This window comes from Podarcis muralis, chromosome 17 (assembly GCF_964188315.1).
Source record: "Podarcis muralis chromosome 17, rPodMur119.hap1.1, whole genome shotgun sequence".
Classification (NCBI taxonomy): Eukaryota; Metazoa; Chordata; class Lepidosauria; order Squamata; family Lacertidae; genus Podarcis; species Podarcis muralis.
The window spans coordinates 4,857,548-5,396,934 of NC_135671.1; the positions used below are offsets into that span (position 1 = coordinate 4,857,548).

Consider the following 539,387-nt stretch of genomic DNA (forward strand, 5'->3'; position numbering starts at 1 on the left):
CTAAGTTCCCATAGTAACCGCCAGGAGGAAACACTCGAAAGGATCCCATCTTCCTTTCCCTCTTGTTCTTGCTTATTACTACAATATATAGGTCAAGGTTTTCTTTCATTCTTTTCTCAATTGCATTTGAGAGTGGTTCCCAGGCTAGGAAATGAGACAAAGCACAAGGCCGCATGGGAACGCTTGCTGAACGGGCTGTGTTCGAAAACAACTTCAGTTGTAATAAGCAGAATTCTTACATGTTCTTCATTCTTTTATAAAGATGAACCAAACCCTCTGATCAATGTTTATTATGAGTTTTGATTGTGCCCTCCTTGAAACAGGCAGCGTATACTATGCTCTGTGCTGGGTACATCAATTTATTGGTAGACAGGGTCTACAAGACTGCGTGCCAATGTACCGTATTTTTTGCTTTATAAGACTCACTTTTTCCCTCCTAAAAAGTAAGGGGAAATGTGTGTGCGTCTTATGGAGTGAATGCAGACTGCGCAGCAATCCCAGAAGCCAGAAAAGCAAGAGGGATTGCTGCTTTCACTGCGCAGCGATCCCTCTTGCTGTTCTGGCTTCTGAGATTCAGAATTCCCCCCCTTGTTTTCCTCCTCCAAAAACTAGGTGCGTCTTGTGGTCTGGTGCGTCTTATAGAGCAAAAAATACGGTAATTCTGGAGTCAATTTGGAGCCATAAGCGTGAACACAGAAAAACAGCAGCTGCTTGGAGTCCACTTCAGATTGCTTCCTGCAGTAGCTGCACACGGAGCACAACAGAGTTGCCTCTTGTCTATGTGCCATTGCAAATCAACCAAATGTGTGAGATTGGGTTTTAGGAAGGTTTTCTTTTTTTTGCTATTATTAAATAATATAAAGTGGTCATTCGAGAAGCACAATGGACTTGTAGTTTTGTTCCTGGTGCTCTTCAGCGATGACCAAAGGGGGAATTGCTTGACTCCTGCAAAAAAAGGAAAAGCCTGGGCATTACAGGAACAGAAAGTGGCCCTTATTGTCCCACCTCCCGCTCATCCATTTCTCAAATGGCCCTCAAGCAGTGGCGTAGCGTGGGGGGTGCAGGGGGGGCCGGCCGCACTGGGCGCAACATCTGGGGGTTAGGGTTAGGGGGCGCAAATCCACGGGTTAGGGGGCGCAAATTACTTGCCTTGCCCCTGGTGCTGACAACCCACGCTATGCCACTGCCCTCAAGTATGGGCTGAAGAGTTTCCTTCCACTTGGCAAACACACTTCAAGATGCTGACAGGACCGAGAGGTTAGGAGCGGGTGAGGCTTTGCCATAGTTAGGAGGGGCAGAAGTATAAACGGTATACATAGCCCTACACCTGAGATGGGGCTGCAGATGTTCAGTATCTCAAAGCCAGCTGAATGTGCGATGTGGTGCAGGATCATAATGTCCCAAGAGAGAACTGCACATGAAAGCTGTGCACACAACTAAAGGCCGCCCAGCATCCTTTTGCTAGTTCCACTTTGGCAGTAGCATTGCTTGGGCTTGATGTTAGGGTGGCCATGTGTCCTATTTACTGAGGGAAGTCCTCTGTTTGAGGAACCACATGAGGAAAGAAGCAGGGAGCTGTGCAGCCCGGGCATATGCTCCAGTGCTGTGGTCATTTCCTTTGTGTAGGAGACTCATATCTACATACATTCACACTCCCTTCTCTATCCTCAATCAGACATTCACGAGGCATTATCAGAGTTCAAAGACACATTCAAGTCAGGAAAAGCACTCATCATTCGATGCAGGATCAGTTGGGTATGTGGTCCGGAGAGAGTCCAGACAGAGAGGTCTGGAGGGCCACACTCAGTCTGTGGGGCAGATGTTCCCCACTCCAGTTTAGAGCATAAAGCTGTGCTGTTACTATTGCACCTCTTCCAGATTCTCCATATTGGACTTCACTTGCTCAGTCACTTTTATGACTGTACTTGTGGGGTGGTGGTAACATGATTTTCCAAAGCTGTCTGTTACAAGAAGGAAGCTGGTAACTGGGAATTAATTGCATGCGTGCTAGGTCGAAAAGCGTTAAGATTAAAGCTGGGAAATGAATTTCCTATGCAAGGGGAACATTTCTTTTGAGACAGGCACCGCCACGCCAGTCCGATCGATGGAAATCAGGGCAGGAATGTTGGCTCGGTAAACCCCAGGAGAGGTGCAGCTGCTGTTCTGAGGTCATAGAACCTGCCTCTCCCTCCCATCCCTCAATCACGATTGCGGCAAGCACAATCTTGATTCAAAGTAAGAGTGGGAAATTATCTTTTATTGTAGAGATGCAAAACCGAAGAGATGAAATATTTATCGGAAGGAAGCTCTTTTCATGATCTGTATGGGGAGGATCTCTCCAGCGCAAGATGAAAGGGAAGTGTGGGGCAAGGGAGGGGGGAGTGTGGTCCAATAGCTGAGAGTAGGGGCAACACACTAGACAGATATAATGAGAAAACCTTCACTTGCTCACAATATTTTGGTTATTTCAGATTTTTCGGTTTGATTGGGATTTTTTTTTTAGCCTTGTCTTTTAAAACGTATTAAATATGCAAGTTATATAATTTTGCCACAATGGGTGAGGCAAATAATATTTTCTGGCAGAAGATGAATTACAGTGGAATGGAAATGTGCAACAAATACAAGGCAGATGGTTTCTTACCTCCCTGCTCAGAGATGTAAGTGCTCCTAAAAATATTTATTTGTGGTCTGAAGCACAGAGGTAATGATGGTGGCTATCTACCTCTGATTTCCCTCTCTTTCTGGAAATGTCTGTGTATCTTCCTTCCTTCCTTCCTTCCTTCCTTCCTTCCTTCCTTCCTTCCTTCCCGTCTGCCTTCTTTGACAAGGGAAGACTTTACTACAGGGGCAGGTGTCACAGTGCTGTCAGGCAAGGAATGTCCAGAGTGAGGAATTTATTGTGAAAAATACACTTACAAGTTAGGGAAAGGCGTGTCCATCAGGCCTACATCTCTCACCTGATGAGTAATTTGCAGTAACAGAGAAGCCCCACCCCAACCTCAGCTTATGTATCTCCTCCAACTGAGTTGCACGTGAGTAGGCAAAGACTACGCCTGGATGTAACCTGCCTCTGCTCCTCCCTCTTCAACCCTCTTCTGATCTTGGGGGACAGTGGAGCAAGAGAGGTGGGGGCAGGAGGAGGAGGTGTGGAAGCCCTTGACTCTATACCTTCCAGACCTCTCCCTCCCTCCCTCTTCCTGCACCTGTTCTCCACTCTCCAATCCTGCAGCTTCTCCTGCCTCTGCCTCTTGCCTCCTGGCTGTGTCAGGCTGCCCCAGGTCAGTGATCCCTTCTTCCAAGTCAGTCATCAACTCCCCTTCTACTGGTACCCACTTCTCAGGGTCCAGCCAGCCCCTGACACCAGCGGACCTGTGTGCCTCCTGATGTTATTTAACTCCAATTCCCACCAGTCCCAGTCAGCTTAGCCAATGGTCAGGGACGATGGGGGTTGTAGTCTAGCAACATCTCGAGGGCTGCAGGTTAGGAACCCCTGCTTTACAGGGATTAACATCGAATACAGAACTCTTACGCTCGTGTTGTGTGGGGGTGCTTGCCATAGACATCTGGTTGGCCACTGGATGCCAGACCCAAGGGGCCTTTGGTTCTTAAATCTGTGGAAAGAATCAAAATGCATTAGATGGACAGAGCAAGCCTTGACTTTCCTCTAGCAAGGACTGTAGGATCTGCAGAGGAGGGAAAATATATGATGATATTGCAATAAAAGGGTTTGATAGAGGAGAAAATAGCCTGAAAGTTGATTCCATTTAAATTGTAAAATAAGTAGTTCTTGTCAACTCCAGGAAAGAGAACTTTAGGCAGCTGTTGAAAAATAAAATATTGCCACAGTCAGTAATGCCGAATCAGTGAAAAACTGTCCTAATTATGGTAATAAACTGGTAGCTAGCTAAAATGATATTTTGTTTCCTACAGAAGGGAGGGCTGATTGGATGCCCAAGGACCAAATCAAGCCCCACCCATGAAATTTTATCCAGGACTGAATCAAAATTGTTTGGTTTTTATTTTAATTTTCACTTAGATTGAAAACCTCCCCCTCTACAGTACCCTTACTGAATACTTTAGCTATGTTTTGATTGATTAGCCCTAGGAAAGATTCCACATTGTTGAATCTACACAGCTAGTAAAAACAACAACATAGGTAACCAAGATGGTGGCGCCCATGGTTTGGACTCTCTAGGAAGCAAGTTGAATGCTCCTACAAGACATCACTGAGCTTGAATTGGAGAATCTGACAGCAGGTTCCAGCTCTGTGGGGGACAGTTTGTGAGCAGAGCAAATGGTTGTCTTGTTCTCTGCTGGTCCTTGTTGGCACCATTCTTGTTGGGCGAGAGATATGACAGCTTGTCAGCTAAGCCAAATCAGGTGACCTGGGAAGCCAATAGGGTCTATGCTAGCATTAAAAGGTAAAGGGACCCCTGACCATTAGGTCCAGTCATGGCCGACTCTGGGGTTGCGGCGCTCATCTCACTTTATTGGCCGAGGGAGCTGGCGTACAGCTTCCGGGTCATGTGGCCAGCATGACTAAGCCGCTTCTGGCGAACCAGAGCAGCGCATGGAAACGCCGTTTACCTTCCCACTGGAGGTATCTGCTTGCACTTTGACGTGCTTTTGAACTACTAGGTGGGCAGAAGCAGGGACTGAGCAACGGGAGCTCACCCCATCGCGGGGATTCGAACCGCCAACCTTCTAATCGGCAAGCCCTAGGCTCTGTGGTTTAACCCACACCGACGATTTCAACCTTGGCTCCTCAGCCTGAGCAACTTGTCACCTGGTATAGCTGCTCTATACAGTAGCTTTGACTTCCACTATACAACATGACCACCTGCTAGTCTTAGATGGCATTAGCTGCCTCTAGCCCAGGGGTCAGCAAACCTTTTCAGCAGGGGGCTGGCCCACTGTCCCTCAGACCTTGTGGGGGGCCAGACTGTATTTTTTTGGGGGGGGGGATGAACAATTTCCTATGTCCCACAAATAACCCAGAGGTGCATTTTAAATAAAAGGACACATTCTACTCATGTAAAAACATGCTGATTCCTAGACTGTCTGTGGGCCGGATTTAGAAGGCGATTGGGCCATATCTGGCCCCCGGGCTTTAGTTTGCCTCCTCTTGCTCTAGCCCTTTGATATTTGGGATGTTGTGCTGTTCAAGGTATGGTTAACACATGTTGCAGCATATAGATTAAGCCTTTTCTGCTAGATGGTACCAATCTTATGGCCACCACTAATGTGGTATATCACTGAATGACAAAATACACATCTGTTGCGGCAGTGGTTTTCAACCAGTGTGCCATGGCACCCTGGGGTGCCTTGAATGATGGTCATGGGTGCTGCGGGCAACACTGGCCTCTGTCCCTCTTTCTTTCCCTCCCTCCTCTGATGCCCTCTCGCCTCTCTGCCTCCCAAAGGCTTGCACAGCTGTTTGTTGCAGCAGTCCTGGCTGCAAGCTCCCCAGGCGAATGGTGCCTCCGGGGCTGCCAGGGAGTGCTTCCTAGGCCCCTGTGGGGCAGTGTGGTGAAACACCTCTCTTTGGGGCAGTGTGGGCAGCTCAGAGACCAGGGGTGGCAGCAGTTGCTGCCCGGAGGACTCCCAAGGAGAGGGGTGAGGGGAGGAGGCTGAGGGAACACTCCACAAGGGTGTTCAAAAAGCGGTGAGAGGCTACCAGCTCTGTAGGCAAGGGGTGACATAACTGGGCTCCTGAGCCCCACAGGGGTACCGCAGAAAGAATATAGTTGGTCAAGGGAGCCGTGGACCCCAAAAGGTTGAAAACCTCTGCATTGAGGGATGGATAGACAGATATGTATTTGCACACCAATAATTTGGTTGGATAGGGACACGGGTGGTGCTATGGGTTAAACCACAGAGCCTAGGACTTGCCGATCAGAAGGTCGGCAGTTCGAATCCCCGCGATGGGGTGAGCTCCCGTTGCTCGGTCCCTGCTCCTACCAACCTAGCAGTTCGAAAGCACAAAGTGCAAGTAGATAAATAGGTACCTCTCCAGCTGGAAGGTAAACGGCGTTTCTGTGCGCTGCTCTGGTTCGCCAGAAGCAGCTTAGTCATGCTGACCACATGACCCGGAAGCTGTACGCCGGCTCCCTCGGCCAATAAAGCGAGATGAGCGCCGCAACCCCAGAGTCGGCCACGACTGGACCTAATGGTCAGGGGTCCCTTTACCTTTACTAATTTGGTTGGAGAAGTGTGAATGTCAAAGGATAGCTGCATGTCAGTTCACATGCTGTTTGGGGAAAGTGCAAATTAGGTACATTCACATTAAAATGCAGACTGAATTCCTCCCCCTTCGTATTCCAGTCATGCAGCGAATTCCTGGGCATATCTGCTCAGAAGTAGCCCTTTTATCTCCCATGGATCTTACTCCAAGGTAAGTGTTATTTGTGTCATTTTCACTTATGCATATTTATGCAGGCCTTCCCCGAATGTAGATTAAAAAAAAACACTCTTGGGGGTTAGAGACCTGCATCAGATCATTTGGAGAAACATAACTTTTGCAAGACTGCTACATTTCAATTCATGCTGTTGGATGTGGGATGCAACTCAGCTTGCACTGTAGACTGACTTGCCTGCATGTGAAGGGTAGATAGAGAGGAACCTTCAGTCTTCCTAGACTGTCCTTCTGGTGCTGACCTATTGATCCTCCTTCATTGCTACACTGATACTGTTAGGGTTGCTGAACTCATTTTCTTCTTCCTTGTCTGTCCTTACCTTGAGAGAGGATACATATTCGCACTTTTTTCCTGCTGAGATGAAAGAGGCAGCCTGGGGTTTTTATGCCACTCCTCAGTTAGAACTAGGATCTTTTCTAAACCACTGAGCCTCTTGGGCTTGCTGATCAGAAGGTCAGTAGTTCGAATCCCTGAAATGGAGTGAGCTCCTGTTGCTCTTTCCCAGCTCCTGCCAACACAGCAGTTCGAAAGCACACCAGTTCAAGTAGATAAATAGGTACTGATGTGGCGGGAAGGTAAACGGCGTTTCTGTGCGCTGCTCTGGTTCTCCAGAAGCGGCTTAGTCATGCTGGCCACATGACCCGGAAAGCTGTCTGTGGACAAATGCTGGCTCCCTTGGTCTGAAAGCGAGATGAGTGCCACAACCCCATAGTCGCCTTTGACTGGACCTAACCATCCAAGTTTACCTTTACTTTTCTATCAAGTATATACATCCTGGGCTTTCTTCAGCTGGAGCTTAGCTCCAGCACCTTTCATGTGGGAACAAGTGCCACTTTAACAGAAAAAGGGAGAAGTTAATGGCGAGCTCTAGAACCTCTTTTCCTAGAAAAAGAGCATCGCTTCCTGCAATAAACATAGCTTTCTTATTTTCCTAAATTTCACAGTATGATTATATTGAGGCTGAAGTATGCTCCTCCAACAGAGATCGGGTATTCAGGTCAGCTCCTTTTGGCACTTTAACTCCAAATGCCAAACACATGGACTGTTTTTGGAAGTGAGGTTCATATTAAATGATGAACTGAATTCTTCCGTTGTCCCTAGTTTTGGATTCTGAACCTCCAGAATGAGAGAAGGGCAACAACCCCGGTGTGCAGAATTTGGCCACCCTTTTCTTCCAAGTGAACACTTCTCATTGGCTCAAGGGAAGCTGGAAACGATTTGATGCAATGCAGCCTGTTAGCTACAGCCTCTCTGTCAGGCAGTCAATGTACTTCTCTAAGCTTCTGAGGCGGAAGCAAAGGTGTTTGGGTAAACAAGGACACCACAATGACAGCCTTGTTTTATAATGAGTATCTCAAGCCTGCTGGTGTTATGGCTGTGGCTTCTCTCTGACTCGGCTGTCTCAGTCTGCCTGCTTCTTCTTTGCTTTTCTATTCTAATTGGGTGCAAGTGATGGCAGGACTTAGCCTATGCAGCAAAGTGTTGCTTTCTACTTGAAGCAGTTATTTCAGTTTCCCCTTTTTAACACAGTTTTTTTTAAATTATTATTGGGGGGCTCGGTTTAACTTCAAGTCCCATGGAACTTCAGGGTACTTATTTCTCTGCAGACATGATTGAAAGAGGGGTGGGGGAATGTGAATCTGCTGCAAGCCAAAATGCAGCTATTTTTCATGAGGATATATCTATTTTTAATGCAAATGGATGCAGGAAATCTGGAGAACTGAATACAGGAAAAATATAAGGAACCGAGAGAAACCATAACATGGCAGATTCCTCAATCCATATGGAGACTGGAACTGGATATTACAATGTATAGCTCACTGGTGTTGTAAATAGCAGCCCTGTGCCTTCGCCTTCTCAGTAATACAATATGTCATTGTGTACTCATGTTGCCCTTCACTTAATTAGCTGCCACTACCAGGGGGAAAGATGGCAGGAGGAATTTCCAGGAAGATTTTCCAGGTCATCTTCCCCCACGAGCAAGAATTCCTAATACTGGAGACCCTCCTTCTGATTTTGATGAGTTCCTCTCCTTCAATGTAACATATAACATCTATACTTTAATGTTACACTGGGGCAACATTCAGAGCGAAAATTTGGAAGATAACGCTGAGTACAAATGCTATGTGACTTTAAAGATGGTCGTTGTTTTGCATAGTTGTTACCAAAGAATCTTTGATTCCTGAGAAGAAGAAGAAGAAGAAGAAGAAGAAGAAGAAGAAGAAGAAGAAGAAGAAGAAGAAGAAGAAGAAGTTGTTATTATTTATACCCCGCCCATCTGGCTGGGTTTCCCTAACCACTCTGGGCAGCTTCCAACAAAGTATTAAAATACAGTGGTCTGTTAAACATTAAAAGCTTCCCTAAACAGGGCTGCCTTTGGCTGTCTTCTAAAAGTCTGGTAGTTGTTCTTCTCTTTGACATCTGGTGGAAGGGCGTTCCACAGGGCGGGGTGCCACTACCGAGAAGGCCCTCTGCCTAGTTCCCTGTAACTTGGCTTCTTGCAGTGAGGGAACTGCCAGAAGGCCCTCAGCGCTGGACTTCAGTGTCCAGGCTGGATGATGGGGGTGGAGACACTCTTTCAGGTAAACTGGACCGAGGCCAGTAGGGCTGCAACCTCAAATTGGCAAATGATTAATTGGTGGCGACTGATTTTGATCAGCGAGGAAAAATGATAATTGGACATTACAGTGGTGCCTCGCAAGACAAAATTAGTTCGTTCTGCGAGTTTTTTCATCTTGCGAATTTTTCGTCTTGCGAAGCACAGTTTCGGAAAAGTTTTGGAAAAGCTTCAAAAATCACCAAAGTCTTCAAAAACCTCAAAAAAGGCTACCACACCACGTGCTATGAGTTGCTCCTCAAAGTCAAGTCGCAACTGTATTAATGGTTTTAAGAAAAAGGAAACAAACTTGCAAGACGTTTTCGTCTTGCAAAGCAAGCCCATAGGGAAAATCATCTTGCGAAGCAGCTCAAAAAACAAAAAACCCTTTCGTCTTGCGAGTTTTTCGTCTTGCAAGACATTCGTCTTGCGAGGTACCACTGTACTTGTTTTCTGAGGGTGTTTTTCATCTGATGGTCTTTTTTACAATGGTCTTTCCTTACTAAGAAAGAGCTGTTGCTCTTGTTTATAATGTTATAAGTTACTCCCCACCATCTTTTAATGTTTCAAAAAGGCACTTGAATTGCTGTTTTGGTGACATTCACATTTGTTTATGCTGCATTGATTAATTGGCAAAAAGGAAGCTGATGAATCACTTAAGCTTCACTTAAAATTCTTTAATCCACCAACAGCTCTAATTCTGAATCATAGAACAATATATGTTACTTTGTCTCTGCCTAGCTGTTGAATGCACGAGAAAGGAAAGAAAGACAGAAAAGAAACCCTGTGCGAAAGAAGGATAAGATTTTGGCTATCGGAAAAGGCTGTTTTGTGTAGAATATGTGCTCTCATAAACTATTTATCTTTCCTTCTTCATGGAAACCTCAATGGCAGTGAAAAGGGACTTGTAAGACACAAGCCTTTCATTCAACTTGATTTGTTTTAATTCATATGATTAGGCTGGCTGCTGTTTCTACTCTCTGGTGATTGCTTTTGCATCTGAAAAGACCAGCAGCAGACAAAACATCAGGCCATCAAGGAAATGGTAGCTAGGAGCATCCATCTTCTTCTTTGCCTCTTTTTAATCCATGGCAAAGTTGTCACTGGCATCAGGAAATACCCCTTTCAACTAAGGACCATTATTTATGTCACAAATGTACAGCTGGAAGGTACCACTTCCTTCCAAAGCCATTATGCAAACTGCATACATTTGCAGGAAAAATTATGGCTTTAATCTGCTCACTACCCCGATAATATTTAGAAATATTACTTCCCCCACAGTTCCTTACGAGAGTATAATGATTAACTGCTTTCCCCTGCATCTGCTTTCTGAAATGTTGTGCTCTTTCCCTAATATTATGGGTTTGTAGGCAACTAAATTTTACTCAGAGTAGATCTGTTGGAATGAATGAACCTAAGTGAGTCATGTCCATGAACTTTGATGGCTCTAGGACAGGGGTCAGCAACCTTTTTCAGCCGTGGGCCGGTCCATCATCCCTCAAACCATGTGGTGGGCTGGACTATATTTTGAAGGGGGAGAAATGAACGAATTCCTATGCCCCACAAATAACCCAGAGATGCATTTTAAATAAAAGGACACATTCTACTCATGTAAAAACATGCTGATTCCCGGACTGTCTACGGGCTGGATTTAGAAGGCGATTGGGCCGGATCCGGCCCCCGGGCCTTATGTTGCCTACCCCTGCTCTAGGCTGAGTTGTTGTTGTTTAGTCGTTTAGTTGTGTCTGACTCTTCATGACCCCATGGACCAGAGCACGCCAGGCCCTCCTGTCTTCCACTGCCTCCTGCAGTTTGGTCAAACTCATGTTTGTAGCTTCGAGAACACTGTCCAACCATCTCATCCTCTGTCGTCCCCGTCTCCTTGTGCCCTCCATCTTTCCCAACATCAGGGTCTTTTCCAGGGAGTCTTCTCTTCTCATGAGGTGGCCAAAGGATTGGAGCCTCAGCTTCACGATCTGTCCTTCCAATGAGCACTCAGGGCTGGTTTCCTTCAGAATGGAGAGGTTTGATCTTCTTGCAGTCCATGGGACGCTCAAGAGTCTCCTCCAGCACCATAATTCAAAAGCATCCATTCTTCGATGATCAGCCTTCTTTATGGTCCAGCTCTTACTTCCATACATCACTACTGTGAAAACCATAGCTTTTACTATACGGACCTGAGTAGGTTTGGCATTTAATATCACACCTCAGTTTTTACCTTCTGTGCAATAGACAGGAAACTTTTGTCAGGAATCTCCATGATGAATTCTTCGTAATATTTCTACCTTTGTGTGGTCTAAGATCTGCAGAAGAGTGGGAACCAGAACAGGGGGGCCAACTAGAATAAAATATTGGAAGGGGGGAGGTAAGAAACCCTGCATAATCAATCACATGATGTACATACCGTATTTTTTGCTCTATAGGACGCACCAGACCACAAGACGCACCTAGTTTTTGGAGGAGGAAAACAAGAAAAAAAATATTCTGAATCTCAGAAGCCAGAACAGCAAGAGGGATTGCTGCGCAGTGAAAGCAGCCATCCCTCTTGCTGTTCTGGCTTCTGAGATAGCTGCGCAGCCTGCATTCGCTCCATAAGACGCACACACATTTCCCCTTACTTTTTAGGAGGGAAAAAGTGAGTCTTATAGAGCAAAAAATATGGTACATCATCAACTTTTGGGGTGTGGCCCCCTTAAATATTTTATTAGGATGGGGTGAAGGAACCTCAGCCCCTAGGAGTTGGCTCCTATGAACCAGAACAGAAATGTGGAGTGCTTCTATTCTGTGATTCAAGCAGCCAGTGAAACTGTCTTCCATTCTGTTCTCCTTATTTTCCATCCCCAACAGACACTCAATATTCTGTGGCCACTGGAAATGCTAAAGTTCTTATTGGGCTGTTTCTCATCCTTCCCCCAGGTTGATGTAAATCTTGGGGTGCCCCCAAACCTTCTGATACCTCCACCTTGTTCATCAGTAGCCTTGTTTGAGCTACATAACCATCGGCACAGTGGTACCTCGGGTTACATACACTTCAGGTTACATACGCTTCAGGTTACAGACTCTGCTAACCCAGAAATAGTGCTGCAGGTTAAGAACTTTGCTTCAGGATGAGAACAGAAATCGTGCTCCGGCGGCGCGGCAGCAGCAGGAGGCCCCATTAGCTAAAGTGGTGCTTCAGGTTAAGAACAATTTCAGGTTAAGTAGGGACCTCCGGAACGAATTTAGTACTTAACCTGAGGTACCACAGTATCTACACCAGGGTTGAGGAACTTTTGAGCCTCCGGATTTTGCTGAACTATAACTCCCATGCGCTCCAGCAACCGTAGCCAATGGCCAGGGAGGTGTAATTCAGCAAGATGTGGAGGTCCACATGTTCCCTGCACCTGTTATACATGATGGCTTTTTCAGACATTCAAGCCTGATGCTGCATATCATACAACAAACCAGCCCTGATTCAACATTTATGCACAAACGGGCCACTTTAGGGCTATAAATAAGGGGATGTGCTCATGTCTAGACAGCTTTATTGTTGAAATGGCAGGCAAAGAAACCTACAGATGTTTTGCTCACCTGCTGTTTGTTTCCACAGTCATGATCGTTAGCCTAATGCTTTTTGGTATTTGTTTTTTCTTAAGGTCTGCACTGAACTGTGCCACGGTTTCTTCTGCAGCGCAGACATATGTTACAGGATGCTAAATTTTCACGTCTCTTATTTGATGGTGCAGTAAGTTAGGCTCCATCAGGCTGGGACACCTCCCTCCCCCCCTCCCCAGCCTTCTGCTGACATAAAAAGGGGGAAAGTGCTCTACTGCAATAACTTTCTTCTTTTCTCATAGCCAACTGTGAGCAACTTGAGTAGAGCAAATGGGGGAAAGATGCTCTCCAGAGACAGAAAGGAATGCTCTCAGTATCCAGTAGAATTATGCGATATTAGCATTTCAAAGTTTCTGAATGCGCAGTTCATGGCGAGACTTGAGCGCTGGAGGAAGCCGCAACCTAGGCGGAATTGTTTGTGCTTCATCTGTAGATGACAGTAGGTGTTTTGCAGAGCATGGGGAGTGTCACTGAAATGCCGGAAGCAAATACGGTAGCCTTTTGTTTTGTTTTTTTGTTTGGAAGGAATGGGAAGTTGACTCCCATAGTAATGAGAATTAATCGCCTTCTGTTTAAGTACTACCTCTTTGTCAGGGACTGGCAGGACGCGGACAAATGTGCACTGGGGGAGGGGAGCTGGAGTCTGACTTGGGAGAGGAGGCCAGTGATTTGTGGGGAACTGTACAAGCCAGGTGGACGCAGGTGGCGCTGTGGGTAAAAGCCTCAGCGCCTAGGGCTTGCCGATCGAAAGGTCGGCGGTTCGAATCCCCGTGGCGGGGTGCGCTCCCGTTGTTCAGTCCCAGCGCCTGCCAACCTAGCAGTTTGAAAGCACCTCCGGGTGCAAGTAGATAAATAGGGACCGCTTACTAGCGGGAAGGTAAACGGCGTTCCGTGTGTGGCTCTGGCTCGCCAGAGCAGCGATGTCACGCTGGCCACGTGACCCGGAAGTGTCTCCGGACAGCGCTGGCCCCCGGCCTCTTGAGTGAGATGGGCGCACAACCCTAGAGTCTGTCGAGACTGGCCCGTACGGGCAGGGGTACCTTTACCTTTAGTACAAGCCAGGAGGCAAGAGTCGGAGGCAAGGGAAGCTTCAGAGCTGGAGGGTGGAGCACAGGATGCATTGGAAGAAGAGAAAGATGAAGCAAGTCAGGAGAGTGAAGGGCCGAGTGCTTCCTCACCCTCTCCTACACCACTGTCTCCCAGGACTGGGAGGGGACTGAAGAGGGAAGAGCAGAGGCAGCTTCCATACAGGCATAGTCTCTGGCTGCACACACACAGCCTATCGGGGCAGGTAGTGGTGGAGGGGGAATGTTGCTGCAACTGCTCCATAGAGCACAGACCGCATGCAGAATAGCTGCCTAGATGTCAGATTGGTGTGGGTCAGGCATAGGCAACCTTTGGCCCTCCAGATGTTTTGGCCTACAATCCCATGATCCCTAGCTAACAGAACCAGTGGTCAGGGATGATGGGAATTGTAGTTCAAAACATCTGGAGGGCTGAAGGTTGCCTATGCCTGGTGTGGGTGGGTAATTGGAGCTGTAGAAATGACTGTAACTGTCCACTTTGACAATAAATAGCACCCGTGACACTCTAGGTTTTTCAGTTGGTCTCCCCCACCTCCCCATGTAATGATCTCAGGCAGGCAAGCAGGGCCTGATAAGAATTAATGACTCTCCGGCAGTTTTATTTATTTATTTATTTATTTACGAAAACACATCCAGAGCATGACTTCCCGCCTGCTCGCATTGACGAGAGTTGGTCAGTCTGAATCTCTGCCCCTTTCACAACAGGAAGGATGTCAAATTCCCACCCTTCCCTTCTTGCCCTTCCGTTGCCTTCTGACCTTATCCAGTCTCTGAGAATGAGGACTGAAAGGCTGGCCTCCCCCTTCCCCATTTCCACTCGACACAGTCTCAGTCCTTTGCTTATCTGCTGATTGCCTAGCAATGCTCTGGCTGCCTCCTAACTCTCCCGCTTCTTGAGAGCTAACAGTGTCTTCTTCAGTAAAGGGAGGTCAAATTCCCCCTTTCCGGCTCTGTCAGCCAGCTTCCATCTGCAAAGTTGGTCACTCTCTCACTTGGACCAATTTCTGAGTCTGACTCTTCCCAGTTGAGCCACGTCCCTGACACCCCATAGTGTCCTAATTCCATGTCTCGAAAGGCTGAAACAGACACAGAGATGCCCCATGTCTCCTTCTTCCCAGAACGTTCAGGCATGCCGAATGTCTGCATAGCATGCCTGCATGCTATGTCTTTCCTTTGCCTCTCCAAGCAGCCACCAATACCACAGAAGAGGGATGGGGAAGCTCACAGCCAGGACTGAATGCCTTTGTATAACACAGTAAGCTGAACTATGGCTTACTGCAGGGGTGGGGGACCTTGTAGGTCCATCACCTGCCATCACAAGGATGCCATGTGTGAAGTGCTTTGAAGTCCTGAAGTTGGGACTTCAAAGCACCTTATACAGCACTGCTAAAAGAATTCCTTCCCCTCCATTTCTCTGAGACAGGCAGGGGTTTACATGGAATCCTGCCAACAGCTCAGGATTCACCCCACACTCATTGACTGATGTGGGGTGTGCTAAAGCTTGCTTAATTTGGCTGCCTGTACTCTCTCACTCACTGCTATTGGTATATCTAGCCAGCTGTGATGGCAACACTACCCCAGGAGTTATTAAGGCCTAATGTTTTTGGCATGCTACTTCAGTGGAGAAAGGTGGATGAGACTGACATCCCTCCTTTCTCCCCTTATCTGGAGCTCTCCTGGTGCTGCCCCAGCTAGGTAACTGTTTTAAAGGCAAACAAGAGAGGCTCTTGTGGGAATTAGGTGAGTGGAATAGAGAAGGCTTCCTCTACCTTTCTCCACCAGGTATTGTTGGACTACAACTCCCATCATCCTGACCATTAGACACGTTGTATGGGGCTGATGGGAGTTGGGGTTGAACAATTTCTGAAGGGCAATGGGTTAAGGAAGGCTGAGATAGAGGGGCTTGTGGGAAGGCTGGCTGAGAGAAGGAAGAGAGGAATTCTCTGGCTCAGATCTAAATCTGAGCCATAGAAGAATTTCTGGGCTCTTCAGGATCACCTCTTACTTGAGTCAAGCATTACGAGACCCCAGGCTTGTATCTGCACCCTGATATGATGAGCCCCATTAGCATCTGTAGCTGAAAGGTCCAGGTTAATTAACATCCAGACATTGTACCCTATTGCTTGCCATTAGCCACTCTGAAGCTGTAGTAGAATATGCCACCAAAAGATTGGAGGAAAAATGATTTCATTTTTTTTGCAAACCATCTTGGCTTTCTCACACAATGGGCTTATATCAGCACACATCTGCCTGCTAAGACATCGCTTTGGTGACTCATCCACTTCTAGAAGCTGACCCCGGACACCCAGGGAGCCATAACTTGCTTATTAACGTGCCCTTGAATGTGATAGAAACATAACTATTCTTTACTTCAAGCATTTGTGCAAGATGTCATCCCTCTCACGAGATGAAATCGCAAGTGCCAAGGCAGTTTATTTACTGTGTGCCATGAAGCAGACTTAGGTGGTCATAATCATCAGTTTTCGAGGAACTGAGACAATTACAGCAGGGATATTAGGAAGGAAATTAGGGAAGAGTGGGTATCCCCATTGACTTCCTCTATTGCTAGGTGGGTCCAGCTTGTGACACATGAAAAATGATTGTGGCATAGAACTAATAGAGGAGTTTTTTTTAATTACTCACTATCACAACTACCACATGGGCAATCAGCCAGGTTTGTTTCCCCTCCCCCTTTACTTTTTCCAGGCTATCATAAAATCATAGAATCATAGAGTTGAAAGGGACCCTGAGGATCATCTAATACACAGCTGTCCCATATGGGGATTGAACCTGCAACCTTGGCGTTATCAGCACCCTGCTCTAAGCAACTGAGCTATCCAGCCTAGCTATGGTGGGCTAAAGCAGCTACAATAGCCAGCCTCTTATTTGGGCACAACTGGCAGTACAGAAGAGTCCTGGGGGATTTTAGCATGCATGTTGAAAGGGGTTTGCCCCAAGCCAATTTATTGAAGTTCACTTGTGCAAGAAAAACAGCTGTCTGGAATACCAGTGGTTTGGTTTATTTTTATTTATCAGAGTTTATACTTCAGCCAAAAACAAGCCTCTAAGCAGTTTACATACAAGAATCTAAGATATTCACTTAGAAAGAACTGATAAAATCAAATGTTTAAAAGAAGTTGGCATAAGATTTGTCAAAACAGAAATAAAACAGTATTAAAACAAATCTACACGGCGAAGTTACACGTTAGAAATAAGCCTTAACGGAGAGCCTTTTTTTTTTGCCACAAACAATGCAGCGACGGACGGCTAGGAAATGAATTCTTTCACATCAGATTATTTCTGGGATGGATTATGTAACATTTGCCCATCTCCATCCATCCAAAATTGCACAGGCAAAGCAGCCCTTTATCCTACCGCCCTCTGCTCCAGCTGGCTCACGGTGGCTGATATCAAGGAAGATTTGCATCACTTTCTGAGAGAAAGGAAGGAAGCTTTTCTTGTTTATTCTTCTTGCTTTGGGACAAACCATCATTCCTGGCACAATTGTTTTGACTGGTGTCCCTTGGAAGAATGCCAGACAGCAGCTTGAATACAACCCTGAGCTTCACTCACATGTCACTTCACCATCTAAAGGAAACTGCTGCAGGCTTCCTTTATACAGAGGGATTATTTTCTTTTTTCTTTTAATACAGGGAGATTTTTTAAAAAATAAAATCTTATTTTATTGCTTTGACAAAGGCTAGCACTGCTTTGACAGCTGCCGTGTCACATAGATGCTAAATGAGGAAATGTGAGACACAACACATGACAGCCTCATGTTTTTCTAGCGGCTGCTGAAGTACCCCATCCTAAAGAGGACTCCTTAAATTTTGGCCCGGGCTTGGTGTCAGGGACTGGATTGAGAAGGAATGGTGGAGACCACCCCCCTCCTCCTGAACCTTCCTGAGAAAAGGAGGACAGTATAGATTTAGAACAGTGGTTTGCAGAAGGGCATAGTTCAGAGGCTGCAGAGGGGAGAAGCTGGGAAATATAGGGAGAGCAGCAGGAAGAAGCACCAGGGCAGAGACAGCTGACAAACTCAGTGTCTTTAGAAAGCATTCCTGACCCCCTCTCCCAGGACCCAGCGTGCATTGAGAGTAGTAGAACAGAAAGCTCAGAGGCAGAAAGCACAGATCAGTCGACACAGGGATGATGTATAATAGCAGAGATGGAGTGGGTGGGACTTTACCTAAGAGAGACGGCCTTTCTACATCTCTGTGAATATTGAATAAAAGACTTGGTAAGAACTCTTCTTGTTTATCTACTTATTGACTGCCACAGTGGAAGTCATCCGAATCCCTGAAGCCTGACACTTGCTAGCCAATCCCTGTAGCCGAAAATGATGACTGAACACCCTTCAGCATTCTCTGAAAACCATTCTCAAAGCTCAGAGCCAGTGGCTTCTGATTTGATCCTGGAATGTCCCAATTTTCCCCACCGGTGCTGTGGTCATCAAACTCGGGGAGCAGGAGGAGCCGGTGCTCACCCTGTGTGGGGGATGCAGCTGTGAGGGAGCATCCCATTGCCTCTCCATGGCTGCCACTGCCAGCCTCCTCCCTCAAGGGGGCAGCACATAGGGGCTGCTGGAGAGCAGGTGAGGAGGAGAAGCTATAGCCACCAAGGCACAGTCCTGTGTGATGCACCGTCTCTGAGGGGCAGGCAGAGGGCAGGGAGCCCTCCCCCTGGAAAGGGGGAGTGGAGCACATGGTGTCATGGATTTTTTTTTAATGCTTTGTGCATCCATGTCTAATCTTGCTCCTTTCTAAAATTTATTTATTGGTTTTTCTTTTTGTAAATCTACCCCAAAATAAAATAAAATAAAATAAAATAAAAATTGCCCTTCTTCTGAAAGGAAATGGTCAGGGGGCGGGGAACGCACCGAAAAATTAGGGGTTGAGGAGGGTCAGTTGGAGGGGGAGTGAGCACTGCCCCTATTTTCATCTTAGGAATGTTGGAGGCTATGTGATGGAAGAGACCTGCATGTCCTGCCTTGAGCTTCGTGAATAGAAGGCAGAATGTTCGTGTCATAAACAGATAAAGCCATTTAGCCTGGCTGCTAACTCAGGCATTGCACTGTCCTGCTCTTTAGTGCTAAATTGGAGCAAATGTGAGTCAGGTTTGCTCTGGACAGATATTTGTTCCGATTTAGCACCAAAGAGTGGGTTTTCCGGGGGGGGGGGGAATGGCAGGGCAAGGACAAAAACGCTCCAACTTGTGCCTCGAAAGTATGAGGGCAAGCGTAAAACTGCTCAGACCCAGGCTTTCTAAGCTCTAAGAGGATATGACAGTGTTTCTTTTTTGTGTCAAAGTCAAGTTTCTCCCTATTTCCTATAAAGCAGGGAGGCAATTTAAAATGCTGTCTGAGGTGAGGGGCTGAATCTGCTCCTTTACCCTCTATTCTGCATTTTTCCTCCCCAGCAGTTTCTCTCCTGGTTGGCTGCAAACCTACACCGAGAGAAAAACAGCCGGCGGTGGGTTGTTCTTGTGGGGGAAGCCTAAGCAGGGGAAGGGCTCAGTGCCCCACCCAAGCCATCAAGCCGTGCTTTTTTGAAATTGCCCCACTTTTTCTCCATTGGAAGTGGACACACAGCCCACTGTGCTGCCACAATGCCTAGTTTGTTGTTCCTCAGCGGAGGAATCTAAAGTGCCATTTTCAATCCAGCTCTTTTCATTTGATTCACAGCCCAAATTAGAACCCCCTGAATGTTAGCTTTTTTATTTATTTATTTAAACCAACCCTTGTCTATTTAACCCAAACACTTACAGGCTCTTTAAGGGTAATGCGTGTTTAGAGTTGGAAACAGTTTGTAAGTGTTTGTAACAATGCCACCTCCGCCTTTTCCTATGACTCACCGCCAGAGCATTGCAAAGGGGCAGGGAGTGATGTCTGGAAAGTTTGTCCCTGAAAAAACTCCACAACAGCCTAATGGAGGTTCAAAACGAATTGTGCCAATTAATTTACAAGAGGAGACACCCTCCCCCAAATACTCAATGATAACCAAGGCTGTGAGAACAACATGAAATCGAAGCAGAATAAGTGTTATTCAGGGTTCCTTAAGCATCCTTATACTTTCTTCACAACAACTTTCCCCCGCGTACTGCAAATTGCATTCTTGTTCAGAGAATTCAGTCTGAGCAGACTTTGGGCACAATCCATCTCCTTGCATGAAGGCAGTCTTATATGTATCATTCTTTTGAAGTGGCTATTTGAAGCGGCAGCGGCAGGGATTGCCTTTCCCTACAAATGCAAACAGAAGCTTCAGAGGGATTTTTCTCAGGGTTGCAGCAGGGGAGAAAATGGTTAACTTTCTCCTTCATGCCTGCTGCAGTCCCAGTAATGATCAGCTCCCCTCAATGGATGCTATCTGCATCCCCCGCCTCCCCCATAAAGTGCATGTTAAATGCAAGGATGGCATTTAAAATCATGTAGGTGGCCGTGTTGGGCTGATGCAGTCGAAATATATATATAAATGGAACAAAATATATCCAGTAGCACCTTAGAGACCAACTAAGTTTGTTCTTGGTTTGTTTCTTGCATGCACACAAAAGTTTATACCAAGAACAAACTTAGTTGGTCTCTAAGGTGCTACTGCACTAATATAAAATTATGTCTAAGTTTGGCCCACAGATGTCCCTGTGCAACACTTACTTATATATCCCTGGATCTGTAATGCATAGATTTGAAGATATCACTACCCTGACCATCTGTGAGACTTGCTTCCAGCAATGAGACTGGGGAGTTTTTCTTACTAGCAGTTGAGAGCAAATGTGTTAGAGTTGTTGCTGATGTTGTTTAGTCATTTAGTCGTGTCCGACTCCTCGTGACCCCATGGACCAGAGCATGCCAGGCACTCCTGTCTTCCACTGCCTCCCGCAGTTTGGTCAAACTCATGCTGGTAGCTTCGAGAACACTGTCCAACCATCTCGTCCTCTGTCGTCCCCTTCTCCTTGTGCCCTCCATCTTTCCCAACATCAGGGTCTTTCCCAGGGAGTCTTCTCTTCTCATGAGGTGGCCAAAGTATTGGAGTCACAGCTTCAGGATCTGTACTTCCAGAGAGCACTCAGGGCTGATTTCCTTAAGAATGGATAGGTTTGATCTTCTTGCAGTCCATGGGACTCTCAAGAGTCTCCTTGTCTTTGTCCATGGGGTTTTCTTGGCAGGGATACTGGAGTGGCTTGCCGGTTCCTCCTCCAGGTGGATCACGTTTGGTCAAAACTCTCCACTATGACCTGTCCATCTTGGGTGCCCTGCACGGCATAGTTCATAGCTTCTCTGAGTTATTCAAGCCCCTTCACCGCGGCAAGGCAGTGATCCATGAAGCTGGGTTCTAATCCTCGCTCAGGCACAAAGTTCACTCCGTGACTTTGAGTCAGTCACTGTCTCTCAGTCTAACCACCTTGAGCTCTTTAGAGATAAGGTGGAATATAAATGTCATAATAAATAAAAATACATTTAATTATACTAATCCAATATAATGCTGCTGCTCATATTTCAAGTCCTGCTGGCTTTTTCAGCTCATTATAGTAGATCTTTAAATACTCTGTAAAAGGTCTCCAGCAGCGCTTCTTTTCTGCGGCTATGCAGGAGTACGCACACCCCTAAACATTTTGTGAATCTTTGTACTTTTGTCCATTTACTGTATTCATTTTTTTCCAATTTGAACTATAAAATGGTGATTTTCTTGAGACAAACTTTTTTAAAAAAATAAATAAAGCAAAAAAGCACTGGTCTCCAGTCCTCAAGGAATTTTGCGTCATTTTGGTCTCTTACCTCTGCTGTTAATCTTGCCAGTTCTGCATACTTCATCATTTTCAAAAGCTATTCTTCCTTCGTTGAAACCTGGCAAAACTTTGGCTCCTATTGAGAGTGACTCTAAGGTGACTAAACTCTGGATAAAGGTGCCTGTCAGTAAACATTAACAGAAATATATTGCACGATTTTAGTGTATTGGGTTTTATTCAAGCACATTCCCTCTGACATTCCTGTCCAGTATATATCCTGGGATATAAATTAGCCTGCAAGTAACTCTGGACATTTTGGGATGTGAGCTCAGACCAGGTATCACAAATGCCGAATGCCACTTCAAAAGAAGGCACAATTAAACATCTACAAATACCTGGTGCTGAAGGAAAGAAGCTGTGCAGTTTCCAACTTGTTCCTCTTAAGTCTTTCTAACTGTACAACAAATGACAGATCAACAATGTTCTTTTGGAAAGATGCCATTTGCGACTCCATCAGTAGAGACTCTGCGTCATGTTGCTGAGTGCAAGCCTGGGCTTCGAAGCTCTTTGATCAGCACCATTTGCTGTGCTGTAATTCATGCCAAGCGCCATCATTGCTAGCCATTAAGAATAAGTAAGGCTGCCAACTTTATATTTTCAGAAAAGAAACGCCAGAGCTCTGGATGGAGGCAGACAGTTGGAGAAAGGGGATCCACGTATCTGGAGCCTAGGAAACAGAGCCTGGGCAGAAGGCACTAAGCAGGTTAGTGCACAGACAAGCTGGAATTTGGTAAGTAAGCAGGTGAGGCAGAGTGGGGCAGCTGATGCTGAGGGGCAAGGGGTCGACAGAGTGCTGTGTACCATGCAGCCTGCCCTCTGTCCCCTAGGCTAGCTTTCTTCAGGTGCAGCGGACGTTGCTGTCCAGTTTTGCCAGCCTAGCAATGAGATTCATCTGCTAGTGTGGTCAACTGTTATTCATGGAATAAGGAGATGCTTCCATTATGTCCTTTGCCTCAGGGAGCAAAATGTCTTGGGCCAGTTCTGCAAGTAAGGAGTGGAGTCTGATCGGCCTCAGATGGAGTCACCGTGGAACGTGTTTGTTCCTGACAGATCCTGGCATTACCTGGCTTTTCAGAACATGGCACTACAATGGTACCTCGGGTTAAGAACTTAATTCGTTCTGGAGGTCCGTTCTTAACCTGAAACTGTTCTTAACCTGAGGTACCACTTTAGATAATGGGGCCTCTCGCTGCTGCTGCTGCTGCGCCGCCACTGCGTGATTTCTGCTCTCATCCTGAAGCAAAGTTCTTATCCCGAGGTATTATTTCAGGGTTAGCAGAGTCTGTAACCTGAAGCATCTGTAACCTGAAGTGTCTGTAACCTGAGGTACCACTGTATTTACAGTGGCAAACTTTGGGCTTTACAATTTCAGCGGCACCCTGGGCAACGCCAAAATCCGGCACCCCACCCCACCTCGCCTCTCACTTTCTGTTGTGAATCATTGTTGCAGCGCCCTCTGTGGTGCCCTCTAGGCTTGGCACCCAATGCGGTTGAACCGGTTGTGCTCCGTAAATTTGCCTCTGCTAGTTACCTGGTGTAAGAGACATTTACTCAGGGCTGGATTTATGTTTGATGAGGCCCAAAGCTACGGAAGGTAATGGGGCCCTTTACATGTCCAACTGTCCTTTGTCAACAACAAATTGTTGCTGTTCAACTGTTCAACGCACATTCAACTGTGGTGCACGGCAGTCTGCAGCTGCATGCTCCATGTTGCCATGCAACCAGTCCATGCAGAATGTAGACACCATGTTTTGGATGACTGAGCTGTGTGAACCCCACAGTCTGCCTTGCACCCCTAAGCTGGCCTTCTGCTCTTAGGCACAGTGGGGAGCACACTGTGCTGTCAGCATTGAAGAAAGATCCAATTGCCAGTCTGGTTGGCTTCTGTGCATGGAGCTTGTATGGAGCGCCATTTTGTCCTTTGCCTCAGGCAAGCCCTGCCTTCACATCCTTCCTGTTAAAACAGAAAGCATTTATTTCCCCCCAGCCAAGGTTCCTTCCCATTGGGAAGGGAGCATTGTAAATACGCGTCGTTTACATACTTAGCATTTGTAATGCTTTTGAAGCTTCAAGGAGCAATTAGGTACCGTATTTTTCACTCTATAACACGCACTCGACCATAACACGCACGTAGTTTTTAGAGGAGGAAAATCCGTAGGCATGCCACCCGTAGGCATTCCCTCCCTAACACGCACAGACATTTCCCCTTACTTTTTAGGAGGAAAAAAGTGAGTGTTATGGTGCAAAAAATACGGTAAATAAACTGCTACTGCTGCTGCTACGGGGAACAATTTGTTGTTGCTCAAAACTACCAGAACTCTTTCCAAGTTGGATGCTTTCCAGACTCCTTTTAATGAAATGTAGGGCACAAGCCCTGTAAAGGGGCCTCCCCATAGCAGTTCACCGTGGTTAAGGATTGGTGCTCCTGTGAGAAAAGAAACCAGAAGCTGGTATGGTAGTTTTCAGATCTATATTATGAAAATCGGGTGCCACCCGCACTCTCTGCCAAGCTGCAGCAGAATTCCAAGGGGTTCCTGGCACTCGCCCACAGTCTGTGGTCCTTTGGAGAATTGAGACATGGCAGAGACTGTTGCATCTTTAAGAAATATGGTTTATTCACCTATTTACACCCTCAGTCTGCATGGAGAGTCATTTTGAGAGGAGCTGTCCCCCACATCAGTGCAGCCAGCCTTCAGCCAGCCTGCCCATCCCAGTCATTCTTCCTTCTTCTTCTTCCCAGCAACCCCCCCCCCCCCGTCTCTGTTCACACTTCAGGGCAAGCGGAGAGGACACTTACCTTCCATTGCCAAGGCCCTGTATTGTTTCTTAATGGCTCTAGCTTGGCCAGGTCGTTTTTTTCCATAGGCTAGCCCAGGAATCCCCCTACAGCTTATATTTCTCCATTCACCCCCAGAATAATCAAAATCCTACCATGTATTAATTTCTGGCACTCGCCCAATTTAGGGGGGTCCACCTCCCAAATCTATAACAATATTTCTATTTGTACTGTACATGCATACACATGGACACATGGATGTTCACACAAAGCACCCCTTCCACAAAGAAAACTAGTATGCCAAGAAGGGTAGGTTACAATCTTGGCATCAGGCTAGTTTCTATTATTATTATACTAGTAAAGGTAAAGGTACCCCTGCCCGTACGGGCCAGTCTTGACAGACTCTAGGGTTGTGCGCCCATCTCACTCAAGAGGCCGGGGGCCAGCGCTGTCCGCAGACACTTCCGGGTCACGTGGCCAGCGTGACAAGCTGCATCTGGCGAGCCAGCGCAGCACACGGAACGCCGTTTACCTTCCCGCTGGTAAGCGGTCCCTATTTATCTACTTGCACCCGGGGGTGCTTTCGAACTGCTAGGTTGGCAGGCGCTGGGACCGAACAACGGGAGCGCACCCCGCCGCGGGGATTCGAACCGCTGATCTTTTGATCGGCAAGCCCTAGGCGCTGAGGCTTTTACCCACAGCGCCACCCACGTCCCTATTATTATACTACCTATACTATACTATACTATACTATACTATACTATACTATACTATACTATACTATACTATTATTATACTACCCTTCATCAAAAGATCTCAGGGAGGTTCACAGAATAAAATACAAGGTAACACACAGTAAATAATTAAACCGAAACAACAAAACAATAACCCCCCCCCCCTTCCCACAGATACGTTTAAAAGGTTGTATGATATTAATCAACCCAAGGCCTGGTTGAAGAGGAACGCTTTTGCCTGGCACCTAAAAATATATAATGAAGGTGCCAGGCGAACCTCCCTGGGGAGAGCATTCCACAAACAGGGAGCCACTACAGATAAGGCCCGTTTTCGTGTTGCCACTTTCCAGACCCTTGAAGAAAGTCCTCAAATGGTGAGCAGAGTCTGGTTTGTTGCAGTCCAGAGCCGTTAAAGGCTTTATAGGTCAAAGCCAGCACTTTGAAAGTGCTTTCTAGCTCACAGAGTTGGTAAACCTGTGCTCCTCCATATAGAACACTTCCATGTAGCAAAATAGCATGTATGAAAGGAATTAGCCTTCTCTGGGACAATGAGTTCTCTGTGTAAAGGAAATGTTTTTCTGTGTAGGAGCATTGAATCAATGGCGCTCTTCCCTGTAGTCTTAAGTGGTGCAGCCCAGACACAGGTAGAATCTCTAGACACATATAAAAACACTGTGGAAATATGTTGAATTTGCCACGAGCTCACCATTGCCATCTAGTGTCACATTTGTAGAATGCACTTAAATTGCACATAAAATATTATATTTGCAGCTGTAAAGCCGAGTCCTCAGCTTTACCTCAGTGACACCTGGGAGGGAAAGGAAACAGGGGGAGACGAATAGGCAGGCCAGGAGTGCACAAAACCAGGAGCTGGAGCTTGCAGGACATTCACAAACTGATTCAAAACAACCTCTCTGATCTTTGGCTCTGGGGTCAAATGCATTTATGCATTTTTAAACATGGCATATTATACTACTGTTTGAGCTAGGCAACACTTTTCCTTTCCCCTCACTAGCTGCAAGATTCCTCCTTTGAAAAACACCCTGAAATGTATGTCAGAACCACTCTATTGTGATGTGTATTTCAAAGCTATGCTTTTCAAAGGCAGTACCGCAATTTTGCCCTCATTTGCAAGGCTGCTATTGATGTGACGCTAGCAGTCACTTCTTGTTTTCACCAAAATACCTCATCAAATTGAGGAATGATTCTATACAATATGAAACACTCTGCTAGCTTCTCCTTTCTGGCAATTTGTGGAAGGAATCTCTCTCTCCCCCCCCCCCCCCCAGGTCACATACCAAGGTAATCTCAGAAAGGTTTTGCAATTTGTTGTCGTTTTATTTCTGGGCATTTGATAAGAATGTTCTAAATTATTGTGTGGACTTGCATTGCACATGGCCAAACTATAGTGCAGATCCTCAAGCATTTAGGTGATCTCTGGCTTATCTGCCCAAGTGCAAATCCAATTGTTCAAATGCATGAGGGTGCAACTGCCTCAGCCAGTGTGGTGTAGTGGTTAAGAGCGATAGACCCGTAATCTGGTGAACCGGGTTCGCTTCCCCGCTCCTCCACATGCAGCTGCTGGGTGACCTTGGGCTAGTCACACTTCTCTGAAGTCTCTCAGCCTCATTCACATCACAGAGTGTTTGTTGTGGGGGAGGAAGGGAAAGGAGATTGTTAGCTGCTTTGAGACTCCTTCAGGTAGTGATAAAGCGGGATACCAAATCCAAACTCCTCCTCTTCTTCTTCTTCTTCTCCTTCTTCTTCTTCTTCTTCTTCTTCTTCTTCTTCTTCTTCTTCTTCTTCTTCTTCTTCTTCTTCTCCACCAAGCTGTAGCTATCTTAGCAATATATTGTTTGTGCTACAACAGCAATAGGCAACATGAGCCCCCCTAGGTGAACTACAACTCCCATCATCTCCTACCACAACGCGAATGGTCAGGGGTGATGGAAGTTGTAATCCACCAACATCTGGAGGGAACCACATTTGCCACCTGTCGGGTGGCAGGGGAACCAACCTCCACCGCAGGTTGCCAGGAGCAGATAAGACAAGGAAACGTCCTTATCATCTGCTTTTTATTCAATATTCACATAGAGAGGCTTGGGAATGCAGCCTCTCAGAATAATGGCGTTGTCCCAGGTGAATCTCCACCCCCTACGTCTCTCCCACTTATTCGTGAGTCATTGCTATGGGTGCTGAAAAGTGCCCTCTGCCTTTGAGCTCTTTGCTCTCCTACTTTCAAGGCTCACCAGGTTCTGGGAGAGAAAGGGTCTGAAATGCTTTCTAAAGACACTGCTTCCATCAGCTGTCACCCCCCAGGTGCTTTTCCTTCCTCCTCTCCCATTATTTCCCAGCTTTCCCCCTCATATGCCTCTGAACTGTGACCTCCCTTAACCCCCTGTTGTAATTCTGAATTGTCTTCTTCTCTGGAAGGGTCAGGCTGGGGAGGTGGTCTCCACCATTCCTCCTCTGCCCAGCCCCTCACACTACCCTGGTGCTTTAATGTACAATGTAGAACAGCGTGCCCTCAAAGTGTCCTGATTTTTCAGGGATAGTGCTAGAATCGCACTGTTTCCACTCTTCCACCCTCTACCTTTTCACTAGGATCGCTCTCAAGCAGACAAAGGCTGTGTCAAAGGGGTGGGCTCCTCCCCTGGGCCTGTCTGACCCATTGCTCAGCAACATGCAAGACTCTCCTCGAGCTGTGTGTCAGGTGGGGAGGAGATCCAGCAGGAATTGCACTGTCCTGCTGCTGTGTAGCAGGGCGAACCTCCAACTCCCCTCTGTCAGACTGTGCTCACAGTGATACGCTCAGCCTCCAGCCCTGTCCTGGAATGGCCTGTTGTCAGACTTCGGGGAATAGGCTTCCTCTCCCATGGCAGTAAATAAGCAGGTCAAATGAAAGGAAAGTCTTACCAGTTAGTTTCTTTAATAAACACAGCGAGAGACAAAAGAAAGCATCTCTCTAGAATGGCAGTGCTCCCAATTAAGGCTTACCCCCTCCATCCCTATTAATCTATGTCACTCCTACGTTGGGTAATCTGTGCTTGTACCCTCTGCGCTTTCTGTTCTAATACTCTCTGAGCTCTCTTCATCCTTGGGGATGGGGGGGGGGGATGCTGTCCAGAGACTGTGAATGTGTTAACCCTCTCCCTTCCACTGTTTCTTCTCCTAGCTGTTCCCCACCCAGTATTTCCCAACTTCTGCCTTCTGAACTATGCACCTCTGCAAACCACTGTTCTAAATCTATACTGCTCCTGGGAAGATTCAGGGTCAGGGGGAGGGGGTGGCACCCACCATTCCTCCTTAGTGCAGTCCTCCTCCACATGGCCCCTGACATATGCTGCTCCTGATCCCCTTGATCACTCAAATCTCTTGCTTCTAGCACCTCCCAGCTCGTTCCATTCCCCAAACTGCTCCCCAGCGTTGAGCACCACAATCCAGGGTCTAAGCCTTCTGTGTCCTCCCTGGGGGGCTCTTGTGTGGGTTGCTCATCCAGCCAGTCCCAGACCAGCTGTCTGTTGCAGCACTGTTACCCATTGCTAAATTCAGACGTCATCCTTCAGGTCCTAGGTAGAAACTAGCCCTTGTATCATAAAGCCAACCTACTAGTTCTTATCTTCAATGTGGGTCCCGGTTTCTCTTGCCACCTGTGAACCAGCCTAGTAGAAATTTTAATTTCTCTTTTTCCAACTTCCATTCTGCAGGGATAGTAAAACCAATGTTCGGCTAATGTGTGGCCCTCCAGATATTCCTGGCTCCCATCATCTTTGACCATTGGCCACACTGCCTGAGGTTGATGAGAGTTGGAGTGAGGGATCAGGGAGAAATATGATTCAGATCACATTTAAAGGCAATCTGACCTAATCCACATTTCCCAAAACAATATGCAAAACAAACTAAACACAGCCATCCTTGGAAATCTGCACTACTTTGAATTTTGCAATGCAGCTTTCCACCCAAGTAATGTGTACAAAATTGCACACACTAAGGGTGCATAAAAATGTATACATGAGTGAAAATTGCATACAGAAATGCATTATATTTTGGGGAAATGATTTTTTAAAATGTTGACATTAGGCAGAATTGCATACAAAATATGTGTATCAGGAGATATTCATGCTAAAATATTGGTACATTTCCACAAGGGCTTCTTTCTTCTTTTTTTTAAAAAATGCAAACTGATGTAGAAATGTGGAGAACAGAATTTAAAAATCTAGAAACTGAGAAACCAGAACAGATTCCCTCATCCTTTGGAGTCCAGTAGCATCCAGAGGGTCACAGGATAGTCACTGCACAGAGATGCGCTGCTGGAGTAAAGTTCCTTTCGTCATAATCACCAGTCTACCATCTGCATCACTTATAGAATGTGCAGCAGCAAATATCACACAATGCATTAGGGACTTGCTGTGCATGGAGCATTTCCTTCCTTTGCGACCTCAAGCTGCAGTGGAGACCTGGCCTTGGCTCAGCCAACCTCTTCTTTTTCATAAAAGCCAAGCGACCGCTTTCCTTCAGCTTGGCTTGGATGATGAGAAGCAAAGGAGCGGAACCCTCAAGCTCCAGCCCTTATTTCCTCCTCTGCCCATTAGCACATCTTCATTTGCTTTAGCTGAATGGCTTGCTGACAAAACACCAGACCATTAAATATGCAGGCCCATCTTCTCTTGCGCCAGAGAGATTAATAAGACTTTTCAGTAATCTGCACACTTCTGATTTGTGTAGACTGCGGCTGCACCGAACAATTTAGCTGTGTTATTCGGAGATGTCACATATAATAATGTCCGCAGATGTGCAATGATGGGAAAAGGTGAAAAAAGAAAGAAGGGGGGGGGAGGAAACAGAACTAGTGGAACATCAGAGATAATTTCAAGCTCAATCGGAGCTTTGACCTAACTCCATTTTCCTACATGAAGGTGTTTTCTGATCTGCATGCTGAAACGTATCTTAAATACCACCACATTGCAGCATAATTTGGGAACATCTGAGCACGTTGGATACTTCTTTTGAGCACTGAATTTTACCACAAAACATGCAGTCGAGTGCGTTGCATTTGGGGAAAATCGCAGGGGGTCAGCAATTCACTGCCTATTGTATTGCTTCTGACCAGTGATGGCGGGTGGTCATATACTTCTGACTGACTGTTGTTGTTTAGTCGTTTAGTCGTGTCCGACTCTTCGTGACCCCATGGACCAGAGCACACCAGGCACTCCTGTCTTCCACTGCCTCCCGCAGTTTGGTCAAACTCATGTTCGTAGCTTCGAAAACACTGTCCAACCATCTCATCCTCTGTCGTCCCCTTCTCCTTGTGTCCTCCATCTTTCCCAACATCAGGGTCTTTTCCAGGGAGTCTTCTCTTCTCATGAGGTGGCCAAAGTATTGGAGCCTCAGCTTCAGGATCTGTCCTTCCAGTGAGCACTCAGGGCTGATTTTCTTCAGAATGGAGAGGTTTGATCTTCTTGCAGTCCACGGGACTCTTAAGAGTCTCCCCCAGCACCATAATTCAAAAGCATCCATTCTCTGGCGATCAGCCTTCTTTATGGTCCAGCTCTCACTTCCATACATCACTACTGGGAAAACCATAGCTTTAACTATACGGACCTTTGTTGGCAAGGTGATGTCTCTGCTTTTTAAGATGCTGTCTAGGTTTGTCATTCTCCCAAGAAGCAGGCGTCTTTTAATTTTGTGGCTGCTGCTGCCCTTATTGATATCAAGAGGCTTCATCTGTACCATAAGCTTACTGATTTTATATAATGAGGTAGTAAGCAGAGGTGGTAGACTTCTGGACCAAACCACTTCACAGTTCTATTACAAGGCTCATATCATGATGGGGTGGGGGTGGGTTTCAATTCTGTTTGCATTTAAAGTCAACTTTATCACATCTCCCAAAACAACATGCCACCCAAAACACAGGTATCCTTTGAAATTTGCATTTATCTGAATTATGTGGTGCATTTCTCCAAGAAAACACTAGTTATAAAAAATGCATATTTTATTAAGAAGTTGATCATTCCTGTAGTCCTCTCTGGAGTCAAGAATGGCCCTCACAACAGAACTCTTTCTCATTTGTGTTGAGCAACCTGCAGGGAACAGAGGTGGTGGAAGCTGGAAGCTGTTGTTGAATGCTGGCTGGCACGGGGATTTCATTTTTCTTAAACACCCCTCTTTTATTAATTTCGGTTATTAATGAAACCCCCACTGGTACCGGGTGCTCTAGAAACAAAAGCATTAACAAATGGGGGGCGGGGAGAGATTACACGAATTATTTGCATTGCTTTCCCTTCCTTACGCTTCCACCAGCCTACATGCTGGCAGCTTTTTCTTCCAAGTGAGTAGTACTTTAAAACCAAAGGAACTGAATCAATGAGGTTTTAAAAAAGCTCTTCAGAATGCAAGTGGTCTCCCCTTTTCTGCTGAACAAATAAACCGCAGTGGGATGTGAAGCTGGATTTGAAGCAGCATCAGGAGCCAGACCAAAGAGACCTGACTTGCTGTCCTGTATTTTGGCAGGAGACTACCTTGGGATACTTAAGGATTTTCTTTCAATTGGGAAGTAATCTCTTTTCACTCACTGGTTTGACAGGATCCATCACTTTGCAGTTGTGCATTGCATTACCGCCTATTTGCTGCTGCGGCACATTGAAGGTGTCTCCAGGTGTATCTGAGTGGGGTGGAAAGGATCTTTTTTAATTTTTCATGCAGCACTGCAGAGAGTTGGCCAGTGTCAAGTGTAAAGGTGCAGGGTTCCACTGTAAGAGACCGCTGGGTGGGATTTTAATTTTATTTGTTTTATTTATTAAACTCATATAGCGCCCTTCATCTGATGGATCACGGGAGGTTCGCAAAAAAAAAAAATGAAGACAACAAATACTTATTAAAACAAAAGCAAAAGAAACCAATAACCCCCCCCTCCCAAAGACACAGTCCTCCAGTCCCATAACATCTAAATGTTCCACTTGGTTATTGCTGGTTGTTGCACTAATCCTGGTCACATTTCTTCTGCTTCTTCCTTGTAGGCACACCTATGGCAGTGGCATAGTGTAGTTTGCCAGCACCCCGGGGCCGTGTGGAGCTGGGTAGGAGGGAGGGATATGGTCAGAATACGCATGCACATCCAACTGCCTAATGGTGTCCGCATCACCCAGGATATCACAGCCACAGAGATAACAAAAGAAGAGTCGTTCCGTTGACTGGAGAGGTCACTTCTGGGTTCGTGTGGAGAAGCTGTTTTCAATGGAGCCCAGTGTCAGGGAGACCGCCTTCCCAGTCTGACCCTTCCAGAGAAGAAGGAGACAGTTCAGAATAACAACAGGGGTTTGAGGGAGATCACAGCTCAGAGGCAGATGAGGGGGAAAGCTGGAAAATAATGGGAGAGGAGGAGGAAGAAGTGCCAGGGGGATAACAGTTGACGGACACAGTGTCTTTAGAAAGCATTCCAGACCCCCCTCTCCCAGAACCCGACGAGCCTTGAAAGTAGGAGAGCAGAGAGCTCAGAGACAGAGGGCACCAGTAGCGTTGTCACATGAAGGGAGAGAGGAAGGGGGTGGAGACTCATTCGGGGCAACACCATTATTCCAAGAGGCTTCATTTCCAAGCCTCTCTCTGTGAATATTGAATAAAAAGCAGTTGGTAAGAACTTTTCCTTGTCTTATCCATTCCTGGTGACCTGCCGTGGGGGTTGGATGCACTGCTGCCTGACATCCAGGAACAGAAGCATGCAGCTGTGCTGAGAAAGCACTGGATATTGAAATTTTGTGCCCCCTAACAACAACCCCCCACGCTATGCCACTGCCTGTGATGGCCTGGGATTCGGACTCGGAGGCTGAACCTTAGGAATCCCAGCCTGCACAGGAGTCCCCGCCTCCAGAACCAGCTGAGCCAGGGCTGGGGCTTGAGGCTGAAAGGTCATCACCTGTGCTGGATCCTCAGGTGCAGGCACCAGCTGTGTCTGCTCTGGCTCCTGAGGTGATGGAGGACCCATTGCCTGCAGGTGGCTCCACTCTTAGCCCCGTCAGAGAAAGCTGAGGTGGCCTCTGGGTCCAGCCTCTCCTGAGCTGCAGAGGCTCAGGGCAGAGAGGCAGAGGGAACTAAGTTCCTGTAGGAGGAGTGCTCGCCTCCAGGCCAGGAAAGACAAGTCACCTGTGGACCGGGGCCGCCCTATGCCTCGGGGCAGATAAAAGCCAGCCAGCCCAGTCCCAGGTTCTGGGAGCAACATTGTTGGTAGCCTGTTCCTGCCTGCACCCTGTCCTGCTCTCCTGCCAGAGTTCCTGACCTCACCCGACTCCCTGCCTTGGACCCAGCTTCAGCTTTGACGGACAGCCTCCATACTGCACCCTCGACCTCAGATTGGACTCGGACCTCGCTGCACGGTTAACCCATGGGACCAGCACACTGCCTTATAGAGAGACACCCTTGTATTCAGTAGTGCTGAATCCACTGAGGCCCTCCTGCTGCTCCCAGATTTCTTGCTCCAACCTTTATCTGCAGCGGTGGGAGTACACACAGTTCCTTGTTGCTCTGTAATAGAACGTTCTGCATTTTCTCTAATTCCGCAGACTAATAAATTCTCCCCAATCAATTAGCCCGCATCTTTGTCTGAGAACTCAATGCACTTGCACTTGGAAAACAGCTTTAAAATATTGACAATTCTTCCTTTAGTTTTGTGAAATTAAATTATACCAGCATTTGCTAAACCAAGAGGATATTTGCAAAAACTACACACATTAATAAATGAATGAGCTCTCAGAAGAAACATGAAAGCGGGGGGGGGGGGGGGGAGGGGATAATGCGATTGTAAATAGACAATGCCATCATTTTCCTGAAAGGAGGGGAAATCATTTCGCATTCCTTTGAGTCCTTTCACTCAAAACCATCTGTCTTTAGCTTTGTTGTGGAAAGATGCTTGGGCACTGCAGGAGGATAAAGAGTTAATATTTGCAGATAATACGTAAAATATCGGAAAGTTAAATTGGGTTAATTGAATGTGGACCACAAAAAAAATATGTAACACAAATGTAGGGGGAAGAGAAAGCAGCCCTTCTTAGTTGGGGAAGAGGTGTTTGCATGTGGTCGCCCAAGGTCAAATTAACTACGCTCTGCCATTCAGAGCATCTGTTCTTTCAACAGAAAAGCAATGTCCCAGTAGACACATATGCTTCTGTTGCTGCCTTGTAGGCTGTGAAGGCCAAGCTAGATGCCGCAAAGGAAACACAGTGTTCCAGACTAAACGTTTCCTTAGAAATGCCATTTTGTGTGTGTTGCAGGGCGTGGTGGTGGTGCAGGAGAACATTTTTGGAAGAGAATTAATGGATGGGAGAGAGTACTTAACCCATTTCCCACCTACCAATGCTCTTGTGCCAATGTCCTCACAGTCTTTTTTTGTTGGAAATACTTTTTATTTGATTTTACAAGTGTAAGGCTATAACAATACCAAGCACATATGCATATACAGTGGTACCTCGTGTTACAGACGCTTCAGGTTACAGACTCCGCTAACCCAGAAATAGTACCTTAGGTGTCAGGGAATTGGAGGCAGAGAAGGGGGAGAGAATGGGTACTTACAGAGATCAGGCTCCGTTAATTAGCAGCTGTTCTTACTCAGACGAGGAAGGTGACGAAGGGCTGTCAGGAGCCAATGAATCTGAGAGGGGGGGAGCCACTTCCAGGGCCCAGCCACTCTCATAGCAGAGGAAGGAAGAGGGTTGGGCTCAGGAAGTGGATATGCTGGGGAAGACGGAAAGCCCCTTCAGTCAAGGCAACTGACTCACCATGATGGAGACGGACTTTTTTGAGCTCTTGTAAATAGCTTGAAGAGGGACACGGGTGGCGCTGTGGGTAAAACCTCAGCGCCTAGGACTTGCCAATCAAAAGGTCGGCGGTTTGAATCCCCGCGGCGGGGTGAGCTCCCGTCTTTCGGTCCCTGCTCCTGCCAACCTAGCAATGCGAAAGCACCCCCGGGTGCAAGTAGATAAATAGGGACCGCTTACCAGCAGGAAGGTAAACGGCGTTCCGTGTGCTGCACTGGCTCGCCAGATGCAGCTTGTCACACTGGCCACGTGACCCGGAAGTGTCTGTGGACAGCGCTGGCTCCCGGTCTATAGAGTGAGATGAGCGCACAACCCTAGAGTCTGGCAAGACTGGCCCGAACGGGCAGGGGTACCTTTACCTTTACCTTTTTAAATAGCTTGAAGAAACCAATAAATCTTGTAAATATGGCTGGACTCCTGGACTCTTATCTCTACTAGCACCCACCAATCATTCCTGACATTAGGTTAAGAGCTTTACCTCAGGATGAGAACAGAAATCGCATGCCGGTAGCGATTTCTAGGCTCTGTGGTTTAACCCACAGCGCCACCCGTGTCCCTTGTATTATGCATCTTAGGTGTGCACTTAGAGGAACTTACATGTTCACCTAAAAACTGTTTGAAGTGGAGATTTTAAAACACACACACACACACACACACACACACACACACACACACAGACATGTGAATCACAATTCTCCTAATATAATCTTGAGTGTGGTGTTCACAACCCGGTGTAATCTTAGCACCAAGTTTAATCTGTCCTCTCCCACAGGAATCTTATACACTGTGTTCCTTCTTATCTCAGGCAGGCAAATCTTTCCTTCTTTAGGAACGGCAGATACACAATCCAGGTACACATTACTTAATTCAACAGGCATCTCATGCAGGCATTGTTATGATTGCTGAGACTGAATTGGCAGTCACGACTCCTGGCTCCATTATGCAAGAATAGGGGAGAAACATTCATAATTCATGGAGGTCATACTTTTCATGGGAGCTCAGGAAAATTATTAGATTTTTTTTTTTTTTACAAAGGGCTAGACGTCCGGCTATGGAAGTCTGAGGTCAAACGTGGCAGTCTGTATCATTTCAGACTACAGGAGAAGGATGTGGAGGGGAGCTGCTTACGTTTCGCCAAAAAGGGGGAAAGCATTAGCAAAAAAGGACGAAATCAAGGATGCAAATTTGCATAGAATCACATTTAGCAACAACAGTTACAATTTCAATAAAATATACAGTGGTGCCCCGCAAGACGAATGCCTCGCAAGACGGAAAACCCGCTAGACGAAAGGGTTTTCCGTTTTGGAGGTGCTTCGCAAAACGAATTTCCTGTGGGCTTGCTTCGCAAGACGAAAATGTCTTGCGAGTTCCTGCAGGGTTTTTTTCCTCCCCCCTTTTTCCCGAGCCGCTAAACCGCTTAACAGCTGATCCGCTAAGCCGCTAAGCCGCTTAACAGCTGATCGCTAAGCCGCTTAACAGCTGACCCGCTAAGCCGCTAAGCCGCTTAACAGCTGATCGCTAAGCCGCTCATCAGCTGATCCGCTAAGCCGCTAATAGCGCTAATCCGCTAATCCGCTAATGGGCTTGCTTTGCAAGACGAAAAAACCGCAAGACGAAGAGAATCGCGGAACGGATTCTTTTTGTCTTGCGAGGCACCACTGTAGTACCTCACCATAGTGGGGAAGACTGCGAGCTGCTGACCTGCATGGCATGGAAGTTTTAACTGCCATTAAGGTTTTGTTTTATGATTGTGAACTTGAGGGCGGATTGTCTCAGTACTGATATTTCGAAGCCACTCTGACTATCAGTCTTTTGGGCAGTGTATAAATTAGGGCTGATTTGGGCAGAAATGCACTTTGGCTGACTTGGCTGGATGACCCCTGCACAATTCAGGGCTGTCAGAGGGTGGGGCGTTGGGAAGGAAAAAGGAGTTTAAGCTGCATGCGCCTGATCCCTACAAACACAGTCAAACTGACAGCATCAGACATTAAAAACATTAAAAACTTCCCTAAACAGGGCCGCCTCCAGTTGTCTTTTAAAAGTAAAGTAGTTGTTTATTGCCTTGACATCTGCTAGGAGGAAGTTCCACAGGGCAGGTGCCACTACCGAGAAGGCCCTCTGCCTGGTTCCCTGTAACCTCACTTCTCGCAGCGAGGGAACCGCCAGAAGGCCCTTGGAGCTGGACCTCAGTGTCCAGGCTGAATGATGGGGGTGGAGATGCTCCTTCAGGTATACAGGGCCAAGGCCTTTGAGGGCTTTAAAGGTCAGCACAAACACTTTGAATTGTGCTCGGAAATGTACTGGAAGCCAATGAAGATATTTCAGGACCGGTGTTATATAGTCTCAGTGGCCACTCCCAGTCACCAGTCTAGCTGCTAAATTCTGGATTAATTGCAGTTTCTGGGTCACCTTCAAAGGTAGCCCCACGTAGAGAGCATTGCAGTAGTCCAAGCAGGAGATAACTAGAGCGTGGAATAGGATGTCCCTATTTTCATCAGATATGTGTTGGAGGGTACTGTGTTTTGAAAATACGTTGTTGCTTTAACTTCCTCTGGCAGAGTTTCCCTTTTTATTCAAGGTTAGGGCAACTGTTGCGACTGACTTTCTGCCATTCTTTGTAGCCTGCTATGAGAGGGAAGGCAGATGCGCTGGGATGACTGACATTTCATATGAAAAGATAATCATAGAGATCTTAATTCAGAAGCCATGTTGTGGAAGGGGGTTGGGGGAGACACTCTGCTCAAATAAGTACATTAATAAGGGAGAGGGGTTGAGGACATATGAAATGTTGTGTGAAGGCTAATTGCTTCCTCCCAAGCCATTGTTATTCTGTTTAACATTTAAAAAAATAAAACTTAGTCACATCAAAGTCTAATAGGAACTGGAATTGATGAACTGGATGCATTGGAACCTGCTAGCAGGCGGTAAGAGTATATTGAAAAAGACTTTCCCTCTTTGTTGAATAAATATCAGGAAGGGACAGCATAGATCAGGATCACAAAATAATCCCATTTGAAGGTCAATCCGATGTTTTATTTAGCTTCTGTACACTGTCCTTTGATCTATTATTTAAATGCACATTCCACATTTCCTCCAAGGAAGTCAAGGCAATGTACATGGATCTGTCATCTGCCCATTTTATCCGCATAACAACCCAAGAGGTAGGTTAGGCTGAGGGACAGTAGGTAGGCAACTGTCACCCAGGAAGCTTCACGGCCGACTGAGAATTTCAACCTGATTGCTACACCACACAGGCTTTGCTATTGTCGAAAAGAAAAGAAAAATCACAGTTATTCAATGTGTTTTAAGTGCTCCTGTCAAATCTATATACCGTATTGGCCTGAATATAAGCCTCACTTTCCCCCCCAAATTCTGACCGTGAAAAGTTAAAGTGCGGCTTCAATTCGCGACCTTACAAAAATTGGCTTTTACTATATTGCTGCTGAAACAGACATACGGTAAAATGGAACAGGTGTGAGTGCCTGCAGAATTTTAAGGGGGCAGCTTATATTCGGGTATTGTCTCTCCGCCCCCCCCCATAAATTTTAAAGGTGCGGCTTATATGCAGGTGTGGCTTATATTCGGGCCAATACGGTAGTAACACTGATATAAAACCTTTGAATGATTGTGCTTATGTAGACAAGGGAGAGACATGTTGTGTTGCAGCTGGGGCAGATGAAGGTGTTTGGTTGTGCTGCTGCAGATGCACCATGACGTTTCTTCTATCTATACTCCTCCCATCAATCATCGCTGTGGATACACAACCTGACTGTCTCCAGGCACTGCAACCGTCTGCAAGGGATTCCCACATAGCAGGGTTAATGTTGCAGGCCTTCATGTCATGTCTGCAGGCAACTTTGTAATCAGAGTTGGTTCGCTAACAAGCCTAGTTTCCCATAGGGCACGTCCTTGGGGATCCTGCCCTCTTCCATTCTGTGTATATGACCAAGCCAGCATAGATGTCGCTGAGACAGAAGTGCATACATGCCACATACCTTCCCGCTGCAGTGGTACTTATTTATCTACTTGCACTGGCATGCTTTCAAACTGCTAGGTTGGCAGGAGCTGGGACAGAGCAATGACCAGGGTTTCATTAACTTTTTACCTTTACATGCCACATACACACAAACAAAAGGGGTACTGGGGTAACCAAAAGGTTTGCAGAAATGTGCAAAATAATTTTACCACCCCCCTGAAACAGCTAAATGAGGGCTGGGCATGCTTAGTGTCTACGGAATGCTGGCTAATTTTTGAGAAAGGAAAAAGTGAAAAGGGGAAAGCTGGCAATGGAGAACAGAGGAAGAGAAACTGACATAAGATGGGTAGAGGGAGTCATATAATTGTCCGAATAGGTAATCTAAGGTTTCAAGGAAGGAAGGAAGGAAGGAAGGAAGGAAGGAAGGAAGGAAGGAAGGAAGGAAGGAGAGTGAAATTCTCAGGACATTGAATTTTTCATTTAGTCACTCATTTATTCTTTCGCCGTCTGTGTTCTTCTGAGATTGGCGTACAAGCAGTCCTGCCACAGCTGTTCATCTGAATGCATTGGCAACGACTGAATAATTGGTGTGATTGCAGTCATGAACAGAGAAGCCTCAAATGCGAATCAAAACGCGTTGTAAGCAGGCAAAAGGCGTCCATTTGAACGACTGAAGGACATTTTGCACATTTTGACGCCTGAGGTGTATATTTCTTAGGACCACCCTGTTTTTGTGATTGCATGTTGCTTTAAACTATTCTCTGCATTCCAATTTAATTGGTGTCTCCACCCCCATCGTTCTGCCCGGACACTGAGGTCCAGCGCCGAGGTCCTTCTGGCAGTTCCCTCACTGCGAGAAGCGAAGTTACAGGGAACCAGGCAGAGGGCCTTCTCAGTAGTGGCGCCCACCCTGTGGAATGCCCTCCCACCAGATATCAAAGGAAAAAACAACTACCAGACTTTTAGGAGACATCTGAAGGAAGCCCTGTTTAGGGAAGCTTTTAATATCTGAAGGACTATTGTATTTTAATATTTTGTTGGAAGCCACCCAGAGTGGCTGGGGAAACCCAGCCAGATGGGTGGGGTATAAATAATAAATTGTTGTTGTTGTTGTTGAAACCCACCCTTGGACCTTGGAGTGAAGGGCTGGCAATAAATAAATAAATAAATGAACAAAGCGATGGCAGAAATGAAAGCTCTCATACAACAGGGCTCACTCCAGGCTTGAAGGGGCCTTGGCAAAGTTCTATGGTGACCCCCATTTTCGTTTTCTCCCTCCCCTCCAGCTGTGGGCTTAAAGGTAAAGGGACCCTGACCATTAGGTCCAGTCGTGGCCGACTCTGGGGTTGCAGCACTCATCTCGCTTTATTGGCCAAGGCAGCCGGTGTACAGCTTCCGGGTCATGTGGTCAGCATGACTAAGTCACTTCTGGCAAACCAGAGCAGCGCACGGAAATGCCGTTTACCTTCCTGCCAGAGTGGTACCTATTTATCTACTTGCACTTTGCCTTGCTTTCAAACTGCTAGGTTGGCAGGAGCAGGGACCAAGCAATGGGAGCTCACCCCATCACGGGGATTCGAACCGCCGACCTTCTAATCGGCACGTCTTAGGCTCTGTGGTTTAACCCACAGTGCCACCCGCGTCCCATAGCTGTGGGCTTACTGAATGGCAAAAGCCAATGATTACAAGACACCAATGAATATTTCCCACAATGCCCTGGTGTGCCTGACACAATGTGACTCTGAGACCCCGTGGGAAATTTAAACATTGGCCTCCAGTGGTAGTGATGCTGGGCCTGACATTCCACAGATGCCAGGGGTAAACATATTGAGCATGGTCTGACTTAAACAGGAAGTGGGCATGAGGAAAGCCCCTGACTCATGTGAGCTTTCCATGCATTTTAAATCGAAATGCTGTATCTGTGGACCCATGAAACTTTAGCACATCAAAGATCCCTCTGGGCAGCTAATTAACTGATTGAATGCTAAGTTAATATGTGTATGGCCCAGTGTTCATTGTAAATATATTTAAGGGTGACTACATACAATTCTTCCTTTACAAATCAAGCCTTGGTGTGCATAATACAAATATAAGCAAACACAACTTTTTCTACACTGGTTGACACTTCAGACATAGCTGTCATTCGTCCCTTATTTGGCGGGACAGTCCCTTATCCTAGCGCCATGTCCCGCTGCTGTCCCTTATTGATGATGTCCCTTAAATAAGCTACTGAAGGTAATGGGGCCCTTTCTATGTCCAGCTGTCCTTTGTCAACAACAAATTGTTGCTATTTTTTGTGTTGAGTATATGCTATATGGTAATTTATTGACCTAATAGGTATCTAAAGCCATTTGCATGCAAAAAAAATATGTATTTCATCAAAGTAATTGTTGATCCATTATTTTGGCTGCTGATCCCTTATTTTCGAGGCTGCTGGTCCTTTATTTTCAAATCTGTAAGTTGACAGCTATGACTTCAGATCATTGGTCTTTGTCTCCCTCACACCTTGTCCCCAAGTTTTAACAAGTGTTTGGGACTTGTCACGTCTAACATCATAATGACAGGAGATGGACAGATGGGCTGTACTATTCACCTATCAAAGTTGGCCCACAGGACTGAACTTCCTGCACATCTGCTGATACACAGGGGTTACTGTGTTGCTTTCTGGAGTGATTTGCAATCACATATGTTTGTTTGTTTGTTATATTCAGCTTTAATAACTTAGGGCAATGGGGATTCATGTTCACAGAGTTCATTCATATTTGAAAACATTCCGAACTTTGCAAGGCATGGGTGATATTTGTCAAAATGAATAAATTAACAGATTTTATTTTATTTTTAATTGAGAAAGGGTTGTGTGTTATTCTTTGGTTGTGGCCATTTAGATACAAACCTGAGTGAACTATATATCTTGACAGTGAGGAACTGAGGTCCAAAAGAAAAAAGAGATTTTCACTTGGGCACTTGCGGTAGTCTCATGGTACAATCAGAATAAATTTAAAAAGAGCTCCACATCACAGTATTGTACCTTGGGAGGAAAGGGTATTTTCCTCCCTAGAAAGTTGCAGTGGTTTGATTCCTTCTCTTTCTCTCTCTGTGAAATGAGTAGAAATGTTGAAATGTCATACAAGAATGAAGATATGTTCTTCAAGCAGCTTGGCTGCCTCTTTAAATTTTCATCGGTGAATTTATGCATGCATGAATCCATCTGTCTAGGACTTTATAACTTGGCCTAGAGTTAGCACGCAATAGGTTCACGTCAGTGGAAAGCTGGGCATGTAGGCTACAACCCCAAATGGTGTGAATCGTCATGGTTTGGTTGCAAACTAACAATTGAGGATCCGATGGAAATCTGTCCTAGTCATGGATGTGAAAATGTGATTATGTGCAGTGTGTTGGTCAGTTTTGATAAGTCTGGCATGAAAGATAAAAAGTCTAAAAGTCACAACCGTCTGATCCATAGCTGATTGCCCAGCCATACTAGGCAGATATAAGCCCCTCATCACAGGCAGCTGATTATTTGTTGTTGTTTAGTCGTTTAGTCGTGTCCGACTCTTCGTGACCCCCTGGACCAGAGCACGCCAGGCACTCCTGTCTTCCACTGCCTCCCACAGTTTAGTAAAACTCATGCTGGTAGCTTCGAGAACACTATCCAACCATCTCGTCCTCTGTCGTCCCCTTCTCCTTGTGCCCTCCATCTTTCCCAACATCAGGATCTTTTCCAGGGAGTCTTCTCTTCTCATGAGGGGCCAAAGTCTTGGAGCCTCAGCTTCACGATCTGTCCTTCCAGTGAGCACTCAGGGCTGATTTCCTGAAGAATGGATAGGTTTGATCTTCTTGTATTCCATGGGACTCTCAAGAGTCTCCTCCAGCACCATAATTCAAAAGCATCAATTCTTTGGCGATCAGCCTTCTTTATGGTCCAGCTCTCACTTCTGTACATCACTACTGGGGAAACCATAGCTTTAACTATACGGACCTTTGTTGGCAAGGTGATGTCTCTGCTTTTTAAGATGCTGTCTAGGTTTGTCATTGCTCTTCTCCCAAGAAGCAGGCGTCTTTTAATTTCGTGACTGCTGTCACCATCTGCAGTGATCATGGAGCCCAAGAAAGTAAAATCTCTCACTGCCTCCATTTCTTCCCCTTCTATTTGCCAGGAGGTGATGGGACCAGTGGCCATGATCTTAAGCTATGGGCTTTTCCAAGATTGGGATGAAGCCACTTTGGAATCCTATTCGGAATAAGGGAATTTCCCTTTAAAAAAGGGAAACGTTGACAGTTATGCATTGGACAGGACGATGTATTGTCATGTGCATGCAAATTCTGTGTTTGAATGACCTAGGACTGCAGCTGGCATATATTTTCAGATCCATAGAGAGAGCAGCAGCATGCTTTTCTCAGGAGTGCCTTCATTTCTAGATCACCCCCTGCTGAGAAAGCTTTGTTTCCTCGTTTAATCTGCCCACCACCCCATTAACTCAAGTTAAATCTAATTATAGTGGCATTTTACTTCCATAATTAACTTTGAAAGCATAGCTGATTGCTGAAATGAGTAACTTGCAGTGCCAAATAGGGGAGTGTTAGAGCCCACCCAATGACACAAATAAATACATGTTTGACTAATGGAACTTTTGCCAATATGGTCCTTGAAGGGGGAAAAAACCTGCTGGAAGGTCTTTTTCATCTATGAGTGACTATCTTTATGAGAGGGAAAGAGCTAGAAAGAAAATCCAAAGAATGAGACGGATGTAAAGGTGGTTCATTTATTTCCATTAAAGCGTTTCTCTACATTTCTTTATCATTTTGCGTGCAATATTGTATTTTTTATATGCATGGCATTTATCAGGTCATCCCCCCCCCCCCAACAAAAAACTAATTATGCCACTGGCACCCAGGATAATATTGCCCTTGACATACTTTCAACAAGGACCCATTTCCTAATAGTATCAATTTCCTAATTTCCTGGGGAAGGGGCATGTTGAATGTCCCTTGATCTATGCAGGAATAGGCTCAAAAGTGAGTTTCTAAGACTTACCCCTTATCTTGTGATCGATTATGCAGGGTGGGGCTTACCTTCCCCATATTTTCCTCAGGTTGGCTCCCTTGATGCCAACAGTCCCTTTAGTAAGCACTTTACTGCCATGCATGGTTGCCAACTTGAACAAAATATTTGGGGGGGGGGAGAGGGCAGATAAGCCCGACCCTTCATAATCGATCACAAGACGCAGCACACATCCACACCATTTGAATGGCAATGCCCATCAATTTTGGGGCCCCCCTCAAATATTTTATTGCCCCCCCAAGGGATCCTGGCTCCTAGGAGTTGACTCCTATGCTGCCATGGCAAAGATTGCACTCTTTATATTATTATTTTTAAAGTTTTTTATTTATACATTTCATTAATTTTACAATCCATTTAACATTTCAAAATTTGACTTCCTTCCCCCTCTTTCTGTGGTTCCTTAAATTTATTTTTTCATACCTTCTGCATACCCAAATTCATTTAACTTGCTCATTTAATTATCTACTGTAAATATATACCCTTATAAAACTGCAGGTTGTTGCAGTAATCCTGCTAATGTTTTCATCTGTTTACAATTTATCTGTAAATATTCAATAAGCCAATTCCATTCTTTTGTACGAAGTTTATCTTGATTTCTTATTCTTCCAGTATTCACCATTTCTGCATATTCCATAAGTTTTTGTATCCATTCTTCCTTTACTTCTGTTTCTTTCCATTTTGAGGAAAGTAACATTCTTGCTGCTGTAGTAGCATACATAAATAAATTTCTATACAATTTAGGTAGTTTTGTCCCCAAAAGAAAAGCTTCTGGGGTTTTTTTTTAATAAAAGTTATTTTGAACATCCTTTTCAATTCATTATATATAATGGGAAATGATATATAATGGCTTGTACTCTTTATAAAAGATTTGAGGAGTGAGGTTATTACCCCTCTATTATTGTCCATACCAGATCGCTCAACTATTGCTACTATGTCCTTTCTTTTGAGCAGATCATGATGATCAGGTGACAGCAAAAACTACAAGGTTTTAGCAGGGGCAGTTAGAATAAGATCTGTTATTTGATTATTGATGTAAACCTCCAAAATGTATTTTGTATAGTTAAGTTTTTACCTCCGTCTTCAGTACATTTTATTTTATTTTATTGCGATGGCTAGTGGCTGATTCTTCTGATCCGATCTATGAAGAAGGAAGAACACAGAAGAGACATACCATATGAGTTTTCCTCCAATAAAAAATATTTATAAGTATATATTACATGACAATACCAGGAAAAATTGGAAGCTGCAACATCTTTCAGTGCAATCCTACTTTCCATTTATCCTAGCTAGACAGGAAACAGCCCTTATATACCAGCAAACAACAAACCGTCAATGTAACTGGACCATGGAATAAGAATAGCCACCCATCCCACTGTGATTTCAACAGGGCATGCAAAACCATTGTGATTTAGTGGACACTATTACGGTACTTACAGTCAAACCTCGGTTCTCAAATGGAATCCGTTCCGGAAGCCCATTTGGCTTCCGAAATGTTCAACAACCGAGGCACTGCTTCTGATTGGTTGCAAGAGCTTTTTGCACTCAAGCAGAAGTCTCATCGGAAGTTCAGATTCTGAAAATTGTTCGAAAACCAGAGCATTTACTTCCGAGGTTTCGGTGTTCGGGAGCTGAAACGTTCAAAGACAGAGCCGTTCGAGAACCAAGGTTTAACTGTCCTTCCTTCCTTCCTTCCTTCCTTCCTTCCTTCCTTCCTTCCTTCCTTCCTTCCTTCCTTCCCTTTCCCCAGACTGGAACTCAAAGCAGCTTACAGATAAAATAGAAACAGCTAAAAATATAGAGAAGATACTTGTGAAAAGTTATTAAACACAAATAAAATTAAAATAATATATTAAAAGATCTAGTAAAAATACAAAAAAACCATCAGGAACAGAATGCTCTGGAATTCTTTGGTTGGTCCTTATTACTGAAAATGAAATAAATAAATTTAAATCCCAGGCCAAATATGGACTCCTTAGTAAAGGTAAAGGTACCCCTGCCCATACGGGCCAGTCGTGACCGACTCTGGGGTTGCGTGCTCATCTCGCTTAAGAGGCCAGCGCTGTTCAAAGACACTTCCAGGTCACGTGGCCAGCGTGCCGAAGCTGCTCTGGCGATCCAGCACCAGCGCAGCGCACGGAAACGCTGTTTACCTTCCCGCTATAAAGCGGTACCTATTTATCTACTTGCACTTAGGGGTGCTTTCGAACTGCTAGGTGGGCAGGAGCTGGGACCGAACGACGGGAGCTCACCCCGCCGCGGGGATTCGAACCGCCGACCATACGATCGGCAAGTCCTAGGCGCTGAGGTTTTACCCACAGCGCCACCCGCGTCCCAATGGACTCCTTAGAATAAGGCAATTCATGGCTTCTCTTACCCATTGGGGAAATGGCTTGCATGAGCTCTGCTGAAATTAAGGAAGGCTGTGCAAGGAGAGTGTATCCTCAGGACTCATGCCAATAACATGCTAAGGAACATTGCTTCCATTAGAAAACATGCGTGTATTTCTTGCTAGAAATTCCTGGGACCAGCTTGTCTGACACATTGGCAACAGGCAGTACCTCCCCATTTTCTAAAGACGCTTCGCATACAGAGTCCTGCTGCTTTGTTACTGGCAATGTTCTTTTTAACAGCTGTTTCTTCTGGTGCAAATTATCTTAGATCCTGCTCCCAGTTTACACAGCAACGCTTAAATAATCATCAGCTGCATTTTTATTTCCGGAGTGTCATCCATCCATCTGCACAGAAGACATAACAACTGCTTTACGACCTTTGGAAGAAGAAAGGTTGTGCTCAGCCTATAAATAAGAAGGGGGATGTGGAGGGGACATGGGCCTGCTCTCCCATTCACAGAAAATGACTTGTTTACACAGTGAGGCTACCCTGAGATGATGCTCCATTAAGTCAGCACAATTACTGCTTTGTCTATGTGTTAAAAGGGTTAATTGCCGTGAGCCCATAATGAGGGCAAAGACTGAAAGAATTAGAGACTGCTGAGTTGCCTCTGTTTCATCTCAAGGTCGAGTTTTTGGAAAAACTTCAGTGTGATTGATATCTCAGGCATGGTGAATGAGGCAGAATTCGTAACTTATTGCCTGCATACAAAGACACACAGCCAAGGTAAGGGATCGTGTCTTGGAGATTATTTTGCGATCTTCTGTTTGAAGAAGAAGAAGAGTTTGGATTTGATATCCCGCTTTATCTCTACCCGAAGGAGTCTCAAAGCAGCTAATAATCTCCTTTCCCTTCTTTCCCCACAACAAACACTCTGTGAGGTGAGTGGGGCTGAGAGACTTCAGAGAAGTGTGACTGGCCCAAGGTCACCCAGCAGCTGCATGTGGAGGAGCGGGGAAGCGAACCCAGTTCACCAGATTACGAGTCCACCGCTCTTAACCACTACACCACACTGGCTCTGGGTACCATTTAGTGCAGACACCATCTGTGTGGTTATTCCTCTGGGAGCTCTATATTTCTGGCTTACTTCCTGGTTCTATTGCCACAATGTCTAAGTCCGCATCTTCCCGGGTGTGTGTGTGTGTGTGTGTGTGGATAAGTGGGTGTTCCTGGGCAGGAGGCTCCCACCACTCCTCCTCATCCAGCCAGTCCCTGACACACAGCTATTATAAAGAATGACATGGCCATCTGCTTGTGTTGATAACACAATGTGTTGCTAGCATGTATGGAGGTCTCTGCTGGACCAGACCAATAATCCATTCCGTCCTGAACCCTGTGGCCAGCGAGGTGTCTCTTGGTCATGCATAAACTGAACATGATGGCAATCGCCCTCCCCCATTATTATATCCAGATTTACTTATGAGGTATGAAAAAGCCACAATGTTAAAATTTACAATTATTATTTTTTGCAATCTCCTTTCCTGTCTCTTCACCACCCCTGCTGAAATATGAAGATGGCACCTGTTTTCTTTCTTACTGGGGACTTCACAGCCTTCCCAAAATGAAACTCTGTCAACTTCTAAAAAGAGAAGCATATGGCTGTCTTTTCCAGAGGCAAAGGAAGCTTTATTTCACTGTCCCTGTAGATTTTGTTATGTGAGGATTTCTTCGATATGCATCTTTCCAGCGCGAAACCAAAAGCTGGATAGCTGCCAATTGCAGAACTGGCAATGCATATAAAAATCTGATTTATGCATCTGCAGGATACGGCCTCTGAGAGAAACATGCCCACTGTGGTTGACTTCTCCCTTCACAGAATAAATCTCCAGAAGCATCAGCCAGTCCCAGATGGATGCAAATTCAGCAACTGGTTGACAAGAAAAAACTCCTTGCCAACATATTAGCACTTTCGCCACCTCTTTTGCAGCTAGCCTGTTCCATAATCTCTTCCAACTGTGGATTGCTGATTTAATGTCGCTCTCTTCATTGGCTATCATCCCTTCTCCAGAGACCCTGATTGGTTTAGCTTTTATCGCAGGGTCAAAGGCACGAGGACTCCCCCAATTAACGCCCCCTTCTGCCTTGAAAAACACGAATCCCATGTAAACACAATCGAGCGATTTGTCTAATTTTGTGCAGATTCCCAGGGCAAAACTAGTAATGAAGTTACTTTGTGTTTAGTTGTACACAGCAGCTGGTACCTTGGCAAGGCTCCCTCTAATCTTTCTTTGGCTTCTTTGCCGCTTCTCAAATGGGTAAAGGAAAATCTTCTGTCAGGAAAGGAGGGTGCGGATAGATCAGGGGGTGTGCATTTGCTGGCAAGTACTTTTGTGTAGCTTCCTTCTCTGAATGCAAAGCTCTTTTAATTAGAGATGCTCTTAAGATTGCAGGGGGGGGGGGAGAGGATGTGATTCATTAGACAAACAAGTCCCTCTAACCATTTGTTAACTTAAAATGGATGGTTGTGGTGTGATATTTCTCTCTCTTCAGCCTTAAAGAAGTTTTATCTGCTTTTCTAGCAGGTGGGAAAATAGAGGCTTTTGTTGAAATAGGTTTGATTGTATTAATAAATGCAGGTATTTGCCAAGTTGTGCCAATTTTAGGTCTATTCCTGCTGTGGTCTAGTAGTGAGGTAGGAGAGGTGGGAGGGAAATCACATCTGGCAACCAATGCTCTCCTTTGGTTCCATAAAGTACATGGGTAAGGTAAAGGTGAAGGGATCCCTGACCACTAGGTCCAGTCATGACTGACTCTGGGGTTGCAGCGCTCTTCTCGCTTTATTGGCCAAGGGGCCGGCGTACAGCTTCCAGGTCATGTGGCCAGCATGACTAAGCCGCTTCTGGCAAACCAGAGCAGCGCACGGAAATGCCGTTTACCTTCCCGCCAGAGCGGTGCCTATTTATCTACTTGCACTTTGATGTGCTTTCGAACTGCAAGGTTGGCAGGAGCAGGGACTGAGCAACGGGAGCTCACCCTGTCACGGGGATTCGAACCGCCGACCTTCTGATCGGCAAGCCCTAGGCTCTGTGGTTTAACCCACAGTGCCACCTGCATCCCACAGTACATGGGTAGATGAGTCTAAAAAGCCCGAGACCAGCCACAGTGTAACACAATCAACTACATATCTGACATGTGGCCCTTATAAGAGAAACTGCATTACAAAATTCGGAAAAATTGACATTTTGAAGGATGGCTCTGTTTCAGTTATCAGCTTGTTTTGGAAACTATGAATTTGGCAGATTTGCCTTTAAATGTGAACTGAATCAAATCCCTCTTCCCATCCTTTTGAAGCAATATAAGATGCTTCTCAGGTCAGTTGGATGCTAAGCATTTGTACAACTGCAGTCACAAGTGTCTGCTTATCTTTGTGAGGGAGAAGGATGGGGAGGAACCAGAACAACTTGGCCACACCTCCACGATCTCATTGGCCACATCCTTGTGACCAATGCGACCATCCTTCTAGCAAACCTGCCAGGCCAAGTGACATCAGCAGCCACTGATACCAAGGTGTTTCAAGCTAGGTGGGCTCTACATCTGAGGAGCAGTTAAGATCACCCTTTAACCTCTCCAGTGTACAATGTCCATTTCCCAAAAGGTGGTGGTGGAAGTGAGTGTGAAGGAGAAGAAACAGGAGGAAATTCATTCTTCTTTCCTTTCCAGATCAGATTGGGTGGCACCGATCTTCTGCTGAAGCCAAAGTTCTCATGATCCCTTCAATTCCTGGAGGAGAACCTGAAGCAGTGACCCTGAATGTCCCCTGAAAGCCACCAAATTATGGTGCTGCTGCTCATCTGACTAGGTTACCCTGGTCACTGGGCGGCTTCCAACAAATTAAAACATTATAAAAAGATCATAGTCCAGTTCTCAGGAGAAAGGTGTTCTGGTTTATCGATGATGGAGCTTAAGCTCCGTTTTAATCCAGTGCGGCAGATCAATAATTGTCTGTGAAAAGCTTTCGCAAGAGAGGAAGGGGCAAAGGTCCGACTGGCAATCAAATTGATTGAATTGAAGCCTCAGCAATTTGATGATCCTGAAAAAGGGGAAGAAAAGAAGAATCCGTAAAAAAAAACTTGGTGCTTTGTTGTGAAGGCCAGCATTAGAGGATAACTGATTAGCAGCCAGAGGGTAAAACTAACCTTTCCTGAAAGACCTGAGTCTTGCACCTGAAAGGTCTTGGAAGACGCTTCTGGGGCTGCATTGACAGAGATAGCAGCTTGCTGTGTGCCAATGGCACTGCAGCATTTCTCCCGTATGAAGCTCCGTCTTGTCAGAGAGCCCATCACAAAAAGCAGGAATGAAATGAAAAAGTTTTAGACAGAGGTCTCTCCCAGACCTGCCTGGAACTGCTGGATATTGAACTGGACCTTTGGCAAGCAAACAGATACTCGACCCCAGACTGAAATTGAGTGATTCAGTTTTACCTGAAACAGTAACATAGCAGAATCTCATATCTATCTATATCTGTCTACAGTGGTACCTCGGGTTACATACGCTTCAGGTTACATACGCTTCAGGTTACAGACTCCGCTAACCCAGAAATAGTGCTTCAGGTTAAGAACTTTGCTTCAGGATGAGAACAGAAATCGTGCTCTGGCGGCGCAGCAGCAGCAGGAGGCCCCATTAGCTAAAGTGGTGTGTCAGGCTAAGAACAGTTTCAGGTTAGGTATGGACCTCCGGAACGAATTAAGTACTTAACCCGAGGTACCACTGTATATCTATTTATCTATCTATATATCTATATATGTGTGTGTGTGTGTTTCTGTTTTGCAATCACTCTCTATACAGTATCTTGGAACAATTTAACACTAACAATTAAAACAATTTCAAACATTAATACAGTGGTACCTCGGGTTAAGTACTTAATTTGTCCCAGAGGTCCGTTCTTAACCTGAAGCTGTTCTTAACCTGAAGCACCACTTTAGCTAATGGGGCCTCCTGCTGCCGCCACACCGCCGGAGCACGATTTCTGTTCTCATCCTGAAGCAAAGTTCTTAACCTGAAGCACTATTTCTGGGTTAGCGGAGTCTGTAACCTGAAGCGTATGTAACCTGAAGCGTATGTAACCTGAGGTACCGCTGTACTAATTTTAAATACAATGTAGATCCAAACTGGGATAATAAAATGACCTGCCTTGTGGGGAGGAGGTGGACTGTCAAAAGACAGTGATATGCAATTTTTTTTGCCTTTTTTAATTTTCCAAATTTTATGCAAATTGGTATCCTCTTTCATTGTATTTTCTTGGCGATGCAAATCCTCTTGTTAGCAATGCAGAACTGCACAGTGTTGGAGTCAGAAATTGACATGGCCAGGTACCTGCTAAGCCCACACTCCAGCAGGATGTAAACTCCTTTTTGAGCATTCCCTTAACTCCAGGGAAGTGACCTCACACAGTGCCCTCTCTAGTAATCAGGAACTCTGTGAGTCTTAACCCTTTCACATCCTTATTTAGCAAACATGCTGGGTTATCTTGACTGCAAATTCCCACAGAAAGGATCTGTAGAGCTAGGGAAGTACACCCATGTCTCGTGGACTCCCAGAACGCAGTAACTGCATCCCCCCCCCCCCACTAATCACCTTGGAGTCTCTTAGGTTGGCTGAGGAGGAAGACTCCTCCACCATTTGGGGCAGGGACAAAGATACATTCTCCTATATTATTCGACTGTCAAGTTTGCCATGTTCTGCATCCATCCACACAAAGAGGGAAAGGAGCTGCAAATGGATACATACCAGGTCAGCATGCAGCTGCCATTTAAGCAGTCTCTCATGTGGCTGGGATGGATATCAGAAAACAGATTTTCCAGTGAAAAGAAGGAAGCCTGCAGTGAGGACCCTTTAATGAGGAGCCTGAGACAATTCAGCAAAAACAAATCGATTAAATCAGAGATACAATGGGTATTTCTTTACAGGAGCCTGCCACACGCAGCTTCCATTGATTTGTGAGGACTCAGCATCACTGGGAGAGAAATACAGCAATAATCTAGTTTGTGGGGGGTTAGCTTTCAGTCTCCCACCAGCTAGAAACACCTGCAAAAAAATTCTGGCAGGTTCAGCTGCAGAAAGGCTGATGCTTGGCGCCATTACACTAAGAACATAAGAAGAACGTAAGATGGATGCTTTAGCTGAGATTCCTGCATTGCAGGGGGTTGGACTAGATGACCCTAGTCTATGATTCTTATCATCCTTGGGATGGGGACCATTCAGGAAGCCGCAAGGGCCTACTGGGAGCCCCCGGACATCACAATATTTATCTGTGCAGCCTACAAGAACAGCTTGTAAGGCATAGCGTCCAACATTTCTCCGATGAAAATAGGGACATCCTATTCCATAATAATGAGGGATGTGGGTGGCGCTGTGGTCTAAACCACAGAGCCTAGGTCTTGCTGATCAGAAGGTTGGTGGTTCGAATCCCCGCGACGGGGTGAGCTCCCGTTGTTCGATCCCTGCTCCTGCCCACCTAGCAGTTCGAAAGCACGTCAAAGTGCAAGTAGATAAATAGGTACCACTCCAGCGGGAAGGTAAATGGTATTTCCATGCACTGCTCTGGTTCGCCAGAAGCAGCTTAGTCATGCTGGCCACATGACCCGGAAGTTGTCTGTGGACAAACGCCGGCTCCCTCATCTCCCTCTATAGGCTGAGTGAGATGAGCACAACAACCCCAGAGTTGTTCATGACTGGACCTAACAGTCAGGGGTACCTTTATTCCATAATAATAACAAAAGCCCTTAAGGAGGAATTCAACATGGCACTACGGCAATCATTCCATCACAGGAAGCTTTTTACCTTGCCAGACAGAACAATCCCTCCTTTCCTCCCTGCACACGCTGCTCTGAGGGTTCTCCTGACCCCACAAAACCAATTTTGGGGGCAGGAGAGGGGTTGGGAAGCCCCACTGTGCTAGCAGAGGTCCTTATGCAGGTTTCTGTTGGCAAAACCCACACCAGCTCTTGCATTAAGACTCACAATCTAGGTTACATTTTATACTGAAACCGCCTTGTGTCAATGGCCTGTCTCTTGTTACAGTGTAAAGCCTCATGTGCCTTCACAGTAAAATACATAAATACATAATATAGCAGCAGCTGTCAAAAGTTCTTGAAGACCCTAAACTTCTGGATAGTTTAAATACCTAAAGCTAGATATTAACAACCTGACAATGAAACTTTGAATACAATCCAGCTGAAGCGGCACTTCTGAGACCTGTTGAAATTAATAGGCAAAGTTAGTCCCATGATTCCTTTCTTTTATTAAGTGACTTTTAAAAATCACATTTCAGGGCACCCTGCTGACTTAATGTGGGTGTACCAATGTATATATGTGAGAGTCCCATGGACTGCAAGAAGATCAAACCCATCCATTCTTAAGGAAATCAGCCCTGAGTGCTCACTGGAAGGACAGATCCTGAAGCTGAGGCTCCAATACTTTGGCCACCTCATGAGAAGAGAAGACTCCCTGGAAAAGACCCTGATGTTGGGAAAGATGGAGGGCGCAAGGAGAACTGGGCGACAGAGGACGAGATGGTTGGACAGTGTTCTCGAAGCTACCAGCATGAGTTTGACCAAACTGCGGGAGGCAGTGGAAGACAGGAGTGCCTGGCGTGCTCTGGTCCAGGGGGTCATGAAGAGTCGGACACGACTAAATGACTAAACAACAACAAATCCTTGTACCAGTAAAGGTTGATGATGCATCCAATATTTAATGGCTTTTCCTATGCCCCCCCCCCGACACATGGCTCTCCTCTTGCACTTTGCCTGCTAAGCTGCTGCCCCTCTATTGTGCCTGAAGGGCATATTAATCTTGCATCCTTGTCCTGACCTGAGATAGCCCTGCAAAAGTGGCACAAAGCACCTTCCTATTATGCATATTCAGATCCAATCATTTTAATGCTCCCTTGTCATAAAGAAAAGCCAATTTCTTTTCTAAAGAGCTATTACACTGCAATTCGGAGAAGAAGCTTTTTCAGGCACTGCAAAAGTGCCCGGCAGGGTGGCTTCACATCCCTGCTGCAGTTTTCCTCTCGCTGCTCCTTCATGCATTTTACGGTCTTGGAGAGGCTGAACGCAGCATAAGAACTGCATCTTTAGAGCGGTTCCTGGGTTGTGTATGCAATGAGGAACTGCACGGAGGTGTTTGGGGGAGAAGTGATTTGATTAGCTTGCTTATTGCTGAGGGACTAATCCTTACCCTACAACATCTATCCGTATTTGTGTTAGCAACATGTATGGTGGGTTTTTTTTTTTTTTTTTTTTTACATTTTTAATAAAAAAGTAATATTTACAGAGTACAACCCCGGGGATGCCTACTGTCTACAGAGGTGTAATTATTTCCGAGATTCCTATTTTGCTAAGCTGAAGCACAACTTGCTTTTTCATTTCTTTGATGCAGCGTGATCTATCCTAGTTTAGACTGGAAGCACATTGGGGTGATGTATTTATTTTGAGATGTGCCATGATCTTTGGGGAAGGGCTGTGATTCAGTGGCAGAACATCAGCTTGCATGCAGAAGGTCCCCAACACCTCCAGCGTAGGGCTGGGAATGTCCTTAGTCTGAATTCCTGGAGAGCTGTGAGCACTGTACTAGGTGGACCAATGGTCTGACTCCAGTTCTTTTTGGACTACAATTCCCACCATCCCTGACCACTGGTCCTGCTAGCCAGGGATGATGGGAGTTGTAGTCCAAATACAGATGGAGACCCAAGTTTGGAAAATTCTGATTTAGGCCATGCCCTTCAATGTAGAAACATTTTCAGGGCTCCCTACAGCAAGGACGCTAATGTAGGGATCTCCGCTGCGACCGAGCTGATAAAGCTCATTTTCCTCCAGCCGAGTCCTTCGGAATCGCCCCCGACGATAATTAACGACCTGAGCCTTTGATGAGGCCTCAGGCACATTCCTGTTCAGCAGAGAATCCAAAACATCATGCGGAAGTGATGAGATTTATGGCTACATCGCTATGCTTTATTTCTTACTACACAGACAGCAAAGAAATATACATCCTCTCTCTATGAAAGCAGAGAGCAACTGAACAACAAAGGAACAACGGAACAGGAAACCAGTAACGTCACATCCGTCTCTCGTCTCCCGTGAGGCTTCCAGCAGTATGGAATGTGCCTGGAATCTAAACAGAGTCCTGTGACTCTAAGCAGCTGCTCAGTGGCAAACAGAAACTAACAGCTAATACCAATGATAATATCAACAATTTAAAAAATAAACAGAATAAAAGCAGCGTTAGAAGGATTCTTATGGGCTGCTCGGGCCAGGGATGCCAACTTGAATAAAACATTGAAGGGCCCAGGTAGGTAAAAGGTAAAGATAAAGGACCCCTGGACGGTTAAGTCCAGTTAAAGGTGACTATGGGGTTGCGGCGCTCATTTCGCTTTCAGGCTGAGGGACCCAGCGTTTGTCCACAGACAGAATTCTGGGTTATGTGGTCAGCAGGACTAAACCGCTTCTGCCACAAAAGGGACACCGTGATAAGTGCCAGAATGCACGGAAATGCCGTTTACCTTCTCGCCACAGTGGTACCTATTTATCTACTTGCACTGGCTTGCTTTCGAACTGCCAGGAGCTGGGACAGAGCAATGGGAATTGACCCTGTTGTGGGGATTCGAACCACTGACCTGCTGATCGGCAAGCCCAAGGGGTTTGACGCAGCCGGGGACTCCCCAGTGCAGAGGGGAGAGCTTGTAATGAGCCCGCAAAAAGGAAATGGCTTTGGTGGGCAGGCGCTCGGGGGCCGCAAGGGATTGCTTTTTCAAAATTGCCTGGGGGGCCATTTGAAACCAGCCCGGGGCTGCAAGTGGCCCCTGGGCTAGACTTTGGACATGCCTGGTCTAGCAGATTCAGAATGAAATGTCTCAACTACAATTGTTTTAAATTACTTTCTTTTGTCCCCAAGTGCTCAGAAAAATCTGTCAAAATCTTTCAACAAATGTAACTTTTACTTAAGCCATTGCTAACAGTTTAATCATGAGTGGGATATAATAGTAATAGCAATAATAATTTATTATTTATACCCCACCCATCTGGCTGGCTTTCCCCAGTGACTCTGGGCAGCTCCCAACAAAACACTAAAAAAAGAATAAAATTCAAACTTTAAAAACTTCCCTAAACAGGGCTGCCTTCAGATGTCTTCTAAAAGTCAGATAGTTGTTTATTTCCTTGACATCTGAAGGGAGGGTGTTCCACAGGGCGGGCATCACCACCGAGAAGGCCCTCTGCCTGGTTCCCTGTAGCTTCACTTCTCGCAGTGAGGGAACCACCAGAAGGCCCTCGGCGCTGGACCTCAGTGTCTGGGCAGAACAATGGGGGTGGAGATGCTCCTTCAGGTATACAGGGCTGAGGCTGTTTAGGGCTTTAAAGATCAGCACCAACACTTTGATTTGTGCTCGGAAATGTACTGGGAGCCAATGTAGGTCTTTCAGGACCAGCGTTCTATGATCTAGGCAGCCACTCCCAGTCACCAGTCTGGCTTCCGTATTCTGGATTAGTTGTAGTTTCTGGGTAACCTTCAAAGGTAGCCCCACATAGAGTGCATTGCAGTAGTCCAATGTATTGTTCTGTGCCATATTCTCTGTTTTAATGAATTAGTATGTAGCCATTTTACTGCTTTTTTAATGGAAAAAAGAAATTAAGTTGCTGTGATGACCAACTTGTCCTCCTGACTGGATCGGGACTTCAAAATGACTAATTCAGGCTTGCTCCCACCCCTTGGTGGGTGCTATGTAAGCGATCATGGTATAAATATGTATATATGTAGAAAGAGATGTTCTTAGTGCTAAATTCTACTTCTAACATCCCTTTCCATTGCGATTGGAATGAATGCCTGTGCTGCTTCACCAAAGAAGATCAAGCGCCTGTATTTCCGGTACTTCAAAGTAGGAAATCGCCTGCTGAGGGTGCGGGATGCATTGAACTGCAGCTTTCTCTGTATCAAAGGATCAATAAGGGGTACATGTGGGAAGATTCACCTTCAGCAATCCGTTTTAAAGAAGCTACAGCCTCCTTCGTGGGGTGAGCCTTTCCTTTTTCTCCCTTTCCTAAAAGGACTAAGAAAGTACGTGGAAGGTCTTCCTGACCCCACCCTTTAATCCTTGAAAAAAGGAAGAACATGGTGTGTTCTATTCTTTTCTTGGGTTCGTCTTATTTTAACCTATTCATCGTCTGCTTCGCTGTAAGTTATATCGCAGGGTGCCATTGATCTGCGCAATACCCTTCATCTAATATTTCCCCACCGTGATATAATCACGTAACAAAAAGTTGGGATCCAACTTTAAATCCTATACACTTGTCTCTGAGCCTGTTTAAAATGATTGTAATACAGTGGTACCTCGGGTTACATACGCTTCAGGTTACATACGCTTCAGGTCACAGACTCTGCCAACCCAGAAATAGTGCTTCAGGTTAAGAACTTTGCTTCAGGATGAGAACAGAAATCGTGCTCCGGCGGCGCGGCAGCAGCAGGAGGCCCCATTAGCTAAAGTGGTGCTTCAGGTTAAGAACAGTTTCAGGTTAAGTACGGACCTCCGGAACGAATTAAGTTCTTAACCTGAGGTACCACTGTATAACAAATGCAAATACAAAAGTATAATTAACATATAGAAGATAAGTGCTAAAGTTCCAACTCAGTAACTAAGGAACATCCAAGAACTATGCTGAGGATAAATAAATAATATTTTATTCTTTTTCCATATTGAAAATTACATGTGTTATTCAACAAAACTAGTGACTTCCCACTCACCCAACATCAGTGTTTACAACCCAAATTGCATACAATTACATTTTAAGGTTCCGTGTTACTTATTTTCATCCTCTGTAATGTGTTTCTTAATATACTCTGCTGTTTTCTTATGCTTCAACCCCTGCTGTGGTCTTCACATATGTGAAACAACTTTTTAAATAGACCAGAAAAGGTTTCCAGTCTTCTTTAAAGGATTCTAAATTTGTGCACTTCAAACGTCGAAAGCCAGCAGTCTTCATTAATGAAGGTGCCAGATGTAACTCTGTGGGAAGGGACTTCCACAGCTTAGGGGCCACCACAGAGAATGCCCTCTTCTGGCTCACCATCCCCTAAGCTTCTGAGGGTGAAGGAACTATGAAGAGAGTCACCAAGTTTTGCTATAGTCTATAGTCTTAGTCTATGACCAAGGAGACGTGGGTTTAAGTACTCCCTCAGCCATGAAGTTCACAGGGTCACCAGTCACTATTGCTTCTTAGCCTCCGCGATCAATCTGTTGATGTGAAGATGGAGTTGTGAAGTCCATTCAAAGGCAACTATGGGGTTGCGTCACTCACTTCGCTTTCTGGCCGAGGGAGCCGGCGTTTGTCCACAGACAGCTTTCCGGGTCATGTGGCCAGCATGACTAAACCACTTCTGGCACAATGGAACACTGTGATGGAAACCAGAGCGCACAGAAACACCATTTATTTTTCCGCCGCAGCCGTACCTATTTATCTACTTACACTGGCGTGCTTTTGAACTGCTAGGTTGGCAGAAGCTGGGACAGAGCAATGGGAGCTCACCCCATCACGGGGATTCGAACTGCCAACCTTCCCATCAGCAAGCCCAAGAGACTCAGTGGTTTAGACCACAGCACCACCCATATCCCATCTGTTGATGTAAAGATGGAGTTGTGACTTGTATGCCGTCCTGAGCTACTCTGGAAGAAATGTGGAGTTAAGCTATCATTATAAAACCATGAGAAAATGAAATTTCGTACTATACCCCCAAGTCACCAGCCTTCTCGGGTTTAATTTGACTTCATCTCCTCACACAAAAGAACTATGAACAGCAGCATTAGCTTATGATTGCCAAAGAGTAGCTTGCTCATCTTATTGCTTGGCCATTTTCTGCTTCGGATTCAGTAAGCCTTAGTAGAATAGCTGCACGTTCCATTAACGCCGTATGCAAATGACAGGCCTGCGTTCCAATTGCTAATAATTTACAGAGCACTTTGGTGTACAAAACACTTTATGGCAGTTATAAACACAAAACACCAGGAAACGACGAGGCCCATTTAATCTCTGTGTTTTACAAACGGGTAGCTAAAACGATATAAAGAAGCACGCTCAAACGGTCTTGTCCAAAGTCACATAATCGGAAGGAGGTTCTGCTGAAATGCCAGTGGTGCTTGCATGGTGTTGTTGTTGTTGTTTAGTCATTTAGTCGTGTCCAACTCTTCGTGACCCCCTGGACCAGAGCACGCCAGGCACCTCTGTCCTCCACTACCTCCCGCAGTTTGGTCAAACTCATGCTGGTAGCTTCGAGAACATTGTCCCACCATCTCGTCCTCTGCCGCCCCCTTCTCCTTGTGCCCTCCATCTTTCCTTTTTTTTAAAAAATAATAATAATATTTTATTAAGTTTTCTTTCAAATAGTCAAGAATTTACAGAATAAAGGGTATAGAGTAAATATAAGAAACAGAAAAAATACATAGAAACCAACTTTCAAAGATACTTTAGCCGTTCCAACCGGACTTCCCCACATCTTCCGAGTCCTGCGTTCTTTGCAATCAAAACAACAGCAATTTGTTACCTTACTGTATCTTTCAAATACTATGTTTCTAAATTCAAAATACTGTATCTCCATTGTTTATACCTTAAAGTGCCCTCCATCTTTCCCAGCATCAGTGTCTTCTCCAGGGAGTCTTCTCTTCTCATGAGGTGGCCAAAGTACTGGAGCCTCAGCTTCAGGGTCTGTCCTTCCAGTGAGCACTCAGGGCTGATTTCCTTCAGAATGGATGCGTTTGATCTTCTTGCATGGTAAGGTCTAATATTTGAAAATGTGGCTGCAGGTGAGGTACTGAAATAATAGAAGCTCAATTCAGTCTTGTATGCTTGTGGCATAATGACACGTATTCTTTCTGACCGGTCTGACAAGCCCCCAGGCTGTTTCTTCTGTGCCACCTGCTTCTGGGGCCATTTGAAAGAAAGGGGTTTTAAATTTCTTGCACGTACAGAACCCCCAGTGCACAGGAAAGGGCTGAAATGGAGGAAGAGCCTTCTTCATGAGCCAATGTATCAGCTGTCAGCCTGCCAAGGTCACAAAAGCCCAGTCAAATAGTTCTGTGGGGGCTTAGTTCTGTTCCTACTGTGGAACTCTTCATATTTCAGATAGCTAGTCTAAATAAATCCCCTGCACACAGAAAGCTAGCCTGTCAGGTAGAAGGCTCGTAAGGTTGCATGCAGATTGGGGCTCAAAAGACTGAAAGCGAGCTCAGTCAGTTAGAGCATGGTGCTGATAACACCAAGGTTGCAGGTTTGATCCCTGTATGGAATAATAATAATAATAATAATAATAATAATAATAATAATAATAATAATTTATTTGTACCCCGCCCATTCTGGGCAGCTTCCACAAAGACCAAAAATACACTAAAATGTCACACATTAAAAACTTCCCTGAACAGGGCTGCCTTAAGATGTCTTCTGAATGTCAGGTAGTTGTTTATTGCCTTGACATCTGATGGGAGGGTGTTCCACAGGGCGGGCGCCACTACCGAGAAGGCCCTCTGCCTGGTTCCCTGTAGCTTTGCTTCTCGCAATGAGGGAACCGCCAGAAGGCCCTTGGAGGTGGACCTCAGCGTCCGGGCAGAGCGATGGGGGTGGAGACGCTCCTTCAGGTATTCTGGGCCCTCAGGGTTCCTCCCAATCTATGATTCTATGATTCTTCCATACAGAAAGAAAAAAGAAAGTTCCCTGCATAAAGAAAAATAGATGCTGTGAAGAAGGGCTCTAGTCTAACATGCATCCACAACATGCTAGTTTCATATATGTAGTGTTCTTGTCCTTCATGAGGTAGCTTTGAATCATGTGAGCGATTACTTGGGATATTTCTAAAATTCTTGTCATAACAATGGTTTGCCACATCCTTCTGTCTCTGCTCCCGGCTGGTGCTTGGCTTGGGAGGAAGGCAGGATATGAAATAAATGTTTGTATTCTATGTTTTGAACATGTTCATGTGTTTTTACCTTGGTGATTTTTTTCTGCGTGTAAATCCTTTCAGGACCTTTCATAGTGGGAAACAACGCATAAATTTAAGTAACCCAAATTTATCAATATGCTTATGCATACTGATACACCCCCACCACCAATGACCCCAAGCAACCTTAATGAGGTTGTAAAGGTAAAGGTAAAGGGACCCCTGTCTGTTAAGTCCAGTCGTGACCGACTCTGGGCTTGCAGCGCTCATCTGGCTTTACTGGCCGAGGGAGCCGGCATACAGCTTCCGGGTCATGTGGTCAGCATGACTAAGCCGCTTCTGGCGAACCAGAGCAGCACACGGAAACACTGTTTACCTTCCCGCCGGAGTGGTACCTATTTATCTACTTGAACTGGTGTGCTTTTGAACTGCTGTGTTGGCAGGAGCTGGGACCGAGCAACGGGATCTCACCCTGTTGCGGGGATTCAAACCGCCGACCTTCTGATCAGCAAGCCCAAGGCTCAGTGGTTTAGACCACAGCGCCACCCGTGTCCCAATGAGGTTGTACATATGGCTATATTCTCATTCTTTTCATGCAATAATTTGCCATTCTGGAGGATCATAAGCACTCCTCAGTACAACGCCACACAAAAATAATCTGGATTTATTTAGGTATATATAGTCATGGCAAGATGTTGCTGCCTCAGCTTCTAAGCAGTTTTATTTATTGGCTGACATCTGTCTGTCTCAGGAGACCATGGAGGAGTGCTCCTTTGGGGGTGAAGTCAATCTGTTGGAAGGTTACAGCGCCTTTTTATTTATACAGGGTGTTGAATTGCAGTGATTATGGTAGTGAAAAACATGATTATTTCATTGCAATTTATTTTTGGACTTATGTATCAACATTGGTTTTGCACACAGAGGAGGCTATAAATAATAAATTGTTTTAATTTGTTGTTTTTAATGATCAAAATCGCTGTTTTGCAATCTTTTATTATCGTGTACTTCATGCATGCTGTTACAACACAAAGGAAGAAAACAATACTAATGAACTGAAGGAATTCAAAGCTCTGTCCAGCTCTGCATGCTGGTTTTTTTACTCTTTAAATTACTGTATTTTTATGGTGTTTTTGAAATTGTGCATTTTGGGGAGAGGGGAAACTGCCCGCTGGGTAGCGGGTCGGCTGGCAAGGCCCCCAAATTTAGAGGCCCTAGGCTTCAGCCTACTTAGCCTATACATAAATCTGGTGTTGGTTGTTGTATCATCTGCAGTGACTGCCCTCTAACTACTGACCCACCTTCAGTGTTTCGTTGCTGACATTTAAATCCCTAAGCAACTTGGGACCAGTATGCCCAGTAGGTTAATACAGACCAAGCCAATTTATAAGACCTTCCAAAGGGAACTTGCAGGTTATTTCATGATTTTTGCTTAGGGGTTATCCACACTCGCCTTCCCACCAAGCTTTCCAGGCAGGGCCCATGCTATAAAGCTCCACTTCTGAGCACCCATCCCCTTGCTTCAGAGTTTCCCCCGTGTAAACCTGTTCTTTACTGCTGAATCGGAACAAAGGGAAATCTGCTGAAAACCTGCATTGCCATTTGTTCTACAGTGGTACCTCAGGTTAAGAACTTAATTCGTTCTGGAGGTCTGTTCTTAATCTGAAACTATTCTTAACCTGAAGCACCACTTTAGCTAATGGGGCCTCCTGCTGCCGCCGCACCGCTGGAGCACGATTTCTGTTCTCATCCTGAAGCAAAGTTCTTAACCCGAGGTAATATTTCTGGGTTAGTGGAGTCTGTAACCTGAAGCATCTGTAACCTGAGGTACCGATGTAATTCGTTCTGAATCTGTGTTCTTAATCTGAATCTGTTCTTAACCTGAGGTATCACTTCTAATGGGGCCTCCCACTGCCGCCACACAATTTCTGTTCTCATCCTGAAGCAAAGTTCTTAACCCGCGGTAATATTTCTCGGTTAGCGGAGTCTGTAACCTGAAGCATCTGTAACCTGAAGCGTCTGTAACCCAAGGTACCACTGTATTTCAGGTTTTTGCGGGGAATGCTCCAGGCTGGTAAATGGATACAGGGGTGTAGTTGGGTGTGTGTGCCAGGCGACCCCCTGGCCCAGTGCTTCTCTTTGCCCGCCAAGGGCTGCATCGACTGGCCGGGTTTCCCCCTGTGTGGGCAGGCAGGCGGCTCAGCGCAGCCCCACTTTGCTCCAGTGGGGGTAGGGTCACTCTGACGGTGTTGGTGGCAAGGACTGGAGCCCCCCCCCCCGGGCAAAGTGTGAGCACGTGCCTCTCCAAAGCGAGGTTGCTTGGTCATGGAGTTTTAAAGTGTGAAACTGTGCCTGGCTCCTGCCAACCTAGCAATTCGAAAGCACGTCATAGTGCAAGTAGATAAATAGGTACTGCTCCGGCGGGAAGGTAAACGATGTTTCCGTGCGCTGCTCTGGTTCACCAGAAGCGGCTTAGTCATGCTGGCCACATGACTCGGAAGCTGTCTGTGGACAAACACCGGCTCCCTCAGCCTATAGAGCGAGATGAGCGCGCAAGCCCAGAGTCGGTCACGACTGGACCTAATTGTCAGGGGTCCCTTTACCTTTACCACCATCTGGAATGCCCTCCTTTGGGCAGTTCATGAGGCTTATACAGTAAGGACCTTTAAACACTTCTTAAAAACATATGTATATACCCAGGCTTTCCTGGACTTTGACTCTTAATTTTTAATTTGCTATTTTTCACACATCCCTGCTTTGTGATATATACAGTGGATGCTCGGGTTGCGAACGTGATCTGCGCGGGTTGCGATTCGGCACTTCTGCACACGCACAAAGCGCAATTTAGTGCTTCTGTGCATGCATGACTGCTGAAACCTGGAAGTAACCCATTCCAGTATTTCCGGGATTCGGCGGTCCGCAACCCGAAAAAAACTCAACCTGAAGTGGCTGTAACCCGAGGTATGACTGTACTGTAGTCTCCATTTTCAGCTCGTATGTAGGGAATTTTATCAAATGCCTAAAAGATCTGGATATCATCAGGCCTGTCGTGAAATTCTGTTTTATGGCAACGAGAACAAGACAGGCTGCGGTGACAGTGATGGCCGACGAATGAGTACTGATTTTAATCTCTGGAATACAGATGTCAGCTGAAGAAGTGCTATTTTTTGATGTAAATGAATTTATAGAGAATTTTTAATTCTGTTTCTTGATACGGATGTGGCATATGTTGTTGTGGCATATGTTGTGGATGTGGCATATGTTGTTTGACCGCAATAAAGATCAATCGATTGATATTGAATGTCATTGTTGTACTTTTATTGCTTTCATGCAAACCACTTGCAGATTTCTATTATGTTAAGTGGTACCAAAATGCTATTCAACGAATAAGCAAAATCGATCAGGTGCATATCCAAATGCACATTGGAGCAGGCTTTGACGTGTGGATGTGGCCTGTTCACATTGCATCAGAAGTGTTGGGGGGAGGCAGGAGGGGTCAGCGCTGTGCTGGTCCATTGATCAGCATGCAAAATTGGACTTCTGTCAAGTACGGGAGTCCCCCTCTCCCTTCTGGTAGCTCACTGATAAGACGTAATGGGCATTTGGTAGATCTAGTCCTTTAATTACAGCATTATGTTGCAAGCACAAACAGGCAACTCTCCGCAAGGAGATCAGTTGCCTACTCTGACTCCTCCTCACTTCCGCAGCAAGAAACGTGCCAACAGGAAGTCCCCCCCCCCCTGCATCTCCTTTGTTCTCTGACACACTCGGACCTTCAAGTTTGGGGAGAGGGAGGGGGTTCCCCCCACTCTCGATTGATGTATTGCCCAGCTGCTCCCTCCCTTCTGGTTGCTTAGCGACTATCTCATAGCTGGGTAGCTCCTCTATCAACTGTGCAACTTCTGTGTCTACCTGTCTCTCTGCTTCTGGAAACACTGGAAGCAGGGGGTGGTGATGGTGAATATTCCCTCTCCTCTTCTGTTAGGAGCTGATCTCCCTGCGATTGCATTCCCCAATCTTCTGATCCAGACCAGCCCCTGACACTGTCCCAATGTGCCCGCACAGCACTGACCTCTCACCACCATGCACCATCTATTCTCCCTCCTGGTAAGCAGCAGTGATGCTGCTGCCAAGAGGCCAGGTGTGCACAGCCACCCCTCTCACTGACTGCTGCTGCATTTCATTGCTTTCAATAGGTTGCACATTTGAATGCACACCTCTGCCCATATTTGGACGCAGCGGGATATGTTGTTAATATGTCCCAGTTTTAACATCTCTACAGCTAGACGGCGATGTTAGGGTACAGGTAAAAATGCAACCACAGAGCCTAGGACTTGCCAATCAGAAGGTCGGCGGTTTGAATCCCCATGACGAGGTGAGCTCCCGTTGCTCAGTCCCTGCTCCTGCCAACCTAGCAGTTCGAAAGCACGTCAAAGTGCAAGTAGATAAATAGGTACTACTCTGGCGGGAAGGTAAATGGCATTTCCGTGCGCTGCTCTGGTTCGCCAGAAGCAGCTTAGTCATGCTGGCCACATGACTTGGAAGCTGTACGCCGGCTCCCTCGGCCTATAGAGTGAGATGAGTGCACAACCCCAGAGCCGGCCACGACTGGACCTAATGGTCAGGGGTCCCTTTACCTTTTACTAAAAATGCAACATATGAATGAAACCAAGAGATATTTGTTCCTGTTCTGTAGGTAGAGCATGACACTCTAAATCTCAGGGTTGCGGATTTGAGCCCCACATTGGATGGGAGATTCCTACATTGCAGAATGTTGCACTAGATGATCCTTGTTTTCTCTTCCAACTCTATAAATCTATGATTCTACAACAGCACCCCTTTCCAGAAATAGCTGAAGACATTTTTTGTTCTGACAAGCTTTGCCAACTGGATAAATAGGTCTCTGACATGGGGCATTTACATTTATTGTTGCGCTATTCATTTGCTGTTATTTTCTTTGCTGTTTAAACTTCTTTTTTTAAATACTTGTTTCTATTATACCACATGCATCACCTGGAGACATATATGTGGAAGGTGATTAACTGATTAATAAAAATAATACCATGGCTGTTTGGATACACAGGCATTGTACAAATATATTCACCAGAGAGCTGGGATCGGCTGCAATTTTCTATAAAGTGTACTCTTGGTTGGAAACCCAAATTTCAAATCATGGGATGTGTTCCTAAAAGGAATTCCACGGGAAAGCATGGGGGGAGGGGGAGAGGGATGAAATCATTTTTATTATTACCATTTGTTTGTTTGTTTGTTGTTGTTGTTTATTGGCTGTGATTCCATTTGAAAAGAACATTGTACCATTGAACCCACATCATGCAGGAAAAGGTAGCAGGCAGATTACAAACAGAATTTACATTCACAAAGTCTCTACTTGAAGTCACCTTCTGGCTGCTTCCGAAGGTGCCGCATGCATTCCGAAGAGGAAAAAAAAGAGCATTTTGTTCGTTTGTTTCGTTTCACTTATTAGAAAATGCCCATCTAGTTAGTGTTCTGCGCTTTTTTATTATTAGTATTATTAGTATTACGCGAGTGTGAAAACAAGCATTGTTTAAAAAGACATTTACTGAAAGATGTTGCTGACTGAGCACATAGAACCGGAATCTTGGTTAACACAGAATAAAACGGATACAGGTAAACGGGTTCAGAGAGATACATAGGACGTTACATTCAGATCACAACAATGGAATTCCTAACAACAATTGGTTCTAAGAGCCTGTTTGATTGATGTACTGAACATCACTGGTATGTTGAAGGACTGGGCAGATGGAAACTAAGCTAACATATTGTACCGGAAACATAGACAGAGAAATGCCGAAGGGATTTAGCACACAATGCAAGTTTGTTCGTTGGTTCGTTTAAAACACAGAATAGCATTCGTAATGAATATTGCAGTCTGATTTCATATGGCTTTCTCTAAAGATATATGCATGAAGCTCAATGCCAAACTCACTCGTAATCCCCTGGCCTCCCCCGGAAGCGAAGGCCTTTTGATTAATGCTGCTTTAATTTATTGATTGTTTAAAAATAAAACAGAAAGGCTTTGGGAGAGGGAGGTGAACAAAATGCAGAAATGGGGAACTGCCCAAGCTTTCCATATCAATACAAACTATTTTTTTCTTAAAGAAAAAAGAAACCCATATACCTGAGATTGAACATATTGTGATTTAATTCTTTTTTTAAAAAATAATAATAATAAAAATGCTGTGGAAGGAGAAAGAGATATTCAGAACCCAAGCAAAGAATCACACTTCTCTTTGGTGTTGGCTTGTGCCCATCAAGTTGCCGAGTGCTAGGTGCTAGTGTTTTATTAGTGGTCCTCAACTCCATAGATACCAGAAGCAAAGAACTGAGGGATTGTGCCGATATTTCATTTCATTTTAGGGAAGGGAAGTGCCCATTGTGACTGTGTTGACAGCAGTTTAGGCACTTTGGAGGCCAGGGACCTTAAAGTTGTAGAGCACTGCTCCAGGCCATTGATTCAGGGCCGATCTGGTCAGCCAAACCAGGTGGCAAGAGTTCTTCTTGGAATGTACCAGTTCATATTTCAACAGGTGATGGGAGAATCTCATTTCTGAATACTCCCCCATCAGAAAAAATAAAAAATAAAATAAAATCCTTGCAGGCTGAAAAGCAGCACATCAAGAAGATTGTCTAGCTAGAACCTTTCTGCCTGGAGTGCTAGGTTTGGATGTGCAAGGGCTTCCCCTAACGTTAGAGAACATTCATAACTTTGAGGAGCTACCTGCTGCCTGAAATGGAACAAGCCAGGAAAAAAATTCTACTATATGATTCCAGTGAAACATCGTTTGAGAGAAATTCACTCGCTCTGCTTTTCTGAGTGATACACTAGCAGAATAGCATGTCTACCTCTATTCCTAGAAAAATAAAATATTTAAATATATGTCTCTGTTAATGGGCCAGAATCAGGGGTACACCGCATATAGAACTATTTCTGTTTCTTTATGTTTATAGCTGCAGTTTGAACCCCACTAAATCTGGAGTAGCAAACCCCATTGCATGGGGTTTACTTTTGAGTAGAAATGGTTAGCATTGCAGTCTTAATCTCCTTTTTTGGGCCTCAGTTAAGCAGGTGCATATGGTCAGCATGCAGAATGGAAGCTGCAAAGCTGGCCATAGGGTAAATCAGTTGCCCAACTGCTCTTCTGCAAGGTGGGACACTGTGGACTGAAAACAGATTGGTTTTTCTTGGATCAGTCAGACAAAAGCATTGCTATGGACAGAACCAGCTGGAAGGCATACCGAGTGAACTCACCATTCAGCAAGGGCAGATTTTGTGTGAACTGGTCCTTAATAGGGGAAACGTTGCCTAAGTCGTTGTAGATAGACAATACACTGGTTCATGGTTGGTGAAAGAATAAAGATTCCTTTGCCCAAACAGCCAAAGGCTCAGTCACTATGAGAGTTTGACTAAGAGCACACCCCACATTTACAGATTCTAATAGGTATAACAGGAATGTGAGCAGGGTTAGTGGAAGCGAAGGAAGCACTATCAGGGAATGTTCATCACCTTTACCAGACTTCATTTCCAAGGGTTCTTTGGAGGAAACCAGATCAGTGACGTTGGTACATGTCAACAGAAAGCTCCTATTCATGCTATAGATGAGGTTTCAGAAACCTGCGGCCTCAACTTGAGACCTGGCATTTGGGAAAGAAAGTGGAAGGACATCTCAGCAGCCTTTTGCTGGCATGGAGGGATGAGTAAGACAACACAGTGAGGGAATGCAGACACCCTAAATCTGTTTACACTACCAGTTCACTGAAAATGAAAAGTTTACCTCAGGATTCATGACAAGCCCACCGTCCTCTCACAAGGTTATCTGGTGGGGCTTTCCTTTTGACCGGAAATGCTGGCCACCAGAAACAGTGTTCTCAGTTTGGAACTCCCGACCCAGAAGCCACATTCAACCTGCTCCCTTATTGCTTTAAGAAGATGGCAGAGAAGCAAACGCTTTCAGAGGGCGTTTGTGGCCCTGTGAAGACCAGGAATGTTAGATGTATTGTATTTGTTTCTGCTGTTGATTCTTCTCTTATTCTCTATACTTGTAGGGTTTTGGTTTTTTTAAAAAAGAATTTAAAATAATTAAAGTATAAGTTTGTTTTGTAAGGGTTTCAGTATGTCATAAACCACCTCTCTTTGAACCTTAGATGGGGCATATGTTTTATGAATGCAAAAATTGTGACCTTACCCCCAAGCTGCTGGGGTTCAAGGGAAAACATACCTAGTATTATCTGTGGAAATATGAAGGTAAGGTTATTGTTGTTTTCAAAAAAATCTAAACTGGATTAAGCAATGTGCTCTAAGTCAGATTTTTAAACATTGATTTAGATGGAGCTTCAGAACGGAGTTGTTCTGCCTGGATATAGCATAACCTTAAAATTGCTTTTCTGGCATTATGGATATATAACAATAGTCAACATTTTGGAAATTAATCTGTTTTTGTACAACAGGTATGGCCAATATGCCAGACTAGAACACAGCAAAGCAATGAACAACACCCCACGCCTGTCACCTCACACCTTAGGATGCTGGATGCTAATAAATCTTATTTTAAAAAACGCACACACATTCAGTATGACTGCTCATTTCATCAGCTGGTCTTGCCACTGTCTGGCGAAACTGACTCACTGCTTGGCTGATTCCCAACTGAGCTTTTATTCTGGGGCCAAGGCAGGTTTGGCCATTCAGATTACAAGAACCCTTCCTTGGGAAACTTTCAATAATAGGACTGAGCTTCACAATTTGCAGGCTCACATGATATATCTGTTGTTAGATCAGAATACAGGTCGGGAATTCAAATATTTAAAGGCGTTTGCTGGATCAGCTGCTGTTGCTCCATCCTCACCCCGCTCTTCCCATGAGTATTGGACTCCCTGTGTGATTCTAAATCATGGGGGGAACCGATATGTGCACAGCTAGACCCCTGCTCCAGACCTTCAGCCTCAATGCATGTAGAAGCAGCCCTTTGGAAATGTGACAGTGAGGGTGGGGCCAGTGAGGGCGACACCCATTATTCTGATGGGCCCTAATGCCAGAAGATTTCTATTCAACCATTCAGGTTGGAATTCAATTCAGTCACAAAATCCCATCTGCAGAAGCGTATCAGCTTGCAAAATCGAATGATCCTCTTCCCACTGTGTGTCATTCTGGGGATTCTCCTTACACCATCCCAGACAATTTAGGGGGCAAGCACACACAGGAAGGAGAGGGGGGAAGCCTCGATGCACAAGTTGAAGACCCCTATCAGTCTCCCACTTCCCTGGCTACCAGTAGTGGTATGTATAGACCAGCGACAAACAGGTTTTTCACATGGTCCTGCTGATCATGTGATTCAGCTCCAATTCCAGGATCAGACCTGGGAATGTTACACACAGAAAACAATGAACACTGAGTTCCACCACACTAGCAAGGTAACCTCAGTTCTGGCCCTGGGACAGAATAAACGTTGGTGTGCAGAAGCTGATCTCCTGAAGTATCTAGAAAGCCAACAGTATCTAGAAAGCCAAAGCACCAAGAGAGAATCTTGCTGCACCTGCTTAACACTTTTGGCTCATCTAGCTCCATATCGCCTTCTTGGCTAAGCAACAGCTATCCCGGATCTCAAACACAAACACGCCCCCCCCATCCCCCTGGGTTTTCTTACCTCCGCAGTATTGCTACGCCAGTGAACTATGGCCCTTCTCTGATCTGGGATAGGCTTCAATGTTTTCAAACTTCAGTTTCACAGGTGAAAAATTGGCCATTGCTCATACCCATTTATTTCTGAAGGGGGTATGAAGAAGGATGCCTCTCACAAGCCAATACAAAGCAGAGAAGCCTCATATCTACATTTTAATAATTGTTTAAGTGACAAGTACCCACCACCTTGGAGCAGGTTTGCTTTGAAATGAACAACAGGGTGGAATATTGTAGTGTGCACTTCTTCTGCTCCCAGTCTCTCTGTTAAGTAAAGCATTAGAGATGCGCTTTCGCTTTTTAAGACCTTGGAAATAAAGTGAAGGGACCCCCTGTATCGCCAAGGAAGCATGGTTCCTTTAGCCCTCCCCGTCTGGCCATGAAAAACAACTTGAGAGCTTCAACATGAGTTGACTGGATAGTGCAGATGATCCAAGGGTCTCCAAACAAGCTGGAGACTTTATAGATTAGAGGAAATGTACTGGCCGACTTTTGTTAAGCTAGAAAGGGAAGACAGCACATTGCAAGCCAAAACTGCAGTTCTATATGCACTTACCTGGGAGAATAAGTTTCGCCATACTAAAAGTGCCTTCATTGGAGATTTTTAAGCAGAGTTGGATGGCCACCTGCTATGGTTGCTTTAGTTGTGATTCCTGCATTGCAGGGGGGTTGGATTAGATGACCCTCGAGGTCACTTCCAACTCCACAATTCTCTGATATTGTGATTTACTTCTGACAGACATACATAGGATTGTGCTGTCAAGAAACTTCCTCGCTAGCTTCCTATTATGGCTGTTTTCAAGGCTACGAGACCCTTGCCTAGAAGACTCTGAGGCACGTAGATGCTTTCTTATAAAGTGCAGTTGAATGCAGCTCTTCCACTGACATCTGGGCTGGAATTATGGGCAGTGAATGGTCCAGTTTCAACATTATCTCTTATCAGTGATGAGGAATAATGGGAATAGCAGAAAACAAACATGTGTTTCCATTTCAGCTGGGCTGGAGACACCCTACAAGGGCAGGGCTTTGCCGAATATCCTCCCATTTCCATTTTGGGGCCAAAAGTAGTGATTTGTGGAGGCTGAAATATTTTTTCCAAAGCAGTGGTTGTGAATATATTCATTGCCCTCATTGTTTTTGACACTGGCCATTGTTCCCTTAGCTGCTCTGCTTATCTGCCACTTCCACCTGCCTCTATCGCCTTCTGGGGTTAGTCAGGCTGGTCACTGGGACAATGCCCTATTGCTATGTAGCCAATCACACTTGGCATTTTGGTGGCATCGCTGAGGACAAATCTAAGAGAGGAATGTTGCTTAGATTAATCATGTAAGTGATCCCAGCCAATCAAGCATCTCACAGGGAACACCGCATTATTACCGTACTACATTATGCAGCAGATCAGTTTTGTCTATGTGGTGATGTCACTGAGGGCAAACCAAGTCAGTTGGAAGAGAGAAGAAGGGTGAACAATGTTATTGGACAGGGGAAGAATTTCACAGGCATTGCCCCGCCCCCATCACCCAAAAGAGGAAGGTGGTTCTTTTTTTATACTATCCAAAAACAGTGAGTACTTTCAACTTAGACCTATAAAGGGCATCCTAATGGGTGCCTTAATTCTCTGTTAGTTACTAATTCAGTAAATGAGGTGTGTGTGTGTGTGTGTGTGTGTGTGTGTGTGTGACACCTATCATTCACTGTGGGTGAACTCTTGCTGGGAGACAAAAACGAGCATGCTGTAGTCCCTTTCCTCTGCTTAATGTACACCTGCCTCTGTTTAACATACGCAGAACTATGGCTTTATAATAATAAAAAGTTGTGTAGACTGCAGCTCATTCATCTTTACATCCACTTGGAGGCATCGACTAGATGTGAATATGTACAAATTAAGGGATGGATGGGAGAGGGAGGAGGGTGTGGGTTGGGGTGGGGCTTGAGTAAATGGCAAGGGGCTGGAGCTGTGGGTGGGGAGAGGTTGCGTGATGTGTGGCAAGTATAAATTCCCCATTTGGTCAATGGGAAATCCATTTCCTTTACTGTCCACGGACAGACTGGCAGTCTGTAGCCATTTACTTCTTGAACATGTCCTGGAGGGGACCAGGCAGGTATTTGATAACGGTGTCTAGAATGCTCTCCTCTTCCTCCTCGTCCTCGTCGCCACAGCCAGGGGGGATGGCCTTCTTTGGACGTGTCAGACTCCCTTCGGCATTGGCTTCCAGAGCAGCCTGGGCTTCTGCTTCTCTTTCTTCCTTCTTCTTTATTCCGTACTGCATCAGGGAATGGGGGTGAGGATTGTAGGGAAGTAGAGAGAGGGAGGGAGGGAAGGAAGGAAGGGGAAAAAACACAATTTTGTCACTCTCACAGCTAACACCAGGAATTAAAGCAGGAGAGGATGCCGTACCGAATGTTAATATTTGCTTCTTGCAAAGATCTCATCTCTGCCATGGCCTGTTGGTGGTCAATATTGCTGAGCCTTTAGATCAAACAGCCTTTTTAAAATGTCAGGCGAGCCTTGAATGACAAAGCTGAAGAAAGAGGCATGACCCCTCAAAATCAAGGAACATTATATAAAGAAACAAATCCCTCTTAATCCCCTGCTCGGTTGCACAAAAGTTGAATACAGAAGACTGGGGGGGGGGGGGTCCCAACCCAACTGGTAATTTACTGAGTGGATTTTCAACCATAGGGAATGCTTCTCTGTGGCTGCTCTGGGGAATAATTATTCATCACACACTCTCCAAGTTGCCTTGGGTAGATGAATGTCTGAAGGGCTGATCATGAAGAAGGTGGAGCAGACTTGCCCTCTGTCACTTCAGAGGGAAGGACTATGGCAAGAAATAAGCTACATTTTAGGAGAGCTGTTCCGACAGGAAGAGCAGTTTGATGTAGAACAGGCAGCCTTGGGGAGGCAGGGAGATTTTTCTTCACTGGAGATACTTAACACCAACTCGTCCCTCACATGTCAGGGATGCTGTAGGTGTATCCTAAAGCATGGGTTCTGCATGGCATAGGGAATTGGGTTAGATATGCCCAAGATACCTTCAAACTCTAAAATTTAAGCTTCACCAACCTGGTCCCCTCCAGATGTGTTGAACTATGACTCCTACAAGCCCTGTGCTGGGTGGAGCTGATGAGAGCTGTATTCCAAAACATCTGGAGGACGCTAGGTTGGCAAAGACTGCTATATTGTAGTTCTGGTGTCTACCAGCTCCACCTAGTATGCAGGCTGAGACCCTACCTACCTGCAGACTGTCTCACGAGAGTAACACATGCTCTAGTTATCTCCTGCTTGGACTACTGCAACGTGCTCTACGTGGGGCTACCTTTGAAGGTGACCCAGAAACTACAACTAATCCAGAATGCTGCAGCTAGACTGGTGGCTGGGAGTGGCCGCCAAGACCATATAACACCATTCCTGAAAGACCGACATTGGCTCCCAGTACGTTTCTGAGCACAATTCAAAGTGTTGATGCTGACCTTTAAAGCCCTAAACGGCCTCAGCCCTGTGTACCTGAAGGAGCATCTCAGCCCCCATCTTTCAGCCTGGACACTGAAGTCCAGCACCGAGGGCCTTCTGGCGGTTCCCTCACTGCAAGAAGTGAGGTTACAGGGAACCAGGAAGAGGACCTTCTCAGTAGTGGCACCCACCCTGTGGAACGCCCTCCCATCAGATGTCAAGGAAATAAACAGCTATGTGACTTTTAGAAGACATCTGAAGGCAGCCCTGTTTAGGGATGTTTTTAATGTTTGATGTTTTATCGTATTTTTAATATTCTGTTGGGAGCCACCCAGAGTGGCTGGGGAACCCAGCCAGATGGGTGAGGAATAAATAAGTTGTTGTTGTTATTGTTGTTGTTGTATGACAGCATTGGGTGGTATAATCAAAGTTTGACAATTATGCTAGATTTTAACTTTGGGTATGAGCAGTTGAGAATTTCCAGTCCCATTTGAGCCCACAGCTAGGGTTGGGAAAGATTCCCTGTTTGAAACCTTGGAGAACTAGTGCAGACAGTTCGAATGTAGATGGACCAATGGTCTGACTTTGCAGCTTCCTGTGTCCTTATGTAACAGCTTCTGTACTTTCATCATTACATAAAAAGGGAAATACTGTAGGGTATGTTTAGCCTGGAAAAGAGACTGAGAGGAGATTTGAAAGCCATCTTCAAATATCTCAAGGACTGTCACAAGGAAGATGGAGCAAGCTTGTTCTTTACTGCTCCAGAGGGTACAACCCAAACCAGTGGGTTCAAGTTACAAGAAAGGAGATTCCGACTAAATATCAGGAAGAACTTTGTGGCAGTAAGAGCTGTTCAACAGTGGAACAGACACCCTTGGAAGGTGATGGACGCTCCTTCCTTGGAGGTTTTTAAGAAGAGGTTAAATGGCCATCTGTCATGGATGCTTTAGTTGAGATTCCTGCAGTGCAAGGGGTTGGAATAGATTACCCCCAGGTTCCCTTCCAACTCTACAATTTATGAGTCTATGTAGCTGTTGCATAATAAAATGTTGGCATATTTTTTAAAAGGACTCCCTAGAAATAAACAGTCTAGCATTTTAAAAATGAAATCAGTTAGCAATCCAGATCCCTTCAGCTCAGACTTACGTGAAAATCTATAGCTTGGGAAATGACCTGCTTTTGGCCACTCCAAGCCATTTCAATTACGCTGAATTAAGAAGGCACTTCACGAGTGAAAGGGCACAGAGGGTGTCAGATTATCTCCTGCAAAAGAACTCATCCATCTGATCCAAAAGTAATTGCTTTGTCCAAATGATCCACACCTTTCCTTTCACTTTTGCATTCTAATTAAGCCACGTGCTGGAATCAAGATGTAATTCAATATACATGATTCGCGGGATAAATGGTATGGACAAACTCTCCGCAAAAGCTAGCAAAACACTCGACGAGAACGAGCAGCTTCAAAAAGCAAAAAAGAAAATTACATGGGATTTACAAAGGGATCAAAGGATTATCCTGGGACAAACTCTTCAGTGTTTCCCCTGGACTGACTGTTGTAAGGCTGCAGGTGCTCTTTTGACAGCTGGTCTGCTGAAACTGCCTCCCGCATTAATGTGACCAGCCAAGTGTCAATAACTCAACTCCACTTTTTCATAAACTCCACCGGGGAACAAGGTACACTCAACATGACTCCAGTTCCTCTGAGACTCTTCTTTGTGTTCCTCCTCCACTAGAGCTCTGGATGGTGACAACATGAGAATGGGCCTTTTCTGCTGTGGCTCCCCATTTGTAGAATGCTCTCCCCAGGGAGTTTCGGCTGGTGCCTTCATAATACCAGTTTAGGTGCCAGGAGAAGACATTCCTCTTCAACCAGGCTTTTGGCTGCTTGACATTCGATGCCCTTTTAAATGTATTGTGGCAGGGGGCTTATTGGTTTGTTTCTGTTTCTGTTTTTATTATGTATTTTGCATTCTTTATATGTAACTTTACATTGTGAACCACCCAGAGTTCTGCAGAAAAAGGGTGGTATACAATATTATTATTATTATTAGCCAAGAGGAGTGCCAGAATAGCTCCACTGGCAACTTTGCATCCCTCTGTGATTCATCACCATCATCATCATTTTATTTGCACCCTGTCCATCTAACTGGGCTGCCAATAAACTCCTTGCTACTTAATAAACGTTTTCCTACAATTTTCTATTTCTGTTCTTTTTAATCCCTCCCTTGTTTCAGGCAGAGCAGTTGAGGTGGGTGGAGATGGGTTCACATTTTGAGCTGCTGAATCGCAGAGGGGTGCAAACTCACCAGTGGAGCTGTTCTGGCACTCCTCTTGGTGCCGTCCTCCCCATAGCCTCTCCTACCCTCTTCTCCTTCCTGGTAAGCAGCAAGTTGTTGGGAAAGCAATGCTGGTAAAGTGCTTATTGAGCTGTGCCGAAAATAACCAAATAAGGCCCAGCATGCCCTGCCTTTCCCCAACTCTCTGACCAGACCCTTGGGATGCAGGTGGCACTGTGAGTTAAACCACAGAGCCTAGGACTTGCCGATTGGAAGGTCGGAGGTTTGAATCCCGGCGATGGGATGAGCTCCCGTTGCTCGGTCCAGCTCCTGCCAACCTAGCAGTTCGAAAGCATGCCAAAGTGCAAGTAGATAAATAGGTACCACTCCGGTGGGAAGGTAAAAGGCATTTCCATGCGCTGCTCTGGTTCACCAGAAGGGGCTTAGTCATGCTGGCCACATGACCCGGAAGCTCTATGCTGGCTCCCTTGGCCAATAAAGCGAGATGAGCGCCGCAACCCCAGAGTCGGTCACGACTGGACCTAATGGTCAGGGGCTCCTTTACCTTTACCTGATCAGGCACCCTGAGCCCTCATTCTCACTTGGAGCCCTAGTGGTCACCATCCTTGACCTTGCATAAGGCTCACAGGATTAACATGGGGCAATGCTACAATGGGTCAACAGCCAAGTGGCTGTGTGGCTCTCAGCACATGACAGTGTTGCCAAGGGGTAAGCCCACCAAAGCCCAAAGCAAGAGGGACCAGTGACCTGACTCGGTTTAAGGCAGTTAATACATTCCTTTGATAAGAAATGATTCTGTTTTGCTCTTTTGGTTAATTTCCCCAGTACTCCTTGCTTCCCTTCCACCATCCAAATGACCCTAACCTGTTCCCTGCTAAGGTTCTTCCTACTGTGATTACAGATTTTGGCAAACCACACGGGTATTGTTGGGACTTGAAATAAGTTGACACTGCCAGCTGGATGTCATTGCTGACCTTTAGCGCCACATGCCCTGGAACACAAATGCTCACTGGCATATGGGGATGTTTAAAGGGGTGGAGAGGGGATCGACTTTGGAGAAAGGAGCTCTTCCAACAAGAAATTCATCTTTCATTGATAATCAGCTGGCATAAACTACTCCAGATAAAGGGAGCAGGGAAGCCACACCTTAGTTGCTCTGTTTTGATTGCAATTTGATACGTATTGTATAACCATCTGGAGCACTTTCATCTGTAGCTACATTTTGTGGACTTCCTCTGACATTATGGCTTTCCTTTGCAGGAGTGTACACATGCAAGGGCTGTACACCGATTCCTCAAATCTGATTTCTGAGCCTGATCTGTAGTTCTGGATTGGACCTGATTCAGACCAGATCAATCTGAACATCATCTGGTCTGCCCCAGATAACAAAATACAAATATTTGGAAATCGGTTTGATTTGCATTGGGAAACCAAAATAACCATACCTTTTCTGTTTTCTACCAAATCTGCAGGCATGCCAGCCCCTACAAAATTGTAACACTGCAAAATTATAGACAGGAAGCTCCAGGGCTGTTGTTGTTGTTTTGAAAAAAGAGAGACTGTACTGCGCTGATGTTTGTAATATTACACAATATTTGTGCTGCTTGTACACTTGACTGCATACATTGTACTCAAAGGACTCCCACCCTCACAACAAAGTTCTAATAAAGAAAGACACCTTAAACAGAACACAACTGTAAGCAAACGTTGTCAAAAACCTAGAGCCAAAACTGGGGAGAGGGATACTAAGACACAGACAGCAAATGTTTAAAAAAGAATCGGAAGATTGGGAAAGGTTGGAAAACATTCAAACAGTTATATACTGTGAAGGAAACAAATCATAAGCTGAACAAATGGCACCAAAGTCTTTCTAAGAGACAAAACTTATGCATTAAGACTTCAGCATCCCCCCCCCCCTTCAAACATTGCAAACAGAGATTGAGCCCTGCAGCTCTCAATAAGCAAAGTCCAGCTCTCCTTCTCTCCTCCCACCCTGGAGTTTGCCATATATGGTGCTGTAATTAATAACTGCAACAGTTTGGAGACTGTCTGGCTTTCTGAGAGACAGTTTTGAGCAACAGATCCACTATGTAGCAATTGGTAGCTGCTTCAGCAAGGTGCAAGTTAGCCTGAATCAGTCCAGGATTCAGCCAAATCCGATGCACAGCCCTAATACATGCAAGCTGAGAACCTGAGCAGCAGTGGTCAGTCACATTACTGCTGCTTACTAGGAGGTAGAAGCAGGGAGGGAATGAGGGAGCGAGGAGGTTGGCACAGTGCAAACACACCCGAGGAGCTAATCTGGCATTCCTGTGGGTGTGTTTGCACCACACCAACACTACTCTCCAGAGGTCAGGTGAACAGCAGCACTGCACCATGCCATGTGTTACTGCCTTACAGTATAGTTGTAATAGCTGCAGCAATATAAGGTTTGGTAAGCACTCAGGAGGGGACGCAGATGGCGCTGTGGGTTAAACCACAGAGCCCTAGGACTTGCCAATCAGAAGGTTGGCGGTTTGAATCTCCACGACGGGGTGATCTCCCATTGCTCGGTCCCAGCTCCTGCCTACCTAGCAGTTCGAAAGCACGTCAAAGTGCAAGTAGATAAATAGGTACCACTCTGGCGGGAAGGTAAATAGCATTTCCGTGTGCTGCTCTGGTTCGCCAGAAGTGGCTTAGTCATGCTGGCCACATGACCCGGAAGCTGTACGCCCGCTCCCTCGGCCAGTAAAGCGAGATGAGCGCCGCAACCCCAGAGTTGTCCGCGACTGGACCTAATGGTCAAGGGTCCCTTTACCCTTTACCTTTAAGCACTCAGGACACTTGAGAGTGCTGGATCTCTTGAATGAATTTACCTGAATTCCTTCCAAACATACGCAGAGAAAACCATCAAATTGCTACCTCCTGCCCTCACATATGGCAGTCTCACACCCCATTTAAAATGGGGTTAATAAGGATCAAGGCTTCCGGGTCAGAAAGCATGCCTTCTATGCAGGTCTTGATCCTGGCAACCTTTCTTAGAAGCGGATCACTGCTCTGCTAGTCCACTCCCTCTCTTCTTGGAACGAATCCCCACAATTCCGTCAGAAGCTCTTGAAAATCAGCCTATTCATTTCCGAACAACAACTTTCAGCAGCCTGGGTACATAATATTGTTGGCTTCTCAAGTATAATTAAGCACATTTTGTTTTCGGCATTCTTCTCGTCTCCATCCTGTGGATCCTTTTCACCTCGCCTGCAGTTTGGAGGACAATTCTGACAGATCCAGCTGTCTCTGTGTACCCCCCCCCCCCAAATCACGGACTGTGCTACAGCTTGCATTTTTCAGCGTGCATCATGAATATTTATTCGTTTCTCAAACACACTTCAAAGTTCTTTATTACGCCTTAGGGAATCTGCAGCATGGCCGGTTCTGGAGGGAGGGGAGCTGGGCATTTGCCAGGGCTCTAAGACCAGCAAAGAGCCCATTGCCTCGGGGGGATAAGCAAATGTGTCAGCTTCGGTTTCTCTCCATTTCCCATCTCCCCAGCCAGAAATTCAAACCCACACATTTCTGCACCGTGTTACCATTTCCTTCAAAATCCCCACAAGTAATTGTCTGCATTTCGGTGCAAGTTTCTCCTGATATCACAGGCTGATTTGGGGGAGCGCAACCGGTTTGGCCTCACTGGGCGCAGAGCCTCGGGGGCACCGCAGGGGGTGCCGCAATGATGTAGAATGAAAGGTGAGGGGGGGGATTTGGCATCGCACAAGGCATTGCTGAAATTTGAGACCCCATGATCTGCCATTGCTAATAGACACATTTTTCATGCAAATACCCCAGCATCAGCCTTTGGCTAATTCAATTATAGCTCACTGTATAGCATGATTAATATTGTTTTGCATCAATGGGTCTAGACCCGTGGTTCGCAATGTGGGGCATGCACCCCACGGGGGGGGGGGGCAATTTGATTTTTAAGGGGGAGAATGAGTCATTAACAGTGAATGGCACTTTAGGCTTCCTCCACGTGAATAGTTCACTTTTTGAATAATAAGAATTATATGTCAAGGGGGGGGGGTCAGGATTTTAGAGATCCTTAGGCATGCATGGCCAAAAAAAAGTGTGGGAACCACTGCTCTAGACTTTCAAAACCATTCTCCATAATTCAAGCCAACCCCCTGGCAGTCAAACCAACAGAGTTCAGTGGGTACTTCCAGGTATGGATGCAAGGGACAGCAACTTCTGGAGTAGACCTACATACTGGCAGGGAGGGGAGATTGAACTATTTTATTTTATTAGTTGTTTTTCTCAGAGGTAGTGCTGGCCACGGGTTTTTGAAGACCCTTGGGCAAGACATCCTCAGTCCTCCTTGCCTTGGGATAGATAGGACTCCTCCCTGCTTTCATAAAAAGGATCTCTGCCATAGTCCTCAGCCTTCCCCTTTCCACTGCTCTTCTCCCTTGACCTCCACTCCATTCCAGCATCTCCTCAGGCCACCAGAACTCACCTTCCCTTTTATTTTGGGTACAAGGAGTCCAACTCATGGACAAATAACATTATTTTGCTCTCATCAACCACACCACCCATAAGGGTTGATCGCTGCTGCTTCCTCATGGCTCAAGGTCATAGCATCATCAGGCAGTTGCTGAGAAAACCACTTCAACAGGGGACTCCACTACTGGTAACAGAGCCCCCTGGACCTGTTGCTGCTTCCCTTGTCATTGCCACCTCCTTGGTCCCCTTTGGCCAAGAGGGAGGGAGAGAGTACCAGAAAGGAATGGGAGTGAACAGAAGGAACAGCAGCTGCCACTTCCACCTTGGTCTTCTGTGTTTCCTCTTTTCCCTGCTTTGCCCTCATGGAATGTTGGAGTGTATGGGATTCACACCATTCCTACTGGTGTGAATCATGCCACATCACATCTGGCCCTAAGTCTGTGGCTCAACCAGGCAGTTCACTGGAGGGCAGGTTTCTTTTCCTTCAGGAAGCAATTTCAACCCGTTTCCATTTGTAGATGCAGGTGGTGCTGTGGTCTAAACCACTGAACCTCTTTGGCTTGCCGATCAGCAGGTTGATGGTTCAAATCCCCACGATGAGGTGAGCTCCCGTTGCTCTGTCCCAGCTCCTGCCACCCTAGCAGTTCGAAAGCACACCAGTGCAAGTAGATAAATAGGTACTGCTGTGGCGGGAAGGAAAATGCCATTTCCTTGCGCTCTGGCTTCTGTCATGGTGTTCCATTGCACCAGAAGCGGTTTAGTCATGCTGGCCACATGACCCGGAAAGCTGTCTGTGGACAAATGCCGGCTCCCTCGGCCTGAAAGTGAGATGAGCACTGCAACCCCATAGTCACCTTTGACTGGACTTTACCATCCTTTTTTACCATTTGTAGAGAAGGGTGTAGAAATGTTATGGCAATGCTTTAAGTCTTAAATTATAAAGACATGGGAAGGGCATTGAAAGAGAGAGAACTCCTTGGAGTGAATTGTGCCTGAGTTTTGCTTCCCTCCCCAGCAACACTGGGCCACGCTAAGGTCATTAGGCGTGATATTACTTCAGTACAATTAAGCACCAAGGATGCTCCATTAATTTACATTAGGCACAGGCATCTGCCTGGCAGTACGCTGTTCACCAGGTGTGAAGAGCTCAATTCCCCTTCTCATAAGCTCATTCATTATCTTCTTCATTATCGCGGGAGCTCACTTTGCTCCAAGAATGCTGCCATAAGGACCCATATGGATTGCCCTGGTGGTAGAATGGGGGTGAGTCAATAGATTTGCCATCCAGCCTGAGCCATGAGGCTGAGGCACTGAAGCAGGAAATGAAACACACTCTCTTGCCCCCTAAGAGTGGGAGGGAGAGGAAAGGACTAATATGCAGCCTTTGAAGGCTAAAAAGAAATTAACTCTTTACTTGTTCTGTGTATTTCATCATGCCAAAAGACTTCACTGATGGAGGGCTGTGCTAAATAACCTCCCAATTTCTGGCATTCGTGTTCCAATTAGAACATTCAATGCTGTCAGACAAATCACTGGGAATGTAAAGGTAAAGGGACCCCTGACCATTAAGTCCAGTCGTGACCGACTCTGGGGTTGTGGCGCTCATTTCGCTTTACTGGCCGAGGGAGCCGGCGTACAGCTTCCGGGTCATGTGGCCAGCATGACTAAGCCACTTCTGGCGAACCAGAGCAGCGCATGGAATTGCCGTTTACCTTCCCGCCGGAGTGGTACCTATTTATCTACGTGCACTTGGACGTGCTTTCAAACTGCTAGGTTGGCAGGAGCAGGGACCGAGGAACGGGAGCTCACCCCATCGCGGGGATTTGAACTGCCGACCTTCTGGTCGGCAAGCTGATTTAACCCACAGCGCCACCCGCGTCCCACAATGTATATCTTGCCAAATTATTTTGATGTTGTTTGGGAATGCCTTTGTCCCCCACCACCCAGTTTTGACTTCTCAGCACCATTTTTCTTTGCTCTCACTGATCACGGCCTCTTCGATTCAACTGACTGCAGCAACCCACATTATTTTGTGTACAAGCCTCCATCACATCATACACAGCATCACAACATCCCTGGCAAAATCATTCTGCCTGCCACTTCCAATGACCACGGACAGTGATGGCAAATGTGTTTTCAGCAGGTGCAGCACACCCCCCCCCCCGACAAAACCCTTTCAACACTCACAGAAATGAACACAAAATTTAGGCACATAGTTTCAACTCCGCTCTCCACTGATCACAGATGATTTCTCTCAGGCAAGGGGTCAAAGTCAGAATAATTTCACAAGCCGAATCACAAATTTTCATTTGCGTGCAGGTCCAGCTGAGTGATTCAAAAACTCTGTGTCTATTTAAAATGTCATGGGACACATTGATATTAATACACCTTTGCATACTCTAAACTTGGTTTCAGATTATCTGAGCATTACTAAGGAAGCGGTGGTGAAGATCCAGTGACATATGAACTTCAACTTCCTAAGGCCTGCCCTCTATGATGAGGGGCTGGTCTGACCAGGAAGGAGACGCAGCTTTTCCAGTCTGGTTTTTATTTCCAGGTGCGTGTCTCCGTTTTGCTTTTTTATATTTTCTCTTCCATTGACATCAGCTGGAGGGGAAACTGCTATCCCCACTCCAGGGCTGGTGCGTTAATTTATCTGCTACTCATTTGTGGCATCCCCTACTGGGCAGCTATTTATTTACCCATGATTCCCTGGAGCCAGCAGCAGTTGAGCCCATAGATGTAAGAGGGAGCCAGGAAGCCCACCCTCCCATCCTATTCTGAACAGAGGATAGTTGCAAATAACTTCTCTGTATGAGGGACAGTTATAGTGACTAATGTAGGTGCCTTTTTCATTGATGGAGTGGCTGTTGGTGGTGGGGGAAACATGTCCACCCCATTTCGTGGTTCTGTGTCTTTTATGCTCTTTTAGGTGGCCTGTGATGGCCTGGGATTCGGACTCGGAGGCTGAACCTGAGGAATCCCAGCCTGCACAGGAGTCCCCGCCTCCAGAACCAGCTGAGCCGGGGCTGGGGCTTGAGCCTGAAGGGTCCTCACCTGTGCTGGATCCTCAGGTGCAGGGACCAGCTGAGTCTGCTCTGGCTCCGGAGGTGATGGAGGACCCATTGGCTGCAGGTGCTCCACTCTCAGCCCCATTAGGGGAAGCTGAGGTTGCCTCTGGGTCCGGTAACCCTCCAGCCTCTCCTGAGCTGCAGAGGCTCAGGGCAGAGAGGCGGAGGGAACTAAGTTCCCTCAGGAGGAGTGCTCGCCTCCAGGCCAGGAGAGGCGAGTCACCTGTGGACCGGGGCCGCCCTATGCCTCGGGGCAGATAAAAGCCAGCCAGCCCCAGTCCCAGGCTGCGGGAGCAACATTGTTGGTAGCCTGTTCCTGCCTGCACCCTGTCCTGCTCTTCTGCCGGAGTTCCTGACCTCACCCAACTCTCTGCCTTGGACCCAGCTTCAGCTTTAACGGACAGCCTCCATACCGCACCCTCGACCTCGGACTGCACTCGGACCTTGCCGCACGGTTAACCCTCGGGACCAGCATACAACCATTTTGTGTTATGCCCTCCAAGGCAGCCATTTTGAGACTGATGCCCATGCCGCTTTTTCAAATGTGCCCACTGACCCAAAAAGTTTGCCAGTCCTTGCTCTGGGTAAAGGGTACATTCTCCTGGTTCCCACTTACTATCTCACAAGGACTTCCAAGAAAACTTCTTAAGCCTGGCTATTTGTGGTCTCTGTTCAGGCTACTGAAGGGAGGGGTGAAGACACCAAGGCCAGTGGCAGACAAAAGGTACCCCTAGAGGAACTGGGCCAGGAAGAATCTGCCCCCTCAGTCTGAAGACGCTGGTCAGGCCTGCTTAAATACGAGATACTTTTTTTGCAATAAAAACCAGCTAAAGCCTAACATTTGGTGAAACAAAAAGAGATTCTCCCAAGTTTCTGAAGCCTTGCAGCAGTAGCTGCAGCTCCAAGCGCTGTTTATGCAAGATTTTATTGCACACAAAGAGAAGAAATCTACTTGGATGCCAAATCAAATGTAAAACGGACGTAACTGTTGATGCAAGGAAGGAGAAATCTCACCATTCACTGCTACGAAGAGAACCTTAGCTGTCATTATTCCAGAGAACTGAGCCCTACAATATCAGACCACAGGTGTGTAAATAACTGAAGCTATATGTCAGCCTTGTCAGCCTGCTGCAGTAAAGGAAATGGAGTTTTTAGTACAGAGCGAGAAACCAATAAAAAAGTATGGTGGGAAATAAAAAGAAGTTCCAAACAAATATCAAAGGGAGTATCTTCAAAGTTAGGCTTCCTGTCTGCTGGGATATGATGGAGTTTTTACCCAGTATGGGTGACAGATTATAAAAGACTTTTCAAAAAATCATGGGGCATATTGTACTGATTGTTAGACTAGTGGTCTTTGCTGTGAGTCTATTTCCACCACAAATAGGAGAACTGGCATTCCTACTCAAGAGTGGGTGCCGCTACTATTTCAAGGAAGACCTTAAAAGCAGCCATCATCTTTTTGGTGATTGTTCCTGTGCCTTGAGCAGCTTTGTAGTAAAGCTAGTAACACTTCACTGAGGTGCCATCTCTCCTGAGATGAAACTCAGAAATCGGAGTCCTTACAGACAGCACCATCAGCTTGAGGTACGTATCAACAGCTGGTGCAGACGTGCATAGAGACTTAGGCATGGTGTGATGGCTGATGAGAAGCTGAGATGTTGCTGATGCATTGCACATCCAGCACCACTCATCCCGTAAGCTCTTCTCCATCAAATTCGGACCCTGAGTTGTCATCTCAGTGGTGAGGACCTGGATCTGACTGCTGAGATGGATCCCGACCACCTCCACCTCCCTATAGGCAACGTTGACAGGTGAGTGGGGCTGCCCACCTGTCAATCATCTGACATCGTTAAAATCTCAGGTGGCTAGTTCAAAGGGGCTTGCTGATTGGCTGTGACGGTGTGCCTTCCAAGGGGATTGCTGTCAGTGCTGATCAGCTGATGGGTGCTGACAGGGAACCCAGCTTTGTCCATTTGGAGACCTGGTTTGGATTCAAACTGCAGCTTCAAATGGACATTTTTTCCTCTGCAAATCTGTATGCAAGAGGGAAAATGTCCACTTGCAGGCTCAGTTTGCATACAAGCCATGATTGCAAATGGACAACATCAAAGGGGCTCACCATTAGCCTCTTTGATCCTCTGATCGGAGTGTCTTCAAAGGAGCTCTCTGTTGAATGCCAGTCAGCAAGACCAGTGGTCAGGGATGTTGGCTGCCTATGGCCTAAAGTGTACCTTAGGTTCTGAAGATGGGACACCTGTTAGAGAAAAATTGCCTTGACTGAAATTCAGAGTAAATTTGCACAAAGAACCATTTGAGAAATTTTGAGGCACACCCAGACAGATTCAGTAAGACTTGCAAATACCTTAAGGAGATGGGTTGGGGGGCAGATGGGCAGCATTTTTCCAGATTGACAGAAGTAGTTGGATCACAGAGTTTATGCAAGCATTTTGTCTGTGTGGTGATTATTGTTTCAGGATAAAAAGAGCAGCCCTCTTCTTTGCTATTCCATATCTTAAGTTGTTGTATCAAAATTACTTACTTATGTACTTCTTACATATATGCCAAAAAAAATTCTAAGTGGTTTACAAGTATAAAATGACTACATATTTAAAAGACACAATAACAAATCCCTCGGGGCCTTAAAACATCCCTTATTTAAAATATACAAAGAAAGCATTTAAAACAATAGAATCGGAAATTCTGTTCAGGGCAATGCTTGCCTATATTATTATTATTATTATTATTATTATTATTATTATTATTATTATTATTTAGTGCATGTACCCCTTATATGTGGCCAATGGCATTGTTTTCATCAATTTAATTCACCTTATGTGAATTTGCAGGTGTATTTTTAGTTCGGATATTCAGAGAGAAGGTCTAACAGGCTAGTTCACATCCAACAAGCTATTATTTGGTTCTCTGGAAGATGCTCCATTTCATAATTGCATGTCAATGCTATCTCACAAGCCATCAGCTGCAGGAGCTCAGAGGATGTGTAGCGGTTTCCAAAAAAGTTGGGCAGAAATTGTATTTTGTTTGCTGTTCCTGTTGGTGTTTGGAAAAATGGGTTTTGATAATGCCTCAGCATTTTTAAAAGCATGTGAATTGCCGTTGAGTACAGACATTGCAGCCACGCAGCTGTTGGCAATTGTGGAAAGTTACTGAGAAAGGCATCACTTTAAATTACCAACTCTAGAACATGAGCATTGGATTTTTGGCTAATTGAGTTAATTGACTGCCCTCTGCACCACACTTCCCAGATTGTCCAGTGGCTTTCTCCTGTGGAAATTGTAACAATGCTCGGCATTCTTGAAATACCCTTCCAAATCCATTTTTTAAAGCTAGAAATCCAGTGTGAGAGCCAGTGTGGTGCAGTGGTTAAGAGCGGTGGACTCGTAATCTGGTGAACCAGGTTCGCTTCCCTGCTCCTCCACCTGCAGCTGCTGGGTGACCTTGGGCCAGTCACACTTCTCTGAAGTCTCTCAGCCTCACTCACTTCACAGAGTGTTTGTTGTGGGGGAGGAAGGGAAAGGAGAATGTTGGCTGCTTTGAAACTCCTTTGGGTAGTGATAAAGCGGAATATCAAATCCAAACTCTTCCTCTAGAAATCCAGAATTTTTGGGGGGAGGAGGGGTAGAATGGGAGTAAATTTAGGACCTCTGGGTCAGTTTGAACTACTTAGATCAGGGGTGGCTCTACCAGAATCCAGACCATGCCTATGTGTTCTCTGTTGGCATCCATCTGTCTCGAGAGACAGTGGAGTGTGCCTCCGGGGGTGAAGTCAAACCGCTGTGTTTGCAGCACCAAAGTGGCCTTTCTGGGATGCAAGCCTGGGCAGTGTCTGTGGAGGTCCTGGCTTGGCTGCAGGAATTGCCAGGAGGAGGCATACAAAGCACCATCCAACTATCTGGTAGGGAAACTGGGAGGTTACGCTAATAATAATAATAATAATAATAATAATAATAATAATAATAATAATAAGGTGGTCTTATGAGGCAGAGCGTTCCACCAGGCTGGAGCCAGAGTTGAAAAGGCCCTGGCTCTGGTTGAAGCCAATCTAACTTCCTTAGGGTCCGGGACCACTAGGGTGTTGCTATTTATGGACCTTGAGGCTCTCCGTGGGGCATACCAGGAGAGGCGGTCCTGTAGGTCCGAGGGTCCGAGGCCGTGAAGGGCTTTAAAGGTCAAAAGCAGCACCTTAAATCTGACCCTGTACTCCACCGGGAGCCAGTGCAGTTTGAAAAGCACTGGGTGAATATGCTCCCATGACAGAGACCCTGTGAGGAGCCTCGCTGCAGCATTCTGCACCCGCTGGAGTTTCTGGGACAGCTTCAAGGGCAGCCCCACGTAGAGTGAATTACAGTAGTCAAGCCTGGAGATGACCGTCGCATGGATCACTGTGGCCAGGTTGGGGCGGGGAAGTCCTGCTGCTGGAGGAAGGACCTGAAAGAAAGTGGGCAAAAGATATTGGCCCTGTCTACCAATGTCAGGCTTCAGGGAATTGGCTTCCTCCCCCGTGGCAGTAAAAAAGAAGATCAAATGAAAGGAACATCTTGCCAGTTAGATTCTTTAATAATCACAAAATGAAGGATTTAAATTAAGACCATTTGATCAAATCAAAGATAAACTAGATGGATGGTTACAAGATTATCAGTTCAATCAGTTGCATAAGCTTGATAAGAAAAATGGTTTTGCAATGGAAAAATCCAAATTGGAAACGGAGTTGTTAGATACTAATGTTAAAAACTTACCTAAAATGTATAATACAAAGGATGAACAAGTTAAATCCATAATGATGGATTGGGCAAGAAATGTTGGACACAATATAATGTTGGAAGATTGGGAAAGGTTGTGGAAGAAAGGGGTTAAGTTCACTGCATGTACTGTATTAAAAGAAAACATTATGAAAATGATGTATAGATGGTACTTAACCCCGGTAAAATTAGCAAAGACCTACCATACTAATGGTAAACGGCGTTCCGTGTGCTGCGCTGGCTCGCCAGATGCAGCTTGTCACGCTGGCCACGTGACCCGGAAGTGTCTGCGGACAGCGCTGGCTCCCGGCCTATAGAGTGAGATGAGCGCACAACCCTAGAGTCTGGCAAGACTGGCCCGTACGGGCAGGGGTAACTTTACCTTTTTTACCATACTAATGATAATTTATGTTGGAAGTGCAAAGAAAAAGAAGGTACCTTTTATCATATGTGGTGGACATGTCCTAATGTGAAAGACTTCTGGGAAAAGATTTATAATGAGTTGAAAAAAATGTTGAAAAATACATTTGTTAAGAAACCAGAATCCTTTCTACTTGGAATAATGGGATTGGAATTGCCAAAAAAAGATGTTAGATTGTTTTTGTATGCCACTACAGTGGCAAGACTGCTATTAGCTAAAAATTGGAAATCTCAAGAAATACCAGCAGTAGAAGAATGGCAGATGAAGATGTTGGACTTTTTGGAGCTAGCTAACCTGACTGGAAGAATCCGCTATCAGAAAGAAGAGGAGTATCAAGAAGATTGGAAGAAATTTAAAGACTATTTAGCCAAATATTGTGATGTAAGATAATTAGAAGTCACATGAAAGTACCAAATAATCTTAGGATTAAAACAAGAATGATTTGTAAAGAAATATGGATTTAAAATATTAAAAAAAGAAAAGAAGATAGTAAATTGAAGGAGTTAATTTTATTAGAAAGATAATTTTGGAGAGCTGTTACAAGGTGATACAGTGAAATTCAGTGAGGGGGGATTTGAGGAAGTCAGTTAACAATGAAAGATAAATTCGGTTTTACAAGTAATATGTGTTTATATTTTTGTTTTTGTTTTTAGTATTGTAATGTGTTTTCTATTGTGTGTTTTTATGTCATACTTGTTTTAAATGTGGAAAATCAATAAAAAAAATTGGGGGAAAAAGATTCTTTAATAATCACAGTGATAGACAAAAGAACACGTGTCCCTAGAAATGGCGGTGCTCCCAATTAAGGCTTCCCCCTCCATCCCTATTAGTCTACGTCACTCCTACGTCTTGTAATCTGAGCTTTCTTTTTCTATTTCTTCTTCTCCTAGCTGTTCTCCATCCAGTATTTCCCAACTTCTGCCTTCTGAACTATGCCCCTCTGCAAACCACTGTTCCAAATCTATACTGTCCTCCTGTTCCTGGGAAGATTCGTGATCAGGAGGAGTGGGTGGCTCTCACCATTCCTCCTCAGTGTAGCCCTCCTCTGCACAGTCCCTGACAACAGAACACAAGTCCAGATCCTGGAGATTGATATACCAGGAACACCAGGTGTTGAGGTGTCATCCTGCTTGCTATGTGTGGGGGTCCAGTTTGTCGCCACCCATCACTACATAGGTTTGGCTGCAACACACATATGTACCTCACATGATGACTGCAACACCTAGTGATAACGGGTGAATTGGTCATCAAAGGTAGAAGGCCTAAGAATTTCGTATCACTTCATCTAACATGTTTTCTGTTGACACATTCAACTGCCACTCATCATCGGCACAGATGTGTAATTGCCTCAGAAAACTAATGTTTCCACATGGGCTTCACATTCGTTTCAAGAGGTGGTGTTCAATTAAGTTTTACTCAGAGCAGAGTAAAATTGAAATTAATGGATGAATTTTTGAAATTAATGGATGAATTTTTAAAATTTATTTATTACCCGCCCTTCACACTAATGTCCCAGGGCAGGTCACAACATCAAAACACAATATTAAAAACAGTTTCAAACAACTACGTCACTATGTTAATTTCAATGGGTCTACTCTCGGCAAAGCTTAGTTAAATACCACCAAGTGTGAAACTATTGTGAAAACTGAAACGAAGCTGAGGAACTAACATGGGGAACTTTTTTTTAAGTCTCACATAAGAGGCCTTGCTTTGCAAATGGCTACATGCCAGGAACCGTGTCCTAACACTTGCTTTCCTTGAAAATTCAGCCATTGCTGTTATGTAGAGAAAGAAGGCAAACTAGGACATTCATGGCACTGGGACAAGGAGGGGGGGGAAAGGAATTTACAAATATCCTGAGTAATAAAGCTTACTTATTTTGCATCTGCAAACTCTCCCCCTCCCTGCTCATCTGAATATTTATGAACATCTGGATTATTAAGCGTTTTCTGGCAGGAATGATCAGAGAAAGGAAGATCATGGTGACTAACTGCTCAGACTCTCACATGCCCATCTTAATCAGGCTCTTTCTCCACTAGGGCTATTGATACAGACACAGATATAGATTTGCACATTCCTAATTTTACAAGAAGGCAAGCTGTCATTTCCTGCCTTATCTCGCAGCATTTCAGACAACTGCGAAATAATGTGCCAGCCGTCCAGAAGAGGCAGCTGTCTCCACCCACATGGTGTGCCAGGGATGCACTGGGCAACAGAAGCGGTTCAGCCAGTGGGGTGGCGCACCAGTGTTAGCTTTCTGGCAATTGTGCCACTGAGGGCTTACCTGGAGGGCAAACGGAGGTGGCAGGGAGGTCAGGAATGTGGAAGTACATTAGTGGAGCAAATCCAACTTGACTGGCTCCACTAATACACTTCCACAGTCCTGACCTCCCTTTAGAACTTGCTCTACCTCTACCTTCCTGGTAAGCTGTGGCAAAACCACTGCTGGGCAGCTAGTGTTGCAGCTCTGTGTTGCAGATGAGCCATTTCTGATGGGTAGGTAAGCTATTTAATCAGACGGAATAAAGAACCCACCGCTTCTTAGCTTGTACAGTGAGTGCTGGATTCATTTTTTGTTGTTTTTGGGAGGGGGGCTCACTGGAGTCAACTCTTCTTCACTGCTGCCTGCTTCCTCTGGGACCAGGCCATACAGCTGCTTCAATCACTGCTAACTTGGCAAAGTTCCGATTAGTCGGAGGGATGTGGATCAGAACAATAGCTGTCAACTTTCCCCCTTTTTAAAGGGAAATTCCCTTATTCCGAATAGGATTCCTTGCAAGAAAAGGGGAAAGTTGGCAGCTATGATCTGAACAGTTTGGATCAAATTGTACTACTACTATTACTATTACTACTACTACTACTACTTCTATTTCTACTACTACTACTACTATAGTGGTACCTGAGGTTAAGAACTTAATTCATTCTGGAGTTCCGTCCTTAACCTGAAACTGTTCTTAACCTGAGGTACCACTTTAGCTAATGGGGCCTCCTGCTGCCACTGCACCACCGGAGCACGATTTCTGTTCTCATCCTGAAGCAAAGTTCTTAACCTGAGGTAATATTTCTGGGTTAGCAGAGTCTGTAACCTGAAGCATCTGTAACCTGAGGTACCACTGTCCTATTATTATTATTATTATCATCATCATCATCATCATCATCATCATCATCATCATCATTATCCCTTGCATTGTTCCTTTATCACAGAGGTGGGGTTGGGGGTTCTGTGACCCACCAGATATTATTGGGACAAAGCTCCCATCATTCCTGATCATTGGCCAGGTTGATGAGAGCGAGTCCAACGGTAACTGGAGGTCATTATCTGACAAAGAAAACAGGTCGTTCCTGTATCAGAGAAAGAGAGTGAAAGATTTACAGTTAGTGTCTTTGTTAAGGAAAACAGGACAAAGAACACATGGAGACTTCTAAAGGTTGCTCCTGTCTTGATGAAGCAGTTGTCCGGACTGGCTTGTAGCTCCCCCTTCACTCCCTAGCTCTCTGTGTCAGCAGGGGCGTCATACCCATAGACATTAGTGGCGCTGGGCGCCAGGGCACCAGATTTTGGAGGGTGCCACAGGCTGAGTGTCCGGGAAGGAGAGTCAGGGCGCGCTCCCTTCCCCGCTCTGGGGCAGCCCACTCCTCTCCTCTCAGCCACCCATCAGAGAGCGCGTCCCCTCCTGCCAGGGCTGCCTGGGTGCCTGATGGGCACGATCAGGGGTGGGCGCGGGGTGCCCCTCTCTGGCTGGACGGGGGCAGGTAACAGGTGCCGGGCGCTTAGAGAGAAGCTTCACGGGAGGCCATCTGGGCTGCGATTCAGGTGCTTCTTACTTACATGCAGCGCTGAGGGTGCGTCGGACCATGCGATGTAAACGAGCTGGACCGAGGTCCCCTCCCCCTTAAAAAAGGTTGACAACTCTGGGAAGGGGGGGGGCACCAGAGAGATATTTGCACCATGGCACGGATATGCTTAAGACGTGTGACAGGCCCCTCTCTTGGTCTACAATGAGCTCCAAGGGAGCATCTCTGTGTCAGCCTGGCTCTCTGCTTGGCAGCATGCAATAACGCCTCGTTCTGGGAGAAGGTGGTGTAGAAGCTGTCAGAGTGGCTCTGTGGTAGAACTGCCAAGTCTGACTGCTGTCCCTGCCCTGTGTTGGGCCACCTGCCTGTGTCCTCCTCTTCACTATCTCTCAAGCTCCCTGCCTCCAGTACTTCCCAGTTCATCCCCTCATTTGGGCTGCGGCCAGTTTCCCAACACTAGGATTTGTTGTTGTTGTTTAGTCGTTTAAAAGGTAAAGGTAAAGGTACCCTTGCCCGTACGAGCCAGTCTTGCCAGACTCTAGGGTTGTGCGCTCATCTCACTCTATAGGCCGGGAGCCAGAGCTGTCCGCAGACACTTCCGGGTCACGTGGCCAGCATGACAAGCTGCATCTGGTGAGCCAGCGCAGCACACGAAACACGGTTTACCTTCCCACTGGTAAGCGGTCCCTATTTATCTACTTGCACCCGAGGGTGCTTTCGAACTGCTAGGTGGGCAGGCGCTGGGACCGAACGACGGGAGCGCACCCCGACGCGGGGATTCAAACCGCCGACCATGCGATCGGCAAGTCCTAGGCGCTGAGGTTTTACCCACAGCGCCACCCGCGTCCCCTGTTTAGTCGTTTAGTCGTGTCCAACCCTTCGTGACCCCCTGGACCAGAGCACGCCAGGCACTCCTGTCTTCCACTGCCTCCCACAGTTTAGTCAAACTCATGCTGGTAGCTTCAAGAACACTGTCCCACCATCTCGTCCTCCGTCGTTCCCTTCTCCTTGTGCCCTCCATCTTTCCCAACTTCAGGGTCTTTTCCAGGGAGTCTTCTCTTCTCATGAGGTGGCCAAAGTATTGGAGTCTCAGCTTCAGGATCTGTCCTTCCAGTGAGCACTCAGGGCTGATTTCCTTAAGAATGGAGAGGTTTGATCTTCTTGCAGTCCATGGGACTCTCAAGAGTCTCCTCCAGCACCATAATTCAAAAGCATCAATTCTTCGGTGATCAGCCTTCTTTATGGTCCAGCTCTCACTTCCACACATCACTACTGGGAAAACCATAGCTTTTACTATACGAACCTTTGTTGGCAAGGTGATGTCTCTGCTTTTTAAGATGCTGTCTAGGATATAGACAGCTAGGATATAGGACCTAAAACCTCTTCCTCTGTGCTTTCCCTGGGAGGGCTGCTAGTCAGGTGGCTTCCACCACTCCTCCTCATCTAGCTAGTCCCTGACATTATCATGGATAATGAGTGTCTGGAGGCGGTTGGAGGATGGATGGCGGCTAACAGATTGAGGTTGAATCCTGACAAGACTGAAGTACTGTTTTTGGGGGACAGGGGGTGGGCGGGGGTGGGGGATTCCCTGGTCCTGAATGGGGTAACTGTGCCCCTGAAGGACCAGGTGCGCAGCCTGGGAGTCATTTTGGACTCACAGCTGTCCATGGAGGCGCAGGTTAATTCTGTGTCCAGGGCAGCTCCATCTGAAACGCAGGATGAGACCCTATCTGCCCGCGGACTGTCTCGCCAGAGTGGTGCATGCTCTAGTTATCTCCCGCTTGGACTACTGCAATGCGCTCTACGTGGGGCTACCTTTGAAGGTGACTCGGAAACTACAGCTAATCCAGAATGCGGCAGCTAGACTGGTGACTGGGAGTGGCTGCCGGGACCACATAACACCGGTTCTGAGAGATCTGCATTGGCTCCCAGTACGTTTCCGAAGCACAATTCAAAGTGTTGGTGCTGACCTTTAAAGCCCTAATCGGCCTCAGTCCTGTATACCTGAAGGAGCGTCTCCACCCCCATCGTTCAGCCCGGACACTGAGATCCAGCGCCGAGGGCCTTCTGGCGGTTCCCCCATTGCGAGAAGTAAGGTTACAGGGAACCAGGCAGAGGGCCTTCTCAGTAGTGCCGCCTGCCCTGTGGAACGCCCTCCCAGCAGATGTCAAAGCAATAAACAACTATTTTACTTTTAAAAGTCATCTGAAGGCAGCCCTCTTTAGGGAAGTTTTTAATGTTTGATGCTGTACTGTTTTTAATATTCGGTTGGAAGCCGCCCAGAGTGGCTGGGAAAACCCACCCAGATGGGCGGGGTATAAATAATAAATTATTATTATTATTATTATTATTATTATTATTATTATTATTATTATTGATGAAGATGCACCTTGAGGAGTATGATTTTGAGGTTCAAAATGACTGGCAGCAAAACCACTAAATAGCACCTCTCTGATGGCACTCTGGCTGACTACTCATACGTTTATTTTCATTCCTAGTTGTTCTCTGCATTGCCTATGCTGTTTGGTGGGGAGAAAATATCTGTGTTCCATTCCATGTATATATAACAGGAGAGGGTGTCATTTGGCTCGGAGGCAGCCACAGCATAAGTAAATGTTGAGATGTATTTGTGTCTCCCTGTAACTAGTAGTGCTCCAGTTGTGCTGGGAAATCTATTCTCTCCCAGGATTGAAACGTGCAAATTGTTCCCAAAATGTTAAGGTGAAATATATATATATATATACACATTTTATATATATATATATATATATATATATATATATATATATATATATATTTTCTGTGTTCATTAAACAGTGATAATTAGGTGACAGTTTATGCTACATCCCTTGAGAGAGCAATGGGTAAGCGCAAGAGGCAAGTGCAATGTGAGGATGTCAAGGCAGAAGTGAAACATGCACGAGTATGTCCTTCTGCAACATATCATTGGCACGATCACAGTGCATTTGTGATGGATTCAAGGGCACCATCTGGGGTGCTGGGGGCCCCCCATTTTTTATGTGCTCTATGGCAGGCATGGGCAAACTCGGCCCTCCAGATGTTTTGGGACTACAACTCCCATCATCCCTGACCACTGGTCCTGTTAGCTAGGGATGATGGGAGTTGTAGTCCCAAAACACCTGGAGGGCCGAGTTTGCCTATGCCTGCTCTACGGGGAGATGGCCTCAGACACCAGGCCTGTTGGTATACGAATTCTGTGTTACAAAGATGCCTGCAAATGTGACATGGGGGCTGACAACTTCAACCAGGCCATGTGGGACTCTCTTGCAGATAACCTCAGTGTCGGGGGGGGGGGGGAGAGGAATAAGTCAGGTCCATAGCAGTGACCAGAGGAGAAATGACAGCTGGGAGGAACACAGAGAGAAGAAAAACCATGGTGTACCTGCAGCAGCATAACTGAACACCTTCATCTGCCCCGCCTGCAACAAAACATGTCTCTCCCACATTGGTCTCTACAGCCAGAACAGGCACTGCAACCTTCCAATAGCTTGACCTCACCCCCAAAGCACACTCCTCCATTGTCACAGGAGACAGGCAGATGCCAACCACACACTAAAGAAGGGCTAATCTGTGCCTAGGAAACAGCTGGGCTTCAGTTTGGGCTACAGGAAGTGCCCTGTTTGCCCAGCTGCTGACGCCATGCCTCTTTGCTAATGATTGGTGCTTTGATTCAGCTTTCAAACTGCAACACACCTTTAGCTGTCCGGCATATGGGGCTTCTGGAATGTACAACTGACATATTCTGCAGCTTGGAGGGGGGGGGGACCATGGGAGAAGACAGCATTATTAAATCATGCCTGTGCTGGGTAGGATAGTGCTCTTGCGCATTAATTACTGTTAGCTTCAGAACGAAAAGGAAAATAGCTGAGTTTTATCGGAGACTTTTTTTTCTGGCCGCATTAATTATTGCCTCACTGAATTTATTATTTATTTTGCCAAGTACCTTGAGGCCCTTCCTGAAACAGCTTGGAATCTAGGTTAATGACATGACGTAACTCGCAGATGAAGAAAACAAATGGTTGGGCTTGATTTCTTCATTAGAGGCAGAATTAATCAATGCTGGAATTTGAAAGACCCCGTTAACAAGGGCTTTGCTTCATGTCAATGACCCTTAGGAAGGTTCGCATGAATCTACGAGCATCCTCTGAGAAGAAAATGTGATGGGAAGGGAGGTGTGGAAAAGAGGGGGAGGTGTGAAAAAGAGTGGACAACGTGGTAGATAAGCAGAACCAAGAAATATTTCAGTAAGAAGAGAAATGTCAAAATACGACAGGGGCCATTTGCTTGTTTGTATTAGGACTCCTTCCCTGCATGCTTTGGGTAAGAGATCAGCCCCTGGCTCACCCCAGCCATCTCCAACCATAGCTGTCAACTTTCAGATTTGAAAATAAGGGATCAGCAGCCTCACCTGTCCTGGAGACAGTCTACGGGATATCTAACAATCCAGGATAGCAGCGGGAAGCAGCGGGAAATGGCACTGAAATAAGGGAATTTCCCGCAAAAAAAGGGAAGGTTGATAGCTATGTCTCCAACAGGTTCAAAAGCTGTGATTTCCCATCCAAATTGGCTTTCCTGACAGTTCTCCCCCTGGAAGCTGATCACATGTAAATTATGATCATTGGCTGTTTACCCATGTATGAATGGAGATCTTCACCCACCCAAAAGAGAATCGTGTTTGGATCTTGGATCTCTGGCAACTTCTAGGGTAAGGGATACATTCTACAAAGCAAGCTGTAATGGAAATGGTTATGAATATGCAGGATGACTTTTTAAAAGTCACAAATAGCTGCAGAAATGTGGCCCATGGAGCGGAAAAGTGGAAACAGAGAGAAGCCAACATTAACAGATCTACCCGTCCCGACAATTCCACCACAACCACCTTCTGCATCAAAGAAGACCAATCTTTCATTCTGCAACCAAACGTCTTGGGACCAGACATCCCCAACGGTGATGCCATTGTACCAAACATTTTCCCACCTCCATTCTACATTTCTTTTCAGAGGCGTGGAAACCTGAACTGCAGCGGTGTCATGTCACTCAGCTTTGCTTACTGGAGGTTACAGGGGAGAGGGAGAGAAAGAGAGGCAGGGCTGTGGTTTCCAGCAGCGCTAAATGTTGTGTGCTACTTGTAGTGGCTGGTTCTGCCTTTGCAAAACAAAGGGAAGCTCACTTTACAGACCACCACCAGAAAATCCAGTGGTATTCTCCCAATCGGTCTAGGGCAGGCATAGGGAACCTCCAGTCCAAGAGCCAAAGGTGGCCCTCCAGGCCTATCTATCTGGCTCTTGGGACTCTTCCCAGACCACACTCCTTCCCCAGTCACACCCTCTTCCCACAGGCCATATCCCTCACCAGCCTACATTATACACCTTCCTTGATGTGTCTCTCCTGCCAGGTATGATGGCCTGGGATTCGGACCTGAAACTGTTCTTAACCTGAAGCAACACTTTAGCTAATGGGGCCTCCTGCTGCCGCCGTGCCACCGGAGCACGATTTCTGTTCTTATCCTGAAGCAAAGATCTTAACTTGAAGCACTATTTCTGGTTTAGAGGAGTCTGTAACCTAAAGCATCTGTAACCTGAGGTACCACCGTACAGTGGTGCCTCACAAGACGAAATCAATTCGTTCCGCGAGTTTTGTCGTCTTGCAATTTTTTTCATCTTGCGAAGCACGGTGTCGGGAAAGTTTTGGAAAAGCTTCAAAAATCACCAAAGTCTTTAAAAACCTCAAAAAAAGGCTACCACACCGCGTTCTATGAGTTGCTCCTCGAAGTCAAGTCGCAACTGTATTAACGGTGTTAAGAAAAAGGAAACAAACTTGCAAGACGTTTCCGTCTTGCGAAGCAAGCCCATAGGGAAAATCGTCTTGCGAAGCAGCTCAAAAAACAAAAAACCCTTTCGTCTCGTGAGTTTTTTGTCTTGCGAGGCATTCGTCTTGCGAGGTACCACTGTATATGAATGGGAATCCATGCAGGTAAGTATGACAACCAATATATTTTAACACCTTAGCATGATTGTTTGTTTCTTTGTTTTCATTGCAGGGAGCAAGAGTTACAATAGCACGAAAAATCCAGAGGGAAAACGGAGAAAGTTTTCAGCAGGTAGTCACGAAAGAAGTTCACTTCCAGCTTGTAAGCAACGATGCTCTCGTACATGGATTTCAACATCGTTTTCCCCAAAGGCCTCTTTCTACTTTGCTCTTTAAATCTGAATGACCCTGTCAGAGTGGTTAATAAGTATAATTAGCACTGAAACACATCCATGAACTAAAAAGCTGCTATGAAGTCTCAGAGTGTCTCTCTCTCGACGAAAGAGTCATATGGAATATTATCCATCAGACATCTATGCCTTAAACTTGTACCACAGGAAGGAGCCCTTAAATCTCTTCTCTGTAGCAATCAATTATGATGTTCTCAGAATTGTCCATTCAAATGGAGGATGTGGGCCAGGATCACATGAGTGTTTATCAGTCACAGCAGTGGGCTCCATCCTGACTCAGTTAAAAGCCGCTGTAATAATGCTAGCAGCATCTTAAAAAGTAGAGACATCACCTTGCCAACAAAGGTCCGTATAGTAAAAGCTATGGTTTTCCCAGTAGTGAGGTATGGAAGTGAGAGCTGGACCATCAAGAAGGCTTTTCGCCGAAGAATTGATGCTTTTGAATTATGGTGCTGGAGGAGACTCTTGAGAGTCCCATGGACTGCAAGAAGATCAAACCATTTCCATTCTGAAGGAAATCAGCCCTGAGTGCTCACTGGAAGGACAGATCCTGAAGCTGAGGCTCCAAGACTTTGGCCACCTCATGAGAAGAGAAGACTCCCTGGAAAAGACCCTGATGTTGGGAAAGATGGAGGGCACAAGGAGAAGGGGACGACAGAGGACGAGATGGTTGGACAGTGTTCTCGAAGCTACAAACATGAGCCTGACCAAACTGCGGGAGGCAGTGGAAGACAGAAGTGCCTGACGTTCTCTGGTCCATGGGGTCACGAAGAGTCGGACACGACTAAACGACTAAACAACAAATAATGCCAGTGATCTTGGCTGAGCAATTGGTCTTTTTGCACCAGGAGTTGGTGAAGAGAGGACAGAATCAGACATACTGTTGTGAATGCAAATGCCATCAATGAGGAGGGTGGGGCCCTGACTGACTCCAGCTACAAAAGCTGAGGCTACTGAACATACTCTTGGGCTGGGATATTGTTTGGTGGAGTTGTGTGTTGGAGGGTTTATGTGGAAATGGTTCAGTTTGGTTGTGTATGTTTTACCGTTTCATTTATTGTTTGATTATTTTTGTTGGGTATTACTTATGTATTTTTTTCATGTCGTAAGCCATCTTGAGCATGGTTTGAACTGTGCATACAAATAAAATTAGGTAGGTATATAGGTAGGTATTTGCTGAAAACTTTCATTTGCTCCCAAGCCTTCCCCTGTTAGCCTGTTTTTATTGCTGCTGTTTTTATACCTTAATGTTGTTTTCATTACTGCTATTATGTTTTATATGGTATTTTGGTATACTACTTTTTATGCTGCACAATCATTTAGCGGTACTGTATTATGTATTTTGAGATTTTCTTATCAAGTGGAGTTTTGTGTTTTGATATTTTCTTATCAAACAGAGTTCGTTTTATGGAGGACTATAAGTTCCTTAGTGGAAGAAGTTCCTGCAAATTTGGGGCTTAATATTTTCAAAGTCAAAATAAATAAATAATTTAAGGATGATATTGTTTTTGGCTGAATTGGAGAGGCCACCTCTAAGACTGTGTTCATATCCTCATTTACTTGCTGCATTTCCAGTGCTGGACTTTTAATCTCTATTTACATGACATTATCCAAAATGCAAATATATCCCGTAGTTACAAGATACTGTGGTTGAGGCAGTTTTTTCCTCAAACCAGCTTCACTCTCATTGAAGTCCTTAAGCTGTTCTTGATTTGTTTCTAGCCAAGGTATAAACGCCTTAGCACAGTGAAAAGACATCTCTGACCATCCTTGGTGCATGAATAGAAATGAATAGTACTATGAACGTACCCAAAGTAAAGCATTAAGCTTCTGATACAGGATGGTATTTTCATTCCATTCAGTATAGGGATAGTGGGGGCAGTTGCTCATTCATATAATATGGACTACATACATTGACAAAACCCCAGCTCTGGTCCTTAGCTTTTTGCCTGCAAAATGAATTAACCTGAGACAAAATGAATTTTTGCACACATCAAAAACTACTGTACAAATATTTTTTACAAATACTACAGAGGTCACTAAGTCCCATGGCCACCACCAAGGACAGCTCTCCTACTACAATCTGTACCCTCACAATATTTGGGGAAATACAAGCCTGCAGTTGCTAAAGTTCAGAAATTTTGTGCTAGGTTAGGGACAAGAAGTAGGATTCCAAAATCCAACAAGAACCCGAAGTGAAGGGACGAAACTGAAATCTGCGAAGTGAAAGAAAAGAGTTGGGGGGAAAGGCTGGGTGGGAATCCAAACAGGACTTGGTTAAGATGTTATTTACAAAACCGTGTGAAGCCAAGACAGCTCCAGCTTGATTTATCCCACATAGAGAACGACAAAAAGCAATTACGAGACAATCATTTTTTTCCTGCTGAACTATAGGGCAGTGGTGACAGCGCATGGAAGGCATGAGAAGAGAAAATGAACCAGGCAATCTCGCCCACTGAAATGAAAAAAGAGAAATGCACACAGCACTTGTGAACATCCCATGGAAGCTTCCCTCCTCCTGGAAAGTACACGTCCCTGGCAGAAATGTATGATTAGATATCTGCACATGCCAGACTCACAAATCAGACACTAAAAGCGAGAACAAATTGGGAGCTGCGGGAGACTGCTCCATAGCCTCATTCATCTGGAAGATTGAGTCCAAGGAACTAGATGTTTCAAGGCAAAGATGGCCCTGGAAACATGAGGAGACTGCTTCTGTGCTACAAAACAGCAGCAGCGGGTGAGAGGGGGGGGAATCATTTGCAGCGGAGAGACAGGGAACCCTGACTCTGACCCTAGCTAAAGTTTTTTCCTACAATCCCTTCCAAGACTTCCCCTCACTTGATGTGAGTGGCAGGGGGAGCACACACTCAACTGGGGACCCTTGGAAAGAAAGAAACGGTCTGGGGTGTGGTATAGGAGAAATGTTGTGGGTGGGAGAGAGCTCAGCACCCCTTGTCCATCAATCTCCGCCCCCAACAAATCCTCTCTGCAGCAGGGAAGGGGCTGCATGTGTTCCTGGGTTTGCGTTTGGCACCAAATCTTAGAATCATAGAGTTATACAGCTGGGAATAATAATAATAATAATAATAATAATAATAATAATAATAATAATAATATACTTATACCCCACTTATCTGGCTGGGTTTCTCCAACCACTCTGGTGGCTTCCAACAAATAAAAATACAATTAAATATCAGACATTAAAAACTTCCCTAAACAGGGCTGCCTTCAGATGTCTTCTAAAAGTCAAGTAGTGGTTTATTTCCTTGACATCTGATGGGAGGACGTTCCACAGGGGAGGTGCCAATACCAAGAAGGCCCTCTGCCTGGTTCCCTGTAACCTCACTTCTGGAGCTGGACCTCAGTGTCTGTGCTGAACAATGGGGGTGGAAATGCTCCTTCAGGTGTACTCTGAGGGTCAGCGAGTCCAGCGCCCTGCAATGCAGGAATCTCAACTAAAGCATCCATGACAGATAGACATCCAACCTCTGCTTAAAAACCTCCAAGGAAGGAAAGTCCACCACCTCTCATGGAAGTCTGTTCCACTGTCAAACAGCTCTTACTGTCACAAAATTCTTCCTGGAGTTGAGTTGGAATCTCCTTTCTTCTAACTTGAATCTGCTGGTTTGGGTCCTACTCTCTAAAATAGGAGAAAACAAGCTTGCTCCGTCTTCCACATGACAGCCCTTTAGATATTTGAAGATGGTTATCATACCTCCTCTCAGTTTCCTCTTTTTCAGACTAAACATACCCAACTCCCTCAACCGTTCTTCATAAGGCTTGATTTTCAGACCCTTTATCATCTTGGTCACCCTCCTCTGTGCATGTTTCAACTTGTCAATATCCTTATTAAATTGCAGTTCCCAGAAATAGACATGGTACTTCAGGTGTGGTCTAACCAAGGCAGAATAGAGCCTTGGTCCCTTGATCGCAATGCTATACTTCTGTTGATTCGGCCTGGAAGAGCATTGACTTTTTTGTTGCTGCTGCATCACACTGTTGACTCATGTTAAGCTTGTGGTCTACTAAGACTCCTAGTTCCTTTTTATGTGTAAGCCAAGTGCAGCTGGTTATTCCTGCCTCAGTGTAGAATCTGACATTTGTCCCTGTTGAAATTACTATTATTAGTTTTGACGCAGTTCTCCTACCCGTTAAGATCATCTTGAATCTCGATTCATAAGCTACCTCTACCAGTTTGGTGTCATCTGCAAATTTGATGAGCATCCCCTCAATGTTTCATCACCTCTGAAACTACATGAATTGGCCTACACCAGATTAGAAGTATGGAACCCTTTCTTACTTAGTCTCTGCTATAGAACTTCATTGCAGGTTCTTCAAACTATCCTACAGTTGGGGAGCCAGTCTAACTATTATGCAGAATGTGGTGAATAGACTTGAGGGGGTAGAATTCTGTACCATACCCCAGGCGGTGCTGATTGGCCGCTGCCCCCAGGGAAAGCCCGCCCAAGACTTGGCTCAGGCCAATCGCCGGCAGGTGGTCAGTCAAGCCCCTGGTCCCCTCACCAGGTCACCACAAGTCCTGTGGTCTGGCTGCAACACTGCCCACCAGATAAGGTGAGCAGACTTTTCAAATACCGTATTTTTCGCTCTATTGGACGCACCGGACCACAGGACGCACCAAGTTTTTAGAGGGGGAAATCAAGGAAAAAATATTATAGCTAAAGAAGAAGACAAGGCAGCAAGCGCAATCCATCCCGCTCACTGCCTTGGCTTCTTCTTTAGCCTTGCGCAGCATCTTTAGTCTTGCGCAACGGGATGGATTGCGCCCGCTGTCCACCGGGGCTGGACTAGATGACTCCTGGGGTTCCCTTCCAACCCTGCAATTCTATGACCTCGGAAGGTGTTTGGGGTCTCCACCACTGGAGGCTTTTAAGCAGCGGTTGGGGGACCATCTGCCTGGCGTTCTTTAGCTGTGATTCCTACATTGTGAGGGGGCTGGGCTAGATGACCCTTGGGTGGCCCTCCCAACTCTATACAGTCCTACAGTTCTGCGGCAGGAGATCCACAGCCACTTCACACAATGCCCACTCCCAATTTTCATCTGAGAGACATGTGGCTTCAGTGTCTAGGTAGCTACCCCCCTGCCACACTTTCCCCACCCCACTTAAGCTGAGGGAATTCCTGCCCAGAGAAGCTCCCAGCAATCAAGGAGGAGGAATCCGCTGCAGCCGTGAGCAGCGGAGGATCCATGGTCCCCTTCCTTCCCTCCTCCGTGGTTGCTTTGAAGGAGGAAAGTGGGAGAGGAGCTGCTTACACGAGTGTAAGCTGCTCCCCTCCCACATTGCTGCTTCAAAGCAATCACGGAGGAGGGAATCCGCTGAAGCCTCGAGCAGCGGAGGATCCATGGTCCCCTTCCTTCCCTCCTCCGTGGTTGCTTTGAAGGAGGAAAGTGGGAGAGGAGCTGCTTACACGAGTGTAAGCTGCTCCCCTCCCACATTGCTGCTTCAAAGCAATCACGGAGGAGGGAATCCGCTGAAGCCTCGAGCAGCGGAGGATCCATGGTCCCCTTCCTTCCCTCCTCCGTGGTTGCTTTGAAGCAGGAAAGTGGGAGAGGAGCTGCTTACACGAGTGTAAACTGCCCCCCTCCCACTTTCCTGCTTCAAAGCAATTACGGAGGAGGAATCCGCTGCAGCCTCGAGCAGCGGAGGATCCATGGTCCCCTTCCTTCCCACCTCCGTAGTTGCTTTGAAGGAGGAAAGTGGGAGAGGAGCTGTTTACAGAGTGTAAGCTGCCCCCCTCCCACTTTCCTGCTTCAAAGCAATCACGGAGGAGGGAATCCGCTGAAGCCTCGAGCAGCGGAGGATCCATGGTCCCCTTCCTTCCCTCCTCCGTGGTTGCTTTGAAGCAGGAAAGTGGGAGAGGAGCTGCTTACACGAGTGTAAACTGCCCCCCTCCCACTTTCCTGCTTCAAAGCAATTACGGAGGAGGAATCCGCTGCAGCCTCGAGCAGCGGAGGATCCATGGTCCCCTTCCTTCCCACCTCCGTAGTTGCTTTGAAGGAGGAAAGTGGGAGAGGAGCTGTTTACACGAGTGTAAGCTGCTCCCCTCCCACATTGCCGCTTCAAAGGGAGCCCGGGAGGAGGGAATCTGCTGCAGCTTCCCCCACCTCCCGCAGAAGCCGCACGCTCTTTAAAGGGGCTGTGCGGCTTCTCCTGGCTTTTCTGGGAGGTGGGGGGATTCCCCCACCTCGTAGAAAAGCCTGCAGGAGCCGCACAGCCTTTAAAGAGGGCGCCGCTCTTGGGGGCTTTTCCCCCAGGAGGGAGAAGGGACTGCTGCGGCCAGTCAGTCCCTTCTCCCTCCTGGAGAAAAGCCCGCAAGAGCGCACGAAGCTTGTGTGCGGCTCTTGAGGGCTTTCCCCGCCTGCCTCCCCCTGCATTCGCTCCATAGGACGCACACACATTTTCCCTTGCTTTTTAGGAGGGAAAAAGTGCGTCCTATGGTGCGAAAAATACGGTATGTCTTGTGAGGAAATGTGTTTTTATTAAACTGCATTTTGAGAGAAAATACATTTTTAAGTTTGTCAATACACATATTTACATGAGAATTTTAATGCAGATTTTAAAAAAAACAATAACAGCAAAGCCAAATTAATGCAGAAATGGTATGGAGCTGACTTATACTCCACATTTGATGCTGAGTATAGTAATCTGGCACATTAGGGAGAGGGCTATGCTAGACTTTTCTCCCTGAAAGTGCTAGTTTAATACATGCCACACAGTCTTTATTTATATCCAGTTACTCACCTCTGACAAGCAGTGAGTATAGACTTGTAGACACCCCCTCACAAACATCCACACTGAATAAAGGACCTAGACCCACTGGTCTGCAGAACATGAATTTTGGCATTTGAGTAAGTCCCCCACAGAACAATCTCTCACGACTTCCCACTTTCCCTCTTTTCCCCTCTTCTTCATCAAGGTCTAATATAGATTCCTATTAGTTGGCTGACTTTGTGTGCCCATATCTCACACATAAATAAAACAAGTGAGGCTACATGAGCAGTTCAGAACCACAGGAAGAACCTTGAAGTTTTGAAATTCCTGGGTGAAATTTGCTCTGCTCTCCACCAAATGTCAGCCTTGAGAAAAGGGGGGAAAGTTAGAATATAAAACACCCACAACAGTTGAAACAGGCCAATGGCAAAAGGAAAATGGGAAACAAACAAACAAAAACTCCAGCTTGCACAGCTATCTTGGCTCCCCAGTTACTGTCTATTACATGCAGGAATTTTAGTACTAAAATGCTACTACCTCTGATTACTTTTGGGTAATGTATAGTTTTGGCTCAGAGTCAGGAGTAGCCAAAGCAATGCCCTCCACATGCTGCTGGACCCAGCTCTAGCCCGCATGGCCAGTAATCAGGGATGATGGGAGTTGTAGTCCCACAGTGCCTGGAGGGCCACAATGTCAGAATGTGCCAAATAGGATGGATGAACTGATAGCAGGTGCCTGCAGAGGGTTACAATGAGAGCCACTTTATTCCATGCCGCTTGTGCTCGCAAATTGCAGGTCTGCAGCCTTAGACTAAAGCCGTAGATGAGAGTAACTCTGGCAGATTGTATCAAGGAAAACAAAAGTGCTTTTGCAAATGAGTTCTACTTTATAGGTTAGTACCTTACCTATGGTCCTCCTCTCTCCTCCAAGTGCCTTTTCGTTTCACCAGAAAGGACCAAAGGGATGAATAAGGAAGGGAGGGTCATTGCATTTAGAAGCTGAGTTTTCTACCATCTAATTAGTTACAAGGCTGTATTTCAATGTGCAACTTGAAATCCTCTCCAACCCAAATAATCTAGCTGTGCTAATTGCTGACTAGAAGATACATAAAACGGAGCCAGCAGACAAGACAGTGGTAATCTGAATATCATCCCAGACAAACTGCAATTACATGTCACAGTCATATTCTCTCTCTCTCTCTCTCTCTCTCTCTCTCTCTCTCTCTCTCTCTCTCTCCAACTCCCAGCTCCCATCTTCCACTCACTACAATGGATAGTCTTTTAGATTCTGGTTTTACCATTGTTGTTGTTTAGTCGTTTAGTCATGTCTGACTCTTCGTGACCCCATGGACCAGAGCACGCCAGGCACTCCTGTCTTCCACTGCCTCCTGCAGTTTGGTCAAACTCATGCTGGTAGCTTCGAGAACACTGTCCAACCATCTTGTCCTCTGTCGTCCCCTTCTCCTTGTGCCCTCCATCTTTCCCAACATCAGGGTCTTTTCCAGGGAGTCTTCTCTTCTCATGAGGTGGCCAAAGTCTTGGAGCCTCAGCTTCAGGATCTGTCCTTCCAGTGAGCACTCAGGGCTGATTTCCTTAAGAATGGATAGGTTTGATCTTCTTGCAGTCCGTGGGACTCTCAAGAGTCTCCTCCATCACCAGAATTCAAAAAGGTTTTACCATTAGATGATAATATTAATTACTTACTTCAAAAATGTGGTAAGCCAGCACAGAGATGCAGACAATCTTGCAACAAAGTTGTACCATTCAAACTGCTAGCATGAAGGAGGAACTTCGTCAAAGAAAAAGAATTAAGTACCCAGCCTCTGCTTGGTCATTTCCCTCATTTTCTGGCATTCTAATTGAAACTCTTCATCACCATTCTCTAAGGTAAACATCACAAATAAGCACGAGCTCCTTATTCACTTGTCAAAGTAGCCTGTCAATCACCCCGCTGCTTTCGCACACAAAGTTGTCCTCACTCTTGTTCTGCAAAAAGTCCCAGGGCTTTTTCCACTGTAGCACTGTTCATTCAACTGTGTGAAGCCCTGGGCTGGCTTGCCACATTTTGGAAGTTTGCAATAAACATTGCCATCTAATGGTATGACCATTAAGTCCAGAATCTAAAATTACCTAACTGCCCACTGGTTTAAAAGCTGATATTAGTTTTATCTATTGCAGTGATTGGGAAGAGAGGGAGAGGGAGAATGCAGAGAACACAACATCTAATTGCAGTTTGTCCTGGATGATGTTCAGATTACTGCTGTCTTGTCTCCTGGCTGCATTTCATGTATCTCCTACTCAGCAATTAACACAGCTAGATTATTTGGGTTGGGAAGGATTTCAAGTTGCTCACTGAAATGCAGTCTCATAGCTGATTAGATGGTAGAAAACTCTGCTTCTAAATGTAATGATCCGTCAATCTATCCCTTTCGCCCTTCCCAATGAAGCTAAAAAGCGCTTGGGAGCAGGAGTAAGGAAGACTGAAGGAAAGGACTCTGCTTTTGAAACAGTTTATTCAAATGGACAGCCTGGACCTGAAAACTCATTTCACTTCCTTCACTTCCATCAAGTCTGGCTCCATGGGATTTTCTCACTGAAGAGCAAAATCATGCCATGAAGTCAGAGGTGAATGTGTCTTATGGCACTACATAGATTTTACTCTTTAGTGAGCAATTCCCATGGAGCCAGACGTGATGGTAGCATTGGTTTCAGCATCCAGACTTTCCATTTCTATAAAATGTAATGGAAGCGCTGAACTCTGCTCCCATTTTAAATAAAAATGCATCTAGCCTTTGCTTTACTATAAAGTAGGGATCAGTATGGGACGCAGGTGGCGCTGTGGGTAAAACCTCAGTGCCTAGGACTTGCCAATCGCATGGTCGGTGGTTTGAATCCCCGCGGCGGGGTGAGCTCCCGTCTTTTGGTCCCAGCTCCTGCCCACCTAGCAGTTTGAAAGCACCCCTAAGTAGATAAATAGGTACTGCTTTCTAGCGGGAAGGTAAACGGCGTTTCTGTGTGCTGCTCTGGTGCCGGTTCGCCAGAGCAGCTTCGTCACGCTGGCCACGTGACCCGGAAGTGTCTCCGGACAGCGCTGGCCCCCGGCCTCTTAAGTGAGATGGGCGCACAACCCTAGAGTCAGACACGACTGGCCCGTACGGGCAGGGGTACCTTTACCTTTACCTTTACTAGGGATCAGTATAAAGTATAAAGTATAGGATTAGTATAAAGTAGAGATCTTAAAAAGCAGAGACATCACCTTGCCGACAAAGGTCTGTATAGTTAAAGTTATGGTTTTCCCAGTGTGATGTATGGAAGTGAGAGCTGGACCATAAAGAAGGCTGATCGCCGAAGAATTGATGCTTTTGCATTATGGTGCTGGAGGAGACTCTTGAGAGTCCCATGGGCTGCAAGAAGATCAAACCTCTCCATTCTTAAGGAAATCAGCCCTGAGTGCTCACGGGAAGGACAGATCCTGAAGCTGAGACTCCAATACTTTGGCCACTTCATGAGAAGAGAAGACTCCCTGGAAAAGACTCTGATGTTGGGAAAGATGGAGGGCACAAGGAGAAGGGGATGACAGAGAATGAGATGGTGGGACTACTAACATGAGTTTGACCAAACTGTGGGAGGCAGTGGAAGACAGGAGTGCCTGGTGTGCTCTGATCCATGGGGTCACGAAGAGTCAGACATGACTGAATGACTAAACAACAACAAGGGATCAGCAACTGACTGTGCTTGAAGGGTACTGCTGGGCCTGCAAGTTGCCTACCTAGAAGGGTGGGGAAAGGCTGTGGAGGAAGCAATTTCTATGGAAACTGAAGTTACTAGCAGGTCACTTTGGGGGAAGAGGAATCGAGACTTTGGCCCATTGACCTCTCATTCCAAACTTGAAACCATCCTCCAAGAAAACTAATTGTTCACTGAGTGTTTAAAAGAATGCCTTTGCAACCATGACATCCCTGAAACTCACTGCCAGGTGAATGGGCTGGGGACCAATCAATACCTAAATATAGCTCAAGATGGCCGTGTGTCCTATTTTGCAGAGGACAACTGTCTGATTTGAAGGGCTGTCAGAAGACAGTGCTCTCTTTGAGAGAGTCCTCTGTTTGAACGACTGTCTGCTACAGTGTAAATATCAAGAACTATAAAAAGAGAGGAAAGAGGGTCCTGAAGTTGCCTATCAGTAATCAGCACTTGGACAGCAGGCAAACACCGGTCTTCTGCACTATGGTGAGATGTACTGTATTTCTACTTAAATCACAGTAATTATTTCTAAATTTGCATCTGTACATATGAATCAGCAGATGCAAATTTTTATATAAATCTGGCAGCTGTGGCAAGGAGTGTGTCTGCCCATTTTAGGCGGGTGAGCCAGCTGCATCTGTTCCTTGAACAGGCAAATCAAGCTGGAGCAACGCATGCTCTGTGCACCACTGGCATGCGGCCCTTCAGAAACGAATGTGGCCCTCTGTTGAATATATTTCCCTACCCCAGTATTCAACCTAATGGGAAGCCTCCAGGAGGATCCTCTGTGTTAGAGGCCTGTGAGGCAGTGGGAGAGGAATTAAAGTGCGCCACTGAGCTGCACGCATGGGAGACAGTGGGTAATTCTGTACGTAAAGACCAGGGGTGGTATTCAGCTGCGCTTTACCTAGAGTAGACCTACTGAAGCTAAGAGGACTAAGTTAGCCGTGTTCATTCATTTCAGCGGGCTTACTGTGAGTAAAACCTACATGAATACTAACCCAGATGTCAAGAATACTTACAGAATGTTGCTGAGATTGCCAGCTCAGGAATTGGTGCCGCTGAGTTCAATGGGACTTCCTTGCTTTCAAGTGGCTCAGCTTTAAAGCTCATCTGTTAGTTCCATCATTCCATGGATCAGGCTATCAGAACTCATTTGAATTGTAGGTTTTGGAGTCAGAGAGGATAGGGATGATGGAAGGGGGAAAGTGGTATTTACTTTATTTTTGCTGCTCCAATATGTCTAGGGAAGTCAAAGAGCTTGACACTAATTAATAATATTTTGAATAGGACTAATATTTCCCTTCATTTCCATTTGAATTTTCCAGTTGAGAAGCTTTATGGTAAGTGACTGCAGCAATAATCAGTGATGTGCAGCAAGCCTTGATTTAAAATCTTTTTTCCCCAAAGACCTATCATATTAAGATTTTTTTTAATTGTCTGTTACTATATACTATGCAAACTCCATCCATGCTGACAGGCAGCAAAGAAGTTTAAAAAGGATCTAGATATGCAGATATCTCAGGTTGTGGTGGTGGCGGCAGCTTTTAAGCAAGCAACTAGTTTGCTGAGGGAGGGGAAACTTCGCTTCTTTTTTGACCTGCCTTGCCAATTGCAGCCTGTATATGTTGTCCCTCAGAACTTAATGAAAACAGTAGAGGAGGTTCTACCTATTGGGAAATACTTTTCTGACAGACTGTGGGTGATGATCTGCCAAACTGCAAGTGGTAGCCTTCCTAGTGAAGAATTTACCAGACTGACTTTTGCCCACCAAGGCTGACGATTGGTTCTTTCTGGAAAAGAAGGGGTATAACATGACTTCCTTTTCCAGCTGAGCCTTGCTTGAGCAACAAGGACTCCCTGAGCTCTGGTGTGGTCCTGCATCCTCACTTGTGCTTCGGTTCTGGGTTCTGGGTTGCTCCTGAGTGCTGGTTCGTCCTTCAGTCCTGACTTGTGGCTTGCTCTTTGACTTGGCCTTCCCATAGGAGGCAGTGAGGGCCACCAACCTGTGTGGCCATGGAGGAGAGGGCTCTTGACGGCTACCAGCTATTGTGGCTATGCACTACCTCCATAACTGGAGGAAGCAATGCTTCTGAATACCAGTTGTTGGAAACTACAGGAGGGGAGAATGATCTTGTGTTTGAATCCTGCTTGCTGGTTTCCCACAGGAATCTGGTTGGCTACTGCGAGAACAGGATGCTGGAATAGATGGGCCATTGGTCTAATCCAACAGGCTTCTCTTATGTTCTCTGCCTCCTCGTTTGATCTATAATCCTGGCTTGTTTCAGCTTGCTCTATTGAAGTGATGGACATGAGGCAGGAGTTGATAATGCAGATGAGCTGTGCACAGGTGAGCTGCAAGCAAGCTGCCGGCTAGCCTGTGGAGCCTCCTTTTATTGAGACAAATATGCAAACCAGGCAGATACATTTTGGGCTGTGACCTTTACACATCGTCCGGTCCCAAGATCATGGGGTGGTACAAAGTTATTTTGGCACCTGTTTCCACCACGTCATTTTCCCTTTGCACAATGTATGACGAAGGAGACAAAAGGTCTCAGAGACAAAGGTTACAGACAGGACACCGCAGACTACTGAGACCGCAAAAGGTTAGACAGAGGCAACAATGTTCAGACAGCCGTGGCTTGTCTGGGGGTGTGTGTGTGTGCCCAGCACCCCAAGGTCACGCGTGCAGGCAGACTGTGGCTGCCTGCTGGTGGGGAGTATGCTCCCTCCGGACCCCACTCCCCACTCCGCGATCATCCCTACATCTATGACTTCAGGGCCCCAGTTCCTGGCTCACCCTCAGACTGTTGCCCAAAGCCCAGCCCAGCCCCAACATGATTCAGTTGACAGGACTTGGTCTTTGAGATGAGGTGGCACTCCATACAAACCACCATGGTTTCAATATTTGCACATCAGACATTTTATACATCAAGCACTGAAAAGATCAAGAATGGAAGAGAGCTAATGTATTGTGAAAAGCTTTTATTGAAATGAGACCAGATGAGGAGATGCTACTCTGAAAAATGTGAGGAGATACTCTCTTGGAAAATGAGAAAAGGATTCTCACAAAGATGAAATTCAACAGAGATGAAAGTGAAGTTCTGCGTTCAGGAACAAAAAGACAAAGGCACAAGTGTAGGATGGGGGGGGGGGACTTGGCTTGGCAGCAGTGATGTAAAAAGGAGTCAACTGGGTGTCTTAGTTGATCACAAGCTGAACATGAGCCAGCAGTGTGATGCAGCTGCTAAAATAAGCTAATGCTGTCTTAGGCTGCATTAACAGAAGCGCACTGTCTAAATCAAAAGAAGGACTATTTCCACTGTATTCTGCCTAGAGCATCCAGAGTACTGTGTCAAGTGTTTGCCAGCACATTTCAAGAACACTAACAAACTGGAGGATGTGTAGAAGAAGGTGACCAGAACGGTGCAAAGCCTAGAAACCATATTCCGTGAGAAATAGTTGAAAGAGCTGGCTATGTTTAGCCTGGGGAAGAGAAGAGTATGTTCTCTGTTGCTCTAGAGGGTAGGGTCAGAGTTAGAAATCTCTCCAAAATGGCTTCTCTTTGGTTTGCACTAGATCCAAAATAACGATATGGGGGGGGGGGGAGGTATCATTTATATTCCACAATTAAACTCAGATGCTCGGTTATGATGCCTATTTAGCAAAAATAGAACCACTAACAAACAATATGGCCATTTGCCAGGCATTCTTTAACTGCAGGTTGGACTAGGTGACCCTTGAGGTCCCTTCCAGCCCTACGATGCTGTGATTTTAAGAGAGAAGTTTCAGTGTGCTCAACAGAATCCCAAGGTTTACAAAAACTAAGGGGGCAACCAGCCCTACAATTCAATGAAGATCACAGAATTCTGAGTGATGGAGAAATGGAAAACCAAGGGAGTGCCTTGCTGACTGGAATACTGCACAGAGTACTTCACACTGCAACAATTACCGTATTTTTCGCTCTATAGGACGCACTTTTTCCCTTCTAAAAAGTATGGGGGAAATGTGTGTGCGTCTTATGGAGCGAATGCAGGCTGCGCAGCTAAGCCCAAAGCCAGAACAGGGAGATGGAGCGTTGCGCAGTGCTCCGTCTCGCTGTTCTAGCTTGGGGTTAGCTGCGCAAAGCCTCCTCAGGGCAGTGGGGTGCCTTCACCCCGCTGCCCTGCAGAGGCTTCACAGGCTGTCCCCGAAGCCAGAACAGCAAGAGGCTATCCCAGAAGCCAGATTCCTCTTGCTGTTCTGGCTTCTGGGGTTCAGCATTTTTTTCTTCTTGTTTCCTCCCCCCCCCAAAAAAAAAACTAGGTGCATCTTATCATCCGGTGTGTCCTATAGAGCGAAAAATACGGTAGTTGTAGCTCCCACCTGTTACCCATATTTTTGTTTTAGGTTTCTTTTTACAACAACTACTACTACTAACCAACATTGTTATGGGAGCCATTATCTCAGTAGACTGTCCCTTCACATGCATAAGCGTGTTCTTGATTGTTTCTGCTCAGATTTTAAATACTTATTCAACAACTTCGCTCATACAGATGATCCCCTTCCTCTATGGCTCATTTTTCACTTATAAACACCAGACCCCCCCCCCAATCCACATCCTTAAGTGTATGGCTCCATATGAGCTTGCTCTGGTCATGATCTTGGAGCAAGTTATCCTCAGCAGCACACACCACTACACCAGGATTTAATGGAAGGCACTAACTCGGTGGGGCCCCCAGTTGCTTTTCTGTAGATGGGTGAGGATGGAAGCAGTTCCACTATCTATTGTCTACGAGTATACATGGAACAGCTCCTTACCAGTGGATCCCATCACAGCCTGAGCTAAAATGAATCTGCCCTCCAAAATTCTCGTCTGAAAATGATGGTGGTAAATATATATATTTGGAATATATATTCCAAATGGAGTGTGTGTGTGTGTGTGTGTGTGTGTGTGTGTGTATTTGCAAATAATCTCTGACATCAGCATTTGGTGTCAGATTTTCCACTAGTGGTCAGGTAGTGGCTCCTGACAGGTAGCAGTAAATATTGGATAGCTGGCATACAACCAGTAGCAGATGCTCACTTAATCTCTAGTTGGTCACTTTGCTGCTGCTTACAGGGGGGTAGCGCAAGCAGAGAAAGGCTGTGAGGAACTTTGTTGTTGTTGTTTAGTCGTTTAGTCGTGTCCGACTCTTCGTGACCTCATGGACCAGAGCACGCCAGGCACTCCTGTCTTCCACTGCCTCCCGCAGTTTGGTCAGACTCAAGGAAGTTGGTGTGGTGCAAATGCACCGGCAGTTATCTGCTGGTGCATTTGCACTGCGCTGACCAAGCCACCGCCTTCCTGCTCTCCTTCTACCTCCCAGTAAGCAGCAGCGGTGAGACCAACTTGAGGTCAGGTCAGGACAACAGCCACACCCAACCCCACCATGTTTTCTGCTCCTACATACAGCAGGCATCAGTGGTTGACTGTTCTCAGGAGATGGCTTGCTAATAGTACATAGCACATTTTCTGTTAACTTCCTTCCATCCATTTCATCCATCAATACACTCAAATTTCAACCAATTAATGTAAAATATTGAGATTAGGTTTTGAGATCAGCATCCAAACTGTGACACTGGCGAGGGTGGGGAGTTGCTAAATTCTTCAAAGTGATTTTATTTCAGCTCCTGTCTAATTGAAGCCATCTGGCCATGACGAAATGTCACTGCACAGTCCTGCACCATCACACAGGAAGCGGAGATGGACTCATATTTTTTTTTTACTGCTGGATCACTAGCTCATCACTTGGTATAAATCTAAAGTAACCTTGCTTTGTCCTTTACCAGCTCTGTGTGTTTCCTGGAGCAATGCAGCTGACTGCAGACTGGGTTCCCCGCCCCCAACCTGCCATGAGTGTTATGTCATTATGTCATTCACACTATGCAAAATAGCCATTTCCCCACATTGTTACTTTCTAACCCCCCCCCCCCCAAAAGACAAGGAATATGACAGATCTAAACAACACAGTGAAGCTTATATAACCTAATGAATGGAATCTGTGGCTGGCAGACTTTCCTTTTAGGCAAACCCATCAAACGAAGCGAAATTGGATTGATCAGCAACAGAGCACACCTTTGGGGCATGGCACCATAGGAAGCCAGAACCAGGAGCATTGATGTACCGACAAGGCGCTACTTAGAATCTGAGGGCCAAATGAGTGTGGTTCAATGCACAGCTTTTATTTTGGAGTCAGGGGTGGGTAGTAGGAAGAGCTCCTCTAAGCCATCTAGTCTACACACCCTCCCTCGTTTGAGACAGAGAAATCCACAGCTAATTGCCTTCAGATATGCACTCCTTGTCCTACTGCCTGAAGTGGGGCAGCCCCAGAAGAAATTTGACCACTGAATTCTGCTTATCAGACTGTCAGGGAACTGACATCGGAGCGAGAGGTGAAGGGGAGGCTCCCAGATGATGCTGGCGAAGGACCCAGCAGCAGGGGGAGAAACGGCTCAGTAGAGGGGGAAGCAAATCAGCGCAACACCAGGGATAAAGGGGGGCAGATGGGGGAAGCGGAGAGAGGGCTCCAGGACTCTTCACTGGACATCAGTGAGGAGAGCACAGGTCCCCCGCTACCCACGCCCTCCCTGCGCAGAAGACTCCCGCGCAGTGAGAGGAGGAGGAGACTGGGAGTCAAACAGCTTTTATGTTGGAAGAGGTTTAAGAAACGCCCACTGACGGATTCTGCTAGCGACTGAGGCAGCCACGTTGAGATGGGCTGTGCAGTCAGAACGGTTTAACAAGGCAATTTAGCCTAGAGAGGCAGCAGTTTACGCACGAGTAACTCATACCCATTACACAGACCAAGTGCTATGATCTCATTTGCTTTCATAGGACACTACTAGGAGTGGGATACACCAAGGCACTGTGGGAGGATAAACCAAATTAGCAACTCTGGCAACAAGAATGCAGCAGAGGTATATTGTTGAGGTGCTGAAGTATTTTATCTAAATACTTATTAGACTGAATTGGATCTGTTCCAGTTTTGAAGCCTAGGTTGCAAAGATAGGTTTCGATGGTGTAGAAATGTGTGTGTCTGTGAGTGTTAAAATACTTTTTGTATGACCCCCCCCCCCTTTAACTTGCTCGGTGCCATTTTTCAGTCTGATGTCTGCTTCTTTCATTCTTTTAAATGATTGCAGGGGGTGGGGGAAGGGACTGACCAAAGTCATGGGGAAAGGGAGGCATTTATGACACTGCTGAAAACATGGGGGGGGGGACGACCCAGAGTGGTTTCTGAATGAGTTCAAAAGTTTGCAGCATCTTATTCAAAATAATAGTGTAAAGGGACCGAGCAACAGGAACTCAGCCCGTCACGGGGATTCAAACTGCCGACCTTCTGATTGTAGGCTCTGTGGTTTAACCCACAGCACCACCCACGTCCCTGTCCTTGAATAGAGCCATGAAATGTGATGTTGTGGGTTAAACCACAGAGCCTAGGACTTGCTGATCAGAAGGTTGGTGGTTCGAATCCCCACGACGGGGTGAGCTCCCGTTACTTGGTCCCTGCTCCTGCCAACCTAGCAGTTTGAAAGCATGTCAAAGTGCAAGTAGATAAATAGGTACCGCTCCGGCAGGAAGGTAAACGGCGTTTCCGTGATCTGCTCTGGTTCGCCAGAAGCGGCTTAATAATGCTGGCCACATGACCGGGAAGCTGTACACCGGCTCCCTCGGCCAATAAAGCGAGATGAGCGCCGCAACCCCAGAGTCGGTCACGACAGGACCTAATGGTCAGGGGTCCCTTTACCTTTACCTTTAAGGTGTCCGCAACTAGACTTAACGGTCAGGGGTCCCTTTACCTTTTTAAGGCGTCTTAATTCATACAATTACTTTTGCAAAACTTTCCTATAAGATAGCAGGTATTTACCCTTGCTTGTTTCAATGAAAGCTAATTAATTCACTTGTACAGGTATCCCATTCATGGCCAGTGCCATCTCTGATATATTCAAAGGTCAACAGTAGCCCCCTATATTTCAAATCTATTGCATATAATGGATTATTAAACAGTCTTTCCCATTTCACGCAGGTTTCTGAGGACAAGCAACTGACACTTATTAGGACGTAAATGAAATGTCCAAATGCCTCAAACAGCGCAATTCATTTTGACTAGTGTAGACTTACAAGAGGAGCCAATTTGTAATGTCTACCCAATCAGGTATTTATTATGTCAGCGGGCAAAAAGCTAAACTAAGCCAGCTGTGGTCCTCCTGAATAATTTCAGATGAAATGACTTTCTCGGGGGGGGGGGGGGAGATCTGTTTGCTTCACAGCTACAGCATTTAATACTAATAATACAGGGTTGCCATATTTCAAAAAGTGAAAATCTGGACACAAAAGTTGCTCAGCTTTTTTTTTTTTTTTTTTTGGCAAAGTTGCTGTTAGTTTTTGTTAGCTGAAATATGCAATGCTGTTAAGAATCATAAGAATGGTTCCAAACCATTCTCAAAATTCTCCTCTACATATATTGACATTACATATTCCCTAGATTTCCTCTGAATAGTCAAATATTTGCTGAACGGTCTTTGAATATTCAGTACTGGTATTCTACATCCAATGAAACTGATTTCCATCTTTGATATTTCAATTCTGCATTTGATAATTGATACATTTACAGTATTTACTGATAGCACTGGGCAACAATTTTTTACTTTTTGAATGTTGTCTAGATTTCTACAAATGATTTAGGGTATTTTTGCACTGCTGAATCAGGAAATGGTATCCGTTTCTCTCCATCAGGTCAGGTTTTTGTGCTATGTTGATTTGAAAAAAAATCAGATCTTGTGACAAAATCGATTACATTTTTGTGGCATTATCAGCTGATTTTTGTCAACACATATCATCCTAAATATGTTTTTAAGAGAAAAAAATGTTTTTCCAACAACATATATTGATTACCTGATAGAAACATCGATTACTGTAAACTGAATGGTGGGCATTGATAAAGGTAAGTACACATAAATTACATGTTGCTTCACCATTTTTCAAACTTCAGGGCTTGAACTTCCGTTTCTTGGAACTCCTGGAATGCTCAGTGGCAGGGAGGTCTCTCTTCAGAGTCCAACAGTAGTCAGCCGTCATGACTGCGTCCCAGTGACCCTGATACCTGGTCTCCATCTCTTTCATGTCCTGATGGAATCTCTCCCCCTGCTCGTCACTCATTGAACCCAGGTTCTCAGGAAACTGGTCCATATGTGAAAATAGGTAGTGCATCTTGACGCTCATGTTGCAGCCCAGGTTTCTGAAAGCAGTCAGCTTGATGTGCAGCGGTGGGAAGAGTATTCTGTCTCTGTCCACCAGAGGGTCATTGATGACGTTCCTTTTTCTGCAAGGCACCAATTCCTCCCGCACAGGCCAGTCCTTCTTTGTGTAATGCTGAGCATGGTCCCTACTATCCCACATGCACAGAAAACATGGGTACTTGGTGAAGCCAGACTGTTGTCCCAACAAAAAGTTCACCATCTTCAGGTCAACACAAATAAACCACTTCTGCTGATCATAACCAATTTTCTCCAGCACATACTTCACCGCTTCATAGTTCTCCTTCAGTGTACTCGAGTGAGCCAGGGGTATAGAGGCAAACTGGTTGCCGTTGTGTAGCAGAACACATTTCAGTGATCGCTTGCTGCTGTCAATGAACAGTCTCCAATCTTTGGGTTCGTACTGTGGCACTCCAAGCTTGAGCAGAAGCTGCACAATATCTGCACAGTACACCAAGTCCTTCTCTTCCGAGAAAAAATGGAGGTACTCTTGATGCCTGTTGCGGAAGAAGCTGATGCGAGCACTGTCAGAGAGGAGGTTTTTTTCCTTCAATCTGGATGCCAACAGTTCGGCAGAGTCCTTTGACAATTCTTCGTGGGGCGGCTGCCCCATTAACTTCGTTTTGATCCCCCAACTTTATGCTTTGCTGCACCAATTTATGGAAGACTTCGAGGTTTTATGACTTCAAACTGAACCCTTTTCGACATAATCACCCAGAACTATCGGACCTGAATACTTCTTGTCATTAAAATAATCATTTCCAATCAAAACAATTATTCGACATGGCATTTTACCCCCACCAACTTCTTCTAAAATGTTCCACACAAGCGTACATGTGAATAAAAATGTAAAAAAACGACATGTGGCCATAACTCAAAAACTTGACCTGATTGAGCAAAACCAATGTGATTTTTGGATTCAGCGCATCAGATTCATCCTAAATCAACTGAAAAAACGCAGACAACAAATTTGTTGTTGACCAGTGTAGTATTTCATAGCAAACATACCATACTATTTAGTATTTGGCAATATTTGCTGAATGTCATGTAATGGTCCTTAGGATTTGATAGAAGTATTTAGGATTTAATAGAAGACATGCAATTACATTTATTTAGTATCTGACAACTGGCAACTTATGAGACTTCATGTTTGACACCTTCCAATGTCAAAATCATCAAGAGATATCAACAAGAGTATAGCACTCAATTTCTGAGGTAAAATTTTAAATCTCAGATATGAAATTTGAATGGCGAGAAGTCACATGTAGACAAATTTCACCCACCTGCAATAAATGGTGGTTTGCTCAAGTTAATAGTCATAGCTACAAGTCTCAAACTACCAAAATGCTGTGGATCATGACAGAAGTAAACTATCCTGTATACCAATGATTCCCAATCTCCACCACCCCACGGGACACTTGAAAATTGTTGAGGGTCTTGGTGGATCAGTTGGGGGGGGGGGGTTCTGCCTGTTGTATCAATTGTGATGCACTGTGCTAGATGCTGTGTGATCTTTAATTCTATTTTATTTCTTTTTTATTTCTTACATTGCATTGCATTCTATAACAGTTTGAATTCCATAGAATTAAAATTGTAATGTTCTTCACAGGCATGCTGTGGAGCACTTGAATAAAGCTTGCGGATCACTGGTGGTCTAGTGGCTCACAGTTTGGAAATCCCTGCTGTGTACACTTAATTGAGTGTATTTTCCATTGAATTAAATGGGGAGTGTCTGTGAGTAGACATGTATAGGACTGCACCGTTCAAGCCTTTGGGGGCTGACTGACCTCAATTTCTTCAGCAAGCTCTAATAGGATGATTAACTGGTGTGGGTCTGCTGACAGGACTGCTGACAATGACAGTGGAGAGGAGCCATAATTCCATAGTAGAGCTTCTGCTTTGCATTCAAGCTCCTAGGTTCAATTCCAAGCATTTGTAGGTTAAGTTCTTAATTAGTTCCGGAGGTCCATTCTTAACCTGAAACTGTTCTTAACCTGAAGCACCACTTTAGCTAATGGGGCCTCCTGCTGCCGCCGCGCCGCCAGAGCATGATTTCCGTTCTCATCCTGAAGCAAAGTTCTTAACCCAAGGTAATATTTCTGGGTTAGCGGAGTCTGTAACCTGAAGCGTATGTAACCTGAAGCGTCTGTAACCCGAGGTACCACTGTATTAAACTATGATGACCTTCATTCTACCTCAGGAACAGTGTAAAGATAAAGGTACCCCTGACCATTAGGTCCAGTCGTGACCGACTCTGGGGTTGCGGCGCTCATTTCGCTCTATAGGCCGAGGGAGCCGGCGTTTGTCGGCAGACAGCTTCTGGGTCATGTGGCCAGCATGACTGAGCCGCTTCTGGCGAACCAGAGCAGCACACGGAAACGCTGTTTACCTTCCCGCCGGAGCGGTACCTATTTATCTACTTGCACTTGACGTGCTTTCGAACTGCTAGGTGGGTAAGAGCTGGGACCGAACAACGAGAACTCACCCCGTTGCAGGGATTCAAACCACCGACCTTCTGATCAGCAAGCCCTAGGCTCTGTGGTTTAGACCACAGCGCCACCTGCATCCCTGGAAAGTTGATGCCAGTCTCTGCAGAAAATATTGAGCTAGATGGATCAGTGTTCTGACTCAGGGTAAGGTAGCTTCCTATGTTCCAAATTGCTCATATATTCCTAAATCTCAGGTGAGATCCTGCCTCACTGGAACATGGAAGTATTAAACTATGATGACCTTCATTCCACCTCAAGAACAGTGTATCTGTGCATTAAGAAAAATAAATTCAACCTGCTTCTGAGTTGTTCTGAGCTGTCTCTGCTTTGAATTGTGTTTCTGGTTCCAGGATGCTCTTATAAAGCAAAGCTCCTTGTTCTCCCCATTCACTATAATGGGGGATCTAAAAATGCCTATCATAAGAACATCCTTGTGGAATTCCCACCAATGCACATAGGCTCTGTGACAGGGCATGTAGGAATTTCTCGACAGAGTCGTCAGTGAAGAAAGGGGTCCCTGGAATGAAATATCTGAATTAGAGAAGAAGGTGTTTTTAAATTTAATGTTAACTCGGCTGTCCCTCCAATAAAATGGGAAGCCTTGAGTGACAGTGGCTATACCAGGGCTATCAATCTTTGCTTAGCTCAAGCAAGGACCTTTTCAGCAACACAGCACAGCCACTCAAATAAAGCCTCAAAAGAAGCTGCAAATAGGGGTGGACAAGTGTGTTATTTTTGGTTTCTCCCAATTCCTCCTTTTCCCAGTCTTCAGTTCTCCACATTTCCACATCAGTTTGTGTTTGGTTTTGGATTTTTAAAGTCCTCATGAAAATTCATCAGCACTTTAGTGCAAATTTCTTATAATATGCTCATTTTCATGCAATTTTGCCCAATATACACCTTTTTGCAAAGCAACTTCCTCTAATAGAATACATTTTGAATGCTGTTTTCTATAATGCTTTCCCTCTATATGTGCACTTCAACCAAGTATATATTTGTACACATTACTTGGTTGGAGATCTGCATTGCAAAATTTGGAGAAATGTGAATTTTCGAAGGATGCTTGTGTTCCGATTCACATATTGTTCTGGAAGGAGCACCTTAGTGAAGCTTGTCTTTAAAAGTGAACGGAATCAAATTTATCCCCCGCTGCTAGCTGCAAGGACACAGAAAGGTTTGACTCATTGGGGTTTTCACTGTTCTGCTCTGCTCCGTTAGTTGTAGCTTAGAAATTTCGTTCTAATCTCTCATGAATTTTTTTCTTTGCTTTTTTGTACTCTTTGCAAATAGGAGCTTTGTTTAGGTAAAATAAGAACCAAACAGAACTAGATGTTCCGGAAGAGCTGGGATTTGCTAAGGAAGCATGAGGGACCAAGCTGCCCAGATCTCATTAGGAGTCAAGAGGAGGCTTTGATACATATATTGATTTGACACCTTGCTGAGTTTTAGCCTTTAAGGGAATTAGGTACCCACAGCTCCCTGGATTTCAAAGGGAAATCTTCATCCCTAGTTTCAAGCAGTTTAGAAAGCTGTTCTGCTTCTATGTGCCTGGTATGGCCTTCAGGCATCCTTCAAATTCCACCTAATTCATGTCAATGTCACTTTCCACTGGGTCAGTGTTGGTGATGACCTTTAAAGCCCTAAACAGCTTCACCCCTGTATACCTAAAGAAGTGTCTCCACCCCCATCATTCAGCCTGGACACTGAGATCAAGCACTGAGGGCCTTCTGGCAGTTCCCTCACTGTGAAAAGTGAAGCTACAGGGAACCAGGCAGAGGGCCTTCTCAGTGGTGGTGCCCTCCCTGTGGAACGCCCTCCCATCAGAAGTCAAGGAAATAAACAACTCTCTGACTTTTAGAAGACATCTGAAGGCAGCCCTGTTTAGGGAAGTTTTTAATGATTGATATTTTATCACTTTATTATTATTAATAATAATATTCTTTTGGGAGCTACCCAGAGTGGCTGGGGAAACCCAACCAGATAGGCAGGGTATAAATAAATTACTACTACTACTACTACTTACTACTACTACTACTACCGTATTTTTCAGTGTATAACACCACCACCACCATGTGTAACATGACCCATATTTTGGGGGACTTAAAATAAAGAAATACCCCATATGCAATATCCATGTATAAGACAACCCCCAATTTTAAATCTGAAAAAAAATAGGGGGGAATATAGTCTTATACATGGAAAAATAGGATTATTGGTTGGCCTTGGCCAAAATCCCAATAAACCCAGTGGGAAAGAACATTGATGTGAACTGTATTAAATTCTTATTATTCCCCCACCACTCCCAGGCTCCGGTCATTGCCCCTCTTCCAAAAAAAAAAGGTCACCAAGGTGACCAAATCCATTTCAGTACCAAGCATAAGCCTCAAATCAGACTGGGTCTAAATTATCCACTTCCTCCAGGTGTGCTGGGCCCAGGGGCTAACCCAAGCTACGCAGTCCAGGTCCGGTCCCGAATCCAGCGCCGAGGGCCTTCTGGCGGTTCCCTCATTGCGAGAAGTGAGGTTACAGGGAACCAGACAGAGGGCCTTCTCGGTAGTGGCGCCCGCCCTGTGGAACACCCTCCCTTCAGATGGGAAGGAAATAAGCAGCTATCCTATCTCTAAAAGACATCTGAAGGCAGCCCTGTTCAGGGAAGTTTTTAATATTTAATGCTGTACTGTTTTAAACATTTGATTGGGAGCCGCCCAGAGTGGCTGGGGAAACTCAGCCAGATCGGCGGGGTATAAATTTTATTTATTTATTTATTTATTTATTTATTTATTTATTTATTTATTTTACAAGGATTCCGTGAGAAGTCAGCCCAACAGGGCCAAGGCAGGAAATCAGGCTAGGTCAGGCACAGGGTCTTAGGCAAGTTCCAAAAAGCAGCAATGTTGCTCCCACAACCTGGGGCGGGGTCCAGTAGCCTTTTATCTTTGTTGGGGTAACGGCTGGCCCTGCTCCCCCGGTGACACAGCTCCCTGTCCGAAGGTGAGCACTCCTCCTGCGAGTACTCAGGTCTCTCCTTCTCTCAGACCTGAGTCTCTGCAGCTCGGGAGATGTCGGTGGGTTACTAGACCCAGGGGCCACCTCAGCCTCTCCTGACCCAACTGGTAGTAGAGCAGCTGTAAGTGATTGCCCGGCTGAAGGCAACGAGGTAATCCCCGCATCTGGAGCCAGGGCAGGCTCCGGCCCCTGACTTGGCCCAGCTGGTGTTTGTTGCAGGGGAACCTGTGCAGACTGGGGATCTTCAGAATCAAGCCCCGGACTCGGTTCAGATGCCGCCTGAGGCAGAGGATCCGGTGCAGACTGAGACTCATCTGGTTCCGAGTCCAAGCCCGAGTCCCAGGCCATCACACCAGGCATGCCTGAAGCTGGAATGTTCTCCCCAGCTGGTGCCCACAGTATGGCTTTTCAGGCAACAGGTGAAGGGTTTTTTGGTCTTCCAGGCCTTTTGATTATAATGTGTACCTCTATTTAAGTGCATTTAGATCTTAACAGAATGGCGTGCCGCCCACTCCCAGCAGTGGCCATCTGAATAAGCTTCTACAGCACAGAAGGACTGAATAGTGAATCCTGATTAAGAGTTTATTCATATCTCCTGTTCATTTGCATGATGATTACACTGTTACCACACATAACAGTCTGGCCATTTTAACTCATTGGAGCAGAAGAAGGCCAGAAGCTGTTAAACAGACGATTGGTTGGTTGGTGTTGTTTTTAATCAATTTTATTAAATGTTTTCAACCTAATATACAATAAGATTCAAACTAAACTAAAAAGAATAATGAAGAACCATATATCAAACAGAAAAAACTAAAGAGAAAAAGAAAGGAAGGTGCATTAATAATAATCCTCATATGATCCTCATAAAACACAAAATTATAAATATATCTATGTAGCTCTCAGTCACAGATTTATCTTAGAAAGTTGAATTCTCCCACCTCCCTGTACATATCTTCATTTATTACCAAATTATGAAAAGATACACATCTAGTTAATACTGCTAACCACCAAAAATCAAAGATCACACAAGAAACCCAATCCAAAAGAAAAATGAAAAAGAGAAGGAAGATAGAAAAAGAAGAACTATTGGTTGGTTGGTTGAAGTTGTTGTTTGTGAAGTACCGCACCATGAACACTATTTTTTTTATCAAAATATATAACATTCGAAGGAGGTGGGCCCCCAGTTTATTACACAGATTACCAACAGTTTCAAATAATAATAAAGCCAACACAACAAAGAGGATGATTCAATATTTCAAGAGAATCATCTAGACGTAATACAGAACAAGTACAGTGGTACCTCGGGTTAAGTACTTAATTCGTTCCCGAGGTCTGCTCTTAACATGAAACTGTTCTCAACCTGAAGCACCACTTTAGCTAATGGGGCCTCCTGCTGCCGCCGCGCCGCAGGTGCACAATTTCTCTTCTCATCCTGAAGCAAAGTTCTTAACCCGAGGTACTATTTCTGGGTTAGCAGAGTCTGTAACCTGAAGCGTATATAACCTGAGGTACCACTGTACAGAACAAAATAAAAAACAACAGGCCAAAATAAAAAAAATAAAAAAAAAATAAGTCACATGACAGGTTCTAATCTTACTGCACCCCAATGGACCATAGCACTGTGGCTTGTATACCATCCAGAGGGGCTGTTTGTAAAAGGGAAACATTGAAGACTGGCAATGATAGTCTTCTCCACTCCCTCTTCTCCACCCCCCCAGCTGTTCCAGGTGCTAATACTGGTGTTACTGCACTCCAAGGGGTTGGGGGTCAAAGCAGCTTGTTTTAGGATTGGTGACCCAAGCCAGGTGCCGAACCGAAGTGTATTAGGCATTCCTATCACTTACTCTGAGATGGTGCTAAAAATATAATAATAATAATGAAAAGGGCATTGTAGAAAGAGAATTGCTAAGCATATGAGCTGTTTGATATTTGTTTTGCTCTGGGGGGTACGGTCCGCAATTATCCTCTGATTCTTTTAAAATGAATTTATGGTAACTAGATTAAAATGCAGGCAATATCCAATATTGCAAATGAAAGGTGTTTATTACAGTACAGAACATTGCCGTTTGTTTATTTATTTATGCAGCTAAATATCCATAATGATCCGAAATAGCAATATAAGCATTTGAAATAAGTTTTTGGGGGGGGCACTTTGTGTGCCTCCCTTCTTCAAAACGAAACAAAAACCCTCTTTATTTTATATTTAAAATTACCAACAGCGTTTAATAGTCGTAAAAGTTAAGACACGTTATTTATGAAACCCATTAATCCTTGGTGCTAGTTGAAATTCACATCGTTGGGGAGTTATCAATAATTAAAAGGGAAGATGTCATTAAAGTCTGCTGGAGAGGACACGGCAGTCACCTGGGATGTAAACTTTATCTTCAGAATTACAGAACATGATTAATGGGGAGGGGAAAGTATTATCTCCGTTTGAGGCCCCTGACCTTCAGAGAAGCCCAGAATATTCTTCTGCCTGCAGACAGCTGTGGCAGTGGGGCAGGAAGTCTCAGATGCGGAATGAATATTCTACATTACCCAGCAGGAAAATAACATCTTCGAACCTGAATTTTCACATAACAAGTTTTTTTCTCTTTTGAGCCAGTTTTTTGGGGGCTTCCAGCGATATCAACCTTCCCCACTCCCCCTTTCAGCAATATGTTTGTAAAATATAGCCAGATAGAATGATGTTCCCTCTCCTACCCTACACGTGTGCTGTTCTGGGAATTCTCCTAACCTCTCAAAGCTGATTTGTGGGGCAGGGGAAGGACAGAGCAAAAGTTGGACTCATCACACAGCCTCCTTCAAGCACAACTTTTAAGTTGAATCCAGCCTGCTGAAGCTAGGGAATTTTGCTAAAATGCCCCCAAACCTGTTTTGTTCTGATTCCTCTCCAGTCTCCGATGTGATTCAGGTAGTGAATTTTGTATTTATACCCCACCCTCCCCAGCCAGAGCCAGGCTAAGAGTGGCTAACACCAGTAAAATTTCAATAAAAACACAATGGGGGGGGGACCAATTTAAAATACAGGTTAAAATACAATTTAAAATGCAGCCTCATTTTAATAGTAGCCCATAGATCAAAACCATAAGGGGAGGGAAACATAAGGGTCAGACTGAGTCCAAACCAAAGGCCAGGTGGAACAGCTCTGTCTTGCAGGCCCTGCAGAAAGATGTCAAGTCCCGCATGGCCCTAGTGTCTTGTGACAGAGCATTCCACCAAGTCGGGGCCAGTACTGAAAAGGCCCTGGCCCTTGTTGAAACCAATCTAACCTCCTTGAGGCTTGGGACCTCCAAAGTGTTGTCATTTGTGGACCTTAAGGTCCTCTGCAGGGCATACCAGGAGAGGCGCTCCCGTGGGTGCATTTATGTAGCACACAATTACAAAATTAGTAAACCTACATCAATCTACAGTTTGCTGTACTGTAACCTCTGGTGATTCTATGTATTGGAACTTAATTTTCTCTCCAGATGCTACATAGCTAGCATGAACGAGACTAAAAGTGAAATTAGAGATATGTGATGATAACTGGAGTCTTGGGAATCCTGGAACGCCTGGTAAAATATTTTTTTAATACCTGCAATATATTTGGATATGCGTATGTGGTACAAAGCTTCCCTCTTCAAAGACCTTCCACACATTAGAAGTACAACTCAGAAAACTGACACTCCCTAGAAAACCATATCAAAAGCAAACAACGATAAATAAATCATCCGCCCATCAAAGAGGCCCTAAGTAGAGCTTTGAATCCAGAAAAGGATGGAGGGAGGAAATGAGAAATATCATTTTGGGCCTTCTCACACAAGGCTTTTGGTGATTTCCACCCCAAAATCAGTTTATATTGAGTATGCAAAACATACATTAGCCAAAATGCTCATATGAATTTAAAATGTGTCTTTCACACATAAACAACCCCACATTCAAATAATTAGCGAGAGAGACACTCCAAGCAACTGAAACCATGTGAATCCCATTTTTGGCCAAAAAATTACAATCCGGCCACTGTAATTGGAATGCCTTGGCGAAATATTTCACTGTTATTAAAACCTTCTGCAACTTCCAATTGGCTGCAGGAGCTCCCTGCAGCCAATCAGAAGCTGCGCTTTGGTTTTCGAATGTTTGCTTATGTCCCAGCTGGACTCTGATCAGTCTGATAGTGGGTCTTACCTTATCCCGAATCCCTTGCCTCACATTTTCCCTTTCAGCCTCCATCTTGGCATATTTAGCTTTCCTCTCTTCTTCCTGCTGCCGAAGGGCTTCCTGTCGTTCTTCTTCCTTCTTGGCAGCATCTGGATCCTTCTCCTCTTCTCCACCCAGCATCTTCCCCATGTCTTTGGTAGCCCCTAAGGAAAGAGAGCAACGAAAAGGCAATGTGAGGAGGAACCGAGACACTAAGAAGAACCTTTGTGGGCAAGTACAGTGTTGCCCTTGTGCATGAGGAGCTGAATCCAGCTACTTTATTTTTAAAAAGGAGTCCCATTACAAAGAAGGAGCTTGGATTCAGAGAAGCCTTTTGAAAACAGAAGGAGACAGAATAAGGTAAATGTTCCTAATTTCCCCCACATGGATCCTCTTGCCAATCAACAGGTAACTTTATTTCCAACGCATGACAGTTTTGCACATGCTCATTTCTAAATCTGTTCTACCTCTCATCCACATCAATTTGTGATTTATTTATTTTAAAAATGCATTGCATATGTTTTGTTCAGCATTTCTGTATACTTTTTATGCATTTTTGGTGCCTTTTACCCTAAAATGCACATTTTATATGCATTTTGCTGTCTTCTACAGCAGGGATGCCCAACAGGTCAATTTTGATCTCCTGGTAGATTCCTGTGAGGTATTGGTAGATCGCGGGTCGATCTCTGGCTACCTTTCCTCAGTGTCGTTGAAAATGACTCCTGCCCCGCCCCCTCGCCCCACCCTCCATTGTTGTCTGATCAGGGAAGACTGAGCTTTCTCTTTGTGGCTGTTTTCATTCAAAACGTTATTTTCCCCTTTGACCCTTGCCTTTAACCCCCCCCAAAAACGGAATTTTCTTCCTAAGAAAGTATTTATATAAAAATGGGGCTTTCCTCCTCCATAAAAAAGCACAAGAACTCTGACCTGAACCCCCCCCCCCCAAAAAACAGGACTTTTCTCCTCCCTAATAAAAACTCGACAACTTTGACCTGAACCCCAAAAAACTGGGGGAGATCGTTGCCAGATTTTAATTCTGAAAGTAGATCACAGTCTCTCGGGAGTTGGCCACCCCTGTTCTAAAGCATTGAAAAATTCAGAGAAGGGTGAAAACTGAATGAGAGCTGCTTTCCAAGCTGAGCATTGGTCAGGGAAGTGCAAGTCAGGTCAGTTTACTTAACAATCTGAACCAAGTAAAATCTTCAAGCATCCTCATTGGCCCCTCCTAAGTTATTCTGGCATGTCTTCCGTGTCCTCCAGAGTGGATATTCAGTCGGTACAGGAAGGAAGGAGAAACCACCCCTTTCCAAAAGTGGACATCTGCTCACACAACTCTAAATCCAATTCATGCTGTTGTTACTGTGGCTTCGGGAGTAAACCTGGAGGAAAAATCTTGTGGGACATCTTCAGGGAAAGAAGACGCTAAGGAGTAAACCCTACACAAATCTCTTATACCCTTTTACAAGTCCACCACATATGAAAGAACGTTCCCTCTACCTCTTTGCATCTCCAGCACTTAACTGATTCAGTCTTATACATCTTAGCAAGTCCACTCAGTTAAGTACCATCAGTAAATCATATTCAAGTAGTTCTCCATCAAAGAATAACATGCTGTGAACTTCAAGTCACTTTTCTAGAGTTTTTCCCAGAGGTTAAAATCTATATTGTGACCTATTTCTATTGCCCAGTGTGTTATTGAGGCTTTAACAAGCTTGTCTTTTGTTTCCCACTCTAATAACAAATTATACATTTTAGACAAAAGTTTCTCTTTGTTTTGTAAAAGTTCTTTTTTGAATTATGAGCTTTGATCCAGAAAACCATTTCCCCCCTATCTAATTTAAACATTTCATGTAAATGATGGTATTGTAACCAGTCCGGAACATGGCTCCTTACATTTTCCATTGATCTCAGTTTGAGTCCCCCCCACTCCACCCTGTAAAGTACAGCAATTCCCTGTAGGTTGCCCACTGTCTATCCATATTAACTCTCTTAATAGAAATAGCCTTCTTCCCTTCCAGAAGATTTTTATATTTCTCCCAAACTCTATACAGATTCTTCCTAAGAATGCAGTTCATAAAACTTTTATAAATTTTCACCTTCCCATACCAAAGACATGCATGCCAGCCAAATTTTAAGTCATGACCTTCTAAGTCCAGGATATCTGCATTATCCAATGTAATCCATTCTTTTAACCAACACAAACAGGCTGCCTCATAATACATTTGCAGGTCTGACAGCGCAAAGCAACCTTTTTCTTTTATGTCTATCATAATTTTATGTTTGATTCTTGGCTCCCCCCCCCCCCTGTGAGATAAATTTAGAAATATCCTTCTTCCATTCTTTGAAGCAGCCTAAATTATTTTCAGCTGGACTTGATTGGAATAAAAACAGCATCCTGAGCAATAGATTCATTATAATAGCTGAGATTCTGTCAAGCAGGGAGACCTTCATTCTCTCCCAAATCTCCAACTCTTTCTTGATCTCATTCCACAGTTTAACATATAAGTTCAGATTTCTTACTGTCAGCAAGATTCTCAAATATCTAACTTTTTTACATATTTGCAAACCAGACATTTTTTCTAACATATTTTTCGACTTATCATTCATGTTTTTCACCAACATTTTTTTTAATCTGAATTTATTTTAAACCCTGACATGCTTCCTCATATGATAGACAACAGTCCATGCAGAATGGCCACTTAAAGTCCATATATATATATACATACACATTTACATATAATATGCATCAGTCCATACATACGGTCAAGGACAAGTAAATCCTGTTTCTTCCCATTCCCAAATAAAGAGAATAAACAGGGGGGTTGTGTACTGCCTGATCAATGTGCATAGACTCCAAATGATGCTGTCAACTGTGCACAATCTGGTGGCATAAATAGAGTATCTCACCCTTCACTAGGTCACTAAGCATATGGTTCCCTTGAAAAATATTCCCTTGAAGAGATACTATGTACATTTACCAGTGTGTGAAATTCTCACATTCTTCAGTATCACTTGGAGATTAAGCACATTGACCATTCAGTATGAAAAATCCTGCTTAAGATGTTCATTTGTGCATGTTCCCCATAACGTACACAATAGCTGGTATTGGGGGAGCATTATTGGGTTGTTGATTTTATTTTAATTATGTATTTTGTGGTTTTATATTTTGATTTTATTCTGTGAACTGCCCTGAGACCACCGGGTATAGGGCGGTATATAAATTCAATACATAATAATAATAATTTGTGCACATTCTCCATTCAGCCCAACATACAGATATTGCAGCTCCTTTTCAGCTTGATGTCTGTACTAGATATTGACCCAGAATTCAAACTAGAACATTTTATTTCCTCTGGACTCAGAAGTTATTATGGATTCTGTCTACATACAGAATTCTCTCTCAGCCTCTCATGATGACTTGCGTGCTGGTTTAACATGCATGCATCACTCGGTCTCTCTGGTAGATTACAGTGCATTTGATGATTGGCAGCTAGAAAAGGAAACTAGGCTCACATTGTGAGAAGTGATGTGAAGTGATATATGAGTTTTATCTGGGGTGTTAGATCTGTGGTCTCTCTTTCACACACACACACACAGAGGCAATTCATCCCCTGATGTTGACGAATCTCCTATCCACTGGCATTACCCTTCATCTCTGCTCAGACAGTCATGAACTGATTGTACCCAACTAATATCAACTGGGTCCATTCTCAGTGGAAGAGAGACAGCTCACAGACCGATAATTGCACTCTGTAGAATTTAATATGACAGAGGCACGATACATTTGGAGTGAACAGAAAGGCTGCAAAGTGGAAAATCCTCAGTAGTTTTGTTCATTTTTCAATCAAAGCATTTTCTCTGGAAATGGTGGTTATGGAAGGTGGCTGACCCTCCAGTCATTGGTGGCGTCCAACTCCCATCAGCCTCAGCTGGCATTGTTGATGGAAAGGACCGCTGGGAGCTGATGTCCAGCAAAATCCAGAGGACTACGCATGAGATACCCTAGCTGTAATAAATGAGAATTCTTAAGAGTTTTCATTCTGCATAAGTTGAAGAACTCTTGAAAGAGGATGTGGACAGAGAAGATGTGGCTTCAAAGCCCTGGTTCACCCATGAAACCTGTAGGGTGACCTAGGGCAAGTCTATGATAAAGAGCATGGAAACAGCATTGGGCCGAGTGTTGTTGTTTAGTCGCTTAGTTGTGTCCGACTCTTTGTGACCCCATGGACCAGAGCACGCCAGGCACTTCTGCCTTCCACTGCCTCCCGCAGTTTAGTCAAACTCATGCTGGTAGCTTCGAGAACACTGTCCAACCATCTCGTCCTCTGTCGTCCCCTTCTCCTTGTGCCCTCCATCTTTCCCAGCATCAGGGTCTTTTCCAGGGAGTCTTCTCTTCTCATGAGGTGGCCAAAGTACTGGAGCCTCAGCTTCATGATCTGTCCTTCCAGTGAGCACTCAGGGCTGATTTCCTTCAGAATGGATAGGTTTGAACTTCTTGTAGTCCATGGGACTCTCAAGAGTCTCCTCCAGCACCATAATTCAAAAATTGGGCTGAGTAGGGAGATCATTTTTGGAGAAGATGCCTCCAGGAGCAGTGTGGGAAAACTTGCCTTTGAGATGGTGGTGGTGATGGTGCTTCTGTTCTTAAGATGCCTGGAGGTTCTGAACTCAGTTGCGCTTTTAATATAAAATGAACAGTTTCTTTCATAGGGAGCTGTGTCTGTTCTGGTGATGCCCAGAGAACGCCTCTAAGTTACTTTTACAACACAGCCTCTCAGGTTTTATGGGAGATTTTAAACTGGGGGTTTCCTACCTTCCCAGTAAGGTCTGCCAGGCACCAGCATTAGCATCCTTGCACTGTCAGGTAAAAAACTTATCTTCTCCCAGGTATTTGACAGAAAAGGATGTCAACAAGCTGGAACAGGTGCAGAGGAGGACAAACAAGTTGATAAAAGCTCTGGAATCCAAGTATTGTGAGGAACGGTTGAAGGAGCTGAATATGTTTAACCTGGAGAAGAGACTGAGAGGTCACATGATAGCCACCTTCAAATATCTGAAGGGCTGTCACATGGAAGATAAAGCAAGCTTATTTTCTGCTGCTCTGGAGAGTATGACCCACACAAATGGATTCAAGTTACAAGAAAGGAGATTCCAGCTAAACATTAGGAAGAACTTTCTGGTGGTAAGTATATAATAATAATAATAATAATAATAATAATAATAATAATAATAATAATAATAATTTATTTGTACCCCACCCATCTGGCTGGGTTTCCCCAGCCACTCTGGGCGGCTTCCAACAAAGATGAAAGATACACTAAAATTTCACATATTAAAAACTTCCCTGAACAGGGCTGCCTTCAGATTTCTTCGGAATGTCAGGTAGTTGTTTTTCTCTTTGACATCTGGTGGGAGGGCGTTTCACAGGGTGGGTGCCACCACCCAGAAGGCCCTCCTCCTGGTTCCCTGTAACTTGGCTTCTCACAGTGATGGAACCGCCAGAAGGCCTTTGGCACTGGACCTCAGCGTCTGGGCAGAACGATGGGGGTGGAGACGCTACTTCAGGTATACTGGGCCAAGGCCATTTAGGGTTTTAAAGGTCAACACCAACACTTTGAAATGTGCTCGGAAACATACTGGGAGCCAATGTAGGTCTTTCAAGACAGATGTTATGTGGTCTTGGCGACCGTCCCCAGTCACCAGTCTAACTGCTGCATTCTGGATTAGTTGTAGTTTCCGGGTCACCTTCAGAGGTAGCCCTGTACTGTTCTACAGTGGAATGGATCGCCTTGGAAAGTGGTAGTCTCTCCTTCATCAGAGGTTTTTAAACAGAGGTTGGGTGGTCATCTGTCACAGATTCTTTACCTGTAATTCCTGCATTGCAGAAAGTTGGACTAGATCTCCCTTGGTGCATCTCCTAACTTTACAATTCTATGATTTTATTGTTTGCTGGTGGCATGTTTACACTGCTGTTTAGTTGGGTATGTTTTATAGGTTTTACCCATGGATTTTATCATTTTTTCTGATTTTATAAAATTATTTATTATTATTATTATTATTATTATTATTATTATTATTATTATTCCCCACCCGCCTGGCTGGGTTTCCCCAGCCACTCTGGGCAGCTTCCAACAGAATATTAAAAACACGCTAAAACATCAAACATTAAAAACTTCCCTAAACAGATGGTGTCAGATGTCTGCTGAAAGTCAGATGTTTATTCCCTTGACATCTGATGGGAGGGCGTTCCACAGGGTGGGCACCACTACCGAGAAGGCCTTCTGCCTGATTTCCTGAAACCTCACATCTCGCAGTGAGGGAACCTACAGAAGGCCCTCGGCGCTGGACCTCAGCGTCCGGGCTGAACGATGGGGGTGGAGACGCTCCTTCAGATATACTGGACCGAGGCCGTTTAGGGCTTTAAAAGTCAGCACCAACACTTTGAATTGTGCTCGGAAACATACTGGGAGCCAATGTAGGTCTTTCAGGACCAGTGTTATATATGGTCTCGGTGGCCACTCCCAGTCAACAGTCTAGCATTATGCTCTGTGCATTATGAAATTTGCTTGAGGACTCCTTATGCAGTAAGCAACAGATAGATTGAAACAATAATACTAGTAGTAACATGTCATACGTAGAACCATTGCACACGGCTAGCACGGTACTAGAACAGCCTATCTGAAAATTGCTGGTGGAGGCATATCCTAAATTTAGCATTTTTATTTCCACTAGATATTTTTGAGTCGGCAAAACTACATCAGCTTTATCTTCGGTTAGTTTATCTCTGCTTAGAGCTGCCCTGACTGTAATGAGGTAAGCTGCTCAGGAAACTGAATTCGGAGATACAGTGACAGAAGAAAAGATACGGTTATTGCTTCTAAGCATTGCTTTATAGGCTATCATTATGTCACAACAACACAGGCTTAGCCTGGCTGCTTCTCTTGGCTAAGGCGAGGCTGCAAATCGTTGTTGCTTCTGGATATTGAGGGTATAATCCTGTACTATGAAAATCAGTGCTATTGTTGGAGCATCAATTTGTGTTGTTTTTTGTTTTTGTTTAAAGGAAAAATAAGTAAATTAAAGGAGGGTTCCTTTGATGCCTCAGATCCAGGTTTGGGGCAAGCACTCTTTTGGTGAGAGAGCCCCAGCAGAGATTTAAAATCATAAAATATGCAGAAAAATAAAGTGTGGAAAAATAGGCTGCTAGACAGTTAAAATATCCCCTTCTAAGTTGCTTCCAAAGTTTCCCTCTTCCCTTAGCACAGAAAGAGACTACACATTTGGTAAGTTTAAAATGGTTTACTTACAAACCCTTCAATTCAATTCATGTGCTTTTCCATACAGCATTAAGAAAAGGTTGCACAGGTAGTAAAACTTGGCTTAGTTACAGTAGTGAAAGTTCCTATATTATTGGTATAGGAATTCAAGAGATGCTTCTTAGATTCATGTTACCTGAGCTTGGAACAGGTAGAATGAGGTACAGCAGTAGGTTTTAGTACCTTCTTCCCAAGGTGAGGGAGAGTGACCTAGCTTATTCTATGACATTAACTCCTCCTTGCTTTACTTAGACTTAAGAATGTTGGTTATATGAAGCTGGTTAGTAAAAGGCAATAAAGCTTAGGTTCCGAAGTGGTAAATGTTTCTAAATTATTTATATAGAAATACAGCGGAACCTCGGTTCCCGAATGCCTCCGTTCTCGTATGTTTCGGCTTTCGAACACCGAAAACCCAGAAGTAAATGCTTCCATTTTTGAACATTTTTCGGAATCCGAATGTGTTCCGCTGAGTGCAAGAAGCTCTTGCAACCAATGGGAAGCTGCATCTCGGTTTTCGACCGTTTTGGAAGCTGAACGGGCTTCTGGAACGGATTTCGTTCGAGAACTGAGTTAACACTGTACAAAGATGGCTCATGAGGACTGTTTTGGAGCATTCAGATTAGATCTCACTAGGTTCACATGGTGGAAAATGGGAAGAATAAAGGGTTCCAGGGGTGCCAACTTAAAAATATATGGGGGGGGGCAAGCCTCACCCCACATAATCAATCACAAGACACACACACATACAAACACAATTTGAATGGCAATGTGGGTGGGCGAGGAAGGCAGAGAGGGGGTTAGCACCGGAGATGAGGGATGGTCCAGGGTGCCCTGAATTTTTCTCACAAAATGTTGGCGGGCATGCCAGCTCCCTCAAATATTTTATGGGAGGGTGAAGGGACCTCAGCCCCTTGGAGTTGGATCCTATGTGCCCATCCGAGCTCAGATTCCAACTGCAAGGGCGGCCAAAACCTGGCTCAGCTGGGACTCATGCGACTGGGTGCCTGAACAGTACAGAGGTGAAGGTAAAGGTAAAGGACCCCTGGACAGTTAAGGCTAGTCAAAGGCGACTAAGGGGTTGTGGCGCTCATCTCGCTTCCAGGCTGAGGGAGCTGCATTTGTCCACAGACAGCTTTCTGGGTCATGTGGCAGCATGACTAAACCACTTCTGGTGCAACAGGACAGCATGACAGAAACCAGAGCGCAAGGAAACACCGTTTACCTTCCTGCCACAGCAATACCTATTTATCTACTTGCACTGGTGTGCTTTCGAACTGCTAGGTTGGCAGGAGCTGGGACAGAGCAACGGGAGCTCACCCCGTTGCGGGGATTCAAACTGCCAACCTTCTGATCAGCAAACCCAAGGGGCTCAGTGGTTTAGATCACACCGCCATATCCCCACACCCTTATCTTTTTTAGATGGGCCTACCACGTTCCCTAGGGACACGGGTGGCGCTGTGGGTTAAACCACAGAGCCTAGGACTTGCTGATCAGAAGGTCGGCGGTTCGAATCCCCGTGATGGGGTGAGCTCCCATTTCTCTGTCCCAGCTCCTGCCAACCTAGCAGTTCGAAAGCACGGCAAAGTGCAAGTAGATAAATAGGTACCACTCCAGCGGGAAGGTAAATGGTGTTTCCGTGTGCTGCTCTGGTTCACCAGAAGCGGCTTAGTCATGCTGGCCACATGACCTGGAAGCTGTATGCCGGCTCCCTCGGCCTATAGAGTGAGATGAGCGCGCAACCCCAGAGTTGGCCACGACTGGACCTAATGATGAGTGGGTCCCTTTACCTTTTACCATGTCCCCTGGAGCACATGAACTTCTCAATGATGTCTCCTCCAGGTCCATACCGGAGTGATTATTGGGGGTATAACTCCCTGTGGGCACAAAGGGCCTGCACACCAGGTCTCCATCTCCTTGCAGATGGAGGCACCTGCCCTTCGTGTGTGTGAACAGAGGAGTGGATGGTGCTCTTCATTTCTAAACCCATATGCATAGATGACTCCTTGGAACAAAAGGACATTTCCCAGAGTTCTTGTAGATGCTCTCCATGTCAGCGAAGACAGAAAAGGCACTTGTTAATCACCGTGACTATTGCTCTGTGATACATTGCTAATTGTCATGTACGTCGTGTACTACAAGAGGTTCTGATGTAGCATTGTTCTTTATTCAGCGTGTTACTTGGGGTGCAAGGGGGGGATTAAAATCTTCCACCCCTCTCCTCCTCCTTACTTTTTTTTGAAAGATGCTATTAAGAGGTACATTTATTTATTTTTTGGCTGTACAGCAACAAAAGCCCCAATGATTAATTTATGTTCAGAAGAAATCCTTGCAATTAGAACAGCTGTCTAAAGAAAGAGAAGCAAATTCTATCTTTTCTCAGGGGCTTTGGGGGAAAGTACCCTCCAAAAAAGGTCATGGTTTCCTCTCCCCACCCCCAACAACAACAAAAGTCAGAGAGAAATTGTCTAATTAACTCTTTCTGTCAATCTATGGCCAAATGACCAAGTCTCTTAGCCACTGAAAACCTGGTCAGGTTCCACATTGTCTCAGCAACAACTGGTCACATGGGATTGTGCATTCAGCTTGCCATATGTAATGATCCCCCTTCTCTTTTACCTGTGCTGTGTTCTGGGGCTTCTCCTCTCACCCCACACCAATTTTAGGGTGCATGAAGGAGGAGAGGAAGAGAATGCCTTATTGTGCAACTCCTTGCCCCTACTTCCGCGGATAGGAAGTATCATCTCCTGCCAAAACAAAGCTGCTCCCCTCCTAACTAAGACCCATCCTTTGAATCCTCCTTCCACAGCCACACTCAAACCCCAACACCAGATTCTGGTTCTCAGGAGGGACTGGTCGAGCCCCACCAGTCAGATGAATGGAGGAGAACCTGGGTCACATCTCAAAAGGGAGGATTATGAAGTTAGGAAAGGGTGGGCTTAGGGATTCTCAATATTTTAGAGGTAAGCAAGGACATGAGTCAGAGATACAATAAAGCAACCTTCCACCTAGTGCTCTCCAGATGTTAATATGTTATGAGCAATGTCCCTAGGCATGAATTATATAATCATAGATGTGCAGAATTGGAAGGGACCATAAGGATCCTCTAATTCATATCCAGTGCAATGCAAGAATTTATTTTGTCCAGTGTGGGGCTTGAACCCAACCACCCCAAGATGAAGAGTCTCATGCTATGACCTACAACTCCCATCAGCTCCAGTCAGGACGTCCAATGGTCAGGGATGATAGGCGTTGTAGTCCACAGATGTTGTCTGTGTCAGAGACCACCTATAAACATAGCTGTCAACTTACAGATTTGAAAACAAGGGACCAGCAGCCTCGAAAATAAGGGATCAGCAGCCAAAATAAGGGATCAACAATTACTTTGATAAAATACATATTTTGTTGTGTGCAAATGGCTTTAGATACCTATTAGGTCCATAAATTACCATATAGCATATATTCAACACACAAAAACAGCAACAATTTGTTGTTGACAAAGGACAACTGGACATAGAAAGGGCCCCATTACCTTCAGTAGCTTATTTAAAGGACATCATCAATAAGGGACAGCAGTGGGACGTGGCGCTAGGATAAGGGACTGTCCCGCCAAATAAGGGACACTTGACAGCTATCTGGGGAAGGGTGCAATAAAGCATAGAAGTTAGGAACAGTGGGGCGGTACGTTTAGGACCCCCATGTACACGTGCACACGCACGTGCACACACCCACACTCACAGCACAACTGTATTAGGTTTCCCTTTAACCTCTCCCCCACCCTGCCACAACTATTTCATTATCTCTCTAAAGCAGCCAGTGTGATTTTTTTTTATTAAAGCAAATACCCTCGACATTTTCATAATCAAGCGACTACATGACAACTCATTTCCCCCCCTAAAGACTATTAAAGTTAGACAACTTTTACATGTCTGGACCTTAATTGAAGGTCAATGGAGCTTATTAAAAGAGCTGAGTCACTGTGGGGTGGGAAGGGCCTCCTTTTAAAATGAGTAATTATTTCCCTTTTCAAAAAAGGAAAAGGAAAAACCCCACAGATTGATTTCAACGGCCGGTCGCTTGGAAGACTATTTTCGTTCTCAAAGCTGCTGAATCTCAGCCCCTTACAGGGTTTGGGAAAGGTCTATTTAGAACTATACAACCTTAAGCAGGAGGGAGAAAGCATAGACTCAGATAGCTTGCGCTAGTCTTCAAAGCAGCAGCACCTGCCCCCCACAAGCCACAATCTGCCCTCCCTGCTCCCCAAGGCCATCCATTTCCAACAACCCAGCTGCTCTCTTTTCCACTGGGCAACTTGCGACTGCAACACTGTTCTGTAACTGGCAGGTAAGGTTCTTACCTGTGTTCTCAGCTCCAGGATTATCAGCCAGCCCTCTGTGACCTATTAAGGAAGCCTATTTGGCTGGGAATCTGTACAAAAGGCAAGGAGGGCCCCCGCTTCACAGAACACACCAGCATCCCCATCGCAATATGTTGCCCAGAAGCAATTACATATGGAGAAGTACTTTACACAAATTTAATAACATTTTTAGGGCCTTGGCTACAACAACGTTGCCCCAAACCAGCCATGGCTGCGATTGGATAATGAGATTCCTTGCCAAGCCAGGCACACACCTGCCTCCCCATCTCATCCCATCCTCCCCATCTCTTGTTAATCTTTTATCCTCGCCCATCTTGGCACTATTTTCCTACTTATCTCACTGAAAACAAAGATTGGGCTTGTTATAGTGCTACAGAGGTCACAGACTGTAGCAGGGAAATAATTGAATTAAGAGATGCCTTGTTTCATCCCAATAGTTTTGTACCACACAATTTAGCTGGGGGTCCTGCCCCCCCCCCAAAACAAAATGTTGTTCTACTTGTTGTTATAATTCATCTCTTCCATTTCTCTTACAGTTTGTGGTTATAATCATCTGAACCAATTAATGATGCCTACTTTTTAATGGGAATGAGTGGGACTGAGGTTGTTCCAGGCTTTGCTTTATGTGAAACTAGGGGTGGAAGGATCTGTCAGTTTCGTTTCTCTCAGTTTCTCATTATTTACGTCTTCAGTTCCGATGTTTTGCAGCTATCTGCAATTTTTTAAAAAAGCAAACAAACATGAATATTCATCAGCACTTTAGTGCAGATTTCTCCTAATAAAAACATTTTACATGAAGTTTTGACTAATGCACACTTTTTACAAGCAGTTTCCACCTGTATAATGCATGTTGTTTGTTACTTTCAGTAACAGCTTAATTTTTACGCACATTTTCCTCTAATATATGGATTTTTGTAAACACCGTTTGACTGATGAACTGCACAGAATAATTTGGATAAGGGCGAATTGTAAGAGATAGCTGTGTTTCAGTTTACATATTGTTTTGAAAAGTGCAAATTATTGATAATTTGGCTTCAAAGAATTCTGTAGTTTGGAGAGGCTGCTGAGAGATGTTGTTGTTGTTGTTGTTGTTGTTGTTGTTGTTGTTGTTGTTTAGTCGTTTAGTCGTGTCCGCCTCTTTGTGACCCCCTGGACCAGAGCACGCCAGGCACTCCTGTCTTCCACTGCCTCCCGCAGTTTGGTCAGACTCATGTTCGTAGCTTCGAGAACACTGTCCAACCATCTCGTCCTCTGTCGCCCCCTTCTCCTTGTAACCTCCATCTTTCCCAGCATCAGGGTCTTTTCCAGGGAGTCGAGTCTTCTCATGAGGTGGCCAAAGTATTGGAGCCTCAGCTTCAGGATCTGTCCTTCCAGTGAGCACTCAGGGCTGATTTCCTTCAGAATGGAAATGGTTTGATCTTCTTGCAGTCCATGGGACTCTCAAGAGTCTCCTCCAGCACTATAATTCAAAAGCATCAATTCTTTGGCGATCAGCCTTCTTTATGGTCCAGCTCTCACTTCCATACATCACTACTGGGAAAACCATGGCTTTAACTATACGGACCTTTTTGGTAAGGAGATGTTAGGAGATCCCTATTCCACTCCCAGAGCTATAATTTTCACAGTGGTTCAACAGTCAATCCCTCATGCCAGGGAACTCTGGGAATTGTAGCTCTGTGAAGGCAGTAGGGGACTATTTAAAGTAGTATGATTTAAAAGTATACTGCAGCTGAGGCCTTTCTCTTCCTCCTTGCCCTCTCTACCTGTCATTTCAATGCCCTTATGATTTCTTAATAGAGAAGAGCAAAGCCTTCTGATGTTTGAATCATTCAACACACCAATATTGCCTAGATCAGGTAGCCAATAAATAATGATCAGTAAAAAAGTAACGACATAGACAACTTGGGAGAAATTAAATAGTCCCTGCAAGGAGCACAATGCAAAATGGAACCATCAGCCAGAGCAGATAGCTCAGTCCATAGAGCATGAGACTCAATTTCAGGGTCGTGGGTTTGAGCCCACGTTGGGCGAAAATATTCCTGCATTGCAGCGGGTTGGACTAGATGACACTTGTGGTCCCTTCTAATTCTCTGATTCTGTGAAAACAGCCCTACCTCTGTGATGAGTGACATATTGCTGTGCATGTAGACCAGCAAAAATTAAGTTAGGTGGCTAGATTTTCCTGCACAACAATAGGACCAGGCTTTTGTTAAAATTCTGTACTCAAGAGGCAAAATAAATTCTGCACCAAGACTAGTAGATGCCTGTGACCTATATAAATTCCACAGTGTAAGCCTATTAGTATAATCCCTCTTCTTTTACACTATTCACCCATCAATTTGTATTCTGCTGGATAAGTTATTCAGAGTCTGTCCGTCCGTCCTCGTCCCCCCGCCATTTCTGGGAAAGGACAAGGAGTGATGGAGATCTCTGACGGCTTTGGCTTCTGACTTCAGCAGGTGCACTGCACAGACACTTGCAACCATATTGGTGGGAGAGATTGATAGTTGCTTTCAAGTCTTCTGCTTAAGGTAAAGGTAAAGGTACCCCTGCCCGTATGGGCCAGTCGTGTCCGACTCTAGGGTTGTGCGCTCATCTCATTTAAGAGGCCAGGAGCCAGCGCTGTCTGCAGACACTTCCGGGTCACGTGGCCAGCGTGACGAAGCTGCTGTGGCGAGCCTGCACCAGCGCAGCACACGGAAACGCCGTTTACCTTCCCGCTATAAAGTGGTACCTATTTATCTACTTGCACTTAGGGGTGCTTTCGAACTGCTAGGTGGGCAGGAGCTGGGACCGATAGACGGGAGCTCACCCCGCCGCGGGGATTCGAACCGCCAACCATACGATCGGCAAGTCCTAGGCACTGAGGTTTTACCCACAGCGCCACCCACGTCCCACAGCGCTTCCGCTTAATGGGTAGGTTTAAAAGACAAAGAGCAAACCTCCAGATGGAAACCTCAGAAATCCCAGCCTCAGAGTGCTGGCATCTGCTTTTATACACCAACAAGGGGTGTATGGGGTGTCAGGGGAAGGTTAGTACCTCTGGTGGGGAAAATGTTGTGCTTCTTTTGGGATAGTTTGTCCACCTTGGGTCCCCAAACTACACTTAGCTCCTAGAAGCTGTCGTCATGTGACAGTAGCCACTGTTAGAATTCCTGCACCACGATGGCAGTCATGGGATTGTTGTCTTTCACATGACGGTATATGTTTTGACTCCACAGAGTGGGAAGTGACAGAGACAGGATGTTTGTGTTACTGTGTTCCGTGAAGTGGGACTATTGTCCTTTGTCCTTTTTCTCTTTGCTGTCTGATGCTAGAGAGAGAGGGAGCCATGTTGCAGTGCTCTGTGTGTGTTTATATGTAAATAAAGTAGATTAGCCAAAATGCTGAGTTGCTGAGGTCTGTCACGAAAAGCTGTAAAGTCTCTGTGGATCCCTAAGTGTGCCAGTGTCGGTTGGCATCGGTCATTGTGATGTTCGGGCTGAAGAAAGCTTATGAAGCTCCCGAACGATCGACCAGGAGAGAGGGAACATGCCAGTCGGGCATGTGTCTCTGCCAGGGTCCTACTCGAGTGTAGGCTGAACTCCTGACAGCCACACCATGGGAACAGCTTTGATTGGCCAGCTAAATGAGGGGAGGGTAGCTGATGGGTCTCAAACCCTCAGTGACCCCCCCCCGTATGAAAAGAGAGACTAGGAAATTGAGCGGACAAGACCCATAGTGGGTCCAATGGTCAAGAAGGCGGTTTCTGCATGAGTTATGGGGAGAAATGAGGGACAGATGGGGCTCATCAACTTGGGAAGATAGCCCATTCGGAAGAAGCAAAATTCTGAACCCAAACCTCTGCAATCCTGAGGCTGAAGAGTGGGCTGTAACATTCAGTATAGAGGAAACAGGGATGGGATGAAAATAATTTTGGCTTCAGTGTGAGTTTACCTAATTTGCACCTCCCAAAGCAATGTGTGAACCTAAGTGCATCTCTCCTTCAAAGCTGGAATTCCTCCAAATTGAGCGATGCAGTGCTCTTACCAGAAAAATGTGCGGAAATGTACATGAAGTGTGCATAACAATGCAAATATTGGTGAAAATAAATGCATATTACCTAAAATTGCTAGTAAAAATGTTTAGAGCAGGCAAAACTGCCTTCAGAAACAAGTATAATAGAAGTGTGCCCCCTTCCCCCCAAAAAAACCTACTGCTACTACAGTGCAGTGACAAACTGAACTTTAAAGCTGGAAAAATGAGAAACTGTGAGAAAGCAAATTTGACAGATTTGTCCGGCCGTAACAGTCATTTCTGAATGTTCCTTCATGTTAAAAACAAACAAAAATTTCTCTCAAGTAAGGGGGTGAAGTGGGGGGAGCCCAATACATTAAGAAGACGAATTCTAGCCCAGCTTGCTCCCTGCTGTCCCAGTTATCTCCTGGCAGAGAACTTTTGATCTAGGAGGGACATGCCCTCTTTGTCACCCTGCCCTGCAGTCTGATGTGATCAGGGTAGTGCCATATCATTGCTGCATCATTCCGCTGCATGTGCAGTTCAGGCCCAAGATTTTCAGCACATGACGCGTCACTTCAGCTGGGAACTAGGGGGGACAAAACCCTTCCAACATTCTGTTGGCTGAGCCTTGTTTTAGATAGCTAAAGCTAATGAAACTGCGTTTCCAAGCCACCGCAGGCCTTGGAAATGATAATTTAAGCACCTGACGTGTCACAGTGTGTTTGGCTGGAGGCGAGGAGAACTGCATGGGTCGTTTCTTCTTCTTTGCTTTCCCCTCACTGAAGCAGCTCAGTTGCGTTGCTTCTTACGCCCTATTTCTGCATTCATTTCCATGTTGGTCCGCACAGGACCTGTCAGGGAGCCGACAAGGAGAGCAGGTCGCTCACAGATCAGAGGAAAAGAGTGAAACACTTGGCTAACTTACAATTAGTTTCTTTATTAAGGAAAGCAGAACAAAGAACACACAGAGACTTCTAAAGGTTGCTCCTGTCTTAGGGAAGCTGTCGTCTGGACTGGCTTGTAGCTCCCACTTCACCCCCTAGCCATCTGTGTAGGTCCCTCCCTCTGTCTACGGCAAGCCCCAAGGGACCATCTCTGTGTCAACCAGGCAGAGGGCCTTCTCGGTAGTGGCGCCTGCCCTGTGGAATGCCCTCCCACCAGATGTCAAGGAAATAAACAGCTATCTGACTTTTAGAAGACATCTGAAGGCAGCCCAGTTTAGGGAAGTTTTTAATATTTGATGTTTTATCGTGTTTTTAATACTCTGTTGGGAGCTGCCCAGAGTGGCTGGGGAAACCCAGCCAGATGGGAGGGGTATAAATAAATTACTACTAATACTATAGCCCTTCCCCATCATGTGAGTAGGTGAGTAGGGTTTTACATGCCATTTCCTTGATGGTGATCAGCTTTCCTCTGCAACAAAAGAAATCTTTCCCCTTTCCATCACCTCAAAAAGGATCAATTGTTGTTGTTGCTCCTGTTATAGGGAAAGTATACTTGGCCTGGATAGCTCTGTTGGTTAGAGTGGGGTGCTGATAACACCAAGGTTGCTGGTTCAGTCCCCATAGGGGATAGCTACATATTCCTGCATTGCAGGGGATTGGATTCGAGTATCTTTGGGGTCCTTTCCAACTCTACAGTTCTATGATTCTATGTTTCAGTCTCTACTTCTGAAAAAGTAGAAGTACTGAGAAGTTCTGAGAAGTAGAGACGTCACCTTGCCAACAAAGGTCCGTATTGTTAAAGCCATGGTTTTCCCAGTAGTGATGTATGGAAGTGAGAGCTGGACCATAAAGAAGGCTGATCGCTGAAGAATTGATGCTTTTGAATTATGGTGCTGGAGAAGACTCTTGAGAGTCCCATGGACTGCAAGAAGATCAAACCTCTCCATTCTTAAGGAAATCAGCCCTGAGTGCTCACTGGAAGGACAGATCCTGAAGCTGAGGCTCCAGTACTTTGGCCACCTCATGAGAAGAGAAGACTCCCTGGAAAAGACACTGATGCTGGGAAAGATGGAGGGCACAAGGAGAAGGGGACAACAGAGGACGAGATGGTGGGACAGTGTTCTCGAAGCTACAAACATGAGCCTGACCAAACTGCGGGAGGCAGTGGAGGACAGAGGTGCCTGGCGTGCTCTAGTCCATGGGGTCACGAAGAGTCGGGCACAACTAAACGACTAAACAACAACAACAAATGTTTCAGTCTTTCATTGTGTTATTGTTGTTGTTACCATATTTTTCGCTCTATAGGATGCACCCGACCATAGGACACACCTAGTTTTAGAGGGGGAGAACAAGAAAAAAAATTCTCTCCCTCTCTGCGCTGCTCCTCTCCTGACTTTAGGCGGCTATCCCTGAAGCCAGGAGAGTCTTGCTCCCCAGGCTTCAGCGAAAGCAACACGAAGCCTCCGGAGCACGGCGGGAGTGCTCCCGCTGGGCTTCAGAGGCTTCGTGTTGCTTTCGCTGAAGCCAAGGAGCCTGCATTCGCTCCATAAGACGCACACACATTTCCCCTTAATTTTTGGAAGGGAAAAAGTGTGTCTTATAGAGCGAAAAATACGGTATGTGTGTGTGCGTGCGCGATCCATTGTTCAGCATGAGGATGTTGAACCTGCTGAGAACAAGCTGGTACCCATAAGTGTGGGCACTGCGTTTTATGGATGTGAAATTTCTCATTTGTCACCCACACTTTGGGTAGCAGACCTCCAGGCCCTGCCTCCTTAGTGGCTTCTCTCTAAAAGATGCACATCTAAATGAAGTGGGATGAAAATTGGGATGCAAATTCTGAGGAACAGGTTTTGTTTGCCCGTGAGGATGTTGCAATTCCTGCCTTGCTTACCTTGCCAAGTTGTCCATATGCTACCCAGATACCTTCAAGCAACTCTTTCTCCCCCCCATAGCCATCTTCATTTTCTCAGTTACAAAGCCAAATCAGGATTCGAGAAGAAAGGGGAAGGTAGGCAAGGGAGGAAATAGTAGCACCTTTTCAAGGCATGGTGAACAGCTAATTTCTTTCCAGCTCTGTTCCAGCTCAGTTTCGTGACGCAAATCCAGGTTTAGGCTGTAGTTCATACATGAATGTACATCCCTTGATCATTCACTTGCAATTGAAGGTGTAAAACAGAGGTGGGGAGCTGTCGCCCTCAAGTTGAGCTCCAGCCCCCATCAGCCCCAGCCAACATGAGCAATGGTCAGGTATGATGGGAGTTGTGGTCCAGACACAGGTTTCCCACTCCTTGTTTAAACTAAGTACATTGAAGAGCTTGAGTTAGATCAGACGTCACACACTTAGTCCCCACAGAAACAAATGAGAAACTAAGAGTGACTAAGGCTGCAGTTAGTACCCACTTACTTGGAGTCAGTCTCATTGTGAATGTAGACTTGGGAGCAAACACAAGAAATTTAGGACTGGTCTCTGAGTTACTTCCATGTTACAGACATATGTACTTTCCTTTACATCTACTTTGTTGGATTGGTCATGTTGTATGGATATCTGATTGCCATCTTCCAAAGTAACTACTCTACTGTGAACTTTAAAATGGTAAGCATAATGCTGGTGGTCAACAAAAGAGGTTCAAAGACTCTCTCAAGGCAAATCTTAAAAAATGTAGTATAAACACCGACAACTGGGAAACACTGGCCTGTGAGCGCTCCAATTGGAGAACAGCCTTTACCAAAGGTGTCATGGATTCTGAAGATGCTCAAACTCAGGACAAAAGGAAGAAACACACTAAGAGGAAGGCATGCTTGGCAAAACCCTCACCATTATCAACTCCCGCCTGGAAACCTATGTCCCCAACTGTGGAAGGACGTGTGGATCCAGAATTGGCCTCCACAGTCACTTATGGACTCTCTTTTAAAACTGTGTTTGTGGAAGACAATCTTACTTGGCTACAAGTGATTGCCAAAGAAGAAGAAGACTTTCCTTTACACTGACAGTCAGAAAAGGGGGTGGCACCAGTTCATGAGCAAAGCTGCAGTCCTGTGCATACTTACGGTACTTGGGAACAAGTCCCACTAAACCTAGTGTCCCACTAAACTCAGAATTCATCCTATATTTCCTTTCCCATACTGTCATTTTATAGCTTTGTTTTTATAACGCTTTCTACCTCATGTGTTTTACCTGACAATTTCTGTGCAGCACAAAAATGGGAGAAGAGAGCTTTGCTGTGCCAAAACTTTTCCACAACTCAATTTGATCAATAGAGCTGATTAAATATGAAGATAATGGATATGACAGTTAGACCACGGCTATAAGATCCTGCATTTCAATTTCAAACTCTGCTGAGACCCAAATGAAACAGTGGAATGGCATCATATATCAAAGTTAACAAAACTACCATAAATTTTAAAAAGTAAAAAACCACCTGTGCTATATTCCATAACTAAGCTGGTGTGGTCACAAGGAGAAGAGAATTGGATGTCATCAGTATACTGGTGACATCATACCCCAAACTCTGAATGACCTCTCCCAGCAGTTTCATGTAAACGTCAAATAACATGGGCAACAGAACAGAACCCTGAGGGACCCCCACAGGCCAATAGCCAAGGCATCAAACAATACTCCCCCAGTATCACCTTCAGGGTTTGCCCCTCTAGGAAGGAACAGAGTCCATTTAAAGCCTCCAAGTCCCGTCCCACAAAGGCAGCCCAGAAGGATACCATGGTTGATAGTACTGAAAGCCTCTGTAAAGCTAGATTTTGGCTAGATTTTCCACTTTTGCTCTATTGTTTGCATGCGATAGGATTCACTGGGTGAGAATGCATAGCTAAGTTGAGAAGGTGACCTTGTTCCTTACCTTCATAGTCCTCATCAACCTTGTTTGGCTACATTGCTTTTTTCCCCTATCGGCTATGATGATGCACATACTTTGTTCAGTAGCTTAACTGACATTCATGGAAGCTTGTAAACAAAATCATGACTGTCACCGCAGCCAGATTTAATGGCAGTGTGGGTCAACTGAAGTCATAAACACTGAGCCAAGGAAGAAGATGGTTCTGGGTACAGAGACAACATCAAAATACCATGGATGTTTGGGGAAGCCTTTCCTGGTAATTTGCTCCATCGGGTCTAATGTACGACTTTGGAACTGAACAGTGAAATGGGGGATTCTTTGGCACAGCCTTATACATAAACTACATTCTGGATCTGTGGGGGATCCAACAACCTCTATGGTGCTAAGAAGCTGTGATATTTTGAAGAAGAAGGGGAGAGACTCTTAAATAATGTCCATGAGAATCTCCTGCAAATTATGTAAATGTAGCCCAAAGAGAAAAATATGTCAGCAAGTTGTACTGCTTTACGTTCTACACAAAAGACCAAAGAATTGTAAAACTTTCCTTCTGCATGAAAATCATTGCAATTCCCATGGATGCAACTCAGCTTCATTAAACTCATAGTGGGATCTGTATCACTGACCTCAATGGATTACAGCCCACCTAATGAAACTTTACTATTTTTATTATTGTGTAAGGAGAAGCTTAATGGCAATGTGTCTTTTCCACCCACATCGATACACCTGACATTTTCCAAAAAGCAAGGTTGCATATGTAAATCACAATCCTTCAATCTAGTTTATTCAGCCGAGGAGACGGCAACCTGCTGAGGGACCCAGAGTGCTGTGCAGTGGCTTAAAAAACCAATTTAAAGATCCTTTGCAAATGCCTCTCTCTCACCAGGTACTTGGGGAGGGGGAGACACTTTTTTCATCTCTTGGTGCTTGCTGTCCTTAAAATCTCAGGAAACCTCTCTCTGCCCTGCTTGGGAAAATAAGACAGAGATAGAAAGCTCCTGGATCCCCACACAGCGACTCTTTGACTTTTTAGAACTACAGTGAAGGACTTTCTTTGGGTAGTTAATCAAGTCAGGCAAATCCACATTTCTTGCCTTTCTGGATCTGAGCAGATAAAGAGATTTTGTGTGTGCATGGTTTGTGTGTCTGGTTTTTGTTTAAAGACCCTGGAAAACCTGAACTGGGTCATTTCTCTCTGTCAAAACAGCAGTCCTATATTGGTAGAAGAGGGTTTTCTCTCCTTAGCCTTTGGATATATGGGCAAAAGCAATCTATTTAATCGATGTAGACTCTGGATATTTATTCTACATATGTATATAGTGTTATGTGTTTGGGGGTACCCCTAAATTCCTGGGTCCAGTAAATAGAATTTAATCAAACATCCTGAACCCCTGGATCCAGCAAGGGTTAAAATATAAGCTAGGCTAGTTTTCTTGGGAGAAAAGCAATGACAAATCTAGACAGCATCTTAAAAAGTAGAGACATCACCTTGCCAACAAAGGTCCGTATAGTTAAAAGCTATGGTTTTCCCAGTAGTGTATGGAAGTGAGAGCTGGACCATAAAGAAGGCTGATCGCCGAAGAATGGATGCTTTTGAATTATGGTGCTGGAGGAGACTCTTGAGAGTCCCATGGACTGCAAGAAGATCAAACCTCTCCATTCTGAAGGAAATCAGGCCTGAGTGCTCACTGGAAGGACAGATCCTGAAGCTGAGGCTCCAGTATTTTGGCTACCTCATGAGAAGAGAAGACTCCCTGGAAAAGACCCTGGTGTTGGGAAAGATGGAGGGCACAAGGAGAAGGGGACAACAGTGGATGAGATGGTTGGATAGTGTCTTTGAAGCTACCAGCATGAGTTTGACCAAACTGCGGGAGACAGTGGAAGACAGAAGTGCCTGGCGTGCTCTGGTCCAGGGGGTCACGAAGAGGCGGACACAACCAAATAACTAAACAACAACATCAAGTTTCCTGAGAGATGAGCCATTAAGAAAACAAAAGGAAGTTGATGAGCTATTAGGAAAACCAAAGAAAGAGGGCTCTGTGCCAGATGGCAAAAGGGAGGGGCCCCTCCTCTAGCTCTGACCTAGGAGACAAAGCCAAAGTTTGAAGCAGAGTTTTAGAGTTGCCTGTGATGTGACCTAGTGGGGAAAGGTTGCAGGTTGTAAAAGGCAGAGCATGGCGTTAGCTTTCTGCTGTGACCCAAGGCTGTGATTAAGGAAGTGATGGGAGAGAGGTCCCCTCTGTCCATTTCTCTGCTCTAAACACACACTCCCAGCTACTTCCAACCATGGAGAAAAGATATGGGTCAGGTGAAGAGGAAAGGGTTAAGCAGCCACCTCTGCCATTGTGCCACTCAAAGCTCCACAGCTTCTGAGACTGTTTCTGCTTAACAAATAATAATCAGGAGAAAGACAGGTGCCATTGTGTGTCTGAGCTAGTTTGATTGTCACACCAAGGCTCACAGTAAACCAACCAAAAGGACTTCTTCTCTTGCCATGCAATTTAGTAAAAAAATATTTTTATATATATATAAAATCTCCAATGCCAAGAATAGCTGCAAAGCAGCTTGAAAGAAACCCTTACTTCTAAAGTAGGTCACCACTTTTCAATGACCTTTACAGGCTGCATAGGAGCAACTCATTCAGTCCTGGGGAGGAAAAAGTAAGGCAGTTCTGGGGGGGGAATTTAGATTTTATTTTATTCTGCACACTCTTGTTGAGATTTGTGTATACTTACTAATGCATTTATTAATTTATTTATGCAGGTATTTCTCTAGCACCAAATCACGAAACATATTATACCGTATTTATTATTTATTATGATGATGAGTTGCATCGACAAAGGAAGAATCTGCGAGTTGCAGTTAAGCATCAAGGCTATCTATAGACCATGTGGACATTCTAAAGCTATTTTTATTTCATCTCCCTTGAATATTTCTATTGATCTGTGTACTATGACAAGATGACCAGACAGCAGAAGATTTATGAGCTCATACTGGTGCTACAAGCCCAGACTTGTCATATAATGGATTTTTTTTCCCCTCGCACAGAAATGTTCTTGGAATATATTTATGGGACTTGTCCATAATAAATCAAGGAACTGTTGCCTGATTAAATAAATTAACAGAGCAATCCTCTTAGGGTGGTGATAGTGAGAATCCATGGTGAAGCTATCACTATGCCCTAGCTCAGGCATAGGCAAACTCAGCCCTCCAGATGTTTGGGGACTACAACTCCCATGATCCCTAGCTAACAGTACCAGTGGTATGATGGGAATTGTAGTCTCGAAACATCTGGAGGGCTGAGTTTGCCTATGCCTGCCCAAGCTATTCATTGCAGCTGGGGCAGGGGGTGTGGGTTGGATTTTTCCTCTCCCTCCACTCCTGCCTTTTTCTGTTCGTTTGTTTTTTTAAATCCCCCCTGCATTGACACCAATTATGGGGTATTAACCATGCCGCCTGCAGGGCTAGCACAGTTGTCAAATCTTTGGAGGAGGGCATGTCAGGTGAACAAAGCAAATTTGAATCTTATGTATCCAAATTTGCCCTAACACAGGTGAAACTCGAAAAATTGTCACAACTGTCAGGTCAGCAGCCTTCCCCATGATTGTGCTTCCTACTGAACCCATTGCAGGTGTTATGGATTGAACAGCTACTGCACCTTTTCACAACATTCTAATTTTCTGAGATTGGTAATTTGGGGTTTTCATCAGCTGTACACCATGATCATCACAATTATAACAAATAAAAGCTTGACATATCTTGCTCTGCACATCATGAGTCTATCTCATATATTAGTTTCACCTTTTAAGTTGAATTACTGAAATAAATGAACTTTTCCACGATATTCTAATTTTCCGAGTTTCACCTGTATAACCTTCCCACCTCCCACCAGTGGTCCATCTATATTTCACTATTTGTCACAGTGCTGTCAGACAAGGAATGTCCTGGGAAAGGAATGAACTCTTCATTGTCAAGAGTACACTTACAAGTTAGGGAAATGCATATCCATCAATCCTAGGTCCCTGCGCAACTCTTAGGTGTGCACCCGATGAGGCAGTTGCAGCAACAGAGAGGACCAGCCCCTGGCCTCAGCTTATGTATCTCCTCTACATGTGCTGTGCGCAAGCAGGAGAAGACTGCTTCTGTGTGCAACCTGCTTTTGCTCCTCCCTTCCCAAGTCTTGCCTGATCCTGGGAGACAGTAGAGCAGGATAGGTGGGGGCCAGAGGAGGAGGTGTGTAAGTCTTTGACTCTACACCTGCCTGACCTATCTCTCCTTCCTCCTGCTGTGCCTGTTCTTCACTCTCCAATCCCACAGCTTCTCCTGCCTCTGACTCTCATCTCCTGGCTGTCACAGGCTCCTCCAGTTCACTGATCCCTTCCTCCAAGGCAGTCTCCAGTCCTCCTCCCAGCGCCAACCAGTGCCTCAAGGTCCAACCAGTCCCTAACAAATCCTAGGGCAGAGGTTGGCAAACTAAGGCCTGTGGGCTGTATCTGGCCTGCAGGAGTGGTTTAAGCAGCCCCCTGAGCTGTCCCCGAACCCTGCCGCCCAGTCGACAAGTCCCTACGCTGTGCTAAACCAATAGGGAGCTGCAGACAACTCATTCGTGCTGGAAACAGCATCTGCGCATGCACGCACGAACTCAGACGCCTCCTCCGTGCCTCCTCTGTGCTGGAAATAGCGTCTGTGCATGCGCATGTGCACGCAGACGCGTCCGCCGCACCAGAAGTAGCGTCTGCAAATGTGTGTGCATGCGCATGCGTGCGATCCAGCCTGCAGAGAGATCTCCGGGGGAGTGGACCGGCCCAGGCTCCGTAGGTTTTGCCGACCCCTGTCCTAGGGGCTCCTCTGGGGTGTAGATGCCATCTATGGGATGTGGGTAGCGCTGTGGTCTAAACCAATGAGCCTCTTGGGCTTGCGGATCAGAAGGTCAGTGGTTTGAATCCCCATGACAGGGTGAGCTCCCGTTGCTCTGTCCCACCTCCTGCCAACCTAGCAGTTCAAAAGCAGGCCAGTGCAAGTAGATAAATAGGTACCGCTGCAGCGGGAAGGTAAGCAATGCTTCCATGCACTCTGGTTTACGTCACAGTGTTCCATTGTGCCAGAAACAGTTTAGTCATGCTGGCCACATGACCTGGAATGCTGTCTGTGGACAAACGCCAGCTCCCTTGGCCTGAAAGCGAGATGAGCGCCTCAACCCCATAGTTGCCTTTGACTGGAGTTAACTGTCCAGTCGTCCTTTACCTTTACCTTTACCTTTTAGATGCCATCTCATTGGTGGAGCTGTTCTCTGCCAGCAGAATGGCACTCATGCCACTTTCTACAGCCTCTCAGGATTGCATCCTAAGTTGATTCATCATGCAGATTTCAAATGATTAATAAGTTGGAGAGGCACATGGATCTAAATATATATTCTCATTCACTCATTCAGAATGGTCCCATGATTCTAGCCATGAGGTGTAGTCCTTTTACCTGTGTGAGTGTGCATTTTGCCAGAGTGGTGGAAGACAATTCATTAAAATCTCGACTGCCAAACGAAATAATTGAGAAAGAGAAAATGCCTATGAAGACCAAACCCAGCTAATAAATCAGTGATGGATCAATGGAAATTAATTATGGGATGCACAGAAGAATCTCCCCCTTGTACAAGCCGTCTTCAAAAGAAGGAACTGTTGTTGTTTCTGATTGTATGCCTGCAGACCTAAAAGATAGTCTCACCCCTTATATGCCCAACAAATCACTGCACTCTGCAAGAGAAGGCTTCCCGCAGATAGCATCTCACCAGGAGGTCCATTCCATATGATGGAGAAATCAGGGGAGGAATTCAGCACTGCACTTCAGCTAGTAAGGCTTGAAGATGTGGACAATGTGCTTGGATCGGTCAGAACAGCCTTGCCCTTCTTGGCTGATAAGAACTGCGAGCTAGGCCAGGGAGGTGATTAATGCCTCCCTGTGAGAGGAAGCGGTTTCTGCTTGCTTGAAGGAGGCAGTGCTAAAACCTTTCCTCAACAAACCCTCCCTGGATTTGAAAACTCTAAGTCAGGGTTTCTCAAACTTGGGTCTCCAGCTGTTTTTGGACTACACTTCACATCATCCCTGACCACTGGCCCTGCTAGCTAGGGATGATGGAAGTTGTAGTCCAAAAACAGCTAGACACCCAAGTAGGACCACCCCTTCCTGGGCGAGGTTCTTAAGTGGGTGGTTATGGATGAGATCCAGGTGCTTTTGGAGGAAACTGATTTTCTAGATTCATTTGTTTGCCCTGTATGGTGAGCTCTGTCAGGAGCGAGACAGGATAAATGTGTCCTTGTTAATTCTCCTCAACCTCTCTGCGGCTTTCGATACCATTGACCATGGTATCCTTCTGGAGTGACTGTCCAAGTTAGGGGTGTGTGGCACCACTTTTGTACTGCTCCACAATCCCATCAGATATGTGTAAAACAGGCATCCCCAAATTTGGCCCTCCAGCTGTTTTGGGACTACAACTCCCCATCAGCCCTAGCTAACAGGACCAGTGGTCAGGGATGATGGGAATTGTAGTCCCAAAACAGCTGGAGGGCTGAGTTTGAAGGTGCCTGGTCTATAAGCACCCACCTGCTGGCATCCCCTCCAACAGTACGGTGAAAGCGTAGAATTTATGTAAGACAACCTCTGTGGTGTTAAGATCTGAAACTGCTTTTATGTATGTTTTTATTGTTAAATCACTTCAGGTTGTTTCATGGAAAGTGATTTAGAAATGAAATGAAATGTAGATGCAGAAGGGTATATTTGAACTTTCATTCCTATGTACAAATTGAACATGGCATTATCAGTTCCCAGTATTTTGCTCCAAAACTTTGCTAGGCCTTTTGCTTGCATATTTCATCCATCTACCGACCTGTGAATCACATCAATAGGCTGTGGATTCACATCACAATACAATATAAGCAGCAAATTAAGTTGGATTACTTGAAATGTCTACTTTAGATACTATCAGGGTTCAGACACATAACTGGTCCATGATTCAATTTGCATAGAGAAGAAGCAGGTAACAGGCAAATAATCTTCCCCTGAACCGCACACCTGATGGACAATGCAAAACTATGCTATCTTCATAGGCGTCCAACACAGTGCTCTGTTGAATGGTTCAGTCTGCCATGTTGATTCAAGATGAAGTCCAATTGTTTCCAAACAGAGATCAAAACCCACTCCTCCATTTCAGGAACTGCCATGCCAAATAGAGTGCCAACATATCCAAATCAGTGCAATGGGGAATAGTTCGATCTGTCATCTTCATTCAAACTGGCGTCCAGCGGTTTCCAAACACAGACCAAAACCTGGAACTGTCATGCCAAATTGGGCAAAATCCATATTGCTGTAGTTTGGGGCATTTTAGTCTACTACCTTGATTCACTACAGCATCTTATTGTATCCCAATGTAGATAAAACTGGCCCCTTCATCTTGAGAACCATCATGCCAAGTTTGGTGGTGATATCTCAAGGGACGTCCAAGTGGATGGAGAACAGATGGACCAACAGACAAACCACTTTCCAAAATATATGTAGTAGATTGAGCCAGTGACCCTTCTAACAACATTCCTTGCTTTGAAGCTGCAGCAGCAAATGCCTCAGCCAACCCAACCCAAGGCATTGTTATCCATTTGTATAGCTCGTGTCTGGGAGCAGACAGCTTCTAGCAGTGGAAGGAGCCTTGCTGTTTAATTCTCAAGGCAGAGACAAACAGCAGGGGGACACTTCTTGCATCGCTTCATCTGTTATTATTTCAGCTTCCTGTCTCTAAGGTTTCTAACATGTGAGTGGGGGCAGGGGCGGGAGGCAAACAGAACCTAAAAGCCATTCTGAAAGCAGACCTGGAAAGAGAGGTGATGTTGCCCACATTGTGATCCCAGGCATAAGGGTAAAGCGAAGCAAAACAGAAAATCAAGTCTGCATGTGCAATTTTGAAAAAAGATAATCACATTCCCTCCAACATTTCTCTGATGAAAACAGGGATGTCCTATTCCATAATGATAATTATAATAGTTTTATTATTTATACCTCACCCACATAGCTGTCAACTTTTCCCTTTTCTTGCGAGGAATCCTTTTCAGAATAAGGGAATTTCCCTTTAAAAAAGGGAAACGTTGACAGCTATGCTCACCCATCTGACTGAGTTGCCCCAGCCAATCTGGTCGGCTTCCAACATACATAAAAACATAACAAAACATTAACATGAAAAAACTTCCCTATACAGAAGTCTTCTAAAGGTTGTATAGTTACTTATCTCCTTGGCCTGGGGGTCACAATAACTCGATACCCTCCAAAATTTCTCCCATGAAAATAGGGATGCCCTAAGGAAAAGTAGGACATTCCAGGATCAAATCAGAAACCGGGACGGCTTCTGTAAATCCAGGAGTGTCCCTGGAAAATAGGGACACTTGGGAGGGTCTGTAATCATTATCATCATAAAAAACAAGCAAAACCAGACAAAGGAACAAACCATTTTCCAAAATACATAGTAGTTATTGGTTAGTCGAGAGGTGGGGAACCTGTGACTCACCAGATGCTGCTGGTGTCCAGTTCCCATCATCTCTGAACGTTGGCCACACTACCTGGGGCTGTTGGAAGTTGGAGACCACCACCACTTGGAAGGCCCCAGGTTCCCTAACCCTGGGCTAGAGCTTGCTTAATTGGGGAACCAGTGGACTACTAATCTGTTTGAAATGATCTTGAGATTGTGTCCAAAGAGAAATATTCAAGTAAACCACATTCAAACCTATGCACTTGTAAAAGGGACTGAATGTACGAACCATACTTATTATAAAGGGATGCTCTGATTTGTTTCAATGTTTATCTCTTCATTTCTGCATTTGCTTAGCTCTCTCACTGAAATCAATGGGATGTCAGTGTATCACTTGAGCTGGATCGTGCCCACAGGTCTTTAAAAACGTCTCTCTCCAATTAAAACGTCAAAAGCAATTCCTTTTTTGTGTGTGGCGTTCTGAAACAAGAGTACCAATCCTGAAGACATTTTGCGCAAATTTGAAATTCATTTCCACTTCAGGTAATATTGAAAAGTAGTGGGGGCACAGCTTTTTCTCCTAAAAATTATAGGCTGCCTATATCAGCTTGAAAGGAGGCTCCACCATCTTGCACCTGCCGTTGGCAATTCATGAGGTTGAGTAGGTGCAGCAGAAATTGAGAAATGGCGCCAAGCTACACTTTGTGCTGGAGATCTCTGCTCAGATTCCCCATTTTAAAGAAGCAAAGCAAGCAAACTTAAAAGCAGTTCCAAGGAGGAACAAATTGGATTGGGGCAGCACCACTGAGGGAGGGGAATGCTTTACTATTTTGACCTCACTATTTTTGCAATGCCAATCCTGCCCTCTGCCCTCCTCTCCCCAGTCCTCACTGCCGATGAGAGAGCAGGGACGGGGCTTGGAGGAGAGTGCTTGCGCTCCGAGTGGGGATGGGGCCTAGACGTTGACCAAGGCCTCTTCATTCCTGACCCGAAAAACTACTGTATTTACTTGAATGCCATGCACCATCGAATCTAATGTGCTCCCTTACTTCGCAACATAATCTGGCCAAAAAAAAAGGTGTGCATTAGATTCGAGTAAATATGGAATTAGGGACGCGGGTGGCGCTGTGGGTTAAACCACAGAGCCTAGAACTTGCTGATCAGAAGGTTGGTGGTTTGAATCCCAGCAATGGGGTGAGCTCCTGTTGCTCGGTCCCTGCTCCTGCCAACCTAGCAGTTCGAAAGCACGCCAGTGCAAGTAGATAAATAGGTACCACTCCGACGGGAAGGTAAATGGTGTTTCTGTGCGCTGCTCTGGTTCACCAGAAGTGGCTTAGTCATGGTAGCCACATGACCCAGAAGCTGTATGCTGGCTCCCTCGGCCAATAAAGCGAGATGAGTGCAGCAACCCCAGAGTCGGCCATGACTGGACCTAATGGTCAGGGGTCCCTTTACCTTTAAATACGGTATTATTTTCACCCTGCTTTTCTGCCTGTGGCCACACAAAGCAGCTTATAGCATTAAAACAATAGAGCATTAAGACATAAATAATCATGCCTTCCTCCTCTCCAGATGGGGCTGACAGCAACTTGGAGGTGGGGTGGAATCAAGCAGTTGGGGGAAATTGTGTGAAGAGGAAATGCTTAACCAATCCTCTGGTTGCCACCACTGGTGCAGTTCAATTTGAGGTGCTTGCAGTTGCTTTTCAAAATATATTGGGAGGTCCAGTTGTGGGTCTACAGAGGGCTGTCCATGCCCCCTCTTTCTGCTACTGAGCCTTGATCTTTTCTCTGTGTTAGCAGCAGGGATTTTTAACATACTCAAACAGGTTGTTTTATGTCTGCTGGTTTATTTTATTTTTAATTTGCCCAGGTCCTCATGGGGCAGGTATTCAATACGAAGCACTAGAGGAAGGGGAAAGAACAAATTGAAAGAGTTGAACTGTACAGAACCCCTTGCTGACTTAATAGATTATCTGCTAGTAAAATAAAGCACACGGCACTTATGAGTCTCCAATCCATTTATACCCACATAGGAAAACTCACAGTTTTAATGAAACAAGAGGCATTGCTCCATTGGCTTCAGCTAAAACAATACATTTTTGGGTGTGTGCCAGTTTATTCAGTGCATTTTGTCATTTTGTGAACCATGCGCATTGGACCATGGATCAAAAGAACATTTTTGCATTTAGATAGAAGAAATCTCCAATGCTCTTTATATCTTGCCCGTTGTGACCTCTTGACATTTGCTTCCAATCCTGAATACAGAGGTACCTTGGGTTACAGACACTTCAGGTTACAGATGCTTCAGGTCACAGACTCCACCAACCCAGAAATAGTACCTCGGGTTAAGAACTTTGCTTCAGGATGAGAACAGAAATCGTGTGGCGGCAGTGGGAGGCCCCATTAGCTAAAGTGGTACCTCAGGTTAAGAACAGTTTCAGGTTAAGAACGGACATCCAGAACGAATTAAGTTCTTAACCCGAGGTACCACTGTACCAGACCCTTCAAGTGTCCCCTATTTTCATCAGAGAAATGTTCGAAGATATGGTAGGATTTCCCTATTTTCATCAGAGTTATGTGACCCCCAAGCCAAGGAGATAAGTAACTATACAAACTTTAGAAGACATCTAAAGGCAGCCCTTCAGATAGGGAAGCTTTTTAATGTTAAATATTTTGTTATGTTTTTATATATGCTGAAAGTCGCCTAGTGTGGCTGGGGCAACCCAGTCAGATGGACCTGTATAAATGTTGTTGTTGTTGTTGTTGTTGTTGAATAAGACATCTCTATTTACATAGGCATAATGTTGGAGGGCATGGAATATAAATGTTAGAACTGGACCCTATAGAAAACCAAACCTTCTGGCTGAGCAACAGCCAAAAGACCTCCCTGCATTGATTTTGGGGAAATGCTGGCATAAACGTATGATCCAAGTCTTTTTTAATGCGGGACTTCAAAAGTATACTATTTTTTTAAGTACAAATGGGGAACCTGCCATCTTCTAGATAGTACTGAGAAAGAAACTCTCATCAACTCCAGTCAGCATGGCCAATGGCCATAGATCTGAGTCTACCAACACCTTGAGGGCCAGAGGTCCCCCAATCCTGTTATAAGCTACAATCCAACAGATCAGAGTTCACTGCATTGCTTCACGATAATGCAGCCACTACAATTGCTTTTTGCCTTTGACTCCAATAAATGTCATGCCAACAGAGTGAGCAGCATGTGTTTTGGCATGAGTCTGAACACAAGGCCATGGGGAGGAGCAAGGTGATTGGGTCAACATATGGGAGGGCCAAGCTGGTGGAAATGAGCAACCCATGAGGTCTTTTGTGGACTAATTGAAAGTATTCTAGTCAAAGGAAATCGCTGGCAGGATTTGAGATATGAGCAGCAGAGGGGTGGAAATGATACAATAATTGCATTAGAAACTGCCTTGGTCGCACTGGTTGATGATCTCCGGCGGGCTAGGGACAAAGGTGAGAGCTGTTTCCTAGTTCTGCTGGATCTCTCAGCGGCGTTTGATACCATCGACCATAACATCCTTCTGGACCGTCTTGAGGGGCTGGGAGCTGGGGGCACTGTTATACAGTGGTTCCGCTCCTTCCTCCTGGGCCGTGTTCAGAAAGTGGTGGGGGGGGGATGAGTGTTCAGACCCCTGGGCTCTCACTTGTGGGGTGCCTCAGGGTTCTGTCCTCTCCCCCATGCTTTTCAACATTTACATGCAGCCGCTGGGAGAGATCATCAGGAGGTTTGGGCTGGGTGTTCATCAGTATGCGGATGATACCCAGCTCTACCTCTCTTTTAAATCAGAACCAGTGAAGGCGGTGAAGGTCCTGTGTGAGTGTCTGGAGGCGGTTGGAGGATGGATGGCGGCTAACAGATTGAGGTTGAATCCTGACAAGACAGAAGTACTGTTTTTGGGGGACAGGAGGCGGGCAGGTGTGGAGGATTCCCTGGTCCTGAATGGGGTAACTGTGCCCCTGAAGGACCAGGTGCGCAGCCTGGGAGTCATTTTGGACTCACAGCTGTCCATGGAGGCACAGGTCAAATCCGTGTCCAGGGCAGCTGTTTACCAGCTCCATCTGGTACGTAGGCTGAGACCCTATCTGCCTGCGGACTGTCTCGCCAGAGTGGTACATGCTCTGGTTATCTCCCGCTTGGACTACTGCAATGCACTCTACGTGGGGCTACCTTTGAAGGTGACTCGGAAACTACAACTAATCCAGAATGCGGCAGCTAGACTGGTGACTGGGAGCGGCCACCGAGACCATATAACACCGGTCTTGAAAGACTTGCATTGGCTCCCAGTACGTTTCCGAGCACAATTCAAAGTGTTGGTGCTGACCTTTAAAGCCCTAAACGGCCTCGGTCCAGTATACCTGAAGGAGCGTCTCCACCCCCATCATTCTGCCCGGACGCTGAGGTCCAGCGCCGAGGGCCTTCTGGCGGTTCCCTCATTGCGAGAAGCAAAGCTACGGGGAACCAGGCAGAGGGCCTTCTCAGTAGTGGCGCCCACCCTGTGGAACGCCCTTCCAGCAGATGTCAAAGTGATAAATAACTACCTGACATTCAAGAGACATCTTAAGGCAGCCCTGTTCAGGGAAGTTTTTAACATGTGATATTTTATTGTATTTTTGGTTTTTATGGAAGCCGCCCAGAGTGGCTGGGGAGGCCCAGCCAGATGGGCGGGGTATAAATAATAAATTATTATTATTATTATTATTATTATTATTATTATTATTATTATTAGAGGGTCTTTTATCATAGATAAGAATTTGATATACAGTACAATGCAGTAAGCTCAACATCAAAAAAAAAGAAGATCATGGCCACTGGTCCCATCACCTCCTGGCAAATAGAAGGGGAATAAATGGAGGCAGTGAGAGATTTTACTTTCTTGGGTTCCATGACCAATGCAGATGGTGACAGCAGCCACGAAATTAAAAGACGCCTGCTTCTTGGGAGAAAAGCAATGACAAACCTAAACAGCATCTTAAAAAGTAGAGACATCACCTTGCCAACAAAGGTCCGTATAGTAAAAGCTATGGTTTTCCCAGTAGTGATGTATGGAAGTGAGAGCTGGACCATAAAGAAGGCTGATCGCCGAAGAATTGATGCTTTTGAATTATGGTGCTGGAGGAGACTCTTGAGAGTCCCATGGACGGCAAGAAGAACAAACCTATCCATTCTGAAGGAAATCAGCCCTGAGTGCTCACTGGAAGGACAGATCCTGAAGCTGAGGCTCCAATACTTTGGCCACCTCATGAGAAGAGAAGACGCCCTGGAAAAGACCCTAATGTTGAGAAAGATGGAGGGCACAAGGAGAAGGGGGCGACAGAGGACGAGATGGTGGGACAGTGTTCTCGAAGCTACCAGCATGAGTCTGACCAAACTGCGGGAGGCAGTGGAAGACAGGAGTGCCTGGCGTGCTCTGGTCCAGGGGGTCACGTAGGGTCGGACACGACTAAATGACTAAGCAACAACAACAACAACAACAATGCAGTAAAATAAAAACACTGTGGAGGTGTGAGTGGGAAGCCAGTCTATGAAACAAAGACGTTATATCATTATTTGATTTGAAGTTAATTTGTGAAATTCTGAAAATTTTACCAAAAATATATATTAAGAAATGAGCTAGTCATGTGACCAACATTATCCTGTCCTAGCAAGAATTAAAAGAAAAAGGCTCTTCTGAGACTTGTAGAGACCCTTTCAAGCTACTTGTGGCTACTACTACTACTACTAGTTTCTTATGTAATTCCTCAATTTAAAATAGGAGGCAGTTGTAGGTGGCTTAACAGATCATTTATTTTGGAATGAGAGAGGAATTTGACATTTTTATGTATAAATCTCAGTCAACAATTTACTTTTTTGTGGTGGCAGGGATTTGTTAGAAAACTTTCTCATTTATAAAAAGTGTTAAGTTTTCTCCCGTTAAATGTCAAATCTGTTAAAAGGTGCAGGCCACTTGCTTCACATCACACTTGTTGTTTGCCGCTGTCACATCCATTTCAAAAGCGCCCCCCCCCCCGCCCCCACTCTGCCCACCGAAAGGAAGAAGAGAGTTTGCTGTTGTGGATTCTAGTGAAAAGGCACTCTGAAAAGACAGATTTACTTGGGGGACATGGATCTCTTTCATCCTAATTTTCCGAGCACAAAGAACTAAATGAGCAACAGTAAGGAAAATGGCTGCCAGAATGAGATTCCTCTTCCGCTCCAAAAGCCTTGTTCTCAGCACAATGCCTTTCAAACCTACAAAGACTGCCTTTTTCTTTCAGAGGAGGGATGAAAGGAATAAAGCAATGCACTGCAGCATAGTCTGCAAGGGATCGGATAAAATTCAGGGGAGACTTCACAAATGGTGCAATATATATATATATATATATATATCCTTCAAAAGACTTTGGGTAATGAGTGGCTAGAGCGTGCTAGGTCATGCATCTTTAAGATGGCTGCTAATTTTGTTGCTGCTTGCATCACATATGTTTCATATATCCCAGGGGTTATTGGGAGCAGGGAAATTCCCCTTGTACTATGAAATTTTCCAAATGACCATTTCCTCCAGTTCTTTTTAAGGGCCAGCACTGCAGCCTGAGACAGAGTAGCCCCCGCTATTTCCCCATTGTTAAGTTGTGGGTGAACATATCAGACGACACAGCAATTCTTCAAACAGCTCTTGTTTATTCACAGGCCAGAACAGAACTGAACTGAAGGGTTCAGCCAGCCTGCTTATATAGAGCTCCAGTACAACGTAACTGTAGCAACTTTCTGTAACTATCCAATCACTGAACGTCACTTTCGACCCCTTATTTGCATATGTGGACCTGAGTAAAAACTATCTACAGTATCCCCCTGCTGGCCCAGGGTGAGAACTTCAGTGCATAACACCCATGTGCCACCTTCTCCTTCTCACCCATGCCCCTTTTTGGCGGCCAACTGATGTGTAGGTTTGCCAAGGCTTTCCAGGGCCTCCCAAATGAAAATGCCTCACTCTGATGAATGAACCTAGGGAATGCTGGGCCTTTTCAGAAGCCACCTTCATATCAGGCATTCAAAGCGCCATGATATAACTTTAAACAGTCATGGTTTTTCCCAAAGAATTATGGCAGCTGTGGTGTGTTAAGTATGCTGGGAGTTATTAGGAAGACTGGTGACTGGGAGTGGCTGCCTGGATCATATAACACCATTCCTGAAAGACCTACATTGGCTCCCAGAACGTTTCCAAGCACAATTCAAAGTGCTGGTGCTGACCTCTAAAGCCCTAAACGGCCGCAGCCCAGTATACCTGAAGGAGCGTCTCCACCCCCATCGTTCAGCCCAGACACTGAGGTCCAGCAGCGAGGGCCTTTTGGCAGTTCCCTCACTGCAGGAAATGAGGTGACAGGGAACCAAGCAGAGGGCCTTCTCGGTAGTGGCGCCCTCCCATCAGATGTCAAGGAAATAAACAACTATCAGACTTCTAGAAGACATCTGAAGACAGCCCTGTTTAGGGAAGTTTTTAATGTTTGATGTTTTTAACATCCTGTTGGAAGCTGCCCAGAGTGGCTGGGGAGGCCTGGCCAGATGGGAGGGGTATAAGTAATAAATTGTTGTTGTTGTAGTTAGGAAGACCTCCTACCCCACTCGCAAAACTACAATTCCCAGAGTTGCTTGTGAGGAGGTATTGGACCAATGGGGCAGTTTGGTATAAGGCAGATTTCTCTGTTGCTAACTCAAGTGTGCATTTTGTGCTAAGAAAATAAATTCCATGCCAGAAAGAGCTTGATTCAGGATGCTTCTTGACCAGAGATGGAAAGAAAAAGAAGTACCACCCAGAGAAGAGTGGCAGGCCAAGCTGATGGAATATGCAGAAATAGCAAGACTGACTGGAAAGATCAGAAATCAGGAGGACCAAGTATTTTTAAAAGACTGGAATGACTTTCTAACAAATTTGAGAGATCACTGTAAACAGTTGAAATCATTGGCAGGAATACAATGACACTTGTAACATGGGTTTTGGATACTATGATTATATAACAGATAGGTAAAGGTAAAGGGATCTCTGACAGTTAAGTCCAGTTGCAAATGACTCTGGGGTTGCAGTGCTCATCTCGCTTTACAGGCCGAGGGAGCCGGCGTTTGTCCACTTCCGCACAGTTTTTCTGGGTCATGTTGCCAGCATGACTAAGCCGCTTCTGACAAAGCCAGAGCAGTGCACGGAAATGCCGTTTACCTTCCCACCAGAGTGGTACCTATTTATCTACTTGCACTGCATGCTTTCGTACTGCTAGGTTGGCAGGTAAAAAAGGTAAAGGTACCCCTGCCCGTACGGGCCAGTCTTGACAGACTCTAGGGTTGTGCGCCCATCTCACTCAAGAAGCCGGGGGCCAGCGCTGTCCGGAGACACTTCCGGGTCACGTGGCCAGCGTGACATCGCTGCTCTGGTAAGCCAGAGCCGCACACGGAAACGCCGTTTACCTTCCCGCTAGTAAGCGGTCCCTATTTATCTACTTGCACCTGGGGGTGCTTTCGAACTGCTAGGTTGGCAGGCGCTGGGACCGAACAATGGGAGCGCACCCCGCCACGGGGATTCGAACCGCCGACCTTTCGATCGGCAAGCCCTAGGCGCTGAGGCTTTTACCCACAGTGCCACCCGCGTCCCTACCAGGTTGGCAGGAGCTGGGACCAAACAATGGGAGCTCACCCTTGAACCGCCAACCTTCCAATTGGCATGTCCAAGCAGCACAGTGGTTTAGAACTGGAACCCATGGAGGGAAGGAAAGAGGTCTCAAGGTTCGAAAGAATCCTTTTCTTTTTTAATGTGTGCAAATATTATGTTTATGGTGTATAGTTTTTATGTAAAACTAATAAAAAATTATTATCGTTATAAAAAAGAAGAAGATCAAGAGAGAACTTGATTCCATCATATTGCATAAATTACAGGGATGTGCACTGGAAAAATCCCAAAATGAAGTGGGTAGCTTTGGACAGATCCAGGACTAGCACAGTGTGAAGCTGGGTTTCTCCAAAGTGCCCCAAACCGGTGACCTCCAAAATGCTTCAAGTCGATTCAGAGATTTGGTTCTATAAAAGACACTGCAGTCAGTGTGTGTGTGTGTGTTTGTGTGTGCGCACGCAAAATACAAACATTTGTCCCCATAATTTATCATATAAAAAAAAACACCATGGTGGGTAGAGGAGGGAGAGTTCTTTTGTAACTGACAGGTCTAGATTCTAATCAGAATGAATTATTTTAGCAGGACTCTCCAATCACAGGGAAGGAAGTTGAAATAAGGTATCACCCTGCTCTTGTCTGTTCTGTGCTCTTTCCTAGTTCTGCTACAATGCTTGCCAAGTGAATGCTACACATTCAAGTCCTCTTGTCTCTGCACCACATGCCCAGAGATCCACTCCGGTCAAATCAGTTTCTACTCATTTTAGTATCAAATGAGTAGAACACAAGCCAGAATTAGCTTTCCCCTCCCCTCGCAATTCATTATCATTCCCTTGCCTCTGGACAGATCCTATACCAAACTGGGATAGCTCAGCTGGTATAGCATGAGACACTGAATCTCAGGGTAGTAGTAGTAGTAGTAGTAGTAGTAGTAGTAGTAATAAATATTTATACCCCACCCTTCCCAGCTCAAAAACCGGGCTCAGGGCGGCTAACAACAAACCCAAAACACTTAATTGTAAAAGCAGCATGAAATACAGTATAAAAACATGGATAACAATAAAATTCAAAATTCAGAAATCAGTTTAGGGGAAATAAGCATTAGATAATCCCCAGGGCTAGCTGGCTGAATTGGTCCTACTTGGGCCAGCTAGGAGGCCAGAGGAGAATTAGCTGTGGGGTAATGGATTTGAGCCCCACATTGGGCAAAAGATTCCTGCAGTGCTGGGGGTTGGACTAGATGACCCCCAGGATCCCTTCCAACTCTAAAATTCTATGCTCTAAATCTATACCGGTAATTCTATGAGACATTACAGGTTACTTTTTACTTTCCTAGAGGAACCTCTGCAGTGCCATGGGTTATTAGTAGCGATGTTAAGCAAAACACAAATTTATGAAGGCTTTAGGGACACGGGTGGCGCTGTGGGTTAAAGCCTCAGCGCCTAGGACTTGCCGATCGAAAGGTCGGCGGTTCGAATCCCCGTGGCGGGGTGCGCTCCCGTTGCTCGGTCCCAGCGCCTGCCAACCTAGCAGTTCGAAAGCACCCCCGGGTGCAAGTAGATAAATAGGGACCGCTTACCAGCGGGAAGGTAAACGGCGTTCTGTGTGCTGCGCTGGCTCGCCAGATGCAGCTTGTCATGCTGGCCACATGACCCGGAAGTGTCTCCGGACAGCGCTGGCCCCCGGCCTCTTGAGTGAGATGGGCGCACAACCCCAGAGTCTGTCAAGACTGGCCCATACGGGCAGGGGTACCTTTACCTTTATGAAGGCTTTAATAGAAATAGTAATAAAAAGATGATACACTTTCCCACCCTCCATTCAGTGTTATTTCTATCAAGGTTTGATCTGCCGAGCGTAATCAGCATTCTAATCTTGATCAGCAAAATAAGCACTGCTTACCTGAAAGTGCACATCCCCCAATTAGCTTCACTGTGACTAATCACGCACTTCAACCTGAGTACCTCCAGAAGTGTCTTTGGTGGGTGAGGTCCTTGCTGGGTGTATTTCTTTCAGGCATAATCAAGAAGATGAATTAGAATTCTATGTTCCAGCAGCGCTGGAGGGCAAACAGTCTCTAATATGGTGCGGGAAGGTCACAACTCTAAATCCTGACATAGGAGAGTTCTTGGAGGTACCAGACCACAGGCACAGCCTCTCCAAATGTGTGTGCCCTTCTGGCAACAAAGAATTTGTGATTACAGTCATTTAATACAGAAGCTGGAGACTAGGCAAAAGCTAGGGATTATGCTGGTTGCCCTGCTTAGTGGTTAAGACTTGGGTTTGGAAGGGCTGTGGAGAGAGACTTTATGTTGTCCAGCAGACCATGGCTTTTTCCATCGGCCTTGCTCCACCCTCCAGACCTTGGAGCCTTTCCCAAACCAAGAATATGAGATAAAGAGAAGCCGCTGGGAAGAGAGAAGAGTTGTTCTCTTTATAAATTTATAAATTGTGTGTCCTTATTTCTCAGTTTGATCCTTTCACATGGTTCTGTGTGTTTTGTGGTATCTGATGCATTGTGACTTGGCATTATTTTTATTGGTGATAGCTTAGTAATTTTTTATTGTAACTGATGAGTGCTCACTGGAAGGACAGATCCTGAAGCTGAGACTCCAATACTTTGGCCACCTCATGAGAAGAGAAGACTCCCTGGAAAAGACCCTGATGTTGGGAAAGATGGAGGGCACAAAGGGGACGACAGAGGATGAGATGGTTGGACAGTGTTCTTGAAGCTACGAACATGAGTTTGACCAAACTGCGGGAGGCAGTGGAAGACAGGAGTGCCTGGCGTGCTCTGGTCCATGGGGTCACGAAGAGTCAGACATGACAAAACGACTAAACAACAACAACAACAACAATTATTATATTCTAATGGATTGTAGAATATTGCTGTATTTAATATGAGTTGTTTATTTTAAAATTATTGTGACTTTTTTTGTATTAGATCAGATTGCGTGTGTGATCTTTGCTGAAAATGCTAAGGTTGCAGGTTCAATCCCCATATGGGAGAGCTACATATTCCTGCATTGCAGGGGGTTGGACTAGATGATCCTCAGGGTTCCTTCCAACTCTATGATTCTGTTATTTAACTGCAAAGTGGGGGTATAGCACTGACCTTAGAATCATAGAGTTGGAAGAGACCACAAGGGCCATCGAGTCCAACCCCCTGCCAAGCAGGAAACACCATCAGAGCACTCCTGACATATGGTTGTCAAGCCTCTGCTTAAAGACCTCCAAAGAAGGAGACTCCACCACACTCCTTGGCAGCAAATTCCACTGTCGACCTTACAGGGTCATTGCAAGGGTTACTAACTTATGTGAAGTGTTCTGCAGACTGAAATGCGCCATGTCACACTAAATAGTATTCTTTCAATCTCACTGTATGATTTGGTTTTGTCTCGTTTGATTGCAGGAATTTAAGGGCACTCCTTGGTACAGAATAAGCTTTCTGTTATATTGATCTAGTATAGAGCAATATATTGACCCGAATCCAGATGCACTTTCATTGCACCATGTGAGCAGTTTTTCTCCAAAACCAATGGCACAAAAACAGACCAGTCTAGGGCCAATGGCAGACCTCCAAGAGAAAGATGCAGTCTCTGTATGGCATATAAATGTAAGTTCACTTTCTGCCTGCATTGACTATTATTCTACATGCCTATCCATGCAGCAAGCTGAACAGGAAAAAGAACGGTCTGTTGGCAGGAGGAAGACTGCAGTGCAGTCTGAGAAGCAGGCAGACTCTCCCAGTAATATTGATTCCGCAGTGATGTTGGACTACTCTATCACATCTGTAGATTCAAGTGGCAAAGTGTTTCCTGGGGCTCCTTCAGGCAACCTGTTTGTTGATTATTCATCCTGATTTGCTTGCATGAAGCTCATGCAGAGAGTATACAATGTCTAGTCTTTGTTGAGCATGCATTCAGATTTGTTTGTGGGGAGGTTACTCAGCAATGAGCGTTCATCCCAATTTGCTTGCATAACCGCTATGCATCTTCCCATTAATCACCCCACACTTTTTAGTGCATTTCACCATCACTTTCCTAATTGCAAAAGGTCTGTGCTTTATTAAATTGGATTGAGTGCAACAGAGCACTTTAATCCACTTTAAATGGTGCAAACATAAATTTCCGGTATGCGATTGAATGCCTCCTGCAAAATACTGGCAGGCAAACTTGTGTTTGATTTATAACATAGAACACAACTACTTTATAATATGATCCAGAAAGTGTAGAACAATGCAGCTACATAAGAACAGGAATCATTCCCAAAATATAATTATAAATGAAGCTCTTACATATGTACCTTAATTATGTCTACACACTCACTAAGAGGTGTGAGCTTGTTTTTTTGCTGGGTAGTCTCATTTACAAGAGGTCTAATTTGAGACAAACAAACTCTCATCTCATCAACACAAAGTAGCCTTTATCTTTTCTGATCTTTCATATTTTTCAGAGCTGAAAATCCCTGCTCACAAAAATATTTTGTGGAGAACTACAGAAGAAAAGCCCATGCTCTTGAAGAGAGGTGTGGATACTGTTTTTGGTTGTATATCCATACCACCCTGAAATGTTTAAATGTTTCTTTGGTTGTCCTTGACTCTTCCCACCACACTTGCCATCCTCTCTTGCCACACCAGAGTGGTGCACCACACTCTTTGAGAACCACTGTCATAAGGATTGATCATGGGACCTTAGGGCCACATATTACGGGAAGAGACCTGGGTGGTGCTGTGGCCTAAACCACTGAGCCTCTTGGGCTTGCGGAGGTCAGCGGATCAAATCCGCTTGATGGGGTGAGCTCCTGTCACTTTGTCCCAGCTTATGCCAACCCAGCAGTTCAAAAGCACATCTGTGCAAGTAGATAAATAGGTACCACTGCAGTAAATGGTGTTTATGTGCACTCTGGCACTCATCAGGGTGTCCTGTTATGCCAGAAGCGGCTTAGTCATGCTGGCTACGTGACCCGGAAAGCTGACTGTGGACAAATGCTGGCTCCCTCAGCCTGAAAAGCAAGATGAGCACCGCACCCCATAGTTGCCTTTGACTGGACTTAACCTTTTTAGGGGAAGGACAACACGGTCCTCTCAGCACAGGAATGCTGTCAAGAAGTGAGACCACATGCCAAGTCCTTCTCTTCCCTGCTTTGACCCATAATCTTGCCAGACTGATTTCTTTTCCCTACGCTAGTGAATTGTGGTAAATGGGTAAGACATTTGGCCTTACATACCATGAGCCTCATTCCCCAAGTGAAATTGCTGAGCAATTAAAGCACTGAGACCGATGCTGAATCACATGGTATTGTGATACCAGAGTGTTGCATTTTCACACCCATGTTTCGAAACACTGACTGCCCCTGATAGGAGCAGGGAAATGTACAATGTGAGGACAGCATGAGACACACAAAATACCGAGTTACTGGAGAGTAAGTTCCATTGAACTGAGAGGCACTTAATTCTGAGTAAAGCGCATGGGCTTGAGATGCAAGGCAAAACCCGATATGGACTGTGCCCCAGAGTTTAATGACTCAGCCACTTCACTTCAAGAATGGGATAAATGTGTCACGAGGCCATAGTCCTATCAATTTACCACTATTTATTTGTGTGGGGAGCAAAACCAATTCAGCAGTATTATGGCCCAAAAGCATTAGAACTTTTTATAGCTCTTTTCACAAGCGGGATAGCAAAAAGATCTGTGCTTGGTCTATTTTCATCTCTCAATGAAGGGCTGAGTTTCTCCCTCTGACTCTAAATATATAGGCCACGTCTGCTATTGATCCACCTTTCTTTAAGCTGTGGAGATCAAGTCACCCCGGTGTGTGGAATTACTTAGAAAAGCTCAAGGGATCAGGGGATAATTGGAGAAGAAAAATAATTGATGTCATTTCAGTTCTTTTCCCCTTTTCCTGGAGGAAAGTCAAATGATAACTGAAGGACACAGAACTTCTGGATTGATGAGAGAGAGAGAAATATATATCCCTATCTACCTAATATACAATTTAGCATCCTTGTTAGATGGGAGAACGCATAAAGGAAAGGATGAATAGCTTTCGGCTTAATATGCTCTTTGGATCAAAGACAGTTGGCCTAGAAAAGGTGTCACTTTTTTGAAAGAATAAAAATAATACAGAACTGGGATTATTAGCAACACAATTTCAGACACTCACATTCAGGGAAGAACTACAGCTATACGCAAAAAGATATCTGCAAAAGAGCATCTTGTGATCTCTCTATCCTTTAACACAGAGGTTGGTGATATGTAGGCCTCCAGATGTTGGACCCTACTACTATCATTCCTCAAAATTAGCCATGCTGGCTTAGCCTGTTCCTTTTGACTGTTCTGAGCCTACTGCCAATCAATGTCATTGTTTGGCCTCGAGTTGTGGTATTGTAAGAGTGGGAGAGAAAGAAAACTCTCTGCCTGTTCTCAGTACCTCATGCATACTTTAGAAATCTCTACCATGTCCTCCCTCACTAGCAATCTTTCTTCAAAGTGAAAAAGCTTCAAGGACCCTGGTCTCTTCCTTGAAGGAGGGGGCTCTCCAACAGTCCAAACCTTCAATAATTTTACCAGCTGCTTCTTTTTGTTGCATCTGCATTAAACGCCACCCTAAGGAATGTGCTCAATGTTTCATTTGGGGAAACTCACCTGCATTGATGCAAATATTTTTGTGTGCATTTTGCATTTGGAACATTGCACAAAGTATTAGTATTTCACATTTGAAATATTGCTGAATGGCGTATTTTGTGTTTTTGTAATTGACTTACTCGGAAATATTGTTATAGATTTGCCTCTCCCCAAACCATGGAAATTAACAAATGGTAGCATTTTGATTATTTGGGATGTGAAGGGAGAAATGCAGAGGAATTCCTGAGCTAAGCCTTTGCAAAATGACCTGGCCTAGCTAGGGCCATTAAGAAACAATAGAAGGTCATTAGTGATGTATGGAAGTGAGAGCTGGACCATAAAGAAGGCTGATCGCGGAAGAATTGATGCTTTTGAATTATGGTGCTGGAGGAGACTCTTGAGAGTCCCATGGACTGCAAGAAGATCAAACCTCTCCATTCTTAAGGAAATCAGCCCTGAGTGCTCACTGGAAGGACAGATCCTGAAGCTGAGGCTCCAATACTTTGGCCACCTCATGAGAAATGAAGACTCCCTGGAAAAGACCCAGATGTTGGGAAAGATGGAGGGCACAAGGAGAAGGGGACGACAGAGGATGAGATGGTTGGATGGTGTTCTTGAAGCTACCAGCATGAATTTGATCAAACTGCGGGAGGCAGTGGAGGACAGAAGTGCCTGGCGTGCTCTGGTCCATGGGGTCACGAAGAGTCGGACATGACTAAACGACTAAACAACAACAACAACAAGAGGGTCATTGGCGATGCAAGAGAGCTGTCCTCTCCACTTGTCCTGAGGTGTGAACAGAGACTGGGGGTTGGGAAGGTTGCCAGGGTAACTAGGTGTGGGGTGACAGGGAAAAAGAGTTATTAGCAGGGTGTTCTGGAAAGAAGAAGGAAGAAGAAAGACTGGGATCCTCCTTGGGGAGACTGGGAGAGATGTCTTGGACTCGAGTGCTGCACTGCTGTGGCGGACAATCACCTCTTGAAATGGCCATGCTGTAAGATCTGGACTCCCTCCATGCAGACTGAAGGTGTAAATTGGTGAATAAATCATATTTCTTAAAGCTACAACAGTCTCAGCTGTGTCTCAGTTCTCCAAATGGACACCGACCCTGAGTGAGTGCCTGGAACCTTATGGACTTTTGCAACCACTAGGCACCCAACTTTTGTAACAATATGTACTTACACAGCTCTGACTCCAGTTTTTATATATATATATATATATATATATATATATATGCTTTCGTAGATTTTCACGGGTACAGGAATGCAGGTTTTGGTGTCCTCGGGTGTCTTCCCGTGTAAAAGTTGGGGTGTCTAGGCGACGTTTCGACGAGGTCTCACTCGTCATCTTCAGGCTGGTGCTTCAGAAAGCACCAGCCTGAAGATGACGAGTGAGACCTCGTCGAAACGTCGCCTAGACACCCCAACTTTTACACGGGAAGACACCCGAGGACACCAAAACCTGCATATATATATATATATATATATGCCATTTGGGGGCACCCCTCTGGCTACTTGTAGCCCAATCCTATACATCTCTAATCATAAGTAAGTTCCACTGTGTTCAATGAGACTTAACACCCATTTAAGAATATATAGGATTTAGTGATGGAGGAGCAATTTCGTTCAGTTCAGCTTGAATTTAAAGGCAAGCTGCTGAACTTGCACTTTCTGAAATAATATGCAAGCCAAAAAAAACCTGCCAGCCTTTGAAATGAACACTTCTCCAAATTTTGCAGTGTGGTTCTTCAGGCAAGTAATGTGTACAAAAAAGGCACATGGTAATGTAAAGTGTGCTTGGAAATGCATATATTACTGATCATAACATACAAAAATGCATTGTATTAGGAAGAGTTGCTTTGTGAAAAGGTGTGTATTAGGCAAAATCACATATTAAAATTGTGTAAAAAAAAGGTAAAGGTACCCCTGACCGTTAGGTCCAGTCGTGCATGACTCTGGGGTTGCGGCACTCATCTCGCTCTATAGGCCGAGGGAGCCAGCGTTTGTGTACATTAGGATAAATTCTCACAAAAATGCTGGATTTTTATCATGACTTACAAAAAAAAAAAAGGAAAGTGATATAGAAATGTGGATAAATGAGAAATTGAGATGAACTGACCTTGAGACAATCACCTCTCCCTAATGACATTGTAGAGATAATATCTCTCATAAAATACATTTGTTTTAAAGGTAATGATGTATTGGCACAACACACTTACTTTATGCCATGAAACTATATAAGAAATGTTTAGAAAACGCAATCTTTTCTTGGAACCGTTATCTTCAAAGGAGAAATGAAGGCTGCCTTTTTTCATTCTTAGGCTTCTTTGCTGTTGAAAACACTGCTACTGAATTATACTTGGTTAGTAGGTGTTAAATACATGCAATACAAAATGCGATATATTCAACTGTGCCAACAATGACTGTCTTAAATCTGTCAGAAGAACTTTTGATTGAAGCTCCTTTTCCAAACTTGACTGTTAAACATTCTGGGTTTTTGCTTCTTTAGACAAGTGCCTGAGGCCAAGCTGAATGTTAATTTTTCCCTGCAGGTTGTATATTGCCAGATTTTGTCACTAAATAGCTTGCCACTGTCTGGGAGAAGAGAGTGAGATGGATGGTGAGGTGAAATACATAAAGTTCATGAGAGCAGAGTGTTCCTGTGTGAAAGTCATCTGGGGGGAAAAGCCATTTGTTGCCCTAGATTAACAGCGGAATCCAGCTCATATCTACTCAGAAGTAAGCCCAACAGAGTTTGATGGGACTTGCTCCTGGGAGAGAGTGTATAAGATTGCATGAGGCCTTGCTGGGTTTTCAGAGGGCTACATTTTGTGAATTGATCCTTGGACATTCCAGGTGATGCATTTTGCTCAATAACTTCAGAAGGTACGCTTTTTATTCTGGAAATATTAAAAAAGAGAGATGCTAGAGCCTTAATATGTCATCCAAAAAAGCGGGGGGGGGGGAGCAGAGACATCACCTTGCCAACAAAGGTCCATATAGTTAAAGCTATGGTTTTCCCAGTAGTGATGTATGGAAGTGAGAGAAAGAAGGCTGATCGCCGAAGAATTGATGCTTTTGAATTATGGTGCTGGAGGAGACTCTTGAGAGTCCCATGGACTACAAGAAGATCAAACCTATCCAATCTGAAGGAAATCAGCCCTGAGTGCTCACCGGAAGGACAGATCCTGAAGCTGAGACTCCAATACTTTGGCCACCTCATGAGAAGAGAAGACTCCCTGGAAAAGCCCTGATGCTGGGAAAGATGGAAGACACAAGGAGAAGGGGACAACAGAGGACGAGATGGTGGGACAGTGTTCTCGAAGCTACCAGCCTGAGTTTGACCAAACTGCAGGAGGCAGTGGAAGACAGGAGTGCCTGGTGTGCTCTGGTCCATGGGGTCACGAAGAGTCGGACACGACTAAACGACTAAACAACAACAACAACATGAACTGGGCTCTGCTTTTTAGATTTTGTTATTCCACCTCCCACACCAATAGGAACTACCACTTCTTAAAAGGAGAGCCCATTTTAAAACATTATCTATTCTGGTAAAAGGCCAGAACCTCAAAAATACAGTGGTACCTTGGGTTAAGAACTTAATTCGTTCCGGAGCTCCATTCTTAGCCTGAAACTGTTCTTAACCTGAGATACCACTTTAGCTAATGGTGCTTCACGCTGCCGGCGCACTGCCACCACGCGATTTCTGTTCTCATCCTGAAGCAAAGTTCTTAACCCGAGGTACTATTTCTGGGTTAGCAGAGTCTGTAACCTGAAGCGTCTGTAACCTGAATCATCTGCAACCTGAGGTACCACTGTAAAATAAAAAAATCAAGAAAATGAACAATTGTACCCTTTATTCTACACTTCAGTAATCAACCTTTGTCCTTATTGATTAGCCAACAGGAATATTACTTGATTAATCCACTGATTAAAATCCAGTTCTGTGGTTCGGCAAGTTACTATTTTTATCTGCACAAAAGAATACTCATAAAAAATAATTCAGCAAGCTATTTTCTTTCCTTCCTAAATAAAAAGAAGTGAGAAATATCACATTATCCTTATTCCAAACATTTCTTACCTATACCCACCTTAAGTGTCTCAGTATGGAGTCAGGAAAATATATAAAATTCCTGTGGATTATTCCCCCCCCCCCTTTTTTTGTAACCAGCCAGAACTCATGAAAGCAGCTCTACTGTTGATCTTTCAGATATTCTCTTTTTTGCTTGTGGTTGTTGGATATGACTCATTGCAGATGTACTTTGCTTTGGGAATATAAACATAGGCATCCCATAACTTTGCAGAGAGAAGCTTCTTTGCCCTGTAAACACATCCCTGCTGTTTTTGCAGAATACTATTTTCTTTCTGTACATTTTCCACCACAGAGAGTTGAACATCTGCCGCATGGGCTTCCTTTTGTAGTGTGCAGAGCAGAGCTCTCCCGCCATCACAAACAGAAGGCAATCATTCTTCATCTTTCCATCTGCTCAGTGACGGAATTAGGGAGTGCATCAGCTCTTGCTTAGCTGAACAGCACTGCCATTCCTTCTTTGGAGATGAAGTTTTGGAGGCGTTTCTGAGTTGTTGCGCCCCTCGTCATTATTCAGAGTTCAGCTGCTGAAATTCAGGCATTTCTCTCCTCTTTCAGGTCACACGATGAACCGTTTCAAATCCGTTCCCTGGTTTTCTGCCCGCTTTGGCAACTGATTCCAACATAAAGTCCATATCTTTAAAGGCTATAATAACAGCCTCTCCAGGTGTCCCTATTTTCCAGGGACAGTCTCGGATTGACAGAAGCCATCCCAGTTTCTGATTTGACCCTGGAATGTCCTGCTTTTCCTTAGGACATCCCTATTTTCATCGGAGAAATGTTGGAGGGTATGGAGTTATGCAACGCATGAGCTACCTGAAGGCAGCCCTGTATAAGGAAGTCTTTTAAAAAATGTTTCATGTTTTATTATGTTTTTATATATGTCGGAAGCCACCCAAAGGGGCTGGAGCAAATAGTGAGGTATAAATAGTAAAATAATAATAATAATAATAATAATAATAATAATAATAATAATAATAATACCTTTATTGTCATTGTACAACATGTGTACAATGAAGTTAAACGAGCCTCCCTCCCTCCCCCAAACACTGTCCCCGGTCGTGCCTGGCCTTAAATGGGCTAGGCCATGCCTCCCCGGCCCCGCCGATTGGCGGGCAGGGTTGCAGGCACGCCCGGGGATTCCCCTGTTCTCGTGGGGGCAAAAGGCCAGCCCCCGCGAGTGTAGTGTGGGAGGGGTTAGCCCGCAACCCCCTCTCCTCTCTAGCTCGTAAATGGCTTTGTCATTGTACAACATGTGTACAATGAAGTTAAACGAGCCTCCCTCCCTCCCCCAAACACTCAGTCCCGTTGCACTCTGTGTTGACATTTCCATTCCACCTTAAGCAACAGGCATGTGGAATTGTTGTGTGTCACATGTCTGTTTAAGTTCCAGCACAGTATGCTGGGAACTTCTGTTTGTGTACAGCTTTTGCTTTTGCTTTTGCTGTTCTCTCTGAGACGACATGAGAGAGAGAGACGACATGTTTCTTTGTTCTGATTTATGTTTAATAAATCTGTAGTAATAGTATGACTTCACAAGCCTCACGCCTATTCTGTGTGCACAGTACACTCTGCTAATAGCGTGCCTTGGCTTTTGAAGTCTGGGTCGCTGATTTACATTGGAGCATAGATTTACATTGGAGCACAGGCTGATGGAAGGAGACGTCTGAGCTGGGGCTTGCCAGCTGGCCTCCCCGCCCTCTGCATGTTGACACTGTGTGTGCTTATCGAACAACACACCACCTCACAATTCCTTGGAGGGATGCAGTTATTATGATTATGGAATATGATGTCCCTATTTTCATCCATGCCATAATGGACAACCCCCACCCAATGTGTTTCTGCTCTAACCTCTTGGTATATTCCTGTTCCGGGCAGACTAGATGGCCCCTTGGTGTGAGCCAGTGGGACAACTATTGGAGCTCTGCAACTGGTAACAGGAACCTGCAGATCTCTCTCTGCAACCTGCACAAGATGTTGCACATGAACAAATAGGCTCAACTGCACTGCAATGCAGATAGCCAGGCTGTATTTCTTTCTAAGCTTCGCAGCTTCTTGCAGGGATCATTGGTTAGTTCTACAACTTATTGCAGAAGTGCATATACCGTCACATCTGCTGTCAATGCACAGTCCTAGTTGCATACTATCATTTCCCCCATGGCTTTCTTTGCATTGGGGCCAATACTGTCAAATTATTGTGTTTTGTGTGTGTGTGATCAATAAAATAATTAATGGCATGCAAGCAAAACAGTCTCTTGAGAAATGAAGGTTCTCCTGGTTCTCTGTTTTTCTCTTGTTAATGATTAACACTCAGCACAGTTGTTTCCCCTTTTAAGTTTGTTACAATTGGTTGGGAGTCACAAATACATGAAAATTTGGCATCAGAACAGAAGAAACTGACCAACAGATGCTGTGATTCCAGAAATCACTCATATCTCTATCTCTATATACACTATTTCTGCTTGCAAAACAGGTTGTTGAGTCAACTTGCTCAAGAGAATAATCCCTGCAGGAGACGTTGAGCTCACGGAAGGTTGATATACATGCTTCTCTGATAAGCAGATTTCATTTCAGTTTCATTTCAATGCATCAAATTAGGCCAGCACTAACACTTCTTGTCTTGAGTTCTGAATTGGCATTGTCCTATGCCAATATGGAGAGAAATGGACTTCATTGTCTCCAAACTGTCTCATTCAGCTTGGTTTTCCCTTCCCAGGACCTTATGAAATAAATCAGTTGGTGCATGGGGCTACCTTTAAAGGTGACCCAGAAACTACAACTAATCCAGAATGCGGCAGCAGGACTAGTGATTCAGAGTGGCCACCAAGGCCATATAACACTGGTCCTAAAAGACCTACATTGGCTCCCAGTACGTTTCCGAGCACAATTCAAAGTGTTGGTGCTGACCTTTAAAGCCCTGAACAGCCTCAGCCCAGTAAACCTGAAGGAACCTCTCCACCGCCATTGTGCAGCCCAGACACTGAGGTCCTCCTCTGAGAATCTTCTGCTAGTTCTCTCACTGCAAGAAGCGAAGTTACAGGGAACCAGGGAAAGGGCCTTCTTGGAAGTGGCACCTGCCCTGTGGAAACTCCCTTCCTTCAGATGTCAAGGAGATAAAGAACTACCCAACTTTTAGAAGACATCTGAAGGCAGTCCTGTATCTGGAAGTTTTTTATGTTTGATGTTTTATTTAAAAGGAAACCCAGCCAGATGGGTATAACAACAACAACAACAACAACAACAACAACAACGTTGTGTTGGCTGTTCATGCTAACTGCAGACCTTCAGAGAAAAAGAGAGAGTGAGAAATCATCCTCTTTTCCTTTGTTTCTTTGTAACTTTCCTTTCCTTTTGGTATAGTTTGGGGGCTGCGGAGAAGACAAGTATCATGCCTCTAGGCCAGCGGTTCTCAACCTGTGGGTCTCCAGATGTTGTTGGACTACAACTCCCATCATCCCTGAGCTCTGGCCTTGCTAGCTAGGGGTGATGGGAGTTGTAGTTCAACAACATCTGGGGACCCACAGGTTGAAAAAGGCTGCTCTAGACAGAGTTTTTAACACAATAGGTGAATGGACACCATATTTACTAATAGTGGATTGAGCATGCTCAATAGACAGAGAATGCATAGAATGCCGACTGATGGCTGAGGAAGAGGAATGGAAAATGGTGGGGATGGGATGGAGTATGAAACTCATCAGTATAAATATTATCATTTATTAAATTTCAATCTGAGCCTTCCTTCCAAAGGAACCCCAGGCAGCAAACAACAAACTAATAGAAGCAATGCAGTAAAAATAAAACATATCTAAAGCATTTAGAAATGGTTAAGAACATCTAAATACATTTAACTACTAATTTAGAGGAAGCAGAGAAGTCTCCACATTTTCTGTATCTTTCTGGAGGGGAGGGAACTCACATTTATTCAAACTACCTTCAAGTGACCTCAGCCTCATTTTCCAGAAAGTCAAATCTGATTGGCCATGTATCATTGGCATTAGAAACAATAACTCGAACTGTAGTCAAACAGGCCCAATAAAACTGCAGACATTGCAACAGGCCGCTCTCCTTTTATTCAGGCTGTGCTCCCCCTGATCTGCACACGGTGAATGGAGGCTTAGCATAAGGAAGGACAGATACGGTCCAGCCAACAGGCAATTAATCTGGGGGTCGGTGTGGTGTTTAGCATTCAGTTGAGATTTGCCTTTCTCAGTAACTAAAATTGTTTATCCAGCAACCATCTCTCTGCAAAGCAATATGAATTGGTTCGCTCCCTATATCATCCATCAGTGAGGCAGAAAGACGTTGTTATAAACGGGCCAAAGGACTCCCTGCCGTTAGTGCAGCAGGAAACCGGGAACAATTCTTTACTAAATGTGTTTTGCATCTCTCACTAATTTTGAAAAGGCCTAGAATTTCGGCAAGGCAGGAATTAGGTAACTTCTTGCATCACTTATTTCCTTCCTGTGCATCATGGCTCCTACTTTGCAGAGGACAGTTGTCTGCCTGAAGGGCTGACAGAGGATAAGCATCTATTTCAAAGTGTTCTCTGCTTGGAATGTTGTCTGGTCCAAGTCTGGTTGGAAGGTTGGGATTGGCCAGTCTGTCCATTTCAGTTTATCCCAGTTTATCTCATTTTTCACATCATAAGCTCAGTTTCTACACATTTGCACATCAGTGTGCAAACTTTTCTAGTGTCCTCATGAACATTCGTCAACATTTTAGAGCAAATTTCTCCTATTATACACAGATTTTTATGTGCAATTTTGACTAACAAGCACATTTTTGCAAATCATCCCCACCTAAAGCAATGCATTTTTGTAAGTTACCTTCCTGAATAAAGACACACTTTAGGCCACTATATGACCTTTTTTGGCTGGAGAATTGCATTGAGAAATTCTGATGAAGTGTGAATTTAGGAAGATAGCTGTGTTTTGGTTTACATATTGTTTCAGAAAGTGCAAGGTTTGCCTTTGAAATACAAAGTGCATCTAAATTCTCCCCCATCCCTATTCAAGATGTATATATAAAAGGATGTCACATAGAGGAGGGAGAAAGGTTGTTTTCTGCTGCTCCAGAGAAGCGGACACGGAGCAATGGATCCAAACTACAAGAAAGAAGATTCCACCTAAACATTAGGAAGAACTTCCTGACAGTAAGAGCTGTTCGACAGTGGAATTTGCTGCCAAGGAGTGTGGTGGAGTCTCCATCTTTGGAGGTCTTTAAGTAGAGGCTTGACAACCATATGTCAGGAGTGCTCTGATGGTGTTTCCTGCTTGGCAGGGGGTTGGACTCGATGGCCCTTGCGGTCTCCTCCAACTCTATGATTCTATGATTCTATGATTCTAAGATAAAGCTCCATAAAAAGGAGTGCGGGAGTCTTAAAGCTGCCCCTTGACCGTGCCTGGACAGGCGGCAATGTTAACAAGCTAGGGTATTTTGGAAACCAATTCTAGTATCAATCAATAAAACCCCCAACACGATTCCTTGGCTTCTCTTCCTTTTTAACTTATAATGGTTATTTCCAGGACTGGCATGTTTCATTTTGCCACTTGAGTCAAAACAAGACATGCCACACTGCCGCTGCTGTCGCCACTGCCACCACACCTGCTGCTGTTCACATTGCCATGGCCCACTCTTGCAGTGTCATGCGCCTTGCCAGATGGCGCCAATTTCAGTCCAGAGATCCACCTGGGGGCTTCTGCTGCCTGAGGCAGTGGTCTCTCTCTGTCCAATGGCTGGGCTGGCTCTGGTTATTTCTGTATTTGCATCTAAACATTAATTTCAGCATATGTGAATGTGTGCCCTCTTTTGTCCTCCGTTTTGGTGTTTCCCTGTGTTGGTAAAATCAGGTCTGGCTAAAGATATTTTTCTGCCTGAGGCAAAAGCCCCCCTGTGATCTATATAGGAGTTGACCAGCCCAACAGTTGACTCTAACTTTTGCACTAGCAATGGGACAGCATCTTCCCCCATTGCTATGAATAGCCGACTTGGTTACTAGTGAAGGGTATAGAATCATAGAATCATAGAGTTGGAATAGACCACAAGGGCCATCGAGTCCAACCCCCTGCCAAGCAGGAAACACCATCAGAGCACTCCTGACATATGGTTGTCAAGCCTCTGCTTAAAGACCTCCAAAGAAGGAGACTCCACCACACTCCTTGGCAGCAAATTCCACTGTCGAACAGCTCTTACTGTCAGGAAGTTCTTCCTCATGTTTAGGTGGAATCTTCTTGCTTGTAGTTTGGATCCATTGCTCCGTGTCCGCTTCTCTGGAGCAGCAGAAAACAACCTTTCTCCCTCCTCTATATGACATCCTTTTATATATTTGAACATGGCTATCATATCACCCCTTAACCTCCTCTTCTCCAGGCTAAACATGCCCAGCTCCCTTAGCCGTTCCTCCTAAGGCATCGTTTCCAGGCCTTTGACCATTTTGGTTGCCCTCCTCTGGACATGTTCCAGTTTCTCAGTGTCCTTCTTGAACTGTGGTGCCCAGAACTGGACACAGTACTCCAGGTGAGGTCTGACCAGAGCAGAATACAGTGGCACTATTACTTCCCTTGATCTAGATGCTATACTCCTATTGATGCAGCCCAGAATTGCATTGGCTTTTTTAGCTGCCGTGTCACACTGTTGGTAGTCTGTGTGGTACATTCAGAAGATCTCTCCTGTGTCTCCCCACCACTCTTCCAATACCTTGCTGGTCCCCCTAGCATCTGCCACCTGAGGCAGCTGCCTCACTCTCCCTAATGGTAATGCCGGCCCTGGATAAGGTGACAGCAATCACCATGCAGTGCTTCGGAAGAGACAGAGCAATCTATAAGTTGAACTATACCTTCTATAGAGACAGAGGGGAGAGTTTGAATAAGTGTTGCCATTTTCAGCAGCAGGAGTTCTGCTTTCTGCCATAGGAGTTTGAGCCATTCAGATCTCTCTTCAGACTCAAAATTCACTAGGTGGCTTGGGGAAAATCTGTATTCTGTCAGTCTCAGCCTGCATTTGCAACATTGGGATAAGAATGTCAGTCCACGTTACAGAGTTGTTATAAGAATTACTAAGTGAATGTATGAGAGATGTACTGAGCACTTGAAAGGGACACAGTATAGTTACTGACAGTGCTTTTCTTCTAGAAAAAAAGAGATGCAGGTACTCACCATGAAATTATTATAGTAAGTGCCACACTTTTAACCAGTGCTTTTCTTCCAGGAAAAAAAGGTGACAGTACTGCATACCCTTGAATACCCCCCAGAAAAAAGCACTGGTTACTGAGCCCGTGTTTGGCGCTGTGGTCTAAACCACAGAGCCTAGGGCTTGCCAATCAGAAGGTCGGCGGTTCAAATCCCCTCGATGTAGTGAGCTCCCGTTGTTCGGTCCCAGCTCCTGCCCACCTAGCAGTTTGAAAGCACATCAAGTGCAAGTAGATAAATAGGTATCACTCCGGCGGGAAGGTAAACGGTGTTCCCGTGCACTGCTCTGGTTCACCAGAAGCGGCTTAGTCATGCTGGCCACATGACCCAGATGCTATCTGTGGACAAACGCCAGCTCCCTTGGCCTATAGAGCAAGATGAGCACTGCAACCCCAGAGTCGTTTCCTACTGGACCTAATGGTCAGGGGTACCTTTACCTTTACTGAGCCCATGTTTTGATAATACCTCTGTGGTCTGCAGCATTTTATGGCCTGGTTCATAAATGAGGGTTTTAATGTCTCACCTGAGAAATCTTCTGGTCATTTTTTAACACTTTTGAAAATAATGTCTCTGACACATTGTTTCAGCAGCCTTCCGTTTGTTAATTAGTGCCAGCCAGTGCCAAGACTGGTGCTTCTTCTTTGACACCAATTCTGATTGGACTTCCCAGGAATCTTCTCCGCAATTTTCATGAATCCTTGGGTTCCAGCTCTGTGAGTTGAATGTACTCAGTACCTTTGTATGTACAGGTGGGAATAATCTGGGATTTAAGGTACTGCTGCTTAAAAATCAAAAATTTTCTGACATTAGAGCATAGCTTCATGCTAACATTTCTACTGCTGGTGATGTCCTGGTTGAAGGTGCCTCATCAGAGCTGACTACCTTTCTGGAGAAACATCTTGTCTTTTATGAAGACTGAACTTCAGTATTTGAATATCTGTAACCTGCTGGTCTGGTAATCTCTTGTTGCTGTCACTCCAGGCAGGAAGTGGGCAGGTGTTGAGGTAGGGCCTGAAAGTTGCGGGGCATCATGGGGTGGGGGGCACTACACTCATGTTGGGTCCCTGTCAGGGGAGGCCAGTATTAAGAGAAGGGAGAGGCTTTGCCCCACTGTAATAGAGTCCCCAGTGGCATCTATTCACATGTCTGGGGGGAAAGGAAGGAGGTGCAGTCAAGCAAAGTTCTGCAGAATGTACTAAGCCAGAGGTGAGGAACCTCAAGTCTTTGGGCCAAACGTTGCCCTCCAGGATTCTCTCACTGGCCCTGCTTTGCCTGGCTGGAATCTCTCTCTCTCTCTCTCTCTCTCTCTCTCTCTCTCTCTCTCTCTCTCTCCTTGCTTATATTTCAAATCCTGCTCGTGAGTTCATTAAGCTATAATATTTCCTTAAATAGTCCAAAAAGAGCTCACATTCTTCCACAAAGCAGTCATCATTAGGATCTCTTATTCTGGATGTTCATTTTGCCCTTTCTGCATAGTCCATCACCTTACTTATCCATTCTGCTTGAGTGGGATCTTCTTCCTTCCATTTTTGTGCATAGAGAATCCAAGTCACTGTTGTTGCATGTATAAACAACTTAATCATCTTTTTGTGTGTGGAAACTTCTGTTCCTATAGTCCCTAAAAGAAAGGCTAGAATGTGTATCTAACAATACATCTTGCTTGTTTGGCTGGAGGATAAGTACAGGTGTGTGAGTATGTGTAGAAAGTAGCCTATGAACTAAGGCAATGTATACACTCACTGCTCTGCTACTTTTGCCTCCTCCTCCTCTTCCTGGCGTGTGGTCCTTGGGCAGTTGCCCAGAAGTGAATGTGACTCTCATCTGAAAATGTTCCCAAATCCTGTGATGTGCCCACCTGCTGCCCTTGCTGACCTCAAATGTCTCAGGTAGGGTAAGACTTGGCAACCCCAAGCAGTCTTAGTGGTCATAACTGTTCATTTGGCTTCATATAAGTCAATGGGACCTGTTGAGAACTAAGCCTACCAACATTCCAGAACTAAGGTTCCATCTGTTGGGCACACATCACTTGGGAAGACAGGCGAACTAATGCCAGTGTACTGGAAGAAGATCACCAGTGTCAAAGCAATGATTCTTCAACATCAGCTTCGTTGGATTGGTCATGTTGTGTGGATGCCTGATTATCGTCTTCCAAAGCAACTACTCTATTGAGAACTTAAAAATTGAAAGTGTAATGCTGGTGGTCAACAAAAGAGGTTTAAAGACTCTCTCAAGGCAAATCTTTTAAAAAATATAATATAAACACCAACAACTGGGAAACACTGGCCAGTGAGCACTCCAATTGGAGAACAGCCTTTACCAAAGGTGTCATGGGTTTTGAAGATGCTCGAACTCAGGATGAAAGGGAGAAACGTGCTAAGAGGAAGGCACGCTTGGCAAACCCTCACCACGATCAACTCCCACCCAGAAACCTATGTCCCCACTGTGGAAGGATGTATGGATCCAGAATTGGTCTCCACGGTCACTTAAAGACTCTCTGTTAAAACTGTGTTCATGGAAGACAATCTTACTCAGCTACGAGTGATCGCCAAAGAAGAAGACAAGCTAGAACATGACAGAAACCAGGAATTGCCCCTGCTTTTGGCAATGTCAACAAGCGAAGAGATCCTGGAACACCAGTGCTGATGTCAATAAATAAAATCCCTGACAAGAAATTCCATTTTGATGCTAAGGCATTTCTTTTAACATTTTTCAAATGACTAGTGACTAAGGATAATGAGGTACTTCTCTTTTAGATGATTGCATGAGCTAGAATTGCTTACACAAAGTATTGGAAATGAATCCGATACTTCTGCTCAGAGAATAGCATATTAAAATATAGGGTATCACAAATTAAAGTTGGCTATTCAGGCTTGTCAGGAAATGTGTACTCAACATTTGGAACAAAACTGGAAATGCTTGAAAGTGACAAGCAAATTCCTATGATTGGTCATTCCTTTCTGCTTATATAAGGAGATTCCCTAGAACAAATTGGATGTATTCATACTAAGAAAGAGGAATGTAAGCATTGAATGAACTATTTAGACAAAGGATCATGTAATTAGTTATTTTCCTTGGGATCTTCGGATGAAGGGCGGTATATAAATTTAATTAATAATAGTCATAATAATAACAATTTTGGTGGGTAGTAAAATGCTGGTATATGGAGATTTGTTCATATAAATTGTAAAACAAAAAGTCCCCCGCCCAAAAAACCCAGCAACTGTCTTTCATATACATGGAAAATATGTCTTTACAACATTTATTGGCCCACCCTGTAACAAATAAGGCTCTTAAGGTGTCCTACAACCTAAAATCAAACAAGTTAAAAAGCTAAGAACTGTAACAATAAAATATGATACAGCAGAAAACTCAAGAAGCATAGAATGAAAAATGGACAAAACCAGGTTGACGATGCAATCCTAAAGCTGTATGAAGACCCCCTGAATGTAGAATAAGTAATACTTTGCCATCAGAGGAACTGTTAGAATTCCTGCCCCATGATTGCAGTCATGGGATTTTTGTCTATCACATGACGGTGTATGTTTTGACTCCAGAAAGTGGAAAGTGACGGAGACAGGATGTTTGTGTTACTGTGTTTTTTAAATGGGCTTTCTTTGTTCTTGACAGAGAATGAATTGGAACAAAAGCATGGGGAACCTTTCACAAATATTGAACTCTCTCGTCTTCTTTGATGAAGGGCAAAAACATATCAGTGTGTCTAAATGTTTAAAGAACTTTGATAAGAACACTTATTCCCCAAAATATAGATAACCCCTACTGAGAAGCTAATATTTCAATCAGTGTTCTTTAATAAAGATATTTTTTAAAAACCCAGCAGGTTATTCATCTAAAAGCTTCTGCCGACATTTTCAAGTGATTACTTGCTATAAATGTATTACATTCCAGGAGAACCCTGATGGGAAATGCTAAACGTGTAAGAATTTCTGGAGACTCTTGTTAGCGCCAGAAGTAGCAGCGAGTCTGTCAGGTTTTCCATTACAAAACCATGTTTTCGAGGAGACCTCTGCAGTTTAAAACAATATTTCATGTGATAGTGTTGGTCAGATGCCAAGAGTAAGATGGTCTTATCAGTACTGCCTTAAATCGGAACTTGTTTTAAAAACAGAGGCTTCTTCCATCAACAACTCAAAATTCAAAAACTAAAAAGAAAAGAGAATTCTGAATTTTGGAGGTCAAGAGCAACTTTATCAATCAAACTATCCATTCACTTTATGTGTGACTCCCAATTAGGGTTGCCAAGCAACAATGTTAGAAAGACCTTCCAAGTGTGGTTGCACCATATTTGTCATTATGATATTGCTAGTCCTGTTTTCAATCCCTTTCCAGGTGATCCCTAACAAAAAAATCAAACTTATTTCACTTGCTACACTCTTGGTTTACATTTTCATTGAGCTGTCCGCTGTGACACCAAGCTCTCTTTCCTAGTCAGCCACTGCCAGTTCAGACCCTATTAGTTAAGGTTTACTGCCTCACTGTGCATAAATGAAATACTTTCTAGGGATCCATGGATCTGTCAATTTCACTTCTTTCTGTTTCTCATTTTTCTAATATAAATTCAGTTCTCCATATATCTGCAGTCATTTACAAATGTCTTCTTTTTTAAAAAAAACAAAAACCTACATGATTTTTTCCAGCATTTTAGTTTAATTTTCTTCTAATAAATACTACTTTGCAAAACAATTTCCCCAATAAAATCATAGAATCCTAGGATTCTAGTGTTAGAATGGACCCCAGGAGTCAGCTAGTCCTACGCAGGGTGATTCATAATGAAGTATACAGAATTATGAACCACCCTGTACTTTATATGTTATTTTCAATTACATGTGTATTTCTGTGCATACTTTACCCTAGTATATGCATTTGTGTGTACACATTACCTGGCTGAAAAACTGTTCTAATTCTGAAGGAAGGCTGCTTCGGTTTGCATGTTGTTTCAGAATTCAGAATTATTACGTTCACATTTAAAAGACGACTGAACTGAATTTCTCAAATGAATGTTGCTCACAATGAATCGCATTTGCCATTTTAGAATCATAGAACCATATAGCTGTAGAGTTGGAAAGGATCCCACGGGTCATTTAGTTCAACCCTCTGCAATGCAGGAATCTCAACTAAAGCACCCATGACAGTTGGCCACCCAACCTCTGCTTAGAAACCTCTAATGAAAGAGAGTCCACCACCTTCCAAGGGAGACTGTTCCACTGTTGGACAGCTTTTACCATCAGAAAGTTCTTCCTAAAGTTTAGTTGGAATCTCATTCCATGTAACTTGAATCCATTGGTTCAGGTCCATTTATAGTAATGTATAGGTGTTGATTGAATAATTGATTGATTTGATTTATATACCAACTTCCTGCCAAGGTACCATAAGCAGTTTATCATTTTTAAAGTACAGTGGTCATATAGTTAAAGCCATGGTTTTCCCAGCAGTGACGTATGGAAGTGAGAGCTGGACCATAAAGAAGGCTAATCACCAAATAATTGATGCTTTTGAATTATGGTGCTGGAGGAGACTCTTGAGAGTCCCATGGACTGCAAGAAGATCAAACCTATCCATTCTGAAGGAAATCAGCCCTGAGTGCTCCCTGGAAGGACAGATCCTGAAGCTGAGGCTCCAATGTTTGGCCACCTCATGAGAAGAGAAGACTCCCTGGAAAAGACCCTGATGTTGGGAAAGTTGGAGGGCACAAGGAGAAGGGGACGACAGAGGACGAAATGGTGGGACAGTGTTCTCGAAGCTACCAGCATGAGTTTGACCAAACTGTGGGAGGCAGTGGAAGACAGGAGTGCTTGGTGTGCTCTGGTCCAGGGGGTCATGAAGAGGCGGACACGACTAAACGACGAAACAACAACAAACCTCGGGTTAAGAACTTAATTTGTTCTGGAGGTTCGTTCTTAACCTGAAACTGTTCTTAACCTGAGGTACCACTTTAGCTAATGGGGCGTCCCACTGCTGCTGTGCCGTTGGCACCGCTGTTCTCATCCTGAGGTAACGTTCTTAACCCGAGGTACTACTTCCGGGTTAGCAGAGTCTGTAACCTGAAGTGTTTGTAACCTGAAGTGTTTGTAACCCGAGGTACCACTGTATACAAGAATGACTTGTAGAGTGACAGAATCTCCTCAGGCCATTGGGAAACTGATGACAGAAGCTCCCTGCCTTGGCTTCCTCACTTCATCCTTCCCTCAGGCCACACGGAGCTCCAGGAAATCATCTTTTCAGGCCATTATGGTTCTGTCAGAAGTCAATGGTTTGTGTGCTTCCTGGCCTGGTTTCCCTCAGTTGTTCTTTCCCTCAGGGCACATACCTACAAACAGCCAAGTGAGGCCTATAAGGCACACTCCTTGGAATAAAGTGCCCTCTGATGGTGAAATCTCATGACTTCAGTGCAAACAGTGTCCAATGTTTCATTTAAATTCTACTCAGTATTGATCCAGAGCAGATTCCAATGTATAGTTAGCAGAGTAACAACTTAAACACATTACAGGATTCCCCAAAAACAAACCAGAGGCAATTGTATTTCATCCAGCAGAGCTTTACTGTTACTGAAGGCAAATGAGCATAATGGTTACAAGTCCAATATATTCAGGACTGGCACTGTCAATGAGAAATCCAGTTGCAGCAGACTTAAACTCGCAATAACTGATAATAAGCCTTAACCTTAACACTAAATATACTATGTACAGTATACTATGTAGCACACCAGAAGGAAAAGAGATAGAAAGAGAACAGTATAACCCAGGCTCCTTCAGTGTGTCTTAGGATGGTGGGTTTATTTTTAACAAGCTATCACCTATGTGTGGTTTCAAAATCCTTCTGTTATCAGCTACAGCAGGGGTGCCAACTTGAATAAAATATTGGGGGGGGGCATAGTAAGCCGGGTAAGCCCTGCCCTCATAATCAATCATATGATGCAGTGCACTCACACCATTTGAATGGCAATGCCCATCAACTTTGGGGTGGCCTGGCCCCCTCAAATATTTTACTGGGGGACCCCTTGGCCCCTAGGAGTTGGCTCCTATGAGCTACAGCAGGCACCCCCCAAACTCGGCCCTCCAGATGTTTTGGGACTACAGTTCCCATCATCCCTGACCACTGGTCCTGTTAGCTAGGGATGATGGGATTTGTAGTCCCTAAACAGCTGGAGGGCCGTGTTTGGGGATGTCTGAGCTACAGGGTGCTATGTGAGATTTATTCTGTCTTTTGGGGGTTTTTTAATAGGCCAAAGGATGGGGGTGGGAACTCAAAGCTTCTTTGACCTTCTGGTTCCCTGCTCCCCGCTTTTCTCATTCAAACATCACCCTCACAGGTAACTGATTTTCCTGTATCCATTGCAGCAGGGACAATTCTGAGCCCTTGAAACTTGTTGGCCCTCCTGGCTCGCCATATTAGAAACTGCCTGAGTCAGCACTCAGGCTCCCTGTTTTTAGTTTCGATTCTGCATTGCAAGCAGCACTGTGCTCCACACTTTTCTCCTCCCTAAACTACTTTGTACAGTATTGAAGTTGCTTTTGTTGTGCACCTTCTGAGCGACCTCCTCTTTGCGATACTTTTCACCGACTCTGTTCGACCCAAGCATTCATTTATAAATAGAATATTACTAAAGCAACACCAGCAGTGGCCTGCCTTCTCCCTGGTGATAATGAAATCAGCGGTGCTGAACTGTGGAAGGATTTGCTTCTGTAGAACCAACACCCTCACTCCCACCTGCCTGCCTTTCATTTTGGATTAGTTTTTAGAAAAACAAAGACACTTCAAAGTGCTATTTTGGTGCTCCTGGCTGTCCAACTGAGTCACTGTCTGTCAGGCTTGACTCAAGTGCTCTTCAAAAGGCAAAGAACGCTACGCTTTTGGCAGATCTGCTAAATACGTGCTTGACTGCATAAATTGTTACCTCATTCGCCAGCCCTGTTTTTATTCACGAGCCTAATAACAGGTTAGGTGTGACGTGAAAAAGCAGAAAAGAAGAAGTAGAAATCAGCCAGTGCTTGAACATTCACTTATCAGCTAAGTGGGGTTAGGCTTTTGACCTAACTCAATAGTGTGACATTTTTATTTATGTTAAAGTTGAACATCCTGCTCTTCAGTTTCTTCGGTTGTCGCCAATGGAGTCATCCTGTTAGCACAAGGACGACTTAGCAATGGGACTTTCTCTCCCTCTCTTCCCACCTCCTCAATCTGCTCCAAAGGCCTGGGGGAACTTCCAGAACAGATTTGGAGGAGGAGAAGGCAAGGAAGAGCCTGGGCAGCTAACAACATCTAAAAATGCAACATTAAAAGCACATTGGAATCATAATCAAAAATAAATAATGCAAATGTAAAAGAATCAGTGCCAAAGGACTATCAGAAGGGTCAGTTTTATTGTTCTCCAAAGACCTGCAAAATAAATAGGCCTTGAGGTGACACCAGAAGGAAAATACTAGGGGAGGGGGGGCAACCAGATTTATACAGGAAGGGTGTTTCATAGACAGTGATGGACAAAGCCTTATTGGACTGGAACCACCAAATCCTGGGCAGAAATCTGTTTTAAACTGCATCATCCTCTATTCCTACCCAATACTATGATGCTGTGGTCTAAACCACTGGGCCTCTTGGGCATGGGTAGGCAAACCAAGGCCTGGGGGCCGGATCCAGCCCAATCGCCTTTTAAATCTGGCCTGCAGACGGTCCTGGAATCAGCGTGTTTTTACATGAGTAGAATGTGTCCTTTTATTTAAAATGCATCTATGGGTTATTTGTGGGGCATAGGAATTCATTCATTTCCCCCCAAAAAATATAGTCTGGCCTCCACAAGGTCTGAGGGACAGTGGACCAGCCCCCTGCTGAAAAAATTTGCTGACCCCTGCTCTTGGGCTTGCCAGTCAGAAAGTCGGCTGTTCGAATCCCTGCGACGGGGTGAGCTCCCGTTGCTCTTTCACAGATCCTGCCAGCCTAGCAGTTCAAAAGCACACCAGTGCAAGTAAATAAATAGGTGCAGCAGGAAGGTAAACAGCATTTCCGTGCACTCTGGTTTCTGTCACTGTGTCCCATTGCGCCAGAAGTGGTTTAGTCATGCTGGCCACATGACCCAGAAAGCGCTGGCTCCTTCTGCCTGAAAGTGAGATGAGCGCCGCAAACCATAGTCACCTTTGACTGGACTTAACCATCCAGGAGTCCTATACCTTTACTATGGAACAACTATCAGTGGCTAGATAACTGTGTGAACCAGCCCCAAATGTGCACACATGTGTGTCAACCTTTCCTGCAAATGGTTAGGTAATCTCTTCCTAAGGGTGTTGATCTTGACTGGATGTTTAACACTGCCAAGATATTTGTACTTGGTCAACCCTTGTTTCATTATCTTTCCAGGATTAGATGAATCCCAGTCTCATATCTATGGCATATCTGAATCACTTTGCCTAAAAGAATATATTAATTGAATTCATTGGCTACACTAGTTCAGATTCACCCAAATACCATGGTATGCCAACGAACACATGTGGTCAATACAATTGTGAGTCTGATAGCAAATACAGCCAAATGCATGTCATTACATGTCAACCATCAAATACTGTCACAATATCAAGTATTGAAATCAAATGCCATTGGGTGCCACATATAGAAATCACATTCTTGCCACACACTCATCAAGCAGCCTATGATTTCGAAAATGTCTGGAGAATATTAAGCATCACAATTCACAGTGTGGAAGTTTTGGAAGCAAATTCATCCTTTTCATTTCTGGGTTTCCAGTTACAGAATCCATCTCTATCCATGCTCTTAGCCTTCACTTTATATTCATCTCTGTGCACCCACATCTTCCTATGCAAAATTATAATTTCCTCAAGAGGATCCAAGCTCCACCCTTAGTGAAATACCCAAAGAATAGTGGTAATGAAATGCCTATCATTATTATTATCAAATCTATAGCTTAATTAGTTCACGATAGACCTGTCATCTTCACTTGCAGGCTAACTCATTCTGTGTTCCAAACTTCATTGGTTAAAGCATTCAAACTAATAGATTAGCCTGACCCTGTAAGGTAATATAATCATTTGAATGCAACACTGTTTCATTATGTCACATTTTGAAATGGTTTCCCCCCCTCTCAAGTTATGTCTATAGCTCCAGGGAACATTTTCAACTTGTTTCTATGACTAAGTGTCTGCTCCTTCTGTAGCTGGAAAAGGTGATAATGAAGTCTTTTAGTAGAATCTGTACCACTTACTGGAGTACAAGAGGGTGAATGGTAAGAGCTGAATAGATTCTGGCCATCAGCAAATGGAGGGAAGTGAAGGTTGTTTAAACACTTTAAGATGGAAGATAAACACAGTGAAAATGAGGACAATCTACAGTCTATTAGGCTGCTTTGGATCAAGCAGCCCTGAGAGAGCAGAAAGCATTTCACGTTACAATCAGTGATTTCCCTCCACGCTGCATTGCAGCTAAACATGTCACTGCAATGCACAGGATTTTATTTGCAGAATATTCTGTAATACACTCAAGGTTGGGAAACCACTCGTCGTTTTGATTCAATGTCCGTAAACTGGGAGAGCTCACTCAAAAATTAGAGCTGTCCACTGATTAAGGATATTATTATTTTTCTTGATTAACCACATGCCTTTCAACCAATCAGTTGATTAACAGGTTTTGAGATACCACTTTCACATTACCCACAACTCTGTACAGAGGCCAATTTGAGCTATGGAAAGACATATAAGAAAAGTTACAATCTGCAGGAGGGGGAGGCTACAATCCGTTGTTGAAATGGGGGAGATGTATTTCAAGGTGGGTTCCCCCCTCCCATTTTCTTTTATAGAAATATACCACAACCAAAGAAGCTTCAGAAAAGAAAGTGTTTCATCAATTAAGAGTTACTCCCAGCTACTAAAACCAGCCCTCATCAACTAATTGACTGAAGTTTTGATTTAAGGCTTACAGACCTACAGTGGTACCTCAGGTTACATACGCTTCAGGTTACATACGCTTCAGGTTACAGACTCCGCTAACCCAGAAATAGTACCTTGGGTTAAGAACTTTGCTTCAGGATGAGAACAGAAATCGTGCTCCGGCGGCGCGGCGGGAGGCCCCATTAGCTAAAGTGGTGCTTCAGGTTAAGAACAGTTTCAGGTTAAGAACGGACCTCTGGAACAAATTAAGTACTTAACCCGAGGTACCACTATACTTGAAAATCCTCAATATGACGCAGTTTGCAACACTTTGGTAGTTGTTTTGATCATCAGATCTCTGAAGAGGTACCATTTTCTTGCCTCCAGTTGTACCTCAGTGTTCGTCATTTTTTAAAAGCAACAACAACAAAAGATAATGGAGGCTTGCACTTACAGGAGAATGATTTTGTGGACAGCTCAGTTTCCCATTCCCCGCTGTCAGACAGCATTACACTGTTATCTCTATTCACTATATACACTTGATCTCTCTGTCACGGTTATTTCCCTCTGGTGGCTCATGTGCACAGTGCTTTTTTTGCCAACTTCAATTCAAAAACGGGGACCAAAGGGGCTTTCAGAATGATGAACTCCAAAGCCAGTCATCTGCAGAGCTGGATGACTCTTAAAAAGCATATAGGCAGCTGAACCAAAAACTAGACCTCATTTTCACGCTTGCTGCTGCTAAAAGGATCGTGGTGACAGTAATCACTACTAGAGCAGGGCCTTCCCTGATGTGGCACCTCAGATGTGGAACTCCCCTGCCCCTGAGATTCAACTGTCCCTTGCACTATCCACATTTAGGTGTCAGATAAATGCATCTTAAATTTCCCAAGTTGGCTGATGTAAAAGTGAGGTTGCTGGTGGGTTGTCTGAATTTCTGATTCATGCTTTGTTTTGAGATCTGTTTCACGTTGTTTATTTTGTGGTTCTTGTGCATTTTAATATATTGTTCTCTACTGCCCTGGGAACCTCTGGGTTGAAGGGTGAGATACAAATATAATTTGATAGCAATCAGTATTAACAATGCCTTCTGCTTATCATAGAGAACATGTTTTCTCTCTCATCTGCATTCTTTCTGGGCATATCCACCTTTGGGTGAAATTATGGTGCTACGTGCCTCCAGTCTAATGGCTGGGAGCAATTAAAATGGTCTTTATGCCCTCTGCATGGATCCCCATTTAAATCCATGGAACTGAGTTCTGAAGACTAGGGAGTGCAGAACAAACAGAGCTGAAAGGCAAGTGCTTCATTGATTGGGACTTGCTTGCTTGAAAAGATCATCAGCTCTGAAAGTGCTATCCTCCTGGAAGCCAAAAAAGTGGCATTTCCCCCCAACAAGGGCATGGCTGAAACAACTGGGCTGCACAGGAGTCAGTAAAAGACTAATTTTGCCTGCAGGGCTTTGATTACAGTTAATGATATGAGAGACAGAAAGAAACCAGGTTGACTGGCAGATCTCCGGCTGAGTGCTCACAGCGGGGCAGCAGGGGGAGAAAGCTTGCATATTTGTAAGCAGAGTGCATTTATGCGAGAGAATAAGCAGCAAGGCAAGCAGAACTGCGCTGCAGGGCTGTGGCCAGGCAGAGGGCTGCACCACAGGGCGGTGCTGTGCTGGACATTTGTCCTCAGCTTTTTTTGCTGGTTGTTGTTTCCCCCCGTTCTTGGGAAAAGAAATGGCATTTAAAAGAGGGGACAGAAAATTCCTGAGGAATTCTCATAGGTGGGTGTAGGGTTTTTCATTGGGCTTGCTTTACTTTCAAGGGGTGAAGTAAGTGTCTTTCATTTGACAAATCATATCTGGCCTTCATTCCCAAGTTTTCCAGAATTCCCACACTTCCTGAAATGAAAACTTCCTGATACCCTCAGCCAGGCTTTCTTGTAAGTGTGTGAAGTTGCAGAGGCTACTTACCATGTGTTTGACAGCTGTTTATTGTTGTTGTTATTATTATTTTCTAAAGTGAAGACATTTTTTTACATTTAAATAAATCAGTGTTGTTGTTTTAAAAAGGAAAGATTTCCCTTAAAAACAAGATTTAGCAGATCAACCAATCTCAGGTCCTTGGCATTCAGCCTCCCCAGCTTTCCCCCTTCACTCAAAACCCAGGAGAAGAGATCAAGAGATAACCTCGCTGCTAAAATAGGAGGGGCCCTATCAGCGCTAGCATTCCGCTGCCTCCTGAAGACACACCTGTTTAGGCAAGCCATTCTTCTAAACTATTTTAGCTGTTTTTTCAGTTGTTTTAATTGTTACACTTTCCAGGTGTTTGCTTTATTGCATATTGTAATTAAATATGTTTGAATGGCATTGTGTATTATAATTATGGATTGAGTTTATAGTTGTAAACTGTTTGGAAGCCATTTTGGCAAATAAGTGGTTTGTTGGTTGGTTTGCAAGTACAACAACCCCTGGACCTTTTTCAGATTTGGAAGTGCAAGCAGTCAGGGAGGTTGCAAAACACTGGAGAAATATTTGCTGAAAAGTAGGGAAATGAATGTTTACCCCACCTCCCTTGGCCACCTACCAATGATAAGGGAAGCTCAACCCACATCCAGCAAATTCTTAAGAAATTCCAATGTGTCAGGTAGAAAAGTAGACTCTTGAGAGTCCCATGGACTGCAAGAAAATCAAACCTCTCCATTCCGAAGGAAATCAGCCCTGGGTGATCACTGGAAGGACAGATCCTGAAGCTGAGACTCCAGGACTTTGGCCACCTCATGAGAAGAGAAGATTCCCTGGAAAAGACCCTGATGTTGGGCAAGATGGAGGGCACAAGGAGAAGGGGATGATAGAGGATGAGATGTTTGGATAGTGTTCTCGAAGCTACCAGCATGAGTTTGACCAAACTGCGGGAGGCAGTGGAAGACAGGAGTGCCTGGCGTGCTCTGGTCCATGGGATCACAAAGAGTCGGACACAACTAAACGACTAAACAACAACAACAAAGGGAAATGAATGCTTTCCCCACCTCCCTTGGCCAACTACCAATGATAAGGGAATCTCAACCCACATCCAGCAAATTCTTAAGAATTTCCATGTGCCAGGTAGAAAAGTAAGAGCCTATTTTGTGGAACAATTAAACTCTGGAGAAATTGGAGGACAGAATTTGGCACAGCGCTAAAGGTGACGTTGTTCCTTCTGGAAAGGGGCTTCAGCTCAACAGGAGCTGGCTGCACATTATAGCATCCACACTCTGGGGGTCTGCCCTCCTCCTCTCCCCTCTCCCACTTAACTTTAATCTCCGGAGCTGCTCCTAAGTCTCAGGTTTGGGTCTGAAATCTCAGGGACTGGAATGTTCCTGATCTGGCAACCCTAGAGCTTAAAGGGAAGCCCCGCCCTTACCTGCCCCATACCTGACATCATGTTGAGGTGAGGCTTTCCCAAAAGGGGAGCCTGATGGACCAAGTTTGGTCCACCAGCCAGAGGTTCCCCACCTCTGTGCCATGAGAATGTTGCCAGGGACCCACAGCTAACAAGTGACAGATTCCCCAGCAGTGGCTTGTACCCTGGGGTAAATAACCAGTTGGCAAAAGGACATCTGTCTCCCCTCATGGAATAAACAAATCAGAACTGAGCTGTTCAATGCCAGCAGCCTCCAAGTCTCCTGAAGTTACTTCATTCATCTGTATATTTGGCAATGAGCAAATATATCTTCAATGTATGCCTACATAAAGAAGCTTCCTTTATGAGAATATTTGATGCGGGTTTCAAGCTATGACTTCATTGTTATTGTTGTTTCAAAGCCAAAGGAGGAGGCATCAAATTTTTAGCACGGAGACCTAAATTTAGATCTCAACTATGGGAAGTCTATGATTTTACTGTAATAGCCCTGAATTGCATTAACTTTGAATCATATGACCCCACTAATAGCCTATGCAAACCCATTTACCAACATCACATTTATTTTAACGTGCACAATTTCTTGATTTTACTGGCAATGTACCAGTAAGTGCGCTTTGCTTCTGAATTGATGGCTTGATGCCATTCTGGGGGGGGGGGGAGGCTTGCAACTGTATTGACTGAAAAATCCAAACATGAGAGCAGGGGGGCCTGTCTAGGCTGTGCCCTATAATGCTAATAAATTCAATGGGTCTTGCTTGTGCCCTGTTGTCATTTGGGGCTCATCTGAAATATAAGCCATCAAAAGTAAAACTTGACATTTGAGTGAGACCGAGAAAAGAAGTCAGGTCATCCTTATTCCATTAACATCCTATTAAACAAATGTCAGGCTGTCTCATCTCAGAGAGAGACACTACCTCACTTCTCCAAATGTCCCTGGCAGTGTCCAGCTCCAAAGGTCAAAGGGGAATCATGAAATAACTTACTGATTGTGAGTCATAGAGATATGACGACAACAGCAACAGCAACAACAACAACAACCTCCAGAGTAACACTCTCCTTGGATTTTCAGTTGGGCTATGCAAAATAAATTGTTTGTATTCCCCTCATATTCGCTTCATAGAGGTACAATTTCCATTTGTCCTTGGGAAGAAGGGTTGATTGCTAAACCACTGGGAGAACAGTAGCTCTGTGAAGGGACGCGAGTGGCGCTGTGGGTTAAACCACAGAGCCTAGGACTTGCTGATCAGAAGGTCGGCGGTTCGAATCTCCGCGACAGGGTGAGCTCTCGTTGCTCGGTCCCTGCTCCTGCCAACCTAGCAGTTTGAAAGCACGTCAAAGTGCAAGTAAATAGGTTCCGCTCCGGTGGGAAAGTAAACGGCGTTTCAGTGTGCTGCTCTGGTTCGCCAGAAATGGCTTAGTCATGCTGGCTACATGACCCGGAAGCTGTCTGTGGACAAACGCCGGCTCCCTTGGCCTATAGAGTGAGATGAGAGTCACAACCCCAGAGTCGGTCACGACTGGACCTAATGGTCAGGGGTCCCTTTACCTTTACCTTTAACAACTCTCAGCATTCTTAGCACACTGCAGTTCCCAGGATTCTTTGGGGGGAGTCATGACTGCTAAAGTGGCACAAGAGTACTTCAAATGTATGGTGTGAATGTGGTCATCGCAGCTATTTCTAGGGTCCCATTCTGTTGAATGTCAGGAAACCCAACAGTCATATTAATTGCTAATCACTGAATTCACCCCATAGACATGTAGGCCTGGTTCAAATGATATGCCTCCCAAGTTATACATGTTTCATGTTCTTTGTTATTCCTGTGAGCCAAGGGAGGGGAATCTCTGGCCCTTCAGAAGTTGCTGGACTACAATTCCCATCATCCCCAAACTTTGGTGATGTTGACTGGAGCTGATGGGATTTGGTGTCCAAGAAAATGTTGAGGGCCACAGCAGCTTCTCCATCCTTTCTGAAAGGACTTGAGCCATTCCAAGTTGATATTCCATTCTACTGTCTGCAAAATGGCTCAGAACAGCATTCATGGGGAAATTAAAGAATAATGAAAAAAACTAATATAAGAATAAAGCAAATATGGACTGGGAAAAGGACCAGACAAATAAAAATGGTATAAACAGATATGGGAGGGGAAATTGGGAAAATCATTTGCAGAATATTGCAAGCATGGTAGGCATGAACAGGTTGTTTGGTGAAGAAATCAGTTTTAACCCGGACCCAACCTAGATGCCTCCCTTACTTGTCTAAGAAGGAAGTTCTGTAGTTGGGTCATTTATTCCTTTAAGCCTTTGCTGGACATTGATAAATTGGGGGGGAGAGACATAGTCCATTGAGAAAGCATCTGCATTGCATGAAGAAGGCCCCAGATTCCATTCCTGGCATCTCCAGGTTAAGCTGCCTGAAACCCTGGAGATCTACTGCCAGTCACCGTTGACCATCCTTTCTCAGCCTTGGGTCCCTAGATGGTTGCCCAGGAATCATATCAATGGCCAGTGGTCATAGATGATGGGAGTTGTAGTTGAAGAACATCTGGGGACCCAAGGCTGAGAAAGGCTGGTGTAGACCGTAGTAAGTAGATCGACCAATGGTCTCACTTGGTATAAGACAGCTTCCTGTACTCCTATGATACCAGTTGACCATAATACATTAGAATGCAATAAATTCTAACCCCACTTACATGCAAATAACCACCATTGGATTCAATAGAACTTAATTCTGAGTCCCTATAGTTAGAATTGCACTGTTAGTATGTCTGTCCTAGCCTCATGTTGGTTACTGTTTCACTTATTCTGTATGGAAGTTTTAATGTAACTTTAATGAATTTTTGTGCAGTGCCTTGTGTTGTTACAAGAAAGGTGATTTAGAAATAGTTTTAACAACATAAACAAATAGCCATTGAAAAAGTTATCTCCCTTATCAAAAACTGTTTGTCAAAACTTTCTTGAGTTGCTGGTGGCATCTTCAGCCTCCAGTCTATCAAGGGTAGGGTTTGAAAATTTATTTACTGCTTTTTTAAAAGAGAGAGAGAAATTAATTATTAACTTTGAACACCTTAACACATTTCAGACCAGATGCTGATGGATGCATTGTGTTCTATAAATAACGCCAGGAGTTGACCAAAAGCAGAGAGGTTTAAAAGGCTTGTAAAGGTGGGAAAATCTCGCACAAACATACTCACAAAAGTTAAGAGCATCCTGCTTCAAATAACATTCTTGATATGGAGAGAATATTTTTTCCATCCATTGTCCCCAAATCATGAGACTCTTTAGTATAGGGTTCCATGGGGATGCTGTGAAAATTAACTAGGACATTAATAGGGTAAAGGGACCCCTGACCATTAGGTCCAGTCATGACTGACTCTGGGGTTGTGGCGCTCATCTCGCTTTATTGGCCGAGGGAGCCGGCGTACAGCTTCCGGGTCATGTGGCCAGCATGACTAAGCCACTTCTGATGAACCAGAGCAGCGCACGGAAGTGCTGTTTACCTTCCCACCGGAGCGGTACCTATTTATCTACTTGCACTTTGACGTGCTTTCGAACTACTAGGTTGGCAGGAGCAGGGACCGAGCAACGGGAGCTCACCCCGTCGTGGGGATTCGAACCGCGACCTTCTGAACGGCAAGTCCTGGGCTCTGTGGTTTAACCCACAGCGCCACCCGCGTCCCTTGGACATTAATAGGAGGGGCTTATTTTGAATACAGCCTTGTCAAGATTTCATTCCTATAAACAAATGACCATCTGCCAAAAAAGAGAGAAGTTTAGCTGTCTCTCTAGTGCAGAAGTCAACAATTTGGGGAGGACCATGGGACTTTTGCAAACAGATAATATTGCTGTGAGCAAACCCCCCCCCACACACACACACACTGCAACCAAGCACTCACCACAACCTATTTTATTGGCTACAATAAAGAATTTCTTTTATTGGGGGATGGGTGGGTAAAGAGACCTTTGGGGCACCAGGAAAATGTCTCTGTGGGCACATGGACTGTTATGGTGGTCAGGTTCATCCTAGTGAGGTGTGGGGGGGGCAGAATGGGGAGTAGGTGCCCCACTTTGATTAACACTGCAGAGTGGGACTGACCTAGCAGAGAGGATTAGAAAGGACCACTTCTCCATAGTTGGCTACTCTTCATGTGCAAAAGGGGAGGGGAGGATCTTTGAGAGAGCTTCTGTGTGCCTCCGTGCCTTCCTAGCCATGCACACCAAACTGTAAACCTTCTGCAAATGTTTTGCTGTGGATCAGGGGTCAGCAAACATTTTCAGCAGGGGGCAGGTCCACTGTCCCTCAGACCTTGTGGGGGCCGGACTATATTTTTGGGGGAAACACGATCAATTTCCTATGCCCCACAAATAACCCAGAGATGCATTTTAAATAAAAGGACACATTCTATTCATGTAAAAACATGCTGATTCCCGGACCGTCTGCGGGCTGGATTTAGAAGGCGATTGGGCCAGATCTGGCCCCTGGGCCTTAGTTTGCCTACCCATGCTGTGGATCAAACTTGTTTGCCGGGCAATGGGGCAAGAAAGGCTGTGTGTGTGTTTTTTTGCCAAATCATCTTATTGGCTCTGGGCAGATGTGTACTCACGGTTTTAATGTTAAGGAAGGGTTAAGGAAGGGTTTTGATAACGTATTTTGACACAAGACACCCTCCTTTCAACATTCATAATACGTTATTAAACTGTGACACCAGAGGGCGCTGTAGCGAAACCAGCAACCAACAGTAGGAAGACAGCATTTTTGAGGGGGGTGGGGAGTTCAAAAGCAGTTTAATTTACAAGTATGCCCTGTGACGTTTTAGAATGATATATCTAATATCGTTCTAATAGTGTTAAACAGGTTAGTAAAGATCCGGCCTCTATCTCTGTTTCTGTCTCTCTCTCTCACTGGCCTTCCTGGTCCTTGATGCTACTGCCGGTGGGTTTTCTTTAGAGGGGGCACTTTGTAAATATTGGCCCTTTCACAATATGCAGGGGTGTTGGTTTTGATGGGGTAAGCAGTGGGGGCACAGTGCGCATGCCAAGAGGGACTCTGAGCAGCACATGGGTCCTGCAAATGGAATGGGTAACAGCTGCACCATCTGGATGATAGCTGGGGTAACAGACAATCATTTTTGCAATAGTGTGAAGGGACTAGGAATGAGACTGGTTTTTCAAGAGTGCCCCACCCATAGGAAGGACTCTGTTTGCAATGTGTTAGCAAGTAGGAGGCATCATCTTTTTTGCCCACAAAGTCTCTGAAAACGACACTATATAGTGATGTAGCAGCCTTACAGGAGCTGTGTGTGTGTGTGTGTGTGTGTGTGTGTGTGTGTGTGTGTGTAGCGGTGAAATGGTGACCTATTGCAGTGCAGATTAGTAGCTCTGTGGCAGCGACTATCAGCAGAGCAGTCTGTCAAAGCAAGAACACACGCAGCAAAGCCATTTCGCCATCCTCAACACTTTTCGAAATAACCTCCCTTCAGAGTTCAAAAAATAAAGGAAAGTTCCTTCCCTTTCTTATATAAAAGAGCTGTGCTGATCATTCCAGTTCTTATAGTTCAGCAGTGGCAAACCTGTGGCTCTTTCGCAAGGACGGTGATCAGGAATGATGGCGACTGTGGTCTGGTGCCCCTAGTTATCCACACCTATTCTAGCTGAACATTTGCCCTCCTGCTGTCATTTATGAGATAACGTGTGTTGTTTTCAGAAGCCTTAAAATGATAAATAATAAAGAAATGTCAGCATGCTTAATGGGTTTGGCCCAAATGAAATATGAAAGAGACCGTAGCAGCATATGCTTACCCTAGCTTTCTGCGAGCTTAATGCTTCATTTTAAATCTTTTATCAGTGGCCGCGTAACATTTTCCCACGTCTGTACAAACTGCATAGATTTCATCAAAACACTTTGGGGTGGCTTAATAAGTCTGTTGTGGAAGTGAATACCTTTAGCCTGATCCTCACTAAAGAATTTCCGAAGAGGCCAATAAATAAATAAAAGGAGAAGTGAGAATTTGAACAACTGAAGTTTGTTGCATCTGTTTCCTTCTGCTGGGACCCTTCTATTTATAATGAAGTCACAGTTTAACCAACTAAGTGGACTGTCTCTTGGGAGAGGAAGAATCTAGGACATGCTCTTTTTTAAGGGCAGTAGGAGAGAGGATAGTTTCATTTAGATGTGTCAAATGCAGCTTCTTACACAACTATCTTTACCTCTTCCTTGATTGGCTCTCGAAAGTATATCAAACCCTGGGTTAAAGTTGAGCCTGGTATAAGGGACTTTTCGCACATTATACAGAGGCAATATGACTTCAGTGTAGACTCAACAGGGAGCTGCAGTCAATCACAGCTACCTGACAAGTGCACCTATAAGTTCGCACACATAAGCACCCACATGCTTGCAAACATATGCTTGTCACAATGAGGGCTGAAACGAGGCATCATTTCCCATCCCACTCTGTATTTATCGCAAGCAGCTCTGTTTCTGTTCCACTACAGTTGGTCTTCAGCTAAAAACATAGTCAACTCACTGTCTGCTGTGGGCAAATTATGCAACTCGGAATTTCACAAAGGAAACACAATGCAAAAGGGGAGGGGGATGTAATCAGTTATGTAACATTTGTGGACTGAAAGCAGCAGCAGCAATGAATGCCAATTGTATTTGATAGATCATTTACATTCCAGACATGGAACAAACAAGCAAACATTGACAATTTCTGATCCCGTTTTCCTCCCTCCCTCTCTTCCTTTCTTTCTTAGATCATAAGATCTCAGGGCGGTTCACAGAATAAAAACAGGATAAAAAGAAAAGGTTTCAAAATTCTCCAGCATCCCTTTACATTTGGAGGTCCACATGCCAGAAGATCCAAAACAGACTGGGCTGCTTCCAAATGCTACATAAACAAAACAAATATAATGGCCACAGCACACCTGTACTAAACAATATTGGACTCATTAGATCTGAAATTTGCTGGCCATCAGTTACCCTAAGGCTGGTTATCCACCCAAACACTTCTCAGAGCAGTAAAACAAAAAGCTTGAGAACTCCTAGAACTTCCATTTCACTCCTCATGTCACATCCATAAGCATTTATAATCCACATCTACATTGCAACCATTTTTTGATGCAGCTTATTATCAATAAACTATGGGAAGTGTATGCATTTCCAACTGCATTTCTCCAAATTCTGCTGCCTAGGAAAGAAAATATCCTTATGAATTGGGATATGAATAAGGGTTCTTCTTTAGATGGTGGTTGAGCTCACTGCAGAGCTTTGATCAAGATGGAAGAAGGTTTTGTGAAGCTATGACAACAGAAGAACTGCACTTCCCTCATTAAGTTGCATCATATCACATCCATGGCTTCAGAGGGGAAAACACAGAATTACATGCCCTCTCTTTCGTCAATTGGACTCCTGTTCTTCAACAGAACAGCCTCTCCTTTATTCTCCCAAAGTGCATTTATATTTTCTCAACCAAACAATCCAATTACTCTGATTTCTATTCTGATTGCTCACCAATCTTTAAGAAAAAGAAGAAGGAAAGCCTACAAGAAACCATATTTTCCGTTAGAAAATGAAATCTGTGAATGTGCAGAAAGACCGTAATTATTAGAGAAACAGTATTTTATCTGATGACAAGATAAGGATACAAAGGGTAGCAAATAGGTTTTGGGGGGTTTTTTTACTTCCATATAGCAGGAGAGGAGCTTGTGGGATTTTCCATCACTGGTGCCAGAATAACTTGGCTGGGTTTGGATGCTAAACACCTTGACTTAGGGGCAGCATTTGCTGCTCAGCCTTAGGCAGCAAAAAGCCTGGAGGCAGCATCTGACTTGGGCACAGTTAAATCATGAGCCAAATCCTCCCAAGTCAGGTTGGATCAAATATGGCTGTTCTACCTAGGACTCCACTACTGGACCAGTAGGGTTGTTGTTTTCTAGGCCAGGGATGGGGAGCATGTGCCCCATACCCTCAGTGTTGCTATGCTACAGCTCCTGCTTTGGGATGCAGGTGGCGCTGTGGTCTAAACCACTGAGCCTCTTGGGCTTGCCGATCAGAAGGTTGGCAGTTCAAATCCCCGCAATGGGGTGAGCTCCCATTGCTCTGCCCCAGCTACTGCCAACCTACCAACTCGAAAGCACACCAGTGCAAGTAGATAAATAGGTACCGCTGCAGTTGGAAGGTAAACGGCATTTCTGTGCGCTCTGGTTTCCGTCAATGTGTCCCATTGCACCAGAAGCGGTTTAGTCATGCTGGCCACATGACCCAGAAAGCTGTCTGTGGACAAACACGGCCTGAAAGCGAGATGAGCACTGCAACCCCATAGTCTCCTTTGACTGGACTTAACCGTCCAGGTGTCCTTTATCTTTACCTTTTACCTTACAGCTCCTACCATCCCCGAGTAGACTCAGGGCCAAGACATGTTTCCTGGCAAGTGGGCCACTGCTGCTTACCAGGAAAGGGAGAGGCAAGGTGGCAGGGAGGCTGGCACAGTGCAAACAGACCAGCAGGTGTTTTCTGGATTGGCTCTGCTGACACACCTCACTGCACCAACCTCCCTGCTGCATCCCCACTGCCCCTCTCCCTCCTACTAAGTGCTGGTTTTGACCTATAAAGCCTTAAATGGCTCAGGACCGCAATACCTCAAGGACTGCCTCTTTCAATATGAACCTACCTGGACCCTGAGATCACCTTCTGAGGCCCTCCTTTGTGTGCCTCCTCCTCAAGAGGTCCGGAGGGTGGCAACTTGAGAAAGGGCCTTTTCTGCAGTGGCTCCCCACCTGTGGAATGCTCTTCCCAGGGAAGTTCGCCTGGCGCCTTCATTACACACCTTTAGGTGCCAGGCAAAAATGATCCTTTTTAACCAGGCCTTTGGTTGACCTGGTTGATATCCTATACCCTTTTAAAATGTGGCTATTGGGAGGGGTGTTATTGGGCTATTCTTCTTATTTTGACGTTATATATTGTGATCTTTTTGTGAACCGCCCTGAGACCTCCGGGTATAGGGTAGAATATAAATTCAATAAATAAAAATAAATACTAAGCAACAGTTACCCACCTATCAGGAACCTAGTATAGCAGCTCTGCCCCAGCCTACATGTCATTTCTGCCTCTTGCACATAAACAGTTTGGTCTACCTAGGTGTTGACAGCTGGAAAATTCTCTATTGGTCTACCAAATGATGACTGCAGTGAACAGCAGTTCTGCTTGGATTGGCCAGCTTGATTGGCCAAACAATTCCATCACAGAACCAAGACCTGGTGGCAGGTAGCTAAAAGGCTATCTATTTATAACTGCTATTAGTGGCAGTCTTTTTGCTCCTGAATTCTTCACCCAGTGCACATAACTTTGCATTACTTTAAAACACACATACATACCCTGTAATGTACACCTTCATTTATTTGCAGCAGCCTCCTGATGCCCTGTTATGGCCTAGAACTATTTTAACAACCTGTCAATAAAGTGTCATGTACGCTTGTCTAATCCTATCATTTCTGAAGCATCTGTGCCTAATTTGCATTTCCTTAGTCTCCAGCCAGTTAGTTTGTTTTTAAAAATGCTGATGCTTTGCTTTTGTGTGTGTGTGTGTGTGTGTGTGTGTGTGTGTGTGTGTGTGTGTGTGTGTAATTTTAGTTCTATAGAATTACCTGGACTGTTGCAGCTGGCAAATGAAGGAGGAAGGGATATTACACAAACTAGGGAAGAAAAGCAGGACGTAAAGGAGGGATGTGAAAGGAGGGGAAACCACTCTTTCACGCCATCTGGTTTCTCCCATGTCACACAATGAACCTGCATCCTTCCTTTCTGTTTTTTCACTGCAATAGTACGTGCGCTGAGTAGAAAACAACCGTGCTCACAAACTTTTCAGGTTTTAATATTTCGCTTATGTCTGAATTTATGAGTCACTGCAAGGCATTCAATGAACTGTACTACAAAATAAAATATGTTACCTGAATAAAACAAGAAAGAGCAACACACACATACACACCACTGAACAGAACAGCAAAAGAACAGAAGCTGCAGCCCAACCCTGAATGGGCATCCACAAAACACTATGGCTGCAACAGACCATTGCTAGGAAGGGGGGCCTGGCTCACACCCTCCTATATTCTCCTGCGCCTCTCCTTGCCCCATGCACACAGGTTACCCGTAGGCTGAACGCACACCATTCATATCATAGAATTGCAGAGTTGGAAGGGATTCCAAGGGTCATCTAATCCAACCCTCTGTAATGCAGGAATCAAGTTAATGAGCATAGTAAAGGTAAAGGTAAAGGGACCCCTGACCATTAGGTCCAGTCGTGACCGACTCTGGGGTTGCGGTGCTCTTCTGGCTTTATTGGCTGAGGGAGCCGGCGTACAGCTTCCGGTTCATGTGGCCAGCATGACTAAGCCACTTCTGGCGAACCAGAGCAGCACACAGAAATGCCGTTTACCTTCCCGCCAGAGTGGTACCTATTTATCTACTTGCACTTGGATGCGCTTTCAAACTGCTAGGTTGGCAGGAGCAGGGACCAAGCAACGGGAGCTCACCCCGTCGCGGGGATTCGAACCACCGACCTTCTGATCGGCAACTCCTAGGCTCTGTGGTTTAACCCACAGCGCCATCCGCGTCCCTTAACAAGCATAACTTCCCCTAAATAGAATCACAGAATTGTAGAGCTGGAAGGGGACCTGAGGATCATCTAGTCCAAACCCCTGCAATGCAGGAATAAGCAGATGTCCCCTATGGGGATCGAACCTGCAACCTTGGCATTATCAGCGCCATGCTCTAAGCAACTGAGCTATAGGTGTCTTGATAATATTATAATACTATAGGTGTTCCTAATATTATCATTGTAGTTTATTAAGGGTGCTGGGAATTGTAGCTCCGTGGAGATGATGATGATGATAATGATAATAATGATAATAATGATAATAATAATAATAATAATAATAATAATAATAATTCATTTATACCCTGCCCATCTGGCTGGGCTTCCTCAGCCACTCTGGGCGGCTTCCAACGAAATATTAAAATACAGTAATGCATCAAACATTAAAAGCTTCCCTAAACAGGGCTGCCTTCAGATGTCTTCTAAAAGTCTGGTAGTTGTTGTTCTCTTTGACATCTGGTGGGAGGGCGTTCCACAGGGCGGGTGCCACTACTGAGAAGGCCCTCTGCCTGGTTCCCTGTAACTTGGCTTCTCGCAGTGAGGGAACCGCCAGAAGGCCCTCAGCGCTGGACCTCAGTGTTCGGGCTGAACGATGGGAGTGGAGACGCTCCTTCCCAGGATTCTTTGAGGGGAGAAGTGATGTGCTTTAAATGCATGGTGTGCAGTCAGCAAGATTCTATTGAGCCCCTTGCTGATGTGTGACCAGCTGCTTGCACCTATAGGATAAACAGCGTAACCACCAGCAGTAAGGACACTGTAAAAATCATCTGCCAAAGAATTTTAAACTTCCACAGCTGAAACATTTAGTACTTTGACATGTGAACCTAGGGAGCTGCCTTAAACCAGTCTGACCCTTGGTTCATCCAGTTCAATATTGGCTACTCTACATCACCTGGCAGCAGCTCTCCAGGTATTCAGACTGGAGACGTTGCCTAGCCCTACCTAGAGATGACAGGGTTTGAACCTGGGACCTTGAACATTCAATGCACCTTGTGAAATTGAAATGCCTTGGCCAGTGTTTTACAGCAGAGGGTGAAGGAGGGCCCAAGTGGATTTCTCTAGGTAGAGAGTTTGATAGTATGAATGTTCCACCATGGAAAAATCCCAGCCATATGTCCCAGCAGAACAAATCCCTATAAAAGGAAAAACACAGCACCAGACCACATCCATAGCTCCTGAGATAGAATAAACCCAAAGATATTATTCCTAAAATATGCAGGACCCAAGCCTGTCACAGGTTAAAAAGTAACAGCTACCAATCTCTCGAAGCAAACAGAAAGCTTGTGTAGAAGAGTCAGAATTAAAGTGATGTGATCTGTGCATGCTGTTCAAGAGCAGCTTTTGCCAAATATGGGATGTTTTGGACTACATCTCTCATCATCCTTGCCAATTGGCTACACAGGCGGTGGCTGATGGGAATTGTAGTCCAGAACATCTGGACGGCACCAAGTTGGGGGAGCTTGCTCTAAGCCAATGGGAGAGCTGCAGTGGGAGTTGGTTTCATTTCAGCAATAAGGCTTTTCATCCTTTGGCCATCTCTCTGTATCGTTCATTCTCCAAGCTGAGATCCTCCCTCTTTTTGCTAGTTGCTTTTCTTAAGTATCGTATGAAAAATCCCAATTTTAAAAATAGCTTCAAAAAGAGGAGTGTCTCTTGCTCTTAATGCATCATTTCTATGAGGACTTCAGGACTCTCTTTCGGAGACAAGGCATGCTCTAGAGTGGTTTACCATGCCACCTAGCAGGGATTTTAAGAACTGAACTTTGCTCAGAAAGAGCTGGTGTGAACGAGAACACTGGTGTGAAAGCGCTCAAGCAACAAAAGCATGAAAGTTTGGAGACAGCCAAGAGAGATTGACGGGTGCATGTCATTATTTAAAAAAGTCTCCAAATATAAGAATGCTTTATGATAGCAACGTAAAAAGCTGTGCACCCTCAATACCTCCCTTTGCTAGATCTCCAAGTCATGTACTGTTGCCGGGCAGTTTTTCTTTCTTTGTAAAACTACAGCACTGCGGAACCACTAGTAGAAAAAAATTCATCAAGATGATACATGAAGGGAGCTTCTAGCAAATTTTGGGACAGAATGCTCTCCCAGGGATGGGGAATCTGTGGTCTTCCAGATGTTGAACTATAGTTCTCATCACCCCTGACCATTGCTCATGCTGGCTGAGACTAATGAGCAATGGGGATCCAATGAAATCCAGAACGCCACAGGCTCCTCCCCCCTGCTCTGCAGGCAAGATCACTACCCTGCTTCAAGTCTTAATGATCTTGGATAATTCTGTTCAGGATTCAGTACTTCCACTACTAAATATCTACCAAAAACAGAAGAATGTAGCAATATACCTAATTTCATTATCTAATACCAGCTTCCTCAACCTTGGCCCTCCAGATGTTTTTGGCCTACAACTCCCATGATCACTAGCTAGCAGGACCAGTGGTCAGGGATGATGGGAACTGTAGTCTCAAAACATCTGGGGGGCTGAGGTTGAGGAAGCCTGATCTAATACCATCTGGTTATGCAAATCCATATGTGACCACTTGTCTGTATATGCATGAATGCAAGTAAAAATGGGCATACTATGCCTAGTCAGATGCCTCCATGAACCATCTTGGCAGGTGGGCAGGGCTGCCAACCTGTCAGTCACCTGACATCATACAAAATCATGTGACTCAAAGTCTAATCCATTGGAGGAGGTTAAAGGCCTATCTTCAATCTTAGTGATACAGTTCTGTTTAGTCTAAGAGCTTAGGTCAGGGAAAATAGGTCTCTGCCCCAGACACCATATGACATCAGGTGACAACTGGTGGATGAGGTTTGCCCAAAGTGGTCTGGTGCAGTGTTCCCCAACCTTGGGCCTCCAGCTGTTTTTGGACTACAGTTCCCATCATCCCTGACCACTGGTCTTGCTAGCTAGGGATTATGGGAGTTGTAGTCCAAAAACAGCTGGAGGCCCAAGGTTGGGGAACACTGGTCTGGTGGACCAAATCTGGAGGCTAGTGGACCTAATTAGGCCTGCAGGCTAGAAGTTCCCTACTGTCTAATGTCTCCCTATACAGGCAAACCTCTGATATATTGTGAGTCCAGTTCCAGACCAGCACAATAAAGCAAATATCGCAATAAAGTGAATAATATATTTTTGTTTGTTTTCCTGGCTGCAGGGGCAGGAGGGGAAAATCTCAGCGCCAGCCCTAGCCTGCCCTCCACTCCTGTGGCTGAAAGAGGGGCAGCAGTGGTGGTGGGATTCCTTCCCCTGGAAGTGGCTGTGCTGCCTGCAGCTGCACCCACATCCACGTAAGGAGCGATATCTGTGAAGCCCAATAAAGCAAAGTGTGATGAAAACAAGGTATCCCTGTGCATTGCTGGCTCCATGAGGATACACTGCATCATAGCAGCTGCAGAAGGCAGATTTAGGCTGTGAGTCTACCTTCACTTACCTGGAAGTAAGTCCCATTAAACTCAGTGGGATTTACTTCTGAGTAGGCCTAGGGAAATAAATGGACCTACATTAACCATGTTCATTAACTTCAATGGGTCTCCTCTGAGTAAAATTTAGTTGAATGCCATTCTCAATTAATTAATTTATTGCTAATATGGTTGTGGCCCATGGGATGGGAACACCAACTGGATTTCCCACCTCAGGCACCAAAATATGTTGAACCAGCCCTGCTCCTATGTTTTTCCATCGATTTATAGCCACTCTCTTCTCCCAAGACAACTTTACGGCCTCTGCCAGCTAACAGATCAGATCATATTGTTTGTTTCATTAGCTTTCTTAACCTTGCCTCACTCTAAATTCCAGTGTCTGCCTCGATGCCGGCTGCATGTTTGACATTGTTTCAAGGTCAATATTGCTGCAAATAAGCTCCAGAATTTCAGCCACGCTACAAATTCTCAATAAGCAGTTCCTAAGCAGATTCCTCATTGTTCCTAGGTAATGACAAAGAATATCTCATGTAAAAGCAAAAGCCTCGGTAGATTTAATTTGTTTTGTTTCATATCAATGTGTTTGCACAACGTTGGAGTCCAGCTAGTTTGAAATTAGCTAATTTAAAATTGCCAAACAAATCAATTGGGTCTGAACCTGCTATTATAACCTCGGTCTGCTCCAAAGTAGGGAAATGCAGTTGTATTTTCAGTGCAGTTCCAACCTGCATCGCTTCTGTGCTTCTTATTGATTTCCTGACTCTTTTGCCTCTTTTCAAAACGTTGGCAGACTAAATTTGTACAAAACATATTCAGAGGTGCTCCCCCCCCCTTTTTAATACTACAAGCCACCACATGTCTAGCTTTAGTGAGACCAAAGCTCACAAACTGTTCTCCCAAGTTCTCGTCTCTGATGTAATACCCAAGAGGGATATGTGAGTAAGTTTATGTTAGAAAGCAGCAATTAAATTGCTGATTGGTTAGGCTGGTGTGTTGTTGTTTTTCCCCGAAAAGATCCACTCTCTTCAAGAACAACGGAACTGTAGGTCTAATTAAAAGCCCGTAAATAGCATCACCAAAGCCGGTGGGATTTATTGCATCCTGAACTGTAGTCATGTGCTCACCTATCTTAATGAAGCACAACATGACAGTGTTCGGGCTTGAGTCCTGCATATACACCTACTGGCGTGTTTATGTATAGGTAGAGCTGATATGATGGGAACTTCCACCCGTCAGTATCATCCCTCCCAGCAGATGCCAGTCAGGAGGGAAGGCCCACATAATCAGCCATCCACTCATCTGGCAGGAAGAGTTATACACAATGGCAGCATGGCCAGTGTCAGAGGCCAGCATCTACCCTCAGGAGGGCCCAATTGAAGTCATTGAGATGTGATCTCCATGTTGCAGCCAAATGTGCTTACCTGCCTTAGCGCTGGCCAACCTGCCTTGCCTCGACTGTGTCAGAACTGGAAATGAAGACCTCATGAGAATACACTTGCCCTATCACATCCAGGTGAAGGACAATTCTGATCAGCCGGTTGGCGGGGAGAACAAGTCTCCTGGGATTGGCTGCACTACTGAAATGGAGATTTGGTGGTGCAGAGAACTCTTGAAGGAATCCCACCTTGGAGTCACCACCTATCAGCTGATAGTCAGTAACTTCAAGCTCAAGAGATTGGCAGTGCTACCAAGTTCTCCATGCAGAAAGCAAGCTAGGAGTCACCACTTATCAGCTGATTGGCAGTCACTTCACACCCTACTCAGCTTCAATTTATACTTTTTGGTGTGACTTGATACGTTACAAAGGAAGAACAGTTCATTGGGCATCATAGCGTAACTAGATAATGATTGCCAGATGGGTGGAGCTCTGGCCACCTTTCATAATGGCCCACCAAGGTGGGGGATCCCGGGATCTGGCCCACCAGCCAGATCCAGTTCCCTGCTCTGGTGTATTGCAGTTTGCCATCACGGTCACATTGAATGATCTAGGTCAAGTCACTGTTAGTTAGCATCAGTTCTCCAACTGTAATAATGGGAATAATGATGCCCTACCTCACACAGGAGTCCAACCATTGTTACTCTTGCCTCTCTCACTTCCTCTCTGCTGATTCCATGCCAATGTTTTAAAGATGGATGCAAAATGACTATAGGCATAATCCAGGCATGGGGAACCGCTGGCTCTCCAGACATCACTGAACTACAACTCCCACCATCCCTGGCCATTAGCCATGCTTGCTGGGATTTATGGGAGTTGTAGTTCAGCAACATCTGGAAAGCAAAATGTTCCCCACACCTGGAATCATGCTTTTCTGTGAGGCATATTAGTAGACCCCTGCAGGAACAAGCACAGGGATTCTACCTTGTTTTAAAATGTTTTTAACACTGCATTTTAAAATTGTTGTGGCCCAGCCTGAGAATGTATGGTGAAGGGCAAGTAATTAATCAGATTAAATTTATTGTTGTTGTAATAAGTGAAATAGATACTGTACATAGTGTCCCACTTCCTTTCCTTCCTGCTGATCCTCAAGGTGTGAGTAAGTTGCAAGTCAGGACACCAAGAATGAGATTCACAAGTGGTTGACATGAAACTCCTAGTACCCACCGTGCTATAGTGCTACTTGTTCCCCAAACTCCATCATACAGTAGGTATAATGTTCCTCAGGGAAGGGGAGGGAAGGGGAGGGGAGGGGAAGGGAAGGGAAGGGAAGGGAAGGGAAGGGAAGAGATGTGGATCTTTTGACAATCCTTTTCCCATGGATACAGCTATGCCCACAAAGGGATAGAACATGCTATACATTTCCAATGATAAGGCTTCTTAATAGAAATTGACTTTAACAGAATTTACAAGCCCAGCCATGTGCAGCACTGCAGCCAAAAAGCCAAAAGGTTTTTTTAAAAATAAAAAATAACAATATAAATACAAACACTCTCTCTCTCTCTCTCTCTCTCTCTCTCTCTCTCGTATCAAACCACTCATTTAAATCACTTGCAAATGAGAAAAACTATTTCCTTGTACATAAAAAAAGAATTAAATTGAATATAAATGTGCCTGATGAAGTAAATAGCTTCCTAATGTGTTTATATTGCAAATTGCATCCACACAGCATAACAAACAAAAATCCTATCACCAACAGGATAATATGTATGCGGAAGAAAACCTTGCATGACTTGCAAAATCACCAGGAGTCTATCAATGACCTTCAAAGCAGGCCTTAATAGGACTTGAAACGACAGCCAATGGAAAAGCCTTTTGAAATGTGCCCCGTAATGGCACAGGAGGAAGAGAAGCCCTCCATAAGGGCACTTGAATAGCCAAGTCATACAGAAGCATCTTCATTTGTACTTTTTCTTGTAAGTCATTTGTACCATGCCCACTTGATACTAATGGAGCATCCATTAAAAGATCAGACACCAGCCAAAGCCGACCACAATAGGACTCTTTAATGATCGACACTGGCTTTCTTATTGCAGCATTCTCCATTTCACTTTATTCACACCAGTCATCCAAGTGCCATCTGATACTTCGATACCACAACTGTACATCAGCTGGAGGTTGAAACCGGTGTGACTGATAGGGCTTTCCCCGAACAACCTGGGTGCTTTGTGGGTGTGTTTCTTTATTTTTATTCTTTATTAACAATATGTGTAGCCCACCCTTTTTATGCGCAGATACCAGGGCAGGGTACAGCACATCAAATAAGGTCATATAATGCGCATATATAATACATAATAAAAACCCTTTTAAAAAAGTATAAAGAACCCCTCCTCAAGCAATAGAAGCAGCTGAAAGCACAGATCAGGCTAAATCAACACTAAATTAAAACACCCAAAGTGCCTGGGCAAACACCTGGTGCCAAAATGATATCAATGAAGGCATCGGTCATATATAACTAAGGAATTCAAAAAAAAAATAAGGTGCCATTAGAGAGAAGACTCCGGTGGTGGCTGATGAGAATTGGAACAGGGAGGGCAGAAAGCAGGAAGACCAACAATATTGGAGACAGAGCCAAGGAGCAGGAGAGCCAACTCATTATTGCTTTGTTGCCATCCTCCTTCCTATTGAGTTCTACAAGGGCAGTACGGAGGCTAAGGTGGAGGAAGATGAAAGCCAGAGCCACTCCCTGGACTGATGGAGTTTGGTGGGGCAGCTCCCCATTCACCCAAATGGACCAGCCACCACATAACACATAACATAACATAAAGCCTTCTCTGAAGATCACAATAATTGTGCTGAGAATTACATCGCAGAAATCCATCACAGAATTACAGTCCTCAAAATCCCATGACCGAGCACCATAGCAGATGAACTGGTTTAAAACAACGTTTCTAATGCAGGTGTCCTGCTAGTCTATTAAGCAGGCTTCCCCAAACTCGGCCCTCCAGATGTTTTGGGACTACAACTCCCATAATCCCTAGCTAGCAGGACCAGTGGTCAGGGATGATGGGAATTGTAGTCTTAAAACATCTGGAGGGCCGAGTTTGAGGAAGCCTGCTATTAAGAATGTATTTTCTCTCTCCCTCTGCCATAAAGCATATGGCTCGTTTCCAGTTATTCTGGTTTGGATCATTCTTCTCTTCACAGTTCCTGCGAGAATGCTGTCAAAGTGGTTTGTTTTTTAGTAGGGACCATAAATAGTGAACAATATCTGAGCATTTAGAATAGGAGCCTGGAAGTTCAGGAACCAGCCACAGGCTTGAGGCAACTTTCAGTGCTGCCCCCTACTGGCACAGTGATTCAGCAAATAGTAAAACCTCAATTATAAGTTGCAAGTTTCCCAGTTTGGATACCTTATATAATATATCGGGAGGAGGAATAAAAGGTAAATGTGCAAAGAGAAGCATTCTTTATGTAAGCCGTGCAGTTTGGTGGTCTGCACTGGGCTTCCTCAAATTCCCTTATTCAGTATGAGTATCCATTTGAATTTTTCACTGGTTGTTGTCAAGGCAGAGGGAAAGCGTGTAAATCCACATTTACAAAATAGCAGCAGTCACACCAATTCCCCTTTCATTACAAATTCCAGAGAGGTGACATAAGATTCCTTCCCATTAAGCAGTCACAAAATAGCACCATTTTCCTCTTACCTCCTAAGGCTTGCTTCATTACAAATTCCATGGTGATGGCTTTAGATTCCTTCCCACCAGAGCAGTTCTCACATGCAATTCAGACGGAGACAAGGTCTTGAGTTGCAGCCTGCAGCTGAATTCACAAAGCAAAAGATTAGCATTAGGGTTGCTGCATTTTGTATTCTGGGCCCCAGCTCTATGTCTTACTGCATTAGATCTACATGTCCTATTGAAAGTCTGCTAGGTTGAACTCCCTCCCTTCCACTCCACACACACGGCCATTTATCGCACTGGAGCCAAAGTTACTTGATCATGTTGTGAGCAACTAGGGAGTATTATATATTCCTTAACATTCTGTAGTATGATCTTTAGGGAGTCAAAGAATATGGGCAATCTACTGCTGATACATTGCCATGGGATAGCACTGAATTAACGGGGAACTATTCCCAGAGTTAGATACTATTCACTCTGAATCTTTCAGTAGAAAATCAAGCACACAAGAGCTATTTAAGAAAAGAAAAGAAAAAAACCTACCTGAGCATTCAATTGCTATGTAAATAGATCTGCACACAGAGCTGTTTAATTGAATTTGCCAGGCACCCATTTAGTTTTTATACTGGGTCATTAGAAAGGAATATTCAATTCATTGCAAAAGCTATTGGGTTTAGTTGACATTTTCGAATGAGTAAAGAGTCCAACATTTTCAGCTTGGTAGTCCTTCGTGGTTTTTGAGAGATGGTGCTTTAAAGGGGGGGCAAGTTCTAGCTATTAAGAGCAGACGTTTGGCTGGGGGGCATTTGAAGGTTGAAGTGCTTGTGCTCCTTGAATTCTCAGCAGCAGGCTTCTCTGTCAGAATCTCCTAATGGCCAACCGCATGTCTGCACCACTGACCAGAAGAGCTACTCCAGTCAAATTGAGTTAAATATCAGACACATTATGAGAGAGATTTAATGCAAATTGGCTACTGAAATGGCATCAAGATCTTGTAAGCTAGGAGACCCTAAAGTAAACTGGATGTATCTCCCTTTAAAAACAATGTCAATTTCCCTAAAAGTTATTAGGAAGTTTTCTTGGGATTCAGCACAATAATTTAGAATTGTAGCATAGAATTTCAGGTTGCGGCAACTAAGTTAAAGCTGTGAAGTAGCAAATAAGACATCCCCACTGCCCAGGGGTAGGAGTTTTCACAAGCAAAATGCTATACCTTATTTGACATGTTCATGTCAAGCTGCTTAACAGAACTTGAACTCCAGAAGTGAATTGGATTATTAGAAAGGGAAGATCGCAGGTAAGACTTATTAACCAATGATGCTCCTTTCTAAAAGCTCTGCAGAGAGAACCAAATGCACTGCAAATCCTTCCAAAAATGCTCCATCTCAGTTAAATAACACACCCTTCTTTCTTTTCTCATTTTAAATAATGATATTGAAGACATTTAGGCAGACCTATTTTCCTTTAGAGAAAGGGGAATGCGAACTAGAGATAACTTATTAAACAGAACACAGTGCTGCATCATTTGAGCATTTTCCCTCTTCAAACTTCTACAGGCAAAGAAATATTGTGACCTCAGACTTCTGCTTTTTTTTTGGGGGGGGGGTCAATGCATGCACCAAAGGAACGAGAGACATGCTTGAAATTCCAATGAGGTTGCAATGAGACTACACACAAAATTTGGGGAAAGGGGGGGGTACTTTTCCAGGTATTGTGTTTTGCACCAAGGCGTCCAAGTGCCAATATTATATAAACGAACCCCTCCACGAGCTAATAAAACTCTCAACCAGTGAACTTGCAAAGGCAGCTGGCTGCAACCCCCTCCGTGCCCTGATTTGGGAGGCTTCGCCAAACAGTACGTGTATCGGAGCTTGTCCCATAGATCCATCCTTAGCACTTCCCCTCCTCTTCTACACAGCCAACTACCAATCTCTGCAACCACAAAGTATAGCGGGGTTTTCAGCACCTAGGACAGCTTACCCGCTGCACAGCGAGAGAGAAAAAGCCGAGCAATTCCTTATCCGTGGGGGAGCTCGCAGCAGCAGCAGCAGGGCGTTTGAGCAAGAGAGGGGGAAAGAGCGTGTTCAGCACCAAGGACACTTCCCTGCGACCGGGCGGTGCCTACTCCCGTACTAAGGACACATTGCTGAGCCCCGAGGCTTCAGCACCACGGACAGCTCCGGCCTTTGGAAAACGGGCGGAAAGGACTAGCGAGAAATACCTTCTTTGCAGCGTCTGGGTTCCTGCCGTCCTCTCTCCCCTCCTTGAGATACGGAGACAAGGTCCTTTCCCGGCTTTCCTAGCAGATCAGCCTCCCGTTCCTAGCCGGGTCCATGTGTTCCTCGTGAGTTCAAAGGCGTCGCTTGAAGGGCATAGGCAGGAGCAGGCGCGAGAAGTTATCTTCCTTTGAACAGGGTCCTGGCACGATGAGGCAGCAACGGAGGAAGGACAAGCCGCCAGCTCCTTACTTTCTCTACTCCCTCTTTTTATCACGGGATTTCCGGACCATCCCACTGACACTATTCCCTCCTTACACTACGCTGCCTCCTTCCTCCTCCCTCTTCCTCCTCCCGCCACCGAGGCTGCTGGATCGGCATTTCTTGCCTGGCTCTCGCTTTCCCCCCTCCCCCCCCCCCAACTCCCCAGCATCCCACGGTAAGGGTTGCAAGAGGCGAGCAGCTGCTCCTGCCGCAGGAGGTTGCTGCCGGCACACCTGCAGTTATGGGGAGGGGGCAGGGAGGGGATTGACTGCAGATTGCCGGGGTGGGGGCACCTAATCGAACGGGGAACCCAACGGAACAACAACACCCGCTTGCAGTTTTGACAGGGCGGAGGGGGAGGGGAGTGCATTTGTTCATCGGAGCAAACTGTTATATTTGTGATAAGGCGTGAGAGCATCGGAAACAGTCGTGGAGGTGGGGATTTGGCAGGGTGGGTGGGAAGCGAAGTCAGCAGTTTCTCTGCAAAGCCTCTCGCGCGGAAGCGATACTCTCATGCCTCACACCCGTGATCACGCTCATTGTTATTCTCGAGAATCTGGGACTCTAGAGAGAAAGGCTGGAGGCTCAGGGACAAATATCAGGGCGACGGCTGTTGGGATGGCATCGCAAGGCTGAGAGAGTAGGGAGATGGCCTCCTAATACATTCGAGACAGAGGGATCTCTCTCTTCCCCGCAAGCTGCTGGTAAATTGTGTTGATTTCGAAGAGTATTTTGCCCTCCCTTCTCTCCGCCCGCCTCCCTTGCAAAGGGGCGTCTGAAGGTTAACAGAGCAGTATGGCTGGGGAATGTCAAGCTTTCAAGATGCTGTCCCTAGCGGGGCGTGTCAGAAGCGAAAGTAAAGCAGGACATAGAATGGCACCGCCTGCCTGGCGCTCCCCAGGCTTCCACCGAGGAAACGGCAGATTGAACAGGAGGCGGTGTGAGTGTGTGTGCTTGTGAGGTGACTTTAGGCGAAGGAAGCCAGGGGGAACCCTTCCGTCCTTCGATCCCCCTCGCCCAGCAGCCTCGCCCTCCCCCCTCCCCACCCCGCCTCAATTAAAAAATGCTGCAATAGTGCTACATCCTCCTGACTCTTGCTGCAGACCCGGTCAGCTGATGTAGCCTCCTAAGGTACCTCTGTGCTGGCGTGACGGGAAGGAAACGACCCGAACAGGCTGCAACAAAGACAGCGGGGAGCGGGGGGAGGGAAGGGCAAGCCAGGCAGAATGACGGGGGAGCGATCCAATTAAAAAAAAACCAGAATAAAAAAGAAGGCGGGTGGGGAGCCCTCGCGAGGAGGCGAAGAGAGGAAGCGGGTCATTAGAACGCGCTGCTACGCTTCCAGTCGGATTCAAGGTCAAAGGAGCGAAAGCCCATTCTGGCACGTGTGAAAACGTGAGTGGGTTGACCCGAGTAAGAAGGTGAGGGCACTGGGGATGCTGAATCCTATACTCTTGAATCCATTTAGGTCATATTCAGAGCAGACCCATTTTTAGCAATAAATCGGCCATGGCTAATTTAAGCCGGTGATTTCAATGGGTTTACTCTTGAAGATGACTTGGTTGGCTATCACCCATACACCTTGACTGTAGGCATATTTTTTAATCGGTCCCATGGTTTTCCATGGCACTTACTCCCATGTAAGCATGCATGGTCTTTTGAAAACAGATTTCCTTTATTCTGATGTGAAGGCTGACAGTTCGTGCCAGACCTGATTGCAGATCTCCGTCTCTCTCTCGCTGGACTGATTCGCAGGGTGTCCCCGCCCCATTGTTTTGCTGACTGCAGCATCAAGGGATGACTTGTGCATATGAAGCCTTGGCCGTTGCAGCTCTAACATCAAAGGCGCAAATAGTTCCACAGCATTTCAAATCCAATGCATGACAATGCAGTCAGCTCACCTCTGCGGCTGCCATTCATCAAGGGTAAAGAAGCCAAGGGTGAGTTTTACTCATTGCAGACCCACTGAACATAACTAAATTCGGACCATTAGTTTTAGTCTTTCTAAAACTTCATTGAACACCACCCCAATATGTGAACCAGGCACCTGCTATTTTGATTTAGTCTGAATGCTTATATGACCTGAAAGTGTTGCTGTGCAATGCCAGGTCAATGATGAATAAAACCACTGCCATCCACGACCTGATTGTGGATGGAGGATTTGACCTGGCATGTGTGACAGAGACCTGGTTGGATGAGGCAGATGGGCCTGTCCTTGCCGCTGCTTGCCCACCAGGTTTCTCTTACGCACAGCAACCCAGGTCATGTGGGCGGGGAGGGGGGGTTGCAGTGATTTTTAGGAAGTCATTAGTCTGCACCAGGCGTCCTATTGGGAAGACCCAATTTTCTGAGTGCATGTTCTGGAAGTTGGGCAATAGGGGCAGTACAGGATTCCTATTGGTGTACCGACCTCCCCGCTGCACCAAGGATTCCCTGTCCGAGCTGCTTCAGGTCGTGGCGGATATGCTCCTGGAGACACCTAGCTTGGTTGTCCTGGGGGATTTTAACATCCATACCGACACGACCTTACAAGGGGCCGCTCGGGACTTCGTGGAAAGCATGGCCTCCATGGGGCTGTCCCTGAATAAGTTTGGCCCAACTCATAGCCGCGGACATGCCTTAGACTTGGTGTTTACCTCTACAGATGTTGGTGATCTGACATTATCTAAAAGCGAAACAAAAGAAGTGCCATGGTCAGATCACTTCCTGGTGCAACTGGACTTCTCCGCGACCCTTCCCCTCTGCAGGGAGGGGGGACCGATTCGGATGGTCCGCCCCCGCCACTTAATGGATCCAATTGGCTTCCAGAGAGTGGTAGGGGATGTTTTATCCCAAGTTGATGGCCTTTCAGCTGATTCCCTGGTGGCCCGCTGGAATGCGGAGTTAACCAGGGCTATTGACTGTCTGGCTCCGAAGCGCCCTCTCCGATTGCATGGAGCCCGGACAGCCCCGTGGTTTTCCCCGGAGCTGAGGGTGATGAAACAATCGTTGAGACGGCTAGAGCGCCGGTGGCGGAAAACTCATTCTGAATCAGACCGGACACGGGCTAGAGCTCAACGTCGAGCCTACCAAGTGGCAATGGCGACGGCGAAGAGGGCCTTCTTCACCGCCTCCATTGCATCTGCAGAAAACAGCAGCAGGAGACTTTTTCAGGTAGTTCGCAATCTATCGGAACCACCTGCACCACCGGGGCCTGGTAGGGACCCCAAGATCTCCTGCAATGCTTTTGCAAAGTTTTTTGCAGATAAAGTTGCTCAGATTCAGAAGGAGGTAGACTCCACCGTGGGAGCAGGGCCAGGGTGGGAGAGTGCTAGAGTTCTGTCTGGTCCTGTTACATGGGATCAATTCCAATCTGTTACCTCCGAGGATGTGGACAGGCTGCTTGGACAAGTGAAACCGACCACCTGTCTCCTGGATCCTTGCCCATCCTGGCTGATAAAAGCGAGCCGGGAAGGGCTGGGCGATGGGCTCTGCGGGGTGGTGAATGCTTCCCTCTATGAGGGAGCCTTCCCAGACCCGCTGAAAGAGGCGGTCATTAAACCGCTTCTTAAAAAAACATCTTTAGACCCAGCCAATTTGGCCAACTATCGCCCAGTCTCAAATTTACCATTCTTGGGCAAGGTGATTGAGCGGGTGGTTGCCAGACAACTCCAAGCACGCCTGGAGGATGCGGACCATTTGGATCCCTTCCAATCGGGATTCAGGCCTCACCATGGGACTGAAACTGCCTTGGTCGCGCTGGTTGATGATCTCCGGCGGGCTAGGGACAAAGGTGAGAGCTGTTTCCTAGTTCTGCTGGATCTCTCAGCGGCCTTTGACACCATCGACCATAACATCCTTCTGGACCGTCTAGAGGGGCTGGGAGCTGGGGGCACTGTTATACGGTGGTTCCGCTCCTTTCTCCTGGGCCGTGTCCAGAAAGTGGTGGTGGGGGATGAGTGTTCAGACCCCTGGGCTCTCACTTGTGGGGTGCCTCAGGGTTCCGTCCTCTCCCCCATGCTTTTTAATATCTATATGAAGCCGCTGGGAGAGATCATCAGGGGGTTTGGGCTGGGTGTTCATCAGTATGCAGATGACACCCAGCTCTACCTCTCCTTTAAATCAGAACCAGTGAAGGCGGTGAAGGTCCTGTGTGAGTGCCTGGAGGCTGTTGGAGGATGGATGGCGGCTAACAGATTGAGGCTGAATCCTGACAAGACAGAAGTACTGTTTTTGGGGGACAGGGGGCGGGCGGGTGTGGGGGATTCCCTGGTCCTGAATGGGATAACTGTGCCCCTGAAGGACCAGGTGCGCAGCCTGGGAGTCATTTTGGACTCACAGCTGTCCATGGAGGCACAGGTTAATTCTGTGTCCAGGGCAGCTGTCTACCAGCTCCACCTGGTACGCAGGCTAAGACCCTACCTGCCCGCAGACTGTCTTGCCAGAGTGGTGCATGCTCTAGCTATCTCCCGCTTGGACTACTGCAATGCGCTCTACGTGGGGCTACCTTTGAAGGTGACCCGGAAACTGCAATTAATCCAGAATGCGGCCGCTAGACTGGTGACTGGGAGTGGCCGCCGGGACCACATAACACCAGTTCTGAGAGATCTGCATTGGCTCCCAGTACGTTTCCGAGCACAATTCAAAGTGTTGGTGCTGACCTTTAAAGCCCTAAACGGCCTCGGTCCAGTATATCTGAAGGAGCGTCTCCACCCCCATCGTCCAGCCCGGACACTGAGATCCAGCGCCAAGGGCCTTCTGGCGGTTCCCTCATTGCGAGAAGTAAGGTTACAGGGAACCAGGCAGAGGGCCTTCTCGGTAGTGGCTCCTGCCCTGTGGAACGCCCTCCCAGCAGATGTCAAAGCAATAAACAACTATTTTACTTTTAAAAGTCATCTGAAGGCAGCCCTCTTTAGGGAAGTTTTTAATGTTTGATGCTGTACTGTTTTTAATATTCAGTTGGAAGCCGCCCAGAGTGGCTGGGGAAACCCAGCCAGATGGGCGGGGTATAAATAATAAATTATTATTATTATTATTATTATCCTGTCCTTTCGATCAGCAAGGACCCCCTCCCCAAGGTAGCTTACAAAGTTAAAATGACATAGAACAACCAGAGCAATAAAGCCACCCCCTTCAATAAAACAATAGAGAAACACCAAAAGCTGCATATAGCAAGCAGCAGTTAACATCAGCCTAGCCCAGACTTTCCCAACATGATTCCCACCATATCATTGAACTATATTGACCTCATCATTCTTGACTACTGGTCATACTGTCTGGGGCTGATGGGAGTTCACAGCATTTGGAGGATGTCAAATTGAAGAAGGCTACTCTGGGCCAAAGGGCCACCTAAAAATCCACGTCCTTTCTGCCCATCCAAAGGTTAGCAGAGATGAGTCCAGGCACACCTGCACAAGAGCATTTCGAAGTCATGCTGCTATGACTGAAGGTGCAATTTTTCACACTTAGGGGCATTTGTTATCCCTAGAAGAGGAGTCTGCTGCAGCAAACTGGCAACGTAAGATGAGGAAATAGCTAGACCACAGACCAAAACTATGGAATTCACTCCCACAGGAGGCAGCAATGGTTACCAATTTTTAAAGGAGGGTTAGACAAATTCAGAGTGGCTACTAGTCACAGTGTCTATGCTCTGCTTCCATAGTCAGAGAGGTTTGTGAGCCCACACGCTAAAACCTTGTCCCTGGAGCTCACCACCCAGAAATGAGACATGAGCTCCAGCGCCTTTTCCGGCCTTTGCCCCACCCCCAGCTGGCAGCCCGTTGGTCTGCTGAGATGGGGGCAGGACAACGACCACCCTGTAGCAAGGTGGGGTCGCAAAACCTGCCCACCTCTTGGAGGGGGTGAGCGGACAGTGCTTCTGAATATCAGGTACTGGAAACCATAGGATTGGGGAGTGCTCTTGCACTGAGGTCCTTCTTGTGGATTTCTCATAGGCATCTGGTTGGCCACTGGGAGAGTAGACTAGATGGACTATTGATCCAGCGGACTCTTCTTATGTTCTTATGAGGACCCTATACAGCCTAGGACCCTCATACCTACGAGACCACCTCTCCTGGTATGTCCCATGGAGGACCTTATGGTCTGCAAATAACAACACCCTGAAGATTCCAGTGTCATATTCATGGGAATCCCCAAGATTTGCAACCCACCCTTCAAATTATAGCCTAATGAGAACTCAACATATTCAGTAGTTGTAGAATTTTGAGTGTCAGTGGTGGGGAATGGAAGTGATGGGCATCCATCATTGTCCCAAATCCAACACTTTACTTTTCTCCATGGAAATGAATGGTAGCCAGGGGAGGAGGTTAAGGGATGTTCTTAGAGATACCATTGTGTGTGTGGCAGTGAGTTCCTTCCAATTATACTTGATTACTTTGTCCCTTAGAACTCAGTAGGATTCATAGCCAAATAAGCAACCCCACCCACTTTCAACAGAGCCTTGACCCTTCATCTGTGTAATTTCACCTTGGGCTCCATTTCTTGGTAACACAAGAAACTGATGCTAGCATGTGACTGAAGACCAGGAAAGCTAGCTGTCCCGTGGGTGGGTGGGTGGCTAAGTTAGGGTGCAATTCCTATTTGGCACTGCTCACATTACTGAGATGAGCAAACCATTCTGGCAGGAAACTGGCAAAGGAAACCATTAGAATTTTATGTGTTGCGCATGCAAAGGTCTCTGAAGTAAACTCAATTATTGAGGGCAGCAAATAATTCATGTGCATGGAACCATAGACTTATATCCTTTGTCAATGTGGGATAGAGTTAATTTTACCAGATCCTCAATTCCTTGAATAATCTTATGCTCATCCTTATTCAGGAGGCCATCTCTGCAGTGCTTAGTTTTAAGCAGAGAGCAAGGGATAACATTGTGGGAGGAGCAGAACTATCCACAACACTCAGATGTCCAGGGTTTCATAATTATGTTACAGCCATGCTCACAGTGGGCACTCTATAAACATACATTTGGACAAGTGCATGCAATTGCAATAGTGCAACATGATGTGCATTGAGTTTGAAGTCTCCCAGATTTTGTTGGACCAAAGCCCCCTCATGATCACTGGTCAGTGGGTTGGGGCTAATTGGGGTTGGAATTCAGCCTCATCTTGAAGGCACCATGTTGGCCACCACTGTTGTAGCCCATTGACCATTTGCAAATATTCAAAATTTGGCAAACAGTTTTATCATGCATCTCTCGATTTTGAATGTTTTTGAATTCAAACATTTGAATTCACATTTTAGATGTGAAGTTTACACTTTAAAATGCAATTTATTTATTTTTTAACTTGTTGACAATACTTGATAGATTTGAGCTTGGCAGCCATCAGATCTGAAATGCCACATGCTGTCAGCTGTTGACTGCTGTCAGATATCAATTTAATTTTGTCAGATTAAAAAAATACTGTTACAAGATCATAGGAGCCAACTGCAGGGGGCTGTGGATACTTGGGCCCCCACAATAATGTAAGGGGGGGGAGGGAGGAGAGACGGGGGGAGGGGGTGGAACGGATAAAGAAGAGGAAGAGGAGGAAGAAGATGGGGTTGAGGAAGAAGAAACAGAGGGCAAACTAACCCGAATCTAAACTAGTTAGAACTCTAATTGATAATTTACTGAACCAACAATGAACCTAAAAATACTAACATGGAATGTAAATGGCATGAACGAAAAAACTAAAAGGAATAAAATTGCAAATGTGCTGAAAAAGAAAAAACTGGATGTAATCTGTATGCAAGAGACCCACGTAGCCAGAAAGCATAAGCATGTTTTAGTAAATAAGAACTTGGGAACAGAATTTATAAACTCCACGATAGAGAAGAAAAAAGGGGTAGTAACGTATGTCAATGAAAAATGGGAACCCAAACTGATATATAAAGATGAAGATGGAAGGATACTGGGGGTCCAAATCAATTTCCAGGGGGAAAAGATTAACGTGGTAAACATCTATGCTCCAAACTCAAACAAAGCAGAGTTCTTCAAAAAATTAGAACAAGTGTTGCTAGAACTTGAAAATAATAAAACGGTGCTATTAGGAGACTTTAATGCTGTCCCGATATGGGAAATAGACAGACAAACGGAAAAGGGAAAACATAAACAGGGGAAATTACCGAACTCATTCCAAGACCTAGAAGAAAATATGGCCTTAATGGACGCATGGAGATACAAGCACCCAACAGAAAAACAGTTTACCTTCTTTTCGGAAGTGCATAAAAGTTGGAGTAGAATAGATCAAATATGGATCTCGAGGGATCTTTCATTAAGGACCACAAAATGCGAGATACAACCAAGAACCTTTTCTGACCACAACTCATTAATATTAGAAATAAAAGGGACAACCCAAGGAGGCTTCAGATGGAGACTGAATGAATGGTTGTTAGATGACGATGAGGTCATTGAGAAAGCTAAAGCCACCTTAAAAGAGTACTTTGACTTTAACCTTAACAGTGGAACAAATATAGAAGTGGTGTGGGACGCCAGTAAAGCGGTGTTAAGAGGCCTCTTCATTCAGCAAAATAATTATAAGAAAAAAATAAGGCAGCAAAAGATGGAAGAAATTTTGAAACAGCTAAAGGAGAGCGAGAAAAAACTAACAGCAAACCCAAAAGATGAGCAAAGTTTACAAACAATAAAATTATTACAAACACAATATTCAATGTTGACGAATCAAGAGATTGAAGGTAAAATAAAGATAATGAGGCAAAGATATTTCGAGTCAGCGAACAAAATCGGGAAATTTTTAGCGTGGCAATTAAGGAAAAAACAAAAACAGAACGTGATTAATAAGATAAGGGTAGGGGATGAACTGATCACGGATCCGAAAAGAATACAAAAAAACTTCCTCAACTTCTATGAATCGCTGTACAAGAAAGGAGAAGAAGACCTAATCCAAATAGAACGGTATTTAGAGAAATGTAAAGGGAAGACCATAACAGAAGAAGAAAGACACCAATTAAATAAACCCATAAATATGGAGGAGATACAAAACGCGATGAAAAAGATGAAATTGGGGAAGGCACCGGGGCCGGATGGCCTATCGGCCAAATATTACAAGGTCTTGGGAAACCAAATGTTAACCGCGCTATGTAACACCATGAACAACATTTTAAGAGGAGGGAAAATTCCAGAGTCTTGGAGAGAAGCCTTTATAACATTAATTCCCAAACCAGACACAGATAAATTGAATATTAAAAACTACAGGCCAATATCCCTGCTAAATAACGACTACAAAATTTATGCTGACATCATGGCAAGTAGACTGAAAAAATACTTAACAAATTCAATTCACAAAGACCAAGCGGGGTTTTTACCTAACAGGTTTCTAAGAGATAACGTGAGGCACGTCATTGATGTAATAGAATATTTAGAAATTAAAAATGAGATACCTGCAGCGTTAATCTTTATAGACGCAGAAAAGGCGTTTGACAACGTCTCTTGGTCTTTCTTGCTAAAAACCATGGAAAGGGCAGGGATAGAGGGTGAATTCCTGAAAGGAATACAGGCGATATATTCAAATCAATCTGCCAAGCTGGTTATAAATAACAACATTACAAGTAGATTTAAAATAGAGAAAGGAACGAGGCAGGGGTGCCCTCTTTCCCCACTCTTGTTCATAATGGTTCTGGAAATTTTGGTGAATAAGATAAGAGCGAAGCCGGAGATACAAGGGATTAAAATAGGCACAAAAGAGTATAAACTTAAAGCCTACGCGGATGATCTGATTCTATCTTTGGGAAAACCACAAGAAAGCATTAGCAAAGCCCTGGAGACATTGGAGGAATATGGGAAATTTTCGGGTTTTAAATTAAATAAAGCCAAAACAAAGATGCTGACAAAAAATTTGGATAATGATGAAAAGGAGAAATTAGAGAGAGAATTTGGAATTAAAGTGGTTAAAAAAGTAAAATACCTAGGAATTTGGCTTACATCGAAGAATATAAATTTAATCGAAGACAACTATTCGGCAACATGGAACAAAGTCAAAAGAGATCTGGACGTGTGGAGCAGAATTAAACTTTCATGGCTGGGCAGGATGGAAGCTATAAAAATGAATATATTACCCAAGATGCTGTTCTTATTTCAAAACATTCCGGTTATAAGAGGATCCAAAATATTTAAAGAATGGCAAAAAACTCTTGCGAGATTCATATGGCAAGGTAGAAGGCCTAGGATCAGATTTAAACTGCTTACAGATAGAAAGGAGAGAGGAGGACTGGCTGTTCCCAATTTAAGACTCTATTATGAAGCAACCTGCTTATGTTGGGTTAAAGATTGGATAACTCTGGAGAATACTGACCTACTGGACCTAGAAGGAGTAGACAATAGGTACGGCTGGCATGCCTACCTTTGGCTAAACAAAGGGAAGGTACATAAAGGATTTGCGAGCCACATCATTAGAGGCTCCCTTTATGAAGTCTGGGAAAAAAACAAAAAATTGTTAGAGTGGAAAACACCTTGGTGGCTATCCCCTACAGATATTTTATCAATCAAGAAGATAAATTTGGAAGAACAAAAACTGACATATGAAGATTTATTAATAAGATCTCAGGACAACTGGAAATTAAGACCTTATGAGGAGTTGAAGGAGAAGTTGAAGGACTGGCTACAGTATCATCAGATTAATGCATTATGGACAGAAGACAAAAAATTAGGAATGAATGAAAAAAAATCCAAATTTCAAATCGAAATAATTGAAAGTAAATCCAAATTAATATCCAAAATGTATAACATTTTATTAGAATGGGACACAAAGGATGAAGAAATTAAAGAAGTCATGGTTAAATGGGCGATAGACTTGGGGCACAATATTGAATATGAAAAATGGCTTAAACTTTGGAATGAGGGAATAAAATTTACGGCAAGCGCTGCAATTAGAGAGAACCTAGAGAAAATGGTATACAGATGGTATTTAACACCGGAAAAATTAAACAGGATGTACAAGACGGGTAATAAGAAATGTTGGAGATGTAGAATAAAAGAAGGCAATTTTATACACATGTGGTGGACATGTGAGGAAGTAAAAAAGTTTTGGAACCAAATATATGATGAATTAAAAAAAATACTAGGATACACATTTTTGAAAAAACCCGAAGCATTCTTGTTGGGGATGGTGGGAAAAGAAATACGGGACAAAGATAGAACCTTATTTCAATACTCAACAGCAGCGGCCAGAATGTTAATCGCTCAAAATTGGAAAGGTACAAATTTACCAACAGTAAAGGATTGGCAATCAAAATTATATGGCTTCATGGAATTGGCAAAGATGACACAAAGAATTAGAAATCAAAAAAAAGCAAAGTTAAAAGAGGAATGGACTAAATTTTCAGTTTATATGGAAGGCAATCTTAGAAACTTACCAACTATAGCAGGCTTATTATAAAACTTCTGATGTGCAAACTAAAAACCAACACCAGCAGTAAATTATAATGTATAAAAATGAAACCCAAAATCAATACGGAAGGAAGTAGAGATCGTTTGTTAAGTGTAGTAGGTAATTTTCGGGTGTTTTTTCTTTTTTCTTTTTTTGTGTTTTTGGCTTCGCTATTTTCTATGTTTTGTCTTATGTACTGTATTCTGTGTATTTTCTTTTCTTTTTTTTTCTTTATTGTAAATTTTTTTGTTGGTGTATTGACAAAGGAAACTCAATAAAAAGATTAAAAAAAAATAAAAAAAAATAATGTAATTGTGGGGGCCGGGCACCCACAAAGTCAAGGAGAAAAGCCTCTGAGAAAAAAGCAATTCAGTCCCACCCTCTGCAACCAACCAGCGAGGCGCCCTTTTCTCGGGGGGGGGGGTGCGCTCAGATGTGGAGGCAATGTCTCTCTGCCTCCGAGTCCAAGCCCCTCCCCACAGAAAAGAGTACCTCGCTGGCTGCGGAGGAGAGGAGGTGTGTGAGTGTGATGTCACACGTCCATGTTGCAGCGGTGGGCACCCACAATCCTGAGGGTGAGATGGCACCCCTGTCCAGGTTGTTGGGAGGGTCAGATTCCCCCAAATTTCTGGAACCAGTAAAGGGTTAGAAATTAATTAAGCCCCCTGAATTCATGGTACTAGCAGGGATTCAATTGTTGGAATAGTCAGTCCAGCCTGATAATGGCTTCTAGGTCTGAGTCCTTAGCTTAAGAAATACAGGGAGATGGGCTGTCAGCAAAGTGAGGACTCTGTGCCAGACAGAGGAGGGGTAGAACCCCACCCTGAGCTCTGAATTAGTTTTGCAGAGACAAAGGATAGTAATAGTGGATTATTAGGGCTGCAGTGGGTCATGATGAGAGCTGGAGGAAAAATAGTTGCAGGTTGTATAAACGTAGCTAGCTGCAGGGGGTCAGAAAACCATGGTTGATTTCATGTTTGAATCTAGGATGCAACAATGGGAGAAACTGGTGCTGGGTTACCAAATAGGCAGAGTAAGCACTGGCCTGTGGGCCCCACAGTTTTTAGGGACCCTGTGACAACAGATCAAAATAATATTGATCTGATCTTGAAATAAAACTACAATCAAGCTTTCTTAGTTCAATGTTAGCCCACTAGACTGCACACATGAGAAACCTCCAGATAAGAAGCTTTTAAAAACATATTAGGAGATCCTTTGTGAGCAGGGGCAGGGCAAGACTACCTAGGGGCCTCCACAGGGTGTAATCCAGCACCGGGAGAAACAAGACCCTCATGGGATGGGATGCTAGGAACTTCTCCATTGTAGACTCAGGTTGCATTTGTGCATAAATAAACCATATATCATAAAGACACCACAATCTCCGCTGTGCCTCATTTCCAAAGGAAACACAAACTCTGGGTTAGGGCCTGGTGGAACCGGTGTAATCTCTCACCACTCGGAAACTTGGGTGACATGAAAAATACTATTACATGTCAGTTATGAAATACTGTGAAGTATTAAATACTACTGCATGGTTATCTAATCTTGCTGAATGCAATGTACCAGTGTTTTTTCAAATGATCTTCCAGGGAATGCCGAGTTCTTTGGAAACTTATCAGGAGATCCTCAATCATCAGTGAAGAACATAAGTGGAGCCTCACCGGATCAGGCCAAAGACCCATTTAGTCCAGCACCCTCCTTTCCCAATGGACAAATTGGGCTGGACATGACTGTAACAGTGCTTGTGTTCATTGGTAGTATTCAGAGGCACCTTCAAAGTGAAGGGAGAACATTGTCATCACAACTAGAAGCCATTGATAGTCTTTTCTTCCATGAATTTGTCTAATTCACATGTAAAACCATCCAAACGATATAGTCCCGAATGTTGTAACATTTGTCCCCCCCCCCCAAAAAAAAGTGACTTCTGCAATGTTCTGCAGATATATGGCAAATATACTGGGGTAATTTGGGGTTAACTAGACAATGTGGAAGTCTTCTCATCCTTATTCGCAAGGATGCAAGCCGCAGTGGTGGACCACTAAATGTCAGCCATCAATGTTAGTACTGCCCAACAGGAAATAACAAATCAAAGAAGTACAACATCAATTGTCAGGTAACATGATCTGAAGTAAAATCATGGGTTGTCCAACACAGATATCAGCTGTTCGGAAGTTCTTTCAGACATTCAGCACCCAAATTTACAAAGAAGAATGTTGGGAATCTGCAGGATCTAATTCATGTCAGCTCTACATTGCATATAGCTAAAACCAGGGCCTTTTTTTCAGCCAGAACTCACAGGTAGGTTCTGGCACCTGTCGGGTGAGTTCTGGCACCATTGGGGTGGGTGCCATTGCCATTCTAAGAGAATGAGGGAGGTGTTCATGGTGAGTTCTGGCATCTCTTTTTCTAGAAAAACAGCACTGGCTAAAATGGATGATCAAATATGCCATGGCATTAATATATGGATTAAAAAGTGCAAGCTGAAAAATAAGCATATAAATTCAACAGGCGAGCCTGAGCCTGTCTGAACTAGGTAGGTCTGGCATCATTTCCTGTTGACTTTTTGTAGGGATGCTCAGGGTCAAGGACCAATTGTGCCCTCCCCTGGCTTCTCTGCCTAGGCTTCAGGATTTTCCCCTGGCCATACTCCCCAGCGGCCCTCCTCCACTTCTTTTGCATGGCTGCCTTCAGATGTCTTTTAAAAGTCAAATGGTTGTTTATTTCCTTGACATCTGCTGGGAGGGCGTTCCAGAGGGCAGGCGCCACTACTGAGAAGACCCTCTGCCTGGTTCCTTGTAACCTCACTTCCTGCAGTGAGGGAACCATCAGAAGGCCCTTGGAGCTGGACCTCAGTGTCTGGGCTGAACGATGAGGTGGAGACACTCCTTCGGGTATACTGGGCTGAGGCCGTTTAGGGCTTTAAAGGTCAGCACCAACACTTTGAATTGTGCTCAGAAAGATACTGGGAGCCAATGTAGCTCTTTCAGGACCGGTGTTACATGGGTAGGGAATGTGTCCTTGAACTATACTAAAGCCTTCTATTAGGTTGCATGGATAGATGTACCTATAGAAACTCTTGCATGGTGGGACTGTAACCTTTGGTACAAATATAAGAGGCACATCCATTGCCCCACCCACCACTAGTCTGTGGCCCTCAGAAGGTGGCCAACTATGGAAAAGGGCTAAAAAAGGTTCCCTACCCAGATTATGATATGAGGTTGGGCTAGTTGACCCTCAGGGTCTCTTACAACTCTTCATTTCTATGATCTGTAACATTTGGCTTTTCCCAGGGTCATAATATACAATAAGTAGGTCATTTTATTTGTTTGTGAGTGTGTTTGAAGTTATTTATTTATTATACATATATGCTACCCATCCAACCAAAATGCAAAATACAATGTGCAGTTAAAAAACCATTTAAAATAAAATGTAAGAAATCACAAAGCAGAAAGCTCAGCAAAAAGAAAACTAAAATCGGCATAAAACGCGGCTAAGGGGAGCTCGCTGCATAAACTGGAGTACTTAGAAAATTGTAATTAAAAGGCCACTTGGAGAATTGTTGTGTTTTTTTAATCGTGCTCTTCAGTCAAAAAAGCCTCTCCAGAGTCTTGCAGATCAGTACAAACAAGACAGCCACTAATATGACACGAAAATGAAAATTGATTAGGAGGAAGAGAGAAGAAAGTAAACTCTGGGATGGGTTCCTAATTAACAAGCTGGGGTGGAAAAGTTCAAGGAGAGGAGTCAGCAAAAGTTGCTGGTCCCTTAGCTGCACCAGTGGAGTAGCCCTCCCTGCATCCCATCTCTTCCATCGTCTGGTACAGCCTAATGGAATGGCTGCTGCCAGGTGACAGCTGGTGGAAGGAGGAGCTTGGCTTCTCAGCAGAGCTGCTGGCAGAGCTAGCAGAAGCTTCGTAGATCATGTGATGATGGGGTGTATGGAGCTGTAGCAATTAGCATGGGATGTGCTGGTGAATGATGCAGTTGAGCATCACCAAAAATTTCAGGCATCCTAGCCACTGCTTAATATGTGAACATATGAAGCTGCCTTATCGTGAGGGCTCGCCCACATTTCCGCTTATCCTGTGCCTAGAAAGCATGGGCCCAAGCAGTTTCCCCACTTGACCCACATTTTCTATGCATAGGTCTGAGTGGTTTACTCCTTGCCTTCTCCTTTCCCAAGAAAAACCCACTCTTTAGTGCTAAATCAGAGCGACTGTCCATCTGGAGAAAACCCGAATTGCCATTTGCTCCAAATGAGCACCAAAGAGCAGTTTTCCCTGAGGGGAAGCAGCGGGAGAAGAGGAAGACAAGACCTGAATCAGACCAACTGTCCTTCTAACCCAGTACTGTTTGTGCTCATTGATAACAGTTCTGGATACCCTCTGAGATCCTGGATCCTGAGATGCCTGGAGCCAGATTTAAGACCTCCCGCATGCATTTTATTTAAAGCATGTATATGCTGCTTTTGTGAGAGTAAACTCTTTCAAAGTGGCTTCTGACAAAACACAGAAATACAACCAGGACATTCATCAATACAGGGAAACCAGCAACTAATAGAACTGGTATTACTAAAATATAATCAGGAAAAGTAGGCCAGTAATTAAAAACTACTTCAATGGAAAGCCAGCAAAAAGGATGAGTCAAGGTATTTCCAAAGTTTCAAGGCCACCACACACACAAAAGTTCTTTGTCTAGGGATTGGGAGAAATTGGTTCACTTCAGATTATGATGTGTTGTGAGGGTGAAGGCAAACCAGCCATTGCGCCCAGCGGTTGCACCTCTCCCCTGATGGGTTGGATACAGAGGTGAGTGTGCCCGAAGGAGGAAATTGTGGGAAGAGCTAGTCTAGGGTGTTGCTCTTAGATACAGTAGGTCTTGCAGGGAGAATAGTATAGTCTTGGAATGCTGCAATGGCTGTGTGTGCTTGAACACCGAGGGAGCAAGAGGGAGAGTAAGAAGTTTGTATGTGAGAAAGAGAGGGGGGAGAGGGAGGGAGAGAGAGAGAGAGCACTACATGGAAAGAGGTACAAAATTCAGGAGGTTTGGGGTTTGCCAGAAACTTCAGAGCAAGAAGGGTTCAGAGGAGGTGGACGTAGCCTGTAACTGGAGAGGTTGCAGGAGGAGATAATTAGGAAGGTGAATGGAAGGTTTTGTTTGCTTAGTCCAAATACAAAGCCAGAATTCTCCCAAGTGAAGCCCAGTAATGAAAAGGTTTGGAAACCTTCCAGCCTTATCCTGAAGTGAGGGAACAAGCTGAATCCTAATCCTTACACTTACCAAGTATACACATATATGTACAAAATTCACACTTCCTGAACTGATATGCAAAGCAAAACGAAGCTCCCTTTTGAAATTTGCACTTTTCTGAAGTTTGCAATGCAGTTCTCCAAACACACAGTGCATATGAAAATGTATGAAAGTAATATACACAAAAATTGAAAATAGCATGCAAAGCTGTGTTCTGTTGCGGGTATATTCCTTTGTAAAAATGCATATACTAAGCAAAATTGCATACCAAAAGAAGTGTATATTAGAAGGCATTCCCATAAAATTGAGTATGATTTTTAATGTAGCTTTAAAAATTATAGATTTCTATTGTATGTGGAAATAAATCAAACAGACCTAAGCCTCGAAAAACAGGAAACTAAAGGAAATTGAACTTGACAGGTTCCTCCATTCCTACCTCTGTCTCTTTTTTGCCTCAAACATGAACTCTACTGAGGAGTCACGGCCTCTTGTCAAATGTACAGATTATTTCTTATTTACTACCAACAAGTCTTAGGTATCAGCTTGAACTAATATCATGCTGAACTATATTCTTGGGAAGTACCAGTCTGTAGAAGGGGGGGGCCACACAATTGCAAACGATGAATCATTCTGATGAGTAATGCGTGGGTAGATGAAATTTTAAGTATCAAGGCATTTCTGTTTAGTATGCCAGTATTAAAAAAGGTGGCTGATTAGGAGTCACAGGGGGGGGGAAATGTAAAGAATAAATGAATACCTCTCTGCAGTCATAGGAATACTGGGATATTCAAATTGTTTAAAAACAAAAGTCAGTGCAGTAAGATATGATTATTTGTTTTGGAATTCTGGAGATTTAAGAAAGTACCATGCAATATTTCTCAGCTGGAGCAGACGATCATCAGAAACCCACTACTTCTTATGAGGCCTCTCAAATGCTGTAAAGGATTTATATAAAGGATTTATAAATATCCTTTATATATAAAGGATTTATTATAAAACACAACAGTGGTGGACTTTGGGATTTCAAATTTCTGGGAGCCCTGTGTGATGCCAAATTTCCGTATCCCCTATCTTCTCATCTACCGTTCTAAGTCATTGTTGTGGTATCCTCTTTTGGCTCAGCACACAATGTGGGCAAACCAGTCAAGTTCCTCTAACAGGGGTCAGCAAACTTTTTCAGCAAGGGGCCGGTCCACTGTCCCTCAGACCTTGTGGGGGGCCGGACTATATATTTGGGGGGGGGGGATGAACGAATTCCTATGCCCCACAAATAACCCAGAGATGTATTTTAAATAAAAGGACACATTCTAGTCATGTAAAAACATGCTGATTCCCGGACCGTCTGCGGGCCGGATTGAGAAGGCAGTTGGGCCAGATCCAGCCCCCGGGCCTTAGTTTGCCTACCCATGCTCTAAATCCACCTCTGCACAGCACTTCGGATCCATCCGTAACACAACAGCAGGATGGGAAGTTCCCGCCCATAAGAGCAATCCAGGTTCCTTGAGCAGCACAGCTTAAGATCCAAGTATCCATAGTACAGTGGTACCTCAGGTTACAGATGCTTCAGGTTACAGACTCCACTAACCCAGAAATAGTACCTCAGGTTAAGAACTTTGCTTCAGGATGAGAACAGAAATCGTGTGGCGGAGCAGCAGCTGGAGGCCCCATTAGCTAAAGTGGTGCTTCAGGTTAAGAACAGTTTCAGGTTAAGAATGGACCTCCGGAACGCATTAAGTACTTAACCAGAGGTACCACTGTAATGTCCCAGGGCTTGCTTTGTGTCAGCGAATTTGCTGACAGAAGTGAAGGAGTGGACAGTTCTGGCTTGTCTGCTGTGGCTATCAATTAGCTTCTGGACCCAATTCAGGGTGCTGGTTTCTATATTGAAAGACCTGAAATGGCCCCAGTCTAAAGAGAGTGCTTTCCCCCATATCAGGAATAGCCAACATGGTGTCCTCTGGATGTTGTTGAGACTACAACTCCCATCCTCCCTGGCCATTAGCCATGGAGGCTGTAAGGAGTTGGTGTCCAGCAACACTAAGAGGACACTGGATATCCCTGCACCATACAAACTTCAATAAATGTTAAGATCAGCCAGGGATCCTTCTCTCATTGTCATGAAATCTGTCGGAATGTAAAATAGAGCTTTCTCTTCCTTCTCTCTCTCCCTGTTATAAGCTTCATCTCTCAGGTCAAATGCTATAGCTGATGATACGATACTCCTTATATTCTGTCTTTTATTCCCTCCCTTTTCTTAACAATGATTTAGGGTTGTTTTTATTGATTGCTCATCAGTGCCAGAGCCTCGTGGCAGAAAATGCAACTGGCAAATTTATGAGTTAAGCGCATCAATCAATGGAATTTTTTAGCCCAGGGCTCCTCTAACGCCAAGCAAAAGGGGGTCTGTGAATATGGGTGGCCCGTGTAGGTGGCATACATTTAGGAGATATGCTCTTAAATATGGAGATGGATTCGTGTGCTCCAACACTTCTCCATTTCCTTTTTCCTGATTTCCACAGATTTTCAGACACTTTCTCCAGAGTAGAATCCAGTCTTGGTGTCTCCAAATGCTTCCTTCAGTGCTAACAGATATCAGAGCCAAAGTTTTAGGATACTGATAGACAGCTACTAAAGACCTTCTGTTTCATTTGGGGTCAGGGTCAACGCTCCATTCCATTTGCAATTCAATTATCATGAATACTGGAGCTAAAGTGAAGTGACTTTGTCCTTGATATGTGTCGGTCACAGCATATTTTTTTGCGGGGGGGGGGGCAACAATCCTTCCCCCACAGTGGGAGTCAGCAGCCTCCAGACTACCCCAAATAACTCTGCTACCTGGCTACTTGAGGATGCAAAACAGGCTGTGCGATGCACCCTCTTTGCTCCATGTACTGCCTGTTGGTTTCTGCTTTCCTTCACTGTGCAGCGAAAGGGCTTGTCACGAGACAGGTGTTTACATTCCACAGTCTGTACTGTTGGAGTTTCTCACGGGAAAGGGAGACTGGATGTGACGTACACTGGTTTCCTGTTTTTCACTGTGTGATTCTCTCCAAGCTGTTGAGGAGAGAGGATGCATTCTCTGCTCCTGCAGAGGCAAGATGTCTTTCTGTAATATAACTGCTTTGGTTGTAAATAAAGCAATATAGAGTATGTAGTACGTACTCCTCATCCTTCCGCTGGGCACGGGACTCTGCTTTACACCATGTTGTGGGCATGAATATATACACCAACCAGTTTTCGGTTGACCTCAGAGGGGGCTTGCACCACTTACACCAGGCATTCCCAAACTCAGCCCTCCAGCTGTTTGGGGACTACAATTCCCATCATCCTTGACCAGTGGTCCTGTTAGCTTGGGATTATGGGAGTTGTAGTCCCAAAACAGCTGGAAGGCCGAGTTTGGGGTGCCTGACTTACACTCTAGTCTTCATCTGACTTGCTTCATAGCCCATAACTCCCCAGAATACCCAGCAGCCACAATGCTGGAGAAGATGCTCAGGAACAATTGTGTCAACCACCTGTCTTATCTTGCCATCCCACAGTGAGAGCAGGGCCTTGACAGCATCATAATCTTTTCCAACTGGAAAATCCTCCAGAGCAATTAGTTTCTGGATCTATCAGTTTCTGGATCTATCAGTTTCTGGATCATGCAACAAACATGGAGGAGGAAGAGGAGGAGGAATTGCAGCCGCCAAATCCCTACTTTTGGTCCATCACTCAGGGAACATCTATTCTACGGGACCTCTTCTCCTGGTATGCCCCACAGAGGACCTTACGGTCTGCAAATAATAACACCCTGGAGATCCCGGGCCTCGGGGAGCTTAGTCTGGCCTCGACCAGGGCCAAGGCCTTTTTGGCCTTGGCCCCGGCCTGGTGGAACACTCTGCCACAAGAGATCAGGGCCCTGTGGGATTTGACATCTTTCCGCAGGGCCTGTAAGACGGAGTTGTTCTGCCAGGCCTTTGGTCAGGGCTCAGCCTGACTCCCCTTCCCTTTTTGGATAAGAACTAGCACGAAAGAGGCCTCCCAGTATTGTCACAGGCGCATATAAGATCAGTTGGGCCTGATGAGCATTTACTGTTCCCAACCCAAATCCCGCGGAAAGCCATCTAATTCAGATTTTAATTTTATCCTGGCTTGTTTTTAAGATGTAATTTAATTATTGTTTGATTTTATATCAGTGTTTATATTTGATGTTAGCCACCCTGAGCCCGGTCTTGGCCGGGGAGGGTGGGATACAAATAAAAGTTGGTTGATGATGATTATTATTATTATTATTATTATTATTATTAATGCAATTGCTGCCATCTCCCTCACCTTAAATGGCAGGGGACGGAGAAGCTTCTTCTTCAAATATTATTTTGCTACTGTTTGTGTCCCTGACTGTAGTAGCATTAGGGGCATTTTAGAGATGAAAAATATATATTGGTTGCCATTATAGCTGCCGTTTCACCACTCCCAAACTCTGGAATGATTCTGTATCCAGATCACTTTGGAGATAAGAAAATGATGATTCATCCACTAAGTGGAGATTCATTGCTACTGCTGATGCTACCAGCAGAGGAATCGGCAAAATAAAGTTTCATAAGAAAACAGAAGACACCACCATGACTCTCATCACCCCTGCCAGAGGTGAATTGGAGCGTATACCCTCCCCCAAAATCAGAGAAATGGCCCCAAAATTCACAGCCCACAAACCGGGCTGCAGGGTGGGCATTTCAGTACAGTCCTAACAGTCCTTTACAATCTATCATTGTAAAATAATATTTGAAAGTGTGCAGAGGGAATCAGATAAAGACATCAATGGATACTGGCGAATAAGTACCGGTATTTGGGAAATATTTGAGGAGTTATCTGAGATCAATGTTCACAAAGATAGATTTCTCGGGGGGGGGGGGAGGGTCATTGGAAGCACTTTAGTCTGAGTTTCCTTAGTAAACTATAAGACCACATTAATGTCATAGAGATAATCCCTTCCATAAGGAATAAATGATTTTCACAACTCTTTTCCTTCCTTGCTTTCAAGTAAATGCTTACATCTCCATAGACTGGCATTTAGCATCTACTTAAAGCCTTGCACTCATATTGAAACTTTGGCTCCGTAAGCATTTTTCACAAAGACCCTCCCTACGGCAACAGACCACAAACTTCAACTATTAATGATAAGCAACTAATATTCTTTCTTTAATAAGCCAACCCATGCTAATAATGACAGGGGGTAGGGAGAAAGAGAGAGAATTTCCATTTACTGAAATGCAACTGATGACTTTCAAATCTCTCTCTCGACACCTTGATCAGTAGCACAGACAGCCTTTATATCCAGTGCTCAAGTCACTTCCCCTAACAACGACAAAAAGACAACAACTTGGTCTCTTCTGGGTCCTAGCATCCCTCTGCCTCAACAGCTCCCACTCAGGTAGCTGATGGTCAGCTGTCTTGGTAAAGTAAAGAACCCTGGACAGTTACGTCAAGTCAAAGGCGACTATGGGGTTGCAGAGCTCATCTCACTTTGAGGCCAAGGGAGCTGGCGTTTGTCCACAGACAGCTTTCCAAGTAATGTGGACAGCATGACTAAACTACTTCTGGTGCAATGGAACATCATGATGGAAACCAGAGCGCATGGAAATGCCGTTTACCTTCTCACCGCAGCGGTACCTATTTATCTACTTGCACTGGTGTGCTTTCAAACTGCTAGGTTGGCAGGAGCTGGGACAAAGCAATGGGAACTCACTCCGTCATGGGGATTTGAACCGCCAACCTTCCAATCGGCAAGCCCAAGAGGCTCAGTGGTTTAGACCACAGCATGCATAAACAAAATCTTGCCCTTCAAGAAGGACATTTGGTGTGTTTTGGAATTAACTGGATTGAATAAATATAAATTAAATCACATTTACATGTAACAGTTGTTCAATGTGGTTGCTTTCCAGAATGTCTGGTGCTGAAGATCACCTTGAAGGACTCTGTTCCCTTTTCTCTCTTTCTTCTGCCTAATGGTTTTAGGTAATCTTCAGATGATCTCATCCATCACACGGGCCCTTTTCTCATACACCTCAAATGAAGCAGGCAATTCCAGATAAAAATAAGCATCTTTCCAGAAACGCCATGCCCTCAGACATCAGAACATCCATTTTTGTAGTTTTTGCATGGATCCAATTTGCCTCCTGAAGCAAAGTGGAAGAGCAAAAAATAATTCCATTTAAAGTTGGATGTGTGAGAGATGAGGAGGGAAGGGGTGAGCACCAGTTCACCCACAGTTAAGCTTCTTTCAGTGCACTTTTAAAATTAAGTTTGTTACATAATTGTCAACCAATGGACTTGTCATGTCTATAATCTAGAGATGGGTGAACGTATCAAATCTGCACTTTCTGAAACAATATGCAAAATGAAACACTCCCATCCTTTGAAATTCACACTTCTCTAAATTTTGCAATGTAGTTCTCCAACCAAATAGTGTGTGATTATAAATGTAGAACAGCATCATTTGCAACCTGTCAAGACCCACCAGCCATGTAAAATGGACCCAGCAGATATTTGATATGCCTTCAGGTTTCTGTTACCTTCCTTAGATGACAAAACAACAGATGAGCTGCCAGGCCCTTGTAGGATGGCCAGAGGAGGAGAAACCTCTTGTGGGAGAGGAAGTTTCAGCTGCTACAGTTTGTGGCGCAGCTGAAACTTCCTCTTGGAACAGCAGCCACACAGCTGTTGAAAGGACAGAAGCCCAGTCCTCTTTTGCACCTGGGCACCCAAAGAACCTGGCAGGTACAGAAGACATGACTAGGCAGCTGTCTTCAGCTTGGCAAGCCATACAGCTTGCAGTCAAATTTTAAACAAAAGAGAAACAGTGGGACAGGCTGAGATGTTTCTATGCTGGGAGGGAGGGAGCGTAGCAGAGCTTTGTTGTGTTTCCTGCTTTTACTTCTTAGTCATTTACCCCATATGTGCCCATTCAACCACTTTGATCGGTGGAATTGGCACTATTACAGAGGCCACACAACGCCCATTCCATATTTGTTAGAACTCAAGTCTTTTAGTGTGGCAGCACCTACACATCTCCCTGCCTACTGATACCAGTCAGGTCCAAAAACAGGACTGCACAGCAGTGTCACGCCTAAGGATCACAGCAACTCATCTCCAGTGAGTCTTGCCCCAATCAGGGCCTTCTTTAGCATATGTGATGCCGGGGTGCAAAGATCCACCCAGCGCCCCCAAATTTAGTTTAGCCACCCTTTGGGGGGGGGGGAGAACTCAAAGTTGTTGAGCTGTTTGGGGGGGGGGGAATCGCTCACCTGTAACAACGATGCAGTGGGGGGGGCTGCTTTTGTTTCCTGATTCGTCAGGAATATTTGACGCTATGGAGTAACAGAGTGACGGGAGGGAGGGGGCTTTTGCTCCATTGCTTTTCACTGCTGACAATTGAGAGGGACCGGTATACTACAGTACATATACATTTGATGCCCCCCAGAATTCAGCGCCCGGGTGCACCACACCCCTTGCACCCCCGGGTAAAGATGGCCCTGGCCCCACTGAAGCAGTTGCTGAGACTGAAGGCCCCTGTCTCCCCACAGCTGCCTAAGTCCCCTCCTCTCCGGGGGGTTTCCCAAGCAATATGAGACTGTGCCTGTGCCTTCTCCTTCTCCTTTGCCCTCTTCATACCTCTCCTGGTTCTGGGAGACTAGAGGGGAGGGGAGCTTGTTGCAGCAGGAGGGGAAGACACCTGTGCTTTTTCACCATTAAGACTCACCTCTGTCTCTTGACCTCCCTCCTCTCCTGCTTCTAATTCGGGACTTCTCTCTGCCATAGACTCTCCCCCCCCCCCTCTTGGTAAGCCCTGTTATCTCTGCAGCTTCTGTCTGACCCTCCTCCTCCCAGTCTTCTCCCTCTTCTCCCTCTGACTACTCATCATTGTCCCACCACTGATCCCCAGGCTATGAGCCATCTACCTTTGGGAGTTCTCCAGCTGGTTTCTCCCTCCATTCTACTGCATCCAACCAGTCTGTGATACCTACCCAGAAGTTTGGAAGGTTGATGTGTGCTTTAAGTTGTTTTTAGTAAGGTAAAGGGACCCCTGACCATTACGTCCAGTCGTGGCCGACTCTGGGGTTGAGGCGCTCATCTCGTTTTATTGACCCAGGGAGCTGGGATACAGCTTCCAGGTCATGTGGCCAGTATGACTAAGCCGCTTCTGGCAAACCAGAGCAGCGCACAGAAACACCATTTACCTTCCCACCAGAGCGGTACCTATTTATCTACTTGCACTTTGACGTGCTTTCGAACTGCTAGGTGGGCAGGAGCAGGGACCGAGCAATGGGAGCTCACCCTGTCGCAGGGATTCGAACTGCCGATCCTCTGATCGGCAAGTCCTAGGCACTGTGGTTTAACCCACAGCGCCACCCGCGTCCCTAATTTGTTTTTAGTCTGTCGTTATTTTAACTTTTTCAGTGTCTTATTGTTGCTATTTTTTGTGATAGTTGTATTGTTTTATCTCTCTTGCAAACTGTTGGTTATCTTTCTTGTAAACTGCTTTGAGGCCTGTTGTTTAACAATCAAGCAGTGGATACATTTTAGGACACAATTGAATAAATTTACATTGCCATCCTATTTGCAATCCTACTTTATTTGTTGGTCACTGCCATTGCAAACTAGCAGCAAGTAAGCCCCATTGAGCTCAGTGGGACTTATCCCTGGGTAAGAATAGGATTTCAGTCTTAAAGGATGAGGGGAGCATCCCCTTCGTTGAGTAACAAGAATGCCCTTTTTGTTACATATATAATTCTGCAAGTGTATATGATGAATTCTAATCACTCTATGTGAAAAGTTTAGTCAAGTTCTAGAACTAGGACTGATTTGCCAGTCTAGTCTATGTAAGAGAAAGCCGGCCAAAACATGGAATAATAATCCCTTTGGACCTTAAAATAAATGAAGCTTTCTGCACCAGACCTCTCATTCTGCTATTGGTGGTGTATGTATGCCCTAGATAAGCAATTCTTAAACTCTGTTGCTTTGTAGCTCCGTGTATGCAATTAGCTGGCCATCTGCATTCTACCCAATGGAGACCTGATATAGCCAGGTGGGCACCATTTCATTGCTGCTGGTTTGTCCGAGAATATAGCAAATCAAGTTGCTTTGCATTGCATATACAGACCGTGTTAAATATTTCCTGAGGCACTCTGCCCACAGATGGCCACGGTGATGGGATTTTGTCTAAGGTTGGGAGGGTGGTTCTCAGTGTCCCTGTGAGGGCCAGCTCCAGAAATTTTGTTGCCTGAGGTACAGCAGCAAATGGCATCCTCTCTACATCAAGGTGCACATTTCACCCCAAACATTGGAACAGAAAGTGAAATATGACTGAGGTTCCAAATATACATGACAATGGCTTGGGCTGAAGGTCATTCAGACCTGGGCTAATCTCTGGGGAAATAAGGAAGGGACTAGCTTCCATCTCCAGAGCCAATTAGCTAATAAATGTCACTAATGACTAATCATAGGTGGCCAGCCATTAGTTATGTTCATATTTCAGGAAATCTGCCCATAACAAGTGGGAAAACTCTCTCTCTCTCTCTCTCTCTCTCTCTCTCTCTCTCTCTCTCTCTGTGTGTGTGTGTGTGTGTGTGTGTACACACATCTCTCTCACACACATACCTACCTTCGGGATGAGGAAGAAATTGGGTTGACATCTTAATTCAAACCTAACTAATCAATTCTTTCCAAAATCATGCAATAACCAAAACGCGCCCATTCCTCAAAATTTACACCTCCAGATTTTGTGGTGCGAGTCTCCAACCAAATAATATGTGCAAAAAAATGCATATATTGGAGGGAAGTGTGCCTAAAAATGAATGCATCCTTGAAAATAATGTACATAAACACATTGTTGGGCAAAAATTGCTTGCAAGGAATGGCCATTGGGGCAAATTGCATACAAAAAGTTATATTAGAGGAAACGCCCAAAAAATGTGGATGAATTTTCACAATGACTTTTTTTAAAAAAGGCAAATTGATGCAGAAATGTGACCAATTTAATTCTGGAAACATGAGAAACTGTAATTGACAAATCCCTGAATCCCTGGTGTGCCTTCAGAAGAAAGACAAAACTCTGGCTGGAGCACTTTGGGGTTCTTTTCTCATTGCCTAAGCTTCTCTCTTCTCTTTTGCTGACTTTGTCTCCTCAGTCCATAGGTTGCTGCACATAGAGAGTCTGCCGAAGCAATCCCAAAGCTTTCACACATTTCAGTGGACCAGGACCCTAGTCCCTCAGCAGGAAAATGTGTCACTTGGCCTGTGTCCTACTTTGATGATACCTTTTTGGCAGCTCTCCCTTTTAAGCTGATTGCTCGCAGTGTTTAATTATGAGGGATGTCACCGCTGGAGACCGATTTGCTGTTCTAATTAGAACAGCATTGTGTCGTGGGATCTTAATGGTTCTTGATATCAATCAAATGGAAAGTAAAATCACTGATGGCTACCTGCATGGCACAACAGGTATTTGGGCGAACAAAACACATTAATACTCACCTGGCCATTACTCACCTTTACACAATGGCGTTTAGGTAGACACTGGTACCTGTGACAAATTTCAGGCGGGTCCCGGGAGGGTGGAAACAGAAGAGGCACATAAGGGGAGAACAAATGAGAGGCCCATCAGAAAAAGCAACAGGGATGCTTCTTTCCACCTTTAGAAGGTCAGCAGAAGAAAGCGTGGGGTTTACAAAATGCAGGTACACAAACATCACACCTAATGCATTCTATCTAGAAGGTTAAAAGCAATTAAGGTAATATTGGGACAGTTAGAGCAAAATCTGTATCTATATCTAATATTCAATCAAATATCACAATTTTTGCATCATTGTGGGTAGTTGGCAAATGTGAGAGCCAGTGTGGTGTAGTGGTTAAGAGCAGTAGACTCGTAATCTGGGGAACCGGGTTCCTGTCTCCACTCCTCCACCTGCAGCTGCCGGGCGACCTTGGGCCAGTCACACTTCTTTGAAGTCTCTCAGCCTCACTCACCTCACAGAGTGTTTGTTGTGGGGGAGGAAGGGAAAGGAGAATGTTAGCCGCTTTGAGACTCCTTAGGGTAGTGATAAAGCGGGATATCAAATCCAAAACCCTATAGTCAAACCACGGTTGTCAAACTTAATCCGTTCCGGAAGCCCACTCAGCTTCTGAAATGTCCGACAACTGAGGCGTGATTTCTGATCGGTTGCAAGAGCTTCCTGCACTCAATCAGAAGCCCTGTCGGACGTTTGGCTTCCGAAAGATGTTCAGAAACTGGAACACTTACTTCTGGGTTTTCAGCATTCAGGAGCTGAAATGTACGGTAAAATAGACATTTGGGAGCTGAGGTTTGACTGTTTCAGTTAGGGCGCCTGACTCCTTTTGCAGGGAAAGGGGGAACAAATGAGAACCTACAAAAGGAAAGGAGGAGGAAGAACACACCAGAGGAAGATAAAAATGGGTGGATGTTTTCCTAGCTAGGGATGCCTCCCTTCTCCTGTTTGTATTTCCCATCCAGTCCCACCATCAATCATGTGAATGGGAAGCAACCTGTCCTGAAGATGGATGAGCAATGGCACATGCACAGCTGTGAATATGTAGGAAAACAATTCCTTCCGCCTGTCTTTTTCCTAAATAGACAACAAGGGGGAGAGTGATGGGAAGAAGCCCCCACTTGGTTTTGACAGAGGGAGGAGAATGGTACGCAGGCTTGGCCAGGACAGCTTTCCTGTTATAGCTTCTGGGCTTGATGAGGCATCTGACCCTCACCTGAGCCTTCTCTAGCTGAGGAATCATACACCTCCTTCCTGACTTAATGAGCCCCACGTGGGCTGTGGGTCCTTGCCTGCCTTCCTGCAGAACTGACAGCTGTAAGTTCTGGAATCCTGAGATCCCATCCCATTTTGCCACTTAAGGCAAAACAGGAAGTGCCACCCTGTTCTGCCACACCACCACCACCAGTGGGGCACTCACCACCACTGAGCCACCTGCCGGAGGAACTGCAGTTGTACCACCAGCTGTGACACTTCCGCCGCTGGTGGAGAAGCAATGCTGGCATTGGTCCCTGAAAGAGCTTGCAAGATCTCTCCCAAATCTCAGGATATATTTTGCTCTCCTAGACATCTTTCAAGACTTTGATGAGATCTTGCAAGATCTTGCAGGAAATCTGCAGGAAATCACCAGTTTACCTGAAACACACACCTTTATTTATTATTTTAGTTTCTCAATCTACCAGATTTGCACAAAACAGCAGGGGTGGGTGGGTGGGTGGGTGTGGGTGGGTGTGTTGCTCCAAGCCAGGAAAGCTGAGATCCTTGGGTATTTGTTTACATACACCCTTTGTGATCTACCATGTGCACATACACCTTTTGTGATCTACCATGCTTGCACAAAAGTGCAGTCCAAGAATAAAAATAAGCAATGCCTCACTCCAAACAAGGTAAGGATTGGGAGTTATTCACATGGAAGGCTGCCTGTCACTTCAATTCCTCACGCAGGCCTGGCCAGGACGCAGGCCATTTTGCAAGACTTTGATGAGATCTCACAAGATCTTGCAGGAAATCAGTAAGGAAATCCGATTCGCTCCAAAGCAGTGCCAAATGCCAGCAAAAGGCCATCTGCAACATTTACCAGTGAAAACCCCATGTCTCCAAGTGCCCAACAAAATCAGCTTTCAGCGCCGTAACCCATGGGGTCACGATTTTGCCAAAAAACTGATGTCATCCAATTCACTCCAAAATGGCACGAAACACCAGCAAAAGGCCACCTGCAGTGTTTCCTGGTGAAAACCCCACATTTTCCTGCAACCCAAAAAATGAGGCTTTGGTGCCATAACCCACAGGGTCACGGTTTCGTCAAAAACCTGATGTCATCTTATTTACTCTAAAGTGGTGCCAAACGCTACCCAAATTCCCCCTGCAATGTTTGGCAGTCAAAACCCCATGGAGCCTACCTCATGTTGCTGTATTTAGTTTCTTTCATTATTTTGTTCAAGTGCAACCTGTGTTCATCTGTAGCACAAAAGGCTTGGACACAGAGGCTTCAGGATTATAGCAGACCTACCAAAGAAAGGTTTGGTGAGGGGAATGGAAATTAAATATTGTAAAGTTGACCTAAATAGTGAAATATGTGAACATTGTTTGTTGGAGAAGGAAACAAGACCTTCTATTCCCAAGCAAAGCCAGAAAAGTTCAACAGAGCCATGGCAACTTATTCACACTGTTATATGTGGTTCAATTCAACTGATGTCTCATGGGAAAAACAACAAAATGGGAAAATAACTTTTCTGCTAGTATATGTTGATAATATAATTTTGGTTATTGAGAACAAACAACATTATACAAAATTGTTGAGTGTTTAAATAAGAAAGTTTTGAGAATTGACATGCTAGATTAAAATTGATGAATTCAAATTGGGCACATTGAGAAGGGGATTGTAAGAAAAACATTGGGGCCTAATTTGAATAGTAGAGTGCCTGGTATCTGGTGGGTAATCTCATCCTTTATTTCCACACTGTGGCTCCAGACCAAATCATCTGTAAGGAGAGCTATGGCTTGGCAAGGACACAGGCCTGGCCAGGACGGCTTTCCTGTAATTGCTTCTGGGCTTGACGAGGCATCTGACCCTCATTTGAGCCTTCTCCAGCTGGAGTTCACAACCACAATAGGTGATGACAAAGTCTCTAGATATGCTGCACAGAAATTGGGGAAAGGAGGTAGATAAAAGGAGCAGGTGCGATGAAAGGAGCAGGCAAGAGAAGTCACAGCTGCTTTTGTCTCCTGCCTCATCCTTGGATTCGCTAGCAGCCAGTGAGGTTGCAACCCAGCATCCCTCAAAAGGAAATGAGAAAATCCGCTAAAGCTGGAACTTATTCATAAATATGCAAAAATTCAATTGCTATTCATAATTCAAAATTGGAAAGCAAAATTTGCCTTGAGATTAGACTGCTTTAGACTCATTGGCAACATAATTTGATGCTTGACAAACGATCTCATATGCTGTCAGAGCCCATCAGAAGCTCAATGCTGCTGCCTGTCAAGTATCAAATGCCCTCAGACACTAAAGCACATTGCATGCCAACCATCCGATACCGTTAAGTACAGAAAGCAAAGGTTATAACAAAAAAACGTTCAGAAAATACCTGAGTGTTTAGCAAATACTCAGCATCAAAATTTGCAGAGGATTTTGAAAAGCAAATTGGTTTGAGTTCTGGAATCTGTAAACAGTCAAAAACAGAAATCTTATGCCCAGAGAGAACACAGTGGGGGGAAATACATAAGACGCAGCTCTGCAAAACCACAAAGTACCGTATTTTTTGCTCTATAAGACTTTTTCCCTCCTAAAAAGTAAGGGGAAATGTGTGTGCGTCTTATGGAGCGAATGCAGGCTGCACAGCTATCACAGAAGCCAGAACAGCAAGAGGGATTGCTGCTTTCACTGCGCAGTGATCCCTCTTACTGTTCTGGCTTCTGAGATTCAGAATATTTTTTTTCTTGTTTTCCTCCTCCCAAAACTAGGTGCATCTTGTGGTCTGGTGCGTCTTATAGAGCAAAAAATACGGTACCTAGCTTTATCCAACAAGCCATACAAAGTGGTTCACCTCCAACAGCATTTGCAAATTTCACTTTTCTGAGCTTCAGTAAAACTTAGTGATGCACCTGTGCCCAAAATGTCACAGTAGTGATATGTTTTCCCCATGACACAGCAGTCTGATTGCTTCTGCTTGGATCGACGTAAAATGCCCTACATTTTGAGTTCTTTTTAAGTCGTCGCTTTGAACAAATGTCACGGTAGGGGAGAGGTCTTTTGAAAAAAAAAAGATGGATTTATCATAAGGCGTGCACACACACACTTCCCTTCTTCATCTATATGCAGTGTAATGTCATGAAAGAGGAAGGAAAATTTAGTCTATTTGAATCAACATTCTGCTGCCTGCACAGATGAGACATTCTGGTTAGATTTCAGATTGAGAAAGCTTGGAGGTAGCAAGAAGTAATAATAAAACTAACAATGACCCTTTAAGAACAGATGATATTGAGAATTCTGCGCCTGTACTCCGCAGAATAGCTAGCCCAGGCATAGGCAAACTCGGCCCTCCAGATGTTTTGGGACTACAACTCCCATCATCCCTAGCTAACAGGACCAGTGGTCAGGGATGATGGGAGTTGTAGTCCCAAAACATCTAGAGGGCTGAGTTTGCTTATGCCTGAGCTAGCCGCTCAGGTACCCAAGGGTGGGGCAGGGTGCACTGCATGGAGCCTCTGCAAAGTTCACTGCTGCCTGTGGGAATGTTGAGGGTGGCAGGAGAAGATATATTTTCAGTGGTACCTCGGGTTACATACACTTCAGGTTACATAGGGTTCAGGTTACAGACTCCGCTAACCTAGAAATATTACCTCGGGTTAAGAACTTTGCTTCAGGATGAGAACAGAAATCGTGCTCCGGTGGCGCGGCAGCAGCAGGAGGCCCCATTAGCTAAAGTGGTGCTTCAGGTTAAGAACAGTTTCAGGTTAAGAGCAGACCTCCAGAACGAATTAAGTTCTTAACCTGAGGTACCACTGTATTATTAATATCCTTCCTAACTTGCACTAGCAAGTTCCTTTACTTAGCAGAGTAAGTTTACACAGCAGAAAACTAGTTGCAAACTCGTGTGAGTTTCTTAAGACAATACGCAATGCAATCTGGCTTGTCACAGATTTTTAATTTAATAAACAAAATAATAATGCAGTGGTACCTCGGGTTAAGTACTTAATTCGTTCCGGAGGTCCGTTCTTAACCTGAAACTGTTCTTAACCTGAAGCACCACTTTAGCGAATGGGGCCTCCTGCTGCCGCCACGCCGCTGGAGCCCGATTTCTGTTCTTATCATGAAGCAAAGTTCTTAACCTGAAGCACTATTTCTGGGTCAGCGGAGTGTGTAACCTGAAGCTTATGTAACCTGCGGTACCACTGTAGTTACTTTCCTGGACGCTGGCTACAGCAGCGGCGTAGCGTGGGTTGTCAGCACCCGGGGCAAGGCAAGTAATTCGCGCCCCCTAACCTGTGGATTTGCCCTAACCGCAGATGTTGCGCCCGGTGCGGCCGGCCCCCCCTGCACCCCCCACGCTACACCACTGGGCTACAGGATGCATCTGCAATGCCAAAGGACCTTTCTCTCTGAAGACTGAGGGAAACAAAGAACAAAAATGCTTTCTGTCCTAAAGACACATTATGCTCGAAAATGTAACCTATTTTCCCCTCAAATGGCAGATGCACTGTGCTAGGTGCTAGCATGCATCAGAGGTCCAAATACAGCTTAGATGTCTGGACACGTTTAGGATTGCAAAGAAAGACAAGTCCGAGCACGTTGTTTTTATGGAACCAGGTTTGTTTTGAAGGCTTATCTGATAAACAAGGGAGAATTTGTTAACCAAAATGTAATCAAAGTGCAATGCCCTCTCTCTCTCTCCCTCTCTCCCCACTGCCATCACAGCTGATTGCTGGGGAATAAATAGAAACAGCATCTTTTTTTCTAATCAGCCTGCAAGTCTTGGCTGATTTTTCACTGATTCTTGGAGAAATCACAATCAATCACTTTTCATTGTGATGTCAGAAATGCTTCGCTGTGGTGGCAGGAAGAGGAAGAGGATGCCTGAGGATGTAAACAGTTTTAACTTCAGCAGAGAAACTTTTAATAGGTCATCTGGCTGCTCACAGACGGAAGAGGAGCAGGAACGTCAATTTAAGAGAGGCAGGTGGATGAGTTCATTGAACCACCATCGCCATGTTTTAGAGCTCATGTGATTTGTCTTCTTCTTTAAAAGCACCAGAAACTTCGGTTTAAGCCATTTCAGCAGATTAAAGCACCCTGCCGCAACAAATCCACCTTTTAAATAAATAAATTGACTTTTTGCAGTTAGGAGAGCAAAGGAGGAAATTCACTGAAAAGCATGGGCTGAACAAACGAATAACAAGAAGACATATAAAACACCCTGCAAGTAAATCGGGACAAATTTTCATTGCTGTATAACAGCCCAGCAAGCATATCAGAACAAATGTTCGAAGACGACCTGGAGCTCACATACACACCATACATTTAAATCCTGAAAACTGTGTCTCGTTGCTTCCAGGGCTACACTTCTCAACACCCTTTAAAAACTACAGTTCCCATGATGCTTTGGGGGGAAGAATGTGCTTTAAATTATTGTAACTCGCTCTACGCAGGGCTGCCCTTGAAGCTGACCCAGAAACTCCAGTGCAGAATGCCACGGCGAGGCTCCTTACGGGGTCCTTGCCGTGGGATCACATTCATCCAGTGCTTTACCAGCTGCACTGGCTCCCTGTGGAGTACAGGGTCAGGTTTAAGGTGTTGGTTTTGACCTTTAAAGCCCTATGTGGCCTAAGACCCTCGTACCTACAGGACCGCCTCTCCTGGTATGCCCCACGGAGGACCTTAAGGTCCATAAATAACAACACTTTGGAGGCCCAAGCCTCAAGGAGGTTAGAGTGGTTTCAACAAGGGCCAGGGCCTTTTCAGCCCTGGCCCCGACGTGGTGGAACGCTCTGTCACAATAGACCAGGGCCCCGCGGGATTTGACATCTTTCCGCAGGGCCTTGGGCTTAGATTCACTCTGACTCCTTATATGAGTTTGGGTAAATAAATTTTCCCTTGGCTTTTTTGCTGTCCCATGTAGGACCAGCATGGATAGCTGGCTCGGGTGAATATCTGATGTTTCCTCCCTTTATGGTCTTGATTTATGGGCTAATACTAAAATGAGGCTGCCTTTTAAGCTGTATTTTAATTAACTGTTTGTTTGTTTGTTGTTGTTTCTATTATGTTTTATTGTAATTCATATTTGGTGTTTGCCGTCCTGAGCCCAGCCCTGGGCAGGGAGGCCGGGGTATAAATAAATAAATTATTATTATTATTATTATTATTATTATTATTATTATTATTATTATTAAATGTGCTTTCAGATGTTTGGAGTGGAGAGGATCAGAATCTAACCTCCATGTATACTATCTGCAAGCAAATCAGAGTGAATACTCAATAGACCAGCCATAGGCAAACTCGGCCCTCCAGATGTTTTGGGACTACAACTCCCATCATCCCTAAATAACAGGACCAGTGGTCAGGGATGATGAGATTTGTAGTCCCAAAACATCTGGAGGGCCAAGTTTGCCTTTGCCTGCAATAGACAGACCACCTAGATGAGCCCCTATGAAAAGCACATTATTATGTGATCATTGTAACATGCTTTCAGCTTTTTCATGTTAATGTCTGGACATTGGTTTAATTCCCAATAAGGGTGTCAGTTATTTATATTATTTGAGCTTCCTAGCTGCGATTTTGCTTCCTTTACTTCAACAGTCATCCCTGCAGTTCCCTTTGAGCATAATGTCAACAAGTCTCATCACACTTAGAGGCACATGCCCTATTCTATTCAAAGCACATGGCAGCAAGGAGACCCGTACCCTAGCTGTCTCGGCTGTGAAGTAATAGTGCCACTGTATTCTGCTCTGGTCAGACCTCACCTGGAGTACTGTGTCCAGTTCTGGGCACCACAGTTCAAGAAGGACACTGACAAACTGGAACGTGTCCAGAGGAGGGCAACCAAAATGGTCAAAGGCCTGGAAACGATGCCTTAGGAGGAACGGCTAAGGGAGCTGGGCATGTTTAGCCTGGAGAAGAGAATAGAATAGAATAGAATAGAATAGAATAGATTCTTTATTGTCATTACACAAGTGCAACATTGCACAAGTGCAACGAAATTGGATGCCATCCCTTAAAAACAACAAAAGCAAAACAACAACAACAACCAAACAAACCACATTCCAGCCACACCCACACCAACACCCATCAAACTCCCAGGTCACACTATCGAGTTACAGCATTCAAAAAGGCCACAGCTCTTGGATAGAAACTGTTTTTCAGTCTATTTGTCCTTGACTTGATGTTTCTATATCTCCTGCCAGAAGGCAGTAGTGCAAACAGACTGTGTCCCGGGTGAGATGAATCCTGCAGGATGTTATTTGCTTTCCTAAGACAACGGGAACCGTACAGTTCTTCCAAAGATGGGAGAGGATGACCAATAATCCTTTGGGCTGTGGTTACGACCTTCTGGAGCACCTTCCTCTCCCTAGCTGTACAACTGGAGAACCAAGCACAAATACAGTATGTAAGAATGCTCTCTATGGAGCCTCGGTAGAAGGACACCAGCAGTCTCTCACTCAGATTGTTCTTCTTTAAAAGTCTGAGGAAATAAATTCTCTGCTGGGCCTTCTTCACCAGAGCAGTGGTATTTGCGCTCCAAGTCATGCCCTGATCGATAGTTACTCCCAAAAACCTGAATTCCGCCACCCTCTCCACCCGTTCCCCGTTGATATACAAGGGCTGAATGTCCGCCTTTTTTTCCCTGTAATCCACCACCAATTCCTTGGTCTTAGCCGTATTAAGAGCCAGATTGTTCTCTCCACACCAAACACAGAGTCGCTCCACCTCGTCCCGATAGGCGGACTCATCCCCTCCTGAAATGAGCCCTACCACCGTAGTGTCATCAGCAAACTTGATGATTTTGTTGCTGGAATAGATGGCTGTACAGTCATACGTATAGAGAGCATAGAGCAGGGGACTCAACACACAACCCTGTGGTGAGCCGGTGTTAAGGCTAAGGGCTGTGGACATATGTGACCCTACTCTAACCCTCTGAGAACGTTCTGACAAAAAATCCAAAACCCAGAGACAGGTGGAGTTGGAGAGTCCAATCGCCTCTAGCTTGGACACCAGTCTATGGGGGAGGATAGTGTTAAAAGCAGAGCTAAAATCCACAAACAGCAGCCTCACATAACTCCCCGGCTGCTCCAGATGGGACAGAGCAGCATGGAGAGTGGTGGTGATAGCGTCTTCTGTGGATCTATTTGCCCTGTATGCAAACTGGTAGTTGTCAAAAGTTGATGGAAGACAGGAAATAATGTGACGGTGCACCAGTTTCTCAAAACACTTCATGATGATTGGAGTCAGTGCAACTGGTCTGTAGTCATTCAAACTACTGATTGTGGATTTTTTAGGCAGAGGGACAATAGTTGACGACTTCAGGCAGGGTGGGACAATAGACTGGTGTAAGGACTTATTGAAGATCTTAGTAAAGACCCTCGCCAGCTGATCCGCACAGCCCTTCAACACCTTTCCAGTGATGCCATCAGGTCCAGCCGCCTTCCTCGGATTCGCCATCCTCAATACCTGTCTCACCTCATGTTCCTCTACCGTGAATGAGGGGCCCCTATGGGCTGGTGGCTGTAATACCGGCGTCTCAGGTGGCTCCTTCTCGAAGCGAGCAAAGAAGAGGTTAAGCTCCTCCGCCAGCAAAGGGTCACCGTCGACAGCACCAAGGTTAGGTTTGTAGTTGGTAATATGCTGAATCCCCTGCCACATCTGTCTTGTGTTGTTGCTCCTTAAATTATCCTCAATCCTCAGCCTATAATCCAATTTTGCCCGTCGAATACCCCTCTTCAAGTTTGCTCTTGCCACACTGTAAAGCTGCACCTCGCCTGACCTGAAAGCCCTGTTCCTTTCCCGCAACAGGCACTGGACCTCTCTATTCATCCAGGGTTTCTGATTGGGGTAAAACCGGATGGATTTATTTACTGTGACAGTGTCTGTGCAGTGATTGATATAGCACAGAACTGCCGCCGTGTGCTCCTCCAGGTCTGAACGATCGAAAATATCCCAATTGGTTAAGGAGGTTAAGGGGTGATATGATAGCCATGTTCAAATATATAAAAGGATGCCACATAGAGGAGGGAGAAAGGTTGTTTTCTGCTGCTCCAGAGAAGCGGACACGGAGCTATGGATCCAAACTACAAGAAAGAAGATTCCACCTAAACATTAGGAAGAACTTCCTGACAGTAAGAGCTGTTCGACAGTGGAATTTGCTGCCAAGGAGTGTGGTGGAGTCTCCGTCTTTGGAGGTCTTTAAGCAGAGGCTTGACAACCATATGTCAGGAGTGCTCTGATGGTGTTTCCTGCTTGGCAGGGGGTTGGACTCGATGGCCCTTGTGGTCTCTTCCAACTCTATGATTCTATGATTCTAACTGGGTGACTTCCTCTGGAGTACTATAAAAGGAAAACTTTTATTGAAAAAAGAATGGACAGCACTGAAGCCCTCAGATCACCTCTTAATGAGAGACACAGGGCAGCAAAATCTAAAACAGGCTCATTATCTGCTCCAGGTCATGCTCCACCTGGACCAAATCAGGTGAGTCCGCTCTGTGGATTTCTCCTCCATCTGTGCAGTTAACTTTTCAGAAACCTAATGCTATGTTCAGAAAACTTTCCCACAACAACAGAAAGGCATTGTGCTTTCCCATATTTCCCACATTTATTTCATCTCTATTCACCAGCTGACCAGGTAGAAGCATTCAGAGTGAATGAGATTCTGAAAGGACATTTGTGTGAGTGGGCACTTCATATTTCTGAAGTCCTTCATTAGACTATTCAGTGAGCTGGGATGTGCTGCGGATAATAATGTGCAGCTTGGCTGATGGGGGTGCCTTGGCCAGCATCTCAACGCTGCAAAGAAAGACACACTCTGATTGCTGTGGGAATCCCCAGCCTTGTCAAGACGCCTGCTGTGATTAGCAGCATTTAGCACCTGACATGTAGGGATTTGGGTGGCGCTGTGGGTTAAACCACAGAGCCTAGGACTTGCCAATCAGAAGGTCGGTGGTTCGAATCCCCACGATGGGATGAGCTCCCACTTCTCAGTCCCTGCTCCTGCCAACCTAGCAGTTCGAAAGCACGTCAAAGTGCAAGTAGATAAATAAGTACTGCTCCAGCGGGAAGGTAAAAGGCGTTTCCTTGCACTGCTCTGGTTCGCCAGAAGTGGCTTAGTCATGCTGGCCACATGACCCAGAAGCTGTACGCCAGCTCCCTCGGCCAATAAAGCGAGATGAGCACCGTAACCCCAGAGTCGGCCACGATTGGACCTAATGGTCAGGGGTCCCTTTACCTTTACCTTACCATCTATGGTGGCCCACTGGGGATAAATCATTTGAGTACCTGACAGCCTGACATATATATATGCCTGGTGGTCTGCATTTGACTTGGTGGGTCACCACTTTTAGAGGCTTGTTATAGCAGGAAGAGCAGAAATCTAAGGACCATTGTGCGATCTCTGGATTTGCAGATCTGGACAAGTTATCTCATAAATCCATTCATTCTGTCCCTGGAATACTGTCCCATCATAGTTATTGGTTCTTTCTATGTGATAGCCTGGTCTTCAGGGACAGGAGAGCATCACTGGCTACAACGTCATCTTTTTATGCAGCCAGATAAAAAACATAATTCTTTGTTTTCACTATGAAACATCTCTAAAACTCAGAACAGAACATCAGTGCTCCTCTACTAAAAATAGGAGCAGGAGAGAATTCAAGCATGTAAAATGAAAAAATGAGATTAAGATTTAATAATGAAAACTTTTATTGTGGCGTATTATAAAATGCATGGTCAAGCATAACCAGGCTGATTGCTATTTTTGCATTCCAATAATCTTAACTAAATTGGCAGAAGTAGCCACTTGGTAAACATTTTTTTGGTGTTCATCGCTCAGAAGTGGGATTAAAGGGATCATTTTTAAAAAGAGGATGGAGAGATTTACTAGTGTCAGTATCTGACATGTTCAGCTTAAGGATCATAGATGCTGTGGGATTAATTTTGTAGGTTGCTTCCATTTGAACATTTTTATTCCACCCTTCCTCCATAGAGATCAGAACATCACTCTGGGCTCAAAACAACCCTGTGAGGTAGAGTTGACTCAGGGAATTGTGGAAGTCTACCGAACAAACTTGAAATCTAAATCACAGACAATGCTATAGTGCCACAGTTCAGTGGTAGAGCAGAGGTTTGCCACAGAGTCTTGAACTTTAAATATTTGGAAGGGATTAAACTAACTATCCTGGTAGCAGAAGCCGGTGCAAGGACTTGTGCTAGCACAATGGGGCTTTGCCCCTCTCCTCCCACCCCACCCCCAAGAAGAAGAAGAAGAGTTTGGATTTGATATCCCGCCTTTCACTCCCTTTAAGGAGTCTCAAAGCGGCTAATATACTCCTTTCCCTTCCTCCCCCACAACAAACACTCTGTGAGGTGAGTGGGGCTGAGAGACTTCAAAGAAGTGTGACTGGCCCAAGGTCACCCAGCAGCTGCAGGTGGAGGAGCGGAGACGCGAACCCGGTTCCCCAGATTACGAGACTACCACTCTTAACCACTACACCACACTGGCTCTCCAAAAGGCGGGGGTGGGTAGAAGAATGCCCAGAACAGCGAATGGGAGGAGGAAAGGGGTAACTGTTTATTCTGGCAAGCTGAGAAGTGTTTTCTGATAGAATGATTGCCATAGCAATATGTTGAATTCCTCCCTTCATATCCCGTTTAAAAAAAATAATCAAAATAGCTCTCAGGGCAGAGGAAGTAAAAAGAGCAGTATGTGCAGAAATAGTTCCAGGGGACAAAAGATCTCAGATAGCAGCTCAGGAAAAGACGCTGGCTTTAGTCACACACATACCAGGCAGCCACTTCCAGCCGGGGCACACAATATTACACTAGATTAAGGGAAGTCTGGGACGCGGGCGGCGCTGTGGGTTAAACCACAGAGCCTAGGTGTGATGGCCTGGGATTCCGAGTCTGAGAGCGATCCGGAGGAATCCCAGCCGGCACAGGAGTCCCCGCCTCCAGGGCCGGCTGAACTGGGGCAAGGCCTAGATGCTGAGGAAACTCAAGAGCAGGCACCAGGTGAAATCATTCAGGCCCCAGAGGTGCTGGAAGACTCAGTGGCTACAGGTGAGCCTCCCCCGGGGCCCAGTAACCCTTCGGCCTCTCCTGATCTGCAGAGGCTTAGGGCAGAGAGGCGAAGGGAACTGGTGTCTCCCAGGAGGAGTGCTCGCCTTAAGGCCAAGAGAGGCGGGGCTTCTGGGGGCCAGGACCGCCCCCGGCCTTAGAAGAAGATAAAGGTCAGGCAGCCCGGTCCCAGGTTGCGGGAGCAACGTCGTTGTGGAGTACCTGTTTTACCCAGTCCTTGTTCGGCACTCCCAGTGTGCCTGTTCCTCGCCCGGCTTCCTGTTTCTGACTCTCCGGTGTTCCTGTTCCTCGCCTGGATTCCTGCTTCTGCCCTACCAGTGTTCCTGTTCCTCGCCTGGATTCCTGCTTCTGCCCTACCATCGTTCCTGTTACCCCGCCTGGCTCCCTGTCTCGGACCTCGCGTCTCATCTAGTGATCATCTACCCTGCTAGAGACTCTGGACTGATCTTGGCCTACGGTAATAGTACCTTATTCCCCCTGGGACCAGCACACTAGGACTTGCCAATCAGAAGGTTGGCGGTTCGAATCCCGCGACGGGGTGAGCTCCCGTTGCTCGGTCCCTGCTCCTGCCCACCTAGGAGTTCGAAAGCATGTCAAAGTGCAAGTAGATAAATAGGTACCACTCTGGCGGGAAGGTAAACAGCGTTTCCGTGCACTGCTCTGGTTCACCAGAAGTGGGTTAGTCATGCTGGCCACATGACCCAGAAGCTGTACGCCGGCTCCCTCAGCCAATAAAGCGAGATGAGCACCGCAACCCCAGAGTCAGTCACGACTGGACCTAATGGTCAGGGGTCCCTTTACCTTTACCTTTAGGGAAGTCAACATGACACCCTCCAGATGTTGTTGGACTGCAACTCCCAAGAGCCCCAGCCAACAGGGCCAATGGTCAGGGGGTGATGGGAGCTGTAGTTTGGCAACATCTGGAGGGTCACACTCCTACACTAGATGATGGGTGCCCAAGATGCTGTCTTCCAAATGTTAGGGACTGCAACTCCCAGCATCCTCGACCATTGGCAATGTTGGCTGAGGCTGATGGGAGTTGTAGTCCAAAATATCTAGAGGGTACCACATTGCTAGGTACTAGATAGGCTAATGGTGTGTTTCAGTATAAGGCAGTTTCATGTGCTCAGTGTACTACCTCGGATTGGGACTTGCGCAGGGCTGCTTCAGTGCAGACCAAGGACTTTGGGACAGCAGTTCAGGGTCCAATTCAGAAGAATGAGCAAGAGGAGTCCACTAAAGCAGCAGGGATCCTGACTTTCCACATTTTGAAGTAAGTGAAGTAATGCTCATTGCCATCTAACAAGATCACTACCCCCCCAAAGACCATTAAGTCTAGAGTCTAAAAATTATTGAAAGGCACCACCAAGGCCATGGAGCAGTCAAACTTAAAGTTCATTACTGAGTGTGGGCCTTCAACTTCTGAAGCTTCAATACCCCCTTGGTGACAATGATACTTATGAGTTCCTGAGCCTCATGCACCAGGTCTCATGAAGACAAAGAAGCCACTGTGTTGTTCATCTTCACTTGTAATTTCCTCTCATTAATCATTTCTAGAAGATCCGACTTTCAGTGCCTGGCGCAATGAATAGAAGTGTGGGCGACTGAGAAAATGTGAGCATGAAGTAGAGAAGATATTTGAGTGGGTTGGAGAACAAGCAGATGGAAAAGCAGGAGGATAAGGCCACTGGCAGTGGAGGAAGGCTGATAAGTTCACAAAACAACCTTCCAATCAAAGCAAAGCAGCAAATCCTGAAATGTGAGGCATTTGGCAACCAAGGGGGACATTGGTCATGAGTAACGCTATGTAATCAAGATGCTGGAAGTAGCATCTATAAAAGAGAGAGAAAGAAAGAACTAACTAGCTGTAGCATGAGAAGTGGCAGATCACGTGGTGGTCTACAGACAGGTTACCATCTTCCCCAGCTGACCACCACTACGTGTGGGAGAAAGACCTGAATTCCTTGCTGAACGATATTGTGAGGCACTGGCAGAGACAGAAGAGGAATGGGAATCAGTGATGGGCATTGACCTAAAACAGGAATATATATTGTGGTATCCTCCAAATGCTTAACTACAACTCCTGTCAATCAAGTCTTATCACATCAATCATGCTGCTTGGAGCTCGTAGGACTTGTGGTCCAACAAGTTCTAAAGTGTCAAGTACATTGAAGTGACGATATAAATACCTCTTGATAATCTCAAGGTGGTATGTCTTTGAACGGACATCCAGCACGCCTAGCTGGAATGGGCAGTGGAGAAGACAGAGTAGGAGAGGATTTGTAAACACATGATCTTTTGGCGGTGAAGAAGGGAAGCTGAGCACATGTCCATGCACACACTGGGGGGGACCTAAGAGGATACTCAAGTTTGGGGCTTTGGAGAAGTGCATTCTTTGGTCAATGTCTTTAAATCTGAAATTTCCACTCAAAAAACACGATGACACCAAAGGGGAGCTGAGCCCACCTTCCAGTTACCAGTGGCTGGGAATTGGAATTGGGGAAAGTGCCGTTGTGCTCAGGTCCTGCTTTCAGGCTTTCCATCAGCCTCTGGTTGGCCACCACTCAGGTATTCTTTGAATGCAGAGCCATTGATAAACTCTGAAACCAACCCACAGGATGCTATATTAGATTAATCCAACAGGGCCCTTCTTCTGCTCCTGCTGAAAGAATTCCAAAAGGAGAGAGAACTGGGTTCCAGGGTCAAGGCAGGCAACACATGTGTGCTGGTCCCGTGGGTTACTCAAGAGGCGAGGTCCAAGTCTGGTCCATGGTCAAAGGTGCAACATGGAGGCAGTCCGTAGTAGCTGAAGCTGGGTGCAGGGCAGGGAGCCAGCTGAAGTCAGGAACAGGCATGCAAGCAAACTAGCAACCAACAATGTTGCTCCCGCAACTTGGGACTGGGGTTGGCTGGCTTTTATCTGCCCCGAGCCATAGGGTGGCCCCGATCCTCTGGTGACTCGCCTCTCCTGGCCTGGAGGCGAGCACTCCTCCTGCGGGAACTTAGTTCCCTCCGCCTCTCTGCCCTGAGCCTCTGTAGCTCAGGAGAGGCTGGAGGGTTACCGGAGCCAGAGGCAACCTCACCTTCCCCTGACGGGGCTGAGAGTGGAGCACCTGCAGGCAATGGGCCCTCCATCACTTCAGGAGCAGAGCAGACTCAGCTGGTGCCTGCACCTGAGGATCCAGCACAGGTGAGGACCCTTCAGGCTCATGCCCCAGCCCCAGCTCAGCTGGCTCTGGAGGCGGGGAATCCTGTGCAGGCTGGGATCCCTCAGGTTCAGCATCCGAGCCCGAATCCCAAGCCATCACACCATCCTTAAAGCCTCATTCCATCACTCACTAAGGAATAAAGATGCAGAACTCCTGAACCTTTCAATGCAGCAGTTCCCAGAGTGTGTGGTCCCATGCCCTAAGGGGCAGTGGAATTACAGTGTAATCACTGAAGCAGTCAAGTACAACATTTTCCTGTTGCCTAGAGTGGACAAACAAGGGAATGTGGCTCCAGACAGGGAGGACGTCCTGTCATACCTGTTCTGGAGCCTCCTCCCCTTGTGTGGGACCACGTCGATGGACGTGACCCTAGCAGACCCTGTAAAAGGGCTAGCCATGCAGCCATCTTCCCTTTTTCCATTTTCTCCTTTTGGATTTCTCTCTTGGACCTCCTCTTCTGGCTCCTAGCCAGCACATGGCTCATCCTTACAAAGGATGGAAGCCACAAGATAGAAAGTCTGAGGTCTAGCTCAGACTTCTTTTCTCTACAAATGTAACTGTTAACCACAAGATAAAGCCTGCCTTCAGATTACTGCTGTGAACTGAATGAAAGTAAAACCTGACTCTTACTTTTAAAGAATACTGTTGTGTGATTATTTTAAGAGGGAAATAAAAGAGGAAACTTACCAGGAACAATGTAGACCGGACAAGCCAGACTGGATTGCTTAATTTAAAGGATTCTAACGAATCATCAGCGGTTCGAATCCCCGCGACGGGGTGAGCTCCCGTTGCTCGGTCCCAGCTCCTGCCAACCTAGCAGTTCGAAAGCACGTCAAAGTGCAAGTAGATAAATAGGTACCACTCTGGCGGGAAGGTAAATGGCGTTTCCGTGCGCTGCTCTGGTTCGCCAGAAGCGGCTTAGTCATTCTGGCCACATGACCCAGAAGCTGTACACCAGCTCCCTCGGCCAATAAAGCGAGATGAGCGCCACAACCCCAGAGTCGGCCACGACTGGACCTAATGGTCAGGGGTCCCTTTACTTTTTTTAATGAATCATCAACTTGCTTCCAGCAATCTGCAATGGAATGTGCTCTGCTGCTTGCTCACTAGCGTGAGTGAGGAGGGATTATATTTAATCAATATCCTACCTTCCTCAACATTCCTACACATAGGGGGGCACAAAGAGGCAATGGGGTGGCAGGGGGATGCTGAAGGTGTACATGACTATATGAAAACCTGGTGTCACTGGGTCAAGTTAATCATTTTTGCTGTATTAAACCAACTAAATAGTTTTAATTGAATTTTTGAATAAATGTGCAATTAATCATTACTGTTTTTGAATTTTATTGTGCTATTTTCTTCATGCAAACTATTCTGAATAATGCTTTTGGATAGGGTAGAGGGCACTGTGGGTGAGTTTATGGAATCAAGCAAGGATATCCGGCAAAAGTTTGGGAACCACTATTTTAATGACTTAATACTCATAATACTTCAAACATCTCAAGAAACGAAACTCAGGGTGGAGCTATGCAGAGAGGAACAGGGGTCAGCTAAGGGAGAAAATAGATGAAGTCCCAGCCTCAGTAGAATGTAGCCCCAAGTTTTACTCCCCGCCCTGTAAATGAGAGGTGCCTTGTATTCCTATAGGACAGTGATGGCCAAACCTGGCCCTCCAACTGTTTTGGGACTACAACTCCCATCATCCCTAGCTAACAGGACCAGTGGTCAGGGATGGTGGGAATTGTAGTCCCAAAACAGCTGGAGGGCCAAGTTTGGCCATCACTGCTATAGAGCAATGAAACCCCCTACACCCTTCCCAAAGTCGGTGATCCACTCACATTGACATGGATTCTGTCCTTCAGGGGAGAACATCCCTATGCGCAGTGGTCTATAGAGTCTTTGGACTATATTGCCCTTACACACCCATGAGACATTTTGTGAGGATGCTCAATTTGCAAAGGTGACTGTAGCACTGATTGGAAAGGAGAGCATTCCATCTCTTTGCCCAATCAAAAGATTGCGAGGAGCCAGCAAAGACCTTGTAGCTCCCCTGAAGGATGCTGACCTCACATTCTGAGAACTGTGGTCTCATTTGCCCTGCGCTTCAAGGTCTGTCATTTCCCATTTCTGTGACTGCTATAAAAAGGAATGCTTTCTTCACGCTTATTAATTGGCTTTATCCTACCACGTGAGAATTAAGGCAGTATTTATAACTGGCCGGTGGCGATTCTGAAGTCATTGGGAGCATGAGTCATGTGTGATCCAAAGCGAGTTTTTAGCGTTTCTAATTTCATCTTCATTTAGTCCCTTGAAAATACAATTTGTCTTGCAATATGCTGTTTCAATAAAGCCAATTAGCGCGTCTGTGGTGCATCTGATTATCAAGAACCGTCCCTAACCTTTGGGAAATTGGAAGGACTTTGCGTGCCCCTTATGTGTGCCTTGCGATGCAATTATCTCATTACAAGCATATCCTCTGTCATTAGTGTCATTTATTAGTATTTTGCAGAATGCAGGAGAGGAAAATCCACAGAGGAGGGGGGGCAGGAAAGTAGAATCTACATGCATAAATCAATTTAAGAAGAGGCAGGGAACCAGATTCCATTCCTTCTCTTGGGTCCAGGCTGGAACTATAAGCAGTCATACATGGTATTGCATGCTCTGTGCTAGATACAGAGGACAAGCTATGAATGCAGAAGGTTCCAGGTTCCATTCTGACATCTCCAAGTAGGGCTGGGACAGATTCCTGTCTGCAACCTAAAGCACATGACTTCCTCAAAGATTCTTGGGAACTGCTGTTTACCCCCTCGCAGAGCTACAATTCACATCATCCTAAACAAACTACAGTGGTGCCTCGGTTGTCAAACTTAGACCGTTCCAAAACCAAGGCGCGCTTTCCCATAGAAAGTAATGCAAAATGGCTGAACTGGATTCCACACAGTCACAAAAACAAAACAAAAAAGATCTGCGGTTGGAGGATGGATGGTGGCTAACAGATTGAGATTGAATCCTGACAAGACAGAAGTACTGTTTTGGGGGGACAGGAGGCGGGCAGGTGTGGAGGATCCCCTGAATGGGGTAACTGTGCCCTTGAAGGACCAGGTGTGCAGCCTGGGGGTCATTTTGGACTCACAGCTGTCCATGGAGGCACAGGTCATATCTGTGTCCAGGGCAGCTGTTTACCAGCTCCATCTGGTACGTAGGCTGAGACCCTATCTGCCTGCAGACTGTCTCGCCAGAGTGGTGCATGCTCTGGTTATCTCCCGCTTGGACTACTGTAATGCGCTCTGTGTGTGGCTACCTTTGAAGGTGACCCGGAAACTACAACTAATCCAGAACGCAGCAGCTGGTGACTGGGAGTGGCCGCCGAGACCATATAACATCGGTCTTGAAAGACCTACATTGGCTCCCAGTATGTTTCCGAGCACAATTCAAAGTGTTGGTGCTGACCTTTAAAGCCCTAAACAGCCTCGGCCCAGTATAGCTGAAGGAGCGTCTCCACCCCCATAGTTCTACCCAGACACTGAGGTCCAGCGCCGAGGGCCTTCTGGCGGTTCCCTCACTGCGAGAAGCCAAATTACAGGGAACCAGGCAGAGGGCCTTCTCGGTAGTGGCGTCCGCCCTGTGGAACGCCCTCCCACCAGATGTCAAAGGGAACAACAACTACCAGACTTTTAGAAGACATCTGAAGGCAGCCCTGTTTAGGGAAGCTTTTAATGTTTGATGTATTACTGTATTTTAATATTTTGTTGGAAGCCGCCCAGAGTGGCTAGGGAAGCCCAGCCAGATGGGCAGGGTATAAATAATAAATTTTTAATAATAATAATAATAATAATAATAATAATAATAATAATAATAATTATTATTATTATTATTATTATTATTATTATCTGCAAAAACGCAAAACAGATAGCAAAAACAGACAGACCTCAGCGTAACACTCAAAACGGAGAGGTGTGGCACTCAAAATGGAAGTGTGTCACTCAAATCGGAAGCATAACTCTCAAAATGGAGCATGTTTGGCTTCCGAAGAAAGTTCACAAACTGGAACACTTACGGTACTTCCAGGTTTGCAGTGTTTGGGTTCCAAGTTGTTTGAGTACCAAGGCGTTTGCGAACCAAGGTACCACTGTACATATCCCAGGAGTCTTTAGGTGAAGCCATGTGGTGTGTCTGCAATCACATTTGAATTTCTCTCACTTTTTCTCTCACCCTAACACCCCCGCCCCTTTAAAAAAAAAATCCCTAAAAACAAATGGAGTAACAATCTCATTTATTTTACTTAGCCGAGGTGTCGGGAACCTCATAGCCTATCTGAGGCTGAGATGAAGCCGTGGATGTTATCTCTGTGTGTGTTCAGGCCCCAGGGAGCCCTCTTCAGGCACGGACAGGAACCTGAATGTGCAACATCAATCTTTGCAATTGACAGAGAGCAGAACATCTCTAGATTAGAGATGACAACCAGCTGGAAAAATCAGCCTTGCTGGTTTGCAGGGTTTTTGCAACCCCAACCGTCCCATTCCTGCTGTCAAGGCGGGGGGAAAGGCAAAATCAACTTCATCATCTATTTTTCTGATGTTTCTGGACATATGTACAAAACAAATGCATATTGGGCCAGGAGAGGGAAGTGGCATGTGGATGTTTCGCTATTTTAGGGGCGAGAAACCCTTTTCAGCCTCAGGGATACATTCGCTTTGGGCACCTTTACAGGGGCCAGCATGGAAACTGAGCGACACATGTAAATGTTCATCTTTGTACAGTAGCCTAGCTTCTGCACACATCCACACACTTCTCTCTGTCCTCCTTCCAGACAAACAAGAGGTGTGGCCTGGAAAAAGGGGTGTGGCCTTGTTGAAGATATTCAATCAATCGTTTGTTGTTTTTGACTAAAAGCCATTAAGTTTTTAATGTTTGAAGTTTTATTCTGTTTTTAATATTCTGTTGAAAGCCACTCAGAGTGGCTGGGGGTCCACATTTAGCCCCTGGGTCAGATGTTCCCTACACTTGTCCTATATAAAACGGGGGCTTTATGAGAAAGGGTATTTTCTGTCTTGTTCATGGTAGAGATGCTTGGAGGACTTCATATTGCAGTCTTCTGCTCCTTATGTCAGTGCAAGCAATTCTACTTGCCAGGTTAGATTATTCCTCTCCCATCTCCTTCCTCCATGTGCTGCTCTGGAGAATCTCATGACCCCCTAGAGCAGAAATGTGGGGAGGAGAGGTGGAGGAGGAGGAGGAGGAGAGGGAGGAAGCCCTACTATGCTAACTGGAGTCCTTGCTCTGGTTTTTGTTAGTGCACCAGGTTACTTGGACCCAGGCTGTAACTTCTAGAAGTGCTGGAGGCCATGCAATTCTTCTAGAAAAGGAGGTGCCATAACTCACCCTGAATGTCTCCCTTGTTCTCCTATAATGACAATGGCACCCAACAGAGAGGTGCCAGAACTGAGTTCTGGTGAGTTCCAGCTGGAGAAGAAAAAAAACTGGCTGGAGGTGGGGGGTTCTGAAGTACTTGTGTGCACATTTCCAACATTCCCCCACATCCTAGCTGTCAAGTGCTGGTGTGGTTGCTCGAGAGCAAACAGGCAGGACTCCAACCTGTCTTTTTCAGGATTTATTATCTGTACAAACTATTTACAGTGCAGAGCGTCGCAAGTCTATGTCTGCTCAGTAGCTAGCAGAATCTGGGAGTGGGCGGTCCTTATACCTCCCCCAGCATAACAGTAGTGTGACCCCCATCCTTCTCCTCCCCTCTCTGCGCCCAAACCTACTGTGCAGAGTGGGCGCTGGCAAAGGGGGACTTGCCTCCCCTCCGCTTTGCTCAGGCTCGGTGTTGAGGCTCTCCCTAGCATCTCCTTGTCCCTGCACCCCCTCCCAATGGAGGTGGGGCTTTCTTCCTCGCCAGAGGAGGAACTGCTTCGCAAGATCTTCGGAGGCTCCCTGTAACACAACTGCCCTTCCACCTCTCGCCTCTGAGCTGATGGCAGTTCCCTGACACTACCCCTTGAAAAAAAATCTCCAGACCCTGGCTATGAGTACAATGGAAACATTTCATTGCAACCAAATCATTATTTCGATTACAATTGTTTATATGCTCCTAAGCCCCTTTAAAAAAAAGTAAGGGACTCGATAATAACTAGTTTGCAGGCTGACCCAGATTCCACTCGTATAAATTCATTAAGACCCTAGTCACTCCTATTTGTCCTGGGGCTTTGCATCAGCAAGTGCTATCATTTCCTTTCATCTTTCACATTCTCTCTCCGTTTTTGTGTCCCCGGAGATTGCAAATCCTTGGCGCCTTTAGTAGCACCATTAATCCGATTTTTGTTTCTCGCCATTAGAAGTCAGCCAGTTTTGCCCTCCTTGAGATCCTTTTCTGCGCTCAAGCTTTCTCCTGACATGCAGTGCCATTTTCTATGTTCCATGCCAACGATTTACTTTTTTCCTCTTCAGGTTTGTTTTTCTAAGTGTCCAGCAATGCCACAAGATGAGAATAATTATTTCATTAGTTATTTAGTTAGATTTATATATAAGAAAACATAGAATCATAGAATTGGAGAGTTGGATGGGACCACAAAGGTCATCTAGTCCAACCCCCCTGCAATGCAGGAATATTTTCCCCCCAACGTGGGGTTCAAACCCATGACCCTGGAATTAAGAGTCTCATGCTCTACCGACTGAGCTATAACGTACAATAAGGTAAAGGGACCCCTGACCATTAGGTCCAGTCATGGCCAACTCTGGGGTTGCGGCGCTCATCTCGCTTTACTGGCCAAGGGAGCCGGCGTACAACTTCCAGGTCATGTGGCCAACATGACTAAGCCGCTTCTGGCAAACCAGAGCAGCGCACGGAAATGCCATTTACTTTCCCGCCAGAGTGGTACCTATTTATCTACTTGCACTTTGATGTGCTTTCAAACTGCTAGGTTGGCAGGGGCAGGGACTGAACAACGGGAGCTCACTCCATCGTGGGGATTCGAACCGCTGACCTTCTGATCGGCAAGTCCTAGGCTCTGTGGTTTAACCCACAGCACCACCCATGTCCCTTATAAAGTACAATAACAGGTGCCAAACAAAATACAGCAAAAGTAGAAGGGAATATCTAGAATGGAAATTTGGTATGGAAATTTGTTCCTATATATTTGGTTCTAGAACAGCTACGTATTTAAAAGGGGGCCTGAGACCAATGGGTTTCTGCTGCACCAAAATTCTGCAATGCATTGCAGCCATCTGGAATGCATCCAGCAATCTGCTCCAGGCAAACCTCGACTAGATCTTTCTACTTGTTCTCTGAAGTTTCCAATAGTCCAAAGGCTTGAGGATTCTTATTTCTTTTTACCAGAGCGCTGTGCTGCATTTCTTATGGATGGTTTAGTGCTTTATATTATAGCATTTTAATTGTTATTTCGTTGATCATTAGCAGTCCCATAGCCGGCATTCCTCATGAAGTCTAAGAAACCTAGAAAGCATGAGAGAGATGGGAAAGAAGAAGAAGAGGAGGAGTTTGGATTTGATATCCCACTTTATCACTACCCAAAGGAGTCTCAAAGCGGCTCACATTCTCCTTTCCCTTCCTCCCCCACAACAAACACTCTGTGAGGTGAGTGGGGCTGAGAGACTTCAGAGAAGTATGACTAGCCCAAGGTCACCCAGCAGCTGCATGTGGAGGAGCAGAGACGCGAACCCAGTTCCCCAGATTACGAGTCTATCGCTCTTAACCACTACACTACACTACACTACACTACACTACACTACACTACACTGACTCTCACTTTTCTCACACTGCTCAGACCTTTTCTTTCTAGGCACAGTACAAGTGGAAGTGTCCATGAGCCCTAATATAGCTTGTTCTATCAGAATAAATGGCTAACAATATGACAATGGCACCAGTAAAGGTAAAGGTAAAGGACACGGTTAAGTCCAATCAAATTCAACAATGGGGTGCAGTGCTCACCCCTGTTTTCAGGCCAAGGGGCCAGCGTTTGTCTGCAGACAGCTTTTCTGGGTCATGTGGCCAGCATGACTAAACCGCTTCTGTTGCACAGAACACCATGATGAGTGCCAGAGTGCACGGAAACGCCGTTCACCTTCCCACTGCAGTGGTACCTATTTATCTACTTCACTGGTGTGCTGTCAAACTGCTAGGTTGGCAGGAGCTGGGACAAAGTGACAGGAGCTCAACCCATTGCATGGATTCAAACTGCTGACCTTACAATCAGCAGACCCAAGAGGCTTGGTGGTTTAGACCACAGCACCACCCAAGTCCAATGGCATCAGTATTATGGCTTGCACTCATAGACTTACTTTTATATTGCTGGATATTTCATACATGGACTTCCTCAAAGAACTCAGAGATTGCAACGATAGATGATAGACAGATAGCAAGCAGCATCAGTTACCAGTATACCTCCCTTGTGGCCACATCATTATCTTCTTGCTGATTGATCCAGTTTCACTTTCTTAAGTCACAAAGGGTTCTTATATACATGCTCACCACCTTGAAGTCTGAAGCATCACAATGGTGATGGGTATCTGAAGAAGTGTGCATGCACACGAAAGCTCATACCAAGAACTAACTTAGTTGGTCTTTAAGGTGCTACTGGAAGGAATTTTTTTTGTTTTGTTTTGACTATGGCAGACCAACACGGCTACCTATCTGTAAATGGTGATGTGTGTTTGTGTAAGATCAAAGACCTAAAACTGCCGGTGAAATTGTTGTACCACTTCATGCTATCCCAAATATAGTGTCACAGCCACATCAACTGATATATATGAATATGTGAATTGGCCCATCCTTTCAGAAAAATGTAAATGAGTGCCATCCACGAGCCTTCGCAGTGGGGGGGCACCTGCCCCCACAATAACCCATGATCCCCAGATTCCTAACTTTTTATTTTTATTTTTATTTTTAAGAGTAAGTTTCTAGCATTTGTAGAACCTGAGATGTGGGGCAAAATGTGCAGACACTGTTTGCTTGTCTGCTTGCTTGCTTGCTTGCTTGCTTGCTTGCTTGCTTGCTTGCTTGCTTGCTTGCATAAATTATTTTGTCTTCCCCCATAAAAAAATTCATGTGGATGCCCATGGTGCCAACTTGCCTTGAAAGGATTCCTCCAGCAGGCAGATGTTATGCATTATTTTACCAATATTCCTCACAGTCATTTAAGAGGTAATTAATACAGATAATCAGGAAGTGTCTACTTTATACTAATACATGCAACTTGCTTTGTATTGAAGTGTCTACTTTAAAGTGTCTACCTTATTCTGACTTTATACTAATACATACATCTTGCTTTTGCTTTGAAGTTTAGCAATGTAATTTTTGACAGCCATTGGCCAATCAATACCAGGCAGGGTGTGAGGTCTGACTGAAATATACCACAATTCTAACCAGTTGCCTTTTTTTTTTTTTTTTTTAAGTCCATTTTCCCCTGAAAGCCTTTTGTTGACGGAGCATTTGTATAATAGCCTAGCTTTTTAAGACCTTGCTGAGGGAAGCACAATTGCTTTCAAGCTGCTTCCAGTGACCCTGCAGTAAATAGTAGCAGGTTGTAAAAGGCAGAAGGCAAGGAAGATTTTCATTGCTCCGGGGAGCTGTGGCAAATGAAAGGCTTAGAGCAGTGAAATCTCTTCCACAGGATCTGAAGAGAGCTGGCTTCTCAGTCACATGTTTACACCATCTATGTGGCAGCATCTGCCTATCTTATAAGGCAACCTTTAGAAAGCTCATGGTAACGTGGTCTGCCTTGTATATACTCAGAATAAGGCTGCTCCCTGTGGTCCCGTGCATGTCTCAGACATCTGTGAAATAAGTCATAACCCTCACATAAATTGTGAAATAACATAAATTGTCTGCCAGCTTCATCTGGTACACTGGCTGAGACCCTGAATGGGGTAACTGTGCCCCAGGGCTGTGCGCGGCTCTCCCAGGGCTAGCGGAGCACTGCGCTAATCCCGAAGCTTGGGGTGTGCGGAGCTCAGTGCGCCCCAAGCTTCTGGGTGCCGGCAAGGTCTCCGCTAGCCGTGGGAGAGCCGCGTGGCTCTCCCAGGGCTAGCGGACCACTGCGCTAATCCCGAAGCTTGGGGCGTGCGGAGCTCAGCGCGCCCCAAGCTTCTGGGCGCCGGCAAGGTCTCCGCTAGCCGTGGGAGAGCTGCGCGGCTCTCCCAGGGCTAGCGGACCACTGCGCTAATCTCCGCACGCCCCAAGCTTTGGGATTAGCGCTCCGCTAGCCGTGTCTAGGCTGCGGATAGCAGCCTGCTTCCCGGAGCGTCGGGCGCCCTGAAAGCAGAGCTCCAGGCGCTTCGGGAACACATCCGCAGCGTGGGGAGCCTTGCAGGAGTTCCCCGCAGGGCTCCCCACGCTGCGGATAGCAGCCTGCTTCCCGGAGCGTCGGGCGCCCTGAAAGCAGAGCGCCTGGCGCTTCGGGAACACATCCGCAGCATGGGGAGCCTTACAGGAGTTCCCCGCAGGGCTCCCCACGCTGCGGATAGTGGCCTGCCGCCCGGCGCGAGGGGCGACCTGAAGCAGAGTGCCCCTCTCGCCGGGCACGCTGCGGATAGCAGCCTGCCGCCCGGCGGGTGGCGCGCCCTGAAGCAGAGCGCCCCGCGCGCCAGGCAGACATCAGCCAGCCCCACAAGCTCGGGGGACAGCAGGGAGGCGCAGCGCCACTATCCCGCTGTTCCTCGACCTGGTTCTGTTTCCCTGACCTGCTTTTGGGGGGGGAATAAAGGGATTTCCCCCCCTTTATTTCCCCCCCAAAAAACTAGGTGCGTCCTATGGTCCGGTGCATCCAATCGTGTGAAAAATACGGTATGTTTGATGTTCTCCAGTGTTTAATGTTTTAATTTGTTGGAGGTCGCCCCGAGTGGCTGGGGAACCCAGTTAGATGAGAGGCAAATAAAAAATAATTATTATGACTATTCAATAAAACATTGGTAAGATCTGCAATCCTTTCTGGGCATTGTGGCTCAACATAGATGTGGGCAACATGGAATTGATTCAGTGGGAAGTGACAAAAGTAGGTTAGGAAGGCAAGTTATCACTAAGTGCCAGAACCCCCTTGCCTGGGGTAGCATCTTTCTTGACATGAAAGAAGCATTGTAAGTGCTGCATGAGCTACACTGCTCCAAGCAAGAACATGACTAAAAGCAAAAAAGAAGAGAAAAGTAGTGGGACAAAGTGTTAGAACTGAGGTTTCTCCGAGTTAAAATGTGGCTAAAATTGATGGGAACTTTTCTGACGTTATGGGAGAGCCAAGCCATTTGCTCCCTCGTTTTTATACAATCAAATAAACTTCCCTCTTCTCTGTTTTGGGTGTGTCTTCCAACATGTGATGAGAGCCAATAGGGCCCTGCATCCTGGCAAGAAAAGAAAAGAAAAAGGAGGCTGTTAAGTTGTGGGTGAACATATCAGACGCCACAGCGATTCTTCAAACAGCTCTTGTTTATTCACAGGCCAGAACAGAACTGAACTGAAGGGTTCCGCCAGCCTGCTTATATAGAGCTCCACTACAACGCAACTGTAACACTTTCTGTAAGTGTCCAATCACCGAACGTCACTTTCAATCCCTTATTTGCATATGTGGACCTGAGTGAAAACTATCTACAGTATCCCCCTGCTGGCCCAGGGTGAGAACTTCAGTACATAACAGAGGCATTCTATTAAAGGAGGGCTTTTATTTTTATTATTTTTTATAATTTGAGAAAAGGAAAGGCTTTGCCCTCAAGATGCCATTTGTTCCTTGAAAGTTAAATCACGATGAAGCCCCAAGTCAGAACACTGAATAGCCAACGTGTGGCTCAGGCTGCACACACAGTGTACATTTAAAGGGTATTTCAGGTGCATAGCTTTCCCCCCCAAGAATCCTGGATCTGATGCTCCTGCTGCAGCTTCTGCACCGCACAAGCCTCCCCGCTGCCTCATCCCACTCAGTAACCAGCAGGGATCTTCAAGGGTTGGGCAGCCAGGTGAGCAATGCAGCCCAGCCTGTCCCACCGCTGCTGCTGTGGCTCCGACACCAGTTATATCTTTGACTTTCACTCTACCACCCACATTGATTCCCCAAAGTCCTCTAAAACCAAGTTGTCGTGTTGGAATCACAAGGAGTTTCCTGCGACAGCAGAACTGATCACCTCATTACTGTTGCTAACTTTCACCACCCATCGGTTTCCATCGTCCCCACAAAGTGATTTCTATTTCTGTCAAATGGTTTTTATTTCTCTAATGAAGCTGAGGAACTAAAAGCAAATAGATTGGACCGTTAAAAAAAAACACAAAGCAACCTAATGAGTAAAATGGCTGTTAATTAGATGCTAAGTTTAGCTTTCTTGCCATAGATTTGAGCAGGAGAGGCCGATTTCTGTATTCTCAGAAGCTGCTGTTTTTCAGAGAGTGGTCCAAGGGATGCAAGTGACGGGTCCCATCATAAAGTTCATGCCGTTTAGCAGCAGTAACTTTCTGTTTTTTATTATTTCATTTATATCTCGACCTTCCAGTAAAGAAACATCACTCAGGCAGCATACAACATATGATGTTATTGTCATGGGCTGGTTGGACGCAGAGGAATGGTGCGAGGAATCAGCTGGAGAACCACCAAGGGAAGAAGGCTCAGAGCCCAGAGATTGTTGGGGGGGGGTGACAGTGAGTGGTCAGAGGGAGAAGAGGCAGAAGACTGGGAGGAGGAGGTGTCGGAAGCTGAAGAGGTAACAGGACTTAGTGAGAAGGGAGAGTCTGTGACAGAGAGCAGTCTAGAATCAGAGGCAGAAGCTGAAGCAGGAGAGGAGGGAGGGAGGAAGTCAAGAGGCAGAGATGAGTCAGGCTGGTGAAGAGTCACAAGTGTTGATGATACCTTGGGGAAGAGGTTTTCGTTATAATATACAATTGTCAGCATGGGAAAAGTTATGGAAAGAGGATTTGAAGCTTACTGCCTGCTGTTCGTTGAGAGAAAATTGTATGAAAATGATGTCTTGTTGGTACCTGACTCCGAGTAAAATTGCGAAAATGTAAAAGTAAAGAAGGTACCTTTTATCATAGGTTGTGGTCTTGTGGAGTAGTAAAAGCTTTCTGGGAAATAATGTATAATGAATTATTATTATTATTATTATTATTATTATTATTATTATTATTATTATTTTACTATTGATACCCCACCCATCTGACTGGGTTGCCCCAGCTACTCTGGGTGGCTTCCAACATATATAAAAACATAATGAAACATTAAACATTAAAAACTTCCCATACAGGGCTGCCTTCAGATGTCTTATAAAGGTTGTATAGTTACTTATCTCCTTGGATCTGGGGTCGCATGACTCCATACCCTCCAACATTTCTCCAATGAATATAGGCATGTCCTAAGGGAAAGAGGGACATTCCAGGATCAAATCAGAAACTGGGATGGCTTCTGTGGGTCTGCGACTGTCCCTGGAAAATAGGGACACTTGGAGGGTCTGTGAGGATGATGTGGAAGTCAGAGTGGAAATGTGGGTTGATATAAATCCTGTTTGCAGTACACGCCTACATTATGAGGGCATTCCACCCACACCATACATTGAAAGCACACCCAGTGTACATTTAAAGCATGTGACTCCCCACCCCCAGAAAATAATCCTGAGGTCTGTCGTTTACCCCTCACAGAGCAGCAATTCCCAGCACCCTTGACAAACTACATTTCCCAGGATTCTTTTTGTGGGGGCATGTACCGTATTTTTTGTTCTGTAGGACGCACCGGAACATAGGACACACCTTGTTTTAGAAGGGGAGAACAAGAGGGGGAAAATCTCCCCCTCTCTGCAGGAGAAATGGAGCCCCTTCCATTTCTCCTCCCACTTCGCTGAAGGGGTGCTGCGCAGCTCCCTCTCTCTGCTGAAGCCAGGAGAGTCTTGCTCTCCCGGCTTCAGCGAAAGGAACCCGAAGCCTCCGGAGCGCAGCAGGAGCTCCTGCTGCACTCCAGAGGCTTCAGGTGGCTATCCCTGAAGCCTGGAGAGTGAGAGGGGTCGGTGCGCACTGACCCCTCTCTCTCTCCAGGTTTCAGGGAAAGCAATGCGAAGCCTCCGTAGTGCGGAGGGAGTGCTCCCTCTGCGCTTCAGAGGCTTCGTGTTGCTATCGCTGAAGCCAAGGAGCCTGCATTCGCTCTATAGGACGCACAAACATTTCCCCTTAATTTTTGGAGGGGGGAAAGTGCGTCCTATAGAGCAAAAAATATGGTACATTAAATTCACATTGGATGTGCTTTCAATGTATGGTGTGGATCTCCTAGTGTCATTTGGTTTACCTAAGGACTTGCAAGCAGGATACACAAGCACACCGTTCCGTGCACTCCAGGGGGGGGGGGCTGTGTTTCCAGCAAGTTGGCCTAAGTAGATCTTTAATTAATACAAATCCTTGGAAGGGAGTTAATTAAAGAAAGTTAATAACGGCTGCCTGACAAATTGATCTCTTTGGCTGAAGAGGAAAGTAGCAATAGTTTACTATGTGGCTGGTTGGCTTTGTTTTGCTTTTTCTCCCCCCCCCCCCCCCCAAGCCACAAACAATTTTGTCATTTAACAGCCTTGTGTCATTTGCTACTTGTGATCCCATGGGGAAAGAGAGCAAACTACCCTGTTTCTCAGACCAGGAAGCTTTGACATCCTCCTCCCAGCTCTTGGCAGCATGTAAGAACTGGGGAAAAGATCAGAAATTGGACTGTTCTGCTCCCAGTAACAAATGACAGAGACAGGGAAGGCCAGCTCATATCTTCCTACTAATAAATTGTTCGATGTGATCTATTTCTAGCTTGTGTGTCCAGCTTAGTTTTAATTTCCCTAGTGACAAAGCCATCAGTTCCCTGGGTGACTATACAACCTGGTATACATGTTTGTCATGACCACGTTACAGTGAAGCCGATGGTACAGTGGTATCTCGGTTTTCGAATGTAATCCATTCCGGAAGACCATTCAAGTTCTAAAACCTGCAAAAACTGAGGTGAGGTTTCCCAGCCGACAGGACTCAACAACCAACAGGAACTTGCACTCAGTGGAAGCCGCCTCAGAAGTTTGACTTCCGAGGCACATTCAAAAACTGAAGCATTTACTTCTGGGTTTGCGGCATTCGACAACCAAAATGTTTGTCAACGGAGACGCTCAAAAACCAGGGTACCTTACCACTGTATTTGTGGTTAGCGCTGAACCAAGCTACACATTTCACAGCCCCAAAGTTTAGCTGATTCAGCAAGCCTGCAGGTGGTTCAGAGCCTTCACTTGACTTTGCAAACATTTACAAGACAAAAATAAACAAATCTTGGTGTGGCCAGGCAAAATGCTCCCACTAAATGATTAAAATGAGCAGGGCATGAAATCTGTGAAAAAAGAAGGGCTTGAACCTGTGGTTGAAACCTTTATGTAACTGTGGTGTTTCAAAAGCAAAATAGCATACCTGGAGGCCAAAAGCTCAATGAATTTTTTTAAGGAGGGGTAAATCCCAAGCGGTATATAAATATTATTATTATTATTATTATTATTATTATTATGCATAAAAGGAACCTGCAAAAAATGTTGCAGCACAGTGTGCTGCTGTTATCCCAGTCTCTCCATTCTATCCCACTTCCCAGTTTTTTGTCCCTCTCCCTTTCCAAGTCGCGCTATGTAGACATTAAAAGGGACAAAGGAGGCACTGTGGTTCAAACCACTGAGCCTCTTGGGCTTGGCAATCAGAAGGTTGGTGGTTCGAATCCCCGCAATGGGGTGAGCTCCCTTTGCTCCCTCCCAGCTCCTGCCAATCTAGCAGTTTGAAAGCATGCCAGTGCAAGTAGATAAACAGGTACCGCTGCGGCAGGAAGGTAAATGGTGTTTCCATGTGCTATAGTTTCAGTCACTGTGTCCTGTTGTGCCAGAAGCAGTTTAGTCAGGCTGGTCATGACCCAGAAAGCTGTCTGTGGACAAACGCTGGCTCCCTCGGCCTGAAGCGAGATGAGTGTCACAACCCCATAGTTGCCTTTGACTGGATCCTTAACCTTTTTTTTTTTTTTACGTTTTTATGTAGACATTAGCAGCTTGAGATAATAATAATAATAATAATAATAATAATAATAATAATAATAATAATAATTTATTTGTACCCCGCCCATCTGGCTGGGTTTCCCCAGCCACTCTGGGCGGCTTCCATAAAAACCAAAGATACAGTAAAATATCACAGATTAAAAACTTCCCTGAACAAGATACAGCAAGGTTGTTTTGCAACGCTTATTTTTCAAGTCCCATTCTTATGCTGCAGTAATTGCCAGAGAGGGGATGGACTGCCTTCTCCCGATGAACATTACCCAATTTGTTTCCCTGTGCCCAGAGGCATCAAGTTCCACCCGACATGGGGAGGGAGGCTCATCACTTGTGCATGACATCACATATGCGACACACTCGTGTGATGTCACGTGCATTGGGAGGAGGCCATAAGCCCTGATGAGGCCCAATGCCAAAGGAAGGCTTGGCTGCACCTGGCCCCTCAAGATCGGGGAGGGGGCCCAGTCCCAGCCCCACCACTTTGTGGGGGCACTGAGTAGAGTTGGCACCTGCACCAGACCCCAATTAGCTGAAATTGTCATCTGCACATGCATTGGCTTCTACACACATGCAATGTCTACCAGAACTGTATACACCTCAACTTAAACAAAGCTTCCATTTTTTAATATGATGAAAACTGGTTTGAAGGAAAGCACATCAAATCAGGGTACTTCTCAAGAAGCTGAGCTTCAAACACCAGGGGTGAGAGTCTGCTGGAGCCAGGGTAGACAGTAATATGTACACAGCCTCAGTCAGTCACTGAACATAGAACACATTGGGCTACTCTGAGGGTTTGCCCCTTAGGGCTTTCCCCACAGATTTCTGTACTTCTGTGCTTCTGCGAAGCTCCACAATCTCCAGAACCTGCTGCTACCTCCATCTCACTCATGCCTGGTGCCGTTTTGCGCACATGTGCAGAGGGAATGATAAAACCAGGCTGTTCTGTCACATTGCAGTACAGTGCGAGATGCATCATCATGAAACCTGCACAAGCAAATGGAGCAGAAACAAATGCAGAATATTGGATAGCTGGAAAAGAAATCTGGTTTTTCTTACTCCCAGGAGGAATACATCTCTACTTTTTGTTAAACATTAAGGAGCTGTAGTCAGTGGTATTTGACATCCTGGAAAATCAGTAAAATCTATAAAAGAGGAGGTGGTAAGTGACAGTTTTGGCACTCTGATAGAGGAGGTTTCCATCGTATGTGGTGAGAAATAGTAGTAAACACTCTTGGCAAAATATTTTGTTCGGAGTCACTCCTCTATATTTTGGATGTTGCTAAAAGCAGCTAGAGTAACATTACCCAAGGCACTGGAAGGTCGAAAAGAAAAGAAAAGAAAAGAAAGAAAAGAAAAGAAAAGAAAAGAAAAAAGAAAAGAAAAGAAAGAAAAGAAAAGAAAAGAAAAGAAAAGAAAAGAAAAGAAAAGAAAAGAAAAGAAAAGAAAAGAAAAGAAAAGAAAAGAAAAGAAAAGAAAACTGACTTGCTTAACAAAGTTTGGCAAAGGTAAGGAGAAAGTCTGTTAAAAATGAGTTAACAATTATCAAATAACCTGTAAATGTAGAGGTCCCTTTTGCAATATATTTTATGAGACTTTCAGAATGGTTTCCAATGCAGACAATGGACATATGAATTTGGTGTGATTGTGTTCCAATATGATATGGTTTATTATCATTTATGTTACAGATTGTTCTTCATTTGTAAAGTTTGCATTCTGATAACACCAATGTGATCAGCAACACAATTGTTGCAGTATATCTTCCCATCCCAAGAGACAGTCTGTTTGCCTCCTGTCATCAGTAAACATCCAGAACAACAGTGGCTGGATCTAGACACATCAAAAAAACATTTCAAGGAAACGTGTTCTAAACCTCATAATGGAAAATCTCGTGCCAAAAGATGGAACTCTACAGTGCCATCTGGTGTCACAGTGTTATAACACATTTAAAACCCCTTTTTTCTGATGTAGCCGAGTCCAAAGTCAGGCTCAAGCAATTATGAGGGCGCTGAGGGTAGGCCAGCCTTTGTATGTTCTCCTTGAGTAAGAGCCACTCATCACCTGGGATTCCATAACTCACCTAATAATAATAAATTGGAAGCCCTATGAGATAAAGTTCCAAAACCATAAAAAGTAGTTTAGGTTTTGGATAAAAAGATAAATGAAAGGCTTCATAATTCACTGTGCACATGGATATGGAACAATGACCCACCTATTCCGGTGGGGTTTCAATCTTTTCTATGAAATGTAATCTCTTTTCTTTCTTTCTTTTTTGAAAATATTTTTTATTAATTTCCAGTTACAAAAATCCAATATATGCCGCATTGTATCAATACCAAATTACCATTCCAATTCCAGTATCAATCAATTAAAAAGCCAATTACACATTTTAGATGGCCCCCTGTGTGCTAGATTTCAAGGTAAGATAATTTCATTTAATTCTGCTTCCAGAGTCTTATTTAATCCAATTACATTTCAATCACTATCATAATCCCTTATACAACAGCTACAATGTTTTTAACTTCCATTCGTATTAACACATTTAATAATTTGTATTCCTGCAAGCGGAGTTCTATGTCCTTTATTGTTCCTGTATGTGATATTTTATATTTGTGTTTATTTATTTTGTCCATATTGTTTCTTTTTGTCCTTATAAAACGTTGTATCTTCATTCTTCCTGGTTTCCATCATGCCCTGCGCAGCATCGCTGTTTCCACTATCTCTGTTTCTGGAGAGTGAGGCTCTAATTACAACTGAGTCATTGTTCCACGCTTTTTCAAGTCTAGGAAATGGGTAATCTGGCACCCTGCCAAAGCCTTGGAGAGTCTCCAGCTTCTCCAACTCTCAAAATAATGATCTGGCATCCCACCAAAACCTTGGCATATCTCCAAAGTCTTCTTCGCTAAAGCAGCGATACAGTGAAAATTAACTCTGTCCAATTGTTTAAAATCCATTTCAATTTTAACACACAGTTCTATTCTGCATTGCAATTCATAACTATATCCTCGTTCTCTTTTATTTTCTCTTGCCATTTATTAAAACTTTTTAGCATTCAGGGGGGGGGGGTTCGAGTCATTTATGTAACAAACAATATATATATATAAAGGAAGCTGAAGTCTCCTCTCACCCCATGTACCATCTTTTGCATCAAAGGAAGTCTTCTTTCCAATTCAAATCTTTACACCTTTGTAGCTGTATCAATTTGGCAGTTTTTTATCTTGTCCCAGCATTACCAGCATGCGTCTGTACATTAATCCTAATTAAACACTTAATGAACAGAAGAACCGCTGCTTCGTAATGGCAGCCTTAGAGGGTTACCGACGGGCAAAGCGCTTTTGCATTCAGAGCCTCCCTGCCTCTCAGATTCCATGTCGGAGCGAAAGCCAGGTACTTAGACGATCCGTGAGTGAAGCTCGTTCCCCCCCCCCGACCCTAAATCATCTTTGCTTCTTCCTTCACCAACGATCTCCCATTGTCTTGGGAGCTGCGCCATTAAGGCTACCAAAACCGGAAGCCCTATGAGATATAATCTCAATGTGAATATCATTGCAGCCATGAGGCCCAGTGCTTACTCCAAAGTCAGTCTTGTTTTCTTCCAACAGAATTCAGTAGAATTTACTTCCAGCAAGCATGCTTCATATTGCAGCCATATAATATATATTAGTTTTCCAAATTATAACAAATTGATTCTAATTATTAAGATTTAATACAATTTAAAAAATAATAATTAGGTTTCCCACTCCTGTTACAAACATATTTCCATTGCTTCCTGATGATGCCACTTCATTCTTCTTCTTTAATCACCTTCTCATTCTTCTATTAATTTTAATCCATTTGCAAAGCTGATCTTTCTTGTTCCCTTGCAATCAGCACCTTTGTTGTTTCACAAATATATAAATATCCATTTCATGCATGTAGTCCTTCCAGCCCTCTGTTCCCAGACCTGGAGTGTAGAGATAATTTATTGCCACCGTCCTTTGTCCATTCACATTCCACTCCTTTGAAAACATTCCTTCCATTGTTCAAGGACTTGCTGGGCTATAAATAACTCCCCGACAAGATGCCTGCTCCGCCATTTATCTCCACCATTAAAATTCTGGGGATTATTTTCCTCAGCCCGCAGTTAAAAAACAAAGTCACATATATAAACTCCTGCCAGACGTAATTAGCAGTCCTTCACCATGCCAAATTCCTCTCTCCTCCACTCCTGGCCCAGTCCAAATATGATTTGAATTGCGTCCATTCAACCTCGGTCAAAAGGGGAGGGTATGGAAAATCCTTGCAGTAGCCGGAACTGAAGGGGGAGGCAAGGTAATGTTTGCAATTTCGTGATTTCTAAATGGTCTTTTTTTTTCCCTTGACCTCCCCTGCAAAATGAAAGAATCGTGTGCAGTCATTATGATGTTATTCTGTCTAATACTGAGGAAAAGAAAGGGGAGCCACTGATTTATGCTCTACAAAGGGTTTTACAATGTTTTTTTCCATATTGCAGCCTTAAACATCTAAAACGGGGTTTCCCAAACTTGGGTCTCCAGCTGTTTTTGGAACTACAAGCCCCATCATCCATGACCACTGGTCCTGCTAGTCAAACCATTGGAGAGCTACAGTGCCTGTTGGTGTATGCTTTATTTCAGTTGGGGCAGATGAAAGTGTCTTCAGGTGCACCTTAGCATTTATTCTCCCTGCACTCTTCCCAGTTAGCATTCCTTCTCATGACCTGTCTGTCTGTCTCCAGGCACTGTGGTTGCCTGCAAAGGATTCCCACGTAGCAGGGTTAATGTTGCCAGTCTTCATGTCACATTTGCAGACATCTTTATGACGCATAGTTGGTCTGCCAACAGGCCTGGTGCCTGAATACAGCTCCCTGTGGAGCACGTCCTTAGAGGTTCAGCCATCTTCTATTCTATGTACATGATCATAGAATGTCTACTCTGCCGCCAGAGTAGACATCACTGAGACAGGAGTGTGGACATGCTGGGAACGTGGACTTGGAAGAGCACATCTTTGTCTGAGACTCTATCCTGCAATGTGATGCCCAAAGTCTTCCTTACATCCACCAGACGCGACATCTCAATGCCTTCCATATGCACTGTGTCAGGAAAGAAGAACAAAAGACCCCAAATTAAAGGGGAGTGTACCATTGTAATGTAAGACAGAATAGCCACAGACCTAAATGCAATTACTAGTATTGAAATTTACATACATATCAGATGGCTAAGGGTTTCTTTATGATTCTTCTAAAAACAATTCTTCTAAAATTCTTCTGACAGAAGGTACCGTACTTTTCCGTCTATAAGACGCCCCCTTGTATAAGATGCCCCCTATTTTGGGGGACTCAAATTTAAGAAAATGAGGGGGTGGAGATGCCTCAGAGTTGCTGAGCTTTTTGGGGGGATTGACCAGAGTTTTACAGCTTTGGGGGGGCAAATTGCCAAAAATTGCCCACTTGCCACAGCAACTGCCAATCGCAAACAGACCCTTCCCAAGCAAATAAAATCTCTTACCCAACTGAGAAATGCAGTCTGCTGGCAACTGTGCACATCCCAGAAGAGAAACTGCCAATCACGGCAGCGGCAGCCAATCCGCAGCAGTGTTTGCTGCAGAAACCAATCACCAACCCAATTAGAGAAGCAGCAGCCAATCCAAAGCAGCCCTTCTAGCAGCCAACAATCGTTGATGACAAGCTCTTGCCCACAGCTGCAGCCAATCACCCGTCCATCCCATTCACTATCCATGTATAAGATGAGGCACGTTTTTGAACATAATTTTAGAGTAAAAAAACCTTGTCTTACACACGGAAAAGTACGGTATATATTTTATGCTTTGGATCCAGGACATTTCCAGTAGAATTATTGCTTTCTTCATTTTCACATGCATTCTGTGCTGTAATTATTAGAAAGCACAAATTTAGTGACTGCAGCAAGGACTACTTTGATTCATTGGAGTATTACTTTCTTACCTCTCAGCTGTTCCTGATTCCTTTCAATCTAGATGAAAACACCTGGGCTGTTAAAATTCCTGTAGACAAATCTACCTCTTGGCTTCATAAGACAGTTGGATTGATTTCATGGATTGTCTTCAATATTTTAAAATATAATCTTTCCCTCTCAAGTATTCATTGGATGCAGTGGCAGCTGGTGTTGACTGGAGCTGGCAGGAAGGAGGACAGTGCAGAGATCAGTTAGTTAAAGGCAGGTGGGACCTGGACAATGGAGGAGCCAGAAGTGTCACAAAGGGGGGAAACAGTGGGGCAAGAGGAAGTATGGATAAGCTCTGTAGAAAGAGAGCAAAGCTGGGGGATGATTAGTGTGGTTAATGGAGAAAGGAAAACAAGGCTCAGATAGAGGACAAATACTGGAGGCTAAGAGAAGGCTGATGATGGGTCTCAGCTGTCTAGAACATACACCAGAAGAATAGAGAGAGTGATGATTTTAGCATGGCTGATGCCATGGTAGAGATTGGGCTGTTGTGGGGGATTGGCTTGCTGGATGGTCTGTTTCATCCTTGGGCATCCCCACCAGGCTCCCTTGATAAGGTGAAGAGTAGCCACTGGAGGAGATTGTATCTTTAAAGAATGGGCATATTACAGCTCCTTTAAAATTGGGAAATTCCTTCTCAACCTGCAAGAAGACATCGTAATGAACAAGTAACTTTAAACATTGATATTTTCAGTTATTGGTTTGAGAAGAAAACTATAGATACAAAGAAAAGGAAACAAAGTACCTGTGTTTTTGGGGAGAGGGAGACATCTTCAAAACCTACCAGAGATGCTCTTCTATGATGCTTCATCCATCACTCTTCCTGCAAGAGTGCAACTTATATTTCTTACATTATGCTAGACCTCTGGTTACAAAATTGTTTCTCGATCCTACAGATATCTTTGTAGTTGTTTGAGCTCTCTCTTTGAAGAATGGGAAGATTACAGTTCTGTTTAATGCAGAAAATCCCCTTTCCAATCTGCAGAGAAGTTACTAAATGGTCAAATAAGTATGTACATGTCATAGATTTCTCCAGTGGTTTGTCAGCCAGTAAGGAAAAATAGCCAATATAAGTTACCTCTCTTAGACCTACCTGCATGCTGGCAATGCCTATTTGTGATGTTTCTGCTTCTCTTCTTAAAGCAGGGCAGCACCTTTCATTTCTTCTGTCACATATTAGTTCTTATTAGTTTCTTTCTTCCTTGATCCTACTGAAAACAAGGCTTTTCCCTAAGCTTTTCAACTCTTTTTTTGAGAATACATAAATTATAGATCTTTGTCAATTGGAAGGTCCATTTCCAATCTGCAAAAAAGCCACTGGATGATCAAATAAACATTTTCACATTGTCAGTTTCTCCGGTGACTGAACAGGTGAGCCAGCAAACAAAAGGATACGTATTTGCAATAGCTCCTTTGGACTTACCTGCATGGCATTAACACTTACCTGAGAACTTTTATGCTTCTCAAGACAGGGTAACACGTTCAGTTTCTTACATCACATCAGATTATTTAAACTTAGTTTCTTTCCTTTGGTTATTTTTTTTAATGATTTCTTTTTGCTTTCCAATGCTCTTTCAAGGATAGATTACAGTTCCTTTTAATTGGGAAGATCCCTTTCAAATCTGCATAGAAATTATCAAATGATCAAATCAATGTTTGTCCGTTTGTAGCTATCTCCAGTGATTAGGCTGAATAGACAGAGAAAGACAAACAAGCCAAGAAGCTGCTTTCTTTTCAATATAGGAAGTGCCTCTTAAAGATTTACCATGCCAGTGAGGTTCTCTGTTCCTGAGGCATGTTATTATATTTCTTACCTCATATCATATATTTTTGTTCATTTCTTATGGATCTGTTGCTTTCTTAAGCTTGCCATAAACTAGATTCCATAGCTTTCCAATACAAATCCTCAAAGGTCTGTATTGCTGCCAGTTTTGCTTAGTTTTCTACCCTGTATATATACGTATATGTTTGTCGGCCATGGTATTATCTTCCCTGGTGAATTATCAGCATCAGCATCTCTGAATCAATTCCTATGAAAGTTCTCAAAGCAATTCCACAGAATAAGAAAAACATAGAGAAAAATAGTTAAAACAATTGTATATAGAAAAACAATTTCAAGTCCAATACAGATACCGACCAGGATTTATTTATTTTTAAGTATTATTTCCCCCTTTCTAAGCAAGCCTTGACAAAGTAATATTTAGGAAGCCAAGCAAATAAATAAACTGATACGGTGTGGCGTTTGGAGACTCAGTTGCTCACCTCGAACTCTGGAGTGCTTCATCTCAGTCCCTTCAGAATATGCCATTTCTTGTGCTTGAACTGAAAGATGTTTCTTACCTCTCGGATGGAAGTCCTGCTCTTGTTCGGTGAATTTAAAAAGAAGCCCAACTTAATTTATTATTTATTATTGAAATCATTCCACCTCCATCCATTCATTGGTGGGGCATACGAACAGTAGTAGCGATGTTCAAAGCTTGACCAGTCTTCTCTCTGAGTGTCCCAAATATCAGACAAATAAACAAGAAATCAGGAGTCTTAAACAGGCAAGGAGAAGTTTTAAGCTGTCGTATGTTACAGATTTTTACTCCTTGGACTCATTTTCTTTGGTTTCCTCCCACTTCCTTTCCCTCCATTGAACTTACATTTCTTGCATTATTCCACACCTCTGGTTACAAAATTGTTTCTTGATCCTCCAGATATCTTTGTGGTGATGTCTTTGAAGAATGGGCAGATTACAGTTCTGTTTAATGCAGAAAATCCCCTTTCCAATCTGCAGAGAAGTTACTAAATGGTCAGATAAGAATGTCCATCTCATAGATTTCTCCAGTGATTGGTCAGCCAGTAAGAAAAAATGACCAGTACAAGTTACCTCCTTTAGACCTACCTGCATGCTGGCAATGCCCATCTGTGATGTTTTCTGCTTCTCTTCTTAAAGCAGGGCAGCACCTTTCATTTCTTCTGTCACATATTAGTTCTTATTAGTTTCTTTCTTCCTTGATCCTACTGAAAACAAGGCTTTTCCCTAAGCTTTTCACCTCTTTTTTCAAGAATATACGGATTATAGATCTTTTTCAATTGGAAGGTCCATTTCCAATCTGCAAAAAAGCCACTGGATGATCAAATAAACATTTTCACATTGTCAGTTTCTCCGGTGATTAACCAGGTGAGCCAGCAAACAAAAGGATACGTATTTGCAATAGCTCCTTTGGACTTACCTGCATGGCATTAACGCTTACCTGAGAACTTTTATGCTTCTCAAGACAGGGTAACACGTTCAGTTTCTTACATCACATCAGATTATTTAAACATAGTTTCTTTCCTGTGTTGTTGTTTTTAAGGATTTCTTTTTGCTTTCCAACGCTTGTTCAAGTATCGATTACAGTTCCTTTTCAAATCTGCATAGAAATTGCCAAATTTCCAAGACAAATCCTCAAAGGTCTGTATTGCTGCCAGTTTTGTTGTAGTTTTCTACCCTGTATATATATATATGTATATGTTTGTATATGTATATGTTTGTAGGCCATGGTATTATCTTCCCTGGGGAATTATCAGCATCAGCATCTCTGAATCAGTTCCTATGAAAGTTCTCAAAGCAATTTCACAGCATAACAAAAACATATAGAAAAACAGTTAAAACAACTGTATATAGAAAAACGCGGGACGCGGGTGGTGCTGTGGTTTAAACCACAGAGCCTAGGACTTGCCGATCAAAAGGTTGACGGTTTGAATCCCCGCGACGGGGTGAGCTCCCATTGCTTGGTCCCTGCTCCTGCCAACCTAGCAGTTCGAAAGCACGTCAAAGTGCAAGCAGATAAATAGGTACCGCTCTGGCGGGAAGGTAAACGGCGTTTCCATGCGCTGCTCCGGTTCACCAGAAGCAGCTTTGTCATGCTGGCCACATGACCCGGAAGCTGTATGCCGGCTCCCTCGGCCAATAAAGCGAGATGAGCGCCGCAGCCCCAGAGTAGGTCACGACTGGACCTAATGGTCCCTTTACCTTTTAAGGTGCTACTGGACATTTTTTAAATTTTTTAATATATCCTAATAATTAAGAGACAGCAACCAGCGACCTGCTAAGGTAAAGGTACCCCTGCCCGTACAGGCCAGTCTTGACAGACTCTAGGGTTGTGCGCCCATCTCACTCAAGAGGCCGGGGGCCAGCGCTGTCCGGAGACACTTCCGGGTCACATGGCCAGCGTGACAAGCTGGTGAGCCAGAGCCGCACACGGAAACGCCGTTTACCTTCCCGCTAGTAAGCGGTCCCTATTTATCTACTTGCACCCAGGGGTGCTTTCGAACTGCTAGGTTGGCAGGCGCTAGGACCGAACAATGGGAGCGCACCCCGCCGCGGGGATTCGAACCGCCGACCTTTCGATCGGCAAGCCCTAGGCGCTGAGGCTTTTACCCACAGCGCCACCCGCGTCCCTAGCGACCTGCTAAGTACGTGCAAAATCAGCAGCAAGAAATGCACCCCCAAGGCCAAATGGCAACATTACAAACATTAGACCAAAGGCAGGAGGGAAAGGACTGTACTGGTGCTGGGAGGAGACCCCAGTAGACCCTCCGGATCCCAAAAAACCAGCCCCACAAGCGGCGCCAGTTGCGGAAGGCCTGAGTAGGCCCAGAAGTAGGCTGTATGGCCCTAATTCCCATCTGATGCTGGGGGGGGGGTGGCTGCAGGTACAGGAGGCCTAAGAAGGCCTGAAGCCAGGGGGGGCGGAAGAAAAAGGCCACCTCATCCTCGCCACCCCAAGTGAGCCTGGGCTGAGTCGCATCGGCCCCTTATGCTGGCCCTCGCCCCACCCCAAGCTGGCTGCCCCTAGGCCTGCTGAGATGGGGGCAGGGCGATGGCCTCCCTGGAACAAAGGTGGGGGGCTCACCTGTCCCAGGAGCCTGCATGGTGTCGCAAGGGAGGGGGTGAGCGGAAATTGTTTCCTCCAATTTTGTTTACCCAAACGTTCCCTCCATTGGAGCAGCATCCATCTGCTCCCATGAGATCCTTCCTCTACTACGTCACTGAAACTGCCCACTGAGCTTGACCCATCACCAAGAGAACAATGAGTGCATCATAGTAGAAGTTACATCACAATCGCCCTATCCACACGGGGTTAGTGGGAGGCCAGCTGCCATCCCCTTTGACAGATGGAACTGGCTGACATCTCTTACAACCTTTCTATACCAGTTCAGTCTTAGGAAATGTAATTTTGTGAGGGTGGTGAAGACTAGGGCTTTTTTCCCCAGCTGGAACTCACTGGAACTGAGTTCCGGCACCTCTTAAGCATTGCTATAGGAACGGTGCTATTAGCTGTGCTACAAAAAGTTCAACAACTTTGGCACTCCTAGGGTTGTCCGTCCCAAAAAAGTGAAAGTTCCTGCAACTATTTTTCTAGGGGAAAAGCACTGGTGAAGACCATTAGGTCACACACACATCAGAACCACAGTTCCCAAGATTCCATACAGAGAGAACCATGTGAAGCCTATAGGATGAGGTGAGAACCTTGAGCCCACAGCCTGTGTGATGTAATCCACTGAGAGCAGTCAAGGACAACATTCCTTGTTTTCCTAGAGTGGACATGCAAGGGAATGTTTGGTCCCGCCAGTCAAAACTTCCTGTTACACCTGGCTGGAGCATCCTTCCTTGCATGTGACTAGTGGGTGGGCGTGACCTTTCCAGACCTGGTAAAAGGACAAGGCATGCTGCCAACTCTCTCTCTCTCGTTTTGACCTCCTCCTTCGTTTGACCAGCTTTTAGCTAGGACTGCTCTGCTAGCTCTCAGCTAGCAGAGGCAGTGGAATTATTCCCCCATATGGGGTAGATACACACGTACATATTTGGAACTAAGTCTGCCTTCAGGGATCCAGCTGTGAACTGATGTAAATAAACTTCTTTTATTGACTTTGAATAAGATTGTGGCGTTTTTATTCTTTTAAGAGGGATTCAAGGGAATTTACCAGGAATGCACAATTCAGTCTGAGACAGACTGAATTATATAATAGTGAGAAGCTCACACGAGCCTGCAACCAGCTATCTGCTGTGCATGTAAAAGGGGAATGTAAACTCTGCAAAGTGAAGAAACTTGCTAACGCAAGTTAGGAAGGCTATTAATAAACAATATATCCTCTCCTGCCACCCTGAACATTCCCACAACAGCCTGCCAGACCTCCCCATTTGGACCAAGCCACACTCCCCTGCCAATCACCTAACATCATATACGATGGGTGCCTGTATTTTCATGTGCCTGGTAATCAATATTACAGTGGTGCCCCGCAAGACGAATGCCTCGCAAGACAAAAAACCCGCAAGACGAAAGGGTTTTCCATCGCGGAGGCGCTTCGCAAGACGAATTTCCCTATGGGCTTGCTTCGCAAAACGAAAACGTCTTGCGAGTCTCGCCATTTTTATTTTATTTTTGCTTTCCCCCCCCCCCCTTTTTCAAAGCCGCTAAGCCGTTAATAGGCTTTTAACAGCTTAGCCGCTAAGCCCGCTAAGCCGCTAATAGCGCTAAACCACTAATAGCGCTAAACCGCTAATAGCGCTAATCCGCTTACCCGCCAATGGGGTTGCTTCGCAAGACGAAAAAACCGCTAGACGAAAAGAATCGCGGAACGGATTCTTTTCGTCTTGCGAGGCACCACTGTATTCCACCACTATCAAATCACTGGCTGTATCTCCCTCGCCTGGCCTCTTTAACCAACACAGCATGCCTCCAGGCTTGCAGCATTTTGTGGGAGGGATTCACACACACATACTGGGAAATTTAGGTTTGTGCAGTCCAAGTGCTCTGCCTGCACAACAAATCCATTTAAAGAAAAGAAAGCATGGTTAGAAAAATGGGTGGGAAATGTACTGAAAAGTGTAGGGTGGGGGGGGGGAGATTAATGAAAAGATGTTCAAACACCACACAGGCAAATCATGATGAATTCAGGATGAATGTTCATTGTCCTGTAACTTCTCTGCAAGCACATCAGGGTGAATGCTCAACAAACAGGTCGCCTGGAGGAGCCTACTGTTACTTCCTGCCTCCATTTCTGTTGGTCTTTATCTTGGTCATTTTTGCTGTTGCCTGGCCTCTCCTTCCAATTTGTGCGCCATTCAAGAAATTCCACTTTCTGCCTCGTAACTCCAATTTCAACATCACCAAAGCACAAGTTCTTTTCCCCCCAGTGGATTTTTATCAGCCTGAAATATTTTCTGTACAGCAGTAGTGGAATCTAGCTGGTTTTGAAGTCTATGTCTAGTCCCCAAACCCAGCTCTGCAACACCACTTGCATCATTTTCCTCCAGCCACTATAGATTTCCACTTTTCTGCCTTACACAGCAATCTGGTTGCACCTATTATCTTTCTCTTCGTAGAAACTCTGTTGTGCCAAAGATCTAATTGAGCCATAAACTGTTTCCAGTTGACAGAAGCATGGCAGGTTTCTTGTGTTGCTCTTCCTCCGCTGAATTTAATTAGGAGCTGCGTGTATATTGCACTCAAAAAAATTGAAGACATTTAACAATGGAACAAAATGCTCTGGTGTTCTCTCTTTCGGCACTTCTATTGTGCTCTTCAGCAGTGCTTTACAGTGGTGCCTCGGGTTACATATGCTTCAGGTTACAGACTCCGCTAACCCAGAAATAGTGCTTCAGGTTAATAACTTTGCTTCAGGATAAGAACAGAAATCATGCTTCGGTGGCGCAGCGGCAGCAGGAGGCCCCATTAGCTAAAGTGGTGCTTCAGGTTGAGAACAGTTTCATGTTAAGAGCAGACCTCGGGAACAAATAAAGTACTTAACCTGAGATACCACTGTATTTCTTTTTTTTTTAAAGGTGCTGGTACACACCATGTCCCCCTCCCCATTCCACCACCGTTTTAATAATAATGATAATTTATTATTTATACCGCCGCCCATCTGGCTGGGCTTCCCCAGCCACTCTGGGCGGCTTCCAACAAAATATTAAAATACAGTAATGCATCAAACGCATTAAAAGCTTCCCTCAACAGGGCTGCCTTTAGATGTCGTCTGGTAGTTGTTGTTCTCTTTGACATCTGGTGGGAGGGCGTTCCACAGGTTGGGTGCCACTAGCAAGTAGGCCCTCTGCCTGGTTCCCTGTAACTTGGCTTCTCGCAGTGAGGGAACTGCCAGAAGGCCCTCGGCGCTAGACCTAATTGTCAATAAGGAAGCGTCAGTGGGTCAAATACCTTCAATGTTGTACAATAAAATTCCTGTTACAGATGGGTAGCCGTGTTGGTCTGCCATAGTCGAAACCAAAAAAAATTCCTTCCAGTAGCACCTTAAAGACCAACTAAGTTAGTTCTTGGTATGAGCTTTCGTGTGCATGCACACTTCTTCAGATACACTGAAACAGAAGTTGCCAGATCCTTCTATATAGTGAGAAGGTGGGGAGGGGTATTACTCAGAAGGCTGGTGGGAATGGGTGATTGGCAGATAGCTGTGATGAGCCTGTTGACGACTCTTAACGACTGCAGTTGCAATTCAGCAGCTTCTCTTTCCAGTCTATTTCTGAAACTCCTTTGTAGTAAAACAGCTACTTTGAGATCTTGTATAGAATGTCCTGGGAGATTGAAGTGTTCTCCTACTGGTTTCTCTGTCTTGTGATTCTTGATGTCAGATTTATGTCCGTTTATTCTTTGGTGTAAGGTTGCAACTCATTACCAAACTTAAAACCATGGAGAGACCTGGCCTGAACAAAGACATTGGATTCTTATCTCATTATACATGACAAAGCCATTTTTCACCTTCTCACCCCTTGCTTTTTCCTGTAAGACCTACTGCAGTCGTTAAGAGTCGTCAACAGGCTCATCACAGCTATCTGCCAATCACCCATTCCCACCACCCTTTTGAGTAATACCCCTCCCCACCTTCTCACTATATAGAAGGATATGGCAACTTCTGTTTCAGTGTATCTGAAGAAGTGCGCATGCACACGAAAGCTCATACCAAGAACTAACTTAGTTGGTCTTTAAGGTGCTACTGGAAGGATTTTTTTTTTGTTTCGAATAAAATTCCTATTTACTTCAATCAGAGATTATAAAACTATGGCCCATGGACTACCAATAGTCCATGAGCTTCATTCAGATGGTCTGTGGAAAGCTTGCAGAATAGTCAAGAAAATATGTACATGGCCCTGAAGTTGATTTCCCACCCTAATGACTGAGATTGAGGCTGTTTTGACCAGGGCAAGATTAGCAAACAGACAAACAGAGTCTTGACTTGGGCCTGTGATTTTCATAATACAGTGCTAACGCAAGTCTAGAAATGTATCTGTCAAACGAATCTTTCTAAGCAGCCTGGGCCTAGGACCCTTGATATTCATGGTACAGCAATCGTTTTTATGAGGACTGATGCTTATTATTTCTCTCCATCCATTGCGTTAGAAAGGAAAGCCTACTGTGATTAAAATACAAATGAAGTATCTGCTTTGGTTTGTAAAACGGCAACAAAATTAAGTGGTGCTTCAACATCTCCAGCCATTTTCAAGTGGTCTGCTGGGGAGAAAGCCTGAGAACCACAAATTTAGATGATGTCTTCAAAATATGTAAAAGTAAAGTACGATTCAGATGTTTGAGCTATGGGTGCAAGAACTCTGTCATTTATTTATCCACCTATATTCTAATAGGGACGCAGGTGGCGCTGTGGGTTAAACCACAGAGCCTAGGACTTGCTGATCAGAAGGTCGGCGGTTTGAATCCCTGCAACGGGGTGAGCTCCCGTTGCTTGGTCCCTGCTCCTGCCAACCTAGCAGTTCGAAAGCACATCAAAGTGCAAATAGATAAATAGGTACCGCTCCGGTTGGAAGGTAAACGGCGTTTCCGTGTGCTGCTCTGGTTCGCCAGAAGCGGCTTTGTCATGCTGGCCACATGACCCAGAAGCTGTCTGCGGACAAACGCCGGCTCCCTCGGCCCATAGAGCAAGATGAGCACCGCAACCCCAGAGTCGGTCACGACTGGACCTAATGGTCAGGGGTACCTTTACCTTTTTTTTATATTCTAATCTCAATTCGATTATTTTGCCAGGATGCCATCAACCACATACAAGGAGGATAACCCCAAGGTTTGTAAAATAAAATGAAAACTTTCATAGAGAAAAAGCGAAGAGGGGAAACACCCCAAAACAGCCAAATGAAGCCTGAACATGCTTAATGGCCACAGAATGCAGACACTGTTACTTAAGAGAACACATCTTTGAGACTCTGTCCTGCCATGTGATGCCCAAAATCTTCCTGACGAAGCACATGTGGAAGTTGCATTGCTTTTGGCAGTTGTATGTTGCCCACGACTCATTTCAATAAATCAGCATGCTCATTGTGCAACCCTGGGACACAGTCAGGAGAGTAGGGTAGGAACCTAATATATATTAATCAGGGTAAAGAGGCGAGTTTTCACCAAACTCAGGGTTTGTCTACTTGAAAGTAAGCTACGCTGAACTCAGTAAACTTACTTTCAAGTGAGCACAACTAGGAGTGTTATGATGTGTGGAAGTGTGTGATGGAGAACCATTGTGAAGGTTAAATGGAATTAATAGAACATCTGAGGAGGGAATCTAATTAAAGACCTCATATTCCTGTGATTTCTGTTGTGAGTCTCCCTCAGCACCTTTATGGTACAATAATGGCTGGCAACATCTACCCAGAGAGCGTCTTCTCAGTTCAATAAGAGTGTTTTCAAAGCCACAGTGGCTCTTGTCAGCAAGGGAAGTAATGGGACAAAATAGAAAGAGATAAAAAGAAAACCCTTTTTGTCGCTTTCCTCCTGCTTTTCTTTAGCAGGGATAATTAGAAAAGTGAATTTCATCGAATACAGGGCCTCATGCATGCAGGAGGGGGGTTGGAAACAGAAAAAAGAAACAATCCAATTCTCCGTAGGCCATTATAAAAAGAAATGGCACAGCACTCTAGTCTGAAGAACCATCTCTTGACTGAACATTTTCTTCCTCCTAATTTCCCCCTTAAGTGGCAAAGAAGGAATTCTGAATCCACCACCGGCTTCACAGGCGGACAGATGAGTTAGTAAAATGCTGCAGTCTTCAAAGTTTTTGTTTCCCTCAAGGAAGGGAAGTGAAATTAGTGTGATGGAAGACAAAGGTAGGCCGTTCCATAGTACATGCTAGAGACTCAATTTGCTGCTTTTACCACTGAATACTCCACTTTTGATTCTGTGTCAACTGTGTGTTTCAATGGGCTGGAAATATGCCCCCTTCCCCACAAAAAAAACCCAATACTTAGACTGTGCAAATATTCACATTTTAAAATTTCATTTTGAGCATTATATATTTGTCCTAGCAGCTGCCCATTAGAAATCACACTGGTGAGAAACCGGAGGCATGTAGTTGTTGTACCTTCTCGAAAAGAGAATACTGCGCTAGATTAGCCTTTAGCCTGATAAAGCACAACAATTCATTTCATATCTACATTTGCGTGCTGAGGTCCCCCAAAACACCCCTACCCCAATAACTCACACATCACTCATAAATTTTTGTTTAAGGTTTTTGGCATAATTTTGGCCACAACTTTATTAAACATACAAATTGTGAGTGGTTGCTTAGGCATTGGTTATGACTATCTGTCCCGTCCCCCCCTTGGGGGACAGCACTGACTCCTGGATTCCAGCGAAAGCCAGTGTGGAGGAACAAGATCAGGGATAACTGGAGCTGCGCCACAGACCCTCAGCTTCTCCCCGCATGCTCCCAGGGGCTTACACGGCCCAAACCCGATTCCAGGGGTTTGGACGAAAGGATGGTAAGCCCCTGAATTCCTTTAACGGAATTCCCGTGCAGCAGCAGCATTGGAGGGGCAGGCACAGCCAATCCATACCCCTCCACCAACCAATTTAAACCAATGCCTAACCGCCAACCTTACAAGTTGTGACGATTTGCTACACAGTAGGCAAAAACCAAATGGCACACACTAATCAGCCAAATGGAAAAATTCCTACCGGGCCCCTGCACCAAGGCGGACGACCCCATGACAGGCATAGCAAGGTCAAAACACAAGCCCAAACAAGGGAGGGCGGGCAGGTGATCCGGTGTCCACAGCGAAAGAGAAAGCAGCTTGCTGTGAACCGTGCTTAAATAACCTCTGTTCCCACCCCCAAATTGGCAATATCAAATTTACCCCAGCAACACCAACCACCAATCCAAGCCAGGCCCCTTCAATCTAACCTGCCTGGCAACTACGGGGTGCTTTGCTTGGCCCCATCCACAACACGTGGTCTCCTTTAGTGAGAACACGCTATATGAGACAGGGAGTTACTTATAGATCTGGGATGGGGAACCTTTTTCAGCTCAAGGGACACACTGGGGAGTGTTCAATGTCACACTAAAGGTAAAGGTAAAGGTACCCCTGCCTGTATGGGCCAGTCTTGCCAGACTCTAGGCTTGTGCGCTCATCTCACTCTATAGGCCGGGAGCCAGCGCTGTCCGCAGACACTTCCGGGATACGTGGCCAGCGTGACAAGCTGCATCTGGCGAACCAGAGCCGCACACGGAAATGCCGTTTACCTTCCCGCTAGTAAGCGGTCCCTATTTATCTACTTGCACCCGGGGGTGCTTTCGAACTGCTAGGTTGGCAGGCGCTAGGACCGAGCAACGGAAGCGCACCCCGCCGCGGGGATTCGAACCGCCGACCATGCGATCGGCAAGTCCTAGGCGCTGAGGTTTTACCCACAGCGCCACCCGCGTCCCAATGTCACACTACTAAGGTAATAATCATGATAATAATCATGATAATAATAATTTATTATTTATACCCCCGCCCATCTGGCTGAGCTTCCCCAGCCACTCTGGGCGGCTTCCAACAAAATATTAAAATACAGTTAATGCATCAAACATTAAAAGCTTCCCTAAACAGGGCTGCCTTCAGGTGTCTTCTAAAAGTCTGGTAGTTTTTGTTCTCTTTGACATCTGGTGGGAGGGCGTTTCACAGGGTGGGTGCCACCACCGAGAAGGCCCTCTGCCTGGTTCCCTGTAACTTGGCTTCTCGCAGTGAGGGAACCGCTAGAAAGCCCTTGGTGCTGGACCTCAGTGTCTGGGCAGAACGATGGGGGTGGAGATGCTCCTTCAGATATTCTTCTGTTAGGGCAAGTGTTTTGGCTTGCCAGAAGGAACAATCCCCCCCCCCCTCCTCAGCTCTCCCATCACCCTACCCCATATGTAAGGAAGTGTATAGATGCTAAGGGATTGTATATTTATTAGATATTATCCTTCGTTCTTCATGTTTGTGAGTTCAGCGGAGTGCATCCCTTTGCAGGCTAAAAGGGAAGCATGGATAGGCTAGTTTTAGCCTTTGAGTTTAAGCAATCCAGGGTGCTTTAGGGCAGATTGGATTCTCCTTGCATTCTTCCCCCTTTCTCCCCCTTAAAACAATAATTGCACAGTCCTGTAAAAGGGGGAAATTGCATTTGCTCACTCAGAATACTTGTTGAAGAGTAACAGATACGGCAGCCTTGTTCAGGCAGGCTTAAAATGGCAATCCAGTTACAAATACATACTTTAGTCCAGTTTAAAATGAATTCTGAGCAGTGGCTCAGACTTAGCTTATGTTCTTACATTGTTGGAATGAAGTGAAAGAGCAAAGAGGAAGTGCCCAGCCAGGTGAGGAGATTATATGTGACTATGCCATCCCGCTGTCAAGACACAGAGGGAGTGTCTCTCATAATAATAATAATAATAATAATAATAATAATAATAATAATAATAATAATTTATTATTTATACCCCACCCATCTGTCTGAGTTTCCCCAGCCACTCTGGGCGGCTTCCAATCAAGTGTTAAAAACAATACAGCATTAAATATTAAAAACTTCCCTAAACAGGGCTGCCTTCAGATGTCTTTTAAAGAGAAGATAGCTGCTTATTTCCTTCACATCTGAAGGGAGGGCGTTCCACAGGGCAGGCGCCACTACCGAGAAGGCCCTCTGTCTGGTTCCCTGCAACCTCTCAGAGTTCTCTCTAGCAAATTTACAAGAAAACTGAATTTCAGCTCCTATCACGTGCCTATCCAGCAAGCATGCATTGTTGGTTTGACTGCATTGTAAAAAAACACAACACAACCCCAATCTCAGTTTCTTATGAGGCAATTGCCATCTAGGCAAGCTGCTTCTCATGCCTCTCACCTCCACACACAACCCACTCTCTTTCTTTGGTTAGAGGAATCTGGGGTGATTTTTGTGACCCATCCTGGGTCTGTTCCCCCAACAGAGGGCAGTTTTGCCAACTCCTAGGTAAAGGTAAAGGGACCCCTGATCATTAGGTCCAGTCGTGGATGACTCTAGGGTTGCGGTGCTCATCTCGCTTTACTGGCCGAGGGAGCTGGTGTACAGCTTCCAGATCATGTGGCCAGCATGACTAAGCCACTTCTGGAGAACCAGAGCAGAGCACATTAACCTTCCTGCAGGTCGCTGGTTGCTGTCTCTTAATTATTAGGATATATTTTAAAATGTCCAGTAGTACCTTAAAAGGTAAAGGGACCATTAGGTCCAGTCGTGACTGACTCTGGCGTGACTGACTCTGCTCATCTCGCTTTATTGGCCGAGGGAGCCAGCGTTTGTCCGCACACAGCTTCCAGGTCATGTGGCCAGCATGACTAAGTTGCTTCTGGTGAACCAGAGCAGCGCATGGAAACGCCGTTTACATTCCCGCCAGAGCGGTACCTATTTATCTACTTGCACTTTGACGTGCTTTCAAACTGCTAGGTTGGCAGGAGCAGGGACCGAGCAACGGGAGATCACCCCGTCGAGGGGATTCGAACTGCTGACCTTCTGATTGGCAAGCCCTAGGCTCTGTGGTTTAACCCACAGCGCCACCCGCATCCCTAGGTACACCCCTTCAAATAGGCAGAAAACCTGAGGTGCATAGCAGGGCCAGCTAGAAGAACCAACCCCAGAGTGAGGTCCAGAAGCTAGACAGAGAGACCCAGAGAGACACATTTGGTCCCTGAGCCTGCCCACCCCTGGCTGGCATTCCTGCAGAATTCATCCCTGACCCAACTCTTAAGACTCCATCTTATCCTGGTTTGGAGATCAGAGCAAGAGGGTCGGCCAGTAACTGGCAGCGGCAGAGCAGGAAGAGATGAGTGGGAGCACGGAAGCACAGAGGCAGTGAAATGGAAACATGCTCATTTCAATTGCATAGGAGGCTTGAAGAAAATCTCCCTAGAAAACCAATAGCCTGTAATTATTTTAATGAATGTCTCTGCAATTCCCATTACTTCAATTTACTCTCTACCCGGCAAAAAAAGATTTGGCCTAGCTCTGGGATTTGGTTTACCAGGGAGTGAAAATATCCTTTGGTACAAGGCATTTTCTAATGATACTGCTTTGAGAGGGAGGGAGGGAGACTGAAAATGTGCTTCCTTAACCTCCCTCCCACAGCAGCCTCCTAATGGAATTATTCAAAGCAAGGCTAATCACACATACTATGTGCTCACCGTATGCAACTGGTTTCCATCTAGCTGTCTGAAAGCCCCTCCTGTGGATGCTACAGCTCTTGTTAGCTGCTGGAAGGTTTCTCAGCCCACCTGCGAAAGTCAGTTTCCTTCCTCCCATAGCTTGTGGGGGGAAATGAGGGAGCTGGCTTCTGTCATTCATTGCCAGGTAGCATCTCATCTAGATTACACCAGTACCGTCTACATGTAGCTGCCCTTAGAGATGGTTTGAAATCTTGAACTAGTACAAAAGGCAGAAACCTGGTAGCCAGTTTGGTGTAGTGGTTAAGAGCAGTGGACTCGTAATCTGGTGAACCGGGTTCGATTCCCTGCTCCTCCACATGCAGCTGCTGGGTGACCTTGGGCCAGTCACACTTCTCTGAAGTCTCTCAGCCCCACTCACCTCACAGAGTGTTTGTTGTGGGGGAGGAAGGGAAAGGAGATAGTTAGCCGCTTTGAGACTCCTTCGGCTTGTGATAAAACAGGATATCAAATCCAAACTCTTCTTCTTCTTCTTCTTCTCTGGTACCAGTTTTCCCTGTTTTGAAATACCTTCACCAGCCTGTTTCTGGGCTCAAATCAAAGCGCTGGCATGGACTTTCTTTTTGTTGGATGGTTTTAGATGAGTGCCAGAGGATATTTTGTTAATTAATTATCCTTCCTCTTCTTACTTGTGTAAGAATGGGAATACCTATTTCAGCAGAGTTAAAAATCCACCCTCCGTGCACAGCTTATCCTTAGAAGCTTTGGAGGCAAGGTTGTGTAACCTTCTACTCAAACATTTTATGATATCCAGCAATGCTTAGGCAGACTTGGGTTATCTTCCTTCTTGGATCATCTTCCTTCTATGTTTCCCTCTTGACAAAGAAATCACGCTCAGACTGTTTAAGTCCACAAGAAAATATAAGGTTTACTCACTTAAATTACTCACAGGATTCAGACAGATACAGTGATGAAAATCAGATAGGCTATCATCCTTAAAAGTCCATATCCCAGCTCAAAATGGTGTCCTGCTCCCTTGAAGAGACCTCACATGCACCTTTCCCATTGTAGGCAAGAAAAAGAGTGTGCAGCAACAGGAAAAAGAAGATAAAGTTTTCTACTGTTCCCCCTTCCGCCACAAAAGTTTAGAGGATGTGACATCACCCTGTTTGTGACTCTCTAGCAATGATGCATTTGGGATTTGGCAGCAGATTCTTCCACACTTTCAGTGTGGATGGAAGAAAACTGACATAAAAAATGGGGCGCCTCAGTTCTGGGGGCCAAATGTAGCCTCAACCTGGCCCTCAGGGCTCTTCCAAGCTCTTCTTCCCTCCCTAGTCACATCCTCTATCTCTCCAGGCCACAGCTTTACTTCGTACTCTCATTGAGTGTTTTGTTTTGTTTTGTTTTGTTTTTTGCCCAGCTGGAATGTGTCTCTGAACTCTGAGGATGCCATTTGCTTGTCGAGATGGAAGACAGAGAGGTGTGTGCAAGACTGTGTGTGGAAACTAGTCCCCTGTGCAAAGGGAAAGCTTGCATTTGTGCCTCTGCCTAGGGCCCTTAGACAGCTGCATAGAGACTGCTCCCTTCAGAGCCAAAACATGTCAAGTATAATTGATTTTATTCAAACAGAAATGAAAGGTGAATGTGTATTAATGGAGGTTTAAAATGGAAAATGGCAAAATGTGTATTTGCTAACATTTGGGCTTTTCCACGGTTGTTTTCTAAAGGACTCCTTAACGAATAACTGCTGATTGTTTCTGTTACTCTAACTGTTGTAACCTTAGATCAAGTGACAAAGGTATTGAGTTCCAAATTTGCCATTTTGAAAGGGTGGTGGCTGGTAGTCTTTCTCTGAGCATGACAGAGAACAGAAGGATGTAAATGAAGCTCTCCTGAAGGGACAGCAAACAATTTATATAGGAATGTATGGAAATATATTACATTGCATTTTTGTATACTGTTTTGTTTCTTATAAATCTTTGTTCCTTTCCCCCTTCACTTCCCACCTTTCTTTCTCTGTATCACTTTATTTCTTTATAATTGATTTTTTCCCTATAAAATATTAATACTTTTTTAAAAAATAAAATTGTATACCGCCCTTCATCCACAGACCTCAGTACTGTGTAGACAGTACTGTGCTGGATTCAGTACAGCGGTACCTCAGGTTAAGAAATTAATTTGTTCTGGAGGCCCGTTCTTAACCTGAAACTGTTCTTAACCTGAGGTACCACTTTAGCTAACGAGGCCTCCCGCCGCTGCCGCGCCGCCGGAGCACGGCTTCTGTTCTCATCCTGAAGCAAAGTTCTTAACCCGGGGTACCGTACTATTTCTGTGTTAGTGAAGCCTGTAACCTGAAGCGTCTGTAACCTGAAGCGTCTGTAACCCGAGGTACCACTGTATAAGACAGCTTCTTATGTTTCCGTGTCTATTTTTACCAGTTCTGTTTAAAATAAGGGCCAACAACTTCAGAGAGGGCAGCTCTCCTCCCCCCCCCTTAATCAATTACACAGGAATGGGGGTTCAGATAGGGGAGGGATTCCCCCCCCCCTTTTATCCCTGGCAATTCCACTCCACCCACAAGCAAATATGAGGCACAGGACAAAAGTTCCCACTGGCAGTCCTGATCAGAATCGGGACCCCTGGTGTCTGAAATTAATTATAAGATGGGGGCAGCAGTGATGTAGCAGAACACAGAACATTTAGCCAGCTCTGTAGTTGGGCTGCAAGCCATAAACGCTCCCATGGCTTTGTGTAGCATTTTAGTTCTTATGCGGTCCAGCATTATGTATATTTGTTCAGAAGGATGTCCCTCTGAGTTCAGTGATACTTGCTATCGAGCAACTTGGCACTGGATAGAACTCGTGGTGCTCACAGAGCACAAAAGAAACGCGCGCACACACTTTGTTTCAGGGTTTTGGCATCGTTTCCAAGACCAGTGCTTTTTTATCAACCTTTGCTGCCTCCAAATGTTAGTTTCTTGGAAGTTTTCCATGGAACATGGTGAGCTTTAAATACACTTATTTTAATTTTCTCTCTCTTTTTAAAACTGTGCTTTTTCACAGCAGCCTCCTGTTGTTTGCTTAGCAACCATTACAGTCACGTTGTCGGAGAAGGAAGGGGGCACACAGAATAATTAGTCGGGTTTTATCTGCTCTGCAGCAGAATTTTAAAAATACAAAAGGTGACGACTGTCACTCTGAACTGCTCCCTCCTGATTCTGAGCAAGAGTTTCTTCAAACTTTGAAGTTAAGGGTAACGTGAGCGGAATCAAAGTGAACTAGAGAGCACCAAGCCATCTGGCACAAGAGCTGATTGATCTCAAAGGACATCTGCTGAAACCTTGTTGCAGAACCCTCAACTGCTCTATGTCCTACAAGTTCAGTGCAAATGTGGAGGCCTATGTGTGTCTAAGCCCAAATGAGTCCTGTGGTACTTACACACACCTGTGTGTGTTTGCATACAACTGCAGTCTTCTTCTCTGTAGTCTTGGTTTAATAACGGGGCTTCCAACCTGAGCATCGGTTGACTCTGCAGTCTGGACCTCAGGACCAAAAGTTGCAAGCCATGAAAAAGAGCTGTTCTCAGCCTCCTGGTGTGGCTATGGGGGGAACTACCACCTGTGGGGGGGGGGGCAGTGTGCTCTTCTCCATTCATATTGGATGGGTTCAAGAGAGAGGGCCTTTTCAGTTGTGGCGCCCCATCTGTGCAATGCTCTCTCCATTGAGGTCTGCTGGGCACCTTCACTTACATCTTTTCAGCACCAAATAAAGACTTACTCTTTTCTCTTTTTCTGTTGCACTGAGATAGTTTTGTTTCCAGACCCTTGATCATGTTGGTTGCCCTCCTCAGCACACGTCCTAGCTTGTCAACATCCTTCTTAAATTGTGGTGCCCAGAATTGGGCACAGTATTCCAGTCTGACATTCTCTTGAGACTCTAGTTAAACCATTGGAATTAAGAAAATAAATGGAATTGTTCCTTTTCACTCCAATGGGGAATATGGTACTATAAAATCCAAACAGAGGTGCTTCAGTGGTTTGTGGATTAAGCCTTTGTTTCAATCCCATTAGAGGCAAGGGAAATTGACTAGCACCCACAAATTCAATGCCCACCATTCTCCTAAACAGGAGAAGCCTAGCATAGAAGACTTGTGTATAGTGCACAGATCTGAAAGGGCCACAAAGGGTAAACCACCCAAAAGGTATGCTGAAGAGTTTGCTAAAACAGTCATAGCAGATACAGCTGTTGTTAGTAACTCAGAGAAGGTTTGGAACCTTCAAGCTTCCAAGAGGTCCAAAGTTTAACCTCAGAAGATGCTGAGCCAAGGTTAAATGCCATGAAGGCTGAGCTTGATTCCTTAGAGAGGAAAAAGACATGGGAACTAGTTCCAGGCCTGCCCAGGCCACAAAAGGTTTACAAAGTTCAGTTATTGCAAAAGTTTTTCAGTGTTAATTGCATTTTTTAAACTCACCATGGTATTTAACAATAATACCTTATGTCCTTTAGAGGAGAAATTGTCAGTTGTAGAATTTTAAATGCCCATCATCATCCTTGGCTTCACTCAATTTTTTATATAACACTCTTCCATTTTCCTCTAGTTGTGAGGGTGATGGATTTTCTTCTAGTTGTGATAGTGGTCCTGCCCTCACATGAAGTCTTGGGTTTGCAATTTTGGGAGAGGGGAGACTGCGGCACTGGGGAGAGGGCAGGCTGGTGAGGTCTCCTAGACTTAGAGGCCCGAGTTGCCCTGCCCTCGCATGAAGTGTTGGGTTTGCAATTTTGGGAGAGGAGAGGTTGCCTGCTGGGGAGTGGGCAGGCTGGCGAGGCCCCCTAGATTTAGAGGCCCTAGGATTCAGCCTACTTAGCCTATACATAAATCCAGCACTGGATTTCATTTAACTTTACTACGATGCATTCTAAAAACTCCAAAAGGGAGGGAAGTAGATAACCAACCAAAGTAAGGAGTGTAGTAACTGTTGCCAATTGTCTCTTTCTTTTTGTAACAATTTCAAAGCTGCTTGCCCCTTTAAGTTCAAACTTCGAACGAGATGATGCAGGCAGTAGGGGGAGTGGCTTGCTGTAGCTTTCTAATGGTTTGCTCTGCTTACAAGGGCAATTTGAACTGTCCAGAGATGTGGCTGAGTCTTCAGTCCCTTGCTGTTCACTGCAGCCAAGCAACAGGACCGCCCCGGAGATAGCAGGCCATAGCAGGCAACAGATTTAAAACTGCCCAACCTACAATGCCTAGGCTGGATACTGTATGCTGGGTAATTTTACAATGGCCTCTTGCTACACAGAGGAGCCAAACTGCTCCAAAACAAAATGTTCACCCAGCGCATTAAGTCCAGGCTCTTGTTGGGGAGGAGGGCAGTCAGTAAATGAAGCTGAGCAGCCAGGTTAGGCCACTGGGGGGCTGAAACACTCGTGGGCCCTCAGCCAGTGCCTCTCGTGATGGCCCTCTGCCAGTGGCATAGCATTGGGGGGCACAGGTGTTGTTGCCCCGGGTGCAAAATTCGTTAGGAGCGCAAAATTTCAACACCCGGTGCTGCCTGAATACAGCTATACACTTCCATTGCTAGGCTGCATTGAAAATGGCTTCTCTGTGCTAACCACAAAGTGACCTTTCCAGAGCATGGAACAACCCTTATTTTCTTATCTCTGTGGCTGTGATTTCCTGGGTGACGTGGACGTTGTTAGGCAGTTAAATGCACGCGTACTCCGTCCGTTTCGCTCCCTCCCACTCCCCTGCACACTGCCCCAAACGCTGGCAACCCTTGCTATGCCACTGCCCCCTGCCACTGGCTCTGACCAAGGACCTTCCCAAATGTGTCATGAGGAACAATAAATAGTACCACAAATGAACTCACTACAGCTGAAGGATAACCGAGTACCACTTGAGCTGGAAAAGAAAATGGCACACTTATGCACTTGGTTTGTTATGTATATATGTCTAGGATTTATATCCCTCCCTTCGTGTTATTATGTTACCTGAAAGAAATTTCACCATTGGGAAACAGCCCTTAGTGCAAACAGACATGCAATCTTTTAGTAATTGAGGTAAGGTTAATACAAGTAAGATAAATATTTTGCCTCAGATAATATACATGCTATGAGGTATTTCATTATGTATTCATCAACTGGATTTCCAAAAGATCAGTGTTATGCATCTGAAGTTTATTTGGAGCAAATCTCCACCTCACTTATCGCTTAAGAGAATGCAGCTACCAGTATCGGAGGGAAGTTTTGATTTAGTTTATACATGTGCATAGACCTTTAGCTCTTACGATTAGCATGTTTCTTTTGTGAATACCCCAACATGGGTAATTTTAGGGTCTAAACATAACAAAGACCAATACCACCTACAATCTTAGCAACTAGCGAGATGTGGCATATATTGGCTCTAATCGGTTACAAATTGACTCATAGGCTCCTACCAAATGAACATTTTTAGGGTAATCTAGATTTGAAGATAGAGGCCGTCTTTTGTGAAAGAAATGGGTTGATTGTGGGATTTATACACTGAATCATCTGATAGGTTCAGATGGAGAATTTTTGGTATTTTCTATATTGTGGTATAAAAATTATTTCCTCGTGAGTAGCAATAGCTTCAGTTACACCTGTCGGCATCTAAGTACTACTTGCTTTGAGTTCTTTGGCATCTTCTAAATTGTTGGAAAGAGTAATTGGATCTTCTCAGAAAACCAAAACCACAATTACCATTTATAAATGCTTTTCTGAGCTTTGTAAAGTAGATGTTCAGGAATGTAGAGAGTTGTTGAATAGGGGATTATAATGTGCTATACAACCTAAGCAATGGGAAATTGTTTTAGAGTCTGTAGTTTTTAGTTTCTGTAGATTTGAAATTGAGAGTTATCCAGCAAGAATTGCTGATATACTAGACTCCACCACCTTTGTAGAGGAAAGTACTGTATAATAAAGATAGATGCTGAAGATGTTATGTGACATCACAACATCTGGCCCCCAAATTGCTCTCATAAGCTGGTACCTCTGCCTGTCAGCCTCAAGGGGAAGAGATCTTACAAGATGAGCTAGTCAGACTGGGGTTGACAAACTTTATTCAATCTGCTAAGAAACATGAATCCCTCAAAAGCAATCAACAAATTACAAAAACAAAAAAAGTGTGAGTAAGGGATATCACTTTTGAAGGATTCGTGCTTGTTAGAAGATTGAATAAAGGTTGCGACCAATTGAAATGAGAGAATGTTCAGACATTTCCCATCTGCCCGCCTTTGGTTCCTAAAACACTATGGAGTGCTGCTGAACCACTGGCAGGGAATGCAATGTTGTTGCTGCTGTCCCCTGAAATCCAAAATGATATAAACAGGGAAACAATTTTCCAGATCACTTGCATCAAATAGTCGGTGCTAGAATGTGAGGATAAGATGGAGCCATGATGCAGCTCAGCAGAAAAGGTCTGCTCAGGCAGAGCAAACATGCCTGCCTTCTTCCATAAGCACAGCCTAATATCCCAAGGACAAAAGAGAGAAATACGGCAGTATTCCTGGTGAAGCTGTGCACCACGTCATTCAAAGTCTTATCTAGTTTTCATTCCCCCCCCCCCAAATTTTCTTGCTTTTTTTGCTTTTTAGAATACATTGCTTTTGCAATTTAATTGCTACTGTTATCCATGTTATCATATCATCATTGTTAAAGACAATCAAAAGAGAGAGAAAATTTTCACATATATCTAATATGTAAAAATCCTAACACCACTATCTAAAGCAGGGTTTCCAAAACTTGGGTCTCCAGTTGGTTTTGGACTACAACTCCCATCATCCCTGACCGCTGGTCCTGCTACCTAAGTTTTTGAGTAAGTTTTTCCATTTGGGCTACTTGCCACAATTTAGGATACCACTGATCTAAGTTTGCTCCTCCTAAGGCCTCCAAGAGTGAACCAATATTATTCTCACAGTCACCAAGTCTATCAAGGTTTTAAATAACAGATCCTCATTTTCTTCCACAAAAAGATTTAACAATGTCAGTTGTATTTTAACAATATTTGTTTCCTATTATTTTGCTAAGTATAGCACCCCACAATTTGGTACACTGCCACCGCATATACAGGTATGATCCTATAGTGTCATAGCCTCTCTGTAGGATCCCTGAGTAGGTGTTACTGATGTGTGCCAACTTTGAGTAAGTCATGTACCACCTGCCGTCGATTTTCCTGTTTTAGTTTCTTATACTCAGTTTTAACGTTAGTATTATCTCGCAAGTCCGTTTGGGTCACTTTGTGAATGAAGCTACTAGAAATGCAAATGATAGTATCATCGTGCAACCATGATTCATATCTGTATTGAATCATCTGAACACCAGCTTTTGCAAGCAAATAGTGCCAGCATGAAAGAAAGCAGGAAAATACATTGTTGAAACAAAGAGAGGGGGGTGCACTTCCTGACAAATAGCCCCCGTCTTCAGAAAGGCTCTTCCTTGCTTACACTGGAACGTTTCAGCCATTTCTGGAAACATGTTGTTTTTCTACTTGTGCTGGGCACCCGGATGATTCTAAACAAAATTTAGACACACCTTAGAATAGTTTTGCAATATTAACAAAATATGCAAAGGTTTTGCTCTACACACTGGCAGCCCAAGTCTTTGCAAAGTACATTGCAAAATCCATTTAATAATCTGTTGACTTTTATCTGAGTCAAATTATACCGTATTTTTCGCTCTATAACACGCACCAGACCATAACACGCATGTAGTTTTTAGAGGAGGAAAACAAGAAAAAAAAAATTCTAAACGAAATAGTGGATATATGATTTTTGTGGTTCATGCTGTGGCCACAGACATGTGATCTGACAGTGAGTTTGGAGTAGCCCAATGCAAAAACCCTGAGGATCCATGTGGATCCATGCTTTGCAACCACGGAGGAGGGAAGGAAGGGGAACCATGGATCCTCTGCTCACGACTGCAGCAGATCATCCCCGCCAGCCGCAGGCATTCGCTCCATAACATGCACAGACATTTCCCCTTACTTTCTAGGAGGAAAAAAAGTGAGTGTTATGGTGGAAAAAATACGGTACCTCTTCATATTTCCCTCAGGTGAATGTTCATTCTGACTGATGTTACATAGTGTCCCAATCCCTCCCCCCCCCCCCCAATATTTGTTGGGCCTGCGGCTCTTTGATTACTTTGAACGGGCCTATTGCTACGGTTTTGCATAACTTGTTACCTGGTGGTATGGCAGGGATTTGACAAAAGAACCTTAATGTTCCTTTAATGGATGCAGATGTTTCCTGAACGGGCAATTCACCTGCAGGGGTGGAATTGCAGACTAGTGTTCTGCTGGGTAGAAGGGACAGAGAGAGAAAGGAAGAGGCAGCTTGCACTTTAAAAGAGTGAGAGATGAGCTGAGAGCAGCTAGCTGAAACCTGGGATGTAGTTTTCCCCAGGGCTAATGATCTGCTTCCTGCTGTAAGAGTGTCTGTTTGCCTCCATATTCCCTCTGCTTGTGCACTTGTCAATAAAGCAAGTGTGTGGTGTTAGCTGCAGCATGTTTGCTTCATTGAGAAATGCACAAGCAGAGCATATACGAAGGCAGACAGTTCAGAAATGGGCAGGAGAGGTTGTCTCGATATATTTTGTTGCTGTACACAGTCTTGATATTGCAGTATATAAATGGCAGTGTGTTAATTTTTTATAAATAAATAAAATAAATAAAAATACCAGGTTGGAGCTTGTAGCCCAAACGAAGGTGATGCAATGGTTCTTAGGATTGGGGAAAATGACAGGGAAGGCTACTAAGGCAATAGGCAGACCAAGAAAACATTGTAGACGTGCAGGAGAGGTAGTTCAGTGTGTTCTCTCAGCAAGAAGATGGAGAGTGCAGCAGACTTTGGATATATCAGGCAGTAGCATTGGATTGGCCCTTCAGAATCACCTGACCAGCCCTGTGGAATGCCTTCCCATCAGATGTCAAAGAGATAAACAATTATACGACTTTCCAAAGACGTCTGAAGGCAGCCCTGTATCAGGAAGGTTTGTTGTGTTTGGTGTTTTGCTCTGTTTTTTATATTCTCTTGGAAGCTGCCCAGAGTGGCTGGGGCAACCCAGTTAGATGGGTGCTGTGTAAGTATTATTATTATTATTATTATTATTATTATTATTATTATTATTATTATTTCCAGGATAGAGACTGTTCTGGTCCAAAGTATTTGTATCCTGCATTTGTGCTTGCATAGCCAGTGAAGCAGGAAGCCAGGAATCGGTGCCTAATCTGAGGAGAGTATGGCTACAAAGACAGGAAAGATAGGGTAGAAATAAAGGAGGAGTTGTGGTGAGGCCAAGCTGTTGCACCAGCTCTGAGAACTCATGAACAGATGGCCCTGAATCATCCTGGAACTGCCCAGCATCAGGATCCAGAGCATGCATGGAAATTGTCTCCTCCCTGCACCCAATGGATGAGAGTCCTTGGACTGCTAAGCGGGTCCAAATTGTCAGGCCATCCCGTCAACCTGAGCTCACTCCCACTGCTACTGCTGAGGTCTTGGGAGTGCTGAAGAGGGGTGCAGCAACTTTTACAGCTGGGCATCAGGGCCCATTGGGAGCTGTCCAGGGTCCTACTTAGTGTAGCTATGATTGGAAAAAGTGCTCTTAGTTGCTTCCACTTCCTCCATGAGTTCCAAAACCCAACAGAAGACTGGAGTGGTCTCTATCATTGGCGATCCCTCAGACAGGGTGTCCTTTGGGGAAGAGGTCACTAGCTATGCTTTGGAATGTACAGAGAGTCTCCAGGGTTGCTATCTGGGCTGGCAGCTCCCAGAGGATTGTGCTTCCCCTAGGCTTTGGTGAATGTCTTGTTGGGTCTGAAGTTTGAGTACTGGCACGTCCTGAAAGCATAGGCTTTTATTACATATAAAAAATCAATTGATTTCAACATGACAGCTTAGAGTTTATGTGTTGGAAGACAGAATGCGAACAGGATGGCAGCCAACGAATGTGCAAAGAGAGGAGAATGTTGCTGGATGTTGACAGAGGCCAGTGTTTCATCCCCTTCTCCCAACACTTGGAAATCATACCCGCTTTGTCTAATGCCTGCTAATTGTGTCCTAGGAGAAAAATAATGTATTCCTTGCATGCTGGAGCAGATGACTTAATTGAAATAAATTGAAATTGGCTGCTCCTCTTAATAGAGTGGCTTCAAGGGATGGTGCAAGGATCTTAGCTCACATTTATCTTGTTCCAGTGGTTCATCCGGAAGAGCCTCGGGAGAGCCCTGATCAAAGCAGAGAAAAAGCATGACATGCAAACCTGAATTCACAGGGCTGGATTAATCTGTATTGATCTCACTGATGGCATTGTGTTGAACATTAGGCTGCTGCTACTCAGCAGTTCTTATATGCCTGTGTTTTTTTGTTTTTTTATTCTGATAAAATATGTCAGGAGTGCTCTGATGGTGTTTCCTGCTTGGCAGGGGGTTGGACTCGATGGCCCTTGTGGTCTCTTCCAACTCTATGATTCTATGATTCTATTCTATGATTCTATGATGTTTTTATAATGAGAAATGGCCATAGCTTAGAGGTAGACATCTACTATGCATGCAAAAGGTCTCAGGTTTGATCTCCAGCATTTCCAAGTAGAACTGGGAATGTTCCTTGCCTGAATCCCTGGAGAGCTGCTGCCAATCTGGGTAGACCAGAGTTTCCTTAATTTGGTTCTTTTGGACTACAATTCCCATCATCCCTGAACACTGGTCCTGCTAGCTAGGGATGATAGGAGTTGTAGTCCAGCAACAGCTGGAGACCCACGTTTGGGAAGCTCTAGTGTCGATCATACTGAGCTGATTTGACCAATAATAATTCACAGTAATGACAGTACCAAGAGGTCAGGTAAGTCCTGTGGTGGTCTTGTAGTAAGGTGAAGGCTTACTGGGAAATGATATACAATGAAGTGAAAAGGATGTTTAAAATAACATTTGTTTTAAAAAAACCCCAGAAGCCTTTCTCTTGGGAATTATAGGGATAGAACTACCTAAATTGTATAGAAATTAATTCATGTGTGCGACCTCAGCGGCAAGAATGTTACTTGCCCCAAAATGGAAAGAAGAAGAAGCCCCAGCAAAGGATACAAAAACTTAAGGAATATGCAGAAATAAATGGCCAAAATTACCAGAAGAATAAGAAATCAAGATAACAAACTTTTTATGAAAGAATGGAAATGGTTTATTGAATATTTACAGATAAATTGTAAACAGATAAAAACACTGGCAGGATTATTATAATAACCTGCAGCTACATAAGAGTATATAAAGAAGATAAATGAGTAAGTTAATTTGGATATGCAGAAGATATTAAAAATAAATTAAAGGAACCGCAGAAAGAGGGGAAAGGAGGTCAGGTTTTAAAATGTCAAAATGATTGTAAAATCAGTGAAATGTATATATTTGAAAAGTATAAATAATTTTTTTAAAAAAGAAGTCAGGTGGTCAGGAAAGTCCTGCTGACCTACCCCACCAGATGCCACTGGATATGATCACTTCACACGTTATATACCTGAAAATGTATATACCTGCAAAATGCATATACCTGCAGTGAGCACGCTTTTGAAAAGATGTGCATCATGTGACTGATATACTGCTCTGATTGCCTTCAACGCTCCAAACAGTCCATATATATGGTAAACCCAGATTTGCCTTGGTAATGTGTGAAATGACCTAGAGACATCACAAGTTAATTGCCTCCCGTTGAAATACTATAAATACTATGCATACTGCAATTAAATTACAATGGCAGTCTTTCACACCCTCCATTGTTTTGCATCCTTATCCTAGTAAATGTTAATGCCAATGAAACCTGTCTCCATACAGTTATATTTCAGATTCTGCTCTAAAGAAGGATCATGATTAAGGCCAGTTAGCTCTATGCTTTTCAAAATTCCATGCTCTATTGTTTCCTTAAAGAAAACCTTCACAAATCTTTATGGGCTTGAAAAAAGTTTTGCAAAGTTTTGCCGTTTACCCCATGGAAAATCAATTATTAAAGTAAGTAATATTGTAGGCATAGATCAGATCCTGTGGCTCACTGCAGCACTGTTGCGTGTGTGTGTGTGTGTGTGTGTGTGTGTGTGTGTGTGTGTGTGTGTTCCCATTCGATATTCCAAAGGGTTGCATATACATATTTAATCAGAGGCATTAACATTAATTATTACCTCACAATGGTTCTCTACCCAGGGTGACTCGTCTTTTTTGTATATACTGGAATGTGTAATGACTTCGTTGCAGGATTTTGCTATCCCAGCTGCTGCCTCCTTTGCTACAGTTGCTTCTGCTGTATATTCTCAGGCAGAAAGAGGCATCTGTGCAAATATGTTGTGCTGCAGGGCGAACTATTGAAGATCTGGAGTTGGCTTGCACTGTGCTCTGACCATTAATTATTTGGAGGCAATCTTTGCTTGGCCAAGTCTTTTCTTCACACAGAGGGTTTGCTGTTAGAATCATTCAAAGTCTAAGAATGGCTTCCACCAACAGCATTGCACTGTGATTGAACTGTGTCTGCGGTGCAATACTTCACAATAGAGGTGGGAGGTGTTCTTGAATGCTCCCCGCAGAGTGAAGAAACACCCTTCAGTGCTGCCATCCCATTGGTAAAACAGCATCAAACCTAGCGTTACATAAAATACATCCAACAAACACAAAACGTAACCGGTTGTGCATTCACATAAACAATGGTTAAGAACAGTGGACTCGTAATCTGGTGAACCGGGTTCGCTTCCCCGCTCCTCCACATGCTGCTGCTGGGTGACCTTGGGCTAGTCACACTTCTCTGAAGTCTCTCAGCCTCACTCACCTCACAGAGTGTTTGTTGTGGGGGAGGAAGGGAAAGGAGAATGCTTTGAGACTCCCTAGGGTAGTGATAAAGCGGGATATCAAATCCAAACTCCTCCTCTTCTTCTTCTTCTGTATTTTTATCACAGTATCAAATACTTCTCTTGCACATAATCAACACATAAAGTACAACAATGTAAACAGGAGTCCCAATAGATCAGTTCATTCATTTATTCATAGAGTTCAAATGTCTGCTAGTTTCTGTTCCACGTATGTCTTTGTTCATAAAATCCAAATGGGAGCTTACTACAGTTCCACAGAATCTAGACAAGGATCTCCGAAATAATGGCTTGTTTCGCCCTCCTGGGCTTCATCAGTTGTCATGTTCTAAATAATATAAATGAATATAATATCATATTGCAACATATCTTAACAAATAAGAATACAGTGGTACCTCGGGTTAAGTACTTAATTCGTTCTGGAGGTCTGTTCTTAACCTGAAACTGTTCTTAACCTGAAGCACCACTTTAGCTAATGGGGCCTCCTGCTGCCGCCGCACCGCCACACTGCAATTTCTGTTCTCATCCTGAAGCAAAGTTCTTAACCTGAAGCACTATTTCTGGGTTAGCGGGGTCTGTAACCTGAAGCATATGTAACCTGAAGCGTATGTAACCCAAGGTACCACTGTAATATGAACAATTGTACCGTAGGTGTACATACCGTGTATAGTATATCAAGATAATGGAACTTATGACATGGTGGTTTCTGCAGTGAACAACAACTGTTACAATGTAAGGTTATATAGACAGGAGCAACCATCCCATTGGTTGCAATGTAGATCTCTTAGCACTGTTGTGAAATGCATCAGTAAGGGGCACCACTCACCACCCAGGTTGCAGCAAACTGCAACCTCCAGCCATAAGGGAAGTCCCACATAGAGAGTATTATAATACAGTGGTGCCCCGCAAGACGAATGCCTCGCAAGACGGAAAACACGCTAGACGAAAGGGTTTTCCGTTTTGGAGGCGCTTCGCAAGACGAATTTCCCTATGGGCTTGCTTCGCAAGACGAAAATGTCTTGCGAGTCTTGCCATTTTTTCCCCGCTTCCCCCCCCCTTTTTTCTAAGCCGCTAAGCCGCTAATAGCCTTTTAGCAGCTCAGCCGCTAAGCCTTTAATAGCCGCTAAGCCGCTAAGCCGCTAATAGCGCTAATCCGCTTAGCCACTAATGGGGTTGCTTCGCAAGACGAAAAAACCGCTAGACGAAGAGAATCGCGGAACGGATTATTTTCGTCTTGCGAGGCACCACTGTAGTCTAAACTTGAGGTTTCCAATGCATTTATCACAGTGGCCAATAATTCCTTGTCCCGGAAAAGGATGCCGTTGATGCACTAAAGTGATGCTGGTAGGCTCTCTTCACCATGGAGGCTACCTGGACCTCCACAGATAGAGAGGGCTGAGAAAGTCAAGTAAGTCTGCATTTAATGGTGAACAAATTCCGAAAACAATTTGAGAGCCAAAACACAGCCCAAAGTTCTCTGAATTTTGCCATGTAGTTCTGCATCCAAGTAATGCGTACAAAAGTGTACATGCTAGGGTAACGTGTGCCTAAAAATGCATATATTACTGAAGATAACACACAAATGTATTTCTTTGAATAAATAAATAATAATAATAATATTATAATAATATCTTTATTGTCATTACCCCCTCTCGGGGACAACGAAATTACTTGACTGCTCCATAAAAACACTAATTAAAACAATACAGTATAATACAGCAAAGAAGATTAGATGACTTTCAAAGTCCAGGCTTCCCATTCAGGGCCGAGATCGCTCTGGAGAAGAAGCTGTTCTTAAGACGGCTCGTTCTTGTCTTCATCGTCCTGTATCTCCGTCCCGACGGCAGGAGCTCGAAGAGACAGTGACCAGGATGCGATGGATCTTTTACTATGTCCAGTGCCTTCCTATGGCACCTTGTGGCATAAATCTGCTCTAAGGTGGAGAGTGGGCAGCCAACAATGCTCTCTGCTGCCTTAACAACTCTGCACAACCCCATCCTGTCCTGGGTAGTACAGCTTCCGTACCACACACATAAGCCATAAGTGAGCACGCTCTCAATGGCACAGTGATAGAAGGCAAGCAGCAGTTTCTGCGGAAGATGGTTTTTCCTTGGAATTCTCAAAAAATACATACTTTATTCCTTACACCCTGCTCATCTGACTGGGTTGCCCCAGGCACTCTGGGCAACTTGCGACATAATAAAAGCACAACGAAGCATAAAACATTAAAAACCTCTTGATACAGGGCTGCCTCAGATGTCTTCAGAAAGTTGTGTAGTTGTTTGTACTATATACATTAAAGGAAATTTCATTAAAATGCTATTATAAGATGAAATTCACACTGAAATGCTGACGGATTTCCCAGAAGACATCTTAAAAATAAAAATCCAGTGGCTTCAGAAATGTGAAGAACTGGATTTAAGATTCAAAAAATGAGAAACAGAGAGAACCAAAATTGGCAGATCCCGACAGATTCATTCATCCCTATCTATGGGATGGTTCAGCGCATCCCTGAACCATGTAATAAGGTTTATGTGCACCCAACTTCCTCTACCTTGGTCCCCCTAAGCTGATAGTTTGCCCTTTTTCCAAAGCAGGATCAATGGATCACCAGAGAAACCTTCGTTTTCCATTGGGGCCTCATGGCCTCACAACCCAATGTCTGTGCAGCTGCACTTGTTCATTTCTGGGTCACTCTCAAACTGCCATTTTTCATAGCTAGAAGGCTCTCTTATCAAAATTAATTAAATACCTGACATTAATCCTCTAAATGGTTTTGCTTCTGCTTAAGGTATTAATTAAATGTTCTTGGTTATGTAATATGAACCAACAAAACTTAATTAAGTTTCCTAGAAATGCTTACTTTATTATGGAAGGCAGTGGTCATATAATAAATGAGTCCTTAGCTAGTCTCTTGAGAAGCATGATTAGGGCGCAATCTTTTCTGTAATTGCAAGCAAACATAGTACATTGATTTGGGTGGAACCCCAGCGGAGTATTTGAATAGGTTCTGTGCCAAAATTTTCACTTGCCTTTTTTCTCTCCCTCTTTCTGTCTCCCTGTCTTTCTCTTTCTCCTATTTGCCATCCATTTATGATAAAAGAAATGGCATTTGAAAAATTACGAGAGGGGAGAGGAAATTTTGGTGCAATTTTCATGGGTGTGGGTGGGTGGGAGGCTTTTTGTCATGCTCAGCTTACTTCTAGCCACATAACACCTGAAAGACCTACATTGGCTCCCAGTATATTTCTGAGCACAATTCAAAGTGTTGGTGCTGACCTTTAAAGCCCTAGACGGCCTCGGTCCAGGATACCTGAAGGAGCGTCTCCACCCCCATCGTTCTGCCTGGACACTGAGGTCCAGCACTGAGGGCCTTCTGGCGGTTCCCTCACTGTGAGAAGCCAAGTTACAGGGAACCAGGCAGAGGGCCTTCTTGGTAGTGGTGCCCACCCTGTGGGACGCCCTCCCACCAGATGTGAAAGAGAAGAACAACTACCAGGTTTTTAGAAGACATCGGAAGGCAGCCCTCTTTAGGGAAGCTTTTAATGTTTAACAGACTACTGTATTTTAATGCTTTGTTGGAAGCTGCCCAGAGTGACTGGGGAAACCCAGCCAGATGGGCGGGGTATAAATAATAAATTCTATTCTATTCTAAAGGGTATGTCCAGGAGAACGCAGGAGCTGTGACTCATGTCACCTTTCCCTCGAATGACAACATGGCTGTGTTGGGGGCTGGGCTGGTGGATGGCAGCAGCTGGGCAGCATTATTCAAATGCCCAGAGTGGCTACATGAAAGGCAATGTGTGGATCTGTTGGGGGAGAGGTCCCAAGCCGTTAATGAGTGGAAGGGAATAGATGCTAGAAGAGGGGAAAGAACAAGACAGTTGAAAGTATGAGGGACAGTGGGATGGCTTCAATTAGAGTCCGTCAGGAAAGAGATTCATCTTGGGGGAGCCCACACTGGTGAGCCAGTAAGGAAACATGGCAGGATACTTTGGGCAATAGATATTGGTCATAATATAGACATGGAAGAATGGGAAAGATTGTGGAATATGGATATGAAATTTACAGCATGTTATGGTCTAAGAGAAAATGATATGAAAATGATCTATTGATGGTATCTAACACCAAGTAAGTTGGCAAAAATGTATAAATCTAAATTAAATCAGTGTTGGAAATGTAAAGAGAAAGAAGGTTCATGTTATCATATGTGGTGGTCTTGTAGTAAGGTTAAAGCTTACTGGGAAATGATATATAATGAAATGAAAACGATATATAAAATAATCTTTGTATTTTAAAAAACAACAACCCAGAAGCTTTTCTTTTGGGAAATGTATAGAAACTTATTTATGTAAACTACTATAGCGGCAAGAATGTTACTTGCCCCAAAATGGAAAGAAGCAGAAGTCCCAGCAAAAGAAGAATGGGTACAAAAACTTATGGAATATGCAGAAATGGCGAAACTTGCCGGAAGAATAGGAAATCAAGATAACAATTTTCTAATAACAGAATGAAAATGGTTTGTAGAATATTTACAGATAAATTATAAACAGATGAAAACATTGGCAGGATTATTGTAGTAACCTGCAGTTTTATAAGAGACTATATTTAAAGAAGATGAGTAAATGAGCAAATAAAGTTAATTTGGATATGTAGAGGATACTAAAAACAAATTTAAGGAACCACAGAAGGAGGGGGAAGGAAGTCAAATTTTGGAATGTCAAAATGATTGAAAAATTAGTGAAATGTATAAACTTGAAAAGTATGTATAAATGTATGTATGTATGTATGTATGTATGGGACGCAGGTGGCGCTGTGGGTAAAAGCCTCAGAGCCTAGGGCTTGCCGATCGAAAGGTCGGCGGTTCGAATCCCTGCGGCGGGGTGCGCTCCCGTCGTTCGGTCCCAGCGCCTGCCAACCTACCAGTTCGAAAGCACCCCCGGGTGCAAGTAGATAAATAGGGACCGCTTACAAGCGGGAAGGTAAACGGCGTTTCCGTGTGCTGCGCTGGTGCTGGCTCGCCAGATGCAGCTTTGTCACGCTGGCCACGTGACCCGGAAGTGTCTCCAGACAGCGCTGGCCCCCGGCCTCTTGAGTGAGATGGGCGCACAACCCTAGAGTCTGGCAAGACTGGCCCGTACGGGCAGGGGTACCTTTACCTGTATGTATGTATGTATGTATGTATGTATGTATGTATGTATGGGAACATGGCAGAATACTGTGGCCAGGGAAAGAGAACACCACCTGTTGGGACTTTGGCAGGGCCCCTAAGTCCTGTTGGAGTTTTCCTAGGCGACTGAAACTCCTTGCGTCCAGCACACATCCGAGTAAGGTAAAGGGACACCTGACCATGAGGTCCAGTCGTGGCTGACTCTGGGGTTGTGGTGCTCATCTCGCTTTATTGGCCAAGGGAGCCGGTGTACAGCTTCCGGGTCATGTGGCCAACATGACTAAGCCGCTTCTGGCGAGCCAGAGCAGCGCATGGAAACGCCGTTTAGCTTCCCACCGGAGCGGTACCTATTTATCTGCTTGCACCTTGACGTGCTTTCAAACTGCTAGGTTGGCAGGAGCAGGGACCGAGCAACGGGAGCTCACCCCGTCGCAGGGATTCGAACTGCCAACCCTCTGATTGGCAAGTCCTAGGCTCTGTGGTTTAACCCACAGCACCACCCACGCCCCACGCTTCCGAGTACCAGGCCCCTTTGTAGCAGAGTATCACCCAGCCTCCAAGCCTGTAGGAGTTCCAATTCTAGCACGTAATGCAGAAATAAATCACAGGAAACAATCGAGCACAGACAGGAATCTTTGCTGTCGGTCTGAAGTGTAACGGTTGCAAACTATACAAGATACAGTCATCTGTCAGATCCCTGATACAGGTTCAGCTCAAACGCTCTGGGCCTAGCCCTAAAAGCTGCCAGACCCTCTCTCACATCTTAACAGTACAAGAGCAGATTTTAGACTAAATACCGTTCTTTTGTCCAGGCCAGAAGCAATGCATGCTTAGAATAAGGTTACCAGGGGAGGCTTGGGAGTCACGGCCGGGTGGCTGTTGCCCAGTTTTTAAAAAACTCTGCGCATTTATGTTTCACGAGGTGCGAAAGAAGGGCTTTGTACCTTGACAGCAGAGAAACCGCATGCCATGCACCCCTCCTGGGCAACTCCCAAGCCTCCCTCAATCTATCAAAACAAAGGGGGAAGGGGGCAGGAGATTGGGGAAGGCTCAGGAGTCATGGGCGGGCGTTGCGCCGTTGCCCAGTTTTTTCAAAACTCTGCGCATTTACGTTTCACAGGGTGCGAAAGAAGGGCTTTGCACCTTTATACAATATGCATGTGTGCTTGGGCCCAGGGTCTTTTGCCTCAACATCCCCACTACTGACTCCCTGTTGCTACTCGGCTTCAAAAAAAAATTTTTTTTTAATTGTCCCTGGATTCATTGAAAAAAATCTGGTAACCACAGCTTAGAACATTCTTCAGAGTGAGTGACCTTGCATCTGTTGTAAACAACCAGCTTCGTGCAGCTTCTGGAAACTCACACAGTGTTGTTTCTGGGAATGAATTTTTCCCCAATCCAGGAAGGGAGTTCAGTGGTCAGAAGCTTGCTTCCACATCCGCTGCCAATGCAGATGCACACATCTTCCTATCTTCATTGCAGTAAACTCCTAAGCCCCTTTGAACTGGCTAAAGGTGCCTTCTGATGTGCATGGCGGATGCAGACCCTCACCCAGATCGACCAGCTGTGTTGTGCAAGGAATTGCTTGAATGTGAATTTTGCTTTCAAACCTAGCTGTGTGAAGATACTGAAACAGTCACTGTTTGGGTAGGAGTCATAGTAAAAAAAAACAACAAAAAGTAATAATGAAATAATCTAAATGTTGCATCGTTGCCTAGCATGCATCCTTATCTATGGTGATGCGCACGGTGATGCGCACTGCACTTCCTGTTGAAAAACACTTGCACTTTCATGCTTCAGGGGGTTTTTTGCGTGTGCTTTTCGTCCTGGCTTTCTTCTCCTATTGTTTTCTGTACAGACAGGCGGATGGTTCCAACGCTCTTCCGCCGCTGCTCTTTTATCCCAGTAAATCAGTTCTTTCTATCTGAGACTGTAATAACTCCTCAAAACGTGCCACCTGTAATTACTGAAATTGCAGAACTTTTCTGTAATTGCTATAATTATGTGCATTGTAAGCTCCCCCCCACCCACCCACCGCCCGATGTTCTATTTTCAAGCAGGTTGATTGACATGGAGACTTTGTCACTGAGTGAGCACTTGCAAGTCCTCCAGCTCAAATCTGTTAGTTTCTCTGAAACAGGCCACAGAGGACAACAGCAATAGCTTAACCCCATGGGCAGCTTCTTGTACGCTGTATTTTTTAGCTAGAACAAAAAAAAAAAATAACAATTCTTTAGTGGTGTTTTTATTTACATGGAGATAAAAGAGTGTTCTGACTGTGTGAGATGACCTTTCAGCTGGGCTGCCCTAAAGTCAAGCAAGAGGACTCGGGTTAAATTCAAGTACCTTCTTTATTCCATCGCAATACACATACAGGAGCCTGGGTCATGCAAATAATAGACCAGGGTTAGGCAACCTAAGGCCCATGGGTCGGATGCGGCCCATTTGCCTTCTCAATCCGGCCCGCAGACGGTCCAGGAATCAGCATGTTTTTACATGAGTAGAATGTGTCCTTTTATTTAAAATACATCTCTGGGTTATTTGTGGGGCATAGGAATTCGTTCATAAATTTTTTCAAAATATAGTCCGGCCCCCCACATGGTCTGGGGGACGGTGGACTGGCCCACGGCTGAAAGAGGTTGCTGAGCCCTGTAATAGAATAACACATTCTAACTCAGGGGTGGAGAACTTGCAGCTCTCTGGATGCTGTTGCACTACAACTCCCATCATCCCTCAGAACTCACCATGCTGATTGGACCTGATGGGAGTTGGAGTCCAACAGGATCCAGAGAGCAATTAGTTCTCAACCTCTGACCTAAGCAGCTCTGGCCAAATTAAAGACACTTTGTGACCCCATGGACCAGAGCACGCCAGGCACTCCTGTCTTCCACTGCCTCCCGCAGTTTGGTCAAACTCATGCTGGTAGCTTCGAGAACACTGTCCAACCATCTCGTCCTCTGTCGTCCCCTTCTCCTTGTGCCCTCCATCTTTCCCAACATCAGGGTCTTTTCCAGGGAGTCTTCTCTTCTCATGAGGTGGCCAAAGTATTGGAGCCTCAGCTTCACGATCTGTCCTTCCAGGGAGCACTCAGGGCTGATTTCCTTATAATGGTATAATTCCTCGCGATCTTGCTTTCAGACCTGCCCCCACCCCACAACAGTACTGAAAGCGAACTGGTGTATAACTTCCCTGATAGCATTATAAGCACCACAAGCATTACAAATGTAGCATAAAAAGCACATCTAGAGGAGCCGCTAAGCATTCTCAGCAGGACACAGGAAGATCTACAGCAGAAGTTGTGTGTTTGCCTCCTTCTCTCCCCTTAGTTTGAGCCCACACACTTTCATGTGAATGTCTGATTAGGGCTGTTGCGTTCCTGTTATATTTCAGGTAATGCCAACTTGTTAAATGTTATCAAAAACAAAGCATCCCCCTTTCAGAACTATTCTTTTTAAAACTCTGGCTCCCTGCCTCCCCAGAAAAAGATGTGAGTTTAGTGGGTGAATATGATTCATCAATGTCTTTAATTGGGCATGATATTCTAGAATCCTGCTTATTACTGATGATTTCTTAGATACTCTTTTTTTATTTTAAAAACCCAACTGCACAGTTTTCTGAACTTTGCACATTGCGCAAAGACGAGAATATAGTTCTACATTTGCAACGATGATATAAGGTTTTGTGATGTGGGGAAAGGACAATAATTGCTTGTTGTGAGTTTCTCCCATGTTTTGTCCCCAGGGACCTCGATGAAATGCTGGATCTCGCTGTTCTCTAAATCTACAGAACTTTACCATCTGGCTGTTTGGAATGTCATAGCGAGGGATCTAACATCTCCGAGTACACAGTCCTCTTTTTCTGGTTGTGGAGATCGTTAGCTCCTCTGACAGTCCTGGGCTTCCTAGCTGGAGAGCAATTAAAGCAGCTAAGCACAGGGTAAAGGCAGCTCCATTGGCACCAGAACCAAATGCAGACTATTTTTAGCTCTGTTATAAGTTGACTATATGAATTTAGAATGATGGAAATGGGAAAGAAAGCCGTTTTTGGCAATGTCTGCTCCTGTTTACAATCTTTCCTCCCTGGCAAGGAATTTCCATGTTGCTATAGCAATCTTACAAAAATCAGGTTCACCCAGGCCATTCCAAAGCCCCCCACCCCCACCCCCACCCATTTTCATGGCTAATTTAGTGATGCCGTGACTTGGAACTTTTCAAAGGGGAAACTTAAATTATTTAGTCTTCTCTGAGCTCTGTGGTTCCCATGAAATGTGCTCTGCCCGACCTTAGCAGACACAAGAAGATTGTGGCTTATATAGCAAGGGTTGGGAACGTCAAGCCTGGGGGGCCAAATGCGGCCTGCTTGACCCTCTGGCTGGCTGGCCACGTCCTCCACTAGCCCTGCTTAGTGTCATCTGTGAGTGTTTTTGGCTAGCTGGAAAAGGAAAATGCCTCTTCCTTGCCTTCATGGAGAGACGTGTGTGTGTGTGTGTGTGTGTGTGTGTGTGTGTGTGTGTGTTGGTGTGTGCACAAGTACCACTGACCCCGTGTGGCCAAAATGTGGCCTACTGCACAAAGGTAAAAGTCCATCTCTTGCTCTGCTCAATTTTGCCTCTTGCCCCAGCCCCCCTCCCTGGTATGCGGCCCCCTAAATGTTGCTGCCAAGAACTGAGGCCCTTGTCATTCCTATTTTCCCAGTAAACCCCTTTAGGAAGAGGTGCTTTAAACTGGTGCCTGAGCAGTTTGTCACAGTGTCTGAAAATGGATGCAGCTTCACGACAAAGGTGGTGACAACTTGTGCGTTTATTTGGCCCACTCAGAACATTTCTGCATGCGTGCGCACACATAACCCAGGACTGCAGATGGGGCTCGTGTCTCTTTTGATGCTTCCTTGCTTTGCTGCCAGCAGTTCCAGCAGCTGCAGCTCTCCCCAGCTATAACTATAGCCTGCCACCTGCCCAATTCCCTTCCTTCTGCGAATGCTCCATTTCCCTCCTCCCCATGCCAGCCAGGAACAGGACTGGCAAGAGAACTAGGCAGAACTTCAGCTATGAGTGTAGAGGTAAGGAAAGCTACGCTGTCTGGGAACTGGCAGGGCATCTGCTTGGCATGAAGAAGGGTCCCAGGTTCAGTCCCTAGCAGCCCTTGGTGAGATCCCTGCCTGAATTCCTCAAGAGCTGGTTCCAGTCTATGTAGATAATTCTGTGCTGGGTGGGCCAACTGTTTAACTCAGTATAAGGTAGGTTCCTCTGTAACTGTGAATACCAACATTGTTCTTAAAGGGGTGGGTCTCTTGACTAAGGGCAAATCTACACTGGTCAGTTATGACATTAAAAATGTGTTATAAAAATGTGACACCAAAGGGTGCTGTAGAGCAGCAATCCGTCATCAATGGGAAATTGCATTGAGAGCCAATATTCCATATTTTTAACATCGTTTTTTTACAGCCAGTGTAGATCCAGCCTAAGTCCAGATCTGGTGATCAAATGGATAGATATCAGTTCTTGGCATGTAGCCGAGCTATTAAGGGGATCTTAGCTGTTGCTTTTTCCATTTCTTTCATTGTTTTTTCTTAAGATGTTTGCACACCCAGATTTGTGTTATGCATTCGTGTTTCACAGTAGAGAAAGCCATTTCCTCCACCATCCCCAGCGGCTAGATTGTTGGGCTGGAGACATACATCCCCACTCAGTGAGGAAGCTCCATTAGCAAGTCCTTATCTCTGAATAAAGTACCTCACAGCAGCGGCGTAGCGTGGGTTGTCAGCACCCGGGGCAAGGCAAGTAATTTGCGCCCCCTAACCCCTAACCTGCCGCCGCTGCCAGCTTCTTCTTGCTGCTGCCTGGGCTGGGGTATTTACGGTAAGGTAGCCACGGCGGCGGCGGCAGGTCCGTGTCAGGTGATCTGAGGCGAGTTGCCGCTGGCGCTGCCGCCCAAACGACGCCACTTGTCCAGAGGAGGGCAGAGAGGAGAGAAAAATGCAACATGGCCCAGCCGCTGCAGCAGCAGCGGCGCCGGCGGGGCTATGAGGAGGGGCTGCCTGGCGCGCCCTCCGCAGCCCTGACGCGCGGGGACCGCGGCGAGCGCTGAGAGCCGCTGCCAGTTCGTCGGTTCCGCGAGACATGGGGCTCTGCTACAGCCTGCGCCCGAGGCTCTTCGGCGACTCCGGAGGCGGCGAGCGCCCCCCCCCCCGATGTTTTGCGCCCGGTGCGGCCGGCCCCCCCTGCACCCCCCATGCTACGCCACTGCCTCACAGGATTGAACGTGGGCAAAAACAGCAAATGAAATCCTTTAGAAGGTGGGCTTGATCAGCCACACCATCCAATGACCAAAGATCAGTAGGCACATCAGAGAAGACCTCCCAACTTCAGGTGAGCACACATTCATGCCCTCCCTATAAAAATAGGGACGTCCTACTCCATAATAATAATTTTATTATTTATACCCCACCCATCTGACTGGGTTGCATATATAAAAACAAAATAAAACATTAAACATTTTAAAACTTCCCTATACAGGGCTGCCTTCAGATGTCTTCTAAGTATCTCCTGGGCTTGGGGGTCACATAACTCCCTCCCCTCCAGCATTTCTCTGATGAAAACAGGGACATCCTACCATACCCTCCAACATTTCTCCAATGAAAATAGGGATGTCCTAAGGAAAAGCGGGACATTCCAGGATCAAATCAGAAACTGGGATGGGTTCTGTAAATCCAGGACTGTCCCTAGAAAATAGGGACACTTGGAGGGTCTGTACATTGTGTCAGCCTGGCTGTTACCTTGAAGGTGAAGTCTCTGAAATAGGTATCAAGTGGTCCTTCTCCAGGCCCACATAGCAGACAGGCTCCTCGTGAGAAAAGCCTGTACCCTGGAGGAAAAACAGACCATCAGATTCCTTAATAGAAGCACTGAGTTGCACTCAACATTGGGGGGGGGCTTCATGCGTGCGCCACCCCCTCCAACTGAAAAAGAACTCCAACCCCCTCCGGCATTAATTGAATGTGAATATACATCCAACCCGGCCAAGCCAACTCAGCCCACCATCCCTCACACATACCCCCACCTCGCCACCCTTTCTACATACACAGAGAATTGTGGAGCAGAGTGGCTCACACCCACTAGAAAGCTTTCAGGACATAGTTTCTCAGTGGCCTGAACAAGATAAAAAATTTCCTTCCAGGCACCTGCCCCCTACTCCAATTATGAGATGCTCAGAATTGAAAACAAATGAAACTTGCTTTTTAAAAAGAAAAGGAGCTCGTAGAGGTTAGCATGTTGACTTTCCTAAATTAAGCACAAATGCCTGGATGTATAATCACACTCAATTAATGTTAGTCTCTGACCCTGACAATACGGCCTTGTCCTCTTCTATGTTCACTGGGTGGAATTTATGTCACATTTTTGAATATAATGAGCAGGTATTATTAGCAATGCAAGTCCCTACATCCCTTTTAGTCTGAGTTGTTTTAACTGTTTCCTGTGTGTCTCTGTAGCCATAGAAAGGATTTTACATTTTTCTACTAGCTGCAAAGACGCGGGTGGCGCTGTGGGTTAAACCACAGAGCCTAGGACTTGCAGATCAGAAGGTTGGCAGTTCAAATCCCCGTGACGGGGTGAGCTCCCATTGCTCGGTCCCTGCTCCCGCCAACCTAGCAGTTTTGTGAACCCTCAGTGCCCTGCACCCACATGACAGCATTGGTTGCAAGGGCTAGGCTGGTGCAGTGGGTTTTGTTCACCCTCCACACCACAACCCTGATCCCACTCTGATGTACAGTCTATGGTTACCAGATTTTTTTCAATGAATCTGGGGACACTTTTTTTAAAAAAACTGAGTAGCAACAGGATGGGATGCGGGTGGCGCTGTGGGTTAAACCACAGAGCCTAGGACTTGCCGATCAGAAGGTCGGTGGTTCGAATCCCCGCGACGGGGTGTGCTCCCGTTGCTTGGTCCCTGCTCCTGCCAACCTAGCAGTTTGAAAGCACGTCAAAGTGCAAGTAGATAAATAGGTACCGCTCCAGCGGGAAGGTAAACAGCGTTTCTGTGCACTGCTCTGGTTCACCAGAAGTGGCTTAGTCATGCTGGCCACATGTACACCGGCTCCCTCGGCCAATAAAGTGCGATGGGCGCCGCAACCCCAGAGTCGGTCACAACTGGACCTAATGGTCAGGGGTCCCTTTACCTTTTACTAGCTGCAAAGGCTGGCGGTTTGGAGACAAGCACATGATTAAGCAGGGATGACCAATCTCAGAACAGTTTAGCCTGGGCTTGGGTGATAAGCAGCTCAAATGGAGGTATCAGGCAACAGTAAGCAACTCAGTTAGGAGCAGGCGGAGCCCTATTGGCCCCTTGTGTCACCTGACCCTTGCTTAAGTGGTAGGTGCAATACCACCTCCTGACCATCTGCAGTGCTGTTACTGCCATGCGGTGGAAAGCAGGCCAGTGATTACTCATTTAGGAAACTAGCAATGGTCCTTCTGCTAGATCCTGCAACTCAGGATCCCCCTTGCACTGTACATCAGTGTCATGAGTTACTGTATATTGTGCTTATGTTGCTTCCAGAAGACTCAGAGATTGTAGGCTAATTCACATCCGCATGATCTCCAACTGATAGCTGCAGCATCAAGTGATGACTTGTACTGTATATGTGAAAGAGCTATTGCAGAAACCCTCCATTTTTACTCAGATTGTAGCAGAAACGTGGAGAACTGAATTTAAGATTAGAAAAATGAGAATTGGAGAGAACCCAAATTAACAGTTTCACCCTACCTTCGGTCTCCTTGAGATGTTTGGGGGGGTACTTCCCCCTTCCCTCCCTTTTGGGTGTAGGTGGTGCTGTTTTGGCAACATAAACAGCGGCACGCACAGCCTGAACATTGGGAATAGAATGATGACAGGATTCTCGACTGTACCACTTCAGGATGCAGGTTAAGAATCTATATTTATTCTTCCATTGAGGGGAGGAGGAAGAATCTCTCTGCAGTAAACTAGGACTGCCATACACCTGGATTTTCTCGGACGTCACCAAGATTTCAAAGGCAGAAAATGGCGCCTGGGGGAACAATTTTTGGGTTTTCCTTTAAAAAGCTCAGCAATTTTGGGGTCTTCCCAAAATTGTTTTTTACTTTTGGAATATGGCAACCCTAAGTAACATCTCAGTGAGAATGATTTAACACTTTTACCACAAGCTACAATATGGGGAAACCCAGTCAGATGGGTGGGGTATAAATAAATTATTATTATTATTATTATTATTATTATTATTATTATTATTATTATTATTATTAAGTACTACACAGGATTTTGTGTATGTGCACATTGGGAGAGGGGAGGGGTCATTCAACAATATATTTCCCTCCATACAGTCGTATGGTCCAGAATTATACCACCTCTGTGTACCATCTCATTCTACATAAACATGCAGATAGACTTGGGTCTTGCTGGGTTTTGTGCCAGCTGCATCCATCAGATTTCAGCAACAAAACTAGTCAGTCCAATGGCTGCCCAGTACCGGGGAGAAGAGAAAGTCTCTACCAAGCTAACAAGCGACTGAAAGGGAGAGTAGTCTGCTGCAATGGAAAACTCTGTGATCAATGCCAAAGGAAATGGACAGCGTTCATTGTGTGAGTGTGCGCCAGGAAGGAACAGCTGTGCTATGTGTGTGCCATGGAGGGGCCATCTGCACAATGTATTCCGCCCCAGCTGCACAGAGAAAGAGCATATAGCTAGATGACATTTCAACAGAACGGGCTCTCTGCACAAGAGGGAGTTTGTTTCTTTTTGTAAACCTTATCTGCTGCATTCATCCAGGCCACAATTATTTGTTGTTGTTTAGTCATTTAGTCGTGTCCGACTCTTTGCGACCCTCTGGAGCAGAGCACGCCAGGCACTCCTGTCTTCCACTGCCTCCCGCAGTTTAGTCAAACTCATGCTGGTAGCTTCGAGAACACTATCCAACCATCTCGTCCTCTGTCGTCCCCTTCTCCTTGTGCCCTCCATCTTTCCCAACATCAGGGTCTTTTCCAGGGAGTCTTCTCTTCTCATGAGGTGGCCAAAGTATTGGAGCCTCAGCTTCACGATCTGTCCTTCCAGTGAGCACTCAGGGCTGATTTCCTTAAGAGTGGAGAGGTTTGATCTTCTTGCAGTCCATGGGACTCTCAAGAGTCTCCTCTAGCACCATAATTCAAAAGCATCAATTCTTCAGCGATCAGCCTTCTTTATGGTCCAGCTCTCACTTCCATACATCACTACTGGGAAAACCCTAGCTTTTACTATACGGACCTTTGTTGGCAAGGTGATGTCTCTGCTTTTTAAAATGCTGTCTAGGTTTGTCATTGCTTTTCTCCCAAGAAGCAGGCGTCTTTTAATTTTGTGGCTGCTGTCACCATCTGCAGTGATCATGGAGCCCAAGACAATTATACCATTGTCCCAAACACTGGTTAGATCAGATCATAACTATTGGACATCCTGGCCTATAATCTAAGTGGCACAGGAAAGAAGTCTCTAGCCAGGCATTAAAAGGGCATATTGCCCAACTGTGCTTAGGAAGGTGGCAATGGGCAAGGACTGAAGATCACTGGTGAGCAAATCCTTCTCACCACCATGTGGTCTTCCTCTAATCTCTTTATCTCCCATCCCTAACTTGGAAGCATTTAGAGCTGAGTGAGGGCAGAAGTTCCAGTGGTTTACCTGGATGTGGAACAAAGAGGAGTCACGGAGGAGGATGGAATGACAGCACTGCCCCATTGAACTCCACTCTACATCTTTGAGCAACCCACCACACATGGGTTGGAGGAGAAGGAGAAACTGGAGAATCGCCCGGAGCTATGGTGGGGAAGCCAGATTATTCCTTATCTATACTCAATCAAACAAAGATGGCATGTGACGCAGCTGAAAGCACATGGGAACAGAAGAAGAGAAAGAGCGAAAAAGACAGGGAATTTACAGGATCTAGAACTCCTTCTGCAGAAATAAAATTTATTAAATGTGTTAATATGAATGGAAGTCAAGAACTCTGTAGCTGCTGATAAGGGACTAAGATCAGGACTGAATGTAATTGCATTAATCAGGATTTTGGAAGCAGGAAGAAATAAGAACATTGCACCCTGAAACGCAGCACGCGGGAAGTCACACAAATTTTATAATTGGCTTTATAATTGATACATATTTGGATATGAATTGTAATTTGACATTGGTGAAATGTGGCTGCTATTGGACTTTAGTAATCGAAAATTATTTAATAATAAAAAAGAGCAACCCACCACAAAAGACATGGGCATAGACCAGAGACTATGGTTTGAAACAAGTGTGAAGGAGCCATCAGTAGTAGTTAGTGGGGTGAGACAACAGTGCTTGTCTGGCCTCCTGTCACCATTATCACTGTGACTTAACAGGTGCTGCCCTTGTAGCACAAAGCAGGTTGAATCTACCACTCACGTTTTATTTTATTGCCCATATCATGCAGAAAAATATGATGAGAATTTGGAGCCCTTATTGGAAGAGGGGATCTATCACACCGCCTCTTGCAGGGTGTCCTTTCTGCTGAATAACTGTACGAATGGCGCTGTGGGGAATGTGGCGAGATTTTTGAGTGACACCACAAAACTACGTCACCATAGGTCCTAAGAGCCACCTTTATATCTCACGACGTCTGGACAGTTTGATCCGAAAGTATCTCCTACTATGACTCGTTGCCAGTGTTGTGTTTTGATCCATGTATTTGGGCTCTTTTTATGCCAGTAAAGGAGATAGATGGATTGACATACCAGGAGTTAGAGGGGCAGGACAACAGTGAAGCCTGTGTGGTACATCTCACGGCCACTTTGCCCTCCTCCCTCCAGGTTGTTGTTGTTGTTGTTTAGTTGTTTAGTCATGTCCGACTCTTCGTGACCCCCTGGACCAGAGCACGCCAGGCACTCCTGTCTTCCACTGCCTCCCGCAGTTTGGTCAGACTCATGCTGGTAGCTTCGAGAACACTATCCAACCATCTAGTCCTCTGTTGTCCCGTTCTCCTTGTGCCCTCCATCTTTCCCAACATCAGGGTCTTTTCCAGGGAGTCTTCTCTTCTCCTGAGGTGGCCAGAGTATTGGAGTCTCAGCTTCACGATCTGTCCTTCCAGTGAGCACTCAGGGCTGATTTCCTTCAGAATGGATAGGTTTAATCTTCTTGCAGTCCATGGGACTCTCAAGAGTCTCAAGAGCATCAATTCTTTGGCGATCAGCCTTCTTTATGGTCCAGCTCTCACTTCCATACATCACTTATACAGCCTTGTCGTACTCCTTTCCCAATTTTGAAAGTTGTTCCATATCCAGTTCTAACTGTAGCTTCTTGTCCCACATAGAGATTTCTCAGGAGACAGATGAGGTGCTCAGGCACTCCCATTTCTTTAAGAACTTGCCATAGTTTGCTGTGGTCGACACAATCAAAGGCTTTTGCATAGTAAGCCCCAGCAACAGCAGTGATGGTAGATCAGGTAAACCCTGCCACACCATAAACTGCTTCTGCACCACAGATAAAAATGCTACAGAGAGAACATGCATATCATCGCAAAACAATGCTTTTTCCTAGAGCCAATTCACATATTTGGGTGTACATCATCAAATGCTGAGCAATTGAACTATTTTCAGGCATGTGTGAACTAGCTCTTCTGTATACTTATTTTTGCTTTGATGGGCCTGCTATAAGTATGAGTAAATCTGGATCGAGTGCAGTGAATATTCCTTATTTGAGAATCTCTTATTGACGCAGGTACCCACAACTTAAAGCAAAGCCCCTCCAAAAATACCTTATGTGTTGCTTACAATCCATCTGGCAGCCTTATCCTCTGACTTCCTCGCCTGGAAATCCTAGCTATAATGTGCTGTGTCAGTGGAGGAAGGTGAGTTTCACCATAAGGTATGGCTTTCCTTGCATCTCATTAGGTACAGGTAGCTGTCCCAGAAAGTAATTACGCCAGCCATCCCAGATGGACACAAGAGAGGGGCAGATGCACTGAGCAATTGGCTAAATGGAACGTTGAGTCCCTGGTCTCCCCAGCAATCTCATGACTCATTAACAGCAAAGCCAAATAGAGGAGGTTGCAGGCAACTGGCCACGGGGACCTAAAAAACCATGCTTTGACAGCTGCGAGAATGAGGGCATTTATTTCCTCCACACTATAATCTGAAAAGTGCAATGTGGGAATGTAGACAGACGATCCTTCAGCTACTGAAATGAATGTCTGTTTCATGGTGCAGTGCAGCCACCACCCCAATTGTGTATCAGTTGTGTGTCATCCATTTGTTCCTCTAAACCTGGATATTAACACAAAAACACCATGGTACACTGCAGTCATCAAGAAAGCATGGCTCTGCTACCCAAGCTCATCAAACAGAGGCACCACTCTGCATGAGCATCATTCTTTATGCTATAAAGGAAGTTGCCTAATTCCATGTTTCCATCTTGTTTAGCATTATCTACACCAACTGGCAGTGATTTCCCAGGGTTTTAGACAGGAGATGCAGGTGTAAGAAAGCATCTGTTTCTGTTCCATCCCAGATTTATGGCATGCAACGCTGTTTCTGTTCCACTGCAGTTCAGCTTCTGACAATATCCATGGTATTAATTCCAATGCCATTCATTTCAAGGCAAAAGAAATGCAGTCATATGGCGGTGTATCAATTGCATATCATTTGCAGACTGAAAGCAACAACTGACAGCAAATACCAACTGTATGCCATTGCCACTGCTGTAGAGCAGCCTGCTTCCTTCCCTCACCCTGACTTCATACAATTCTAGGATTGTGATGGGGTACTACGAATCCTCCAATGGGGGCTGCACAATGATAGCCTTACATTTTTATGCATACAGAAAGATATATCTTCCTTAGACGCTGATTAGATGCTTGAAGCATGGCCTTCACATGCTTGATTAGCTAGTGGGTCAAGTGGTTTAGAATCTCAACTTTCATTTTGTAGAGGGATTTTGAGTGCTTTTGTTTGTGAAGGGAAATAAATCTGAGCATCTGTAGAAAGTGAAGTTCAAATGAAAGTTAAACAAATAAAATCTTTCACGTTTTCAGAATGACGCCCATCCTTCTGTGAAACCCAGAATGTAACCAATTGTTTCAGGAGATTCCTGTGAATAAGATTTTACTAAGGGAAGATTTGCTTTGCAAATATTACGGGGCAGGGAGGAAAATTAGTAAAACCTGATATCAGTACATGGAGCCTTATTTCCAGTCTGAGGTTCATCAGTAGCAACCACCACCAGCAGGAGAAAAATTGGCTTCCCCACATGCTGACAATCAATTGGTTCGTGCCCCAGAGAACTTTCAGCGTTGTGTAGAAAATATTGACATTTACCTAAAGGTTGCCATCTTCTTCAGGCCTGGAACAATGAGTCTTCTGAGGACAATGTATACAGGCTGGATCATTTGATATATTTATTTTAGCTTTGTTTTTTTATTTCGGTTTCGGCAGCTACTGAAACTTTATGTTTTAAACACACATTGAAGAGTGACTCGGCCATTGTACCATATATTTTATATTATACACTGTACAAAATTTGTGTAATTTGATCCTTTTAAGATCAGGGGATTGGGTTGTTATGCATATTTATTTTTACTATATATGTTGGTTTTTTAAATATTTTTGCTGTAAACAGAAATGTTTGTGGGGAAATGGTGAATGAATGAATAACCTAGGGCAGGCACCCCCAAACTTGGCCCTCCAGATGTTTTGGGACTACAATTCCCATCATGCCTGACCACTGGTCCTGTTAGCTAGGGATGACAGGAGTTGTAGTCCCAAAACATCTGGAGGGCTGAGTTTGGGGGTGCCTGACCTAGGAGGAGCAAAATCAGTTTGACAGCTGAGACAAAGCCCCCATTCTAGCTTTCCAGCAAGTGGGTCCCTGTTGCTTAGGTAAAAGGTAAAGGTAAAGGACCCCTGGACAGTTAAGTCCAGTCAAAGGCAACTATGGGGTTGTAGTGCTCATCTCACTTTTAGGCCGAGGGAGCTGGCGTTTGTCCACAGACAGCTTTTTGGGTCATGTGGGCAGCATGTTAAACCACTTCTGGCGCAACAAAACACCATGACGGAAGCCAGAGTGCACAGAAACACTGTTTACTTCCCGCCACAGTGCGGTACCTATTTTTCTACTTGCACTGGTGTGCTTTCGAACTGCCAGGTTGGCATGAGCTGGGACAGAGCAATGGGAGCTCACTCCCTCATGGGGATTCGAACCACCGACCTTCCAGTTGGCAAGCCCAAGAGGCTCAGTGGTTTAGACCACACCACTACCCGCGTCCCCAGCAAAACAGCTGGGAGGACACAAAAAGTGTGTGGGTTGTTCTTCTTAATCAATTAATGTAGCTTTAGTCAGTATGACAACTTATCTGATTGGAATACTGGGTCAATTCTGTTTTCTTTTCTGTTCTTCATTGGTAATAAATAATGATGTTTGTAGCTGCTATGCCTCCAGTTACAGGCAAAGTTTTGTTTGCTAACATATACATAACACTTGGGGAGGTGGAAATTATAACATTATATATTGTTTTGAATTTACCTTTTGTATGTGGGCAGCTATGCCATTCAGCATTCTGCGAGGATGCTGTCTTTAACAGAATCAATTTTGTTTTGAGTCTCTGCCTCGCCATCATCAAGTCCAACTGCATTGGCAGTAGATGGAACTGTGAAGCTTCCACAGAAGCCAGGAGCTGGCAAGACTCAGACTCATCTTCACAAGTTTGTATTCACAACGATGTGCTGAACTCAAAGTGGTTTCTGCATCCTCTAGTCATCTGTCCCGAGATTTTGATGCCAACAAAAACGGAGAAGTGTTCCAGGCAAAGAGAAGCACTGAGACTGCTGTGGGGCATTGTGCTGAAGGATCAAAAAGCCATAGTCGCTGCTTATAAAAGCCAGCCACAAAACTCCCTGAAATTGCCCATTGTGATTTCTGGGATAGCTCAATTGATACAGCATGGGGCTTTTCATCTCGGGGTCATGGGTTCAAGCCCCACACTGGGCAAAAAATTCCTACATGATACCCAGCTCTACCTCTCTTTCAAATCAGAACCAGTGAAGGTCCTGTGTGAGTGCCTGGAGGCAGTTGGAGGATGGATGGCGGCTAATGGATTGAAGTTGAATCCTGACAAGACAGAAGTACTGTTTTGGGGGGACAGGGGGTGGGCTGGTGTGGAGGACTCCCTGGTCCTGAATAGGGTAACTGTGCCCCTGAAGGACCAGGTGCGTAGCCTGGGAGTCATTTTGGACTCACAGCTGTCCATGGAGGCGCAGGTCAATTCTGTATCCAGGATAGCTGTCTACCAACTCCACCTGGTACGCAGGCTGAGACCCTACCTGCCTGCGGACTGTCTCGCCAGAGTGGTGCATGCTCTAGTTATCTCCTGCTTGGTCTACTGCAATGCGCTCTACGTGGGGCTACCTTTGAAGGTGACCCGGAAACTACAACTAATCCAGAATGCGGCAGCTAGACTGGTGACTGGGAGCGGCCGCCGAGACCATATAACACCGGTCTTGAAAGACCTACATTGGCTCCCAGTACGTTTCCGAGCACAATTCAAAGTGCTGGTGTTGACCTTGTTGTGGTCTCTTCCAACTCTACAATTCTAGCGTTCTATGTAGGCTTGGGTCCATCCACCTCTGTCCTGCGTGACATCTTTGAACCTTGCAGCAGGCAACTGTGAGCTGCCCACGATTCAAAATTCCCTGTACTGCCCCACCAGAGTGATGCTACAGCAAGGCATTTTACCCACATGGAAGGGGGGGGTTCATAATTGCACACTGCAGATGCTGCTGCTGTTGCTCACCATGGTTAGTGAGCACATGGTCAGGGTGGGGGTGGTTAAAAGTATTAGGGATAGCCATGAAGGATCTCAGTGTTAGTTTCTGTTCTTATCACGGAGCAGCTCCGTGGAGTCACTGGACTCTGTTTACATTCCAGGGCTTCCAGGCCTTATCGGCTTGGCCGAGCGGAGATTCCAACATTTTTGGTTATGTATGCCCACATACAAAAGGTAAATGCAGAGAAGATAAGCTGCGTTCCGTTCTTCTGCCGTTTGTCATCTGGGCTCCATAACCTTTTTTGGTTATGGGCCCAGATGATGGAATCCGGAAGAACGGCAGAAGAATGGAATGCAGTTTATCTTCTCTGCATGTCAAGAAGATTGATGAGTTATGTTAAAGACACTCAGACCTGGTTCTGGTCTAGCTGCCTATGGGCATTTGGGTCATCTTCTATGCCAGTGATGGGGAACCTGCAGCCCATGGGCCTTATTAGGCCCACTGGTCCTCCCCATCTGACCATTGAGGCTGTTGGGGCCAAGCCATGCCCACCTTTCCTAAACCCAGTCTCATATATGATGCCAGCTGAGAGGCAGGGAAGGATGAGGCTGAGTCAAAGGAGGTTTGCAAGGACCAACCATCAGCTGATTGTCAGGGGTTGCATAGCGCTACACATAGAGCTATGCAAGCCCAACAACCAGTTGATTGAATCGATGTCAAAGGGAGCCTCCATATGTTACGATAATGACACAAGAGCCACTTCCCATGTTTTCATGCCTGCTGCTACTTCAATGTTTGAAAGCCCAGTCATCATGTGGATGGGGCTGATTGTGTCATTCCTGCCCAACTAATGGTTCACTACCCTGGAAGTAAAGTGGTGACTAAGTGAGAAGAGTCCACAAATGGAGCCAACAGTGGCAGCAGTGTAGAAGACTTGGAGAAGAAGAATATAATAATAATTTATTATTTATACCCCGCCCATCTGGCTGGGTTTCCCCAGCTACTCTGGGCGGCTTCCAACCAGTTATTAAAATACAGTAATACATCGAACATTAAAAGCTTCCCTAGCAGGGCTGCCTTCAGATGTCTTCTAAAAGTCAGATAGTTGTTTATTTCCTTGACATCTGCTGGCCGGGTGTTCCACAGGATGGGCGCCACTACTAAGAAGGCCCTCTGCCTGGTTCCCTGCAACCTCACTTCTCACAGTGAGGGAATCGCCAGAAGACCCTCGGAGCTGGACCTCAGTGTCCGGGCAGAACGATGCGGTTGGAGACGCTCCTTCAGGTATACAGGGCCAAGGCTGTTTAGGGCTTTAAAAGTCAGCACCAACACTTTGAATTGTGCTCAGAAATGTACTGGAAGCCAATGTAGGTCTTTCAGTACCGGTGTTATATGGTCTCAGTGACCACTCCCGGTCACCAGTCTAGCTGCCGCATTCCAGATTAGTCACCAGTCTAGCTGCCGCATTCCAGATTACTTGTAGTTTCTGGGTCACCTTCAAATGTAGCCCCACGTAGAGCGCATTGAAGAGTCCACGAAGAGACTCCTCTGCCACTACCACGCCATTTGAAGGGTCTTCCACTGACATGCAATGGAATGGGAGAGGGGGAAGGAGAAAAATGTACAGTATTCTGTTGCTCCCCCCCTTTTTAATTTCCTTGATATTGTGTTAATTTTATATTGGTGGCTTTCTGTTAAGCATTATGGTATCTGAATTAATTATTTGGAAAACTGATATTCTCCTGTGTGTGTTTGTTGTTGGTTATTTTTAAAAAAATAAATAAATAACTTGCTATATGATGGGCAATCACACAAATCAGTGTTAAAAAGAAAATACAAGTCTACCTATACAAACAGCATATATAAGAAGAACACAAGGAAGCCCAACCTTAATTAGCAGAAAGAACATTGGGGGAGCCAACATCAGGAAGTGAAAGATTAAATGGGTACATTTGTATGATAATTTTAGAAGATAAATGTTTGGATGTTTCATCGAGAGGAAGAAAGCAATCATCATTGATCTCCCGTGGAGGATTGAAATGTGTTTTTCATTTTGTACCACCATAAACTTTTAATCTGCAACTAATTGAGCTTTCCCAAACTTCAAATTAACTGCATTATCCTATATGCGTCTAATCAGAGGTAAGCCCCAATGAGGCTTACTCTTAGGTAAGTGAGTAGACAATTGCCGCCCTAATTAAGGCTGTACTGAATGTTCATCCAGCACTTTTGGAAAACAAAATGTTCCCAGATTCATCCTCTGTGCTCACCTTATTGACTACCTCTTAACTACCTGTTTGTTCCCTTATCAGCTGCTGCTTTGACACTCTTTTGGGAGGTTTGTTTGTTTGTTAAAATCCATTGGTCTTCTAAAGCTGTACAGTAGTACCTCAGTTTTCGAACGTCTCCATTGGCGAACATTTCAGTTTTCAAATGCCGTAAATGCTTTGGTTTTTGAACATGCCTCAGAAGTCGAACCCAGCTTCCACTGAGTGCAAGATCCTGAGGCCTAGCTGTCGGCTGTTGAGTTTTCGGTTTTCAAACGTTTCATACCTCGAACGGTCTTCCGGAATGGATTACGTTCGAAAACCAAGGTACCACTGTACTTGCTCCTTTGCTGAAGATCGCCACAAGTCAGGATCAGTCTCGCGAGAAAAGAGCACAGAGGTACAGTCTTTTGCTCCTTAAAAAAAAAAAATTATACTTAAAGTTGCCCCAGTACCTCCCAGCTGAGTTAGTTCAAAGAAACCCTGTTGAGTAAAGCAGGTGAGTCGTATTTTTCGCTCTATATGACGCACCAGACCACAAGAAGCACCTAGTTTTTAGAGGAGGAAAACAAGAAAAAAAATATTCTGAATCTCAGGAGCCAGAACAGCAAGAGGGATCGGTGCACAGTGAAAGCAGCAATCCTTCTTGCTGTTCTGGCTTCTGGGATAGCTGCGCAGCCTGCATTCGCTCCATAAGACGCACACATTTCCCCTTACTTTTTAGGAGGGAAAAAGTGAGTCTTATAGAGCAAAAAATATGGTAATTCTGTATGAGCTAAAGAGCACTTGGACATTGTTGTTAGCTAAAAGCTGATTTTACCCTTTTAAGGCTGCAAGTCTAACTCCAAGTACTTGGGAGCAGTCTCCACGAAACATAAGAAGGTACCCTTTCCCAAGTCAGACCTTTGGTCCCTTTAGCTCAGCAGGGGTGTCAACTTGAACGAAATATTGTGGGGGCCCAGGGAAGCCCCACCCTGCATAATCAATCATAAGGTGCAGCATGCACACACAATTTGAATGGCAATGCCCATCAACTTTGTGGGCGGGGCAGCCCCCTCAAATATTTTATAAGGGGGGTGAAGGAAGCTCCGCCTCTAGGAGTTGGATCCTATGTAGCTCATCCCAGACCACTGGTCCTGTCAGCTAGGGATGATGGGAGCTGTAGTTTCAAAACAGCTGGAGGGCCAAGTTTGGGGCTGCCTGGTCTACACTGAGGGCTCATCCACTGTTTGCCCTGCCACTCCCCCCCCCCCCCACGGCCCCCAGAAAACACACGATTTAGTGCTGAAGAAATGGCAACCAGGTTTTCTGCAGATTGCTGTTTGTTCCGATTTAGTTGCAAAGACCAGGTTTTCTGGAAGACAGAGGCGGGGGAAAGGCAAAACTGTTCATACCCTGTTATGTATTCCATAGTCTGTGTTTGCCTGAGCTTGAGTCTGGACTAAGGATTCTGAGCTCCTGTTTTCTGATTCGATACATGATATCCAGTCACAGAACATTTCAGGATTTGAGCCGCTGCCATTGGCCCTGAGTCATGATTCGCAGCTTGGAAGTTTAGTCAGCCAATCACGTTGGGAGTGGGAGTGGCCCAGGCCTTCAGAAATGCATATAAGCAGTTGCTTTGCCCCTGTTGTCCAGTTCTGTTAGTTCAATAAAGGTTCTTGCTGTAATCACTGTGTCTTGCCTTGTAGGAACCCATCTACATTTCATACCTGTTCTTAGAAAGCAGAAGCAGGAAAATGCTTGAACCTGCGCTTTCAAGGCACATAACAAGCAGAAGTGTGGACAAGCCTGAAGTGGCAGTGGCTTTTCAGGGCTTTACACAAGGATATGTATATGGGCAGGGGCGCCGACTTATAAAAAATATTGGGGGGGGCCATACCGGGGAGGGTGGAGCCAACTAGGCTGGTGGGGGGCGGGCGCGGCTGGTGCAGAGAAAGCCGGAGCGGCGACTGCGCTTTGAACCCGCTGTCAGTCAGCCGGGGCTGAAAGGCAGACTTTCTCCCTCGGCTCGTCGTTTGCCCGGCTGCCCGTGCGGGATCCCACCGGGGAGGCGGAGTGCTGAATGCCGTTACAGTTTTATTTTGGGCGCCTCCGGTCTCCTCCTCCTGCTTTTCCCGTGCTCCATCCCGTGCTCCATCCCCTCAGCTTCCAGCAGAGAAGCTGCGCGCAGCTCTGGGCGGCGGATGGGAAGATCCCCTCGCGGGTTTTTCACGCCTGGAGAGCGCCGGTTCGGAGCGGGTCGCAGTCTCCGCTGTTGCCGGCCGAGCAGGAGCGCCGAAGAACCAAGAGTGGGCGGGGACGAAGGGAGATGAAGCTGGGCAGTGATGGAGGCGACAGAAGGTAGCGGCGCGCGTCACCTTCTATCTGAGGCGCGTGGAAGCGGAATGAAGCGGCTGGCAGAGAATCGCCGGGGGGGGCGTAATGAGGCCGAACTAATAATTTTCTTAAATTATTGGGGGGGCAGAGCCCCCCCAAACGAATTTTTGAGGGGGCTCGGGCTCCCTCAGGCCCCATGGAGTCGGCGCCTATGTATATGGGACACGGGTGGCGCTGTGGCTTAAACCACAGAGCCTAGGACTTGCTGATCAGAAGGTTGGCGGTTCGAATCCCCGTGATGGGGTGAGCTCCCGTTGCTCGGTCCCTGCTCCTGCCAACCTAGCAGTTCGAAAGCACGTCAAAGTGCAAGTAGATAAATAGGTACCGCTCTGGCAGGAAGGTAAACGGCATTTCTGTGCGCTGCTCTGGTTCGCCAGAAGCGGCTTAGTCATGCTGGCCACATGACCCAGAAGCTGTACAACGGCTCCCTTGGCCAATAAAGCGAGATGAGCACCGCAACCCCAGAGTCAGCCACGACTGGACCTAATGGTCAGGGGTCCCTTTACCTTTACCTATGGAGATAATCATCATCATTTTATTTGTATGCCAGCTTCCATAGTTCCAATGCTCAAGGTGGCTTACAACATGACAAGATTTACATAATTACCAACATAACAAAAGTCATAAACAATAAATAAAACACATCAAAAAGTACACCACCAGATGGAAAACAATTTCCACATAAATCATAAAATCAAAACATACAACATTACAGTGGTACCTCTGGATGCGAACGGGATCCGTTCCGGAGCCCCGTTCGCATCCTGAAGTGAACGTAAGATGCGACTGTGTGTCTGCACGTGCACGGTTCATGTTCTGCCACTTCCGTGCATGTGCGTATCGTCATTTTGAGCATCTGCGCATGCGCAAGCAGCGAAACCCGGAAGTAACGCACTACGGAGTGCAACCTGAAAATATTCATCCCGAAGCTACTTCAACCCGAGGTATGACTGTAGTATCAATTATAATTTAAAATGACATAGATAAAAAATAAAAACAATTTTTAAAAGGAGCCCTCTCTGTCGAGCAGCAGCAGCAGTCCTTGCCCCAAGCCAGGTGGAGAGAGGCAGGGCAGGGCCCTTCAAGCTCCCAGCAGGTCAGATGCTGGGGAATGAAGCTGGGATGTTTTACAGGTGAAGCAGATGCTGTACCACTGAGCCTCTGGCCCTTCCTATTGAATGAGAGCTGGACCATAAGGAAGGCTGATTGCCGAAGAATGGATGCTTTTGAATTCTGGTGCTGGAGGAGACTCTTGAGAGTCCCATGGACTGCAAGAAGATCAAACCTATCCATTCTGAAGGAAATCAGTCCTGAGTGCTCACTGGAAGGACAGATCCTGAAGCTGAGGCTCCAAGACTTTGGCCACCTCATGAGAAGAGAAGACTCCCTGGAAAAGACCCTGATGTTGGGAAAGATGGAGGGCACAAGGAGAAGGGGACGACAGAGGACGAGATGGTGGGACAGTGTTCTCAAAGCTACCAGCATGAGTTTGACCAAACTGCAGGAGGCAGTGGAAGACAGGAGTGCCTGACGTGCTCTGGTCCAGGGGGTCATGAAGAGTCGGACATGACTAAATGACTAAACAACAACAACAACATTGAATTCAACAGGACTTTGAGTAGACGTGGTTCATCCAATGGATTTGTGATTTGGGAGAGTACTGGCCACCAAGCAAACCAAAAACCAAGAGCACTCTGTGAAGTTGAGGACTTAACCGAATGGACCAGGTCAAGAATAGGTGAATGCAACCTGTCACTGGTAATGTGCTTGGGAGGCAATAGTTACCTCAACCCACCCATCAAAAATAAAAAAGTGTGCGTATGTTATTTATTTGTTCACTTAACAAGATTTATACACCACTTAATTCACAAAACCTCTAAGTGGCTTGTATATATAAAAAAGTGTTAATTACATAAAAGCCTCTATAAACCACCTGCTATTTTAAAAATCTCTAAATGGTATACAATGTTTTTTTCAAAAAAATTACTTGGGGAAGAAGTGCCCTTAAAAACCAACAAAACTGTGTTATAAAAGCAGAGAAAACAGCTAAAATAGGAATTAGGGGATTCAAATAATATAAAATACCCATTAAAAAAAATCCCGATAGAATCAATGTTATCCATTAAGTGGACTTAGCCGCTCAAATTGCAGTTATTTGCCATCCTGTGAGCTGGTCAGAGCAGCAGAGTAATACAAGCACAAAATGTTTCAGCCCAATAGTTTGGTTCCAATTGTGGAAAGGTGATCTTTGAGAATTCGGTTTTTTAAAAAGTACTTAATGGCGTTAAGTGCTTGAAAGGTCAGAAATGCTTTTACCAGCTTGGGTTTTCAGTTAATGCTTGCCAAGCTATCTGAAGGCCACGTGGTCAGTGTTATTCCTGACAAAGATGGGCTGTTGCTTGCAGAGAAGGAGCTGTGTTAGACCATCTGCGTTATCTGTGTTAAGCTTGTCTCTTCAACAAGGAGAATAGGAAGCAGTTGCTTGAATTCAAAACTGGCACGCTTTGTATTAGATCAAATTGCTTCTGAACGGAGCAAACACACAGCAAAGGCCGCATCTCTGGTTGCAGTTGTGGCTGCAGAGGCAGCAGCTGAAGCCCATCGTGATTTTTTAAAATGGGGATTAAATTGGCGGTGATGCCCAGTGCAGGATTTACGTATAAGCTAAACAAGCTATAGCTTAGGGCCCCACTCTCTTGGGGCCCCCCGAAAAATGTAAAGAAAATAACTGGATGTACATTTCCTAAATACAAGATAAAAAAACAAATAAAATAAAACCCACATACAGCAACACAGTGTTTTGTGTTGTGCAGACTCCTATGATGTAAGTCATGGGCCCCGCCTGCTAGCCTGCTCCCTAAAATATCACTGGTTTGCTCATTTCTATATATAGGGTCCCTACATTCTGTATGGACTGGTTGCATGGCAACATGTGCAAATGGCTTTAGATACCTATTAGGTCCATAAATTACCATACAGTGGTACCTCGGGTTATGTACTTAATTCATTCCGGAGGTCCGTTCTTAACCTGAAACTGTTCTTAACCTGAAGCACCACTTTAGCTACTGCTGCCGCGCTGCCGGAGCACGATTTCTGTTCTTATCCTGAAGCAAAGTTCTTAACCTGAAGCACTATTTCTGGGTTAGCAGAGTCTGTAACCTGAAGCGTATGTAACCCGAGGTACCACTGTATAACATATATTCAACACAAAAAACAGCAGCAATTTGTTGTGGACATATAAAGGGCCCCATTACCTTCAGTAGCTTAGGGCCTCATCAAACCTAAATCTGGCCCTGGTGATGCCTTCCTTTATTGATACACTTCCAGTAAGTTGTGGTAGGCTGCTTTAGTTCCAGATTTGCCCTCTCTCCCCCTACACCCCACAGATAGAAAATAAGTTTATAGACACACACAGACACTGATTACATAATTTCATTTACTTACTTATTTATTACCTGTATATACCACCTTTTCCTCCAAGGTGGTGTGGCGGAATCTCCTCCTCCCCATTTCACCCTCACAAAGCCCTGTGAGGTAGCTTAGGCTGAGAGATGGTGACTGGCCCAAGGCCACCCGGTGAGCTTCAAGACTGAGTTGGGGCTTTGAACCCTGGTCTCCTAGCTCATTGTCCAACAGTATGTGGCCTGGGGAGAGTCCAGCTTGAAAGACCTGGAAGGCTACATTTGGCCCCCCAGGACCTGAGGTTCCTCACACCTGTTTTTATAGTCTCCTTTGTTAGGATATTTCCGTTCCACCTTAAAAGGGAGCAGGCTTTCTGAGTCACAGAGTCTGCGTATTTCCTGTTCACAGGATGTTTATGTTTTCTGTTGCTTTTGTTTTTCTCTCTCGGTGCCTGAACGCTGAAGCAGGCGGTCATGTTTTTCTCTGTTCTGACTAACGCAGAATAAACTTATGAAAAATGCTCTCCTGCGTGCATCTTTCGCTGTGCATTATCTGCTGATAAGAGCATGCACCAGCCCTGGAATGTGGCAAGATATTTCTGGAACTCGTGTCGCTAATTGCTGATACTGTGTGTCTACGGGAGATCGATGGACGTCCGGAGGCGACGTGGGGCCATGATGGACTTTGTCTCCCTGGCAGTATCCCAACATCCTTATGCTATGCTGTCCTGTGCTCCACATGGAAGGAAGGGCAAGGTATAAAAACAATGAAGTGAAAAACACAAGAGATTCCTTTGTAAAAGATGCCACAAGAAAGCAGGACTGGAAGAAGAGTAAAAGAACAGCATAAAATAAAATCTGCAGACAGAGAGGAAAGGCAAACTAAGCTAATGGGCTACTGAAGTGAAGGACATGAGGCAGGAGTTGGTAATGCAGGTGAGCTGCCCACAGGTGAGCTGCAAGCAAGCTGCCGGCCAGCTCTGTGGAGGCTCCTTTTATTGACACAATATGCAAACCCAGGCAGATACATTTGGACTGTGACCTTTACACATCTTCCAGTCCCGAGATCGTGGGGTGGTACAAAGTTATTTTGGCACCTATTTCCACAGCATCATTTTCCCCTTGCACAGTGTATGATGAAGGAGACAAAGGTCTCAGAGACAAAGGTCACAGACAGGACACTGCAGACTACTGAGATCACAAAAGGTTAGATAGAGGGCAAGATGTTCAGACAGCTGTGGCTTTGTCTGTGAGGGGGAGTGTGCTCCGCACCCCAAGGTCACGCGTGCAGGCAGCTGAGGCTGCCCGCGGGCGGGGAATGTGCTCCGCACCCAGCGATCATTCCTACAGACTACACCGAAATGGAAACCTGACCGGAAAGCTCAGGAACCAAGAGGACAAAAACTTTTTAAAAAGAATGGGGGGAAATTATAATTTACTTAGGAGACCACTGTAAGCAGATAAAAACATTAGCAGGATTTTAATATCACTTGTAATGTAACAGGTATTCTGGATAATATGGATGAATATAAAATATAGATTCTGAAATAATATGTAGTTGAAAATGTTCACATTAGGACCCATGGCAGGGATGGGGGGAAGTCGCAAGATTCAGAGTAATCTCTTTATACAGATATGTATTTGGTATTGTTAGAAACTTACTTTTGTAAAATCTAATAAAAATGATTTTTTTAAAAAAATGCAGATCATAGATTGGCAGTGTTAATTCTAAATTTGGGAAAGTGGGACTATCTTAGCTTAGCATCCTGATGCTTGGAATGATGGCTCCAGGCAAATGTCCCTAGGAAAGGACTTCCAGAATCATGGGGCCATCACAGAAAAGGCTATTCTCTCCAGTAACTAGATTTATATGAGGAAGGGTGCCATTTCAACTGGTCAAGCCAATTATTGGTTAAGCATCTAAATAGTGCAACCCTAATGTCAAAAGCCAGAAACCAAATGTATGGCACAAACCATTGTATTCAGAGAATATTCAGCATCGCAAAGACTTTTGCTGTGCAGTTTAAAACATTTCCAAGCCAGACATCAACAGTTTGCTTTTTCAAGCACGTTGCTTGGTTTTTCTGTCCTGAAAGCCGAGATCAGAGCCAGTCCCCAGGAACTCCCTGGGTAAGGGAAATGGCAAAGAGCAGTACGGATCCTTCCAAACAGACATTGACAAGTGAGGAAGCAGACAGGGCCGTTGCATCTGTCTGCAACCTTTCTCTGGCATCAGGGCAACAGCTTTCAAATCTGCTACAAGTCACATATCATATCTGCTTTTTGCCCATCTGAAGAAATGCAGATAAATCCCCAAGGTTTAGCTACACATATAACCTAGGCCTTTGGAATTATACAGACCTGGTGAATCAATATATTTACAAAAAAAAACATGAGTTCATAGGTCGTCCTTCCTGCTCTCTGATCACACATTCATCTTCCCTTCTCTTTCTGTTTTGGAGATAAGCCAAGGTTAGATTTACATCTGTACTGCTGCCGCATACCCTCTGAGTGCCCCAATTTTCCAGGCACAGTTTCAGAATTACAAAAGCCATGCCGGCTTTTGACTTGATCCCAGAATGTCACTGTTTCCCCCGCCAGTGCTGCCGCTGCCAAGCTCGGGGAAGAGGAGGAGCCAGCACTTGTCTCGAGCAGCAGTGGTTGTGAGAGGGCATCCTGTTGCATCTCTGTGGCCTTTCTGTGGCCGTTGCTGCCAGACTCCTCCCTTGGGCAGCTCGTAGCAGCTGCTGGAGAGTGGGCGAGGAGGAGGAGGAGAGGCTGCCACCATGGAGGCCCTGTCAGGAGCTCATCCTACTTTTGGGTAGGACCCTGGCAGAGACACATCCCCGACTGGCATGTTCTCCCCCTCCTGGTCGATCGTTCTGGAGCTTCAAAAGCTTTCTTCAGCCTGAACATCACAGCGACCGATGCCAACAGACATCGGCACACTTAGGGATCCGCAGAGTCTTTGCAGCTTGTGTAACTCAGCAACTCAGCATTTTGGCTAATCTACTTTATTTACATATAAACACACACGAAGCACTGCAACGTGGCTCCCTTTCTCTCTAGCATCAGACAGCAAAGAGAGTGAACAAAGGACAATAGTCCCACTTCACGGAACGCAGTAACACAAACATCCTGTCTCCGTCACTTCCCACTCTGTGGAGTGAAAACATATACCGTCATGTGAAAGACAACAATCCCATGACTGCAGTCACGGAGCAGGAATTCTAACAGTCCCAGCCCTGCATGATGCACTGGCTCTGAGGGGCAGGCAGAGGGCAGGGCTGCCCTGGGCAGGAAGAAGGGGGGACAGAATAGAGCACAAGGAGTCTTATTGTTTATATTTTAAAAATGCTTTGTGCGCTGCATCTAATCTTGCCCCTTTCTAAAATTTATTTATTGGTGTGTGCCTTTCTTTTTGTAAATTTTCCAAAGAATAAAATAAAATAGGACTTAAGGGGTTTTCTCAGGAAGGTGGGGTTTGTGTGTGCTGTGTCCTGTTGGTGTGGCCGTGGCGGTATTTGCCTTTCTTCTGATAGGAAATGTTCTGCAGGGGGGTGGTAAAAAATTGGGGGGGGGGGTCAAGGAGGGTCAGTTGTGGGGTAGTGAGCAACGTCCCTATTTTCATCTGAGGAATGTTGGAGGGCATGGTGTCATGTCTACCTATAGCCAGAGCCCAACCACAATTAGCGGCAGGGGGGCTTGGTGGCCATTGAGAATGGCAAGGCTAATGAGAAAATGCTCAACAGTAGTCAAAGTCAATGACATGCAGAGCCAGCTGATTCTCGTTTCACCCCTATTGGGGCACCATTAAGACTATGGAGGAGGAAGCCAAGGTAAAAGTGTATTGGGAAATGATTTATCATGAATTGAGAGGGAAATGTTCAAAATTACTTCCCCACCACCATCAAACAGAGTCCTTTTTGTTGAAATTCATGGGTGTCCAAAAAGTTTATTTATGTATGCAACAACTATGGCACGTGTTTTGTTAGCCCCAAAATGGAAAGTGAGTGAGGTCCCAACTAAAGTGGATTGACAACATAAATTGACAGAATATGCACAGCTTGCAGATTTAACATACAGAAGAAGAGAGCAAGAAGAACATACATTTAAAGAAGACTGGAAAACATTTATTGAATATTTGGGAAATAACCGTATAAAGCTGAAAACACTGGATGTTTTAAAGTTTGTAAAATGTTTCTTTGGAATTGTAAAATTGGAAATGGAATGAAAATTATTATTATTTTCAAAAAGACTATGGAGGAAGAAGCTGACAAGCAGTGCTATTGCCCGAACCGGATGCAGGCAGGCAGATTGGAGCTAAGTTCAGACTGCGGTTGGTGGGGCAGCTCCCTTTTCACTTTAATGGAGCAGCTTGCATTGGTTTCCAATCATTGTTAGAAGCAGGTTTGCTTTGAGCCCACTATGACTAGCATTAACACGGGCCCTGATATAGATGCTAGCCATGCTGAGCCTTGCAACTGAAAGCAGCGGAGAGGAGCAGGAGACTGGAGAAGGAGAATGGAGGACAGGAGCACACGAGGCCATGTGGTCCTCTCCCCTGCAACGTCCTCACTCTTGAGACAGCCTTCCTCCACCTTGTACCCTTCAGATCTTGTTTGTCTTCAAGCATAGCTGTCAACTTACAGATTTGAAAATAAGGGACCAGCAGCCTCGAAAATAAGGGATCAGCAGCCAAAATAAGGGATTTTCCCAGCACAGGTATGTTCAACTTCTGAGCCCCTCCGAGCCAAAGGCAGAAAGCCCAGCCAGCAGCCAAACGAAGCCTCAAGCGGTGGTTCCCACAGCGCAGCAACCCGGCAAAGGGGATGCAGCAAGGGAAACCACCGTCACCTCTCCGCTGGGAAGCGCTGAGCAAAGGCGAGTCCCCAGGCAACGTGGCCGATTTGATTGGCACAAGGCATGCAAGCTCCACCCCCCAGTCATTCTTAGACTCCTTATTGGGTGAGCAACGCAGCCAAGCAACACAGTTGGAGCCTCCCTCCTCCCTGGCCGGCAGGGAGGGAGGGAGAGAAGCTGCTTCCTTTGAAACCTGGGAAATTTAAGTGACATCATCATTAAGGGACAGCAGTGGGACACAGCGCTGGGATAAGGGACTTTCCCCCCAAATAAGGGACAGTTGACAGCTATGTCTTCAAGTCCCATCCTTCCCTCTTGGCTGTGTCTGATGGAGTCCAGCAGCTTCAGGAGAGCACGAGGTTGAGGAACGCTGCTCTGATTATTAAAAACCAGGCAGCGAGTGACTGGAAAAATCAGGGAGCAAAAGATACATTATGAAAGAGTGTCCTTTTCTCATTGGGAGATGCACCAAGTAAGGTGGGTTATTAATATATAACAACGCAAATAACATAGCACGCGCATTTTAGTCTCCTAACATGAGCACAAACATATGTCAGTCTGAAGCTGTAGCAATAGCATCGCTCTGCAAATCTGGGGGTGTGCTTGGAAGAGGCACCCACTCTTCCCCATCTGCCTCTCACAAGTTGCTGAAGTGGCTGCACCCCACACCTCTGCTTGCGCTCGAAGAGCTGTAGTCAAGGCTGTGTTTAGGAGCTTCAACAACATTATATCTGCTCTGGAACAGATTGTCTTGAATGCCACACACCCCGCCATCAAGTGATCAGGCAGTGTTTGATGTATTGAGAATGCATTGGCGCTGGGAAAGTTTACCTACCCTGTTGAGAGGACAGGAAATTACATGTGGACCTGGGAATAGCTCAGTTGGTAGAGCAAGAGGTTCTTAATCTCAGGGTTGTGGGTTTGAGCTTCACGTTGGGCAAAAGATTACTGCATTGCAGGGGGGTTGGACTAGATGACGGTTGTGGGCCCTTCCAACTCTATACAGTGGTACCTCAGGATACTGACGCTTCAGGTTACAGACGCTTCAGGTTACAGACTCCGCTAACCCAAAAATAGTACCTTGGGTTAAGAACTTTGCTTCAGGATGAGAACAGAAATTGCACGGCAGCAGTGGGAGGCCCCATTAGCTAAAGTGGTGCTTCAGGTTAAGAACAGTTTCAGGTTAAGAATGGACCTCCAGAACGAATTAAGTTCTTAACCCGAGGTACCACTGTAATTCTATGTGCAGAAAAACAAGGTTAAGCTAGTGCAGGAAAATCCAACTGCAGTTCTGCTTAATGACAGAAAGACTTGCGTTCCTGAACAGATTTAACAAGATCCAAAGGCGCTTCCAGATGACCTGTTGATGGAGCAGTCATTCTGATTTGTTGAAAGGGAGCTTCCTTGGTCTTGCGCTGCCCCATCTTCTCCCCTGAATGGCACCACTTCCACCTCATACGCCACTGCTGTCTCTCCCTGGACCTTATGCAGCACTTCTAAAGGTGCATCACATATATGACCTTAGTGTCCCTTACAACAACCCTGCGAGATAGGCCAGCACAATTGCTCCCGTGTTACAAGTTGGGGGCTGATGCTGAGAGACGGCAGCTTGTCTCTAGGCTACCCAAACAGTCAATGCTTGAGGTGAGATATGAGCTGTAGACTTCCTGCCATAACGCTTATTTCGGGAATTGTGTGACACTAGTTATCAAGGGCAGGGAGTGTAAGAAGTACAGTGGTACCTCGGGTTACATACACTTCAGGTTACATAAGCTTCAGGTTACACACTCCGCTAACCCAGAAATGGTGCTTCAGGTTAAGAACTTTGCTTCAGGATAAGAACAGAAATCGGGCTCTGGCGGTGCGGCGGCGGCAGGAGGCCCCATTAGCTAAAGTGGTGCTTCAGGTTAAGAACAGTTTCAGGTTAAGAACAGACCTCCGGAACGAATTGAGTGCTTAACCTGAGGTACCACTGTACAGGTCCTTATAGAAACAAAACAGTTAACATGAAAGTTAGGGACAGAGTAGAACTGAGGGTGAAAGCACAAACATGCCAATTGGGAGACTGAATGCTCTACCCAGAAGCTACCCCAAACACAGGTCTGAGTCTTTGTTTAACATCTTAACGCTAAGCCCGTATAGTCCCAAATAATCCTGTTACCGAATTTTATACTGAGGAATCCAAGACACACAGCAGTGAGTCATGGAATGAGTCATTCCAAATAAATACATGATCCTGATTAAAAGCACATCACTTTCTCTCTCTTTCCCCCCCCTTTCTTTTCTTTTTTTAAAAAAGCACATCACTTTCGGGCAGTGTGAATTCGGAGCGTGGCTGAAATAAGTCCACATCCACAAACTTTTGTTTCAGTTTTTAAATGCTGGGTTTGAACAACCCCCGGTTCAAGCCAAATTCGTAGCCTGTCAACTAGAGTCCGGAGAACTCGCTGCAAAATGAGTTTTGTCTAGGTCATCCAGGCCGCTGCTTCTGGCATGGTGACGCCACAGCAAATCCCATGGGTTGGCCTAGCCAATCGGATTAAAAGGCAGTGCGGGCTGATGTGAGGCACAGGGCAATGAGAGAGAGAAAAGAGAGAGAAAGAAGAGAAAGGGGGAGCTGCCATGGCAAGGAATGGGCACCATGCAGCTACAAGAACAATATGAATACTCTTGCAAGTTTACGTGTCTGTTTTTTGGTTTTTTTAAAATAAATTTTTATTAAGTTTTACACAAATATCTCCAATTAAACAATTTCCCAATTAACATATTTTCATCTTTTGGACTTCCCTCAGCTTCTCTGACAATCATCCATATTTAAATTTATTATCTACACATCCCCCAAAATTAGTATCGCCTTTTAAAATACCTTTACAAACAAATTTGCATTCTTGCAATATTCCTTAATTTTTCACAAAGCTTCTTTAAAACCCACTAGCGTGGTTTGCTCATCACATACACTCTTCAAATACTCTGAAAATTTTCCCCAGTCCTCAATGAACTTGTGATCTCGTTGATATCTTATTTTTCCAGTTAGTTTGTCCAGTTCTGCATAGTCCGTTAACTTCATTCTCCATTCTTCAACAGTCGGTAGTTCTTCCTGCTTCTATTTTTGGGCCATTAATATTCTCGCTGCAGTTGTATACTGAAAGAGTTTATAATCCTTTCTATTTATTTCGTTTCTTGTTATTCCTAGAAGAAAGGCTTCTGGTTTCTTTACAAAATTATATTTCAACATCTTCTTTAACTCATTATATATCATCTCCCAGAAGCCCTTCACTTTCTTACATTCCCACCACATATGAAAAAAGGTTCCTTCTTTCTCTTTACATTTCCAACACTTATTACAAGTTTTAAACATTTTTGCTAATTTAACTGGTGTAATGTACCATCTATATACCATTTTCATAACATTTTCCTTTAACGTGGTGCATGCTGTAAACTTCAAGTTATCATTCCATACTTTAGCCCAATCTTCCAAATATATATTATAACCTGTTATGTCTGTTTTTAAAATTGATTCAGGTCCAGCAAGTGTGTTAACTTAAAAGTGAATGGCAAGAGCTAGAGAACATTCTGTGCAGCTTTACTCAAGAGTGCAGAAGCTCTGTGCAAAGGAGAGCATTTCTCTCTGTGTGTAGCTTCTTTGAAATGATTAACAGCCTCCCCATCTGTGGCTTGGTGGATGCTTAGCAAGACACAAAGTCCCCAATATGAGGATCCTGCAATAACAAGTTATTTGCTCCATTAGTTGCATCAGTCCTTCTGCTTTCCACTGGGTTATTTTGCTAATAAACATTCCTCGCAACTCTCTCCCACCCCCGAAACCTCAGAACAGGAGTGTGAGCTTTCCTTAGCAGCAGAAACACACACATGCACAGGGGGTTAATCATTGCACAGGATACTGTGTCTCTATTGCCCCCTGGAGTTTGGATGTGGTAAAACCGCAAGTCAATCTGGTGATGGTTAAATCTCGTTCTAGCGGCTCCTCTTTACTGGAAGCTGAAGGTTATTATAGTCACACGGCTTCCATTGTGCTAACGACAGCATCTGAGCTGTAAGTCAGGAACCCTTCACAGCAGCCTGCGAAATAGATTTCTAACTCCAGGGTATGAAAATGAGCACAGAGAGATGGCCTATTAAAACCTCTTTATGTTTATATGGTGTGCTATTATGCAAAGGGTTCCCCACGCAGAAGCAGAGGATTGCTAACGTTTCTGGCAGAGCAGAGCAGACAGCTGTATGCTCACAGCAACGGAATAATCTTGTGTATAGCTGGGGCCAGAGGTTTGTGCAGTTGGTCATTTGCCAGGGCCCAGCCGCCAGCAATGAGGGACGCGGGTGGCGCTGTGGGTTAAACAACAGAGCCTAGGACTTGCCGATCAGAAGGTCGGCAGTTCGGATCCCCACGATGGGGTGAGCTCCGGTTGCTCGTCCTGCCAACCTAGCAGTTCGTAAGCACCTCAAAGTGCAAGTAGATAAATAGGTACCGCTCCGGCGGGAAGGTAAACAGCGTTTCCATGCGCTGCTCTGGCTCACCAGAAGTGGCTTAGTCATGCTGGCCACATGACCCGGAAGCTGTACGCCGGCTCCCTCGGCCAGTAAAGCGAGATGAGCGCTGCAACCCCAGAGTCGGTCACGACTGGACCTAATGGTCAGAGGTCCCTTTACCTTTATCTTAGCCACCAGCAAAGGAACCGTCATTCCTATAACACTGTCATTATCACTTTGCAGAGATCCAGACCCTCCAAAATGCCACTATTTTCCAGGGACAGTCCTGCATTTACAGAAGCCATCCTGTTTTCTGACTTGATCCTGGAATATCCTGGTTTCCTTAGGACATCCCTATTTTTATCAGATAATTGTCAGAGGGTATGGAGTTATCTGACCACTGAGCCATCTGAAGGCAGTCCTGTATAGGGGGATTTTTAAATGTTTTATTGTGTTTCTGTATATGTTTGAAGCTGCCCAGAGTAGCTGAGGCAACCCAGTCAGATGGGTGGGGTATATATGTTGTTATTCTTGAATAGGACATCCCTATTTTCATCGGAGAAATGTTGGAGGGTGTGGAGATCCCCTCAGGAGATCAAGGGCCAGAAATTTGTGCTGCCTCTGGCCTTCCCAAGTGGTCAAGGCAAGGCAAAGTTGGCGATCCCAACCCTCTGGAGACCTGCTTGCAAAACACAGAGAAAATGGAAGGCTGTGTGGAGAGTCCTTCTCTCCCAACATATATGAATGCAGGGATGAAGCAAAATATTTCCACCTGCCCTCCATATGAAACTCAGAGAACCTGGGAGTTCCACTTAGGAATGGGGGAGAATTCAAGTCACTCTGCATTTAAGGGTGAAATTGCCTAATTCACACTTTCTGAAGCAACATGTGAACCAAGACACAGCCATTCTTTGAAATCTGCACTTTTCTGAATTTTGCAACACGAAGAAGAGTTTGGATTTGATATCCTGCTTTATCACTACCCAAAGGAGTCTCAAAGCGGCTAACAATCTCCTTTCCCTTCCTCCCCCACAACAAACACTCTGTGAGGTAAGTGAGGCTGAGAGACTTCAGAGAAGTGTGACTGGCCCAAGGTCACCCAGCAGCTGCATGTGGAGGAGTGGGGAATCGAACCCAGTTCACCAGATTACGAGTCTACCGCTCTTAACCACTACACCACACTGGCAATGGGTGCAAAAATGCAGATCCTCTTGGAAAGTATAGGTGAAAATGCATGTATTAGTGAAAGCAGTCTTATATCTTGGCATATAAATTTTACAAATGTATATTAATATTGTTTTTGAAAATAAATAAAATTGTATACCAAAAAAAAAGTTCGGCATGTCTATTAATTTCAGAGGGTCTGTTCTGAGTAATGTTGGATACAATCTCTGAGAGACAGCAATTTGGCTAAGACCATTTACTGGGTTAATGGCAAAGGCAACATTTGAACCCAAGACTTCCTGGTTTACAGCTGCATCTCTCCTTCTGCAGAAAAAGGATGCCCAGACCCAGGCATCCAGGCTTAACAGCAACGGGCATTGCAGCTTCCAAAAGTTAATTAGCAAAATGATCAGTATCTAACCAGTGGCAAGCAGGTGTAAAGAATTAATTAATGATGGGGAAAGGGAATACAAAGAAGATTAGTGCTGTAAAAAAAGCTGTTTCTTTGTCTTAGGAAGGCGGGGGGGGGGGTTGCTCAAGGGGTAAACATGTTTCCATTGGCTTTTATTTTCCTTCCTCCCAGCTTTCAAACTGCAGATGAGTTGTGTATAGCATGACAAACAGCCTGGATCATCTCTTAAAGGGGCGAGGAGGCATGATTTGGGTATGGGAGTTTAATAGGCTGATAAGGCTATATCTCATCTGTATATGCAAGCCAGGCTTCCACTATAAATCACAACTCCTTTTTATTCTCTCTCTCTCTCTTTCTCTGTCTGTCTGTCTCTCTCACACACACAAGGTAAAGGGTAAAAAGGTAAAGGTAAAGGACCCCTGGATGGTTCAGTCCAGTCAAAGGTGACTATGGGGTGTGGCGCTCATCTCCGTTTTCAGGCTGAGGGAGCCGGCATTTGTTCACAGACAGCTTTCCGGGTCATGTGGCCGTCATGACTAAACTGCTTCTGGCACAGCAAAACACCATGATGAGTGCCAGAGCACACAGAAACACCGTTTGCCTTCCCTCCGAAGCGGTACCTATTTATCTACTTGCACTGGTGTGTTTTTGAACTGCTAGGTTGGCAGGAGCTGGGACAAAGCAATGAGAGCTCACTCCATCGCGGGGATTCAAACCGCCAACCTTCCGACTGGCAAGCTGAAAATGCTCAGCGGTTTAGACCACAGCACCACCTGCTCCCTAGTACACACACACACACACACACACACATACGTATAGGTACCACTTTCCTATGTTTTGATCTTTCCTATGTTGGTGCACACTGGGTACTGGGCCTGGTGATACAGTTGGTCAGAAGAATGCCTGATCTGGCCCCATCAGTGTTATGCCCTTTGCCAGCACCCAGCACACGTCTGTGCTAGGGTTACCAGATGAGAGTCCCCGGATTTGCAAATCTGTCCCTGGACAAATTCTGTCCCCGGAATGTCCCCAAATTTGCAAATCTGTCCCCAGGAAATGTGGCAGCGGCAGCCTCAGCAGCCCAGAGCCAGCCTGGTAGCACAGTTGCCTCTGGCTGGCTTCAGGAGCTGCTCGCTGCCACTGTCACTGCCGAAGGGCAACCAGGGATTTCCGGTGGTGCAGATCTCCTGCCCCCTTCCCCCTTTGTTTTGACAGATCGGGGGAGGCTCAGGAGTTGCGGGTGGGCAGCCGTTGCCCAGGAAGGACGCATGGCGAGCGATTTCTCTGTCAGGCAAGGTGCAAAGCCCTTCAGTCAAAACAAAGGGGGAAGCGGGCAGGAGATCGGCGGAGGCTCAGGAGTTATGGGTGGGCAGCACGCAGCTGCCCAGTTTTTCCAAAAACTCTGCACATTTATGTTTCACAGGGTGCGAAAGAAGGGCTTTGCACCTTTCTACGATATGCATGTGTGCTTGGGCCCAGGGTCTTTTGCCTCACCATCCTGTTGCTAAAGGTAAAGGTACCGCTGACCATTAAGTCCAGTCATGGCCGACTCTGGGGTTGCGGCGCTCATCTCGCTTTATTGGCCGAGGGAGCCGGCGTACAGCTTCCAGTTCATGTGGCCAGCATGACTAAGCCGCTTCTGGCGAACCAAAGCAGCACACGGAAACGCCGTTTACCTTTCCGCCGGAGTGGTACCTATTTATCTACTTGCACTTTGACGTGCTTTCCAACTGCTAGGTTGGCAGGAGCAGGGACCGAGCAACGGGAGCTCACCCCGTGGCGGGGATTCGAACCACCAACCTTCTGATCGGCAAGTCCTAGGATCTGTGGTTTAACCCACAGCGCCACCCGCATCCCATCCTGTTGCTACTCAGTTTCAAAAAAAAAAAGTGTCCCCAGATTCATTGAAAAAAATCTGGTAACCATAGTCTGTACACCAGGGTGGGATCAGGGGTGTGGTGTGGAGGGTGAACAAAACCCACTGCACCAGCCTAGCCCTCGCAACCAATGCTGTCATGTGGGTGCAGGGCACTGAGGGTTCATAAAGCCACATTGCGCCACATGCCCACCTACCCACACTGGGGGCAGCATGGCCAGCTGGCAGGGCCCTTGGTGGGCACACACACCCCCAACACCTGCTGGGCAGGCATTGAGCGAGGGGGCCAGGAGGGCAGCAGCAATACCAGGCCAGGCTCTGGGGCCCAGAGACCCCCAATGGCAGGCAGGGTGGTATCCTTGCATGCAGGTGCCTGCTTCAAGCGCCCTCAAAATCATGCGCCTAGGGCTACAGCCCCCCTGGACTCCCCCACGCCACACCCCTGCCTGGACCTTGTATAGAAATAAATGAGCTTTCCACCCCGTGAATGTGTTTATCAGTTGTAGCGGTTTATGAGCTGCTATAGATGGGGGAAGTTTGTTGAATCCTCAGTGTAGGCAGAGCCCAAGCTGACATAGCTCACCTAGAGCACGGAAAAGCTATGGCAAAAAGAAGTGAAAATTGACACTTTGTCCAGACATGATTTCTTGTGCTTTCAACTGAGGGGTGCAAGGAAACTCATCATCACCTTTCTGCTACCTTCCAGATTCATCAGAACCTGAGACAAGTGCTATTCATCAGAAACCAGCCTGGTCCTTTTCAGCTTTGGTTTCCTGGCTACACCCATGCTGCTGAACTAAGTTAACCAAGTTAAAATCTAATTCCAGTATATGTAGGTCCCACTATCCGCGAGCTAATTATGAGAAATTCAGTTATCCAAACTTAAGGAATTGTGCCCAAACCTTGCTATATGCACTGAGGATTCGGATATCCAAACAGCTGTCCATGCTTTGCTGAACAGTGGCAGCCATTTTCGGGCAGAAACCATGGAGACAGGGAGTGGGAAGAGAGATCAGAAAAATTAAAGAGCAGGGGTGCAAGAGAGAGAGAGATCACTGATTAGAAATGTCCCCATAGGAAATAATGGAAATCATCAGCTTGCTATGCAAACGCTTGCTCAACGGACCATTTCTTGGAAATGTATCGTGTCTGGAAAGCAGAACCTGTGTGTAATAGCATAGGTCAGGAACAATAACATCCCAAAAATGTACATCTTTGGAAGTCCTGACAACATTAGGTCAGTCATGTAGTTTGACATTTCGTAGGTGATTTAAAAATTGCTAATCACCAGGGGGGTGGCAAGCTTGATCAGGGCTAAGGTGCAGGTGAGGGTTTTTTAAAAATCTGTTGTCCCCATCTCTACACAACTGGAAACAGAGGGCTCGTGCCCCCTATTTTCAATGGGAAAACTAATAATAATAATAATAATAATAATAATAATAATAATAATAATTTATACCCTGCCCATCTGGCTGGGTTTCCCCAGCCACTCTGGGTGGCTCCCAACAGAATATTATTAATAATAATAAAGCATCAGACATCAAAAACTTCCCTAAACAGGGCTGCTTTCAGATGTCTTCTGAAAGTCAGATAGTTGTTTATTTCCTTGACATCTGATGGGAGGGCATTCCACAGGGTGAGCGCCACTACTGAGAAGGCCCCCTGTCTGTGAATTTAAGCATTCACACCTGGATCTAAATTCTCCCTTCTACAAAAACCTTGGGTTCAAGTTGTTGTTCAGATAATATGGTCTGTTCATCCATGTTTGTTTCTCTAAAATGTAGGGGGTGGGGCACATTTGAACTAAAATTCCAAAATTAAAGCTGAACCTGGATGCTGAGTTCACTTTTTCTCCTTGAATGGTCAAAAGGTTAGCAAATTTTGTAGATTTGTAGAGTTTTCCTTTGACTCTTAATGCTGCTCTGATAGCAGATTCTTCCATACTGGTTGCAGTCTCTTCCATAGACGATGCAGTACATGAACTGAAATGTTCTCTTCTCAACTGTTGTTGTCTTTAAGTAACTTTTCCCCTTCTAATTACTTCCACCAATTATGGTAATATGCAGGGATGAAGATCTAAAAAGAGATTGTGAAGGAAAAGTATCAAGTCTTGTTTATCCAAAAAAGCTGGAGAAACGTAACAGAATATGTACCTCTCACCCTGACGAAAGACAGCGTGAGGCTACACCCATCATTCCAAAGAGAGCCCCCCAATTAATGTGACAACCCCTGCAAACGATGCAGGAATTCAGCCAACCTTGTACAGAAAAGGTCAGCTGTTTAAAATTAAATGCACTTCTCTTTTGCTTTCCAAAATTAAATGGCTTTAGGAGCACCAGCAAAGCGGGTAGGGAGTGCTCTTGAAGAGAACTGCTCATTTGCTGTAAGGTGGGGGGAAAGACCTGTTCCATCCCTGTAATACTGACAGCCTAAATATAAATACTGGAGATGAAATTTAAAAGCAAGCAAGCAGAACTGATAGGGTAGCATAGCAAAGAGGAAGAAAAGCAGAATTCTGCCCCAGTCTGGATTATGGTCACAGAAGTCAGTGCGCATGTTTTCCTGGATTTGTATAATCTATTCTGCAAGACGCAGCGGAGACTGCCATTTCTTTAAGAAATAGGGTTTATTTTACACAGATTTACACCTTCAATGAAGGGAGCACAGAGCATTATGTGCCAAAGGTGTCCCTCCTGGCTCCTCTCATAACTTCAGCAAGCTTGGGTCTAAAGTCTTCTCCAACCAGCACCACATGGCATTCTTCCTGCTTCCTGTTTCTCCTTCCAAGAAAATCCATTGCCAGGAAACTCCTCCCCTTCTGCCTCCTTGCCCCCTTCTCCCTCTCCCTCTTCCGAGACTGGTTTCAAAAGGTGACAATTTCCCTGTAACCTACATCATCACTCAACATAACCTTGGCAGAGTCCCAAGGATTTCCCTGTGATGAGCCATCAACACCTTTTGTCATGCTTAACAACCTCTATCTCAGGTGTGGCTCTGGCCTGTATTTTCCACTTCACCCTTCCAAAAATCAGCTAAATTCCACCCCTCTGCTAATTTCTAACATTCACTAACTCTCACAGTTACGGATGCCCTTGCGCACACACACACACAACTCTGTTACCCCAAGATCTGTAACAGTTTCTTTTGCTGGAAATAGATGTTGAGATCAAAGTCAGATAACAGATCTCAGAATGGAAGTCTGCCTACAGATAGATATCAGGCTGTTTCGCAATCCTAACACGGACTGGATAACCTCAATATGTGGTTAAGATGGCCTCCTCTTGATAAATCTGCAGGGAGGTTAAAAGGTAAGAAAATGGGATTTGTTGCCTCAAAGTGGGGGGGGGGTGAACACAGAAGCTCTTAGAAGAACTAGTCACATCCTCAGGGAAGATCAGCCTCCAGTTTAGGCTTTTGAAATGACTTTATTCTCATTGTAATTGCAGAGACATCACCTTGCCAACAAAGGTCCGTATAGTCAAAGCCATGGTTTTCCCAGTAGTGATGTATGGAAGTGAGAACTGGACCATAAAGAAGACTGATCGCCGAAGAATGGATGCTTTTGAATTATGGTGCTGGAGGAGACTCTTGAGAGTCCCATGGACTGCAGGAAGATCAAACCTATCCATTCTTAAGGAAATCAGCCCTGAGTGCTCACTGGAAGGACAGGTCATGAAGCTGAGGCTCTAATACTTTGGCCACCTCGTGAGAAGACAAGACTCCCTGGAAAAGACCCTGATGTTGGGAAAGATGGAGGGCACAAGGAGAAGGGGACGACAGAGGATGAGGTGGTTGGACAGTGTTCTTGAAGCTATCAGCATGAGTCGGACCAAACTGCGGGAGGCAGTGAAAGAGAGGAATGGCTGGCATGCTCTGGTCCATGGGGTCATGAAGAGTCGGACACGACTAAATGACTAAACAACAACAATATCCGCTTTCATCACCGTGATCTATTGGTGTTCCCCCAAGGTGTTAGTACAGAGACTGTTTTTGTTTCCATGGCAGATGATCTCCACCAGGACTTCTGGGCCTCATGGCAATCTTTACAGACTGCCTTCTTGAGCGGAAGTCGCTGTTTTGGTTCTGCTCCTTCCTCCAGAGCAGGTTTCAGATGGTGGTGCTAGGAGCTTGTTGCTCCTTCCATAGCATACAAAGCAGGGCACGACATACTGTTTTATTTGGTGTAGCTACTGGCAAAATAATATTACATCAAATCACTCAAAAATTGGCCGATGTCTCTCCTGTGAGACTGATGGAAGAATGACTGGAACTCACTGTAAATAATAATAATAATAATAATAATAATAATAATAATAATAATAATAAATTTTATTTATATCCCGCCCTCCCCAGCCGAAGCCGGGCTCAGGGCGGCTAACAACAATAAAACAGTACAAAAGTACAGCATAAACAACATAATCATTCATTATAAAATTAATTAATTCAAGCCACTGGCAACCATTGGGCCAGAGCTCCACGAAGATTGCCGAGGGAGGGAGTCAGGCTGTGCCCTGGCCAAAGGCCTGGTGGAACAGCTCTGTCTTGCAGGCCCTGCGGAAAGATGTCAAGTCCCGCAGGGCCCTGGTCTCTTGTGACAGAGTGTTCCACCAGATCGGAGCCACAGCCGAAAAAGCCCTGGCTCTAGTTGAGGCCAGCCTAACTTCTCTGTGGCCTGGGACCTTCAAGATGTTTTTATTTGAAGACCGTAAGTTTCTCTGTGGGGCATACCAGGAGAGGCGGTCCCGTAGGTACGAGGGTCCTAGGCCGTATAGGGCTTTAAAGGTTAGAACCAGCACCTTAAACCTGATCCTGTACTCCACCGGGAGCCAGTGCAGCTGGTATAATACCGGGTGAATGTGTACAAGATGAGAAACATTTAGAACTCAGGGTGCCCTGTTGAGAGGGCCTATCCATCAATCCGCTTGGTCTTCATAGGGCCATAATTTTCCCATCATGCATTCTTTCAGAGACCTACCATCACAGCATCTCTGCATGCATTGCCACTCAACCCTCCATGTTATTGCTCTGGTAGATTTTCTTTCTTATTTCTGCGCTGCCTTCTACAAAGACAAGTATCAGGCTACACAGATATCTTCTTGACAAAGGGGGTTGGGGGACAAGAGATACCTTTCTTGATCTTTCTCGTTAGAACCTTGGCAACAAGCATTTGCCAACTGCTAGAGAACTGACTCATTAATTTTTCTGCTCTTGCGCTCACCTTCCCACGTTCAGATTTTTCTCTTTTTCTAATCCAGCCACCAGCTATCCTAATAGCGCCTGGAATGTGACACGGCTCGCTGCGTAGGCGAGAGACAGATGGTACCTTTTATCCTTGAACAAATACCATGCAAAATAAAATAGAAAATGCGAGGGGTTTTATTTTTAATGCAAAAGCATTCCTTATAGCAATTCTCTCCTGAACGCCTCCCTGTCTGCCTTGACTTTGCTCCTCTCTCCATCTTTCTTTCGAGTGATGATGATGATGTCTTTGGTTATGCCGGCTGAAAGTGTGACCCGGTATCTTATCAAATCAAGTCATGCTTCTGTTGTGAGAGATTTTGACCCAGCTGGATCTGTTTTCTCTGGGCAGGGGAGACCGGGGGGGGTGGGGGGGACACCACCACTTCTTCTGTGTTTACTGAGGAAGCAGCAATCTTTACCAAACAGCCGTGACCCACCGACAGAAACAAATTAACAAACACTGGCAACCCAGTGTGCATGTGCCAATGAATTTTCCATGTAAACTGGGCCATCATCCATAAAGCTACATGAATCAGATAGCAAATCATATTAGTACCACAAGGCCTATTACATCAATCTCGTAACCCAAATTACAGAGCCGATCTGCATTATTACTCCCAACTTTCAATACAAACACAGCCGAAAGCTCATTAAGCCAAACCTTGTTTATCCAGTTCTCTTTGGACTCTGGATTCACTCTGTGCCTCTCATGCAAATATAACCCTCTGTAAATAAGTATCCCCCCATTTAGCTGAACCTCTGCTAATCCAAATATTTGAAACGAGCGCCCAGACAATTGAATGGATGAAGCTGTGCTGCATTTGATGCAATGGAAGGGTGCCATCTGATTGGAAATAATTAAACAGGCAGCATATGAAGCCACTGAAATTCCAGGGTAGTGACAAATTGAGTCCTACTCTGCTTACACAAAATGCGATCCTGCTGCTGTTGAAAGTCCTTGTAATTTATTGTCGTAAGTTGGAGAGGAGGTAGGCTGTATGCCTGAGAGCCTTCTAATCCCTAGATCCAGCAAGGGTTAAAATGTAATGGAGGACTCAGTTGTTGGAATAGCTGCATCAGCTTCTTGGTAATGGCCCCCAAACATGGGCCATAAAGGTAACAAATGTTTAATTTCTGTTAGAATCCAAGGCTGTAGCTTTGGGAGAAGTCCACTCACCTTTTATCCCGTGAGCGTCATTGTAGCCAGTCAGCCAAGCATCAACAGTTTTCCTGCGTAGGGGTGGAGGTATGCTGCCTTCACCCCACACCACGGCCAGCCACATAATCTGTGCTGGGGACAGCCCCAGCCAATCTCTGCTAGGGTGAGTGTGGCCATGAGCAATTTAATCGCAGTGTGGCCAGTTGGCACCCTCTTCTTGCCTCTTCGTCGGATCACCCTACACACCCACCCTCTTTTCCTGCTTTGCTCTGATATGACCTTGCTATGGTCGTTGTCGATCGCCATGTTGTTGGGGCTGGGTAGAATTTTTTTCCACTTGGCAAATTAGCACCGGCCATTGGGTTTTCGCCTACCTAGTAGCAATCATCACAACTTTTGTGAGGTTAAGCATTGGGTAAGCCTTTGTTTGGTTGGAGGGGAGGTTGTTGCTTTTGGCTGCCCCTCCTCGGTAAGGGTATCCTGTTAAAGGGATCTGGGATGTGAATGCTGCCCGAAGACTGGGCATGGGCTAGGGCCATGTCACAGCCCCTACGGGGACCCCTTGGAGTGCCACTATCTGATGTAAGTCATAGGGCACCCCTATCAGTGGTTTACCCTTCTGTGGACTCCCTGCAGATGGGCAGGAGTCAAGATATAGCCTGGCTTCACCACAATACCTAAGCCAGGCATCCCCAACCTGCGGCCCTCCAGATGTTTTGGCCTATAACTCCCATGATCCCTAGCTAACAGGAGCAGTGGTCAGGGATGATGGGAACTGTAGTCCAAAACATCTGGAGGGCTGAAGTTTGGGGGTGCCTGACCTAAGCCAAACTGCTCACATCTGTAACCAATAAAGTTGTGGCCTAAAGGTAAAGGTAAAGGGACCCCTGACCATAAGGTCCAGTCATGACTGACTCTGGGGTTGCAGCGCTCATCTAGCTTTATTGGCCAAGGGAGCCGGCGTACAGCTTTCGGGTCATGTGGCCAGCATGACTAAGCCACTTCTGGTGAACTAGAGCAGCACATGGAAACGCCGTTTACCTTCCCGCAGGAGAAGCACTTTGACGTGCTTTCAAACTGCTAGGTTGGCAGGAGCAGGGACCGAGCAACGGGAGCTCACCCCGTCACTGGGATTCGAACCGCCGACCTTCTGATCGGCAAGTCCCAGGCTCTGTGGTTTAATCCACAGTACCACCAAAATACTCCTTGTCAGTGTGTTTTATTGCTCTCCTGGGAACTTTGTGGCTCAAGTGCCTTGGCACGCAACCAAGACCTTCTTGGGGTGTTAATTAGGCCTGGGTGATGTACACATTTGACTAAATTTCTTCAAGTCATTATGTTTAATCCCCAGTCAGGAAGTATGTAAATTTAGAGGGGCCTGTTGTAATGCTCTCTGTGTGGGCCTCCCCTTGGGGTTGATTTGGGCAATGTAGCCGGTGCAAAAGGCTGAAGCCAGGTTGTTGAGAAGAGTGCTTGGACACACACATATTATTACACTTGTACTGAAGGAACTGCACTGGCTGACAATCGGCTACCAGGCCATGTTCAAGGTCTTCTTGTTAACATATGAAGCCTTGAACAACTTGGGACCAGGTTACCTTAAGGACCACCTGCCTTAGGGTCAGTTAGATCTGAGGAAATTCTACTCATGGTATTGCACCCTACAGAGTAGTGTTATGAGTTTGGAAGAGGGGTCGAGTTGGATGCCTGGGTCTCCTTCTAATTCCTGGAATTGCCAAACTAGCTCCCTGGTGAGGTGATAGCCTAGGCAATGGGCCATTAAGAGAACAAAAGAAGGGGCTGTGTGCAAGATAGGTAATGTGTGGGCTCCCTCCCTTAACTCATGGGTAGTTATGAGTTGAGAGCAGAGAGTTGAAGCGATGTGAGCTGGAAGCAAAGCAAAAGGCTGGGAAGCCAGAGAGACGCAGAGCAATGTTTGATTTCTATTTGAATCCAAGGCTGTGGCTCAGAGGGACGGAAGGCTTATTGGGGTGTTAATGGTGTGAACCCCTCCATTGCGGGCTCAGGTTGTATATATGTGTAAACAAACCACAGTCTCTGCTGTACCTCATTCCAAAAGAAACAGAAACTTGGGGAAATGCTTGGAACCCCAGGAATCTTGCACCACTTGGGTGGCATGTGACAATGTCACAGGGCAGTGACCCCAAAATTGGCATTTTCTACCATTGCCCCATTGCAGAGACTTCACCTTGCCAACAAAGGTCCCTATAGTCAAAGCCATGGTTTTCCCAGTAGTGATGTATGGAAGTGAGAGCTGGACCATAAAGAAGGCTGATCACCAAAGAATTGATGCTTTTGAATTATGGTGCTGGAGGAGACTCTTGAGAGTCCCATGGACTGCAAGAGGATCAAACCTATCCATTCTTAAACCAGCCCTGAGTGCTCACTGGAAGGACAGATCCTGAAGCTGAGGCTCCAATACTTTGGCCACCTCACGAGAAGAGAAGACTCCCTGGAAAAGACCCTGATGCTGGGAAAGATGGAGGGCACAAGGAGAAGGGGACAACAGAGGATGAGATGGTTGCACAGTGTTCTCGAAGCTACCAACATGAGTTTGACCAAACTGCGGGAGGCAGTGGAAGACAGGAGTGCTTGGCGTGCTCTGGTCCATGGAGTCACGAAGAGTCGGACATGACTAAATGACTAAACAACAACAACAACCATTGCCCCTCTCCTGTGGAATGTCCTTGCCTCTGACATATGTACAAAGCAACAACCATCAGTTGCTTCAGACGTATTGGGAAGACTGGCCTTTTTGCCCAGGCTTCCCCTGTCCCATAAGACTGGGCCCTGTTTGAATTTCTGTGTTACATGCTTTTGTGTGTTTCTATACAATGGAACTTCCATTGTCGAATGCTTTGGAACATTTCGGCTTTCAAACACCGACAACCCAGAAGTGAATGCTTCCATTTTCAAACATGCCTTGGAAGTTGAACGGCTTCCTGGGTGTGTTTCTCCATTTTTTCTGCGGATACTCCCAACCGGCAATTGCAACTCAGTTGTCGAAGTTTCAGAATTCGAATGGTTTTCCGGAATGGATTAAATTTGACATCCGAGATTCCACTGTATTGCTGTTTTACAAGTTTTAGGTTGTGTTTTTGTTTTAATGATATATTATTTGTTTGCCAGACAGTACACACCTTAGAGATTTTTTTGAAATATTAAGCAGTATATCAACACTTTTAAATGAATAAATAAAGGGAAAGTATTTCACGCAAGGGCCCACAACAATATACGGTTGCCGGTGAGCGTTATGCAGTTATTTCCAATAATGTCTGCTGTCAAACCCTTAACAGCTGTGAGCTGAGGTTTTCTTTCATATGCCCTTCAGCAAGATGATGTTCCAGAGTTATAAAAATGATAGCCAAAAAAACCTCACCCGAGTTTTGCCCCTGCACCTTGAACAGCAGTATGTCATGCCAAAAATTTAACAGGTGTCACTTTCCCCATCACTTTTTCTCCAATCAGGTGCATGGGAGAGCTTTGCCTGTGAAATTTCTGCATGGAAGTTACCTGTTAAAGGCACAGAGGCAGTAAGAAGTGGCAACACGAGTTGCACACCTGATAGTCCAGCAACCAAGACCCATTTGTTGAAATGAGTGAAGGTGGATGAGAGAGTAGTAAAGGACAATGACTTATTAAAACCACACTTCAGTTTGGTTCAATGTCTGCTCATGAGGCAGCAGGACAGATGATGTGTGACAGAGGCTGAGTTCTTGCGATTCTGTGGTGTTTCAGCAAATACAAATTTCATACAGAAGGCTCGACGGTGACAGCTGAGGGGGAAATATGAGTTGTCCTCTCTGCAAGTGATGATTGACAGCACCTTAAACTTGAGGACTAAAGTGTTGCAGATATTAATATTGCACAGTTTGAAGCAACTGGAAGCATAAGAACTGACTCCTTACGGAATGAATCATTGTCTAGACCCATAAAAATATTATTCAAACTTTTACTGGCAGAACTCTTTAAAATAAAACAGAATACATCAAATGATATGTCCAAAGTATCCATACAATGTCTTGTGCTGTCCAGGTGCAGCATCTTACAAAATATGAAATAATCAAAACAGACCTAAAAGCAGAGAGAGAGAGAGAGAGAGAGAGAGAGAGAGAGAGAGAGAGATCTGCAGCCTGCATTCCAGCCTCCAGGAAAGCTTGTTTTAACCTCTTCACTCCATTGAATTTGGGAGAAAAGACTCAAAGGCAACTCCCTTCAAAATGGAGATTTGCAACCCAATACCTTCATCACATGATCTAAGGTTACAACCCTCACATGTTAGCTACCAGAGAAACAACAATCAGTTAGTTAGTTAGTTAGTTAGTTAGTTAGTTAGTTAGTTAGTTAGTTAGTTGTTAGTTAGCAAGAGCTCAAAGTGCTTTCCGTGCTTCCACTATAGCTCTATGGAAAAACCCCATGTTAAACTTTCTGCAATATAACTTTAGCCATTTTTCATTTCTGTGTCAATTAAACCGTTATGCTTAACATAAAGTTGGAGAAAATGTATTAAGGCTATAGTTTCTGAGGGGCTTGGAGTTGGTATGGCTTAGTGCCTTTAATGGCTGCATGAGAGCCAGAAAGTCATATTACCCTGACATGGGACACAAAGCCTGACCCGAGTCAAATGGTGCAGCGTATTTGCTGAAGCTAAGCAGGTCTGAGTCTGATCAAAATCCAGATGGGGGCCACCTGCCTTATTTGTGTTATGGAATAATGACATTATATACATGTACTGAATCAGCAGGTGCTTAGTGAGGAAAGCTTCTCCTGGGCTGGATCTAGACACATTTAAAAAAAAGTTTCAGGAAAACCCATTGTAAACCTCATAATGGGAAATCACATTGCCAAAAAACAGAACTCTACAGCGCCATCTGGTGTCACAGTGCTATAACGCATTTAAAACACTTTTTTTTTTTTTACTGATGTAGGTGAGTCCCTGGTGATTTTCTGCCTCTCCATTGTTAACCAGGCATGGTGAAACCTGTGGTTGTTGAGATGTCATTGGATTTCAGCTCCTACCAGCCCCAGCCAGAATGGCCAGTGAACAGGGATGATGGAAGTTGTCAAGTCAGGTACCTCATCCCTGTCTTAAAGACAGATACCTCCTGTCCGTACGAAACACCATGGCAATCCTACACATAAACCCTCTGAAAATGTAGACTTTCCTGGTGAAGCTCTCATATTCTTTCCAGTCTGTTTAAAAGCAGGAGGCACGTTCATTAACGATACTTTCCACAAAGACTTCTGTTTAGCTTGCTCATTATAATGATATTCTGAGAACTATTATTAACAGTTATCTACAAGCCCCTGCATATAGCAATGTGGGGTGGGGCTGGAAGCCAAGGAAGAACTGCTATTTTTATTTTATGTCAGAATTAATAGAAATTATAAATCTAGGTTCCTGAATTATTCAGCTTTTCCTCTATCTCTCTCTCTAATGGACTAAAGATTGTCATTTATTGTCCTGTGTGAGAAAAGACAGGTGCAGCTTAATTCGGCTCTTTTATTTCCTTTCAGTTACTTTTTAAAAAGAATAAAGCAACCATGCTCCCTTGTTCTCTCATTCTTATTCTCCCTCTCTCTCTCTCTCTCTCTCTCTCTCACACACACACACACACACACACACACAGAGGATGTTTTCATATTGTCCTAAAGGGAGGCAGAGTAGTCTTAAACATTCTAAAAGTAGCTGGGGTTCAGACTGGCAGCCATCTTTTTTTATGCAGATAAACGCTGTGCTTTGTGAGTGACAGGCAGCAATCAACAGGTGAAGCGGTCCATGTCAAAAACCTTGGGCTCTCATGGCGGCGAGAGCCACTCAAATTCAGTTTACTAGTTGAAAGCTGGACCTGCTGAATCCACTCCAGAAATAATCTGAACAAACTGGATTAATTTCCTGGATGACTTCTGGAAATCAGAAGAGTCAGTTCATAAGCCTTCAGGAAGAAGAAGAGGAGGAGGAGGAGGAGGAGGAGGAGGAGGAGGAGGAGGAGGAGGAGGAGGAGGAGGAGGAGGAGGAGGAGGAGGAGGAGTTAGTAGTTTGGATTTGATATCCCGCTTTATCACTACCCTAGGGAGTCTCAAAGCGGCTAACAATCTCCTTTCCCTTCCTCCCCCACAACAAACACTCTGTGAGGTGTGTGAGGCTGAGAGACTTCAGAGAAGTGTGACTAGCCCAAGGTCACCCAGCAGCTGCATGCGGAGGAGCAGGGAATCGAACCTGGTTCACCAGATTACGAGTCCACTGCTCTTAACCACTACACCACACTGGAATGAAGTTTGCTCCATTGTTCCTTCTGTGTCTTAAGACCACTAATACTGCAAATGGGTCATTCAGATTTTGTAAACGGGGCACTGGCATTTTTAAAAACTTATTGAAATGTACTCACAAAGTGTAAATCCAGATTGGAGTCAATGGGAATAACAGCTGGATGATGATGATGATGATGATGATGATGATGATGATGATGATGATTTACCACCCTGCATCCATAGATCTCAGGGTGTTTCACAGCATAAAAATGACATCCAGTGGACCAATGCCATAATAAACATTCATTGGAAATCACCCTTAAACTCTCAGTGTGCAACCCACATCCTACTGATGCCAATGATGGCCAGGCTGCCAATTATTTTAAATGGAGCTGATTACACCTCAAGATATTCCCCTTTAAATTTCCTAACCCTATTCACACACACACACACACCTCACTGCCACATTTATATTCTGTTCTGGAAAATCCTCCCTACGTCGCCACCACCTAGGAAATCAAGTTTCACACCCGAGTTTCTGACACAAGAATTGCAGTTTTGAACCCAAAGGGGACAGGCAGTTGGCATTTCACACACATCTGTGTTATATATAGCCAACAGGTTTGACAAATACGTTTGACTTAGGAGGGGGATGTAAGACTAGCGGCCGGTAATGACACAATCCATTCCCCAGCCTCCAGATGAATTGTTTGCTCCAGTCTAATAGATGGCTGCCAAGAGTTCCCAGCCACGTTTTTGTGCTCTTTTAGCAATGACAGACAGACAGAAAGAAAGAAAGCACTTTACTGCCCACTCCACTCACCGCCATCTTTTCATTTCTTCTAAAAGGAGAAAACTAGCTTATACCTGTTTCCCACCCACTCCCTTGGGTAACTTCTGCCAGTTTCACCTGCTAATAAGAAGCATGGCACTGAATAAACCCTCACAATCCATCTTCTCCATGTCTTCTCTATGGCAGGCTGGCAATCAAAACGCCACCCATACAGCCATTTACAGTTCCAAGTACCAACTGGATTCATTTGCAAGGAAGGTTGCCAAGTGTTGTCTCCCTGCTTTACTGTAAGAGGCTCAAAGGAGATACCACAGAGTGATAAAATTTATTTCGCTCATATTGTTCATACCAGTCTCTGTGGTGGTGAGAGACTCCAGGAATTCCAGCACTGACCCAGGGTTCTGTTTCCTTGCAAAGAAGGTCAATGGAGACTAGTGTGTTCAGGATGTATGGCTTTGTTCACACATGTATGCAACTTGAGCATAGGATGGAGGGGCTCGCAGCGCCACACTCCAGCAAACCTTGCTTCCCAATTAGGTTTCCAAGGAAGAAGCTTTGGCTCCAGCACAGAGCAACACGTATCTCTGTCTCTGGCTTCCAGCATCAGTCCCAACTCACCACACAGCCTCTCTTGGCCTGCTGTTGGATGTGAGCTACATACTCTCCAACATTTGTCTGATGAGAATAGGGATGTCCTATTCCATTATTGGTGAGACCGCCAATCTGACTGGGTTGCCCCAGCCACTCTGGTTGGCTTTCGAGACACATAAAAACATAATAAAACAATAAACATTAAAAACTTCCCTATTACAGGGCTCACTTCATATGTCTTCTAAAGGTTGTACAGTCGTACCTTGGAAGTCGAACAGAATCCGTTCTGGGAGTTCGTTCAACTTCCAAAATGTTTGAAAACCAAATCATGGTTTATGTTTGGCTGCAGGAAGCTCCTGCAGCCAATCAGAAGCCACAGAACCCTGTCAGACATTCGGATTCCAAAAGAAAGTTCACAAACTGGAACAATCACTTCCGGGATTGTGGCGTTTGGAACCAAATCGTCCAAGTTCCAGGGTGCTCGACAACCAAAGTTTGACTTATCTCCTTGGCCTGGGGGTCACAATAACTCCATACCCTCCAACATTTCTCCAATGAAAATAGGGAGGTCCTAAGGAAAAGCGTGACATTCCAGGATCAAATGAGAAACCGGAACGGCTTCTGTAAATCTGGGACTGTCCCTGGAAAATAGGGACACTTGGAGGGTCTGGAGCTATTATATACTAAAGTTGAATCCTGATAAGTAAAAGGCACTGGGGGTGGGTGGTTCCCGAGACCAGAAACTGGGAAATTCACCTGTTGTAGATGGGGTTGACATCAGTCTGAAAGCATAGGTGTGTGTGATCTAGGGTGCTCCCGGAAGCGCAAGTTACCTGAGTGGCAAGGAGCATCTATTGCTAGCTTTGGCAGGTAAGCCAGCTTACATCCACTCCTGGACAGAGAAAGCCTAGATACTGTGACCTGTGCATTGGTAACCTCACAATTAGATTGCTATAACTTGCTGTTTGTTGGAATACCCTTAAGGTTGGTCCAGAAGCTGCAGCTAGCGCAGAAAGCTAGATTGCTCAATGGGGCACATATAACACCTGCTGAAAATTCAGTCTTCCGCACACGGCTATTAAAAGTTCAGGAGCCCTGTCTTCTTTTGCATCTGGCCACCCTAGGTACAAAATCAGCCAGTGCCAAATTGGGTACCCTTATTTGGTGCTTTGAGGCCTAGGTGTTATGTCCCCCCCAATGCAATCTCTGTGGGTGGCTGCAGCTTTTGCTTTTGAAAATGTTATCTGCTCATCTTAACCAGGCTGAATCATGTTGTACAATTTTGTATTGCAATGCAAACATTTTTTAAAGGGCAGAATGAAAATGGAGCAGGCGCGAGCGATGCTCAGGAGTCGGCTCCGCAGCATTGTATTAGGTCAAGGCTATCTAGCTAAAGCGATGGATTTGCTCAGTCAAGTGCAGGAGTTAGCATTGCTTTGTTACCGGGCGGAAGGGCTGCTTCTTTATCTTCCTCTATTTTTAGTCAAATAACCTGGAAGGAAACGCAGCTTTTGGGTTTAGACGCTCACATCCCTGCCAGCGCTTTCATGGGAGTGGAACACTTTGGCAACGACGCCAAATGCAGAATTAACATTTTGCTAGTGCTGTGGCCGAAGTCCTGAAAACCGTGCACGTTCACACATAATTTAGCGCCATTATGGTGCCATTTAGGGTGAGCTCACAGATCCTTAGGGCTGCCAATGGAACTCCAGAGTTCCCTCTCTTTTTCACACAGTTACAACCAACAAATCAGGAAAGGGAGTAAGATGCAGCTAAAAGGTAAAGGGTAAAGGGACCCCTGACCATTAGGTCCGGTCATGACTGACTCTGGGGTTGCAGCGCTCATCTCGCTTTATTGGCTGAGGGAGCCGGCGTACAGTTTCCGGGTCATGTGGCCAGCATGACTAAGCCGCTTCTGGCTAACCAGAGCAGTGTATGGAAACGCTGTTTACCTTCCTGCCGGAGCGGTACCTATTTATCTACTTGCACTTTGATGTGCTTTCCAACTGCTAGGTTGGCAGGAGCAGGGACCGAGCAACGGGAGCTCACCCCGTCATGGGGATTCGATCCACCGACCTTCTGATCGGCAAGTCCTTGGCTCTGTGTTTAACCCACAGCACCACCCGCATCCCCTAAGATGCAGCTTTGGGGCAGCAAAGACAGAGGGCCTCTTGCATCCTTATCAGAGGGAGCAGATAAGGCTGGGGCCCTGCCAGATCCAGGCTCAGAGGTTGTTTTTGATTTTAAAGTCATTTTTGAAACAACGAATGCAGGGACATAAGAGCCCACTGCTGTTGCTAAGTGTTCAGGGGGCGGGCATCTCTTTACCAGAGGGGTAATGCCAAGGCAGAGAGGCAGCTCTGTCAACACCATGCAGATGGCTCACAGCATGGCCAGGAATGGTGGGAATTGTCATCCATCACGTGGAGGGCCACAGATTCCAAATCTCTTCTCTAACACAATCCAAGGGAGCCATGTCCAGTAATTTCAGTGGGTAGAACTTGATTGGATACAACCCATCAGAGAGGTCTCAGCATTAGATTATTGAAGGGGGGGGGGTCATGGTTCAAGTAGTGGCGTAGCATCAGTCGCTGCCACATGTTACATGAGCACACTGGGCAGGGGGTGCCTGACCAGCCCTTGCCACTGACACCACCAGAATGACCCCACTCCCACTAAGGGCAGGGATGCCCAACAGGTCAACCCTCCCCCCCAAAAAAGCTCAACAGCTGTGGTCTGTTGTTGTTGTTTAGTCGTGTCCGACTCTTCGTGACCCCCTGGACCAGAGCACGCCAGGCACTCCTGTCTTCTACTGCCTCCCGCAGTTTGGTCAAACTCATGCTGGTAGCTTCGAGAACACTATCCAACCATCTCATCTTCTGTCGTCCCCTTCTCCTTGTGCCCTCCATCTTTCCCAACATCAGGGTCTTTTCCAGGGAGTCTTCTCTTCTCATGAGGTGGCCAAAGTATTGGAGCCTCAGCTTCATGATCTGTCCTTCCGGTGAGCACTCAGGGCTGATTTCCTTCAGAATGGAGAGGTTTGATCTTCTTGCAGTCCACGGGACTCTCAAGAGTCTTCTCCAGCACCATAATTCAAAAGCATCAATTCTTCGGCGATCAGCCTTCTTTATGGTCCAGCTCTCACTTCCATACATCACTACTAGGAAAACCATAGCTTTAACTATACAGACCTTTGTTGGCAAGGTGATGTCTCTGCTTTTTAAGATGCTGTCTAGGTTTGTCATTGCAACTGTGGTCTACCCTCCCCTAAAGAAAGCTCAACAACTTTGGTCAACCCTCCTCTAAGAAACGCTCAACAACTTTTTTGGACTACCCTCCCCTAAAAGAAGCTCAACAAGTTTGATCAATCCTGCCCTTAAAAAAGCTCAACAGCTCCTGGCAATGACAATGGGGAGATCACAGCCAGTCTTTTTATACTGTGAGTAGATCGCAGTCTCTTGGGAGTTGGACATGCCTGCACCAGGGCAAAGTGGGGCCGCACTGAGCCACCTGCCCAACTGCGCAGGGGGCAGCCTGGCCAGCCATCTGTGGGATGTAAAACTGCAGTCAAGTACAACAGTCCTACAGTGGACATGTTAGGGGATGTTTTGTACCACTCAGGAGAAGACTTCCTGTTTCCTCCTGAGCTGGGACAGGCTTGAAGAGGGTGTGGTCTGTTGTGCTAACATGGAGGAGCACACGGCCTCCATGTTCTGATCAGTGTGTGTTCTCCATTTTGTATATTGCTGTGTGTTTAGAGAAGTGACTGCTTAGTCGCAGTCACTTGGGACTAACTTCTTTATGGCATAGTTCTAGTTGTTATGTAACCTAAGCCTGCCTTCAGGGATATGTCTGTGAACCTGAATGAATCGGTGACTAAACTACTTTTATATTAACATTAATCAGATTCTTGTGTTTATTCTTTTTCAGAGGAATTAGAAGGGATTTTACCAGGAAGGAACCTTTAATAGTAAGGCTCAGATGAGTCAGCAACAAGCTGATCGCTGTGTAATTTAAAAAGGGGGATATTTGGAACTCTGCTAGAATATGGAACTTGCTAGCGCAAGTTAGGAAGGATGTCATTAAATAATATATCCTCTCCTGCTTCCCTAATCATCCCCACATCCTCGTGGCCCTTGGTGGACACAGAGGAGCACCAGGCCAGGCCACACTTGGAGCACCTATGGGGGGCACCTAGTTCCCATCCCCTTGAAAATTTGTGCCTGGGACACATTTTTTAAAATTTACTGCATGCTGTACACTAAAAGAGAATTATATGAAAATGATGTATCAGTGGTATTTGACCCCTACTAAATTAGCAAAAATGTATAGGACAAGCACAAATATCTGCTGGAAATGTAAAGAAAAAGAAGGTACCTTTTATCATATGTGGTAGACTTGTAAGTTAATAAAATCTTTCTGAGAGATGATATATAATGAAATGAAAAAAATGATTAAAATAGTTTTTGTTAAGAAACCTTAACAAAAAGCCTTTTTATTAGAAATTACAGGTACCGACATACCAAAGGAGCAGAAAAGACTTTTTATGTATGGAACAAATGCCACCTGGGTGCTATTAGATGATGGACTATGCAGAGATGGCAAAATTGACTGGAAACCTCAGAACCAAGAGGACAAAAACTTTATAAAAGAATGGGGAAAAAATTATAAGTTATTTAGGAGACCACTGTAAGCAGATGGAAACAAAGGCAGGATCTTGATTTCACTTGTAGTGTATAAATTACAATGGATAATATGGTCTGATATAAAAAAAAACTGGAGTATGGATGAATATACAGTAGTAGATGTTCCAAATGAGACCCCCATGGAGGGGATGAGGGGAAGTCTTGAGATTCGGAGAATCTCTTTATATAGATATACGGTACTTTTTATTCTTTGTTTATTTGTATTTTGTATTTGTAAAAACCAATAAAAATGAGAGAGGTTTTTTTAAAAAATGTGACTGTGGCCATGACCACCCTGCACCCCCCATGCTACGCCCCTGGTTTCAAGGCCTGAATTTCCTAGCCAGCAAGGTGGGGGCTCTGTTTGCTCAAAACCTCTGGAGGGTACCTGATCCTACAATGAATGGAAGCGAGAAGAATACAACCTTCAGAGGAAAGATCCACCTGGAAATCGCCTCTATAGACCAATGGTAGCTTAAAATTCCAGATGATGTTTTTTTTCCCAGAAGGGGAAACTTTAACGAACTGAGCTGAATTTAGTCAGCTGTAACAGCAGAGCCCTTGCTTCCTCCCCTGTTTGCCTGCCTTTCCCCTGTTATGCAAAAGTTCTATTTATGTGCAGCTTTCAAGGTCGATTTAAAGTCAGGCTTAGGAAGATATCACGCAATGCTGCCTTCCCCAAAAATCTTCTTTCTGCCTGGAAGCCTCCAGACAAAATGTCTGAAAAGAGGCTCGGCTGGCAGACTCAGCTAGCCTCGAGTCCTGGTCGAAAGCCGGAGCGCAACGCTACAAAGATTAGTTCCTAGGAGAACTCTCCAGGATGATTCAGCTCGCCTAGAGAGACAAAAGGATTAAGCCATTCGAGGTAACACATCGCTAAGGTAGATTGTAAAAACGGTCAGGAGTTTAATTCCTGTAGGCTGGCGGAGGACGCCAAGATAGGATTTCAACTGACAAAATAATGGCGTGCAGGATCCCAGGGAGAGTTCTGAGGAGAATGAAAAGAATGCCGTCCATTCATTCTGTAGTGCAGGTATCAAATAGCTTGGGCAGTGGTATTTTCCCACATATTCAGCTCATATTCACTGAGAGCCAGTGTGGTGTAGTGGTTAAGAGCGGTAGACTCGTAATCTGGTGAACCGGGTTCGCATCTCCGCTCCTCCACATGCAGCTGCTGGGTGACCTTGGGCCAGTCACACTTCTCTGAAGTCTCTCAGCCCCACTCACCTCACAGAGTGTTTGTTGTGGGGGAGGAAGGGAAAGGAGAATGTTAGCTGCTTTGAGACTCCTTCGGGTAGTGATAAAGCGGGATATCAAATCCAAACTCTTCTCTCTTCTTAACACACACCAAGGGTAGCCTCTGCGATACCTTCCTGTTTGCTAAGAGTGTTGAGAGTTGCTGGGAGATCTTCATTCCCCCCACAGAACTACAATTCTCGAGAGCGGCTGGGCAGCCTTCTTCCCCAGGACCGCTGGAAATTGTAGCTCTAGCAGGGAAATGGGGGCCTCCTAACAACTTTTGGCACCCTTAGCAAACTACAGTTCCCAGAATCCTTTGGGGAAGCCACAACTGTTTAAAGTGGCATCATAGTGCTTTCCCCCCCCCCCCCTCTCTGCATTTTAAGCAGGTATTTGCATTCTATGGAACAAGTACAAATACCTGCTGGAAATGTAAAGAAAAAGAAGGTACAGTGGTACCTCAGGTTAAGTACTTAATTCGTTCTGGAGGTCCGTACTTAACCTGAAACTGTTCTTAACCTGAAGCACCACTTTAGGTAATGGGGCCTCCTGCTGCTGCCGTGCCGCCGGAGCACGATTTCTGTTCTCATCCTGAAGCAAAGTACCGGTACTTAACCCGAGGTAATATTTCTGGGTTAATGGAGTCTGTAATCTGAAGCGTATGTAACCTGAAGCGTATGTAACCCGAGGTACCACTGTACTTTTTATCAATATGTGGTGGACATGTGAGGTAATAAAAGCTTTCTGGGAGATTATATATAATGAAGGGGGGGATGTTTAAAATAACCTTTGTTTAAAAAAAACAGAAACATTTTTTATTAGAAATTATAGGTACTAGCATCCCAAAGGAGCAAAATAAACTTTTTATGTACGGGACAATAGTAGTAGCCGTTCAGATGCTACTAGCCCAGAGATGGAAAGAAGATAAAGTCCCTACCAGAGAGGAAGGGCAAACTAAGCTGACAGACTACACTGAAATAGCAAAACTGACTGAAAAACTCAGGAACCAAGAGCACAAAAACTTTTTAAAACAATGGGAAAAATTTGTAACTTATTTAGGAGACTAGCAGTTCGAAAGCAACCCCGGGTGCAAGTAGATAAATAGGGACTGCTTACTGGCGGGAAGTTAAACGGCGTTCCGTGTGCTGCGCTGGCTCGCCAGATGCAGCTTGTCACGCTGGCCACATGACCCGGAAGTGTCTTCGGACAGCGCTGGCCCTCGGCCTCTTAAGTGAGATGGGCGCACAACCCTAGAGTCTGTCAAGACTGGCCCGTACGGGCAGGGGCACCTTTACCTTTACCTTTACTAGGAGACTACTGCAAGCAAATGGAAATACTAGCAGGATTTGAAACCCATTTGTAATGTAACAAATTCTGTGTACAATATGCATGGATATAAAATATAGAATATGGAATAATATGCAGTTGTAAATGTTGACAATAGGACCCATGGAGAGGGTGGCTGGTAATCTCTGTATAAAGGTAAAGGGGACCCCTGCCCGTTAGGTCCAGTTGTGGCTGACTCTGGGGTTGCGGTGCTCATCTCGCTTTATTGGCCGAGGAAGCCAGCGTACAGTTTCTGGGTCATGTGGCCAGCATGACTAAGCTGCTTCTGGCGAACCAGAGCAGCGCACAGAAATGCCGTTTACCTTCCCGCTGGAGCGGTACCTATTTATCTACTTGCACTTTGATGTGATTTCGAACTGCTAGGTTGGCAGAAGCAGGGACTGAGCAACGGGAGCTCACCCCATTGCGGGGATTCGAACCGCCGACCTTCTGATTGGCAAGTCCTGGGCTCTGTGGTTTAACCCACAGCACCACCCGCATCCCACTAATCTCTGTATAGGGATATGTATTTGGAATGTTATAAATTCATATTTGTAAAACCAAATAAATATGATTTTCTAAAAGAAGATCTGCCTGCCTTCTGGGGTAACACTACCAGCCCCACTCCAAGACCAGCCCTGTTCTGTGTTCCTGGGCACTCGCTATGCCCCAGAACTGCCATTGAAGGGGAAACTGCACACCTTCCCATAATTCCTTTTCAGCCACACACAAACACACACCCAGGAAAGGAAGAGATCTCAACAGGAAGTTTGATAATAAAGGCTGTGGCGGTTTTAGGCAGCAATTTAAAGTGCATTACTGTGACAAGGGAGATTAAGTCATTATCCTGTTACTCTTTAAATATCTGTTTGTAAGGCTATTGTTTTATGGCTGGAAATAGATGTTTTATTTGTCACCCCTCTGTCCCAAATGGGTGTTTAATGCCTTTCCGGTTCCAACTGATCAAGACGGCAAACGTGAAAACCGCAAAACGCTCTTGTTGCTGTTGAACATATGAAAGGATGACACGGCTGACAAAGGACAGCTGAGCCGCCGGGAGCAAGGAGAGGGATTTCTGTGTCATGGCTAGCAATCTAGAGACAAGGCTGCCTCCCATTTCAAACAGGCGGAAGGGGAACTGTCACCAGAAAGGCAGGCTGATGCAAAGCCAAGCCAGCACTGAGCAGGCAGACGTCTGCATGCTGACAAGCAGGGCGAGAGATCTGGTAGCAGCTTAGTCCTCCTGGTTCAAAAGGCAAGACTTGGATTGAGAAATTAGGCCAAACACTGGGGCTTTATAAAATAAACCTCATTACCTTACCCACTCTGTGTAAATTGTTAATGTTGCCAGTGAAAGTTCTCTCCTGGATCCAGCCTCTTGTGTAGAAAACAAATTCTCATCACGAAAAAATAAGATTTAAAGCTTTACTTGCGCAAACTTGGTTTAAAGGTAAAGGTAAAGGGACCCCTGACCATTAGGTCCAGTCGTGGCCGACTCTGGGGTTGTAGCACTCATCTCGCTTTATTGGCCGAGGGAGCCGGAGTACAGCTTCCGGGTCATGTGGCCAGCATGACTAAGCCGCTTCTGGCGAACCAGAGCAGTGCACGGAAACGCCGTTTACCTTCCCGCCGGAGTGGTACCTATTTCTCTACTTGCACTTTGACATGCTTTCGAACTGCTAGGTTGGCAGGAGCTGGGACCGAGCAACGGGAGCTCACCCCATCGCAGGGATTCGAACCGCTGAACTTCTGATCGGCAAGTCCTAGGCTCTGTGATTTAACGCACAGCGCCACCCACGTCCCTAAACTTGGTTTAAGCATTACAAAAACAATAAAAGATGCCTTGTCTCAGCTACACCTTTCTATTCTTACATCTACCAATCCCAGTAAAAGGCTCAAGAACGTATCTTTGCCCCAAACCAATTTTTCAGCTTAAAAATCAAAAGAACTCTGTCTCCCTCTTCTTCCAGCTTGCTGCATCTTGGCAAACACCCAGGGATATCTCTGCGTGCTTGCAAAACAAACTTGTGGCTCAGAGCAGTGTGGACTGCTTCATTAACGTAAGTAAACGCTCTGAAAGCCTGTGATTTAGTCACAAAAACTTAGCTTACCCCACCTTTGCAATTGAAAAATACTGGCCTTTGTACATTGGTTCAAATACCCCATATCACTCAACTGTCCCAATTTGAGCAGCACATCACTCATTCACAGAAGCCACCTTCTTCTGTTTGAATTCTGGGATGTTCCACTTCCACTGCCTCACCTTCGCTGCATCCTCCTGGGTGGCTGGGATGGCCGGGACGGCCTCCGCCTTTGCCACCCCCGCACAGCCAGAAGTGGGCGCAGCACATCTGGAAGTAGACACACCGCTTCTGCCAACGAAGAGGAATAGGCCTTGAGAAGGCTATGAGAAGACCTACTGCTGAAGCCAACCACCACCACCGAGGCAGCAGAGGACAGTCAGACAGCGAAGTAATAATAATAATAATAATAATTTATTATTTATACCCCGCCCATCTGGCTGAGTTTCCCCAGCCACTCTGGGCGGCTCCCAATCAGTGTTAAAAACAGTACAGCATTACATATTAAAAACTTCCCTGAACAGGGAAGGTTGTCAGGAGCTCGTCCTACACTTGAATAGGACCCTGGCAGAGACACATGCCCGACTGGCATGTTCCCTCCCTCCTGGTCAATCATTCAGGAGCTTCAAAAGCTTTCTTCTGCCCGAACACCATAGCGACCAATGCCAACAGACATCGGCACACTTAGGGATCCGCAGAGTCTTCGCAGTTTGCATGACAGACCTCAGCAACTCAGCATTTTGGCTAATCTACTTTATTTACATATCAACACACACGGAGCACTGCAACATGGCTCCCTCTCTCTCTAGCATCAGACAGCAAAGAGAAAAAGAACAAAGGACAATAGTCCCACTTCACAGAACACATTAACACAAACATCCTGTCTCCATCACTTCCCACACTGTGGAGTCAAAACATATACCGTCATGTGATAGACAACAATCCCATGACTGCAATCATGGAGCAGGAGTTCTAACAAAGGTAAGGCAGGGGCAGTAGAGGTGGAGCTAGCCTCTCTGGCACCCAGAGTAGCGCACATGCTGTGCACCTCGGGGCAGGACCCATAGGGAGTGGAGCCACCAATAGGGGGTGTGGCAAGCCGCCCATGGCGGGCTGCTTCCTGGGGGGGGGGGGAGCCACGCATCTTTGCCAGTAGCCTTCCTCCCTTCCCTCTTCCTTTTGACAGCTCAGGGGAGGCTTCCCTCCCAAGGAAGCAGCCCGGGAGTGGGGGGCAATAGCGTGCTGCCCACCCATGACTCCCAAGCCTCCCCCGAGCTGTCAAAACGAAGGGGGAAGGGGGAAAGGCCTCCGGCAAGGCAGCGCAGCTCCACTCCTTCCCCCGAGGGCTCAGGGTAGGCTTGGAAGTCACCGACGGGTGGCACGCTGAATGTCACCCCCCCCCCTCGGTGATTACACCCAGGGCGCACCGCTCCCACCGCCCCCTCCCTCCGCCCCTGAGTGGCAGGCAAGGTTGGCTGTGGCTTGAAAATTGGGCAGGTGGGGGCAAGAAAGAGCACAGCTTTGAGTGGGTGGGAGAAAGAGCAAGGAATTTGGGCGGGTGGGGGGTCTAGACAGAGCCTGTGCTCCCTGGTTGGCTGGGATGGGCTTTGTGACTAATCCAGGAAGGGGAAGGATGCAATTCTTGAGGGGTTGCGCTGGTGCAGGAGTTGCAGTCAATAAGAGAAACAACAGAGGAACGGGTGAAAAAGTGATTTAGTTTCACAATAAAGAATTTTGACAAATATTCAAATATTGGGGTTCTATATTTGGCCTGAAAAGCAAAACTAGAAAATATTCGGTGCAGTCCTAAAACTTCCTATTGCCTAGCAGAATACCGAGGGGTTGGTATTCACAAGAGGTTCCACTTTCTAGCCAAGCGTTGCAATACGTATTAATTTTTTCTGTGTTAATTCAAGTTAATTCAGTGTGTTTCTTTCTCCCTCTAGTGGCTAAGTTGTGCAAAAGTACTCAGAAGCCCCACAAACCTTGAGGCTACCTAGGCTTTTAACTTGGAACAATGATTCCATTTCAGTTCCCTCTTCACCAAGCAGTGGGACACTCAGGACAGGAGTCTTTTCCTTCAGGGAAGAAAGCAGGATTTGCCTACAGACAGGGAAGGGAGGAATTTACAAGTAAACTTAAAAAGCAGAGACATCACCTTGCCAACAAAGGTCCGTATAGTCAAAGCTATGGTTTTCCCAGTAGTGATGTATGGAAGTGAGAGCTGGACCATAAAGATGGCTGATCGCCAAATAATTGATGCTTTTGAATTCTGGTGCTGGAAGAGACTCAGGAAATCAGCCCTGAGTGCTCACTGGAAGGACAGATTGTGAAGAATTGATGCTTTTGAATTCTGGTGCTTTCCCAACATCAGGGTCTTTTCCAGGGAGTCTTCTCTTCTCATGAGGCGGCCAAAGTATTGGAGCCTCAGCTTCAGGATCTGTCCTTCCAGTGAGCACTCAGGGCTGATTTCCTTCAGAATGGATAGGTTTGATCTTCTTGCAGTCCATGGGACTCTCAAGAGTCTCCTCCAGCACCAGAATTCAAAAGCATAAATTCTTCGACGATCAGCCTTCTTTAAGATCCAGCTCTCACTTCCATACATCACTACTGGGAAAACCATGGCTTTTACTATACGGACCTTTGTTGGCAAGGTGATGTCTGTTTTGCATATACCATTGTAAATTGCACTGGGGTGCCCCATCAGCACCCCCTGGTGTGAACACAAATAGAAAGAAATCTGACACTGTGCTGATGGGGGCAGCGAAAGGAGAAAGAGCTGTGAAACGCACCAGGACAGAAAATATGAACACCTCCTTTGTGTGTAACTACAGGTCAGGGGCGATGCAATGTTCGATTTGGCCTCGTTTTCCCAAGCAGGATTCTGCCTGGCATACTTTACCCTATGTTCTCGTTTTATTTTTATTTGAACTTTGGGACAGACAACATGTGTGGTGCAGGGCAAAGCGGGTTGCAACCTTTTAAAGGTTTACTTCTTTCTGAGACTACAATCAGACCTGCAAATCTAGCCCAGTCTACTCAGGAAAAGTGTCAGGAAAGAAGAGCTACTGCCAAGTTCTAATGGAGTGGAGTTCATCGTTACCGCTGCTGTTTCATATATAAAAGCACAATGGAGTGTGATGGTTGTCATAGCAAATTTCCATCATGCCAGGCACTTGCAAATCCTTGAGAAAATGGGTTGGAGGGAAAACTAAATAGTCTGAAAGAATGGGGGGAGAAGCCATTTAAATAGCTTTCTCGAGTGGCATACATACCTCAGGTTTGGGTGGAACAAATTCATCACAGCAGCTTAAATAGCTACCTAGACCATCAATTGCCATCTCCAAACAAGAAAAGGCCCTCATTGTTATCCACCCAGCGGATTTCCATCTCTGCAGAGCTGCTGCAAAGAAGAAACATGCCAAAAAAACAATATGCCTTCATTGCATAGCCTATATCAGAATAATAACATTGGTAAACATTAGACACTTTCAGAAAACAGAAGGATAACAAAGTGTGTTCTACAGCAAAGTGCTGGAATTTATTTGACCTGGGACAGAGAGACTAAAGAAAGTGGTCATTATCTCTCAAGAGAATATAGAAGCGGGAGTTTAAGAGCCCACACGGGAGGGGTGTGGAAACTGTGGTCTTGTTGTTCAGCTCCGACTCCCATCAACTCCCTCTGACTCCTAGGTACCATTGCTGCTAGTCAGGTTATGTATATAAAATAAATTTTGATGATATGCAAAGTAGCAGAGTAGGTTACAGCTAGGAAGCATAATAATAATAATAATAATAATAATAATAATAATAATAATAATAATAATAATAATAATAATTTTAAAAAAATTATTTATATCCCGCCCTCCCCCAGCCGAAGCCGTGCTCAGGGCGGCTAACAACAATCAAATAATCCAACATAAATAACTTCTCTGGGTGATTGATAGCTTATTTGTAAAGACTATACATTGTCCAGACTCTTTATATTCAAAATAACTTTACAGTGGTACCTTGGGTTAAGAACTTAATTTGTTCCAGAGGTCCGTTCTTAACCTGAGGTACCACTTTAGCTAATGGGGCCTCCTGCTGCCGCTGTGCCGCCGGAGCACTGTTCTCATCCTAAAGCAAAGTTCTTAACCTGAGGTACTATTTCTGGGTTAGCGGAGTCTGTAACCTGAAGCGTCTGTAACCTGAAGCGTATGTAACCCGAGGTACCACTGTACAGAAAAAGTGCAGAGCGGTGCTGAGTGAAAAAGGAATCTACTTGAGAATTGTAGCTCCCCCACCATTTAAAAACCAACAACAAATCAAGTTTCCAGGCTTCAGCGTGAAGGTATTTTTGAGAGAGAGTGTGCGCACCTTGTCTGGTGAGCTCTCAGAAGCCAAAGGCTGCAGAAGATGGATGGTGACTAAGGGAGTTTTGTCCCATCCACTTCCTGATCAGCAGAGGCAGAATATGCAGACCAAGAGCCTCATTTGTTTAACTTGAATAACTTATACACACCGCTGAATTCTGCTTTCCGTGGGGCTGAATCTGGGTTACTTTGGCAGATAATGTTGGGTTTTATTTTATCGAGGGGCAGAGTGTCACAAGCCCGATGGAGACTCCTTGGCAGGGCTGGTCCAAACAGGCAGGGTTGGGGGAGGAATGGGAAGAAAGCATGGCGCCTGTTGCTAAGGAGGGGCCAAGCAGTCGACAGTGTTGATCATTGGGGAGAGGCCGAGTGCTTAGAAGAGGAATGAATTACTTCCACTGATCCCTGTGTGAGTGCAATCGATTATCAGGAGCCCTCACATAAACTGACTATATTACAGTCACCAGAAGAATACAAATATTTTCTTTAACCATAAAAATCTTCACATTTTATCGCTTACAAATAATACTATATTAAACTACACTGTCTTCTACTTCTAACCCTGCAGCCTAAATCCACTTCCAAAGCTATTCTAAGATTTAAATATTAACATTTTTTTTCAAATATCCCTTAAACTTCTTCCAATCTTCTTCCACTGTATCTTCTCTCTGGTCTCGGAGTCTCCTGGTCAGTTCAGCAAGTTCCATATGGTCCATCATCTTCATCTGCCATTCTTCTACAGTTGGTAAAAGTATGGTTAAAGTAAGTGTGATTTTAAAAAATGGTTAGAAATTATGATATATGTAAACTGCTAAAGATGAGGTAAAATGAAAATCAGATAGGGGGGACTTGGGGATGCCCACCTAACAATGTTTAGAAAAAATAAGATTAAGACAAGAATCCGTTTGTTTTGTTTGTTTTCCTGTTTGTGTTGTTTACAGTGGTACCTCGGGATGCGAACGGGATCCGTTCTGAAGCCCCATTCACATCCCAAAGCGAACGTAACCCGTGTCCACGCGTCTGCGCATGCGCATATCACGTTTCGGCACTTCTGCACATGCGTGTGACATCATTTTGATGGTATGCGCATGCGCGCGCGGCAAAACCCGGAAGTAACGCGCTCCGTTACTTCCTGGTCGCCGCGGAGCGCAACCCGAATTTGCCTAACCCGAAGCGTATTCATCCCGAGGTATGACTGTATTTATGTTATAAAATGAATAAGAACAATTTGGAAAAAAGAAGAAGAAGAATACAAATATTCTCAGATGCTACAAAAAAAGACTTGGATGAGAGTGAAACCCCAGCTGATGATACCTGCCTTGTTTCTCTCTCTCTCTCTCTCTCTCTCTCTCTCTCTCTCTCTCTCTCTCTGTGTGTGTGTGTGTGTGTGTGTGTGTGTGTGTGATTGCCTGTCAAGGCAGAATTCAAAAAGACCCTGACAACAGTGGTCCCTGGGGGACAAAAGTTGTCTGTGGCCACAAAGCTGCCCCCATGACTTGAGGCACATCTTTAATAATGACACGCCGCCTGCCCTGTCGCGGCTCCCATGATAAAGGTGCTGTCTGTCTGATGCTATCATTAATGAAGATGACATAAGGGACCAAAAGAGGTTCGATACGGGGGCTGGCCGGCGATGCCTTGGGGCCTGTCATTTCTAATTCATCTTGTACGTGTTGGTCTCTATTACTAAAGGGGATTGAGGGGAGAACACAAGATGTCATTTCTTGAAGGAGACAAATTTGTAAGAGAGGGTGCTCGTCAGTGCAAGGAGCGCACAGAGTAAAGAGACTGGATGTCTTCTGGCTAAAGGTGTCAGGCTACAAGCACATGGGGAAATAAACTACAGTGAACTTCGGCAGAACAGCGCAACCTAAATGGAACCAAGAGACAATCCCAAGGAACACAAAATTGGGCTGCCTCTGAGAGTTCCCAGCATGCTCTGTTTCTGTGTCACAATCTTAAACGCTCAATATTCCACCATACACTAATAATGTTCAGAAGATTCCGTCAAGCAAATGGAAGCGTGTGGCCATGCAGATAAGATCCGGCTCTGCTCTCAATGGCTCCCATTGAATGCTATGGAATAGGCATCAGCAGCCAAGCCAACTTCTTCCACAAAGGCTCCTCTCCTAACTAGATGGGAATGGCTCCCTCACCATCTGTCCAAACAGACAAGCAGAAAATTTTAAATTTGGCCCTCACATGAAGGGCCAGTCCTGGCCTGCCTCATTCCCACCATCCCACGGTAGTCATCCATCTTGACCCCAATGTGTGTTCCCCAGAGGCGGAATCCACTCCTGCTTGAAAGGCTCTTTGTTATGTTCTTGCCCTGATGCACACACCCAAGTTTATGGCGATTTCGATAATTTCTTGGGGGTGGGGTTGTGCTTGAAAAGGTAGTATATATATATATAGTGTGTGTGTGTGTGTGTGTGTGTGCGCGCGCGCGCGCGCGCAATAATATAATATAATATAATATAATATAATATAATATAATATAATATAATAAAGGGACGCGGGTGGCGCTGTGGGTTAAAGCCTCAGTGCCTAGGACTTGCCGATCGAAAGGTCGGCGGTTCGAATCCCCGCAGCGGGGTGCGCTCCCGTCGTTCGGTCCCAGCGCCTGCCAACCTAGCAGTTCGAAAGCACCCCCGGGTGCAAGTAGATAAATAGGGACCGCTTACCAGCGGGAAGGTAAACGGCGTTCCGTGTGCTGCGCTGGCTCGCCAGATGCAGCTTGTCACGCTGGCCACGTGACCCGGAAGTGTCTGCGGACAGCGCTGGCTCCCGGCCTATAGAGTGAGATGAGCGCACAACCCTAGAGTCTGTCAAGACTGGCCCGTACGGGCAGGGGTACCTTTACCTTTACCTTTTTTAATATAATATAATATAATATAATATAATAATATAATATAATATAATATAATATAATATAATATAATATAATATAATAATATAATATAATAATATACTATACTATACTATACTATACTATACTATACTATACTATACTATACTATACTTTATTATATTATATTACACAAACACACACACACACACACACACACACACACACACACACACACGGTTTTCCCAGTAGTGATGTATGGAAGTGAGAGCTGGACCATTAAGAAGGCTGATCGCCGAAGAATTGATGCTTTTGAATTCTGGTGCTGGAGGAGACTCTTGAGAGTCCCATGGACTGCAAGAAGATCAAATGCATCCATTCTTGAGGAAATTAGCCCTGAGTGCTCACTGGAAGGACAGATCCTGAAGCTGAGACGCCAATACTTTGGCCACCTCATGAGAAGAGAAGACTCCCTGGAAAAGACCCTGATGTTGGGAAAGATGGAGGGCACAAGGAGAAGGGGATGACAGAGGATGAGATGGTGGGACAGTGTTCTAGAAGCTACCAGCGTGAGTCTGACCAAACTGTGGGAGGCGGTGGAGGACAGGGGTGCCTGGCGTGCTCTGGTCCAGGGGGTCACGAAGAGTAGGACACGACTAAACGACTAAACAACAACAAACTGAAACACTTCTATGATGTGTTTAGATCCAGCCAAAGTTTGATGCTGCACACCAGGGGTGGCAGGGCAAGCCCCCAGCACCAGATCCTGGAAATGCTTGCTAGGGAAGGGAAAAGCAGCAATGCAGAGCCTAAAGCCTAGGACCAGGCCCCAAAAGTGATGGGTCTATGCTTTGGCTAGACCCCCAGCGATCAAAGATGAGATGTCTCTTTTCAAAAGTTAACTCAGGGCTCGGTCGGTGCTCTTTTCCTTCCTAACATGTGACATAGCTCTAATTAAAGAGAGTAAATTACTCTTAGGGATGATTGCCACCCCAGCCTACGCTGCGGAAGGTTCTTCATTGCTTTATAAATAACGAAGTGTGCTTTTGTCGCAAATAGCATAGTACAAAATTCATGCTTTATTAACTCATTTGCTATAACTGTTGCACAGAAAACCCAAATTAGGAGCTCGGCAGAGGCTGCAGTGTATGTGCACGCATTTAAATCTCTTTTAGAGCAGCAATGACATTAGGTATATATAAAGTGGCCAAGCCAAAATTCTTTTTTTTAATAACATTTTATTAATTTTCCAAAAATAACAAAAACAGAAATAACAACAATACAAAAACAAAACAAAACAAATTGACTTCCCTCTTGTCCCTTCCTTGGTTCTATTATTTATCAACATACTGCATGTCCATTATTAAATTTAGAACCTATTTAAATTACAGTGGTACCTCGGGTTAAGAACTTAATTCTTTCTGGAGGTCCGTTCTTAACTTGAAACTGCTCTTAACCTGAGGTACCACTTTAGCTAATGGGGCCTCCCGCTGCCGCTGCGCAATTTCTGTTCTCATCCTGAAGCAAAGTTCTTAACCCGAGGTACTATTTCTGCGTTAGCAGAGTCTGTAACCTGAAGAGTCTGTAACCTGAAGCGTCTGTAACCTGAAGCGTCTGTAACCCGAGGTACCACTGTACCCATTCATAACAAAATTACAAGTAATCTTAAAACCCTGCTAAGCTAAAATTCAGATGAAAAATAAGCTATTTGTGTGCATCAGTGACAAGGTTGGGAAGAACACTGGAAGGCCAGGATTCTAGAAGCCATGGAACTCACCCTCACTATACAATTTATATCGATTTTATATCCATAAACCTTTCCTACATTTAATTACCAAACTCAGTGGAACATTGTTCAGGTGACAGTTGGACAGAGATAGGACTTACAAACCCCAAAGTCAATGGGCAGATTCACACAATAGATTTAAAGCACATGGTGTCCCCTCCAAGGAATCCTGGGAGCTGTCATTTGATGAGGGGGCTGGAACTGTTAGGATACTCCTATTCCCCTCTCACAGAACTACAATTCCCATAATTCCCTGGACCAGAGAGGAGGGATGACACAAACAGGCAGTTTGGAGATGGGGTATGGGTGGAGGCACTAACGTTCAGAACGAGTAAGAAAGGAGAAGAAATTACAGGTGATGAGTAAAGAAAGGTACTTTGAAGGTCATGTGAGGGTTTGGAGGCAGGAAATAAAGCCTTCTTCGTTTAGAGCCTCTGTGATGGCCTGGGATTCAGACTCAGAGGCTGAACTTGAGGAATCCCAGCCTGCACAGGAATCCCCGCCTCCAGAACCAGCTGAGCCAGGACTGGGGCTTGAGCCTGAAGGGTCCTCACCTGTGCTGGATCCTCAGGTGCAGGCACCAGCTGAGTCTGCTCTGGCTCCTGAGGTGATGGAGGACCCATTGCCTGCAGGTGCTCCACTCTCAGCCCCGTCAGGGGAAGGTGAGGTTGCCTCTGGGTCCAGTAACCCTCCATCCTCTCCTGAGCTGCAGGGCAGAGAGGCAGAGGGAACTAAGTTCCTGCAGGAGGTGTGCTCGCCTCCAGGCCAGGAGAGGCGAGTCACCTGTGGACCGGGGCCGCCCTATGCCTCGGGGAAGATAAAAGCCAGTCAGCCCCAGTCCCAGGTTGCGGGAGCAATGTTGTTGGTAGCCTGTTCCAGCCTGCACACTGTCCTGCTCTTCTGCCAGAGTTCCTGACCCCACCCGACTCCCTGCCTTGGACCCCACTTCAGCTTTGATGGACAGCCTCCATACCGCACCCTTTACCTCGGACTGGACTCGGACCTTGCCTCTCGGTTAGCCCCCGGGACCAGCACAGTCTCTGAATCAGCTGTTTCTGCCTAAAATGAGGAGACTGAGCCACAATACCTCCAGAGCAAGTGTATGTACTTAAAGGCGGCCAGTAGAATGCCTTGCCACATGGGAAATGGCAAATTCCATGAATGCATTGGCTATCAGTAGAAAGTGATGTCAGTAAAGCCTCTCCTGTTTCCAGATGGGAGGAATTGTGAGCGGGAGCCGTTTCCTGCGTCGGCAGGGGGCGTTCCGGCTCCCTCAGCCAATAAAGCGAGATGAGCGCCGCAACCCCAGAGTCGGCCACGACTGGACCTAATGGTCAGGGGTCCCTTTACCTTTACGTTATCTGACGTTTAGAAGACATCTGAAGGCAGCCCTGTTCAGGCAAGTTTTTAATATTTGATGAATTATTGTATTTTAATATTTTGCTGGAAGCTGCCCAGAGTGGCAGGGTATAAATAATTATTATTATTATTATTATTATTATTATTATTATTATTATTATTATTATCACCAGGAAGAATGGCATGGCTTCTTGCATAGATTCTGTTCTACATTCCAGTAGCATGGGAGTCCTTGTGAGCAAAATGGGTGTTAGTGAAGGCTGGGAGAGTGTTTTTATTTTGTCAGAGACGAATGTGTCACTTTGCATGTTCTGAACTGAGCCCTGGTGCAAAAAGCAATAATATTGTTCTATTATGAAGTTATGAAAAGGGATCTATCTTTTCTAAGGCCAGCTCTGCACTACAGAGTAAGACTACAAACTACATCTTGCGTGGAAGAATGATTCTTTCCCCCCACGCTCCCCAGGCATTCTTTTATTAAAATGTTGATGCTGGCAGGCTCCCAACTTGTGTGTTAACCTTTTCTCCCTATGCCACTTTCCCCATCAAAACAGTTGCATTGTGTGTGCGCGTAATATAGGCACCTAGAAGGACCATTCATTGTTTCTCCCCAGAGACCAATCTTAACTGCTAGCATTGCTAGGGATCTCTCAGCAGAATGATCAGTGTCCCCACCAGGCGACAATTCCTAGAATTCCTTGGGGGAAGCCACAACAGAAAAGCTTGCTTAAATTATTTTTACCCTGCCTCTCTTGCATGCAGGGTGGCTGACCTAGCAATAAGACACAAGGAGAAGGAAATGCAGTTAAAAATGAAACAATTCATCACCCTAAAGCCACAATAAAAATAATTAAACACCGGTGTGTGTTGTTATGAAGCCATTACAGGTTGTTAGGATATAATTTTATATACCCTGTCTTTTTCTATAGCCTGGTACATGATGATAGGGTGAAGGCTGTAATTCAGCGGTAGGAGAGTATTTGCTTTGCAAAGTCCAAGGTTCAAATCCACGGCTTTTCCGACTGTCCCTGGGAAAGAGGTCTGTTGGAATCCTGGTGAGTCATTGCCAGAGACCAGGCTTCCTCAACCTGGCGCCCTCCAGATGTTTTGAGCTTCAGCTTCCATCAGCCCCAGCCAACAGAGCCAATGGCCAGGAGTGATGGAACTATAGTCTACAACATCTGGAACTACCAAGTTGGAGATGGCTGGTATAGTCCGTCAGTACAACGCAAGATGGACCAGTGTTCTGGCTTGGTGTAAGGCAACTTCCAACATCCAATAGCAACAAGTTATTGGGCAACAAGTTCCAGGAGGTTGTCAGCTACAGCGAGGCATCCTGGGATGTACCACGTGATCACATCCACCTATATGGGTGGATGGCATGGGGAGAAAAAGAAGTCTGATCGCCGAAGAATTGATGCTTTTGAATTATGGTGCTGGAGGAGTCTCTTGAGAGTCCCATGGACTGCAAGAAGTAACCTATCCATTCTGAAGGAAATCAGCCCTGAGTGCTCACTGGAAGGACAGATCCATAGCTGTCAACTTACAGATTTTAAAATAAGGGACCAGCAACCTTGAAAATAAGGGACCAGCAGCCAAAATAAGGGGCCTGCAGCCTCACCTGTTCCAGGCACTCCAGTCTTCCTGTCCTCCTGCAGTCTGGTCAAACTCATGCTGGGTAGCTTCAAGAACACTGTCCAACCAACTTTGTAACCAGAGGTTCAACTGAATAGAATCTGAATCACATGCACCGCAAGGCCTATGCAGCCTCAACTTAAGATGGCTCCCCGGCCTGGCTTTGCACTGCAAAGTTTGCACCAGCACGTGCAACAAAATGGCGTCCAGCATTCAAAACCCCCCTCAGCTTGCATTAACTAGCCACACACAAGGCATGCAAGCTCCACCACCCCCAGTCATTCTTAGACTTCTTATTGGGTGAGCAACACAACCAAGCAACACAGTTGGAGCCTCCCTCCTCCCTGGCCGGCGGGGAGGGAGGGAGAGGAGCTGCTTCGTTTGAAATTTAAGGGACATCATTTAAGTGACATCCATCAATAAGGGATAGCAGCGGGACATGGCGCTGGAATAAGGGACTGTCCCTTCAAATAAGGGACACTTGACAGCTATGGACAGATCCTGAAGCTGAGGCTCCAATACTTTGGCCACCTCATGAGAAGAGAAGACTCCCTGGAAAAGACCCTGATGTTGGGAAAGATGGAGGGCACAAGGAGAAGGGGATGACAGAGGACGAGATGGTTGGATAGTGTTCTTGAAGCTACCAACATGAGTTTGACCAAACTGCGGGAGGCAGTGGAAGACAGGAGTGCCTGGCGTGCTGTGGTCCATGGGGTCACAAAGAGTTGGACACAACTAAACGACTAAACAACAACAACTGTCTGAGGGCTTATCCACATTCCTCTTCTCCTACTGCTTTCCCCCAGGGAAAATGGCTCTTTAGCATGCAATTCAGGTTTCCTCCGGATTGATGTTAGCACTAAAGAGAGGGTTTTCCCTTGGAAAGGAGCAGGCCAAAGGGGAACCAGACCCTCCAAGTGTCCCTATTTTCCAGGGTCAGTCCCCAAATTTACAAAAGCCGTCTTGGTTTCCGGTTTGATCCTGGAATGTCCTGCTTTTCCTGAGGATGTCCCTATTTTCATTGGAGGAATGTTGAAGGATACGGAGTCATGTGACCCCCCCCCCCAAGCCAAGGAAATAAGTAACTATAGAACCTATACAAGAAGACATCTGAAGGCAGCCATGCATAGGGAAGTTTCTCAGTGTTTAATGTTTCATTATGCTTTTATATATGTTGGAAGCCACCTAGATGGCTGGGGCAACCCAGTCAGATGGGCAGGGTATGAAGAAGAAGAAGAAGAAGAAGAAGAAGAAGAAGAAGAAGAACCTATTTGCCTGAAAGTGTGGATCAAGTGGGAAAATGCTTGGACCTGTGCTCTCTAGGTACAAGACAAGCAGAAGTGTGGAGAAGCACTGAATTTGGTCAGTCCTCTATTTAAGAGCAATCCAAGGACAGTCCTCTATTTCCAGGGCTGTCCGGTGTGTGTGTGTGTAATGCAGGGCCCTTGAAGTTGCCCGTCAACAGTTGTCCCCAGGACAGCAGATTGCATTTCTGTCTAAATCATAGTAATTATTTCTACATTTGTATCTCTACATATAAATTATTGTAAGCAAATATTATGCGAGTCAATGTCCTCTTTTGTAAGGATGATACATTTCATCCTTTTTGGTGGTGCATAAGTGATCACCCTTGAATTTGGTCAAACATGTAAATCAGGCTGAAATATGTTGCTTAGCTATGTTTCTGGCTTTCAGAAACGGCTTTCTAAGGCTTTGGAGCACTAAAGTTTTGTGGGAGCTGGATGGTGCTACTTTGCAGCTATTACTGCCGATTTCTGTACTTGCTTTCCTCCTGCCTTCTCACTCTGCTCTCTCTCTCTCTCTCTTTCTCCCTCTCTCTCCATTCTGTGCACAAACAAATAAACGTGCATTAAGACTAACACATCAGCTCCAGCATTCTCCCTACTCCATTAGAAATGGATTTTCTAATGCTGGCTCTGAAACTTCCTAATGTAGAGAGCAGCGGAAGACCTGAAAACAATCTGTTTCTGGGCCAGGTTTAAATTAGCCCCTGAGATTAATACAGCCAGAAACTCCTTATGCAGAATAATTGGGTCTTCGGCAGCATATCAAGTGAAACATCTTGCAAATTATCCTAATCACCACTTGGTGTCAGCACCGCTCTTCAAAAGTAGTAATGATTGTATTGATCCGAGTGAAAATATGCAAGAAACTGGAAGTGGTGGGCTGGAGGGATTTTGTCTGCCTACAACAGGAATGGCAAAGGTGTGCCCTGCAGATCTCTCTGGACTTCCAGCTCCCAGAATCTCTGGCCATTGGCCAAGATACCTGGTCCTGGTGAGAGTTGAAGTTCAGCGCAGGCCTGGGCAGGCCGGGTCATCCTCTTATATACCTGCTGGGATTGACAAGGCATCTGACCCTCACCTGAATCTCATAGCTCTCCTGTAGCTGCCTCTCATTGGTTATCATTTTTCCCAGTAGTGATGTATGGAAGTGAGAGCTGGACCATAAAGAAGGCTGATTGCCAAAGAATTGATGCTTCCCTAGTAGTAGTAGTAACAAAGCCCATCGCTCTTTCACTCTGAATCACATGTCTCAACGACGGGTAGGATTTGGGCAAGGCCCAATTAAAGGCATTACCTTGTGGAATGAAAAGGCAATTAAAAAAATTATCATCCATCACTCCAAAATAGTGCATGGAATGTGGTTTGCAGTGGGCTCTCCTGGTAAATGGGGAAGGAAGAAAAGCAATGAAAGATGTATCGAAGGAATTAAAAGCACTCTTCGCGGCACCTTTTTTGCCTATGTTTTCCAGATGCCCACCACTCGTTTCTCAACACAGTCAACCTTCCTCAACCTGGTGTCTTCTTGAGGTTGTAAAAGTAGAGCCCTCCCTCTTTGTTTCAGGACTAGACTCTTTTCAGACACCCACTGTTTATATTTCAGTTCACAAGCTAGGCTGCGGCTTGGCACAGATTCTTACGGACCTTAGTAAATAAACGCTCTCTTTGTACCTGCCACAGAATAAATGTTAAACTACTTGTGTGCTTTCGCTCTCTCGCTGTCTCAAATACACACACACACACTTTTTGAAAGGTCATTGGCAAAAGATGGCTCCTTGGCCCGGCACGATCTAAGATAAGATAACAGCTTTATTGATTTTTATTATTGACGTCAGCAGGGCTTTCAAGTCCTCCCGGTTCCCAGCCAAGCCTAAAGGAGCAGCTATTCATGTATAACGTTTTGAAAGCTGCCTGTGGCCCTCCTCACACATTATGTTTTGTGGCAGCCAGGGTGGGAGGGAAATGGGTTTAGCAGCACCGTTTATGACACCATTATTATTATTATCATCATCATTATTATTAGGATTAATTTGTGCAGAACTTAAAATTTTCTAAGCGCTTCATGGTAAATTAAGAACAAATGACAAATCCCTGCCCAAAGGCTTGCAATCCAAACAGAACCAGATGCAATACGGAGTGGAGGAGGGGGACTGGAGGAAAGACATGCTGTGTATATTAAAAAGCACCATACCAAGCTGTTTCCATGCTGCTCCCTCCTGGGATGCTCTAGAATGCCATGAGAAATAAAGAAATGAATTAAGTTATTAAATGACTCTGTGGGTGTACCCCCCCCATGAAGGATGCTGCCCACTGCACCTCTGTACGAGTCAGACATGTCAACTTATGGGGCTGAGACCTCTCCAGTCCCCCTATGTCTGCTGGGGAAGGGCTGAGTCGTCGTCCCCCCCCAATCTTGGGGGGTCAGAGGAGGCCTGGCAGGGTGTTGCTCAGTGTCACACTGTGTCGGGAGCATAGCTGTCAACTTACAGATTTGAAAATAAGGGACCAGCAGCCTCGAAAATAAGGGATCAGCAGCCAAAATAAGGGATTTTCCCAGCACAGGTATGTTCAACTTCTGAGCCCCTCCAAGCCTAAGGCAGAAAGCCCAGCCAGCAGCCAAACGAAGCCTCAAGCGGTGGTTCCCACAGCGCAGCAACCCAGCAAAGGGGATGCAGCAAGGAAAACCACCGTCACCTCTCCGCTGGCAAGCGCTGAGCAAAGGCGAGTCCCCAGGCAACACAGCCAATTTGATCAGCACAAGGCATGCAAGCTCCACCACCCCCAGTTGTTCTTAGACTCCTTATTGGGCCAAGCAACACAGTTGGAGCATCCCTCCTCCCTGGCCAGCAGGGAGGGAAGGAGAGGAGCTGCTTCCTTTGAAACCCGGGAAATTTAAGGGACATCATCAATAAGGGACAGCAGCGGGACACAGCGCTGGGATAAGGGACTTTCCTGCCAAATAAGGGACAGTTGACAGCTATGGTCGGGAGTTGCAACGCAGCCTGGCAGAAAGTCGCCCAGTGTCAGGCTTATGGAATTCTCTCCCTCCCCTGTTGGCACCAAAACGTAGGGAGGAAACAAGAAAGTTCTGACTTATGATTTATTCAGTCATCACGGTGAAAGACGAAGAAATACAGTCATTCCTCAGTGATGGCTTTGCTCGCACTGAGCTCCTCCCCCTTCCCTTCTAGCAACAACACCTGCTTCTACGGCGTTCGTCGGTGGACAACTGTCTCTGTGCCCTTTTTTCTTGCACCCTTAATGAACGCTGCGTTTTGGGAGAAGGGGGGTCGGTTATGCTGTCCAGTGATGTGTCAGCAAGCTGCTCTGCCTCTCCTCCTCCTTCTCCTAACACTGCATAACTCTGCTCTTCACCTTTCTCTGAGCTGTTATCTTCCTCAAAGCCCTGCTTTAATTCATGACTACCTTCCTTCTCTTTGGAAGCTACAGGAGAAGAGGGAAGAGATCTCCACCATTCCTCCTCCTCTTCAGTCCAGTCTGTGCTGCGTCGGGAGATGTCACACAGACCAGCGTGGCCTGGCGTGCAAATGATGCATCTGGAGGAGGCCTGCTCAGCCTCTCCTGATGTGACTGTCATCACACACACAGCACACGTGATATCATGCACACGCAACATGCAATGTGCATCAGAAGCATGATGCCAGCCCCCCAAGATTGGGTGCAACTCGGCCCCTGTAGTACAAATTGCTGCTCCGTCCTCGTCCCCTTCTACTTGGCTTCTTCCACATCACTCCACGGGGTGTGACTAAACCTTTCAGTTACTAAATCCACTATTAGCCCGTTGTTTACAATCCAGATCTGGAGTTTCCACATCATCACCGGCAGGGATTTGAATCACACTCCCCAGGTGACATTCTGTCACTTGCAGTTGCTCCAGTCTTTGGCACGCTATACGGCACACTTGCACACACCGTCATTGTTGAGTCAAACTCTCACACGGGGGCTGAACGGCAGTCTTCCAGCAAGGCGGTTCATTCATAAATGTATCCATTGGTGCCAAAATAGACAGGCAGTGCCACATGGTTGAAGGTCAAAGGCCCAGATCAGTGTTATTTTTATAACATGCTTTTTCGTTCAAAATCTAAGATTTTTGTAAAGCAGGACAAACTTGTCTCCTTCCACTTGACGTGGAATAACCTTTTCAGAAAGCTGCACAGCTCTTCTGTTTCGTCAGTGGAAGAAGCATGATCCCTTCAGTTCGCTGACCTTTGAATGTTATGCTCTTTTACTGGAAAGTGGGGGGAAGCACCTTATTAAGAGCTTCCACCCACCAGACTAGAGCCTTCAGCAGAGGTTTGTGTGGTTGGGCAGAAGGACCATATTCCCATCATCAACATCGTTGCTGCTAGATGTAGAGTTGCCATACGTCCTCTTTTTCCAGGACCCATCCTCTTTTTCATTGGTATGTAAAATGAGTCGTCATAGCGATCCCTAGTTAAAAGTAGAAGTTGACAAATGTGTCCTCTTTTTTTATTCTTCAAAATATGGCAACCCTGCTAGATGTGATTGGAGAGGGGCAGCGCAGTGGTGATGGCGGGGCTAAGAGGATAGCTGCCAATCTGGTGCTCCCATAAGTGCAACTCTCTAGGCTTGGTCTCACCACCACCCTGTGATACCCCACCAGGAGAGCAGAAATGGTGCTGAGGTCAGGAACGTGGCTCCATCTCACCAGACACGCTACTGCTGATTTTCTACTAGTCTTGGTGAAGTGTGGGTGGGTACCCACAGGCAAGACACAGCGATAACAGCAAGAACCTTTATTGAACTAACAGAACTGGACAACAGGGGCAAAGCAACTGCTTATATACATTTCTGAAGGCCTGGGCCACTCCCACTCCCAACGTGATTGGCTGTCTAAACTTCCAAGCTACGAATCATGACTCAGAGTTTAAGGGCCAATGGCAGAGGCCCAAATACTGCAATGTTCTGTGACTCGATATCATGTATCGAATCAGCACACAGCAGCTCAGAATCTTTAGTCCAGACTCCAGCCCAGGCATAGCTGTCAATCGTCCCTTATTTGGTGGGAAAGTCCCTTATCCCAGCACCATGTCCCGCTGCTGTCCCTTATTGATGATGTCCCTTAAATTTCCCGGGTTTCAAAGGAAGCAGCTCCTCTCCCTCCCTCCCTCCCTTCCTGCCGGCCAGGGAGGAGGGAGGCTCCAACTGTGTTGCTTGGCTGTGTTGCTCACCCAATAAGGAGTCTAAGAACGACTGGGGGGTGGAGCTTGCATGTCTTGTGCCGATCAAATCAGCTGCGTTGCCTGGGGACTCACCTTTGCTCAGCGCTTCCCAGCGGGGAGGTGACAGTGGTTTCCCTTGCTGCATCCCCTTTGCCGGGTTGCTGCGCTGTGGGAACCACCACTTGAGGCTTCGTTTGGCTGCTGGCTGGACTTTCTGCCTTTGGCTCAGAGGGGCTCAGAAGTTGAACATACCCGTGCTTGGAAAATCCCTTATTTTGGCTGCTGATCCCTTATTTTCGAGGCTGCTGGTCCCTTATTTTCAAATCTGTAAGTTGACAGCTATGAGCCCAGGCAAACACAGACCATGGAATACATAACACCTGGAATCATGAAAAAGCAAGCCTAACCTAAAAATTAAACAAAAAAGAATCTGGGACACAGCCTACATCTATAATAAACCTGCAGGACCTCAGCAAACTTAATGTATGGCTGTCTGCTAAGGCAACATTTCCTGGTTGGGGTGTGTAGGCAGGGTGGAGTCCATATAACACCCTGAGTTCTCATCTGAACCACCTTCTGCACCATCCTGCTTTTCATAATAGCATTTTAAGAGTTTTGTAGTCATTTCATCCTCACAATTAATCTGGAAAGTAGATTATAGTGCAATTTAGCAAAACAACAAAAAGAACAATACCAGTACTTTAAAGATTAACACATTGATTACAGCATAAGCTTCTGGGGCTTAAAGTCCACTTCATCAGAGGCATCCTTCTCGATAATCCACAAAATCCTATTCAATAACACGTTTGCTAGCCTCTAAGGTGCTACTGGACTATGATTTCCCTCGTCGCAGGGATTCAAACTGCCAACCTTCTGATCAGCAAGTCCTAGGCTCTGTGGTTTAACCCACAATACAGCTGTCTAAAAGCCAACGTGAGTCTAACGAGAGAACAACCAGGCAGGATTCTGCAAGAAAGGCAGGAATGAGGGCGGCTTGATGGATTTGTTTCCATCTTTGTGCTTCATAACTCCCCAACCAGGCAGGCTGGCCAGCCTTGCAGATAAATCCACAGCAGTTACTAACAGACATCCATTGTTACTAGTCCGCCTGCCTCTGTTAGTCATCTGTAGCCAAGAAGGAAAGAAACATCAGCAATGACTAGTTGCCTGGGAATCACTCTTCCTTGTCACAGACAGGTGAGAGAAGCGAGTTAAAAACCTGAATTAAGCCTGTCCACCACAAATTGATATCTGTCCATGTTCTTGGTCTATGGTGCATTCATATTCATGGCAAGCCGCCAAAATGAAAAGTATCGTTTATCTTTTGGGCAAATATTGACACGGAAATGTTGACCTTAAAATGTCAGCAGGTGAATAAGTTATCTACATATATTCAACTGCTGTTTGCACTGTGCACACAAGGAATAGACTCCAGCATGTGTTTTCAGACGTAGGACAGTCTCCTCGCAGGATCCTCCTCTCCCAGAGTAGCATACCGTATTTTTCGCTCTATAGGACGCACTTTTTCCCCTCCAAAAATGAAGGGGAAATGTGTGTGCGTCCTATGGGGCGAATGCAGGCTTTCGCTGAAGCCTGGAGAGCGAGAGGGGTCAGTGCGCACTGACCCCTCTCGCTCTCCAGGCTTCAGGAAGCTATCCGCAACTCTCCCACGGCTCGCGCAGCTCTCCCACGGCTTGCGGAGAGCTGCCTGCACCCAGAAGCCTGGGGCGCGCTGAGCTCAGCGCCCCCCAGGCTTCAGGCTTCGCATGGCTCTCTCGAGCTTTGTGCAGCTCTCCGCAAGCCTGTTCTGGGGGCTGGGGTCAGGGGAAGCTCGGGCTTCCCCCACCCCAGCCCCGCGCCTGGGGGGGGAAATAATTTTTTTTTCTTTATTTCCCCCCCAAAAAAACAAGTGCACCCTATGGGCCGGTGCGCCCTATGGGGCGAAAAATACAGTAACTTTCAGAGTCTGTGCAAGATAATTTTCTTAGCTACCAAATACTCCATCTTGATCCAAGGACTAATTTGAAGGAGAGTGAGGATGGCAGGAGACAAACCTTATTGCCTGCATTCACAAGTTCTGGAGCAAACTTTAGAGCCCAGGAACTTATAGACCACCGCCTCACCAATGCTGGGGTTCGGGGCGCAGTCCTTCAATGGCTGCGCTCATTCCTCTCTGGTTGGGGACAGAGGGTGGCGCTGGGTGGGGGGGAGTTGTAGATTTAGAGGCTGAAGTCTAGGGCCTCTAAATCTAGGGGGCCTCGCCAGCCCTCCTGCTCCCCAGTGCCGCAGTCTCCCCTCTCCCAAAATTGCAAACCCAAGACTTCATGTGAGGGCAGGGCAACTCAAGCCCAGCAACTATCAGACTCAGGGCTAGCCAGTAGGGCCCAATTTGAAGCAGTGGGGCGCAACTTGATTATTTTTTTTGTAGGGCCCCAGTTCACAGCCAAAGTCTGCAAAATCTTATAGATATAAATAAAATCCATCTAGATTGCCCTGATGCAGGGGCCCCCATAGGAGCGGCCCACGGGGCCCAATTTGGCCCAATTGCTCCAATTGCCTTAAGGTCAGCCCTGATGAGACTGTGCAGGGGTTGGACTGACAAGCCCTGCACCTTCTAGGTTCCTGGTGTCACCATTCAGAGTACAGACTCAAGGACTTGTTATGGAAATAAAGGGAGGGCACTTATTGGAAATCAGTTTTGTCACCTCTTCCCCCCAAATCCCAAGACAATGAGCCCAGACACCTTTTATTCACAGTCGCATAAGCACTACACTACAGCATGGCCATAAACTTGTACGTTCAACCGCTGAAATATACACCCAATATGTAGCAATGGAGATTTATGTTACTGCTTTATGAATGAACACTGTGTTTTATGAATGGACTCTGTATTTTGTGAATTACCCAAGAGCCACCAATAGGGAGCTCTAGAATATGACAGCTAACCAGAGGCAGCTACAGGAGAGCTATGAGATTTAGGTGAGGGTTAGATGCCTTGTCAATCCCAGCAGGTATATAAGAGGATGACCCGGCCTGCCTCACTCAATTTTGTTTATAACACTCTTCCATTTTCTTCTAGTTGTGAGGATGGGGGGAGGGGCCACAAGTGGAGTAGGTATAAATATATTTGGACACAAGTATACCTGGTGTTATGTTCCTTTTCATAAGTTGTGAACTTAAAAGTTGACAGACAACTCCCACTCCCAACGTTATCGGCTGTCTAAACTTCCAAGCTGCGAATCATGACTCAGAGTTTAAGGGCCAATGGCAGAGGCCCAAATCCTGAAATGTTCTGTGATTGGATATCATGTATCCAATCAGAACACAAGGGCTCAGAATCCTTAGTCCAGACTCAAGCTCAGGCAAACACAGCTCACTGAATACATAACACTTATGGACCTCTGTCTCCCAGTTTTCTCCCTCTTTCCCCTCTGACCACTCAAAGAATCATAGAATCATAGAGTTGGAAGAGACCACAAGGGCCATCGAGTCCAACCCCCTGCCAAGCAGGAAACACCATCAGAGCACTCCTGACATATGGTTGTCAAGCCTCTGCTTAAAGACCTCCAAAGAAGGAGACTCCACCACACACCTTGGCAGCAAATTCCACTGTCAAACAGCTCTTACTGTCAGGAAGTTCTTCCTAATGTTTAGGTGGAATCTTCTTTCTTGTAGTTTGGATCCATTGCTCCGTGTCCGCTTCTCTGGAGCAGCAGAAAACAACCTTTCTCCCTCCTCTATATGACATCCTTTTATATATTTGAACATGGCTATCATATCACCCCTTAACCTCCTCTTCTCCAGGCTAAACATGCCCAGCTCCCTTAGCCGTTCCTCATAAGGCATCGTTTCCAGGCCTTTGACCATTTTGGTTGCCCTCCTCTGGACACGTTCCAGTTTGTCAGTGTCCTTCTTGAACTGTGGTGCCCAGAACTGGACACAGTACTCCAGGTGAGGTCTGACCAGAGCAGAATACAGTGGCACTATTACTTCCCTTGATCTAGATGCTATACTCCTATTGATGCAGCCCAGAATTGCATTGGCTGTTGTTGACTCATTGTTGTCCCACCACCACTCCCCAGGCTCTGCGACATCTTCCCTTGGTGGTTCCCCAGCTGGTTCCTCCCATCATTTCTCTATGTCCAACCAGCCCACGACATCTGGCATCTCCCACTGCTGTGGAGGTTTGGTGTCTATGCAGCCTGACACAGAGCCTTGCCCAATGGCAGCTAGAAGGTCCACAGCCTATTGTTTGAAGACTGAGGAGTCTGTGGTCCTCCAACGCCCAACGGGCCCAGCTAACAGAGGGCTCAGGGTGATGGAAACTGTAATCCAACACCTGCAGAGCCACAGGTTCATATCTCCATTCCAAAGGAGCCCTGCTTTATAACTGCAAAGCCCTGGAAGTGTTGTTCAAGATTCAAGTTGCTGTTCTGCCTTGGTAAAATTTCTTCTGCAGGTGTCGGAGCTATTTAAAGACAGTCAGTGGAGCGTGAGAGTGAACTATTTTTTCCCATGAAACACAGCTGAACAGTTTGCATCTGAAACAGAACATAAATCTGAAGTTTATCAAACTCCCTGGCATTTGCCATTTTTGTGCAGCTACCGTTTCCTTTTCTTTACCTTCCTTCCCACCTGCAAGAGGCAAACATGCCTAATCCGTCGTACCTGACTGGCTTCTCACAAAGCAAACATTGTGGTGCTTTGTTTAAGGAAAGTTATGATCCAGCACAAGGAAAAAGACGGGGGGGGGGTCAAGGATACAAATCCGGAATTATGGCTCCCCTGGACTTCTCTGCCCTACTGTAGAGATGTAATAAAACACATACCCAGGCCTCAACAGGGAGGAAAATGTCAAGCTGCCGTAAACCTTAATGTGGCAAATATTGTAAGTTGTGGATCGAGGGCCCGACCCCCGCTATGTGAAATAAACACACAAGGACACGTGATATAAGGTTAATGGGCAAGAAAAGGCCACAACTTTATTGATTACAGCAGTGAAAAGGTATTGGCTTAGGCATTGGATGACTATAGGAGGTGGGTTTATTCAACAGTAGGTGGAGCCTGTTGATGCCAATCCAACTATAGGCTCACCCCTGATGTCACCGAGGGTCGTGCCATGGCCTCCCGCCAAGCAGGCATCGGACGGAATACACGACCGCCAGATTCCTTTAACGGAATAACCCACAGTAGATAGCATAGGCGATGGCCACACCTAGCCCTTGACACACATGAATCCAATGCCTAACCTACCCACCAATACCACAAAAGTTGTGACGATTGCTACGAGGTAGGCGAAAAAACCAAAAAGCCTAATGCCAAACGGAAAAATTCCTACCAGGCCCCCCAGACAACCGGGGCGACCAACCTAAGGTCCATAGCAAGGCCAAAAAACCTAGACCCTGAGCTAAATGGGAGTGGAGGGTGGGTGACTCGCTGCAGGACGACGACGACTGAGGAGGAGGCGGAGCTGGAGCCGCAGCATTAAGCTGCTAAACACGCCCCCCGGAGACACCTGGTTGGCTGCCTCCGGTGGGCGTGGGCGCCAGCCAGGTGAGGAGGGGCGGGGGCTAAGGCCCCCGGCCAGGGGCGGAGCTCGGGCTCCCGCCCACAACCACTCCCCTCTCTTCCAGGGAGGAGAGTCTCTAACGCTTTGCAGCACACAATTTAAAGCCTCTAAAGCCTATTGGGAACTGTAGTTGGTTAAAGGTGCTAGGAATTGTCCTGCTGCGGGGGGCAAACTACAATTCCCAGGATAATTTGGGGAACGCTCTCCTTTTTCTACCACTGTTTCCACTTTGTAACAATTTGTTCCTCTCTCTTCAGCAGCTTCAACACCATATTCTCCCCCCCTGCTCCAAGTAATTTCAGCCACTCAGGTATCAAATAATGAATGCAATGGTAGCGCTAGGTCAGGTCTTCTGTCCTCATTCTGAAACCTGGCCATGTGGCCAGTCAGGTTTTGCTGCCTGATGACATCACAAAGGCATTTCAGAGTGATGGTCATGTTGCCTGCTCTCAATCTGAATTTATGAACGAAGCTTTCAACCTTGCTTACCACCCCATCCTATGAGAAGCTACCAAATGGAGGGTGTTGTGTACTGAGTTGAATAGGATTCAGAATGCAGCAGTCTGATTGGTCCACAGGAGCCACCCAATCCAGCTCCAGGTGGAAGTGAATCCGCAACCTGATTGGCCTACAGGAGAATCCCGGAATTAGCCAATCACGTGGGGCCCATTGCGTAAACAATGTATATACAGCAGACATTCTGGGGGAACTTCCATTCCTCCTCACCACTATGAGCTGAATAAAGAGCATGAAATCCACTCTCAACTCCAAGTATATTTCAGAGGAGGTGCTTTTTTTTTTTTGCAGGGAATGAAAGTGTTTCTGAAGAGCTCTCCCTGCATTTTAACTCAGCGCTAACCAGTGCTATTTTTCTAGAAAAAGAGGTACCAGAACTCACCGTGTACACTCACCTGAGAGGTGCCAGAATTGAGTTCTTGTGAGTTCCAGCTGGGGGAAAAGCCCTTGCCGGAAGTACTGCTCTGTCTTTTTTGAGCTCCCACAACATGGGAATTTGTGGAAGAAAAGAGAGGAGGATACAGGAGTAGGGTGTCCCCCCCCCCATTTCTTATAAACTACTTGTGAGGTCGTGCTCTGACTTAATCTTGTCCACATGATAAGTTCTCATCTAAAAAATATTATTATCATTATTATTATTATCATTATTATTATTATTCAGCACAGAATCTTCAAAGTCCCAGAACTTTCATCAAGACTTATCATATTTTGATATTTAAAAAGCTGGTAACAGGGTGGGACTTGGCAGTTGGAACCTGTGACTCAAGGGCAGAGCTGACAAGTCCGGAGACAGACTCCAGTCCCAAAGCAATCAATCCACCCCGAGTTTACATCCTTAAACAAATTGGCTGGGGAAATCAGAACAGACTTGCTCCTTTGCTGTTCTGGTAACCAGATGAAAATATTAATTTAAAAAAATAATAATTTAAAAAAGATTGGGCTGGTTGGGTTATTTTATTTTGATTTTCGTTGTTTTGTTTTCCTGGCCAATTTAGCACTTTCTTCGGCATTTTATTTGCTGAGTAGTACTGAGATTTCCTGAGGCTGCTGTTCTGTCCCATCGAGAAAAAGAGACTGCACTTGTGTCCTGATTAGGGTTGTTATGGAAACAATAACTCTATATTTAATTATACAATGGATGGGAGAGAAGAGAAGGCACAAAGGAGAAGAACAAAGGAGCACACTTTGCATTTGTCTGTCCCTTGGGTCCTTTTGTCCTGCATTTATCTCCCCTTCCGGAACTATTCAGAACAAAGATGGATACACAGTAAGGTTTCTAGATGTCAGCTCACTCTGCTAACATCCACTACTCTAACTTTGCCAACACTCTTTGTGTTATGTACTGAGTTGAATAGGATCCAAAATGCAGCAGTCTGATTGGTCCTAGAACAATAGGATTCAGAATGCAGCAGTCTGATAGGTCCTAGAACAATGCAGCAGTATGACTGGTCTGCAGGAGCCACCCAATCCGGCTCCAGATGGAAGTGAATCCACAACCTGATTGGCCTACAGGAGAATTCCGGAATTAGCCAATCACGTGCAGCCCATTGTGTAAATAATGTATATAAAGCAGATACTTTGAGGGGACTTCATTCCTCCTCACCACTATGAGCTGAATAAAGAGCATGAAATCCACTCTCGACTCTGAGTATATTTCACTTTGTATTCCAAAAGGTGGGGAAGGACTCTGTGATATGGCCGCGCCAGAGGTTGCAGGGGCTCTTGAAGGGACCTAACGGCTGAAACACCACGCCATCATCTTGGCAACGCTCTGGGCCACAAACCCGGAGGGAGCTCAGATAGCTCACCAACTAGCGTGCAAATTTGGAATTTTGAGAAAGTGCTATGGGCGCCAGTCAAAAAATGGCAGCCATGGGGGTGTGGCATAACACAAAATGGCTGCCACATCAAAGAGACCAGGAAAAGGGGTGCACTTAGTGGTGATCTTGCCCAGGTATCGAACGTACCAGAGAGGTGCAAGGGGGGAAGCTGCCCCCCAAATCAAGAAAATAAATAAAAACACAGTGGTACCTCGGGCTAAGAACTTAATTCGTTCCGGAGTTCTGTTCTTAACCTGAAACTGTTCTTAACCTGAAGCACCACTTTAGCTAAGGGGCCTCCTGCTGCCGCCACACCGCCGCTGTGCGATTTCTGTTCTCATCCTGAAGCAAAGTTCTTAACCCAAGGTACTATTTCTGGGTTAGCAGAGTCTGTAACCTGAAGTGTATGTAACCTGAAGCGTATGTAACCTGAAGCGTATGTAACCTGAAGCGTGTGTAACCTGAAGCGTATGTAACCTGAGGTACCACTGTAAATAAACTACCGTAACTGACCAATTGCATCACAGATAAAGCCAACAGTTTCAGGTTAAGAACGGACCTCCGGGACGAATTAAGTACTTAACCTGAGATACCACTGTATGTGTAAATAAACCATATACAGTTGTACCTTGGAAGTCGAACAGCTTAGTTTCCGAACATTTTGGCTTACGAGCGTCGCAAACCCAGAAGTGACTGTTCCGGTTTGAAAGCTATTTTTGGAAGCCAAATGTCTGACGGGGCTTCCGCAGCTTCTGATTGGCTTCAGATCAGAAGCTGCGCTTTGGTTTCCGAACATTTTGGAAGTCAAATGGACTTTTGGAACGGATTCTGTTCGACTTCCAAGGTACGACTGTATCCTGAAGGCACCACGGTCTCCAACGTGCCTCATTTATTGGAAGAGCAAAGAGGTTGCAGTCAGGACTGGGAAAACAGCCTTAACCTTTTGCCGTCCTGCCTTTGCCCACAGAAAAGCACCCTCCCCAGGCTGCTTTTCACCTTCGTGGGGAAAAGAAACACACAGAAGAAAAGCTGCTTACGGGAATGGCTTTGAGTGGATGAGCCACAGGAGAAGATAGGGTTAAACACTTTCTCCCAACTTTCAAGGTTGTGTCTCTTTTAAAAAGAAAGAAAAGCAGGAAAATGAAACAGAGAATTCTGTCATGCCCAGTTTGGCCGTGATGGAAAGACCTTGTGATTCTTTTTGCAAGCTGATCACATGCTGCTTGGCCACGGGAGTTGCTTTCTTCTTTGGTCTCAGCTGCTAAGGACTCAGTCGAAACCTCCCTCACTCTTCTTCTTCTTATCAGAGCTTCACCTGTTTTCCACAGAGAGGCTTGCCGGCTCAAAGACATCCTTTTGAAAACACTTTTACAGAAACGAAATGAAGTATGATTCTCCATCAGCATAATCAAGAGCCTTTGGAGTGACTGATTGATTAATTAATGCATTAAATTTAAATTAATGGGCATATCGTGCAGAAGTCGCATGATCGTATTTGCAGGCTTTTGCTCACACATCTGACTATCCTACATGGCTTGGTCACTTTGGGGCTAGATATATTGTCATATAGGGACGCGGGTGGCGCTGTGGGTAAAAGCCTCAGTGCCTAGGGCTTGCCGATCGAAAGGTTGGCGGTTCGAATCCCCACGGCGGGGTGCGCTCCCGTTGCTCGGTCCCAGCGCCTGCCAACCTAGCAGTTCGAAAGCACCCCCGGGTGCAAGTAGATAAATAGGGACCGCTTACTAGCGGGAAGGTAAACGGCGTTTCCGTGTGCTGCGCTGGCTCGCCAGATGCAGCTTGTCACGCTGGCCACGTGACCCGGAAGTGTCTCCGGACAGCGCTGGCCCCCGGCCTATAGAGTGAGATGAGCGCACAACCCTAGAGTCTGGCAAGACTGGCCCGTACGGGCAGGGGTACCTTTACCTTTACTTTATATTGTCATATGCTCAGTGCAGGACTGTCCCCGATGGTAGCTTTGAAAGTTTTGTCTGGTGCAGAACACTGGAATCCAAATTCCACCATGGGAAATAACAGTGCCTTATCTTACAGGGCTGTTGTGACAATTGTAAGGATAATGTATATGAAGCATCTTAACCCCCCCCCCCAACATATAGATAAATTATTATTATTCATTTAACGTATCTCCAAAATCTTAAGAGAGGTACTTTTTGGAGGTTACTGTACTCAAGTGTGAAATTAAAGGTAAAGGTAAAGGTACCCCTGCCCGTACGGGCCAGTCTTGACAGACTCTAGGGTTGTGCGCCCATCTCACTCAAGAGGCCGGGGGCCAGCGCTGTCCGGAGACACTTCCGGGTCACGTGGCCAGCGTGACATCGCTGCTCTGGCGAGCCAGAGCCGCACACGGAACGCCGTTTACCTTCCCGCTAGTAAGCGGTCCCTATTTATCTACTTGCACCCGGGAGTGCTTTCGAACTGCTAGGTTGGCAGGCGCTGGGACTGAACAACGGGAGTGCACCCCGCCGCGGGGATTCGAACTGCCGACCTTTCGATCGGCAAGCCCTAGGCGCTGAGGCTTTTACCCACAGCGCCACCCGCGTCCCTAAGTGTGAAATTACCACTAACCAAAAACACATGCATGCAAACTACTGCTCATGATAAATAGGAAAGATTGCAGTCAAGATTTTCTTTTTCAATTCCTATTGCAGTGACACACCAGAACCAAAACAGGCTTCACAATAAAGTGCGCCCGTTGCTCTCAGTCTCACTGATCCAAATTTGCCCTCGCTGATGAATTGACTGACACCCCATCCATCAAAGAGGGTCTATGCGCCAAAGCAAGCTTCCTCACCTATAGCCTAGGATGAGTACGGGAGTGACCCTTTAAACATTGGATGGTTGCTCTACCAACTGAAGCTGAAGTCAGAAGCCACAAGGTGACACAGAACTTCTTTTTGCTCCCAGCCACTCCACAAGGCTCTTGCCTTTATCTTGACATCTGGGCAAACCCGCATTTACTTTCTCCATTACTGTGCCTGCCTGCGTGCCAGGAATTCCAACCAAAGGTAACTATAGTCATCATAAAAATCATTAGGGTTGTGAACCTTTCCCGAACTCCATTGTGTTAGGCAATTCCAAGCGTACAACACGTTCAGATGTTGCCTAAATGAGTTTCAAATTAGGCGAGCAGATTTTATCCTTGGCTCTGGGTGTTTTGTGTGCAGGATTAGTGCCTCTTGCTTAAATAAATGACTGCACAACGGGGAATACACGTATGCACGAATCGCCTGCTACAAAGAAGCCCTATGCAAAGTTCCCCCGAGATGAAAGAACATTTCTGTATGAATGAATTTGGAGTTTCGCTCATTGCAAATGACTGCAGGTTATAATAATAATGTAAGCTTTTCCTCAGCCCACGTAAGGAAACATATAGGGATTTTCAAACTTGGTCACACTGAGAGGGAGAAATGGAACCGGCGGGGTGGAAAACTACAGCCTTTCCAGCCCAAGTGAATGGAAGCTAAATGCCTGTCAATCCTAAAGAAAGTTGTTGACTAGAAGGAGGCACCAGCGAATCAGTAAATCATATAGGGGCGTAGAGGGCAGCCTCCACTATCTGTGGATGCTTGGGATGCACAGAAGCCTTTCATTCTTTAATTTATTTCTCATAGTACATCAGCTGTTCTTTTTCAAAACATACAAATTAGGAGTTACCAGCCGACAGGGCCGGCCCTAGAATGAGGCAAAATGAAGCAGCTGCCTCAGATGGCAGGTGCTGAGGTGCAGGGAGGGGACAGAGCTGTAAGTGCCACGTGGCCTGTTCTGTACCCTACTGCCCTCGATTGCAATAAGATTCAACTACCAGTTAAATTGGCTTCTGTATGTGCTGTGGGAGAGGGTGCCATCTTGTCCTTCGCACCAGGCAGCAAAATGTATTGAGCTTGCCCTGCCAGTTGAGATTCTACATAATTGGAGCTTGCTAGGTCAGGCCAATGGCCAGTCTAGTCTAGCATAGCATCCTGCTCTGATACTGGTCAACCAGATGCCGATGGGAAGCCCCCAAGTGGGACTGAGCCCAACAACACTCTCCCCTCCTGCAGTTTCTAGCAACCGGTATCCTGAAGTCCTGAGAAATTTCTCTCCTGAGAAATCTCTATGTGGGACAAGAAGCTACAGTTAGAACTGGATATGGAACAACTGATTGGTTCAAAATTGGGAAAGGAGTACGACAAGGCTGTATATTGTCTTCCTGCTTATTTAACTTATATGCAGAATTCATCTTGCGAAAGGCTGGGCTGGATGAATCCCAAGCCGGAATTAAGATTGCCAGAAGAAATATCAACAACCTCAGATACGCAGATGACACAACCTTGATGGCAGAAAGTGAGGAGGAATTAAAGAACCTTTTAATTAGGGTGAAAGAGGAGAGTGCAAAATATGGTCTGAAGCTCAACATTAAAAAAAACCCAAATCATGACCACTGGTCCCATCACCTCTTGGCAAATAGAAGGGGAAGAAATGGCGGCAGTGAGAGATTTTACTTTCTTGGGCTCCATGGGTTGCTGACTCCTGCTTTTGTTGTTGTTGTTTAGTCGTTTAGTCGTGTCTGACTCTTCGTGACCCCCTGGACCAGAGCACGCCAGGCCCTCCTGTCTTCCACTGCCTCCCGCAGTTTGGTCAAACTCATGCTGGTAGCTTCAAGAACACCGTCCAACCATCTCATCCTCTGTCATCCCCTTCTCCTTGCGCCCTCCATCTTTCCCAACATCAGGGTCTTTTCCAGGGAGTCTTCTCTTCTCATGGACCCCTGCTTTACTCCTTAGCTTTTTCTTCTCCTGAAGATATCCTGCAAGGCAGTGGAGGTTTGGATCAGTTTTCCTTCTCCTAGGTGGGCTACCTTCCCAGGTTGATGAGCCCCATCTGCTCCTCACTTCCCTCTACAGCACATACAGGAACCACCTTCTTGACTGTTGGATCCACTTTTGATCTCATCCATTCAGCCCTCCAGAGCCTGCCTTGCATGCAGGGGAAGCCCCTAACTCACCCAGGGTTTGAGACCCATTGGCTATCCTCACCTGGTTTAGCTGGCTAGTCGAAGCCATTTCCTGGGAGTGTGGTTGCTGTCGGATGCTGACAGCTTCTAGGAGCCACAGGTAAGAGCTGAGTGTGGGGTGGGGACTTAAAGTGGACATACTACCCCAGAGGTACTACCACTCATCTAACACCCCATACACCACAAGGAAGGTAGAAAACACTAAGATCAAGAGGCCTGATTCAGTTGTGGACTGGTCTCCTTATTCCATAAAGACAGAGGAGATGCACACACAGTCAAACAAAGTGGTACATCTCAAAATTCCACCATCTCACATTGTCTGATGTGTCAAGCATCTCTCCAAGCAACAGAGAGTCAACTAGGCAGGATGAATGTCCTGCAGCGACACTCCCTTCTACGGAGTCCTGTATGCTCCCCTCAGCAGATTTCAGGCTATGAGGAGTTAAAATGGGTGGACACAGCCAAGGGGAGAGGACTGGCAGCTGGCAATGCAGGCTAAACGAGGAGGAAGGAATGCAAGTAGAACCCGCAAACAAGAAAAACGAGTGGTCCAAGTTCCCTTCAAGGAAGTGCTCCCATATGACGCGCTTTCTGACCCTGTTGTAAAAATACTTGCTTTGTCCATCTTGCCCCAGAGCAAATAGATCTGTATCACAGGAAGTTCACATTCCATTTTCTGCTTTACCCAGAGTCTCAATAGCCTTGTGCAAACATCTTACTTTTCTAGTCACAGGAGTGTCACGTTAGAGCAGAGTGTTACTACTATGAGCAGGCCAGGATACGTGCAAATTTAAAAGTTCAACTTTTTTGAAGCAGAGCCATTTTCATTGATTCTCTTGTGTGGGTCACATATGAACTAAAGGCCTTAACTCATGCTGAAAGACTGTGTGTGTGTGTGTGTGTGAGAGAGAGAGAGAAAGAGAGAGAGAGAGAGAGAGAGAGAGAATATACTTACCCTTCTATTTTCTTCACGAGTGTTGTAGCGTTACTGTGACTCAGTGACAGCGCCATAAAACAATTTCGGGGGGGGGGGGGTACTGTCAGGGGCAAAGTATATTTCCAGGTGGGTGATAAAGAAAAAGAGCAGGTGGCTCTGTGGGTTAAACCACAGAGCCTAGGACTTGTCAATCAGAAGGTCAGTGGTTCGAATCCCCGCTATGGGGTGAGCTCCCGTTGTTCAGTCCCTGCTCCTGCCAGCCTAGAAGTTCAAAAGCACGTCAAAGTGCAAGTAGATAAATAGGTACTGCTCCGGTGGGAAGGTAAACGGCGTTTCTGTGCACTGCTCTGATTCACCAGAAGCAGCTTAGTCATGCTGGCCACATGACCCGGAAGCTGTACACCAGCTCCCTCGGCCAATAAAGCGAGATGAGCGCCGCAACCACAGAGTTGGTCACGACTGGACCTAATGGTCAGGGGTACCTTTACCTTTATGTTAATGACAGGAGTTCAGCAGGTGGGGGGCAGATGGCGGGGCTGTCACATAGAAGAGAGCAAAGATTTGTTCTGCATTGCCCCAAAATGCAGTGAGAAGGGGGCGAAATTGGCTTCTAGGACTCTGGCAAAACCAACTGTAAGGAATACTGTGCCTGAGTATTCTGTGCCAATTTATGATCAGCCAAAGTTAGCAAGATCCCCAGTCAGCTGGATGAGCTGCAGTAATTTCCCTTAATGTGTTGGCTGTATGATCAAAGGATTTCCTCCCAATGAATTTTCTGTACAAGATGGAAGGCTCTCAAAACAGCTGGTTTAACACTTTGATGGAATGGACAAGCCATTGCGAGAAGTAGAAGGTAATCATGTACGTTCATTTCCATTTGACAAAATATCTCCCCAAGGAAGTGATTTTCCCAAAGAAGAGGAAAGTTGATACCAATTTATTGGGATTGTTGCTAAGCAGAACATATCAACAAAACACAAAATAAAGACTGATGTGTGTAAGGGATAACATACCAGCTCAGATGAAAGCCTGAAGCCAGTTTGCATTGAGCAAAAACCAGTGTATCAAGACTTATAGAAATGACATATATTTTTCCACTGCATCAGGCCTGTAGACTCTCTAGGAATGAGCCAATAAATGCAAATTTAGAATGGTTCATTGGCTAGAATGAACTAAACAAGTATCTTTGCCTCCAGGAACACATACTGTACAAAATTTGTTCAGGTTGTTTAAAACCTATCAGGAGGGCATGTACTTGTGAATGCATATTTCTGCATGAATGAATGCTACAAGACTAGTATATTTCCTAGCATGCTTCTCTTGTATGGGCACCACCATTGCTGTGGATACTCTGTATGCAAAGGTACCAAGATAAGTGAGGATCTGCTACTAAGAGACAGTCATAATTAAAAGTGAAATTTGCATAATGTCACTCATGTTTCATTACCTGCAATTTTTAAAAAGTTTTGAGCATGATGTATTGTGCTTTTACTAATAATGGGGGTGGAGTAAAGAGCTGGCTTGGACAGCCTGCCCTCTCACTCACCAACTCATCTGGCTTCTGAAATTCCAGGAGGCTTTGCCCCCACACATAAACATTGTCTTCACAGCCATAACGACTAGGAACTTGAATTTGCTTGTTCTTTAAATGAAATATTCTTGGGGAGCCGGAGTCTGTGGCCAGTAAATTCTGCAGCTTTTATGCCTTGTCACGAAACTACAGCTCTGATCATAGCACAGAATTGTTGTTTTGGGTGGGTAGCTCATAGCAGTTTTATGCCACCCCCTTCCCAGCCTAATGAGTAACCAAGGTAATAACTAGGTTGCGCTAGAACTGCCTTTGTACTACCAAGCACACAGAGGTTCATAGAAATGTGAGCAAGGTCTCAGTTCACCAAATTCTACAGCTCTTTGTATGTTCTCAAAAGAAGGAGGCACCAACTACAGATGATGGCATCCAGAGTATGTCCAGATGAAGGAGTGGAAAGTAAGCAATAATGGCAGATGAATGAATTTTCATCTAGGTCATTCTGGAGTTATTGCCTGGAGCTACTAGAGGAGGCAACTCATTATAGCAGTGGAAGAGCAGCTCTCTGGTGAACTCCCTATGACCTCCAAATAATAAATGACTGCAAGACAGTTTGGGAAAATATTAGTCCCCCACCCCACCCTTGCTACATTGCGCCGAAGACATACAACTTCAGAAACCCTTCATCATCGCAATTATTGCAGCCTGGAGGAAGATCTAGAGGCAGTTTGAACCAATGCGCTAATACATCTTTGGTGATAAGCTTGAATCTGCATAGAGCAACTAAATAATCATGACATATTAACAGCGTGACTGGATGTATAGGAGAGAAGCCTTGTAAATCAGTGATCTGATCTTGTAGAACTGAGCTGGCAAGACTCCATGCAAGCTCTGATGCTTTGTCCAAATGGGGAACATAATCACAAGCAAGCATAGGGTGGTGGGGAGCTATTTTATCCAGGACCCAGTCTCTTCTAGGATCCATCACTTTCCAGGTTCCCACAGGATTCCACTGCCAAGAAGTGGCAAACAGGACCTCTTGGGCAACTGTGCACACACCTTCATGAGAAAGCCTGACAGATCAGGGCTACCTCGTCCCAGGTCAGAGGGTGTGTGTATGTTTAAGTGACACACTTTCGGGAGTGATTGTCTTTCCCCTGGGTCAGGGGTCTGCAACCTTTAAGACAAAAAGAGCCACTTGGACCCGCTTCCGAAGAAAAAAAAACTGGGAGCCGCAAAACTCGTCATTATAAAAATAACTTTTTCGTCACTTTTTTTTATTATTTCTTTGTTTGACCCCTCAGAATTACTCCTCCTCAAAGAAATAAACGTTAAATCAACAAGTTACCTTTTTGTGTGTGTGTGTTCTTCACTCCCCATCAAACAGTGACCAGCATACTGCCCCCTTTCAATGCAGTGACCAGCGTACATGCCCCTTACAATGTAGCGGGCGGGTGGGCGGGAAGGTGACGTCGGGACGGTGCGTGACTAACACACGCACCGCCCCCATGCGATGTCACAGCCAGTACAGCGCCCGCCACAGTGGGGAGTGTCAGGGCGCACAGTGCGCCTCCTCCCCTCGCTAGTATCCGCCCTGGAGCCGCGGCAAAGGTGTAAAAGAGCCACATGCGGCTCCGGAGCCGCGGGTTGCAGACCCCTGCCCTGGATCATTCTTTATCTCAGTGACTCTCTGTAGCATATCACAGTGACAGTGAAAACAGGATGAGATGAAATGACAGGGAAATTTCAGTCCTTAAGCCCCAAGGCAAAGGATGGGAGAGGAAACCAGTCCTGTGAGGCGGGGTCCTTATCCTGGAGAGTGTGGAGTGTTAGAAATGAGGACTTCATCACCCCTTTCTCTATGGCTCTTACCTAGCACAGGTGGGCAGTGGTACCCACACACCGCTCTCACTGCCTCTCCTACCAGTGTTTCGCTGCACCTTCCACTGTGGCCGAATCCAACACATGGGGATTGTGTTAGCCGCAGTTTACCTTGCAAGAAGCCAGCTTGCACATGGCTGCATTTGCACATGAAGAGCACATATGCAGCATTCTTTCCCCAATCTGTGCCGGCTGGGGCTAAGCTGAAGTCCAAAACACCTGAGGAGCATCAAATCAGGAAACGTTGACCTAGAGTGAAACCTTTATCTAGAGATGAACTCTAGAGCAAGGGTCACCAATGTGGTGTCTGTGGGGAAAATGTCTCTCTCTCTCTCTCTCTCTCTCTCTCTCTCTCTCTCTCTGTGTGTGTGTGTGTGTGTGTGTGTATGTGTGTTCACAATGCACACAAAGATACAAGTTGGAGCCAATAAAACAGACCCTCTTGAAACTAAGTATTTTTTTCATGCGTTTCTCTCTCCTTATCTGACCACCATCAAATCACAGATTACATCTATCTGTCTGTACTGTATTAACCAAACAGTAAATACCACACATCTTAGTGCTTTCCAGCACTGCTATGGTACAAAGACATTGATCCCAAGCACTGGTCTTTATTAATCCTCTCTTTTAAAATACAAACTACCATCAAATCATAGGTCAAAACATATGCTTTTTTGTGCAGTACATCAGTGTAGGCTTTACTTTGCTGATGTTTTTTGGGGGGATGAACGCTCCATCAAATCGTGGCAGTTTAGGAGGATCTGTCTTAATTCTGCTAGATCTGACTTTTACCTAGGCCCCTTGGAAAAGGTGTATGTGTGTGTGTGTGCTGATATTATTATTATTATTTGTACCTTTAGTTTTAGATCTTATTATGCTTTGTGTGGAAATTGTTCAGTTTGGTCATGTACTTTTTGGTGTGTTTTATTTATTGTTTATGACTTCTTTTGCAATTATGAAAATCTTCTCATGTTGTAAGCTGCCTCGAACATGATTTTAATGATGGAAAGGCAGCATACAAATAAATCATTGATGATGATGAACCGTGAATTGTAGGCCAGATTATCCTACCATTGCCGATGCGAGGCCAGGGGACATTTGCCTAAGGCCAGCTAATGGATTTTGAAAATGGGTGGAGACTTTCCTAGCTCACCCTTTCATTCATGGTAAGGTAAAGGTAAACGTAAAGGGACCCCTGACCATTAGGTCCAGTCGTGGCCAACTCTGGGGTTGCAGCGCTCATCTCGCTTTATTGGCCGAGGGAGCCGGCGTACAGCTTCCGGGTCATGTGGCCAGCATGACTGAACTCTCCCAGGAAGTTCTGAGTTCGATTCTAGTTTCTGCCTTGGATTATATGTGACATCAGGATCTCCCCTCTCCCATATGGGGCTATGGCTAACGGCAACCTTCACTACAGGGTTGTTGTAAAGGTCTTGTCATGTAAAGCGCCTTTGCGCTTAAAAGGGGGCCTCTGTGCTTCAAGATGGAGACTGGCAAAGGTAATAGGAAGACTCAGGAACAATTCCATTGGCTGCTTTTAGGGGAATAGGAAAACTCTTATGTTTTCATCTGGAAAAGAGGCTCAGCTGACATCCTGGTTGCTACGAAGGAAGGAGCGAGCATATGAATGAGTCAGATCTCTCTCTCTCTCTGAATGACTTTCGAAGGGGGCAGGGCTTCAAGTGGAGAATGGAATTCAGGTGCCCATCAGAGCATCTCCCGGGGAAAGCCAAGAGTTGCTTCGCCCGCTAGAACAGCAGGAGGACGCCCAGAAGCTGAGATCCTCTACAGGATGGGGAGCAACGTGCGCCTTCGCCGGGAGCAGCAGATCCCCCTCGGTCCCCATGTAAGCGAGATCTCGACAGAGAGCCTTTTGTTTCGGGAACTGCGGGCGGGAGGAGGGGGGGAGACAGACACAGAGAGAGCGCCTTTGGAAGGCAATGGAGAAAGCGAAAGGGTTTGTTGCGACGAATGGGGGACGTGGGGGAGGCGTTTTTATGTGTGTTTGGGGGGGTCCCTTCCATCCTCGCCTTTTGTGCCTTAAGCCACCCGCACCTTTGTAGGATAGGGACCCCGCACAGCTCAGAACAGAATTGGACCGGTGCATGCATACAAAACACACAGAGATGGGTCTCTCTCCCAGCTACAATTGATGCACCGAGTCCGCTTCTGCCCTGCATTTCCTCCGGGCAAGGGGGAAGATCCATTCTCCGGCGACGGAGAAATGTTATGACTGGCCAGCGATTGCCGTTAGCTCGTTTCCAGACAGAGGGGCAGAGACTGTCTGGAAACGTCTGAGAGACAAGCCCTACTCCCTTTCCACTCCCATTCTGGTCAGATACTCAATAGTAGTAAGTTATTGTTTGGGGGGAGGGTGTTCCCCAGAGTGTAAAGGAAATGCACTCTTCACATGCTCAGGCGCACTCTCATCTCCTGGGAACAGAGAGCTGAGCTGAGCTCAGAGGAAGCCTGGTTTAATTTATACACCAGCCTTCGGGTCGCTTTTAAGAGGGGCTGTGAGGAGGGTCCCACATGCAGGTTTAGTTTCAGCAACAAGAGCCCTCCTGTTCCTGGGCCACCCCAGTCGCAACCTCTCTCACATCTTGTCAAAACTCCCCACCAAGAGCTTGTAGATGCAAGTCTTGATATACTAAAGCACTTTCTAATTTGAGTTGTGCCACGATTGCTACCCTTACTCTAAGGAAGCTATGCTGCTATCCCTGCTGTGTTCTAGTTTGTGGCAGTGTGTACTGAGGCTGCAACTCTGAGACTGAGCCCCACAGAACTTAACAGGACTTCCTTCTGATACAGATACATATAGGGTTGCACAGCAAGAGTTTGAAATCCCTGCAGCAGTTATTTTAAAAGCAATTATCTGAGACCTAAAGCTCCTAGTGCTTTGTGTCTTCAGAGATGGGCAGCAGGAAGTTTGGGGGGAGTGCCTGTTGTTTTATTGCAAGATGTTTCCTCTAGAAGTCTTTGCATGGAAATGAGGTACATGTTTCATGTCATCAAGCCCAGTGTTCCTTCATATAAATACTCAGAAATAAGAAGTTTTCTTGGGAGAAAGCCCTGATGAAAATTGCATAGAATTAGAATCTGCACTTAGCAGACTTTTTTAAAAAATGTGTGCATTACAGGTTCACACACTCATTGAAAGTCTGGAATAGCATCTATATGTGTACTTGTGAGATTGCGTTCAAAGAATGACAAATGTTTGTGCACAATGAGCAAAATCCCTGCCGTGTGTTTGAGGAGACGGCTTGTGTACTGCAAAGAGATGTGTGTACATCCTTCGCATTGCACCCCTCTGATCTTGGGGGTATAGCTCTTCCATCAAGTCTTAAGTAACCATGTAATGCACAGCATGGGACACGGGTGGCACTGTGGGTTAAACCACAGAGCCTAGGACTTGCCAATCAGAAGGTCAGTGGTTCGAATCCCCGCAACAGGGTGAGCTCCCGTTGCTCGGTCCCTGCTCCTGCCAACCTAGCAGTTTGAAAGCACATCAAAGTGCAAGTAGATAAATAGGTACCGCTCCGGCGGGAAGGTAAATGGCGTTTCCATGCGCTGCTCTGGTTCGCCAGAAGCGGCTTAGTCATGCTGGTCACATGACCTGGAAGCTGTACGCCGGCTCCCTCGGCCAATAAAGCGAGATGAGCACCGCAACCCCAGAGTCGGCCATGACTGGACCTAATGGTCAGGGGTCCCTTTACCTTTACTAAGGCACAGCATGAATAGTACAGGAGCTTGATTTAAATTGTACAAGTTAACTGAAGTAACTGTTGCTGTGAACACAGGGTGGTCTTCAACCATGTGGCACTCCCACCCCTGTGATCCCTGCTCTGGAGAATTGGAGGAATTCCCAGAGCAGATTTAGGAGGCACACAGGGAAAGAAAAGCACAGAAAAGTCCATTGCACAAGTGGAACTTGTTCCGCCCAGGCAAAGTGCATAGGGCTGCATCAAATACGACCCATAACGTCCCGGGTGTCTTGCTTTGGAAATCAAACTGTTGAGAAAAATCTTAGCCAACATAGCTGAGATTATGAATTTATAGAGGATTGATATGGGAAGTGATTAAACGTGCTCATCATGGGGCAAAGTGACCTATTGACCCCTTCCACCCACTATGCATATATAGTAATTACTACATGGATTCTTGAATCTTAATAGTACACACAATATAAAAACAAGCCTCACTTATGTTTTGGATCAGGGTTGCTAAGCTGGACAGAAAGAAAGCTGCTTTTGTGGTGGGAACCCACAATTTGCAACCATGAAAACTGGATTTTTAAAATGTATTTGCTGATAAACCTGACCAGGTTGCTGTGAGATGTGTAGAGGGAACAAATGCAGCATTGATGCAAGTGGAAGATAATGCCTTAGGTTTACTTTGCAAAAATGGGAAGTGACTCAGTTTTTACAGGTTTTGCACTTCTTATAATGCAATGCTAAACTCAGCTGAACTCAGGTAGAAGTTTCTGAGTGAGATTGAACAGTATGATTCTTAGAGCCATAGGGAAGGTAGGGGGCAGGGGTGCAGCAGGTGTGTCTGCCAAAAATAAATTAGTTCTGCCCTGCCCTCACAGCATTATTTATTTATTTTTTGCATATAAAACAGAGCTCCTTCCCCTTTAGAATCCATTGCACCCTTTTTCTTAGCTCTACAAATATTACAAGTCTTGTGCACCCTCACTGGGCAGATTCAGGCTTTTCTATACTTCTTGTTCTACAGGTTTGCCAAAGCCACTGACTCTGTTATAGGTGACATTTACTGAGAACCCACCGAGTAAAAAAAGCTTTCTTCTAAAGTGGTTTGGGAGACCACTTGCTAGGGATGAGACTGCATGCCAGGGGTGTCCTTAAGACGAAAACCATAAACACAAAAGTAAGTTCAGGCAGTGAGTTCAATGGAACACACTTCTGAGCAAGCATGCTTCAGATCACACTGCATATTTTTTTCAAGAACATGACATGAATTACTTTGGAGATCAAGTCTACCTGGAAGTTAGGCTGTCTAATCTAGAAGCCCTACTCCCAAATCTCAGCAGCATAGCTTTCTGCGGCTGGGTTATTTGTGGAAGAAATGTACACTGCACAGACTTCTAGAAGCACTGTTACACAGCATGTACAGCACTCGTGTGTATTTAACATTCAGCTCTGAAAGGGTTTGAACCTTTTGCATGGGATCAGTATGTGCGTTCATTTAAAAATGTGTGTATACCTTTAACTCTCATGCCCAATAAAGAATTTATCACACGAGGAAGTAGAAAAATGTTGGTTTATTACACAGAAATATTAGCAGAGTATGTGGGTGCTGCTTCAAACAGGAAGCTTACAATTATTGCAGGCAGAAAATAACCATACAGTGCATACACAGCTTGATTCTAAAGGGCAAAGAAGAGTCCTTAAACTAACTCCAAAGTCTGGAGAGGGAGCGCAGCAATGTGCTACAGACAATGTGCACTAAAAAGAAAGAAAATAAGAGAAGGGGTGGTTGTACTGTCCTTGAAGCGTAAAGGAACACAAAGTCTGGGATCAGAGATCTGTGCCTTCTGTGAGACGTAAGCTCCCTGCTTGGGAGTGAGAGTTGCTCAGTGGGTAGAGCATGAGGCTCTTAATCCCAGGGTTGTGGGTTTGAGCTCATGTTGGGCAAAAGATTCCTAAGTTGCAAGGAGTTGGGTTGATGCTTAAAATCACTGAGGTGCAAAGAGGGGGTCTTACTGGAGCTGTCAGTTGACTAAGCATTGAAAATCAAGGGTTTGTTTATACTTCAAAGCTAACTAAACTTTATGAAAAGGAGAGGGGGCTTCCTAAGCAAAGAGTGTCAACACCTAAGACCTTTGAACCATTGTTTATTCCTGCTGCTTTACTGAAATTGAAGTAAAAGGCCTAGTTAAAGAGGAACAGTTTTTGCCTGGCACCTAAAGATATGTAACAAAGGCACCAGGTGAGCATCCCTGGGGAGAGCATTCCACGAATGGGGAGCCACCACAGAAAAGGCCCGTTCTCATGTTGCTACCCTCCAAACTTCTCATGGTTAGGATTTACCCCTCAAGCAGCTTTGTCAGGAAGAATCCAGGTTCCCCGGCCACATGTCTGGCCATCAGTAGCCAAAGTCAGAGGTAGTCAACATGGTACCCTGCAGAAATTGTGGACTAAAACTTTCATCAGCCCCAGCCAGCATGGCTAATGGTCAAGGATGATACTAGTTGTACTCCAAAACATCTACAGTCATATCTCATCTTGCATCCGCTTCAGGTTACGTTTTTTCAAGTTGCGTCCCACGGCAACCCAAAAGTACCAGAACAGTTACCGTATTTTTTGCTCTATAAGATGCAGCAGACCACAAGACGCACCTAGTTTTTGGAGGAGGAAAACAAGGGGGTGGTGGAAATCTGAATCTCAGAAGCCAGAACAGCAAGAGGGATTGCTGCGCAGTGAAAGCAGCAATCCCTCTTGCTGTTCTGGCTTCTGTGATAGCTGCACAGCCTGCATTCACTCCATAAGATGCATACACATTTCCCCTTACTTTTTAGGAGGGAAAAGGTGAGTCTTATAGAGCAAAAAAATACGGTACTTCCGGGTTTCACAGCTCACGCATGCACAGAAGCACTAAATCGTGCTGCATGTGTGCGCAGACGTGGCGCTTCTGGATGCAAACGCTTCGAGCTGCAGATGTGCCTCTGGGACGGATTATATCTGCAACTCGAGGTTCCACTGTGGAGGCACAATGACTACCCCAGACTAGGGTATCAAAATGTTGAAAGCTAACCCTGTGCTTGCTTAATGATATAAAGACCTAGGCAAAGTTGATTTATTGTTGTGGTAATTTGATTCTTGGAGATTTTATTATGTATTATATAAATTTATGCTGTGTTCTGCTCTGGGATTGGTTTTAATGGATAACAGCTTCTAAGTTACCTAAGCAAATAAATGAGCAGACAATAAGTAGAAACATGAACACAACCAAACCACAGCAAATATGACTTTAACATGTACACTGAGGCCTAAAATAAGCAGATAAGCAGAAATAGAAACATAACCAAAACCACAGCAATCATATACTGAACAGTTTTGCATTAATCGATCAATAAGACTGCATTAGCGGGACTAATACATACCTGAAAAGCAAAGCATGTAGAGTTGTCTTTGATGTAAAAGTTATATTAAATAACATAAAAACAATTCCAGTTACAAATATCTGCAGGAATAGAGATGTTGTTGTTGTTTAGTCGTGTCCGACTCTTTGTGACCCCCTGGACCAGAGCACGCCAGTCTTCCACTGCCTCCCGCAGTTTGGTCAAACTCATGCTGGTAGCTTCGAGAACACTATCCAATTATCTCGTCCTCTGTCGTCCCCTTCTCCTTGTGCCCTCCATCTTTCCCAACATCAGGGTCTTTTCCAGGGAGTCTTCTCTTCTCATGAGGTGGCCAAAGTATTGGAGCCTCAGCTTCAGGATCCGTCCTTCCAGTGAGCACTCAGGGCTGATTTACTTAAGAATGGAGAGGTTTGATCTTCTTGCAGTCCATGGGACTCTCAAGAGTCTCCTCCAGCACCATAATTCAAAAGAATCAATTCTTCGGCGATCAGCCTTCTTTATCGTCCAGCTCTCACTTCCATACATCACTATTGGGAAAACCATGGCTTTAACTATACGGACCTTTGTTGGCAAGGTGATGTCTCTGGAATTATCTCTGGAATAGAGATAATGTGTAACAAAAGTACTTGGAATCCTCTTCTCAAGTCTCCTACATCCTAAATTAAAGATCGCCACCTCACATACTGTTATATTCATTTTATTGACTTAGGGAAGAGATAAACTACTTGCTGACTTGGTGTGAGAAATTGAGCAGATTTAATGGCTGATATAATCAACTGCTGGGGTTTTGTAACATCGCAATTTTAAAGTAAAGCTCTAATTGCTGGGAAGATGTCTTTCTGACTCTATATAAAAACGTTCACCTGAATTGGCTCTGGTGGAATTACACTGGGCAGTAGCAAAGCCTTATCTCCAAGCATGAACTACTGCCAAACCCATGCAGAGAGTGTGTGTGGCAATTTCAAATGGGAAAATGATCAGAAGACATACTGCCCCAGCTTCTGTTGCTCCCGGCTACATGATTACTATTGTATCTCAAAGGGCTACATAAGCCATTGTTTAGTGTTATGGGGGGAAACAATAAGATTCATAGGACTACAACACTCCCTTCGTCCCTTGTCCCCACCCCATGCCAATATTAAATACTTGTTATTCCAGTTTGTGGCACACCAGTTTTGCCATTTCACCCAAATCTTGCAAACTAGGGTTACAAATTATGTTGAAATTATATTTTGAAATTCTTGTTTGAATAAAGTGGCAGAACTGTGTCTGGTTGCAAACTTGGAACAGAAATTGCTACTCTTGGTGAGTGTAGTAGGAGGAGAGATTATGAGCCTGAGCTCATTCATGCTTGTTTGTTTCTACTTAACCACAGTTTGGTACAGTCATACCTTGGAAGTCGAATGGAATCCATTCTGGAAGTCCGTTCAACTTCCAGAATGTTTGGAAACCAAAGTGAGGCTTCTGATTGGCTGCAGGATGCTCCTGCAGCCAATCGGAAGCCGTGGAAGCCCCACTGGACATTTGGCTTCCAAAAATAGTTCACAAACTGGAATAGTCACTTCTGGGTTTGCGGCGTTCGGGAGCCAAAACATCCAAGTACCAAGGTGTTTGGGATCCAACGTACAACTGCTTTAACACCTGAAAAACATTGTAGTAGCAATAACATTGGGACGCGGGTGGCGCTGTGGGTAAAAGCCTCAGCGCCTAGGGCTTGCCGATCGAAAGGTCGGCGGTTCGAATCCCCGCGGCGGGGTGCGCTCCCGCTGCTCGGTCCCAGCGCCTGCCAACCTAGCAGTTCGAAAGCACCCCCGGGTGCAAGTAGATAAATAGGGACCGCTTACTAGCGGGAAGGTAAACGGCGTTTTCGTGTGCTGCGCTGGCTCGCCAGATGCAGCTTTGTCACGCTGGCCACGTGACCTGGAAGTGTCTCCGGACAGCGCTGGCCCCCAGCCTCTTGAGTGAGATGGGCGCACAACCCCAGAGTCTGTCAAGACTGGCCCGTACGGGCAGGGGTACCTTTACCTTTTTACCTTAGCAATAACATTCCCTATGGTTAGCTTTAAGCCAGAGTTTGATGCTGGCTTTGAAATATACTTTAGGGACATATATTCTATCCTACAACAAAGAAAAGGGAACAAAACCAAAAACAATTTAAAAGCTGTGTTTTTAAAAGAGCAGCATAAAAGTATTCAGCAGAAATTAGATTGAAAAGCCTAATTATTATTTAAAAAAAAAAAAAGATGCTGAAACTCCATCAGAGTATGAATTGGGTGAGTCTCCCTGGTAAGAGCATGCATGCCACAGTCAGAGTGCCACCACAGAGAAGGTCCTTCCCATGGTAGCCACTCACAGGCAGTGGCGTAGCGTGGGTTGTCAGCACCCGGGGCAAGGCAAGTAATTTGCGCCCCCTAACCCGTGGATTTTAGTAGGGGCAGAGAGCTGCGAGTGCGAGCGAGCGCCCCCCAGATGTTGCGCCCGGTGGGGCCGGCACCCCCTGCACCCCCCACGCTACGCCACTGCTCACAGGCTAGCAGGAACACCCAAAAAAAGGTATTCTGAGGAATATCTTGATGTAAAGGCAAGCACACTGCAAACTGACCTTCAAAGCTTGGTTAGAGGTAATTGTGATTGTACAAGGCCACCCCTGCCTTAAAGCAAAGCATGCTGTGTGCTAGGGAATAGTTTGCCATTCTGTCACTGAAGTCAGACTGTTGTTATCTTAATCTGCAGCTCCTTGAGTGAAGTGTATTTTAGGAAGCGAAAATAGGAGAGGAGGTGTTTCAGTCTGGCAGGGGCACTTCTTTCTATAGTTCGTTCTAGTTTGCAGAACTCTCAGGATGAAGGCCTATACATATTTATCTGAGAGATAAGGCTCTTTGAGCTTCTGTAATCATGCATAGGATTGGCGCAATAAGCACATATGATGATTCATTCATTTTGTAAAAGCACCGTGTGGTGTATTCAATGCTTCTAGAGCATCCCCAAATCTTGCATATGAATAATGCTGAAACAGGAACGTTAACCGTATCTGCCTTAAAAAATACATTTGCAAATTCATTATATTACAGAACGTTTACCCACCTAATCTGAGTCTGAAGTAACATGGACAATGTACCAGAATTTTTACTGGCGTGGTGTCGAGCCTGAGGGAAAATATATTTGTCAGGAAAGTTTTGCATTTATACATACAATCAGCATTTTGCACTTTAGTCATAATTTGAAAAGACGTAAAATTCACACAGGGTGTACTGCATAATACCTCCTCCCTGTGGATCACAAATACCTCCCCCCCCCCCGATTTAAAGCAGGGACAATAGCATGGAGGAAAGGGTTAATAAGACCCCCCCCCCTTCCACTCAAATTATCAAACAACCACCTCTTTCTCTTGGCTGCATCTACATCATAAAAAGCAATAGCAGGTTGCCAGATCAATAGCAGATCTTCTGCAAAATGCATAGCTTAACTGTCATTTGTGCAAATTATTCAAGTATGGTCTTTGTTAGGCAAACATGCGCCTCTGGGCAAAACACTGCTAATGCCTTGCATAAATGCATAACACTTTTGTGAATGGTGATTGCAAAAAATATGCCAACTCCCTATGTTTTATAGAGAAATTAGCAAGAAAAATATACGTATCTCAACAGTTATCCATGTCCTGCACTCACAGAAAGGATTCATGTGAGTCTGTTGCTCCAAATGTAGCATGCAAAGAGAGTGTAACATTATTCACATGGGAAATGCTCCTCTGTAAGCGACAACAGTGTGTTTAACTGCTGTTTAGGTACCTGGAATTTAAATTCACTGGCTGACCTTTTGACCATGTGTAAATTGCACCATTTATCCATTTGCCCTTGTGCACTGAATTAATATTTAACAAGAACTGTTGCTTTCTAAAACCTAAAGAGATAACCAAGCTATATTAAGCACCTTATCGTAGGCTCTCCCTTTTCTCTTGAAATATACCTATTACATATAGACAATAAGGAAATAAACACCCTAATTTTATTATCAATGTCTACAGGACAGCTCCAAAGTGTATTCTGAAATAAGGCTATCACCACAAAGCATTATGCTTCCTGTCCCATATGGCACCAGTCCTTTTCCCAGTCCCATCTTGCCAGTTCATACTCTTTCTCTTCTTGACCTTTTAGTAAACCCCTGGAGGAATTTTATTTATTTTCTCCGGAAAATGAATTCCCTACGTACAGGTAGACAAATTACGATCACTAGGAACATCTATAGTCACTGACTGCCCAACCTTATGCAAGTTCTTTCAATAGTAAATCCAACCAAGGCAGCAACCCTTTACATCTTTACTCGCAGAACTGCCTGAATACTTTTTATTTATTTATTTCGAGCCTCTCTGGCTTTCCAGCTTGCTGCCTCATTTCTCTGTCACATCACTCTCCCTCATATCTATCGCTAAACAGTGTTAGAAACTGAGATATGAAAGCTTAGGAGCTAAATGGCACCTTAAACCTAGGTTATGGGCGCAACAATGGAATGTCTAGGCACACTTTTTTATAAGAGTACAAAGCGGAAAATGCAGGAACTGCAGCTAAAATATTATGTTCATTTCTCACATGGTCTAGTCCTTCCCCTGCCCTCTCCCCCAATATTCTTAAGAGCAGGTTTAGGCAACCTAAGGCCCAGGGGCCAGATCCACCCAATCGCCTTCTCAATCCGGCCCGTGGACAGTCTGGGAATCAGCGTGTTTTTACATGAGTAGAATGTGTCCTTTTATTTAAAATGCATCTCTGGGTTATTTGTGGGTCATAGAAATTGGTTCTCTTTTCTTCTTCAAAATATAGTCTGGCCCACCACATGGTCTGAGGGATGGTTGAGCGGCCCACAGCTGAAAGAGGTTGTTGACTCCTGCTTAAGAGGGTCTCTTCTCCAGTCTTCAGAGAGTAGCTGGAAGTCGGGAGGCAGAAAAAGGTCCTTTCTTTCCACTCTGTAGTTTTAATCTGAAATCTGAGGCCCAGAGCTCAGAAACTGCTCACACTAATGAAATTCCGTTGCAAAATGTGCAAAGAATAATGGGAGTTTCCGAACACTGACATTAAACTCTGGCTTTATCTGTTTGTTGAGGGAGGGCCCCCCACCCATTTCTCATCTTGCACCAAACCCCTTGATCTTTTCTTCTCTTAATGGCCTGTCACCCAAGCATTCACAGGAAGCTAGTCTGGTTTAACTATCTTTTAACACTTGCTGGATCCAGGGATTATAGGGGTCTGGCACCCACAAACTCATAACACTATGTTGGGTTTTTGTAAGTGACATTGAGTTGCCCTCGCAAGGAAAAGTGACTAATAAATATAACAAATAATAATAATCAGGGGTGTTTTTTGAGCAGGAAATCGGAGGAATGGAGTTTCCTTACCTTTTTAAATATATTTTTTTTGGTTGGGGTGGGGTGGGGTGCTGGAACCAATATATACCCATTGCCTGAGCCAAAAATCCACCCATAACTGTAATCAATAAAGTTGTGGTCGTTTCTAACCCAGACCATCGTCTGCTTGAGTTTATTAACCACAGCTTACTTTTCAAGGGTGCCAACTAGTCCAAAGAAATTAAGGGGGGCAGGTGGACAGTAAGCTCCACCCTGCATAATCGATCACATGATGGGGTGCGCACACACTACAGTATTTGAATGGCAATGCCCATCAACTTTGTGGGGTTCAGGCCCCTCAAATATTTTGTGAGGGGCGCAGAGACGCCATGGACCCTAGGAGTTGACTCCTAGCATAGCTGTCAACCGTCCCTTATTTGGTGGGAAACTCCCTTATCCCAGCGCCGTTTCCTGCTGCTGTCCCAGATTGATGATGCCCCTTAAATTTCCCGGGTTTCATGCTCGCCCGGCTGGGGAGGGAAGCAGCGGATCGGGGTCCGCCATGAGAGAGCGAGAGAGAACGCGTGCATGAGCTGCCGCTTCTCCGTCTCTCCCTTTTCCCCCTCAGGGGCGCGTCGTGAGGAGACGGGTGGTGGCGGGTGGGCAGGCAGCCCCTCTCTTGCGAGACTTCCGCCGCGCTGCCAGGGGAAGCCGGAGGCGGCAGCGGCTGAGGAGGCAGCCTGAGGGAGGAGGAAGAGGAGGGGATGGGGAGGGATGCAGAAGGGCGGCGCTTCAGCGTCCGCGGCGGCAGCGCAACCGCCTCATGCCGGGCTGGCGGGCGGCATGGGCGAGAGTCTCTCTCCCTCCCTCTCTCGGGCGGGGAAGGGCCGATGGAACTCCTCGCTCCAAGATGACGGCAGCCCCAACGTGCTGCTTAGCATCCCCTCCAGCCAGTGCAGCATCTTAATGTAGTGATTTCCCTCTCTACACCCCTTTCATAACTCATATTTTTATAAATCATTTGTCCATCCATAGTTCAAATTTTTACAAGTTTTCTTGTAAAATGTATCTAACTCTTTACAATAGCTTTTCCAATAAATTCTAAACTTCCCCCATTCTTTATGAAAGAGGTCCTCTTCCTGGTTTCTAATTCTGCCTGGAAGCTTTGCCATCTCAGTTTTGTCTGCCCCTCTTCTTTGGTGGGAGTTGTAGACCCTTAGGATCATCTAGTCCAACCCCCTGCAAAACAGAGTCAGTGGCAGCCAAAGCAGCATGGCTCCATCACTGCCGGATTTCTGTATAAACTAAGCCAAAATCCCTTATTTTGGCTGCTGATCCCTTATTTTCGAGGTTGCTGGTCCCTTATTTTCAAATCTATAAGTTGACAGCTATGGCTCCTTAGCCACTGCCGGGGTGTGTTTGTGTGGCACTGCGACTGGACCCATAATAAACAAACAAGCAAATTTGGTGAATTCCCCCACATTTCTTTCCAGAAAAACAACAACGCTGATAATAATGAACGACGTCAACAATACTAATAACACCCCTTCGTTCCCCACCCCGCGCCTCAGGCAAGTCTTTTCTGGGGTCGACCCAGAAAATCTTCCCGCCAATTCCATCCTCTCTCTCTCTCTCTCTGCAAGAAGGCGGCGGCTGCCATGGGCGAGCAGAAGCCGCCTCCGAGGCTGAGGGCGAAAGCGCCTCCTCCCCGGACTGCGGCCGTGCAGGTGCTGCCAGGGAGCCCTTAACGGCGAGCCGGGCCGCGGCCACGCAGGCGCCTCGCTCCCAGCGACGCGGCAGCCCCTCCATCCCCACAGCAACGGCGCGCCCATTTTGTTTCGGAAATCGCCTCGCCGGCGGCCCCCCCAGGCGCCTCCGCGGCAGAAGCTGCCCCGTTAGGCCGCGTGAGGCGGAGCCCGGGCCCGGGGCGGGGGCGCGAAGCGGAAAAACTGAGGTAAATATTTCCCCTCACGGATTTTCCCTTCGAGCGGGGAGGCGGCGGCGGCGGCGAAGGGGTTGGGAGGCCGCGGAGGCGGGAAGGGCCGGGGCCATCGCCCTCCCTCGCCGCCAAGGAGCAGAGAGACGCGTCCTCGGCCAAACGGGCATTTGCCTTTTTTTGAGGGGGGGACTGCTCTTCTATTTGGGGAGAAGGTGCCATGCCTGCCTTTCCAAAAAAAAAGAGAGACTTTGCTGCAGCTCCCTCCCCATGATGCGCCCGAAAAAAGCACCCAGATAAGGGGGGAAAACCCCACTTGTTTTCCGTCTATATAATTTGGTTTCCATTCTGAAGGGGAGCGTGGAGAGTAGCGGGTAAATCGTGGCCGCAGGGATCGCTGCCCTCACATGGCAAGTGGAGGAGGCTCTCCATCTCCTCCTCCCCTTCCTGCTGCTTGCGGGTTTTAACATTGAGTCTGCAAAAGCCTGGCTGAAGCAGGATGTTAGTTAACAGATAGCAACCTTAAAAAAAAAAAAGATGGTGGTGGTGATAATCATCATCTCGCAATGGGTGCAGTGGTGGCTGCTAGAAAGGAGATGCTCTGTGGCAGTTGGTGAGTTGGCATTTGGGGCCCACCGTGTGCCAGAGGCAAGATGTTATCGCTCAGAGAGGCAGCTTCGAAGAAAGAAGGCTGAAATCTAAAGGATTTTCTATTTTGTTTTATATCCTAGTAAATGCTCTGAAAGGCATTCCCCCAAATGGCAAGACAGGGCTACAGTGGGGGTTTTTTAAAAATAAAAATAAAATCAGGGATATGTACCAGAAAAGTGGATTTGTTGCTGGGTAAAATAGGGACAATTCAAACATATGTATGTATGTATAAATAATAAATAAACTGCCCTATACCTGCAGGTCTCAGGGTGGTTCACAAGATAAATATATTTTGATAATGGCTATCAATCACTATAGACAGATCGGTCCCATTTTGTTTGCCTTGAAAGCCACAGGATTAATATTGCAATAGCACCAGTTCAGCTTCAGAATATTGCCATGGCCCTAACATCGTTTAATATTAAATTACTGCATTATTTTTAAGTGTTACAGCAGAGGTGGGGAACCTCTGGCCTGTGGGCCAGTCTTGATCTGCCAAGAGTTCCAGTTTGGTCCATGAAGCCATTGTTCAAAATCATGCCGAACTGTCAATCAGCTGACACCACTCCAATCGGTGGGTGACATCAGCTGATGGGTAGGGGTTTGGGGTTTGATTCTGAATTGGCTGCATATGCCAGTTACCTATGGATTTAACACCTATGGATATAAGTAGCAGGATTTAATGCCTGCTCATCAGCTGGCGGTTTTAAGTGGGATGTGTAGCCTGACTGGGCATGCTGCTGAAATCATGGGCACTTTGCTTCTTCTCTACAGTGACCTAAGCTATGGGCTGGCTGAACATTATATTCAAGCCCAAATTCATGGTTTGTTTTTCCAGAATGAACTACCTTTAAACCATAGTTTAGTTTAATTATGGTTCACACATCTCTTTAAACCATAGTTTAGTTTAATTATGGTTTAAAGAGATATGTGAACCAGGCCATTATCTTACTCCCTGCAAATGTTCTGCTTGTATGTTTATTGGTTACTAGTGATATTATTATATTGTTCTATTGAATTAGGCTAACATTATAATGTATATCACAGAGAGGCTGCAGCATTAGTTTAGGTTAACATATGCAAAAAAATAATATTAATCTCCAGTGGGTAGAATAGCTGTCTATAAATATAAATGAGGTTTGCATTCTGCAAGCATAGGCCTATTTTTCTGGCTGCTTTTGCAAGTGTTCTCCAAATCTAATTGTTTTTTCTCTAGTCCTAATTAATGGACCTAGCTGCATTGAATTGCTTTTTTTAGCTGCAAGGGTGCTATAACCTTGAAATGTTATAGCATCTTAGATTGTTTGTGTTGAAATAAAAGTTGAGGGATGTGCATTTTGCCAGGTGTATTTCCTAACTCCATCCCCTTAGGGTGTTTTAGCTATTAGGTCCTTTATCAAACCAGTCCCCCACTCTTTAAAAAAAAGTAATGATTAACTTGGAGAAGAATGGGTTTGTTTTTTTGTTTGTCTGTTTGTTTGTTTGTTTGTTTGCTTTAATCACAACTAATATGTTTATGCATATCTGGATTTGTAATCTTCTTTTCCCCTTGTATGTGGGTGACCCTATTTTGCTACATGGCGGGTGGGACGCGGGTGGCGCTGTGGGTAAAAGCCTCAGTGCCTAGGGCTTGCCGATCGAAAGGTCGGCGGTTCGAATCCCCGCGGCGGGGTGCGCTCCCGTTGCTCGGTCCCAGCGCCTGCCAACCTAGCAGTTCGAAAGCACCTTCGGGTGCAAGTAGATAAATAGGGACCGCTTTCTAGCAGGAAGGTAAACAGCGTTTCTGTGTGCGGCTCTGGCTCGCCAGAGCAGCGATGTCACGCTGGCCACGTGACCCAGAAGTGTCTCCAGACAGCGCTGGCCCCCGGCCTCTTGAGTGAGATGGGCGCACAACCCTAGAGTCTGGCAAGACTGGCCCGTACGGGCAGGGGTACCTTTACCTTTACCTTTATCACCCACTATTGGAAGGGAATATATTATGCAGAAAACAAATAAACTACTACGTTAAACAAGGCTGTGGATCCTTACCAGAAAGCATTCACAAAAAACCTCCATAAATATGTGGCTGAGAAATCCAAGATAAGCATAACATTGGTTGGGTAAATGTTTCAACTTCTGCCTTCATTGGTAACACAAAACTGTTTAATTTCAAAAGGAACACTTGGAGTCAAGGTTCGTCAGATGCTCTGGACGGAGAGAATTCTCAGTAAAGCTTACATAAAAAGAGATATATTTGTGCTATAAAAATTTAAAATAGGATTAAAAACACAGAGAACCCTTTATGTATTATCCTTCAAGTTGAAGCCTTCAGGCATTTCAGTTTTCAGTCTGTGTATCTGGGTGTTGTCTCTTGTTTCAGGTCTGTTAGAAATGACTCTTTTTGGTTGGAAGGGAAGGGAGTGGATACTCTGCCAGCCGTAGGGGCAGCACATTTCTCTCCTTGTGCCCTCAACAGACTCTGAGGAGGACTTGGACACAGTAAAGAGGGCTTAGGGGCAAGGTGACCTTGCCACCCAGTTGCCCCTTTGCTTTTAGAAGCATATCGGACAAAAAGGGGCGGGGAAGGAGGGCAGAGGTGCTGCCTTCTCACTCAGGGCAACAGTAAATAGTCACTGCTGTGGTGCCCACCAAGTTTGCTGAGTGCCAAGGAAAAGGAGATGCATGCTAAAGTGGAGAGTTGTTCTCAAGCTGGCCGCAGCTCTTGATGGCAGCTCAGGGGTGCCAAGCAGTGGCACAATGTTTGCGACCGCCGCCCCCCCCCCCCAAGCCTATGCCCTTGGCAGGGACCAACCTAGCCAACCCCTAAGTATGCCCCTATGTGAAGAATAACTGACTGCAATGGGAGGTGGTAATAAATAAAAGTGGGTTTCTGTTGCTGATCCTGAAAACAGTTCATGAACTGGATAACTTATTATCATGGTTTAAAAGTATGTAATTTGTTTCCAGATCCCACATTGCCACAATAATGACAATGATTTCAGCTCAGAAAAGTATACCTGTTTAATTTTCACATTCTGCTTGGTTAACAGGTAACTGTTCAGTTTTGTAGATCCTTTGCTACTGTAGTTCACATTCCTTTGCTGTTTTGGCATTTAAATTGGCCTAACCCTTTGACTGAACAGGTTCCCTTGCTCCTCCTATACTGTATGTTGCATACTGTTTGTTTCAGCTGAAAAAGTATTAAGCTTCAAAAGAGGAGTAATTTATGAGTTAAACATGACTCACTAGCCAGTGTTGAGGAAGGAGAGGTGGAGTAATTCTGATGCAAATATTAGTAAAAGCTAATGTTTAATCCTTCACTGGATGGTGTGCAAAGAGATAGAAGGTAACATTTCCTTGTTCTAAAGCTAAGAATATAAATACAAAATTATTGAGAGAGTTGTCCAAAGTAATACTTTCTACAGTAGCATTTTGTGTTTATAGAAGGTGTTGTACTAGGTATTAAATGAAGAACTTTTTCTCTCTTTTGTGACTCTGAGGGAAAGCAGTACTTTGGCCACCAATATAAAGTTGTATTACAGCCCATGACTAATGATAAATTTGTTGTGAACAAACCTGCCAGCAGCTAATTTCTTGAATTTAAACATATTTTATATGAGAAAAATAATGAATACTTAGATGTGTAACTAGACTGAGCATCTTTGACTTGTTAAAACTTTAAGGAAATGTCTGTTCTAGATTTTTGTAGCATGCCGTGTAGTTATTCTCAACTTTTGAGAGGAAAAAAATAACTGAATGACATGATGTCTAGCACGGCCACTTAATGCTATAAAAGTTGGTCAGTTAATGGCTCTGTGCCTACTAAAGCATGCAAATGTGGAGGGGGATAATTGTTTTCCATTTATCCTTGCAATTGGGCAGTAAGAAATCAGAGTTCAGTCCTGTTCTGTTCTTTTGCTTAGGTCTAGGAAGTCCTCATGGGAGAGTAAGCTAGAGAGGTTATCCAATTTAGCCTGCAGCCCTATATACACATTTACCTTGGAGTAAGTCCCAATAGTGCTTACGTACTTCCAAGGCAAGCTAGATAAAGGTCCTGGGTAAGTCACAATAGCCTCAAAAAATTGCTTCATTTTGCAATATGTAAGCAAGGCATGTTATGAGGTGTGTTATAAAAAACAGTACAAAACAGAGTTTTGTACTATTATCAAGCAAGGGCAGAGCACAATTCATTGTCTGCTTCTTGGAAAGTACTTTGTATTTATGGGTGTGTTCAGTGAGACTACAGAAGGAAGTTGGTTGTGTACTGTATGGTTACCTTTCTACATAACAAAACAAATGCTAAACACGTGTTTTGAAATAAGTTGGAACTGAAACTGTGAACTCTCCTTATAGCAGGAGGCCCCAGATTTAAAGAACCCTTTACAAAACAGATTAAAGTGAAATTAATGAGAGTTTCCTACTTAGGCCATCTCTCTTCCAACTCTGGATTTCTCTCTATATAAGACATGAAAACGAAAACTTTTGTTCTGTTTTGCAAAAATTTCCATCCTTGGAATCCTGTTGGCAGCATATAGACATGTGTAAAGCAGAGCAGGGCAGTTCAGAACCTGCTGGTAGGTCTCTGGGTGGTTTGCAGTAGAGCAGCAAAGGTTTCCTGCTACTTATGGTTTAACAAATATGACCCCCCCCCCCTCCACTCCTCAAATTAGGCTGTTGAATCACTGGCTGTTGAATCTGCTCCTAGAGGTGTGTCTAGCACCTTCATTATATAGCTTTTGTATAAGGCTAAAGGTGTACCTCTTTACCCTGGCTTTTGACACTTGGGGTCAATAAGGAAACAAGTCCCACCTTATTTCTATAGTTTTAAGTTGTTATAAACTGATTTTAATATTTAATTGTTGTGACCTGCCTTGGGACCTTTGGATGGGGGTGGGTGATTAGTGACAACAACAATAGAAGAAGATGATGATGTTTGTATGAAAGGGTCTATGTGGTACTGGTATGATTCTGGTACTGAAAACAAGTTTCTGGGCTGAGCATGTTCTCAGAGACCACATTTTCCTCAGTTCTGTGTCCTTTCTAAGACATTATTTTGTATGTGGCTCCAGATGGTGGACCTCAGGATTCTCATGACAAAGTAAACCCACATGCCTAAAGTTTTCCCGCTTCTGCTTTAAAGGAATGGTACAGAGTCTATTATGTATCAATGACCAATTGCTAAAAAATCTGCTTCACATATGGAACAGTTGCTTCGTTTACAGAATGAAGACATTTGTGCACCCAGGAATATGTTGCGGATAAATAGACACTTCCACGTAGTTATTTTTTCCTGTACAGTATATGCAGTATGCTATGCTATTGCTTATGCATGCATGTAGTATTAGTTATTACAGTACAGCATCTTGGGCGTGTGGCCTTCTAGCTTACAACCTTTGCATAGTGCCTGTCTGGCAATCACAATTGTTTCCCACCCTTGCTCCAAAGAGCAGCATGCATCACCACTCCACCCCGTTCCCACTGTCACCCCAACAGCTATTTGACATAGGTTGGGTTGAGATCGTCCCAAAATCATCTAGTGGGTTTCATGACCGAATAGTATCTGTCACCTTGCCCAGTACTCTGTTTAATACTCTACTCTTGACTCCTAGTGTAATAATTCTTGTGCAATTGTATCTTGCTTCCTACATTTCAGGAACTGTATTTCACGAACCTTTCTAAACAGAAACAAAAGCGAGTAATGGAGAAGAATGGGAACAACCGGAAACTTCGGGTTTGTGTTGCTACCTGCAACAGGGCTGATTATTCCAAATTGGCCCCAATCATGTTTGGCATTAAAGCAGAGCCACAGTTCTTTGAGCTGGATGTTGTGGTTTTGGGTTCCCACCTGATTGATGACTATGGGTAAGGTGTATGATTTTGTTTGTTCTGCTATCTTGGCAGCCATGAATATACTTGCTATTGTTACTGCATGCAGTGCTGATAAATACATCAAATAGGACAATCTCTATGAACTGATTATGTAACAATTGATTTATTGCTATTTTTGCAAACAATACCAGACACATAGTAGTAAAGCTGAGGAAAACTAATAGCAACTTTTATTCTTCTATGTCACTCATAACTGCAGTGCCTTTGTTCTGTAATAAAATGTTACCTTGGAATATGGCACACAATATTTAATCAAGTTTAAAAAGAATGGTAGGCTAAGTCTTAGGGTTGAGAATGCATGGAAAGCCTTGGAGTATGTTTATTTTTCATCTGCTTTTCAGGGAATAAAAGCATAGCAGTGGACATGGCTGGGAAGCAGTTTCTGCCTTTTCCTGGGGTACTTTTTGGCACTGAAAATCTTAGAAATAGTTATTTACCGTATTTTTTGCCCTGTAGGATGCACTTTCTCCCCTCCAAAAATGAAGGGGAAATGTGTGTGCGTCCTATGGGGCGAATGCAGGCTTCAGGAAGCTATCTGCAAGCATTGGGAGCCTGGCAGGAGGCTCCCAAGGCTTGCAGACAGCAGTCTGCAGCCCGAAACCTGGGGAGCACTCTGCAGCGCGTCCCAGGCTTCAGGCAGATGTCCCAAGGATTGCGGATAGCAGCCTGTTCTGGGGGCTGGGGTCGGGGGAAGCTCGGACTTCCCCAGCCCCACGCCTGGGGGGGAAATAATTTTTTTTCTTTATTTCTCCCCCCCCCCAAAAAAAAAAACTAGGTGCGCCCTATGGGCCGGTGTGCCCTATAGGGCGAAAAATATGGTATTTGGGTTTTTAGAGATAACTGCCCTGAACACCATTTGCAGGAGGACTAGGCCAGTTTGATGATCATAGTCCTGATGCTTTGGATTGCGTTTGAATGTAGTGTTCACAAAACACAACACAGTAATTGGTGTCTTCAAATGATGTTGCAGATATGAACCTAAAAGGAAATTTTGTTTTGCTGTACAGCAGAAGACGGGGGGGTTGGCACTCTTAATAAAATGATTTTTTTATTGCAAAAGAGTTATTACAGTTTTCCTGATCCCTGTCCCGAACAACTTATTCTGCTAATATTGTAATTAACACCATGCTAAATCAGAGTTGCAGCTCCATCCATTTTTTTTAAAGCATTGTTTTTCAATAGAAGGCAAATTACAGTGAGTAGCTTGCAATTTATTTATTTTTACATAGGTGTTCGGTCCAGACCATGAGCGATATCTAAATTGAGAAATGTGTGAGGGCTAAGTAGGAAATGCACCATAATTCTAAGGAATAATGCCAGCTATTAAGAAATTGCAAGGTCTAACCTTCAAGTCCTTTCTCAGTGATAGCTTTCCATTTTGGCAGGATGCCAGTGGTCACGAAGAAGTTAGTAGTTTTGCTAACCATCCAATTCAAATTGATGTGTTTGCTTCTTTTTTTTTTAAGATAAAAAATAAAGAGTGCTTTGCTGGCTTTCAAACTTTTTGGCTGGAATTACAGATTAAATTATGGACTGAAACAATTAAGAATTCCAATGTAATTGAGGCAGGAAAGTAAATCACTTTTGCAGATGGAAGGAAAATATTTTTCCTCCTCATTCTTATGACTCCTGACTTTTACCCAGTTCTCATTTTGCAGATAGGTTTGTGATTAACACTAATAACGATGCTGGAACATCACAAATGTTTCGTCTTTCCCCTTTCATTGTGTCTCAGCAGTGTTCATTTCCTCTTACTAACAGCAAAATATAGTTTTATTTTGGTACAGTGCAGTTTCATTTTTATATTACTAGTTTTTAAATCCTATGATTATATCAGAAGTTATGTTGAACACTAGAATGCTGTTCATCTCCATATTCATAAAGTGGAATTAGAGTTGCATGGGTTTTAAAAATGTTATTATTTCCTAATGTTAGTCATACATTGTCAAAGAAACACCATTTTATGAAACATCATTTTGCAATTTTAACACTTTCCCCTCTTCCTCTTCCCAGTAACACTTACCGTATGATTGAACAGGACGACTTTGACATCCACACTAGGTTACACACAATAGTGAGAGGAGAAGATGAGGCAGCCATGGTGGAGTCTGTAGGCCTTGCCTTGGTCAAGCTGCCAGATGTCCTCAATCGTCTGAAGCCTGACATAATGATAGTCCATGGAGACAGGTTTGATGCTTTAGCATTAGCAACATCTGCAGCCTTAATGAACATTCGGATTCTTCATATTGAAGGCGGAGAAGTCAGCGGTACTATAGATGACTCCATCAGACATGCCATAACCAAGCTGGCTCATTACCATGTGTGTTGCACAAGAAGTGCAGAGCAGCATTTGATATCTATGTGTGAAGACCACGACCGTATCCTCTTGGCAGGCTGCCCTTCATATGATAAGTTGTTATCTGCCAAAAACAAGGACTACATGAGCATTATCCTCATGTGGTTAGGTAGGTGTGCTGCAAATATAGGCTATCCGACCTGTGACCCTCCAAGCTGAATGCAGGCCACCAGCTTTATATGACAGCCTAATAATAGTGGTTGCAGGTACAGAGCAAAGGGGATGTTTTGTACCCCCTAATGGGGCTGCCGTCATGGTTAGTGGGATGCATTTGGCTTGGTGTGTCACACATTGTGCAGTCTTTCTTTAGGTTATGTGTTGGAGATTGGTGCTGTTCTCTTACCTCTGATTAGAGGAGTACGGAAGGCTTATTCAGGAACACACAAGTATAATCATGTGAGGCTGGTTTGTGTACAGTTGGGCTGTGAACATTTGCCCTTTGTGCATCTCTTTTCCAGCTTTTCCCCAGTGTTATCCATTAGCTTGGGGTTACAGATCACAAGGACATCCTTCATACATTTGGTAGGCTGTCCTGCTGCTGACAAACTGACAATGTGGAATAGTGTTAGGTAGGCAGAGGTAGGGTTATAAGCTCAGTTGCACTCTCCTGTCTCACAGGATTATCCTTGCATGTTCCTAAATGCCCAGAGTCCGACTCCTGTTCATATTCATAAGTAGACATTTTGGAGTGAAAATTAGGGTCTATTAATCTTGGGATATATGGAGAATATTGCAGAACCCTGAGAGAATTTTGCATTAGGGACAATGAATGTAAGGCATGTACAATAAACAGTGTAGCAGAATATATTTCAAAGACTTCGGATTTGTTGTAACGATCCAGATGAGCCAATTCAATTCTTTGGGGTTTGACAATATAAGTTCTTAAATGTAAATCTTCTCCTGCATTGGGGGTAAAACTGCTTATTAGGTTTTGGGTGGAGTTCAAAATAAATTGAACCAAGTATTGTATAATATACAGAGACTAGAATCCAATATCTCTGTTTGTCTTTAAAATAAATGAAGACACCTTCCTTTTTTTAAGGCCAAGGATTGTCACAAAGCTGAACAGATAAATGATTGTACTAAAATAATCTGGCACCATACATAATTCAGTCTTGATCAGATCTTTCCAAACCACTGGTAGATAATGCAAGAAATACTCCAGGTAACTACTGTAATGACTTCAGAACAATTTATTTTTTATTTCACAGTGGAATAAATCTTGAGTAATTTCCCAGAATGAAATATGGGGTTTTTTGGTTCTTGTCCAACCCAATTAATTATATTACTTTTTTAAAGCTGGCTTTTGTTTTTACTTTGCTTTTACAGGTGAAGATGTAAAACCAAAGGATTATATAATTGCTTTACAGCACCCAGTGACCACAGACATTAAACATTCCATAAAGATGTTTGAATTGACTTTGGATGCCTTAATCTCTTTTAACAAGAGGACGTTGGTTTTATTTCCAAATATTGATGCAGGTGAGGGAAAAGAGTTCTTATTCAATGAATCTAAAGTTAATATTGTAGCCTGTGAAGAGAATGAAAAATACTTGCTTTTGAATGCTACCAAATGCAGCCCCTCGGGCCCATCAGCTCCCAAAGGGTTGCCCAGAAGGGAATATGGCTCTCAGACTGAAAAGGTTTTCCCATTCCTGGTGTACATAGTGATGCTTCCAAAATTCAGTTACTTACCGTTAAGTGATCTACTGTTATTTTCATTACAGGGAGCAAAGAAATGGTTCGGGTAATGAGGAAGAAGGGTGTTGAACACCACCCCAATTTTCGAGCAGTAAAGCACGTTCCATTTGACCAGTTCATTCAGCTGGTGGCTCACGCTGGCTGTATGATTGGAAACAGCAGCTGTGGTGTGCGAGAGGTTGGGGCGTTTGGTACTCCTGTCATCAATCTTGGGACACGCCAGATAGGAAGAGAAACAGGTATTGTATTCAAATAAGGCTAGCAGTGTTCTTGTAGCATAAGTTTTCATGGACAGGAGCCCAGTCCATTGGAAATGTGAAGTGTTATCCTTGGTTAGTAGGCGTATATGTCTGTACTGGATACCTACAGAGCTACCTTCCTGCATTTCTTTTCTTAGGTGTGCCCAGCTTTGTTACTTAGAAATGATAACTGGCAAATGGGTTTTGTGGCTGTTTTTAAATAAGGGAAAAATATATTTTCTGCAACCCATGTATCAGAAATGTATAATAAAGCGGTCCTTTTATTTTATGTCTTTTGACCAACTGAGGAAGCCACCAGATAGAACAGGAAACCAGACAGTAATGTTGCTAATGGAGCAAAAATTGCTTTAGCATTCTCTTGGCATGGAAAAAAAGAGCCTCATACTTGGGGCAGGGGATAACTTTGACAAAGGAAATAAATCCAATTCCCGCCCCCCCGCCCCCATGGAATAACTAAAGCTGCAAGGGAGGAAAGAAGGTGAAGAAGCTTGCTGTCAACCCATCTTTTGGCCCAGATGCTATCCAGTATTGTGAGCACTTTGAACTTGAAAGGAACCTATATTGCCAAAGACAAGCCTTGTTGTGATAGCTCTGTGGCTTCAGATACAAAGGGTCAGAACAAGCTTCTCTCACACAAGCTCTCTGAAGCCATCCTGGTGGAGGGGAGAGGGCTTGGGTGTGTTTTGTACCTGGCTTAAGCAGAGACACTGCTTGCCTGAATGTGGGGACTGAAATGTCCAAAGAGGACGTAAGGTAAAGTAAGGGGGGAAATCCTCTTCTTCCATGCTCATCTTTTTCTTCTCTGCATTGTTTGGTCATGGGGCCCGTTTGTACTATTGCATTATCAAAGCCCATTTCATTGTGCAGCTGTGATCACCACATTCTATGGAATTAATGGGCACAAGCAACCATATCTGTATTTGAGTTCCTGTTTTGGAGTCGGTTGTCCTACAGAGGATCAAACATCTTGCGACCAGGCAGCTTGGGCTCCGAGTTCTGTATAATGTAGCCAAGTGCCTTATGTACTTGCTTGGCAATCACACTGCTATAAGAGTGTGCTGTGCTTTTTGCCACACTTTCAGGGAACACCATGTACACTTTTACACGTTCAGCACCGTAGTTGAACTTTAATTCATATACACAGACTGTCATTGCCAAAAGTGTGAAAACAATAGTATAATTATCTTAAAATTGAATAGTTATAGTCAATAGCGGACGGTGAAGTGGGGCGGAGAGGCTCACTTGACTTCCCAACAGTTGAACCACTGTTTATTATTAGAGGGGAAAGGCAGTGGGGAGGTCAGTGCTGTTTGCACTTCACCAACCTCCTCACCCCTTCCCCTCTCCTTCCTGGCCAGGTAAGCACGGCCGCTGCACTATGCAATCTGCTACTGATTATTCTAGCCTATCTGCCTGCAATGCAGGTGTAACATCTCTCCAACTCCAATCTCATCACTTGTAACTATGCCTGGTGAGGATATGTTGGTAGCGTTCAAAAGCAAGTATTTTTCATTTTAAATTCATTTTCTTCATAAATATTACTGCTATCACTTTTCCAAAAACAAAATCAAGGTGAAAATGTCCTTCACGTTCGTGATGCTGACACACAGGACAAAATACTGCAAGCTCTGCACCTCCAGTTTGGGAAACAATATCCTTGGTAAGTACAGTCATTAAAATAGTGAAAATACTTTTGTTATGTTGCAACTTTCCCCTGCTGGCTAAGCAGCAGCAGTGCCACTGGTCAGGAAGGTGGCAGTGTGGCATCACACTGGGCTCCTCTGCCAATATGCCAAGTGCAGTTGCAGCATAGATTTGTTTAAAGCTATTACAATACTGGAAGTTAGATTTTTGTTAATCCCCAATACGTATTTTTTTAACTTTCCCTAATACATATTAAAGTTTGCATCACTAGCAGATAAATGTTAAGCTTTAATACAGGAAGGGCCTGTGGCTGCACCAGCATATAGCTAACAAGTGTTGGTGTTGCATTTATATTGCAGAAATATGTTGCATAGATGTTGCATTTATATTGCAGAAATATGTGTAGATATAATTATTTAGGATCAAACTCTCATCTACAAATGGCACTGGTGAAGTTTTTCCCCATGATGTTGGTGAAACACTGTTCAGCCACGTTTTATAGAGGATATCATCATTATGTAAAATAGAACCGTTTTATTTCTGTGAATTGATCTGATGCTCACAGCGTTGGTTGAGCCCCTTTTGAGTCTTAATGGCCACAAAATGTCTTAAAGTTGGGTATCCTACATTATTCCCCTTTCCTTTTTATAGTAAGAAGTTTGTAGTGTGACTATATCAAAATAAATTGCAGTGTTGATAGTGTGCAGCAGATAAGAGGCTAAACTCCAAATGAGGAACTCCCTGTTTTAAATCTTTTGTCTGCCACAGACAGCTTTAGGGCAGCCACATTCTCTCAGCCATGGCTCTCACTTGTAATATAGGAATAATAATACTAACTCACTTTACAGGATTCTCAGGATTACTGAGATAATGAATATAAAGCACTCTGCACACTCAAAAGCTCTATATACATACATTCTCATCAGACTCGCAGTTCACATAGGTTGCTAATCCATCACATGGAACTCTTCGACATAACTGTAGGAATCTTTAACACTTTCATTCTTCTGTGGGTGTATTTCAATGCTTGATAAAAATGTGTCCGTACTGCACTCTTTCTCTAGCTGATCTTTATATCTTTACCATTTCCCATCACTTTCCGATGCGTCATTACAATCTGTGACATATAGTCTGATTTAATGCAGAGCTACTCAGAAGTACATCCCCCAGAGTTGTTTTGTTTACTTCCAGTTAAGGATGGATAGAATTATAGCTTCTGGTTTTTATGTATAGTGCCAAGGTCATAAGCACAGTAGAAATAGTTAGAATAATATAAGTGCATAATTTTGCCAACTAGGCAAAAACCCAGCTAAATTCTTGAATAAGCAGTATGCAGGTTGATATATAGATCTGTGAAAAATGTCATTTTAGATACCCTTAAATGTAGTTTTCCAGTTGAAATAGATGAGATTTAGATTGACAACTTTTGACTAAATTCTATAAATTTGCAAATCAGTTATCACAAGCGCAAATTCTTCCTGACAAAATTGTATTTTTGTCTTCTTCCCCCCTACTTGCAATCTAGAAATCATTGATTAGGAAATTAAGGTGTTTTGTAACATGTCACCTACATTAATTGCTGTTATTTGATGTTATAGTTCAAAGATATATGGAGATGGGAATGCTGTTCCAAGAATCCTAAAGTTTCTTAAGTCTATTGATCTTCAAGAACCCCTTCAGAAGAAATTCTGCTTCCCTTCTGTAAAGGAAAACATCTCTCAAGATATTGACCATATCCTTGAGACCCAGAGTGCTCTGGCAGTGGATCTGGGTGGAACAAACCTCCGAGTTGCAATTGTCAGCATGAAGGTAATTATAAACAGTAAGACCGGGTGGGAACTTCTATTGGGGAGGTTGGGGTGGGGTGCACATTGCAATTTTTAAGAAGATTAATGGATCACGTTTAAAAAACCATGCAGAATGTGCATGTTTATCTATTTATGTGGTACTGTTTTTGAGGTTGGTCCAAAGGCTTCAGCTGGTGCAGAACACAGTGGATGGGTTGCTTTTGGTGGCAAACTACCACTAGCATATAACACCTTGCTAGTTAGATTTGTACTGGCTGCCAATCCGTTACTAGGCCACGTAGAAGGTTTTGGTACTTACAGTCAAGGGTCTATATAAAAGCAGCATATTTAATAGACTGCCTTATCCCTAACATACCACCAAATAGGTCACTGCATTCTGCAGGAGAGTTCCTCATCAGAAGCCTGCTCTACAGTAAGATGGAGCAGGAATTTTAGTGTTCTGCCCCTGTCCTGCAGAACACCATCCCTGCTAAGATATGACATTTTCCAGAAATTATTGGATACATCTTTCTTTCAAAAGCTTCTGTTGCATGTTTTGAAAAGCTCATAATGTTAGTTTTGTGCTGTTTTTAACTGCTTTTGTTATGTTTTGTGCATCACTTTGGGACATATGTGGAAGGCAATTAATAAATAACAATTTCACTCAACCATAAGGCAGTTCTGTAGGGAGAGTAGCATGTTGGCACTAAATTAGCTGCATAGGAAAAGCCCTCTGAAACCCAAAGGCATGAGAATTTCCTATCTCATATACAGCCTACTTCAATAAGTTTATATTGATCCATAGTCATAAAACAAAACTTACAGCTATAGCCATACATGAATGTCCCAGCAATCCAAAAAGGGTTGTACACTTGAATTCAAACAATTCACAGAAGAAGGTGTAAGTCAAAATCCTATTGAACACTCTTGGGAGTGGGATTGAACCACTTAAAAAACAGGAAGAAAGTCTGTCACATGCAGGTTACATCCTGGTTGCTGGTGAAGCCTGCATACAAACAATGCATATCTCCAGCATATCTCCAACAAGATGAACCCCTGTGCTATGCAACTGGAAGGCATTATGCGGGGTGGGTCTACCATGCTAGTATTCCTGGTGAATAACTTAAAACATTTTTTTAAAAAGCTTGATTTTATTTAATGAAAGGGTTGGCATCCACCTGTCTCAGGAGACAGTGAAGGAGTGCATCTTGGGGGAGGGGGTGGCACAAAGTAAACCATTGGAAGGTTGCAGTGCCTGCTGTGGTTGTAAAGAACGATACGAGAGGGACATGTTTTGTTGCAGCTGGGGCAGATGAAGCTATCCAGTTGTGCTGCTGCAGATGTACCATGGCATTTCTTTTCTCTGCGCTCCTCCTAGCGGTCCTTCCTCTTCTGGTCACTGCTACATGTGCAGGACCTGTCTGTCTGTTTCCAGCCACTGCAGCCATCTGCAACCTTACATTATTTATTTAATGTAAACTCTTTTAAAAGTACAGGTGACAAGCACTGTTTCAGAAGGGATAGTCTCCTCTTCACACTTGCAGAGGAGGGATCCTTTTGTAAGATGGCACCTGCTGTGAAATACTCACACGTCATCTAAAAACAAAGCTAGTATGCTTATTTCCCTTAAACGATTGTTTTTATTGCTCCATTGCTCCTTTCCTGCTGTAGAGTGTGTTGACCTCACCATTTTCCTCCCATCTGGAGTGCAAACAGTCTTTGGACCAGCAATTAAGCATAGACTGAGCTTGGGCATATAGCTTGTAGGAGTAGGATATGCCAGTTGAGTACATCCCATCCCTGAATGAAAGCCCAGGGAGGTTGCATGTCCACACACAAACACTTCTGTCTCCTCAGCTTACATTTGTATACTATGCATATTCTCTTGCTCTTTGATCCCTGTCACATATTTGACAGCCTGTGGAGAAGCCACTTTTAATATAGTTGTGGTCAGAAAAATATGAGAAGCTTAATGGTGTTTTCCTCTCACTTAGGGTGAAATAGTTAAGAAATATACCCAGCTGAATCCAAAAACTTACGAGGACAGAATAGCGTTGATCCTTAAGATGTGTGTAGAGGTTGCCTCAGAAGCAGTAAATCTGAACTGCAGAATTCTGGGTGTGGGTAAGTTTTTAACAAACATTTTATTTTATTTTTACTTCACTAAAAGAGAACATTAAATCAAAGTGCTATATATTTCAAAGATAATTACTATATTTATTGATTTAGAACATTTTGTTGAACAGAGTTCCCTGGGTGCTGCTGTACAATTTAAACTGACTTACTACAGAAAACAGTTAAAGGCAGATCTGTTCGTAATTATAAACTGCAAAATGCATTACTATGTTATATTAATGCTTATATATAGTTTTGTAATTCTGCACCTTGTGCTTTTCATAACAAGTTGCTAAATTCTGCAAAAGTAATTTGCATTTGCACATACAGATTTGATCATATTCTTTTCCTTTGAGACTAAAGGGGAAAAAGGCACTGATTGCAGTACTAAAGGTTGGGGTGACATAGAAGACACAGCCCTAATCAGCCTTTAAGTCCTTTGCAGCTTCTAGGATCCCTTTTACTTTTATATCAATCAGATGTGTGATAGACAAGGAACAATGAAGGACAAGTCAAAAGCTGAAGCCAGCTAGTGCTGTTGATGCATCTCCTTTAAAGTTTGAAGAAAATGAGTGACAGTTTGTAGCTTGCTTAGGGGGGATTACTGATGACTGCCTATTTTTATTTGAAAATCTGAAAGGTGTTTCTGAATGGCAAGATTTTTTTTTTTTTTTTTTTTTTTTTTTTTGTATATTATAAACACCGGATTTAGATGCTCTCCTTTCTGGTTCTTTGTGGCTCAGGTATTTCTACTGGTGGACGAGTAAATCCCCGAGAAGGCGTTGTTCTTCATTCCACAAAACTTATTCAGGAGTGGAGTACTGTTGATCTGCGGACTCCGATATCGGATGTGCTTCACTTGCCAGTGTGGGTAGACAATGACGGTAACTGTGCAGCTTTGGCAGAGAGAAAATTTGGGCAAGGAAAAGGAGTGGAAAACTTCGTAACCCTCATCACTGGTACAGGTATCTATCTATGTGCTTCGGCCAAAATCCAACGTAGAGCTAAACCACTGAAATCCTGCATTTTAAACACATTTAAATATTGGGTTGGATCATAATTGCTGACTCAAAGCAGTAGTTGTTTTTTTTTTAATGGATTATGTGCCAGTGGTTGCCGTTTGAACCTGACTGTTCGCTATGACATTTAATTTCCCTTAACCTATAGGAAACATGTGGCAATTTTGGGTAGTAGCAGCTCAAATAGCAAGCTTTTCCTCATTGATTATGGCACTCATAGAAGAGCATGTATGAGTCAAATCAAACTTGCTAATTCTCAGATACAAGTTCAAGAAGGAATTGCTGCAAAATGGAGTGGGGGGGGCCTTCCACAAGCATCCCCTATGCACCATTTAGTGCAGGGGTAGGCAACCTAAGGCCCGTGGGCCGGATGCGGTCCAATCACTTTCTCAATCTGGCCGGCGGACGGTCCGGGAATCAGCGTGTTTTTACACGAGTAGAATGTGTGCTTTTATTTAAAACGAATCTCTGGGTTATTTGTGGGACATAGGAATTTGTTCAGATATTTTTTTCAAAATATAGTTCGGCCCACCACATGGTCTTAGAGACGGTAGACTGGCCCATGGCTGAAAAAGGTTGCTGACCCCTGGTTTAGTGCTATTCATTGAGGTCCTCTGACCCTTTGGATAGATTTTCCTGGAGTACAAGGAGGAGGAGATGGAAATGCCCCTTCCATACTTTCTTCTGCTCACAGTTATACCCAAGCCGTAATGTTGTTTAACCACTTTGGGATGTGTTAACTGAGATTGAAATACTGCATATAATTGAAAAAATAAATAAATAGGTGTGGAAAATATATCAAAATGGAATGGAGATTTACAAATTCTAGTAGCAGAAGATGCCTGGCGTTTATTTTTTAGAATTTTGTTGTTTTCTATCTCATGAATTAGAAAGGAAAAAAAAGTTTTAAAATACCAACACAAATGTGTTTTCATGTCTTCTAGGTATTGGCGGTGGAATCATTCATCAGAATGAGTTGATCCATGGAAGTTCTTTTTGTGCTGCTGAGCTTGGGCACATTGTAGTCTCTTTAGATGGACCCGAGTGCCTGTGTGGGAGCCATGGATGTATCGAAGCGTATGCTTCTGGAATAGCCTTGCAGAGAGAAGCTAAGAAGTTGCACGACGGTAGGTGGAACCTATTCCTCTTTTTTTGTTAACCACATTATGTGCATGTTGCAAGCAATCTAAAAGGAAAAAAGTTCATATACAGAACGTTCATTTAAATAATTACAGTGTCAGAATACTAAATATAGTTTTGGTAGCAGCATTTTCAAGGGCAATTTTACTTTGCTGTCAGTAGCCAAGCCAGTATAACTTACTTGCAAAGCAAGTCCACATCTGAACTATGCACACATGTTGCATAGGCATTCTCAACAGGTGCCTATGCAACATGTGTGCATAGTTCAGATGTGGAAAGCCAGGTGTTTTACAAGACTGCTCAAAGTAGCCCAGTATGACTGAATATAAGGCAATTTCCTCCGGCCATATACATTTGAATACCTTTATTTGGTGAAATGCTGCTTTTTATGTCTTCTCAGCTGCCTCATTCTCATGATGAAACTTTGGCAGTAGCTACTTTAAGACCTCAGAGCAGCTTTGTTTTATTTTAAAGTTGATAAATTACTTAAATCACACCACTTTACATTGATAAAGAATTATCGGCTCCACTGGTTCTAGTCACCAGATAGTAGCTCTTCTGTTTATAGGGAGCAGAAAAAGAGAGGGGCCGGAATTCAAAAAGCACCCCACTGATACTGAGTTAGTATTTGAATACTGAGTGGCATAATATCGGTGTGACTGGTGGGGCAGCCACAGCAATAGCCTCCAGGCAGTGGCCTAACTGCTACTTGGGAAAAGAGGGTTGAGGCAGAGGTAAGATTGGGACTGCACCTACAAATTCAATCTGGTGCTCCTACTGTTCCACCTGCACATGCCTGACCTCACCGTTTTGCCTCTCCTGGTAAGTGCTAGTAATGCCCCTTTGTAGCTCCACTCCACCAAACCCCACCCCACCCATGGTCTGACTATAGTTTAAGCAATAATACTATGTTGAATCATGCATGCACAAGCAACCCAATGGGGTATCTCTACAGAGTAGTTTCATATCATCAAAGAGCTACAAGGGCCTTGTACTTACTTGCTCCCATCAGGATCTGTATTTCGTTGCCTTCTTATGTCTGGTGAAATGTAACAAACCACTAGTTTGTTTATGGTAGTGCTTGAATTGTAACGCCTTGTTCTCTTCCCTTTTCTCTCCCCCCCTCTTTTTTTTTTTGTTTTGTTTTGTTTTGTTTTGTTTTGTTCAAGCAGAGGATTTATTGTTAATTGGGGGGATGTCTGTAATGAAGGAAGAGACAGTAACTGCTGCACATCTCATTCAGGCAGCCAAACTAGGAAATACAAAAGCTGACCATATTGTCAAAACAGGTAAGAATGCAAACAAGGAGCAGAAATCTTTGTTAGATCCTGGCTAGGGATAAAGATGTGATGTGGTGAGACTGGGGAATATTTGCTGTCTGAAAAACTGGTTCTGTTTGCAGGCAACGCATGGACGTTTTGCAGATAGCTGTCTGACATAAGCTGAATTGAATGAAGGCCCTTGTCACTTCAGCTGTGTCCTGTTCTTCTCTTCTTTGCTGGATGTTCTAAGCATCAGTCCAGCCCACAATTTAAGAAACTATATATGCTCTTAAACAGAATAATACCTATCGGGGATTGTTGCTTTCTGGGACGTTCTGGCATTTCTATTCCTGTGCTAGACTGGAGTACAATATTATTTTGTGAATCTTGTGTTAGCTGTCTTGAGATCTTCTCTGGGATGTAAGCCTTCAAAATAAATAAGTACACATTAAATAAATGAAATTTGTCACATGATACCAGAACCTTTTTCAAATTAGTTTTAATGACTCTTAAGCTGCCCTAAAATAAAAGCAGGCAGTAGCTTTATTTTTGACATTTGAAAGTGGTGTAAGAGAGACATGGTGTTGCACACTCACCCCCACTATTACCTCTAATAAACATGTTTCATGGTGTGTTAACAACCTTGCAAAATCTGTTTGTATATGACAGTGAAGCAAAAGAACTGTAGATATAGACCAAGGGCAAGACTACTTCTGTGGAAGCATTTTTCAACTTTAAAAAGTTGCCTCTTGACCACTGCCATATTCATACTTCTGTTTCTTCTTTTCACAGCAGGGAAAGCTCTGGGCCTTGGAGTTGTGAACATCCTGCACACTATTAACCCCTCCCTTGTGATACTTTCTGGCATCCTTGCAAGCCATTATATCAACGCTGTCAAAGATGTGATTCATCAGCAGGCCTTGTTCTCTGTGCAGAATGTCAAGGTGGTTGTCTCAGAGCTGTCGGATCCTGCCTTGCTTGGAGCTGCTAGTATGGTTCTGGACTATACAACACGCAGGATATACTAGGCAAACCATTGGAAACACATTACTGCAGTTTATAGCAGCTCTCTGAAAAGAGAAGTTTCTTACTGAAGTCAGCTTTCTTTTTTTAAGTAGGCTAGTAGGGTCTTCAAATCTATATCTTACTTTTTTTAACGTGCTGTTTCATTGGGTGCTGGAAGAACACAGGATCCTGGGAAGATTGCTCACAGGGAGACTTACTCACAGATCTTTATGAATCTAAATAATCCCCGGGGGTTTGTCTGAATGCCAGGCATCTAAAAATAAAAATGAGAGACCTGAATTCCCTTACTACTTCCTACCCATGGATTTTCCAGCTACATGAGCCAAGACGTAGTCATCTCAATAACCAGAAACTGGAATAGTCATAAAGAAAGAAACCTTCCATATGAATGTGTGCAACGGTTCCTGCCTCTGCAGAGGCTAAATGAGCAGCTATAAGCTTTATGAGAGACTACAACAATCGTAATGCTAGACTAGCCAGCAATATGCAGTGATCATCCATGTATTTATTTGTTAAATTAATATTGAAAAACCTAGTTTGGAAGAAGAGCCCAATGATATATGATGCACTTACAAGTACAGCTTCCAAGAGCCTAGACAACGTGCTAGGATGAAGAAGAAAGTGATATCTTTGTCACCTCCGCCTGTAGTGGCGTTTTATCCTCTAATGTGGAGGTTAAAGACACTTCCTGGTCTTTTGTTGCAGCTTCATGTTTAGAGGACTGTGCAGTTAACCTCTGTAGTCTTTTGTGTTACGTTCTTTCTTTGCTTATCCATGCTGGTGGCTAGACAACTAGTTGGAGAAAGGAATCTTGTCTGATGTGTGTGCAAGTATCATTCAACACTTGCTTTGTCTTCATTGCCTGGATAAATTCAACACTTAAACTGACCTTCAAAGATGTCACAGCAGCCCAAGCACTAATCTATTTACGTGTCTATTTTCTATAGGTAGATTTTTGCTAGGCTACCTTACAATGCTCCCAACAATAGCCTCAGCTATATGTTACCCCTTGAGGCTGCAAGTCTAAGCAGGCTTACTCAGAAGCAAGAACTGGTTCTTTATACAGCACTACAGGCATGCCAATGTTTGACTAATGTTTGTAGTAAGCATGGTTGAAGACGTTAATTGGAGACTGGCTGCAGTCTCAATGCCTGCATTCCTTGAGGTGTTTGAAGATGCAGTTCTCTCCGAACCAGCTGTGTGTGCTGATTTGGTTTGGTCCAAAATGTACTGCAGGGTCAGGGTCTTTTTAACTGTTTGAAAGTCCTAAATACGACCCTCTGTGCTTCTTTGTCTGGCCCTTGCAACTCTCTTTGGGCCACACCCTTCACTAGCCCTGCTTTTCATGCCAAATAGTTTTTGCTGGCTGGGATGTGTCTTTAAACTCTGGTAATGCTTCTTCCCTGCCCGGAGGGAGAATAGAAAGGGGTGGGTATAGAAATTGGCCTACTGCGCAAAGGTAAATTTTACTTTCATTGCTCTGCTCACTTTGGGTTCTGCCCTCAGCCCATCCCGGCAACATCACAGTTCAAGCCAAGGTTTGGAGTAATGCGGTTGAAAAGTGTGGTGTGAGGGCCAGAAAGCAGTCCTCAGATGTTCCCCGGCCTTGGGCTGCGTCCATTTTGTAACTCAAAAGAGTATTTAATTAGATCAAGTGAAGGGCTCTCCTCCTTTTCCTTATTAATCCCCCCACCTCCCGCAAACTGCAGGAACATTTTTAGCTTTAAAATGGTCACAATCCTTAAAACTGTATAGCTTCCTGGATTGGTGGGGGGGGAGAGAATTGGGTTGCGAGGCAAGTGCATATGCCTCGGTTCTCATTCTTTCAGCCTCAGACAGTTTATCCTAAAAGGTAGTGTGTGTATACTTATTTAAAGAGTAATAGTCACCTCTCCTTCAGGTTCATGTAAGCTGCTAGTAGAGACTTGATCACACCAATTTTGTTGTCCTTCAAATGATGTTGTTGCCCTACATTCCGTGTCTTCTGGAGGGCAGTAAGCATGCTCATTCCTCTGGCTTTTTTTAATTGCACAAACTGATCATTTTTTCTGCGTATCTCGAAACTTGCCAAATATACTGAAACTGCTACCTTGTATGTGGTTAGCCACTGTGGGCTACCTCATATGTTTTGCTGTATGGGACCACAAAGTCCAGTATTGGATGGAACAAGGAGGAGCTCAAAATGTGGTGTAGCTTTGACTTGCTTCCAAATTATTAAGTACAGGAACACTGAAGTTTGATACTGGGAGGAGTGCTAGTGATGACCATGTAATATGTAAATGGATTGCTGTGTTGTCAGTTTACCTCTGATTTGTCTTCTGTACACACTGGTGTGACTTGCAGAATTTTCTTGACTTGACTGATAAGCAGATTTGAGAGCTTTTGGTACTCACCAGCAGAAGCAGAGTTGTCTCGTGCTGCAATTTTCAGTGCATGGCGGTATGCTTCACTGTCACACTTTAGCCAGTAAGCAAAGGAAAGAAGGATTGCAAGGGGTGGGGTGGGGTGGAACAAAAATACTACGTACCCATCTTCATTGAAGTATGAATCCTGTAACACTGGCTGCGTCAAAGGTATATAGCTCAGTTTTCTGATTTATTTATTTTTAAACCATTGTCACCCCAGTTAATAGAACTATGGTTGTTGAATGTGGCTTATGTATATGATAACTGTTGGGCCTGCAGAGGCACACACATCTCAGATGAAATGTCAGATCATCATCAGGTCACTTTATGTGTGGAGGAAGGGAATGCCTATATTGAAAGACCCCAGAGCCAGTAACTGCTTATGCTCTGCTCTCGCTGGATAAGGATAAATTGGAGTCCTCCCTTACAGTGTTAGAAAAATATCAAATATGTGACACATACAAGGCCTGAATTACAGCGGAGTAGCAAAGACAAATGCAGTCACCAACAGAGGGCAATACTGCACTTTTGTATTGTTTTAATTGCTGCTCCTATATAAATGGTACTCCTATTTATATTCAAATACCTTCAGTAGCTTCCTATTTAAGACTGCTCTGAATTGTTATCACACACACCCCATACCACAGTGAAACTTGAGAATCAGTTTCCCTAAATGCTGTCCAGTTTGATGGGGGATAATATGAACTTGGGGGAGGGATTCCTTTCTCAAATCAAAAATTAGTGTGAGCATGTTAGCAATGGCTGCTTGTCCACTTTTAACTATTTCGTAGTCAGCGTTAGAAATTAGCCAGGCACGTTTTGTGACTGGCACGGGTTCAATTGTGACCAGATGGAGATCTCTGGATGACAGGCTGGTGACTGACATCTTCACCTGGCTTGGCCCCTCCAGCTTTCTTAAGCACGCAAGCAGAAGAGCTTATTTACTGCCTTTCCATCCCACCTTTTTCTCTAGGAGTACACGGTTCGCCCCATCCTCAGTTAATCCCTACAATGACCCCGTGAGGTAAGTGAAGAGGCTGTGACTTGCCCAAGGTCACTCAGTGAGCTTCAGGGTTCAAATCCCCACTCAGTCATGATCGCCCAGGTCCAAGTCTGATACTCTAACCACTACACCACACTGGCTTCCTAGAATACTTCTGCTATGGGACAGCTACTTAACTTAAGTACATAAATATGGAGAAAGGAAAATGTCAGTTAGAGAAGGATCTGAAATCTTGTCCTTGAAGCTTGAATTTGTTTTATACTGGATTGTTTTATTTGGTGCTTTATTTTTTTCTTAAAAATATAAAGTGTTATAGAAATGAAATTCAGAATAATAATCCACACTGTTGGGGGGTGGGGATGACACCTGGACATACCGTTGTGGCTGTAACAGCCACATAATTATTCTTTCCAGGAAACAGTGAAGGCATACTGCATAGAGTAGGTTTTGGAATGAGGGGGAACTCTGATGGAATGAATTTATGAGTTGCTTGAAACTGCTGCTTTTATTAACTATATTGAGATAATTATTTTTGAATTTGTGTTTGGGGATGTAAATGTCTTTTAGTATGTTATAAACTACCCTAAGGCCTTCTGGCAAAGGGCAGTAGATCTCTTAAATAAGCTGAATACCAACCATGTTGCTTTTAGGGGTGAATCATGCCCCTTCCCTGTTAAAAAATACATTTGTTTGACTCCTTATGAAGTAATCACCTTTGCCGTGCATAAATGGTTATACCAGAGAAAGATGCTTAAGTGATGAGTGCAGAACATTAAATCAGTAGAGAATTACTGTATCAGATTTCATTGCCATTTTGTATTGCAATTTTTTTTTTGTAACCACAAAGACTTGAGGATGTGAACATTGTCCTCATTATAGAAGCCTAGTTTGCCTCTTAAAATTAATTTTGTACCATTTTACTCTTCGGCCTACCAATTACATTGAAAGACAAGGTTTACGTAGGTTACGTGTTATGTTGAACACTGAAGGTTTAAATAAAAATGAAAGCTATTAAGTATGTCCCAAGTTTCTGGAATTATTTCATTTTCAATCAACACGTCACTCATGTAGTCTAAAGAAACCATACACATCAACCTATTACTAAATTCCTAAAATTGAAGGAGTGAAGCTGTATAGAACACTGGTATTCAACTTGTGAGTCGGGAGTTGCCAACAGGAATGGACACAGCTGGCAAATCTGGTAAAATGAACTCCTAGCCGCAGAGAATACTTGGGCCCCTAGTGTTAGCTGCGCAAGATGCCCAACATGGCTGCAGCCTATTCATTCATAGCCTAGCTCAGATGCAGGGAACCTCTGGCCTTCCACATTTTGCTGAACTGCAACTCCCATCATCCCCGGTCATCAAGAATCCTAGGATTGTAGAGGAGAGACCGTAAGGGTCATCTAGTCCAACTCCCTGCGATGCAGGAAAATCTCTCGTGCTCTGACAGAATTATGCAACATCTGCCATTCATGCTGGGGATGGTCCAAGTTGGAAGTTCAGCATCTTCTGGGGAGCAATGTTTCCCCACACCTGGCCTACTTCTTAGCCATGTGCAGAACACAACTACTAAACCACACTCAGGAGGTTCTCCCTCTGGCTGGCCACTAAGGAGACTGGGGACTCCGTAAGTGAGAAATGTGGAGGTTGCCAACACAGTACACTCCTATGCCACTGGGTAGGGCAAGCTAGGAGACATTCCTGAAATTAGAAACAGTTCCAGCTCTTATGTGGAGACTGCCTCTCACCCCTCCACCCCCACCAAGCTAGCAATAAAATGAAGAAAGCTTGTTAGTGTTAGTATTAATGTGGAAGTTTGTTCAATGAGAGTTGCAAGGGGGGGGGGGAGACCCAGCTTTTCTGGTTAAGGTGGGACAAGGGGGTGGATGACATTTTACCTAGGAGACTGGCTGTTTAATAGGATGCTTGAGTTGGCCCTGCCTCTGGAGTCCAACAAAGGAATTAAAACAATCCACGTTGCCCTCAAAAGAATAGCAGTTACACCTTTTGGAGGTGGCTTTTAGGCAGAAAGCTAAACTATTGCCACATGCTAAGAACAGCATTGCCAATTTCTAGCCATTTGTTTCTTTGACAGCAAATATAATTTCACCAGCTACATACAGGTTTTTCCTGTTGTATCACTCAAGAATGACTTCTGCCACTGAAGGAATTTTCCCTGCTGCCATCTGGAAAAATTTAAAGTACCCTCAGGTGCTGGATTTGGAAATCCTTTTCGCACCAGAGACATCCCCCGTCCCCAAACCTACCTACAGGTTCCATTTGTTGGACCCAGTTTCTGTTAACCACTTCCAGTTTTTCTACCATTCCTCTAAACACACACCAGCCAAGAGCAGTAGCAGTTCGCAAAGAAACCACAGCTCTACATTAAGCTAGCAGTTAGGGGGGGGGGGGGAAATGTATGAAACAACCCCCAAGCCATCTGCCTTAATACCTGGTGCTATAGCTTATTCCACTGAAGGCACAGCTGTAGGGGGTAAAGCCTCTTGTTAAAAAAACAACACAGTGGAAAGGGCCATGCATTAGATGATAACTGTAAAAAGAGAACTCCATTTGCTTTGCCTTTTATAGGACCATTAAGAACGTGATTGCTTCAAAACACATTCTTTAAAATTAGCAGCCATACAGGCCCGAGCCCAGCTACTGAGCAAGCTTTAACAAGAAAGTTGCCTTGACTTATTAAATCCCACACAAGAGTGCCGCTTAAACAGATCTTTAATTTTCAGTACAGCTGAAAGTGAAGTCTCTGCGCCAGGGAGCCCAAAGACTACAGTTCTTGACGTCTCTTCCCAGTAATGTACAACCAGGAGGACACGGATAAGGGGGAGGAGGGGGAGAAAAAAAAACATGCAATCACAAAACAATGATCAAACTCTAAGTACGTCATGAGGTTTGGTCCCAAACAAAAAAACAACCCCCAAAAACATTGAAACATAATTAATCCAATTACTGCAAACACAGCTTCTCTGAGTAAAGTTAAAGATATTGCATTTGTAGTGTGGCGTGCGCTTTCCCCTTCAGCGAACCAGCGGAGCCTGCTTGAGTGAAATCAGCACCGAGCGCATGCGGGAAACATCCTTTGCCTGCTTACTTGACTTGGGGTTAAAGTCACAGAGCCGAGCCACACGTTCCCACTCAGTGCCTGGGGAAGATTCGTCAACATCGTTCACAAAGGCTTCTTCAGCTGCCCTAGAAGAAATGCAGTGCAATGTTTGATTTCATCCGTGGACATTTCCTGCCCCCAGGAGCCCCTTGCTTCCTGGAATCCATCCCTCGCCCCTACACACAATGGGCTTCAAGTCAACTGTAGCACCTTGAGGTCTTCCCCCACATCCTCCTCCCCAAAAAGTCCTGACAAGGGAGATTGGGTAGCGAGTCGGGCCCACAGGACCGGAGAAGCCAAGTAAAATGTTGGAATACAGGTGTTTAATTTAAGCGAACAGTATAAACCCAGCCTTGAACTACAGGGTACCTTCATGATGCTGTTAAAGGGTACACCGGCTATGTATAGAGAGGGAGACTGGGACTGCCACAAAATCAAGGTGTGCAGTTTATGTAATCGGGGCCCAAAAGGGTGGACTTTACATGCAGAGGTCCCTGTGCAAACATGACACCATCCAGTGCACAGAATTCAGATTAACTGGTAGGGTCAGGCAAGATTCCAATCTCCTTATCATCCTCAAGTTTTGGATAGGGCACACATTCTTTGGGGAGGGGGGCGCTAACCATCCTGGTTGAGTATGCTAGGAATTTGTGCTAAAAACTGCCCTTAAAAGTTTTCAAATGCCACCATTTCCAAGGCTCACAAAACCATGGTGTAAGAGAGTATATGACAGCATTTCCAATGCTATGGTGAAGCAGCAAAAGAGTCACAGGCTCATGCTTGTAAGTGCTATGGACTTGATGGTATCGGTTGGAGCAGGAGAGATCAACAAAAGGTCAGCTCAGAGGATAACTTTGCCTATTCCTCCATACACACAGTTGTGCTCAGTGGACATCTCTGTAAGAATCTATGTTATCCTTCCAACATTGGTGCACTGCTAACCGTATTGCATGAACAAAATGATTCCCACCCCCAACGGCTGGTTAAAGCAAACAGTGAAGCCCTGGATTTCACACATGGGCGGATGCCGTGAGCAGCCTAATTATGGGAGAGGGAAGAGGATGACTTCATCTACTCCAACAAGCAGTATAGAAAAGAAGCAATGATGATGGATCCCATGAGGTTAAGCACAGTTCACAAGGATGATTGTATTTTACAAACACCACTGATGACGAGGGGGTCACTACAACACTGCTATTTCATGTGACAAAGACACTTAAGGGGCAGTGAAGAATTTACTTAACTGTTCTAGGCTGTAGCAAGGATGGTTTATGTTTGTGCTTAAAGGTGAAGAGAAACAAAAAGGAGAGTTTAAGTCAGATATAGAAAATGAAAATGAGCATAATGCAGATGATAAGTAAAGCTGGCCAGACATGCACTTCTCGCAGCACCGTCTACAGTCAGGAAAACATGCCACCCATGTTATCCTGCAGCAACGGCACTGCAGAATTTTCTCCCCCACTGGCTACGGGAAACAAGTCCTTCTGCATTAACAGAAAAGGGCACCTGTGAGTCCAGCATTTCACAAGTCCAACACTATTCTAGGTAACTGTCAAACCAAATTTCCACCGGTAGGGGGGTGGGCTTTAAATACAAGACACGAAACAGAAACTTGCATGCAAGAACCATCTGCCTCTTCAGGTGCTGTCATGGATCTCTCCTGGTGGACCAGGCAGGCTGTGAAACAGGAAGGATCTGATGTATAAGGGGTCACCAGTTTGATCTGCTATTTCCCAATGGGTCATTTGAGTGGGGCCATGTCAATCAAATAAAGCTTGCCCCCCATGAAGTTGAAGGCAGAGCAACTTCTTCTACCTCCTGATCTTGTCACTCGGGTGACGGCTTTCAAAAACGAAACAAGCAACAAGGGCACTGTGTTGCTCTTGCTCCTTTTCATTGCTTAGAGCAGCCTCCCCTAATTTTGGGTCCCCGGATGTTGCAGGACAGCAACTCCTGTTATCCCCAGCCATTGGCCATGCTGACTGGGAATGACAGGTTTTGTAATCCATCAACGTATCAGGAGCCAAGGCTGGGGAAGGGTGGGCTTAGAAGCATTGCCACTATTTGGGCAAGGCAACAGCTCTGCCTCCTATGACGATCCTGCTCCTCAGTCTTGACTAGCACTAACCAGCATAGGGACCATCACCTTCTTAGTAGGTGCACTGCAGGGTGGAAGACTTCCTAATTCAGAGTACCAACCAGCCAAGAAACATCACATGTGCAAGCAACTCCTAGTACGGAAATGGTCATCCTGTAGATTTGAGGTTGGTGTAGAAGAATATCAGCCAAATGAATCTAATGTTAGAGTAAAAAAAAGTCTAACTTCCAGAAATAGAAAGATACTGGTTATTTCTTCTCTATATGAAGTGCAACAAATCTGACCTGTTCATGTAGTATATAGCAGTCCTACCATACTTCATGCCAACATAATTGGCATTTTAATTAATTTGATAAAACACATCCAAGCCTTCTGCACTCCCTACTGACTCCTATCCTGTGTTTTATATACTACTTACTGCTCATCAAGCACAGCTTTTTAAAGCTATTATAGCACACATGCAGCTCTGAAGTTGGACATGCTCCTTGCACCCAACTTTATATGGCCAGATTTCTAAACTGCGCAATATGTTGCTGTTTAGCACCTAGCTGCTGGCACACAGAAATAACCAACCACTGGTTCTTCCAATCTTCAGATTTCCAAATACCTGTCAGCTTAATTTGGTTGGGGGAAATCTCAACTGCACTTTGATAGAGGCAATTCCTTTCCAACATACCTTTGACAGCTCCCTTTCAGCCAGACCCGCTTCCTAAAAGACTTACAGAACTCAGCAGTGTGACTTAGAAGCAAGCAATGTTCAATCCTGCCATTTTATTTCAGCCACAGCATGGATGGCCAACTCCCATATGGTAATAGAAACCATGCTGTTCTCTCATCAGCTGTCAGACTAGGCAGGGGCCAGCAAGGTTTACCTCGCCTGGGCTGGTTCACTCCTGCGGAGATCGCTCCGTGGGCTGGGTTGCGTCTGTACAGACGTGATTTCTGGTGTCTGCACATGCGCAGATGTGATTTCCGGCACCGCGGAAGCAAGTCCCTGCTCCGCACTGTGCCAGTTTAGTGCAGCGTGTGGGGACTTGCTGAGCGGCGGCTCAGTTCGGGGGTGGCTCATGGATTGTTTAAACGACCCCCGTGGGCCACTTGTGGCTCATGGGCCGCATGTTGCTGACCCCTGGACGAGGGAGTAAGTCTGTTTTGCGTTACAATCTACATCCTTTCATGGATCGTCAGGCTCTAATCAAATCTATGCCACCCAGAAATGAAAGCCTTCAGCATTTTATTCAAAAGCCAAATGAGAAAAAGATTAGCTGTGGAACAGCTCTCCTTCCAGCTTAGGAAGCCCTTCTTCCTTCTTTCAGTTTTACTTGTAAACTTTCATTATACTCTCGAGGGTCCAAGGGTCCCATGAATTGCTTCATGGACCAGATGTGGCTGCAAAGAAGACAGATGGCCATCGCTGAGCTTCAGTATTCCTTCCTACTTTATCACCACCACTAAATAGGCCTTTCCATCTTGTGAATGAAAGCTGTACTCGCCCTGCCCCACATCCTTCCCATATCCTGGATCCTTGTGATTTGTTCTATTGCAGAACGTGCCTCTCTGCCCCAAGTTGTTTGTTCTCGGGACGCTTTGAGAACAGTAAGCCTCACAGATCAGAAGTGCTAACTGAAGCTGATGGAGAATGGTTCAAACGAACGAACAAAACAGTAGTTAGGCAACATACACATAACCAATCATGTCAGCGAAGGGTTGTTTGAAGAAAGCTTCGTCTGCCACCCTAGGTGGCAAGGTGGTCCACAGAAGAGGCAAGCAGGCAGGAGAGAAAAAGAGAAGATAAGCAGAAGGAAAAAACAGCTGTAGTCGTATTAGGCTTAATATATTAAAACATGCAACAAGACCTTAGAAATATTAAGAAATTCCCAGGCAGGAAAAATATTAAGAAAATGGTTTAAGCATCGTTAAAAGGATGCTCTGGTCCAGAGCAGGTAGAAGGCTGGTTCCCGACACACCATAATCTTCATACTGAGAGTCGGACTCCACCACACCACCCCTCCCAGCCCAGGCCTTCCTTACGGTTCTGCATTACAGGTGCACCAATGCAAACCAAGGCACTCTGCTTGTAACTACTGAAATAGATTTGTAAACTGTGACTCACTAGGGCCCTGGGCTTGCATTAGGCATTTGTGTTAGTGCTTTGGTTAAGGCCAAAAAAGGAAGAGAATTGAGCCAGAAAGCAAATGAACGCAAGTTCACAAGGCTGGCTCCCAATCTGCACACCGTGGTTGGTACAGGTAAGAATTATGTCTGCACCAGCAAACTGCCCTGTGACATCTGTGCTCTCTGTCATGTCGTCCCCCATTTTAAACAGTTCGCATATTTGTACGAGTTTCAAAACTGCAGCACTGCGAAACTTAGCTAAGTAAGAGACAAGTTCAGTTTTCTGTCTTAAGAGCCTAGCAATTAAAGGAAGAAATACTGTAGTTTTCCATGTATAAGACTAGGGGTTTTTTTATACTAAAAATAATGATTTAAAAAGGGGGGTAGTCTTATACATGAGGTCAATCTCCTCCCCATTTTCTTAGAGTCCCCAAAAATAGGGAGCGTCTTATACAAGGGGGAATGTTATACATGGAAAAATATGGTAATCCTTAATGTCATGACCAATCCAATCCAATCCAAGGTAACTGAACGCTATAGGACTTTTTTGGGGATGGGGTGGGGGGATAATATTTTATTGATCTGTTAAGAAAAAGTGGGGGATAAATAAGAAGAAATGCAGCTATAGGACTTCTGAACTATCCTAAACAGGAATATATTAGTATTAATTTGAATTATTGGTCACCTGAAACACCTGTGGATTTGGTAATATTTTTAACTTGTTGGTTTTATAGACCCAGCTGCCTTACTAGGTTATGAAAAAGCAGGGTTCAAAAACCTGTGCAACCACTGACTCATCTGCCACTAGCAAATAGGACTAGGATGCCCTGGGTTCAAATCCACATTTTGGCCACAAAGCTCCATCTACAGCCTTGGATAAATGGCCACATTTTAGCCTAAAACACATCAGAGGTTGTTGGCAAAACAGAAAAGGTGACTTCAGGCACCCCACCCTGAACATTTTTGAGGAATGACAGAATTCTGCTTTCCCCCTTTGGCTGCTTGTAGTTTTCAACAAGAAGGAAGCAGGTCTCTTCTAGATTTGAGAGTTGGTTCTTAAGATAAAAGACAGTTACCTGTTTATAGAAAGCCATGGGCAGGGGGGGAAATGAAAGGCAAAAAGGACAGAACAAATGATCAGCTAAGTGCCATAAGCAGACAAAGACCAGGCTACCTCCCTGCTAATTTATACCATCATCATCAGATTTTGTCCTACAAAATCTCCTCCTCTAAGATACTCCCGCCCACAATATCTTGACTCAATACACTGTAAGCAGAGAGCAAAGTACACTTAAGCTCAATTAAATGAGTGGCCTGCTTACTGCTTCTCAGGCAGTCCTACAACAGAGTATTTATTTTGTTAGTTGATTTATAAAGGAGGCCTTCAGCAACAAACATGCAAAAAAAAGGCTCTCAGGGCAAGACGCACTGAATGCAACTATGCATTCGTGTTCTGCTGAAGTCTCACTGGTTCCGCCAATTTCCATCGGCTGAGGACACCCAGTGGATTTTGCCTGAGTCCTAGTGAATCATTGCTGCCATTATTATGCGTCCAAGCATACGGCTTGAGAAGAAAGCCCAGACAATGCCAAGTGTTTTAAATTAATACTGGCATAAAGCTGGCAACGCAATCGGGCTCTACACTGGCTTCCCCAGGACTAATCACCATTAGAGTTCTAACTCCTCTTTTGAGACATGCTCAAAGATTTGGCTACACCCTGCAATTTTTTCTTTTACTCATTCTCTTTGAAAAAGACTTTTGCCCTGAAGAATCACAACTACTACAGAAATAAGCCCCTTTAATAAAAAGAGGATTACTACACAGCATGGGAGGCTGTTGAGCAGCTTGTGTGGCCTAGTTTCACGATCGTGTTGAATTGCACGATAAAGCCTGTTCACCTTGCTGGCACGAGAAACTGCAAGCATTCTGAATTCAGCATGTCGCCTTTTCCTTTTCCAGACTTGCCATGAGCAGAGTTAGGTTTTTGGTTTTTTTTAAGGACACATGGGAAAGAACCATGTAGCTCTTAGAAGGGCTGCTTAGCATCGTAATACAGTGGTAGCTTGGTTCTCAAATGCCAAAAACCCGGAAGTAATTGTTCTGGTTTTGGAACATTTTTTGGAAGCCAAATGTCCGATGCTGCTGTTGGCTATTGTTTCCGGGGTGCCTGCATCAATCAGAAGCTGTGCCTTGGTTTTTGAACATTTTGGAAGTCAAACGACGTCCGGAACGGATTAAGTTTGGCGCTTATTGTTTTTGGTATTTATTTTGTGTTTTTGTTTTTGAGGCTTTTTCAGTTAATTTGTTTTTGTGACTGTGTGGAACCCAGTTCAGCTACTAATTGATTGACTGTGTGACTGCAGAAATGGATAAAAGGCCCTCATCCAAACAATGACTATCATCAGTGCAGGTAAGTTTTTTTTTATTTTTAATTTTAATCATCTACAATACTGTCTTATTTATTTTATAGTGTAGTACATTGATTATTGCTTTCATTTTATGGATCTATGGTCTTGTTAGGTAGTAAAATTCATGTTCAATTGCCGTTTTAGGGGTTGTTTTTAAAAATCTGGAATGGATTAATCCATTCTGCATTACTTTCTATGGGAAAGCGTGCCTTGGTTTTGGAAAGGACTTCCAGAACGGATTAAGGTACCACTGTACTTCTTTTGCCTTCCCCATTATTGTACAAGGAATATGTAACTTGCATGTTACAGGGTTCTGCCTATACAAATAGCAGCATGTTGTAACCAAGGTCTGATCTTCGGGAGCAGTACCCACAGGACTCTGGCAACAGTCGGGCTTATCATAAGGGATCCGGTGCAGGCACAATGGCAGCTCCCTGCAAATCACAACAAACCTAACCTTGGGAATAACCGCTTCCTTGCCATTTCTGTCCAAGGAAGGGGATTCCCTCCACAGGCCTCACCCATCATTTAGTGTAATAACCGTACCAAAGTAAAAAATGGCAAGCAATGGAAGGGAGTGGCAGAGGAATTCACACAAGAGAAGGGAGGACATAGGGGTGGGTATCCTGGAGGCTGGCTTCCCACTTACTATTTATGGTTTGCAGGGGGCCAACACCAGGCTGGCACTGGGCCATACAATGACATCTGGGCCACAGCTGATCCACAGCCACCTCTCAGTCCCCTCCACAAAAAAAGCTGGCAAACCCTCCTTACCTATTGTTCACTTTCGTTTTCTGTAGCTGCTCGTCTTGTCTCGCATACCATTCCTCCAACTCCTTGATCGCCTTCTCTTTCCACTCTGCTTCTTGCTTTCGAGAGTTTGCATCTTTTAAAACAGAGGCAGACGAGAATGAACGGACATTTGCTCTCAGAGCTAAATATAGCTAAGATTCTGAACTATAAGTAGGCAAAGGCTTTGGGAGGCAGGGAGCTGCTGGAGGGAGAAGAGTCACCACACTAGCAGAAACCACTCAGCTGGATATCCGAAATGCTCCCGGTGTTGACAGTAACAGTGTTGGATTAAAGGGCTGTTGGAGCAGGGACAGAGGGGTGCAGTGGTTTGAATCCACAGATAAGCATTAGCTTCAGGTACACAAGCTCAACCGGTAGCACAAGTTTGACTGTTCTGTCTCCATTTCCCAAACTCTCCATGTAATTTTGCAAATGTTCACCAGACTGACCAACACCCACAGCAGTTCTTAACCACTTAACTCTGCTCTCATTTGTTCTTTCTTTTTTAAAAAATGAGAAGTCCCTCACCCCTTGGGTTGCAAAAGTTGCTTCAATGTATGGGCAGACAGAGGATCAGTTGACTAAGATTGCCAGGGGTCATGTAAGGAAGGGAGAACTGAGGCTTCCCCTAGAGGTTGGTAGACTCCCAACTTCCACGGTCAACAGTTATGGATGGTGTTGGAGTCTAGCATCATCTAGAGCAGGGGTAGGCAACCTAAGGCCCGGATGCTGTCCAATCGCCTTCTCAATCCAGCCAGCGGACGGCCCTGGAATCAGCGTGTTTTTACATGAGCAGAATGTGTCCTTTTATTTAAAATGCATCTCTGGGTTATTTGTGGGGGCTGCCTGGTGTTTTTACATGAGTAGAATGTGTGCTTTTATTTAAAATGCGTTATTTGTTGGGAGTAGGAATTCATTCATTATTATTTTTTCAAAATATAGTCCGGCCCCCACAAAGTCTGAGGGACAGTGGACCAGCCCACGGCTGAAAAGGGTTGCTGACCCCTGATCTAGAGGGCCGCTGGTCACCCAGCCCAGATTAGGAGTTCAGGACACTAAAGCTGGCATTGTCAATGCAACCCCTCCCTCATAAATGGCAGAAGGAGAAATATACAAGATAGAGGTAACTATCTTGTATGTAACATTTGCATTAATTTCCAGGAGTTTGAGTTACTACAGGCAAGAAATTTGATTGTGTACTCTGTGCTTACCCAACGCTGCCCATAGGAAGCTATACATAAGGCAATAAGGAATCAGGCTTCTCTCCTGTGTTGAAGGAGGGCAATAATTCTTAAAACGGGCCATTACGGCAAAAGGAGCTACAGAAGGGAAAGGCAACGGAGAGTCTGACGATGACCAACAGTCTCCAGGATCTTTCTCATCTAGTCCCTAGTGCAGGTCCCAGTGCTGAGGCTGTTCAGACAAGGTCTCCTATGCAAAATGCAAGCAGAGGGCAACAGAACTGCAACAGAAGCACTAATAGATTTCTCCTCTTATGTGCAAAAGCGAGGGAGGTGCATTCAAGGAGATCCCAACCAATTCTGCTATTCACACTGGGATTGGGGTCAAACCGGCCCTTGACTGCATCTCAGAACAAGGGATGGAGGCACCGTCACTGCTCTTTAGGTCTTGTCAGAAGCTAGGGGTAGAAGTGTGCATGCTCCTTGGCTCTTACCAAGTACTTCTAGACGCTCCAGCTGCTCTTCTCTCCATTTGCGGATGCTCTCTGGTTCTGTCTGCAAACGATCGGCTTGCGAAATAGCTGCATAGCAGTCCGTTGGACCGTTGCTCTCCTTGAACCACACAAAAAAGATCAGTCATTTTATGATAGCCATTGGATAAAACTGCAGTTCTTAAAGTAGTGCTACTTTGGGAGTAAAAAAAAAGAGCTACCTGCCTCAACTGCTAGTCCAGACTACCTACCTACCTATATGAAATAGTAAACCTAAATTGCCTCCACTCCTAATGAACAGATTAGAAGCAACTCTTGTGTCAGCAACCATCACAATACTAGACTGTAGGAGATACCTGGACTGCACCCCTGCAACAATAAATGTGTAGGGAGCAGGAAGAGAAAGAAGTACCCAACTGACAAATTGATGAGTCTTTTTCTCCCACCCATCCCACAACACTGGTTACACATCACCTGTCTTACAGCAAGCCAGTGGTATTCAGAAGACTGTTGTTTTATTGTAGGGTTTCCGAAACTTGGGTCTTCAGCTGTTTTTGGACTACAGTTCCCATCATCCCTGATCACTGATCTTGCTACCTAGGGATGATAGCTGTAGTCCCAAAAACAGCTGGAGACCCAAGTTTTGGAAACTGCATTTTATAGAATGCACCAAGACAAGACAAATTATCTAACAATTCTCTCCAAAATACAAAGTGATGGAAGAAAATAAGCAGCTGATACAATAAATCCCCAGTTCATGTTGGATTTTCCCTAGTATCATTAAGTTTGATGTCACTGATCTTTAACAACAACCCATATTAGTTAGGCTGCACAGCTTTCCAAAATCCAAACTTTTAGAGGGGTACATCTGCTGCTTTAAAAGGACAAATTCAGACAGATGTATGGCACCCTTGCTGCCGAAACACCAACATACTTTAATAGTTGGTGTGCCAGACTAGCGGGTGGCAAACCCGGGTTCAAATCTTCATTCAGCCATGGAGCTCACTGGGGCAAACTTGGGCCTCAATGGGTTGGTGTGAGGATATAATAGGGAGGGGGAGAACCATATATGCCACCCATAGTTTCTTGGCGGAATGGTGGGGTACAAATGTAGCAAAAAATAAAATAAAGTAGAAAGAGAAAAACACGCACTTGTAAACACACTGATCATGTGCCAGGCACAGCTTCCCAGAATGGAACAGGCACATTTTAAAATCCACTTTTTGTGGCCGAAGCAGGCAACTGGCACCCCATCTAAGGGCTTCCTGATTACGTAATTCCCTGCTCTACCCGTGCTTTAAGGCATCTCTGCTTCTTTTCCTTCCGTGTAGACAGAGGCAAGAGATGACCTCTTCCCACAAGGACAGTAATGGAAGCCTTTAGAGCTCTTCCTTTCATCCACCTCAGTTGCTCATTCTTGGGTGTGTGGGCTGTGGAGAGGCAGATGAGGACTGACAGTGCTTTTAACCCACAAAACCCTTTGCCTGGCCCTTCCACCCTTGTTCAGTTAAAGAATGGGCTTGTTGACCTTTGCCAACTCTGGCATGCAGGAGGCAAACACCATTACGGCAATCGAGCGCAAATCTGCTGACAGTCTGGATGGGAGCAAAAGCCAGAGGAATAATAAAACTCTTTATTGGGAGAGTCATCCGACAACTAGAGTTGCTTTAAAGCTCATTTCACTTCCATTTACCTGGTAGACATCACCGTTCGTCACCCCGTCAATTGAATCTGCAGAAGAAGAAGAAGAATTTATCTGTGTTAGCTTTCTTTTCTTTTTACAAGAAAGTGTTTTTACAGACAATAACCGCAGTTCAAAGAGTATGTAAGGAGGAAAAAGACTGGAGGGTTTTTACATAGCTGAGAGGACACAGGCTTCAGGCACTCTCTCAACAGGGAATTGGAAAAGGATGGTGTAGATTGGAGGCAAACAAGAGGCAGAAAAAACCTGTTCCGAGGCTCATCCAGAACACACTTGGCAATCTTGGGGAAGCCGTTACTTTTCAACCTCACCCACAATACCCTGCCCTTGCTGCAATATAATCTTGGACTCTACAAAGTTATTGTAAAAAGCACCCATCAATTGTGGTTATGAAGCACCTGGAATGCTTTAGCACTAGCATTCAGTTTGTAGGCAGAAAAGATTCTCTGCTCAGTTCTTATAAGCTATGTAGCAGGGATAGCCATCCTGGTGCCCTCCAGATCAGGCACAGGCACATTTTGCACCTGGCTTTCAACCACTTGCGGCGAAGTGAAGATGCCCGGGTGCCAGGATAGCGCCTGACATCCCCACCATCTGGGGATCATTGGATCTGGACTCTTTTCACACACTAATACCCCATCCTGTAGAATTCTATCAGTTATATTTTAAGTGCACAATAAAAAAAGAATTTCTGGAACCAAAATGCTTTTTTCTGTGCTGCCTGAGCAGCAGCAAGCACAATTAAGAAAAAGTGGTTGGAATAGGTCAATATATTTGTGGACTGTCCCTGGATCAAGTGACTTTTCTTCTTTAAGTACTCAAAGCTCTTTAAGCTGGCTCAAGGTTGTCATCTGAACTAGCCATCTGAACTAGTTTAACTGAGACTCAATCACAGTCAGTCCATTGCCCCAAAATGGCAACTAGACCTTCCATTTTGGCAACTCTCTTTGGTTTAATGGGCCATTTGGCACCTAGCGCATATATATATATATATATATATATATATATATATATATATATATATGCTTTCGTAGATTTTCACGGGTACAGGAATGCAGGTTTTGGTGTCCTCGGGTGTCTTCCCGTGTAAAAGATGGGGTGTCTAGGCGACGTTTCGACGAGGTCTCACTCGTCATCTTCAGGCTGGTGCTTTCGGCTTCTTGTTACTGGAACAGAGCAGGATCTCAGTATTTGAGTTCCTATAAATACTGTTGAGGAGGTGTGTTGTATAGCCTCCAATGTTCTGGGCAGAGAGGAAGTTCCCAGGCTAGTGTGCCTTTTCTTCTTTTGTTCCTTAATTACTTGAGGGATATCTTGAGTGATTTCTTGAGTGATATCCTGAGTACCACTTAGGTGGGTCATTAGGTGTGGATTAGTTGCTAAGGCCTTTGTGTCTTGACCTCTTGAACTTTGTGAAGAGTTTTTCTGAGAAGATGGCTGTACTGAAATTAGTTGTGCTCTGGCTTGGCTTCGTGTATAGGGGCGAGCTGTGGTTTTGTGGCCTGTGCCAGCCAGATCTGTGTAGGGATTGCAGGGGGGTGCAGCATCCGGAGGTGCCACCATGGTTTGGCTACTGGATGGTGTCTGTAATTTATCTGTGGAGAGGGTCTGGGTTTGGATCTGGTGTGGTTGATTGGTGATGGCGTTCTGTGTGCCTCTGGCTCTGGTGTCAGTTTTTGTGGGGAGGGCTAATTTCCAGATGTCTGGCAAGCGGGATGTGTCGTCACGCTTGTTCATGTTGTGAGGGTGTTTCTCTATCTCGATGGCTTCCATGATTATTCTCTTGTGGTGATGTTCCATGTTAAAGAGCAATTTGGAATCTGCAAAATTAATTTCGTGTCCTGTTTCTTTCATGTGTTGGAAAAGAGAGGAAGTTTTTTCTTCTTTTTTGACGGCATTCTTGTGTTCTGCAATACGTGCATTTATTCGTCTGTTTGTTTGTCCAATGTACGTGGCTGGGCAGACTTTGCAGGGTATTTCATAGACCCCTTGGTTTTCCAACTGGATTTTATCCTTGGGGTTTCTGAGGATATTGGCTATTTTTTGGTTGGTGCAAAAGGCTGTTTTGATATTGTGTTTATGGAGGATTTTGCTAATTTTATCTGTAGTGCCCTTGATATAAGGAAGGAGGGCCATGCCATTGTTTTCTTCTGTGTCTTGGTTTTTGGGGGGTGTTTCTTTTTGGATTAGCTTCATAACCCTGTTTTGCTGGTATCCATTGGCAATTAACACATTTGAGAGATTCTGTAACTCAGTTGTCAGGTGGTCTTTGTCAGCCAGGCGTTTGGTTCTGGAGATGAGAGTCTTGGCTACGGAGTTTATTTGTGCAGGGTGGTGGTGTGATTGTGCATGTAAGTAGCGGTTGGTGTGTGTTTTTTTCCGGTAGATAGTGTGTCCTAGGGAGCCATCAGGTTTTTTGTAGATTAGGACGTCAAGGAAGGGAAGTTGGTTGTTGGCTTCTATTTCCATAGTGAATTGTATTTTGGGGTGTAGGCTGTTGAGATGTGTGAGGAAGCTGTCCAGTTTTTCTTTCCCGTGTGGCCAAATTACAAAGGTGTCGTCAACATATCTGAGCCAAAGTTTGGGTTTGTGTTCTGACTTGTCTAAAGCATTGGTTTCAATGTGTTCCATGTACAGGTTTGCGATGACCGGTGAGAGGGGTGATCCCATAGGTGCTCCTTCTATCTGTTTGTATCTTTGTCCATTGTGGATGAAGTACGTGTTGGTTAGGCAGTGGTTGGTCAGGTCCAAGATGTATTCGGGGGGATTGTATTTGTTTTGAATGGCTGTCAAGGCTCATATATATATATGAGAGTTTCTAACACTGCTCCAGATGTTGTGTACTTCTGTTCCCATCATGTCGGACCAAGCAGAATAGGGCCAACGGGAGTTGTGGCCCACAACATCTGGACAGCACCACATTTGCTACCCCTGCTCTACAACCATCCCAATGATTAAGAGCTGGTTATGCAGGTGGTGGAATACAGCATTAATGGGGGGTGTATTAGATTTGGACGGGATTCAATTAAACAGCTGTGCCAGCAGAAGCCAGTGGAATGAGTCCCACTAGCGCAACAGGGCTTTCCCCCTCTTCCCATGTACCCCACACTGGTTCTCCCAGAACAGAGTAGGGGGGAATGAGGGGAGACTGTGCCGTCAGACAAGCAGAAAGCGCAGGTTCAGAAGCGCAGGAATGGACAAATACATTATCTTAGCATTTATAAAAAGTGGTGAAATGCTACATAAACAGCATACATCTACTTATTTAAGGTATTTGTAATCCTCCCTTGACTCCCAAGATCCCAAGGCAGCACTTAATCAGCATTAGAACCATAATTAGCAATAAGTTAAACTAAAACAAAAGTAACTCAATATCATCATAAAATTCAGTACCATTTATTTTAGGTATTTGTAAATACAGGCAACCCACCATTTATGCATGCTCAGTATGTGCATGACTGCACATATGTGCATCGCACTGAACTCAGAAGTGACCCAAAACTGTCACAAAAAGGGGCAGAGAAGAACAGGGTGTTTGCAATCTTTTTCAACAGTGTTTCAAATATACATTATTTCACTGATGCACACACTGCCTTGGAACTTAACAAATGGGGGAATGCCTGAAAATATGTATTTTAGGTATTTGCACATGCTGTGACAGCAACCTCATGATGAATTCCCTCCCCAAAGACTTGAAGGCGGTAAGCACATTTCTTTCTTAACAGTGTTTAATTAGCAATACAGAAGCTTTCATTTCTTCACTCTTTGCTTTTAAATCTATGGCCAAAGTTGCTTAAATGTTGGTTTTTATTTTACACTGAGTAAATGATTTAATTACTTTGTTTTAGTACATCAAAACACGACTGTGCCTCCCGACAGATGCAGCTGGACTCTCAACTACCTCCAGTTACAAACAACATAACAAACTATAAAGGAGGATGAGAGCTGGAGCCAGTCAACTTCTAGAAGGCCACAGGTTTCCCATTCCCATTTTTAAAACGTATTCTTCACCACTCCTGTCTCTTCAGGCGTTGCAAGTTGTTTAGGAGGCTTGAAAAGCAATCTAGACATATCCTTCTAAGTAAAATTCACCAAGCTCAAGTCACTGCCATCTCTTCATGCTGCAAAATACCAGTGCAAAAGGGTGCACGACACTAGGAACAGATTTACTACACAGACGTAACAACACCCAACATTGTATAGATTTCAGTGCCTACATTGTTTAGTATTAGGAGTCTGGATAACAATTATAAGCTAGCACACAGTGAGACATGGAAGAGACACTGCCCTGAAAGTACAGTACAGTTGTACCTTGGTTCTTGAATTTAATCCGTTCTGGGAGTCCGTCTGACTCCCGAAATGGTTCGAGAACCAAGGCGCGGCTTCTGATTGGCTGCAGGAGCTTCCTGCAGCACATCGGAAGCTACGGAAGCCGTGCCGGACACTCGGCTTCTGAAAAACGTCCGAAAACCGAACAATCACTTCTGGTTTTCGATTATTCGGAAGCCAAAAGGTTCGAGTTTAAAGGCGTTTGGCTTCAGAGGTACGAATGTATACTGCTTTCAGTATCTTCCAAGGAAGGGATCAGCTAAGTGTAGATTCGTTTGCAAGACCTATTTCCACAAACTAAGAACAAAGGAGACAGAAGCTATCAAGAACTGCCAGAAAGAACAAACAGCTGCTTCCCATGGTCAGTTTTTGTTTTAACAAATCCAAAACCATCTTATCTTTGGGGAAACACTATCAGAACAGGAAGGTTGAAGTCAATACAGCCCACAAAACATCCTGAGACGGCAAAGATAGCACATATATTTCTCCTAACCTTGCTCCCTCTTCTCTTTCTTTTTTCTCATTTGGAGCATATGCAGTGCTTGCCTAAACCATCACAGCAACATTTGCTTTTTTGAGGTGGGTTCAAACTGAGCGATGCTAACAAGACCACAGGTCTGTCCTGTGAAGATACAGACTCAAGACTGACGCCACCATCCTGGCTTTTAAGAGACCTAAATGCATTTAGCCTGAAGGTTTTAAAAAGGAATTTCCAAGACAAAAGCAGGTACAATTTTCATAATTGTTAAGAGCAAAAGGACCGACTTACAAGGAGTCCCAGGTTCAAATCTTCTTACCCCAGCAATGAACGCAAGGGATTTACACAAAGCCACTACATTTCAGTCTCACCACGACCAATCGGCAATACGAGAACAATGCTAATCTACTTTTTGTGCAGGTTCAAAGGTTAGCGAGATATGTGAATTGATGCAACTCTCTGCACAGCGTGACCGCTGCCTCCAGCAGAAATGGCCCCACACAATCTGGCTTGAAAAAAGCATCCTGAAATAGGAATCTCTTTCCAAGCCTTCATGTGGCAGGTTAAGAGTAAGAAAATGAATGGGTGAATGGATGTACCGTATTTTGGTGGCCCCCACAACAATGAAGTGTGGCCTTTGAACTAAAATGGTTCCCCAACCCTAGTCTAGAATCTCACTTTAAAATGTTTTTATTTATTGCTTATGACTACTTCTGGTGGGACACAGATGGCGCTGTGGGTTAAACCACATAGCCTAGGACTTGCTGATCAGAAGGTCGGCGGTTCGAATCCCTGCAACGGGGTGAGCTCCCGTTGCTCGGTCCCAGCTCCTGCCAACCTAGCAGTTTGAAAGCATGTCAAAGTGCAAGTAGATAAATAGGTACCGCTCCGGCGGGAAGGTAAACGGCTTTCCGTGTGCTGCTCTGGTTCAGAAGCGGCTTAGTCATGCTGGCCACATGCTGGCTGTACGCCGGCTCCCTCGGCCAATAAAGCGAGATGAGCGCCGCAACCCCAGAGTGGGTCACGACTGGACCTAATGGTCAGGGGTCCCCTTACCTTTACTTCTGGTATTTTTTTAATTGAGCAAATCTTTTCATGTTGTAAGCCATCTTGACCATGGTTTAACTATGGAAATGAATAAACTAACATGATGATGAAGTTGATACAGTTGTACGTTGGCTCCCGAACACCTTGGGAGTCGAACGTTTTGGCTCCTGAACGATCGAAAACCGGAAGTGACTGTTCCAGTTTGCAAACTATTTTTGGAAGCCAAATGTCTGGCGGGGCTTCCGCGGCTTCCAATTGGCTGCAGGAGCCTCCTGTAGTCAATCAGAAGCTGCGCTTTGGTTTCCAAATGTTTTTGAAGTCGAATGGACTTCCAGAACGGATTCCATTTGACTTCCCAAGGTACGACTACTGTACTTCAAAAACAGCTGTAAGACCAAAATGTATGAAGCCCAGTAGAGATCCTAAACTGTGCAAGTCTGGCCAAAGTAGGAACTATTTAGCACTTGATGTCCTAAAATGCACTTCATACTACTCAGATGACAGCGATGGCTGTGTAGTGCTCAGGGAATAGCATTGGAAGGCAAAAAAGAAAAAATAATGATATTGGAAACTGCTACATTTAATTACAAGGAAATTCAGATGGAAGAGATCAGAGGAAGTCAAGTAATATGTTTATGAAGATGGATTTTAATTAACTAATTAAGTTTTAGTGTATGTGGTGGTATACGGGATGTGGGAAGTATTTTATGTTCTTCATTTTCTCTTCTTTTTCCCCCTTTAGTATTGTCTATTCTCTTTTTTGTTATGTTATGCTTTTGTATGAAAATTAATAAACATTGTGGGGGAAAAAGAAAGAACAACATGTTTAAGATACACTAGAGCTTTTGCCATTCTCATAGTGACCCTCCGTTTGTGCCAGCCTACGCCAAAGTGCCCAGCCGCTGCTTTATGTGGATATTGGGGCTAAAAGATTGCCAACCCTGGTGGCAAAACATCAAGAATGGGGAACATGAAAATATATGCGACATGTGGCTCTATATCAATGACCTCATCTCTCCGCTAGAACAATGTTTCGAGCAAAGTAATCCAACGCAGCAATTCAGAGGCCTGAAGAGAGGCAAACAAATGCAAACTCACTGGTCCACCTTATTAATCCACAATGTGCACAAGCCTTAAAGCTGCACGCTAAAGACAGTTTGAGTAATTTAACCCGAGTTTCTGAGAAACTGGTTTGAGGAATGGAGCAAACCAGGACTTGAAAGCAACTGCTTTGTCCTCACACTGGTAACACTCTTTCCCAGTTCATATATAATAGGATACTATGGTAAGCAAATTGAAGCCCAATTGTCTAGTATTGGATAGAAGTTTAAGGGAGTACAAGTCTCAAAAATGCAAAAAGTCATCTTCTGATAATAACAGATTCTGTCCTCAACTGCTAAATATGGTGTTCTCTCAAAGGCACATAAAAGGCAAAAGCAGTTTATGTTGGTCTGGCTTCAATAGACTCTAGTACACCGTGCAAAATTTATTTCCAGCTTTGTTAATATAAAGACTCTTTACATCTGCTTCTTACCTAACCAGGAATACGCATAAGGCACAAGACAGATCTGGGTAACAGCCAGGCTTTATATTTTCAAAAATGGGGGCCAGACATGGTTTCTTCACCCCACACAGTCTACTCTGATAAATAAGTGAAGTAAGTAAAGGTAAAGGGACCCCTGACCATTAGGTCCAGTCGTGGCTGACTCTGGGGTTGTGGCGCTCATCTCGCTTTATTGGCTGAGGGAGCCAGCGTACAGCTTCCGGGTCATGTGGCCAGCATGACTAAGCCGCTTCTGGCGAACCAGAGCAGCACACGGAAATGCTGTTTACCTTCCCGCCGGAGCGGTACCTATCTATCTGCTTGCACTTTGACGTGCTTTCGAACTGCTAGGTTGGCAGGAGCAGGGACCGAGCAACGGGAGCTCACCCCGTCACGGGGATTCGAACCGCCGACCTTCTGATTGGCAAGTCCTAGGCTCTATGGCTTAACCCACAGCGCCACCTGCGTCCCTTAAATAAGTGAAGTACTAGTGTGCCAATAAGTATATTCTTAGAATAAAAATAAAGTTCCAAAGTGGGAACATAATGGGGGCCCACACTGGGAAGATGCGGAGCAGAGCTCTGACACTCACCTGCATTGCAATCCATTCATGTGAGAGCATGAACCTCTTCTCCACAATGCAACAAAAGTAATGTATTATGCAGCAGCTCCATGAAGACTCAATTTCCATTATCCTTTATTGCCCCTTTATTTCAGAAGAATAACTGTACATGTGGATTTCCATGTAAAAGACTATATAATACCAGGGGTCAGCAAACTTTTTCCAGCAGAGATCCGGTCCACTGTCTCTCAGACCTTGTTGGGGGGCCAGACTATATTTGGGGGGGATGAATGAATTCCTATGCCCCACAAATAACACAGAGATGCCTTTTAAATAAAAGCACACATTCTACTCATGTAAAAACACCAGGCAGGCCCCACAAATACCCCAGAGATGCATTTTAAATAAAAGGACGCATTCTGCTCATGTAAAAATATGCCGATTCCCAGACCGTCTACAGGCCAGATTTAGAAGGCGATTGGGTTTGCCTACCAATGCTTTAGGTGTACAGAGGAGAAGGGTGCGTGTCCACCTTTCCATCTCCCAAGAACTACTGCCCAGGTAAGTATTTCAACCAGGCCTATGTGGTGATGCCGTCATATTGACAGCTACAGGAATCTGTCAATGGCTGTTCATAAAACATTTGAATATTTGCTTTTAGAAGTGCTTATCTATATTGAATATCCAGAAATGAGAATGACAGTAGTCATACAAACTGTGTATTAAGATCGCTGGGAAATTCAGTTTTAGAAAATCCGAAGAAATGTTATTTTCTCCCTATCACCGCAGGATATCCACATTGTTCTTTTTAGATATGAGGAATGCTGCTAAGCTACTGAGTCATCAGCTCTCTTACAGAATACTCCAGGGCATCTTTCATAGACACCCACTTGTAAAACAGTCATTCTTACTATGTAATTTTACTCACACTGTAGTTTCAATAAAGCACCTAAGATGCCACAACTACCGCTGGGATACCGTATTTCATTCCAAATCAGAGTCGAGCTTGGCAGAAGCCAAGCATTTCAATAGCAACAAATTGAATAAGATGGTCTGGAAGGTTACGAGTTATAAAAAGTAAATCCACAAAATCCCCAGCTGCTCTCCCTGCTTAAGTGCTTAAAATTAACAAGGGTGCAAAAAAGCAGTTCGTCCACATGTAGCTAGTTAATTTCGCTCTGCATTAAGAAAGAAATTGGACAGCCTTTGCCAACATATTTCTATTTACCAAATGAAAGTAAAAATTCACTGGTAGGGGTACACAATTTTCAGGCATCTTGGTAGCCAATCAGGTTACTATTTACCTCTCACCTCAACAGAAGAGGGGATGGATCCTGGCAAATGCCATGTATGCAATGGGAGAGGGGTACTTTTAGTGTTTTAACTAGTTTCATTGCTTCTCTTTCCTGCAGAAAGGCAATTTCTACATGCAAAAATAAGCAAAGCCTTTCAGAATTCTAAGATAAAGAGTTCATTAGCACCTCTTAAGCAAGTCTAGTTGGGTATCTTTCCACATAACTCTATATAACTTGAAATTTCTTCAGAAGCATGTGCCACCAAGCTTAGTGGAATGCAAGTCCCACTGTGCTTGCATAAAATGGCAACTTCGTTATTAATACATGCCCTATTTCTAGCCATCAACTATAGTAAGTTCATGAAAGAGCCTGTCCGGACTTAAAGTGAATCCTATTTCTGAAGGTTTGGCCCAGTACACCTGAAACAAGAATTAAGTCCAAGTCAAACTTCCTATCAGCATATTTGTCATGTACTTGGTCACAAAAAGCAGACATTCCATGAAAATGTTTTCCCATTGTAGTGCAAAAGATTGTTTTTCTATACTACCATTTCCTGTTTTTTAAACCGTGTGTGGGTCATTTGGCCAAAGACAATAGTGCTAGTAAGCATCTTTCTCTGAAGTGCCAACAGTAAATAAACTATTGAGATCGGGGCACTTAATTTCAATCCCACTTTTCCATTTTCAAAAGCAGAACCCAAGCGACCAGCCGTTTAAATTAAGAGCAAGTCAAGTCACTTTTAACACCACATCCAAATGCCAGAAGAAACCAGAATGTCTTCAGGAGACACCAGGGAAAACAGTCCTGGTCCTAGAGAAACCCTAGTGAAACAATGGGAAATGCCCTTTTTCATATGCCCGCCAAACATACCAGATCATACAGCAGGGCCTCCCTTTCTGATCCTAAGAGACAGGAAGGACCATATAGGATGCAGCAATTGCTTCAATATCCCAGTCATGACCCATTTAGGACTTTAAAAAACAACAGCCAGTGCTATAACCTCCAATAAAGAAGGCCGGTAGCTATTCAAACATTTACCTTCAGGAAACCACTTCTGGATTGATGAAACTTGTGTGCATCTGCCAAACTACACCAGAATGCTACAGCTGCTTCTGGGGCATGTTCTAGAGATACCCTTGGCTCACATGTGGCACTAACTAGGTCTGTTAAGTGTAAATTGCTGCCCTGCAAAATACAGGAGCTGGGTCAGCCTAAATGCCTATCTAGTCCAGTGGCCAACCACATACCCATGGAAGAGTGATTTAGAACATAGTCAATGCTCTCTCGTAGTGGTACCCATTCGTCATCTTCTCCAGTGGCGCATGGGCAAGTGATCTGCTAAATACTGATCTCACTGATGAGCCTGTCTTTTCCTGATTACAATTTGAAAACCACAGGGGCTGGAGAAGAAGAATCCATCTCTCAAAGGTCTTTTCCTTCTTACAAGGCAGCTGGCAGCAGATATGGAATTCTCCAATCAACTGTTTCAACCTAATGATGCAGAGGTTTTTGTTCTTAGAAAAAGTGAAGCAGCAAAGAACTGCCAATTCTTAAAAACCAGATGTTTCGTTTGGCTCCATTTCACCTTACCATTTGCTTTCCCAATTCCTAGCGCTAAATGTCCTTCAGTCCCAGAGGAAGCCGACACCTTTCTGCACTGATGGAAGATAAGTCAACCAGTTGATTTAATAACTCCAAGCATCCAGAATCTAGAAAATGCATGGCATGGCATGCAACATATCCATGTGCTTAAAACCTGGAATGCCCTCAATTATATATAAAGGAGAGTAAGAGGAGAAACATTTTAAGACAAGACAAAGGCTGGGGAAGTCTAATTGCCTCCAAACCAATGTCTTACTTCCCCCAAATCTGCCTGCAACATCACGTTCCTTCAGCTGCACTAGATATACCAGAGATGAGCTCACTGGGGAGAAATATTGCTGGGTAAGGCTGCAGAGTCAGCGTTACTTATGCCCAATACTTATGTTTGGTGCTGGGCTATTGCTGTCAGTTTAACTACACTCCAAGGAACTAGTACTGGACAGCTTATCTTAAGACATTTTAATACTTTCATTTACTGCTGCAATGAACCTGCATCTAGGTATTCTTTTCTTAAAAAGAGCTAAGAGATGCCTGAGGGACATGGGTGGCGCTGTGGGTAAAACCTCAGTGCCTAGGACTTGCCAATCGCATGGTTGGCGGTTCAAATCCCCGCGGCGGGGTGAGCTCCCGTCATTCGGTCCCAGCTCCTGCCTACCTAGCAGTTCGAAAGCACCCTTAAGTGCAAGTAGATAAATAGGTACCGCTTTATAGCGGGAAGGTAAACGGCATTTCCGTGTGCTGTGCTGGTGCTGGCTCACCAGAGCAGCTTCGTCACGCTGGCCACGTGACCTGGAAGTGTCTGCGGACAGCGCTGGCCCCCGGTCTCTTAAGTGAGATGGGCGCACAACCCTAGAGTCGGACACGACTGGCCCATACGGGCAGGGGTACCTTAAGAGATGCCTAGAATACAAGAGACCTGTTTCAAGAGTACACTGAGATGATACTGGTATGGATCTAGCCAGTTGGCAATGTCAGTAGTGAGAATCAGCCATTTCCTTCATGTCTCTGAAAGATTTTCTGAAGAACTAGTCCATATCCATGTCTTTTTTAAGTTTCAAAGAAAACCCAGTACTTTTAGTTTTAGAAATACAGTACTACTCAGTTCACTGGGCTCCACCACGTTACCCAAATCATTCTAGCACTCGACAAGTTCATTTATTGCTGATGATGCTGAGGCCCCTGAAGAACTAGCTCAATCCATACAGTTAAGCCTGCCTCTCAGGGAGAATAATCAGCCAAAACTGCAGATAGCAGAAGACACACAATGTTGTGGGCATGACAGCTCTCACAGGAAAGGAAAAATTGCTACTGGGCAGATCTAGGCTGAGTTATGCTTCAGAGGGAAGTGATCACGTGTTATCGTTGCTGGGAGTACAACGCAACCAATGTTCTGTGCTAGTCTAAATTACATTTGACAGCTTTGCAGTTGTGTGTTAAGTCGTTTGCTGTAATCTCTTGTGTTGCTGCAAATTATTTCACCTCCAGTTTTTATAAAATCAATTTATACCACCTTTCAGAACTCAGAAGAGCCTCCAAGTCCACAAAACATACAATGATTAAAAAAGAATTTCTCCCTCAAGCACTACTTAACCCAAATTTCCTATTCCCTCTTGTTTTTGCTGCTATAATTACTGTTGTTCCTTTTTTTGATCACTGCTTTGTTATTTAGTTGCTTTCTGCAGTTTTGTTAATGATAATTTCTCATTATTACCGTCTTATATGCTGCTGATCTGTATGTTTTATAATTATGTCTATAATTCATATTTTGTTCTTTATTATTTTCTTCCCCCAGAAGAGTCCACTGTGATGTATATAAAACAGATGAACAAAATTCCATAAAATAGCGTGTGTATTCTCTCTCTCCCTCTCTCTCTCGTCTGGCCATTTTAATGCTGTAAAAAAAACAACAACACCTTGAGGGTTTCTTGAAAATATGCAGGGTCTAAGTTTTGAAATAAATAAATAAAATATTGGAGCTAACTGACTTATGTCATGTGATCAAAAAACTCAACAGGAAACCACAGAACAGATCAAGTTATTGCTTTAGTATGACTGTGAAAATATCTATCTACAGAGGACAAGATGGGATTGAAGAGATTTAGTATAATGAAACCTGTAGAAACTGAGCGACAAAAAAAGTCATGTCATGTTTTTAAGAACCTGGGTGGGTGGGGTTAAGCTTTGGGAGGTTACAACTGCAAGCCTGAACACTAGCACAGCAGGTGATTGGCAGAGTATGAGACTCCATCTCAAGGTTGTGGTTTGAGCCCCACCGGGGGGTTGGACTAGATGATCCTCAGGGTACCATAAAACTCTACAAGTCTATAATTCTACATGACTAAGAAAACTCTTAGGCTTGAGCTTTTCCAGCTAATGGCCTCATTTCCCCATTAGCCTGCTGTACAGCCCTAAGTGAGATTTGACACTGCAATTCACAATCACCAGAATGTGCCTCAGCAAAAGTAGCCTCTGTTGTAAAAGGTTTACTGAGAGTATTTTGGGTATTTAAGATGCACTATACTGTATAAGCCAGCATTATAATTTAAAAAGAGTCGCCATGTTCTGAGAGTGTCTTCTGAGAAGATAAAATGAAATAAACACAGGGATGGGCATCTCCATCAAGCCCTATCTATAAGCAACCCAAAGCCTCCTGGCTTGCCAAATGCTGGGAAGCCATAATATTGGGTGTGGATCCAAAAGAGTGATTTTATTTTAAAAAAAAAACTGGAGGGCTTCATTTCCTAAATAAATGTGGGAAGGGGAAGGTAGCTGCCCACTAATGAAAATGATGGGGGAGGAGTGTGAAAAAGATTAGAAGCACAATTCTAACAACATCTACTCAGAAGTAAGTCCTATTGGATTCCATGGGGCCTGCTCCCAGCTAAACAGGATCAGGATCTAAACTAAAGAGCAGCAATTTAAAAAGTACCCTGTCCGTACGGGCCAGTCTTGCCAGACTCTAGGGTTGTGCGCTCATCTCACTCTATAGGCCGGGAGCCAGCGCTGTCCGCAGACACTTCCGGGTCACATGGCCAGCGTGACAAGCTGCATCTGGCGAGCCAGCGCAGCACACGGAACGCCGTTTACCTTCCCGCTGGTAAGCGGTCCCTATTTATCTACTTGCACTTTTAAGGGTGCTTTCGAACTGCTAGGTGGGCAGGCGCTGGGACCGAAAGACGGGAACTCACCCCGCCGCGGGGATTCGAACCGCCGACCATGCAATCGGCAAGTCCTAGGCACTGTGGTTTTACCCACAGCGCCACCCGCGTCCCCAAAGAGCAGCAATTAGAGAAGTGAGAATAAGAGGAGACCAGTAGCCCTGCGCCTTTGCATCACCAACTCTCCTTGACTCTTGAATAACCACCACTGCCCTCCCCCCATTTAAATGCATCAAGCACCAAATTTGGGGGCCGGAGGTTATTGTTTAAAAGGCTACTCTTGCTAGGTTACTTTTACTAACACCAGAGGTGCAAGGAGAGTGAAGCAGCTTGGATTTTCTGCCTGAAGCACGTGGAGCACCTTAGGACCTCTCTGTGTCGGGTTCACACATGCAATCGCCCAAGTGTAAATAAGTAGCAGCTTGAATGTACTGAGAAGCTTAATGGTGCTTCCCTCTCACTTAGAGTGAAATAGTTAAGAAATATACCCAGCTGAAACCAAAAACTAACGAGGACAGAAAAGGATTGATCCTTAAGATGTGTGTAGAGGCTGCCTCAGAAGCAGTAAATCTGAACTGCAGAATTCTGGGTGTGGGTAAGTTTTTAATAAACGTTTTATCTTTTTTATTTCACTAAAGGAGAACATTAAATCAAAGCGCTATATATTTCAAAGATAATTACCGTATTTTTCGCTCTATAAGACGCACCAGACCACAAGACGCACCTAGTTTTTGGAGAAGGAAAACAAGAAAAAAAAATATATTCTGAATCTCAGAAGCCAGAACAGAAAGAGGGGTCGCTGCGCAGTGAAAGCAGCAATCCCTCTTGCTGTTCTGGCTTCTGGGATAGCTGCGCAGCCTGCATTCACTCCATAAGACGCACACACATTTCCCCTTACTTTTTAGGAGGGAAAAGGTGAGTCTTATAGAGCAAAAAATACGGTACTATATTTATTGACTTAGAACATTTTGTTGAACAGAGTCCCCCGGGTGGGTCACACAATGCTGGATCTGCTGTGCAATTTAAACTGACTTAGTACAGAAAACAGTTAAAGGCAGATCATGTCGGTTCACACATGCAATCGGCCAAGTGTAGTAAGTAGCAGCTTGTATGTACTGTGAGTCTCGTGTTCCAGAAGTGGGGCCGAAAGCGGGCTATGCAAACGGATGAGATCCAGTCACTTGAGTGGTCGCATTTCCCTCCCAAGGACCCCAAGGCTCTGCCCATCCTCATCTCATCCCCACAGCAACCGTGCGAGGCAGGCTAGGCTGAGAGGCATGGACTGGCCTCCCTTGCAAGGTCACGCCGTGAGCTTCATGGCCGAGTGGGGGATTTGAACACTGGTCTCGCCCAGGCATGACTTTCTAACCCAGGGGTCAGCAAACTTTTTCAGCAGGGGGCCAGTCCACTGTCCCTCAGACCTTGTGGGGGGCCGGACTATATTTTGAAAAAATAATAATAAACGAATTCCTATGCCCCACAAATAACCCAGAGGTGCATTTTAAACAAAAGGACACATTCTGCTCATGTAAAAACACGCAGATTCCCAGACCATCTGCGGGCTGGATTTAGAAGGCGATTGGGCCGCATCCGGCCCCCGGGCCTTAGTTTGCCTACCCCTGCTCTTAAGAATATTAGGGGGGGCGGGCAGAGGAAGGACTTGACCATGTGAGAAATGGACATAATATTTTAGCTGCAGTCCCTTCATTTTCCGCTTTGTATTCTTATAAAAAAGTGTGCCTAGACATCCCATTAACCTAGGTTTAAGGTGCCATTTAGCTCCTAAGCTTTCATATCTCAGTTTCGAACGCTGTTTAGCATGCTCTAACCACTACACCTCACTACCTTCGCTCCCTCAATCTCTACTCCGCCCCGTCTCCGAACAAGCGCCGCATGAACGCGCTACCCAGTGGTTGCCACCCCCCCCCCAATACTGCAAGAGTTCTAAGCCGTGGCGGAGGAACTACACCCGCGTCAGCCCGTTCACACGTGCCAGCCATCACGTGAACTCAGCTTTCCTCCCCCCCCCCCTCCGGGCTTACCCGCGGACAGCCCCTCCTGCATCCCCGCCGGCACCTCGCCGTTCTCCAGGATGCTGTAGCCCTCGTCGTTCTCGATGCCCGCGATCTCGTTCTCCTGCTGGGCCAGGAAGGCGGCGGCCGGGTCCTCATCGCCGCCGCCGCCGCCGCCGCCCAGCGCTCCGTTTCCCGCCGCCGGCTGAGGGGAGCTGAAGAGATCGAACTCGGCCATGGTGGGCGCAAGAGGGGCGGGGCCAACGGAAGCAAACGGGCCGCGCGGGAGCGGGAAGCCGAAGAGCGCCCAAGGAAAGACCGTTTAACGGACTCGGGCTACTACTTCCGGCCTCCGCGAACCTGCCAACTCCAAGCACTGCCTCCCCGCTCCTTTTAGACGGAAAGCTCCCCAGAGCGACGGCGCCGCGCCACCAACCGGCTGAGAGGGGGACGGGAACGGGGAGCCAACCAGCGCGCCGAGGAGGCGGGCTTGGCGGGGCGCGCCGCACGTGATCTACCCTTTCCCCCCTCCTTCCCCTCTTTCTCCGCTGAGGGGGGGGGCGGTGTTGACTAATAGTGCGCACGCGCGGGCGGCTTCCTCCTCCTCCCCCACTTCTCGGTCGCGCTGTGAGGAAGACGGCGCCCGAATGGTTTCGTGAGGGGCATCTCTCCCTCATGAGAATCTCTGTAAACGGGTGGCATAAAAACACAGCAACGGTCAATGGCGCTTTTTTCCCTGAAAACTAGATAAAAATGAGACGCAACTGCAGCGGGCAGAGCAGTAAATAAGTCACTGTTCGGAAAGCTTGAGGGCAAAATTGAGGTCTATTTTATCGATCACTAAGTGACAATCTGGCGATGGGACGGCGAGCAAATCTTAAAATCCTGGCCTGGTCCTGCCTGATTTACGTATAAGCTAAACAACCTATAGCTTAGGGCCCCACTCTCTTGGGGGGCCCCCAAAAAATTTAAAGGGAAAAAAACCTGGATATATATATATATGTGTGTGTGTGTGTGTGTGTGTGTGTGTGTATATATATATATATATATATATATATATATATATATATATATATATATATATATATATATATATATGTGATATATGATATATATATATATGTGTGTGTGTGTGTGTGTGTGTGTGTATATATATATATATATATATATATATATATATATACACACACACACACACACACACACACACACACACACACAATTAAAAGAAAATAAAACCTACATACAGCAAGTGTTTTGTGTTGTGGCTCCTATGATGTTGGTAATGGGCCCTGCCTGCTAGCCTGCTCCCTAAAATATGGGAAATCATTTTAAGTTTGAGCTTAATATTTCACTATTAATATACTACTTCTTAATTGTATTTCACTATTAATATACTCAATTGTATTTCAGTTCAACAATTACTTTGATAAAATACATATTTTGTTATGTGCAAATGGCTTTAGATGCCTATTAGGTCCATAATTACCATATAGCATATATTCAACAACAAAAACAGTGACAATTTGTTGTTAACAAAGGACAGCTGTTGTTAACAAAGGGCCCCATTACCTTCAGTAGCTTAGACCAGGCAGGGCCAGATTTAGGTTTGATGAGGCCCTGTCTGTAGAGCAGAGCTGTTATTGGCTGTGCTCTATATTAAGACATGCACAAGGTTATGTCCTTTTTTATTGTGGATAAGGGCAGTGTTCCTACGCATACTTCCTTCGGAGCCTGGCTCATTGAAACTCACAAAAGCTGAGTAAAACATGTTTAGGATTGAACTGGAAATGAAATGAGAGCTTAGGTGCAGCACAATCCTATACACGTCTACTCAGAAATAAGTCCCACTGAGTTCAGTGGAGCTTGCTCCCAGGTAATTGTGTATAGGGTACAGGCTTAGGTCCTAAATTTAGGATTACCCTTTGCATGGGAGTAAGACCCACTTAGCTGGTTGGGACTGACAACACTGTTTTGCTTTATATTTAATGGGTGAAACCAGTGTTGCTGCTGCTGCTTTTTTATTTTATATTTTTTTTTTTAAAAAAAGTTTTTATTGCATTTTTCCAAACATAGACAGAGAAAAAAAGAAACAAAAAGAAGATACAAAGAATCATAACCTTTCAACAACTTATTTCTATCGAGCTTCCCCGCATCTCCCGCACAATGCATTCTTAACAATAAATTTATCAGCAAATTATAACCTTGTTTCATGTGTTTCTTTTGTACTTTCAATTGCAGTTTAAGTTTAAATCCCTTGTTGTCCATTTACTCTAAAAACAGAACATATTATCATTTTTAACATTTAAACATTGATTCTTTCAATAATGTTATCCAATTTCGTAAATGTTGCACTCTCATTACTGGGGCTAGCACTTCAAATTATACATCATTTTATAGTTCATATAACTTATAAAATTTTTGCAAGTAATTCTTGAATTTTTTCCAGTCCTCCTCCATTGCTTCTTCTCCCAGGTCTCGGATTCTGGCAGTCATTTCGGCCAACTCCATGTAGTCAATTAGTTGCGTTTGCCACTCTTCCAGCGTGGGCAAATCTTGAATCTTCCAATATTTGGCGATCAAAATTCTTGCTGCTGTAGTAGCATACATAAAAAACGTTCTATCCTTCTTTAACACCTTTTGGCCGACAATACCCAAGAGGAAGGCCTCCGGTTTTTTAGGGAAGGTGTACTTAAACACCTTTTTTAACTCGTTGTAGATCATTTCCCAGAAGACCTTCACTCTTGGGCAAGTCCACCAAAGGTGAAAGAATGTTCCTTCAGCCTCCTTACACTTCCAACATTTGTTATCAGACAAATGGTATATCTTAGCAAGCTTGACTGGGGTCATGTACCACCTGTATATCATTTTCATAATGTTTTCTTTCAAGGCATTACATGCCGTAAATTTCATACCGGTGGTCCATAACCTTTCCCAGTCTTCAAACATAATGTTGTAACCAATGTCTTGAGCCCACTTTATCATGGCTGATTTAACTGTCTCATCCTGTGTATTCCATTTAAGCAGCAAGTTGTACATTCTCGATAATACCTTGGTCTTTGGTTCTAACAACTCTGTCTCAAGTTTCGATTTTTCCACCTGGAATCCTGTTTTTTTGTCCAACTTAACAACCTCGTTAATTTGGGCATAGTGAAACCAATCTTGCACCTTATCCTTTAAATTTTCAAAGCTCCGCAACCTCCAATTGTCGCCAATTTTTTCTATTAGTTCCCAATATTTCGGCCAGCCGGCCTCCATATTGGGTTTTTTCCGTGCCTTAGCCTCCACTGGTGATAACCACCTCGGAGTCTTACTTTCAAGTAAGTCTTTGTATTTCGTCCAGACCATAAAAATTGCTTTCCTGACAATATGGTTTTTGAACATTCCATGTGTTTTTGCCTTGCCGTACCACAGATACGCGTGCCATCCTAACGAATTGTTAAAACCTTCCAGGTCTAGGACATCTGTATTCTCTAATAAAATCCAATCTTTCAACCAGCAGAAGGCTGCCGCCTCGTAGTATAACCTTAAGTCTGGCAGGGCAAACCCCCCTCTTTCTTTTGCGTCAGTTAGTATTTTAAACTTTATTCGGGGCTTTTTGCCCTGCCAGACAAACTTTGAGATATCCCTCTGCCACTTTCCAAAACATTCCACTCTGTCCACGACCTGCAAGGTTTGAAATAAAAACAACATTTTTGGCAAAACATTCATCTTAACAGCAGCAACTCGGCCCAGCAAGGAAAGCTTCAGTCTCAACCAAGTTTCCAAATCTTTCTTAACTTCTGACCAGCATTTCTCATAATTGTCCTTAAACAAATTCAAATTTTTAGGCGTCAAGTTTACCCCCAGGTATTTCACTTTCTTAACCACAGTTAACTCTGTTTCCTTCTGAAACCCCTCTATTTCTAGAGGCGTCAAGTTTTTCCCCAAAACTTTAGTTTTTTGTTTGTTCAACTTAAATCCTGCCACCCGACCAAATTCTTGTATCAGTTCCAGAACTCTTTTTGTACTAGATTCTGGCTCCTGTAATGTTATTACTAAGTCATCTGCAAATGCTTTCAGTTTATATTGTTTCACTCCGACCGTAATCCCCTGTATTTGCCGGTCCCTCCTAATCATGTTCAGCAAAACCTCCAGGACCGATATAAATAGTAGGGGGGATAAGGGGCACCCCTGGCGTGTTCCTTTTTCAATATAAAACTCCTCTGTCACCACATTGTTCACTATCAACTTAGCTTTTTGTTCTGAATAAATTGCTTCTATACCATTTTCAAACCCTCGTCCCACTCCCATCCCTTCCAAGTTTTTCTTCATAAATTTCCAAGAAATATTGTCAAAGGCCTTCTCGGCATCGATAAAAATTAACACTGCTTTAGTGTTAATATTTGTTTGTAAAAGTTCCAGAATATCGATAATATTCCGAGTATTGTCAAACAAATGCCTGCCAGGAAGAAAGCCTGCTTGGTCCTTATGAATTACTTCATTTAACACCTTTTTCAGTCTACTTGCCAAAATGTCTGCAAATATTTTGTAATCCACATTTAGGAGTGAGATGGGACGGTAGTTCCTAAGTTGAGTCTTTTCAGTTTCCACTTTGGGTATCAATGTGATGAAAGCTTCTTTCCACGTTTCCGGTGCCCTTCCTCCCCCCATAATCTGATTGCAAACCTCCATTAGTGGTAGAATCAAATAGTCTTTTAATGTCTTATAGTATTTGGAGGTAAGCCCATCTGGGCCTGGAGATTTGCCCAGCTGCATATTTTGAATGGCATCCTCAATTTCCTGTTGTGTTATTTTACAATCCAAGATTGATCTCTTCTCCTGAGACAGTTCTGGTAAGCCATTTAATTTCAGAAATCGTTCCATCTCAGACGCTTCCTCAGGCCCTTGTGTATACAACTTTTTGAAGTATTTCTGGAAACACTTTCTAATTTCACCTGGTTTCTGGATATTTTTCCCTTCCACCTCTAGATTGGTAACGTAATTAAGTTTCTGTCTTTTTTTCAACTGCCATGCCAGCAGTTTCCCACATTTGTTTGCTGACTCAAAGGATCTTTGTCTCATTTGTTTAATTTTCCATTCCACTTCTTGATTTATCAATTTCAAATATTGTGCCTGATGGAATTTAATTTCTCGCAAGATCTCTTTGGATTTTGGTTTAGATCTCAACCTTTTCTCTCCATCTCCTATCTTCTCCAATATTTTATCCTTTTTCCCATTCCAGAGTTTTTTCTTAATTGTGTTTTGTTGTATCAGAAACCCCCTCATTACAGCTTTACTGGCGTCCCAGATTGTTCTTTTTTCCACTGGAGTATTCAAGTTGATTTCAAAATAGTCCTTTAAAGTTTTTTGGGCCTTCTTTACGATCTCTTGATCTCTGAAGAGGGTGTCATTCATTTTCCATCTGAAGGAGCCGGCTGGAGTAAGTCTTAATTCCATTTTCAAGGCGTTGTGGTCGGAGCAAGTCTTTGGGCAGATTTCCACTCTTGTAGTCTTCGGTGCCAGCCCTCTAGTTGTCCAAATTTGGTCGATTCTCGTCCATGATGAGTGGGCCTCAGAAAAGAAAGTTCCCTCTCTACCTAGGGGGTTCCTTGTCCGCCAAATGTCAATCAAATCCATATTGTCTGTCAGTTCAAAAAAGGTTTTCGGTAGTCTGCCGTCCTTAGTTATTTGATTTTGTGACTTATCCATCAAAGTGGAGACCACCCCATTCATATCTCCCATCATAATGATGTTCGGATAGTCCAGATAGTCCAGTAGTGTCTCATGTAGCTTCTTGTAAAATTCAGATTTCCCCTCATTTGGTGCATAGATTCCTAATATCAAAACTTTTTCTCCTTGAGATTGTATTTCAATTGCCAAGATTCTCCCTTGCTCATCTTTAAACAAAAGTTTCGGTGCTAGGTTCTCCTTTGCGTAGATCACCAGGCCCCTCTTTTTTACTTTGTCTGATGAAATAAATTCTTGGCCTAGTCTTTTGTTAATTAGTACTTTCCTATGGAGCCTAGTCACGTGCGTTTCTTGCAAGCAAATTATATCCAGATTTTCCTTTTTCAAAATATGAAAGATCCTTTTTCGTTTTTCCGGGGAATTTGCGCCGTTAATGTTCCAACTGTACAGCTGCAGAGACATCCTGTATCAATCTGTTGTTGCTCTTTATGGGGTGTCCTCCTTTTTGTCCGGGTCCGAGGGAGGTGGTGTTGGTTCCCGTCCAGGCTGTGGCAGAGGCCAAGGGACTGCTATTCCCTTCTGGAGATCTTCTCCGTTGTCGTGCAGGAACTTCTGGTTGTCCTCTTTTGACTTAATTCTAACCTTCTTTCCTTTGTATTTAAATGATAAACCTTGTGGGAACTCCCACCTGTAAGGTATTCCGTTGCCTCTCAAGAGTCTTGCTAGGTCAGTGTAGATGGCCCTGAGATCCAGTAGTTGTTTTGGTATATCCTTATAAATTTCCGCTCTTCTATCCTGGATCTCAAGTGATTTATTAAAATGAAGGTCAAGTATTTTGTCTCTCTCCTGTTTAGTCTTTAAGATGATCAGGCAGTCTCTGGGTCTGTCCTTTCTGGTAACACTTCCCAGTCTAAATGCCGTTGTTATTTTAAAGTCTTCGTCTTCCTTTATTCCCCAAAATTTGGAGAATTCTGCTGTCAGAAAGCCAGTCAAGTCTTCTTTTTCAATCTCTGGGATAGAGCGTAATCTTAAATTATTTTCCCTGTTTCTCAACTCCACCATAGACAGGTAGGCCTGCTGGTCACTGATGTGCTTATGTAGTGGCCTTACCTCTCCTTTTAGTTCATCTACTTTTTGAATTGCTTGGTCAGCTTTTTCGTTCGCAGCTTCGGCCAGTTTCCGATTCTCAGACGTAGCGTCTTTTAGATTCCCAATTGTTTGTGAATGCTGTGCCACTTGTTCAGATAGCTTTGTAATGGAGGATGTGGCTAAGTCAATTTTTGCTGTTTGGTCATCAACCTTCTTATTTAAGATCGCAAATTGTTGTAGCATCTCCTTCAGTAGTGCATCGGATCCACCTGCAGCCATATCCTCTGTTGCCCGTTGTTCAGCTTCCTTAAGTTCAGCTGTTATTAAAGATTCAGTTCCCTTCAATTCAGCTACTGTTGGAAGTTCAATTCCCTTCAGTACAGCAGGGACAGATGATCTACGTGACTGAGAAGTCAGAGTTGTTTGCACAAGCTGGCCTTTTGCTGCTTTCGCTTTTGCAGATCTTGTTTTCGGTTGGCCACTCATTCCCCACCTGTCTATGAGTCAAGGTCAAACTGTCAAAAGTTCCATGGGAAGGACAGGCCTCAGTATAGATAACAACAGCAGAGAGACAAAACAGAGTTGGTTCCCAAAGAATTGTAAATCCCAGTCTCCACTAGAGGGAGTACAATTGGAGAGAGTACAGTTGAAGTTCAGGAAGAAAGGAAAAAAGTTATGGTCGCCATTAAAGTTCCTGCAACTAAATAATTTTCCAATAGTCCTTAAAACTTTTTCCACTGGCAGAGCCCTTCCAAAGTTGCCACAAGTATCACCTCTCAAGGCGCAGGATACAGTTACTTAATTATATAATCCAAAGTTGCCTCTGTGTATCTGTTTCAATTTTATAAATTGTATCAGCAAAGGACATTCTTTTCCCCTGCCACCCCGAGACTGGGTCTTGCACTTTAAAGTCCACCAGAGGAGGAGGTTCCCAAATTGCTTCCACACTCTAAAGTAAATTAATAAAAAAAACTTGCCTTTCATTCAAACCTCAGTACTGCTAGATGCACAATGCTTCCACTTTAAAATCCTTTTCACTGCGTCCAGCCTGTCAGTTCCTTTGCCTTTGATGTGTAAGCTTTGCCGGAAGACGGACTTCCTGTTCCTCGTCACTCCGTTTTCAGCCAAATTCAAAGTCTAAAAAATCTTCTTAAAATTGTAAAATTCCAATTACTCACGGATTGTGGTTTTCCGAAATTGAAAGTTTCAGGAAGAAAGGTCAGCGCTGATCGGCAACAGCAGCGCGGCTTCGCTCCGCTGACTGCGAGACGACCCTCAGTGCCGCTACCCCCTCCGCGATCCGGAGCCCCGTTACGGGGTCCCTTCAACGTTTTAGGGGCTGCTTCTGGCACCCGCCGGGTCTCAGGACCACAGGCTACAACCACCTGTGGTTTTCCTAGGTGGGTCTCCGCTTCGCCGTAGCGGACGACCCGTTTTCAGCGGAGCTCCCCTCTCCTTACAAGGAGCAGGCAGCCATTACCGAACGCGCCGCCTCCGGAAGCTGCTTTTTTATTTTATAAAGGTGCTGTACTTACCATGAAGTTATTGCCGTAAGTGCCACACTTTTAACATTTAGTGGGGGGAAGTGCCGGTACTGCACTTGAGGACCCCCAGAAAAAAGCAAGAAAAGAAAAAAGCAAGAAAAGACCCTCCTGTTTGAGCTATGTTGAACCAGATAACACACCGTGGCCTAGCAAGACCCTTGTTTGGAATCCAGTTATGACAATGTGGAGTGTGTGGGAACTCGCATGAACAGCCTCTACAGCTGTAATCTTATTTCAGCAGAAGGTGGCCTAGAAAGATACAATTTCTCTATTTTTTAGAGTGAGAAAGGCAACAACTATCAACATAATGAAATTCCCTGTTATGTAGAAATTAGGGGGTTTTTTTACATGGAATGAGGACCTGAGATGGTACAACAGACTACAGTACAGGTGAGGATAACACTTTTGAATATGTATCGACCTCTCTAAAAAAACCACCAAAAATACCTTGCAAATAGAAAACTATCTCAGCAAATGGGGAACTAGCTTAGAACCATTCTCTCTGATATGTTAGTTTTCTGCCTTCAGTGTGACTTTTATGTGAAGGATCATATGGTATGGTCCACAGCATTTACCGTTTTATTCTGCAGGCTTTATAGATCCAGTTTAAGGCTGTGTCCACTACGATCAGTAGAGAAGCTTTGAAGCAGTATTGCAGAGCTGTCAGTGACTGTGATACACATTCATTTTATACTGTGCTACATTTATCCCTTTTTAGACTTTCCTTGAAAGGGGAGCGGGAGCAAGCGTATGTTCTCTTTCATCGTCTAACTTCCACTTGTTTTTATGAAGGTTGCAATAGAGCCTATGGATATATATGCGTAATGTACTATTCTGACTTTTCCAATAAATACAGGAAGGTCATATACACTCCTGTACCCTCATCACACATTCAAAAAATGTGTGAGAAATGTGATGGTTTCTAGTCACACCAGTTTCATAGGTTTCACTGTGCTTCAGGTGCTTTCAGGCTACAATTCCCATCAGCCCCAACATGGCCAATGATGATAGATCATCAAATTGTAGAGCTGGAAGGGACCAAAAGGGTAATCTAGTCCAATCTGCTGCAATGCAGGATTTTATTTTTGGCCCAATATGGGATTCAAACCCACAACTCTGAGATTAAGAATCTCATGTTGAAATGATAATGGGAATCACGGTTATAGAGGGCCATGGGTTCCTCATCCCTGCCCCATTAAATAGTGCCCATGTTGCCTAGCATACTTTTCCTTTTCATGCCTGAAGCCCTTTAGGAACTTTTACCTGGGAAGTGAGATTTTCATTAAATTGATATGCATTTAATTTTTTGAAAGTGCCTTTCAAAAATGGCATTGTTTTTACATATTGAATACTCAAGTTTTAAAAAAGAAAAGATAGTGTCCTTAATAGGTCTTATGCATATATACTTGGAAGTAAATTACATTTAATTCTGTGGGGCTTTCTCTCAAGTATATGTGTGTTTAGGATTGCTGTGTTAGCATTTCCCCTCTCCTGCCAGTTTTTCCCCCCTTTCACAACTATTATTGAACGGTTGCTTCTTTTAATGTAAAACTCCATGCCTGCAATCCATTTTCTTGGGGTTGCCAGCTGTTTAACTTGCATTGCCTCTGCACTTTTTACAGTTACTTGAGATGCAGAAACAAATCAGGTGAAGTTTTGACTGGCATGTAAACCAGAATTATGACAGTGTGGCCTGATAGATATTTGCATAGCAGGCTGTTAAAAGCACAGGAACAAGGCCGGAAAAAAGCCCTGTATTTATTATGAATCCTTACTGGAGCAAGATGGTCTTAAGATAGTTGCACAGAACTTTACGTCAGCCAGTTCCGCTGACAAGCTTTATTGTTTCTCATTTCCCTTCCTTCTAAAGGACAACTGGTTCCGCTGTCTGTCATAGTTCTCTGGAAATGTGTGTAATTGTAAGCTTGGTTGCTCAACTTCCAAAGCCTTACTGCAGTCAGAGTCATCCTAGTCCCTTGGTTGGCAACTAGTTTTGCTGGAATGGAAGATCTAGTGGGCCAGTGCCCTAGACTTCATATGCAACCCCATGGCCTGCTCAAAAGTACAACTCTCTTCCCCGGACACCCGCCCCCCCCCCCAAACTTTTTTCACCTCAATTGCAATTGCAGGAAGGGGCAGCAGGAGACAACATATTCCTCTTTATAGACCTGGTTTGGTGTAATTTCTGCTCCTCAATTCATCTGAATAAGACAGAACAACCATGGAGTACACAGCTACCTTGTTTAATATGTTTGTGTGGGTGGATATATTTAGTATTTACTTTGTGTATTTACAAGCCACTTTTCTGTTAAGAAAACCTGCAAAGTGTCAGGAAAGCACCTAAAAACTCCCTGTGCAGAAGCACTCTATTAAAAGACAAAAGTCCAGTTAAAATATAGCTAAAGAACAGTGGTGAGTGGCATTAATAATTAGGGATACTCTAGTAAATGAATGTCTTCACCTGAGAAAAAAATGCAGGCAGGGAGGAAATGGGCTCTTTTGTTTGGCCTGCAAAGCTACATATCAGGGATTTTGAGCAAGCTGATTGTCTACCACCTTGGGGGGGATATATTCCAAATATTTCAATACTGGATACAATGTTGTTTTTCCAATTGTTAGTATATTACATAGCTTTTGATTCCATCATGGCACCCACGTCCAGGTTGTACTTCAGGCAAGATTATTTCTGGTCGCCTCTCACTGACAAGCTGCAGTGTACCCATAATCCATGACCTACTATCTGACTCTGCTCCTGACTAATCAGGGTTTTTTCTGTCTTCACCTCGCCAGATTTCTCCAAATTGCATGCAACTACCTCTCATGGGCTTCTGGGGGCTGTATTTTTTCAATAAAATAAGTGGTCATCCTAGGGATAAACAAAGTCTTTGCTCTCCTTTTTTATTGTTTAGTGGAATACCGCTACAGCCTAAAAGCCAGACCTCATAATCCTATACCTAAATCTAATTAAATTCAAAAGTCCTGGATTACAGCATTTAAATGTGTTTAGGATTGCAGCCAACCTTGGGTTTAGGCCCATTTAAATGATATGGAGGATTTGTACACACTCCTGTTTACTATGCATCTAGTGCGTTCCCATTGCTGGTTTGGGAAGCGGTGTCCACATGACGTTAGCTACGGTCCATGTCTATCCTGTTGTTTCTTATGAAACAAAATATTTGATGAGTTTCCCCTCAAAAGCAGCTTCTATCCAAATTGAGCAAAAAAAATAACCTAGCTGTGCTTTTAAGCCAGTAATGAGTACACAGCCTGTATCTGATAAACCCAATGAGCTGATTCAAATATTAGATGGCAAACCTGCTAGCAAGACCTGGATTTTAACCATGTGCAGCACCTAGCATAAGGTTACCAGATTTTTTTCAAGGAATCCAGGAACACTTTTTATCTTCAATGGATTTTGTATGGGGACTGATTTGTTAATCCGGGGACTGTCCCCAGAAAACGGGGACGTCTGGTAACCTTAAGTCCTAGCATCATACATGCCTTAAAGATTATTAAAGGAGCTGGGGCATTGTTTAGGGGGGCTGTTTGGTGGGGGTTGTTGCTATTGTTGCTGTCAATTTTTTGGATCTTTATATTGGATCTTATGATTTATGTGGAAATGGTTCAATTTGGTCGTGTGTGTTTTGATGTTTCGTTTATGGTTTATGACTACTTTTGTTACGTTCGTAGTTATGTATTTTTTATATGTTATAAGCTACCTTGAGCATGGTTTTCTTTGGAAAGACGGCATACAAATAAAATGATTGATTGATGTTGTGAAGGACAGCTAGCTAGGACCTTGAATTCTTGAGCAATCTTTTTGCAGTTGCTGTACGCCAGGATTTTTGGACTTCTGGGAAACTTTAAAAAATGAGACTTATCCAAATAGCATTGTACTAAAGATATGCTCAAGAATGTATGGATTGTGAGAGACCAAGATCTGAACAGACGGTTCAGTGCAGCTCCCTCTGTGAAATGCCCTCAGCCTAAGCTAATCAAGAGGAAAAACAAGGGCAGATTAACCCTTAGCAACCTGCCGTGAAGCTTGCTTCTAAGAGAGGCCTTGACTGGTGTTTCTGAGAGTTAGGAAGCAGAGACAGGGCTATGGGTCTCCTGCTGATTTTGGGGGGTGGGATGGGGAATGGATATATATTTTCCCCCATCCTTGCTTAGGAAGAAAAGCTCCTACAGGGAGATTTTGAGCAGGGGGTAAATGGCTACATGAAGAGAAAGAGTTAAGCTATGCAGCCACACACACCCTCCCAACACACACACTTTGCTTAAGATTGCAGCCTCTGAGGCAGCTGGGTTAAAAATAAAAATGGGTTAGGGACACTGCATATGTCATTTTAGCCAAGGAAGGAACACTGAAAGGCTGTGGCAACTGGTAGCAATTTGACATGGTAGGGCCGCAATTTTTAACCTTGCTGTTTTTATCACAATAGGACTCGTACAGAACTTATTTAGGAAAGTGAGCCATTTGACATGTGCAGAGTGCCATTGTCTCCTCTCTCTAAAATAAAAGTAAAAATCAATTATTATACACACACCTATGGACAGGGAAAGAGCTTCCATGGCCAAAGTATGATTTTCAGACAAGATTGACTCCATACCTCCTATTTGGAAATTAAGCCATTGTGCATAGCGAATTCATGTATGAGTTACACCTACACATCTGTTGCCAAAAACATGTTGCCAAAACCCTATATACCGGCAACCATTTTGCACAGGAGTTGCATTCCTGACCCCCGCTTGTGTTGGCAAAGTCAGCGGCGGAGCAAGCCGATCGGGCGCCTGGGGTGGCACGCATGCCCTGCGCCTGGGGGTGGGGCCAGTTGCCCGCAGGGCGGGGCCAGCCAGGGCAGGACGCTCCGCAGGGCCTCTGAGGAGTCTGCCTATCTCCTCCCACTCAGCCGCCCTACAGCTGAGGGGGAGGCAGAAGGCGGACCGTTTGGGGCAGCGGGGAGGCGGCGGGCGCCCAAGCCACCATGTCACTTTCAGGAGAGACGCGTGGCTCGGGTGCGCTGCAGGCCCCATGGTGAGTGCCGCCCGGCATTTTGTCACCCCCCTCAGTGGTGATACCCGGGGCAGACCGCCCCCCCCTGCACCCCCTTCCTCCGCCCATGGGCAAAGTGTGTGTAAGCCTGTTCAGCCCCTTTTCTGCCTACTTCATGGGTCGGCGCAATGTGCACATGCATGATCGTGCATCATTTGGATGTGCCTTAAATGATTATTGCCTGTACACAAATGTGAGGAAAATGTGTGTCCAGCTGCATATAGCTTTCCTTCCCCCAAAATCATTTTAACTACAGTATTCATTATCCAAAGTGGTAATTTATCGAAAAAGAGAGAGGTTGTTTCATTCAAGCCAGGGCACATCAGTGCACAGCTGAACATATTTGCGGTGTATGGCTCAGTCCTGACAATGTGAAGTCTCTGCTCATGTGCAGAGTCATTACACCAGACTAATCATAATCGGCCCCAGGTATTTTTCAAGATTTGGGATACTATCTCCCAGGTTTGGGAAAGGATGTAGAGTCAAGTCATATTCAAACAGGCACAGAGCCCAAATTTGTCATTTTAGAAATTCATTGACAAATTCACAAGACAAATTCAAATAGTGACAGCATCCCCCCCCCCCCAATTCCTGTGCATTCAAGATATATACCCTGCTAGGGGAAGGGCTGCTTGGAAGCAGATCCACACACCTTTTCTGGAAATACTCTGGAAAATACTCTGTAATTACACACAGTTCAAATCTACCTTATCTGCCCTGCCCTGCCCTGTCAGCTGCTTCTGTAACAGCAGCTTTTAATGAATGAATATAGAGAAATTATTAATAGTTTGTTGCAATTTATACGGAAGCCACCCACTATTTTGCCTCCCAGAAAGATACATGCAAAATGCAAAATGATTAAGTAAATTCATTTATTGAAAGAGACTTGGTGTTGCTTCCTTGCTCTTTCCAGCAAAGCCACAAAACAATACTGAACTCAGCAAACAAACAAACAAAATGCTCCTCAAATTAGGAAGTGTTTCCTGACGCTTCTCTTGCCTTCAGGGAAAGCATGGGCTAATGCTAGCACATAGGGCTGTTTTGGAAGCATTCCTGACTCCTCCCATATCTGCTCTGGTGACTGTGCTGGACAAGCCCCATAATAAAAGATGGAATAAGAGTCTTTCTGCTAGGACTAAATTTCCTGCAATCCAATCAGTCACATGGCTTTTCCTGCTTAGAGACACATGGGAAGCACCTCTTTGCCATAGCCATACTTTTGGATTAGGATTGGCTGAGTGATGCAGAGAGCTGATCGGCCAGAGAATAGGAGATTGGCAGATATGTCCCTGTATGGTCAAGGAAGTATAAAATGGGGGGGGAGGGGTCAGGGAAGAGTGATTTTGAAGGGGAAAAGATGCTCAACATTTTCCTAGGGAGGTTTGTGCCTTAGTAACCTCAGTGGACCAGCATCCATTGCTAAAAAGGGGCAAGCTTCTGCCTTTCCCCCTTCCTTTTAAACCTGCTATGCAGCTCTCACTTTTCATAGCAGCCAGGCACGCGAACTAAAATGTGATGTCAAATGTATGATTGCTTATAACATTTGTTTGTTTGTTTGTTTGATTACATTTGTGGATCACCTTTTCATCCAAGGATCTCCAAATGGTAAGCATGGTTCTCTTATCCCACTTTTATCCTCACAACAACCCTGTGAGGTAGGTTAAGCGGAGAGACAGTGACTGGCCCAAAGTCACCCAGTTAGCTCCCTGTCTGAGTGGGGATTCCAACTCTGGTGTTCCAGATCGTAGTCCAACACACTAACCATTACACAAAACCCATTACAGGGCCCTCAATCAGGATTTGGAACGTGACACGTGGGTTAAACCCCTTTTCTGCACCAGGGGATAAGAACTGCACATACCCTTCTGTTTGCCCCAGGTGGGAAGACTATAATGAACACCAATAGCGGGTTTCCTTCTGTGAAGCAAAAAGTTCACAGGGGTGCAGAATGGTCCCAGTTCTGATCAGGGGGCCCTATGGGTAAGATCATTACTATTAAACCAATTGAAGTCTATGGCACCGATAACACCCATTTTCTTCCTTGGAGGTCCAGAGGCAATTTGTAAATGGCAAAAGAGCTGCTTGAGTGAGAGAACTGGCAGAGGGCTTTTATTTTTTCCAACTGTGTCCATCCGGTAACAAAGATGGACTCTAAAGCAGGGCTTAGGCCTTCTTTAAGGTTTTGTCAGCAAACTCACATTGGAGTCACAAGATCAAAGAATCATAACGTTGCATTAGTGAGAGTAACATCTCTTCCTCTTTAAAATTCTCTGCGTTTTCTAGTTCCTCAGGAAGTAGACTGTGCTTCCTAAGGGGTAAAGCAGGCGAGAACAAGCAGACAGGGGCCCACCCCTGGTTATATACAGAGTACAGGCCGCCTTAGTGCTACAGAACCATATACGCCAGTGTCATAACTAGTAATTTTTAGGCCCCTAATTCTCTGTTGCTGCTGCCACCTGAAAAACCAGCAGCAAATAATTAAGAATAGTTGTGAGCTTCAGAAGCTGTTGCTGCTGCAATTCCAAAGTCCCACTGGTCAGATGAGTGTTTCTTCCCAGAAGCTGCTGTGCTGGTCGCTGCAATCCAACATCACATTTCTTTGCTTTTCTCCCCAGCTGGTGGCAATCAGTAGCTAGAGGTCCTTAGGCTCCAGGCACAAAGCCCAAGGAGGAACTGCAGTGGTGGCTCTCGGGCTGGCCTGCTGGCCTCAGAGCAAGCTGGATTCTGGCTTTCCATCTACCATTTTGAAAACATGCTTAAGTATTCCATGCTGAAAAGAAAACATGACACAATCTTACCTTTTAAACTATCAATACATGACCCATTTGTGCCCCTGTCTTGGTTGGTTCTGCCCACCCTAGTTACACTGCCGAACAAAGTACATGATAAAGAGACGAAGGGAAGAAACCTGGTGTTTACCTGTGATTTACAATTCAGTCATTCTTTATTGCTAGAAATTCTGGTTTGTTTTTGTCTTCCCTTATTAATTGACTACAGTTTTTTGGAGAATCTTGCATGGCAACTTAGCTGTACAGCAAGCAGGGCAATCCAGAGCTTCTGGAGGCTGAGCTAAAATCCTCCATTCCCCTAGACTTTGATCTAACATATATGCATGCCGGTTGATGGCATACTCCTCTGGACGTGTGTCACCTGGGCAGATCAGGCCACCACACACAAACACCTTGTTATCCCCAATTGAGCACACTGCATGCGAAAGATCCAAGCTGTAGTTATTCGGCAAGAGTGGGACAAGTTTTGTGGATTTGCTCATTTTGATCTTCTGCAGGTTTATTTCCAAACTCTCTTTGTGGCTCTGTATGCTCAAGACATTCTCCTGAGGAAAGGACAGCAAGGGCTTGTGATTGAACTGAATGGGAAACGTGATGTACTGCACCACATTCTTGGTCTGAGTGTCAAAGCAGTCCAGCACACCTACTCGGGAGAAGCGCCCATTCACCAAGCACCTTCCTGTCACAATGTAAATAGTCTTGTCTCCCTTGGTGATCAATGCGGTTGCATCCATAGGAATACTCATCTTTCCAGCAAGAATCCACTTCTCTTTCCCTTCGTCGTACTTGTAGATACTTGAAATGTACTTCCTTGGGGCCGTGCTTCCTCCTACAGAGTACACTGCCCCCCCACAAGTCACCATGGTGTGGAAGACCAAACCTATAGGCAGATCCGGAAGTTTGATCCAGGAGTTAGTATCTATATCGTACTTCCAAGCTGTTTTCAAGCCAGAGATCTGCTCTGTTGTTCCTCCAGAAACATAAATGTATCTCCCTAGCGATGTTGCACTGAGAGCAGCTGCTTTGTAAGGCATCTCTGTCAGCTTTAGCCAGATGTTCTCTCCAATGATATAAGCGAAAACCCCACTGTTGAACTTACCCTGCTCTTTTTGCCCTCCTAAGATCACCACAGAGTCCATTAAGGCCCCTTTCCTTTGTTGAAGCATCAGGCTTTGAGGATTGCCCTTTTTACGATCACTCAAAGTGCTCTCTATCCGGGACAGGGGACCAGTGTGGTCTGCAAAGAGTAACACTTCACGGCAAGTGGACAGAAGCGTACTGGTGGAGACAGCGGATAAATGAATGTAGGTAAAATACTTCTTAAAATACTTCTCCCTTTCAGCCTTTCTGTATTTCACCCACTGGAGGAGGGTTGAGAGAGTCTGGTCCTCGTTTTGTACATGAAGATGTTCATCCTTAAGGAGCCTGCTGAAGACGTTAGGCGGGCAGTGCATGAAGTCTGTTATGCCAGGGCCTGCCCAGTAGTTGAAGTTGTCTCGTATACCATCATAAGCAGCATTTGCCACATCTTTCATATCATATGAGGTGGCCAGGAGCATGTAGTAGAGGCAGTTGTTCTTCTTAAGGGACCTAAGGAGGAAGTCAGAACAGTGGTTCCTTAGAGATGGGGAACTGAAATACTTGGCTCCCTTCAGCAGGTCCTCCACATTCTTCTCAGAAATTACAATCTTCCCAGTATAGAAGTAGTCGAGCAATTGCTCCACCAACTCAGAGCTCAGGAACTTGGCATCAATGATAATAAAGAGTTCATCATCCGCTTTCATGTCATTGCTGGATATCAGATTCCTAATATGGGAGGACATGGCTGCTAAAACATTGAGGTGGGCATAGAAGACTTTCTGGTCCACACTGAGGGCCACATCACAAAACTCCCGGTTCTTTCTCTGTTTGTTCAGGGCCTGCATCATAAAACTGTTGTGGTTCTTTTCTGTAAACTGCATCCTCATTTTTGGGGCCAGGCTTGTCTGGAATTAAGGAAGATGGTATAAGCGTAGAGGACTCTTTGCCCAGTTGTTGAAGACCCTACTCTGGGTACAAGGAGTGATGTCACCAAATAAAGCTGCTAGGTCACAATTATCTGTGACATGTGTTGACAAGAGTCTTTTCAAATTGTCCCTTTTGTACCGAGAGAATATCAGTCTTACTTCAGCTAAACCCGATCCAGAAAGAAAGAGGTTCCATTGATTGGAGGTGAGGTGACTTCACCTATTCTATCTAGAGTGTGTTTGTATTGAAAGGTTACATGTTAGAGTCTTCCCAAGGAAATGTTAGGTTATAGTTAAACGCTGTGGTGATGTCAATTAGGAATACATTCCCACTTAATTTATTAGGTTCCACCGTGTATGATCTAAATAACAGAGCATTCTGTTCCCCAAAGTGGAACTAAATTTGGGTATCTGTATTTTGATAATGCCTTGATAGGGCAAACATTCCACTGATATGACTTGGTTTCAGCATGTCATACATTGGATTTAGAGAAAGGCCTTAAAATGGATAGTAAGAGTTGGCTTGTGGTAAGGTGAACCAGCCACAGGGGTGCCATGGGACTGTTGCTTTGCTTGTTCTTAATGGCCAGCTCACTGGTTTTTCACAAAGAGGGCCAAACAAGATTACATGTTCAATATGTATGATTTTCTTATTTAAATAGCAACCATAGGGAGGCTGATAAGAACTGTGGGTGCTTAAGGTTTAACTCTCTAATTCTCTTCCCACATGTCATGATTCTGATTCCTCCATCGCCACTGCCATGGCTGCTATTTTAACAAGAAAAATTGGATACCCTGGAAGTGCCCGTATGCATTTAATGTATGATCCACTTTGGGTCACTGGTGAACTAATGTTATATACAATTAACTGTACAAGATACACTTGTCAAAGGCTCGAGTTTATTTGCTTTGCAACCCTGTTAATTCTCTTGGAATTCTCAGCGGCTGTTGATACTGCAAACCATACTTTAAGAATGACTTTATAGTTTGGCTTCGGGGAGTGGGTAAAAATAATTTTTAAAAAATCTCCTCCCCACCCTTAAGTCTCTTCTCCTTATTGAAAACTAAAGTGATGCCCAGCAGTGGGGAGAAGTAAGAAAAGAAAATATCCCAACAACTATTTATACCCACCCAGCAAGCTTTACTAGCAAAAAATGTATAGCACACGGTCTGTCAAGATGAGCACAGCTGTTCCCACAAGCTGAGGTGTTGCCTGGCCCTGGGAGACAATGCTAGACCTATCTCTTCAGAAACCTGGTCAGCCACTCCAGGCCACAGTTCTGCACTATCCTTATTAAAAAAAAAGGTAAAGGTAAAGGATCCCTGACAGTTGTGAACGACTCTGGGGTTGCGGCGCTCATCTCACTTTACTAGCCGAGGGAGCCAACGTTTGTCCGCAGACAGTTTTTCCGGGTCATATGGCCAGCATGACTAAGCTGCTTCTGGCGAAACCAGAGCAGCGCACAAAAACGCCGTTTACCTTCCTGCAGGAGCAGTACCTATTTATCTACTTGCACTTTGACATGCTTTCAAACTGCTAGGTTGGCAGGAGCTGGGACAGAGCAACGGGAGCTCACCCCGTTGCAGGGATTCGAACCACTGACATTCCAATCTGCAAGCCCTAAGCTCAGTAGTTTAGGCCACAGTGCCACCCGCGTCCCTCACTCTTCTCATGCCTGTGCCCCAACTCTATACAAGAAGGTGCTAAGTGTCTTGTGACACTGTACCATTCAAATGTTATAAACACCATATTACCATTTCTCAGTTGTCTTTTTCTAACCTAAAAGGCCCCCAACACTTAATGATCCTAGCAGGGGAGGGGCTATAATCCTTTGATTATTTTGGTTACCTTTTTCCATTATATGCAGCTGATCTGATGCATGATTACTTGGAAAGTAATGCACATCATCTTAATTTGAATGGGATTGACTCCCTGTAAAGTGTGCATAGCATTACAACCTCGGCATTTTCTCTTTCTCTGAAGCAACTTCTTTTTGCTTTATGCTCTAGGCAGTGCTTCAGCTTCTAGTTTCCCTGTAGGCTGAATTGAAAATGCTGTAGGAGGAAGGGTGGCTGACTCATCCTCCAGATGTTCTCAGTTTCTTGTCACAACTGTGTAATCTGCCCTTTAACAATTGGGCAATTAATAACAGTGTTTGATATTTGCATAAAAGGGACAGAGTGCAATTCTGTTTGGAATATAGGTATTATCATAGGATAGCACTGACAACTGACCAGAAAAAGAATGGTGTTGCTCCTGTTTACTTAATAGCAGCTTGATCTGTAAAAGTCAGCAAGTTAAGCTTAAACAGCTTAGAAATAAACGTTAGCATTTGCTAACTGTAAATCAAGATGTCATTAAAAAGGTACAGGAGCAAACGTTAGTGTAAAAATAAACTTATTGGCAACCCTACTTCAGGTACAGGGATTTAGAATAAATACCTTCTTAAACTCTAAAAAAAAATCACGATCATGTTATTGAAGAAAATAGGAAGAAAGATGAACAGATGCAAATGAGAAAAAGGCTCATGTACTCTTCCATCTATGAAAGAGAACATTTTGAAAGGTGTGCAACTTGATTTGCATGCATGATAAAAGCTGTGAAATTATTCAGGATAAAGGAGCTTTGCCTTTGCTTCTTTTCACCCCACTGCCAAGCCATATCCATCTGCTTCTGTTTAACACATTCAAGTTAAGACTGCCCCTTAAAAAAAACACCTTATGTTGCTTCTAAGCTTTTCATGTCTACCACACACAAATGTGGTTGGTGAAACTTCCCATCACTTTAATGCCAGAAAGACAGGAACAGGCAACTTTTTACTGGCACTGCTTCACTGTCATTCATAACTGTGAGCTCTGCAGAACTCTGTAGGTGAGGCTTATAAGCTTGATTGGGACTAGAAATTGGGAGACCACAGTTCCAGTCCCACTCGACCATGAAGCTCACTGAGTAACCTTGGACCAGTCTCAGCCTAACCTGCCTCCCAGGGTTAATCAAGGACAGCTTAAAATGAAGTGCCATTGAATTTAGGTAAATTTACAGCCAGATAAATATATTTAGGTTTGCAGTTCTAAAGCCCCTTGTGGTATTAAATGGCTGTAACTCTATCTAGTCAAATATTACCACACCTATGCAATTCAAACAGGTTGTCTCTGGCACATGAAGCTCATCCCAGGTGACATAGCAGGCTACAATAATTGATTTGTATTGACTCTGAAGCTTGTTCTTAAACATTGTTTGTTCCCATACCTTCAAATAGCAACACCTGGTTTCTGCCACTGACAGGTAGAGCTTTGATGTTTCACCTGAACATTACAGGAGGCAAAACGAGTGGTGCATGGCAGGATGATTTGTAAGCAGCGACAAATGGGAAGAATATTTTTTTAAAAACGTGGGGTAGCTTGCTGGAACGTTATACTTTTCTTGTTAGCAGTATTGTGCCTTATAGGGTGGTAAAGTTATCAATCATCAAGCAAGCTCAGTGCATGTGCCAACATAAACGGAGCTGAAACGAGAGAGAGGTATCAGCCTGTGTGGGAGAACTCTAGCCTTAAAAAAGCAGGTAAAAGGGGTTAACTCATTGAAGCCCAAATAAATAAGGAATTTGATCATCAATTGGAAAAGAATAATGGAAAACTATAGAGGGTGAATTGGCTTTCTTAAGCCCCTCATTCTTAGTATTCCAGACTAAAGGAGGCTCACTGGAACCCTAAACAGTAGCATTCCTGTTAGGGAATGAAGATATATTGCAACATTTTGTTGTAGTTTCCACTTATATATTATACAGTTGAGTATATTGTATTTACCAGAAACTTTATTTCTCTGCTGTGTAACTGTAAACTGTATGGTTGAGCTGCAGACAGGAGGGATAAGCCTGGAGAGGAATGGAACAGGAAAAGTTTGCATTTCCATGCGTAAGGTTCTAAAACTCAATACAAGGTGAAGTTAAAATAAAATAAAAAATACAATGCTTGAATAGTTTCACAACCCTGTTTCATACCCAAACAAATATGACACATATAAACCTGCAAACTTCCTCTCCCACCACACCTGAAATGTCAGGTAGTCTAAAGGTTATTTCCAAACACTGACATTTCCTCGTGTCCGGTCCCCCCCAGCGATTTTGACAATGGTAATGGCAACAAAGAGATTATGTGCTTTCCACACCAGCTTTAAGTATGAAGGATATAGAAATCTTCCTGAGTTTGTGTGCCCATTCTCTTTTCAGGCCAGAGGAAATGGGTGTGGCACTTAGTGAGTTACCCAACTCCAGAAATCACAATGTGGTTGACCAAGCGGAATTATGCACTGCTGTCTTCCAGTCACTCAGAAGTAAGTCCTATGCGGTTCCAAAGAAAATAAGGCCTGCAATGCTAAGCACTTACCTGGGAATAAACCCCACTGAATTCAATAGGACTTGAGTAGATGCCGTTAAGAAATTGTGCAGCCACTTCCATGCAGGTGTACATAGACCTGAAGACAGTCAATATGCCCGGAAGCTTTTAATGTTTAATAGGTTATTGTATTTTAGTGTTTTGTTGGAAGCCGCCCAGAGTAGCTGGGGAAACCCAGCCAGATGGGCGGGGTATAAATAACAAATTATTATTATTATTATTATTATTATTATTATTATTATTATTAGGCTTCTTCCGAGTAAGTACGCCTGGTATTGCCAAGGTGGGGCTGCTGTCGTCTGCGTGCCCGAACTGGACACTAATATGCCCAATAAGGGGTTGTCTGGGATGCTGTTTTAGCAGTAAACAGGAATTATTTCCGAGTAAACGTGATTGGGGATTGGCATATTCTGGCGTTTGCTCTTTATTGTAAAGCAATAAATCTTTGAAGGCCGAGAAGGGCAACGACAACTGCTCCCACCAATAAAAACTCCATGCCATGAGCCTAATAAATGAGTTATTTTGCACCTATCAGGAAAATATCTTCAAAAGGGCGTTAGCCTAGTACAGCCCTCATGAGTCACCGCTAACCAAGAGCCCTCGCCCTCAAAAGGCCATTTTCTGGACGGGGCAAGCTTCCTCCTCCTCGTGCCTCAGGGCCAAGGCTGTAGAGCAGCCAGCTGTTTTTCAACTACAACTCCCATCATCCCTAGCTGCGGGCTACGCTAGCTAGGAATGACGGGAGTTGTAGTCCAACGCCGCCTAGCGTCCCAACGTTGCTGCCACAGAGCAAGCCTGCCACCACCCGGCTTATGCCAGTAGCTGTGTCGGACTTCGATTGGCTGGGCTGCCTCGGATAGGATCCGTGCGATTGGACGGGGAGGTGGGGGCCGGGCGCCGACTGTCCCCGCTGTCATTGGCGGATACGTGGCGCATGCTTCCTCCTCCTCTACGCACGCGCGACGGCAGAAGCCGAGGAAGCGTCTCTGCCTGTTGGGTTGGTGCCTTGAGCGCGCGCGCGCCTGCCGTTTTTCTGCGCTCTCCCCAACGCTCAACCAACGGTCGCCGCGATGCCGCTGCAGTTCGAACTGTGCCCGGGCCGGCCAATCGGCGGGGACCACCCCTGCTTCATTATCGCGGAGATTGGCCAGAACCATCAGGGGGACCTGGAGACCGCCAAGCGGATGATCCGAGTGGCTAAGGTGGGGAGGTGGGCGTGGCCAACGGGGGTGGCAACGTGGTGGGTGTCGAGGTTGGGTCAGTTGGGCTGAGGGGCGAGAGGCGGGAGGATGGGGAATGGGAGCAGAGCGGGGGTGACCGGCTGGTTGCTGCCTGTTCTCGGTGTTTTGTCGGGTATCATGGATAGAAGCTGCATGTGGGAGAGGGGAAGTAACCAAACAATAATGGCTAATTAATGATACTCAGGGAAGCAACTTACTGTCAGGTGGGGGACTGTCAGGTAAATAAAAAATGGGAGCTGTCAAGAATTTATTATTACTTATTTGATTTATATTACCACCCCTTAACCAAACATCTTGGGGTGCTGCACAACGTTGTTGTTGTTGTTTAGTCGTTTAGTCGTGTCCGACTCTTCGTGACCCCATGGACCAGAGCACGCCAGGCACCTCTGTCCTCCACTACCTCCCGCAGTTTGGTCAAACTCATGCTGGTAGCTTCGAGAACACTATCCAACCATCTCGTCCTCTGTCGCCCCCTTCTCCTTGTGCCCTCCATCTTTCCCAGCATCAGTGTCTTCTCCAGGGAGTCTTCTCTTCTCATGAGGTGGCCAAAGTCTTGGAGCCTCAGCTTCACGATCTGTCCTTCCACTTAATTATTTTTATTAAGAAGTTGATCATTCCTGTAGTCCTCTCTGGAGTCAAGAATGGCCCTGACAACAGAACTTGGTAAGACAGGAACTATATTTTGTTGTTGTTTAGTTGTTTAGTCGTGTCCGCCTCTTGGTGACCCCCTGGACCAGAGCACATCAGGCACTCCTGTCTTCCACTGCCTCCCGCAGTTTGGTCAGACTCATGTTTGTGGCTTCATGAACACTATCCAGCCATCTTGTCCTCTGTCGTCCCCTTCTCCTTGTGCCCTCCATCTTTCCCAACATCAGGGTCTTTTCCAGAGAGTCTTCTCTTCTCATGAGGTGGACAAAGTACTGGAGCCTCAGCTTCAGGATCTGTCCTTCCAGTGAGCACTCAGGGCTGATTTCCTTAAGAATGGAGAGGTTTGATCTTCTTGCAGTCCATGGGACTCTCAAGAGTCTTCTCCAGCACCATAATTCAAAAGCATCAATTCTTCGGCGATCAGCCTTCTTTATGGTCCAGCTCTCACTTCCATACATCACTACTGGGAAAACCATGGCTTTTACAGACCTTTGTTGGCAAGGTGACGTGTCTACTTCTCAAGATGCTGTCTACGCCTGTCATTGCCCTTCTCCCAAGAAGCAGGTGTCTTTTAATTTCGTGGCTGCTGTCACCATCTGCAGTGATCATGGAGCCCAAGAAAGTAAAATCTCAACGTTAGGAACATAATTTACAGACATTATGATTGCAACATAAACAGGAATTGTTCGGGACTGGACCTAACGGTCAGGGGTCCCTTTACCTTTAGAGAGCATAATAATAGACAACATAATGATAAAATAGTTGTAATAACAGTCACAAACTGTGGTCCAGTGATCCATGAGCCTCATGCAGCGGCACCACAGCACCTCAGTTAAAAAAGACAATTAGAAATCATGCGGGATCTAGTACAGGACGTTGCAGTTGTTGCCACAGAAAGGGAAAACTGTTATGTGGTCCGTCAAGCCCCTCATCAATGTTCAAGAGGTCTGAGGGGGAGAAAAGTTTGGAGTGGGAAAGGGTGATGGGGAGATGTTTGGCACTTAAGGTTTGTAAAGGTAATGTGTAAATGATGAGAACTGGGAGATTGTACCGTATTTTTCGCCCTATAGGACACACTTTTTCCCCTCCAAAAATGAAGGGGAAATCTGTGTGCGTCCTATGGGGCAAATGCAGGCTTTCGCTGAAGCCTGGAGAGCCCCACCGCCAGCCCCACAAGCTCGGGGGACAGCGGGGAGGTGCAGCGCGCCTTTCCTGCTGTCCCCCGACTTGGTTAGAAGGCTGGCGGAGGGCTTACCCCTCCTCCAGCCCCGCAAGCTCCCAGAGCGATGCCAAAGCTGCACGCAGCTTCGGCATCGCTCTGGGTCCCGTTCTGGGGGCTGGCGTCGGGGGAAGCCCCGCGCCTGGGGGGAGGGAATAATTTTTTCCCCTTTATTTCCCCCCCCCCCCCCAAATCTAGGTGCGTGCTATGGGCCGGTGCGTCCTATAGGGCGAAAAATACGATAAACCACAAACCAGTTATCAAGGGGCACTTGGATGTTAGCTCTTAAAAAAACCCCTCCTGAGATCATTTTATGATATTTCCACCTTCCTTCCAAGGAGCTCAGGGTTTCATCAGACCCAACTGACATTGTGAGCGTCAATCCTGTGAGATTTGGCTGAGAAACAAGAGCATAAGATGAGCCTGCCGAATGAGGCCAGTGGCCTATTTTGTTCAACATCCTGTTCTCCCAGGATGTTCTGACCAGGTTCCTGTGTGAAACTGGCAAGTAGGACCAGAGCATTTCCCCCTCCTGTGGATTCCAGCCACTGGTATTCAGAAGTATTACTTCTTCCAATTGTGGAGGCAGAGTATAGAGCCATTCTTCTGTAGTGGCATCTGGGCTTAGTTCCCTTTTCAGCCATTCAACTATGTCACTGAGCTACAGCCCTTACATAAGGAGCTGAAGTTCTGTTATAATGTGTCCTGTTGGAGGATGCGCTGATGGAATGATCAGAAAAGCACAACATTGAATTCCTATGTGATTAGAATTGGGAACTGGTACCATCGTTGACATGGTTCATCAGTTGGGTTCGTTAGTCTGCAAGAGCCTAATCTGAAATAGAAAGAGGAGTCTATTTGCTGACCTTTCCTTTGTTTCAGTGGCTGTTTAGCGCAGTGTACATCTGACAAAGTCCACAGAGCTTATTCCACAGTAAACTTACTAGGTTGCGTACACACCACACATTAAGGCAGATTATTTCCCCCAAAAGAATCCTGGGAAGTGTGTTAAGAGTGCTGGGAACTGTAAGTGTCTGAGAGGTAATCTCCGGTCCCAAAAGTCTTTAAATGGTGTGTATGTAGCCTATGTCCTTAAGGTGTCTCAGAAAGGACTCTTCAATATTTTTTAAATTTGCATTGGCACGGTCAGGTGTGCATGCACAGGACTGAGATGGGCATGTTCTTGAACTATTGTAATGCTTGTGTCTTTTTAGGAATGCGGAGCAGATTGTGCCAAGTTTCAGAAAAGTGAACTAGAGCACAAATTCAATAAGCGAGCCTTGGAGAGGCCATACACTTCCAAACACTCTTGGGGGAAAACTTATGGAGAGCACAAGCGCCACCTGGAGTTCAGCCATGATCAGTATCGAGAGTTGCAGCGATATGCAAAGGAGATTGGCATTTTCTTCACGGCATCAGGCATGGATGAGGTAAGTGAGATGTTGGTTTTGTTTTAAGAAGGAGCTGCCACATCTGAAATTACCCACAACTTGGTGAACAATCCCATAGTACGCAGGGAACACAGGGAACCAGAATTTCAAAACCCAACAACCATAAAGTACACAGGGTACACAGGCAGCCAGAATTTCAAAACTGTCCTTAGTCCACCTTCAGCAGGTTAGGAAATGAGCTAGCACCAGTATTATTAGAGCAGTGTCTTCTATCTAGTTGCAACCTTTTCAGTATAGATGTAAAAATCACATATGCTTTCCAGTGTCTGACCATGGTCGCTGCATAAGGGTTGCCGATTCCCCCAGAGGGATCCTCTGTGGTGAATAGTGTCTTGTCCTGTGACTGTAACACTGAACGCAGAAGTCAAACCTGCTGAAATTTCCATTGCGGAATGTATGTACTGGTGGGTTTTTTGGAAATTTTGAATCCATAAGTGCTTTGCTGATGGAATTCAGATTTAGCATCTTTACTGGACTTCCTTTTTTGTGCTTAAAAAAAATCACTTATGATTACAATAAAGCAAAACAAGTAAATGGTTGAATATTGTTCTGAAGTTGAGTTGGCATGCATTTCACAAGAAAAACTAACAAGGTAATTACAAATCATTTATTTATCATTACAAATCATTTAATCATATACAAATCATTCATTACAAATCATTTATTTTCCACATGTATTTTAGCTGATCTACTTTTGCACACTGGGGGAACTTTTAAGAAAGCAGAGAAGCTGAAATATTTAATTAAGGAGAAAAATAAAGCATACTTAGTATAGTTTTAATGCTTTGTTCAAAGAAACTCAAAACATGACAATTCATGATTCACTTCCCTCGGAGGCAGTCAGTCTGCTGCCCTCCAGTTGTTTATGGGCTTCAGCTTCCATTAGTCTCAGCCATCAATCATTGGTCAGGGATGAGGAGAGCCTGAGGTGCGTAAAGGGAGAGCTGTGCCAAGGCCTCTGCTGAGGTTCACATTAGGGGTGGGGTAGGTGGAGGGGGAGTCCTTTGCCTGTGTCTCTTGGCTCAAGTTAAAGCAGCTGAGGTGCATAAAATGTTGAGATTTTTTATATCAAGCACTGTGTCGGGGGTCTGACAGCAAGTCTCTGAGGCCACTGGGTTTGAGGTAACCAGTTTCCAGTATGCAGCACTTTGCCTTCAGAAATGCTAACAGGATACGGATATTATGGTACATCCTCATAGAACTGTAGAATTGAAAAGGACCCCAGGGAACATTTAACCCAACCCATTGCAATGCAGGAATATGCAGCTATCCCATAAGGGGATCGAACCTGCAACCTTGGTGTTATCAGCACCATGCTCTAACCAACTGAGCTAGACTGTCTGCTTGGTGGACCTAAGGTGTCTGATTCAGGGTTGGTTATATCCAGGTAGAATCCTCCTGGACAACATTCCAGGGGCCACATGTCAGTTGTAGGCGGAGCAGCGGATGCAGATTTTACCCTTGCACAGTAGGCTAGTTTCTGCACATACTCATCCCCAACCCTTCCATCCAGCCAAGCAAGCAAGAAGCATGATTAGAATTAAAGGATACATTCCAGCCACAGACAATATTACCAAAAAAAGAGTGCAACACCGAGAGTCCTGAGGGCCAGATAGAGAAGCTTGGAAAGCTGCATTTGACCCCCAGGCTATTGTTAGTCACTCTGTTCTGTATGTTTGGGTTACCATGAACTCTAGTTTTTATTTGTATTCCTCGTGTATGAGCATAGCCATGTGCTGTTCTGCTGTATGTTTCTGGGAAAGGAGGCAGCTAGAGTGTCTTTATTTGACAGGTAGAATGTTAATGTTAGGAATCTTTGTGTTATTTTTTTAAAAAAAGTATTTCTTCACAGATGGCTGTAGAGTTTCTGCATGATCTGGATGTTCCATTTTTTAAAGTCGGATCAGGAGACACTAACAATTTCCCATACCTGGAAAAGACAGCCAAAAAAGGTGATTTGCTAATAACTCACTTAATATAGCTACTGTTTCTACTCTCCTAATAGTATCACATCTAATGAGAGAATGTATGAATTTGATAGAGCACCCTGCCTTATTACAGTGGTACCTCTGGTTGTGGACGGGATCTGTTCCAGAGGTCCGGCCGGATCCCGAGGTTTTCGCAACCAGGGAGACTGCTTCTGTGCATGCACAAGCAGCAGTGGAGCGATTCTGCGCATGCGTTCGCGGCAAAAACCCGGAAATATACTTCCGGGTTTGCCGCTTATGTATCCCAAAATTTATGTAACCAGAGGGATACGTAAGCGGAGGTACGACTGTATACCCAAATTAGATACAATTGTAAATATCAGCTAGCATAAAAAATGACAATAGTTCTTTCATCTACATCCTTAATGTCTGGTAGAAATCTTCTACGTTCTTCTCCCATACCCATTAATGATGGTTGGGTAGAGGACTGCCATTTTCAGCTGTAGTCATGGTTTGGTCCTTACCTCCTATGAGGAAGAGGGACTTTTCAGTGGTGGCCTCACAACTCTGGAATTCATTGTCAACCTCTGGAGGATCACTGCACTCCAGTCCCTTAGAAAGACTCTGCAGATTTGTTTCAGGTTGCTTACACAACTTTTTATATACCTATCTGTGAATTACAAAACTGGATTTTATGTTCTGGACTGGTTTATTAGTATATCTAGCTTTTTTAGTATTGAGGTATCTATAGTAATTATTTTGTATTCTGTTGCATTTCGGGGTTTTTTTTAAAATCATGTAAGTCCCTTGGAGGAGCTTTGCTCAGAAAGGCGGCCTATAAATAGGGAGTGTGTACAGGCCCCAAAATGTGTTGTTTATCTGTGTTTTAAAAACATCTGACCTGTCTCTAAGTTGCTCTGTGCTCTCTCCACTTTAAATCTGCTCTGGGTTCTGGGGTGCTTTGTATGAAACAAAACTGTGTTCCCCATTCATTAAATGGGGAATATAAAAATGGCTGCAGCTTTCCCCCTTATAGCCAAAGTGGATGAAATTTACAGGCAGAATCAATGAATTCTGCCAGCCCTTAGGCTTTATACCAGTTAAAGGACACATTCCAGCTAAGCAAAAAGCACTCAGGATATCAAGGAGGGCCAGTGAGGGGTGTGTTCTGGAGGGGGGCATGGCTTGGGTGGAGTCCTGAGAACCAAGTAAAGGCCTAGAGACAAATTAATTTGTGTGCACCAGCTGCAGAAATGGCATAGGTGGGCTATGAATAAGTGGGTTGGTATCAATCCATTATAGGCAGATAAAAACTAATTGTCAAGTAATTGACCAGTTTGTATAATGTAGCTGTATGAGACAGAATGTTGGAGTTACAAAATGCTCTCGGTGACCTTCCCTTCTAGGTCGCCCGATGGTGATTTCAAGTGGGATGCAGTCAATGAACACAATGCAACAAGTTTACAAGCTGGTGAAAGCCATTAACCCGAACTTCTGTTTTCTCCAGTGCACCAGTGCTTACCCTCTTCAGCCTGAAGATGTCAACCTTCGTGTCATAACGGTCAGTGAGGTGGGGTGGAAGGCATGGCAATTCTCCTAAGGTGCCTTATTTTCCTTCTGAACCAATGAATTGAACAAGATCAAGTGCAGTTGTGAATTTGCTCCAACTCTTCAGCAGACTTAAGAGCTCCTTTGATTGTGCTAAACTCTGGCCAAAGAAAGTTGCACATAAAGCACAACTAAATTTCATAGCGTTTTGTAACAGCTAATGTTGGTGATTAACTGTCCTCTTCTTTGTATTTACCATCAACTTTTCTATCCTAGGAATATCAGTCCATCTTCCCAGATATTCCCATTGGCTACTCTGGTCATGAGACTGGGATAGCCATTTCCATTGCAGCAGTTGCCATGGGTGCAAAAGTCCTCGAGCGCCACATTACACTGGACAAAACCTGGAAAGGCAGTGATCATCAAGCATCCCTGGAGCCAAAAGAACTGGCGGAACTAGTGAGAAGCATCCGGATGGTGGAGAAAGCCATGGGGTCCCCAGTCAAGCGGCTCCTGTCCTGTGAAGTGGCTTGCAATGAAAAGGTAAATTTATTATTGAGTGCTGCAAGACCCACTTATTCTGGATTGCTTAACCTTGGGTTACTGACGGTGGCAGCAGCATTCATACACATCCATCCTAGTAAGGTAATACAGAGATTGCTTTCTAGCGCTTGCCTGCCACTGTAAGAAATCCTTCTACAGGTGTCACCCCACTTATGTGCAATTGAGTCCCGCATGACCACATATGCATGTGCTGCCAGGAAATAATTAAAGAATGGTGGGGGAGAGCTGGAGAGTCCCCAAAGCCTGAGGAGGGTGGAGGTGAGGTTGGAGGAAGCCCGAAAGAAGCTGGAGGCGCAGCAGTGCTTTGTTTACATGGCTCAGCTGCTCCGCTTATCAGCTGATGCGTGGGGTAGCGCAGCAGCAGCTGCTTTCTCCATGCATCCTCCAGCCTCCTGGTGGCCCCAGAGCTTCAATTCTAGTTGCAGGTATTTTTAGGTACAGTATTTTTGGTATGGATTGAAAAGAGAGCAGCAGAGAGAGCATTTAAAGGGTGTTTAATATAGGCCCTGTAAGACGTAACTGGAGCTGCTTGGGATTGAACCTGTGACCTTCTGCACAAAAAGCAGTTGCCCTGTCACTGAATTGTCAAAGGCTGTATTAGATGCAGTGCATATACGCCTCCCTTATTCTTTTACCTCTTGTTTCCAGATCGGGGGGGGGGGGGGAATAGCAGATCAGGGGGGGGGGGGAATTCCAGATCAGGGGGGGGGAAATACAATGATGATGATGATGATTTATTTATTCCCCAGCCACTCTGAGCAGCTCCCAACAGAATATTAAAACACGATAAAACATCAAACATTAAAAACTTCCCTAAACAGGGCTCCCTTCAGATGTCTTCTAAAAGTCAGAGAGTTGTTTATTTCCTTGACATCTGATGGGAGGGCATTCTACAGGGCAGGCGCCACTACCAAGAAGGCCCTCTGTCTGGTTCCCTGTAACTTCACGTCTCGCAGTGAGGGAACCGCCAGAAGGCCCTCGGAGCTGGAGCTCAGTGTCCAGGGTGGAGATGCTCCTTCAGGAATACTGGGCCAGGGCTGTTTAGGGCTTTAAATGTTAGCACCAACTCTTTGAATTGTGCTCAGAAACATACTGGGAGCCAATGAAGGTCTTTCAGGTCCGGTGTAATATAGTCTCGGCAGCCACTCCCAAGTACAAGACAGGCAACCAGGAGGCACACCATGCCCTATGCCATAGACCTATGAGCCCTCTGCTGCTGAGCAGCTGTGTCCCAAACTGCTGCTGCATGTACCACTTGGGAGCTGCACCTAGAGCGCAGGCTCGCCACCCCAAGACATAACCTCCTTCTATTTATCTTTCTGTAGTTGGGAAAGTCTGTAGTGGCCAAAGTCCGGATTCCTGAAGGTACCACACTTACGCTGGATATGCTCACGGTAAAAGTGGGGGAACCCAAAGGATACCCGCCAGAAGACATCTTTGACTTGGTTGGCAAGAAGGTTAGGATAAATATTGGTGAAGATGAAACCATCGTCGAAGATGCCATCGAAAACCATGTGAAAAAAGTGAAATGCTAATTTGTGACTCTTTTTTTAATGGGACCTTGGGAAGAAGCACTGTGGTAACATACTAAAACCAGAATGTGCTGAAGTTCAAATGAAGTGTTTTGGGGAAGGGAACCGCAACGTGATTTTTTTCTTGTGGGTAGGCTAAAATATCAATACAATTCAATGTAGTACTTATTGAAGAATCTTTAGTTTCTCTTTATTGCTGAAAGTTTTTTGCTAAGCCATGACACAGTAACCCACCCAGAGAAACTTTTCTGAAAGGTAGTGAGGGCTTTGGAAAAATATGTATTTGTGTGGGCAGGATCAGCGCCAACAAATGAATGCTTCTAAATTTTTGTGAATGCCTAGTTAACAAGACATACGTGTTCCAGGCCTTTTGTAATGTTTTCAGAATTCAGAACGAGACATTGCTATGTGACTTGCAATACCTCCAAGATATATACTGTACAAGAATCTCCTCTGTGCCCTTGATCTTAAGTTTTCTCCTTGTCCCATCACAAAGAATGGCAGAGGGAAAACTGAATGTATACAAGCTGTACATGGTTGCTGCAGTCAACTAGGTGTGTAAACTTCTCAAAACAAATCTTTGGGGCCTAGGTGTGCTGTGTGCCTTCAATTTTAGCTATTCAAATTTTGGGAGAATTAAGGCAGTGTAGAAGTTCTAGGATATAATTTGGGACAGCAGTGATAAAGGAAACAATTCATCTGACAGGAGAGCCTATAAGATAGCCTAGCAGGAGAAATCATGTGTCTAAAATCGGGCTGCCACTCAGATTCATGAGCATTTAGTAGACTTTAACATTTGAACCTGTCTCTACACCATGAAGGCTAGTAACATGGAGCTCTGTGAGAGAAAACTAACAGTTGCAGTCATGTATTTATTTGGAAGGAAAATCCCACTGCACTTGGGTGGGTGCACTACTGAGCAAGCATGCTTAAGGTTGGAGTGTCAGACTTTCAAGGTTTTCCAGATCATGACTATTCAAGATTCATTGTAATGAATCTAGAAAGGTTTCTGTTAGGCAATGGGGCTTGCACACTTCTGCCTCAGCTTGATAATAAATTGTTGTTATTATTGATAAGAAGGAATGTGTTTCACTTAAAATAAAGGTTGTTTTTTTACTTGAGCTCAATTTGCTCTAAGCATAATCCCCATGCATAGGTTGTGGTATTGGGATTGCACCAGCTCACTTGCATCGCTCCTGCTTCCTTCTGCACGGGGCACCACATTTCGATGGATTGTTTGCACATAAGGCCTGATTTATGTAGACTGCACTGTCACAAAATCCAGGAATCTGGATGGCATGACTCAGCCCTATGCTGTTCTGCAAAAGTTCTGTCCCAGGCTGTGGGTGTCACAGGAGCTTGGAAGGCAGGGGTAAGAGAGTCAGCACAATCCTGATCCCTCACTCTGTTCTGATCAAATGTCTGCACAGGACTTGTCTGAATCATGATTTTGCTGTTAATGATTGAGTTAAACAATGACAAAATAATGACTGGTGGGTTTTTAAATTTTTATTTTAAATGGACAATAAAACTTGGGCAAAGTTACTTCTTCTCTGTCAGTTTGTTTTTATGGGGAAATCTTGGGGTTTTTTAGGTTGCAGAAGGGATGAACTATCAATGGCTCCTGTGGTCTTTTGACTTCTAAAAGTCATGCTGGGAGAGTGTCAGTTGCTAAAAATGTGCCATCATTGTAGCCTGAAATGATGGGTTTTAATTCACAGTGACCAGGGCCATGGACAACACATACCGTATTTTCCCCTCTATAACACGCAGATTTTTTCTCCTAAAAAGGAAGGGGAAATGTCTGTGCGTGTTATGGAGCGAATGTGTGGTCCCTGGAGCCAAAAAATCAGACAAAAATCAAATTGCGAGTCACGGAGAAGGGAAACCTGAAAAGAGGAAGTGGCTGCTTTCCTGCATTCTGCCTCAGGGTCTTACTGCCCACCCTCCTCTGTTTCGTTGCTGTGTTTGCTCAAATGGAACAAAGAGCAGGGAAAGCCCCTCCCCTCCAGGCAAGCAGAGGGGAAAGCAGAGTCGTTCCTTCTAATTCCTCTCTGTGCTCCGGTGCTGCGTCTAGGGACTAGCAGGCAACATGCAGGTGGGGGGGGGGGGAGAGAGAGAGCGCGAGCTGGCTGGTTTGGGTGCTTGGGTGGGGGGAAACTTTTGCCTTTCTTTTCTCCCTCCCGTTAAATCCCTCTCCTGCATTCTTAGCCAGCTGCTTCTCTGCACACCCCTCCCATGCTCTTTTTCCCTTCTTTGTTTTTCCTTCCCTCCCCACTTAAAATGTGGTTACAAAGCATAGATCCACATGGATCCTCAGGATCTTTGCATTGGGTCACCCCAAATTCACCATCAGATCACATAGCATGTCCATGGCTACAGCCTGCCCCCCAAAAATCATGCACCCACTGTTGCCTGGGGCTGCAGTGGTGCAAAAACGTGGTTAAAAAGCATGGATCCACATGGATCCTCAGAATCTTTGCATTGGGTCACCCCAAATTCACCATCAGATCACATAGCATGTCCATGGCTACAGCCTGCCCCCCCAAAAAATCACACACCCACTGTTGCCTGGGGCTGCAATGGTGCAAAAACGTGGTTAAAAAGCATGGATCCACATGGATCCTCAGGATCTTTGCATTGGGTCACCCCAAATTCACCATCAGATCACATAGCATGTCCATGGCTACAGCCTGCCCCCCAAAAATCACACACCCACTGTTGCCTGGGGCTGCAATGGTGCAAAAACGTGGTTACAAAGCATAGATCCACATGGATCCTCAGGATCTTTGCATTGGGTCACCCCAAATTCACCATCAGATCACATAGCATGTCCATGGCTACAGCCTGCCCCCCAAAAATCACGCACCCACTGTTGCCTGGGGCTGCAATGGTGCAAAAACGTGGTTAAAAAGCATGGATCCACATGGATCCTCAGGATCTTTGCATTGGGTCACCCCAAATTCACCATCAGATCACATGTTTGTGGCCACAGCATGAAGCACAAAAATGATACATCCACTGTTTCATTCAGAATGTTTTCCCCCTTGTTTTCCTCCTCTAAAAACGATGTGCGTGTTATGGTCAGGTGCGTGTTATAGAGCGAAAAATACAGTAGCTAGGCAAGGACTGTGGCCGGAATAGTATATAAAGCGAGCAGGGGCAGGAATTTTTGAACCATCACCAGAACTTCAAAATAAGGCAGTTCTCTCCCTGTGGGTTTGCGCCTAACTCTCACCCTGGCAAAGCTCCCAGCTGGAATTGCAGGAAGAAGAAAAAGGGGTGTGTTGGGGGAGGGTCATAAAGGAAGAAGCAGCTTTGCTCTGGAGGCAGCAAACTCCTATTGCTGCAAAAGGCCTCTGAACAACTAAAAACCTGCAAATGAATAAAGCTCTATTTATGAATAAATGGCCATGGTTGCAAGAGATAAAGGCAGACTCCTAGAAGACAATGTCATATTTCAACCATTACGATATGGCATCTAGTTATTAATAATGCCACTGATGAATCACTTCCCATAAAACATCCTGAAGCAATTTGATAAAGTTTTATAAGAACGCTTTCAAGCCAGAGACAGATGCAAACTGTGATAAAAATCTCCACTTTCTAAAAGGCTTGTTAAAAATGGAAGATCTTCAAAAGGCACCAAATTAGTTTTTTATATAAGGCATAAGATACTCTTTTTGATAGCCTGGTTCCAAGCAGCCTAGGGATTTAATTTCCAGTAACTGCACCTTGACCATAGCCTGATAGCAAATTGGCAGCCAGCGCCAATTCTCTTTTCAACTACAAATATTTACAGTTGAGTAGTGAAAGCTTAGGTACTCCTCTGCCTCTCTTTTGGCTCTCTGGAATGAGATTCCACATCATTAAGAAGCAGGCTGCAATTCACCAGTTCAAAGATACTTTATTGTCTGCTAAGCAGGCTTGCTTTGCAAATTATTCCAAGGCAAGATGCATCGTCATCATCATAAGTTTTCCAAGGCACACAGGATGACTTTACCATTATAGAAAAAGCAGCAATGCTTGCCATTTATTTGTACAGGAGCCTCCTTGCAACCAGGATTAGACCCCAGAAAGTCAGTGCAAATTGGATATATACCTAGAGGCACAAAGCCTTCCCCAAAGAATTTAATACACAGATGGGGTTAAGAGACAGTCTACAGTAATCACACCATTATCGTCTGAAAACTTTACAAGGCAAATATTGTTTCAGCATTTTTATAACTGGCCAAGTGCTTTATATCCTCTGCATTGCTCTCCCCTACCTCACAGTTCATGGTAACTTTGTGAGGTAGATTGCAACTTCTACTGAAAGTGCAAAAACAGGGCATATAGACAGCTATTTCCTGGAGTGATGTGTTGCCATTAGGAAATGATTCAGTATCGTAAAGTGTCTTTTTCTATTAAAAACCTGAAGTACGTATCACAAGATACATGGATGAGAAGCATGGGTCTCCCCCACATCCTTGTGCCATCAGCCCTTAAGTTATCTTGCACATTGTTATTGTCCCTTCCCACAACCTCAACGCTGGATAAACTGGCTCCGTGAACTTGCAGCGGAACGTGTGCAGATGTGCCATCCCATCTGTCACGTTATAGAAAGACAGGATCCCAGCTTCATAATCCAGGAAAACCCCAACTCGTTCAGGATCATCCTCTGCCTGAATAGGGACTCTCTCCCCGTTCTGGAACGCCCAGTATTCAAAGTCAAACCTTTTGATGCACCAGGACGTTCGGTTGCATCCCAACCTGCAAAGTTCAGAGTCTCCTTTCCTTTTGATGGATGAGTAGGCTGCCCCAATCCACCACCCTTGCCCGGCCTGCAGCACATCCACCTCCCAGTAATGGCTTCCGGCAAAGAAAGAATCTCTGCTCAAGACTTGCCAGACAGTGTCGAATCTCTCTGGGTTTGAGCAGTAAAGTCTTCTCCTCCAGCTGTAGCTTACTGAAAGGCGGTCCTCTGACAAAATTAACCTGGGGTGCACGCTATTTATCTCCAGCGTGGGGGATCTTGCATCTGTGGGGGGAAAACATTGATGGGCAACACATCTCAGAGAAACATCTTCGGCAGCAACAACAGTTGAGGAAGGAAATAGCTGCAACACAAGCTGTTAAAACCAGCAGCCTTATATGGATTGACCTGTCCACATCAAGGACCAGTGGAACGTCCTATGGGACACAATACCATCATGGTGTCTGCATCAGAAGCCAATGATAAGGATGGAATGAGAAGAGGGGAAAACAGGATGATGACCAGTGAACCTTGCCATGATGGGGGTACAGATACAGTAGTGCTATTTTTGGAACAGCTCCGGGTCCTCCACTGTATCTCGCCCCTAGTTCTGATTTTAAAACCAGCTTTCCCTTGTTCGCTTATGTTACTTTGCAGATGTAAGAAATGCAACCCAAGACTTAGCTCAGGCATAGGCAACCTTCGGCCCTCCAGATGTTTTGGCCTACAACTCCCATGATCCCTAGCTAACAGGACCAGTGGTCAGGGAATATGGGAATTGTAGTCCAAAACATCTGGAGGGCCAAAGGTTGCCTATGCCTGATTTAGCCGTTTGTATGAAGGATCAAGCCCAGGGGTGGAGAACCTCTGGCCTTCCACTTGTGCTTAGACTATGACTCCCATCATCCCCTGTCAGCATGGTCAGGGATGATGGAATTGGTAGTCCAGCCACAACTGAATGGTCACAGGTCCTTCCCAGCCCTAGCCTGGTCTTTACAACAGGATTGGGGATGACTCAAATGTCAGTCTCAGGAAGTCCCTCCTTCCCAACTCAGGGGGCAATGGAGGGGGGTTAAAGAGGTGGGTCTTCAGAATATGACAAGCTATCCAACGAAGGTGCTAGATGCACATCTGTGCAAAGGGAATTCCACAATTAAGAGGCTGCCACAGAGAATGCCCTCCCAGGTCACCATAACCTCTGAGGGCTGTGGAACTACCAAGAGGATTCCTCTCCTGACCTTAATACCTGAGAGGGTCTGTAGGGATGGAGGTGGTTTTTCAGGGGCCTAAGACATTTAAGGCGTGAGCATCTTGAATTAGGCCCAGAAATGAGCTGGCAGCCAAAGCAGCTGTTTTTAATAAAGGTTCTATGAGATCTAAAGGCAACTCCAGTCGGTAATCTGGCCTCTGCATTTTGGAACGGTAGAAGTTTCCCAGTCACCTTCAAGGACAGCTCCATGTAGAATGCATTGTAGTAATCTAATCTGGAAGCTACCAGAGCACTGAATATAGTGGCCAAGTCACCTCTGCCCAAAAGGGGCTGTAGCTGGCAAACCAGCCAGGGCTGGAAAATGGCACATGTGGTCACTGAGGCCACCTGAGCCCCCAGTAAGACAAAGATAAAACCAGGAGCAACTCTAAGCTATGGAGCTGCTCATTCTAGGGATGTGGAACCCTGTCCATTTGTCCCTGTGAAACTGCTTGGTCAGGGAAGGTCCAGCTCCCCCAGGCTCAGCAAGCAGGCAACTGCTGCTCTAAAATCTAAATTGAAAAACTAACAACTTGCCTCTGTCCCTCTCCAAAGAAAAGATGATTTCAAATGGTGAGCATTCAAATACCAAACTGTTCTAAGATACCGTTTGCTGAGCAGTCAAACATGGGGGCTTCTAACCATGGCTGGCAGGATGGAGAAACCAATACGTACGTTTCAAGAAGAGCGCGCGATTGGCGGAAGAGTTTGTTTTCAACAACAGACCAGGGTCCTTCTTCAAGGTGCTGTTAAGGCTGCTGAAGACATCTGAGCAAACAAAAAGTCAAAACAAAGATGCTATTTAGACAATGAGCTGGTGTAAGGGGCTGGACTGAGGAGGAATCGTGAGGACTGCCACCCCCCTTCTCCTGAACCTTCCCAAGAACAGGAGGACTATAGATTTAGAACAGCGGTTTGCAGAAGGGCATAGTTCAGAGGCTGCAGAGGGGAGAAGGTGGGAAATATTGGAAGAGGAACAAAAGGAAGAAGAAGCACCAGGGGAGTGACAGCTGAAAGACTCAGTGTCCTTGGAAAGCATTCCTGACCCCCCCCCCCAAAGGACCAGGCGGGCATTGAAAGTAGGAGAACAGAGAACTCGGAGGCAAATAGCTCAGATTAGCCATCACTGGAGTGACGTAGAATAGGGGAGATGAAAGCAGGTGGGACTTTACTTAGAGCAATGGCGTTAATTAGGGAAGACTGCATTCCTTCGTCACTCTCTGTGAATTATTGAATAAATTGCTTGGTAAGAACTTTTATCGTTTCTCTGATTCTCGGCTGCCACCATGGGAAGGAAGTCCGATAGTTGGTTCATCTGACATGCAAAGCCAAACCAAGAGAAACATTTTTCTCCATCTTTTGCAATACTAGAATTCATGGATATTCAAGGAAGCTGAATTTGGGGAGGTTCCAGAGAGACAAAAAGACATGCTTCTTCACACAGCACATGGTTAAACTATGTAATCTTCTCCCACATGGCTTTGAATGAGGACTCACGGGGATACGGCTATTGGTGATATCTATGCTCTGCCTCCACACATTCATGTACCTTCCTTGAGCCGAGCCTTGAGTGGTTTCTGCAGGATGGACTGGACGAACTCGAGAAAGCGCAAGAAGTGGTTTGTGACGTGTTCAAACGACATGGGCAAGGGAGCCAGTTGCTCTGCAGGGATCAACTGCTTCACTATTTCCTTTTCTGCTCCACAATAGCCCTGCAGAGGAAGACATGAATTCTTAAACGCCTGCCTTCTGATCCCTAGCACCCATGGGGCAGTGTGTGGTGCTCCATGGGCACAATCCGTGTGGGAGCTGCATGATGCCTCAGGGTTCTGTGAGGCAGGAGAGGCTGGTATCAGTCTGGCGTCAAAAGGACGAACTGGTATTTATATCAGAAGCTTGAGGACTAGTGACATAACCAATTAATGAACAAGTATAACAATAAACATACTAGACAAAGGCCTCACCCATACCACCCTTTAATGTTGACAGTAAGCTAAAGTGCTTAAGGTAAAGTCCCCGTGGATGGTTAATTCTAGTCAAATTTGACTATGGGGTGCAGCACTCATCTCGTTTTCAGGCCGTGTTTGTCCACAGACAGCTTTCCAGGTCATGTGGCCAGCATGACTAAACCGCTTCTGGCGCAACAGAACACTATGATGGAAACCAGAGAACGCTGTTTACCTTCCCGCTGCAGTGGTACCTATTTATCTACTTGCACTGGCGTGCTTTCAAATAGCTGGGTTGGCAGGAGCTGGGACAGAGCAACAGGAGATCACCCCATCGCACAGACTCCAACTGCTGACCTTCCGATTAGCAAGCCCAAGAGGCTCGGTGGTTTAGACCACAGCGCCACCCTCGCCTGTGTAAATGCCCTTGTGAGTAGGCTTTGTCCTGGAGAACTGCCACACTTTCTCACTGCTGTGGCAGAGACCAGATCACACAAGCAGGATGTGGAAATCGACCAGCAAGAAATTCCGGTTCCCATTCACGGTTGCGTTCCTGATAGCAGAGAGGAGCGTGTGAACCTAAGACCCACATTTGCAAGACCAGTGGGTGCATAAGCTCCATGCCAAGGCATTGTGTGAATCAACCCTATAACCGTAAATCAATTTTTAAAAAATGTCAAGGCAGAGAAATGTGCTGCACCTATTCTTTCTTTGTCGAAGTTTTGATTGTAGGCTTGGAGGGGCGGGGACCCGCCTGTTTTGCCTGCATTACTTTACAAAGCAGCAGGCATGCTGAAGGAACTATATCGTAGCAACAATAGGAATCACACCATGGAGAAAATGGTGGATTTTTCCTGATAGGGCAACCGCAACAGGACCTTTCCACACTTTCAACCAGGAAGAGCACCTTCCTACCTTGAGCAAAAGAAGTGGGTCAGGTTGAAGCTGCATGTGCCTGATCCTGTCTGCGAAGCCATCTATGAATCGGATCTGGCCCTCACAAGCCTCTGCCTGTTCTTCATACGCCATCAAGGTGTGCTGGGCCTTCTCGTCCATGTATCTCTTGGTCAAAGTTTCCTCCTCGGCAAACAGGAGCCGGAGCTCAGCAAACTTCCCTGCCAGCCAGGTTTTGCTCTCGAACATGTGTGCCTGCAGGTAAAACAAAACAAAACCTCAGCACCAAACCAAGAATGCTGCCAAACACAAATGTTCCAGGGGCCTAGCATGGAAAAGAGAAGGTGCTTACAAGCCTTTGCGGAAAGGTTACATTCAGACAACCAAGCTGCCAAGGCCTTAATGGGGTGTTGTAATAATTCAGCAAGATTTGGAGGTCAACAGGCTCCCCACACCTTTGGTGCAGCCCACAAAGGTCTCCTCTCATATTTTATTCTGATCTTAAGAATGCAACCATTTTTTTTTTAGTAGAAAAACAACTGGAAAATGTGCAGAATTTACACTTCTCTCTCTTTTCGTTGTACAGTGGTGCCTCGGGTTACATACTCTTCAGGTTACAGGTGCTTCAGGTTACAGACTCCCCTTCCCAGAAATAGTGCTTCAGGTTAAGAACTTTGCTTCAGGATGAGAACAGAAATCGTGTAGCAGCAGGAGGCCCCATTAGCTAAAGTGGTGCTTCAGGTTAAGAACAGTTTCAGGTTAAGAACAGACCTCCAGAACGAATTAAGTACTTATCCCGAGGTACCACTGTATTCTTTTTTGCTATTCTCTTTTTGGCCCCTGTTTAAGACATTTTTGTTTAGGCATGCCTATCCAGACATGTAGATGTTGTGTTTTAATCTTTTTTGATGGTATTTTAATTATTTTAAAATGTTTTTAATTGCATCTGCTTTTACCAGTAATCTTGGTATTTCTTGTAAACAGTTTAGAGGGTTCTATTACAATCAAGCAGTATAAAAACTTTGTTAATTTTATCAACATTTTATTTATTATTGTTCAATGGTACGCTCCCAAGGTTCTCCCTCTCAAAATAGTGATTCCCTGACTGTGATCCATGAGTTTCATTCAGGTGGTCTGAGGCATGTTGGTACATTTGTGGTTGAAGAAGGTGATGCCACATCCATTGCAGTAAATAGTCATATTGATTTTCAATTGCATTTTTATTGCTTTTTTTACATTTTATTGTATTCAACCTTGAATTCCAGAATTAAAGCTGCAGTGCAATAAAATATAAGAGAAGCAATAACAATACAATTTAAAATCATACAGCGTCTAGCACAGCACATGCTAATTGCTACAGTAAGGCACTCAGCATTTTTTGAGTGGTTGGTCCTCCATGGGGTGGGGAGTTTGGGAACTGTGGCTCTAAAGCACATTTTCAGAGGGCTGGATCGTGAGCTATCTCCTTTTTGCTCTTTTCCCATTCAAAACCCAGCACCTGCCCTTCTCACACCCAGTTAAAAGAGACTGGAGTCCTGTCTCTTTTCTCCTGCAGAGAGAAAAGTATATTGCAGAGCGTGGCTTCGAGCAAACAGTGGGAGGACAAAGGGTGAAGTATTCACCCACAGCAACCATCTGCCTCCTGAGGCTGCTTTTCAAACCCACTTCCTGCCTGATCCATTGTCAAAAGCTGGCCTAAGAGGCACCAAGTGTTTCAGCAAAGTTATTTACAGTTAAGGAGATATGGACCGGATGGACGGACGGATGCCCAGGGCTTTCTAAAGGAAGAACAGCATTTGGGTGGCGCTGTGGGTTAAACCACAGAGCCTAGGACTTGCCGATCAGAAGGTCGGCGGTTCGAATCCCTGTGACGGGATGAGCTCCCGTTGCTCAGTCCCTGCTCCTGCCAACCTAGCAGTTCGAAAGCATGTCAAAGTGCAAGTAGATAAATAGGTACCGCTCCGGCGGGAAGGTAAACGGCGTTTCCGTGCACTGCTCTGGTTCGCCAGAAGCAGCTTAGTCATGCTGGCCACATGACCCGGAAGCTGTACGCCGGCTCCCTCGGCCAATAAAGCGAGATGAGCGCCGCAACCCCAGAGTCGGTCACAACTGGACCTAATGGTCAGGGGTCCCTTAACCTTTGCCTAAAAGAAACACAGAACTGGTGTAGGTGCTAAAAGTTTGAGCTGAGCATTGATGAGAGTCCTTAAGGTAGCTGTACCTTTCAGGGGGGCTGGGGGGCAGGTGTGGAGAGAGCAAGCAACCTGTGGAGGTGTGATTCTGAGTGGATAAAATGCCCGAGGGGAGTGCACAAGAGGTAAAGTAAAAGTAAAGGAGCCCTGGACGGTAAAGTCCAGTCAAAGGCGACTATGGGGTTGTGGCACTCATTTTGTTTTCAGGTCGAGGGAGCCAGCGTTTGTCCACAGACAGTTTTCCGGGTCACAAGGCCAGCATGACCAAACTGCTTCTGGCGCAACGGGACAGTGTGACGGAAACCAGAGTGCACGGAAACGCTGTTTACCTTCCCACCACAGCGGTACCTATTTATCTACTTGCACTGGCGTGCTTTCGAACTGCTAGGTTGGCAGGAGCTGGGACAGAGCAACAGGAGCTTGCCCTGTCAAGGGGATTCGAACCGCCAACCTTCTGATCAGCAAGCCCAAGACGCTCAGGGGTTTAGACCACAGCGCCACCCGCATCCCTGGAATGCACATGAACACTCCTGCAGGCACACCACTGTGTTTGCAGCCTCTACAACTGCAAACGTAGGAGGGAAACAAATATCCTCCCAAAGCAGCACCCATGTGCAGTTCAGCCTTGAATCCAGAAGGTTGCTATACTAATGCTAATAATGAGCCTGGCATGGTAAGTGGCAGCCAGCCAATTCAAACATTGTGGGTGGGGAGGCTCCTGTGGCTCTGATGACCTGCAGCTTTTCTGCCCTTTGGTCCACAGGCCAAGGAGTGGCCCAGCTCGCATTGGATCAATTGCTTAAGCAGCCTGCTTTGCATGCAGCAGAATTCATTTTAGTCAGCGAGAAAAATGAGCCTGGGTGTCGTTATAAATTTGGTGAGGATGAATGCTTCCTCCTTGCGATATATCATGCCTAACTTCCTTTTCCCTACTTCACCCCGTCACCTGCAATCTCTTGTTGAGATCCAGCACAGACACACGATCACTAGCAGGTCACTGACAGGTGGGCCACGGCCACCTGTCATAGTTGCCCCATGGGGTGGGAAGGGGAAGTTAATGAGGCTGCATGGTACAGTGGCACCTTGGTTTTCGAACAGCTTAGTTCTCAAACGCCTTGGCTCCCGAACGCCGCAAACCCGGAAGTGACTGTTTCAGTTTGAGAACTATTTTTGGAAGCCAAACGTCCGACGGGGGTTCCGCAGCTTCTGATTGGCTGCAGGAGCTTCCTGCAGCCAATCAGAAGCCACACTTTGGTTTCCGAATGTTTTGGAAGTCGAACGGACTTCCGGAACGGACTCCATTTGATTTCTAAGATAAGACTGTACTTCATATGTAAACTTGGAAGCACCCCATTCCTTGGCATCGTTGTGATCCTGTCCAATTTGGCCCCCAAGGACACTATGCAAATAAATAGTACCATCATTATGGAGATTAGCACATCTTGATTTACCTTAAGCTCATTAGTAGCTTCTTCTATATGTTTTATGTTGTCAACTTCCTGCTTCTTCTTCAGAGTCAACTGCTTCAAATACGACCTCATGATTTCCTGTTTTACCCAGGGTAAAAAGGACACATCACTGATTGTGACCACTTCAGACCTTCAGTTGCAACTTCTAATCTGTTCAACAAGTAGATTCTTCAACTAAGATTCAGCTTTGCAAGCAAGTCCACAAAATATATAAGCTCACTAGAGTGTTTCTGCTAGCATATATACCAGTCGCCCATGATAGTTATTCACTGCGCATTTTTCTTCCAGTTAACGTGCATTAATTCTGTTCCATGGGGGGGACCAATTTTAATTAGCAAGGCTGAGAGTTAATTTTGAAGCTACTTTGGAGCTGGTGTGTTCTTCAGTTCCAGGATGATCTTAGAGGGATTCATTTCCACTTTGCATATTCAGTTCTGGTACAAAGTGCCACTCGTTCTTTCTCCCTGTACAGTAAAGATGCTGAAACAGCAAAAAGAATTGTGTCCCCATTTCCAGGGAGCCATGTGGGGATGGGGAAGAGGGCCTGGCAATTTAACAATCACACATGCGGCACTCACAGCTGACAGCACCACACACTGTATTTTGCCATTTAAACTTGGACATTTTTGGAACCGCATCAAAAAGCAAAATGTGATGTTTGGGGGAACATGCCTTGCTTGAAGTTCCCCATTTATGGAATGGGAACAACACTGGACTGACCTCTTAGGGTTGTCAACAGCACAAAGACAATAAACTGCATTACACTATCTGAAGAATAAAGGTAAAGATAAAGGGACCCCTGACCATTAGGTCCAGTCGTGACCAACTCTGGGGTTGCGGCGCTCATCCCGCTTTATTGGCCGAGGGAGCCAGTGTACAGCTTCCATGTCATGTGGCCAGCATGACTAAGCTGCTTTTGGCGAACCAGAGCAGTGCACAGAAACGCCGTTTACCTTCCCACCGGAGCGGTACCTCTTTATCTACTTGTACTTTGACGTGCTTTCAAACTGCTAGGTTGGCAGGAGCAGGGACCGAGCAACGGGAGCTCACCCCATTGCGGGGATTCGAACCGCCGACCTTCTGATCGGCAAGCCCTAGGCTCTGTGGTTTAACCCACAGCGCCACCCGCGTCCCACATCTGAAGTATAATTAGAGCAAAAATAATTGGCTATGAATGAGCATGTAGGGGGAAGAGATCAAAATGCCACCTTTATTAGACCTAACAAAAACACGGTGCCAACTTTCTGGCTAGCTCTTCCCCTGTCTACTGTCTCTGCTATTTCCCCTATCCTCTGCATTGTAAAGGAAAAGAGAGCAGAAGTGAATTCTGATTAGTGTTAGAGAAAGATTTGGCTGTGTCTGCTATGTTCTGCATTTCCCAAAGTAGATTCTTCTGTAAATTTTTTTGCCCCAACACGCCTCTTTGTAATCCGAGATGCTCTAGCACAAGGCACCGTTCTATCCCAATTACACTGCAGAGATGTGGCACTTACCATTTTGTGGTATAAGAGAGAGAGAGAAAATAAGGACCCAGACCCAGAATTCTCAGGCACATGATATCACACAAAAATTAACAGGCAAAGGAGGGGAAAGGTTGCCAGGATGAGGTGATATTAACCAAAAACCACGTGGTTTTAACTGATTTTAATATTATAATTTGACACTGTTGTGATCTGCCCTGGGACCTATGGTGAAGGGCAGATAAGAAATCTAATAAGTATTAACCAATAACAATAGTTGCAAGTGGGATGACTGCTTATTTAAGCTTGCCAACAGACCAGGAACAAACCTGTATGGCTTGCTCCTTTGCCTTTAACAGCGGCTTGCTCTAGTGAAGGGAATATATTCACAATAGGGATATAAACGACAGCACACATCATCTGGAGATCAAACTGCTGCTTATAGGCTGGTAGAGAAGTTAGGAACCCTCACAACCATTTTTTTGCAGAACTGGTTGAGAACATACTACACATTTTGAGACATTGTGAAACAAGCCGTTAACCCTAATACAGGAAATAAACTGTATCAGAAGAGCTACCTAAAGTTTAGAGGAACTGTGGTAATAATTTGGGGTGCACAGGGTGTTAGCGTGGTGCTGCTTCTGGGGTGGTCTGTCCACCATCCTGCATGCAACTGTGGCTACACGCTGGGATCAGCTTCGGCTGGCTGGCTAAACCAGCTGAGGGTAGCCGATGGGGCTCAAAGCTTGAGTGAATTAGGGTCTTTCCCTGCATGCAGAAACGGGCTCTGGTGGATTGAAAAGGAAAACTCTGAACCTAAAGCTCCACTGCCCTGCAGGATATCGTTGGGAAAAGAACCAGCTAAGGAGTAAACCCAACACAAATCTGAAGTCCCTACGGATGACTCATTGTATGCCTCCTTCCGGCAATTCCTGCAGCCAAGCTGGTGCCAAATGTATTGCTCTGCTTTCCTTTGGACCACATCAGCGAGGCTGAGAGAGGGGTCTGGCCATCAGGGTAGCCCAGGACCTCCATCCACACTGCCCAGGCTTGCACCCCAGGGAGGTCACTTTGGTGCTGCCAACACAGTGGTTTGACTTCACCCACCGGTAGGCATCTTTCAAGGCAGACAGATGCCAACAACCATTTTAATAAATCCCATAGAGATAGCTAGGTTAGTCTGTTACAGTAAGCATCAAATACAGTCATACCTTGGGTTGAAGTTGCTTCAGGTTGAGCATTTTCGGGTTGCGCTCCGCGGCGACCCGGAAGTAACGGAACGCGTTACTTCTGGGTTTCGCCATTCGCGCATGCGCAGACGCTCAAAATAACGTCATGCGCAGAAGCGGCGAATCACGACCCGCGCAGACACGGGTTGCGTTCACTTCAGGATGCGAACGGGGCTCTGGAACGGATCCCGTTCATATCCCGAGGTACCACTGTACAATCTTTTGGCACTTTTAAAGAGGATTAACAGATTTATTACGGCATCCGTTTTAGTGGACTTGAGACCCCATGCCCACTTAAGCTATAATAAACCCAGTCATCTTTAAAAGTGTCACCACACTTCCTCTCCGCAACTCTTGGAATCGTTTGGCCATGGAAAATCTTACGAGCGGATGGGTGTGGCTCTCCAGATGTCGACGGACCATCATCCCTGGCCTAAGGGCAGGAGCTGATGGGGGTCGGGATGCGATCACGTCTGAAAGGACACAAATCTCTCCCCTCCCCACCCAAAAGAAAGAGAACACGGAAGAACTTTTGTGCCCGCGTACCCGCTTGCTCTCCGCCGCCTGGGCGATGAGGTTCACTCGGTGTCCGCGGTGGAGGCCCAGAGCCGGGCAGAGCGCGCACACGCACTGCGCGCACTCTTCGCAAAACAGCTCCAGAGGGCGCCCGCGGTGCTCGGCGCACCAGCGCTCCCGCTCCTGCAAGGCGCGCAACTCCGCCGCCGCCTCGCCGGCTGCGCACACGCGGTGGCCTCGGAAAGCCGCGCCGGGTTCCCCGTCCGCTGCGCCGTGGGGTCGCGCGTGGGTCTCGCACAGCGACATCAGGCAGGTGAGGCAGCTCCATTCCGCCCGGCGCGGCGCGCCCTGGGCGCACAGATCGCAAGGCACTACCGCGGCTCCCGCCGCCGCCACCTCCTGCTCCCGCCGCGCCATCGGCTCCAGGACGCGCGAGAGGGAACCGGGCGAGAGGGAGAGAGGCGGGCTGGGGGGCGGAGCGGGGCCGGGCAGCCTCCTCCGACAGCTGGGAATGGGAAGGCGAAACTTAGGGAGATCGGGCGTGGAGAGGGGCATGGGCAGTGCCGGATTTCCGTATAAGCTAAAACAAGCTATAGCTTAGGACCCCACTCTCTTGGGGGCCTCGGGGGGAAAGAACTGGATGTACATTTCCAAAATATAAGATAAAAATAAAATAAAACCTACATACAGCAACAATGTTTTATGTTGTGTGACGAAAGTAATGGGCCCCGCCTGCTATTCTGCTCCCTAAAATATAACTGGTTTGCTCATTTCTATATATAGGGTGCCTACATTCTGCAATGGAAGGACAGATCGTGAAGCTGAGGCTCCAATACTTTGGCCACCTCATGAGAAGAGAAGACTCCCTGGAAAAGACCCTGATGTTGGGAAAGATGGAGGGCACAAAGAGAAGGGGACGACAGAGGAAGAGATGGTGGGACAGTGTTCTCGAAGCTACCAGCATGAGTTTGACCAAACTGCGGGAGGCAGTGGAAGACAGGAGTGCCTGGCGTGCTCTGGTCCATGGGGTCACGAAGAGTCGGACGCAACTAAACAACAACATTCTGCAAGGACTGCTTGCATGGGAACATGTGCAAATGGCTTTAGATACCCATTAGGTCCATAAATTACCATATAGCATATATTCAGCACAAAAAACAGCGAGAATTTGTTGCTGACAAAGGACAGCTGGACATATAAAGGGCCCCCATTACCTTCAGTAGCTTAGGGCCTCATCACACCTAAATCCGACCCTGGGCATGGGCGTGGCCAAGGGGGGAGGTAAGGAGGGGCAGCTGCCCCCATAAATCAATAAAATTCATAGCAACCTGAGGTTCTACCCCCACCCGAAAAATCCTGGCTATGCCCATAGAGAGGGGAGATTCACGAAGAGAGCGGATGCAGCGGGTGGGGGCAGGATTTGAATTGGTCCACCAGCTGGATCATAGCATTGTAGAGTGAAAGCATTGGACATAGCCAGGATTTATGTTAGAAGGGCAGGACACCCACCTGTCATCCTCTATTTGTCTTGAAATCAGCCCTGAGTGCCCACTGGAAGGACAGATCGTGAAGCTGAGGCTCCAATACTTTGGCCACCTCATGAGAAGAGAAGACTCCCTGGAAAAGACCCTGATGTTGGGAAAGATGGAGGGCACAAGGAGAAGGGGACGACAGAGGACGAGATGGTTGGACAGTGTTCTCGAAGCTACCAGCATGAGTTTGACCAAACTGCGGGAGGCAGTGGAAGACAGGAGTGCCTGGCGTGCTCTGGTCCATGGGGTCATGAAGAGTCGGACACGACTAAACAACAAAGTAGATTCGGAATGAAATGTCTTGTTTTTTTCAAACTGCTTTCTTTTGACCCCAAGTCAAGACATCTTTCTGCAATTTCTACCTTTAGTGCTTTTTAAAAAAGGAAACCATACTTGATCCTCACCCTCTGGGTTTAAGGATATGGCTAGCATGAGGCCAGGAATACTCAGTCCCTTTACACCGTGTGATAATGTAGGAAAGCTAGAGTGGATGGTGAAAGGGTTGTTGAGAGAGGCTTCCCTTTGGCAAAAGGCCCTGGGCACGTAGACAGGGAAGAACATTAAGAGAACACCCTGCCTCTGAGCATGTGTGCCGCCCCTGCCCAACCCCCAAGGGAGCAAAGAGTTTAAAACATTGAAGTCCAGCTCTGTACATGTTCAAGAACATGCAACTCAATGTTGCTTTTTGAGAACACAATTACATCCCTAAATGTAAGGGCAGTAGCATGACACACAAAACCTAAGTGTATCCCTGTACATATTAACCGCATACACTATTGGCAATAGTTCTTGACCATATATAGATGTTTTCTTCATTCAGAATCATTGCCTGATACAGTGAGATGGTATCTCTCTGCGTCTGCCCCCAGCAGATATTTCACACTCGCTAAAGCCATTCTACCTGTTACATCAGGGTGAGGTGCAGTAAGTCTGAACCGTACTTTGTACTTTGAAGTGCCAACCAGATAGGGTTTCTACATGTAACTTCTCATGTTCTAGCTTACTACTGGAAGAGATTTTCTTTATTTTTCTATGCTTTCTACTTTGACCATTTTCAGTGGAAAGCACAATGAAAACATGGTCTCAGTGTGCTGTAGCAATAAATGGCAAATTCAGTGTGAAGAATTAGGAAAGCAATTTAAAAAATAAACAGCTGGTATGCCTTCATAAAAAAATATGGCGTGGCTGCCTTTCGAGAGTACAATTTGGGTAGCCCCATCTTAACTGGGACTTTTAAAAGTTTGTGTTAATGTTTCCACTGATATGCAATTCATAAATCAGAGGCAAATGTTAATGGGGTTTCTATACCTGCTTCCATTTGGAATCATGTAATTTAACAGAATTTCATATTCTGTGCTTAAATCACGACCAATAGCTACAGAGATCCAACACTGTACTCGAGTGTGAGAAGAAGCAACACAAAGTTGTATAAGTGTACATCATACATTTATTACTGAACAACCCTCTCAACTCCAAAATTGGGCACAGGGATTAAAAATAAAAATTCATTGCACTACTTAGTAAAGCATTACTAGTAACTCTCATAAAAAATGTACAAATTTTGTTAAAAATTTATCAAGCCTTCAAATGATTTGGTTACAGATATTTATAATACATTTAAAACTACATGTTAAATGATACAATGGAGTATGATTTTTTGAAGAAAACACTTGACAAATATGATTCTAACAAAACCCATAAGCTTTCATAATCATTAGCAGGTTTGCAACACAAAATAGCAAAATGAGGTAACTGAAGGTACCAAAGAAGGGAGAGAAGGTGAAAGAGATCCACAGCTCTCTTAGGCCATTTAATAGTAACCAAGATTGCAAGGTGTTTTTTGGAAAGCAAAACAAAAGGAGTTGGTAAATCCCAAATATTACAAGAGGTGTAAATGTTAACAGCGGCGACAAATATCACATTCTGGAGACTGTACAAAACTCTATACAAAAGAAATTACTTTACACAAAATAAATCTGTAAAGAAAGCCACAAAGTGAGACCTTAGAGAGATCCATAAGGCCTTTATACCCATTTTTTTTTATTGTTTTAAAAAAGACAGAAGGTCAAATTAAGTTGACAATTCATGCAAATAAAACCCCAGCAGTGCCAACATGATAAAGCCAACTTTTCTTTTCTTCCTTTAGTGGGAGAGGTAGGGATAAGGGGACAAAGGCTACCCAAAAGAATTGGGTGCTCTTAGGCACCACTGAGGGCTGTGGAATTAGACACACACAAATGGTGCGTTATGCATGGCAGTTAACTGCTGAGCATGAATCCTCTTCTCTTCTGCCGGGAGCAATGGGTTAAGAACTCCCCTGCAGCCGGCCAGAGCTGGTTGAGAACACATGCACATGTGTGTCTTACAGACACTTAACCACAGGAAGCATATCTGCACACATCTGCAAGAGTCCCATGCAAGCAAAAGTCGTTCAATGAAGAGATCAGCCACAGGAGTGCAATCATTAAGTTCAGTATACTACAAGAGTAGTCCCTACTGCAGCCCTATCTCTCCGCCAACAGCCTCGCTCAAATGAAACTGGGAATCGAGGGACAAGATGCCCCACTGGAATATGGATCCAGATTCAGCGCCCAGGTCCCCCCTTCTCAGAATTAGTGTTTATGTGCCTTGTTAGTCTGTTACAGAGAAAGTGCCTTATTTCTATGCTTTGACAGTGGACACAGAGTGGGGTAGTGTTACGATTCGATTTGTAAAAATCTTTTCTTGTGTCCAGCAATATAAAAAAAGACCCAAAAGTATTGTAAAACATGTGTGGCAATGCTTCTCCCCAACCTCCCAACCCATGATTTTGTTTGCTTAAAAAAATAAAGTTTACTATGTGCAATTTAACCTTTTTGACATGTTCTGGCGATTCCTTATAGCACACACTGAGGGGGAACTAATAATTGTAAAGCTGTCATACACAGTATGTCAAACTGTTCCGTTTGCTTCGTTAACATTGATTTCTTGACACTATGGATAGACTAAGGTGCCTAGCTACTAAACCGAGGCAAACAGCATCTGAAACAAAGTGGAGGGGATTGTGCTTTTTAGTTTTGCAAAACCACAAGCTGCGATTGGTCAGCAGAGCCTTCGGAAAGAAGGGTGATTTACAACCAACACCGTTCCTGGACGAATAAACAGACTTAACACATAGCAGCATACCAAAAAAGAAAAAGAAAAAAGCATCAAAAAGGGCACAAACTTAAAGCCAACTGGCAGCAGGTTGCAGCAATATTGCTAGCTGTGGCGCTTGTGCTGTTGCGACCACAAACTATGGCGCACAGAATGCAAGAGAAACGCAAAGGATCCACAAAGATGTGCAGCTCTTGGAGAACTACGGTAGCCATGTTGTGTATCGAAAAAGAAAGTGTAAAAATGCCAAGTCTGAAATGTTAAGCAAAGCCAATTTTCCCCCAATACAAATTATTCAGAAGGCAGTTGAAAGGAGGTCAACTCCAAATTCACAGCATTTTGTTTGTTTGTTTCCTTGATTTTGTGTATCAGCCCATTCTTGAACGTGAATATTCCTCATGCTAATAGGACACTGAGGATGTCTCAACGCCACACAAAAGCCTGCCACCAAGTAAATTTAGCAAGCAAGAAATTGTATCCTGTGACGTTTTTGCCAGGCAGTAAAATATTAACACGGTACCATGGCTAGGGTGGTTAAAATCATATACAGTCGTACCTTGGGTTGTTGAACAGAATCCGTTCCGGAAATCCGTTTGACTTCTGACAACATTCGACAACCAAGGCGCAGCTTCCGATTGGCTGCAGGAGCTTCCTGCAACCAATTGGAAGCCACAGAAGCTGCGTGAACGTTCACACTCACTTCCGGGTTTGCGACATCCGGGAGCCAAAATGTTTGAGTCGCAAGGCGT

The 539,387-nt window shown here is 45.0% G+C and overlaps 6 protein-coding genes and 3 long non-coding RNA genes across 18 annotated transcripts; 4 read left to right on the forward strand and 5 right to left on the reverse strand.

Annotated features, from left to right (window-relative positions):
• Positions 1-70,983: 70,983 nt before the first annotated feature.
• CPLX1 (complexin 1) lies at positions 70,984-220,293 on the reverse strand. Of its 2 annotated transcripts, none has more exons than XM_028712326.2 (4): positions 219,953-220,293; positions 217,759-217,873; positions 128,769-128,944; positions 70,984-73,104 (listed from the first exon to the last, which is right to left on the reverse strand). In XM_028712326.2, the coding sequence occupies exons 2-4, from the start codon at positions 217,787-217,789 to the stop codon at positions 72,907-72,909; spliced, it is 405 nt and encodes a 134-aa protein (XP_028568159.1). In that variant the 5' UTR covers positions 217,790-217,873; positions 219,953-220,293; the 3' UTR covers positions 70,984-72,906. The 2 variants fall into 2 exon arrangements, with proteins under 2 accessions (XP_028568159.1, XP_028568160.1); XM_028712327.2 differs by lacking the exon at positions 219,953-220,293 and adding an exon at positions 219,712-219,922.
• On the forward strand, positions 105,104-456,684 carry LOC144325946 (uncharacterized). Its single transcript, XR_013391115.1, has 2 exons — positions 105,104-105,828; positions 454,838-456,684. It is a non-coding gene; the product is annotated as an uncharacterized LOC144325946 (long non-coding RNA).
• Positions 418,743-456,684, forward strand: GNE (glucosamine (UDP-N-acetyl)-2-epimerase/N-acetylmannosamine kinase). 5 transcript variants are annotated; one of them, XM_028712428.2, is made up of 12 exons: positions 418,743-418,897; positions 437,711-437,919; positions 439,960-440,411; positions 441,632-441,784; positions 442,030-442,242; positions 443,836-443,923; positions 445,506-445,716; positions 447,689-447,818; positions 448,553-448,774; positions 449,773-449,955; positions 451,141-451,257; positions 452,023-456,684. In XM_028712428.2, exons 1-12 carry the CDS (start codon positions 418,844-418,846, stop codon positions 452,256-452,258), a joined length of 2,268 nt encoding a protein of 755 aa, XP_028568261.2. In that variant the 5' UTR covers positions 418,743-418,843; the 3' UTR covers positions 452,259-456,684. The 5 variants fall into 5 exon arrangements, with proteins under 5 accessions (XP_028568261.2, XP_028568262.2, XP_077777261.1 ...); XM_028712429.2 differs by lacking the exon at positions 418,743-418,897 and adding an exon at positions 431,141-431,445; XM_077921135.1 differs by lacking the exon at positions 418,743-418,897 and adding an exon at positions 432,472-432,652.
• Positions 456,685-458,381: 1,697 nt separating this feature from the next.
• On the reverse strand, positions 458,382-486,004 carry CLTA (clathrin light chain A). Of its 3 annotated transcripts, XM_028712430.2 has the most exons (7): positions 485,632-486,004; positions 469,567-469,604; positions 467,877-467,994; positions 466,184-466,295; positions 462,567-462,620; positions 460,032-460,067; positions 458,382-458,873 (listed from the first exon to the last, which is right to left on the reverse strand). In XM_028712430.2, exons 1-7 carry the CDS (start codon positions 485,837-485,839, stop codon positions 458,702-458,704), a joined length of 738 nt encoding a protein of 245 aa, XP_028568263.2. In that variant the 5' UTR covers positions 485,840-486,004; the 3' UTR covers positions 458,382-458,701. The 3 variants fall into 3 exon arrangements, with proteins under 3 accessions (XP_028568263.2, XP_028568265.2, XP_028568266.2); XM_028712432.2 differs by lacking the exon at positions 462,567-462,620 and having other exon boundaries at positions 485,632-486,002; XM_028712433.2 differs by lacking the exons at positions 460,032-460,067; positions 462,567-462,620 and having other exon boundaries at positions 485,632-485,996.
• A 13,811-nt stretch (positions 486,005-499,815) lies between these two features.
• LOC114587658 (uncharacterized) lies at positions 499,816-508,990 on the reverse strand. The gene is made up of 3 exons (XR_013391173.1): positions 508,142-508,990; positions 507,563-507,630; positions 499,816-501,730 (listed from the first exon to the last, which is right to left on the reverse strand). It is a non-coding gene; the product is annotated as an uncharacterized LOC114587658 (long non-coding RNA).
• Positions 501,883-505,037, reverse strand: CCIN (calicin). Its single transcript, XM_028712246.2, has one exon. It carries the CDS (start codon positions 503,714-503,716, stop codon positions 501,944-501,946), a length of 1,773 nt encoding a protein of 590 aa, XP_028568079.2. The 5' UTR covers positions 503,717-505,037; the 3' UTR covers positions 501,883-501,943.
• A 228-nt stretch (positions 508,991-509,218) lies between the features above and the next one.
• On the forward strand, positions 509,219-519,826 carry NANS (N-acetylneuraminate synthase). 2 transcript variants are annotated; one of them, XM_028712247.2, is made up of 6 exons: positions 509,219-509,352; positions 512,473-512,688; positions 514,562-514,661; positions 516,044-516,198; positions 516,462-516,728; positions 518,075-519,826. In XM_028712247.2, the coding sequence occupies exons 1-6, from the start codon at positions 509,221-509,223 to the stop codon at positions 518,282-518,284; spliced, it is 1,080 nt and encodes a 359-aa protein (XP_028568080.2). In that variant the 5' UTR covers positions 509,219-509,220; the 3' UTR covers positions 518,285-519,826. The 2 variants fall into 2 exon arrangements, with proteins under 2 accessions (XP_028568080.2, XP_028568082.2); XM_028712249.2 differs by lacking the exon at positions 509,219-509,352 and adding an exon at positions 509,415-509,609.
• A 2,342-nt stretch (positions 519,827-522,168) lies between these two features.
• Positions 522,169-534,541, reverse strand: TRIM14 (tripartite motif containing 14). 2 transcript variants are annotated; one of them, XM_028712820.2, is made up of 6 exons: positions 534,002-534,541; positions 530,749-530,844; positions 527,127-527,360; positions 525,815-525,977; positions 524,941-525,033; positions 522,169-523,301 (listed from the first exon to the last, which is right to left on the reverse strand). In XM_028712820.2, the coding sequence occupies exons 1-6, from the start codon at positions 534,524-534,526 to the stop codon at positions 522,766-522,768; spliced, it is 1,647 nt and encodes a 548-aa protein (XP_028568653.2). In that variant the 5' UTR covers positions 534,527-534,541; the 3' UTR covers positions 522,169-522,765. The 2 variants fall into 2 exon arrangements, with proteins under 2 accessions (XP_028568653.2, XP_028568654.2); XM_028712821.2 differs by lacking the exon at positions 530,749-530,844.
• On the forward strand, positions 534,151-538,353 carry LOC144325995 (uncharacterized). Its single transcript, XR_013391172.1, has 2 exons — positions 534,151-534,284; positions 534,755-538,353. It is a non-coding gene; the product is annotated as an uncharacterized LOC144325995 (long non-coding RNA).
• Positions 538,354-539,387: the final 1,034 nt, after the last annotated feature.

What these genes read in the sequence shown, in the direction of transcription:
- TRIM14 (XM_028712820.2), bottom strand. Translation starts at nt 534,526, where the DNA reads ATGCCCCTCTCCACGCCCGATCTCCCTAAGTTTCGCCTTCCCATTCCC. An exon ending in ACCCACTTCTTTTGCTCAAG is followed by an intron (nt 525,978 to 527,126) that starts GTAGGAAGGTGC and finishes CTTCCTCTGCAG; the next exon opens with GGCTATTGTGGAGCAGAAAA. An exon ending in TCGCGCGCTCTTCTTGAAAC is followed by an intron (nt 523,302 to 524,940) that starts GTACGTATTGGT and finishes TTCCCCCCACAG; the next exon opens with ATGCAAGATCCCCCACGCTG.
- CPLX1 (XM_028712326.2), bottom strand. Translation starts at nt 217,789, where the DNA reads ATGGAATTTGTAATGAAGCAAGCCTTAGGAG. An exon ending in AATGAAGCAAGCCTTAGGAG is followed by an intron (nt 128,945 to 217,758) that starts GTAAGAGGAAAA and finishes CTCTTTCCTTAG; the next exon opens with GGGCTACCAAAGACATGGGG. An exon ending in GGCAAGGGATTCGGGATAAG is followed by an intron (nt 73,105 to 128,768) that starts GTAAGACCCACT and finishes TCCCTGATGCAG; the next exon opens with TACGGAATAAAGAAGAAGGA.
- NANS (XM_028712247.2), top strand. Translation starts at nt 509,221, where the DNA reads ATGCCGCTGCAGTTCGAACTGTGCCCGGGCCGGCCAATCGGCGGGGAC. An exon ending in GGAAAAGACAGCCAAAAAAG is followed by an intron (nt 514,662 to 516,043) that starts GTGATTTGCTAA and finishes CTTCCCTTCTAG; the next exon opens with GTCGCCCGATGGTGATTTCA. An exon ending in AAGTGGCTTGCAATGAAAAG is followed by an intron (nt 516,729 to 518,074) that starts GTAAATTTATTA and finishes ATCTTTCTGTAG; the next exon opens with TTGGGAAAGTCTGTAGTGGC.
- CCIN (XM_028712246.2), bottom strand. Translation starts at nt 503,716, where the DNA reads ATGAGGATGCAGTTTACAGAAAAGAACCACAACAGTTTTATGATGCAG.
- CLTA (XM_028712430.2), bottom strand. Translation starts at nt 485,839, where the DNA reads ATGGCCGAGTTCGATCTCTTCAGCTCCCCTCAGCCGGCGGCGGGAAAC. An exon ending in CGAACGGTGATGTCTACCAG is followed by an intron (nt 467,995 to 469,566) that starts GTAAATGGAAGT and finishes GTGTGGTTCAAG; the next exon opens with GAGAGCAACGGTCCAACGGA. An exon ending in CCTTGCTACAGCCTAGAACA is followed by an intron (nt 458,874 to 460,031) that starts GTTAAGTAAATT and finishes CATTTCTTCTAG; the next exon opens with GGCAGCTGAAGAAGCCTTTG.
- GNE (XM_028712428.2), top strand. Translation starts at nt 418,844, where the DNA reads ATGGGGAGCAACGTGCGCCTTCGCCGGGAGCAGCAGATCCCCCTCGGT. An exon ending in ATTTCCAAATATTGATGCAG is followed by an intron (nt 441,785 to 442,029) that starts GTGAGGGAAAAG and finishes TTTTCATTACAG; the next exon opens with GGAGCAAAGAAATGGTTCGG. An exon ending in CCAGATAGGAAGAGAAACAG is followed by an intron (nt 442,243 to 443,835) that starts GTATTGTATTCA and finishes AACAAAATCAAG; the next exon opens with GTGAAAATGTCCTTCACGTT.